This window comes from Argiope bruennichi, chromosome 4 (genome assembly GCF_947563725.1).
Source record: "Argiope bruennichi chromosome 4, qqArgBrue1.1, whole genome shotgun sequence".
Lineage (NCBI taxonomy): Eukaryota > Metazoa > Arthropoda > Arachnida > Araneae > Araneidae > Argiope > Argiope bruennichi.
Window position 1 is genome coordinate 109,686,776 of NC_079154.1, and position 576,716 is coordinate 110,263,491.

General features: G+C 28.9%; 1 protein-coding gene across 4 annotated transcripts; it reads left to right on the plus strand.

The window, feature by feature from the left end:
- The first annotated feature begins 1,831 nt into the window (after positions 1 to 1,831).
- Positions 1,832 to 477,869, plus strand: LOC129965782 (carboxypeptidase M-like). Of its 4 annotated transcripts, XM_056079962.1 has the most exons (10): positions 46,763 to 46,970; positions 369,720 to 369,941; positions 451,232 to 451,329; positions 452,586 to 452,758; positions 455,085 to 455,272; positions 456,464 to 456,637; positions 458,308 to 458,460; positions 459,645 to 459,787; positions 464,230 to 464,325; positions 477,602 to 477,869. In XM_056079962.1, exons 1-10 carry the CDS (start codon positions 46,961 to 46,963, stop codon positions 477,722 to 477,724), a joined length of 1,380 nt encoding a protein of 459 aa, XP_055935937.1. In that variant the 5' UTR covers positions 46,763 to 46,960; the 3' UTR covers positions 477,725 to 477,869. The 4 variants fall into 4 exon arrangements, with proteins under 4 accessions (XP_055935936.1, XP_055935935.1, XP_055935937.1 ...); XM_056079961.1 differs by lacking the exons at positions 46,763 to 46,970; positions 477,602 to 477,869 and adding an exon at positions 1,832 to 2,075 and having other exon boundaries at positions 464,230 to 469,113; XM_056079960.1 differs by lacking the exons at positions 46,763 to 46,970; positions 477,602 to 477,869 and adding an exon at positions 14,491 to 14,766 and having other exon boundaries at positions 464,230 to 469,113.
- Positions 477,870 to 576,716: the final 98,847 nt, after the last annotated feature.

Consider the following 576,716-nt stretch of genomic DNA (forward strand, 5'->3'; position numbering starts at 1 on the left):
AAATCTGTCCAGTTGTTAAGGAGTTGCTACAGAATTCTTTAAGCTTTTATTTCGTGATATCTCTTAAAAACAGAAGGTGAAAGGGGGGTGTGAACAATCATTGATGACACATCTAAACGCCATGAGATTTCAATTGAAATCAAATTTATCGCAATAGTTACAGTGATTGGTGCTGAAAAATTCTGCCATATAAAGCACAAAAAAGTCATATTGTACTGGGAAAAAGGAAAATGTACAACAAAGTCATGTTTTTTGAGCTCTTCTTTTAAAATGTGTTTTGGTGGCCTAACGGCGACCATTCGGCGAAATATCTCGGGGCACAAATTTTCTTTTGAAATATAAATTGATGTGATCGGAACAATGATTGGAAGATTAGTTTGTCTAATTATTTTAAATACATAAATGAGATTTTCTTTGATTTATCATTTGGGGAGAAGTGATTTATTTTATAAATGATCCTACTTTCTATACTTATTTATTTTTTAAAGTTAATTTCGAATGATATAATAATTAGTTAATAAAATAGTTAAATGTGAGCATTTTTGACCTGAAATCGAGAATTTTTAACAAATTTTTACTAAACAAAATTATAATGATTAATTTATTAACACAAACTCACATTCTAAGTTACGAAAACATCTTTCAAAATTATTAAGTAATATTCCTTATAGAAGATTATATATAAAATGATATAAACGATTGCTTTTGATAAATAGAAATTAAATAGTTAATACTAAAATGATCAGATTTTTCTAAACTATAATCTGGTATGCTTTGGAAACCGAACTAGGAGATATGTCTAGATAATGGAAAATTCCCCCTAAAATATGTGAATAAATAAAAAAAAAATTAAGAAAAATGAATATTTGCTTATTATAAATTTAAAAACATATGACGTAAAGAGGCATCAATAACATGTTTGAATCTTTCTTTTTCTTGTTTTAGGCCACTTCATTTTTATTTTTTTATATTATTAACAACATTTCTCGTTTACTTAAATTGTAAATCAGAATTCTTCAGAATTTAACTACTGGAAAAATTATGTCTAACTATTTGTTTGATATAAATTATTTGTTAGTATAAAAGTGAGATAATTTATTCAAATACGAACCCTTTTTTAATCCGAATCAAGAGATGATAATCAGGACTAACCCTACTAATCTAGGACATCTGATCATTTTAAATGCAAAGCAAAATATAAAAATTTAAGTTACTTTTTGATAAATAAAGTTTGGGCAATAGTTTTAATATGAATTATTCACTTATAATTAAATCAAAATATAAACTGGAAATTTAATTACATTTTAGATCAATTCCGGACATTTTTTCAGTATAGGGCAGATGGTGAAAATAAGAGATTATCTCGGCTAATTTAAAAACTTTGCCACTTTAATTATTAAAATGAAATAGAATCAAGTGTCTCGAATTGAATGCTCTATAAATAACAGGTCTTCAAGAAATACAAAATAAAGTTTTCGCAGCTAGAATATTAATTTAAAACAACATAAACAATGTGACGCAATTAGACAAACATGCGGAAGACGTCTTCATTACCAAAATATCTGAAAGCTACCAGGCTATCCTTATATCTTTATTACACTACTTTTCATCCAAAAAGAGGAAATCACGCAAGTGGCAAATTATGCGCTACCTTTTATTTCCCCATACCTTCAAGCGACAAAGAAGATCAGCGGGGAAAGAAGAAATAAAGAAAGATCTGACCTTAAACTACTGAGTGCTTGCATTCACTTAGAGGTCAGATTAACAGTGCCCCACCTTTTTTGCTTGCTGATGCTCATCAGATAGAAGTCAGTTGGTTGCTAGACACCGGCCGAACAAGTTGAACGACCTCTGTCTTGTCACACAGAGCTTGAAAAAGAGATATTTTCTTTCGCTTGACCCGAGAAATCTTATTTATATATTTCGATAAAGTGGCATTAAAAACGTGGGCGAAACTTAGGATTCGCTTGGATTATTTAATACTACTTGTTGACACTGAAGTGTTGTTGCAGATATCTTCTGCGTGTGTTTACACCAACTGTTCTGTTTTACAGTCAAATTGGCGAATTTATCAGGTAAGTTTTGTAAAATATTATTATATGGATACATTAATATGCATCACTGCACATAGTTGGACTTGTCCAATATTCGTTCCTCTGGATATATTTTATCAAAGGTTCTGTTTCGGTTTAATTTTTGAAATTTAGCTGGAGCAGAGTCAAACTAATAGAAAAGCAAATTAAGCAACTACAGAGGTTTCCAAAATTTATTTGAGACTCTAGTGACATTGAGATTTTTGTTTACAGCATTTTCAGAATAATTTAATTTTATACTTTGTTATTTATTTAAATTTATTTAAATTCAAATTAAGTATTATTAAAAGCTTGGAACATTATTTTAGCAATTTCCTAATTATTTAATTTTTGCACGTTTCATATTATATTGTTTTATAATATTAAAAAAATGACATTACACATTTAAAAAATACTCTGTCCTGTATTAAATATTATTTCCTGAATTTTCTGGGGTTCCCAGAATTGTTTGGGGTCTTCGTGACTTAGAGATTTTTATTGAAGCCATTTCAGAGTAATTTAATTTTATACTTTGAGGTGCATTTAAATTTATTCACATTAAAATTAAGTGCTATTTAAATTTTGAGACGTTATTTTAACAATATTTCTAATTATTTAATTTTTGCATGTTTTATATTAGATTGCTTCATAATTCTAAAATAAAAAACAATATGACGGTACACAATTAAAAAAACAAGACACGATTCCATATTTAAATATTATTTAGATTGAGTTTAAAACGTTTTGTGAATTTTTTTAATCTATTTTCTTTAAAATTACCTTTAACTTTAAATTTTGAATTTTTCTTAAACGGATTTTTAAATGAATCTTCTTGAAAGTGATTCAGAATTTGCTACTTCAATTTATCAAATTAAAAAAAAAACTACTTGTACAGAGACTAAATTAAAACAATAATAAAAAAATAATAATATCTGGTTTTGGAAGCTGGAAAGTGAAAGTGGCGGAACTTGGATCGTCTTAGGGTCCCTTTAGGTCCCCTACTCTGCCTTGAATCTGATTTTTTACGTTTTCTTTAATGCAATCGAGCCTGAAAAGACATCTACCTTCGTTGTTTTTTTTTTCGCAGGAAATATAATAAGAAATTTTACCATGGCTTGCTCTAGTTATCTTATTCTGCACGATTTTTAGACATATTAGTTTGTATTAATTTTAAGTAGACGGATTAAATGATCTTTTATTTCTAATCCAATCTTAAATAAGAATCTTTAATATATTTTGACAAAAATTCATCCGATACTCTGAACTAAAATTATATTAAAAAAAAGAGGGCGAATTTTTTAACATTTTTATTTTGAATACTTATGAATTACTAGTTATTTTGGATATTTATTACTACTTTTGTGCTCCAAAAGAGTATGGTTTTAAGGTTGTGCAACTTTTTTGTTCTTACCTCTAAGAAAATTAGTATTTGTGATTATGTTCTCTTGAAGGTCATGCAAGGTGGTTTCAAAGTCTTTTTCTGATTAAAAAAGATTATTGTAAAAAACTTTTATTATTTGACATTTTAGTTGTTTCGACATAATGTAAAGATTTTTGTAAAGTTTTTAACAAAGCCACTTTAGAAAGTAAATTTCAATTTGAACACATTTAGTAGTTCGAAGAATGTCAAAACGGTATTCGATTTCCGCCGGTATTGCCAAACATTTCAGCGTTACACTAGACATCCTAATATCAATATTTTCAACTGATGTTCCGAACGCTCTGTCCTTCATGTAATCCCAAAATTGACAGTGAAGACAAAGCAACCGATTTGGAAACAACGAGCCAAAGAACAAATTGATCTTTTTTTTTTTATCTTGACGTCATTTTGATAACAAATGAATATATAATTATTATTTCACTATTAATTACTCTATCAGTTGTACTGAAAAAGTTAAGAATACGAGCACTGTTCCCTAATAAAAATTTTACTATATTACATTCAACAATTTTTTTCGTAATAATTTTTTTTTGTAAACAGGGAATGACTTCATGACCATTATGTATATCTTTTAACCGTTTAATTGTTTTGCTGTCTTTTATTATCTAATTAAATAAAAACTCCTTTTCGGTTATGCGTTAAAGTACAGATTCCATTAGGAATTAATAGAATATTTGACATGTTTGTTGATTATGTGCAATTTTTGCATTGAATTGACTTAACTTTAGTTTAGAAGTTTGAAAAGCAATAATTCAATATCTATATGATTGAAGGGGGCGACATTTAAGAGGTTAAAATATACTAGTTCAGCTTTATTCTAAATTTTCTATATTATTTATATTGCTTTTTTTGTTGAATGAATATAACACCTCTCAAATTTACCTTCTTAAATATTATTCTGAAAGATTTTATTTAGGCCAGCTTCTCTCTTAGAGTGATTTTCACAAGTTGTTTTATGCAGACTTCTCAAAATTTAAAATTATTCAAATTTTCTCTTGATATAACGGAAAATAAAACTAAAAGCCTGAATTTAGATGGTTTTTATACGTTATGAATTATTTATAATGCATCAAAAAATTGCACGTTTGTGCAACTTATGCATAGCATACAAAATATGTCATGTTTCATCAATATATTCAAAATTTTTCAGTGGCATTTCGAAAAAAATGCAAAATGTTTTCTTGGGTTTTCTTGATATAACTTGCCTTAGTAGATCTATGGTATCTTAAAATTTATTTTTCCTTTTGGGTATTAACGTAATCGCTAAGAAGAAAATTTTAGAAATTACTTCATTGAAATGAAAATGTTTTTGAAATGTTTTCAGTAGAAAGAAATTAGATTAAAGTAACGTGAATATTGTTTCAGCGAAGTTAAAGAGATAAAAAGCATTATTTTATAATGCAATTCCTAGAATAATTTTTCAAGCAGCTTTCTCAACAAGAAAATGATTAAATGTAATAAGTTTAGAAGATGATTTAGTTAAGTAATTTGTGTTAACTTTGCATGATTATTTATTGCAATAAAAACGCGTGCATAGATTGCCCATGGCATGATGACTGTTAATGAAATCAAGACCGCAATAATATAAAATAGAGCCATGTTTATGTAGTAACAAAAGGAATACTGATTTTTACCTTTTTTTTCCTTTTTAATAATGATACCTGCTTATGATATATGATAAAAATTGAAATGGTAATTCAGATTGAAAGAATGCTATAAAAATGGTTGAATCGAATACTTACGTTTTCAATAGTGCATGACCTCATGGGAATGATCTCCAATAGAATGTTTCATGTATATAATGAGTGGAGTATATGCAAGAGAATTAAAGTAAAATATTTTTAGTGCCTGGCGATTTCACGATATCATGGATATGAAGTTATATTTGAGCGATTTAATCGAAATTAATGATAACCAATATCCCCGTAAAATCAGCTAGTAGTCAAAGGTGATTAGTAAATAAGGGAACAATACACTAAAAAGCATTAATTAAATTTTATCACAAAAATAAAACAAATATTTGCACATGATTAGTTATAAATAATAAGATGGCAACTGTAAAATCTGTTTATAAAAGAATTAGTACAAAATACACATCATTAAATATATATTATAAAATACCAATTACATAAGAAATTTAGGAAAAAACAATATAATCAGTTTTTTAATAACGCAATATATATGCATGTAATTAAAAGAATATTTCCCAATAACTTGTTTTGATTGTGGTCTTTTCTACCCATTAGGGATAGAATATAGAGCGAAATTCGCTGTTCTTTTTCTCTCATTTCAAATCAGTCTGGGGGCATAAAACCGTCATTCGTTTTTTTCTTTCGATTCTGCTATTCTTGGAGGCAATTCTTGAAGAGTTGGGTAATTGAAGAAGATCGGTTAAGCGTATGATTCCATCGGAACTTGGAATGCATTGGCAGAGGAATCCTTCTTGCTCGAGGGACGGTTTCAATTCTTTCTTTTGGGTCTTAGGAGAATGGATTTCTCTTCAACGAACAAGTGTAACCTGCAATTTTTATTATTTATCTTTGGGGACGTGAGTTTTAGGCGGCATCGATTGGGTGGGTTTCTTCTGAAGAGAGTGGACTGTCTAAGTACTGCTCGGAAGATCTAATTTGAGCACAAGTTTGGGGAGGAACTAACTAAAACAACTTTTACTGGAAAGTGTAGCACAAAAGAACCAGCATTTTGCAGAAGATATATTATGTTATAGACTCTTAAGCTAATTCTTTTACTGAGGAGTGTATACTAGTATATATACAAGTTAATAGAAATTTTCTGTTGTTGGCCGTGGTAACTATACAAACTTCTGTTGTATTACTGGGCTAACTATACAAACTATTATAAGAATAAAGACAAATCCTTTGGTAAATTGAATTTTAATCATACATTAGACAATGCGAGATTAAGAGTATCTGTTCTTTTTTTCAAATAAAATAAATTATGAGGAAATATAAGGCGAATTAAGATTTCAGTTTGTTTAAAAATAAAAAAGCTTTGAAAATCTCGAAGAATCTTACACTAATACGAAGTTACTAACGAATACTAATTACACGAAGTTAGTTCAGCTAATACGAAAATATAGCTTACATCAGACGGTCTATCAATATTGCATACATTTTGTAGAATGAGAATCATTGTTCAGTATAAGGAAAGATTCAAGATCTCTACCTCTAAAATTAAAAAGACATTTTCCGTCAAGCTTCGATCGCCCATACAAATATAAATTTAGTGAATAAAATTTATTTATTACCAAAGTTTATGTACAATCATGGTTATCTTTTGACATATTCAGAATGAAGATTCAGGCATCGAACAAAATTTATTTATTACCAAAAGTTATGTATATTCATAGTTTTCTTTTGACATATTCAGGCATCTGTTATATCAATGGATCAGATTTCCTATATCTTATTTGCAAAATTTGCAGCCAGTGATGTGATGATGGGTTATAACGTTTCTTTGGAGCTCCTCCTTAATCTGAAAGTTCTTTTAATATTTTTAATTCAAGAATGTGTAGAAAGAATGTTTAAGCATTCACCTGGCAGAGTCAAGGCATGCCAATCACCAAGTTTGTTGCCTGCAATTCTAGCATTCTCTTTTTCTTTTGCATGACTTGATTCAGAAGAAAGTCCGTTCAAAAGGTTCCATTATAGTTCTTCGAAAAAGATCCTATGCTGTGACAGTGTAAATTGTGTAAGTTTCTCTTCAGGGAGAATGCGACTTAAAGAGGAGTGGTTTTTTTTTTATCTCTTTATTGAATTGAGAAATTTCTTATACTAAACAATTAATCAAGATTAACTAGGAGTTTGAAAGAAATGTTAAAACCCATCTCACATCATTGGTTGCAACTTTTATCGAAGATTTGTTTTATCTATCGATATAATAAATGTCTTAATCTTCATTGTGATTTTGTCGAAAAGTTGTTATTATTATATATAATATATACAAATCTATTTTATTCCAACACTTGATTTTTTTTAATAATCTATCGGAGTTTGAAGAAAAAGGGCACTGGTATATAGTTTTCGAGAAACATTTTATAGAAAAAGTATGAAATCACGTCAGGTACCATCGCCTTTGTTCACAAGTATTTACTTCAAAATATTTTACACTAGCCGCCTTTGGCGACCAGCCGGTTCGCCAATCTTCATGTTCGTTAAAATTTTAATAATTAAATATTTTATGCAATTCCTACTTTAATAGCTTCTTTATTAAAATATTTCAAAACTTCAAATTTTGATAGTCATATTATTCACTCATAATATTATAAAGGCCTTCAGTCATAACTTAATATGTATCTCTCTAATTTTCTGTTAGCTCCAGTAGAATTTATGCTTTAAATTAAAGTGGAAAGGATTAATCTGCAATTAATATAATAATATTTTTTACTGAAACAAAGCATTTTTTATAATATGATTACTGAAAACAGTGTCACTGAGCGTTTAAACTTTATGGGTACTAAAGAATATCTTTCATAATTTATGTAATATCTCAGGAATTTGTTAACAAAATTTTCTCAGATTCATCATGAGCAGATCGATTTATTAACAATGTTTAATTTTAAATGCATAAAACACTAAGAAAATAAAACGAATCGTTTAAAATAATCGGTTGAAAACAGGTTTTAAAAAAACTACTTAAAAAACGATGTACTTAAAACTATATGCATGTACAAAAAATATATAACTAACATAAATACAATTTAATTACAAAAGCATACACCTAAAAAAATTTAAATCAGGTCCGCATGCTTTGATAATATTTATCAACATTCAGAACTTAATGCGCATGCGTGAATTTTCAACGCCAGTTACGGTAACGCAAATGCGTGAATTTTTCTACGCCAGTTGGGGTAACGCTATGCAGATTAGAAATTTTTAATTTCCTTTATTTGGTATTATCTTAATTCAAAAGTACTTCAGAATGAATCTGAAAGATCGATTCATTAACAATGTTTAATTTTAAATGTATCAAACATTAAGAAAATAAACAGAATCGTTTGAAATAGTCGGCCGAAAAATGTTAAGCCTAGCCTCATTACTGTTGGGAAAAAAAACTGAAGCCTTACTCATTTGGCGTTGAAAATTCACGCGGTGGGAAAAATGAAAAAGATTTTTTGGCGGGAAAGTTAGTTTTTAATTAATAATTAAAATTCTAATTAAAAATTCAAAAAAAGGAACCCCAGGTGCATATTCTTGATCTTCAAGGTATACATGTACCAAATTTGGTAGCTGTAGGTCAAACGGTCTAGCCTGTAGAGTGCTAACACACACACACACACACACACACACACACACACACACACACACACACACACACACACACACACATTGAGCTTTATATAAGTATAGATTACTTAATAGGTAATTTTGAATTCTACCAAAGACAATCTTCCAGTCTTTTAGTTTTATTTCTAAACTTTAGATACTATCTAGAATCACAATTAGACATAGGAAATAGATGTGCATTACAATACCAAAACACAGCTGAATATTTAGAATATAATTTATATATTGACGTTTAGTACTTAAATCTATTTAGAAAATAATGATATTACCTTTAATATTAAAATACTTTTTGGTGATAAGGTTAATACATAAAAGGATTCTATATATATATGTATTGTTTTGATAATGTGAAGTTAATTTTTATTATTTTCTCAATATTTCAACAACAGAATGAAAATGAGTATAAAAATCAAGCAAATGATATTTTATTACATTATTTCACAGTATGACAAAACATAATAGTATTTATGTAACTATTTATAATATTCAGCAATAATATAATTATATTTATGTCACTAAGAGTTATTACAAATATAATAACTCTTAGTTGAAAACACATTATAATATTCTACATGCATCTAATTTTCAAACATGTTAAGAATACAAAACTGGTGCATTCCAGTTAATATGCCGCTAACTGGTGCGTTCCAATTAGCTCTTACAAAATATTTTTTTAATAAAATTAACTGCTCTTGTTTTGGGAAAATGAATAACCATTTTAAATGTTGTAAAGTCAAGCGTGTTACTCATAGTCTTTTAGATAGTGTCATTATAAACGACAGAACTGCTGATATGAAAATCTAAATATGTAAACTAACAATTAAAATAGTTAAGGCGTGATGTCTACAACTTTTTTCTTTTGCATATTAATTACTAACATGAGGAATGACAAAACACTTCATGTGAGTGCCTATCTAGGGCCCAGAGACTGAAGCCAGAATGCAATCTCTGCCCTAATGACTCCGTAATTAGTCTTTTGACTAAGGGAGATGCCAAAAATAACTCCCAGGAGAGCTAAACGACGTTTCAAATAATAACATCCTATAAAACGTAACGGTGATGAAGCGAAATAATAATGACAAGTAAGGAGAGTAACTTAGATAATGATAAGGATGTGCGAAGCTCCCAAATGTCAAGACGGTCTCTTACCTTCCATATTTGGCTTTCTAAACTCAGCATAACGTGGAATATTCTTGAATATAGTAATCTGACTATAAGTTTTTATATCCAAGAGCTATTTTTATTTTCTCGTGATCGACGTATAGAGAAAATATTACAATTTTCAAAAAAATTCGAACTCGAGATTTTGACGAATCTTCACGTTTAAAACCTCCTTGAGTAAGAAAAACCCATTTTTAATAAATGTCCGTCCGTCTGTCAGTGACAAAAAGGTTTTGAGCTAGAGGAATGAAATTTGATATACGGTCTTTACACCATACTTTCAGATTTCTATCAAATTTTGTGTAAAATCTGCTCAAAAGAAGTCCGTCTGTCCGGATAACACGATTATAATATAAGATAACACGATTATTATAAAACGAAGTACACAGATTTAACATCTATAGCTTAGACACCTGTCAACTTTTGAGCCAAATCCAAGTATGGATTGAATATCTGTACGTCTTTCAGAAACATGTAAACACGATAATTCAAAAAACAAACAAACCCTCAATGACTTAAATATATCAAATTTGGTATGGGGTTTTGTGAAAACAATTGTAACTCTATGTCAAATTTTTGTTTCAATAGATTGGGAATAACGCCTCTGAATTTGGTTTGGTTTGGTTATATTAACGTCCCGTTTGAAGCAACACTAGGGCTATTTTGGGACGGACCCCGTAATTTTAACCGCTGTCATATGACGAGGACGACAACTGAGCTGGCACCCCCTCTCCACACCACACCACACCAGCGGGAGGACGTTTGGTCATGACGGATTTAACGTGCAACAGACCCCTTTACACGATGGTTCTTCGGTGGAATCGGGTCACGAACCTGAAACCCTGCGGTATCGAAGTCGAGACCTTACCACCAGGCCACCGCTAAATTTGATTTTTTGATACTTTTGACCACATGCCAAGACAATCGCCAAGATTGATACGGTAGATTCAATAAAAATGCCAGATTTACGCTAAAAGTTAAGATTTCGCAACTATTGCACACCAATGCCATGCAAGGCGGTCTCTAGAACGACACGTTTATTAAAGCATGTGAGAAAAATTTGAAGTGACCACTCCCGACCTGTTTTTGGATAAATTAAGCTAATGATGATCTAAAGAAGTATTCAGAAATGTGTCATCCTCATATAGTTTTGCTAAATAAGTAATAGAAATTTTGGTGAACTAGAGATCTTTGGTTCACAATGCCGAGTAGAAAGTTATGAATCATTTTAAAGTGATTGGGAATTTGGATCATTTGTTTGCTCCATTAACATTGTGTGGTAAGGGAATCTTCAATTTTATGTTCAATGTGAAATTGTGGGCCTATTTTACACTTTTTTATAGTGTCTACATTCCTTCACATTGCAAAATATCTTTTTATATTTTTCATCCCGATTTTAATGATTTCTTTTCCAACTATATTTGTAGCTTTATATAGAATACAAAATTTTAGCCGATGTCTTGGAATAGGAGTAGCGCGTCTTCTCCTTGATTTGGGCGTTCTGGGCTTAAGTCCCGGTTCGGGCATGGTTGTTCTTCATCTGTTCTATCTGTGAGAGGTATGAATGTGCCCCCCTGTAAAAAGGGGCTGTGCAAGTGAATGTGATGCGTGAGTAGCTAAGACGTACTCTCAGCCCTAGTTGGCGCTACTAAAAAAACAAGAGACGCACCCTCGGCTTAAAAGCGCTGATTTCGTCAGCGAGCTTGTCCATGGCAAGTGCCATAAGAAACAAGAACAACAACAAAATTGTATAATCATATTTAGTTTTTTTTGTAAACACTACGATTAATCTAGTTTAGCCACCTATTCAAGAATAGAACATTTCGTACCATGAAACTTTAATGTTTGAAACGTTTTTCCTATAATGGATCTGCAGTATATTGGTGCTTTTGAAGTTTTCTTGAAATAACAGGGGTAGGATAAAGAACTATTGACCATGGATAGTAGTCTAAGGATTGTGAGAATTCATATGAAATAAAAATGACGAAATTAATACTTTAATTACGTTTGAGGGCATGGTTCGCAGGGTTTTCTGATTATTTCACATGTATAAATCATTGTGCCTTTTAACATTCATTTTGTCATCCAAAACCAACTTTCGTACAAAAAAAAAAAAAAAAAAAAAATCTGAAACCAAACTTGATGAAGGAAACAATAATTATTTGTATTAAAATTAAGATGAAAAAAATCAAAATCTAGTGTGGATTTATTTTAATGTTTATATTGTTGTTTCTGATGGTACTTGTCATAGACAATCCCGTTCTTACTAAGTTAGTGAATTAAGCCGTAATTTTTGCGTCTCTTGTTTCTCACTAGCGCCATCTAGGGCCAAGAGTACAATTTAGCTACTCACGCATCACAACCCTTTTTACGGGGCAGACTTCATTCATGCAATTCATTCATTCAACCACAGATCGTAATTTAGACCTGAACCAGAGAACGATCACCTCTGATCCAGTACCCCCAGTGGTATTACTCTCCACATGGAGGACTTGGTGATCACGACAGATTTGCACGTGCGCCAGTCACCGCCACACACGGGGAGCCTTCGGCTGGCGGGTTCGAATTCACAACCCAAGGGATGAAAATCCAACGCCCTACCAACCAGGTTATCCAACAACCTTCCAGGCATTCATGTTTATGTTTGTAGTAGCCATTATATTTACTATAGCTGTCTAAAATAAAGTTTAAAATTGCAACAAATTGAAAACATTGCAAGATTTACGATACATAAATTCTGTATGTTGCATAAATAAAGTAATGAATCCGAAACATTTTAGAAATGCGAAACAATAAGTATGATGAATTCTCACCCCACAAAGCAAGGAATAAATTTGAAGTTACTGGGAAATGTAAATATTGGATATTAAAATTTGAGAAATATATTAGAATAAAAATGAAAAAAAAAAGTATGGGAGCCAAAGCGTAAACGCATGGATAATTTTTTTGCAAGAAATAGATAGAAACATGTAAACATCATATGCACATACAAAGGAGTGAAAATGGTATATTTTTTTTAGTATGCTAAAAATTATTTATACGCTATACTTCATAAAATATATTTTCTTTTCTAAGTTCCAACAAGTTCTATGCAAACAATTCTCTCTTTCATGCAATTTTGCAAACAAATATAAGCATGAAAACAATTTGGAAGAATTGAGAATTTGTTTCAATTCTTTTATTGAAACATGTTTGCCAAGCATACACTAGTCACAGGCACATGCATTTCTTATATAAGATATTGTTTTCTTCTTGTATGTAAACAAAAGTAAAATAGAGACAAAATTAATATTTCTTTCATTGTGATTTCAATCACATTATATCCTGAGGAATAATGTGCGGCTCTTGAAAGCCAGTTTGCCATTCTTGCTTCTGGTTTTTCAATTTTTCATTGCTTCTATTTATTATTTCATTTTACTTATGCTTTTAATAGAAAATAATTCTCTCTAGTCAAGCGAAATTTTGATATTTTATTCAATTCTAAATTTTATGCTCTTAATCTGTCCAAGAATTCTTTCCAGTCTCTGGGCGGATGTATGTATAATTCTTCCCTCTCTAGATAAGCCGAACAGTTATCATCATTTTTCTTCGCTAGAGTGGGCCATATAGCTGTACAGAAAAAAATGCACAATCCTGTATTTAATTAGTCTTAATTAAAAGCGAAATTTGTAGATTTTAAAAATATTTTAATAAACTTGCATGGGTCAGAAATCCAACGAATCTGCTGTTGACCTGATATGTGTGAGGAAGGCTATAACGGTTTTCCTCACCTCCGTGGATTTGGTGTGACAGACCAATGGCAAGATGGTTAGATGGCTTTCTTCCGCTGATTCTGAAGTAATTTTACATTTTTTCATCGGTAAATCGGACCGTTGTCGTTATCCATGGTATTATGGTTATCAGCATGGGTCTCAATGAGGCAAATAAGTTAGTAACTTAATGCCTTTGACAATTTAAATTTCCTGTGGGTGCTTGGCCACTCGAACATAATCTGCAACGAACTTGCAGATCGTTTAGCCAAAGAAGTTATAGAAAATACACCTTGGATTCAATGGATCTTTCCTGAAAATATTATTTCAAACTTCAAAAAAAAAATGATGCATATGGCAAATATTTCATCTTCTTAAGACACATTCCTAACATTCAAGCACTCTTTTCCTGGTCCAAAATCGGAGGGAAGATGTTTTGACCAAACTAATCATCAAAACAATTATAACACCAGGACTTTTGAATCCTTTTAACCTTCAAAAGGATCCCTTTTGCCATGAGTGTAATAGCATTAAGGATATTGAACACATAATTCTTTCTTGCAAAAAATATACTTATTATAGGGATAAGATGTGGGTTTTTCTACAATTAGATAAACAAGACATCTCCTTCAAAAATGTTCTGGAAAAAATAACTGCAAACAAAACCAATCTTCAAGTTTCTCTTCAAGCAATGAAACAAATTCTGTTGTGCCCTCTATGGGTCTTTTACCTTATCATCACTCAGTGTTGCGTGAGCTCTTTGCTTTGTTGTACCTCATCAAATGAACTTCAGAAACCTGAATATGGATTGAATCGCATCAGCGGAACTGCTCTGTAACTCCTCAATGATTGAAACTCCAATTTATTTTTATGCGCGTTCTTGTGTTTGTCGATGAAATTTATTGCTTACATCCAGGATAACAGGGGATGACATGAATCCCTACCTCTTACTTCTTTCAACTCTTTCAATTTAAATTTGAAACCCTTTGCGTATTTTGAAGGAGGCGGGAAGAAGGAACATAAAAGGAGAAGAAAAAGAGGTGAGTAACTTTACAAAATATTGTTTCAGAATTCCATAACATGTGGTTAAAATAATATTCATTTGCTTCGCTTTTTTATTTTCTCTTTTCTATGCAGGCACTTACACAGTAATTGTTGATAGCAAATGCCGCACAGTAATCGTACACACACAGTAATGGTTGATTGCCTTAAAAATCCTTATTTTGTCTATTATATATATATTGGTTGCCCTGTTATGTTATCCTTGAATGACTTGTCTTTTATTGTTCGTACTTTCACCAACCATCAATACCTTTCGGGAATTGACAATACAACAATAAAGAAATACTGCGATAATAGTGCTTTGCGCATATTTTGTAAATTGCTCTTGTTTCTATGAATTATTATTCCGTAGAAGTTTTGCAATTTAAAGTTGTAGCGATAGGTCATTTCTCTTTCCAACATAACTTTATTTAAATTTTTTGGTTTTTTTTGAAGGACAGCTCCAACATTTTGCTATATATTCCCAATATGTTCTGATGGTTTTAGCGAAATTCGCGCCATGAATGTTTTTTACTGTATTGTATGCAAAAACCTAAAGTAGCAAAATACTACAATTTTAAGACCAACTCATGCTTTGGAATGTTACTTGCTGTTTTATTTTGCAACGATTATAATATGCAAAACGCATTATAATCGTTATAATACTATATAAGCATCATATAAGCAATATGCGAAGCATATTATAATCATTGTGACCTTTTTTTAATAACTATATCTCTTAAACATGGAAGGAGAAAAATATACAAAAAAAAAGTATTTTTTTCCTCCAAGGTTGTCACAAAACGATGCTTTTTCAAACACATTCGGAAACCTTAACACAAAATTAATATTAGCTCCAAGTCCAGAACTATCTCCAGATTTATCTATCTACAAAATTTGTTTTATTTGATGTTAGTTGACCAAAATTGTTTTACTTGATGCTAGTTGACAAAAATTGTTTTGCATGATGCGTAGATAAATTGCTATGTAAAAGAGATAAATAATTTTCCAAAAAGTTATTGATAAAGCTTGAATAATCTTATTTAGTAATCAGAAAATTATATGCATGTACTAACTTGAATCAGGAGGAAATCAATAAAAGTAAACTCACTAAAGCAATTTTTTTCATCAGGTGTCCAAAATTTTTGAAGAAATTAGAAAAATAATTTGGTGATCATCTTTGTTAATTAAAATAATGCTTTTAAATTATTGGATTATTGAACTCGATGAATAACAATAATAAAAATTAATCTAACTATTTTTAAATTAAGAATATCTTTGTTTATCAACTTAACTTATTTGTCTAAAGCATAAAAAAGAAGTGGAGTTTTAAAATTTTATGGATATTTATTTATATTTCTCTCAGCTAAAGTAAATTTCTTAACCAAGTAAAAATTTCTAAAAATTATTTTACAAATGTGCAATATGTTAAATGTGATTTAAAAATATAGCAAGAAAAATAGGATTATTTTTTGATCTAACTTATTATTTTTTATCAGCTGATATTAATTTTCAACAAATGGTTTATTATCTATTATTTGAAAATAATTGAAATGATCAACTAATAACAAGAAATAAATTTAACAATTTGTGATCAAAAATGGCTCCAGACAAGTCCAGATCTTAAAATATTCGAATAAAAAGTCATGAAGAAGAACTCATTATACTTAATCGAGTCTTTTCACTTTTCTTTCTAAAACTTTTTTTTCAATTTTTTTTGCCCTCTTTTCTATGGGGCGCCGGATCAAATAATTTGAGGACAAAGGCGAAATCAAAACCCCGATCCCTTTTTTTATGATGAGTCACTGCAATTTGCAATTAATTGAAGCACAGATAGTCATTGAAGACAGGTGAATTTTCCTGTTAAATGAATCTTTTTTCTTCGGAAAATAATTAATCTTTTAACCACTTTTAAAATCTATCCATTTTTGAGATTTATTTAATGAGAATCTCTTATTAATGGGTGATAAATGGTTGTTCACAAGCGAGCGAAAGTATCTAAGTTTCCTTTCAGGATCTTTTTTTTTTCTTTTTAACTACTTGCTCTTTGAGTTGGTTTTAGTATGAATTTAATGGGATGTAAAAAGTCAGGGTATGTTTTTTTTTTTTTTTTTTCAAATTGGATGATGATCGAAATTTGTCGCTTTTCATAATTTTGATGAATTTTTTAAAAAATCAAAACCTTGTGGAGAAGAAGCGAGACAGTTTTTTTTTGTACGTAACATCTTGATTAGCCTGCGTATACCAATTAGGCCCAGATATTGCCGCATAAATTTCCTTAGTTCGTTTAGTAGAATTTGAATACTATATATTGAAAATTCTGGGATCAGATAAAGAAATTTTATTTTAAAGCAGTTTGGAATGTCATTTTTTATTTAAATAACTTGTTATTACCGAGACATTATCACTGTTTTAACTAACATAATTTTATAGTATTAGGAAAAAATGTGAAGTGAAGAATAGTGTTCCCCCGAGTTTGTCACCAATATGGCAACCCATCGGAACGCTCTTCTAACAACCCTAATGCTGTTTTGTTTACTACTTTTTGCAATGGTTGTTGTACATGAACTACAACTATATTATGAAAAATGTTAAATTAAAAATATTAAAAAATATCGATTAAAGATTTTAATTTTGTTCTTTATTATAATTAAAAGTTTATTAAAGAAAGTTAAGCTTATAATTAAAAGTTATTTCCTTCTTTCCTTTTTTTTTAAATGTGAAAACGAAAAGAAAATATTTATTCTTTTGCAATTTTTAATTGTCAGTATGCGCTTTAAAAGATCGTCTGAATTCTTAATTTACGACATCGTCTGCATTCTCACTTTAAAAGACAGCTGCAATGGAATTCTTCGCAGTTCTTGTAATTCTTTTGGTGCTCTAACAGTTGGTTCTCTTGATAATTTGTTATGTCGGCAATTGTGCAAGAATGGATGTCGGGTAAATGGGATGGAAAACAGTTTTTCGAATCTGCAGAATGGATGAAGGGTGAGTGGAATATATTTCTTTTTTACGATTTGATGAAGTTAGGAGAGGATGCTTGTTTCCAATTTTGTATGAGTATGGTTTGATTGCATACGTTCCTATAACGTCCATTATTTCTTTTTAATTGATTACGTACTGTTCCTGTTATCCACACAGTCCTTATGTTCAATGTGCTAGCGAATCTACTAGGTTGCCACTCCCGCTGCTAGCGAAGCCGCAGGATGTTTTTTAAGTTAAAAAATTCTGCCCAGTGCCTACTACAGATGCCGAAGGCACCGGGTAGTCTCAAAAAAAATAAAAAAAAATAACCACAATACTTATCAGTAAAAAGTCGGCGGGAAATGGTAACCGTAACTGTTACCATTATGTTTATTTTGTCTTCCATCTTCATTGGCGACCTGGCATCGTTGGCGCAGCTAGGGGCACACTAAATTTCACTTTTACCGAAAAAAAATTAATATTTGGAACTTGAAGTTATTGTTTTATAGAAGTTACAAAATAGAATACTATGCATTAGAATTCCTAGGATCAAATAATGCAATTTTATTTTAAAGCAGGCTGAAAAGCGATTTTTTTTATTTAAAAAATTTAACCCGTATTGCTGAGAAATTCAATTCAGTAACAATTTTATAGTATGTGAAAAAAAAAATTAATATTTGGAACTTGAAGTAGTTATTTTATAGAAGTCGCAATGCTTGCTAGTTTCGAAATTATTCACCATAACGGTAATCTTTCAGATAAATTTTCATTCACAGATGTTATCTTCAATGCACACTATAATTTGAGCCAAATATTATGTACATGCTTGTTGTAATGTTACAAAATATTTTTCATAATAGTCTATTTTTTTTGTGTGCTAAGAAGTATATTGTTTGTTAATATTATTTTATTGGTTTAAAGTTTTCTCTTTAAAAATAATTCGCAATTTGAATTAATAACTTTTGATTATATTATAAACTGAATTTCCTATCTTGCTTATATTTTTAGGCACATTTGGATGCAGCTGTTTAAGGAAAGTTACCGTAAACTAAATTTACACTAAATTATTTCTTTCATTATGGTATTAATTGATTTCATGTGCTTTCAAGTACTTTGGGAAATATTCATAACTCCCTCTTGTCATACTTCATCTCGGCAAGTCTCCCAACCTATGCCAGTTTCAAATTCGAACTCTTCCATTGATTCTAAATCGGCAGATAAAATGGATGAAGCCAAGTCTGAGCTTGAATTCATGACCACAAATAAACCCAACCCAAACACTGACAGCGAAATAGAATCGGATAATGCAATAGAATACAACCCTCATGAAACAATTGACGAAACACCACTTGCTGTGGAACCTTCTACCGATTCCACCACAGTTGATAAAACTGTTTTTAAACAAAGTCCCCAAGAATGTCAAGTTAAATGGATTAATCTTAAAATTTTTTTAGTGAACCTTCAAGTACCCCTATACATAGCAAATACTTGAAGAAACACCGAATTGAAAGATTGCAATGATTTTTTCTTTTCACTTCGTTTTGTAATTTATTGTACCTATTTTAATGTTATGGGAGATGCATTTTCACCTTTTTAAATTTCATCGATATTTTAATCTTTTAACATTTTTGGAAAAATTTTCTTTACGGGATGTAATTCGCATTTTTATAAACGCTGATACTATTCATTATTGGATGTCTTTCATTTTATCACGAGAAATTATAAATTTAAACTGACTGAATTGTATTGTATTGTACGTGACATTTTTAATACCATTTGTTTGGCGCAGTTTAACCATATTTGGCTCTTGCGCCATTGAATCTCAAAATACCATACCATACCCCCTTCTCATACTCGAAGCTCGAAGAATTCCATCTAGAACTTATTTACCAATATTTTTAATCGTATATTAAGAAACATATTTACTAAGTTCCCTTAAAATTTCTGTAGAATTTTGGAACAAGCTCCCTTCCACATCTTAGGAGTGGTTTATGGAGTTTACAAGAGAAGATTTATGTCTATAGTTTTCTTTTTTCTGCTATTTTAAAACTTGGCAATCAATATCATACCATGTATTTAAATGACTCAACCCCACCTTATCCCGAGAGAGTTGTGCTGAAGCTAGTTACTTTCTGATGTGTTGATTAGAGAAGATTTATCTCCACAATAATCTTAGGTTGATGAGTGGAAATCTTTGAAGGACATTTCATATTAATGATGTTTTGATGGGGATTTTTTTAAAAATATTTTATACCACATTAAACATTTTTGTTGTTGGCACTAAATTATTACTACTTCCTAATAATCCTCAATACTTTAATCCGTTCTTTAGATTTAGCTATACGAATATATATTCTACTAAAAACTTATGAAATATTACTGCATTTTTTATTGTTTTACTTAAAAGCATTTTTTTTTGCATAAAGTAAACAGAATGAAAAATTTAATATAGGTAATCTATTTTGATATTTTTTAAAATTTCCAGGTGCTAATGCCAACAATATAAGCATTATTTGGATTCTCGCACTAAAAGAAACGAAAGCTTCTATATGAATTATACTATTTCGGATAAAGTATTTACATAATAAATTGTTTCTATTCCATAATAGGATTGAATATAAGTGATGCTATAAATATTTTTGAATAATTTTTGTCACAGATTTTTTATATATCCAGAAATAAAATTTGGCATACATGATGTAATTTTGCCGTTCATGTGTTTCATAAATGTTTAACAGACCAAGATTTTTTTTCCCATTAGGAGTTTGAATAAAATAGCTTTCGTCTATCTGTTCAAAAGATGTGATTCTTTCTGTTTCTAAATGGTAATGTAAAGAAAAAAAATATCCCAAACGATATGATGATCAAGGCAATGAAAAAGAAAGCGAATCGATTTAGAAAAGAAATGGAATGAAGTGAAAATCATTTCACCAAAGCAATTGATTTCTTTAAAGATTATTCAGGACAAGTAAAAAAAAAAAACTATCCAGGTGCTAGCGATTGACGATCATTGTTGTAATACTTTTTTTTAAATGTATTGTGAATCAAAGTAGGCTATAAACTGAAACAAAGTTTAAACAAATGATTTAAGATTTATTGTCCGAAAGGCTCTTTTTTGCAATATCTATGTAAAGTCTCAAAAGAGAAAAATTACAAATTAGAAAAGATTTATTTTCATAATAATTTTAGATTGTTGAGTTGAAATCTATGCCGGAAATTACATATTAGTGACGTTCGTTGATTTTTTTTTTTTTTTTTACATCTCATACCCCAATAAAATTTTTGTTATTGGCATTAAATTATTACTACTTTCTAATAACCATCAAGACTCTAATCCGTTCTTTAGATTTTGGTATACGAATTTATTCTTCCTAAAACTTATGAAATAGAAGATCAAAATCATTGTTGTAATGCGTTTTTTAAGTGTTATGAATCAAAGTATGCTATAAACTGAAGCAGTGTATGAACAAATGGTTTAAAATTTATTCTCCGAAAGGCATTTTATTGAAAAATTTAGGTGAAATTTCAAGAGAAAAGTTACAAATGCAATATCTTAAAAAGGTCATGATAGAGCATTTTAAGTGGAGATGAAAATCTTTGAAAGGCATTCAAATTTTTTTTGTAATGTTTGGGATTTAAATGACCAACATAATGGCAGTACCAACTTAGAGTTGATAATTTAAATTAAAATATTTTATATTTCAGAAAACGATTGAGAAAGATTCGCACAAACTAGTTAGAATATAAATGAACCAGTCTGTATAATGTCATTAAGGAATGTATATTATTCTGCTCTGTTAAGTACTTTTCTCATGAATTTTAAAGGAATCGAGTACTCAGAAGAAACAGATGGAGCACAGATACCTATAGAGATCCTGGGTATCGTTGATCACATTGAAATTTTACTTTCAGCTTTAGATTTAACTATCCCTTTCTGTTTCATGCCATTGCCAAGTTTCAAAGCATATATGTTAATGTAGGCAAATCGAAAAATATTTTCGCCTGCGCTTTAGCGTCATAGCCAAAATACGATTTACGAATAAGATTTGTATTATAGTTCAATTATTTATTTCTGTACAGCTATGGATTTTCAGAGATTATTTTTAATCAGATTAAATATTTCTATCATCCATCGATTACTAAAACTTTCAGTATTAGGAGAAATCGAAACCGCGTATTGGAAAACATTTCTTTGCTAAGAAATTTTTTGTTGCAATTAAGAAATTTCATTTGGCAACGTGTAGGAAGATATAAAAAAAAATGATTTTAGTATTTGGTATCTTTATCCAAAAACTAATTTAGTAGCTATAAGTCCAACGGTCGACCTGTACAGTGCTTTGAAAGATTTTGCGTGATATGTGTCACAATTTACAATAAGTATCTAACCTGTTGTCGGCCACGTGTGAAAATGAAGAGCCAGGATTTCTTAAAAACATGAATTTATTATTTATTATTCTGCCATATAAAGCGTAACTCACTTCTTGGAATATTTATAAAAGATAGTTAAATTTTTCACAAACAAAAAAAGAAACCCGGTCGGTGCATGTATCGTCAACGCACTGGCTTCTCGCGAAGTCACCTCTACTTTTAGATAAAAAAAGAACAATTGTTATTTTGTTTTTCGACACGTTTTCCTTCCACTCAGTGTTGCCAACGAATATTTATCAAACATGCACATATCGTATGCAAATTATTGAGATCATGGGATTAAAAAAATAACTAATAACTTCAAAATATCTAACATAACCTATAAACACTATTAAGTTGATTATTTTTTGTTTACATGTGAAGGAATTTATTGTAAATAAGTTTGGTTATTTTGAAATATTTATTTAACAAGACAGCCGAAACACATTGATTGCATCAAGCGATAGTATTTGGAATTAGTCATGGGGGAGTTGAATTTTATTAGAACTAAAATGGACAGGTAGACATAGTTTAGTTTGTTGGATTAACGTTCACTCAAAAATTATATTAGGGTTGATATTGAATGTATCTTATTATGTTGAGCCATGGGCAGATGAAGTTTGTATCAGTTTCTTCAAATTTTCATAAACAAATAGGGACGAGAAATTTGACTTTTGAAGAAATTGAAGTTTATTAGTCGATTTTAATATATTTCTGATTTTAAGTTTTAGGTAAAATAATTTAATATCAGCTTTCATAGTAATCTTCTGAAGGAAGAGAAGGTTATCAATCAGAATATTGATAACCTTAATTGATTTTTAACTTTAGTTAATTTTGTATGCGATCCAGTGTCAAATGAGGATTATCAGTTTGCCGAACAGTTTTGATTATAGTGATTGATAGAGAAATTATTAATGAAAAGTATAGTTTTAATGGAAAAAAAACTGAATATCTTTTCCAACGAGTAAACAGTATAATATTTTAGATTGACTTCTTCTGCCTTTATATTATTCTTAAAAATTTACAATGAATTACTTGAAGCGTAGATGTTTGCAAAATTTGCATCTAATGCCTTTGAAATATGCGTGAATATAAATTTAATTACTAAACCAATAAAAAGTACTGCTGTAAATTATACTAAATATATTTTTAAAAAATTATTAAAAATAGAGTTTTTACAGAAATAAAATAGACATTATTGTAAAGCTAATCTTAAAATTTAAAATGATGTAAAAACGGTTCTGTGCAATAATACACTCCGAAATTATTCAGAAAAAGTATCAATTTCAATTACTTTTAAATTAAATGAAAGTTTGAATAAACTTTCTCATTGAGTATCAGCTACTAAAGAACTATGTGCTAAATTTGGATCTCTGTCCAATGGTTCTATTTTTAGAGCCCTTTGAATGATATTTTTTTGTATCATTCCCCATTGCAGAATATATCCCATAATAGACAAATAGCATCCATATTATAAATATTGTCATTAATAATTAAGAATTAAAGTTTAAAACTTAATCAATCAATTAATTATAATGAAAAAATTTCGATAAATGACCAAATTCTGTATTTGTATTTATTAACTAAAATTATTAATCATTAATGCTTTCTGCGAAATTTTTTATGTAATAGTTTTAAAAAATATGCTTATATTTTGGGATACCTTGCGCAGTTTCAGAAATTCCATTGCTCCAGTCAAGTCAAATTAGGATCCGTATCTGAAATATCGGCAGTCTTCCAGCTCCACAACAGATGGCAGCACAAGCGCTTCGATTTTTCTCAAATCCAATGGTAGAAACTGGGTCAGAGCAATATATCAGTTTTTCACTCGAAAGACAATGATTTCAACACTATTAGCATTCTTTTTCTGTTTGAGTTTTAAGACGGAGCACACGTCATAAATCCTGTGATTTTTCATTTTCTTTAATCTTGCTACTCCTGAAACTTGAGGTATTTTTCCAAACCTTGGAGCTGAATTTCATCTTTAGAGAAAGGGAATTTCCAGATATTTCTCCCAAACTTGCTTAAGTGCCGTCAAGAAAAGGAAAGATACGTTTTCCAGGGATGAACGTAAATCATCTCACATTTATTTTTTTTTAGCTTTCTACTAACGTGATTTTAGAATCGCAGACGATTTTCCAAGCAATATATTAAATTTCATGGAACGCGTTTTGAAATTTGGGAACAAGTGGTTGTAACTGTTGAAAATTTGAAACTTATGAAACCTTTATTTTTTTTAATAAAGATCTGCTGCATCTTCAAGAATAAAAACATGACAAAATCGTTTGCGCTCGGCAACTTTCACAATATGGAATATTAAAAGTTTCGTTCGAAATTGAGCCTTTTATTTCTTGCAAATATTACTCAGCATTTCGTTCCGAACTCGGTTTAAATTTAAATAACTCTAATTATTTGCTTCAAGAGGGGGGGATGATGATTTTTATATATAATTTAATTCAAATGATGCATTAACTTTCTATTTTAGCAATTATTTTATAATTTTTGTCATATTTCAATTACAAATTTTGTATCGACTCGGTTATTAAATTAGGACCTAAACATTATTTTTTAAATTTTGAGGTATGCTTTGAAACTACATGCCAGAGAGAGGAGTTTGTTTTGTAAAATCGTAATAAGTTTACAGGTTGTATAACATATTACTTGAAATATATTAATTTTGAATGGATGCAGCATTTTTAAAAGTGATTTATGGAAAAAGTTAAATTGCAAGATGTGCTCTTAGAAATATTTCTGAATTATATTTATGTGTCTATTTTAATGAATTAAAGTTATATTTTTCCTGTTGGTTATCTAATGTTTCTGATGAGGTGTTTCTTTGGTAGCGCTAGTAGTTCTTTATGACTTCTAGAAACGGTTTTACAAAAAAAAAATAAGTGTAAGATTAGTACGCGCGTGTTAATGGGAAATAAAATTGTAATATCCTGCATTCTCATTTCGGGATAAGATTGATAAGAAGGCATTATTATTTTTAGATAATAGGTCACCCAAATAAGGCTTGGGATTCTTTCCATAGTTGATTTTGTTTAATTGGATAACATCCTGTTTTTAAATTACACGTATTTTGTCTTTTTGGAATTATGGTCAAATAACAAAGATAATCTGAACTAATACCTTTTATTTTTTATAAAACTTTGCATTATACAATCGGTAGATTAGTATCCTGTTTTTAAACTAAATGATTAACTCTGCCAACTTGAACTATGATCAAATAAAGAGGAAGCTAATTGAGTCACCACCTTCTCCTAGATTCGTGATGATGCTATTGGGCTGACGAACGAATCCAACAAATTTATCATCATCGATGATAAATTCGTTGGATTCGTTCATTGATACCAACAAATCATCATCATTGATACCAACAAATGTATCATCGTTGAATACAGGGTCAGTGTTTAAGAGAATCGGATCTTGAGAATGCAACCGTCTGGTTTCTGACAACAATGTTTATCTATTGCATTTAAAATCACCAAGGGATTACATTTCTACTGACACATTTTTTGACCAGTTTTCTGCCTATCGAAAAGTAATGACGCTTGTGTTGCTTTTCTAAATTACTAACAAAAAATGACTGATCAACTAACTCACCAAGTTCATCTGTACTGAGATGACTCTGGACAAATCGACCGGAATAACCAGAATAAAATTTTCTTAGATTCGAAGTATGATAGGTGGGATTTCCTGTGTGCTAAGTAGTTTGCAGAAGCGTAAATGCTAATTACAACGGCTTAACCTGCTGTTCAAAAGCTCAAGAACGGAAATACATATAGAAGCTATACTGAAATTTTGAGGGCCATTTTCTAGAAATTGTCTGGCTATTGCTTTTTGAAACTTTAATGAATTGACATTTTGAAGTTTCAGTATACTTTATTATATTCAATCTCATCTCGAATTCAATTTTCCAACCAGTGCCCTACTTTTGTAAATTTTCTTTAAAATGTTTAGCATCCATTCAGTCCAGAATTGAAGATAGTTAAATACCTTCAGCCTGAGAAATCATCTTCCATAGAGATTAAGAAGAAAAAGACGATAAAATGGGGCGAAAGGATGAAACAATGGATATTGCTAGTAGATATTATGACATTTAATTATGGCAATTTGACATTTAAAGCAGAAAAAAAGGATATGTTAAGCCACAAAATTGGTTAGCTCTTTGTAGAATTCAACGAGTAACACAATTACTATGATTAGTTCATAGATAGGTTGCTTGGACTAAAAATCGCAGCAGAGGAGATTTTAAATTGCAAGAATCTTGAATTTATGTGGCAGAATGCGGGAGATGACCTCGGAATCACGTACTTTTTAAGACATGAGTTGAAAGCTTTTTGATAAATGATTTCGTTCTATTTAACGATCTTTAGCCTCAAATATAGGGCATTCACTTCTTTTCTTTATACTCTCTCTTAACTTCTGAAAGATAGTACCCATAGTCATGAAAGCGGTGTTTAGATATTGCAAACTAGCTCTGCGCTGTCCGATGAGACAGTCTAACTCTGCCTGGCTGAAGACTTTGAGTTAGTGTTTCTATCTGAAAAATAATAGTGATTCTATTTGAAAATGAAGATTGAGAAAAATATCGGATAAAAAGTTGTAGAATGCCATCAATTTAGTATAAAAAGATACATTGAGCATATTAATACTAAGAAGTGAATGCTTAAAATACACGTTCGTTTGTCCGAATTTTCCAAAATTGTGACGCCAAAAGGCATAAATAAAACGGGAAAATGTTATTTTTTTGGATAAAAACTATTCCACTCTACTTTTTTTTCTGTGGGAAAGGCTTAAGCAACAAGTATTTGCGATTTTTTTTGTTTACATTGTAGGATTCTTGATGCGTGTTAATATTGGCTGTACTAGGACACCAATTGAAATGCAAAAAGACGTAGGCAAAATGGAATTGAAATGTGTCCCAATTTATATTATTGATAATGGGAAATAGTATGAACAACAACTATAAATGCATCTTTGCTATCTAGTTAATTTTTTTCTTTTTTTTAATTCATCATGTGGAGTCACAATTCCGAAAATTACAATGAAAATACGTGCATTTTGAGTACTTTGCTCTTAATATGGATGGACACCAGGTGACTTTTTGCACTAAATCGGAAACTCTACAGCTTTATAAGTGGTATTTTGTTCTTCTTGAACCACTTTTGAGATACCAATACCAACTCGAAAGTACTCCGTTCGATAGCGCTATAGCGGTCTCATCATGTAGTTCAGTCATTTTAGGTATCACTTTCTGGATTAAAAATGCTATCATTCATGAGTTAAGGTATAGAGTTCATTCATTTGTTTTTGTATCATATAGGATTTTCTAAGATAGTATATTTATGATTTGGCTCTTCTTCAGAGCATGACAACCATTTAGTAATTTTTATTCTTATTATAATTTTGATGTCCAACTTATCTACGAGAACTAGGAATGTGCATTCTTAACATACTGAATTTATTACATGATTTTAATTTACCGATAATTAATTGTTGAAATCTTTAAAATGATAAATTCATAATTAAAATAGATATACGTAAGGAAAATTCGTAGTTTTTTTTATTGATGTTTACATCCATAATATCTTTTTCATTTAATGCAAAATATATAGAAAGGGGCTTTAAAAGCATCCAGTAGTTGTTCTATATTTTAGTTTTCGTAAATGGCAAATTTGCAATTGATTTCTAACAACTTTTTTTATCCGTAGTTTAAGTCATTTTTGCATGAACCGAATACAATGGTAACCTTGAATTATTTCCATGTAAAGAACTTGAAAATCGAAAATAAAGTGCTGTCTTTTACCATATGAAAGTATTTACTACGCCCAGTTGCCAAGCTACTGCATTGTGAGTTGAGATTTATGTGAGGTTTGTGTTGTTGAAAGTATAAGGCTTCGGCAATAACGATCGAAGTTAACACACGCAAAACGGGGTTTGTTTCTGACTTAGAAATGCTTCATTGTTTTTACTTAAGCTTCAGTAAAGCATTAAATTTGAATTTTTTAACCATTAAAAGTCGCTTAAAACAAGTCAACAATAAAAATCATTCCCAGCGATAAAAAGCGAAGACAATCCTGTCTGCAAAGTTAAAATAGTACTTTTTGTTTATAAACTTTTAAAAAGTAGAAAATATATAAAGCACATTTACAGATTCTTTTGGATAAAATATTAGAAACCTAGTAGATTTAATGCAAGATAAAAGAAATAGAATAAACTTTTTGGTAATTCAGGAAATTCAGAAAGCAATTTATTTTAAAAGAACCCTTTTGACACAGGATTTTTCAACTTAAATACAAGGATTAAAAACAAACTAAAAATTTATTAATTGTTAACATTAAACTTGTAAAGCAGCGGTGGCTTGGTGATAAGGCCCCGGCTTCGGAGCAGGAGTGGTTCAGGTTCGAGACCACCAATGAAACGTCGTGTGAGCGGGCCCGGTGCACTTCAAATCTGTAGGGGCCAAACATTCTCCCACTTTTATGGAAGTTTGGAAAGGGGGTGACAGCTAGGATGTCGTCTTCGTCATCTGATCACGGTTCAAAATTATGTGATCCCAAAATAGCCTTAGTGTTGCTTTTAAACGAGACGTTAACCTAACTACACAAAACATTAAACTTGTTTCTAAAACAATGACTTTTGTTGATGAATTAATGACTTTTATGCTATGATTAGTATAAAATCAGTAAAGTATTTTTAATTGTGAGAAATATTAAACATATTTAATTTCGTAATATTTAATTTCTTTATGCATGTAAAGCATAGAATTTAAATATTTTCAAATGCGAATATATGGTGCTTCATTTTGGAATACTATTTATTGCTCGTGGAACGTTTACTCATCTGAGGAAGGCTAATACAAATTGAAAACTGTGAAAGCTGTTTCAAGTCCTAATATTTAATGACTTTCTGTTATACAGAAGAGGATTTTCATCTCTTCTCTCAACTGATAAATTGGCTAAGATGTCTAATTAATAATTCAAGACTAATGCGAGTTTTAAAGAAACGTTAAAGTCTTTCATCATTGAGGACAACTGTTTTTTGAAGAGGGTATAGAAAATTTGAACTCACCAATATGACAAATGTTCTGAAGCTTCACGTTGATTGCGTGCAAAGTAAACATGACTTTATGTAACTTTTGGCAATAAATTCGTTTTCTGTTCTACCCTTATCTTTCTTTTATTGTTTATCGAAGCTTGAAAAAAAAAAAAGAAAAGATGTTTGTATATATGGGGGATTTTTTGCCATTTCCACCCACCGAGTCTCGAGTTCGTCCTTCTTAGAATATTAAGATGGTAATAATAGAATAAAAAGATGAGATTTTGCAACAAGAACATCGTACATAGGCATCCTAAGAACAACCATACACACTTGTTTCGAGGGCCGGGATAGCCTGGTTGGTAGAGCGTTGGATTCGCGTCCCTTAGGTTGCGAGTTTAAACCCCGCCGGCCGAAGATTCCCCGCGTGCTTGGTGGCTGACGCGCGTATAAATCTGTCGTGGTCACAAAGTTCACCTTGTTGAAATTAATACCACTGGGCGTACTGGATCAGGGGTGATCGTTCTCTTATTCAAGTCTAAATTACGATCTGTGGATGAGTGAATGAAATGCGTGAATGAAGTCCGCCCCGTAAAAAGGTTTGTGACGTGTGTGTAGCTAAGTCGTTCTCTTAGCCCTAGATGGCGATTCTATAAAAACAAGAGACGCTTCCCAATCGGCTTAAAAGCGCTGTCTTCGTAACAGCGGGCTTGTCCATGGCAAGTGCCATAAGAAACAGCAACTTGTTCCGATATCCTTATTGTCTACAAGAAAGGCTTTTGACTATTAAAGGGTAAAGCTATGAAAAGCTGTTTATACAAAAGTTGTCATTATTATTTCATATCTGATTAATTTTAATTATTTTTCTGTTTTCAATGATTAAGGAAGTAAAGAGATAAGAAAATCAATTTCTTTCCTTCCATTTCTTCTCGCATACATTTCAATTAATCATTCTATTACGGACAGAGAATACTGTTTCAACTTGAAACTTTATCAGATTCTCAAAATCATCAGGTATACAAAACTGATACAAAATAAGAGTAGCAATTACTCGGTGCCAGTTCAATTTTACTCGTAATTCCATCGACTTAATTCATTTTCTATCAGGTAATACTATATCTTGAATGCAATGTATTTGGCTGATATAATCTAATTCATTCTCTATTTTATCGACACTAATAGCATGAAGATGTTTTTTTTAATTCATTATATTTTATTTTCAGTCATTATTACCCTTTGGCCCGTGTAACAGTGTACTCAAGTATTCAGTTTCTATACTAACTATATCAATAAAATCTTTTCCTCTTCTGAACCATCTGTCAATCACTGATAAAATCAAGGCCATCATTACACCGTCATTCTGTGATCCGATGATGCGAAATTCCATTTGTATTCAGACAGTCGGATCACCAATTAGACATAATACCAAAAATGTGTTCTTTGAAATCTGGGAGACCAAAACGTAAAGATTCCTAAAATTGTGAGTTTAAATTTTTTGGCATTGTAATATTTTTTTCTATATTTCATAATACAAAGTAAAAGCAGTAGACTAAAACTAAAATCAACGAGTTTCCAAGATGTTTATCACCCATGGCGAAAACCTGGACTCATTTCAAAAGCTATTTCTATATTTCTTCTTTTGATGGTACCTGCTCTACCCTTAACAAATTTCACTTGCGCAGGAAATTCGTTAAGTCAGCAAGACAGAGAGAGGGAGGCAATGCACAATGCTTTTCAGTAAATAATTAAGGAAGGCTCGAAACTTAGTCTCCTCCGCCGTCTAACAACGTAGTTAAATATTACTTCACGTAGCCCCGCCATTACGAAGCTTTTCTTACCCGTACATCGAATTACAGCGAACGTTGCCCCAAACAAATTTTAATTGCTCGCGAACGATACACACGGAACTTTGTTTGCTTTTCTTGAACACCGGAGAAGTAATTAGAGAAGTTTATTAGTTAATGAAGTTTTGGGTAATGAAGCTAGCCGATAGAAATTTTAAAAGGTTTTCTGTCCGACAGGGAATTCTGGGAAAAAGAGTCTCTTCCGTTTGACAGGTTTTGAGACGAGAATTGCCAAGTTTTAGAAGAAGATTTGATAAGGTTTCAGTTCTGGTCTTTCGTTCTGAAGATGTTCGGGTCAGTTGTTTTTTGCAGAAGCGTTTTGATGTGTTTGGGGAAAATTAATCAACTTTTTAGTATGTGGATTGAATAATTTAATAATATGGTACAGAAAAATTGGTAATGGAAAGATGAATTGGTAGAAGTGGGAGAGTTAAAAAGTGGAAATAATGAGGGTAGTTTTAATGTTATCTTATTTACAGAGACGATTAAATTAAAATCGATTGTTCCCTCCCTCCCCAAAAAAGTAAATCGTTTTCGGGTTAGTCACTTTAATTTAATGAAATTTATAATCGAACGCTTAATTCTTTTGAAAAGAAGTTTATTTTTAACACAATAAGCTTTTAAAATTTTTAAAATCCCCTAAGAAATACAAATAACGAAGTTATAAATATTCTTTAAAATCTATAAATTCATCGAAAAAGTGATTAAGCGGTACAAGAAGTTTTACTTTGTTATAAAGCATTCTTCACAGTTTTTCTGCATCATAAATTTTAAGTGACTTCTTGGTTGAAATTTCGACAAAATATTTATAAGGCACTGGCATTTTAAACAAAAGATTCACCTTTTTGTGACCAAAACTGAATGAGTTATGGAAATTTAAAATTTTATTATTTTAAGATAATTACAAGCCCATTTAAATAGACACCACCTGTTGATTCTTGAAGCTTTCTCAGGACCACTTTGAAATATTAATAATGAGCCTATAATGACGACATCTGAAGATTTATAATGCGGTCAATTTTGGCAGCAAAAGAGTGTCATCTATTCACCTTTTCTTAAACAAATGTACGACGATAATCATCAAAAATTAAAGCTTCAGAGTTAGCAAATTTCCTCTTTTGCGCTTTCCAGATTGCATAAAACACATTTTTGAAATTATGTCTGTCTATCCATCTGTAAACTCATTTACACGAGGACTCAAAAATGATGGATGACATTTGGCACATAGCCTTAACACCAAACAATGCTGATTTTCATCAAATTTTGAACGAAATCCATTCTGAGGAAGTCTATCTCTCCAGCTGTCTGAGTACAAATGAACACTATAATTATAAAATGCGAAAGGCTGGGGAGATAAAATTCAATACACTAGCTAATACCTATGATGTAGATTTGTTTCAAATTTGGAATCGGTTCTATTAAGGGTTTGACCATTAGTTGGTCTGTATTTATTTTTAAGTATATAAACATAATTGAAAAGAATAATAGGTCAGTGGTATTTGATTCACGTTTTTATACTTGTAGATCTTTAATTAAATTTGAATCATATCTGCCACGTGGTTGACCGTATGTTGGTCTATATTTTCATAAGCATGTATGACTTAAATATATCAAATTTGTTATGTGATATTAAGACTTGAACTGTAATTTTCTGTAATTTTACTTTTAATTGATCGTAGAGAAAACATCCAAACGGATATTAAGCTTTCATATACTTGCGTATTAACCACATCACAGCGATGAACTGCCAGGATATTTGCCACAAATCACACGGTTTTAAGCTTTTTGTACTTATTTTTCACCATTGGCATGTGGTTAATAAAATATATTTATTACAGAGTATATGAGACAGTTTCTCTGGAAACCACTCCCGCTAGTTATACACAATGTACGAGGGGTGATAAAAAAAATTACTAGCAGCAATATTTAGAAAGTAGAAATTGTGTATGGGAATATTGTTACCCAGAATGGAGATAGATGGCGCTAGTTGTCTTAGACCGGTCGTTCGAGTAGATAGTTTTGGTATTGAGACCTGAAACAGCCACAGTAATGGCAAGACGCCTAGAGAAGTGGTCTGAGCCGTGATACTATTTCTATGGGCCAAGAATATCCTATCGGACATTCACAGACAAATCGTTGAAGTGCACGGGGGCGAGGCAATGAATAGACAACAGGTGGCGAAATAGTGTCGTTCTTTTGAAGCCGGTAGAAAGATTGCTGGAAACGTTTAGGTGGGAGGTCTGGAGCCACCTCTCCCCATACAGCCCGCATTTGGCTCCCAGTGACTATTTCCTTCTCCCGGCATTGAAAAAACACTTATCCGAAACAAAGTTCGTATCAGACGGTGATATCTGATACGAACCAAGACGGGTTAAACAAACTGGTCCAGCAATGTGATAAATGCCTCAATAAGTTTGGTGATTATGTAGAGAAGTGATCGCCACATGTCTCTTAATTACCATTTGTATCCTGTGAATATTGTTAATAAAGTATTTTTCTTTTGCCTTGTAAACTTTTTTTGGATCACCCCTCGTATAAATAGAAACATTAATAGAGTAAGTAGAAAAACAGTATATCTAAAAAAAAGTACCAAGGAATTACTAGTTTTTCCTTCACAGAATGCATTTAGTTATTTTCTACAAGGTATTTGAAACAACAAAAATCGATTTGATAGAAATGATTATTTTTAATGCTGCATAATAGATGATGGCTTAAGATATGAATTTTATTTCACTGCTTACCATTAAATCATTCATTTCTCTAAATGTGCTCTATAAAAATTATCGGATATAAGAAATAACATGGTAATTTACAAGTAAAATAAGTTATCGACACGAACTAATTTTGACGTAATATTTGAATTTATTTTTGCTATTTCAGTTCTTCTGGACTTGGCCTTAATTTATTCATTAATTAATTTACATATTCTTTCGTTGCAGTTCTCAAACAGATGATACAAAAATAGGGATTAAATATTTTAACCTCTTATTTAAATATGTATTTATGAGATTAGCATAGATTTGCGGTTTTGTCAACATTTTATAAAAATGATGTTAATGGATAAAACAATGTTCATGAAATAATATTTCAAAGCTGGATTTTTTTTTCGAGAAAACATGTAACATTTGAAAATGACATGTTTAAATAAGAACATAACTTAAATGGCAAATTGCCAGTTTCTGAAGCTTATAAGTAAACATTTCGAATTTTTTTTTCGGAACAGAGACTTTAACTTAAATTACAAACTCGATTTTTATTATTCATAGAAAGAATATTAGATACTGAATAAAAATAAAAGATCGAGCAAATTTTTGAAAAGAATTATTTTCGCAGTAAATTAATCTTACATTGCGCCCATTTTTAGTTTTTTAAAAAGTGTATTATGTAAAGTTAGTATTTTAACTAAATTATGTAAAATAGTACTTATGTAACTATATTATGTATAGTAAATAAAACTATATTATGTGATAAAATGTATGTATATTATGTTAAAAATTTTGAAAAAAAACACAATTAATAACTAACATAATATTTTAATAAAAAACAAAAACAAAACTGGATTACTTGGTTTGCATTCCCTTGTTGGAAATTTTTCAATATGGTCAAATATACAATAATTTCTTTTGTTGATTATTAATTCATCAATAAATATTTTAAGAGAATTAAAATATATGAATTTATTTAAATATAATATCAAGGATAGTGAAATTTATCTTTTATTTGAAAAATATTTAAGATATAGTGAAATTTATCTTTTATTTGAAAAATATTTTAGTGCAAATTACCTTTTATTTGAAAAATATTTTTAAAATATATTGTAAAATTTATCTTTTGCTTAAAAAATGTTTAAAAGTTATACTGATAAAAATTATCAAATGATTGTTCTTTGCTTTTATGCGTTTATTTTTTTTAAAAAAAATTAATTAAGGATTTACATTAAATCGTTAATTTATTTTATTTAAAATATCAATATTTCAAATAAAAAATTTCAAATTTAACTTAATTTTTGAAATATCTAGACATATTCTCTTAACTGGTATAATTTTCAACGAATTCTATAGAATCCATAGCACAAAAATCAATTTTTCACAACAAATCTTTCGTAAACACTATGCATGACCGTGGTGAAATTTTCACGGCATTAAAATGGATCTGGTGTATCGTCAAACCCACTGTGAATGGGTTCCCTGATTCCTGTTTGCGCACAAAGTGTTCAACAGCTGCGATTGAACCCATTCATCAAACAAGAACAAGCATCAACTTCATTTGAAAGGCGTAATACGGTAGCTAAATAAAACCATCGCATTTCTTATTAAGCATCAAGGTAAATCATTGAGCAGTAATTAATCAAAAGAATACCCATCACTGTGTCCGCAGTTAAGTGATTATTCAAGGAGGAATCTGATTCAAGGCTTTGTTTGAAAACAAGGACATCTTTATCGAACACTCCTTTTGTTTTAGTCGCCGAGGGCACAAAAGCGAGCGTGTTTGCTTATCAATAAATACCCCTGTTGACACACTTATCGGTTTGACAGCAGCACTTGGTTGTCATCGAATATTTGGATTGGCTATTTTTTTGCTTTCTGGTTAGCACGGATCAGTCGATATTTAGTAATTAAGAATGTCATTTATTCCGAAAGGGCCAACGCCTTTTATTTGAATTTTTGAAAGTTTTTCGCCGAAATGAATAGTTTCAGTATTTGAAATCTACTGAAAGGTGACATGACAAATTTAATTTCATGTATCATTTGAAGGTTTAATATTTATTCTCGAAGTATTTTTAAAGCCAAGCAGTTTCGGTTCACAATTTTAATACGGTAACCATTTATAGGCTGACATGCCGTCTGTAACTTCCATGATGCGATCCGCATGAATAAAATTCGCTAAAGAATTTATTTCACAGTTTGTTGAAATTAAATCTACCAAATTGCTTATGAGATAATAGGACTACGGAGGCTTGGTGGTAAAGTCAGCTGAGGTGTCCTTGTCATTTGACTGCGGTTTAAAAAGTCTGCCTCAATATAGCCCTAGTGCTGCTTTAAAACGGGACGTTAAGATAACTGTTATTTATTACAAAATTTTAGTTAATTTTTTAATTTAAAATTAATCTAAATTTTGAAGTTTTTATTTAGTAGTTTTGGAGTTTCTATAGCCCAAAGCCCATTTTTACATTATTTTAAAATTAAAACCAGCAGAAATGATCTCACCGAAACTTTTAATCATACTCTTTGTTAAAGGTGTTATTCCCTTAATCCCCGCATGAAACTACTAACCTTGAACCAGGGTAGGAATGCAACGAGTAGTGAAATTTTTATTCTTAGAGTTCCCACTTGAGAGTTATGTATTGCGTAGTATAATAAAGGAAACCAGTACTTGTGTGTTAATTGCATAACATTGGCGTAAAATAGTTATGGAATATCGATCGTGGGCTCAAAACTCATTTTTATTAAAAACGTATTTAGACGCCTTATTTTTGATTTGAGCCAATATTACAATTGTAGTCACTAGAATGCATACCCAATTTCGTTGATTTAAACAATTGGATTTTTGAATTGTTACGTTTACTTGTACACAGAAGCACAGAGCAACTCGTTATCAACCTCTTGGTTCAAAATAAAAATCTAATTTGATAAAAATCTACATTTAGATACTAAACTAAATACTAAATTTTTTTAATGTTTCATTATTTTATCTACACTTCGTATGAGAAGAAGTAAAAATTAACTTTTCAGTTATACCAGTTTTGATTTTCGTATGCTTTTTCTGTAATTCTAATAAATTTTTAAAAATATTTTTATGTATTTTCGTTAAGCAATACTTCAGTTAAGCATTTCTTCAGTTGTGTTTATGTAATACTGCGTGTTGCGACGGTATTACATATATATATCTTATGTACGCATTTATAAAATATAATTACGAATAATTAAAAAAAAACATAAAGACAAAAAAAATTGTCATTTTACAATGTTTAGGATTAACTTAAATTTTTCAAAAAATTTTATTGTTTGACTTACACGAAATTATCAAAATATTAATAGAGCAAAATATTTCAAATATTAATAAATACATATATTTGTCTTTGTATGCTAATAATCCATCTGCACTGTTAAATATAATAATCACAGAAAATGTCAGTTAAATAGTTTAAAATATTCTATCGTATAAATGAATAAAATGTGTTTAAAAAAGAACATCCAAAAACAAGAGTACCGCTATTTTGCCAAAAATTTTCGAAAGTTTTTCGAAAAAGCATGAATGGATGTGAAACGGTATTCTGTAGTTTATTCCTTTCTGTCAGAAAATATTCATTATAGAAAATTTCTGATATCGGAGCCAATATTATATTGCCTTCGAATTTTACTTTAAATATTTCTGTTTCTTCTATAGTAAAAATATCGATTTCTTTTCTTTTTTTTTCTTCTATGAACTCTATCTTATTCTACGAATTCACAGATTTGATTTACTCTATTCAAGAAATCTACTTCGTGGTAATGTTGTATCAGGGAATGTCTAATCAAGGAATCAATGAAATGAGGCACAAAATCTTGATTTCCTTGTCCATTCCATTTCTAGGGGTAGTTATCTTTTTATAAGTCAAACTTCAATGAACGTCTAATGAATGATTGTTTGAGTAACTTTTATAAATTGAAGTTATAGTTTTTTTTTAATTAGTCGCATATGAAATATAAAAAAAAGTATTGTAATCGCTAAACTCCTGGTCAAAAAAATTTTGATGAATTTTTATGTTTGAGATCTCTATGAACCCGAATAATACATTTTTAGAAATTACGTTTATCTGCTTGCCGTACTGTCTTTGTTTGTCTTTGAACATGCTATCGCAAAAACGATTTGAATTATACGAATAAAATTTGGTATATGGCCCATATATCAAATTTATACATTTCTATATTTTAAACAAAATTCAATCAGAAACCTGTTTGTCTAGACTGTTCTAGTATAAGTGATAATTATAAAATGCCAAAAGAAGGACCTATAAAATTTAATACTCAGGTTTAGAAACTAGTATGTAGATTTGTGTCAAATTTGCCAAATTCGAACGAAATCCTCAAAGGATTGATCGTTTGTCTTTGTGCGTTTTTGTTTATATGCAAACACGATTACTAAATAAAGTATCAAAATGAGTAAAAGAAATTCGCCAGAAAGCTTCAGAGTTAACTTACTGGTTTTTGTACAAATGATTTGAAAGGCGAACCTTATTTTTATATGCTTCAGCTTTCTTTGTGGTTGTTATGAAGAATAGAGAATATTAATATCTGACTGCCATATTTGTTCAATATTTTTCATTTAAGGCTTATTGACATTAACACATTAAATCTATAATAACAAACCATGCAGATATGTTATTGCACAAAAATGAAGGCTTATGAATATGTATTTTTACTGACTATCATATTTATGCTTACATCACCTAAAGAGATTGAAATCGACTATAAGTGCAAAAGAATTAAGAGGGTCATTTTTAATAAGCTATGTTATATATATATCTGAAATATTGTTTTTCAAATCAAATTTTTTTCATGTGAGAACATGAGGTTGTTTTGATTTCGTGTTTTTCAAACCTCAAAATGCGTAAGCAGAATATAAAAGGAATCTGTCATAAGAAACTATTGCTCGAAGAAGCACAAAGAAGTAAATGGTAATCAATGCGAAATGGTTAGAAAGATATTGAAGGGTATTTATATATTCCAATATTCTCAATTAAAGAATAGAATAATTAGAATAATAATATTAGAACAAAATATTAATAGAATACAACATTCTTATTAAGAATATTGCAATTTCAATTACAATAGTCTTAATATTAAGAATGGAATTTTATTTATTTTAAAATTTTCATTTCTAATTTTTCTAGTTGGTAAAAGAAGTTTTGGAGTTCGAAAAATTTTGAGGATTTGGGGGGGGGGACAAAAAATCCTATTTTTTAAAAAGAAAATTTTGACGTATACGTAATCTGATAGTCACGTGACTATTTCAAACCGGTTTAAACTGGCTTTCCACGAAAAAAATTCTGACCTTGAGAAAAAGATTTAGAACTCGATTGATTTTGAGATGATCAAGAGTCATCTGTTTTCTAAATATTATTGCGAAATCTGTGTCATGTGAGAACATGATGCAGGAGAAAAAATACATAGCTTGAAATGCGCGATATTTTCTTTTTAATTGTTTGGTATATAATTTTCAAATTTTATGTAGTTTTTCTCTGTATGATGGTAAATTTCATCTATAATATTGATAATAGCCAAATTATAGTACAAACAACATTTTCTTAAGATGACAAAGTCCGTTGTTTAGCATTTTCCTCAAATTTTACAACAAAGGCGATAACGAAACTATTTTTGAGACAGAATATTTCAGAATTCTATGGCAATGAGAATATTGTACAAATGCTTCCAATTTACGAAGCGGTTCTCTTCCGGAAAAGTCGACTAATAATTTGTTGGAACGCAACCAGGAGTCTCATTAATTCATTCAAATAACTCCTTCCCTCGAAATTCTGCACAAACCGACGAATTCCAAAGTACCTTAAGCTCCAACTATCTTTCTCCAAAAGCTTCAAAAATTCAACGCCGAGAAAACAATGGGGGGAAAAGGTTTTAATTGTGAAGGCGATAGGTAAACGCCTGGTGTGGGTTACGGTTTCAGTTAACGAAGCTGCTTTATTTGTTTTCGAAGTTTACCAACTTGTTCGCTATCTTCTCGGGAGAGATAATTGGCGTTATGGTTGCAGCGGGAATTGTTTAATGAAGCAGTGGTTCCAAGTTTATGATGGATTGGAGAAAGCTATTGAATGATTAGGCTTCTCATCGGGGAATCGTCAGAGCAGCTTTGATTGGCTGGGTGGATCTCAGAAAGTCATCGTTGTTCAAGCAGCCATAATGACCTAAAATTCACGAAGTTTACAGTTGAGGGAAATTTTGGCAATTATAGTTGGTTGTAAATAGTGCGTAACATTGTTGAGGAGTAGTTTTAATTTGGACAATCATTTTGGCGTTGTGGACTACTTAAATTATATAAAGGTCCAGGATAAAATAAATACTATCTAAGGATATTAATCAGAAGTTTTGAACAAGGATGGAAACTATTATTTAAACTATTAAAACTATTTGTCCTTTATAAAATTAAATTGTAAAAACCGTGAATCAGTTATATATGGTTATGTGTTGAAAAAAAATGAACATACATTTCGAATAAACATTACATAGACAGTTAATAATTACTAAAAAGCTTATCAAAGTTTCCAAACCTTAGACAACAGGACCTTTGTAATGCCATTGTAATGTCCTATTCAAGTGGAATTCTGGAGAACTGATGATTACAGCGAGTTTATGTTTAGTTATATTTTTATTCCATTTTAAATAAGACAGAATGATTGTCCTGGAGTGGATCTGAAAATTTTGAGCAATGGTCATGCGACGAGGATGTCATCGAAGATAATACTCCCACTTTTTTTCTACATCAAATCATCAAGATGGATGTGGCTCATATTCTTATAACTTATTTTGAGTACCTCGAATAGATAGCCACGTAAAAGCCCATTGCTATTTCGATTTCGACTAATTAATTTTAGTGGGGAAATTTCAAACATAATATTTGGCTTATTTACAACTCAAGGTGATGACGACGACATCGTCGAAGACAACACTTCTCCTTTCTTTCCGCATCAGAGAAGTTCGAAGGTATGTGGCTCGTAAGGATATAATTAGCTTTGATTACGACAGACAGGTAGCAAAGCAAAATTCCATTCCCACTATTCGATTCCGATGAATTTATTGTTTGTATGAACTTTTAAAAACTAATATTTATAGTTTAATTCATAACTCAAGGCAATCTATGAGTAGCCAACATTTCCTAAAGAACACTTTCTTATTTTTTTGGAGGTGTTGGAGTGGCCACAGAACAAAAATGCACCTTAATTCTAACTGACATGCATCATGATATTTTTAGCACTATCTGGTTTTATCAAAAGTATATGGATGAGGTTGGAATTTTTTTTTAAAGTCCTTCTTGTAACCGAGATATAATTTCTCGATAGTCACTTTATAATTATCAAGAACTTATATTAATCAATATGAATTAATCAGTAAGTATTTATGCAATTGTTTTTCAAACTATATACATGAATGTTTTGAGATACATTGTATTTCTTAAAATTACTGAAGAACGAATGATGGAATAAAGAGGATCACTTATTGTATCATGTCCTGCATATCGTATCATATAATTTACAGATAGTATTCCAACTTGTGAATACTATGGAATCAAACGAATTGCATGTAATAACGAAAAATAATGTAGGAAATGAGTACACAAGATCGTATCGCAAAAATGATTTTAAATTCTCTAATTCTAAACTTTAGATGTCCTTATGTCCTTACCTTTAGCACATTTTATTCAGATAATCTCTAATAGGTAACAAAGGATAGTTATGAATGGCGAAGAAAATTAATCAGCTATATGCTGTTATCTTTATTCTGATATTTTAATAATGATCCGCCTTTATTTTAGCGCTATTCAATGAATATTAATCACTGTTGGATTACATTGTGCAGAGAAAACTTTGCTCGAGATGCGTCCAGGATGTCTGCGCAATACAGGTGGTTTCCAAGGAGAACCTTAATTTATTTTCCCGTGCCATTCAGTTCGTGTCAGAATCTCTTTAATATTTAAGCAAGTTGCGTGGATGTCTTTTAATCCAACTTCGTATCATGATTTCTACTTGCATTTTATGACAGTACTGTCAACAATGTCTTGTTAAGATTAGAGATGAGAACTTGAGATTTCGTGTTACACGTGAGATTTTCTGAAAGAGTTTAGGATGAATTATTTGTTTAAAACTGGCTTATATGTTCTCGGTATTTATTCATATTTTAAACAACAATGCGCGTTTTGCATTTTATTCCTTCTCGGATAAAAATATTTTATAAAATCTTCCACAAAAATACAGTATTATCGAGCTTCAAAAATTGTATTTTTGTCTCGAACTAAATTTATCATATTGATTGCAAATGAAAAATTCGCGTCTATTTCGGGAGAAAAAAAAATATTTTAATTTCATATTCACATAAGATTAGATTGGCTGAAATTGTTTTTTATTTTGAAATTTATTTGACTGATTACTATTGATAAACTGTGTGGTGGATGAAATGTGCAATATACGCGATGTAAAAATCATTGAAGGTCGTTGGTTCTAAAACCCCTAATTTCGGCATATAGTTTACTTCTTGGAAGTAGGCATTCACCAAAATTGCTGTCTTAAAAGTTATAGATTTTTTTTGATTAGAAAATTAATTGAAATGTTAAGTTTTATCACAGTGAATGCCAGTTTATGATACTACAGAAAATTAGTTTTACTCCATTTTAAAATTAAAACCAATAGGTGTGGTCATTTGAAAAATTTTTCGCAATATCTTTAACCCTTTAAAGGGTCATTTTTTCTAATCATATTATGTTAAAATATTTTTAGACTTGTAATTAGAATAAAAGGGATTCATTTAGCTTATTAGATAAATTTAATTTGATTCATTAATTAATTTGGTTAATTAATATTTAAGTGACAAACCAAGACGTATCATTTTGTGTGAGATAAAGAACTGAAGCATCTAAGTTTCTGACTTACTAAAAAAATGTGTCAGAACTTATGCCAACCTACATAATTTCATACAAAGATTGATACATTTGGTTGGAAGCATACTTCTCACGGCCCTAGAAAGGGTTAATAAAGGTCTCATCTCCATATATCCGCATAAAATTGTGGACCTGGGTAAAGTTGCTAATTCCTTGCACGGCATTGGCGAACAATAGTAACAATAAATAAAGAATCTATGTATTTTTACTAAATCTGTTGTGAGAATATGTACTCTTGACGCCTTTTTGCTGGCCGATTGACATCGAAATTCGACACAAAATTATAGTTGATCATAGTATAGAAATTTCGTTCTTTTTGGAATTATGTCTATTTGTCTGTCTATGAACAGGGTAACTCAAAAACACTTTGAGCTAACAGAGAATTACTAAATTATTACTTATTAGCTAAATTCGGTAAGTGGTTTTCTCCCCAAACATCAAAATTTCTAGTAAATTTTGAATGAAATCCATTTACAAGAAATCTTTCTGTCCAGTTGCTCGAATAACAGCGAACTCAATAACAACAAAAGAACCGCAAAACGCTAGATAAATAATACCGATTCATAATAATCAATTCTTAATAATCGTGAAGTTCTAAAGCACGGGGTGACTAGAAAAAAGCTGCCAAAAAGTAAAATAAAATGACAAAAATCAACAACAGATGAATAAATGTTTTTTTTTTCCGATTACAGAAAAAAAGATATATATTCTAAATCTGTGTGTTGGTATTGCTTATTCCCAAAATTTGAGCGATTTACGTACAGTGGTTTCTTAAGAGATTACAATTCGTTATTGGTGCGCTTATTTCTTGCCGTTCTGTATGTACATCATACTTCAAAATTAAATTAGAAGTGCTTCATATTGTGTAAATGTACATGAAAAATCAAAAGGGAAATATTCCTTCTCAATTTTTTTAAAAGTGACAAGAAAATCCTCATTAGGATATCGATGGTAATGTAACATTTTTAGTGGCTGTTGCTAAGATATGATTGCTTTATTACTATCTCGTACACAAAATATATAAAGAAAAAGTACTGTAATAGAAAACAATTTCGATTTCAAAATTTTATTGAACCTGTGTTTTATTTCTCCCTATATTCGAAAAACACATTTTTGGAACTATGTCTGCCTGCCTATTCATTTACAAGATAATTCAACCAACTGAAGGGGTCTGCCCAAAACTTTCATGTAAAAAATAATTAATAAAATTGATGTCCCTTCCACCCACCTCCTACATAAAATATATGGACCTTGGGCCAAGACAAATTATTTTTATTTTCGGAGTACCATACATGAATGTTTTTTTTTTATTCGTAGTACAACACAAACTCTCCGACTTTTCTTCGAACGGATTGAAGTAAAAATTTGACTGAAAAGTATAATTTTGACAACATGATGACACTAAATATCATTTGTCTAGTTCATTGAGTTTTATCGCGTCTGCATGCGTGCGAGTGTACAGATTGACAGATGGTTAAAACGTCGAAAAAAAATTGTGGAAAATTGTTTGCGAATCTACATTTTATATGCTAAAACTGTGTGCATTTTTTTTTTCTTCTTCTAACTGTTTGCGATTTATAAGTATCGTGCTCAAGATACAAGGAAGGCAAGCAGACAAACTCTATATGTATTAATTTACTGAAAATTTGATAAAAATCTACAAATTTGATATAAAAATTTATATCGAATTTCATCTGTCTAAATCGGAACAATTTTGAATTATTATGTTCGCAGACAAATATATTTCCAAAAATTGTGTTTTTCGGAGATCGTAAAAATCTCGCATTGGAATATTTTGACGTGTACAGTATTTTCTCTTTGCATATACGGGAAGCAAAAATGAAATGATCAAGACAGTTGAAATTTTATCTGTAGATTTTAAGGAAAAAATGTAAATATCTATCAAATTTTGTGCAAAAACAATTTCGAGGAATCTATCTCTTAACCCCTATGCATGTGAATACTATAAATGAAAGAGCTAAATCGAGCTAAGAGCTAAATCGAGGAAACTTGATGCATAGCTTAATTATCGAAATTGCATATGTGTATCAAATTTTGTTACAAATCCGTTCAGGGGGCTATCATTTATTGCTTACTTATTCACTGTCAAAGAAAAAAATATTGCTCATTATGTCCGCATATTGTGGCAGCGATCTTGGGATCTGCAGACTTCCAACAAGCTGTATTCGCTTGAACCAATGATATGTTTATGGTCTACCATCCCAGTGTGTGGGCTCGATGTTAAATTAATATGGATCTTTATTGGTCAAACTCGCTTCAGCCACAAACATCTATTATTTAGTGAACCATGCCCAACATGTGCGACATGTCATACAATTTTAAGTGTGCGTCATATTTTAGTTGAGTGCCCTTTTTTAATCTTCGTCTATCAAGTTTTAAGACTGCAACCATGGACATGCGTGAACTAATGGGTGATAATCCCCACACTAAATTTAAATGTTTACAGACCATTAGTTTGTTGCATTTTATTTAGGTTTTTTTTTATCCATTTCAAAAGTTTTATTCATATGTAATTAATGCACTTCGACTTTTTTCTTGAATGTTTTTAAGGTTCCTTTTCAATACATCTGCTTGCTATTGCAATTTTAACTTTGACTTAGTTTAAAGAACCTTTTAATATTAGAATACTTTTACCATTTGACTGGCGCAGCATGGCCAGATCTGGTTTTTGTACTAGAAACCCTAACTAACCTAACCTATTTATGAGCAAAATGATTGAAAACATAACGACTATCGCTATGTTTTCAATAATATAAGCAAAATGATTGAAAACATAACGACTTAGATAATTCAAATTTGGTTTGTAATGCCGCGGCAACAATTGATTATTTGTATTAAATTTTGAGTCCAATCGATCGACAGGAATGGGTTCAGAATGCACATCAAGCTTTCTTCAGAGCACAAAATAAGTCGTAACCTGTCACTATACTTGTAAATTGGGGTGAAAAAGAATATCTCGTGGCAAAAATTGAATATCTGTGCTAAATTTTTGTCCCATTAGTCTGATAGGATTGCGTTTAAAATGCATATCCTGTTTCCTTCGAAGCATAAAAGGCGTCATATTGTGCCTATATACGCGAAAATTGCGACGACAAACAATGCATACCTGTATTGAATTTTGGACCCAAATGATATACTAATGCGCCCAAAATGCTTATCTAATTTCTTCGAAGCACAAAAGGTATCATTGTGTCACTGTACTCGAAAATTGGGATGGGGGAGACACTACCTTTTCCAAACCTCGCTACTTCCCTCCATTCTTTACAACACATTCTAGCAATGCAGACTCTTATAAGAAAAGTCTGTATTATGGAAGTACTTCTTGTTGTTTTGAACAATCTGCCACCCTGCCACCACTGAAAGTAACGATATCGACAGGATTTGTTGAGGCCAATTGCTATCTTTAGCACTTTTGGTCCATAACACTGACCGATTCACCAAACTGACATCCTCTTTGGTCCCTAGTCGCAAAGAGGTCAATCATTGACTTTCCTCCTCATCTGCCCGTTTACCTGTCATCCTATAGTGGAAGTACTCAAGGAAGTCAAAACAAAATCTCTCGAACTGGTATATTTTATATTAAAATCGAAATGAGATTAAGACGGAGAAAGAATATTATGATCTATCTCTAATAAAACTTGCAACACTTTTTAATATTAAACAAATAAACTGCCCGCGGAATGATTTGAAACGTTTAGAAATTAATTATTTCAGTGCATGCTACAACGGAAATCATAAAAACGAATTCCAATACTTTATGCGCTGTAGTTTGAAGTTTAGTGATAAACGCAACCTATGACCTCAAAGGTGTGCGTTAAGACATTACAAGCGGCAGGGGACATGCGATGGGAACAAAGCAGTAAGTTGAAACAAATGCTGGAAAAGAACTACTATCTGTCCCGATTGTGGCGGGACAAATGATCAACCCTCTTTCTGCTGCTGTAAATATCCCAGAACCCTATCATTCTTCCGTCGCTGAAAGGGGAAGGGAAGGGGTGACGACGAAGTGATTTGACTCTCCAGGTGGCGCTGGCTTCGAGGGGGCGGTCGCGAGCGGCAAGTCCGCATCGCCAGTCTGCGATGCTTAAGCGGCGTGGCCGGTGAGAAATAATCTTCCCTTTTCTTCAGTTTCGGGAGCTTTTAGGAAAAATAAGGATCCCCCTGTGTCTCTCTCTTCCTTAAACCTGTAGACTTTTCCTGGATTTCTCCCGTAGAAGACATCTGTTGTTTTTTTTGCCATACCTCTTCTTTAATTGCAATATCTACAATGGGAAAAGGTAAGAAAAGTTGTATTTAAGTTTTGATTTTTCTTTATTATTTATGTGAGTTTTGCGAAGAAGTGATGCAATGGGAAAAGAGAAATTTGAACTTTTGCGGATTTTGGCGGAATTTCCGTTTTCGAACTTTTGGGGATTGTAAATTGAATTTTCAGATTTCTGTTCAAGCTGTGATTGTCCAGAAAATTCTGCAAAAAAGTTGCGCAAGTTGCGCTCTTTATTAAAATGTCCAATTAAACGCATGTGCGCCTGTAAGATGAGATTGGTAAAAACATACTTTTTTGAAAACGAATGGTTATATTGAAATTTAAAAATGTTGCCATTATATTTTATATCGCTTACAAGTTTAAAAGATGTCAATTAGTTACTTTATTTTAATTCAAGGAAGCGAAATTTTTACTTAGCAATTTAAACCAAATTTTAACTTTGCATAATTTATATACAATTTGGACTGATGACACAAATTTATTTCAAATAATGCTGAATGTGACTGTAATAGACTTTTTTTAGTAAATGTATAACTTTCTTACAATGGTATAATTTTATCAGTTTCTTTATAACAGTGAATATATTTTATCACAAATTTCTGTAATAATTTAGCACTTATCCAAAATGGAAATTTTTTGAATTACATACAAGAGCTTTTTAAACGAATCAAATAGCTGTACTTTATATAATAATTTTATTCTTGTAAAATGCCTACAATTTTAATAATTTATTAGAACTGAAATCAAGTCCGAAGACCGAAATTTTCACCTGTTACTTCCATCGGTTTGCATTAGTTATGTAGAGAAGACATTTTTTTGTTTGTGAAAAAATGTAATATTTAAATTTTGATTTATAAGACATGAATTTTCTTTTTATTTTTGAAATATCACACTTTTTTAGAATAATGTTTTTTTTTTAAATTTGTTGAATGACATGCCCCAAAAAAGAAAGAAAAAAATTAGCTTTAATTCAAGAATTGCTTTTAATATTATAGTTGTATTGCATTTTAATTTAAACGATGTGTCAAAATTTTGTACTTTTTAAAATTAATTATTTAATTTTTAAGAAGGAATATTACAGAAATCGTATGCATTTCATTTTCTTTCCGACAGGTACATACTTTCTAGAATATTACTTTAAAAAAAAAATTCCAAAAATAAAATGTGAAAAAAAAAGAAGCGATTTAATATTGATTCGTTAATTTCCTGAATATTAAGTCGGAATGACATTGATGAATTTATAAAGAAGTGTCAAAATCCAATGCTTTATAAAATTTTACAACAAAGATTACCCCTAAATATTTTACCTGAATAATATCTTGAAATGTTATCTAAATTGAAATTTACGAAAAACTTTTAACGAAAATGATATTTGAAATATATTTTTTATATAAGCATTTTGGAAAAGCAAATATTTGAATGTGTTTTGAAGTGTTTATTCTCACAAGAAATGGAAAATTCTTAAAATAAATGCAAACTAATTCAATATAAAATTTACCTGCATTCGTACGGAAAATTGGATCAATTGTGACTTCAAATGGAAAGAGAAATACTTTTCTTCTTTTCTGGAAATCGTTTATTTAAAATGGAATTGATATTACTAAGAATTCAGAATCGTCTCTACTTGTATAAAAGAAAATCTCATTAGATTTTTATGCGAACATAAAATGTCAACGCATTTTTTAGACTAGTTATGGCTGCTAACCAATTTTTCACATGAAAACAGAAAAAATTGCAGTGATATAGATTTCGAAATATGGTTTTGGTTTCTTTAAAAAGAAATTATAAATGAAAGCTGATTTAATTCTTCCATTTCTTTTGAAAAAAAATGTAGAATTGATAAATGTTTTTGAAACTTTTGAGCATGAACAACTTTTTACGCGAAATATTTTTAAAGTGTATTAATAAAGAATAACATTATTCGGAAAATTTTGAGTATTACAATATTACGTGCAAAAATTTTCAAAGTATATTGATAAAGAAAAATGGCCCTATTCGGAAACTTTTCAGTATGAACACTTTTACACGAAATATTGTTAAAGTATATTGATAAAGAAAAATGGCCCTATTCGGAAACTTTTCAGTATGAACACTTTTACACGAAATATTGTTAAAGTATATTGATAAAGAAAAATGGCCCTATTCGGAAACTTTTCAGTATGAACACTTTTGCACGAAATATTGTTAAAGTATATTGATAAAGAAAAATGGCCCTATTCGGAAACTTTTCAGTATGAACACTTTTGCACGAAATATTGTTAAAGTATATTGATAAAGAAAAATGGCCCTATTCGGAAACTTTTCAGTATGAACACTTTTGCACGAAATATTGTTAAAGTATATTGATAAAGAAGAATGACTTTATTCGGAAACTTTTGATTATGAACACTTTTGAGCCAAATATTTTTAAGGTGTATTAATAAAGAAGAATGACCTTATTTAACAACGAAAAATGTACAAAAACTCTTGCATATTGTAGAATCAAAATAATTCCAGTTTGTGTAGTAATTTTCTGTGTTTAAAAGTTTCTTTTTTTTTCTTTTTTTTTTTTTATAAAACTTCTTTTACAAATGTAAACATTTCCTATAAATATGTCATTTTTTTAGCATTTGAATTTTAACATGGCGATATATTTCTCTTTATTACTAATTCGCTGTGGCCGTATGCTGGGACCGTATACATCTCGGCACCCTCTATTGTATTTATTTTAGGTATCACTAGCGTGTTTAGACGCTCTCGATTAGTAAACTCGGACTGATTTTATTATGAATATGTTAAAATGTTAAAAAATAACTTTGTTATTTCGAAGATAATCATTTCATTTAAATTTATTTCTTTGATTGAAATGCATTAAAATTAAATTTTCGTTATGCATTGCAAATCTCAGAATATCTGGATGTTCTTGGTATATATCTTGGAAATAGGGAGCATTTCTACGCGCTCTATTCATTTCTTTTTGGTGCGGCGAGCGTACCAAAATTCTCTCTATTAAAAAACACACTAATTTTATTATGAACGCGTTGATGTTATCAGAGGCGCAATTCTGATCAAAAGTCAATTGAAAGTAATCACGCTGTGGTAAAAAATAGACAATATGACAGTCTCTGTAAATGTGTTAATTGATTCCATATAGGTATTTTTATTTGATTAAAAATCTAAACTTTGTATAAGCATTATAAATTTTATTATTTATCAGATTTTTCTACGCGTTTTTGAAGTAAGACCAGCAAAAAAATTGTCCGAAAAAATTCACATTCCAGGCTTAGTTTTTAATAGAAGAAATAAAATTATCTAAATACTTATTTAATACATTTTATCATAGACTCCCATTTTTATATTTTTGCATTTTATATTGAGTATTTAAGTATATAATAAAGTTAAAGTAGCTATTTATGACTTGAATATTCATTTTGTATTAAAAAAATGAACAAATTTTTTTGGATGTTATAATGTCGAAGAAGTTTATCTATTTGCTTTATTTTAAAAGTAAAGAGAGTAAATTCGATATTATAAAATTAATTTTTATATTATATTAGATATAATTTAACTTGAGATTTTTTTATTTGGAAAAATACTCCAGAATAATCGTTTTTTTTTTTTTTTTCAAAAAAATTATGTCTTTAAAATGAGATTTTTTTGTACACATTTTTGAACTGGCAAGTTTTAAAATAAATAAAAAAAAATCCCGAAATAAAAAATCCTGAATAAATTCAAAATATGTCCGATTTAAATTTGAGAAAAAAAATGGAAGTTTTCGATTTTAGAGAAACAGTCGAGGAAAATACTACTACCTTTGCGGAATTACGGCAGGATCCTTTGCCCTGCAGTAGAGTTTTCGCACAACGTCGAACATTTTAAATTGAATAAAGAAAAAAAAATATTCAAAATTTTAAAAATATAAAGTACTTTTTTTTTTGAAAAATTTACAAATCGAATCGTAATCGCAGTATATCATGAGGGGAAAAAGGTTTGGGAGCATTGACGGAGACGAGAAAATTGTGGGTGGTTTTTGTGAACAGGACTTCCTCCTCTCCTCCCATGTTTTTGTAACAGCATGAAAAGGATAAATTTTTATTTCAAAGAACTTGATCGAGGCCGTTCAAAATAATTAGGAAAAAATAATTTGATGTTAATACTATGGTATTTCTATAATTTAAAAACGATCTCGGTGACTAAAATAGAATAAAAATACATTCTGGGCTAATTAACATCGTGTATTATTGACTTTTTTCGCATACTTAAAAATGTTTTTGTATTTCTTTTCTGAAAAATATTACTTACTACGACAATTTTAATAAATTATTTTGTGAAATTCTACGCTTAGAAAATTTCTTTTAAAAAAATCTCATTTTAATATTGATTTCGTAAATTTAATGAAAAGGAAATTAATTAGATAATTTTTTAGAAAAGTGAGTATAATTTTAAATGTATTTTTTTGGGGTTTATTAATGGTGTTATTTGGTGTTTATTAATTTGGTGTTGTGTTAATGCTAAGGAAGGGAAAATGTATAATTTATCGGATCAAATAATTTATGCATATTTTAATTGGTGTTACATGAATAATTCCTTAATTGAATTTTTTTTTCAATCTGATTTAGATTCATTTAAGCGTATTGAATAACAAAACAAACTATTATATGATGAAAGGAAATTATATTTTTAATGTTAATCTCTGCTCTGTATTTGCGAGAGACAATAAAAGTTGGAAGAAAAAGTGTTTGCTAATAATAAGAGAAAATGTGTGTGTATTGGTAATCTGTATGTCCGATCATTTAATTTATATTTATGAATCTGTTAGACATATATTTTGGAAGACGAAATTTCGCAATTTGAAACGATTTTATTTTTGAAAATTAAGCAAGATTTTGGCGTTTATTATCCATAATTCACAAAAATATTATTTTACAAAAATAACTTTCGCACCGTTTAAGAATTTAAAGTTTTCTAATGTTTGCAATATATTTGATGTGTATTTTTCTGCTAATTGGAAACAATTTTTAAGATTTCATTTTGCATAATTTTCAACAATAATTTGCATTTCAAACCGTTTCATAGCAATCATGTGATTCATTGTTTCTTCGAATATTTAATCATATGATTTTTCTCCATTCTTAAAAGGAAGGAAGTTATTATATCTGCTAAGTAGGAGCGAAAAGGAAATAGCGGAAAGCAAATGTATAAGTGAAAAACAGATTATCTACATAGTTAGGTTGCTACGGCTGTTTGATATCATGGGGCGATTCTATTACGGCGTTTCATGTGCATATTAAATAGAACATGTGTAAGGCTATTAACATAAAGATTACAAGTTGATGCAATAAATACACTTTACTGAACGATCATGACAGGTTTATTTAGAATTCAACTTCCGATTACAATTTAATCGATGTTTCCGATCAACTAATTGGTCGCGAAAGGCGACTTGTTAAGAAAAAAATAAAAGCATGCCTTCCTTTTTAATTTACATATTTTTGAAGCTCAGTATTGAATTTTTATGATATTGTTTTTATATTTAATCGTCAAAAATTTGATATTGGGATTTTAATTAATCTCAACATTTCAGAACTCCATGAGACTATTTTTGTATCTGTCTATGAATATGATGACTAAGAAATACAGCCTGCTCATCGAATTTGCGCATTTCTATCAAATTTTCTATGAAATGTATTTCCGCTATGTCTGCCGATTCACCGTGTGCATGTGCACATGATAAATTATAACCATTTTCATGTTAACTTATTATCAGATAACCGGTCAGAGATTTTCTGTGAATGTATCACATTTAAAATCTAATAGAAATTTACAAATTTGGTATAAAAATCCCATACAAAATTGTGTTCGTCTGCATCAAAGAATTTTTCACTTATTGAGTTCGCTGGCAGCTATACTTCCAAAAATGTTTTTCAGTCTCGGAGTAATTTGAAGTAAAAAGATGCGTCAAAATCTGGACTTTAAATTTTTTTAATGGTTACGATGATTTCTCTTTTATACAACTTATAAAAAAGTGTTAAAAAAATTCAATTTTAGGATTTTGCATTCTACCGATTGTTTATTTGAAAATTGGCGAAATATTTTTTCCAGCGTATGAAGGTTTTAATTTTTTTTATTTCTACTCTGAGTATAAGAGTGATAATAAATCTAAAAGAAATTTTTTCTGAATCTTATATATCTTTCGAATTATATATTTTTTTAATAATCCTTTATATTTTTCCTTTAATATTTAAAGAAAATATATATTCATCAGTTAGAAATTCTTTTAAATGTAATAGAAAAAGTGTTAAATTGAAATGACAGTAAGTTTTCTTTTTAATTTTTTAATTCTAGCAATGCTCGTCATTTTTATATTTTCGACTTTGAGTCGGATGCGCTTTTAGTACTTTTTTAAATCCAAAATTTGACTAATTAACGATAGAGACCCCCTCCTACTGATTAAAATAATTAAGAAAACGCATAATACATTAATTTGTGAATAATTAAATCACCAATACGTGCTTAAATTCTTTAATCATATAATATGTAAATAAAATTAAAATACGAAAAAGTTTGAATTTTTAAAATGAATCGTTTGGAGAAAGTTTAACTTACTCTCTAAGTTTTATAGACATGGAAATTACAATAGGGCCTACACTGAACTAATGTTTTATTATTTTAAAAGAATAAGTCAAAGAGATTTGTTATACATTAAAAATAATAATTAAGATTTATTAATTCTAAAATAATTCATGAAAATATGCCTATGGAGATGCAATAGTTATTCAGAATATTGCACACTAGAATTTTAGAATCTTCAACTAAAACTATTGTAGTTTCACAAGATGTGAAAAAACAGCAAATGATGATATTCTAATATTAATGAAATTTTAAGCAACAACAACAACAACAACAACAAAAAATGTGGATAATAATTAACAACATATAAAAAATGTTTCTTGAATTTTTTTTAGTATTAACGCCGATAAGGAGATCGAGGATAAATATTTTTCACAAAAAATTATTGCTATAAAATAAACTGTATTAATAGGAATTAATAAGAACTATGGATTATAAAATGGAACAATTTACTTAATTAAATCGAACATTCATTTTAATTAAGAAACAGTTTAATTTAGTTTTTTTTATTTTGATAAGAACAGTATCTTGATAACGTTATCTTTGGTAAATAGAAAATAAATACTCTAGAATAATCTAAAGTTTTTTAATTTAAATTAGAAGAAATTTTTTTTTCCTATTATACAAAAGAGAAAAAAAAAATTCTATTAACTTGAGTATTAATAGTTTGAATTATTTTCCTTTTTTTCAATAATGGAATAACTTTTGCAGTATAAATATTTCTGGTCTTCTGATGTAAATATCTCGGATGCATTGATAGGTTTAAGATAAAAAATTCCGATTCTTCAGAAGATACACAGCGTTTGCATGGACTTATTGCATGCTAACATATCAATTAACAATTTCTCACAACTATATTGTGAGAAAGAAACGTTTATATATGGTACTAGCAAAGATATTTGAGGGTCTATCAAAAATCACTACTGCGATGAATAACCGGCGAGTTTCATTGCAACCAACAAGTTAACTCTAATGTCGAGCTCAAAATTTCCTCTGTTTGTGCGGTGTAGAAGGTTTTTTGGGGGAAGGAATAGCAAGAGTTAGTTTTTTCCTTGTTATCTAATTCTGGTTCAGAAGAAAGTTCGTCACAAAGTAGGCTACAAGATACTCCTAAACGTCACTTTGAACTAATTAACCAAAGTTGAAAATTGATAATTCAACGTATCTTTAATAAAAATCTTATTCTTTTGTTTTGTGCAGTAATTTTCTTTGACCGGAGATTTATCTTTATAGTCTTTACTTTTAAAATTATATGCTGTCTGATGTAATGAGTATGCTACAAAAACAAACAAAAATTGAAAATCTTAAAAAAGGAATATTCTGATATCTAAAATTCTAAGATATCAGAATATATTTTTGTGTTAAAGTATACATCTACGTTAAAATAATTATTGTGAAGATAATTTTGGATATTTCTTCTAGATTAGTTTAAAATAGTAATTTATAAAGGATGTCCCAAAATCAACGCAAGATTTGAATTTGCCACCATTTGTGCAGTAAAGTGTTGGCAACCCTATTAAAAAACCCCCAAACCATAGTTTAGTGTTAGTAAAAATGGAGCATTATACTATAGAACAACATGTTACACACAAGATTTGAATTAAATAAAAACACAGTTTGTTTTCTTTAAATTGTCATATTTTTATTGAATTGTAAAATACGCAGAATAGGTTTTTGTATGGAATATCTCATAGGGCAAATGACCCCCATGACTTTGCTGGTGAGCACTCTTTCTTTGAAATTTTCCATGACCATTTTGCATAAATGGGGATGAATTTCGTTAATACAGCTTTGAATTATCTCCTTCGATGCACGAGTGCTTGTAGGCTTCTGCGCATAGACCTTTGACTTCAAATAACCCCATAAAACTCCAATGGTGTTAAATCACACGATCTAAGAGGCCAGTTCTCAAATTTTCGAACTGCGGCCTCCAGATTTTAATTATTTTTGAAATATTGTTCAACAATGAAAATGATTTGTTTTATCATGTAACGCTCCATTTTTATTAACCTGAACTATCAAATGTCAAATGGGTTTTTTAATAGGGTGGCCAATACATTACTGTACGAATGGTGGCAAATTCAAATCTTACTTTAATTTTGGGACTCCCTTTATTTGTGGAGTTTCCCTTCAGAACTTAAGAAATTATAAACTTCCTCAGCGTTTGCATGGAAATTTTATTATTATTCAAATTCATTAATTCGATAGATTTAGAAAATGATATTGTTGTAATTTACCTAAGTAAAAAGAATCATGCAGCTCAAATAATTTAGGAATTTTTCATTTTCGAAATATTCAAACTATTTAAACTTGGAAGCTATAAATAATTATAATTAATATTATAAAACGTCTTATCTAAGAATGAAAATAAATGAATACAAATTTCAAAATAAAAAAAAAAGAATTAAAAAAAAATTAGATGTTTGGAAACAACATGAATGATTAATAACATTGTGTTGGTTTCAGATATTTTAACAAAAGTTTTTTAAGTTTTTGTATCATGTTATAAACAGACGATTTTGTAATTCTTATTTTAAACTGATGCAGTGAAACAACTGAATATATTTTGAACTGAAGGTGTTTTGCCATTTAATCTATTTTCCAAGTATAATGAATGTGTTGAAAGAAATTGAATTTTCCATTTATTTCTTTTTACAAAAGAGTGTAGGCGATTTCTTAAAGATTTTATTCTTTACTGTATATTCTTAAGAAACCTCAAGAGTAATAATTCTAATATATTCTTTTTTCTTTTCAAATATACATAAAGTAAAAGTATTTTTTTTTGTCTTATAAGCCTTAATTAGTTTTTTTTTGGAGGTTTAGAACTTTTTCTTAATCTTTGTAGCATTTCATTACGCTTTCTTTTCTCAGAATAAGCAAGAAAAGAGTATATTTGCAAAGAAAAAAAAATGTTTTTCAAGGAAAACTGCGGAATTTTAGTAAGAACATAAAAAAAAAAAGCTCCCCTGTCATATTTTTTTTATGAGTTTCGTTTCATTAAAGTATTGTGTAGACTGGTCTTATGAATCCTAAATATTAAATATCCAGAAATAAATAATCCTTGTTCTGTTTCATATGACTTGCAAAAAGTTATTAAATCTTTAGCAAATATAGCAAGAAATTCTATTTCTATTCCATTTTTAAATAGTTGTAAATATTTTCTAATTTTAACATTAAATCATTAAGAATATAACATTCAGATTCAACAGAGAATATTTAGTCGGGAAATATATTTACACAGAAATCTGATAAAATTAGAACTCTGAAACTTGAAATTAGTTCTCGTTTCTCATTGTGTACATTTGGCCTCCATGTTATATTAAATTTTAGAACATATAATTATTTGAGAATAAACAGACTATTTAAAGTGGAGATTAAATTCTATATTTTATGTTCTATCTTGCATGCATATTGCTAAGTATAATTATTGTGATTTTATCGTCATAAAATATGTTTCATTTATTTTAAAATTATATTTTGCTCATAGCGTTTAAAATTAAATATAGCTTTCTGAATTCATTGCCACCAATAAGTGTTGTTTTCCAACTATTTCCATTTAAACAGAGTTTTGGAATTTCACTAATAAATGGTGTTTATGTGTCACAAACTAGTCAACACGAGAAGATTTAATGTGTTATTTGCTGTAGTTGCAACTTCTAAATCATTCTTTTACGCACACTTTCTTGTGTTTGCTTTTTACGTATAATGATGGCTTACTTTTAATTGTCTGTAGTCGTTTCTTTATATTGTGGTTATTGTAATTTTTGTTTATAATCTGATTTTTTTTGAAAGACTCCTATTTGAAAGCAATTCATAATATTTGTTGCTTTTTCTTTGTTTGATAATGAAGGCTAATTTTTATGAATTGCTATTTAAAAATCTAAAATCAAATTTGGAATATTTTTCGTCAAATTTGGTACAAAACCAGATATTGAAAAATGTGGAAATATATATGTACTAGATTTTTACACTAGGAATTTTTGTTGGATCTCCGTATGTTGTACAAATTTTTATGAGATCTTCATTTCTTATTTGAAACTTTTACAAATGAATGTCTGGAAGATAGTGTTTGATATCTACCATAGAGATTGCTACGAACTCTTTCATCAATGGTTGATTTTACGAAAAGTAATGCTGCTATTTTAGTCTCTTTGGACTTTTTGTTATATTTATTTGTATGCATAAAAAATTTTTCTTCAGTTTCTTTCTATGATCATTTGCAACATCGATTCTTTTTGTTTTGTAAGTAGAGATGTGGCTCTCATTTTTAATTAAAATCAAATTAATAGTTATTACACAAATGTGGCTATTACATAAGAATGATATTTGTTTCCAAGCCTGTTTGTTTGAAACAACAGGCTGATTGGAAATCTTTCAATATCATCTTTTGTTAACTGACTAATTCTGCCACACGATAACAAAAGCAGCCCAAAGCCGCAGACTGAGTCACAAGGAAAACTAATATTCTTAAAGCAAATTGCCAACAGGCATTCTGCGGTGGGCATCGGTACCAGCATGCGCTTTTGTGAGGATTTGTGTAACTATTTTAAAATTTCTGCAAGAGCGAATGTGAAATTTTTTATCAAAAGCAACAACTTTACTACAGAGACGCTGCACATGACACCACAGTTTTATTTCAGAGACGCTGTACATGGTGTATCTGGCACTTTGTGAGTCGTGCCAGATATTTTGAGTGGCACATGGGATGGATATCAAAGGAAGATGATAACAGAACCACCTAAGAGATCTAACGTGAATCATAGAAAGTTCCTGACTAGATTCTAAAAGTAATTCTTCCAGAACATATTTTAGAAGTGGCATGAAACCTGAGGATGTTGCCCTGTGATGAAATATGAAAAATATTTCAGGTACTCTTGTTGTTCTTGAAATGTTCCTGGAACCTCATTTTTTTGAAGCGTGCCAAGCACTTACTGTGATATACTTTGGATCTTCGCAATGATTCTTTGATCATCGTATTGTATCATGTGCAATGTCTCTATGGCGTTTCATCCAGAACGTAATATAAACTGTTTATTTTGATATCGATAAAGGTATAATACACGAAGTTACAAAAGCATAAACTGGATAACTTCCGATGCACCAAACAGTATGTCTCTAGGCACATTGATTCATGAATGTTAATACTCCTTGTGACTGTGAGTATGGCTTTATGTTGCTATCTGCTGGTATGTTGGCTTAGACAGTTTGGTAGATTCTTGACTTAATTTGGTGACTATAACCAAGTTAAGTTCAAGAAGGTACTGTATAATTATTGTGAAATACCAAGCTCCAATATTTATTTAATAAATTTTCTCTTTTCTTTATCGCTCTGTATATAATATTTATTAAAATATTATATTCGTATTTGTATTAGTACAAATGGTGTCTACTCTAATTCTGAACTAAAATACAGTGCATTTCTAAACTGTTAGAGATAGGGGAAATGAATTATATTTTGCATTGTTTCAAACAGTAAATATAATGATATAAAAGGTAGAAAATCTAAATTTTTGTGATCTCTCCGTTTCAGTCATAGATGATAAAATAGTTTTGGCATGCAAACAAAAAAAAAATCTTTATTCAAAATTGATCGAGTTATGAAGCTTGGAATTTAATAATTTTAGATCAATCAACGACATCCTCAAAGAAATTGATTTTCTTTATTGGAAGATCTTTCTCGGGGGGTCATTTGAAATGATCTAAAATTGTCTAAATCAGTGATATTCAAAGATTTATAATCCTGCCAATAATCACTTGTTGTTTAAAATTTTAGATGAAAAGCATGTTTTACCAAATGGGACAAATAGAGCTAGAAGACTAAATAAAAATTTTAAATTTCATTATTTTTTTTGAAAATGAATTTTATTGATTGAAACGAAGTTAAAAATATTTCTTTCAAAGCATTTTTATAACTTAATTCTGTGTCAATTTCTGGCCGTTTAGTAATAAGCTTTTGGATACAATTAGAGTACGCACCTTATACTTTATTATCATACTGAAAGGAAATCATGTAATAGTAGTAATTTTCTTTTATCTGAGGTTTAAAACAAAATGCTGATTTACTTTGCCGTATTTATACTCCACTTTTTAAAATTCGACGATACCGATAGCATTTTGAAAGAAGTATCTTTCTTATTGAAAATGCAGGTGTTTTTGATAATTAAGTCAAAATAGTTCATATGAATGTTTTTATTGAATAATAATTTAGTAAATACATTTAGGAATTGAACCAACACGTATGTCTGCATATTTTTAATGCCAACATTTATATTAGAATTGCGTTTAATATTTAATAAAAATGAAATACATAAAGAAAAATTTTAATATAAATGTAGTTAATTAAAACTTGCTACTGCATATTTTAATTATGAAGTCTATATCAACTTATCTGTAAAATCTGAACTTAATATTATTTGAATAAAATATTCTCGCTTCTTTTAGAAATATTTCAGTTCTCTTCCTGTTAAAGGGATACAATTTTAATTGCTTTGCTTAAGAAAATAATTAAAAAAAAATTATTTACATTGAAGATCTTGGATACTTTACATTTTATTTACGATTTACAGCTTTCGTTCATTAAATATTCATAAGGATGATATTTAGTACATTATGTTGAAAAAAATATTAAAATTTCAGTTATTATTTTTATAAAACCCAAGAACAGTTGGGAAGCTCTGTTTATCACTTAATTTTCTATATCGGAATTGAGTTTTACTTTGAAATTTGCATCCATTTTTTATTTCATATATATGTCTGTATCAATTTCTTTAAAAATATTTTTGTTCGCTTCCATTACTTTGCAAAAAAAATCTATAATGATTAGTATTTTTTAAAAGATAGTTACATTTTATTATTGAAGAAGTACGAAAGGTAACATTTTAGAGTGATTTCCCTTATATATATATTCTTGAAGGAACTTAGATTATATATATATACTCTAGACAAATTCTGAATGTGCACTTGCTATTTCCATTTTCTTTGTAAAAAGTATAGGAATAATGCCTCGAGTTGGATAACGAAAGAATATAATTAAAAAAAATTGCAAAGAAGTCAAGTTTTAGATGAACAAAGGGCCTGCGTTACGTCATTTCCTTCGAGGGTTAATTCAAACTGACATTAATTATAAAAAAGACTGCACTTTTGAAATATTTACTGTTTTTTCGCGGAGTAGAAAAAGGATTGTTAATTTTAGAAACGATTATCAAAGAAAAGAAAAAAAGCTTTAAAATTTTTTTAATCTGTATGAAACAAGTACCCATATATATCTGCAAGTATAGCATGCATTGTAAGTAGTTTCTTTTCAATTTATAATTTGGAAGTTAATTATAGCCTTTTCTTTTTGTAAAAAAAATCAAAATGTTCTTTTTTGTATCAAAATTACATTATCAACGCAATAGGAAGAAGAGTAAATCAACAAATAATTTTTTGAGATCTGTTTTCAGAAACGTTATTGAATAATTAAATTTGTATCTCTATGAACTCAAGAAAAATTTGTCTTCAAATATAAGCCAGATTTTTTGTTATTTTGAAGCATGGATTCGAGAAAGTAGAACCCTTGTGTTTTCATTTGTTGTGAATATTCACTTACATTTCGTTTGTAAGTTGTTTATTCCTTAACGCTAAAAAGTTTCGTTATAGAATCAAATGATTCTCCGCATCCATGAGAGAAATTTCAAAAAGCGGAATTAGATAGAGAGAATATTAAAGTACAGATTCTTTTACCGAGAATATTAAATACAGTTAGTCTGGAAAAATATGCCAGAAATCAAATGCATTCCATGCAAATTTTATAATATTTTCTAAGATTTGAATACAGAAATCATTTCTAGTATATCTCATTGAAATTTTATGATGTTTACTAAAGTATATTCTCAGATTTTATGTCTTCCATTTTCAAGATAGAAGGTAATGTATTGTTATAGAAATTGACCGTAGGCTGTATGCTGAAGGAAATCCAGCAAACACCATGAAGCTTTATTCCATGAAAATGAAAAGCACGCAGAATAGTTAGAAAAAAGACAATCGAGATATGCACAAAGAACAGCACACATTGAAATAACATTAGCATTCCGAATACAATACCGCTCACAGTGTAGCTAGACAGCTCGCTCCGCGATCAACACTCTAAAGAGGATTCATTTCTAGTGTGACTCTTTGCCAATTATAGTTTCCAACATCTGAGAGGGTCTGAAAATTTAGGTATCTAAAAGAGACATTGGTAAAATTCTTTTATTTTCTAGACCCTTAATTTTTGCCACCAAATTCGTCGCAAAATTATTTCCAAGTTCATCGATGTTGAGTGTCATTGAGTGGCATCCATTCAGTTTCTATTAAGAATATCTGTAAATCTTTCTTCCGTACTATGAGAATAACTGCGGGGAAAAGCGATGCTACAGAATCGTTACCATGTTGAAAAAACGATGATAAATTTAATTTAATCCTCTAGTTTAAACGAAGTCTATTTCTGCTGCTAGATATTAGCAGAATGGAATCTAAAGATTATTATTTAAAGACATCTAGATGAGTTATTTGATTTACATGAAATCTTTAACCTGCTCCATGCTGACAAAGTAGATTTCCAGTAGGATAAACTTCAGACATTGGATTCTCTTTTCTCGAAGTAAAATCTCTCCGAAAATTGATGAACACTAATTGATTATGTATCAATTCTGCCGAAAGTTTAATAAGAATCAATATTTATGCGTGTTGAGCCAAAAATATATCCAGGAAACACTTATCTTCAATGGTTCAAACTTTCTGCGTAGTTTCCTAAAAGCCATATAAATGTGATGACTACCTGCTGTTATGCGAAACAAAGCTGTTGTTTGTTCACTTCTTCATCACTTCTCTTTGTTCCTCGAAAGAGCAACTGTTACTTCTCTGATTCTAAGACAGATCAAACTTTAGAGTGGGTTATCGGCTATATATGCTGAAATAGTCTTTAAATTTACTTCTTTCCATTATTCGAACACTGAAATGATATGGAATATTGCCAATTATACTCTATCTCTAACATTTGATCACTGATGGATTTCTTTAATACATTCATTATTCATGTTCGTTTGATAGTTGTATTTAAATCATTTTCTTACAAAACGTTAGACGAAATACATTTCCTTCGTATTTATCTGATGATAATTGTATTTCCTTTCCTTATTTTCACGGCCATTTGGTGCCTGTCGTATTTCCTTCACCACTTCTTCACGTGCACTTTTGATGAGTAACGCCGTATTTTCTTCAAATGTTTACGCAAGTCTTTGTTGATTGATGTATTTTCTTCATCAGTTCTTCACATTCATTTGATGAGTATAGCTGAATTCCTTCATTGTTTCTCCACATTCACTTAATGAATAATGCTGTGTTTCTTTCATTGGTTCTTCGAATTCACTTGTTAAATATTGCTGGATCTCTTCATTGTCTTTCCGCATTTATTTGGCAAATAACATTGTCTCATCAGTTCTTATTCACTTGATGAGTATTGCTAAATTCCTTCATTGTCTTTTCGCATTCATTTAGCGAATGTTGCTATAGTTCCTTCATTGGTTCTTTAAATTCACATGATGAGTATTGCTGGATTCCTTCATAATTTCTCCGTATTAGCATAGCGAAAGTTGCTGTATTACCTTAATCGATTCTTAGCATTCACTTGAATGTTATTTCCGTTATACATTCTATGTAAAGGACTTAGTGACTGAAATAAATATTTCCCTCAAAGGTTCTTCGCATTCATTAGACGAGTATTGCTCTAGTTCTTTCATCGTTTTCTTGCATTCACTTGATGAGTGTTTTTGCATTTCTTTTATTGTTTCTTCTCATGTACTTGATGATTGTTCTTAGTTTTTCTTCTTAGTTTATTTACTTCATGAATTTTGTATGTCCTATATCTAGCTCCTATCATGCAAAATATTTGATAGGCAATAAATTCAAATCTTTTAAAATTTTATTTTTTTATGTCAGAATCTAAAGCCCTAATATCCTGTACAAATTTCTTGGAGGTTTTATTTTCAGATCATCCATAGTTTCCCACTTTTCAATTTATCTATTTCTTGAAATTTTCCCTTAATTTGAATGACATAAAAATGTTCCCTTGTATTCAAATCATTTACTAAATCATTATGGCATTTACCATATAAAGCGAAATGAATTTACATAACTTATAGATAAATGTTTAAGTATGGATTCTAATAACATAAATATTATATCACGAATGCTATATTTTAAGAAAACTAACACACCTGCTTTTCATGTGCATGCCAGAACAGGAAAAAAGTGTAGTAGTTAGTATTTTAATATTTTTAGGACATATTAAGTCAGTCGAAAATGGCGACAGAGTATTCTAACAATTTATTTCAAATGTTTCATGCTGACTGCATTTCGGTATCTATAGAGTATAAGTTAATTTAACTATTTTTTTTTTTTACTTTTTCGGTTATATAATATAAATCAGAATTAACGGGCAAAGCTTAAAGGAACAGTAGAAAATATATCAATAATTATTTTTGTATGGAAATAAATGGGGAAAAAGAATCCTTTAAACAAAAACAAGTAATTGGTGTTAAAGTAAACACGATTTCTTTTAAAAAATTAGAGTGGTCTTGAAGTATTTCTGCATAGTTTATTTCAGAAAAAACGCACAAATTTATATTCATCAACAGCAATACATACTTGACAGCAATAATAGAGAATTAGCCTACAATTTCAAATATAGCAAGTTTTCCTCACGAACATATAACTTCATTGTAAATTTGAACAATAAGACCCTCTATGGAATCTCTTCAAGAATGTCGCTCATTGTCGATATTGCTTCCTAGATTGTGTGTGTGTGTGTGTGTGTGTGTGTGTGTGTGTGTGTGTGTGTGTGTGTGTGTGTGTGTGTGTGTGTGTGTGTGTGTGTGTGTGTGTGTGTGTGTGTGTGTGTGTGTGTGTGTGTGTGTGTGTGTGTGTGTGTGTGTGTGTGTGTGTGTGTGTGTGTGTGTGTGTGTGTGTGTGTGTGTGTGTGTGTGTGTGTGTGTGTGTGTGTGTGTGTGTGTGTGTGTGTGTGTGTGTGTGTGTGTGTGTGTGTGTGTGTGTGTGTGTGTGTGTGTGTGTGTGTGTGTGTGTGTGTGTGTGTGTGTGTGTGTGTGTGTGTGTGTGTGTGTGTGTGTGTGTGTGTGTGTGTGTGTGTGTGTGTGTGTGTGTGTGTGTGTGTGTGTGTGTGTGTGTGTGTGTTGATGAATGCAGCGTTTTGAATAATATTTATAAGCTTTACTGCAAAGAAGCCAATCACAATCTTTCTTTATTGATTCTTCTTTTTGTGCTTTAATGAATTCATTTGTAATGAAAATATGCGGTGGAAATCTATGTCTCCTTCATATCGCGAAGAACATCAAGCCACAGTTCTGTTCGTAGGGTCTCTAGGAGAACCATTTCGTTTGCTTATTTGCATTACCCTAATGGCTGCAAACTCAAGCTAATGATTACAGCAGATTTTAAATGTAACACGTATGTAAAAAAAAGAATTTAAATGCTTTTTCTTTATCAACGAATGCTTTTTCTCTATCTATTCTCTATCTCTAGAATAGAAGTTTTGCCTATGCATTTTAATTTATTCTGTATAATAACATATAGAATATCTCTTAATCGAGTATCAATAATTAAATTCCAAAACGTAAAAGAAAAAGAAAATTAAATACTTTCAAATATAAAAAAATTATGATTGAGTCAAAAAATGCACTGCTTAAAAAAAACCTAGAAGTCTGAATATTTATGCTGCCCAGTATTTCCTGTCAGGCATACTTAATAAAATATTCATGACAAACTAAAATTTTTAAAAAGTTAAACGCTTCTGTGATTTAAAATCTGTTATGAAGCTTTTAATTATATCATTTTAAATAAATCACCATTTATTACATCCATGAGGCGTCCATTTATCGGTTAATATTTCACAAAGTGGCAATTGAATCCTTTAAAATAGTAAATCCATGATTTAATCAGCTATAATTGCAGAATAGTAGAGCATTTTTTGTTTAAAATGTTAACATATCATGCTTTTCTTAACATTAATATTAACATATCGCATTGTAGAACTGGGAAACTATATAAAAGCTTAGATTTCGTAATTTTTTAAACTGTAAATTGTAAACTGGAGCATACGATATATAATAATTCCTTTTATAATTTAAATTTATAATTTTATAGTTTTTCCTATTTAGAAGTATATATTTAGTCGTGATGTTTGGAAATTATCTATTAGACCACTATTAAATTGGACATCCTATATAAAAACTATCTATTTCAAATATTTTAACTTTCTTTTCTAAATAATTGTCTAATAATTTGTTAGAATAGAGATATAATCTACGATTACAGCTAGAGTAATATACACAGAATATATGAAATAATTTTGAATTTTACACAAATCTGAAACACATTCTCTGAAGATCTATAGAACAAAAAAATGAAAATAGCCATAGAAAAGAATTACTTAGATAGTCTAATAATTTGTTAGAATAGAAATGTATTCTGCGATTACAGCTAGAGTAATATACTCGGAAGATATAAAATAAATCAGAATTTTACTCAAATAAGGAAGTATTCTATAAAGTTCTATAAAGAAAACAAAAATAAAAACAGCCATAGAAAAGAGTTTCTTAAATTACAGTCTAATAATTTGTTAGAATAGAGATATAATCTACGATTCCAGCTAGAGTAATATACACAAAAGATATAAAATAATTCTAAATTTTAGTCAAATCTGGAACGTATTCTCTGAAGTTCTATAATGCAAACAAAAATGAAAATAGCCATAGAAAAGACTTACTTTGGAATTCAAGGGCTTTTAACCTATACAAAGGAAACGCTGATCCAAATATGCCAAATAGAATAGAAAAGAATTTGATTCTCAGCTTGAAAAATTGAAGTAAGAATAAAGTGTGCTGATGCCAGAAGTTTTCAGAAAACTTGTATCTCTGCGCTAGAATCCAGCAACAATTTTTAAAATGTTTTCCAGAAACATGTATGCAAAGACAAGATAGAAGCCGAGGGAAAAATTCCATGCTATTTTCAGCTGCACTAGTTTGTTTTCAGTTATTTCACTTTCAGATTCGGTCTGCTTACTCTTTGGCTTATTTTATTGACAAAACATTGAATTTGAAGAAATTCCAATCAAACGAGTGCCAACTTCTTTGTTCCTCAATGGAATACAAATTTGAGTACCTTTTCCGTTAATATATAGTTATTGATGGAAAATAAAAGATTATAAGGTATCGAAATGTTCATTTGAATAATGCAATCAAATTTGAAAAGTGTGTATTTGTATCTTAAGTTTTAAGAAAACATGCAGATTTAGAAAAAAAAAAAAATATAGTCTGTGTATTTTCTTTAGCCGGTTCAAGGTCACATTTTCTACCGCGTTACTGGAATCAGACAACCAATAACGAGGTAGAAGATGTGACCTTGAACTGCCTACAGAAAATACAGGCTATAGATAGGTTGATTACTATAATTTTCTTTAAGGCAACTTTTTCCCCAAATTGCTTTATATATTTGGCATTTGCCCATTTGGTTCGTTTTTTAAGTATTAAGATTTCGACCATTACATCCAGTAAAGAAACATGTTCAAACATTAAAAATATTACATAACAAAATTACAATTTCGCAAAAAATCAACTTTTTAACGACTTTTTAAGTCGCTTACCTTGAATGTCTTCAAAAAAGCTAATTAAGTAAAAGAGCAAAAAATTTCCAAGATTAGATGGTCAAAGTACATTTAATTTATCAATTTCAAAAGCATTAAATGAAGTTTCATTTTATTTAAGTGTGCTAAAACAATATTTTTGAGGATAAAAACCTCAAACAATGAAACATACATACACTTACAGATCATTGTAAAGTATTATAGATTAGAAAGTTGCAAACGTGTTCATCATTATGGTTTTTTGCGTTAAGAAAATAACTTTTTCCTGTTTTATTTTAAATAAACAATAATATACAAATAATTCAAACAAAATAAATAGATTTGATGTTTCCACATTGCAAAAAAATTGCAACATTCTATCGAAGTGGTTCGATAGAGTACTGCTATTCGTTTGTATGGTATCTCTGCCCAAGTCTGGATTTCTCACTAGGTATTGTAGGCACAGCACCCGAGGCCTATAAAAGAGACATACAAATTGAAAAACAGAAATCGATAGGCGAAAAAAAAGATGGCCGGAGACACATTCAATTTACCTGAAACTTGAAAATAACGTCGCAGAATACACAAATAAAAATATCCTTACGTTTCCAAGAAATTCTATTTTTCAAAACTTTCTTCTGCTTTAGCAGTTTGCTGCAATGAATCGGCATTTTGCTTTAGGCTATATCAAGAAAGCGATTACTTCCCGGAATTAAATGTAATAGCCATCCACCTAATTTTGCAAACTTACTGTTTTAATGAAATGACAAAGAATAGCGATGAGATGATTTTCCGAGTTCATGGCATAGAGTTGGAGCGAAAATTAATTTGACATAAAGAGAAATGTAAGAATTTTGGAGACTAATTCTAGTCTCTGAATTTCACATTGAAACTTTTCAGACATTCTGATTTCAGCAAAAAACCACTCATATTAACTTTATTTATTGACTTGTAGGTCGTTTTCTTTTCTATAAAACTCTTGATTTTCTTATTTTATTATATAAATTATAAAATCTTAAAATCAATTTAATTCTTAAATTTCACACCATGTGGCGCCAATCGTATATAAACCAAAATTAAATTAATTGATCAATTAAAAGCTCGAATGTACTTGAAAAATGTAGGAATTGATACAAGGGAGTAAAATATTGACAAAATTCTCTATTAACAAATAGGAATTTATGTCGATTTGTGTTTAAAGAATCAAATTTTTGCCTTGACCTCCAGATTTTATGAATAGTTTCTACTTTTAAACAATGTTATAAAGACGTGGTTTACAACTATTTTCTTAATATTAGCAGAAATTCATGACAAATAATACAGATTTCGCTACAAAATTACAGAATTTCGTAGGAACTGTTAAATTAAAATTAAATATTAATTTGTAGTTAAATATTCAAACTATTGAAATACTGTATTTACATTTGAATCGTACATTAGTTCTGAATTTCAGAATCTTAGCACACCTGAATATGAATTAAAATTTACAAAATGCAGTCTTTGAAAATATAAAATTTACAAATGTGGAAAAAGTAAATAAAAAATGAGTAATAATCCATAATTAAAAATGAGTAATAATCCATAATTAAAAAACGAGTAATAATCCATAATTAAAAAATGAGTAATAATCCATAATTAAAAAATGAGTAATAATCCATAATTAAAAAAATGAGTAATAATCCATAATTAAAAAAATGAGTAATAATCCATAATTAAAAAATGAATATCTTCCTATTTCTTCCTCTTCTATGTCAATTAGAAGCCATGTTATAGCATACTATTGACATGTAAGTGATACTTATGTATAAGATTTTAAAAATTTTAAATGAATTTTCTGAATGAATTTTTTCATAATTCTATTGTAAGAGTATCGTCATATCTCAAAAAATAATCAAGATATCTTAATAAAATTTATAATTAGGGCTCTTTATGTTATGCAGAATGTAATGAACTATGGATTTACAATTGAATTCTCTATTAATAGATTTATGGTTATTTAATGTAAATATTGTCGAAAAAATTCCTAAATTTCATTGATAATTTCATACATTAGACATGATATTTTATTTTTAAATATAGCTATTAGATAATAGTTGGTTACACTCTAAGATATATTACACATGTAATGTTACAAAGAAAAAGGAAAAACTGTAACAATTTTTTTTTCTCTAGAACAATTCTAGTTTTCATAAATAAATGCTAAAATTTGCATCAGAATTTGTTTTTTCTTAAAAAGTTATATATATTTAACTAATTTCATTTTTATTCATCACTTTATTTATATAAATACAGCCTCATAGAAACATTAAAATATTTTTTTTAATTCCCTCCCAAACTAGTCCGATAAAAAGCCCAGATGGTCTTTCATTGGTATGGTGCACACGATTACAGAATGAAGGGATGGCTCCATTAAATGACATCAATTTGACGTAACCAGTTTCGACTTAAAGTAGCTCTTGAGTAACCTCGAAACAGGAATGTTAATTCAACAATCAAAATTAAATATGACGCCCTAATAAAATTATGAAGTGCTACAAGCATATTCATAATTCAAAGTTACGCAAGAATAAATGAGTACCCATTTCTTTAAGAAACAAATTCATTTATTAACCTGCGCAATTCATTTTTTCATTTTTTTTCTTCTCCTTTAAAAGCGAAGCTGATTCAACTCTTCACTTAAAACGAGTACCGTAATAATTGCAATTGCCATTCCCCTTGTAGCAATCCGAGCGTGAAGGAGCCAGCATCAAATTGCCAGCTTCTCGAGTCTTTTTCTTAATTGTTTGAACCCTTGTTATTCGGAATTTCGCGAGATTTTCCGAATTACAAAAGCAGCTGGTTCGGCCATTTCCAGACTTTTTCGAAAAGACTTGTCTTAAGTATCCTACTTAGCGCTTTTTAAAGAATCATAAATCGGATTTACGCTAATGAAAGATGCGGGGCATTTTTATGTTTGCATGCTATTTTCGCTGCGAGGTCTAATTTTTATACTAATATGAGTATAAAAAGGAATTTTGAAAGATGGGTTTTAATAGGCTACTTAACGTTATTTGTTATCGAGGCATGTTGAAATCGTAATAGTTAATCGAATTTTTTAATCTCCTCATTTTTTTGAAAAGAAAAAAAAAATATAATCGGAAATGAGTTTTTTTTTTTTAAAACAGAATTTCTGTTTATATTATTTTAAAGATTATTCTTAATGTCCTCTACTGCTGATCAGATTAGGTTCTACCTTTATTTAATGTAAATAATGAAATTTAGAATTATTTTTTATCAATAAGGGACAAATGTTTTATACGATATATATATAATGCGTGTGTATCTATGCATTTATATATGTGTGTCTGTATGTGTAATGATATTTTAAAATTTAATTTCAATCTAAATTGATTTCCAAATTTTTATTTTAAATTTGTCCAATTTTTAATTCTAAAATATACTCTTATTTCCTGATTTAATTCCCATTTTTATTTTTATTTAATTAAGTATACTCACGCTCAAGAAAATTGATAATTTCAGTATTTTCCAAGCTCCGAACGAAGGGATGAAACTCCGTGATTAAAACATTATTTTAAAGGTACCAAAGATTGATTCCCTTTCCTAAGTCGACACGTATTGACTCTATCAAAATCTCATAATACAATAACTGGAGGGAACAATTTGTCTCTTTTGCTTTTGTGTGGAAGTTAAGAAATTAAAATTCCGAAAGTTTCTTCTTCTCGGCCAAGCACGCAAAGCAACCCTCACCCCTACACACATTGTTAAGAATCTGTAACATTACTCGTTGTGTTGTAGATCTCATAGTAAGAGTTTTACCTATATTTCTGCATGATGTTGATTGGATACTAACGGCAAATCACCGACTCCGGCTTTGGAGACGAATTTGGCAAAAAATAAGGAAGTTCTCGAAAACACAGGAATTTTGGCAATATGGCAGTTGAGACTCGAGATGCGTATTTCCTTCACAAAAATTCTATACATTGCCACAGACTATGAAAATTCAAGAGAGTCAAAAGTGAATCAATCGAGTAAATTTTTTAATTCGAGTGTTGATCGTGGAAGCGAATTTTCTGTGAACGTTTTGTGTTATTGCGGTTATTAACAGAGCTGCTATTTCTGCTTTGACTACCAAAGTTGTATGGATAAAATTTCTATTTTTCGTCCTAAGAAAACCGTGGTTTAAAAATTTTTTTGGCATTTTATTGATACATTTCCGCGAGTTACAACAATTTAAAATATGGAGTTTACTTGAAATGCAAGCGAGTTAGATTATTTTGCTCTATAGAATATCTATTGATTTAGAATTTTAAAATTTAAAATAGTCCCTTTATTTGCTACGCAGCAGGAGAATGGCACACACACACACACACACACACACACACACACACACACACACACACACACACACACACACACACACACACACACACACAAACTGTCGATTCAGAATTTGCTAAGGGAGAAAATCTATTTTCTTTTTAAAAATTTATCTTTTATGATGCATTTACTATTTAACACTTAAAATACATATTCACAAAAATAATGAATACAAGCAACTGTGATTTTTCTTTTAAAAGAAATACAAAGAACATGTAGATTTGCAATGAAATGTTTATCATTTAATGTATCCCTTATCTTCAACCGCTTTCATGAGATTTCCATCATCCTATTCCATTAATTGGAAGCAGCATTCATCATAAGTACTTCAAGCCCGGAAGTTTCTTCCACTGCACTGTAATAGATTCGTCGACAACGGGGAATTCACAGATTCCGAGATCCTTTTCTTCAAAACTAATTATTCATCAATCTCGGCAGCAGCTCCCACTGAAAATAAATTGAGTATCTCAATTAATTTGTGAACACGAAGAGAAGGCCGGGGCAAAAAATAAAGGGATATAATCTCCGTTTTATCAGGATACCTTGTGTCTCTGATATTGTTATACACTCTAATAACTTAATTAATGACTGGGATCTTGCTGCTAATGACGTTTTGTACTTCATTAATTAGTTGGCTATTCACTTAATGGAGGTTTCGAGTCGATTAACGGAGATTTTTTCAAGGGCCAGACAAGGAGAAGGGATGAAAGGCGATATTTTGATTGGATTGGATTGTGCGATTTCTGGCGCTGATAGCTTCTGTGCAGCTCATTACGAAGCAAGTTGGTTAGTGTTATTATCATTTGTGGCGTCCTCTAATTGGCTGATAAGAGTATTTTATTATAGAAATGTCTTATCAAGTAGCTTTGTGGTAACTGCAATTTAGGGATTCCCTCATTGTCTCTTTTGATTGCAAATTTCTTTCGTCTTAACTCACTATAGGAGGGGTCGCAATGGCTTTTAAGTAAGCGTTACTGTCTAGAACTATAATGAAATTGTAATTTAAAAATTCTCTAATTATTTCTATTGACTGCAGTATTTAGCTTTCCTATTGTTTGTTTTATATTATTTAGCTTTGCAATCTAAAGATTCCCTCATTGTCACTTTTAATTTTAAGTTTCATCTGAAACTAACTGTAGTAGGAGCAATAGTGGCTTTTAAGTGTCACTCTCTAGAGCTAAAATGGAAATAATTGTAGTCTAAAAATTCGCTAATTGTACCCATTGATTGCAGTCTCTACATACCTTTGTAGTACCTGCAATCTACGGACCCCCTCATTGTCTGTTTCGATTATAAATTTCTTTCATCTGAAACCAGATGTAGCTGAGGCTACAGCGGTCTTTAAGTGTTATTGTATAGAAATCCAATGGAAATAATTGTAGTCCAAAAATTCCCTATTTATTTCTATTGACTGTAATCTCAAATTAGTTTTGTGGTAAGCTACAACTACAATGGAAATAATTATATAGAAATTTCCTAACTGTTTCCATTGACTGCAATCGCTAGTAAGGGCCAAATTGATCTAGAAGTCAGTATTAAATTCTAGAATTATGAAAGAAAAGAATTATTGTCTAGAATTTCAATTATTTCCTTTGACTAGAGCTCTAATAGGGACCAAATTGGCTTTGAAGTAGGCGTTATATATATATGTATCTCCGATAATATATGTCGTCGAGAAATTTCCTCACTGTCTGTTTTGACTGGAACTACAAGAGGAACTTCAGTGGTATGGAAGTGTGTGTTAAGGTCAAGACCTCTCAATGGCAATATTTGCCGCTTCTGAATTTCTTTATATTGATTTATAGCCAAAAAACTTTAGAAGCCAAGTAGCTGAATATTAATAAATTGAAAGTACTACATAAACTGATGATAAAAATTGTAATTTCGTACTAGTTTTCAAAATTTAAAAACATAAATGTTGCTCTCTTGATATATAATCCCATGTTTTTATTTTATTCTATACTGATATATTTATGATGTACACGGTTCTTAATTTATTTTTCTTTCTGATCCTATTTGCGAGTCTTTATGCCAGTCAAGGAATTCAACTATCTTCTTATAACTTGAATACCAGGCAACAGATTTTAATACAAAGATATTGTATCATTCTGCTCTGTAGATTAGTTGTCTTAATAAAACACGACGTTATAGCTATGTAAAAGATTTACTCATACTGTTTTGTAAGACCATGACTACGATATATCGAAATGGAAGTTCGATTTCTTTAAATTTTTTAAATCATCCCATTTGCTTTATCATCCATTTTTAAATCATTCTCAAATAGACAAATTTCTTAATTTTTTTTTCTTATTTTTGGGATTTTATTTTGTTTGAAACAAAATTGCCTTATACTATCTGCTTTCTAACACCTTGTAACACAAATTCTTATATGATTAAGAAAAAAAATAGGCCCATATTATTTAATGATGAAAAAAAAACATAAATTTAATTAAACACATTTATTTTCTAAAATAATTTTTCAAATCATACAAGATATATTAATGGGTATTAAAATAAAATAGAATTAACAAGATAGAAGACAATGCTTCGAATAGTATATATAATTATAATTTTAATATATATGTATTATAAACCCGAATCAATTTTTTCGCTATCTCATTACTGCGGCATTCATTATAACGGTTTTACAATTCTGTTGAAATAGTTTCAATAATTCACCAATTTATTAAGACATTTTCAATACTTTCTCAATTTCGTAATATTAATGTAAATAATTTATTACAATCATTTCATAATTTTATTATAATGTTTTCAATATAATTTCACAGTTTAATTATTTCACTCGTAATATGAAATCTTTGTTTTTCAATGTTTCAAAATCAGATCATGAGATCTCGCTTATTTATATATTTACCATTGACTAAATAAATAGCAGAAATCCAGAAAATATCTTACCAAAGATTTTGTAAGATCTATTATAATGTTTATATATACTTTCAAAATCCCAAAAAATGCACTCGCTAGCGGCTTTTTACCATCTTAAAATCCTTTTATATGATCCCATATGTGGTCGAGTTCCGTTGTTTAGAAAGACATGTCGGTAAAAAAAGTATTTTTTTAAGTTTTTTTTGAGTTGCTTCTTTTGCCTGTGATATTTGAGCCATATTCTGCTCGAAATTTGCCATAACACTAGCTGCAAAGATTCAATAACAAATCACTGTTGTATGAAAAAAATCGAAATTCGAATAACCTCTATCTGTGTATCTTATGCATAAAACAACAGGCACAGAAATGTTTTATGCATAGAGACAATGACACTGTTTTTCTCTCTCCGTTTTATGCATTTATTTAATATCATGGTGATGTTTTCCCCCCAACATAATGATTAATTTTACCACATGCATTTATTTTCTCGTATACGAAGTATAAAACTAGAAAATAATACAATCGTCAAAAAATTATAACTTGGCTATTTTCACGAATCTCCATATTTCAGACCTCTAGATGGATGCAATTTGTTAAGTGGTCTTTATATCTGCGCTGAAGATTTTTAAATCATATTACTAAGTCACTTCACAGAAAGTCTGTTTGGTTATCAGAAGTGAACATGATAATTACAAAATATAGAGCTGGCTAGATGAAATTTGGTACAAAGATTTATCCTTTAAATTATGGATGCGTATTAAGTTTTGAATACTATCCATTAAGTGGTTGCCTGTTTGTCGTTCTGTATTTGCACATACATGAAAACACGATAATTGAAAAGTATAATAATTACGAAAATGAAATTTAGTACACATTTTTATTGTCTAGATTACAGATATTAAGTTTTCAACCAATTCTTCAAGTGATTGCAGTGTATTAATATATGACCTCACACGAATGTAATAAATATTACTCAAAAGTGCATCGATTTAAGTAAATTAAATTCGGCTCACAATTTGTAGTATCTTAAAATTTAGCTTTGTATATCCAAAAAGCTAAATTTAAAATATTGTCAAACATTTGCATTTAAAACTTGCAAACATGCTTTATATGATAACTCAAAAGTGCAGAGAATTAAGTAAATAAAATTTGGAATGTCGAAAAAAAAGTCTTAAAAAATTAAAGTAAAATTTAAGTCCATTTTTATTTTATTTTTAAAATTTAATTTTCATCATAACGACAATAAAATTTTAAAAAAATTTGTATTTGTTATCATCCCAAGGTACTTATCCCTTAATACAGTATCTAAAACACTAAGAAGAATTTGGGAAAATCATACTTAAAATTATTTCGAAAAATTTATTAAAATTAGACAAAAATTGTACGAAAAAAAAACGGATAGCAACGAAAAAAAGTTTTAAAAATCTTGATGCAAAATTTGTGCAATAAAATGCTTCGAAGTTATTTCGAAAATATTTAAAATTTAAACGAATTTGTAACTAAAAATCTAATTGAAATTTTCGAAATTTCTTTCCCGTTTATTATTCAAGAAATAAAAAAAAATTGTCTGCTGTATAGAGCGTTATCAACATTTTTTTACAATAAGCAGGTATGTAATTATCACTTTAATATGTTTCTGTAATTAATCTGAAGTACAATGGTTTGATTTACCTGAAATTATACTATTAAAAAATCATTCTAGCCTTCTTCAATGACTAGTTGGTTCATTGGAATATTGGTAATATTTTATATCAGTTAATCTATGATAATTTCATATTTATAATTCGGCCAACAATCCGTTTACAGTCATCAAATTTTCAGTCACTGAAGTCTTTTTATGTTGATATTCTTATATATGTTCTGTATATTTTGTACATGAACCCTTTATAATGGAAATCAGTTCCATGGTGTCATAATGTTATTAAAAACACAATCATAAAGTTCATCCATCTTCTAAATTTCATGATATTTATTACGAAAGATTTTTGTAGTTTTAATTTTATTTCTGTCGCGTAAACTACACAGATATTAAACAGAATCCTTCTTCTTTAGCTTTTAGCAAATGGAAGCGAATTACGCTATTTGATGAAACAAAGAAAAGGGTTTGGATTTCAGAATAAAATAATATTTTTAAAAAACTGTCGAAATGCAGAAAAAATTTGCTTGTTAATTAAATTCTTATAATTTAAAAGACATTTTTTTAAAAAACGAAACTGTGTAAAAATTATTTATGTGCAGTATTATTTGTACCCAAAATATCCAAGTTCAACTTAATTTTTAATTAAAATTTCATAAATATCGTTCTGAGATACTAATTCCACCTACCAAAATGTCTGTTATGTGTCAAATTTTACAGCTTTCGACCCGATCTTCCAATTTTAGTTTAAATCATTCTAAAAGATGAAAATAAATTCAAGAACTAGTTGCTTATTTCTTTGTCTAGGATAAACAATTATCTTATGAGTAACATCTAGAATATGTGATGAGATATGCAAGTAGACATTTGATCAAGATGGACACAAAGATATTGGTTATCTCTGACAACAGTATAGCTAATCATCATTTCCTTGTATGCTTAGGTCAAAACGTAAACATGCAGGAACGTTTTCTTACCCGTTAGCGATGGTGACCTTGGAAAATACTATCTTTTCCTTTTGCCCTTTTTGATTTATATCTTAAAAACGGGTACGATTCCCTCAAAATGTCAACAAATTCTTTTTAGTACTAACCAGAAAGTCAATGAATCTTTATACTGTATTAAACAAAAAGTCAACAAATTCTTTAAACTATATTGGCAAAAAAGTCAGCGTATTCTCTAAAAAGGCAACGAATATTTATACTTTTGTGACCAGATATTTCAGCCTTAATTCAGGAAGCTCTAGGTGTTGAAAAGGAAGATTGAATATCAAATCAAGGCAGTCGAGATAGGACTCTTCACATTGTATTAAGAAATCCCGTGATTCAATCAATATTAAATGACAAATTGCAATCTGGTGTCAAGGATATACGTAAACGCAAAAGGATAACGTTAAGTTATATTAAAATCGCAATTTGGGGAACGCAAAAACTTTTTTAGTACGGATTTTGTAAGTTTGTACCGGTATTAAATGACCTAAAATGGAGGGAGGATGGATAATGGTAATTTTATTACCCTTCATTCTTTCGAATGTCATAATATTTCGAAAGTATTATACAATATTTCATTGCCTACAGAAATTATTCAAATATAAATCCGATCATAATAATAAAATTTGGCTTTTTCATTAATATTCATACCTAGAAAGGGGTGGTAGTTGACTAAAAATATCTAGAGCTCCGAGACAGAGGGTAGCGGATATTGTAAAAATATGTTGATTTTGTGGATGATTCACATGTCATGCTTACTCTAAGGACTGGCAAGGCTCTCAGTCTCTTCCAAATAAGTTGGCATATTTTTGATCATTTATAATAGGGATGTTAGGGATTTAACCAATTTAACAGCGCAATTAAAAAAGTTATAAGATATGAAAGCGAGAAGATTCCCTGAAAAGTATGTTGTATTCTTTCAAGCAATATAGATATGTAAAAGTAAATATTTTTATTGCTTGTTTCAATTACAATCTACTATTATTTGCTGACCAATTCGGATTACTCTTTCTTCTTGGATCTGTTCTATTAGGCATATAATTACCCATAAGTGCTAATAATTACTTGTTCTATTGTACCATGATATACCTGTTAACAGCTGTTTATGCCGGCATCCTGGCATAGGGATAGCGCGTCTTCCTCGTGATCTGGACGACCTGGGTTCGAGTCCCGATTTGGGCATGGTTGTTCTTCCGTTGTTCTATCTGTGAGATGTGTGAATATGCCCTCCTGTAAAAAGGGGTTGGGCAAGCGAATGAATGATGTGCGAGTAGCAAAGTCGTACTCTTGGCCCTAGTTGGAGCTACTATAAAAACAAGAGACGCCCCCCCCCCCACCGGCTTAAAATTGCTGTCTTCGTAACAGCGGGCTTGTCCATGACAAGTGCCATAAGAAACAACAACAGCTGTTTATTAATGGGAAGTCAAAAAAGCTTAATCTGCAGTTGATGTAACGGGATCAAAAATCTTCTTTCATAGCTTTGATAGAAGTAAAAGTATTTTTCTGTTTAACTGTTAAGATATTGTTTTAAAAACAGATCAAGAAACACATCAGTGGACTGGTGGTAAGGTCTCAGTTTGAGGTACCTGAGAGTTTCGAGATTGATACCCGATTCCACTGAAGAATCAACATGTGATTGCACGTCCTAGCGCTCACCGAATCTATCACGCCGAACGCATTTCTGCTCGTGCCGGTGCTTGGGGAATGGGAATCAGGTGTCGTCCCTGTCATCTGATTATAGTCAAAAATTACGAGATTTCTCTCAAAATAATTCCAGCCTTGCTTCAAAAACTGAACCATAATTCAACAAAACTAAAAAAAAATAGATATGGGAGTTCATTTAACAATGTTTAGATTCAAACTCTTAAAACTATAAAACATAAAAGTTGCACAAAAATATATCGGAAATTTCAATTTCTTTATGAATGATTATTAAAATACTTAAGAAGATAGAAAAAGAAGTATTTTAATGATTTCACAATTATACAAAGAGTATTTCTTTCAAAGGAAATTGTATTTTATTTATCTTGGAGAAGTTAATTATTTTTAATTGTTTTCTAAATGATTGAATAAAAAATCTCAACATTTTAGCTTATGCATTTAATCATATTCATGGCTGGCCTAAGGTAATTAAATTGTAAAATAAAAGTTTTATTCTAATTTCTTTTCGTTTTCTCTGCAATTTTGAAGAGGTGAATATTATGATTTTTTTTTCTTTCTTTGATAAAAGAAAAAAAAAAAAAAATTCAAGCGAAATTTTATTTGCGTTGAAAGGACACTTATCTTCGAAACATTGAAGATGTTACTTTTTAATTTGAGTACAATTTTCAAAATAAGTTGTTAATGGAAATACAAACGTAGCAGTTTTTCCTCAAAGAATATTTCTAATTAATCGATGCGAAAAATAATCCATTTTTGTGTTCTGCTGATTATACAATAAATCTTATTTTTGGGAGCAAGAAACGTATATTGGTTTTTGGATAAAAACTTTTATATTATGAGATCCGGACATCTTTCATTTTATTTCCTAAAAAGGAAATAACTTTTTATTTTGTTAAGAATGTTTCTTTTTGTTTATGGAAACAATTCAAACTTTTTTTCGGAAAAATAAAAGAAACATAATTATTTTTCAATTGCTTGATAAAATTAAATGAACAATTGTTTTGAGGAAGATTAAATTTGTTTCTTGAATTCTTAAACATGGGCATCAGTTATTCACGAAAAAAAAAATGCTATTTGTTATGCCTTTTACAGTAATAACCTTTGTGTAGTTGTAAAAATGATTTAAAAACAATTCAGCAACTAAATTTAGATTTAATAAAATAATCAATTTATTTTAAGGAACGGAAAAAAAAAGTTTATTCTGAGAACTAAATACAAAAGAATAATTTTTAAATATTTTAAGATAGTTCCGAGAATTATTTAATCAATCATTATACCTTTAAGAGGAATTAATTCTCAATTTAAAGAGAAAAAGATTTTAGAGACTTTAATCAAATGAAGTGAAATAAATAAAAAGATGTTATTGTTCTTTATTTTCGTAATTTAATTTTTGTAAAAATGTTCAAATTTAAAGATGTAACATTAATTTAAAAGAAGTTCCTTTCAAGGATTATTTAATCAGTAAAAAAAGAATGTAAATGTTTAAATCTGGATTATGATTTTCAAAGTAATTATGATGAAATTAATATTACTATTAGGATGGCATTCTTTTTCAATGTTACTAAAAGGATTACGGGAGAAAGAAAATAAATCTCAATATTTATATCTGGATTTTAATTTTTTTTCGCAAGGAAAATTGTGTCATGATGAAACAAAACTGAGTAATCCTAATTATTAATAGCATGATTTTTGACATGCAAATTCTTAAAGTTTGGATAATGTCTATAAATTATAGCAGGCAAATAATAGATTTATGTAATACCACATCCATGTTGTAAAAATCGGTCAAAATGTTCTAGAGAGCAGTTCTTTCTACAAAATTTGATAAGTTATTTGTTGTAGGTCGTCACTAAGAATGAATTTTTCAAAATTCTAATTAGAAGTTTAATTAAAAATTAACTGAAGTTTTATTAAAGGTACCTCAATAATATTGGAATATATTATTATTAAATCATTTTAATATGAAAATATGTTAGTTATATCCTGTCGCAACAATCTTATTTTGATACAACTTTTCTTTAATTAACGTCAAAAAGTCTATGAAATATATCTTAAAAAGCAAGACAGTTTATTATTTTAATTGTTGCATTTAAAATAAACATAGTGCGATAATTTTAAATATATTTTTGTGAGTGTTAGTTAGAATTTTTATAGTTAAAAATAAATTTTAAAAACAATATAAAGCAAATGAATAAAGTTAAAAAAATTTCAAGCTTCGATATATTCGTCTTGATTTTCGAATCTCATTAAATCTTTGTTTCGTAATTTAGTTATATTAACGTCCCTTTTTAAAGCAACACAAGGGGAGTCTGACATCGTGATTTTGAATCGTGGTCAGATGACGAGGACGACACCCCCTCTCCAAACTTTTACACTACATCAGTGGGAATTAAATCTTGGTTTTTTAATATCATTAATATTGATTTTATCTATATTATGTTTTAAAATATTTTACCACATTTCAAATGTCATTTTTATTTTAATTTATCGTCCGTAAAATATTTTTTAAAGTTGCTATAATTTCACATTGCGTGCTTCTGAAAACGAAATTGTTCTTAACCCTTCAGCTGCGTATCCCAACATTTCCGAGGGGTTGGCATTTAGTCCATTCTGCGTTTCTAGCAGTTTAGAATGTTAATTTTTACAATTACATATTTTTATTATATGTTATCGTGTAACATATATAGACTTCAGTTCACTTCACTTTCTTTGAAAAATATTTGAACTTCTTTGCGTCTAAATAGTGCTTGTAAAGAATTGCGCAGCCAGAGGATTAATATATAAACATTTATTCTTAATGTATAAAAATATTTACATTTTAATGAATAATTAAAAAGTATTCTTAATGAAAGAAAACTCAATAAAGTAATGAAATTTGCATAAGTTTGATTAAAAAATTTGCGACGTTTTTTTCTAGCTATTCCATGATTAAGTTTAATGTTTAAAATCCTAAATTTGGCAACATGAGATAATATTGTGAGATACGACAGTCTATATGTCTTGACTCAATTTTACTCAATATTTTCGAACGATTAGCTGCAATTCAAGCATTTAAATTAGATTTATGTTTATAGAGCCGATTAACATTTTCTTTCGACAATTGATTTAGGTTCTTTGTGACTGTTGCTTTTATTTGAATCACTGAAAATAAAATAGTACAAACTTATTTAAATACAAGATTGATGATGGTATATAAATAGATAGAATTAATGTTAACTGAATAATGTAAAAAATGCTAGAATAATGATCAAATGAAAATATTTTCTACTCATTGCGCTCCATAATTGGATTTGCTTCCATTTTTTTTTTTTTATTTTAATCTTCATATTGTTACAAGTCTGTAATTTTGCTACCCGGCATGAATAGTGTCATCGTGGAAAAACCGTCGTAAGATCTATCCTGCGCGTGCTGAGCGGGTGCCGCGTCAATGACCTGAGAGCTTGTCGACCATTTGGCGACTAAATGGATCATACTGGAAAGATCGAGAAGTTTCACGATTCATCCAGTAGGAACCAAGATACACTCAGATACGCCCTGATTGGTCTGGAAGATTCTAGCCCCGCCTCCCGGAACTATAAATGACAGGCACTCGGAAGCTGCGAAGAAGTTGTGTGTATCGTCAGAAGTCGTGTGTGAGTGTCGGAGTCGCCGACAAATAAAAGATTTGAGAGGATTAGACAGCAAGCAAGCTGCTGAACTATAGCGATTAAATGCGTTACGTTATTATGATTGATCGACGGTATTTTGTTGTAGAAAAATTTGTGTAACAATATATTTCGAAAGAAAAAATAGTTTACATCAAAAAATGTTCCTAATTTGATATTCTCTTTAAATCCAGTAAAACATTGCACAGAAAAATAATGTAAAAAGTATATTTGAAATAAGAAATTTATTTTGAAAATTTTTTGTCCGATAAAAAAGTTAAAACTGATACTTCTGGAATCAAATATTTAAATATATTCAAGTTATTTATCTTCAATTAATCCGTATGGATTCAAAGAATTAATTTCTATACAAAGCAAATAAAATATAATTTTATTTTATTGTAAATTTTGTTACTGAATTGTGGAATTTGTTTTATTGTTATTTTGAAAATTTTTTGTGCGATAAAAAAAGTTAAAACTAAGATACTCATGGAATTAAATATTAAAAATGTATTCAAAAAATGAAAGAATTTTTTTTATTAGATATTCAAAGCTTATTCGGTGGCTTTATAGAGAACAATAATTATGGAATTGTATATATATCTTTGCAAATTTTTAATTGCATTTTTAATGCATTTAAATGAGGAAAATCAAGTTATTTATCTTCAGTTCCGCATGTATTCAAAGAATTAATTTCTATACAAAGCAAATAAAAAATATCATTTTCTTTTATTGTGAATTTGAGAAATACTGATTTTGAACTGGTGGAATGGAAAATAATTCTTCTCTTTCATGTCTTGGTTTTTTTGAGCAACTTTTCAAGTATTAATATAGTTAATAAAGTTTTTTTTATAAAATATTCAGTTACATGTGATAAAATAACAGCAAAATAAATAAAATAATATCTATACAATTAAAACTGTAAAATCACTAAAATAATTAAATAGAAATAATAAAATACTGTTAAATAGTCCAAAAAATGACAAATCATATTGAGCAAAAATTAAATAAACCATAAAATACTTTCAAATAGTTGTAATAAAATATTTTTTCAAATCTGTACTTGATTTCATGTTTAGCTAGAAAACTATGCTGTAAATCAGTCTCAAACTCAAACGGTTATATCTATCAACAGCACAACACTACAGTAGACTATAACAATATATCATTTCATTTATATCTACTGAAAGCTATCAAATGCAGAGCGTTTATTTTCCTTTCAGAGGGAATAATATAGTTTACTTCAGTTTTTCTGAAAACTGATGCACCATTTTTCTGTGATTTTAAATTCCTCCTTCCTTTATTTACAAATTTGAAACCTCATAATTGTTTTTTTTAAGTTATCGAAGATAAAGAATAAAGTGATAATTGCTTATTCTAATACATGAGTATTACAATTTAAATCAGAACGAGAGGCAAAGGTATCCCCTTAGTTTTCTCTCCTACTCTTTGATAATGAGGTCATTCATCATCTCCCTTGTAACAGTATTGACTTGGTAAAAGCATAAACGGCACAAATGCTCAATTTTTATTTTTAAAATTTTGCGTATGCAATTTTTGTACGTCATAATTTGAGAGTCATGAAGTGAAAAAGAAGAATCTGTTTTAGACACCTTATTTTTCACCGATTGATACCAAAATATGACACGGAACTAAAATTTCAGTAACAAAATGACATAAGAAATTTCATTTGTATAAACTGTTGCGGGCTTTACATACGTGTTGATGACATAAGATAAAGAATAAAATGACAGACAAACAGGTGGACGTTTACTTGATGGATCTGATTCAAATTTTATAAAGAAATCTATACATCAGATGCTGAAATTTGGCATTAAATTTCATTTATCTGAATCGGTGCGTTATTTTAATAATCATGTTTACATGTGTATGTCACTGTATCGACACAAAGATGGTCAACCCCTTGATAGATTTAGATCAAAATTTGATACAAAGCTATTCACTAGAATCTTTAACTCTGTATCAAATTTCATTTATCTAAGTCATTGCATTTTTAAGTTACAGCATTGGCAATACCTAATGCCATATTTAGACAGACAGACGATAAATCTTCTAGCAGATTTGGTTCAAATTTATACAAAAATACAGTTTAGATGTTAAATCTGTATCAAGTTTCATCCCTTTAGCTCTTTCTCATTTGATTTTATATTGTTCCCCTTTTCTCGAACAGATAGGCAGACTTCTTGTGTATGGATTTTCTTCAAAATTTAGGTGCAAAAATCTACACATTTAGTGTACAGATCACATTCTAAATTTCAAACGTCTAGTTCAAAACGTTTTTTAATTATCGTGATCGCAGGCATAGACAGTAGAAGGTAAAGAATAACTACGACGACGTGATGATTATTTCGGCGGAGCACCTGGACTCGATGGTCCTTCATCTCCGAGACCTTATAATTAACTTATTTTTACTTAGTTTAAAAAAGGGAATTTGATTTGAACCTAAATCTTTTTATACCTGTCTGTTGTTGTATCTCCAAGAGAATTAATGTTAAGAGGTGGGGGGGGGGGAGGGAGAATAAGAGGGGGAATAAAGGGAGAATAAAAGGGAGTTAGTATAAATAATGACCGATAATTATCAACTAACCAGTGTGATAAATTTATATTTACCATTTATTATTAATAATAATAGATTTATCATATTAATGCTAATATAAAATTATGGATAAAGTCTAATAACTCGATTTCCTTTCGTTTTATTTTATGACACTTTCCCTTTTTATTTGTCAATTCACGAATTACAAAAATACAAACAGAGCCTAAAAAGGCTCAAAAATATTTTTCCAAGTCTGAAAAGGAGGCACAAAAATAACAACTAAAATAGCTGGTATTTCCTTTAGAAATGACAAATTACAACTTTCTGAGCTTTCAACTGAAACATTTTTGCATCCACTGTTCTTAGTGAAAGACAGACCAGTTAGTGCTTTTTTTTCGTAACCAAATGACTTGATCTAGAGAGCGCAAGTTGTTCTCTATTTTGATTCGAAAGCTTAAGAACGCAGATCAAGTGCTTAAGAGCTCTTTTGGCAAAACAAACATTTTTTTTATTTTTTTTTATCGGTAGTTGTAAATGGCTTTTGTTGGAGAGTTTTTTTTATTTGAGTAAAAGAATTTTGTGAATTTTGTATGATTGTGACAAAATTATTTTATTTGCATGTGAAAATAGAAAAAGTAATTTTTCAAACAACCTTTGAATGAAAATTTGAAATACGAATGGAAGGAATTAGATTCACTTTGTTGCAGTTATATGGTAAACGGAAACCCAGGAAAGGCTAGTTGTGGTTAGGAAAACGTATTTTTTTCCTCCTTCGAAAAATGTACCAAAATATTAACGAACGATATAAAGCATTAATTGGCGACAACTAAAAATTATATTGTTAATTTTAATTAATGAAAGAAATGATATTGTTATTTTTGATTGACGCAAGAAATTAAATTATTTTTGATTAAGCAAACTTAAATGATTTTTTTGAAAATCATAGTAATTTTCTTACTACACTAGAATTCCAATAAACTTTTCATATAAAAGTAAAACATAAAGAGAATTTTTTGAAAATTTTCGAGATTCTAACATACGTTCTCTTTAGGTTTGAGAATCAGAATTTATAATGTCCTATGTTCAGAAGCCGGATTATCAAACAAGCGAAGGAGGTAGCTGCCTAAAGCCGCCGCAACTTTATTAATATCCGAGAAATTTATAGTATATTCAGTGTAATATTATGAGTTTTTATTTGACTTACAAAAATAAAAACTCCAACTTATTCAAAACTGGAGGGTTTCCGGTTCGAGATCCATCGAAGAATCGTCGTGTAAGCTGATCCGGTGCACGTTAAATCCGTCGGTGCCAAACGTCCTCCCGTTGGTGTGTTCGGAAGTTTGGAGATGGGAGGGTTCTAGCTCAGGTGCCGTCCCCGTCATCTGACTGCGGTTCCAAATTACGAGGTCCATCCCAAAATAGCCCTAGTGTTACTTTGAAACTGAACTTTAATATAACAACTGTACTAACTTATTCAAATTGGAATTTAGTATTGTTTACATTCCAATACGTTATTCTCGGGAGTTTCCTTTTCTCGGGAGTTTCTTTTAATGATCAACGTGGTTCAATTTTTTCACTCTTTACAGTTTTGTTAACTCATGGGTCAGTAGCTCTGAATTAGGATATTTTTATTATGTTCAAATAATTGATATTTTTTTTATCAGTTTGTTTAAAATTACTTAAAATTTTTTATAAGCAAGGTACTAAAGTTCATTTTCTTGAAAGTGATCCTCAATTAATGTTTTTTCACTATTTCAATTTTTTTTAAAGATTTCTTACTTAAGAATTGCTTATATATTGATAAATAGTTCGATAAAAAATTCTTTGACTTCGGAATCCAAGAGGTACTTGGGAGAATACAGGCAAAATTTACTTTGAACATTCCTTGCAATGTCTACATAATACCCGGCCTGGAGTATTATGATATAAAGATGGCATGTGTCGTGAGTGGACAGTAATAATGTTTATTATTTGTGACTTCACTATTGATAAATCTTTACCACTCGAGACTTCATTAGCTGTAGGCAAAACATCATTAAGAGATTCCTTCAATCATGGTAACCAAACAGAACCGGAATTGTTGCCTTTACTGACGATCATTCTTAAGAGGAGGGGATGTAAAGGCTCAAGTAAAATGGAAGGGTAATTCGAAAATCGCTTTATTCCATCCAGTGAGGGTCGAGAGATAAGCACAATCTGCAGCTGTTCGATAGGCGTCCCCTTCCTTTGAAATTCCGTGCGGTTTGTTTATTTACTTTTCTGGCCAACTAGCGCGATCCTTGACCAGTAGGTGGACAGATTTACACCAGGCTCCAGCAGGGGTGTCTCTTCAACCTACTGGATGGAAAATCGTGTTTGTTTTAGTATGCGTAAGCCTCCGATCGTGTTATGATTCGATAAACATATGGTCGAATAAGTATTTATTGATTTAGAGGTTTCCAGAGCACGCAGTTGAGATAACTGGGTATTCGTAGCGAGTTTATTGGATTTGTGCGGTGTTTGGTTGCAGGATATCTAAGAATATTCAAGCGCTATCTCATTACTAGTAATATTATTTCTACGTTAGCCTATGCAAGAAAGAACAGAATTTAGAAGGGTTGCGTTCAATACTGCTTGCGTTCTGTTAGAGGTGGTTGGACAAACAGTTCTTAATACAATTATTTGCAAATAGGCCAAGATGTATTTTAAATGTTTTTAAAAAATTATGCAAAATGAGCATAGAGACTTATAAGAAAAATTCCCTTATATTATCAGTTATGTCTTTCATAACAAGGAATTTTCTTAAATATACTCCTGCAAAGTTTTAAATCGGTTATAATTATCTTGAAAGTCAAGAACATCTCAATCTTTATAAATGATAAACAGAATTTGAAAAATGTCTATGTTGTGCGTCTGTTTATCTATATTTGCTCTGTACGTCAGATTATTTTATTTACCGAATTTGGCGCATATATATTTTAACCCTTTGAGTACTATCGTCCCATATGTGCGATGCGCTCTTTCCACACTTATTGTTCCAACATCGCGTCACTGCTACGCTGTCAAGTTAACTCTACAGAGCCGACGTCTCGGGACTTCGAAACGAAACGTTTTATTTGAATTTTTAAATGCTACTAGATGGCGCGAAACGCCAGTGGTTTTCGCAGCAGTGGAATCATGGCATGTAGCCTTTATGTAGGGGCGTTGGTTTCTGTTTTGCGTTTTTGTATGCGATAGATTTATTGGTATAAACAAAAGGCTCTTAAAAAGAATACATGCAATTTAAAGGGACACTGGCATACTTATTGATTTCTTTGGTATTTCTCTTCATTAGGAAAGTTGTTCAGCTTACTGTTGCGGGATTTAGAGTGAAATATTTCAGTTTCGTAGATGTCTTGATACATGAGATGGGATTATTTTGATGTATTTTCACCAATATGGTTATTATACGACGCAGATTTGTAAGAATTAAATGAATGGATTTTTATAGTTTTTAAATAAAAGCAAACATTAAGTAATACTTTTAAAATTCACTAAAAACAATGAAATATCTAAATTGATGCAAAATATTAAAAAATGTTGAAATTAGTTCAGTTGTCTTGTATGCAAAAAAAAAAAAAAAATCCAGTATGAATGTTTTTTTGTTTCAACTTTTCGAACACTTATGAAAGATGGCACCTTGTATACAGATTAGTACATAAACAGGAGAAAAAGTTTCTCTCCATTTTTCAAAAATTTTGAAAAATAGTGAAATCTACAAATTTAGTAACAAGAACACATAAAAAATTTATCTGTTCACTTCATTGCTTTTTTTTTTACTTTGTCCGTGCAAAGAGAAAGTATTATAATCAAAAAATAAAAAAAAAAAAAAAATCAGGTTATGACGAATTTCCATGTTATTCATTTCCTTGAGTTCAAAAAATGCATTTTTGGAGCTATGTTTATTTGTCTATGAATAAGATAACTCAAAAACGTTTTGATCTTGATGGATGAAATTTGGGATGAAACGGGATGGATGAAATATATAAACATACAATTTGTAGAATTTTGTTAAATTTTGAACAAAATTCATTTAGATAAAGTCCGTCTATTCGGCTGTCCGAACACGATAACTACAAAACATAAAAACTGAATGAATAAAATTTAATATACACGTTTATTACTTAAATTATATAGTAATTCCAAATTCCGAACCAAATTCGTCACGGCTTTGACCATTTGTAGTATGTATAAACGCAATAATTCAATATTGTAATCACAAGTAATTGGAATCTGGTCCACAGTTTTAGCTTTAAAACATAGATTGTCATTGAATTTTGAATAAAATCTCTCACGGATCTGACCGTTTATCAATCTGTATTTTTGTATGCATATAAATGCAATAACTCAAACTGGCGTGATCTTAAAACTAGAATATTTGCTCTAAGTCAAATTTTGATTTTAATAGGTGCCAAAAAAAGCATATTCAAATTTTTGATGCTTGTGTATCAACCGCATGCCAGGGATTAATCACTAAAATTATCAAATATTTCACACTAGATCAAGTGAACATGCTAAGTTTAACTCAAAATTCGATATTTCGTAATTATTATTGGCCAATTACATGCTAATATGCACAAGCACCATTTTTTTTTCTATATTACGAAGCATTCAATTCGCTGAAAATAAAAATCTGAGCACTCGTCGGATTCGCAGACCTACCTGAGATCGATAAACTTATGTGGTGAGAGGGAGGTAGCATCCTCATTTGAATTTTCTCGTGCATATACATGTGGACAAATGATCTTAGAAATAATTCTTTCGTTGACGAATATTATTTCACATTAGTTGTAGAATTTGGTTAAAATCATATAATAAAATGACATCTTACTTTTATTTATAATTATATATTCTTGAATAGATATACAAAATAGTTAAACTATTGGTCCAAAATATGATTCAGATCCTACAACTCTGGCAACAAAACTGTACGCAGAATTTAATTCTTCTGAATCATTGCATTTGATATTTATAATATAATGCATATATGGAAGGACAAACATGAGATGGACGGACAAGTATACAGGTAGACACACGTGACTTCAAAAATAAATTTTCCGAATTTATGAATGTCTTAGACATAGTGATTTATCAAAATCTCGAAGCTGAAGTTTCTGACAATTACATTATTTTTCTCTTTGTATGAAGTTTTGTATAAGAAGAAAAAAGAAATATTATTGATGGCGTTCTATAAAATATACTCCGAAAAGAAAGTGGTATTTTTTAAAAAAAAAATCTATTGTCGAAAATTTCTTCTTTATTCTTCCGTCTGTATTTTATTGCCTGCATAGAAAATGAAGAATATCTGCTATGCATTTCAATTCATAACTAGTTATATATCTTCGAAGTCATTGAAAAAGTTACAAAGCTTTTCGGAAGCCAATGTCTTGGCATATTAATCCCTAAAAGCAAGAATTCTTGTACAAAACAAACATCATATAGTTTATTATTTGCAATTCATCAAAAAGAATTTAAGCATATCTTGTAGATTATAGTGGAAATATTATATAAATTTAAAAGTTGTATATGGACACGTATCTTGATTTTTTTTTAGTTTAGTTTAGTTGCATTAACGTATTGTTTTAAAGTAACACTAGGGCAATTTTTGTAATGGACCACGTAATTTTGAACCGCTATCAGATGATGAGAATAGTACCTAAGCTGGCACTCCTTCTCCAAACTTTCACACCACACCAGCGGCAGGATATATGGCCCCGACGGATTTAACGTGCACCAGACCGAGCTTACACGACGGTTTTCGGTAGAAAAGGGTCTCGAAACTAAAACTCTCCGGTTCTGTAGCCGCGCCCTAACTACCACGCCACCGAGGTCTCGCATATCTTGAATAATCTTACGTTAAATCTGACTAGGTTAAAATGAATTTGGATGAAAAGTAGCGTTTTTATTTCTTTGCAGTTTTGAAAAATAGGTATGTTTCTCTTTCCAGTGATATCTTTAAAGCAATTAGATTCTAAATTATAGCAAAATATTGAAATGTAAATAAAATTTTATTTATAAACATTTAATGTTATTGATATGGCGTGTGAAAATGTGTTAACGTATTAACGTAAACATTTAAACGTATATTTTAAAGAACGAGTTGTCACATAATTCTTCTGTACGAGTATGTCTCAAAAATAATCAAGATATCTTAATGAAATTAATAATTAGTGCTCGTTATATTATGCAGAATGTCATGATCCATGGATTTGATGTTGAAACTGTAAAAGTGGATTTATGATTGTTTAATGTAAATATTGTTAAAAAAAAATTCCTAAATACCATAGATAATTTCATACTTTAGACACAGTTTTTTTTATTTTTGAATATATTTCTTTGATAATAGTTAGTTAAACTCTCAAATATGTTACACATATAATGTTACATAAAAAAATTAAAAACTGTAGAAATTTTTTTTTTCTCTAGAACACTCCTAATTTTTTTTAAATAAATGCTAAACTTTAAATCAAAACAGGCTTTTTCTTCAAAAGTCAAATATATATTGAAATAGTGAAATAATTTCACTTTTATTCATCATTTTATTCCTATATTAATAGAAAATCATCACATAAACATCAAAATATTTGCTTTTTTTAAAAAAAAATCCTCTTCGAACTTAGTCGGATTCCTTAATAATACTATAAAATGATCACTGTCTTTCTTTAGCTCAATATTAAATTTAAGTAACTCCAAACATAAAAAAATGACCACTTTACTTATAAACCCGATGGATAATTGAAATTAAAAAAAAAAGCGATAGAAACTCCAACGAAATGAGAAATCCATTAATCAAGTTTAAATGAGTAAGAATTCTAAATTTAGTTTTTTTTTCCTTACCATTTTTTTCTTCCTCTCAGAAAACAACACCAACAAGTAATTTCGTCCCATGGATTCTTTTTTCCTTTGGTGTTCTTTCTTTGTTCATGAAGCGTATTCACTATTCAATTACCACGCAGGCATACATGTTAAAGGAATTTTCCTTGATGAAATAGCATTCCTTTTGTTCCATAAGGGAAAAAAAATGCACTCGTTGTAGTTATAAGGTAAAAATTAGTTAAAGGTAGAGCAAGCATTCTTCAAGAATGGAATAAAAAAAGTGTTAGCTTTTTTTTCTTGGAAAGTTCTGTTTAACAGTTTAGTTTTTAGTTTTCTGAAAGATAAAAATATTTAATCTCGAAAAGTGTTTATAAATGAATTAGGTTAACACGTCAAATCTGTTGAAAATGGGTAACAAACTTTCCTATTTTATTATATTTACAAAAAGTTAGAATGTAAAAAATTACATTATATCGTTAAACTTATTTTCGTACTTTAAGAATTAATACGTTTTCCATGGTTTCAATAACTTCTCTATATACTGCCTATGCTGAAACTGAAGCAAATTGATATTTTATTTCTGATATTGATAAATATGAGCAAAAATATTAAGAAAGTTTTAACATAATAATGTTTATTAGATAATATTTGTAAATTGCTACATGTATGCGTGCTATTTAAATGCTATATGGTTTAGTCCTTTGGATTTATTGTTATCAAATGTTTTTATATGATGTTATTTCTTTGTCCATGATGTGTATTCCCTATTCAACAAGCACATAGAAAGCTTATTAAAAATGTTATTTTTTTTCAAAATTTTAATTAGATTTTTAGATAAAAATTGGTCAAGATGCTTACGTTTAACCTCAATAATATACAGAGATATTATCATGCATAAATCATTTACAATAACTTAAAAGTTTTTGAAAATTGGCTTTTCAGTGATTGTAATTTTTTTCCATTCAGTGTTTACTCTAATTTTTATACATTTTCGAAATATTTTTAAGTATAATTTTTTAACAATGCTTTCATTGCTCTAATTACTACATTTGTGCTAACGCATGTTCCGCGATATGAAATACACTTTTTAACCACACGATTAAGACGCTATAAATTAAAATATTTTTAAAGTATTATAAAGACAGATGAGCCAGACCTAAAAATTATCATGCTTAGGTGTTTTGATTAGAAGTTTGAATCTCCTTTGAATTTATATTGATTTGGTTTTGTATTTTCTGTATTATTTGAAGATAACATTTCATCCCCCTTAATTTAAAAATGTTAATATTATGGAACTTGTATTCATCATCTAAGGAAGGGCAAAAAACAGAATTCATACGAAAATTGCATTTTAATTTTCATAATCATATTAATAAATATGTTTTTGGTTTATATTTGCCTTTATGCTATGAATATTGACAAGTTATTTTTTCGCTCTTCTTCTAAAATATGAAAATTTTAATTAAAAAAAATGAAATATCCTGAAGAATAGTATCCTGAAGCAAGTATCCTGAAGTAGCAATATTTTCTTAAATTTTAAATATAGTTTCAAATTATTTTTAGATAAAAATTACAACTTTATTGACTTACTATCTACTATTTAGTGGTAAAACTTTGAATTTATAATTCCAAAATTGTTATAAAATACATTTTAATCTATATTGTTTTCTTCATATAGGAATATATAGAAATTTTACAAAGAACATATGCTTTTTAAAAATAATTAGTTCAGGAATACATATTAACACAGGAGAATATTATTCTTTAATACTCAACAATTTCTATGCAACTGTGAAAAAAAAAAAAAAGGTATAATATGAGTTGTCGCAAACTAATGGAATCATTGTTCTAATGGGAAGGGGGAGGGAGAAGTGGGATCTCACTTTTTTTATTTATTTATCACTTTCTATTTTTATTGGAAGTTCTACTGGCATTTCATAGCTAAGATTTAATTCCGAGCAATAAAGCATACCCATTTTATAAAACATCATTCCAAACAATATTTCTCTTTGAATTGTGCTTCCATTAGAAAAGCAGACGATCTTTCTGGAAGAAAACCACCCCCCGCTTCTATAATTATAGTTAGCTCGTCGGTTCCGACCAACAGCGATAACAAAATATCGAAAATTAATACATACGTCAATGAAACGACGGTGTTGAAAGAGCATTATGGGCAGGCATTTCCGGTTTTCCAACTTCCGCTTTTCTTCTGGGACCGTGCTGAAAGTCGTTATCGGTATCGGAATGTTTCTTCCCACCAGGCACCGCGGGAGTGTTACTGGATTTAAAAGCACCTCGCGCCTTTTGTTGTAATCTGCCTCGATAAAAGAAGCTCTTGTTAAGGTTTTTCGACCTACCAGGCATTAGGCATCTAAAATACGACTCCCTTTGTTCATTGGAGTAATAACAGTCAGAAGATACCTCCCAGATGGAAGTTCAGAAAAGAACGTCTTTTTTATGAATTATGAAGAAGTGATAAAACAAGAATTTTAACAAAGATATTAAGTTATTTCGATAATTTCTTTTGCTTGGAGAAATTGATATTGAAACTAAGAGATTGATTCTCTTTTTTATACTTTTAATTTAAAACCGAGCTTCGATCTATATTTTTTTCCCGTTTTGTAAAATCGTGTTTTTTGGTAGAAAATATTTGGATACGAATTGCATACTGATTACATACAAATATTTTTCATTCTTACCTACATATGATCTGGTCAGTTATATAAAAAAATCCTAAATGCACTTTGTTTCGAATAGCATGTTAAACAATCTGCTGTACTACAGTATTCATTTTACAGTTAATCTATCATTATTTATATTATTGAACTTACACTCAGCTTTAGCATGGTGAAATTGGGTCTGAGATGGCGCTATGTAGCATTCTTAACCTGCGAACAGATAAAAAAAAAAGGGCTGTAATAGTTAGTTATAAAAAAATGTTTTTTTTTTGTATGTAAAATTACTTTTTTTCAGGAAATCTATATAGATACATTTCAAAAGCAAAAATATTGAATATAAATATATAAGTAAAAAAATAAAGCAACAAGAGCGACTTGAACGAAGGACCCTCTACCTCCTCGCCATTTATGTTGCTTTGACTACACTGAACTATTCACACTGCGAATCTAAAGTTGAATATACTTATTTTAATAGTCAGTTATAATTTGTTTTGTATGTAATGTTGCGTTTTTTCAGAAAATACACCTTTATAGATAAACTTAAAAAGAGAAACCTTATTTAATATAATATATTGTGGTGAACACTTATAAAGCCAGTTAAGAGCTACGCTGCACGAACAATTGCTTTTGTATTGTGGTCATGTTACTGGGCTGCGAATCACAAGGTCATAGGTTCAATCTTCGCTCATCACAAATTCGTCACATTGGTGATCCGGATGTGATATGAACACGCAGCCTTATGATATGGAGTCAGATATAATCTAATATATAAACCTAACATATAATATGTAAACGCCACAATTTAATCTAATATATAAAGCTAATATATATGTAATATACAAGAATTGTTCATTTAAAGTTATAAGTGAATAGCATGATTTTGAAGCCTGTAGTATAATTTTGACGAAACATGTCATTACCGGATCATTATCTTAATTACCGGAAAAAGAATTCAAGAAAATATTTGAGCATTTGTTGCCTACCTCAAAAAAAAATAATAATTATTATTTAGGCTTTTTGATTTGCCAGATAGATGGATAAAATATGACTCTCATTGGTCATTGGAACGATAACAATTTAAAGTTATATCTGAGATGTAAGTTCGAGGATGAATGTCGTTTTTTAATGAATTATGAAGATATGATCAAACAAGAATTTTAACGAAAATCTTTAGATGCTTCTTTATTTTCTTTTGTTCATAGATATAAGATTTGAATTTATGAAACCGTCTTTCCTTTTCCTGCTTTCAATTTCAAATTATATTTCTGTATTACAATTGTGATAAAACAAAAGTTCTTTTTTTTTATTTAATTACCCCAGAAGAGTATCTGAACATTTGTTGTAACCTGCTTCCAAAAAAAGAGGTCCTTTAACTTTTTCGACTAACCAGACATTAGATGGATGAGATATACTTAACAGACATTAAATGGTGCAATGTTAATTTGAAGATACCTCTCAGATATGCGTTTGAATGACAGAATATATTTTTTAAAGAATTATAAAGAAGTGTTAAAACACGAATTATAACAAAAGTTTTTAGTTGTTCCCATCTCTTCTATAGTTTGAAAAAAATATGCAATGAATCCATGAGATTTCCCGAACATTTTTACTTCTTTCAGTTTAAGTATACTTTGTAATACTTACCCTTTTACTTCTGTAAATTTAAATTTGAATTCTTGTTTTAGTACCAAAAACGCAGATTTGTGACAAATTTTGAAATATATCTGTCAAGAGGGCGAACTGTCTGTCGGTCTGCATTTTCGTAATCATGGAATTGCAATTAATAAAAAAAGAAACAATTTAAATAAATGGAATTATAGTGGAAATAAATGGAAGTATATGATTTCATCATAAAAAAATCAACTTTTTTTTCAATCGAAGGGAAAATAAAGATCCAAAAGGCTTATTCACTCTTACTGATTATGCTATGATACAGCAAAAAAAAAAAAACCCTCTTATTTATGGAGTTATGAAAATAAAAATCTGAGCACTCCTTGCTTTCTTGATCTTGCCCAAATCTCACAATTTTATGCCTAGAGACAGAATATAGTTTGTTTGTTTTTTATTACAGAACATGCAAGAAAGTATTGGGATGCCAATTCTGCTATTTAACCCTTTAAAGAGCCATTTTTTTCTAGTCATATTATGTTAAAATATTTTTAGGCTTGAAATTACAATAAGAAAAGGGGTTCATTTAGCTTATTCGATGAATTTAATTTGATTAATTAATTAATTTGGTTAATTAATAATTAAGTAACAAATCAAGACGCATCATTTTATGAGATAAAGAACTGAAGCATCTAAATTTCTGTTTTACGAAAAAAATTTGTCAGAACTTATGCCGGCCTACATAATTTCATACAAAGATTGATAAATTTGGTTGGAAGCATACTTCCCACGGCCCTAGAAAGGGTTAATAATTCAACCAATTGCAGGGGTCTGCCCGAAACTTTCTCGTATAATCCTTAATGAAATGAAAAAAGGGTTAAATCACTGTTTGTATTTAATGTATACAGTAAAGTTCAAATCTTATAACTTTAAACAAACAATTCTTGTATATACATAAATTTATTATGTGTATCTTGGAAACGGCTCTAAAAATTTGTATCAAATTTTATATTTAGATAAAGATTTGCCTTTTTAAGTTTATCTATATAGGTGTCTTTGCTGAAAAAAAAACGTGATTTTACCCACAAAAAAGTTATTTATAACAATATACTGACATGTGCCTATACAACAGTTTCCTAAGCGTATCAAAGATGAAGCAGTGGTTAGGGCATCGGGCTCCCATACATAGTTCTTATGTTCAATCCTGTGCTGCAAATCAATTAAATTTCGCTTATAATTTTATATGAGCCATAAGATAGGATTTTATTTACGATTTTACAGAAAAAAAATTACCGAGCGAGGTTGTTTTCTAGATATTAATCTCAAAACAAAATTTAACAAATGCAAAACAACATTTAATTCAAATAAATTAAGTGAACTATTATTTGTATTCCAAGCTGTAATAGTTTTCAAATTTCTAATAATAAAAAGTAAACACCTGAGCTCAAGAAAATTGTGAGATTGAGTAGAAAATTGAATATTATTCCATTTTCTGGAAAGTGTGGAATAAGTATTTGAAGGATTAATTTGAGTTTCATACGTTTATTGTCGACTATTTAAGAATATGTGTCCCATGAATTAAATCCTGTTATAAATATGAAACCACTATTTTATTTTCGCTGTTATAAAATATTAAATTAACAATTCATTTTGAATATAAATATTGAGTTTTAAATTTTGCACTATCCGAATATATTGCAGTTCTAAAATATAAATGACATACAACCAGTTGACTCTAGTCGTTCGCTTATGGAAACGTAAGCTTAATTTGCAATAATTATTGAATATGGATCATCTGCCAAACTATACCAATTACGTACAACAACCCGCCACGATTCATTCATGGCAATCTTAGCATAAACTCTCATAACAGGTGTGTTTATGGATTAAATTCAATTGGATTTCATATCAATCCATACGGTACTAATGCTGTAAAATCTGAATTTAATTGTAACTGATTTTGAATTGAAACCCTAATAGTGTTGCTTGCTATGATTTTGAATCTAAACTATCTTAGGTTTTCATTTTATCAAGGTTAAGAAACAAATTATTTGTTATTTTAAAGTATTTTAAAACATTTATATGATATGAATTTCAATCCCATATTGTTTTTGAAACTAAGATTAGATCATTGGATGAAATGTGACATTTTTTTTAAATTTGAAAATCTTTATATTTGTCATGTAATTATTTTTTCAATTTTTATTTTCATAAATGGCGAAATTATTACAAAGTATTTTCGACAAAAAAAAATATTTTGTGCAAACGGTTTTGTATATTTACGTTGAACATTTAAAAGTTAGGAGAAAATACTGTCTGGTAATTTATCTCCTTTGGTATATCTTTTCCCAATCATAATTATTAGCGCGTGAAGTAAAACATGTTTAAAAAAATATTTGTATTTTTCATCTGCAAATAATTAATACTCAGAATATATATAAAAAAAATGCAACAATTCCTCTCATATAGATATATTTTCATTTTTAGACACAAATTTTCTAGAAATATAAAGTATTTCGATATATCAGATATAATAAAAGGGAAATGAGAACATTTAAAAAAATTGTCGATCGTATTTTACCAATATTTATTAAATAATCGGAGAATAATTTTGAAAATAATTTGAAGTCGCGTTTTCATCATATGTAATAATTTGTCTGGCTGTTCCGTTTTCAATTGATGTAAAACAATTTTTTATTTGCTTTATTTATATTAAATTTTAGTAGGCATATTTAATAATTTTTATAGTATCATGAATTTATCTAACAGTAATATTTAAAAAAAAAACACGTAAGAGGTTTTCCGAAGTCAACGTAATTTAAACTATAAATAAAATTCCCAAAAGAAAAGAATTTTCCAAATTTATTTATTTTTATTTTTTGAAGTGAACACTGTTTCCATTCAAACTATTTTACAAATGAAAGAATTTTTTTTTTATGACACACGTTAATAGCCACCTTCACACACCATATCAATAACATTCATTTTGCTATGTCAACCAACTTTGATTAACTATATCTTATCCCAACAAATGAAAAAATTAATTTACATTATATTTGCAAATAAACATGGAGAATTTTGATTTGTTAATGGCTGGAGCATTTGTCAGTGCTTTGATTTGCTATATCTCTCCGAAGCCAAGGATGGAAGGCGGCCATTAATGGCGCATCGGAACTTTGCCAATTTAATACCTTGCAGAAGTTTTTCTCTTAGAAAATAATTATTAGATTGTGTTTTTAAGATTTTTCTTGAAAATGGGGAGTAAGTCATTATTAAAGACCCGTTTGGGTCAAATTTCTTCCAAAATTTTATGGAAGCCAACATATTTTGTGTAAAGATTATATGCGATATTTCTTTTTTCCTTCTTTAGATCTTTCTGTTCTCCAGTTATTGTGTTCGCATATAGGCAGATAAATTGTAATTACAGAAAAAAAAATTATTTTAGACTGAAGTATATTTCAAAAATGTGGATTCATCAAACACTCGAATTTTGACGATTATTCTTTACATTCTACAAATACAATAAAATAAGAAATTAAAATTCTACGACTCTTTCCGTATTTTGAAATAAAAGATAAGTTTAATTTGTTGTTTTGAAATAAAAGATAATTAATATATTTGGTAAGGATCCTTACAAATCATAAAAAAAATACAGCATTAGTTAAAACTTTTTATGAAATTTTTACAAGCGATTTGCACTATTACAGACTTTGAGAGTTAAGTATCATAATCTTACTAAAATATAAATTTCATGGTTTATTATACTATTGGAGTACTGCCACTTTTTGTGTTCTAATTTACTCCAATAATTTAAAAGGGAAATTAGAGATGTGTTTAATAATTTATGAAAACAATATTATACAATTTTAAAGAACAAAGATCACATTTACGATGCTGTTTACATTTCTAAAAGATCAAAGATCTTTCTAAAGTTCAAGCTTCTGCATAGTTTATTACGTATGATTAAATAAGTAAGCTATAGTGTGTAGTAACTATGCAAATGAAATTAACTTAATTCTCGTATGTGAATTTCAATCATAATTATGGCGCATTTGCATTGATTAATCGCTGAAAGCAAAGGCAAAGATGTTACGGCTTAAAATGAAAAGTAAACATTGTACATCATTCTACATTTTGAAATAAAAATAAATGAAAGATAATGTTTATTTTTCATTAGACGTTATGTCTGCTTGGCGATATGATTTTCGAATCTTATTTTAAAGATTTTGTGCACATAATTAAATAATACATTTAAAGAATATTACTAAAAAATTTAGAAGTATATAATTGGAGGAAAAATTTATTTTTTAATTATCTTTTAACCATCGAAATAAGATACCTTAGCGTAACAATTAGCAGATGAATGTTTATCTTTGGCAGGTTTTTTATCTGGGTTAAATATTAGTAGATTGTTTGTTTGTTGTTTGTTTCTTATGGCACTTGCCACTGACAAGCCCGCTGTTACGAAGACAGCGATTTAAGCCTGAGGGGGAACGTCTCTTATTTTTTATAGCAGCGCCAACTAGGGCCAAGAGTACGACTTTGCCACTCACGCATCATTCATTCGCTTGCACAACCCCTTTTTACAGGAGGGCACATTCATACATCTCACAGATAGAACAGATAAGGAATAACCATGCCCAAACCGGGACTCGAACCCGGGACGCCCAGATCACGGGGAAGACGCGCTACCCCTATGCCAGGACGCCGGCATTAGTAGATTAATTAGTCTTTATATAAAATATTAGCAGATTAATTAGTCTTTATATCCAAGTGAATTTTAATTGTTTATCACACACTTAAGAATGTAGATAGAACATAAATCACTATTTCTTTCGTCTGGTGTCACTACTGCCTTCGTCCAAAGGAAATCGCTTTCAATTCATAAGTGGCGTTTCCGCTACTTCCTACAATTTTTTTCTATCTTTACTCGCAGGAAACATAAGATAGGGAGATTTAACTCCCTTTGGCATGAGCCGATTCCGGTTCTCAATGTTATTTTTAATTACGAGGCATTACACCTCCTATAAGTAGTCATTACCAGTTTATATTGGAAAATAATTGTTGCTATTAAGAGAGGACACCTTTTAATATTTTATTTGCATCATTATTTCCCTTATAAGGAGATAAAATATTGTAATCGTCATCTTCTTAAACTGTCATTGTAAATTCGGTTTTAGACTTCATTTCGAAAAAAAAATTATATATCAGCTACTTCTATTATATGTAAATGTATTGTCTTTTACTACTATATCCATATATATATGATTACAATAATCGAGAAACTTAGCGAGCTCAGTAAATGATCTTTAATTTAACTTTGACATCAAAATTGAGATCTGCTTCAGATGCTACATTCTATAAAAGGAAAGTTAAAAAGTTTTTCAGAGGAAAGAACTACACAATTAGTTTCATTACGAAGTTAAACACAAAGCGAAATATATTGAGTAAGTATATGAAGAAGTCGAAATGTAAAGGTCAAAAAACAGAATGCGTTTTTTTTTTTTTTTTTTTTTTTTTTTTTAGTTTGTTTTGACAATTTTTATAGCATTATATTTTTAGAATGTAAATATAAAAAGTTTTAAAATTCAAAACATTGAGGTTTCTCTGATATTGAATGTGTTTTGAAGTTTTGATTAGAAGCAAATACAGTAAAATTATTTTGAGGGAAATTTTAAATTAATGGCTATTATCAAATTTTTTTTTGTGTGTGGAAATTCATTTGTCCAAAAAAATTCATTTGTTTTGAAATGGATTCTTTTGAAAAGAAACGGATTTGAAAGAACGACAGTTTAAAAGCGATATTTTGTCAGCTCTCTCTCTCTCTTTTTTATGCGGGGAATAATTGATATGCAATTTCTTGTAAAGGCCATCTATTTTAAATGAATTAAAAGGCAGTTTAAACGATGAGGTTGCTCTGCACAAAATACGTTTGATAGTAATTGAGCACTTACATTCTTTGAAAATAGATGTATGAGTGTGATTGCATTATTAGCAACAAGACACATTTTGTAGAACTAAATGATGGAATAACGTATCCAAACTCATGAAATATCTGAAATCATTTAAGAAATAACAATTATCGTCCCATAGCATGCTAACACTTCAAAATCATGCGATCTCTTGGCAGAATAATATTCTATGGCATATCAATATAGTGAAATAACGTGAGTAGATGGCGATAGGAACATTGAAGCTTTCATCATATCCTGTTTGAATTGTCAACTTTTGTCTTTAAAACCCTCCAGTATACATAAATATATTACAGTTAAAACCAGTTCTCCTTATATTGGGACATTCTACTTGCAAATCTTTTTTTCATGATATAAATAAACCTTATATTGACTACATTCGACCTTAACAAAAGAAATGACATCCATGGCATAAAAAGTGCTTTGTCACTGTCAATGACTGTCTATGAAAAAGGGAAATAAATCTTCAGGAATATTCTCTCCAACATCTTTTCACATAATCTTAAAAAGCTTTCCACGCCAGAAAACGCCTTACATGGCACTGACATACAATAATTACGAAATATAAATTTTTGGTGTGAATTTACCATATTTACTGAATCTACCGTGTCATCCTTGGCGAATTATTTGGCGAATAATCAAATTTAATTTGGAGTTTAGACACGTTATTCTCAGCCAATTGAAACAAAATGCCTTTTGTAGTTACAAAATCCCATACTAAAATTGATATGTTTAAGCCATCGCGTTTTTGAATAATCGTGTTTGCATGTTTCTGATAGTACAGACCGACAGACAGTCAACTTATTGTTATATCTGGCTCAAAATTTGACAGGTGTCTACAATATAATGATAAATCTCTGTACGGAAATTTTCTATCTAGTTTTCTTTGTTTGGTAATTATTATGTTAACTTATATTAGAACAGCCGGATAGATGGACTTCCTCAAAACAGAATTTACTCAAAATTTGATAGAAATCTGCACATATGGGGTAAAGATTGTAAATCAAATTTTAACCATCCATTTCAAATATTTTTGAGTTATGTTTGCCACACGCAGGCAGACAGACGGACATTTTCCAAAAATGTTGGAACTGAGGATGTCTAAAACGTGATGTTTCGTCAAATGTTCTCGAGTTCCAATTTTTTGATGAATGATGTACTTTCTCTATATTACGTGCACTAGAAAGTAAAAGCGGAATACACGTAAAATTGTATTTTCCTCCCTTTTATGAGTGGTATCTGAGACATCTGTACTTTTTTTCTCAGAAGAGAGCGAGCGAGCGAGAGAGAGAGAGAGAAAGAAAGATCTCAATACTGGTCTTATATAGATTCCTTTAGTATATATATATATATAAATATAATATAAAATCTTCGAAATGGTGGAAATGTTCAGTACATTTTAAAGAAAACAGTTCTTTAAGACGTGGGTGCATTTGTTAATAATGTTTTCTTCTTCAATCCGACGTATTCCAGAAGATGGTATCATCCGCCCTTATATAAGCTCGCTTCCATAGATTCTACCCCTTTTCTTTATGGTGCAAAAAAAAAAAAAAAACCCACGCCCTAGATAAGCTCAAATAAGAGTCTCCGCGCGCGGAAAAAAGTTAGTGCGTCAAGTTCAGTTAACGGCGTTCCCTGAGCCGAAAAGAACATTACTTTCTTCCTAAACTTTTCAGCCACCTCCCTGTACGTTCTATTTTCTTCTGCGTGCCTTTGCCAGAGTCAATTTTATTTATTTACTCGATTTTCTTTCGCTCCTTACAAGGGAAAATGATGAAAAAACGCGGCTTGGAAATAACGCTCGCAGCCGCCCATTTTCATGTCAAGTTATCCGCTGGTGGAGATTTCAGGGTGGGAAAAAAGAAAAATTTTGTACTGAGGGGGTCACGTGAGTCGGCGGGGGGTGGTCCTGGCGGCGTAACTCCGAAGGGAGGCTCAGACGATAAGCGGTATGAGGGAGGAAGGGATGCGTGTTTTCTGGGTGATAAGATCACCAGCGGGTGTTGTTCGATGCTGACTGCAGAAAAGAGGATGTTGTGTTGGAATGGGATGGTTTAAACTTGCTGTTATTGTTATTTACTCGGTTGTTGAAAAAGACCATGTGAACGGTTTTGTTGCGATTTAGAACCTAATTATAATGCTTGTTATAATTTTATTTGGATTAATGTGTCATTTTAAAACAAGCTACATGGTATCATGGTAGGGCTTTCGGACAATTGCATTTCTTTCCTTGTCAAATAAAAGCGAGTTATCAAAAATCGTTTAACTTTATTTCTTGGTAAAGTAAATGGACAAAATTTTTTTCCACTATATTAGTTGCATCGTAATGAATCTGAGAAATAACATCTGTCTGAGAAAGTTTTTATTTGCAAAATATACGTACAAAATACATGCAAATACATATGCACATATATATACTTATGCACATATTTACACACACACACACACACACACACACACACACACACACACACACACACACACACACACACACATATATATATATATATATATATATATATATATATATATATATATATATATACAAAATACATTTTGTTTGCATAATACACATTGAAAAATTTGGATTATACAATACAAAAGGAACAAATTGGGTCATTATTTGGGTTTAATGTTAAAATTTAACTTCGGCTTTGGAGGAGAATAGGGTCGAGTCTTGTTTCCGTTGAAAGTTTGTAGTATGTCGGACTTGCTATACAGTAAATTATTAGATTTATAATATATTTATATGTAAGATCTGCTTAGAAATTAGGGACAAGAATGATACGTATCGATTTCTAGTTCAAAATTGTGAAATTTATACAAAGTTTTGTCTATAAATTGTTTCAGAATGAAATACTAAATCATTTTACAAATAAAATGAGTAATTTCATATAGTTTAAATTTTGTAGAAATTTCTTTTCAAGCTCTTATTATTCCATCTACATCGCTAATAATATAGAGATTAACCAAAGTTTAATAAAAAAATCCTAAGAAATGAGAAAAAAAGAGGACAATTAAATATCTATTAGAAGCCAACTGTAAGGCTAGTTATATCTGCAACAAAACGCATGATTCAAAAAGAAAAGTTGTTTTACTTAAAGGAAATCTCTGTAATTATTTAAAGTAATTATCTTGCATGATTTGACTATGTACATTCCCAAAGTAGAACCTGCTGGAATGAACTTTCCAAAACTTTCTCGCCTGCTCTCAAATTAATTATCAAGCCAGAGAACGCCTTACATGGCATTGGCGTACAATAGTTATGAAATATTAGCTTTTGGCTTGAATCTATCATTTTTTCTGAATCTATAGTGTCATCTTTGGCGATTAATCCTTGGCATGCGTTAATTATATCCAAAAATCAAAATTGTGTCTTAGACATGTTTTTCTGAACCGATTGAAGCAAAAATTTGATACATAATTGCACTTTTAGTCAAATCTAGCTCTCTTCGTTTTGTAATTATTGTGTAAACTTATATTCAAACAGACGGACAGATGGACTTCCTGATTGAATTTTACTCAAAATGTGATAAAAGTCTTCAAATTTGGTGTAAAGACCGTGTCCTCAATTTCTACGATCTGACTCTAGGTGTTTTTGAGCTATCTTTGTCACAGACAGACAGATGGACGGACTTTTTCAAACACGTGACTTTCGAACTCAGGGAAGTGGAGATTCGTCAAAATCTCGAGTTTGAAGCTTTTGAGAATTACTATACTTTCTCTTTACTATGTATACGAGAAAGTAAAAGAAGAAAGTGAATTTTCAGGTTAATACTTAAGATTTTAAATATTTCTCACGATTTTTATGGAATGAGAGTTGAGTTACAATAAAAATAATCTATCTAGACTAAAAGGCTAGGTGTCATAAGAATACAAAACGTGTCTTGTAAATAAGAATATAAAATTGCAGCAAATAAGGACATTCATCATCGAAAATCTAGTTGTAATAAATCACTGGAACAATAAGTTGAAAACACTTGTTATTTTTGCCTTCTTCTTATCGTATGTACGATAATCAACAATAAATTCATTAATATAATCAAAAAGACGCATTAATTTACTCATATAATCATTTGTTTTTGCTAAAATATTTTCTGAACGAGTCTTGCACTGGTACTTGATATTCATCTTTTGAATTTTCGGACTGCCGCAACAGCATTGGTGGGAACTGTGGTTGAGGCCTAAGGGCCATCACCAGCCACGGTACAACTCTTCCCGAGGGTGGTACGTCATGTCATCAGTTGGGATCACCGACCTCACATTATTTCTGTACCCTCTGGGTGGCTAGAGTCAACTACCATACCGGCAGCTTCTCATTTTCATATCTGAGTTGCTCCCTGGTGAGACGTAATTGCAAGGCATCAATTGCAAAAATCCATCAAATATCAATCCAACTTAATATTCAAATATAAAACATTTAGTAGAAAATTATTTTACATAAAAGTAAAAATATTAATTAAGTTTAATGTCTCAAACATTCCTAATTTCAAGAATTTGTCCTATTTATCTTAATTCATAATAAGAATTTTTTATGTAATATTTTTATTATTTAAATAAACATTATACGATGCCAAATCTCTAATCTTTTTTTAAAAAGAACTTTACTAAAAAGATTTTTAAATTTTATACCGATTGCAATATTTATACAATCTTGCTGTTTATATATGGATGGAAATTTATATACAAATTTGTATTTCACTTTTCTTTTTTCGAATACAGAGATATGTTCATTAAATTTTATTTCATTATTGATTTCAGTGGTGGGTTTCCGACTAAGCAAACTAGGTAGTTACCTAGGTTCGCTGGGCTTAGAGGGAATCGCAAACATGTCGATTAAAATTACTATATTCCTAGCTACCAAATAAATATGCTTTTAAAAATACAAATACTACTAATAATTTAGTATTAGGATAATATTAACACTTTATAAAGTGTATTTGGTCTGGTTCCTGGACATTTCTTTAAGATTTCTTTATTATTAAAATCTTTATAAACCTAACAACTGCTTCAATAATATAGTGTAAAATGGACGCCAGACATTGTGACATCGGAATAGGTATATATAACAAATATGTGTATAGAAAATTTATATGACATGAAATATTAACCAAAAATAAATCAATAATTTGTTAAAACTATTTTGAATTTTCAAGTTAAATTGCCTACCTTGATGTGCATTCTTTAGAGTCGCAATATAACTAAATCTGCCACTGATTAGAATATATCGGTATAATATCAATGTAATCCGGCGTAAATACGTAAATTTCTAAAAATTTATTCTGATTTATTTTTAAAAGTTTGAATTAGGAATATAATTCTGTGCAAATTTAATATCCGACAATCTTTTAATATGTATTTTTATCATTTGCGCTGGAGGAGGTATACAAATTCACAGGATTAATTCTTAAAAAGTTTTAAAGTCAGATTTAAGTTAGTTGAATTTAGATAGAACAAATAAATATTATTTTTGTGAGTAAAACAAAAATGAAAAGAAGTGTTTTTATATAACCATGCACATGCACATGCACACAGAGGCTTAGCGACTGCCTTTGCTTGCAATAGATCCTGTATAATGTCGAAGATATATTTTGTGTCACAGAAAATAGTTTTATACGGAACATGAATTATCGGGCGAATTTATCTAAGTTCATACATGGCTATGATCAGTAACCACATATATAGTTCAGTGAGATATTTTTTGTAAACGATGCATATATAACCTATATGTAAATGTATGCGTTTGATTTCCTAAATAATAACAAGCATAAAGCATATTATATTTATTTTTAACTGAAACGAAATTATCTGTATCGCTGTAAATCACGATTATTTGCATTAGATATTAAATCTGTGTATTAAATTTCATCTGTCTAGCTCCCTTTATTTTGTTATTATCGTGTTAACTTATATTCGCGTAATTGAACAGACAGATAGTTGAATGGTCACTGAATTTATTTTTTTCAAAATTTGACAGAAATCTACAAATTTGTTGTCAGCGATTAAAGTTACTTTGAGCTTAAAGCGCTTTCAATCTTATTAAGCTTAAAGCGATTTTGAGTTACCGTTTTAAGAGACAGACTTACTGACATAATTACAAAAATGCGCTTTCTAGACTCAGGAACTCTAAAACATAAAGATTTGTAAAATCCCGAGATCGAACTTTTTGATTTCATATATGAGGAAGTGAAAAGTACAATTAAACCAGCCTAAAGTATCACTTTAAAACTTGAACAAAAATGTTTAGAAAAAACGTTTAAAAACCAAAAAATATTTTACAATATTTTCTTTATTAACTCTTTCCATCTCAAATTATAAGCTGAGATGCGTACGAAAGCATTATACTCCGATCACATCAAACTGCCTCCTACACATTAAAAAAAAGTAAAAATAAAGTTTTTGCAGTTTATCTATCCATTAGAATAAGCTAAAATAATAAAAAAAAACGAGCATATATTTTTTCTAATTTTAATGATTGAAATCTTCCGACATGTTGTACTTTTATATGAAAGTTTATAAGAACTATTGTAAGGAAAACAAAAATCAACAAAAACAAGAAAGAAAATATGTGAAAAAGAAGTGTACAGACAAACAAAATATTCTTTCTAAGTAAACCAAAATATATCGCCCACGTTTTCACATGATCAGTTGCTAGTCTCAAAACATTCTGCCATCATTACAAAAGGCTTAGATTTGTTTAACTTTCCATTAAAATACTACGAAAAACAACACGGAAAGCTTGCTTTTGTCTCATTTTGCCTCTAAACCATTTCAGTAAATACAACAACATTAAAAAAACCCTCAGCTTTAGTCAACGAAGGGCACGTTTTGTAAGTATTCGCCGCTTTTTATATATTCCCCTTCCCCCCAAACTTAAGCTTTTCACTGGAAGAGTTTTTGGGCATTCTTTTTCTCTGTACAGCACACTATCATTATTATTATTACTTCCTTCATATATAGATAGATTAGGCGCAAGTTTCCAGCTTTTTTTCCTTCAGACAGAAAGAAAAAAAAAAGAAAAAAGAAAAGAAGTAAGTCTTTTTTTCGTTTCTTTTTCTTCTCAAGCTCTTCTTCGCATTCTTTGCAGTCTTGCCAAAAAGTGTCACGTGTGGTGGATAGATTAAAGCTATCCATCCTCAAAGTTCCTTTTCCAGGGGAGAAAAAATAATCAAGAAATTGGCGAGGGGGTATAAAAATAAAAATCACTTTTATGGAATGATGATTCCTCTCGAATTTCTGACTTCTTGCACCTCACTCGCCTTTTTAACGAAATGAAAGTGTTTAGAAGGTGATGACACCGAACGTTGCAACTATCACTCCATCTTTTTCTTTGCTTTTGTTTCTTGCGGATTTTTTTTTTTTTTTTCTTCTTCCCAAGTTCTTCTGAGATTTGTCTTCCGGGTTAGGAAGGTAGGGAACGGAAAGGTGTAGCTGTTCTGGTTGCGTGGCCCGCTCAATAATTCTTTAGTTCACCTCTTAATACCTTCGGGATGAAAGGTCTGTAAGTCCTTATGTTACATTTGTGTGGAATTCTTGTAGAATAGATTGACTGAAACACTTATTAATGCACTAATCTAGAAATAACTCTAAAAAAAGTAAATACAAGCACTATTTCATTAAATCGAAAGTAGTATTCTACTCAAAGGGCCGTAGTTAATTATCATATTTTTCTGTTATTTCATCCCTTTTGCTAAATCTTGAATACAATTAAAACACCAATTTCAAAATAAGTAATCATTAACCCTGCAATGCATCGTGTAGCATTTGGATACACATTTTTATTTTCATTTATAAACTTCACATGAATGTTTCATGTTGCTCGAATGATTCCTCATTTTTTATATGAATGAAGGATCATTCAAGCTTCACATGAACGTTTTCAACCCAGCAATGAGGGTTTGGAAATCCGTTTTTAGATGCATTTTGATAAACATTTGCAGCAAACACGGATATATGGCAAAAGTACTACTAGATTTAAACTGGAAACGTTGGAAAACATAAAATGGTTGTAATATGAATAATCGTACCTTTTAAAAATATCAAAATGCTCTATTTCCTTTGTAAAAAATATATTTGTAACATGAGGCCTTTATTTTTATTGTAGAATTATCATAATGTATGTCCCTGAGATCTTGTTTAATTCATAATGTAACAAATTGGTACATTTTAAATGTTTTGTTAAAATTTCTTAAAAAAAATAAACTACTTTGTTTTAAATAATTTTCTAAACTATATGCAGTTATTAAAAACACATGTATTTTTTTCGGAAAAAAGTGAAGTCATGCATTCTAGGGTTAAATAGTAATTAATAATAGAATCAATATTCAACAAGAGATTAAGTCATTCTTTTTTATTTAATACTAGCCGCCTTTGGCGACCAGCCGGTTCGCCAATCTTAATGTTCGTTAAAATTTTAATAATTAAATATTTTATGCAATTCCAACTTTAATAGATTCTTCAGCAAAATATTTTAAAACTTCAAATTTTGATAGTCATATAATTCACTCATAATATTATAAAGGCCTTCAATCATAACGTGATATGTATCTCTCTAATTTTCTGTTACCCCTCATAGAATTTATGCTTTAAATTAAAGTGTAAAGGATTAATCTGCAATTAATATAATAATATTTTTTACTGAAACAAAGCATTTTTTTAATAATATGATTACTGATAATAAAGTCACTGAGCGTTTAAACTTTATGGGCACTAAAGAATATCTTTCTTAATTTATATAATATCTCAAGAATTTGTCAACAAAATTTTCTCAGATTCATCATGAACGGATCGATTCATTAACAATGTTTAATTTTAAATGCATCAAACACTAAGAAAATAAAATGAATCGTTTAAAATAATCGGTCGAAAACAGGTTTAAAAAAACTACTTAAAAAACGATGTACTTAAAACTATAAGCATATATCAAAAAATATATAACTAACATAAATACAATTTAATTACAAAAGCATGCAATTAGCCTAAAAATAATTTAAATCATTGAAAACAGGTTAAAAAAAACTACTTAAAAAACGACGTACTTAAAACTATAAGCATATACAAAAAATATATAACTAACATAAATACAATTTACTTACAAAAGCATACAACTAACCTAAAAGTAATTTAAATCGTCCGTTGATAATGGTTGTCATGCCAACAATCAGAACACAGTGCGCATGCGTGAATTTTCTTTGCCTTTTACGGTAACGCAAATGCGTGAATTTTTCTACTCCAGTTGGGGTAACGCTATGCAGATTATACATTTTTAATTTCCTTTATTCTGTGTTATTTTAATTCAAAATTACTTCAGAATGAATCTGAAACATGGATTAATTAACAATGTTTAATTTTAAATGCATAAAACATTAAGAAAATAAACAGAATCGTTTGAAATAGTCCGCCGAAAAATCTTAACCCTAGCCTCATTACTGTTGGGAGAAAAAAAGAACTAAAGCCTAAATCATTTGGCGTTGGGGAAAATGGAAGATTATTTTGGCGGAAAAGTTGGCGGTGGGGAAAATGGAAGATTTTTTTGGCGGGAAAGTTAGTTTTTAATTAATAATTAAAATTCTAATTAAAATTTCAAAAAAAGGGACCCCAGGTGCACATTCCCGACCTCTAAGGTATACATGTACCAAATTTGGTAGCTGTATGTCAAAAGACCTGGCCTGTAGAGCGCCAACACACACACACACATTGAGCTTTATTATAAGTACTAGCCGCCTTTGGCGACCAGCCGGTTCGCCAATCTTAATGTTCGTTAAAATTTTAATAATTAAATATTTTATGCAATTCCAACTTTAATAGATTCTTCAGCAAAATATTTTAAAACTTCAAATTTTGATAGTCATATAATTCACTCATAATATTATAAAGGCCTTCAGTCATAACGTGATATGTATCTCTCTAATTTTCTGTTACCCCTCGTAGAATTTATGCTTTAAATTAAAGTGTAAAGGATTCATCTGCAATTAATATAATAATATTTTTTACTGAAACAAAGCATTTTTTTTAATAATATGATTACTGATAATAGAGTCACTGAGCGTTTAAACTTTATGGGCACTAAAGAATATCTTTCTTAATTTATATAATATCTCAAGAATTTGTCAACAAAATTTTCTCAGATTCATCATGAACGGATCGATTCATTAACAATGTTTCATTTTAAATGCATCAAACACTGAGAAAATAAAATGAATCGTTTAAAATAATCGGTCGAAAACAGGTTTAAAAAAACTACTTAAAAAACGATGTACTTAAAACTATAAGCATATATCAAAAAATATATAACTAACATAAATACAATTTAATTACAAAAGCATGCAATTAGCCTAAAAATAATTTAAATCATTGAAAACAGGTTAAAAAAAACTACTTAAAAAACGATGTACTTAAAACTATAAGCATATACAAAAAATATATATAACTAACATAAATACAATTTACTTACAAAAGCATACAACTAACCTAAAAGTAATTTAAATCGTCCGTTGTTAATGGTTGCCATGCCAACAATCAGAACACAGTGCGCATGCGTGAATTTTCTTCGCCTTTTACGGTAACGCAAATGCGTGAATTTTTCTACGCCAGTTGGGGTAACGCTATGCAGATTATACATTTTTAATTTCCTTTATTCTGTGTTATTTTAATTCAAAAGTACTTCAGAATGAATCTGAAACATGGATTAATTAACAATGTTTAATTTTAAATGCATAAAACATTAAGAAAATAAACAGAATCCTTTGAAATAATCCGCCGAAAAATCTTAACCCTAGCCTCATTACTGTTGGGAGAAAAAAAGAACTAAAGCCTAAATCATTTGGCGTTGGGGAAAATGGAAGATTATTTTGGCGGGAAAGTTGGCGGTGGGGAAAATGGAAGATTTTTTTGGCGGGAAAGTTAGTTCTTAATTAATAATTAAAATTCTAATTAAAATTTCACAAAAAGGGACCCCAGGTGCACATTCCCGACCTCCAAGGTATACACGTACCAAATTTGGTAGCTGTATGTCAAATGACCTGGCCTGTAGAGCGCCAACACACACACACACACATTGAGCTTTATTATAAGTATAGATAGATATTTTGGAGCTCGTTTTCAGGCATTTAAAACAAATTTTGCCTAATAATTTCCAAACAACTACTCGTAAGTTGAAAATAACATGCCAACTTATTAAGTAGTAATTTTTAAGAAATTGAGTTGAGTCTTGCTGAATTGTGGAAATTTGTGATGTCGTTGTCACGTGATTAATGTAATTGCTTATATCATATAATATCGAACTGTACATTCTTTTATGCTTTGTTGGGACATCAAATCCTCCGACGACCGTAGATATTTACCATACTTTTCTACTGTTTCAACCATTTTATCCGTTTTGCTGAATCTTGAATACACTTAATACACTAATTTGGAAATAACTGCTCATTAAATGGTTAATATTAATACAAGCAATAGCCAACAATCAATTTAGTCTTTATTTTTTATTTAATATATTTTGGAGTCCGTTTCAGCATATTAAAAATAAATTTTATTCAATAATTTCTCGTTAACTACTTGAAAGTTGAAAATAACATGCCGGCTTACTGAGTTGTAATTTTGAAATTATTAAGAAGAGTCTAGCTGAGTTGAGGAAATTTATGTGATGTCACAGTGAAATGACCTCACATAACTGTTTATGCCATATAATATCGAACTACATATTATTTTATATTTTGATGTGACATCAAGCAAATTCCTTATTCTGTGATGCATCCCAGAGATTCTGATTATTTTAAGGAGAAGACAATATTTCTAGTCATATTGTGTTGGTTTATCAAAGGCTGAAAGGAGAACACTTTAATTGGTTATATTTACCAAGATGACTAGTTATATAGCCAAATTTGTTATGGGTGTAATTAGTGGCATACTGAAATTATATATCGGGGCCTGGGACTAATTTTCCATTTCCTCGTCTTGCTTTACTTTAAAAAGTGTATAAATATGCTAATGTATTGTATTCATGGCGTTCCTAAGAATGCCACGCAAGGCATGTATGCTCTCCTTGATTTAGCATATCCAATGAAGTATATGAAACAAGACCTTATAATAAATGCAAAAATGTTTTATATTCTGACTGTTTAATTTAGTTTAGTAATATTTGTCTCATTTCATAACAAAATTAAGGCTATTAGTACTAGATGGACTACATTACTTATGGTCAGATGACGAGTTTAAACCTTAGTCCGGATACTTTTGTCCAAATTTATGCAGAACGCCAGAGATGGGGTGATGATTTTCGATGGATTCGGCGTGCACCGAGCTCGTTTGTAACTGTTATTTTTCTGTGAAATCAAATTTCGAACTTTCGAGCTAGAAATCCTCCGCTTTCCAAAGTTAGGACCTTACTATCGAGGCAGTAATCCCTCCCTCCCAATTATGTCAAATTAATTGTCTTAAATAGAACTCTAATTTGGATATAAAACCAGAAGAGATATTATCTTTCATGAAGAATTTCTGAAATAAGTGATTCGCATTTTTGTTTTGTTTGAAAGAAAAATTGCACAGCCGTCTGACCCCAACGATTATTTAGTTGCTAAAGCACCCACCAAGTTAATAGCTTTCGAATGATGCTATTTATGAGCGCATCCAAAGAACAGTGCCCATAACTAACGGCCGAGCTATGACTTATTCTACTTGGCAACTGAAGACGATTATGTTTGTAGCTAGATATTTTATTTCTTAATTAGTCTCTACGAAAGAATACAGTTAAAGAAATTTTTGTGGATATTGGTGTCTCCACAGATATCTAAAAGTACCAGTTTTGAAAGAATTATTAATGTCTTTAAAATCCATTTAAGTGTCTGAATCTAAATGAAACTGCTATGAGAATTCTTTGAAATAAGAAAAACAGCTCATCTATTTTTTTCTTGCCCTGAAACAGCGTAATACATCTTATGAGTTTTCTTCTGCTAATTTAATGATTTTTAATGATGACTTAGATTATCATGCAAAAACTTCCAAGAATGCTAATGATATCTGAAGTTTCAATAGATAACGTATCAATCTATTTTTTATATTGTTTTTGTCTTTATAGTATAAGTGGTCTAGACGCATAAAAAATTTTCTAATAGTAATCCGTGCGAAAATAAGAATGCTTTTAATAGTAGTTTAAATAATGGGGGATCAACATCTAATGATAGTAAATATCATTACAATCTTTATAAAAAATTTAGATTTTATAAAAGAAGATTTTATGCTTCTTTTGCATGTTTTTTTTAGATGGTTTCTCTTAGGCTGTTAGCTAATCATTTTTTACTTTCTCTAATATACTTTTTTATTGAAATAGATAATTAATAGTTGTTGTTTGAATGATGATATGCTATAATCTCTAAAGCAGCTTACAAAAGTTTTTATATTCAAAATATTTATATAAAAATGGAAGCTTTACTCGTTTACCTTAATTATAAATAGAACAAAAGTGAAACTTAAAAATTGCAGTTTCCTTTATTGTTGAATGTAGAACATTTTGGATACTTTCTTGCATTTTGCATCTTTCTTCTTATGTTCGATATTAATAAATCAAGATGTTTCATTAGAGTCCATTATTCCATATTTTATAAAACGGAACATTAATTGCTTCATCATCTTTGAGTTGAGTTGAGTTTCGTTTTGTTAATGTCTTGTTTCAGAGCAATACAAGATCTATTTTGAGATAAATCGGGATATTTTGAGTATTACTCAGATGACGATAACAATGCTTGAGCAGGTAGACTCGGAAAACTTCAAGGTCGTGTTCAGCGGGTGGTCGTTAGATTTTCAATTGCAAAAAATGGTTACTGGCCTATAATTGATAATGTAATACATAAAATGTGTTGTTGTAACATGGCACTTTGCAAGGCCGCTGACAGTTCTCTGTCAGCGATTTAAGCAGAGTGAGCGTCTCTTGTTTTTTCCGTAGCGCCAACTAGAACCAAGAATACGACTTAGCTACCTCATACGTCACATTCGCTTGTACAGCCAATTTTTATAGTGAGAGGGGAGGGCACACATTCACATGCCTCACAGATAGAACACAGAAGAACAACCATGCTCGAACCGGGGGCGCCCAGATCATGGGGAAGATACGTTACCCCTATGCCTGGACGCCAGCTAATGCATACAATATAATATCTATATAATGAAATAATGTATGTATTATGCAAGTATTTTATGGAATCGGGCTTTGTACTTGGAACTGTAGGAGCCTAAAGACGAGATAATAAATTAAGTTTATTAGTAATTTTAAAATTAGTTCTTGCTTACTTAAATTCAGATCTAAAACACTTTTATTTTTTAATCGCTTGGCCTTTAATTTTTTCTACATCTCTTAAAATCTGATTATTGTAACTTTAATTCTCTAACGTGGGCGTGTAAATCAGAAATATCAAAAGAATGAGAAATTGGTTATTATTTTGAAAGAAAAATTCTTGCCTCGATAAAGTTGAAATAATCTCTGAAATGAATTTTTTTTGTCTCATAATGAAAAAAGAAAATTTAAGGCAATTTCAGTTGACTGTGAGTTTCGTAATTTTATAAAAATAATTCATCGTAGATGCATACAAATACATACATAAACAAGAAAATATGAGTTGAATCAAATGAAGTAATACTAAAAATTAAAAAGGCGCAAATTCTATATCAAAATCTATAAAATTAATCAATAATATTAGAAATATCTATATATTATTAAAAATTGCATTTGATGTATACCACTAATAGTGTCAAGTCATGCTCACAAAATACATAGCAACTGCATCTAGCTAATGGGATTAAGGGATGCATTGCGTTTCTAAGAGGAAGGAAATAAGACATCACAATAGAGTACAGGATAGAGCTATATTTTAGTTGAATAATTGTATTTATCACATGATTTTGAAGTAACCTGAATTGACTGCACAACTTTTTGCAGGGTGGTAGATTGAATTAAAAAATATTTCAGAGAGGTTCAAGATGTAGAGATTCTTCATATCTTGATGCCTCAATTTTGCAATATTTTTCTTAGTGTATTTTATATCTAACAAATCGAACTGACAAAGTAGAATGAGTGTCCAAAAACTAGTTGCCATAACTCAGCGGCATAATCAAATCTGAATATACTTCCCATGTGTCTAAAATGCAAATAAACGCTTAAAATAAAAGGCTACGTTCAGTATAATAGATCACTGTTAGATTAACGCGATTTTTAGAATTTCAACAGGACTATTTCGAATAGTACAAGTAATTTTAAAAATTGATTTAAATGATAAGATAACACTTGAATTTACTGAACTTACATTTGATTTTCCACACCCCAACAGCGGACGGACAAATAACGATCAAGTACAAATGTCGCTTCTTATTACAGACAAGTTGGTCTGTAATAAGAAATGACATTTTATGCACGTAATTGTTTTCTATTTGGAATAATGTCTTTCTAAATGTTTGTATGTCTATAATGAGACAGATAATCGATTAGATGCTTAATCTAGTAAGGAATCGGATGTGAAACTCCTGACTTCCCTGCCTCAAAGTTGCCATAGATGTTCATATTTAGTTTTGCTGTATTTTAATGGATTTCTGCACTAAATTCAAATATATTAAGTTTCTGCTGTAATAGGATCGGGACTCAAACTTAGGATAGTTGAAATCAAATTCCTAAATTGCCGTTTTTTTTCTTTTTTTCTTTTTTTCTTTTTTTTTTTTTTTGTGTGTGTGTGTGTGTGAGGGGTATTACTTGAATCTGAAAGCAGTCTTTAATTCTTTAATTATTATTAGAATAATGGAAATAATCTTATTCTGAGGCAGTAGAAAAAAACTTAGCTATCATTCTATTTTTTTTTATCTAACTTGACTTGTTTTATAATATTAAAAATAAATTTTTATAATGAATTTTTCACTCAGTGATGTATTAAAATTTTGAATGTTAATGTATTCTTGATACTATACATTATTTTACAATATACATATCTAATATATTTCCAATGCATTATCTAATGTCATTAAATTTTACATTCGTACTAGTGGCGTCATCTGGTGGGGAATTTGTGAAAATGGATTTCAAGAATCCCTAATCTTTATAAAAATGAAAAATAAAATAAAGACAAAAAAAAAGCATCAACAACCGGTGAATAAAAAAAAAATCTACTTTTTAGTGGACTAAAAAGAGTATATTTTCATGAAATTTATTTAACTGATTAAAATCAAGGTAAAATATTCTACGAATTAACTCCATTTATTCACTAATAAAAGTTATGAAAGTTTTGATTTCTTATTTTTTCCAGGAGTCCTTTGGACATTAACATATAATCAATAAAGAAATATTATGGATAATGCAGAATAAATTAGGATTTATCTTACTTTTATTATGATACCATTATAGCATTCTTATGAATGAAGATATTAGTAACATCTGCCATCCTAGAAATAAGATTTTTGCTTAATAAATGTAAACAATTCATAAAGATTCGTAGTTAATGAAAATTTATCTGAAAAATAAAGGAGAATGATAAATTGTTATCGCATAAAAATGTAAATAGCAAATGGATGCTATCAATTATCCAAATATTACAAGTCCTCAAATAAATTTGGCAGCTTTTTTAGTTTCTAATTATATTATATAAAGTCATCACTTATCAGTGGGTGACAAAAATTCTCTTTCACAATATCCACAAATTCAATTTCTGCTTAATGAACGAGCAATGTTGGGGGGGGGATATATTCTTAATGAAATATTAATATCTCTTTAATTATGAATTCATACGATAAAGAAAATATTCATGTCAAAATAAAGCAAATCTCTGAGGTGGTATGCACTTATTGCATGTGTTAGTATAAATAACATTCTAAAATTCATAATTTTTCTTTTGATTGCATGTACTGAAATTAATATTTACTTAACCCTTTAAAGGGCCATTTTTTTCTAGTCATATTATGTTAAAATATTTTTAGGCTTGAAATTAGAATAAGAAAAGGGATTCATTTAGCTTATTAGATAAATTTAATTTGATTCATTAATTAATTTGGTTCATTAATAATTAAGTAACAAATCAAGACGCATCATTTTGTCTGAGAGAAAGAACTGAAGCATCTAAGTTTCTGTCTTTCTAAAAAAATTTGTCAGAACTTATACCAACCTACATAATTTCATACAAAGATTGATAAATTTGGTGGGAAGCCTGCTTTCCACGGCCCTAGAAAGGGTTAACTTATGCATAAAATGTGAATACATCATTTACAGACAAGGTAGTTAAACACTGAAATATTATGTACTTTTAAAAATCTTTCCCAGAGATCCGATTTTCAAAAATTGGTTAAAAAAATTGAAAATATTCTTTATATATGCATGAATAGTTTATTAATGCACAAGGAATTTTTTGTTGTTTATTTTAAACATGAATCCTACATAAAGGTAGTTATATATGATAATTATAATTAAAGTTTGAAACTCATCCAATAAAATGAAAGAGGCCGAACCAAAATTTATTAGATATGGAATTGTAATATTATATCCTGTAAAAATAATAGATTTATAAACTATCGCGGAAGAGTAAATGAAGATAAGATTTTAAAACTATTAGTCACCGGAATACAGATTCATTAGGTTGCTAAACAGTTTTTGCAATCAGGAAAAAATGTACTAACGCATTGTTTGCAGTAACTTGAAATGTATGAAGTGAAATGTTATGAAAATGTTTGTGAATATCATATTTTTAGTTTGGCAAATTTCTGATGAAATACTGCTATATATTACTTATGAAGTAGCTAAATGCAAGTCATATTTAGAATTTGAGGTTATTGTGAAACGAGAAAATACGTATTCATATGTAGTATCTGCATTAGGTCTAACTAACAGTTTATATATTTGAAGTAATTAGATAGCACAATTAATGCAGCGACTCCTGTTTATAACAAGTTTTTTTTTGAAAAATTAACAGCACACACATAGAGAACACGTTCAAAATATATACTTGAAATATATTGTATTGGTACTGAACAGGTACTCAACGAATATGATACTGGTTCTGAACAAACACTGTAGCAACACAAACATTATAAGGAATTATAAGGAATCTATATAAGTACGGCTGCATTTTCTCACAACTTGCAGCTTATCTCTCTGTATTGAACTATAGATGTCAGAAAGTCTACTCAGAGATTGGTGAAAGAAAGTTACTAAACGTTAATATGAGGTGTGCCGGCGTTCTGGCATAGGGGTAGCGCTTCTTCCCCGTGATCTGGGCGTCCTGGGTTCGAGTCCCGGTTCGGGCAAGGTTGTTCTTCATCTGTTCTATGTGTGAATGGGTTCCCTCCGTAAAAACGGGGTTGTGCAAGCGAATGTGATGCGTGAGAAGCTAAGACGTACTCTTGGCCCTAGTTGGCGCTACTAAAACAAGAGGCGCTCCCTTGGCTTAAAATCGGTGACTTAGTCAGTGAGTTTGTTCATGGCAAGTGCCATTATAAACAACAACAATATGAGGTGTCGTCCCATTACAAAAAAAAAAAAGAAAAAAAGAAAAGTATGATGCTTAATTTTTGGGTGGTTGCAGATCATATATAAGGATTATTAAAAAGATTCCTGGCTCCCGATATAGAACTATTAATGAGTTAATAACATATACTAATTATATGGATACAACTGGCCCTGCGGTTGATTACTATTCACAAAAGAATACTCCAGAAATGAAGCTGATAACCAGTAATGAATTATTGTTATGAAATTAATTATTAATTAATAATTACTGTACTCTTAAGTAAATTCCCTCTGACGGCACCTCGTAATTGAGAATGAGAAGCTTCCGGCATGGTGGTTGCTTCTCGCACTCCTAGTGGGTACCGAAAAAAGTGAAGGTCTAGCACCTCCCATCGATGACGGGACGTACTTCCTAAGGGAAGTTTTGTGCCGTGACCGGTGAGGACCCTTAGGATTCAACCACAGTGATCGCCAGTGTTTCTGTTGCGGCTGGCCGGTCATATAGATTTCCATGTGCCTTCAGGCGTGTCACAATAGCCAGTTTAAGATTTAAGGTACTCTCCGGTAATGAAAAACACCAAGTGAAGACCTTAAGTGGAAATGATCTCCTTAACTTTCTTACGAATTATTCTTCCACCATATCTACCATATATATACCATGTTTTAATGATTTTATTTAGTTAATGAAGTCTGAATACAGCTCATAGCGTCATTGTCATCTAATGAGGATTTTCAGTTAGATGTAAATTTCTGTAATTCTTTTTTTATAAGATTTCCAAGCTTGGTAATTTTTTATTTTCTGGTTTTCATTTGACTGGAAATACAAATTGAAACTTTTGTTTGAATATTCTCTACGTATTAAGAGTATTTAGTATATAATTTATATGTAAAACTAAAGAAAATATTAATGGATTTAAAATGCTTATTTCTTTGTCTAATAGTTCAAACTTGAATTTCCTACTTCTATAATTAAATACATATGAAATGTTGTCAAGGAATCAAATTTGTATTGTTCTCTAGGCACTCACTCGAAGTTATGATAAAAGCCTTTAAATTTAGGCGCCTAAATTGAATTTATTCATACTTAAGATTTATCAATTGAATTTTGTCATAAAATCATGGCAATAAGCTTAAATGCGCAAAATATTCCATAATAGCAAAGAATTAATTAGATTTTCTTTAGTGAGTGCAAGCTATTAAATCTATTACACCCGTACTCTTTTAAGTTCAAGTCTCTAAAAAAATCAAAATAACCTTTTTAATACTTTCTATCAGCCCCTATTTGCACATCCAAATCTTAATTCCAAAGAAAAACATGCTTAAAGAAAGATCAAAGATCTTTTTAAGAAAATTTGCATATTAGAAGTTTAAGAGCATTATTTCAGCATTATTTCCTCAAGATGAAAGAAAATAAATAATGCGATGGGTTTTATTTGATTAGAGTTTGTATCTAATCACCTGTGACAGATTCAAGCGATTTCGCGTTTGAACAATTTAGCTTTTCATTTAATTTTAAATGCTTTTTTTACAGGAGATAAAAGGCAACATTTTTAGATGGGAAAAAGCCTAATCTGATTAAAAAGAATGCCTTCGCCTTTGAAAGTATTAAGAAAAATATTAAAAAAAAAAAGAATAATTCTTTTTTTTTCGAGTACCCTTTGAAGATTTATCCCTTGTTTTTAAAGTGCCCTTTTCTGGTACAATGTTATTTTATTTTAGCAAGTAATATATTTAATGCCTGAATTCTGATTCAAAATTTGGCGATTTTTTTAAAATTTGGCGATTTTCCTACGCTCTAAATAAACTTAAATTTTAAATGTTAATGGTTTGTATAGAGTGACCGTTCATCCTTAACTATTGATGTTTATTCTGAGAACTTAATCCATCAGTCTGGATATGCCCTAAAATTATATTAAGGTTTAATATGGTATTCAAAATTTGCATTTAAAATTTAATCGAAACTAATATCTCCTTATTCAACTGAAAGGAAGACAATGTACTAAAAATATTTATAAATAAAACCAGCTTCGATTTCTTTCTAGAAGATAAGACCAGATTGAGAAAGAATAAGAATCTATGAATGATGAATAAGATCAGTGGCAAATTTTCCAACTAGCAAATTAGGCAGCTGCCTAGGATCGGTGTGCTGAGAGGAAGCACAAGCAAGTCAATTAAAAAGCTTGATTTATCTATTTGCCATATAAAAAAAGAAATTCCATGATTTAGGATACTATTAAATCTTTATGGAATATAATTGGTTAGATTCTTATAAATTTCATGACGTTTACTTATTTATTACAATAGTACAAAAAAAAAAAAAAAGAGAAAATCGAAAGTGTGCTTCAATAATGTCATGTGCAAACGTAATTACCAGGCAGTGTGAAGTTAAAATAAATAAATAAATAGAAACAAATACATTTCGATAAAGTAAATAAAAATAAAATTATTAACAACCTAAATCAATAATATGTTAAAGTGTTAAAAATAAAACAGTTGATCATATGCACTGCTTGGGGCTGCAAAGTACCTGTAACCAGTGAATAAGATAACTGAATCAAAGCTTTGATTAAGATTAGATACGAATTGTCAACCGTTAACGGAAAACAATTTTAAGTCTTTTGCGTGAGTTAATGGTAATAGTTTGAATATTGTAATAGAATGCTATCTTTTAGGTTTCTTTTAGTACTAGTGGCGGATTGGTATGCGCGAGGATAGAACCTGAGACCTTGTGGTTCGCAGTCGAGTAACATGACCACAATACAAAAGCAATTGCTCGGGTTTGCGTAGCTGTTAATTGGCTTATAAGCTTTCACTACAGTACGAATCGCACACGATGAATATCAAACATTTTTCTTTTCAAAACCTGTTTTTAATAAATGAAAAGCGAAATTATAATGTAGAATATGGTGTTTTTCATAGAAAATGTTTTTAATTGATTTCCATAATACAAAATCAGATTCTTGGCTTCATAAGTTGTTAACCCTGAATTAGTTAAAAGAAATTTCAATCATACACTTAACTTTTAATGGAATAATTTTTAAAAATATAAATTTTTAAGATCATTTTTGCGCGTAACATAACTTTTATTTATGTATATATAGAATTTTTTATTATTGCTATAATTTTCAATTTAACATTATGGCAGAATTACCTATATTTTCTGTATGTAAAACAGCAAATATCCATTGGATAGCATTATTTATTGACGAATATAAATAAGGTATAATATGGATCCACATTTAATATGAATATAAATCAACAGTGTACTCTATAGTGCTTTATTGCGTAGTGATAAAAAAAAATGGAATAAATACCAGGAAAGATTTACTAAAGTATATTAGTTTACTAATAATCATTCATACCGACAATAAAAATTTTCAGTAAACTTTTGTTCCTTCCTTCGTTAGTTTGTAAAGAAAAGCCCCTTCTTACTGTTACTTTGTTTACCCTAATGCCGGAATTTACACGTCAAATACCTCAACAGAATAATCCTCCCAAATGTTTTCTTGTCGCTGTGCTTTTACTACCCACTTTGAGTCCAACAAATCAGGAACCGTATTCTAATCCGGGTATTCACAGCCTATAAAAGAAAAACAGAGCTATATCAATAAGATTCCGAGCCGAATTGGTATTCAAGTCCTGCGATGCTTTTTCAGGGAGCGAACCATCACTAATTCATGAGGATTCCGAGCTGTAATAAGCCCCTTCTTTTGCAGAAAACGTCAACAAGAAATCTACTTCCCGTTATTCCAACTACAAAAGGCGAAAAAGTATTCAAGAGAAATAAGAGTTAATGCTCTTTGTAGGTTGGGATCTGAAAACGCGAGTCAACAAATTCTTCTACTAACAATGTAAGGGAAAGAAAGGATAAAAAAACAGCTATTTTTATTCGGAGTGAAATTACTTGTAATCACTAAGGTTTACTTAAGAAATAGGCAGAGTGTACATAGAGGGAGAATGGTACTTAATTGGAGCTGGAGTTATTCTTTTTGTTTTAGTATGAGTTTCGACAGCAAACTGGATGCAACCTGGATATAGATGAAAATTCAATTAAGACCATTACGAGTTCAAAGAAAACTAGCAAAAGAAGGAGGCTAAATTTGTTTGTTGTTTTTTTCATTCTTTTAGGTATGGTTAATTAAAGCAAATTTGGTGGGATAATTTGTAAAAGTGTGTCGTTGAAAAAAAAATGAATGCATGTTTAGGTACAAGTATGGTAAATCTTGAGTTAGTTGTGTATCGTTTCTATTTTTAAAATAGTTGCTCATTTACGAAAACATTTAAAAAAATGTTCAAATGCATACTTTTTTCTTTATTGTTGAGTCAAATGCATAGCCAAATAATCACTTCCTTTTAGTTAATACGTAAAACGCAATTTCGTATTTTCATCGCTAGCGAAATTATTTAAATTATTCGTTCAAAAATTAGAAGAAAGTAAACTTTTTAATATATTTTATTTGAAACTGGATGTTTATATTTAATCTGAAAAAAATGTAATCTCAAACTCAATAGCATCAAAGTGCATATAATTTAAAATCATGCTGTTTTGAAGGAGTTCTTGAGCAACATATAACCCAATTTAAAAGGATTGCTTCACATTTTACATATGAGAATTAATTCATAATTTAAGCGAACATGAATGAAACCATTTTATTTCATTTTATATTTTAAAACATGTACTTTATTGATATTATCTAATTTTTTTGAAATTTAAATTACAAACCGTTATTTATAATTCATTCTTTTTTTGTTTTTGTTTGTTCAGGAGATTTTGAATTCCAAAGCTGTAGAATCTCAGTTTTCTTTTCATTTAAGGATTTTCTAATGATTAGAACGTTTAAGATAATTAGATAATTTTAATTAACGATTTTCTATGTCATAATTCATGTTTAACAAAATAATACTTTCGAAAATCCTTTAAAATTTGTAAAAATTTATTAAATTATTTCTATTTAAGAATTACACCATTTTAAAATTATCTGTTGATGCCTTTGCTTATTGCAAATGTATAATAATTAGTGGAAGTATTGTAAAATGTTTCTGAGACTTGTGTAATAATAAAAGCGACAATTTTCAAAATCTTCTTCAGAATTCTTATAAAAAGATTTTAACGAATTAAAGAATTTTATAACAAAAATCAGTTTAGTGAAACCATAATTAATTAATCAATTTGTTGATTTATTTAAACCTATCCATTTGAATCTTTTCCATTGATATTATTTTTCCGAAAATACGATAATAAGTATTCGAGTTATAGCAGTATTTCATTATTTAATTACCCAAAGTAATTAAAGGATGCAAGATGAGGTAATGAATTAAAATTCTGTGTTGTAATTCTTTTTTTCTTGCAAAAATCATTGCGCAAAATGTTGTTGTTGCATATTCCCAAGAATAGCTGAGCTATATCAACTGTATTAAAATGTGTAACCTGAAGAAGGCCATTACTATCAATGGATTGTCAATAAGAGAGGACCAGGACAAATATGAGGTGATGGCGGGAGAGGACCAGATGGATTGTCAATAAGAGAGGACCAGGAAAAATAAGAGATAATGACTGGAGAGGACCAGACAAATAAGAATATGATTTGGTGAAGCTTGCTCCGTAAAACATTTTGGGCAGACTTAAAAGCACTTAGAACCCTCAGAATATTTCATAGTTTTTGGGTGTCTAGTGAGAAAGCGAGTAAGAGTAATCTGTTCATGCTTACTACAGACAAGAGTACACAAAATAACGACCCTTGCAAAAAAAAAAAAAAAAAAAACAGCAAATTAATATAATTAAAGGAGATCCTGCATTACTTGAAGTTTCGATAGCACTCAAAGACAAAACAATTTTCTCCTGGTCATCTGACTTACCAAATAACACCTATAACATGTTAATGAGCTTTAAAAAATGCATGAAAATAAAAAATTATATGCAAATTTCTTTATGAAAAACTCACAATTAGTAATGCAACAGAGCATGTGCCATTTGACGTCAACCAAGATTCATTGGGTGAGATAAAACTGGATATTTTATGACCAAAATTCAAATAATCCTGAATGACAAACCACTCAGTTACGTTAATATTTATGTAAAAGATAACCACAGATTCCTGCCATAGGCTAAACATTTTCACCACGGTAAATGACAACATTTTATCTTTCAAAGGAACCTTTCTTTTCTTTTTTAGGTTATTACACGATTAAAGCAAAGCTGCCTTATTAGCTACTTAACAAATGAGTTTATATATATATATATATATATATATATATATATATATATATATATATATATATATATATGATATCTCTTAATCTGATATAAATCCTAATTTCCTAATTTTTGTCTTAATTTAGCTCATATTAACTTCGTTCTAGAATGTGTTTCTTATTTTTCGATTTAGTCCCAATTTTTATTTAATTATTTTTAACACGCGCTCTAAAAAACTGATGACTTCAGCATTTTCTGAAGCTCCGAGCAAAGGGAAAAAAATCCTAATGCTTACAGTATTCGTTTAAAGGTCCTTAAGATTCCCTTTTCTAAGTCTACACGTGTTAAATAAATCAATATCAAATACTAAAATCACTAAAGGGAAAAATTTCGGTCTCCTTTACTCTTACATTGAGATGTGGATTGACGTATCGCTTACCGCTTTTTATCTGTACAAATTATGCCTCCTGGGAGGAAATAAATCGAAGTTAAAATTTCAAAAGTTCCATCTTTTTGACTAGCACTGTTAAAATATGTTTAATATATATATATAATATCAAAAGAAAAAGTATCGTATAAATCACATTTGATACTTAAGAAGAATCAGCCTGATATTCCCAACTATAAAAGAACATTTCGTTGAAGTAGATATCAAAATACTTGTAACAGCCCATTTATAACATAATTAAACACCCTTAACTTCAAGTACCACTCCGTTCAGAATGCACTAACCGGGAGACAGATCTGAAAATAAACCACAACCTCAAAACTCGTAACTTCGACGGGATGAATACCACTTTTGCATCAAGCCTCGCGAGCGGAGCATAAAATTGCGTATCGGAAGGCCATTTGAGTGGAAGATGTTTTGGATGAAAGCAACGAAATTTATTTCGCATCCGTTCATGCGGGCGCTGTAAATAAACAAATCCTTCCGTATCAGACGACAGGTGGTCGTGAATTGAAAGCGATGCTTGCCATTGCACCCTGTCATGAAAACGGTGGAGCATGAAAAGGGTTGAACATCCTGCTTAAAGATGTCATTCGGAGAGGAGTGCAGGAAGGCGTGCAACACTATTTATACCCCGTGCACAAGGTATAAATAGTAGCACACAGAGCAACACTGTTGCGTTTAAAGCTTATAAAATTTGTTTTGTTTATCCAATATTGGGTTCTACAGTATGGATCAGTGATGCTCTGTTACTGTGCGTCAAGTATTACTAGAGATGAGCTTGTTATAGTTGAAGTGCTGTGCTAGAGTATACTGTTGAAGTTCAAGCGCTGTGCTAGAGTGTATTGTTGAAGTTGAAGCGCACATACACTCAGTTAATTTAAAGAGGGATTCTACGTTTAGCAGCAAAGGCGATATTATTTCTCCAAAGTTAGTCTTGGCTTAATTTATTCGGTTAATGTTCAGATTTGAACGTACCTAAAGCTTATTTTCGATGTAAGAAAGTAGTCTAATTATTTTAATAAACTCTATTACATAAAAAAAATGGTATACTGAAAAAAACATTAAACTTAAAAGAAAAAAAAAATACAAATTTTTTAAAAAAATGTAAAGAGATTAGATAACAGTAATGAACACATGTTTTCCATACTATATTTAATATTGCCTTCGCCTCAATTTGAATAAAAATAAACATAATAACCTTAAATGCATTATGTAGTTACTTTTTATTTAAAAGGTAAAATATTGAAGGAAAGAAAACCAAATATTTGAATCAACAGAACCAAAATTAAAAAGACAAATGTTGAAAGCTATTTTATTAGACATCTTTAGAATAATAACAGACAAAACAACATATGCATTTTACAAATTATAATAGTTTTATTAGAAGAACCAGTGATACATTTGATTTGCCAAGGTCTGTGAAGATTTATTTTCAATTTTGAATCAATATGCATCTGAATCAAAAGAAATAATTTAGGACTTATACGTACTTAACATAAGGAATTTTAGGCAAAGAGTTTATTTACACTGCTTTATTTCTATTATCCTCATTAAAAAATAATCTCTATTTGAAATTTATTCATTAAAAAATTCATTGAAATTGACCATTATATAAAAGATAATGGACAATACTTTTGGGTTTTACAAAAATGCAAGGAAATTAAAGAAAGAAACCACTCACAATTCTTGAGAAACCGTAAATGAAACATAGGAACGTTCCTGATTTGATGAATTAATATATTTCCAAAATGGAGCTGAAAGTCATCTTTTAATCGATGCGTTTTCAGTAGTAAACTAGAACAAGGAAGAAACTGATATGCCAAAAAAAAAAAAAAAAATTAGGAAAAGATCTACTGTCTCGGATATAATCCTCATCATCAGAGCAAGTCTTAAAATTACGATCTGCATTTCCAAATCTTTCTCGTGTAATTTAAAAATATCAATACTAAATTAAGCTTTGAGAGAGGTATCGTTATCGAGAATCACGCTTTCCAAATTCTATTCCTCTAAAGATATGTTGTGTACGCCTAACTAATGTATATTGTAATGGTCAAATGTATTTTTCCTAACATTCTATGAAAGTTTGGAGATAATATGTCAGTCTAGTAGTGATCCTTATTGTGTTGTTATGCTAAAAAACTAATTGATTAACGCAAAAAAAATGCATTCTATAATTCAAGTTGGATAATTGAAATATTCTATTCTATTCCAAACACTTTTTTAATATTTGAAATAGAGGAAAATGTCAAATCACTGGATTCATTGACCCCCTCCTTTTCCAGTACTTAATTTAGAAAAATATATTATGAATTTAAATCCATTAGTAATTTGCTAAAATTAAAATTTTCTGTCATTTGATTTGAATAAATAAGAAGCATTCATTCAAATAATCTTAATTCTTTACCTTTTCCTGATGGAATTGGAAGAGAAAATTATTGAATGAATAATTCAATAATTTTCATCCATAGATATTTTTTTAACCGTTGAGCTTCAAAGAAATTTTCTAATAATTTAAACAACCGTCTTCAAACATTAAAAAAATATCAGTGCATTTTATTTCCTGCAACGTGCGTTAGAAAGTGAGAAAATAGCCTCTATTCACTGCAGCGAACGGAAAAAAAAATCTCTCCTTTTTTTTTTTTTTTTTTCTAGAAAAAAAATGCATTTTAAAAGCTTAATATATTATGCTTTAGGAAGCATAGACGAAATCTGAGCAGGTTAAACTTGTGAAAAGATTATTTTTTTCTCCGTTTTGTGAAATCTATTCTTCGATATTTTTTCCGTTTGAGCTGCTAAAGTTGACGCTTAAAGTTTATTTTATTAACGTGACTTTTTTTTATAAGAAATTTTTTTCCATGACTCCCTGACTCTTAAAGTAAGTAACATTTGGTGTACTTACTGCGAGTGCATTTTCGAATAAAATTATAATATTTTTTTTTAGCTGGCATGCTTGCTGTGATTTTTAGACAGATTAAAAAAAAAACTCCGCTTATATTATTTATTTCCTTACTTTTAGATTTTCTTTATTCAACACAAAGAGAAGAATTAAAAAAGAAATAAAAATCTTTCTTCACTTGCGTTTAAAAACTCCAATTTTTTTTTTCTTCTTCTATTCTTTAAGTCTCAGCGATGTGGAACTGGAATGACACATGGAACACAAAATAAGTTCCCTTTGTGGAAAAGTTTTATCAACTAAGCGAATATTCTTCGGACTTCGCATTTTTTTTTTTTTTTTTTTTTTGCATAACCCAATACTTGCTGAAAGATTTAGTATCCGAAAACGAAAATAAGTCTATTCAGCAGACATCATTGAATCTAAAATACGTGATTTGCTTTCTAGGGACATTTTAAGCACATCAAAAAAAAAAAAAAAAAGGAAAACAAAATGCAAATGCAAATTTTCTATTGTGAAGAAAATGTTTAGGAAACATAATTATGCAATTTGTTTTAGTACTAGTTACCCTTTTTCAATGAGAAGAAGGGTAAATACATAAATGAAAATTTGTCTGACCAAACTTGAAACAAAACTGTTAAATGAAGCTTTATTACGATATTTTCTCATTTTTATCTACTTTTGGTTAAGCTTCAATTTTTAAATACGGGATGGATGGAATTTTAGATTCCAATATAATACACGGAAACACCACAGTAATGAGTCACAGCGAAATAACTGCTGAATCTTTATTCATTTCTGATTGGTTGATTGTAATGAGGTCATTCCGGAAATGGAAGTTTTTATACATAATTTGCATTTGTGCACTTCCATATTTATGTAAAATTTTCTACTATATATCAATTGTGGATTTGGTACATTTTTGCCTTTATGTTTTTTTTGCAACTGAGATTGGACCTATTTTATTTTGCTGGCTTAATAAATATTTTGTTATTGCTGACCTTTTGAACTCTAAATGTCGTACCATTCTAATCACAGCATTCTGCTTCAACAAAACCTCAAAAATTGAGAAGTTAATGAAAGAAGTGAAATATTCTTGGACTTCTTATTTTGAAATTTCTGGATTTAGGTGAGGTTAAAATTGGATTATTCAAAAACGTTACAATTTTATAGTAAATGTGCTGGTTAAAAATTCTTAATTTCATCGCTTTATTGCGCAAATAGCAAAGTTTATGAAGTATGAATTTGTTGCTAGCATACAACTATCAAAATGCCATTGATGTGCAATCGGTTTTGGGTTAGAGTGACATTGAGTTTATGAGGTAACTATGTCAAATTTTAAAGAAAATAAAAAGGATGCACGGCGCGTACTATTTTTCTTGTTCAATCAAAAGAAAAATGCGCATGCAAGCCCTGATATTTTTATGGAACTTATAGTAATTATGTCTTAATACAATAGGTAAGTTTAAGTTTAGGCTAGTTTAGAAGATTCAAAAGTGGCGATTCCATACTTTTCGAAATTCGATTAGGAGGCTGTGGTATACCATGAACTTCTAAAATCAGGCGAAATAATGTATACAGTTCGTAGTTATCAACAATTGATCAGTTTAAACCATGCATTGACCAGAAAATGTCCGAATTAGGTTTCAATACTCCGGAAAGTGATTTTGCTGTAATACATTGCCTCACCACATGCAATAAAAGATGGCAGTGACATCAATGCCGCTCATGGCTAGTAAATCTTGTCCCATTCGCCATATTCACCTGACTTGGCCTCTTCAGACTACCATTTGCTTTCAATGATATCGCACACTTTTCCAAGAATACATTAGCAATTATGAAGATATCGTAATATAAATAGCTAACTTGATGCGCTCAAAATGTGATTAATTTTTCTAGGAGGACGTTTACTATTTGGAGGATAGACGGGGAAAATGTAAAGATAGCGATGACACACTCTGAAGAAAATATATTTTTACCTTTCTCGAAATCAGCTGTTTTAATTTTGAAATATTAAGAACTATTTACCAGGCTACCTAGTGTAAATGTGATGGTTGGTACAGTTTTCATTTGATTAAAAAATATTCAAATTGATTTTCCGAAACTTTTCCAAAGACTTTCCATGCACTACAAGAAATTATATGCTTAACTTCTCTTTCCATCTATTCAGTGATTTCTGTTATGCATTTATATAAATAATCAATGCGTTTCGAGTTTTCTTATTCTTGTTTCATTTTTGAAATTTTATTCACTCTTTTGAATAATTCCACCCATCCATTAAATTTCAACTAATCTCCATTATTATTTTTTTTCTCACTTCGAAAACGACGAAAATTTTTTGAATCTTTCGTACTAAAATTAAAGATAAAAAAAATCGTGTTTCACATTAGTCAGAAATTTTTATGAATATACTTTCGAAGTCGAATCTTTAAAGAATCCTATTAATTTAAACAGGCATTTTATAACATTTTAAAGAATCGGCATATTTTATTTTTTACTATATGAGCTATTTGCATATTTTACTATATGCATTCCAATATAATCTTTATTGACTACCATAACTTAAAAAGAAAAAAACCCAAATACTTTCTCTTTTCTACAAAAAAAGCAATGCATTTTAAAAGCTTCTATAGAAGAAATCTGAGTAGGATGAACTTGTGAAAAGAATATTTTTATTTGAAGTATGTTGAGCCTACTAAGTTGGCATTTAATTCTATTTTATTAAACGAAATTCTTATATGAAGTTTTTGCTATTCTCCGAATGTTAAAATAAGTATCATTTGGTGTACTTTCTCCAAGTGCATTTTTAAATAATATATATATAATAGAAAGAAAAAGACATGCTGCGATTTTAAAACATATTAAAAAATCTTTCATTACTTAAATATTCATTATTCATTTCTTTACTTTTTACAGTTTCTTTATCCAACATAACTTAAGAGACACAACTCCACAAAAAACTGAGAATCAGAAATGCTTTTTCATACTTTACTTTTAAAATTTCAGTTTCTTTACTTTTTCCCTTTGCTTTCAGTTTCCCCGATGTAGAACTAGAATGACACATGGCACACAAAATAAGTTCCTTTCGTGGAAAAGTTTTATCAACTAAGCGAATATTTTAGGATTTTCCTTTTTTCATTCTTTCTCCCATATTATGGGGCATAATCCAATGCGAAACACATTCCACAAAATTCAGTAACCAGAAACGAAAATAAGAAAGTTCAGCAGACATCATTGAATCTAAAATATGTCATTTGCTTCCAAAGAAACTCTTTGCTTGCACCACTTTCTTTAGAAAAAGAATAGGAAAAAATACAACATTTTTTAACAACGAATACATACATTCTATCGTGAAGAAACTAATGTATGGCAATCATAAGTTTGCATTTTATTTCAGCTTGGTTACTTTCTGTTCAAAGAAAGATAAGCGAAATGTAAAAGTTGAAACAAACGAAATATTTCCCATGTTGAACTGGAAACAAAATGAAAACGATTTTTTTTTTGACAATCTTGTAAAATAAATAAAACTAGCTGAAGATTAAATTTTTGTTTCAGAAATCTTAATTCTAAAGCGATCATAAATTTAGATTATTACTTTTCTGCATACAGCTTAATTTTTGGCTTTATGTAAATTTTCAAAAGTTAAAAATTCTTGAAAGAAAACTTCTTTAAGGAAAAGAAAGTAATTTTTTTTTCTTTTATAGTATAAACAAAAATGATTATATTTTTTCAAAGAACTATTTTCCAAATAATAATAAAGACAAAGGATACAAGTTTTAAACCGTAAGCTTCTTTTGAAGAAAAAGAATAGTGATTACTGAATACATTTTTTTCTTCTTTCTTTTGGAAAAAAAAAACATGCTTTTAGAAACAGAAAATGCAATGCTTAAGCACTGCCCATGCAACAAATCTATACAAATATGTTTACTAACAGAATATTCTCTCAATCTTTGTTGTTTGTGTTTTCATTCGCATTTTTATTTTAAGATATAATAATCCTAGAAATGCATAATTGGGTTAATTTACAACAAATGTCAACAGAAAAGTTTTTTTAAGAAATGAAAAAAAAAAAAAGAATCTGTGATAATTTTTCAGATTTTAGTTTCCCTTCATACTTAAAGATTTTAATCAATCAGCAAAATATTTTCAAAATATTCAATTTCTGAATTTCAGCGAATATATATAATTATTTCCCACCGTTCTACCCTTTTTACTCTGCTAAAATTCTCAAACAAAAAAAAGCACGTTTTCTTTCTTTCTAAATTAAAATAATTCTTACTAAAAGTTGATTAAAAAATGTTGCTGTGTCGTCGTCATGCCAATTAATTCAATTAAAGAATTTTCCTTAGAATTGAGAAATGATTCCTGATTTTCTGAAATTTCAGTACTTAAATAAGTTTCCCAAAGCAGATATTTTTTTTAAAAAGATTTTTCTTATAAATTTAAAATGGCTTAGTTGAATATTTCAAATATGATATTTTACTTCATTTGATATGTTATTAAAAAATAGAAAATGACTTCGATTCGATGCAGTAATTAAATGGTAGTGAATATACCTATTTTTTCTTCCAGAAATGCATTTTAATAGTCTAATCTAAAAGTTATGGTCATAACCTTTCGCTTCCTATCCTTTGGAGTTTTATTATTATTACCTTTAAAATATTCCTCTCCTTGATGCCTACACAAATCTATATAAATTTTTCACTTTATTCAATATTGTTTTGGATCATTTTCTATCAACATCTTTGCTTTCATCTGCTCTAGAGTCTGAAATCTAGTTCCTTGATTATTATCTTTAATATATGCCTCTTCTTGACCATACACTAGTCTATATAAGTTTTTCACTTTTCCATTATTGTTTTGGATAATTTTCTATCAAAACCTTTGTTTACATCAGATCTACAGTTTCAAATCTAACTCTTTTTAAGTGGTCAATGAAAAAAAATCATATGGAGCTAGATCAGTGAAATGAGCTATCAAATTGCGGGCTGGGACATGTAAGGATACTTGCGCAATGTTGTTGGATTATTGATTATCCTTCATTTATCGATTCAACCCCACTGAGTCCATCTGATGTAGAAAATGATTGTATAACAAACAAGATGTGCGTTTTCTCACCAGTCTCTTTTCGATCTCTTTGGAATTTTTAAAGCTGGCCAAAAACTTGGCCACGCGTCAAGAACTTAACTCCGTATACATGCTGCGATGGAGAATAAGTGTAGTCACAAACTTTCCAAGTGAATAGAAGAATCTATATTTTTTATGTCTTCCTGCTGAATTTGACACAAAGACCAATTAACTGAACAACATTTATTGATCACATGACATCATAGCACAGAGAATACCGATCTTGCTCTTTTTATACAGAAGTGTGTATAAATATACAACAAACTTTTATACAACCTTTTAAAAACCTTATATTATATAACAGTTTTAATACGCTGTCTTTTCTGAACATTTAGCATTTTTTCCCAGCATGCATCCACAAATCAAATCACGCAACAAAGCCATTGTTCACAGTCTTTTGCCATTAGGTGAAAAAAACCATATAATTTTCTATCTATACTTTGCATAAATAATTCTTCGGGAAGCATAGGCATAATTTGATCAGCTTTTGTGAAATTTTAGATGAAAAAGAAGCATATTAGATGGATATTTCTTCCTAAAATCTTTTTGAATTTTCATTTGAGCCCCAAGATCCACTTGATCCTTAAGTGCATTTTATGAACTAAAATTTTTTTTATTGAATTTCTTTCTAATATCTCTAAGATGCTTAAAATAAATAATATTTAGTGTACTATCTATTTGTTCATTTTTAAATGAAATTATTAGAATGTCTTGAAGAATGTCCATAATTATTTTGATATTTAGACTAAGTACAAAACCTTTAACCCCTTTTTGCTATTCGTTGAACTCAAAATGAAAAAAAAAATCTTTTCTTTTTTTCCCTCTATTTTGTATTCAAACAAAGTGAACCTTAAGCTTTTGGAATAAATCTTTTCTACGGAAAATATATACTAAGCACATTTTTTTATTAGTATTTTTTCTAGCATATTAAAAACGGTATCTGGCATAACTAGACGTGAAATGCATCTCACAATATTTAGTAATAAAAACTGAGATAAAAATTTCCAACTGTTATTACTGAATTTTAAATATGCGAATTGCTTTCATGCAGCGTTTTATTTTCTTGACTTTTTATAATATAGACGAAAAACGCAGCAGATTTAATAACAGATACGTATTTTCTAATGAAGGGAAAGAGATATAAGGTAAACATAATTTTGCATTTTGTTTCCATATCCGTATATTTTATTCGAAGAAAGATAAGTTTAAGGTTCAAATCAGAAAACTATATGTTTTCTATACAAAAACTAGGAACTATATCAGAATGACAAGAATGTTCTTTAGAAAAGATTGCTAAGGAATAAATTAAGCTAGGAATTAAACATTATTTTGAAATGATCATAAATTTCGAATCTGAATTTTTCTACTGAGTTATTGTTTTCTTGATTTTATGCCTATTTTTTAGAGAACAAAATTCGTTTAAAAGGAGCACAAAAAATAAAAACTCTTAAAGGAATTATTTCTTTATTGCAATGAATAAAATATTCAGTTTATTTTAATTTGTTTTTCAATCAGAAGCAAGATGATACAGATTTTAAGTTTCTTTTAAAAGAAACAGAGTATTGACTATCGAGTGAAGACAGTTTTCAATCTAGATGGAAAATACATAATTAAAAATGTTATTAATATGTTATTAAGGGCAAGAAAAAGAAATTAATATTCTTTATAACCGATCTTCCAAAAATTTAACTTAATATTTCTTACGCATAAAAGCTTTTATTAATAATTATATTTAAGGACATAATAAACCACGATACACAAAATTAGACTAATTTACCACTCGATGATATAAATAAAATTTTTGAGGAGAGAAAAAATGAATCTTTTAGATTTTGCGTCTCAATATACTAGAAGTTTTCATCAATTTGCAAATACAGCATATGAATTAATGAAATATATGAAATGCACGTAAAACGAAACATAAATTTTTTGTTGTACTAAAAAAAAAGGAAAAATTGGGTCATATGATTTAAGATTCTTATTAATTTTTTAGACTTAAAATTTTAAATCGCTGAAATAATAGATATTTAACTTCTGTCAAATCTGAGGTGAATTTTTTTATTTCATTTTTTTGAGCATGATAATACTGATTTTTTTGATGTTGAATCCACAAGATAATTAAAAGAAAATAAATTAGGGAATTTCTTTTAAACAATATATCATTTATAATGTAAATATTCAAAGAAAATTTTTACAATAGAGATAATGAATGCTGACATACAGAACTATTAAAATATATTTTAAATCCAGTCTATAATATATATGTTCTTGATATTAATGAAATTCCGCATTGTTTAATTGCATAAAAAAATCAGTGACTGAAATTTGTTTTCTTTAAAGAAATAAAGGTAGTGATGTTAGCTGGTTAATTTCAAATAGTTAAATTTATTATATTAACTTAATTATAATTTTATTAACATTATTGCGATTACAGTTATTGTAATAATAATGATATAAAGCAAACAAAGAATAATTAAAAAAATATGCTTGTGTGAAGAATACTTAACACTTATACTAATACTTGTGAAGAATACTTAACACTTATACTAATACTGGTGAAGAATACTTAACACTTATACTAATACTGGTGAAGAATACTTAACACTTATACTAATACTGGTGAAGAATACTTAACACTTATACTAATACTTGTGAAGAATACTTAACACTTATACTAATACTGGTGAAGAATACTTAACACTTATACTAATACTTGTGAAGAATACTTAACACTTATACTAATACTTGTGAAGAATACTTAACACTTATACTAATACTGGTGAAGAATACTTAACACTTATACTAATACTGGTGAAGAATACTTAACACTTATACTAATACTGGTGAAGAATACTTAACACTTATACTAATACTGGTGAAGAATACTTAACACTTATACTAATACTGGTGAAGAATACTTAACACTTATACTAATACTGGTGAAGAATACTTAACACTTATACTAATACTGGTGAAGAATACTTAACACTTATACTAATACTGGTGAAGAATACTTAACACTTATACTAATACTGGTGAAGAATACTTAACACTTATACTAATACTTGTGAAGAATACTTAACACTTATACTAATACTGGTGAAGAATACTTAACACTTATACTAATACTGGTGAAGAATACTTAACACTTATACTAATACTTGTGAAGAATACTTAACACTTATACTAATACTGGTGAAGAATACTTAACACTTATACTAATACTGGTGAAGAATACTTAACACTTATACTAATACTGGTGAAGAATACTTAACACTTATACTAATACTGGTGAAGAATACTTAACACTTATACTAATACTGGTGAAGAATACTTAACACTTATACTAATACTGGTGAAGAATACTTAACACTTATACTAATACTTGTGAAGAATACTTAACACTTATACTAATACTGGTGAAGAATACTTAACACTTATACTAATACTGGTGAAGAATACTTAAAGAATATGCTAGTATGAATAATATTTAACACTTTTTACTAACGCTTATGAAGAATATTTATAAAAGATTATCCGTTTGAATTTATGGTCACTGCCTCGTTTTTGAGCTCAGACTAATTGCAGTTCATTTCCTAAGAGGGTGCTATTTCAATAGCACCTATCTATCTATCACTATATATATAATATATAAGAGCCCATTCCCATATCTTCACTGTCATCCACCTTTAGAATTTTGGAACCGAACCACCAAAATTTATTCGCAACAGACCCTTATAGTAAAAGTGGCAAAAATAATGAATCTACTTTAAAGATACAACAAAGTCCTGCATTTTAATAAGTGAAATATTCGGAATATCAGATGTATCGGCATATGAAATATCTTTGGTTTCAAGTTCAGTTTCGTTATTTCGTTATAAAATTTTTTAAAGCAACATTATGTCTATTTTGAGATGGATCTCGTAATTTTGAAACGCATTCAGAAGACGAGGACAACACCTAAGCTCGCACCCCTTTCTCCAAATTTCAACACCACACCATTGGGAAGACATTTGGGCCCCGATGGATTTAAGGTGCACTACGGTTCTTTGGTGGAATCTGGTCTCAAACCCGAAACCTTCAGATTCCGAAGCAGAGACTTTTTCACCAGGTCACCGCAGCCCATCCTTGGATTTAAATCAGCAGCTTGTTTATACTTTAAATTAACAGATTTGTTTTGAATCTACAGGCTAGTCTGTAAAAGGCATTCTAATTTAGTCATAGTCACTTGACACAAAGACAATTAAGGCGGCTTTCTTTCACCTAAATTTTACACCTCACCAGTTTAAGACAGTGCAATGCAGTTGCATGCATTATATTTACTCACACTATTTAAATTTATATGCCATAAAGGAGGAGATGTATGTTATACGACAAGTTTAGTGCGTACCGATCTATATAAAACGATCCTTTGCTGATTACGATTTTTGATACTACGATTTTCTATTTGGGAGACTAGGTATGACCATCAATTTTTTGCTTTTGATACGCAAGAATTCGAATGCAATCATTCCTCAAATTTTTCTTTCTTCGAAACCAGAGCGAAAGATATATTAGGAAGAAATGTTGTATTTATTTTTCTTTTATTATGCATTATGACCTTTTGAAACACACTCTGGAAATTCCTTTTGCATTTAAATCACATCCTGAAAGAAACAAGATTGGAAATTTGATTCGTTTCTCAATTCTCTTTAATAAAAAGAGTTATTCATACGGAATATTAATGGAAAAACATAATTTATTTTTGGTCTGCCTGATTTTATAAATTTTATTTCCTCTTGCGGTAATGGATAAAGAGTTTCCACAACTGTATCTGAGCATCGAAATGAATATTGCATTTCCCTTCACCAAATAAATCATTTAACGTTTTGAATAAAAAGAAATCTTAATTTGCTTCTTTGAATTTTAAATAAGCATGAAAATTTGCTAGTAAAAAGGGAATCCAATGGCATTTATTTTTAAATTGAAAATGCAGTTTTCGAATGCAGATGCTTTTTTATTTGCACACTGGATGATAATGCAATCGAATTTCATTATATATTTTGTAAAAATAAATAAGCTCGATTTTGGTAATCTAAATTTTAAAAATTTAAAAGTTAAGGTTTAGTTTCTAATTTAAGGGAAAACAATTTATTTCTTTTTTGAACAAAGAATTCAATCGAATGCCACTAATAGAAACAAGAAATTGTTTTAACAAATTGAAATAACAAAGTTCAAGAGTTTCTTCAGAATTCGATACATTTTGAATATTTGAGGAGATTAATTGTTTGGGATGTATTATAATTTTAAACAGAACTTCTGTTTAAAGTAATCCTGTATTTTTAAGTAATTAAAATACATTTATTTTATTTCTGCTATTTATTAGATTTACGTTATTTATTAGAAAAACTAAACCAAAAAGGATTAAAACTAAACTAATCGCCTAAAAGGTTTTTAAAAATTATTTGTATTTCTGACAGAAAGATGGTGAACAATGAGGAAGCAAAATTATCTCACAACTTGAGGTCATTTGGCGATTCCTCGCCAAATTTGTACCAAAACCATTAAAAAATATACTAGAATCCTCTAAAATTTATTCAATTTTATAAGAATTTTTCAACCTCTAATGCATTTATTTCGACTCAAATACGAATTGAATAGCGATAAAAAATCTATAAATTAAACATTCATATGTTTTATAATATATGTTTACGCAGTAATTATGTTTTATAATTATTGCAGCTTTTCAGATTTGATATAAAAACTTTTATATTCCTTCATTGTTCATATTATAAATGAAATGTTCATATTCCTTAATACAATGAATTGTATGCTTTTTATTTTCATTTTAACAAAGGATATATTTTTTGGGATAATGTTCTATTTCATGTTTAAATGTTTATGGATGTATATTTAGCCAACAAGTAGAGTAGTCAGTACATAACAATCATCTTCTAATTATTAAATAAAAGTTGAAAATTCATGTATAGAGGAAAAAATGCTTTACAAGCAAAATAAAACATTTTTACGTTACGATTTATTGAGTGCGAATGAATTTAATAATCTATATCAATTAATAGCATTATGAGAAAAATATTTAGATAAATTTCATTAAAATTATATATTGCATAAAAATAAAATAATATAATTAAGCGAGGAAAAATACCCCCGAATTGCTCAAAAAAACCTCAGAATTTTTCAGGTTCCATAAGTATTCGAATAGTTTTGAAAGTAATTCTAAAATTGGGAAAAATGTTGTTATCGGAAAAATAATTAGTAATTTGTTACTGTCTGAAATCAGAAATCGATAAAATTAATGAATTGCAATTTTCCTGATTGTTAAGGACTTTTTTAATTGGTTTTGCTTTCGTCATTTGAGTTATGGTATTATGGCTCTATATTTCACTAATTTATCTTTAACGTGATGTTATTGTGCAAGTGGATAGTTTGTGTAAATTGCGCTATGTCACATGCTTGATGGGAATATCAAAAGAAAGATTCTACAGGATAAACGTATGAGTTTAGTGGTAACAAATTTGATACGTAGATATTTCTAGGGTAGTAAATGTTAACAAAGGGAGATATTTTTTAAAAATCATTCATTAAAATTTATTAGAAATCAATCAAATTAAAAATTGAAGGGAATCAAATTTAAAATCAAATAATTTATTCTGAAGAATTTCGGATTATGCATGACATGCACTTTTTCACCTTTTTAACATTTAAAAGCATTTTAATGATAAAAATTGTATTCACAGATAATTGTTTCACTATTAACATTAAATTTTCAAAGAAATAAAAAAAAATTTTTATAGTACTTTTCATTGCTTTAGTCATTGTATTTATTTAAACAGGTAGTTGCAACGATAACGAAGCCATTTTTACTCTTATATTAAAAAACTCATTATTAACTCGAGGTTTCGAAAAATTTATATGTTTCAGATCTCATTGTGTCCGAAACAACACATTTTTTAAAATCATGTCTCTCTGTCTGTGAAAATAATAACTCAAAAACGTCTTGATACACACGGATTAAATTTTGTACATGGCCTTTACATAGAATTTATAGATTTTTATCAAATTTTGAACGAAATCTATTCTGAGGATTTTGAACGGTTGATCGTTTTAATAATCATAACAGGAAAGAAAGAGCTATAAAGGGCTGATTTAGTACAGTGACTTAACATTGAAAGAATATATATGTATTTAATTCGTACAACATCTGTTAAAAATTCGGTTTATTATGTTCTATTTTTACAAACATGTAAATGAGAAAATTCAAAAACGCAGTCAATTAAATATAAAAATTCTAATGGATGTAAATGTACATGTATTTGGTACATAATTTTGTGACTGAAATTGTATTTTAGTGTCATATCAATTGGCCGGAAAAAAATCCTTCCAAAATACATATTTGATTTTCAGGTACTTGTGTATTAACCGCATCATAAAAATTAAATGTTAAAGATTGTAAGATATAAGGCTCTTTCGAAACTATTGTATGCTGATGGCCTGTTGTTAATTTTTAAGATATTTTGGGAGGTAGTTTTGAGGAAACCATTTCCGCTGTTTAATTTCCATTTATTGCAGGGCATAAGATTCTTATACCTACAATCCTATTCTCCATAATATCCTATGTATTTTTTTTATATATTAATTAGCTGTAGTACAATTTTTAGTTAGCTAAACATTTTATGTGTAGTAAAATATTTATGAATTTTTGAATTAAATTATTTTGTTTAAAGTATTTTTTGGATTAATTTTTAGAAAAAAAAAATTATTGCTCTCTTCGAAAAATTTGTTTTTCTAAAGTCCAAAACAAATGTGAAAATTATGCGACTAACATTTGTTGTGTCTGCGGGCCATTATTGTTAACTATTCTAATGTGTGCGTAGTTATTTACATAAAACTAGACTAACTATTCTGGCTCAGCAGATTATATGTAAAGCAACGATTTATTTTGTAAATTTTTTATTTTGGATTTTTTTTTAATATTATTTCTATTTTGCTTCTCCATAGTATAAATGTTTTAGCTTTAAGTTAAAGTTTTAAAAATTTGAAAGAAAGAAAAGGTCCTCATTTTTAATACGAGTGAGTGATTTTTTAAAAAGAAAAGAGTAAATATTTTTAATTTGCCGACATGTTTACTTCTTAAAACAAATCAGTTCTCTCTGTTATTCCTTTAGGGTAAAATGTATGTTAGAATTGCTTTTGAATAGCGTCAAACAATACCTTTTATTGATTGATGTTTTATTTTTTAAATAGAGGATTTTAAATATTATATAGATTAGATTTATAGCATTATAAAATTAAACTTATTTCTAGAACAGGAAGAAAATGCTTTTTTCTTTTTCATCTGATCAGGTGATTTATTTATATCTTCTATTGCAGATCCTTGCATTTTTATTAATTATTAAAAAAATTAAAAGATATATACACTAAAATTTTTTGAGAAGAATAATCTGATTGAATGTGTGGAAATTTAATTCTTACAATTTTTGCGCATGTTTCTAACTGTGTGCTAATTATAAACAATTATTTAAATTAATACTTAAAATGGCTTTCACAGGTGATGCGATCGATATTACAAATCTTTAATCTTACGTTTGAAACACAAATTAGAATTTCCTAATCATATTTTAATAAGCTGTTGAATTATTTAAAGTGTCATTTATTTTACTTAGAATAATTCTGAAGCCCTATTAAAATCTTTTATTTTAAATCGTAAGTAAGCCAGTTAAAAAAAAAGAAAAAAAAGAAAAGAACTGATGTGGCGAGCAAAATAGTATATTTTTTTCCTTCCAATCATCAATAACTTTTTGATTGTAGGAACGAAAAAAAAAGGGAGGGGGTGAAAGAGGGAAAAAATAACGCCACATGTAGTTGGTTTCGTAAAACAAGAAAAGGTTGAGCGTGTTCTTTTCTGAAATACAAGTGTGTCAGATTCGTTTTATAAATAATTCTTAGATTACAAGACCTTGAAGGAAAAAAGAAAACGATTTTATTTTTTGATCCAGTAACCTTTAAAGTATTGGTGATAAGAACACTTGTTCGTTTTTTTTATTCGTATATTACGAGCAAGTGCGACAAGGCCGCACGTTTTTCAGTTATTACCTTTCAACTATTGCTTTTTCCCCCCTTGTCATCTCGTTCTCGTGCAACCGAAATTTAAGAACAGTAATACGAGATCGAAAAACGGTTCTTATTTCTTGGAAACTTGTCAATGTTTTATAAAAGTCCGACTTTCAGAGGAGGCGTTATTGCTGATTTAAAGAACAAATGCAATTTTTAAAAGCAGTTTTCTTGTTTTCTGGATGACGTTTCGTACCTGTCTTATTACTTTTCTTTGGAAAGCATAAAAACGAAAAGAAAACCCTAAAAGAAAATTTTAGGAGAAAAAAATGTTTTTTGAAAACAATCTTTGCTACAGTTTTCATTTTTTATGCAGATAATATAAACAATAATAATTCTTATAATCAGTATAAATATTTAAAGGTAATTTTTACAGAAACGAATGCAGGCACATATAAAAATAAAATGGCTTCATCTGTTATATATCTGAATTTAAAAGAAGTTCTGGGTGCGTTCTAATTTGTTGAACCCGTATAAAACAAATTAAACAAGTACCGAAAACTGATAATTGTAAATAAAATTAATTTTACTATTAAAAGCACACAAGTAGTTTTCATATTGAAATTGAAATAAAATTATATATTTTTTTTTGTACTGCAAAAGCTCTGTAATATTATAGGCTGTTTGAATTTGCGTGATACTAAATTATTGTTTGCCAACGGATTCTAAATTCCTACGCGCTTTTGAGCATACTTTAAGATGGGTTTAAATAGGGGTGAAAGGAAAGATGAAAGGAGATGTTTACATTCAATAATAAAGTGAATATAGGGGATGCGGATATCCTTCCTTGTCTCACCCCTTAGTGAGACAGAATCGCCGAAAAGTGGTCGTCTCAGAATACTGAAACGAACAGTACACAGCCGACATACCAGAAACTTTTCTTTTTCTTTATCTATCTATTTTATAAAAAATTATGTAAACATTGCATTTTATTCGCTTTGTCATTTATTAATAACGTGTTACCTGATTCATGACATATGAGGTTTGTTTTACCAGTATTGTTTGAAATATTTAATCAGAATTATTATTATGTCATAGTAAATATTCATATTACACTTGATGATGAAACAGTAACAAAAAAAGAAAAAGTAAATCTTTAATTAAACCCAAATTAATAGCAAATATGTTTAAAATAATATTATTTGTTAATTCTACTTTTAAACACACGGTTTTTGGCAACACTAATGAATAAATTTCCGGTTTTTTTACTTTTTTGAATAACGGGAAATTTTTATCTCTTGGATGGTGATCGTCTGAATATCTAAGCAATGCACGTGTGTGAAGAAAAATCGAACGAGAGTGAAATTGCTAAGTTGGCGACGATATGTGGAAAAATTGAATCAATATTTAGATATTGGATATATAAGCAAAGAATATTCTCATTGTGGGACTTTGAGTTTTGAAGCAGAAGTAGGCCGATCGGAAAATATATTTTCTCATTATGGAAAAATTAAGCTCCCGGCACTGAATGAAAGGCCCGTGGAGTTCGTAAGCGATACCGACGAAAATCGCTTACAGTTTCGGACAACATCGGCATTGGCGAGCGAAGTCCCGAATATATATAGTCCACATCAAGCAATAATCTCTAAATATTTTTTCAAAGTCCAAATTAACGTTGTTGTGGCTAATCGGTTGGATGAGTTTCTGAACATGGCTTAAGCAAAGAACTATGAAGCTCAAATAAAACTGTTTAATGAATTAAGAAGAAATATAAAGCCATTTTTTAAAGAAAGATTTTCCTTAATTATTTCTCGAAGAAAGTTTCACACCATTATGGTTCCAGAATTGCAGCAATCCCCTAAAATTATTTTTATAGGTTAAATTTTGTTCTTTGTAGAATTTTCTTATTTTTGCATTGTAGAATTTGCTGATCATGGCGGAAAACAATAAAAATCATTGAACAATAAAAATAGTGGTCAGTCAGAAAATACATCAAAACGCGAACGAGATGCATACCGGGTTATTTGTCGTTCAGCCCAGGACAGTCCACAACCTGACTGATTGCCTTGATGATCAAAAAGCAATTCTTTGTTGTTTGAATTTAGATAAACTGACTTAATGCACGTCTAATTTATACCTTTTTTCATTCTTGATCTTCGCCTCTCGTTCTAATTTTTTATTATCCTCGAGGTTTTATGAATTTAGATTTCGATTTTTGCTGCCTACATAGAAACTGAACATTCATCAGACATTTATTGAACATTCATTTTCTTTTGCTAGATTTATTTTTCGACACATCATCAATTTTCTAAAATATTATGGATCAAAATTTATGAGAGAGTAATTATTAATTATTAAACATAAAAGATAACGGACACATCATCGCAATTATTATGACATATATCGTATCAATCATATTATCATATATGCATATCAATTTATTGCCCGTATTTTTTGATATTCGTTTCTAAACAAGCATTATGAAGTTAACCGGTTGAAAGTTATGTGGGGCGGGGGTTTCAGATATTTTTATTTTTTGAATTGTCACTTCAACATTCATGTAATTTTCCATTGATAAAACTGCAAGAAATTTATATTATGTATTGATTATTTAATATGGTTGAAATACAACAAATTTTCTATATGGATTTGAAATTAAAAATTTTAGACTGCTTATAGATAGTTTTTCCTATTAACAATTTCTTGTTAATTATTTTTTACTGCAATGCTAACTTCTGAGCTGAGTGACCTCCGTTTACATTCTGTTACAAATTTATAAAGAAATTAGAAACTATTGTCAGTTCAAAACCTATAGTTTGCGCTTCTGATTAATAAACATGTGAAATAAATATGGATTTTTGGAACATTTAAAAAAAAAAGCAATGAACTATCATGGAGATAAAAACTGATCATGGAAAAAATGTATTAATTTTACGTATAGCAGTGTCGGCGTCCTAGCTTAAAGGTAGCGCGACTTCCCCGTGATCTGGGCGTCCCGGGTTTGAGTTCTGGTTTGGGTATGGTTATTCTTTACCCCGTGCTGTATCTGTAAGGTGTGTGAAAGAGCCCCCCCCCCCCTCCGTAAAGCCGCGTTCAAACGATCTGTTCGTCAGTAGACATGACACACTTTCGCATCTCTTGCAGTTTTCTGGGGTTCTTTGATGTCTGTCCAGTTTACCGAGGTTTTGCTCGAAACACAGAATCGCCTCCCCAGACATCAAAGAAACCCGCAAGAGAGGTGAAAACGGGGGGGGGGTTGTCATGTCTGCTGACGCATAGGTCCACGGAACGCGGCTTAAAACGGAGTTGTGCAAGTGAGTGTCATCTTTATATAAGCTAAAGTCAGACTTCTGCCCTCGGGTGCTCAGAGGTTCTTATCCCCAGAAGCCACTGCACCCCTCATTCTCTGATCTCTTAGATTTGAGGGATAAGCAACAACACATATAGCAATATTATTTGTGGAAATGAAAATTGAGAACAAGAGCTCAACTTTTGTATTCAATAACATTTTAATATTATTAATTTAATAACTGCATTTTAAAATTATGTTTGTTAAATTGTAATTAAAAAAGATTTTGCTGATTTTCATATGAGCGTATCGATTGAGCGTTCTATGAACAAAATATTTTTCTATTAAGTGATTACCTTTAAAATATCACGGAATTATTCGACCTTGAATTTTTTAATGGAGATCTAAAGAAAAAATTATACCCTTGTAAAGTTTAACATTTTTTACAAGTATCTCCATTAATCGTTTCCTCTTTTTAAGCAGGTTTCTGTGAATTGCTTCGAAAATGGTACGGTGAAATTGGTTTGATTCCTGTATTTAAAAGCCGGCTTAAAAGTTAATTGCTATTCAAGTTGCATGACTCCGAATTTAATTCGGATCTAAACAGCTGAAAATTCGCAATTTTGGGTACTATGAAATGTTAAGAACTGTAATGTAAGAGTTAACCGTGTTGTCTGAGAGCCTTAATATGTTATAAGAGTCCAAATGTAATTTGAAAGCATTATTATACATTAACTTGGATGTAAATTGTGGGGATTAAATAGAAATTGGATATTTAATTGATATGGTATGTTATTGAGTACTTAAACAGATGAGAGATTCAATTGCCTTGTTGAATTTAAGGGTAGTTTTCGTTATCTGCTATGCAGTGAAAATGCATTCAAGTAATTCGAATTAATAGCAGAGTTCCAAGGAACTTATGCATAAAATCTGTGTTATATATAGACAGATTGTCTTAATGTCAGAATTCATGAATTGAAATTATAATTAAAGGAAAGGAAAAGAAAAGAAAAGAAAGAAAAACTTAAAATAATGGGAGTTATCTCATTGAAAGTTTCTCTTATATTATTTAATAAAAATATATAATATTAATTATGCATTACTGACGGACAATAGTCGCTGAATTGCAGTTAATATACTAGTACAGATAATTTGGCATAGAATTGCAATTGCAATCAAAATATCATATACCAAATATTATTGATTTATGTCCTTGCGTTTATGTGTTATTACATCAATACGCATGTGAAAATACAGACTAACAGACAGTCAACCCAATGACAGATTCGGCTTAAAATTTGATAAGAAACAGCATTTTAGACGTCAAATCTCTGAACCAAATTTTAACACTCTATTTTTTTTTTACGCTTTGTAGTTATTCCATTCTCTTTGAACAGCCAAACAGATTTCTTCTGAAAGAATTTCGTTCAAAATTTGATAGAAATCTGTAAATTTGTTCAAAACTCCATTTATCAAATTTCATCCATCTTTAAGTGCTTTGTGAAGTGTTTAGAAAGAAAACATTCAATAATATTTAATTTATAAAAAATTAAATTGTTAAAGATGCTTTTTTTTACAATACCATGATGTTACACGGCTTAGCATGACACTAATTCTATTTTACTTTTTCCTTATAGGTAAGTTTGCTGAAATTTTTCTTTGAAAATTGCTTTGCTTTCTAAATATTTCTAGTAAGCACTGAATGCAAAATGGTGAGTTATTGTTTTATTTTTACTTTTTTGGTTTTATGATTAACAATTCTCATTTCATGTGTAATTTTTAGGTGGCACATTTTGTTAGTTGCCAAATGATTAAAAAAAATCGCTTTTTATATTTTTTCCTTATTTGTTCATAAACTTTTTATTACTTCTACACCTTTTCTAAGTATTAGATTAATCACTTTAAAATTCGAAATTAAAAAAAAAAGTTAATATGCGATTGTTTTTTTTTCATTAGTACAATATATTTCATCTTATGTACAATAATTATACATTCATAAATTTAATTTTGTGTTTTATATAAAATTTTATGACATTTTCAAAAGAATAAAAATTAAATTCTCTCAAAGAATAAAACGATCTCTCAATCAACATGGAAGTTAGACATAATTCACGGAGCCCTTGCGCATGAAATGAACACATTTTCTTATCGTATGTTCTGATTATAAACTTTTATTAAAAAATCGGATGGTTTTACTTGTTTATCATTGCTACTTAAGAAAGTAAATAAGTAATATTCTCATTTTCATACAAAAAATGATTAAAATTTTAAATTCTGTCACATTGGTTTATTTCCAAAAACTGCAATTTTAATTCAATATATTAGATTAAATATTAGCAGAAGGATAATTGAAAGACATGGAATTGCACCAAAATTGACAAATTGATTAGTCGTTAGCCAAACTTTTTGTCTTGACTCATAATTTACTAAAAATGTAATACACTAAGGACTTCAGGTAAAAGATTGCAACCACGACTTATTGTGTTTACATAGGAGTTTCTTTAAAAAAATCGTCTCCAATCGGCATTTTTTATGTATGAAGCGAATAAGGTGTTACACGGCATTTATTTGATATTAATGTGTGAACAAGAATCATTGATGTATGTTTGGTCGCACAAACATCTTACTGTTTTGAGTTATAGCTTATACATACTCATCTTTCTTCAGTAGGTCGTTTTGACCGATGTTTCTGCCTAAATTCGGGGCTGAATGTGGTTTAAACATTATGGGGTTCCATCACATTGTGAAATCTGGTCTGGGCATTTAGAGTTTAGATAGAATGGATAGAGTGATTTCGTCACATGTTCTCCAAGATCACCTGATTTATCACCTTTTGATTTTATTTGTGGGTGCTATGAAGTTATTATCCATGAAACGCTAGTAGATTTTGAAATGGAATTAGATTCAAGAATCGTTATCGCTGCTGTTACGATCCACGGAACGTTCGATATGTCTAAAAGTGTTTGTCTGTCCATGCAGAATAGGTATCAATTATGCACGTATGCCGGTGAACGAAATTTCGATCTCTTTTTTTTTTATGCTTCCTACTATTGTACAATTTTTTGTGTAATAAATCATTTAATACTATTTTCTACGTAGCACGCTTGCTTTATTTCTATGTCTCTTTTTACTTGAGAGTGATATTTGGGACTCTGCTTTTCTACGTGTTTATGATTCCTATTCAATGAATTCTACATTCCTTTCAAGTTTGTACGTGGAGTTCAGAAACACCCTGTATTTTATTTTGTCTTTATATATCTGTTGACATTCCAGATCATCCGACATCCACATTTTCACACACGATTACTGAAAAAGATGCTTATTTATTCATATTTTAAGAATTAACTAGTTGATGAGAAATATAAAAATCTAAACTTGATAAAGTGTTAATATTATCCCTTTTGATAGAATTTATAGGATTTATATTTTTTTTACAAACATTGCATCTATTTATTTTATTTGTTTGGCAACTAGGGAAATAAAAGCTCCTTAATTGATCTGCTTGTTAAGCCTCGTGACCCTAAATATCCGACTACCTATAAATCCGCCATTGTTTCCTATTGATAATCATACTAATCTTTTTTTAATTTTTTATATTTGTTCAAAACATTTAATTGGAACATACAGCGATTGCTTGTTGTTAATAAAATTTATTCTATTTTCAATAATTCACAAATTTTTAGTTACACCTGTTTTCTGTTCTGATGGCCTTAGCATTAATTTTTTTAAAACTTTAATTCATTTAAAGAAAATATAATTTTTCCCCCAATTAACGGACTCAATTAAAAAATGATGCACACCTCTAATTTTAGTGCAAAAATCATGCTCGAAATTTTCATCATGTTGCTTATTTACTTCTTCCTATTGTCCAGTCAGTAAGAAAGAAAGATGTACATTCGCCATTCCCAAAAAAAGTTTCATTGGTTTCCTTTCGATGTAAATGTTTGTATACAGAAAGCCCACAAATCCAACAGCGAAAGAGTCAGCTGAAATAAGTCATGCAGAAATGTTTTCCATCAATGCGGGGTACAACTGTCCAGCGGCGTTTGAAATCGAAATGATTTCCTCTCGTGATTAATAAATCCATTTCACATTGACGGAAGCGAGTGTTTTCGGTAAAATGGAGCAGAAATTTCCATTACATCCCAAAACTGAGTTAATCGTCGGCTCAGTCCATGAAACATGCTTGCCTGAATGGGGTTATTACGAATGCAATCTGTGTAAGTGCAAAGTTGTAGCCATTGGATCTACTGACATCCGAAGCGTTAAGTAATCGATGCTTTGTAGTTTATAACATATGTTTAACACTAGATTAAATTTTAAGTTACTTAGAGCACGTAAGATTAGCTATCAATGGGAATTTAAATCTATAACAATGATTATTTTAGTTAACGACTTGTTTATTTGTATGAGCTAATCTCATTGTCTGGAATTACTGGACAGGCAACATGTAGTTCACCAAAACACGCTTTTCACTCCCATGCAACTCTAGCAAGAAGATACTTGTTTCGACGCAGATATAATGTGAACTAGACCGCAACATAAATGACAAAACTTTTGAGGAATTCAATCTAATTTTTTCTGTCTTATAATGACAAAGTTGTAGTTTTCCCACCAGACAAATGCAGTCACTTTTCTAAATAATAGACTTAAATTTTCTTTTGGTATTATTTTCTGGAATGTCCTGAGAGAAACGTCTTCTTTTTGCAAAGAGACACCAAAATATTTTTAATTAATGGTACTTCCAATTGCACTATCCAACGTTTGAGTGGGAAGTACTGTAGCATTTGGAGTACTTAAATAATACTCAATTCTAAATTAATTCCAAAAAATGTATGTGATTTTCTCATTTAGAGAACGTTTAGAGAAAACAGTCTCATATTTGTGTCTCATTCCCCCCCCCCCCAAAAAAAATGCAGAAGCAATCTTAATCAGAACCTTTGCTGAAAAACAGGTATGTCAGCCACTTATGGGATAATATTGGTGAAACTTAAAGATGAAATTTTAATCATTTTCTTCTAAGGCATGTTTCTAATTTATGCCTATGTCTTAAATCATTGGCTATTAAAGGACCGAAATTTTAGAGAAAGTAGCAAGTAATGGAAATTATATCTATGATGAGGTATATTTAGTTTTCAAAATATCTTCTCAGTGAATGCTCTCTGATGGTCAATCTGTGGTACATCCCCACCTCTTCTTTTTAACACCAACTGATTCGCTAAATAATTTTTTTAAGATAAAAACCCTTTATTAGTTCATTTCCTATAACTTGCAACAATCATTCTTATTTGCTTGTTGTATTCAAGATGATTTTTGTGTCATTTTAACTAGGCTTGGTGGCCTGGTGATAAGGTCTCGACTTCTCAAGCTAAGAATTTCAGGTTCAAAACCCGATTCCGCTTAAAAAATATGATGTAATTCGGGTCTGGCGCAAGTTAAAACCGTCGGGGCTAAACGTCCTCCCGTTTATGTAGTGCTGAATTTAGGAGACGGGAGTGCCAACTCAGATGTCCTCCGTCATCTGACCGCGATTCAAAATTACGAGGACTCTCACAAAATAGCCCTAGCCTTAGTTTAAAACGGGACGTTAATATAAAGGAACTGAACAGTGGCCTGTAGTTGATACTATTCGCAATTTTAAAGAATTAGACAATCTACAACTTGATTAAAGATAAAAATGTTAGCTTAAAAAGTATTGTTTTCGTGCTCAAAATTATTATTTAGTATTACAATTGTTATTAAAAGCCATTTTATATCAACTTTGAATCGATTCCTATTTGTTCTCGGGATTGCTCAGCGCCCGCCATGTATCAAGTCTCAAGCACCAGTATAATCCAAATGAGAAAGAGGGAAAAAAAGGAAGAGAATCTACCCACAGAAAGGGGGCGGACAATTACTCCTCCCTTGGGTAATGGTGGCTACCCATCACTTGTCACATAACCTCTGCGTCAATGCCGCGGAAAACAACGGTCACGGTAGAGAGTTCGACGGCTGACCCCTTTCCAGGACGAATGTCGTTTGATGAAAAAACTGGGGTGGACTCTCCTTTTATTGGACATGGTCCTCCCACGTCTTCACTCACCCCATTAAGTTCTCTGGAAGAAAATGGAAGATCCTCCTAATATATTGAAACGTAGGGAAAAACTCGAGTTAGAGTAGAAAACGGAAATGTCTTTGCTTTGTTCTGACTTATCGGGTGAAAGAAGATTGTTTGTGAATTTGCGAAGATATCTCTTAGAATGTATATAACAAAAGTCTGACCTTTAAATTATAGAATGTCTTTTACCATGGCGGTTTAGTTTAGTTATATTAACGTTCCGTTTTAAAAAGGCACTAAGGCTATTTTGGGACTGACCTCGTAATTTTGAACCGCAGTCAGATTATGAATACGACACCTGAGCTGGCACCTCTTCTCCAAACTTCCACACCAAACCAGCGGGAGGATTTTACAGTGGGGAATTTAAGCTTTTTGTGGCCATACCTGCAAGAATTATGGGACCCGTTTTTTAATAAACTGTATTTTAGTCACATATTTTTCTGCAGTTTTAGCTTACAAATGCATGAATGATGTTTTAGGCTATTTTTAATTTAGTATTTTTTGCGAAAATACATATACTATTTTGCATAAGTGTTGCATCTACACAATTATATTTAAACATATTTTTTTTTATAAATTCAATAATACTTAAGTCGTCATAAAGAGTCAGATTATCAATATTGTTATCTGATTATTGTTTTAACTAATTGATCAGTTATAAAGATAAAATTAATTACATGATTTGGTAAGTAAATTTATATGCTGTATGTAATTTCGGACATAGCTTATAAAGATAATCACATTCTAGATCTGTAAACTATAATTTTTTGGTGTGTTTAATATGCAATGATATTAAACACATCCTGCACTGTAGATTATTGATTCGAAAGGCATGATGTTAGTTATCGAGGTCTTTACCAAGTTATAATACTAGACCATGCAGAAAGATGGGTTAAAAACTTCAAAATATTGATCCTAAAAGTAAAGAAGCAATTAAAACAGTTAAAGAAGACAAAAAAAATTTCAATTAGAGACGTATAACATGTTTGAACCTAAATTTGCAACATTAATTAGACCACTTTTGATCGCTTTTAAGAAGTCTAAGAGAGTTTCAAACAAGACTTCAAACATGACACTAGAAACGAATATTTTAAAATAGAAGAGATCTATTCAGTAGAATATATAAGCAAAGAGGCAAAAATGGATTCAAGAAAAAAGTAATTCGCAAATTGTTTTAAAAATCTGCATTGGCTAATAATAAAAAAAATAAATCTTCAAAGGAAAAAGAAGAAAAAGACAATTACAAAATAATATCTGAGAATAGGCATGCTGCAAAATTATTCGTTAGAAAGTTTATCATAGCCAGTAGTCTTACCAATGTTTCAATCTTACCAATGTTGAAAATCTCGAAGACACAAGTTGAGATTAAGTCCCTTTCCATTTCATACGTCTACAATTAGCATGAAATAAAATTAAAAGCATTACAATATTATATAAAAGAATGTGATCCTCGAATAAAATTATCAAACACAAAGATATATTTTGTTAATAATCGATATGATTTGCTAATGTTGCCTATAATTTATTTTTTTTAATTGACCTTCCTTGTTTAATTATTTATAAACCGTGAAAACTAAAGAATAGATGTGTTATAAAATAGGATGTTTTTAATCTAAATAAATATAAAAATTATGGTTTTTTACTTCTATCATTGAAAAAGTGACCCAAACTACCACACTCTCAACTTATAAAGAGAATACTATTAAAATAAAGCCGGCATGAAATATGAACAGGATTTGATTTATTTCATTAATAAATTCATTAATTCTTTAAATTCTTATAATGTCGTATAACATCAAATTTCTTTAATAGCTAATAAAACCTCATACAACAGTGTTCACTTAACGGAAATGTTCTTTTTTGTGATTGTACTTAATTCAAGCACATGATAACAGTTCTAAGTAAAGATTTCAAAAATAGGACACCGAAAAAGATCCATTGGAGTCATATGGAATTAACTAGAACGAACATAATCATAACAAAAGAAGTCACGATTGATTACGCATATTCTTTTTGTTGAAGTCTTTCTGAGTTATTTGTTATAAAAAATATCGCAAAAAACCCCAATTACTCCAAATATATATATAGTATTTATCAAATAAATTCTTCAAATCAAATCAATGATTTGTTATTTTCGATAATATTATAAATTATTACGATTTTTCAATTTCATGTCTTGAATATTTGGAAAATAATTTGTAGTATTTATTTATTGCAGAATTTCTTTTATTTTCCGTATTTCTGTGTTTACCTTTATAATAAATCAAATGTATTGATGCATTTTGAAAAGTTGTATTTATTTAACAATGCGTTCCCATCGGATTACGTGAGCTTCAAAAATCAATACAGTTCTTTAAAATTCCTAAAATATTAAGAAATAATTTAACAAGATTAAAATTTATAAAAATAACACAAAGAATAGAAAAGTAAGATGCACAAATGGTGCAAAATTTATTCAATCTCTCCGCAATTAACGGGTATCAGTTGATAAAAATTGACACCATTAAAGACTATATTGATTTTAATAGAAACTTTACCATTAAAAGATAGATGTTCAACCATTAATGAATCTTTACTTATAATAAAGTAGAATGTGATTTTGAGTCTGCAATAGATCGTTACGGTCGGATTTAGAAGTGCAAAATATAGCATAAATTTACTTTTGGAGGAAAAAATGTCTCTCTGAGACTTTTTTTTTTCGAAATTTTAATTCATTAATTAAAGTGATTTGCACTTATTAGTGATTTATTTTAAAGAATATTATGCTTCAAAAATGGTTTGCACACTATTTTGAAACTTGGAACAATATGGTTCTTAATTACTCCAATATAATTATCGTATAGTTTTTGTGGAAATTTATAATTTTTAAAAATGATTTTTGCTTAATTATAGACTATATTTAAAAATTAATAAAGAAAGTTTGTTTATCATCTGCACGAAAGAAATAAGAAAATAAAATTACCTTTCCATGAAAGAAATCATATAATTAGAAGAAAAATATTACCAAAACATTATTTTTTAAATATCACTGTGATGTCATGAGATTTGACTCCATTAGGAAGATGTAGTATATAATAAAAAGAAAATGCTTGAAACTATTAAAATAATGCGACTTTAACATCATACGATTTGGTGCTTAAAAATACGTAAGTAAACATAATTATCAAGTTATGCTTAAGATATTAGATGGAATTTAAACACAATCAGTATTGCTGGCAAACCATCTGTGGCTAAAGAGGGCTAGTAAATAAGTAAGAGAACAACTTGTATTTCTTTATTCCTTGTGGAATAAAGACAATGTTTAAATAATTTTCGCGGCATTGAAATTGTTTTGAATTACATTTTGAAAAGAAAACATCTTGTCGCAGATATAATTTAATTCCCTTTTTTTTTAAACCATTGTATGATAAAATATGATCTGATTGCCTTACATTTTGGAGTAAGGCGTGCGTACACACTAGAAGATTTTTTTTTCTATTTTTAACTTTAAAAATCCAGTTTTTTCTCAGATCATTAATATATGTTTAAACATATTTCAGTGAGATAAAACCATATTACACTAATTATTAATTAATTAAATAATATTTAATGAGCTAATTAACCTATTTTTTGAAACGTGATATCTTAAATTCTAATTTGTACAGACACACAATTTTAGTTGGAAATTATGTCTAATATTAGTCTTCATGTTGTCTGCCTCAATCAAGTTCTAAAAATATATAGTTGTTTTTAAACAATTTTTTCATCAATGATGAATAGAAAAGCAAGATTTTTTCTGTCATTTTAACCTTTAAATAGCTATCAAAAATTTAATTCTTAAATATAACTTTGAGTGAGGTACAAAACATCCACTATTTCATATAGATTATTTTGATATATAAATATTTGTATTTGGTTAATTTCTTGTTGAGTTATGATTGTTTAAATGAAGCAAAATAGTGTAAAAATATCATTTTTCATAAAATGAGTTTAAAAAAAACCGAAACTAGAGTTTTTAGTGAAAGTACCTCAAGAAAAATAATTATAACTCAAGAAATATTCCGAATATTGACAACATCTTGGTATCGTTTGAAAGCTAAAGGATCGGATAATATTTTGAAGCAATAAAAAAAATATTCGATATTTTGAACGATTTTCAAAGTTTCAAGTGTGTACGTACACCTTAAATCAATAATGGTAATGATTTTCACTTATCAATCATCCAAACACATATCCATACTAAAAATTTGACATCTTCTTTAACTAAACATAGCGAACAATTTTAAAACATTTTAATCCTTATGTCAATCACAAGACAGAACATTTCATAAATTTGTTAATAATTTCAGAAACTTTCCCAATGAAGGGTTTCCCCAAAGTGATGTTAACCCAGCAGGCACAAACAAGAACACTTCGTCTCACCCAACAATGGCACGAAAACTCTTCCAAGATAACTTCCAACCAAGTTCTTAGCCCCAGAATCTCTCTTGAGGTTGTTATCTCCCTAATTCATCATGTCCCTTGCCACGGACGAGAAGGGATTGATTCGAATATCTCGAATACACGAGGCCGCAATCCAGCCCTCGAGCACAGTGTCCCGGTCCGCAATATCAGAGGACGTCCAAAGCAAAGCATAGACGCGAACTGGCTACAGATAAATTCTCGGGGGCCGCACTAATTTGGGGCCGCATTAATCATCCGCTGACCAGATTTGGATGACAGGCCCTTGTCATCGAAGAAGTGTGGCCCCGGCGACTGAACTTTCCTTGTCCAATTCGCCCAACGGTTAATGTTTCGTTTTACCTGCTACGGGGGTGACAAGTTGATTACAAGGAATATGAGTTTGAATCCCTTCTCTCCACACAAATTGGGAAAAGGCTAAAGTGAGGGTTATTATTTAGGAATGTGTTGGTATTAAAATGGAGGAAATTGTGAGCCTTTAGCGAGGTTAAGTGTTTAATTTAAAGCAGTGTAGGGGGTGGATCAATTTTGGTCTCGATGGCTGCGGGGAATAGAAAGTGGGTTTATAAAGTGTAACGGAATAAATGTTTTGATGGAAGTGATTAGCTTATTCCGTAATGTATTCTGTAACGAAAATAGCTTATTGTTATGAAAATGACAATAGAGCTCAGGAATTAATTTGAGAAACAAGGTTATTATTTTATTTCTTGAAATATATGTTACATAGAGTTGAAATATATGTAATAATGTACTTATGATTCGTACCTTATTTTGGAAAAGACTGCCGCTATAGCAGTATATTTTTCACGAAAAATAATATAAAAAGAGAAAATCGTAATAATAGAATATATTTATATAGAATATTTGTTTGATTTTATTTAAATTTCTGTGACGGCTGACACATTAGCATAAAAATTCTGATATAATATATCAATTATGCAAATTATAATATATTATGTTTTTATAAATTAGTGATTTCTGGAAAAGAAATCTGGAAAAGACTGTAGCTATAGCAGTATATTTTTCACGAAGAATAGTATAAAAAGACAAAATCTTAATAATAGAATATATTTATATCGAATATTTATTTTATTTTATTTTAATTTCTGTGATGTTTGACACATTAGCTTAGAAATTCTGAAATAATATATCAATTATGCGAATTATAATATATTATATTTCCATGAATTAATTTTTTCTCATTTCATTTATTTTTATTATCTTGCACAATTGAATTCTCAATTTTAATAGTTGCTAGTTATTAGATTCTGTTAGAAATTTAAAATTATTTTATTATATTACGCAAGATTAAAAAGAGAGCAAGAATTTATTATATTACGCAAAATAAAAAATAAAAATCAAATATACATAGATAATTTAACTAATTCATTTTACACTTACTCTTCTTGAAAGAGGGACTGTAATCTGATTGTAAGATTGGATATTTGCATAGGTGCCAAGTATCTCCCAGCGTGTGTGTGCAGAAATTTTGGCAGAGAAATCCAGTTGTCACCCTCGTTATCTGATTACTATTCAAAACTGCAAGACCTTCACAAAATAGCAATTGCATTGCTTCAAAATGGAATGCGAGTGACAACTGCAATACGAAATTACACTCCCTTTCAACATAAAACTAGAACTTTGAACTAGAAAAATGGTAAACGTGCGACTTAAATGGGTTTTGATTTTAGATGTGTGCTTTCGACAACTGTGTACAACTATATTAAAATAAGCTTTTAAAATTTTGCTAGTAATTTCTAACTGCCATTACCATAATTTACAATTAAAATTTTGGAATTTTTATGTATAAAGTTATAAAAATCATTTATTAGTTTATAATTTTTTGTATTAAATTTCCTGAATGTAATAGATTAAAGAATGATAATATCCATATAAAACGCACATTCACTTATTTGACAATAAATTACAAAAAATCGTTATAAAATGTTCCTGAATAAAATTGCAATGTTTTTTATAGGAGACTGATTTTTTTAGATCGAATAAAATTAAGTGTATTTTTATTTTTCATACATTTCAATTAAGATTTAAAAGAAGCTGTCTATAAATATTTGAAATGTTTGGGTGGAAAAAAAACTTTTCAGAAGTTCTTTTGTATAAAAGAAAAAAAGTCGCTATGTTTGTCCGCTTCTTACAATAAAAATAAAAATATGCTCATTTTATAAATAAGGAAACGACAATAAAAAGGAGAGGATTTAAGCTTGAAAAATTCTTACTTGACACCGCATTTTATTCTGTTTGACAGGCCCGATTCAACCGAAACTTTTTCTTTGTTAAATAAACTCCACTTACATTCAATTCGAAAATTACAGTTTACCATTTCATCCGTCGAACGCACCCTATGCACGAAACCAGAGTCAAATAAAATGCCTACACCTTCAAAAAATAATATTCCGAACATTATTTATCTTCACTTTCACTGCAAATGGAGAAAACATGTAGCAAACTGAATTTTGGAACAGCATACGGCCGTATAGTTTGTCACATTTTTCCACTTTATATTTTGTTTTGTAAAAATTCTGACATTGGTGGCATTTTCGAACGTCTGTTATGTTTTGCATGGCTGATTCTTTTTGCTTCTTTTTCTTTCGCTGCTGAACTTCTCTTTAGCCAAACGATATTTTTACTTTTTCGTCCTCTTCTTCTTCCACTGAACACCGGTGGCTTAGTCGATAGTATAAGTAATGGATTCTCTTTACAGTAGACGAGGCATGAAATTTTTGCAGCACTGCATATTGAATTTCCCTGTTCCGAACGAAAAGCGCGTTCTTTTTTTGTTGTTGTTCTTTTGTCATTATTATTTTTTTTTCATGACATTCGCGGAGTTAAGAATTATGATATGCTACATAAAACTAGAAATAATGCAAGCTTTTTGTGAAAGACAAATAGCCTTTTTCCGATCTTCAATCGTTTGCAGCCGTTATTCCTAAATTTCGAACGGATGATAGTATATAAAAAGGTACAGATGATACGTGAAATTCGAGTTTGATCCATTGCTTTTGAATCTAATTCATACCAAGTCAGAAGTCTGTTTGATGAAACTATAAAACGACAAATGACTCTTTATTTAGATTTATGATTTCGATGTAGTTGACAGTGTAGTTTACAAATGATCGATCTTATTGAATAGTTAAAATTTCTCGGAGGAATACTTTTTAGAAACTTGCGATAATAAATCTTTTAAGTCGTTATAGTATGAGTTATATCTTCCATAGCAACTTAACTTTTTCTTTCAGTTACGCAATTGATATAAGCTCTTTTAAAGAAGTTAACGTCAAATATATTAATGAATCCTAGTTATATGACTTTCTAGTTGGTATTTAATAGTTTTTCATGTTTCTTTCAAGGATATTTTTCTCAGAATGCGCTTTATAAGCAATTCTTTTTTGTATAGCTGTCAATCAAAGAATAGATTAACATCATATATTTCGAAAAACATTGATTTTTAAAAGCCAGTATTGATAACGGTAACTTCAGTGCTACTGATCTTATAAAAATTGTATAATAGCTTTATATTAAAAACAATATAAATTTTTTGTTTATAGAAAATGTTAAATATTTTGCAAGATTTTTTTCATAAAAGTTAGACCAAATTTTGTATACGAATATATTATGTATATATGATAAATAATTTGAAAACTGCATCAGGAATTTGAGGTTGAAGGAAAAAAATAACCATTGATCTTCACCAATTTGGCTCAATGGAATGGTAAAATACCATTTATATTATAATAACTATAAAAAGGTATAATTTTAAGTTCAAAATTAATATCGCAATCTTGAAACGAACATGGTTAATTTACGAATACATTGTGGGACAAAAGCAATTTTAGCATGTTCGAAGAAGAAAGAGGAAAAAATTACTTCATTAAAAGAATTGAATTAGAATATAATAGTACCATATTTAGTTTAAATATTTTTATTTTTATTTTTATTAGTTTTTAATTTTAACTCGAAAAATAATGACTTGTAATAAGAAATGAATACAATTCCTTTTATTCCAAAAATGTGTGATTAAACAAGTTTACACAAAACTCATTAAAATATACCATTTATGAATAAGCTAATTAAATACGGTGAATAATTAGTTTGTCGTTTGTATCAATGATTTTTTTTAAATATATATGTTTTGCGGATAAATTTCCTAAAATCTACACCACAATCGTATTTATCGTCTGCAGTTATACGGTCTCTCTCCCCCCTCCCTCTCTCTCTCTCTCTATATATATATATATATATATCGAGTTTTATTATTTTACTACGATACGCAAGATAAGAAACTAATTCTATTGCCTAATGCATTACAAATCTTAAAAAATTTTGAGTAAAACATACATTTTATTTTCTCTTAAGTAAAAGATATCTGAAGGATTTAAAAAATAAAAGTGAAGAGATAAAATACTTGAGGACCTGCTTGTACATGTAATGACATAAAAAAGGTTGTAATATTTCCAATTATTTCGATAAGCGATACGAAAGATTAACATAAAAGGAAAGTTTTTTATTCCCATTATCTTAAAATAAAAGATTTTAAGATATATTCAAATTTCTTTATACGTCACTAGGCAGCGAAAGTAGTTTCGAACACATTTGAAGAATATTTTTAGAATAAAAATTTCATCAAAAGTCATTTTTTATTAAATTCACTTTTAGAAAAATATCATTAAGCAAATTTTTATTTTAGATTTAATGGATATTTTCTCTCTTAATTTATTAACTTCATTTTATGCTATTTTAATTCGTTTATAATCTTTTGTATTTAAGATTTATTTAAAAGAATTTAAAATGTCGATAAATGAAATTTTTTTAGCAAAGACTTTTATTATTTATGAACATGTAACAACCTTAATCTGATGAATTTGTTTCCTGATAGCTTAAATTTAGTAAAAAATTAAGATACTTTATATAAAATTAAAAAATGACGTTAATTTTGTCAGAAATTTTTACAATAAAATTAATTTCATTAAAATAAAGCAACAGAATTACTGATGCTAAATTTCATATAAGAAACAACTGCTTGATGAATGAATTTAAAATCACATTAAAATATATTCAGCTTAAATTTCATAGCTTTATACTAAAAAAAAACTCAAATTTAATTATTATAAATTTAGAATTTATTTATTTGTAATTATATTTTTGCTTTATATCCGTTTATTTAAACTTTTATTGAGAAATTATACTGTAATTCAAAATTATCTGATACAATTAAATTTACACCAGAAATTATTTACGATGAAATGTATGCTACAAAATTTTATAACATTTGAAGAATTAAAACATTTCAAATGAAAGCTTTTGATTTGATAATGCGTTTTATGTTCAGAACATTATATTAATTAATTTCATAGCCTAGAAACCCAATAGTTAATAACTTTATTTGATGATTTGCACAAAAAATGCAAGGAAAGTCCTTTATTTATGTCTTTTAAAAGGATTAGTTTTTCTTTTAAGAATTCAAAAAAAAAATTATCAAAATGCTCGAAACTTACTTTTAAATAAGAGACTGAATAATTTAAAAATATGCAAACCACTATTCAATTTTTTTCTTTGTTATCAAAGTTTTCGTCACTTCTTTATATATTATATTTTAGTAAAGAAACATATCTTGGTTAAGCTTAGTTTTATGTCTTTAAATATATCTGAGCAATAATACTTCTTTCTGAAACTTTTTAATCTGTATTTATGTAAATTGAAATCCCTACTGGTTGGCAAGAGTTCTTTTAAATGGAAGCTTTATGATAGGAGGATAAAAAGTTCTTTCCTTCTTGTTGTACGAATTATATTCGCTTCGGTGGCAGCATAGATGCTTTCAGACGAAAAGTTTCTTCTATTTAATAAATTTATTCTTTCTTTATAAAAAGGAGCAGCTGGTGAAAGGAAAATTAAGTTTAGAATTATTATTATTTTTTCTTTAAACTGCTCGAAATTTTTGAAGCTCGATTGTGTAGAGGAATAAGTTGTTTCACTGAATTGATTTTTAGGAAATGATTATCTTAAACACACTTGACCTTATTAAAAAATTTATTTTTCTTTTAAATGTAATCTTTAAAATATTTTATCTTTATTGCTGTTTCGAAGCTATAAAAATAAACTCATTTAGGATAAATTAAATGTGTTTTATCAATTCTTTGAATTTTTGTTTTGATTTGAATTTTATCGTTTATTAACCATAAAATTCATGAGTTTTTGACTTGACTATCATCTAAATAATCAAAACTATTGATGTTTTTACTTAAATAATACTTGCCTTTTTAAATTTTTATCTGAATAAAAGTGATATTTGCTATATTTATTAGGATATAAATTTTTAGCTATGGTGCAAGATTGTAACAAATCTAAAATTTATAGTTATGACTCAAGGTTGAAGCAGATATAAAATTTGTAGTTATGACTCAAGGTTGAAACAGATATAAAATTTGTAGTTATGACTCAAGGTTGAAACAGATATATAAAATTTGTAGTTATGACTCAAGGTTGAAACAGATATATAAAATTTGTAGTTATGACTCAAGGTTGAAACAGATATATAAAATTTGTAGTTATGACTCAAGGTTGAAACAGATATATAAAATTTGTAGTTATGACTCAAGGTTGAAACAGATATAAAATTTGTAGTTATGACTCAAGGTTGAAACAGATATAAAATTTGTAGTTATGACTCAAGGTTGTAACAGATATAAAATTTGTAGTTATAACTCAAGATTGCAACAGAATAGAATAAGGTTGTAACAGACAAGGATAACAGAATATTCATGTTTGTTGTTCTACAAAGTTGTAAAACAACGCTATATCTGTATAGGGTTTAGGAAATAAATGATGTAATCAGGTCCGTTTTGCATAATTATATCTAAGCTGCACTGAAAATTCCTGGAAAATGTTATTTTCTTTTTAATCAAATTTAAGTTATTGGTATTATACTGTAGTCTAAAGGTTATTTTCCAAACAATACTTCATGTAGAAAATGTTATGGTAATGTCTACTTCCTGACCGTAGAATTCCAAACTCGAAATCCATAGATTGTCGTATCTACGAGTATAGTACACTTTAATTCTGCCGTGAAGGATTTAAAAAAATCCTTCTATTAGTATGATGTGGAAGTAGGAGAGGAAATGTTGGCTCATGTTTCGTCCTCATCATCTGATGCAGTTTTCACAGTTCCAATTTGCAAACTCTATCTTGAGAAAAAAATGAAATGTTTTATTTGTTTACAATTTATTAGATTCTTTATTTTATGTGGTAAAAAACATGAATTTATTTGCAAAGTTGAAAATAATTTTCCTCGAATTTCATCTTATTCAGAAAGAAATATTTTCATAATACTCAACTCATTTATATCAAACTAAATGTTTAACTATAAGAGATTATTTTATGGAGCGACATTCTAGGAATATCTCCGTTAAGCTTGGACTCCCCCTCTTTTCGCTTTCCAAGATGGCTTTGCGTTATCAAGAATTTTAGGTCGCTGGATTATTTTCAGTGAACCGTGCTCTCATCCTACATTTTGGCGTCTATTTTTGGCCAGACTCTATCCTGAATTTCGGGATGAGATAAATGAAGCGATTAATGGGGATCTGGTGGGATCAGATTCGTTTACTTTTTGCTTTTCTTATGAAATAATTATTTCTGATTTTTTGGGCCATGATGCTGTAATAATCCATGTTATGATATCCTTAAACATAACTGCAGTCATATTGCCCAGTTAGTTATATTACTACTTGTAATGATGTTATTTAGTAAAAGAATGTATAACATGGCGCTAACAGAAAGCTGAATGATATATCTGCCATTATTGAGTTAAAAAAAGAGAATTGTCAATATAAGAAGAATTTTCTTAGTATATTTGCATTATACAATAAATTTTTAATTATTCAATTATTTTGCATGTTAACGCATCAGTTTTATTTTAAACTAGATATTAATGCTAAATAAAATCACTAATAAAATACTTATGTTATTTTAATAAGGATTTATGAATGAAAAAAGCATTTTTCTGGTATTTTTTTGCACGAATTATTTATCCATTTGTTTTTTCTGCTTTTTATTTGTAGTTACTAAAGGATTTAGATTGTTTTACCGATGATTATTTTATTTTAATTCTAGTTTTATTTATAAGGCTCTCTTCAATTTTGGCTAAAATCAATGATTTGGTGACATAATAAAATGGCGAAACACTGCTACAAACTACAATTTCTTTTCTTTTTTAATTCGCATTCAGCATCAAGTTAAACTCATTAAAGCATGTTTACGAGAGGCCGTTATTGCCAAAGGCTGAAGACAACAGCCTTTTGAAGCACACACACACACACACACACAAAATTCTATTTGTCTGAAGTGGCTTATTTAAACTAAGAATTTTGTTAATTTAACTAGATTAACTAGCAACTAATTAAACTTCTTTCATTTTTATTTATTACTTTTTTGTATTTCAAAAAGTTTAAAATTCTTTTTTTATGGTGTCTCATTTATCTCCTACTCTTTGCCTATTTGAAACCATTGATTTTGCGCTTATAAATGCCAATGAATAGTTAAACTAAGTAAAAATGCTCTCTCCGGAACTTTATAGTATATTCTGCAATAACTGTGCTGTAATTCTCTAACCCCTATAAATTTGTGGAGTTTAAGGATAGCCGAGAACGTTATGAATGCTCAAATTTTAAATTTTTATAACCCCCATTTGATTCTTTTGAGCTATAGAAAAAAACTCTTTGTGTTTTAACCACATGCATTTTAGTAAGCAAAAGAAACACCCAATTAATTTGTAATCGATGACAATTCTTTCTGTGATTAACCACTGGGATGCGGTTAGTACAAAAGTATTAGAATGAGTTTTAGTTTTGAACTCCTTTTATTTTCCGATTGATTGAAATCAACATTTTTCTCAAAATCACAATTGCAATCAAAATACATATCATATGTCATTTATGCAGGGTGAGTCTAAAATCATGGGACAAACTTTGAGGGGTGGTAGAGCTCACTATAACAAACAATTATTGTATAGGAATATATGACAGGAAAGCACAAACAGAAAATAAAATAACACATTAACGGAATCATAAAATGTTCATTAGTAGGAAACTTAATCAGTGATTCCGTACAGAAAATGTTATAAAATTTGCTGGAAATTTCTGGATGCTACTTTTGGGGTGCGCTGGATTGGGCGTGGTGGGCCAGTCCGATGGCCACTACTATCGCCTGATTTATCGAGGCTGGATTTTTTTTTCCTACAGGGGCATTTGAAAGCCCTCATTTAAGAGACTCCAGTTGACTCCATTGAATAACTCGTTTCTCGACTATCCTGTGCTGCTGCATGCGTACGTGAAATACCGGGATATAGGAATATGTTCGCCAATCACTCCACTGACGCTACCAAGCTTACATTACTGTGGTGGCAGCAATATTGAGCATTTTTTGCAGGCATTGTTGTAAAAAAAATCATTTAGCAACGACGTTGTAAACAAACAATGTTTTTCATTTTATGTGTTATTTTTTGTGCTTGTGCCTCAACGCGTCACTTCCGGTCATATATTCCTACACAATAATAGTTTGTTATAGTGAGCTCTACCACCCCTCAAAGTTCGTCCCATGATTTTAGACTCACCCTGTATATATGTTGTTTTTACATACTTGAATTATCATCTCATATGCATGCGAAAGTACAGATGAGCTGAGATCCATGTTTTAACATATTTGTTTCAAAATGTGATAAGAATCTACTTTCTAGAAGTTAAACTTGTGTACTAAATTTTATCCACCAAGATCTTTGCATTTTGTAGTTCTCGTGTGCACCTGTACTCGCCAGACCCCCCCCCCTCTTTTTGTAGAAAAATAGTTTTATTTTCTAAAAAAAATATTTAACTTCTAAAGGAAAAACCAACCGAAGTGATGTTTCCTAAACTTTCTCTTACCCTCTGTAAGTCTATTAATTTATGATGTTAGGCAACTAATCATTGTGATATAGTTAATACACTAGTGTCTGAACACTAATTGTGCATTTTGAACCCCTTTTTTTAGAGACAAGTAAAACCAAAAATTGACAAATAAATACTATAACAGTCATAAAAATCACATACCAAATTTTCTTTATTTAATGCATAGCGTTCCTGAGCCATCGCTTCACATGCTTGTGAAAATGCAGTTGGCCAGTTGGTTTGAGGACTTTAGTTCCAAATTTGATACACTTTGTTACAGTTATACACAACTGTTATACATTTGTTATACACAATTGTTGTTATAACGAAACCTAATTTTATCCATTAATTTACACTATGGAAGCCGGACAGTCAGACTTCCGGGGAATGTCCCAAAATTTGATCTAAAGACGTATACCAAATTTCATCTGCCCAGCTGCAAACGTTTTCGAGTTTGTTTATTCAGAGACAAATAGACTGATATACATCCAAAAATATGCTTTTCAATTTTAGAAGAGTTTGAAATGGCGAAATCATGAAAATTTCAAGTTCGACATTTTTTTATAATGATAATTATACGTTCTCTTAGTATATACTTCGTAGACGAGAAATAAAAATCATGGTATAAATCTTTAATTTTTAATTTCTCTTTTAAAATTTTTTTAAAAATAAATATCCATTTAAAAGCTGAAATGAAGGACAAATTTTTGTTATAAATATTTTAAACAATAAATACTTTTAATTAAACAATAAATATTTTTATTAAACAATCAATTTTTTAAATAAATTAAATTTTTTAAAAATATTTTTAAATAATAAATATTTTGAATATTTTTTTCAATTGAAGTGATAATTTTAAGTATGAGAAGAGTAGAAAATACTAAAGATACTTTACTGCAGTAAACAAACAAGTATCGTTTTATTTACCCGCAAATACTATTTGTGGCAGGTGGCATTGCAGCTGAAAATAAAAGACAAACCAGGTTTGAAGAGTTGAACAAATACACTTCAAAATAAAAGATAAAGGAGACGACTTACTGCGGAAACTGAAACGAGCAGTTCCTATAAAAAGGAAATTGAAGTTTCTGTTTCGGAGAGTACTTTCTCTGAACGGATACTTCTGACATTTTAAGTTCGTCATCAGGTTTTCTAAGGGAAAGAAACGTATTTCTTCAGATTATTCTATGACTTGCAACATATTTAATGACCCTGATTGTTGAAATTTTATTTTTTTCCCACATTGGGCTAAGATGGCTGAAATTTATATTTTCTGGAGCCGTTTAAATATGTGAATAATTTTTCTAAAATAAGTACTGGAAATTTTATACATTGTTATGTAACATGAAAGAAATATTATAAATAATACAGGGCTTAGAAGTATTCGATTTTCCCTTAAATTAGTGAAATTTAAGAAATAATTGAGATAAATTTTATATCTTCTTTATGTAGCAATGATATGTTTATTATTTCTTCTTATAAAAATAGAAGCCATCATTACTTTCTCCTGTTAAAAATCTGTTGTCAGAACAACAAATTTTTAAAGCTAGCAAGGTAAGTGACACTGTTGTGAAATCAAATGATACCTTAAAATGTATCATAAAATCTCTTTTATAAGAAATATTTGCTGTTTCCATGTTTTCAAGTTTTCTGTTCTGCTTCCATTTCATAAATTCGTGGAAATTAATGTGACTTCTCAATTGTCATCCTAGTCCTTTGTGTGATCATGGTTGAAAAAAGTTGTCGAAAAGCTGTATGCAAATTCCTTTTTGTTTACCTAAAGTGCAGGTATGCTATTCACATATATGAAGTCTTTGGCGAAATTGAATATTTTACCTTCGAACACCAACGAGGAAAGAAATGTATAATGTAATGTTTTTGTCTATGATTAAGATTATTGAGATGTAAAATATAAGAGGTGTAAATATTTTTAAAGAGTTGAATTGTGGTTACAATTTATTCAATTTAAATAATATTTCTCTGTTGATTAGTTGATGAGTTTGATAATATTTCTTTCTCAATTAGTTGAGATGAAAAGGAAATAAAAAATTACGACTTTAAATTTTCTCCTGTTTTCAGATAGATGGTTTAATCGTGAACTAGATTCCCTCCTATTCTACAGTATATCGCTGTACACTTCAAACCAAGTCAAAATGAATTTTATTTTAGACTTCAAAGTATGAGTAAAACTTTACATGCACACACACACACACACACACACACACACACACACACACACACACACACACACACACACACACACACACACACACACACACACACACACACACACACACACACACACACACACACACACACACACACACACACACACACACACACACACACACACACACACACACACACACACACACACACACACACACACACACACACACACACACACACACACACACACACACACACACACACACACACACACACACACACTTGAAATGCGCGTGTTTTCACTTATCTTAAGATGTAACAACTATTGTCTAAAACTGTAGCCCAAGCAATTCTTACATTAATTTCTAGTTTCATTTCCAAAAACGGGGCTCTCCTTTCTTAGTGTTAATACTTCGTAAATCTCCCGCTTTCACCTTGTTTTATAAACTGAGACGCATTTTCCTCAAATGATAAAAATTCACTTGAATTAACTGAGAAAAATGCCAGAAACTACATATAAGTTTTCACTTTGAGCCTTAATAATAAAGAGAAGCATAATTTTTTTTGTCAACAAGTGCAATTTTTTCAAAACTCTATAGCAAACAAACACGGTACTGATTAATCACAATAAATGTGATATAAGAATAATTACGATCTATGAGATTAATCGATTTATTCCACTGACTGGTAAATATGAATTACTACTGATAAACTTCATTAATTGATTTATCACACTTCACGATTCATGAACAAAGTAGATATGTTAAACAAATTTCTCAGAAGTCATGAAAACTATTGTAAAAGATTGATTTCGCTGAAAAGAGTCTATCTAATTAAACGGTTTATACGAAAATAATATTTGCATAAGTTTATAATCGGACTTTAATATAATTATATTATATGCTCTATAATCTGAAGCTTTTTCTGTCTCTTTTGATGGGTCAAAAGTTTAAATATTTTGCACTGCATAAGTTATAACGGGCATAAAGAAGCTGAACCAAAAACAACTAATAACATCCAATTTTTAATGTACATAAATTTTTGATTGACTTAATTTTTCTACAATAAATATATCGTAGCACAAACCAAATCAAGAAATTTTGTATGAAATTGACTTTTTTACTTATCGAAAAATTGTCCTGTGAGGTTTGTTGTGAGAAAATTTTTGTGATTTATTTTTAAGAAAGAAATAATCTTAAAAATCAATTTTTCTGCGTTAAAAAGGAATTTTCAAAAATATAAAATTATCAATATATAGTATAGTTACATTTATTTATTTCATTTTGATATCAATGTATTTGCATTTATGAATAAGATCATATTTTTTTATTTTTAAAATTCCAAGATGTAAAGAAGATATTTTGCGCTTTATATTCATATGAAAAACGCAGCAGCTCAGATTATCTTACATTCAATTGCATGTTACTTAATTTTGCGCTCTTGTATCAGTTACGGTTTCCAAGTAAGAATTAAACTGTATGTCTTATTTGATCAACACTATGAACTCCTTACTTAATTTCATTCTATTCTTAATTTATAAGTGTTTAATGAAAAAGAGAGAAATGTTGGTGAAACAAGGAAATTTGATGCCCAATGTAATCGCGATTTCATGGTGACTATAACTTTTATTCTTACTGATGTTCTGTTGGTGCCATCAGTGAAAATTCTCTTCATTCCACTTATGTCATTTACATTTTTAAGAGCTTGAAGTCGTCAATGTAGGATCTGCTGTCTCCATGAACAAAGATCCATGTTCATTCAAAGATCCATGATCTGCTGTCTCCATATTGACAAATTGTTTTCAAATTCTGTGAATTTAACTTCCAAGAAGGAGTCAATGGCTTTTTTCTCATTCTGTAAATTTATTTCCTTTGCTGTTTCAATTTTTAATTAGTTTTGTTGTTTATTTTTTCCTGTTGTTTTTATCCTTATTTTTATATGTAAATATTTTTATATATGTATGTTGTTTCTACTTACTTCTGTAAGCCTTGTGCTGTACTTTGTGGTGCACAAGGATTGACTTATTATTAATTAAAAAAAAAGGAGTCAAACTGAATCGCAGAAAAAGTTTCAAAATTCTGTGAATATTATGATAGATTTTTGTTAACGACTTGAAAAGGCCACATTGTTCTTTCAAAGATGACTTTTGACATCTTTAAAAGAAAAAAGAAGTCAAACCGGAAAGTTAAATTTCATAAATGTGAAATATAATTAGATAAAATTATATAACATATACTTTAATGAATAAAAAAATTGTTCTTATTAAGTTTACGCATTCATAAAATGGTTCAACAGAAGGTTATTTCAACAAAAGGAGACAAAGTTGAAATGACAAGAAGCTGAAAGTCACTGCTTTGATTCATCTATTTTAGGATTAAAGAAAAATTAATGGATTATTTATGATATTTCTGCTTGCTTATCAAGTTTCTCCATTTTGTGAAAGCTATTATCCAAATGTATTTCTAAATTTACATGGATATAATTTCACTAAAAATGAAAAAGAATGGCATATGGATTAGCTCAATAACTGCAAGGCGATAACTGAAAAGTTAAAGCATATTATATTAATTCAACCAGACGAACTTTATCTTCCACGTTTACGCTTTCAAAGATAAGCAAATCAACTCAAAGAGACTCAAAACACATAGGATATCTGAACAAAGAAGTAATGAGCTCAGCCAGTATGAACTCCCTCCCTGAGAATAAAGCAGCATTTAAGCGGATATGCGCCAAGTACATTAAATATTTGAAAGCTTTTATCTAAATTTGGAGGGCAAAGGCTCCTTTTTCAATTACAAAATGGCTACTTTTGTTTTCGTCTTTTCTCTCTAGCTTGAAATCCGGTCATCCATTTGCTGATTTGCGTCAAAAATCGGCGAGGGAACTCTGTTTTCTTAACGCATTATCTGCCCTGGCTCTATGTTTTCACCAGCTGTAATTGCACACCTGTCAAAATAAGTTCGCCAAATTCAGCTGGAGGGAAAGGGAAGGGTGAAAGTTTTTCTTCAGCTTTGATGAAATTACGAGCAAATAATGCGGCATTGTTTAAAAATTATTCAAAATTTTCCCCCTTTTATTTGAGATGTTGAGTTACGGCGACGCCATTTATGTCCACTAAATATTTAAATAGAATTAAGACAACAATCCAGTCTGGGATCAATAATTTGGTTGGAATATGAGGAAATTCTCATATTTTATTCATGGAAACTACAAATGGTTTCATTTCAATCCGAAAAGCAGAATTTAGTTTTAACGAAGGTATTGTTTCAAATTTTTCATTAAATGAATGTCCACATGACACGCATTAAATGTAAGTTGCTAATTTAACTCTGTAATCCATTGCGCATATTTCGGGAAGAAAAGAACCTGACAACACAACATAATATAAGGAATGCACAATTGGATATCGAACGTCATGCGTAATTAGTTTAGTCACGTGAGTATTGCGTCACCAATTGTTTAATGAGCTGTGAAGAGATGTAATGTATTAAATATTTCCCTCAAAAAATAATGGAAGAAATTTAGATGGAAAAAAAATTGCTCACTTTGCATGCACTAATGAAATATATATATATTTCATTTCGAGTTCAGCGTATTTAAATTTATTATTTAAGAATAAAACGGTGTTTCTTTAATATTAAAATTCTAAGATGTAAAAAAAGGTATTTCATACATTATATTCGTATGCCAAACTTAGCAACGCAGATTATCTTGCATTTAACTGCATGTAGCTTGATGCTGCACTTTTATATAACATGCATTTTCCTTATAATCCAGAATCAAATTGTTGGTTGTATTTATTTGTATTATATTTTTTCACAAAATAATAGAAACAGTTCATATGTAAAAGAGTTTTATCCCTTTTATATCAATTAATAGAAGATGGAAGTTCGTGTGTGTTGGCACTCTGCAGGTATATTATTAAATCAAACTGCTGGTACATATCCTATTGGAAAATGGAAATGGGTTCCACAAAATGCTTTATTTAATTTTTGAATTATTATTATATTAGTAATAAAAATCATGTGAGATTATATTTTTTCGCACTAACAAAAAAATTTACACAGAAATGTCTTTTACATAGTTTTAAAATTAAAGAATGCAAGCCGTTATCTTGATTCTTCAAGTATTTATTTATTGACTTTCTTCTCTTGTTAAAAGCTAAAAGAAGATACTATTTTTGCGCGTGCAAAAAACAAGAGAAATAAACAAATTAAGTTCCAATACTGTGGAAGAGTACGTGCAGCTAAGAAATAAACCATCCGCATGTTGAGTTCATAAAAGCACGAGGAAGTCATAGGGTTTAACAGCATTTGGAAGTTTAATTTACACTATAAATAGAACAAATGTTAAGCTATTAAAATAAAAAGAATCTAATAAGTATCTGTTTTTGAGGTTTAAAACATTTTAAACGGAATGATGAGAGATTATTAATTAGAGAAGTAGTTGGTATTAAACTAAACCTACATCTCCAGAGAAAGAATTCGGCGCCAAAAGAGGCAGGAATATTTACAGAATATTTTTTATCATATAAAATTTCAACATTTATTATTTTTATTTTATTGTAATATAAAATAAGAGAAATCCTTTCCCATTTGATATTTCATGTTGTCTTTTATAAAATTCTAAATTTCCTCAGTCTCTTTGAAGTAATTTTAAAACATGATAAGATAAAGATTTTCATTATGCTAAAATGTAACAAATAATATTAAACTGTTGAAAAGCTTTCATTGAGATTATACTTGAATAAAAATTGGTTTTTATTATCGTTGTTCGTTATTACTAAGAACTGAAGTTAATTATCACTGAAAATCTACTCTGCAAATATCCTTCATCAATTTAATGAAGCATTAACAAAATCGGATTCAAATATTTCTTTCAAATTGTATTAATTCACTATGATAGCTATTAGTGATTTATTTAGAAAATAATAGATAGCTATTAGTGATTTTAGCTATTAGTTTTAGATAGCTATTAGTGATTTCTTATCAATTAGTGATTTATTTAGAAAAAAAAATATTTAATACTGATTATGCAAATTCTAATGAGGTTTTCTACACTTAAATACCAATGGGTTTCCTGAATAATTAATTGAAAGACGGCTGAAAATTTATAATTTTTAAAAATGTTCATTTATGTTCCATTGACGATGGAACAAGGGTTAAAATACTTTGTTCTGTGTAAGTAATGGGAATTTACAATCCTTATTCGCATGTGCACCACATTCCATTGCTATGTTTGCGAAAGGAATAGGAATTCATCAGACACAAAAATATACGCACGCACACACATATATCAGAAAAGTATGTATAATAATTCCAATGGTTCTTTGTCGTTTTCTATTTTGCAAATTGATAGAAATTTATAATCTTTTATATTGAATTCAGTATTTTATTTTAATATGATGATTTTTTAATATTTAATTAATAATTAATTTAATTCTATTTAAATAAATATTAACATTAATTTAATATTTAATTAAATTATTTTTTTAATAATCTATTCAATACTAAATAAATAATTAAATGTTTGATTTGCATTTTTCTGATTTTTTTTTTCTGTGACATTGCAAATTACATGAATTGCTAATAATTTATCTAACATTTTTCTATCTATTTTGATTATTTATCCATTTATTTTTATCGTTTATCATTAGTTTATTGAATGTGGATTTATGTAGCTGTAGCAAATGTAAATATTTCAAGAAATTTAATAATATGAGTTCATGAAGATAATTTTAGATTTCAAACAGAATTGGCTGCCATTGGTAAGTAGATGGAATGTATATGACAAAATAGATCTGTTAATCAAATTTTATGGACTCTAAACTACAAAGCACTCTAAAAGTGTACTTTAAACACTCTAAACCTGTGTTTGAATCTATTCATGGATATGAGTTTTATTGTTTAAATGCGCAAAAACACTAACCAAATTTAAATAACGTTTTATTAAAAACGATTTAACATGAAATCTTGATCGATTTTAAATTTCAAAGAGTGCCTGCCTGATTGTTAGATTTAAAAAAATTATATATACTATTCATTAGATTGACTCACTCACATTTTTATGCGTTATAAGTACAATATGTCTGCATTACTAGTAAATACAATATCTGATTCATTATATTAATTCATTTTCGCTGTTTTTTAAGCAATTCTATAGGAGAATTTTAGAATCATAGAAGAAAAATTATTAATGCTTATTTTAATTAAAGAACATTAAAATTCCAATTACTTCTGATAAATTAAGTGAAAAAAAAGGATCCAAAGAAGATGATACATTTTATATAGTAAATTTATATAAAAATGAAATGATGCCCCAAAACTTACAATTTCAAAATCGGGAGTGTTTTCTTTTCGCCTTCCATATAAATTTTTTTTTATAACATTTCATCAAAAGTCTTTACAACTTAGATGCTATGTTGCTACAAGTTTTCTTTCGATATCTATAAAATTCGTCTTAAGTTATCTAATTTTAACAATACAGATAAGGGAATGTCACTGTAGTTTTTCTTCAGACTTTTGATTGAATTTGACTTGTTTCATGTTTTGAAGATAAAATTTGCATTTATTTCCCAGCAAACTAGATTTTTAAAATTTTGTTCATGAGTTTTTTTGAGAACAATTCATTAATTCCATGTTTTTTTTGTTTAATTTTTAGTTATAGGATTATATTATAATTAATTTAATTAATTTTTATTATATTGTAATTAATTTAAACAAATTTTGATCCTTTGCATTGGGCGCCACCAGGTAGTAAATAGGAAATAATTTTAAACGTTTCCATATTATTTATACTAATAAATATATTCCACATTATTTATGATAATAAATATATTCCGTAATATTTATAATAATAAATTATAAAATAATGAAAATAAAGATAGTAACTTTTTACTATACTAAAAAGTGTATCTTCAAATATATATATATATATATATATATATTGCATTTCTATTTTATATCGTAATTGCAATGTTTTTGAAAATATTGTATGAAAAAATGTATACATGATACTAATGATGTTTGCTGATTGCAATAATGTGTTTTTCTAATTCACAAAAGTGTTAAACGATTGTTATTAATTCTCTTCATGATAATTTTTATCAAATATATACGTTTTCACTGAACTGGTTTATAAATAAAATTTTAATGAAATATGATTTTAAGGTTTTTTAAAAATTTTAGTGTCAAAGCAGAAGCTAAAATTTAGTCATTCTAAATATCACCCTCCTTTTTCGTTATATTATATAGAGCATGGAAGAATATGTATTTCGAAGAAATAACTTTTATTTCTTTTAGAAAAAGTGTCTCTTGTATTTCATCCAAATTCGAATCCAGGTCAACAATTTAAGTTCGTTTCTAGTTTTAGAACGCAGAAGGGAAAAATCGATTATTTATTTTCGAAAAATACCTCTTATAGTTCGGAGAAGTACCTGTTGGATTTTGTCCAAAATTTCCAAATATATGTAATTTAGGACAAGTGCAAGACAACCATGTCTTGCACTTATTGCGTTTTCATGATATTCCCGAATATACGAATCGAGCGGGATGCAAACATACTTCCAATAATGTTTCTGCCTCTCTCGGAGATCTGAAATATAGATATTCAATAAAATCTAAGGGTAGTATTTTTATTCGATTACATGGCTTTTTATATTTATCTTTTATATAAATGAGTTTAAAAGACATATTGGAAATACAATACCCAAACATGATAAAAATATCGATTTTATTTTATTAGTTTATTTTGTTGAACTGAATACATTTTGCTTCAAATTTTCAATTTGTATTTTAAACTCTTCAGACGTTATTTGCAATATTATTGATGATGGCGCATGAAATAATTCCGCAAATGATATTTTCTCTATATCACACTTTTCTTCATTTTTATGTTTAAAAATGCTAAAGGCCATTTTTTTTTTAATTGGCTTCAATTTTTCATTTTTTTTTCAAAATAAAACACATTTCTCATGATATATATATCTCCATGTAATAAACTTCCTGTTTTTTTTTTAATTTTTAACTTTTTTTAAAAATAATTTGAAATTTGTAATTTTATAAGCAAATCTGTAAAATTTTATATTAAATTTAAAATTAAATGCATTTTTAAATCTAGGGACATACTATGAAATATAATTCAAATAAATTCGTAAATAAAATTTAATAAAAATATTCATTCTTTCAAACGTGGTATTGAATTTAAAAAATTGATGTTTATTATGAAAAATCATTTAATGAAAAATACCAAAACATTTTTTTCTTCTCAAGATGCTTTAATACGCATGTTGCTAATATTTAGCTGCTATACTATTAAAATTTTTCAACAATAATTAGATAAAACAAATTTTAAAGACGAATTCCTGTTTTTTTTACAGTAAATTCTTGAATTTGATTTAATTTTTACAATGCTTGTACCAACTCTAAATTTGGACAACAGTACCTCTCACAGTTTTTTTTTTCATTTTGTCGCAGCATATAGTTTCTAAATTATTAAGAAAGAATATATAGCATCTTCTTGAAAATGAAAAATTCGCAGTAATGCTGGAAATTCAGTATGAGAAAGATAATTTCTGTAAGAAAATTGAATTAAAGACCTGATAACCTACTTTACTTTTTGAAACAGAATTCACAGAAGAGATTTATCTAAAGTAACTGGAAGTTTGAGTAATTTTAAAACTTAAGTATCGTATTAATATCTCACACATTTCTTTAATATCATTTTGAAACTTTCATTTTAGGCTTTTAGAAAGAAGTAAACAAAAATTTTACTATGTGTGGCTTCATTATTTAAAAAAATTCTTATCCTTAAGTTTTTCAAATAATTAAAAATTTAATAAGCTATTCATAAGTTTATAACCTGAAAAATAAGTTTTATTTATTTCCAACAGATTCTTTTGAGGTTTTAAGTCATTTTATATTTGAGTAATAGAAAGAGAAAAAAAATTACTAGGCCCTAAATCTGGTTAATTTTAACCGATTGCTAAAAAACATTCCTTTCTTCAAATATGTTTTTGAATGTCAGTATTAGAAATTTCTATTATTGAAGACTGATATCTGTTGGAAAGATCATTATTTAGAAATTTGACTGTATTGTGAATATTTTCATGTATGATATTTTATATTCGAAAAATTTAAATATTAACTGTCATATAATTCAATCAAAATTTTAATCACGTTTATAATTAATATGAAATAATGCTAATTTGAATTTTATTACTTTTTATAAAATGCTAATTTTTATGAAAATATTCTTGAGTTGATTTTTTTTCTCTTGAAGCTAAAAAAAAATATATATATATATATTTACTGTCTAAAACTTCCAACTCCAAATTATTTTAATTTTTATTATACACAATGCGTGTAAATTGAAATAATTTAGAAAAAAATGAAATAATAATTATATGCAGCACAATATTTATATAATTGATAACACATTATTAACAAAATTATTAATACAATTAAAATTAAAACAATGAAATACTAATCCTAAATCCAATCCAATCCCAATCTATTTTAATTACCTCAGAAAACTGCAAGGAATAATTACGATACTATATGACAATCTGCTATTAAAATTATTAACAAGTATTTATGGAAGAATTTCGATATAAAATATTTAAATCTTTAGAACGTTAATCAAAATGCAAAAATATATTTTTCGAACTTAAGTTGGATTAGAATTATCACAACAAATACCTGAAATTAAATTTCGCAGATTAATTTCAATTGAAAAGAGCTTTTATCTTCAGAGAACCATTTGTCTAATTATTTGTTTTAGGTATTCAAGTAAAAAAAAGTAACACAGCATGAAGTTTGACCATTAATGAGCTATGCAATTTAAAACTTCATCTTAGTTTAATTACTCACATTTATAATTGTCACACACTTTTTCTTTACCATTTTCACTTGGATTTCCTTCTCCGTGAAATAATTTTTTTGTTTACTTTAATTCTAGCTGAATTTACAGAAATAAAATTCCTGATATTTAAATAAAGTATTAAAATAAAAATTAAATATTTGAAATAAACCCTTAAGCAGCTGTTTAATAATCGGAAAATAATCTTACCTGAAATTCGAGAACGAGCTTAAAATTCAGTGTCATAAAAGTTGCTGTTACATATCTCTATTAACACGAAACCATTCCATGTTTGATAAAGTTAACAAGATATTTTTTTAGAACATTATCAAACTCCATTTTTAATTTAAAATAGGAGCAACAAATTCATAACTTTTAATTACTCCCATGACATATAAATAAAATGGCCTAGACATATTCACCGTTTTCACCATGCCCGTTCAAATGTTCCCTTCCCAAATTAATCTTCAGTAAGAGTGAAATCTTTACTGCTGTTTTATGATTTTTAGGTGATAAAACTCGTTTTAAGTATTGACAGTAAAAGTGACATAAAAGTTTAGAGTTAGCAGTGTTTTAGAAGGGCTTAAACGAGGACCGAAGTTAATAGAATGGAAAAACTCCCGTAATTCTTTTTAGGAAGAAATCTGGCAAACTGGATTGAAAAAGTGACAATTTAAAGTATGATGCTGTTTTGGCCATTAAAATTAGAATTGTTAATAACTCTTGAAAAATTGCATGAAAGCATTCAAGTTAGACTGATATTGATATGAATGTAGTATCTTTTAAACATCTTATTTTGCAATCTCTAAAATTGCAAATTAAACCTGTCTTATCTGAATAAGCAATAAGCAGCATTCATACTACAAGTATGCATAAATAGATAAGGTAACATAAAAATGAAATATTAATTTATGATAAGTTATAATTGGATGAATATATTTATTTGTAATGTTTCAATAAAAAAATATTTTTAAAAAAATTGCAATGGTGTACAATGAATATGAACCAAAATTTGGATGATTTAAATTGACGCTTTATTCCAAAACTTTCTAGAAAAAAATATATCAAGGGTAACAAAAGTACAGCTAAGATGTACACACTTAAAAGTCTGTACTTGTAGAAATTAGCTACAAAAGCAGACAGGAATTTTCAGTTAAAAAACAATAATAAATCTATTAAATGTTTAATGTCTACAAATTTTGAATTCACACTTGAAAAAAAAAAACTCCAAAAAGACAGATTAACTCATTTGAGAACATCGGATATTTATTGCATACAGACATTACGTGATATCAAATGTCATTTACCGGATGTATCTCTAGATCTCAGTTCTTAATAGAGATAAGAGTATAATACTTGCATTTTCTGAACCTCCATTTTTGTAAGCAACATTTTAAAATTTGTTTCCAAGATTAGAGGTTATTGTTTGTTAAATTCTTAATAAATAAAAATTCCCTTTAAGACTCTCTGTAAATTCTTTTTCTTATCATGAGAATAACATGAAGTGAAACGGCATTGCAGATTCGTAACAATGTCAAAATGACAATGAATTGTTGGAAGCACTGCTTTGCCATTGTCGTTAAAATTGCATTAAATATCAGGAACCATAATATCTGAAATCTTGCTAATAGATATAATTAATAATTTTTAAATAAACTTTTTTGAAACATAGACAAAACTTTTTGATGGTTCATAAAATTTCTTCTATTTTCTAAACGGATATTGATTTTTCTAAATTCAAAAGTTATTAATAATTCGTAAACTTGCCACTAAAAATATTGAATTAGAGAAAATTGCAAAGGTAATTGTGTTCTTTTTCTTTTTTGTAAAGTGCTATATTTAGTTCCTCATTTTCTATAATTTCTTGAATTAAAGTTCTGGTTTTTGTGCAGTAACTAACAGTACCTGCTAGGAATATTCGATGGTATAAGTAACTTTATTATTACTAATTTGAATTTTCATACAGGAGAGATATATTCATATTTAATTTGAAATCACATATAGGTATTTTTCTTAGCTATCAGTTCATGAAATAATAAGTAAATTCGATTAATAAAAATACTCATATTTTAAATATTTACATATTTCTTTAAGCTTATCTAATTTAATTTCGAATATTGCCGAGTTAGTTTTTCAGTGACCAAAGATGGCCACTCCAACTTGATTTCAAAGGTTCTAGGCTGAAAGATGAGGCTTTATGCTTCCGTATTAATTAAAGTGTCAGTGGCAGTCAGGAATGTTAATGTAAATTGTTGGTATCCGCTTAGTGGTAGCAGGAGAAAAACACACTGCCTGCCCCATACATTGTTTACGAGGGCAATTTGCGTATAATTCGAGTTGCAGGCAATCTGGGTAACCAGTTTTGGTTTTTTAATGAAATAAGATTGGGTTATTTCTCCGCTGTGCTTTCTTTTGTACTCTCTATTTGCTTTCCTAATTCACGGGAGGGAGGAGGGAGGGAATATAATTTATATTGTCCTCCGATAAATGATATTGAAAATTCTTAAATCTTCCTTCCGTCCGTTGCACGTTTCAATGGACTTTAATCCAATTATGGGAGGTTAATTTGAATAGAAGTTTAGAAAAGAGTGTGACGGGTATTAGCGTTAATACCTCTTAAAGTGTCTACCTCTCGTGGAATATGTAATTTTTTGGCTTACGGTTCTTATCAAGAATTTATTATTCTTAAGATTTTGGCATCATTCTAAGCCAAAGAATTGTTGAAAGACAGACTTAAAATATGTTTTTTAAGTGGAGATTTGTGATAATTGTTTTGGCGCATGAGGAAAATTATAATTGAGGTGTTGTTTTGTTTTCGTTTCTCTTCAGATATTTTCCTGAGCTTTTCGCTATAAAGTTGTTATTCACCGGAATTGAATATTAAGTATTTATCGTCTTTGTCAAATAGATGGCTCCCGGGGATATTGGTTATTAAATCGTATAAATATGTCTCTGTCCATGATTCCTTCAAACAGATATGAAAACCATATTATTTTAGTCGTCTTTATGTGTTCTGTTCATACTGCACTTGGAGTTTTCTAATTAAGGCCAGAAATGACATCATAGCATTATTAACCTCTTGCGATATGAACGTGCTAACTAGATGGCAAATCCTATTTGCGACATTTATTGTTATTTTAATTCTTGTAATAACAGACATGACATTTGAAATATTGAAGCGTTTCGAAATGATACTTGCACTTTTAATTAGTTAATACTTTCAGTTAATTGCATTCTTAAATACTAAAAATTCAATAATGCAATTCGATGCATAAGATAGACAGGTTATTGTAGAACAAGAGAATGAAAGTGTAAATATGCGGTTTATCTAATTCTAAATTTCGCGGTATTGTAATTTCACTTATTCGTCTGGAATAATATAAAGATATTATTATTAAAGATTATTGAAAGAAAACCAAGCGATTAAATATTTGATGAAACAATGAAAAAGTTTGGATTTCAGAACAACAATGAGGTGTATTGATAGAAATTAATCAAAAAATATTTTTTTTTTAAAATTGCCAAACTTCAGAAAAACTTTTTTTGATTTTAAAGTCGGTATTTTTAAAAAAAGAAATTTTTTACCATTTTAAAATAGTGGGAACTTTATTTTTGAGCAGTATGTTTCAAAATTATAGTGGAAGTACGTCACAAATTCGATTAACTATTAATTAATACAATTTTTAAAAAAACTCACTCCAAGGTGCACATTCCTATCCTCTAATGTATATAATATAATATGTGTGTGTGTGTGTTATGTGCCAAATTTGGTAGTTGTATGTCTGGCCTGTGCAGTGCAAACACACACATTTCCATCTTTATTATTAGTAGAGATACTAATAAAACGATATAATTGACTCTTAATGTTGTAAATATGTACTATAACATTCCATTCTCTCTCTCTCTCTCTCTCTGTATATATATATATATATATATATATATATATATATAAAATATCCAATATTTTCATCTATAATTGATTCTTAAATCAATAAATATTCATTTTTACCTACGATTTAATTTCCTTAATTTTTTTTACCATGAATATACTAACAGAATCTTGCCTTTCAAAACGGAGTTAATGCCTATGTACTGGAACAGAAATGATAGAATTAACAGACTTAAAATTTGTATCTTCTTGCCACAATCTGTATATTCTTATTAGATGTGACATCTGATTATATAGTCTGCTATAAATTCCAGAAATGCTAAAGCTTGCCCTTACCGAAATCTTTGTAATTTATTTTTTACTTTTCTAAGCGGATGTAACATTTGCTAATTTTCTAAAGACAGCATGGTTGTGTGCTGTTAAGTCTTACTCTCCTGATGTTGCTCGTTCTAAATATCGGCATCTTCATCATATTATTATTGTAGATTGCTATTTACAGATGTATAACCTTTTATATAATCAGTGCATGTAATACATTATAGATTTTACATTGATTAAAAAGGGCCAGTAGTCTAGAGAGAATGCCATATTAGAAGTGAAATTAATAATCCCTATGTTTTATATTGCCTGATTCAATATACAATTTTAGTGTGTGCTGCTTTTTTATTATTTTTTTTATATCAGTAGACGCTAAATCGAATTCTTATTGTCAAAATTTTATTATTATTATTATTAAACATCATTTTCTAATTATATGATCTTTTTGGAATCAATAGTCAGAAAAGTTTCATGATTTTACCATGAATATAAGTGATGATAGTGGTCACAGATGCCAAATATTATAAATGAAAGGTTATAATTATAATTGAACCATTACCGTGATATTGCTATGATATTGTTGTTTCTTATGGCACTTGCCATGGACAAGCCAGCTGTTACGAAGACAGAGATTTTAAGCCGGTGGGGGAGCGTCTCTTTTTTTTTTTTATAGTAGCGCCAACTAGGGCGAGAGTACGACTTTGCTACTCACGCATCACTCGTTCGCTTGCACAACCCCTTTTCACAGGAGGACACATTCATACATGTCACAGATAGAACAATGGAAGAACAATCATGCCCAAACCGGGACTCGAACACAGGAGCCCAGGTGACGGGGAAGACGCGTACCCCTATGCCAGGACGCCGGCTGATATTGCTATTGCAGATCTTTAACACCAAAGTTCTTTAAAAAATTGAATGTTTCTATAAAATTGGAAGTTACTTTTTTCATGTTATTGTTGCTAGACTTTGATTTATATATATTTGGCCATATATATATTACGCCATATTGGCACAAACCGTTATCCTATGATGATCGCGCATCGCCATATTTATAGCCACTTCATTCAATCTAAGGAAAGTTCCAATCTTCCTGTAAATAATTTTACATCTTTTCTATTACCTAATGGAATGATTCATTGCTAAGGTAGAAAAATAAATACACATGTATTTATTATACGCGTATACTGTTATTTTACACGTATACACCTGTAGGAAACATAGATCGTATTGAAGAATGTCAGCAAAAGAAGAAAATTCCTATTTGTTTCTCATTTCTAAGAGGCACGTTAAATTTTAGATCATTTACAAACTAATATTCAAGGGAAGGAGGAAAAAAACCTTAGATAATTATTTATGGTATGCTAAAGAAAATGTTTCCAGCATTTTAAAAGAAATGAATGATGATGATGTCGTGTCCGCGTTACCGCAGAAATGGGGTGCAGTAGCTTCTGAGGGTAAAGACCCCTGAGCACCCGAGGGCAGAAGTCTGACTTCTAGCTCATATGAAGATGAAACTCACACATTCGCTTGCACAACCCCCTTTTTACAGGGATGCACATTCACACACCTCACAGATAGAACACAGATGAAGAACAACCATGCCCGAACCGGGATTCGAACCCGGGACGCCCAGATCTCGGGGAAGATGCGCTACCCCTATGCAAGGACGCCGGCAAAAGGAATGAATATTTTTAAATAAAAATGATAACCTCGAATCCAATCAACCATTTAAAGATATTTTCAATATACTTCTAATTATCATTTAAAAATATTAAATAAGTGCACTGTTATTTTAATTTCAATTCCGCGGAAATCAAATAAAATTGTATATCATGCTATAGCAACTGACATTGCTGTAACTTTAATTTTTCAAAGCTTGGTGTAAACAATGAGACGGTATTAGTTTAAGCTGTGCTAATTTCGGTTATTGTATTAGAAATCTTTACTATGCTTTGACAGCGGGAGCTTATAAGCTGATCTCATCAATTCAGAAGCTCTTATAAATATTTAATGCAGCTTCCGTAAGCTTTCGAGCTAATAGTTATGGTCGGAGCTAATAGTTATGGCCATTTTGTTTAGACCGCTTTTCAAATAAGTCCTTTATACCCAGGAACTGTTATCAATTAAAGCGAATTTTCACGCCTTTTATAATTACAAATTAGTTAACGCGAGAGATTAATGTGCTTAGCGAAATTTCGGAGCTATTGTAAGTTTACTTCTATGATACAGATTTTATATTGAAAAAAGAAAATATTGGAGACAGAAATTACAATAAAGGAGTATATACATTTTATTCTCGTAAATATTAATAATTCAGTAATATTGAATGCCCAAAGTGGAAATCCAGGTTCCATATTTATATCAGTTTTGCTTTAAGTTGGAATTCCATAATTTTAATGAACAAATACTTTTGAAAATGTGAATTTATATCTTAATCGGTTATAATCCGATTTCATTAATTCCAACATCCCTAAGTGATATTATTAACTTAAATTACTAAACACTGAAATATTTTTCAGAAGGCTAGAGTTTTAGAAAAAGAAAATAAATAGCGGAGCTAACAGTTACTGTTAGACAAAAGCATGTGATCTTCAGCTCAGCTCTAGAAATGACGATTAAGATGAAATATATCACATAAAAATTATTCAAACAAATATGAGAAATAGGTTAATGAAGCATGGATTATGGGTGAATATTTGGATGTGACTTTTTTAAAACTATTCACTTTATTTAAATTATGGCAGACAGTGCCAATTGAGATTCATCTATTACAAGCCTGTATAGTAAAACTTCCCACCTGGCAGGTAATTTCAGCAGATAAGTGCATGTGACCATCTGTACGTCGTGCGATAAGAAATAGTTTTTATTTGAAGACACAATACGTGAAGGGATAAAAAAAAACCCTCCAAAATTTAATGTCATAAACACGAATATCGATTTTTATATTAGGCTTTAACCTTCTGCTTATTTACCTTTTAAACTTGTAACCTTCACCATCATCTTCGAGTGGATTTTTTCACTTCAGAACATCCCACCACCTACCACCCTTTTGAGTGGGAGGTATACACAAAAAAAAGCAGCCTAATTTGCTGAAATTGCTGGCTATCAGTTAATGGTGTCAATAATATGCAAATTAGGTGTGAGTTTCGTTAAATGAGGTGGATAGATCGCGCTAATCACCGTGCTCTGGAGGCAGCTCGAGTAAAGTATTGTTGAGAGTGCTTAAAAGTGCTCTCGCCCCTTCACTCAAATATTAGTTTTTCCTGATGAGCTGATAAGCGGTGTTTCTAATAGGTGCCGAGGGGTTGAGCAGAGTTCACACGTTTTTAATTTCACAGGGGCCTGTCTAAAAAAAGAAAGTAGGCTTAATTAGCCGTTTCGGATGCTTCTCCTTTCTTTGGGTTGGTAAGAATGATTAAGCTGGATACACATTGACTTGAAGTATAAATAAGCTTCTCATGGATTTGTGCAGACTAACAGTGATTTATACTGGAAACAATTTTTGAGTATAATTACATATATTAATCTGCTATTTATAACATATTATTTTAAGTGGCATGAACTGAGAAGCATGTACATGATATTATTAGATAAAAATAGAGGTAATTTGTTATCCGCTGATGTGGAATACAGCTTTTAGAAAAGTGATGCGGAAGCATATATAATATTTCTCCGAGTATCTCTGTTCCCAAGTTATTAACAACTATTTAATTAGTCCTTATATTGCTTAAAAATCTCTAAGGCTGCGGCATCAAATTTCGTTAATAATACAGGGATTCCGAGAAACTCTTTCTCATTCTAAACATGAATGAATTGACAGAAAAAGATGAAATTAAATACAATTTGCTGCAGAAAATAAAGAAAGAAAGAAAAAAAATTAAGAAATCTAAAGTTTTTTCCCAATGACTTTTTATCGGCATAAAATTCGAATATGGGGCTATAAATTGCAGACATATTTCAACAGAACATGTAGGAGACATTCGCAAACTAAATACTTGGTGTTTTTTTCACACAACATTGTAAATCTGTCTATTATTTTGGGAGCAACATAGGATTGATGATGCATTCTGGTATCTTCTTGCGTGGCAATTCCGCGGTTGGAAATTCATAAACAAACGTCCACATTTAAAACAGTCCCGGTGGGATTTCAGAAGGGCAATGTATCGACTCATTGGGAACGTATTATTCATGAATTACTTGATCTAGTGTTTCTCGAAAGAAGCATTTGTCGTGGAAGATCAATATCATAAACTTCACCAATCGCCTGGAATTGCCTTGAATTTTTTCTTGCCATATTGTTTATAAAACACTTGCATCTGATATTCCCACTTTAAAGAAAATGATACAATTAGTAATTCTCACTGATAAGATACGGCGGGATATGGAATATAGATTGCACATTTCTTTGGCTTGCTCCCAGGAGTTTAGGCAGTGCTGTATTGAAATTACTGTTAAAAACTTGTTAGTTTCTTGATGCTTTATTGAAAATACATCAACTGATTGCCCCCTTTCGTATAATTGTTATTAATATTTAGTATAATAAATAGCTTTTTTGATCATGCTGTGTACATGTATACATTTTGAATAATTCAACTTTTTTTGTATATTTAAGACATAAGTAAGTAAAAGTATTAAAAAAATTCAGGTCACACAGGCCACAGATTTGGAGCATGGCAGCTCGTCTAACTAATCAGAGTTTAATACAATTCTGTAAATACTTTGATATTCATGGTGAAAACATTTTATGGAAGATGAACCATTTCTTAAATCTGCATTTTGAAATAAAATTATTTTTTTGCAAAATATTAAAGGGAAGAATTTCTATTATAACATTTCTCTAAATGAATTCGTTGAACCTGAATCTTCTTTTGATCAATGAATAAAAGTTATATGATGAATAAAAGATACATATTTGGATATAACATACAAGAGAACTGCACAACTATACCTAAAGTTGTACAAGACAGGAAACAGAGAACATAAAATTCATAAATTGATGGTTCATGTCTCAATTGCTTCTAATTAAAAATAAGTATGTAATCAATGACAAAATGCTATTTAATTGATTATTCACTTATTACTGAAATCTGTTCTAAAGTATATGAAATTTCCCGTTTAAAATCAAACTAAGTGTAAATATCTGCGCAGCAAACTACTCAGAATTCTGCCACAAAATTGAATAAAATGCGGTACTGGAATGTTTTCCAAAAAAAAAAAAAAACGCAAAAGCAATTATAAATAAAATTATTATCATGAAGTTGTTGTCTATATGACTGTTAACAATCTAGTCCATACTACCATACTATAATATTTTGAAATTCAAATATAAACATACTGACCGACAGTACACAACAAATTAGGAGAAATGCATAGTTATATTCAAATTTGCGTTTTTCTGTATAATGGAAGATGATGTCACCATTATCTTCCTTCTCTACAAAAAATATACGTCGTCTGAAGAAAATTCTGTATTAAAACTACAATTTTGCATTAAAACTACATATGCAGAAAAATATACAAAATTATAGATAAAATTATATACAAAATTTAATACACTTAAGACAAACATTAAGAAAAGATAAAAGGCAAACAGCTTTTATTGATCATGTGAATGACGTGGAAGAAACAAAAGTTGTTTGGCAACTAATTATGTCGATGGTAAGTTTATTTTCATGGTACTGCTATTCATTCGACTTCAAGGAATTGGCTTTGATATTACATATATATAATTATAAAAGCAACTATAAGTTTCAAAAGTTTCAAATTTATCCTGAACACTAATTGTAATACATTAGAAAAATACCTCACGAGACAATCGATAAAGCAAATTCAATAACTTCTGTTCTAGCAATTTAATTCTGGAAAAAAAAATAAAAAAAAAAAAATAAATAAATAAAATTCAGAGGTAATTAAGAAAATTTTAGTTGAGATTCTTTCTATTAATCATTATTAAATTGAATTGCTAATTTAAATTATTAAGTGCATTTTTACAGAAACGTTCTGTTGCCTTTTAGTGTCATTTTGAGTAATACTGCTCTTTACAAAATCAATATTTGAAGAATTTAGGAGAAAATATTAGGATGCCCAAATGAAAAGTGGATATTTGCGATTGCGTCATAAAGACTGTAGCTATAGAAGCACCACCGAACAGGTATGTAAAGGGCGGTAGTTATCGCATTCAACAGTGAAAGATGTTAGTATTAGAGGAAACTGGCCGAAAGTAAAGTCATGCTGTACATGAATGTATCCAAATCGGAACAATGGGCAGTTGAACTATTTCTGATCCTTAGATTGCCGTGGACCACTCTTGATTGATTTCTTGCTCCAAAAGAACATTAGAAATTCAACACAATACTGTAGTACTCTGGAGAAACTATGGAAAGCAATCAAGAGTAAACGGCCAGCCTTCTCAAACATCAAGTGATACTTCTCCATGATAATGCACGCCCGCACGCCTCCCGGGAAACCCAGATGAACTTAAAAAATTCCTTTGGAAAACACAACCTACAGTCCGGATATGTCACCCTGTGACTTCCATATCTTTGGGCCACTTAAGAGAACATTACAGGAGACGCGTTTTCATTCGGACGACGAAGTGAAAGAAGCTATGCAGGGCTTCCTCAAAAATCAATCGCCATCTTTCTAAGACAAAGGCATAAATCTGCTGCCTAAACGATGGGACCTATGTTACAACACCCATGGTAATTTCTTTTGATTTCTAATAAAGGTATTCTTTTCATTCGACTTGCCCACTTTTTACTTGCGCAACCCTTATGTTTATTAATAAATTCTGATTATTAATGCAATTAATAATCAGAACTCTGATGATAATCAATAAATTCTGATGATTTATGCTATGTGATAAATTAGCATAAATCATCGAGTATGCTGTATTATTAATTTTGTTCCCATAAAAGCAAAACTCATAGCTTTTCCATCCAATTTTCCACTGAATGTTGAATTTTAATTTTTTGAAGAAAAACGGAGAGTTCCACACTACATATTTTATTTCATCCCCTTTCTGATTCACAATAGGCAACCCGAATTCGTCATATTTAACTATACAAGCAAAATATATCATTACTTGAATTTGATACTGACATGTAAATTCAATTTATTGTCCTCTTTTTATTTCCTTGGTATCTACTTAGAATTTCAGAATTCAAAAGAATTTTATAGATATTTTAATATCGCGTCAAAATAGGAACCACAATGGATTTAAAATATTCATTTTACCCAGAATTCATATTTATGAAATCTTATTTATATATTCTTATTTCAAAATAAAATGTTGTAGTCAGTTTTTGAATTTCACTGTAAATTATAATACCGAATGAAATTTAGAATTAGTTTGTACAACTAGTTCCAGATAACTTAGTAGAATAATAAGTATGCAAACGTACATCGGAATTCTGATGGCTTTCATCAAACCTTCAGTATTATTCAAACTGGATATTGCATACATTGAAAATACTCATATTTTGAAGTTTCCTGACTTATAACCAATAAAATTAATCTTATAGTTAAATATTCAAAATTTTCATTTGTAGGAATTATCTATCTCAGAGCTATCTAATACATTATTGTTTATTTTAGTTAGATTGATATCCTTTTTTAAGCTACACAGCAACTATATTAAGAAGAATCCAATCATTTATAATGGTTGTCAATTTACGATCTGAACCGGCAACCCCCACTTCCGATTTATACCAGAAATGATTTGAGAAAGCAATAAGTGTAAGGAGAATGTTCATGGAGTTACGTCTCGAAATCCTGCCGCTTCCGTTCCGAGGCCATGTTTGCCATTATGAATTATGAAATATACACTTTAGTAATGAGCAATTAGAAATTCAGTAATTTAATAATTCAATAATAAATAATTCAGTAATTTAGTAATCCAGTAATTAATTCAGTAATTGAATGATTCAATAATAATAAATTCAATAATTGAATGATTCAATAATAATAAATTCAATAATTGAATGATTCAATAATAATAAATTCAATAATTGAATGATTCAATAATAATAAATTCAATAATTGAATGATTCAATAATAATAAATTCAATAATTGAATGATTCAATAATAATAAATTCAATAATTTAATAATGATATTTAATAATTTATTGATTTAGTATTTAATTCAGTAATTAGTGATTCAATAATTATGAGCACTTTGACAGAGTAATACCACTTGTGGTTTCACACCTTATCTTCATCAATTATTGAATCGGAATACACTTCAATAATGATTGAAATTAGTCTTTAAAATTTTTTCAATGATTTCAAATAGATATAATTAAGATTAGTTCTTTATCAACTCGCAAGATTCAACGAAGCAGAAATTTAATAGAACAGCGCAAGAAAATAGTAAGGCGGTGACTAAGAACGTAATCCAATCTTCAAAAACCATGTTCAAAAACTTACACCAAACTTCCACATAATCACCACTCTAGTAGATCCATCTTCACAAGTCTTCACAAGGATGCGTGGGGTGAAATCTATATAACAGGTTATTACACTGGAACATGCTATCGTTTTCTAAAACAAGAATTATTCTTCCGTCGTGTTTGAAAAATTATCTCTATTCGAGCTACGTTGTATTTTTAAAAGTATTTTGAGAGTTTAAGCTGTCGTAGCCATCAAAATCTCGTTGTTTTCACACGTTAAACTTTTATATCGGTTCGCGAAAATCGTATTGATTCAGTTGAAGAAAAATCAATAAGTTGAATCTAAGCAATTGTTTAGACTTCAGTTCATTGTTTTTATTTTACGCTCTGAGTTTCTCAAAAATGTCCGGAAAACTTTCATTACAATACAAAGAAATGGAAAATATAACAAACAATTGTTTCTCTCTGAGGAACACAGTTTCTGTTTTCACGAAGTAAAGACTTAAGAAAACAAAATAGGAAAGAGAGAGAGAACAAACAAGCAGCGCTAAATAAGCTTCTCAAAGGAATTTCTTCGATATTTCAAGATATGATCAATATAATTTTTTTTTCAGTTCTTTGAAGAATTTCTTCTTTTGGAAAAAAATAGCAATCTAAACGGTTGCTGTGATTTTGAAGATAATAAAGATGCGACATAACTTTAGAAAGTCGTATATTTTAGAGATTCTGATTTCCACGATTTATTCTAAATTGAGTTTCTGCATTTTATAAGCTTTTAATATGAATAATTAAGGTATATGAATGAAAAAAGGTTTAAAAAATCATAGTCAAGATTAAACTAGTATAATATTAATAAATTCATTGAGGTTAAAAAAGGGTTCAAACAATTGCATTGCTTTATCTCCCTGCTTTATAAATTTACTGAAAGTAAAAGACTCGCGATTTTGCTTTTTATGACACCAGAGTCATTGTAGTCATAAAAGGTTGCAGCAAATATGGCTTTGCTGTGCTGATTGCAACTATGATTGCAGCCAGTATGGGTATGCTGGTCCAATCACAGTTACAGAAAAATTGCAGTTGCAACCATTATAATTTAAATTTATATCTTGTTCAAGAAATCTAAAAAACAATTGTTGTAAGTCAATAGTAATCGTTTTTATATTTTGTAAGTGAGGCATTAACGCTCGGTTTGGTGCCATGCATTAAGAGCTTCCATATCAAAATATTACTTAATATCTAAACCTTCATCTTCTGTAGAGAAACGTCATTTCATCAGTGCTCATGTACAGTCGTATGTTATGTAAGTTAATTCTGTTTCTTGAGTCTGTTGCAATGTTTAATGAAATTAACTTTTTATGTGCTTGTTAAAGTTGTATTTCGTTACCAAATATAAATTGTTTGAATCCTTCAGAGTCAATAGAACATAACTTTTGTTAGTAGATTCCAATGTTCGTCTTAATTCTTGGATAAAGTACATATAATAGCATATCGTGATTTATTTTACATTAATGGTAATATTACAATAGTATGTATCATTATCTAATTTGGATTAAAATAATTTGGTCTCTACAATTAGTATAATCATTGAAGACCCGGTCTATATATCAGCTTTCTTTTCTTCTGAACTACCAGAACATATGTCAGATATTTAATCAATTATATTTTGCTGTTTATTTGCTAATCTATTTAGGTCTAATCATCAGTATCAAACGAGCAAAGCTTACGAGCAAGACTCTGATTTAATGTTAAATATTAGACCTGAAAAATCTGAATCCCATTAAGAGAAGCCAACTTTTAAGTAATCTGTAATATCGATGCTTTCCTCTCACTGATTTTCGGCTAATAGTCGTTGTGATGGCGATATACGCTTTCTACATCTGGGTAAATGGACGATATTATTTTAAAACGTTATAGCTGCATATACGAGACAAATTCCGTTTATTCTTGTTATTGAATAAGTCCAAAGAGATGTTTGACCGCTATGAAAAGAAATAATTACTAGAATTATGACATTTGACAGAGCTCTTTTTTATGCGAAAATTACAAATTTCTTATATTCGACGATTCTTATTATTTTCCGCTCTGCCATATTTCACCGTTCCTATCTTATTTGGTTCGGAAAAATAATGAATATGTTTATATGTATCATTATGCCCTTATGTTCTTAATTATATTATGTATTTAATATTTTAATTGATTTTTTAACGTTAAGATATCTATATTGGTACATGGATTGAAAGACAAATTATAAACAGTCTAAATATAGACGCATATAAAAGTTTTAAAAACTTATATTACTTGAAAAATAGGTAAAAGATCACAGTGGCTTAGCGTAGTTACATCAAATAAATAATGAACTGAATAACGGAATTAAGATAATGTAACTGAAATAATTTAATTTTTGTTGAATAATTTACCTGTAAATAAATAACAATGTTGTTTAACTTAAGGATATCATTCATTATATTATGGTGCAGCGAAGAAGCAAAAATAAACTCACGCGCAACTTAAAGCAATTTCTTATTGAACTTAGAAGTTGTGTGAAAACTCAACTCTTCTTTGTTGATTTACTAGCGTTCGAGGGATTTAAAATGCGCATTAGCGTTACCTCTGTTAAGCTACGATCGTTATATTTAAATGTTTTAAAAGTAAATTAAATGTAAATATTAAATGTTTATGTCTTCTTACTTTGGATTGAATTATTTTAACAAGAACACACCTAATGTATGGCAGCACGACTTCTTCAGTTTCGCTTTAGTCATCACAATGTATGTTTATATATTAAGGATTCATTCATTTATTATGAAATATAAGGATATTTCACATATTAAAATGTAGATTTTTTTGTGCAACTAACCATGTAGTATAAATAAATATTACCCTGATAAAGATAAAAGTTTCATTTTTTTTCAAATTATTTTTGGAAGATTCAGAATCAAATTCGAATTGCAGTTGTCTGCAAAACACTAATAAGTTTACTTCAAGTTGGGTGTCCTGGAAGTTCCATTTCTCCTTTGATGTGAGTGTACAGAAAATTATAGCATTTCAGTTGTATTCAAAGATATGCCTAAATATTTAATTAATTTTTTTGTCAAATCATGTCGAGATTCTGAGATTTTTGGTAATAAAATTTTGAGAAAAACTTCTGATTTTTGCCATGTTTTCAGCAACTGTGAGATTAGCATCTCTTCAGAATCTAATTAGAATTTCAATCTATAGGATTTTGTAAGCAATTAACAATGTAAATAAACAATATATTATAAAGAGTTGAAGTTAATTAATGTGGTATCGCAGTAAGATGATAAATATACCAGCAACTTTCGACTAAAAGCTATCGATGTGTTCATAATCTTTACTTCAGCAGATGGCGTGATTGGTGTTAATGAATCTAGCGAAGGTTGGCAGGAACATGCAAGATGGGTTTTGTTTAATTATTTGAGGAAAATTGTCGAGAAATCTCGAGTCAAAACGAAGCAAAAATATTCTTAAAACTCGATCATCTCCAGAAACCATCAGTTTTCATTAGATAATATATCTTCTTGCTGTTTGAGAATCCCTGTGATTTCACTAATGTAAAGAGTAGAAAGTAATAACTGCACCTACCAAGTTAAGCTAGAAATCATGTTAAATTTATTGATAAGTTAAAATCAAATGTTGGATATAATGAGGGGATAAACAGATGAACTGTCATTTAGAAAAAAATAGAAAGTCTGTCTAATTTGAAACAAAATAATTTACAATTGATATAATTATAACTGTGTTTGAATCTAGAAAATGTATTATAATTCTGTAAAGCACGTGTATATATCCATCCAGAGGAAAATGTAAAATGAAATGATAATCAATGTAAAAAGGGGCTTTCAAAATATAATATAAAAATTTACAATATATATCCTTAATATAGTATATAAAATAACATAATGAAATCTCTAAAAATAATGCAGAATATTTAAAGTATCTAAATATTATCAAACAATGACACAACCGCACTCATAGACAAAAGTATAAACCAAATAAAATATAAAACAAAATGAAAATTATTCAAAATATAATAGTAGAAACATACAATATAAATATTACATACAATACATGCAATATAAACAAAACCTATACAAAATATAATATTGAAACATACAATATAAATATTGCATACAATATAAACAAAAACTGTACAAAATATAATATTGACACATGCAATATAAATATTACATACAATACGTAAAATATAAACAAAAACTGTACAAAATATAATATTGAAACATACAATATAAATATTACATACAATATAAACAAAAACTGTACAAAATATAATATTGAAACATACAATATAAATATTACATACAATATAAACAAAAACTGTACAAAATATAATATTGACACATGCAATATAAATATTACATACAATATAAACAAAAACTGTACAAAATATAATATTGACACATGCAATATAAATATTACATACAATATAAACAAAAACTGTACAAAATATAATATTGACACATGCAATATAAATATTACATACAATACGTAAAATATAAACAAAAACTGTACAAAATATAATATTGACACATGCAATATAAATATTACATATAATGCATACAAATACGTAAAATATAAACAAAAACTATACAAAATATAATATAGAAATTTACAATATAAATATATAGCATGGTATATGAAATATCATATTAATAAATCTAAATAATAATCTAGAAAATTAAGAATATCTAAACATCATCAAAAATGACAAACCAGTACTCGCATGGCGAGCAGCATGAAACAAAATCGGCCGGTATGTTCATAAATTAAGCCCCAGGTGGCGCTATCGATTTCATGCTTGTTAGTATAGGTAAAATGCCAATAAAAGCAGAAAATATAGTTCCATTAACTAACTTACGGATTCGAGGTAAACAGAAATGCGATTGCATTGTGAAAGACAGAGACATCACGAACACTTAGAGTTACCGGGGCCATTAAACAAAACGTACGAAGAACGTCCTGGGGCGTAAAATAGGCCAGAATCGCCACCTTGAGTAACAAAGACATCGCATAAAGAAAAAGAAATTCCCATAAATAAGAAAGTATCGAAAGAAAAGAGTGCAATTGGCTCTGGGCCTAAAGCTATTCGTTTCCCGCATCTCCACCATAAACCCTTCTCATTCGTATTGGGAGGTAGGGGAGGGGATAGAAAAACTAAGAAATAGTGAAAGTGATTTCTTCTCTGCTGTCCCTTTTTTCCTTTTTCAATCCTTTTCCACCAAGTGTCTGTTGTTTTTCGTTCTTGTTCCATGTCTGGATAGGATCGATGAGCCGATTCCGATTTTCTTGTACGTGATAAGTCAAGGATTCTCTATCATATGAAGTTTACTTTTAAAATCTGTCACGCTTACTAAGGTCGCCAAGTTTTTTGCCAAGTTCGCCAATCACAGTTTAACTGATGGCACTTCTGAAAATACTATGTAAAAGGAAAAATACATCAGTGCATTTTGCGCTACTTACTATTTTCATCATAAAAATTGCAGTCAGTGCCAAGTTTTTCAGGTAATAAATTTATGTATTTTGGAGTAACTCCTTATGCGTTATTTATATAACTTTATTAATAATTCAGTGAAGTAAAGTAAAGCTAAAAATATCTCATATTTTCGAATTAAAAAAAAGTTAAAAGTTTGATAATTGTTGACTGTTGGGAATATGCAAAACAAAAATATTCCTAATTCGAATTGCCACTTTTAAAACGCAAGACAGTATTTCTAAAAATTAAATTCATTTTAATTTAATGATAAATAATTTAATGGCTAGATAAATAATAGATTAATATAAATGTTTGCTGTTGCGATTATAATTTGTAATGAAAATGTATTCATTTCGTAATTATGGTAAAGAAATCAAGGAAAAACTTCAGTAACTCCGAATGCTTTCAAATTTGTATGATTAGTATCATTAGAAATTAAATCGGGGTCATTTTAAAATCACTAAATACAGTGTATATTTCCAAAAAATTGTTATGATGTTGCGAGGTTGGGTGTATGGAATCCAAATTTTTCTTATGACAAGAAAAAAAAAATCAATTTAATATCACCTTTTCCCAAAGCTAGTGTTTATGGTATGATCATTTTCAGGTACAAATGTTTTCAGATGACTATATTCAGCTGAATTGCATCTTTTTTAAAAGATAAATGTACAATTATAGTCCATACGAATTCTGAACTTTCGATGCTACTTTCAGACACAATCTACGAGGTTGGCTAACAAAGGAAATAATAAGTATTATGAGAAAAAAAATTTTTTCCCGAAATAAAAGATATAGATACATTAAAAAGGCATTGGTATATATATTATTTTTCCATATAGTCAGCATGGCTTTTAAAACATTTGTGCCATTTGCAACGTAATCTGACTAAATTGGCATAGATGAAATCAGGTTCGAGGTATCTAAACCAATTATTAATAGCTTCTTGAACTTCAGAATCTTTCTATGATATTTTATTCATCTCAAGTGCCAAATAATGCATCCACAATTCTCTCTGTAATAATTCGGTGCAAGAAGGAATTGTTTTCTGTCTGATATCGTCGTATTAAATGCTGACGAAAGAATGCCATTCGTATGGATTTATTGTCGTCTGAGATTTGCCGCAGTTACTAGCGATAATATGTATTCAGCTAGGTAATTTTTTTTGTACATAATTGAGTACACTGACATTAAAGATGCTGAATTCACGAAATACCGACACTGATTGGCTCGCGTCTGACCTTCGGCTTGGCACATGTTATTATTTGACCTTTTGACCTTCACTACATGTTTCTGGTATATATTGTCTTGGTGTTATGGTGGATGATCTTAGGCCCGCCTCATATATTATCTTTATTCGTCTTACTGTCTCGTGTCCAATTCAAAGTCCTTATACAATAAAATAAACAACCCTCATCTGTTTTTCTTACATTTCATTCTCTCCATAAACTTCCACTAGTAGTCGTTGAATTTCAGCTAGGATGTTTTCTTTAATCTCAAAAATTTTATCGCACATGAGTCATCGAACATGCATTCTTCAATGCTGCCATTTCTAACAGAGTTTTCATAGTTCATCTATACAGCTAGTTACATTTATCGGTGATGTTTGAAAGTTGTGATCACTTATTCTATGTAAACACGGAATTTAATTCGCATTTGTATTTTGTGAACCTTGAATTTACCTTGTTACGTTTTGCTAAAGACTTACTTAAAATGAAAGTGGTCATTATAATGCAGCTCAATACAACATTTATTCATTTTACTGGAAACTAGCTGTTGGGAAATACGTATTATTATATAGGAAATTAAGAACTTTTCACAGCAATTGCCATTTTCAGGACAAACATCTGAATAGGGATAATCTAGAGATAATAGAAGAAGGAGACGTTTAAATTCATGGTTCTAAGTAGTAGAAGAAAAATATCCATTAGCTCCGTTAGCATATGAAAATATTGTGCGAAAAATATTTACACTCAAGGTGGCTTCGTTGAACCATCTTTGGCATTTTTAATGCGCAATAAAATGAATATATGGATAATTGATATTGTGTTGAAAAGTAACATTTTTAGAGGTTTCATAGAAGAGAATATTATCATTAATATGCCGACTAAGTTGGACTTTATTCGCAATAAGAAATAACAGTTTATAAAGAAAACTAGCATTTAGACGAATTCTATTTAAGGATTAAGATGGATCAAAAGCATAAAATTGAATTGAGGAAGATTCTACCATAATAGATGAGGCGTAAAAAGATATTAACTACAGTAAAGTTTATCAAAGTACTGAAGAATATCTACTTGCAACCAGAAGAATGAAAACAGAATATTTTGATGTATTGAATTTGTAAAGTGATTTATAATATTAATGAATAAATTTATAGAGGCGCTCACAAACATATATTTTTGAAGCTATGTTTAGCTGTTTCATATTTGCAAAGTATACCGATATATCTGAGATTGAAAATACAACAGAAGTTTCAAATGTCTCCAAACTGGAAATTTTATACATATTTTACGCAGTTTAAACTTTTCACTTAGGATCTTGTTGACATAACGAGACATAAATTTATCAAACCAAATGCCATTAAATCTTCTTCTGATGTATATTTCAGTAGGATACTAGAAACATTTCAAAAGTTACATTTGAATAAGTGTTTATTAAAGAATTCATTCTTATATGAAACTACTGTTTACATATTTTAAATTTGCTTCCAAATTCGGAAGAATGAATGTTTGGATAAATCAAGTATTTTTCAACTGAATTTAAACAAGTATAATAAAGATATCAACATTAATTTTACATGCTTTCCTTCATTTGAATCTTCTACAGATTTTAAAATTTCATGTTTGTAAACAAGACATTTATTTGAACATTTCTCAATCATTTTCTGATAAGTTAAAGTTCTAACTTTATCGAGATGAAAGGTCCCTAGAATTAATGACATTAAAATACTCCATAATAAGGAATAAGGAAATGTATTAAAGACTAAATATAGAAAATAGCAAAATTAAAAAAGTGTTTTAAAATACGAATTTATTAATGTTCTGACTGATATTTCTCAAAATTGTAAATTTAGAAAGATCAGTCTAAAAGGTAACTGAAAGAAAAATAATTTTTAATGAATGTGTAGAAATATATACTTGGCAATATATTGATGATTTTAGGATAGTTAGGGAAAAAGCAAGCCGGGCTTAAAAGCAATTTTGATTTTAACAAAATAAGAAAGAATGCTGCCAAAAATAGATTGTAAAATAATCACAGTACTCAGGATTTATGAACAGATAATATATACAGATGATATGAATGGTTGCAGTTAGTTGCTGGATATTTATGCATGAAGGATAAGAAAAGTTTGAAAATCGGATTCACACAAAAGTAAGATTGAAAACAAACTAATTTATAATTCGATTCGAACAAGATTCGCATAAGATGTTACAAATGTTAAATAATTTGTGGTAAATACCATGTAAGCCAGTTAACAACTACGCTACACGAGCATATGCTTTTGTATCCTGGTTATGTTACTGGACTGCTAACCACAAGGTCCCAAGTTCTGTCCTCGCGCAATTCTTAAATATACTTAAAAATTAAATTACAACAGGAATTTTACTATAGTTCAAAAGTCTTAGAGAGTTTATGTCGGTTCTGCGTTTTTTATTTTTAGCAAACTTTTTATGATGTAAAAAAAAATATCCTCCAAATTATTTAAAAATACAAGTTTTTTTAAAGTAACTTTATTTTACTATTATTTATAAATATGTTATCAACGATACGATCATTTAAAGTTTTAAGATTAAAATGTGTTTTTTATTTAACAGAAATCCATTTTACGATAAATGTTCCCTTGCCTTTTTATAAATCAAATTTCTGTAGAATTCCTTTACTAATAATTTATTTATTTTGTACTGATTTCATAAGAACAATAAATATTACTGGTGCTTAAAATCATCGCAACGTGCTAAAAAGTTACCCATCACTCTTTCGTATTCATTAAATTCCTTTAAGAAAAGGAGTTACTTGTTGAACTCTTTGTGATATTTGAGTCACTAACAATTTCAAGTTAAAGTACAAGCTTTACTCGAATTTCCCGAGAATTCTATCTTAACAAAGGACCGTTGCGAAATAAAGTTGCAACTTGTCTTCTGGAATCCAATTTAGATGTCTGTGGTTACACGCTTGGCTATAAATTATAATTTTTTTTTATCAAGAAAATTGCTTTATTAGCGAAATTCCTATATATATATATATATATAATATACAGTGGCTCAAAAATTGAGAGTACACCTTACTTTTACTTGATAAATCCGACTTTCAACATAACACATTACCGGGAAGTGCAAACATGTTTTTATTTTTACACATAAAAAATGGTTTAATTTAGAGTAAAAATAAAAATAAAGAAAAACCAATGAAAAACTTCTATATTGAAAAGTTTCAGAAGTATTTAAAATAAATATACGCAGAATTTTGCCTCAAAAAATTGAGAATACACCCATGAAATTCTTGTAATATCTCGCATAGAAAGAACGTGTCAGTATTTAGTTGCATGTCTTTCGGTTTTTATAATGACCTCTAAACGTCGTGGTACCGATTCGACCCATTTTTGGTGGTATCTGAAGATATTTTGCCCCATTCTTCTTGCACCACTTGTTTTAAATGGGTTTTGTTTCGAATTTTGTGTTTTTGGACCACTGTTTCGAGTGTGGCCCATAGATATTCAATTGTATTGATGTCGGGGTACTCTGGTGGTATGTAACTGCTGTTTACAATGAAAAAGACACCACATTTTGACGTTACATGCATTCTGTTTGGGGTTGTTGTCCTGCTGAAAAATGGAATTTCCATCTAAACCCAAATTTTTAACACTTTCCTTTAGATTGCAAAAATTGGTCGAATCGCTACCATGACGTTTAGAGGCCATTTTAAGAGTCAAAAGACATGCAACTTGATAGTGACACTTTGTTTCTATGCGTGATATTGTAAAAATTTTATTGGGTGTATTCTCAATTTTTTGAGGTAGAAGCTTTTCGTTGATTTTTCTTTATTTTTGCTCTAAATTAAACCATTTGTTATGTGTAAATAAAATTATGTTTGCACTTCCTGTAATGTGTTATTTACATTGAAAGTCGGATTTATCAAGTAAAAGTAAGGTGTACTCTCAATGTTTTGAGCCACTGTATATATATTATATATTAGTGATCGTATAGATAATTCTTAAACCTTAATAAAAATTGTCTAAATTACATAAAATATATTTTATGCTGCTCAACTCAATAAATGAATTTCTGGAAAAAATTATCAAGTATAAATTTTTATTTTCTTATTATTCCTCTTTAGTAAATCAGCCTTGGCATCTTAAGAAAAAAAACATTAAAAAAAAAAGGTTCAATCCTATGTGACCAAAATTAACCGGGTTATAAATTTTACCATTTTATATCTTCTAAACAAAGGTCATCTGGAGGGAACACTGATTCAAGAAATACATTTTTGATACTTGATGAATTGTTGATACTTGAATACTTTTAATACTTACACATTATAAAATTTCCATAGTTTTAAATTTAATGAGGAGCGTTTTATTCTTTATAAAATATTCAGGTTAATGTACTGAATATTTTCTAACGAGTTTTCTCGGTAAATACCCTTGAATGAGCAAATTGAGAAAATAAATTTATCGGATTTCGGTAGATATAACTTACCTTATTCCATGAAAATATTAGAACGAAACATTTTTAAATACCAAATTTTGCTCTTTTTCTCTTCCTATACTTGGAATTTCAAAGTGCGAGTTTCAAATATTTCGTGAGGAAGCTTTTGATACATATTAAGAGATTATTCAGAGATGAAATGATTCCACTTTTTTCACGTTTGATAAATATCGTCTGCTGGTTAAATCTGCTATTTTTTGAAATGAAGATTTACTTCAAAAATGAGCCCAAAACGATAAAATTCTAGAAAGATCATTTTAAAGCAATTTATCTTTCAAATAAGGTAAAGAAGCTTAATATTCTTTAAAATATCTTTTACTTAGATATAATTTAAATTGTATTAGAGAAGGAAAAAAGAATCTTTGATAGAATCTATTCAGGTTTACAATAAGAGCCACGCCTTTGCCTTGGGAACTCAGTGATTTGAATACTTAAAATAATACTAAGAAGTTGAAATATAAAGAATTAAGGGTACTTTTAGATATCTCTAAGAATTAAAAGTTCTGTAAAATTAAGTAATGAAATTGTTAATTATATATGGAGCTAAAACGTTTTAGGGCTACTATTAAATTTCAAGATTGGTTTTTTTAAAAAAGTTATTTATTTGAGGTTAAATAACAATTCTGATATGAGGTTTCAAAAGAGCCAATTTTTTGACATTTGGAAAAAAGAAATGACATGGTAGCTTAAAGTATATATGAATGATTTCTAAGGTAAATGACATCGTAATTAATTGCTAAAAGTTATAACTATTAATTAATATTATGTTAATTGTCTTAATTAAATTAATCATTAACTTCTATCTTTATCTTAAAATGATAATTCTCAGATAAGATCTCATAATTATCTTTTAATAAATATGTTTATAAAAAATGCAAATTTATTAAACTATATAAAATAAAAGATTCGATAATTTCTGAAATGAAAAGGAGCAAATAAATTATGAACAAATTAAATTGTCAGACATTCAAAAAGAACTGAGTTACCCAGAATTATGCATAATTTTTTGAAATGCAAATTATATGTATTTTATGCATAATTATACTTTCCATTCATTATTTGTCTATCGAAGGAAAAAGAAAAGAATTTTAATTTTTGATCTGAAAATGCTAACATTAATGCTTTATTTAAAAACATTATTTCTTGATCTGAAAATAATAATAATTCTCTTTTATCTTAGAATTTTTAAAAATCATTAATAATATTATTTTTAAGTTGAAATAATCAATTTTATCGTATTTGATTTTGATTTCATTGATTATTTTTAATTTCATTTTACAAATATGCACATATTTCATTTTATTCAGAATATTTAACTCAATAATGCTATCATAATAAATGTAATTTAAAGTTTGGGAAGTAAAATTTCATTCATTTAAAGCCTCCAGCTTTTAGCTATCGATAAAAAAGCCCTTAAAATATAAAGATATTTGATCATTAATGCAAAAAAGTAAGTAAAACAATATCCCCAAGAGAAAAGAGTCATTGATTTCTTAATATAATATTTAAATGGGTATCTCTTCTTTACATTTTAAACTATCATATTGGGCTAATAAGTATTGATTCCTTGAAAAAGATAGTAGAAATTTTTATATAGAAATATCTTTATAGATTCAAGAAATATATATTTAAAGATTCGAGAAATATATTTCTAAGATTTCACTCTGAGCATCAAAGAAAAAGACAAAAGGGAAAATGTTCTTAGAATGCAATGCAAATATATATTTTCCAGGATGTGCCATTTTATGGATAAATTTCTTGTTTATCACATGTCCCGTTTATCACACAATATGTAAGGCCTATTTTACTTTCTTAAAGTATATAAAAAAAATATTGTAATAGTCGAAAGATCTGAACATCAAGATTTCGTTTCACCTCCACTTTACAGACCTTACTGAGTACGAGAGGCACATTTTTGGAATTACCACCATTTATCTGCAACTCTCTCTGTCATGGTAACTTTAAAACGCTTTGAGTCAATCAGTTAAAATTTGATTGAAAGATTGAACACCAAATTTATAGAATTTTCTATCAAATTTGAACGAAAACTAATTTGTGGAAGTTTATCTGCAAGTTAAAACTATACTTACAGAATTAAAAGAATTACAATAGTAGCCAAAATCATAGAAACCTTTAGAAAAAAAATCCATTTTTGAGATTTGATGGCTCAAAAGACCAATTTTATTAACTGAAATATCGTAAAATTATACATTATTTTAATAAAATCAAATTAATTAAAATAACTTGATTAACCAAATTAAAATAAATAATTTAACCAAAAGTTTGGCAAAATAATTTTTAATAGATATTTATGCTGGTAATAGCAATAAAGAAGTAAAAAGGAAACATATACATGATATAACGTATACATATGCCGGCGTCCTGGCATAGGGGTAGCGCGTCTTCCCCGTGATCTGGGCGTCCCGGGTTCGAGTCCCGGTTTGGGCATGGTTGTTCTTCTGTTGTTCTATCTGTGAGATGTGTGAATGTGCCCTCCTGTAAAATGGGGTTGTGCAAACGAATGAGTGATGCGTGAGTAGCAAAGTCGTACTCTTGGCCCTAGTTGGCGCTGCTATAAAAAATAAGAGACGTCCCCCTCAGACTTAAATCGCTGTCTTCGTAACAGCCGGCTTGTCAGTGGCAAGTGCCATAAGAAACAAACAAACAAACAACGTATACATATGTTCTCACTTATGGTAATTAATGCTTATTTGAGTAATCTTTAATATCAATTTTGGCCTTGCAACGTCATTCCTTAAAATTACCAATACTTTTAATCCCCCAGTTGTTATAATGTAATACCATGATTCCATTATTGTTTATTTAATTGGTTTTATTGCTGGCCTGCTTCTGAGAAACGTTTCTTTAGTATGCTCAGTAGATTTTTCGATTAAGCACTGGGGCCATTTCAATAGCGAAATACGCTTGTCTGGAAGTCAGTTTGTACGTACAGTGGTAACATAATGCGGAACTCAGTCGAGATGAATTATATATTGCCATTAATCACAATAATTTTACCCACGGATTTTACCACCATACAACCACAAATAATAACACTGATTGGGAGTTTGATAGTGTCATGTAAGTAAGTTGTAAATATTCTATATTTCTCTTTATATATTTCATGCCATACTTAATAATAGTGAAAATTTGGTTTCGCCACTTCAAATAACACTATTCTATTTCTCTGTTGTCCAGTTAAAATGTAATTTTGTTTAGTGTAATCCTTCCAAAAGTTTTTTTTTTTCGCATTTAAAAGTTTCTTCTAAAAGTTAGTGTAATTCTTGCATTTTGACCCAATTTTTGCAATATGAGTCAAATGACCCGGCATTTAACATTGCATTTTATTGTGGGCTTTTTACTTTGTACACTCCCAAATGATATTTTACTATCACGTAGACACCATATTTCAATTAATATTCTGTTTGACACCGATTAAAACATTTCAATCAATTTATTCTCATTAATATGCCTTATTAGTTTAAATTGGAATATTTTGTTTCTTATGCAGGAGGCGAAGGCATTTGACTTCATAAAAGAGTAAGAAGACTGGCAGTTAGAATTTCGATGACATGCGAATTTATGCTTGTGTTGTATCTATACATAGTTAAAATGAAGTGTTCTGAAAGCGTCTATTTGTTTGAAAGAGAAAAACTTGAGAAATTCTTAACTGATATTGGAGATATTTATACCATTTTGTAGGGCATTTATTGGGGAAGATTTAGTATACTGAAGTCATATCAAAATAAAATAAGAAGTTTTATAATTGTGATTATAATTATTTTCCTACTAAGATTCGCGCATGCATTTCTAAATATATTTTTATATTTGTTTTATGTTGCGTGACATGCTCATGTCATATCGGGTGGATGCTTGACTTAAGTTTAAAATTAATAATTCCTAAAGGATATTATTGAAACGGGCAACGCTGTGCGGGCACTGCTAGTTTATGATATAGTTCGAATTGATACAATTGCTTCATTGATTCGATGCATATTTTGATCCTAATTAGATGATTTTTTTGCTGCCAAAATATTTTTTATATAATTGGTAATTTTATTATAAATATATATATATAATGCATTATAAGAGTTAAAAAATCCATGCAAATGCTCATAATTTAGCAGAAGTGTAAAACAATTTGATTTTTATGAAGACTTTGGATAGTGATTAAAAAAATAGTAATTACATTCTTGTTATGGGCGAATAATTTTTGCTCTCCAAAATATTTACATTTGCTGTCAAAAAATCATTAAAGCTATGAAGTCGCTTTTATTAGTTATCTCTAAATCATTTTTTATAGTTACTTATCTGTGACTGCCAAAGATTCAAGCAAATACAAGAACAAATTCTTTCAGCAAATACTGTTACAATTTAATTAAATTTTGTTTCTTAAAGCTCTCTTTCACTTTATATTTGTTATATTTGCATTTCATCAGTTGATCGTTTGAACCGTCAAATTTATTTTTAGTTTAATTCAGTTACCTCGCTTTAGAATAAAGTTTCAAAGAAAATCAGAGAAGAATGTTTAGAATACTGTGAAAATTTTTGCAATCAGTAGAAGAATTTGAAGTGAAAGTAATTCGAGATTCCTAAATCAAATAAGAATTCGCCTTTGAAATTTATTAAAGTGTACAATGGAAACGACTGGGAATGTATTAAAAAATTCAAAAGTCTCCTGAATGCGTAGAATATCAAAAGATTTAAATGAAAGATGAAAGAAAATTCTCGTGTTTTTTTAAAATTATTTGCAAATATGCTTCATTGATCATTCAGAATTCATTTTAAATAATCTTCTTTGCACAAAAGTACCAAGTTAAAATGAATTTTTTAAATTTTATTCTCCTATTTGTTTTGGGAAGAGTTTTTAACAAAGAACGTTATTTTATGTGAAAAATTCAGATTTGTGCTCTCTGTGTTAATATTAAATATTTGATTTATATTTATTCTTAAATGGCTGTTGAAAGTTTGTGTGCAATTTTGATTTTTCATTTATTAAATAAAATTAATTAACATTCTTATTTATATATATATATTTAAATGAAGATATTATCTAAAATAATTCTAAATAAAGAAAAAATACATTTATTTTCTTATTGGTTTATTATTATTGTTATTGTATTAATATTTTAATTTGCATTATAATTTTTAATGCTTTTCAGAATTTTAGTTTTTAAAACTGATGAAAAATTTGGAAAAACATTTAATAATGAACTTTAACAATAATTTACAATATAAATAATATGAAATTTCGAAAACTGATGAATAACTATTATTTATTCGGTTATAATTTGTTGTTTTTACAATGATTCGTAAAAATTCTGTTAATTGCAATTATTTAATGAAATCATTCCCTTTAAATGAAAATTTAAAAAAATGTTGAAATAAGCAGACAGCCGTCATTTTTACATTCTTTTTAAAAAAGTAAGATTATGTTTTATTTATTTAGTTACATTAGAATGTTGTTTTTTATGTTTAGTTTTTAGAATGTTGGAATATTTCCTAACAAACTCGATGCAGTTTTTACTATGAATCAACGATGAAACGTATATATAAAGTAACAACATGATATACGTTGATTTATAACATGACAGATGCTGTCTATAATATATTTTAATCATTTGATGTTAATTTATTAATAGGTAATCCGGCATTATTTTTGGTTCCCATTTAGAATATCATGTGATTTTGTTGCTGGTTCTCTGCGGGTAATGGAAATTCTTCAAGATCTTTTTGAACCAAAGATTATCTATATGTGAAAGAAGACGATTAAATCTAACGTTATAAATTTTTTTAACTAATTACGGAGTGAAGCCAGGAAAAAAAAAGGAAATGATAATCCGTTGTTTTGTTCTCATTTATGGTGGATTGTTATCATTATATGGTTTTCTCATTATATCTTATTATCTGCGCTAACTATAACTGAGTCTAATTATGCAGTTAGGAATTTCCTTCAATTATATGGATAGATTAATTACAGTTTAGTTTAGTTAAGTTATATTAACGTCCCATTGTAAAGCAACACTAGGGCTATTTTGGGTCGGATTTCGTAATTTTGAACTGCGGTCAGTTGATGGAGGACGACACCAGAGCTGGCACCCCTCTCTCCACACCACACCACACCAGCGGGAGGAGGTTTGGCATGACGGATTTACACGACCCCTTATACGACGGTTCTTCGGTGGAATCGGGTCTCGAACCTGAAACCTGAGGCTCTCAAGCTGAGACCTTACCACCAGGCCACCACGGCTAGATTAATTACAGAAAACTGTGTTATGTATGTATGTTTTGCCATTTAAAATCCAGCAACAACAATCTGTCCTAAACAATTTATTTTATTAGTTAATTGTAGAAAAATGAATCATTACGAAATGTTTGCTTTAGGAAATGAATTATGAAGGCCTGGATGTTAAAGGAAATCAAAATAAAATTTTAAAAGTTCTCTACTTTATAACAAGGTTCGATGTTTGATGGTAAAAATTATAATTGAATTATTAGCATAGATTAATTTAAAGGAGTAAAAATATTCATGCACTTAAAGATTTAGTGTTTTTTCAGATTTGTATATTGATTGAAACAAAAGCAAAATGCTATAATAAGATATATCATCTAATTATCACGTAAAGAAGATTAGCTCTGTGTAGGAAGGAGTAAAAGGATCAGAGAATATTTACAAATTTAAGATAGTACTTACGATATACATTCATCTTAGTTTAACTTGGTGTTGCACATGCAGTGATACCTACGATATACATTCGTCTTAGTTTAACTTGGTGTTGCACATGCAGTGATACCTACGATATACATTCATCTTAGGTTAACTTGGTGTTGCCCATGCAGTGATACCATGCGTCTTTGAGATAAAATTCGAAAGGTAAAATAAATTCAACTCGCACCTTACTTTCCAAAGAATCCTTTTACCGTTCTCAGTCAGCTGGATATGAGAAATGTGTCCTTTTGACACCTTTGAGCTAGTTTCTTTCCGTTCCCCAATCCAAGGAGACAGGATTTTTCTGCTTCCTGCAACAATAAGCAGCTTTCGCCATCGAAAACATTGAGGACACAAACAAAACATAAATGAGAAAGTGTACCACCGGTAGAAGTTACCGGTACTTTTAAAGTTTTCTTTTCCGAAATAAAACCGGAAAAGTGCAAAAGAGATTTTTGTGTCCGATGCTTAGCGACGTTCTTCCAAAAAACGTCCTCTCGACTTGACAACCCCCCCTCCCCCCACTGGAATGTGTCAGGGGTTTTTGAAGACAATGGAATGTGTATCACGACCCCAAACTTCATTCGGCCGCTGACTTGAAATATTTATGAATCTCCCATCACTTTTACGATCTTGCTGAAAAACATTTTAGTGAATTCGAAACACGTTTCGAATAAAACTACCCGTGATATATATTTCCAATTTTTGTTATTTTTGATTTTTTTGTCTTTTCTGGGAGTTCTTTCCACTGTCTGGTAGATTTGATTTTCTTCTCGGGATGTGAGCTTTTGTCCTTTCGTGTTTCATGCCTATTTTTCTGAGTTGGCTATTTTGGATCGAAATGCAATTTTCTGAGGCTCAAAGTGGTGTAGCGCTTTGTTGGGAATGTATACATGGCACGTATGGAGTTCTGTGAGATAATAACATAGGGGCATGAAACAATGAAAGGAAATGCAACCAACAAATATACTTTTAAAAAGTTTTCCCTTCATTCTAAGTGATTATTGTCCAAAACAAATCTACTTTTGATTTAATGTACCATTAAAGACTAAATAGCTGCTTAAAGTTATATATTTTCGCAATAAAACAATTCCTCGGAGAGTATTTACTCTGTAGATTTTTATCGTTATAATTTTTTTTGGTATGTTTCCTTATTTATTATATCTAAAACTAAATAAAAAAAATGAAAAACTGCTCTTTCGACATCTTTTTGAAAAGAATTCGAATTATCATCATTTGGCTAAATATGAGATACCATGAAGATGGACAATGTATAATTATAAGAAATTAGCGGGAAAATATTAAGAAATAAAATATGAAGATACGAAATTGAATTAATGCTCCACCTATAAATCAAGTACGATTATTTCATTATCAGATCTGATTTTAAAATTTTCTGAATATTCTTTCTTAATAGATAAAATCTCCTCTGTAAATAGAAAAGCTTAATTATATTTCCTCATTTTATTTTTACTCATTGTTCGAATCTTCAATAACATGTCATTTGAATTCTGTAATAGTGTAAACTGATTAACTAATGATGTTCATGTAGTACTTCATGAAATATATCCTTTGGCTGTGTAGGGCATATCAAATAGTGGTTGTTTAGTTTAAACTGCCTTAAGTCAGACTGCAAAAGAAAACCATTTACACAAGAAATTAAAACTAGATCGCTTATGAAATATACAACTCATATTTATTCAAGATTGAACTTTGATCAGAAAAGATACTTATTTTGATAGAATAAATTTAATATTGTTTGATTTAATTTAAGGTTATCAGTATTTAAATGCAAAAATAATCTTTTAAAGAGAAGATTCTGTTAAATAAATATTTAAGGACCAAATTAAGGTAAGTACTCAAAAGTGTTTTCACTGTTTAAAAAAGGAGTTTGTACCAAGTTTGTCCAAGCATTTAGTTCATGCTTTTGATCACATAAAACAATGTCTTTCACACCATCTGCAAAATGCTATATTTACTTTAAAAGACATAACATTCCAACAAAAATGAAAAAAAAAATAACAAAAAATGCAATTCATTATTTCTAGCTAAACTTCAATTCTTTTTTAATGAAAAATCTGAAGAACCAATTAAATATCGGTTTTACTTGTTCGTTTGAAATATAAACACTCATTATCACAAGATGCACAATTTGTAAGAATCCACATCTATTATAAGAAACTTTTCTCGTTTTTAATGGTGTTCGTTTACATCTAGTTATACTAGTTTGTCTCACGAACTCATTTTTCTTATGGCTAATTCTACAAGTTCGTTCCTCTCAGAATTTTATCTACTCTCATCATTTTCTTTACTTATTCTATTGTTTCCATGTGGAAACATAAATAATCCTCGCTACTTCCTATTATATTTTTAATAGAATTAAATTACCGTGATGCAGCGCTATTTGCACTATATACAACAGAGTTTTAATGCTTGTTTCTTCTAGCACGCACTTGAGAAAAAAATTCGCCATCATTATCTCCTTGTTTATGCTTCTATTATTCTTTAATTTTGCGCATGGATAAGTGTAAGAGGACCCTGTTTACATCACACACAATTTCCCTGTTACGGATCATGGCTAATTTTATCCGCCGCTTCAGAATGAGAACAGCTTGTAGTTTGATAGTGAAGTTTTGATATATCTTATGTCTAAGCGTATCATTAAACCGGATGGCATATTTGCGAAAATAACCGATCTTATTTCTTTGTTTATTTTAATAGTAATTGTTCCTGTCTTCAGTTATTTTTCTTATTTGTTCGTAATTTTCGGAACTTGCTATTCTTAGACGGAATGAAATTTTTCGTGGCTGAATAGGAAATTGTACTCCCGTAATCGGCGGAAAATGATAATGATTTTCTAATGGTAATATGGAAGGTATTTTGTATTATTTTTAGAAGTATATGTGTACTTAAGTTAATGATGCCTAAATATTAATGCGAAACGCATGGTTTATTTTTGAACGCATATTCAATATAATTATTTCAAGACGCATGATAATTCAATACAAAAAGGAGCATTGAAATCTAAATTAAGAACTATTTATAAGCAATTTCTTTTTTTCACCTTGTAAGGAGATGTATATGGTAAATTTGCATGCATTTGTAAAGAAATTACATTTGGCTATTAGAGTTTCAAGGATTGCAGCATCAAAAACATGTTGTTTTCCTACTCACCACATATTAAAAAACGAGCGGAAGAAAGGGGAGATGTTATTTACAAGATATTTTTACAAGAAGAAGGAAAACAACATTGAATTCCGATCTCTCAGTAAGTTCTTACTGCATTGGAAGGGCTTTGCCATAAGCAACGGTATTCGTGGGGGTTGGCATTTTGTTCTTTCGAGAAAGCTCATCGAATCTTGTTTCTCCACATTCTTTCCACTTATTGTTGTATTTCTATTGGTGTATTCTATTAGTGTATTTTTAAGGGTACCAATTGGGAGCAATTATTTTCCAGTTGCATCTTAATTGACAAGTTTTTTTCAATACCATAATGATCGGAAATTTGCTTTATAACGAGGGTCCGTTCCCACATCTGTCTTTGGCGATGCTCTTAGTGAAGAAGTTCTGCTTCACTTCTTCGTATGTTGGATTGCTTGCTCGTCTTTCGTACCTCATAGTAGTTTCTTGAGGAAAGACATAGAAGTTTCAGAATTAGTTTATGATGAATAATTATAATTCATTTGGAATAATAATTAATAACCGAAGGGGTTAGGATATCATACCCAAATCGAAGTAAAGAGGATACTAATGAAAAGCACAAGAAAAACTTGTTTTATGAAAATTAAAAGCAAAGGTGAATTTCAAGAGTTTATAAGCTTAACACTCCGTACATTTTTCAAAAATAAAACAGTTTTCTTTTGTATCTTTACATTTAATTTTTAGCGATGCGTTCTTTTCCCTGTAAAATTTGTTCAAGTCTATATCCATCAATTTTGTACAGAAATTATCTTTCCAGGTTTAGCAGAACTCGAGATAAAGAACTCCAATCTATTTATTAGATAGTTTTCATTTATATAGTGTTCAGAATTTCTCATGACTAAAATAGACTTATGACTTAAACTCGACTTAAATCATGACTTAAACTGGATTACTTAAAGATAAAAAGTATGCTCCGAAATGACTACTCTTAGCTCCAATCCGAGAACAATACGTTGTGCTTCACCAAAGAATGGCACCTGTTGGCTCATTGTCAGTTCTATCGTGGTACGATAGCTAAAACCAGTTAGTCAAATTCATCGAGATTTAAAAAAAAAAATTACCTTTTTTTTAAAAATCTAAATCCCGAACAAACTCTTAAGGAGTTGTTTCACTTGATAAGAAAGAGGTTAAAAGTTCTTGGCATTGCAACAATTCTTTGATTTGACCATGAATAGAACACTCTGGTATCACCATATCTCTAACATCCTTCAAGCTTAAAGAACATTGAATTATTAAATAAAAAGGTTTAATTCTATTAATAGGAGATATTAATACTATTAATATTTACTTTTTATTAGGAAACGAGGTGCAATTTCATACAATTCCATGTAAGAAAGGCTTTGAAATTATTTGAAAATTATTGAAATGAAACAGCGATTATTGTATTGGCTTAATAATCGATATGATGACAAAGATTTGTTAAAAGACGCTAAGAGTAAAGAAATAAAATTTCTGGTGGTAGTTATTGCAAAGATAAGATTCAAACACAAATCCTACACATCGACAAAGATATCGGATATCTTAAACATATTACCCATCTTTAATATATCCTATCTAGGAAACAACAGCGGTAACAAAAAAGAACGTAAAGATCTTATACCGTGGTCTTGGCCTGAAATCTGCTGGCATGTCTCCCTCCGAAGTAGGGATTTAGGGCGGAAATAACGCTGATAGTCGGCGGAAAAGTTGAAACGGCGAGGAAATAATAAATATGCTCTATTCGTATCTAATAAACTAAGGATAACAACCGGAAAATGCAGAGAATAGACTTCCGTACGGATATGACAAGAAAAGCACACTTGCTGCCAATCATTCTCAGCAACCTTGTGTTGAGATGACGTTAGTCGGATAGCGATATCGTATAAAAAGCGGATGATTTTCCTCTATTAGATTTTATTCTTTTCTTTTCCACTTCGCTTGCTGGCTTCCATGCTATAATCATCTGTCAAAATATGATTTTCTTTTTTAAAGATATATATTTAAATATGAATTATTACCATCTTCTGTACATGAAAGAAGTACTAAAAGAAAATATTCTAATAGTTTATAAAATTCGAAATCGAGATTTTGACAATACTCCATATTTTTTCCGAGTCCGAAAAATATATTTTTGCAATTATGTTTGCTTATCTGTGTAACCTATAATTTAGATATGCTTTGGAATAGACAGATGTAATTTGATTAGAGGTATTTTTGCTAAATTTGTTGGAATCTCTCAAATTTGAAAGTATACATTCAGAGGAAGTCCGTTTGTCTAACTGTTCAAATACAATGATTTTTGCTAAATACAAAAATTATGAGCTAAGTGAATATAAAAAATTATACTGATTTAGCATTTAAATTGTAGATATATATCAAATTTTGAAGCACATTAATCAAAGTATTGATTGCCTGTCCATTTGCATTTTCGCATGCATGTTAAAACAATAATTAAAAAATACAATGATTTAGAAAAATAAAATTCAGTACATAATTTTAGTATTTAAAGTGTAAAGTGTTATACAATTTAGTTTTAGTATTTAAAGTGTAAAGTGTTATGCAATTTAGTTTTAGTATTTAAAGTGTAAAGTGTTATGCAATTTAGTTTTAGTATTTAAAGTGTAAAGTGTTATACAATTTAGTTTTAGTATTTAAAGTGTAAAGTGTTATGCAATTTAGTTTTAGTATTTAAAGTGTAAAGTGTTATGCAATTTAGTTTTAGTATTTAAAGTGTAAAGTGTTATGCAATTTAGTTTTAGTATTTAAAGTGTAAAGTGTTATGCAATTTAGTTTTAGTATTTAAAGTGTAAAGTGTTATGCAATTTAGTTTTAGTATTTAAAGTGTAAAGTGTTATGCAATTTAGTTTTAGTATTTAAAGTGTAGAGTGTTATGCAATTTAGTTTTAGTATTTAAAGTGTAAAGTGTTATGCAATTTAGTTTTAGTATTTAAAGTGTAAAGTGTTATGCAATTTAGTTTTAGTATTTAAAGTGTAAAGTGTTATGCAATTTAGTTTTAGTATTTAAAGTGTAAAGTGTTATGCAATTTAGTTTTAGTATTTAAAGTGTAAAGTGTTATGCAATTTAGTTTTAGTATTTAAAGTGTAAAGTGTTATGCAATTTAGTTTTAGTATTTAAAGTGTAAAGTGTTATGCAATTTAGTTTTAGTATTTAAAGTGTAAAGTGTTATGCAATTTAGTTTTAGTATTTAAAGTGTAAAGTGTTATGCAATTTAGTTTTAGTATTTAAAGTGTAAAGTGTTATGCAATTTAGTTTTAGTATTTAAAGTGTAAAGTGTTATGCAATTTAGTTTTAGTATTTAAAGTGTAAAGTGTTATGCAATTTAGTTTTAGTATTTAAAGTGTAAAGTGTTATGCAATTTAGTTTTAGTATTTAAAGTGTAAAGTGTTATGCAATTTAGTTTTAGTATTTAAAGTGTAAAGTGTTATGCAATTTAGTTTTAGTATTTAAAGTATAAAGTGTTATGCAATTTAGTTTTAGTATTTAAAGTGTAAAGTTTATTCAATTTAGTTTTAGTATTTAAAGTGTAAAGTGTTATACAATTTAGTTTTAGTATTTAAAGTGTAAAGTGTTATGCAATTTAGTTTTAGTATTTAAAGTGAAAGTGTTATGAAATTTTAAATAAATTCATCAAGAAGTCGCCCGATTGTATTTTCTCTATCAGGTAAAAAACGTAGTTTCTTAGTAAGTAGTTCAAAAATCCATCAAAATTTTCCGTTATCTTTTGCTCTATATATTCTCATATATACGCTCGATAATTAAAAAATAAAATGACATAAATCAATGAATTCTTGCATGAGATCATGCGAAGAAAACTATAATTTTGTATCAAATTTTGGTCTCAATTGGTAAAAAAAAAAGCGTTCAATATGCACACTCGTTTTTTTCATTATACTACGCAGCACAAAATTCTCATGTGTGGACGTCTGAAAATAAAAATCAATTCGTTCAGGAGTTTATTTTAAGACTACAATTTTCGTATGGTGAAAAGGAGCAACATCTTCATTAGTTAGTATGCAACCTTATATTATGAAAATTTAAATTCTTTTTTCATATAAACCTATTTCAAGATTTCTTTTGAAAGTAGTTTAGAAAAGCTCTTCAGTACCTTATTATCATATTTTTCTGAACTACTGAGTTAAGGTAATACGTATTTTTATCACTCATTTGAAATCTTTAGCTTTGTGATATCGAGAAAACAAAAACAGTAAGCTAAAACAAAGAATTTACGATCACTAATAATGAATAGAAGCAAGCAAAACATTTTCGAGAGAAAAATACTAAATATTTCTCAAGATAAAATATGCAAAAAAAAGAACTTATTCTGTGTTGCATGAAATATTTCTGGAAAAAAAAAATTTTTTTTGGAAAAAAAGAAAAAGTAAAAAAATCCTTTTAAGATCTCCCTTTAGAGCGAGACGAAAAGATAAAAGACAATTTTCTCTTAGAATGTAATAAATATATATCTTTCAAGATGTGACACTTTATATTTAAATCTTTTCTTGCATGCCCCCTTTTATCTCGTGATACGTTTTTTATACAAAAATAAGCACCTTTAAAACTGGCCAGTTTTGTCGTTTATTATATTTCTGAAAATTTTACTCTCAAGTAAATGATACAGATAGCAAATGATTTTCAAGCAAGCGGTGATTATTCTTTCTTTTCATGATATATTAAGAAGTGAGAAGTTATTTATTTTAAACTATTATAAAAACGACGTTATTAGGTTGCTTTTAATGCTTTACAGATATAAAGAAAATTAAAAAGTGATTAGTTTGAAACATGTATAAAAACGCTTCATTAAAAAAAAACCTCATTTTTTAGAATTGCTTCTGTGTAAACACGTGTAGAAATTTGGGTGTAGATCAGAGGAAAAATACCTGATCTCTGAAAATTTAAAATCTTGACTACTATATGAATAAAAGGCAATTTCTATTTTTGTTAATGACTCATTTGGAATAAAGTGGTTTTAAACACTGCGAGTACAAGGTTATTATAGAAAGCTTGCATACATTGGATACATTAAAATTTCAATGAAATACACGATAATATTTATCTAAGTGCTTATTTTCATTACGCACCATTAATTGTACGTATTGTATCAAATTCTAATTTTGCCTTCAAACAAAATTGATAAGAAATAGCAAATATTGTTACAAAAATGTTTCTACAACAAAATACCATCGATCAATCATAATAACGCAACGCATTTAATCGCTAGTTCAGCAGCTCTCTTGCTGTCCAATTCTCCAGTTTCTCTACGTGTCGGCGACTCCGACCCTTCTCACACACCACTTCTGACAATACACACACTTCCGACGATACACACAACTTCACTGCAGCTTCAGGGTGCTCGTCTTTTATAGTTCTGAGAGGCGGAGCTAGAATCTTCCAGAACAATCAGGGCGTATCTGGGTGTATCTCGGTTCTTAGTGGATGGATCGTGAAAGTTCTCGAACTTTCCAGTATTATCCATTGAGTCGTCAAATTCGTCGCCAAGTCGCCAAATGGTCACCAAGCTCAGCACGCACAGGACAGATCGTACAATGCTCTTTCTTACGGTGATACTATTCGTGCCGGGTAGCAAAATTACAGATTTGTAACAATATGTATAAAAAAAGTAAACTGAAAAAATTAACAAATTGCAGCCTATAGAATTTCTGTCACCAAGTTTTTTATACAGTGTTCCAACATTAGGATGTTTACACATAATATTTGTGCTTATAACCAATTTACTTCACAGAACGAAACAACAAATGCTTATAACCGTTTCAATGCATGTAATAAATTTTTTGATTTTAATTTGTCGATGTGTATCACCTGTGCTCTGTTGGTTCCAAATGTAAAGAAAATGTGTGGATGTTGGCCTTTGCATCTGTGATTTTCACTTACTTTAACACCAAAATTCAAAAAACAAAAAAATCATAATATATGATTACTATATCTTACTTTAAGCAAATTATAACAACATCAGACAAGAGCTGTGTCCTTACTATTTTGTTTAACATAATGGTCGTAGCTATTTGCCGAGTCAGCAGCCGACCGATACCACTACAATTCTTTTAAATAGTGTTTAAATAAGAATTACTCATAGCATATTTATTAAGAAACCATTTGCATTCTTATGTTTTCACAACGTTCAATGGACAATTGTTGCCAATATAAACAAAATATTTTGATAGAATGTTACACTGAATTTTTGTCATTCCGAAATCCATGTTAATGAACGGGCCGACAGAACTGCAAGAAGTTACCAGTAGTTACCTTTTTTGCTATCCATCTAAATTCTTTTCTATATAAAACGACATGTTGCCATCGCTGTTACTTATGTGACAGATCTGTCTGCGATTTAAGCCGAGTGAGCGTCTCTTGTTTTTTCAGTAGCGCCAACTAAGGCCAAGAGTACGACTTAGCTACTTCATGCGTCACATTCGCTTCCACAACCTGGGAGGGGGTGCACGTTCTCACACCTCACAGATAGAACAACCATGCCCGAACCGGCACTCGAACCTGGGACGCCCAGACCACGGAGAAGACGCTCTACCCCTATGCCAGGATGACGGCGATAAAATGACATACACAGACGAAGTAGCAAAAGATTTCGCATATGAAACATATTAAAATATTCAACATAAATCCGATTGTAACAATTCATTTTATGAAACCGAGGTTGATATGCAAGTGGGCACACAGGCATATTTGTCACAGCATTATGTGAATATTCACCTGATTATGGTGTTCTTTATATCCCATATTTTGCTGGTACTCTATTTAAATTATTGAGCATACTTCCAAATATTAATTTTAAATTTAAAAGAAATGGGAATTGATAGATTTTCTCTTAAACAATTTAAAATTTTTAAGACATTGCCAGAACTAACATATTGTTACAAACTTGCAATTTGCTTCTCATCATGAATAGTGTCATCGTAAGAAAGACCGTTGTACGATCTGTCCTGTGCATGCTGAGAGGGTGCCGCGTCATTGAGCTCAGAGCTTGGCTAGAAACTTGGCGAGCATTTGCTATCTTAGCGATGAATTTGGCGACAAAATGGATCATACTGGAAAGTTCGAGAAGTTTCATGATCCATCCAATAGGAACCAAGATACACTCAGATATGCCCTGATTGGTCTGGAAGATTCTAGTCCCGTCTCCCGGAACTATAAAAGACAGGCACTCTGAAGCTGCGGAGAAGTCGTGTGTATCGTCAGAAGTCGTGTGAGCGAGTAGTCGGAGTCACCGACAAGTAACAAGTATTGGAGAGGATTAGATAGCAAGCAAGCAAGCTACTGAACTAGCGACTAAATGCGCTGCATTATTACGATTGACTGGCAGTATTTGTAGAAGAAAATTTTGTAACAATATTTATCATATAGTATTGTCATTTAATTATGAAAAAAAATTGTTTTAAATGAAAGATATCAGTATTTCTTATAGTACTACATTATATCCTTTATATTTGTTTGTTAGAACTTTCTCTTAGAAATCCTTCTAAACTTTTATCATTAAAACAACCTCGTTTTTGGGAGCAATACATATTAGATTTTGCGCATAAAAGCCCTACCACATTTGCACAACCTAATTTTAATGAATTTTATATTGGATTAAACTTCAACTTCGTAAGCCATTTTAGAACCATCATGCTGAGACTTAACTCGGGACGCAACTGAAAGTGGAAATATTTATAAAACTTTAAATAATGAAGGATTCCGAGGAAAAGGTTTATAATCTGTTTTAAGCCTATTTGAATAAATAAAGGTTAATCATTTTGTCTAGTATTTGACTTGATCTATTCAGAATCCAATTTCAGAAAATATCGAGAAAGGTGTTATTAGTAACAAAAGTTAAGTAACAAAGTAGTAAGTTAAGTAAAAGTTAGTAACAAAAGGTATTATTAGTTAACATTCTTTTTTAACCAAGTAAAAGACTTCCCAAACCATTTTTAGTCATTTCAGAATTGAAAGTTTTAATTTAATGGATATAATAGTTTGAATAATCTGTTTCCAGACGATGAAGTGGCTTTATGTTGCGTATTTTTGACTTCAGTAACTGAACCATTTGTTTTTCGAATAAAAAAATGGACATAATGGAATATATTTCTAGAATATATGAGGAAAAAAAAAGTGTTAGAAATTTTTTCTAGCATCTTCATTTTGAGAAGCAACATGATATCCATCTGTCACCCTACTTTCATGCATCCATCCAAATATTAAAATAAGTACTTTAATTTGCATTTATCAAATCCCTTTTTTTAGTTGAAAGAGATTTAATAAATATTATTTAATATTCAATAGTTGAAACTCAGGAGTTATTTCTAGCAAATTTTGTACCTATTTGCCCGATTTGTTTAAGAATATAGTCAAGAAAATCGAGCATTTTCATCATAAAGTATATCTCCCAATCGTTAATTTAATTTAAAATACCATTGATAATTTTAAGCGACATAATAAATTACATGTATAATAAAACGTCGGTATTTAGTTTTAGCAGCAGATCTTTTAAATAAAATTAATGCGAAATTTTATATGGAAAATACAACTTTTAGGTACAAAAACAAAAATCAGATCAGTTTTAATTCATTTTAGTGATAGTGGTGGTTTACTGGGTTCCCAAATATATATACAATTAATAATTTTAATTTTAGATTGTTTCAGTAATAGGTTTTAATTACAAATGCTTAAATTCTTGGTTGCTTATACATATATATGATTAAACATATTAAATTACAAAAAATTACAAATTACATCTTTACATCCTCGTTTCGACCACAATTTCGTCAGATCCATATTTATTTTTATAAAGAATACATGTTAAATTTCATATGCTAGCTCGTTATTTTTAGTAATAATCTTAATCACTTGCAATATATAGACATATATTATTCTGTTGTTGAATATCATTTAAAACTTATCAGATGGCTTGAATTTTGAAGCAAAAGTCTAAAATCGGACTTCGACCACCTAGCTTGTTTGAATTACCATATAAACACACACACACTATATATGTGTGTGTGTGTGTAACAGTTTAATTTCTAAATTGTTTTTGCTACTTAGGGTTTGAAAAGGAAAATTAATCAGATATTGATTCGAGTTTTTCATTCATTACAACACTTAATAGAATTTTTCAAAAATAAAATAAATAAATAAATATGTATAAAAAATAAATAAAAATAAAGAAATAAATACAAATAAAAAAAAATATAAATTAAAAAATGAATAAAAATAATATAAATATTTTTCTTCATTTTAACTGCAGAATTGAGAGAAAAGAGAAATATATAAATAATTATTGAGAAAATGATACATTTTTTATCAATCATACTTTAATATATCATTTTTTTTAGTTTATAGAACCATAAACAAATATATCAAAGTGAAAAGAATCTCTGGTTAACCCAATAAGATGTCGTCTGTCCATTCATTTAGAGAAAGGAGAACTTACACAATGAAAGAAAAAAAAATGTGTTAGATTAGTTTCGCTTTTTAAAAAAAGGATTTTTTTTAATTTTATTTCTTGAGGTAAATAAATGTAAAGCGAAAAAAAAAATCAAAGAAAACGATACTTTAGTTTTTATCCTTGTTGTACGTTCTGGAATTAATGAACACGGGTGCTGGGCTTTCTTGAGATTTATACAGGACATTTAATTAATCCTTCAATTAAAATTCTTTTTTTTGTGTGTAATTAATTAATTTTTTCAGTTGTTTGGTGAAATGATATGTTACTTGCAGTAGATACATTGAACACTGTTTAAATTTGCTTGAAATAAATTATTTTCTATTTAGTATGTATTACATTGTTCGAAATTAATCTTTTAAAGCACTTGAATTAATTATTCAGTTAAATAAAGTCTGCTCATTTTTAAAAATAGGTAGAAAACATATGATCCTCGAGATATTTTGACGAAAGCTAAAAATGACAGTGAGTGTAAAATAACATAAAAGAAGGTTCAAATTTGGAATTAAATATAGTTAATAAAAGAAAAGAAACAGAAATAAAAAATATGCAGGAAAATATGCAAAAGAGAAGAACTAGATGGCGCTATTCTTCTGTACCAACCATTTCAACTTTTGACTGAGTTAATAGAATATGGAATATAATCGAACATACTGACCTCATCGCTGGATCTAGTCAAATCTAGGCTAGAATCTAGACATTGACATTACAAAGATTTGTGAAATTCCTCTGCATCTGGAATCGTTTATATTGTAAATTGAAAATGTGTACAAACATAAATCATCGCCAAATAAAGAATTTTCATTCTTGCCATTTCTACATTTTCGTGCATTCAAAAGCACGAATGAATAATGTTCTCGATAATACATTTCTGTATGATTCGGACATTTTAGATATTTTCAGTGTGCTTTAACAGTTTGCCAAGTGAATTTCGAATCATACTGTACTTTTAAATATCGTTCTTTTAAATTATAGTATTCTTTCATTCTCATATTTTATCTAATTAAAACTAATATCTGCCTAAAATTAATTGTAATTAATTCCTTGGATATTGTTTACTTATGTATGAATGCACCAAAAGTGAAGCTGAAATGAAAATTCATATTACAAAACACATCTCTCAATTTTTCCGCATAATATACAAAATAAAATATATAATTATTTCAATATGAATTCGATGATTTAAATTCGTGATAAATTTCCTATATGTGTATGTATATATGTGTATGTGTGTGTGATTCTCGATATAATTATTTAAAGACAACTGTTGAAAAGTTAAGTAATTTTGTTTCTTCTATATATGAATAATAATACTTTCAAATGGAACTATTTTGTTCATTCATATTTGAAAAGTAGATCCTAAAGTAATATTTAATTAAAGTAATATCCTATGACTATCTCTTTAGATGCGATTACAATACAATAGATGCCAGCCATACTTTCCTCTTCTGCTGTATTATGTAAATAGATATACTTTTATGCAATTTAAACTATTTAAATGTAATGCCGAATCAAAACTACCCTTCCGGAAAGATCAATAAAAGTCAAAGAAATTTTATGCTATTGAATAAAAACTTAGAAAAAGACTTTTTGAATTATTTACTGTATCTTATTTTTCTTTTTCTCAATAGTGTTTTGATGTAAACATATATTTATATTGTTACGAATGTGTGATGCTGCTTCCCAGCATAGTTGGTTCCATCATCAGAAAGACTGTTTTACAGTCATCTGTATTGGACGGAGTCCGGGTGTCGCGTCGGAGGTCCCAGAGTTTGGCGACAAACTTGGCGACCATTTGGTGTGCACATTTCGGCTGAAGATAATTGTCTTCTCTGTGCTGTATATAGTTGTCGTCTTTGTGCTGTCCTGTGTGTCAATAATGCTGTGTTGTGTGTTCGTCTACTGAAAGGACTGATCATTGTGTTGTGTTATCTTCATACCATACACAACCACTAAATACACACAAGTAAACGAACCCGACGGATTGATAGTGATAGAGGGAAATCCATAACAATATATACACTATTTTTTAGAATTTTTAAACAGAGGGAATTTCCCACTATCTTTTATCTCTCAATATCGTTCGATATATTTTTTTCGATGACAATATGCTTTGGTTCTGTTTGAATCATCATCTGTCCTGCCGTACCACACTTGCGATGGAAACGCAGATGAAAAATGCAAAGAGGACAATAGAAAATAATATCACATTAACATTCTTTCGAAGAAAAGTTTTTGAACCAATTGAATTAATTAGTTTTAATAACATTTCCAAATTTTAACGTGGATTATGATTATTATTTTTCTGGAATATTGTCTAAATTTTTCACTGATGGACAAAGATTTTTCTTAGGTGTTAGAGTGATTTGATTGTCTTTTTGATTTTGAATGTTATTAAATTAGGCATTTGGAAGAAGATTATTAACAAAGTTGCATTAACTTTGAAGTGATTAAAAATATCTCACTATCGATTGCTTACTATCAGGTTCTTGTTTTACTGTAATGTACGTAGCTGAAAACTTTTGTTTTAAATTTTAATTTTCTCTGTAAGGTATAACTGATTTTCTGTTAGTATATATTAGAAATTCGATTGACACTCATAAATTTTAAATACTTTATATAATAAGAAGTATGGTAATTACTAGTTAAAAAGAAATTAACATGCTTAGAATTCGCATTACTGCTTAAGTAGTGGCACAGAAAATATAAAGATACTTCAAGTATGAAGTAGTTATATTAATTAGATTTTATTAATCAGAACTCATAAATAGTTCATTATCGCAAAAAAGCATTATAATTTTTCGCATACGAAATATATAAAGCGAAGGCATTTATAAACAATTAAAAAATATCGACTTCAAAATTGTGAAGAATCTTCAAGTTTCAGATCTCCTTGAAATGACTTGAAAAAAAAAATGAAATTATGTCTGTCTGTCTATTTGTAGCCCGATAATTATAGGTGGAAGAGAATTTGATAAGTATTCTTGATACTATATTTGTATCAAAATTCGGACTAAATACGAAACGGGACAGGAAATTAATCTGTTCGTATAAATCCAGATAAGATAACTGAAAAAAAAATACATGGGAGAAATAAATGATATTAGGTATACGAATTTATCAGTGAAAGTGTAAATGTATATAAAATGTTGGACTTAACCTGTCAAAGGGAGCATCATTTATTGGCCTAGATATTTGCTTATATGGGAATACGAAACTGAAAAATAAAATAAATTAATTAATTAAATTAAAATTGGCAGATGAGGATAGGAAATGCTAAAATAACATTTTGCTTATGCCAGCATTTTCTTGATGCCAGTAATGCAAAAAATATTCTTAATTCATTTTAAACTTCCGAAGAAAAGTTTTATTTGTTTTGAAGATAGAACAAGATTGTACCTTAATTTCATGATAATTGCCAAGTGCGATTTAAAACAAAGAATTGCCAAGGCATATTAAATTAATTTTATTTAAACAATTGATGGCAATCAGATTGATTTTATTTATTTTTTGATTGCATTTTCTCAGAATTAATTATATCTGAATAAATATAATGCCCAAATTTTCACTATAAGGGAATAATTAAATTAAAAATTAAGTAATTAAATAAAAAAATTTAACTAGTTCATGGCTAATTTATTTTTCTTATGTTTTTCAATTAATTAAAGAAAACGTATTCAAATATTTCATCCATAAAAATCGCAAGTTGGATTAGAAAATTTATTATAAGTGTCAGACTTCAAACATGCATAGTTTGAAAAATGAATATAAATATAAAAAAGTCAAAAGAAAAAAAAATTGCTAGACAATACTTAAAAACTTCTGAAATTCTTGAATTAGAACTCTCTTCACCATGAACTTTTTTACTTTCAAGAGTTCATAACAAAGTAAAAGAAGAAATGTATTAAAACATTTAAAAAAATTTATTTACCATCTCAATCTCATTATTACAATAAAATAGAATTAATCCAAATTTTAATTAGAAAGAATTGAAATTTACTTTCCTAATGAAAGTAATTTAAAGAAACATTTTCATTTAATTTCTGTGAAAGAAAACTAATATTTAAGTAGAAAAACATTAATGAAAATTTTAATTTTACTAATAATCACCGATAAAATTTCTCGTTTTATTCTAAATGACAATTTTTTTTCGTTGACTTAAATAAATCGAATAAGAAAAATTATGAAGTATAATTTATTCCTTTCAAAGCTAAATGGCAATGAAATTGCATTCAAACTTTCTTTCCTATGAAATATATTCAAAGAATGCATTAAAGATAGATTCAACATTAATTATATTTTCTATTATGAATTCCAATCACTTTTAAATTCGATTAAATCATATGAGGCAATAGTAAAATTTCATCTGAAAGTTGCGTTTAAAAGCAATTTCTAGATACATTTCATTTATAAAGAATATTATAGAATAATAATAAGAATATCAGGAAAAAAATATAAGAATATAAGAATAAAGAATAATAAAAGAGATGTTATGCATTATGATGAAGATAAAAAAAATATATATTAGTAGGATAAATTCAACGTCCAATAACTTGTTTCAACAATTCAGGAATTATCCATACATTTATGGAAATGGATATGACGATGAAATTTTCGAAAGAGAAATTAATCTTTGTACAGCAAACTCTATAAGGAAAAAAATTCTTCTTCTTCCCCATTATATATTTATTGATTGAACAGAAAATTGCAATATGTGCTACATAAATTTGGAAAAAAAAAATAATTTATAAAATTTGAAGCAATACTGAAAATAAAAACCCATAATTTATTATTTTTATGAAATCTTTTTGGTTATGATTGTTGATTAACTATTTCCTATACCTTTGTTGTTTTTTCTTTACGAATATAAAATATAAAAAGGAAATAAATTGAAATTACTAGGAAATTCAGCATCAATATTTTGACGAATTTAATGTTTTTGAATTACAATCATTATGTTTTGCTTGTCTGTCTAAGAGCACTAGAATATTATTATTAAGAATTGCGGTGAGCTAAATGAATGAAATTTTGACATGTCTTTCTATGTTAAAATTATAAATTGGTGTAAAAGAAATAGAAATCATTAGAAGTACAAATATTTTTTTCTCAAAATTTATTCGTTTTTTTTCTAACGTGTTCTACGAATATAAGTACATAATTTTGTTTAAACATCCGCTTTACCATTCGCGTTGTATAAAATTAAATACTTTTTAATGATATAATTTATTTCTTTATAAGTTGCCGCATTTCATCTAGTAAAAATATCAATTTGATTTGCGTGTACTCGACGGTTTCTATGATTAAAAAATGTGATTATTTAAAATGAGATGTTAATCTTAATGAAATTTCTAAATAGATAATTGTTTTTCGAATTTTAACATGATATAACAGTTTTGTTTGAATTTTACATTTACAAGAATAGAGGAAAAAATTAAAACCTATGAAAAATAAGGAATAGCCCATTCGTGGGAAAATTGATGAAGGCTTATTTATTTTTTCCTTCTAAGAACAATAAAAATAACTTATATATAATACATTTTATTTTATTTTGTTAAGGATATTACAATGTGAGACTATATAAACAAAATAATAGAAAAAATACATTTTTTTTCAATATTTCTGCAATTTATATGTGTGAACCTTTGGTACTGATCTTCATCTGGTTGACATAGATCAGTTTTGCACTATAAACAGAGGGTTGGACAACTCGCCATATTCCTTCCAAACAATGCGGCCAACTCTTGGAAAATATTCCAAGACCGTTCCCTTCCAATTCACAGGGCAGATTTCAGATTCCGGTGGTCAGCTGCAACTGTGCCATGGCGTTCACGCGCCTAAGAAATGAAATGGAAAAACATCGGACGAATAACATTCCGCACTTCTGTCTTTTTATCTGCTTATAAAACCTAGTGGGTCAGAAAATATTCTCGAGGCTTCTGATATCTAATATTTTGTTGTTCTTGGTAAAAATTTCTGAAGCAAACAGAATCACAATTTTTTGAGTTAAGAAAAACATGAAGAGTGTTTGAAGGAATAAATGATTATATTTGCTAAAAAAAAGATTCTCTAATTATTAGGAGAAAATTTTTGGTTGGATTTGAAATTAATTGCCTTGTATTTATTTCATAGAAATCTGCTTAAATATAGGATTTAAATTAATTTTTCCAATGTAACACTTTTTTATTACAAAAATAGATAAATTACAAATAATTTAAATAAGATCTAAACTTTTTGTATAAATCGATGCAGCTTAGAAATGTTTTAGAGTTGATGTGTCAATGTTTTAGAGTTGATTCTTATTTATATAGTAGCAATAAAAGTGCACAATAAATGTATTTAATATCCACCTAAAATTTTGAAGTTAAATCCAGTTACTACAGCAAAGAAAAGTATTTTTGAATTATATATATTTAAACATATTTTTTTAAATAAAAAAATATTTTTAGAAAAAATTACAATATATATATATATATATATATATATATATATATATATATATATATATATATAGGAATAAAACAAGTGATATTAAAATGCTTATTTTTGTAAATTTTATACAATAATATATTCGGAAATTATTCAAGAAAAACATTTAAATTTTTTTAAATTTTTGATAAAAAAATTAATTTTATAATTATGAAAATTCTTTGTTAGAAAGTACCGTCAATCTAAGAAGTAACTAAGTACAAATTGCTTATGTCTATGTTGAGCTGTCTACTTTTTTATGGAGCTTTTCGTGTGATTTCAATATCATGTGCTTGCATGAAGCTTCAATTTATGAACAGTATTCCAGCTCATAATTTTATAATATTAAAAAAGACTATACAAATATTTGAGGCATAGACTTTTCTATGGTTTTTTTCATAAAATTCTGGGCCTTAATGACTTAAGGATAGATCTTTAGTATCAAGACCGAGGAATTGTGCATACAAGATCCGGTTCTGTCAAATCTTTGTTATGTATATACGTAATCATACATTGACTGCACCGACCGCTCTGAAGCACATGGATAAACTTGAATAACAGGACCACCGAGACAGCATTGACGCGTCCTGAGGGCCATCACTGACTATGGTATAACACTTTCCGTGGGAAATACACGCCTTCATCTAAAAAAGGGAGCTGACACCCTCCATCAGGGTGGCGAGAACAAACCGAAATACCGGAATCTTCTCAATCTCATATCTCTAATCCCCCTTCCGGTGTTTCAGTTTTTTGGGTTTTTTTTCTCCATTACATACTGATACAAAGCTAATAGAAGTACAAGTATAAAAGAGTTCAATTATGACTGTTGTAATCAATGGAAGTTCATATATTTAATTGAATTTAATTTTTTCATTGGTAAATTAAATCTTTTGCTCCTTTAAGCAATATGTTGGGGGATTGATATTTATCTTTCATCATTAGCAACAATTCCAACCATTATGCAAAGGTGATATAATAGAACTGGAAATTTTAGTTTAGTTAAGCAATTTTTTTGTTCCGTTTCGAAGTCGCACTTGAGTGATTTTGGGATGGACATCATAACTTTTTGATCGTGGTCAAATGGTAAAAAAGACACTTAGACATGCATCCTCTTTCGATATTCCTGTATCATACCAGAGCAGTTGACCCTCACGAATCTAGCCTGCACCTGGTCCAATTACGAGGCATTTATTCAGCTGAATCAGACTTCAAACGGGTCTTTCAAAGGGAATCTTTCGGTGCCGAAGCCGAGACTTTGTCACCACACATCTACAACTCTAGAAAGGTTGGGAAAACTAGCTGTTTGCAGAATAATTAGAAATCAGATAAAAATTTCACAGGATAGGATGAAATCTCAGTGTTTCAACATTTGTATTACTAGGCAGCAAAAAAGTATGCTTTGTAATATATGTACCAATAATTTCATAAATGGAAGTATGAAATTTGTTGGAAAATGATTAATATGTCCTAAAGCGTTACATTTAAAAAATGGATTAATTTTGCAATGTAATAAACTGTCATTTAGTAATAATTATTGAAAATTCTATCGACATTTCAAGTTTTACTTTCTCCTGTGCGTAGTATGAAGTATAGTAATTATCAAAAAATTTGAACTCGAGATTTTGACGAATCTCCACATTTTATACTTTCCTGAGTTTGAAAAGCACATTTTTGGAAAATGTTCGTCTGTCTGTGACAAAGATAACTAAAAAATGCTTTCAGCTAAACATTTGAAATTTGGTATACGAACTTTGCACCAAATTTGCATATTTCTGCAAAATTTCAAGTAAAATCTGTTTAAAGGAAGTCCGTTTGTTTGGCTGTTAGAATACAAGTTAACAAGATAATTACAAAATAAAGAAAGCTAGATAGATAAAATTCGGTGCACAGAATTATCATCTATAGTGTAGATACCTATCAATTTTTCAGCCAAATCCAATGCGGAGTTAACCGCTTGTTCAGTCTGTACTTTCAGAAAATGTAAACTTGATAATTCAAAAATGCAATGAGCTAAATATATCAAATTTGGTATGTGATTTTGTGACTACAAGTAATTTTGTATCAAATTTTTGTTTTAATTGATTGGTTATGAAAAACGCATCTAAAATACATATTCGATTTTTGGATACTTTTGTATTAACCACATTCCAGGAATCAATCGCCAAATGGCTCGTCAAGGATGGCACGACAGATTCAGTAAAAGGGCTAAATTCACGCAAAAATTGATATTTTGAAACGATTGTGCCCTAATGCACAGACACACCCCTATAAGACGTTCCCTTGCACACCAGATTTATTAGATTTCATACGAGAAAGTTATGGGGAAACCATTCCTGCTGGTTAATATTCATGACTTCTAACTGCAAAACTTCAGAGGCTGCAAGATATTGTAACATAGTGTTGAAACCTTTCACATTTTAACTTCTTATTTCATTATAACCTTTAAAGAATACTATATTGACCCAAACTTTAATCAGTTAAGTTTCAGTGCATAAAGGAATAACCATTCCCATCATGCAAAGTACTTTAAGGAAATTTCGAAGCGCTAACTGCATTTAATTCTTATCAATTCCTAGCCGCAGACAATTCCCCGGGCGAATGTTTAACAGCGGGCGCGAAGCGCACAATGCTCGACCATTTAACGCGTTGATTGGTTCAGCGAATGAAAGGGAGTTAGAATGAAGCGGTCATGGAAAACAAGATGATCAGCAAATGAAACAAGGACTGTGCTGGGGCGGCTGGGGCGGCGAGCATCACTAATTGCTCTGCGTCTCTTGCTGATAACATTTCCGAATTAGTCTCCAGCAGCTGCAAAGTTTGTTTCCGTTTTGAACCGTTTTTCCTTTTCCATCTGCAGAACTCGGCTGCCATGTTTTTGATCCAGCTGTAATGTTTCTTGTCCCGCTCATTATATATTATCGTCTGCTACACAGAAGCTCAGATATTTCGTTCTTTTTTTCATTTTATTTACTTTCAGTTTCAACCATTGTTTTTTTTTATTTCTTTCTGTGAGCTGCTCTACCGTTTCAACGAATAGTCATTATTCCTCGCAACGATAGTTATTTTTCTAAATCTTTTTTTCGTTTTATCTTTATTCTAAAAATTATTGCTCTTTTTTTATTTATTTTTATTTTTATTCCTGTCGCTAGTTTTGTTGTCGAAAGAAACTGCGTTAAAATTGATTTAAAGAGAGAAATAATGTTTCTTACGATTCAAGAGCAATTTGTACGTGAAGCAGACGAACTGTAAAACAAGAATAAATAAAATAACATAATCTTCTTCCTTCTAACAAATTTTTTTCTTCTTTCGGAGGATTTGCAATTTATTTGTGTTTCTTTGCTTGTTTTTCGGCGAATATATAAAAACGCAGCATCCCTTTTAGTGGTCTCAATAAATACACTTAAAGCAAAATAACGAATTTTTGATTATCTTTGGTTAAAGTATTTATCCAAGTTTTTAAACACGCTGAATTAAGGAAAGATTCACTAGATTAATTCCACTGACTTTTTTTAACTGTAATAAAAATAAATAATTCTGCTGCAAAGAAATTGTTCTTCGTTAAAAGATAATTTTGGAGCAAAGAAGACAATATAAAATTTAAAAAAATTTCGATTATTTAAAAAAATGAAATTATTCATATTTTATATTTTGAGACATGACGAATAATTATATCAATTTTTGTAAAATGTTATTCAATATTTTCTAAATTTCGATTTATTTTGTCATTTTAGGATTAACATTTATTATTGAATTTTTAAAAATCTCTATATTATTGCTCATATTTCTTTGGTGAAAATTAACTAAATTTTGATTACAGTAGACTCCCGATCCCACATTAAGTTTTTTTTTTTTGCTTCCAAGCAAAGAGAAAATGCTTCCAAAGCAAGAAGCAAACATAAATGACTGATTTCTTCAAAAAGTTTACAGTTATGCTTTTGTAATTACATAATGCATTACAGTTTTAAAACAGTACATAAGTATTAATTTTTCTGTGTATCCTTGACGCCATTCGTAAGTACAAAGCACTTATCTGTTTTCATTAACAAAAGGCATTTTAGGTTAGTTTTGAGTGATATACTAAAATATTAAGAGTTAAACATTTCCTGCTGCTTATTTTACGTTTTATTGTACATAAAACGATTTTTCAAAGTTGGAATGACTGTTTTCTCTTTTGCTATACCCGTTTTTAGCTTTTTCCGGATTATCCGAGATTTTTGTTATCCGCGGCGGCCGCGCCACCCAATTCCGAGGATAATCGGGAGTGTACTGTATATGAATAAAGATTATCATTTATTAATTATTGTACAATCACGAGTTTCCAGCTTAATATAGCGAAAGGGCAGTCCGGAGTTCTGTGAACTCATTTCTTTGCGCACCGACACCAGAAAACAAAGTTTTTACACCAAAACTCACTGTTATAATATGTATTTTTTAGCTTATCGAATATTAAGCCCTCCATTTATCTCAAACCACACAGAATCTGAACACGTCCGTGGCTCGGTGAATCATAGAAGCCATTACCCTTAATGTGTCGAGCTAAAATAGAAGGGTGTGTTCTGGTAGTTTATATATTTTTATATACTACACTGCACATTTCACGAATTTATAAGATAAAAAGTAAGTTGAAGTTGAAGGATATAAACTTTTTACATTTTAACATAAATTCTGTAATGCTTAATTTAAATGCTGGAAACAGAAACAAAACATTAACATTAACATAGGCCTGATTCTTAAGAAAAATGATTCAAATTTATTTTATTTTTCGCTGATAAACGATATACAGATATAAAAAGTAACCATGAGATAAGAGTCAAAACTTACATATTTTAGATTTTGAAAAGCCAGGCCTGATATTACTGAAGTCGGATACTCGAGAATACACTGTACTTAATTCCAATTTTAATTATTGTACTGCTTTGAAATTTTTTCCAGTTTTAATCAAATTATGCTCAAAAGTGATGCAATAACAATGGCCATTACTAAAAAACAACATTCAACTTTTGAAATCATAAATTTAAAAAAAATATTAATATATTATATTTTTATATAATAGAGGTTTATAATTTATTACTATAATAATCTTTTATAGTTATACACTGTATCACTAAAAGAATGAGATCAATAATTACAATAAGAATAGATTAACTGTTCAAATTTTCATAACATTTTATTAAAGAACTGAAATATCTTCAGCCAAGCCTAAGGAGTATTGGAATATATAGGATAATCTTCCTTTCATAGGAGAAGAAACACAAAGGCTTGCTTTTATAAAGAGATTTTTTAAGAAAACACATAAAGGTATGCGATGTTGTTATTTTAAAATGCTTCTTGGAAATGATTATGAAGTTTGTCAGATGACAGTCAGGTTATATACATGCAAATTTTATTCTATTCAGTTACAGAAAATGTTTTCTTGCTTGTATTAATGAATAAAAATGTATGCATGAGACTTTTTTATTGTATTTTAAAAATGTAGATTTTTTTTTCCAAAAGCTAAGTTTATTATTTTTTTATTTTTTAGGTAAGGTCCTTTAGAAATATTGTTGGTGAAGAAATATATTTACATACCATGATTTCCAGATGTTTTCCTACTTTAGAAAAGGTAGTAAACATTTCACAGTATTTTTCATGCATTTACTTCATACTTATTAACAAGAATTTTCGAATTTAGAATAATTTTTTTAGAATTTATTGGAATTCTGTTATATTTAAAAAAAATAATTCTTCTATGAATGATTTTGTGTTGTTAATTTTTTATGAATATAATATCTTTTGAAAGCGACTGAAATAGAAAAAATTATCATCGTTTTTCTTATATTGTTTTATATTTAACTTAAAACCATAAATTATACTTTATGGTTTCTACGTAAAGTAGGAATGTCTGTTATTACAATTATTTTGATATCTACTGATTTTTAACACAGATCTTTTGAATTATTACTCTGGCCTAGAAATTCATGCACATACTACACTTCAATTCCTGAAGAACGCAGAATTCTTAATCAATTGTATTAAAGATCTCCCTTTCTTGATAGACTGTAGGTTACGCAAATGGACTTTGAAGTACTATTTCGAATTTGCATCTACCTATAGAATTTGAACACACATTTACAATTATGCATTAAAAATCAATATCATTGACGAAAAAATCATTTACCAATAGTTATCGAGCTTAAGCTGCTATAAAATTTGAATGATTGTTGGTTTTCTTCAATGTTATTAAGATTCTAAAAATCATTATTCAAAAGCACACCTAAAGCGTAAAGATTCTATTCTTTACTTCTCATATATTGGTAATTACTATATAGGTGCTAATAAGCAGAGCTAAATGGTTCTATAGAGAATGAAGAAAATTAATTGCACTCTAATTTATCATTTTCGTCTATTCTCGCATCAAATCTTGCTTTTAACTTGTCAGATTTCAAATCGCAATCAGTTTGAACGTATTCGCAATGTGAGCAGCGCAGTGTTTTAAGCCCAAATGATCGAGCATAATTAGAGAAATCAAAGATTCAAAATAATTGAAGTATATAGAGTTTTTTGTCGGTTTAAAATACCATAGAGTTCCAAAGTACCAGCAGAAATATAGTGTGAATTGGCTGATCATAAAAGGATAAGTTCCCTTCTTGGAAGGGTACCATTGGAAAATGGCACATCTTTCTATTTCTCTTGGTGTAACAGCAGAAAATAGTTTCGCCAGCAGAAAAGCAAAACTGTAGAAGACATCTCCACAGCAAACAGAAATTCTTTGCTAAAGCATACATTGCTTTATCAGTTTTTGATTAAAGTTCATTATGACAGCACTCAGAGAATATAACCCATAATCACCTTCTACAATAATGTATTTTTTTTAAACTTGCCAAATCTTAATAATTCACCAGTCAATTAGTGAGTACAATGAAATGTATTCATTCTTTACAATTTCTATGCAATTAATTTATGAAAAAATTCTATCACCAAGCCATGAACAAGAATGGTTGAAAAGAGACGCCAGCAACATCTTCTACTGGCAAAAAATCCATAGCATAATTAAATTTATGAGTGAAAATAGAGATCTTTTCTTGCCTCCCTAATTCTCAACATTGTGTCATACTCACAAAGACTAAGGGGAAAAAATCACTACTGTTTCTTCACATACATTTGCATTTATATATCAAACAGAGTTGTTTTTTGTTACCATTAACCAAATTATTTTCCATTTATTTTTGATAACTGAGTCGTCATCTACTATGTCATGATAACAAGTGAACACAGAATTCATGTGTTTTTTCATACATTTTATCTTTCAGCTTATTGTTCCAAATAATTTTTCTTTAATTTTTCTAAGTCGAGATACCTTGTAAACTGTTTCATTTTTCATTTCTTACATGTTTGTAAATTCGGTACATAGTTATTTTTGTTTTTTTCTACAGTAAACATTTTTGTATTTAATAAAATTCCCGTAACATATCCATCAAACCGTTCAGTGACTAGAATAATTATATATGCGGGGGTATGAGACGGCGTTCTGTTCTGTTCTATACAAACTAATTAAAAGTAATTTCACGGAAGAGTCCATTTCGCGTACTTTTAAAATTCACATTTACACCACTATATAGATCTCTATAGTAGTGTTATATGGATGAGTTTCTTAATTAGGAGATTTTACTGAGGAAACAAATTTAATTACTTTAAAATAAATGTAAATATAATCAACAGTTCTAAAATGACAAAATCTTTAATGTTCTCTTAATCTTAAACACATTTGAATCAAACGACTATAACTACTGCATTAAATAAAGCAATCTCACTTTCGTTTAAAATGGTATCATCGCGACCGAGGATTCAGTCGGATTACCTTTCATATCAAACTCCAAATAGCGGCGAAATAAACCGGACATTTCTGCTACATCCCACCTCATACCTCGACACTTTCCTTCAACGCCCATAAAAACCGTCAGACAGAAACGCTACAGCAACTGAATACCCTAATCTCGCAGGTTGCCATAAAAGGACGGTCTTTGTAATTAACCCTAGAGTTGCTCCTCCAGCAAACAGTCACTGTTGAATGCTACCACCAGTCCATCCTTCCTTTCTTTTTTACTTTTTCTTCTTCTCCTTGCTTTTATTTACGGATGGGGTATTTTCTTTCCTTCATTTTTTTATTCTTATTTTGTTCTTGCCTGTTTTCACTGCCCGAAGTTGTGTGTTTGACGGGGTCTTATTGACTCCTGGGAACGAGAGTATTAAGATGGTCATCAAAGAAATGTGATGCGGGACGGAATTGTCTGTTGGATGCCAGGAGGTTGGTGTCAGTTATCTTCAGAACTGCGTCCTGGCATCCATATAGCGGGTACTCTTTTTTGTGCAAGTTTGGTGACAGCCCTGTTCCTGAGGGCTGGTCGAACCTAGATCATAAGGGACTTCAGGTTTTGTAGATTTGATTCAGAGACTATTTTTTTTGTGATTAAACGTTGATCTCTATTAAACAATGATAATAAATCACCATTTATAAGATTAACTCTGAATATATTTACACTTAACATCAATATGATCATATAATATATAGATTTAAAGAGAATTTTATACACAAACTTATTTTGCTTTCTCTGTCATACTTGTTTAAGTGGAACATGGTTACTGATTTTGTCATAGCTAAATCACATCTTCGTATACTAAAATTCTAGAATTTACAGTAGTTTGTGTTCCAAATGATAATACAATATTTCATTTTTTTGTGTATTTAATATGACCTTACTGACTCTCTCGGAGTGAGGGTTTACGATAACCATAAAAGAAATTGGAATGCGGTATGTCTGTGGGTTGCGAAAAGCTCGGCGCCAACAATGTGCAGAATTACCCCATGATATAGATACAATTGTATATTTATTTTGCTGTAATGTGGGACATGCCTGTCTCTTAAATATGTAGATCAATCAAAAATTAAACTAAGTAAATCAAAAATTTCAAATCAAGAATCTCCATTACAAGGAACTTCAAGTTTCAAAAGAGTTTTGTTGTCTGGGAGGTTTATATAATCAAATTTTCATTTTTATTATTAGATGACAATTTTTTGTTGTACTAGAGCTTCGAATTTTGTGCAGCTGTGTGGATGAATATGTAATATTATAAAATTTTCAGAACGTAATCGATTCAGTTCTCTTGATATCTATATTTTTAAAAATATAAGATACTGTCTATTTGATTTTTTGGTGGATTTTCAAGCTAAATGTAATTTTTTTTGGAAATAAAAGAGCGATAACTTAAGAATTAAATACAAATTAATATTACAGAATAAGAGTTGTTAATATGATTTTTTTTTACCAATCTTCAAATGTCAAATGCATTTATTCTCCATCATTCAGAACGGATGGAATAATACAATTTTTTATAATAATAAAAAGTATAAAATATATTGAAAAGGAATTTATGTAATTTTTAAGTTATATATATTTTCTTAATTAATTTAATCAAGAAATACAAGATGTCATTAAATTCTATGTTTTGAGATTTCTTATGACATACTTTTAGCAAAATTGCTGTCATGCCAATTATATCTATTCATATGACATTCAAGTCACGTATAGACTAATAATCAATTGTCAAAATGTTCAAAATCTAATCACTATCTAATTTAATCACTATCTAATAAATCTAATTTCAAAATCTAGTTGTCGACTAGATTTTTAAAGTTTCTCTTCTGCTGTTCTGAAAAATACGAAAATTAAATTGGTGCGGAGAATGTGGTTTAGTCATTTGAATGAATTTCATTCAAATGAATTCGAATTTTGCTGCAAACTATTTGTGTTTTATTGAAAGTTATTTATAAATCAACATCAATTTAGTGACCATCAATTGACACCAAACAATATATGTAACTCTTTCAAATAACTTTTAATTAACAAATATGAACTATTTATAAATTACAAAAAACTAAATTCACTCCTCATGTAGTAATGAATTATGATTGCGCCTTTGCAAGTAATTCAATGCAAAAACTGCTAATATTCTTCGATTACAATGTTTTCACATAAATATTACATAATGTCATTGATATTTTTCATAGATTAAAGAATTTTGTTAGTATTTGTTTCATTATCGTAAACCTATTGATTTTACTTAACCATATTTCAGTAATGAATATAATGTAATAAATGTGTTTCATTATCAGACTGAATTAAAACTGAATTATTAGATTTATACTAATTTGGCTGAAAATTTCAGTCTCACGTATAATGTATTCTATGTGCTTAGTTTCAAACTGAATTATTAGATTTATACTAATGAGGCTGAAAATTTCAGTCTCACGTATAATATATCCTATATGCTTAGTTTCAAATTGAATTAAAACTGAATTATTAGATTTATACTAATTTGGCTGAAAATTTCAGTCTCACGTATAATGTATTCTATGTGCTTGGTTTCAAACTGAATTATTAGATTTATACTAATATGGCTGAAAATTTCAGTCTCACGTATAATGTATTCTATGTGCTTGGTTTCAAACTAAATTATTAGATTTATACTAATTTGGCTGAAAATTTCAGTCCCACGTATAATGTATTTTATGTGCTTAATTTAAAACTGAATTATTAGATTTGTACTAATTTGGCTGAAAATTTCAGTACCACGTATAATGTATTCTATGTGCTTGGTTTCAAACTGAACTATTAGATTTATACTAATATGGCTGAAAATTTCAGTACCATGTATAATGTATTTTATGTGCTTAATTTAAAACTGAATAAAAACTGAATTTTTAGATTTATACTAATTTGGCTGAAAATTTCAGTACCACGTATAATGTATTTTATGTGTTTAATTTCAAACTGAATAAAAACTGAATTATTATATTTATACTAATTTGGCTGCAAAGTATTTTTTTTTTTTTCATTTTTAATGATTTGGCAAAGAATCGTGCTACATGATCAAATTTTTTTTTTTTGAATCGATATCAGGGTAGAATTTTGTGTTCACAAAACTTTATTTTTATCTTGTTTGATAAATTTGCTCAACAATCCATTTCTTCTGGAAAATTCTGCTTTGGATTATTATTATATTTTAGAGTCGCTTTTATTTTCCTCCATTGGATAACAAAATCAGTTCCTTTGATGTAAGATTTACATTTGGAACTTCTCTCACTTTCTAAATTGAAATATATTTGTATGTTGTCGATAATTGTATCGACACAGGTATTTCTATGTGTAAATAATCTATTTCAAACGAATCAAAATATTGAAATCTCTTGTAAAGTTGAAAGAATGCTTTCAACTGTAAATTTCGAAGTCTTTTGTGTTCACAGAAACTGTGTTTCAATTAAAGGCTGCCTGTGATTTCTGTAAACAGACTCTCTGAATTCCGGACATCATTACATTACACAAACAAACTTTCCCTTACTAATTAAATTAAGCTTTAGAGTACTTAGTGAATCTGACACGTCTCTTTCGATGCTTTGAATTATAATTATACAGGATTCACTTCTGCTTCCGAGAAATCGGTTGCTGCAGTGGAACACCTCATTATAAGACTATGTGTTATGGCACAGGAATATAGTTCTGAAGTGCCCATAGTGTAATTCAAAATAGTCATAAAATAATTACCCAAAAAGGTCAGAATGGATAACCTAGTTTATAAAAGGACATTTGATGACAGATATATATGAGAATGAAACATACCAGGTTGACTAATTCGCTAATTAGAATAAGAATAATTTGTATTCTTAGAGGCATATCTCTCTCCTTTGAATGATTATCTTGCCCAGAATAGTGTGACTATGAATGGCTTGTGGTATGGATCGATCGATGTATTATGAGCATGCATGAGTATTATTATGAGTATGGATGAGTATGTATTATGAGTATGGATGAGTATGTATTATGAGTATGGATGAGTATGTATTATGAGTATGGATGAGTACGTATTATGAGTATGGATGAGTATTATTATGAGTATGGATATATCGATGTATTATGAGTTTTGTGATCATGAACAAAGAGAGCCGTAATGGTATGTGCCAAGGTCTCGCTTTTGTGATCGGAAGTGTCAACGTCGAAGTGATTGCCAGGTAGTAGTCGACTAGAAGATAGACATGTATACTTTGAATGATAACTGGAATCAAATTGGAGTTATCTCTTCATTCAGAGTGATCCGTGGAATTACTGTCGTAATAGTATAATTAGAACATAAAGTAGAGATCTAAAGGCCAAAGCTGAAACATCAGTCATATTCACTGACTGCAGACCAAGGATTTACGAAGTAAGAAGGGTTTTTCCATCGAAGTTGAGATAACTCGACTCCATACCATTGCTACAAACACTAGAAGAGCGAGAACGTATTTAATAATTCAGCAACTAGAGTGATAAAGGTTTTTATTATGTACATGGCTAAACAGCAGCTTCGATTTTGGGATCAGAGAATTCTAAGACCAAATTATGTAAAGAAAAGTCATAAAAAATCAATTCTGATATTATGATGAACACCCACTTTCTAGACGATCTGGAATACATGAAAGTCATTTTTGTATTATTTATGTGTCGTTCTTTGTATATATATATATATGCGAACAATATAATGCAGAAACACAACAATCTAGATGGATGGAATTTTGTGTATAGTCTTTACACCAAAGTTGTGGATTTGAAATAGGATTTTGGTTATATCCTTTTTTAGAAAGATCCATACCCTGTAGATCTTTTTTGTTCTATTATCAAAGGAAAATAACACCCTCTTTATATGTCACATCTTGCTATATCTTCCTGATAAGATAAGATAGTTGATTTTATCTATTTCTTCAAATTATAGCAGAGTTGTAGCATTAATATTTGAATTGAGATGACTTGCTTCGTATTATTCTTGAATCTATTGATTTTCCTATTTTTGCTTGTGTGTCTATATGATTATTTTAAACATAATAAGTGAATATAAAAATATTGATTTACAGATGGATTCTCCGATGCTCTAGAAATTAAATAAAATAAATGATTAAACTTTAAAGCTACATTTGCTTCATAGAATATAATTAGAATCATTTATAATTTTCTATCACATTTTCATTTTCTATTTTCAATGGTGATTTACATCATATTTTTGTGAAGGCATTCAAGAAATTAGTGCTAAATTTCTTATCAATAAGACCTTCAGAAATTTTATATGACTTAAAAATTATTATCAAATTTGTTTTAAGGGGGAAAATACCAGCATTAAGAGTAATATTCATATTCCCCAGCATATATCAATATTCTTATATTTCATTCTGATATAATTTCGTGTAAATCGACTGGCTCTCTCGTTTACACATTTAATGAATTTTTATTTAATAAGTCTTTCGAGTCTGTGCTGGCACTGCGAAACGTTTTTAATTGTTAAATACGCTAGTAAGGAATTTAATGGATGATGTTTCCTAAGTAAAAAAATTTCTGTGGTTACAAAATCGAGTAACCCGGTCAATAAAATTCTCAGATGCGGAATTAAGTGCTTCGTTTCGGTTTTGAAAATCAATCGGACAAATTTTGCGACTAGATTCTTCCAGCTTCTTCTTGTAAACAATATTTCCCACATGTTTCCGAAGATGAATGATGATCTGATGAATAAGATGACAAATGATTGTTATAAGAAAAAGGTCTGATATCTTTTCTTATTACCTTAGCTGTAATACCCTGAATAATATAAGTTGATGAATGGAAATGCTTTGCTCTTCTACCGTGATTGCGGTTGCAGTATAAATCAGTTTTTCTGTTCTGAATATTAGCCTTAAGTCATTTTAAACGTGCGAAAATATTAAATTTTCTTTTAAAATTTCTTACTATTCGTCTAGAAACTTAATACTCATTGTAGAATAGTGAATATGTAGAGTTTGGAAACAGTGTAATATTTTCAGTGCCCTGAATAATATGAGTTGATGAATGAAAATGCTTTGCTCTTCTACTGTGATTGTGGTTACAGTATAAATCAGTTTCTCTATACTGAATAGTATTTTTGAGTCATCTTTTCTATTTGAAGTCATCTTGAACGTGCGAAAACATTAACATTTCTTAATGTTTGTCTAGAAACGTAATGTTCATCGTAGAAAATTGAATTTGTAGAGTATGGAAACAATGTAACAGTTTCGGTACATGAATATCCATTTATAACAAAAAAAATTATTATCTTATATTGAGTTTGAGGATTCGGAAGACTTTTAGAAAAAGAATGGAAGAGACGTTAAACAATTTCCTTTTGCTCTTCTTCATTGCATAAATTCCTAGAGACACCTAGTGAGGACTTAAAAAGTTATTTTAATTCAAAATTATGAGTTAATAAAGATTCGTATTAGAATTATTAGAATTCTAGATTCATATTAGAATTATTAGAATTCTAGATTCATATTAGAATTATTAGAATTCTAGATTCATATTAGAATTATTAGAATTCTAGATTCATATTAGAATTATTAGATTCATATTAGAATTATTAGAATTCTAGATTCATATTAGAATTATTAGAATTCTAGATTCATATTAGAATTATTAGAATTCTAGATTCATATTAGAATTATTAGAATTCTAGATTCATATTAGAATTATGAGCCTTTATGAGTTCATAAAGACTCATATAGACTCATTAGCTAATAAAGACTCATATTACACAAGACTCATATAGACTCATTAGCTAATAAAGACTCATATTACACAAGACTCATATAGACTCATTAGCTAATAAAGACTCATATTACACAAGACTCAGATAAATATGAGTTAATAAAGACTCATATAGGCTCATTAGCTAATAAAGACTCATATTACACAAGACTCAGATAAATATGAGTTAATAAAGACTCATAATAGACTCACTAAAAGAACGTTGAATGATATCTGTGTAAAAACATGATGAGCTTATATTTACCGAAACTAATATTTATGGATTTGAAAATGCAGCATGTCCGGAATACTGGCTACATCTGGTTCGAGTTCAGCTTAATTCTTTAATACCATTTAGTAAGTAGAGCAGATATTGAAGGACCTTGAATTCATTTTGAATGCCCTTCCTACAAGATAAACTGAAACTTCGTATCTTTTATTGCTGCTAATTGCTTTCCTGTGTTTCTAAAGAATAACAATTAATTGTAAACAAATTTCCATAATTTGCATGATAAGTGAGAATGTGACTCACGTCACTTCCGCCTGAACCGGAAAAACGTCACCATAACGAGGCGAAAAGAAACAGGGACCACATTATTAAAGAACACGGTCGTTAAATTTAATAGGTTTCCCAAGTCCAATCAAATATCCGTGTCTTTCGCTCTTTTTAGGAGCGCTTATTAATTTGGACTCCTTGTTTTGCGAACTTTCTTTTTCCCTTCTTTTTTATTAATTTACTCTCTCCCCTAGATTTTATTGAGGAAAAAGATTAAAAAAACACACGAAGAAATGGAAGGAATATTGCTTACTTTACTCCAAAACTGCAATTCGAGTATTTTTTCCCCCCTTTAATCCCCGTTGCATAAATGGTATTTCATAAGGTACATTTACCGAAATGACGGCTTAAATCATTTTAAATATTGTCTTCGAAAAGCACTAGAAATTGAGAAGAAAAAAAAGTTCTTTAGTGCACATCTGACTTGGAGTTTTTTTTTTTTTTCTTAAATAACCACGATCGCATTTAAATTGAGATTAACGGTCGGATTCACTAGCATACCGTTTTTCTATCCCACTGGAATTTGAATCCAATATTTTTATGTTTTTGATCACGTAATAAAGTTCTTAATGTCATCGAACTGTTTGCTTTCAAAAATCGATATCAAGAATTTATTTAAGATTCGTACCTTGAATAAAACTTATTTTCTGTTATTTCCCGTTTCCTTTCAAATCGATTTTTTTTTAAAAAAAGGAACTTAAATGAATCTAAATATTTGAACAGCTGTGTGTAGTACAAAATAAACAAACACTTTTATTATATTTTTGCAGCGCATTTCTCTGCATGTTAGTTTGTTATCAATATATATGATTAATTCTTTTTTTTATATTTTGTATTTCATTTTTATCGTGTTTGTCATTTCTTATAAAAATATATATTAGAATCTCGGATTAGTTTGATTCAAGATATGATTGTGATTTATCAGAATTTAATAATCGATTGACAGAAATTTCCTCTGTCAGAAATATATGTTTGATTTTCTTTCATATAATATAATATTAAGCTCATTTTTATCATCAGCATTAGCGATGGCAATATACTGAATATTAAATTCATTCTGATTATTTTATGTTGCCATGTCCGTCTAAATGAAAAATGATAGATTTCATTTTTGGCATGAAGTAAGGAATTCCAGATCTTAATTTAACTAAAGAATGGCTTTGTGAAACTATAAATAATAAAAATATACGAATGACATTACGATTTTAACTTCTAACGATATTCGACAAAATAAATATTGTCTGCTTTCCTCTTTAGCATGCATGTTTATAATCACACAGCATAACTGTTGGATCTCATTTCAATATTTATTTATGATGATATTCAATTAAACAAACACTGTCGGCTTTTATCTTTAGCATGAGAGTGTAGATTCGTCGATTCAACTTCACTCTATGATAAATTTATAAAATCAAAATCAGTATTAAAATATGAATGACATTCAGTTGTTTATTTGTAATGGTAAAATTAAACTGATACTGTTTGTTTTTGTGTTTGGAATAAAGTTGGAAACCATATGATTAATTTAAATATAGATCAAAATATTTTATTGAATTATTTATATAGAAATAACGTACAAAGTTATATGCAATAAGTATTTATAACTTTTCTAGCTTAGATTTCTAGCTTAGATGTACTTTATTAAATTTTATGATGATTATAATATTGAAAATCCTTTGGTAGTTAAACTAGAGAAGCAATTCCAGGAATCGTATCTTTCTAACCTATAAATTACTAGTGTTTTATTTCATTATACATTATTTTATTAAATAATAAAATATTTCAATGCAAAGAAAATATTTTGTCATGATAATTAGCATATATAAATATTTGTATATTCGAATTAAAAAAAAACGAGAAAACTTCTCTATTTTGAAACCATGTTCAATCAAAATACGCAATCTTCCATCAAAGAATAACTCTGGATGGTCTAATTAAATCGAGTATGCAATTAGAAAGTTTTTATTTGATTCTTCGGTTTGAAATATGGATGAAATTCGAAATATCAGATTTCAGAAAACTCAGAGATAAAATGAATTATAAAACTATAATAACAGTGATAATAAAAAAGTTATAATAATAATAAGAAGTAAATTGTGTCATTAAATTCAGGAGATAATAAAAGTAAAAAAAATATTTAATCACTTTTAGAATAATTTTTAGGCATCCATATAAGCGGACAAAGATATTAACTTTGGTATTCTGTTAACTTTCCCAAGATAAAAATTAAATGTAAAACTACCAAATTTAATACAACCGAGTCTGCATATAAACGTTCATTACCAAACGGAGGTTGGATATTTGTAATGATAAATAGATTAAAAATCTCCTTTTAAACCCTTTTCAATTAGTTGAAATCAGCTGAAAATCTCTTCATTAGCAAATTGGAACAGTTAGAAACAAATTAGAGATCCTGATTTATTCATTGTTTGAAATATACATTTCTGAAAAAACCTGGCCCCCAATAATCTCATTTATCATTTAACCGGAAAAGTATATTTCAGAAGCAGCAGAAACTGTCTCGTCTGTAGTTTACGTTTTAAAGTCATTAGTCATTACAAATTATTGAGTTTTGAAACAAATGTTTCTAATTAGCGAGAAATTGTTTTCCTTGTTTTAATACTTTTAATTCGTTCGCACATGAGCAAACATTCATTTCTTTTTTGATAAGAAAATTTTAGCTTTAAATGAAAATGAATATTTTATTTTCTAATTATCTTTTTGCTTTGGATGGTGGAAGGTTTATGAGGTAAAAGATTCTGTGAAGTTGAAACTTTATGAGACTTATTGAGAAGCAATTAATATTTGAATGGTAACTTTGTGCAAGCTATCATAATTTCGAATTTAAAGGAACTTTTTTTATTTAATAATTATAAAATTAGAAATGATTATCATAGGAAGAAGAACTACCAAGTAATCAAATCATGGAAATACGCTTTAAATAGGATATTACATATACTTTCTATAACCAGATATGTACTTTCATACCTCCGTTCATTTCACAGTCATATACATTTGTAATTTTCATACATACAGTTACGATGCATGTTTATCTATTTCAAGAGTAATTTTTGGAATTGAAATAATTAGCCATGGAAGTTGTGTTGTTGGAAAAGCGGGTATAAAGAGTTTCGAATTCAAAAATCCGTTTCATAAAAAAAAAAAAAAAGAAAAAAAAAAATGACGCGTATGTCGGCTTGATGAATATTGAAACTTATTCAGAAGACAAAAGTCTGGTGTGACATGGATGTCTAAAGAGATGAAATCCTTCTCGGGTATTGTCTTTTTCATTTCATCCCAGTTTAAAATCAGGATTGCTCTACAAAATAATGCTTGTATTGTTTTAAAATGAAATGTTAAATAATTTAATCAAAGTCCTCTAGGAAATAAAAGAATTCTTATTCTTATGAAAAAGTAGTTGAGGGAATGCTTAAAGATATTTTAATTTTGTTTAGATTAATATGCCGTTTTGATGTAACGGGGTAATCTCTATTAGATGCATCACGAAATTTTAATCCGTGGTCAAATGTTAAGGAATACCTTATCTAAACTTCCGCATCAGAAATTTTAATCAGAGCGGAATCGGGGTACACAACGGACTAATGATGGAATCTAATCTTGAAGAGGTCAAGAGTCGATATTATGAGAAATTATAATTATATTCTCTGAAGATTAGTATACCTACAAACCATATTGAAACTTGGGTCTTTTTTTAATCTCTTCCTGCAAAACCTAAGATAAAAAAAACAATATTACTGACTATATTGAAATCAGTCTCTTAGTGTTATTTTAATTATTATTAAATAAATATACTCAGAAGATATGATTAATTTTTCGAATATATTACCATCCAAAAAAATAAATAAAAAAAATCGAACACTATGAAATATAGAAATTAGTTCCCTCTGCAACTTGAAAAATTTTACAGTTGTGAGTTTTCGATTCTTTGTCAGAATTTTCGCTATAAGAGGATGTTTGAACATTTTTGAATGCTTAAAAATTGAATAATATCTTAGAAGCAGATTATTTCGTTTACTGTAATAAATATGTTTCTGAAATGGGAACTATTTCAACAAACATTAATTTTCTTTTCTGTTTTTAATCTAAATAGAATAAGAAATATAGAAATCAGTTCCCTCTGCAACTTGAAAAATTTTACAGTTGTGATTTTTCGATTCTTTGTTAAAATTTTCGCTATAAGAGGGTGTTTGAACTTTTTTGAATGCTTAAAAATTGAATAATATCTTAGAAGCAGATTATTTCGTTTACTGTAATAAATATATGTTTCTGAAATGGGAACTATTTCAACAAACATTAATTTTCTTTTCTGTTTTTAATCTAAATACGTGGCACAACCACTTTATATAGAAAACGACAAACTTTCATTAAAATTTTCATAATAGAAAATCAAGAATTGTACATCATTCCACACATTTCCACTTACCATCATATGTAATCCGACTACAGTAGAATGGAAATCCCTTAACTCATCTTAGCTCCCAAATCCTCTACCTCCAAGCATTCCTGATATGCGTCCAGTAATCAAACCCCCTTACATACTCGGGCGCAAGACGAGAAAAATTCCTGAAGCATGCGAATCTGAGTGGTTGCTGGTTGGAATATAATCAACCAGCATAATGTGGCGCACCGAATAATCTAATGGCCTAGAAAATGGTTTGTTGCTAAGCCTCATCGTTACGAAGAAGGCTTTGGATATGTGGGTTCCATCCTTCTTAGGGGAGACTTCGACAAGAGGCCGAAATCCTGGCTTATCTCTCTCATATTCCTCATGTTTTAAGAGCCATGAAGAGGTATGTGAAGGATTCTTGGAGGTTTTTTTCCCCTCTCTTTTGTATTGTTTGAGATTTGTTTAACGAGTTGGGGGGTAAATGAGGTTGGGTTAAAGTGAAATTTTGCTACAGTTGTAGGATTTTAGGGAATGCAGAAGTTGTTCTAAAGATGTTAAGAGATTATAATGATATTAAAGTTATATTTCAGGATTCTAAATTTATTAAAGTCAAGTGGGATTTGTGAATGAAAATCTTTGGAACAGTTGATTAATTTAAAAATCTTGTGGTATTAGTTCTGGAACGATTATTTTCCCATAAAGATATTAATTGGTATGCTTTTATTGTCTAAAACAAAGATTATTCTTCGAAAGATACGTTTAGAAATCTATTAAAATGTCATTAAAATCTAGCAATGTTGTTTGTTGTTCCCTTAATGGACGTGAACAATATCATACTGATGTCCTTTAAGATCTAAAAGCGTATCTTTAGAAGTACAAGAAAAGGACATCGTAGCGTCGTTAAGTTAAAATATAATGCCATTTTGGATGGCAACCGCAATTACGCTTATGACAAGACAGGCGCCGTGTAATTTAAGGTCCTTCATTTTTATTGGTACGTGATAATTTAATTTTGAAAACCAACAAGATGAATACATGGACATTTTTTGCACAAGTATAATGCGCATGCCTTCATAGCATAACGGTATACAAAATTCAATTAAGTGCTGAACAGCATGTGCTTTTGCATATCGTTGTTTATGTGGAGTCGTGTGATCCACAATCAAATTTCTAACAGACGTAAATGTTTTTTGTTTTAATTTAAAATGCATTTGTGATGAATTAGGTTAAATTTAATGGGCTATTCTACTCTTGGCATTCTTGCCTTATTATTGCAGATATAATATGGCTCACTAAAGTTTTTTTCGGCTATAAATATTCATATGAACATATTGCATTCATATGAACATATTGCATTACGTTGATACATTATAAGCTTATGAATAACCATTTTTTTTAAAAAAAATATTTGAATACTTTATTAATTTCATTAAAATTAATTATATTTGTCTATCAGATATACTAAATATACTTTAAAATTTTAGAATTTTTATTTAATATTTGATTTACGTTTATAATATATTTTATTTAAATGTATGAATGCATGATCAGTATTTAATTCACTTTCCCTGTAGTAAAAGTTTTTTTTCCAAAGAATAAAATATTTTTTAAACACAGTTTTTTAATTAATATTTTGAAATAAAAAAAATGTGTGAAGTAAATATTTATCTGAATGTCTAAGTAAATATAATTCCTTGAACAAATTTTAAATAATATGTAATAAATAAATGATATTATTTGTTTGCACATTCTTTTTTACTTTTCAACAATATATTGTGAAAATATTTATAATAGTTTATAAACAATAGAAAAATAAATAAAATATTTGCTTTTGTACTTAACCTTTACCAATAATTTATTCATTAAAACATGATACATTTTTCTTTTAAAACAATTTTCTGTTTAAATAAACTCATTTTTGACATAAACAAGATCAGTTACTGAATTTATAAAATATAGCATTGATACTATTGTAAACAACTGTGGAATGTATATTTATTTAATTGTAAATTATCTTATATTTAATATAAATCACTCATTCATATTTAATGATATTTTCTGAATTGCTCAAAAATTATTTATGAGTTAAAAATCAGGAGAAGACAATGAAAATTCTTTGGAATGTCTTGAAAAATGAAGTAATTAATATTAAGCAACTCCTGATAGTTTAGGTATGATACAGCTGTTAGAATTTTTCAGGGAAACCTAAAATATTTTGACTGACCATCTATTACATCTATAAAGTTATAAAGCTATAAGGAATATGTTAGAAAACGGAGACTCAATTGAGAAAAAAATGTACTTTTCAGATAGAAAAACAAGTGTGAAATATCTATACAGAAATATTAAGATAGTTTTTTCATCTATGTAAAATCAAATTCATTCTTGATAGTTTCAATCAACTAAGAAACTCAACTTATTGTTTATTGTTCCAGTTGATTCCTTTTTCTAAACAAACTACTTTGGAAATTATCAATCCTCCAGAACCATTGATCTTTATTATCAAAATTTCTTGATCAGAATATATTTTATACATTATTAAAAAGTTGAAAATAAAAAGCATAAGTTGATATGTGAAAATATTTTGAACGGTTGCCATGGTAATAATGCCCTTTCATCAATTATGCCGACACATAAGTGATAGACATGCAACACCTCCATTAGATAAATTATTGGCATTAAGTTCAAAAGCCTCTTAGATGAAAAATATTATTGATGAGGAAGAATAATAAATAATAAAACTTTTGTGCACCTTAAATTTTTTTTTCAAACTATCGATTTTAATAAAATAACTTATAAAATCTTATAAGTTTAATCGACCAATTCTTGTGTATATATAAATTTATTTCCTGTATCTCAGAAATGGTTGAAATGATTTAGATCAAATATCATATTTAAATAAAGTTTTGCTTTTTAAGTTTATCTACATAAGTTATCTACATAAGTTTATCTACATAAGTTTATCTACATTAAGTTCAAAGCACACATAATTTTTTTTATTAGAGCCTTTTTCTATTTTCTTTTGTTGACAATGGCATATAGCGCCATCTATTAAATTTTTGTAGTACTTGCATTGTTTACTTAGGATGATAACCTACTAGTACCTAAAAAATTTGTGAGATGGCGCTATATGACATTATCCGAATACGAATACGTCAGGTTCACATTCAATATCAACAATACAATTATTATATTAACCAATTTTAATAACATGTTAAAAAAAGTGTATCCAGGATTTTTTTTTTTATTTAAATGAGTAGTTCATATGTAGATAGGATTGAAAACTATTCATATGTAATCAATATGTCATTCTTATCTAAATATTTTCTCTAAAGAAACAAAATTTTACATAAAAAAACAAAAAACAATTGAGCAAATCTTAGTATCCCAAGTATTACTAACGAAAAGCGGCAGTCTTATGAAAAAAATATTTGTATTAATGAAATTGTGATTTTTTTCTTGAGAAACCCTTTGTTTATTTAGGGGAGTAAAAGGATACAAATCATCATTGCTTTATAGTAAGATAGCAAATGTAAATATATTTTACTTTAAAACTAGCAAAGCCATTGTAATTTAATTTAATGAGAAACATTTGTTATATTACTTGAAGTTGAGTATCTCTCTATTACCCCTTATTTCTTGCAAAAATCCATTTCGAAATGACTTTAAATATTATCATTGATGATATTGCATCGATGTTCTTGTTTTTAAGAAATGAAGACTGGCAGCAGCAATTAGTATCCACAGCAACAATTAATTAAAAAATATATAAATTTCATTTCAGATTTCCATAAAAAAATACAATTGTGAAAGAACTTGTGTTTAAACAAGAAAACAAAATGGGCAGTAGCTTATTCTTTGGAGAAAAGAATATCTTGAAGAATATTAAAGAGAATAAGTTGGAGAAAAGATCAATATCTGTGCAACTGACGCATTAAATATGCGCGATTCCTGTTGTTTAATGCAAAAGGCCATAGAAAAAAGACAATGAATTTGATTATCCTTATCATTTTTCTTTGGATCTCAATGTCATCTATCTACCATTATTTAAATAAACATTCATAAAATATGTAAATTAAACAAACTATATTATTTTCAATATTTTTGGATTAAAAAATAATCAAACTGCTTCGATACTCTCAAAACATATAATAAAAAACAAACAAATACCGTTCTATTAGAATTAATAGAATTGAGTAAAAGAGATGATTTAAATTAAACAGAAGAGCTCTGGTTTCGTGGTTTTTCTACTAAACAAAAATTTTAATTTGCTTAAAATCATCCGAAAGAAAAATAGAACCTATTTACTTTACTTTGTGCATCTCATTTAATATGCATGAAAATTCTAAAATCTAAAGATAAACTATCATAAAATAAATATGTGGATCATAAGTAAATATTTTATTCATTTAAATTTTGTTGGCATAAAATACAAAAGACAATCTGTTTTAAATTTATTTTGTATTCGACGTCATTACTCTTGAGGAATCGGGTTTTGGAAGTAAAAAGGGAAGGGGGGGTGGAGGCTAAAATTTATTTTAGATTTGATAAGAAGGTTTCGAAATTTTTATGAGGAATTTATTAATTAATTATAAAGCAAACACAAAATATGAGATCTGAAGGCAAATATATCTAACAGCTGGCGTTAAAATCGTTTAATTTCCTTGAGATAATATCTATTACATGATGAATTATTTAAAATTTTGGAGATTGTATTTTGCTGAAAAAGAAAAAAGAAAAGAAACTGTTCCGTTAAATAAGAAAAATAATATCTAAAATCCATATTTAAACAGAATTATAAATTCGAGCGCAAGAAATTATCTTTATATTTTTTTTTATATTTCTTATTTTTGCATTTCCAATTAGAAATTTTAGCACTGCGGTGTTCCTGCAAATGGAATATGTAAAAAATTTGACAAAGTTGTGCAAACGTTTTGTAAATATATACCAAATTTTATTTGTCTAACTTAAAACACATTTGAGTTATTGTGTTCATAAACAAACAGAAGCGACATACAGACATAATTTCAAGAATGTATTTTACGAGTGTCTCTAATTTGGAGATTCGTAAAAATCTCAAGTTTGGATTTTTTTTTAACGTTTATACTTCAAATAAGAGAAAGTAAAAAAGAATCAAATATGTTAAATAATTTTCAGAGAACATTACATTATCTAAAGATAATTGGAAATTTTTTTTGTATAATTTTAGCAATATTTTAAAAATGAATAGTATGTTCTCGGATTTTGATTTAAAAAAATGAATACGGTGTTTATGGATTTCGATTTCAATAATGAATATAGTGTTTTCGAATTTTGATTCAGTTCAATTTTTGGGATCTAAAACAATTTTTTTTTTCAAAAATACACTTTTAATTGTTCAAACGAGGCTGTAATTCACTGGTTCGGAAGCTTAGGTGTGGAGTTTGAGTAAGTAGGCTGATAGTTGCCTAGAGTGGGATTGTAGGAAGTGATCGCATACAAGTCGATTTGATTATACTCAAATATTTTTGCCATCTTTTTAAATAAATAAATTTCTAAAAGAAAATCCAGAAGGCCGGGATAGCCTGGTTGGTAGAGCGTCGGATTCGCGTCCCTTAGGTTGCGAGTTCGAACCCTGCCGGCCGAAGATTCGCGTTAAATCTGTCGTGGTCAGATGTCCTCCATGTCCAGAGTAATACCACTGGGGGTACTGGATCAGGGGTGATCGTTCTCTGATTCAGGTCTAAAATACGATCTGTGAATGAAGTCCTCCCCGTAAAAAGGGCTGTGAAGTGTGTGTAAAGTCGTTCTCTTGGCCCTTGATGGCGCTACTTTAGAAAAAAGAGGCGCTCCTCCCCAGGCCTAAATCCGCTGTCTTCGAACAGCGGGCTTGCCTATGGCAAGTGCCATAAGAAACAACAGCAAAAAGAAAATCCAAAATTTATGAACTACGAATCGTCTCTGGCGATCAGTTGGCGTGCCTAGGAATATAGGTTATATTTGATTTCAGATAAATCATTTTTATGTTTATGATCACCTAATTATCTGGCATTAAATCCGTGTTATTTTAATTATTTCTGTAAATTCTGTTTATTGTGTACGTGAACGTTTCTTACAGAAACAGCTCCATAGTATCATAGAAGTGTTAAAAACGTAAATATCCGGTTCATTTATCTTCTAAAATTCATATTATTTCTAAATTTTTTAAAGTAAATGCCGATATTCTTTCAAGTTTATTTTTCGAGTTATTATTTTGAATAGTAAGGCAGTACCAACCTAGCACATTTGAAAATCAGCATGTAACATCACATAAAGTAATTTCAGAGCTATAAAAATTATAAAGATCTGACACACCAAATATAAATTTTTAAGTAAAAACGACATTACATTAGTACAAAAGCATTTTGTCCGAAATAACCAGAAACGTATTTTATAATGATGGTGCTTTTCTTCTTCATATTTTCTATATTTATTCCGATGAATGTTGCAAAAACATACTTGAAAAAAATTGTTAAAACTTCATTTTTTCAAATCTATTATTAAACATGTACGGTAGAAAAATAACAACAGGGGTTAAAAATGAAATAGAATGCTTTATAAGGATGCCGATAACCATAAATATCAAAGAATGCTTTAAAAATAGTACAAAGATTTATTCTTCGAAAAATTATTTATCAAAATAAATACAAGTGTTTTTCTAGGGAAGTCGGGACAACAGATTTTGTGGGTTTTCTTTTGCTCTGTAAAAAATCACAATAAAATGCTGAATCCAAGCTTTGATTGTAAGACTTCGATTCTTCAGTGCTGTTATCCGTTGGAGACACGACAATACCAGCATTGTTGGAAATATTTATCTTTCTACTTTTGAATGTTAGGATATATTTAAGAAAGAAAAAGTATTGTTATAGATTTCTTCATTCACCTTTACAAATGCTTTCTTTAAAAATATTTGTTAAAATATTCAAATATATTGAATATGTGTTAAAATATTCAAAAAAGAATATTTGTTTAAATTCAAAATTGTTTATTGGGTCTAAGAACCAGAAGAGTTACAAGAAATCCATTCATCGTATAATGCAAAAGGTATAATAGAATTTCATTAATCCAGCGGGTATCAGGTTAGAAAAATGAAAGATAAACAAAAGCAAGAAAATAGATACAGTTTATTTATAAAAGCGCATTTTAATATCAGAACCTATGTTTATCACACGAAATATTAGAAAATTAATACGAGAATATGCAGAAATTTAAATTATGTAATAAATATATTACAAAACATAATTAGAAATCTTATTTACATTGCCCCGAGATCTTTGAAAACCACTTGCATTGACTTGTTTATTCTATATCGTTCCACATGTGCCCTCCAGAAAACGCAAGATTATAAGAGAGACCAGAATGATACAGCCCCATAGTATTAAAAGTGATTTTAATATGTTTTACTCTCATAACAGGTAAATACACATATTACCGTATAGTAAAATTTGTATTCAATTTTTGTGCCACCAGTTTTTGTAAAAAAACTCATAAAATTTTCACGTACATTGATATTTGATTGATTGAAGATAATAATTAAAATGTTGATGAAAATCTGATTCCTTTATTGGCTTTAAATGAAAACTGTTGATAAAAAACTGATTCTTTGCTGTATTGTAGTTATCATAAAATTGGTAAATTTGTATAGCCAATCATAATTCTTCTAAATGCTTCAATTTTTGCAAACAATTCAACAATAAAAATAAAATATATATGAAATCTGTACAAATCTTTCTCAAATTCAACCTTTCTATCTAGTCCAAAAATAATCCAATATGTTATTGGATTGCTGAAATCAAATATTCAGCGAAATGTACTCTGAGGATAGCGAATATAGTTTTTATTTATGACAACGTATCTGCACCTTAAAATATTTGCTTATGATGGAATAATTGTTGATATAAAAATGCAATCATTGAATTTTTTGTTTGCCAATTTAAATAGTTGAGAAGCGACAGAAATAATTTATATCAGTTAGCTTTACAAAATGAAAAAAAAAATGAAGGAGCTGTGCAACAGTAATGTTGCAATGTCTATGACATTTTTATTTATTTTTATGTTTATAATTTATTTTAATATACATCTTAAATAAGAAATGTATTTTAATGTAAATTGTGCATACTATGATCATGAATCAGTGACCAGGCTTTTAATTAAATATCATGCAAATCATTAAATTAAATGCTTAAAGAAAGTAATCTCTGAACAGTAGAATTAATAAGTAGGATTATTAGTCTTCGAATCACTTTTTCAGACATCTAGAAAGATATTTAAGTACAAAGCTACTATGTATGAGTGTGCTAATGGAAATAAGTAAATATCTGGTAATAAATGATTAATCTTCCTTTTGACGAAAATTAACTCAAAATAATTTTCCATTAAATAATTATTTTACTTTACAACATTTCTATTACATATTAAGTCTTGAGTCTATTCATTTTTGTCTAGTCTGTTCAAATTTGTGTGAAACAATAATTCCAATGGGATATACAAACTTATTCTGAATTATTTGTTTACTGCTTACTATCTATAATTTTTAAAAATATTCATTACATAATCAAACTGGCAAATTAGAATGAAATCTTATCAACAACTTATATATCACTTCTTTGCAAATAGAGTGACTTTGTAACAAAGCGAATGCAAATGATAAATTTAAAATTCAAAGTGAAACCTGAATATCCAGGGGAAAAAAAGTACAAATGCTGCTTAAGATTATCTCTACGGAATACAATAAGAAGTGATTTAATGTATTTTTGTTTATCTGCATGTCGTCGGGGATTTGTTGGAAAAGTTTCCGCAAGTTGTATTTGCAAGGCTTTTGCATGATAATCACTGGTTTTAATTATTTGCTTTATTTTTAAGACGATTTTCTATTTCAAACTTTAGTGTTAATCTTTAACGAGATTTTTCTTTCAAAGGCAAATGCTGAAATCTTCTCTGCTCTTTGAATTTCAAAAAAAACGCAAAATACTCTAGAGAAATCTATCTCTATTTCTTTTTCTTCTTTTTTTAGAGAATTTGAAAGTTTTTTTTTTTTTTGAGCAAGTAGAATGTTATTTACGTTTCTTATTACAAGTTGCAGAAAATACTATCCATTTGCGGAAATTTTATCAAAAGCATACGGAAATAATTAGAGCAACGTGATGGAGAAATTAAGGCCACAAAATGAATATTATGAAGATTTAAATCTCATAATTTTTATATGAAGTATGGTAAGGAAATTGCATATAGAGGTTTTATTAACAATGAATTATAGAAATGAAATTCTTGCTTAACCCTTTCTAAGGCGCCGTGGGAAGTATGCACCCCACCAAATTTATCAATCTTTGTATGAAATTATGTAGGTTAGCATAAGTTCTGTCAAATGTTTTTAGAAAACCGGAACTTAGATGCTTTAGTTCTTTATCTCACACAAAATGATGTGTCTTGGTTTGTCACTTAATTATTAATTAACCAAATTAATTAATTAATCAAATTAAATTTATCTAATAAGTAAAATGAATCCCTTTTCTTATTCTAATTTTAAATCTAAAAATATTTTAACATAATATGTCGAGAAAAAAGTGACCCTTTAAAGGGTTAAATAACTTGGTTCGCTCGTAAATGTCGTACTAAATGGAACAAATGTTGCCAGAATACATCGTAATACAAGTTCCAGTTGTGACCAAATGTTTATATTTTATTAAGAAACATGCTGTAATTCACAATTCTGATAAGAACACTAGCTGTTAGAATTCCTTTTTATAGATAAGTATAAAATCAATAAATCTAAATTAAAACTCTTTCCTAATTGTAGCAAAATAAATTTGAATAAATTAAGAAATTTATAAGAAAAGTCAAATTTATCCACCAAAAAAATAATATAATAATTTTCATCCATTTTTTTATAATTAAAATTCAGATTAACAATAAAATAAAAGATATGTCAAAACAATTGTGACATTTATCATTTGTGACATTGATGATCATTTTATGACATTGATAATTTTATGACAGTAATGACAGTAAATAGTTCCATTTAAACTCAAGATATGGTTAGATTTTCAAGCTGAGCAGATATTCCTTCATTATTAATACAGTCCAGATCTTTCATCTAGCGATTACACTCTCTTTTGTCATATGACGACTTTCACTGGTGATGAATGTTTACACATCGATGAAGGAATATAAACTGCTTGAATAATTGACAAATATTACCGTGTACGAGATCTACGAGGAAATTATGGAGAAATCTGTTCCTCATAATGTATTGACAGACAAGAAAATTATGTAGAAAAATAAATAATTGTAGATAGCATCATATAATAAATGTTTTGGGGAATTTATTTTAATTTCTTAAATTTTATTTTAAAAACTTAGCCTACTTTAAAAAAAGTCCTCCTCAAATTACCTTTTTCTCATACTCAGAATGGCAATGAATTCTAAAATTTAAAAGGCGGTATTTATTTTATGTGTAATAGGTAAGCATGAATTGACTGAATTTCTGATTTGATAAAAATGTATTTATTTATTTATTTTGAAATCTTTATCTTAAAAAATCTGTATATTTTATCATTTTTAAGAAATAAACTTTGAGCCTTATTTGTTTGTTAACTGAAAAGCTGTCACAGGGAAATTTTAATCTTTTATTTAATTATCCCTACATGGCGGACGATTTGTGCATTGAATTCTTTCCTCCCTGGAGATACATTTTAATTTGAAATCTATCATAATCGGGATCTACCCTTTCTTGGCTGAAAATTTTCTGAAACTTTAACTGAAAGCACCGTTCAATCACTGACACAATCTCCTAAGGTTTTCGGCAGTTTCCTCTTCATAAAACGTCAATTTAAATAGATGGCGCGTCAGAAATATTTCCTTCATGCAAACGTACCGACCTCCACTATCGGCTGATTTTCAACGAAAATTTTCAGACGCTTTCTACGTTGAAGTTTCCCCGAGATTGAGTTTTACGTTCGCAGTATGAAAAATGATCCATGGAAGAATTATATTCTTAGCGAAGGAAGCTTTTCTTCAAGTCATCTTAATTCTATAAAGGAAGCTTCCATGTTTTTGATGGCGATGTCCTTTTTTTATTTTATTCTCGAAGTTTCAGTGAATTCTTATGAAAGCTAAGCTGGATTGACAGCACATGACGGATTATTGCGTCCTCTGTTTTTGCTGTTTGGGTATTTACTTGCTGTTTCGGATTAAAGTTTTTAATTATTTGGTGAAGGTAAATTAGGTTTGATGTTTTACCTTCGTTTTTTTTAATGAATGAAGCTAGAAGAAAAAATGTATCTAGCGTTAAAAGATAAATTAAAGCTGTCAGCTGTGATTAAATATTTTGGTATCGATTTTTTTTCTGCGAGTCAAAAAGTAGTTTCTAGGTTTTTGATAGAAATATTTATTAGATTAAATCCGATATAGATTTATCTTCTTCAATTAATTTGTTTACCTGTCTCTATGTTATTAAAATACTTCATTCAGATGCTGTCAATATTCATTAATTCTGTTAAAACTAATTAAATAATAATATCTTTGTATGGCAGTTTTCAAAATTTTAGATTTGCTCCTTTCATTTTTAATACTAGCCGTCTTTCGCGACCAGCTGGTTTACGGCGGATATTGGGTCTCATGTTTTACCTTCATGCTGTTTAATGAATGAAGACAGATGCATAAGATGTTTCAATTAAATCTCTTTTGAATAGCTTGATGCTCGTGATTCCATCAAGAAGGAACTTATAGATATAAAATTGTTATAAAAATTAAAACTCCTATACTTCAATAAACTAACACCTGTTCTGTTTATTGTGCGCATGAATCTTTTTCATGGTGAAGAATCCAATGACATCATAGTATCATATAAAACGAAACTGTCCAGGCATTCAATTCTTGAATTTCTTATTGCTTTTCTTGGCACAAGAGATTTTATTTTTCCATTCAGCATTTAAGCTATGCAGAAAATAAAGAGAATCTTTCTTCCTTAGTTTTCAAAGATGAAATAAAGTAACGGGATAAAAAATTTATGAAAGTCTGGAAACGATATGACTTTCATTATAGAAATGAATTCTATTGTTAAAAAAATATACAACATTTTTTTTTTTAAATTGTTAAAATTCAGGATAAAACTGAGCGGAAATTAAATTGATATTGTTTAAAAGGTAAATATTTTAAATTTCACAATTTTCTAAAATTATTTTTTGCGTAGTAATATTTCTACAAGTTATTCCAAGAGTTATACAAGTTATTCCCACTAATTCTTAATTGAAATAATTAGAATTTGAAAAAAATCTCTTCTGATTGCATATTTTATTTCCAGAGTATAATTGTGTATTAACACACGCACTATCACGTACATGCACATACACATAATTCCAAATTACCAAAAACTTCTTAAATACTTCTAATTTTTCGTACTTAATACACAGCAGTTATTGTACCATTAGAAAGAGTATAGATAAATACTTTTATCTAAGGGGGCGCCATCATAATAATTTGCTGCCTTTTATTCTTTATAAGTTGAGGAATGGAAGCATTTTCTTTTTGCTTAGGCCTATGAAATTCTTCTGAATTTTATTTGTGGAAAATTATATCAATTTAATTTAACGTTGAACAAAAAAAAGTAGATATTTATTTAGCAATTCAAGTTTTTGATATAAGATAGCTTATGCATCGACTTTACTCATTGTGTTAGAAATTTATCAAATGCAAGTTTTAGAAAAGTAAGAGCTATGGTACAACCGGAAATGGAAATTTTCTATTTTTTGTGGATCAACATTTATGGTTTAGGTTTCATAAAAAATGAAATATCTTCTTCTTTACAACTTAAGTCAGGTTAATGATGGAATAAAGACAACCAAAGGCATTTGGGCTACCAATCCAGATGTTCCTGAAGAGAAGATGCACAAGTTTTAATTTTGCTGTAATAAGACTTGTTTTTGAATCGCGGAAAATTTCTTAATAAGGGCTCAAATGTTTAAAGAGGGAAACATGTTTATCTGGGGGTGGAAAATAACTGCAAATACATGTTTTATTCTTTACTCAAGGAATGCACATTAATCAATCTTGTTCCTGTGTTGCAAGAAAGGGTGTCTAAATGAATCTCTTTTCACTCTCCATATTGTAACTTTTGCGATAACTCTCACTTAATAATCGCCATAAAAAAGATTAATCTAAAATAATAATTTAAAGAAAAAAATAATATATTACTAGAATATAATTAGTAAGTAGCGAATATAATTAGATTTAAATTCGAATCTTCTTTCGTCTTAAATTGATAAATATTCGCTTTTATAGATAAAACTTTTTTTTTCTTCACATAATTTATCTGGTCCTTTTACTTATTCTAAACATTATATCCAGAATAGATTAAACTAACAAGCCTGTGAGATGCATATTTATAGAAATTTAATTCCAAATCTTAGAAAATGATTCACAATCCGAAATTTTCTCGTGCATCATTAAACCCTTTACCTTTACACGAATTCTGCAAAATGAAATTCCCTTTGCCTTATTCATAATCCAAGAATCTCATAATACATCTACTGTGCGCTGCATCCACGTGGGATTTCACAGCCCTAATAGCTTATAAAGAGATGGGAAAAATGATTTAGTTGTAAGCAGCGAAGACATTAAAGTGAAAGATGAAGTCAACTCCCTTTTCATAAAGCTAATGCACTTCCAGCGTTAATGAGCAGTTAGGAGGCTCTGAATGATAAATGCAGCCATTGGAATCAAACCCTACAATTAAAAATGGTTTGCTACCAAAACAGTGAAATTGAATCCTTGGAAATGCAATAATTATCTGCTGACAAAGGTGGATAAGCCATGTTTATGGCTGGCAAACGTTATGAATCCTTCCTTCATTCAACCCTTAATGGATTAGCTGGACTTGAAATGAGGTTTGCCCTCTGACATTATGAAAGCGTCACAAGCGTCTTAATTTGATAAATTCAGTTATATCTCATATCCTGTATGTACAGAGCAATATCACATCATATTAAATTTATCTACAAAATCTAGTGAACATTTGCAAATAATGGTTTAGAGCCTAAATGTTGGAGTTAGATAATTTGGTGTTTTAATCAGATATCAAAAATAATGATACATATCATTTGAGATCTATATGAATGAATTCTTTCACATTTCTACCAACAAATCGAGCAATTTTTTCGAAATAAAATTGATTTTGATAAATTAAAATTTCTAAAAAGTTGTTCCAATCAATTTTCATTTTAAAATTTTAAATATTATTACTCAATTTTTTGTACATTTATCTACACCTTAGTTATTGTTCCTCTTAGTTATTCTATTCTCCTTATTTATTTTATTTTAATTACTGTTACTTCATGATCATTTTAAAATTTTAAATATTATTACTTCATTTTTCTGTACACCTTAGTTATTGGTCCTCTCAGTTATTCTATTCTTCTTATTTTATTTTTATTATTGTGACTTTATGTTCATTTTAAAATTTTAAATAATATTACTTCATTTTTCTGCACAGTTATCTACGCCTTAGTTATTGGTCCTCTCAGTTATTCTATTCTTCTCATTTATTTTATTTTAATTATTGTTACTTCATGTTCATTTTAAAATTTTAAATATTATTACTTCATTTTTCTGTACACCTTAGTTATTGGTCCTCTCAGTTATTCTATTCTTCTTATTTTATTTTTATTATTGTGACTTTATGTTCATTTTAAAATTTTAAATATTACTTCATTTTTCTGTACACTTATCTACACCTTAGTTATTGGTCCTCTCAGTTATTCTATTCTTCTCATTTATTTTATTTTAATTATGGTTACTTCATGTTCATTTTAAAATTTTAAATATTATTACTTCATTTTTCTGTACACTTATCTACACCTTAGTTATTGGTCCTCTCAGTTATTCTATTCTTCTCATTTATTTTATTTTTATTATTGTTACTTCATGTTCATTTTAAAATTTTAAATATTATTACTTCATTTTTCTGTACACTTATCTACACCTTAGTTATTGGTCTTCTCAGTTATTCTATTCTTCTCATTTATTTTAATTTTATTATTGTTACTTCATGTTCATTTTAAAATTTTAAATATTATTACTTCATTTTTCTGTACAGTTATTTACGCTTAGTTATTGGTTCTCTCAGTTATTCTATTCTTCTTATTTATTTTATTTTAATTATTGTTACTTCATGTTCATTTTAAAATTTTAAATATTATTACTTCATTTTTCTGTACATTTATCTACACCTTAGTTATTGGTCTTCTCAGTTATTCTATTCTTCTTATTTATTTTCTCTTAATTATTGTTATTTCATGCCAGTTGAATTCAATGTTTTGTCTCAGCTATTTTTCGTTTTAAAATTTTAAGTATTATTTTTCCATTTTTCTGTATATTTATCTTCGGTTGTTAGTTCTTTTAGTTATTCTATTCTTCATATTTGTTTTCTCTTAATTATTGTTACTTTATGCTACTTAAATTTGATGTGCTCTCTATTTCGTCAACCATCGGCCAAGTTAAAAAAGAACTTTGCAATAAGGGGAAAATGAAATACATATTTATGATTTTAACATAAATAATTATAAATAAAAGTTTTATTGAGGCTATTCATCTTTGGAGAAGAAATGAAAATCATTTCCATTATTTGGAAATTTTAGTTTATAATTTTGAAAAATTAACTAATGAAACGTCAAAAGCTATGAAAAAAAAATTTCATCAGGACTAAAGTACTTCAGAAATATTTAAGGAAGATTGTGATAACTTAAAATAAAAAAAAATAATCCTGGATTCTTTTCAAATATTATCGAAATGAATAAGAAATAAAAGAATACGTAAAATTAATCTAATTTTTCTCTATTTTAACATAAAAGATAAAACACTTATTTCTTTAGAAATTTATCATTTTTATTGTTCAATTTTGATTATTTAAAATTTTAGTTCCTTCATCAATTTTCACTAAAAAATACCAAGCTTCTATAACCAAAAAAATCAGTTTCGAAAATATTCGAATTATAAACCTAGGTATCTCTATTATATCGCATAAAAATAGATGGAGTAAATAAAAATATACCCATTCCCTGTTTAATAATTTACTCTCTTCACTAAGCTTTTGATTGTTCTCCCACGTCTCAATAAATACGAATTCCTTTTTGAATTAATTTCCTGCGAATAACAACAGCTGCAAATATTTTAAAATTCACTTTTTTTTTAGTTATTATTATAATGGAAACGATGAGACGTTTTCTGATGATGAATCTTGAGGGATGAATTGATTAAAGGAAGAAAAATATTCAATAAATAAAATATGTTCGTGTTGAAAGCTAATTTAATTTTCCAAAATCAATTAATTTTTATTTTTCACTTTATATTGATGCTACCCCAATTTTCTTCCGTTTATTAAAGGTGATTAAAAATAAATTTTATTCACCTTTTATATTATTTATTGTTTATCATAGAACATTATATTAGCTTTTATTTCATATTATTACTTACTATATATTAATATCATGTATAGTAAATAAGTTGAAAAATATTTTACGGGATTTTTCATTGACTATGATTTCCAGTATATGATTTTTGAAACAAGTGTATTCAAAATTGTATATTATTACGCATCTGTAATGTTGCTTCCCAGCAAGTGAATTCCATCGTATGAAGGACTGTTTTACGATCAGTTCTAATGGACCAGATCGAATTCTTCGAGCTCGGTGACAAAGTTGGCGATCCTTTGGCAACTCGGAGAGGACTTTTGCAAGAAAATGGATGTTACTAGAAGGTTCAGAAATTTTGGCGATAGAACCAATAAGAGGCGAGTTATGCTTGATTATTCGAGAATCTTCTGTGTCCTGCACCGGGTGCTATAAAAGGCGGTCATCGAAACCAAAGTGAATCGTCTAGTGACAGTCGTATAATGAATCAACGGCGAATAAGTTAGATCAGTCCAGCGAAGCCCAAGCATTGAGTGGAGCTCAAGTAATTAGTGGATTGAGAATTGGGACCGTGCGCCGACATGGTGACATGTATTGAAACAGCATCGAGTTGTGTGTGGAGTAGCCAGCCGTATAGCAATTAGTTGGCAGTTGGGTACAGATAAAGCCAGAAAACAGCGGATAATAGCAGGCGTTTGGAGTGACCTTAGTGAATAACTACGTATCCTGCTGAGTTCTGCCTGGTCGCTTCGTGTGCTGCGTTTGTTGTTTACTTTCCGATTACTACTTGTGAGCTGCTATTTGTTCTAAGTGTGCTGCTATGTATTCATATGTACGTCTCGGTTGTGTTTTGTTATATGTGTATATGTGTTTTCACGTTATTATACGGCTTTATATGTTATTGAGGTCTATTGACTGTGCCACCATACATTCACTACAGAGAACCTGTTGATTTTAGAGGAATTTAATTTTTCCGCAACAATAAGTTTTACAATTGAGTGATGCGTTTGAAAACTGGACGTAGTAGAGAAATTTTATACCAAACATTTACGAACAGTCAGATGAAGGAACAAATCTATGAAGAATATTTACGCAATTGTACTTTACTGCTTTCTTTTGCCTCTACCACTGGCGAGATAAAAATGCGTTATCTTTATATTTTATGTCCTTTGAAAGCTGTATTAAAGAATTCCAAGTATTTATTTTTGATATTCGACGCTAATTGTCCTTCTCGAATCTTTCATGTTGCATGCCTTGTAAATTTGTTACTTCTGCAAAAAATTCTCGTGCAATTGTAATTTTGCATTGCATTATTTAGCCGGATTTTTATTCTAGAACATTAGTTCATTTTATTTAACTGACTGATATACAATACTTTCGCCGTCCTTCTTCTTGTTTGCAATTCTATATTCTATTGCAAAAATGGTTCATTTCGGTTTATAAATGATCTGTCATGGCGGTGTTTCCGTCATTAACAATGGAAATTTGTACCACTGTAACTTTGCATTCCATTCAATTTCTCTTGTATATTTTATTTAGTGTATCCTTTTCTTTTACTTGATTTACTGATACTGTGCTTGTGTTGCCCTTTTATATGTTTATCATCCAATGCTCTATTGAAAAAAAAAAAATCGAGACGTCTGCTATTAGTAAAATGTATGAGTTAAAATGTAATGGTTTGTGTACATTTAAAGGTCCTTTATATGAAAACATCTAAGTTATTTCTGTTAAATACGAGAGCGAAAAGTATAAGTTAACTTAGAACGTCTCAATTCCTGCTATTAGGAACTGAATTTCAAATACTCTTACTTGATCTATTGAAGCTTGTAACTAACTAGTTCCGTATTGCCAGACGAAGATTTCTAAATCCTCTCTTTGAAACGTTCCAGACGAAGTTTATTTCTAAAGCTGAGTTTCTCAAGGCGCGAAATTTTCCACAAATTGGCTGGAATAGCTCCAAGGGAAATCTCTTAGATCGATCATTAAATGAGTCCAATTTGCAGAGTCAGTATATATCCGATTTCCCATTTTATATGATTATCGAACAGGGATAATATGAAGTCCAGATGGTATAGTATCACTTATATTATATCCTACTTTCTCGGAAAATGCAAGAATAGGTTGTTTAAGATTTTAAAAAATAGCGTGAGCAATTAAAATACAATTTTGAATGTGAAGATTTTATATAAATGCTCCGTGGAAAGTGAAATTTTTGCTACATTCCGAATACATCTGAAATTTTTAATGAATGTGTTTGATTTTGATATAATTTTCTTAATAAGTTTTGCTTGATCGTTTAAATTTCTCTTCTTTTTTTTCTTTTTTATACATTAATAAAAACGTTTTTATAATTTTATTGGTTTCTTATTTTTTTATTAAAGTTTTGCAGATATTTGTCATAATTTATATGGAAATATTAACCAAGTTTTCTCTAATTCAACATTAGATGGCGCCTTAAGTTACGGATTAAAGTTAAATTAACGGTTAATTGTTATTCTAAATGTACTGTAGATTAAATAGAATTGGACATAGTCTCAAATCCTAGCACATGAGGAATGAATGAGAATTCGATTTCGAATCTGTTTGTCAAACAGAAGATTTACAAGTGCGGAAGAAGTCATGTGAAATAAATGTTTGTGGAAGGCTATGTAATTCGAAGCAAATCCATGAAGTTGACATTCTGAGTATCATACCTGAATTTCATGATCACAGCGTTTAAGTATTAGTTGTATTTCATCAATTTTGCTCCTAAATTATTTTGTATGAAAATGAAATTTTAATTAACAGTATTGAAACACTTGCTTCTGAATACAATGTAGAATTTATTTTTCAAATTTTTGATCGTCAGCAGCAGCCAATGCAGTATCAAAAATCATCAGATTAAAATATGGAGAGCTTCTGTTAAAGTTTTATAACAACGATTTTAAAATGTTCATATGATTAAGAAGTACATTCTTTTAAAATAACAGTTTTATGTTGAAACTTTGTCAGCGATTTTACAAATAAGGATTTAATAGTAAAATTAAATAGCTCTGAGATATATCCATTAGTGTTAAATATTTTTATCATGTGAGATGAGTGACAATCAATTAACTTAGATTTTTGCTTTCATATTTTTCTAAACTTTTATCCAAAGCAAAAAAAAAAAAAAAAAAAAAAAAAAAAAAAACCTTTTTGATTCATCTAGTTTGATTGTATCAGCTGTTGAGTTTTGTAAGTAAGGATTTAAACATCTTTTCTTTGGATTTAAAACATTTTTTAATCAGATGCTGAGACTGAACAAAGAGTGAGTGAAAAATTTAATGGAATGATAAAATTGAATTGAATCTCGTAATAAAAATAAAAAGCGTTATTAAAAATTCTATTAAAATTAGTTTTAAAATTTTTACTAAGACTAGAGAAGATGTGCACGAACGTAAATTTGATACTACGGAAATTGTAATTTTTTTAAATTTCAAAGTAATTAAAGACATGTAAATGTATTCTAAAATTTTTCAGTAAACGCTTTAAAATTTTGATTAATATTAAATTTGTTCAAAATTATTTAAAAGTTGGAAAATTTCTTTATTGAGAAACTACTAACTAAGAAACAATTAATTGACAAATTTTATATCCTTAAATAAACTTAGAATATTATATAGCTGTTATTAATATTATATACGTTATTATTATATAGCTGTGTTGCTTGTAATGTTTTGAAATGAGTTGTGCTAGTAGTTGTGCTTTTAAATTATCATGCACTGATAAAATGGAAAATAGTCAAATGCAGAATAATTTCATTTTGACTTTGGTATGAATCTGAAGTTTCTATGATAAATATGTTATAGCAAATTTTGCCATTTTAATTCGTCGTATTCATCATATATTGTTGAAAGAAGTTTCTAAAATATCCTTTTCGTCTAGGTTTATATAAAATAAGGCTAGATTTTATAGTTCATAAGTCTGAAATATAAGGCTAGATTTTATAGTTCATAAGTCTAAAATATAAGGCTAGATTTTATAGTTCATATGTCTGAAATATAAGGCTAGATTTTATAGTTCATAAGTCTGAAATATAAGGCTAGAATTTATAGTTCAATAGTCTGAAATATAAGGCTAGAATTTATAGTTCATAAGTCTGAAATATAAGGCTAGATCTTATAGTTCATAAAATCTTCGTATAGATTTTAATGATTACAAATTTTTTTCGCTGTTTACTTGAAAAAAAGTAGAAGAAAAAAGGAGGAAGAGGAGAACATTTGCGGGAAAAATAAAGAAGTTAAATCGCAACTGTATTGCGCAGCTCTTTAAAAACTGAGAAAATCTTTCTAATTAATAGTGATCGAACAAATGAAGTAAAAAATTCTCTTAAACATAGTAAATGGATCAATCTTTCTTAATTGAATTAATCAGAAGTGAATTATTCCTTCCATATTGTCTTGATCTTTTAGAGTAATGGACTAGAATAAAAACCAGATCTAATCTCATTTCACAATTTGCATATAAACGACGGAGAACATATGCTAGATTAATTTCGTTCAGATAAATTGAAAAAAGAGGAGCAATAAAAACCTATAAAAGAATTAAGAAATCACAGATTGTAGTGCAATGTATTAAAAAAGACTACGGACATCTTTAATTTATTAGGCTTCTACTATTGACGATAGCGAGCGATTTATCTCGTATAATTTTTTTCATTCTTTTATCGACTACACGGAGAGTACAAGAAGAGAGAGTTGATGAGAAAGCAATAACAGAACTTTCTAGACACGAGGTGAGAGTGGGAAAGAAATTTAAAAGGATCAAGTCGCTCGATAAAAATAATTGTTTTTTCCCTCTTCCCCGTATTGATTTGTGGGCGACAGTGGTATAGAAGAGAATAAATGAGGAACTGGAACCCACGCATCGACTTGATATCTTAATTTCCCCCTCTTTTTGAAGGAGTAAGCAAATTTTTAAGGAGATGCAAAATTTCAAGTTAATAGACTTTTTTGCATTTTGAAGAAGCTGGTATAAATGCACATATTTGTAAAATGAACTTTAAACAATCCTAGGATACCAATTACTTGCTGCTGGCTAAGAAGTATAAGTTAGAGGAAGAAGGCTATATCTATACTTTTAACTAACAATATTGATATATCCTGTAGCTTATTACTGATAACCCCCTACACTTATCTAAAGACTGATGCTTCATGATGTTTAAAATTAAATACGAAACAGTTCCTCTAGGAGTTTCTTCCTAAACGAATTACATCCCAATATATTTGAGCTTAATATGCCTCCGGTGCTTTCAGAAAAAAATATTGAGCTTGCATCTTCTAGTTGAGGTCTTATTACATTACAACATTATTGATATATTCTGTACTTCATTATTGATACCGCCTGCATCTATCTATCCAGCGACTAACAGCTACAGGAAATTTGAAATAAAGTGTGTGTTAATTCCCCTTGAAAGTACTTCATACATAAATAGTATCGAAATTTCCTGACATTAAATATGCCTTCTTCAGATGATTTTTGCGAAGAAAAAGGTTATGCTTGCATCCTCTGGTTAGGCTTTAAACCAATATTACTGATATATTCTATACTTCATCATTGATACCTCTTGCATCTATATGTTCAGCAACTGGTGGCTACAGGAAGTTTGAAATAAATCGTGAGTTCGTTCCTTTTGAAAACCCTTCATAAATAAAAAGTATTTAAATTTATTGCCACTAAATATGTCTTCCTCAGATGATTTCTAAAAATGAAAATGTTATGCTTATATCCTCTGATTCTGCTCTGAACTAATATCATTGATGTTTCCTGTACCTCCTATGATAACTTCTGTACTGTATTATTGATACTTCCTGCATCTCTCTGTCCAGCGACTGATGGATATACGAAATTTCAAATAAAGCGTGAATTAGTTCCTCTCGAAAATCCTTCATAAATAATTAGCATCAATATTTAATGCCACTAAATATGTCTTCTTCAGATGATTTCTGAGAAGGAAAAGGTTATGCTTGTATCCTCTGGTTATACTTAAAACCAACATTATTGATATTGCCTGTATCTCATTTTATAACTGCTGTATTTCATTATTGATACCTCCGGTATCCATCTGTTTAGCGCCTGCTGGCTACAGGAAGTTTGAAATAAAGCTTGAATTAGTTCATCTTGAAAGTACCTCATAGATAAATAGTATCTTAATTTATTACAACTAAATTGATCTTGATCAGATGATTTCTAGGAAGAAAAAGGTTATGATTTGGTTGAGCTCCAGATCTATATTATTGATATCTAATGTACCTCATTATTGATAACTGCTGCATTTCATTCATAAATCAGTTTGCCATGCTTGTCATTATTAAGAAGTTAAAGAAGGAATTCCATACTTTATTGGTTAATCCAATTTTATTTTAAATGGATATAAAACATTAAATTAGTTACGATTTCTGATAAATTCATGGTTGAATAACTTATATCAACATATCAAAATTATTGATTTAAATATTAAAGGAAAATAGAATTTCTCATGAATTGCTAAGTTATGCCGACAATGGGGGCAAGGATAGCCAAGGATTCCAAAAAATGTAATTCTTGATGAAAATCTATATTTTAGACCGAAAAGAATATAATATGAGATGTATTCAGGGAATATAATTTAAGAATATAATCTGGTGATCTCAGATGGCGGAAAAGAAGCAAAGAAATAATTACAAAGAAAAAAAATATGAGAGAGACCAATGATTCCGATAATTTGATACATTCCGACGTAATATGTACTAAATGATATTTGAAAATATTGATTGAAAGCATCATGTTAAGAAGGGCGCATAAAAGAAAATACTGATTGTAAGCACCAAGCTGCCTTCCATTCATGAATTTTATCTAAGAACAAGAAAATTGCATTTTAATGTGGACTGAAAACAACAAATAATTCATTCTAATTGATTCGCTACAACTGTTATTTTCTCGTTTTCTAAGATTAATGTCTTTAATATACTTTCTTGAATAACAGTCTAATGACTTATAATTTTTAATTATTACCGAGAAAAGTAATCAAGCGATAAATTAAAATTAGTTCGCTGAAAAGTAATCTGACACATTCTTTAACCTGAATACTTTCCATATTTCTTCCATAAAATGCGAAGAATTCGGGTACGACAGACAATCAATCAAATATCTGGAAAACTTTTAAAAATATCACCGCTAGATATAAAGTACAAGTGCGGCCATTCTTTAGGTTTTCCAAATTTCTCCGAGTACAATGAGGAAACCTGAAAGAAGAAAGGAGCGAAGGGATGATTGAGTTAAAACTAAACGGCTTTTCGGGAAACTGGGTGCTCCAGTTTCGAGTTGCACTCGCAGAAAGGAGAAGCAATTGAGGGACGATCATGCAGAAGGGACTCACCCAACCGAAACGTGATCGAAATAACCAATCGCTGATGAAGAAAAGTTCGCGGCTTTCTCTGGATTTCGTCGAAGCTCGAGCACGCAGATTTCAGGATATGTGCTGTAAATAAATTGGACTATTCCTAAGGAATGCGACCAGTTTATTTAATGGATTTTTCCACTTTTCGTGCAAAGTACCTTTACTTAATTTATCATAAACATTTATTTTATGTTTAGTGTTGGTTATTTATAATAAAAAGACATAATTTTGATTATTTATAAATTTAACACATTAATGTCTGCCCTAAATTTCTTTTAATGCAATTTATATGGGACTGCCGATCAACGTTGACTCCCATGACGGTCAAGAGGTTAATAATAAATATTATATTAACACCCAAAACACCCAATGTTACCATTTCAGAATAGTTGTATTATCACTTCCATGCTAAAGACATTCTAATATTTCATTTTTACTTTCTATTACAAGTCAATATCCAATATGAATATACCACTCATGTGCTAAGTTTTGAAGTTAAATTATCGCCACCTTGAAATTTTTAATTGTTGTTTGACATATTCTTATAGGAGTGCAAGGAATGCGGAAATGATAGTTGTTTTACGATCTTTTATCATATTATAGTATTCTTCAATATGTACGGGATGGTCATAAAAAAAATTGCTGATATATGGACCTCTAGCTGCCGGATCGTTTAACTAATCGGGATGAGATTTCAAATATAGTTATTCAGTATCTGAACGGTAACAAAATGGCGTTCACTGTTAAAGTTATAAGTACAGAAAATTGAAATTTTCGAATGGCAACACTCACATTTTTCTATATCAAATTGTTCGGAACTTTAAAAAGCGTTGAAACGGTACACACATTACAAAAAATGCTTTATGCCAGCACAAAAAACAGCTCTGCAATCCCTCTCACCCTCAGAAAACGCGATCTACTTTCGGGGATATCTCAGATCTAAAATGCACGTCATCAACCCGCAAGCTTTGTCGGATTTGAAAGGAATAACTTTATCAAACAAGAAATTGTAAACATCTGTCTTTATATGTTATGTAAGAGTGAAAACATCTCACTTGTAATGTTAGTTCGTCTTTATTGCCTCTAATCATCCATATGCAATAAATAATTGTCAATGTTGGAATCCATGAGGAAAATATGTTATTTAAATAAAAGTATCTTTTTCTCCGATCTGTGTTGTTATCAGTGATTAGTGTCTTGGCTTTGTCATATACTAATTTCCTCTTTGAGCACTTGATCGTGTTTTTTTTTTTTTTTTTTTTTTTCATATTTGGTTGTTTGCAGAGCTGTTTTTTATGCATGCGTTACGCGTCCGATTTTTGTAATTTCTTAAAATTTTCTTAAGATTTTTGTAAGCTCTGATGATTTGGGGATTGAAAAAAGTGGGCAATGTCGTTCGAAAATTACAAGTTTCTGTACCTATGATTGTCAACGTATACACCGCTGTGATGTCGTTCCCAGAATTCGGAGCTCAAATCTTTGAATAATTATACCTGAAATCTCATTTCGAATGAATGGACGGGCTGCTAAAGTTTCATACTTTGAGGCGTTGATAGGTAAAGTCCCCCCCCCCTCCTTGATATATATTTCTATTATTTTTTTTATTTAGAGGCCATTTCATTTTGAGGCATTCATTTCTGTTTCAATCTATATAAAAGTATAAAAGACATCTAAGCATACTGGGGTTACCTAGCTACCAACAGGGGTAGCTAGGTAGGCCCTGACTACCCTGCCAAATCCGTTACCTAAACATGGATGTGGGTAATTAAGGTTGAATCCTAATCACCACCTTTGATCGTGGAACAGTCCATTCTGAATGAGGTACATCTCGTCATGGAAGTAGTGTTTCACTGAATTCCATAATCTTATTGCTACCAACCGAGAAGCGACAATCAACCTCATTTGAATATCAAACTAGAGATTAAGCGAAAGACATGTAAGACATATGAAGCGTGACTCGGTTCTTTTTGTCTTTTAAATTAATTAACTCTTTTGCTTCACTGCAGGTTTAAATTTTAAATTTTTATGATTCATTGAACAAATCAGACTTTACTAATGCATATCAATAAGTTAAGCGAATTTTCTTTTGTAAAATCTAGATTATGTTTTTTAATACTTCGACGACGATACCCATTATTTTGTGGAAATATAAAATTAAAAATGCATAGCTTTACATGAATTAAATATTAAAATACTTCACGAAACAAAACTAAATTATTTGCTATCGAATGTCATTCCAAAGTATTAAAGTTACACATATAATTTTTATTGAATGTTTAGTTGAAAAACATTAGTACTTTTGAAATGAAAAAAAAAAAAGAAAGACCTTGTTTCTGAAAAAAGATTTTTTAGTGATAAATATTAAATATTTAAAATAAAAATTTTACTGCGCATACGTTGTCTTTGGCAATATATGAAGTAGTTATACTATAGGCAATGCCATTAATATAATTATTATTAATAATTACCGATTAAGCACATTAATAGTTATATTTTAGTTGATCTTTTTATTATTTTGAATAAAGTGTAGGACAAAGAAATTATCGAAATCAATAAGAAATTTGTTACTACAAATGTGCATTGCCCCATTTTCCACCATATAGATGAGAATTTTACGAAATAGCAAACTATTATATAAAGAAGGCATATTTTCAAAGAAATGAGAATATGGAATTAAAAAAAAAAGTCCCGAAAACTTTAAAAAAGAATGAAAAATGTGTCTTGAACCGTTATCGATTATTCCAAGAATTCGCTTTCTTGAAAAATGGATTTATTCATTTGAAAGAAGAATAAAGAGCATTATTTTTCTATCGAAAAGATAATTCGAAACTTTGAAACGAGAAAAACGGGATAAGAAATAGTAATATATTACATTCTTAGCTTTCTAATCTGCTTTCATTTTAGTTATTTAAGTTAGTATCATTTAATGATTGTTATTGAATTTTACGATTTGGAATATTAAATTTTCTTTCATTTATACATAGAGGCTCTGTTCTTTAAACATTTTTATTAAAAGTAAGATAGAAAATATCGCCTCCATTTATTTGATTTATACTTCTATTATTCTTTTAATTTATTGAACATAAAAAAAGAAATTAATAAGAGTAATAAGAATGGAACGGAATCATGAAATTCTAAACATCTGAAGTTTATAATCTGTAGAAAAATGAATTCGAAAAGCACAAGTTATTACTTATTGTGAAAGAAAGTTTTAAACAAAATATAATGCGTTTTTTATCGAAAATAAATGTTTGAGGGAGTAATTTTTTTTATTATCTCGATTAATTACTAAAGAGTTTGAATATTGAATGGAACGCATTGAAGGACCTGGTTCTATTAGACGAATGATAAATAGGATGTAGTCTGACTCATTCTGATTTTTCTGTTTCAATTGAAAATTTCAATTTTAATTGAAAATTCAACTGACATTTCAATTCTGACTCATTAGATTAAATAATTAATTATTAGAAATAAGCATATTATTTCAGTTATAATAGGCATATTATTTAAATATGTTAAATGCTGTAAAAAATTATACAGTTTTATATTCCTATATATTACAAAGCTAATTATATTTATTATGAAAATTATTCGTTGTTCAGACGATAAACATAATGTTGAAAAAATTACGAAATCCAAATTTTTTTGTGGTTTCATAGTTCTATTATTCATGGTAGGCAAAACATATGAAACATATTAAAATTTTAAATGAGAAAAATCTTACTCTTCTGCCATTGAAATTGTCCGAGTTCTGAAGTTTTGAATCTTATTACATTAGACCAAACTATGCTTACTCCATTTATATAGGTTCCATGTATTAAATGAGTATTTGTATGTTTGCCATCAGTTTCCAGAGCAGCCTTTTTTCAAAACTACAGTACGTACCACAACTGTATTTTGGCGAGCCATATGCATTTTTGATTGACTTTCTAAAAATTGAATTTAGGTATTAGAAAAAGCGAAGTTTAAATTTTGATGATCGTTAAATCCTTTTAACATCAAGTAATTCCCATTCCATTCATACTGGTGTGATAAATGTGCAATTTTATATTAATGTGACAGTTCAACAATTTGACAAAATCAATAAGAGCAGTACTGCATCTTGATGTTGTTTTAGCATGCATTATCGAATTTTGAATAAATTTAATAAATTCAGTGTTCCATAAATATCTGCAGAAAATTTAAAATATTATTGGCCACTGTTTAAATAGAAATTAAAAAGAACTGAATTAAAAACTATTAGAAAGAGTATGCTGTGTATTGTAAAGGTGTGATTAAAATATAGCATATTAAATATGAAAACTTTTTATATTTTCTTCTTAATTAGATTTAACATTTATTGAAATGTAAAGTATTTTATGAAAAAAATTCGTGCAGACTATATTAATATTTTTTTATCTTTGAAGAATTACGAAATTATCCATTGATTAAAAACTATAAATTTGTTTACCTTTTATTATAAATTTTTTATCAATAATATCCTGTACAGATTATATACAATTTAAATAAAATGATTAATTTCAAATAAAATCATGGTTATTAAAAATTACATGAAAAAAATGAGAAATCTGTGTTTCTGGGATATTTCCGAATTCCTAAATGAAATCTTATCTTTTTGAAAAATCCTTTTTAATTCAAGCACAATAGAATTTTAAAAAATAAAGAAGCATTTTTTAATTTTAATGCTTAATAAAAAGAAGGAAATAAAATAAGTGAAATACAAATTTAAAGAGAATTAAATCGGAAGGAAAAAAATGTAGTGCTCAAAATGGTTCCTAAAGTTTTTCAGAATACACAATTATTTTAATGTTAGGATAGTTTCTATTTTCAGTATTTTCAGAAGGTTAAAAATAACTATATGAATGGACATTCATAAAAGAATTAACGATTTTAATAAAAAAAAGTGTTTTGTTGCTTAACAACATCAGATTTTCTTTTTATATATAAGGCAATGAATAATTTTTTCTAAGCAAATCAGAATAAAATAAACACAATGAGTAAATGCATCGAAGGATTATAAAAAGAAATATCAGTAATTTTTTTCTTCGCTTTTTTGTATCTTAAAAATTGGAAACGTACATTCAAGGTAAAGCAATTAATTTTGTTGTAGCCAATCAGTGTTTCATTTCAACCCCATATTTGTTGAAAAAAAATTAATTGATCTTTTGTTTGAATTTACCGATGTAAAATTTTGTGCAAATTATTTTATTCAAGGTTTCGCATTCATTTATTTTGTTCTCTAAAAATGTTTTTATTAAATTTTTTATTAAATATTGGCCAAACTTTATAATTGAAGATAGAGTTGATAATAATCAAATAATACCTCAATATTGTAACTTTTTTCGGTTGATTGTTGGAGGTAAAAAAACATAAGTGGTATCATTTTTCTGTATTTCGGTCGGTAATATAATTAACAAAAATAATTATTCCTCAAAGTAAGTGCATGTGCATATTTATTGTGTTTATCAGTTCGATATACCTGACTTCTAAAGGACATCTTTTACATTACAAAAGAATATGTGAGTATTTGACGTTCTACTGGAATGAGCGCAGGACTTAAATAATAAAAATTTGATACAAATATATTTTGTAGGGTGGAATTTGGCGTATACGAGTTATTATTGAAATCTTAATAATCTTAAATGTTTTAAAACTTAAAAAGATTTTTATTCCATGTATGCATTACTTTTATTTGAAAATTATTTTTTCTGCGCAAATCAGCGATTATAGTTAAAAAAAAAAGTTTGCTCTAATTTTAATAATAATAATAATAATATATATATATATATATATATATATATATATATATATATATATAATTGTTTTCCAATCCTTTCGACTAAATAACATATAACATTATTTTGGTTGAAGCAGAATGCAGGTTCGAAGACTTGGAAGACATGTTATATTTTTTAATTAATTTTAATATCAAATTTCGTGAAGGCATAATTATTTACTAGCGGAGACGCGGACAAGCCACGTCCGCCACAGCGTTGCACAAAAGCAGAAGTAAGGAAAAAGGGACGAAACAAACAATCACTAGTCTTATATAACATGGGATTTCCGGCCACGCGCCGATGGAATATATATGTTGACCTATGACAAGGGCAACGGAAGTATTGCTTTCATTTAATACGTAGTACTGATGGCACATTATTTTTACAAAGGGATTAATTAAACCGAAAGTGGAATTAGATCAAGAAATAAAACAATATTTTACTATGGGCTAAATTAATAGTTTAAAATATCATTACATACATACATATATATATATATATATATAGAGAGAGAGAGAGAGAGAGATAATTTATAACAATAATCTTCAATGTTGTAATTAAGACATTATCTAATATAAAGCAATCTAATATAACAACAATCTAATATAAAGATCTATAATAATCTTCATTGTTGAAAATATTTTATCCTAGTGTTTTCTTTCATTTTTAATCTAGAAGATCAGACATTCAATATGCTGAGTGGATTTATTTTTAAAATTTAATTTTAATAAACTTTAATTTAATTTAAAACATAATTTTGTTAAAATTAAATAATGTTTTGGTTTTGCTAGTTGCTTTTTTTATTTTTGCTAATCCCTTCTGTAATACAAGTGGACATTTAAAAATATACTATCATTAAGATGGAGGAGTACTTGATTTCGCATTGTAATGTGCTGTGCCTTTATAGAATCAATATACAAAAGATTACTAAGATTTTGCAATATTATGAAGCATAATCTTTTTTTTTTTACTAGGAAAACGACACTGAATGATCTTTAAAATTATTATTAATAACATATGTCCTTGTATATATGTTTAAACTGAGCAAAAACATTTTTAGTTAATGAAAGTTTAATCATTTTAGATAAAAACATAAATTTTAACAATGTAATTTATTGTAACACAATTTTTACAATGTAACAAATTTTAACAATTTTCTTTTTAAAAAAAGGTATAACGTAATTCGCTTTTTCTAAGAAATTTATTAATAGTCCTCAATTAAAGGCATTCATAATAAGCAATTTTAAAATTTTCAGAGTAGTTTCGCTATATATAAAAATATTGTAACTCAAATTATATCTCTTAAAAAAATGCCTTATTTTCTTGGCGCTTAAGCCTAAATCAGTTTAAAAATATTAAAATTTACTTTACAGAATATGAAATATTAGGAAGTAAGATTGATTATATTTCTTAAAAAACATTATATGCACAGTTTTTCCTTTATGATTCATTATAAATGATAAATTATAAGCTTTGAATTAAAGAGACTCTAAAGCCATTTAAAGAATTTAATGATATTCCTTTAATATCAGATCTATTCTATTTTGATTTATTTTCTCTGATATAAAGATAGTTAGAATTTGATGGGAGCCAAAAAAAGCATCATTTTGGCACTAAATTGCTGATTCTGAGAGTTACTTCATCATTACAGAGTTGATCAAGGCCGTGATACAAATCTTTCTCTTACAAAAACAAGATAAAAAATAGCTCAACTCCAGGAAATAGATAAGCGTTTGCTAAAATCGCGACAAGATAAAGACTCTGGAACATCCTTCCTTTCCTCCCCTCCCCGCACTAAAAAAAATCACTTTTTTTTACTTCCATCAATTCGGAATTGCCTCGAATTTTCGCTTCAGGGAACTGTCTTGGCGGTTCCTTTCAGCAAAACTGATTCTGAAATTACCCCAATCATTGAGATGCAAATTTCACTTTTGAACAGCAAATCTTGCGAAGTCCCATTTCCACCTCAATTGAAGATCTGGACTTTTCCCCCATCCATCCATCCGAATAAGAATCTTCACAACTCCTCCCCGCCAAACCATCGCCAAATCTCTTTTCTTTTGAAGAAAGATTCCGGTAGTTAAGGCCCTATATAGGTCATTTCCAGAGTATTGCTTCAAAAGAAGATTGATGGATGTTTCTTGGCGCAGATTTTTCCAAACCTACCGAGAGTTGCTTCCTTATTCCTTTAGTTTGCTATTGACGATCTTACTTGTTAATTGCACGCCAGGGAAATCGAATCCCAAATATACTGGGATTTTTGGGCTTAGAATCGAACTTATATGGCTCAAATGTCACTCATTTGGATGCGAGTCGTTAGTGTAGATTATTGTTGTGTAAGTTTGTTTCTGATTTTTAAACAAGTTAGCAGTGAACTTTCCTTGTGATAGTGTAAGTAATGAGTTGCAATTTTGAGAAAAGAGATGTTGTGTTTAATGTGTATGATGGAGAGTGCTGAGAGTTTGTGCTTTATATTCAAGGCACATACATTTTTTTTTAAAAATTCGGCTTTAGATATTGCATGAATTATAGAACTAATGCAATGAAATTTAAATATTAAAAACAGTGCAAAATTATTGGAAATAATGCATATTTTAAATATAGTTTTTTTTTTTTTTAATTTCGTCTTTTAAATGAAACATGAGCGAAAATTTTATTATCCATGTTACTTCCTTTCCATATTTTATAGCTTTAGAAATGTTGGCCTATAAACCAATATATATATATATATATATATATATATATATATATATATATATATATATATATATATATATATATATATATATATTTAAGGTTCAAATACAATTTTTTTAAAAATCATATCAATTTGATCCATCACATTCATGATAAATATCTCATGAATTAAAAATTTAATTTATCGAGTCTGAAGCATTAATATCTATTAGGAGTTGAGACACAAGATAAATAAATGAAAAAAAACACCTTATTACAGCTATTGGGGGGGGGGTCGAAATAATTGCTCGGTAATTTGCAAAGAAATGAGGTATATACAATAAATCAATGATATTGTTACGAAATTTCCGGGGTTCGTTTGGATAGTGGGAGTTATATGGTGTGGAGAACACTCAATCAGCAGTAGAAAATGAAACAACGGCGTTTATTTACACGAAGACACACAGGACAACACAAAGACGAACAACTATATACATCACAGAAGACGAACAACTATATACAGCACAGAAGACGATTATCTTCAGCCGAGACGTGCAGCATACAACAGTATACACAGCAACTCTACTCCGTTGCTGCTCCGCTAGTCCCTGGAAGATGAGTTCCTCACCGTCGCTTCCGACTACTCTTCGACTCCACTGGTCCACGTCGGCAGCTGCAGCTCCTTTTATAGGTCTCAGGAGGCGGGGCTAGAAGCCTCTCAACCAATCAGGAATGTTCGAGGCGTATCTCCGTTCCTACTGGACGGATCGGGAAAATTCTCGATGTTTCGTGTATAATCTATTTTGGCACCAAAGTCGCCAAATTCGTCGCCAAGTCGCCAAGTTTGTCGCCAAGCTCTGGGACCTCCTATGGAACCAGCTATGCTGGGAAGCCGCATCACAGGTTCGTAACAATATTATAATGCCATGAATCTGTAATATCGTTTCTCAGCACAGTCAGTCTCATTGCTGGAACGGAAGTTTCACAGGAAATCCTAACTAATGCTGAGTGGATGCTATGTGAATGATTCATCACTACAGTACAGCACATTTGACGATTAACTGTCGAGTATGGCGACAAAAATTGTAGTTTTGGAAAATACAAGAATTATGGCTGCATTCCTATTAGAAATTGAGATTTTAAATCCTTGAGGAAAGTTCCTTGTGACCATTTGCCTTGTCGGGAGACTAAGCGAGGGATCACACAAAGAGCTCATTCTTCCTTTGGAATTGAGCTCACAAAGCGAGCTAGAAGCTGTGGTCACTGAGTACAGTTACTGCATTCTAACCAACGATCTACTATCTGCTTTTACCCTTAATGTAAATAAATGCTGTTCTTTGAGTACATTTAAGTTATGTCTTTTTACATGGTGTTTCAAGTTTTCTGCATTTATGTAATAAAGCTTCAGTTTCATATATCTAGTGTAGTAGTTTTGTATTATCGCTCACCCAGAAGTTTTCTAAATTATGAACAGAAGTGAAGAGATCGCAAGAAGGTTTACTGCTATAGATAAAAAAAAATAAGACATACGTGTGTTCGATTTTTCCGACTTGAAAGGTTTTCACTTGCTGATTTGGTCTTTGTACTTGAGGAAAAAATCTATGATCATTTTGAAACTCAGGAGAATTTGGAAAACAATGCATGCAACAACACTTCATATTTTACATATGAGTTTGAAATGTAGTTGATAGTTCTGCCTTTATCTAATTGCAAATATGGCGATATTACCTACGATATATTCCATGAGAAGGCGTCAAGGTTACGTTTTGACGCTATTCTTTTAGTATGTATTCTTCTATATCAAATGTCTGTTCTTTTCACTATTCCATAGTTACAATTACACTTTCACTGGCTTTAAAAAGAATCGTCTTCGGAGGCTATTATTGCAAATTATTGAATAACTTGAATAACTTTTTATAATTATTCAATAACTTTTGATTAACTTTTTATAATTATTGAATAACTTTTTATAATTTAATGACATTAGATATTTAATGACTCCAGATATAATCGTGAACAAATAGACTACATCAAATTCTAGACTCATGTTTGTTTAAAGGTTTTATTACTTAAAAAATTCGTTTTAATCAAGCTCATATGATACACGGATTCAGAATTTTGCAGTTTAATAAGTAGTGTTAAGTTCTATGTTGTTTTTTGTTCATTATTTGTGTTTTGAAATTTTAAATATGAAAACATAAGTTTTGAAATTAATACAAGTATACGAATATTGTTATTTTTTTCTTGACAGCAGAAAATTTTTTAAAGCGCATAAAATCTATGACGCTTTAATTAATAGATACACAATAATCAATTATGGTTATTGTGTATCCCTAAAGGTAAAATAATGATCTTAGTGTAACTTTAACGTAGAGAAACTGTTTGGCTTTAGCTTAAATAATCATAATCGACTCAAACCGATGAATTATAGTTTTCAACTAAAAGAAAATAAGATTTAAGAAAAGAAAAATAGCTATAAGGCTGCCATTTTTTTATATTGCCAGAAATTTCTAAAATAGATAATGTCTGTTCAGTTTCATAGAAATCCGAATGCCAAACTGTAACTTTGGTGGGACTATTCGGTAGCGTAACAGATTGACTTAAACCCAAAAGGTAATTGAGGTAATTAGTCAAAGGATCATAAGGGGCTCCAACCAATAAATTTAATGAAGTTTATCCCATTGCTCGCATTTGCATTTGAATAGCGTATCATATGTGTCTGCTTAATATCCGTTTATTGGAAAAGCATTTCATAAATTAATTTTCGATACCCTAATTTCGGAGATATTTGGGTCGACTGTTTTTCGATCAAATATTTTCGGGTCATCTAGGGTACATTAAGAAGCCACATTTAATAATATATGCGTCTCTGGTTTTGTATAGATTCGAGAGTACTTGTGGGAAAATGATACGATTTATAATAAAATAAGCTCATTCATAATAGCAAGAGGAATAAGCTTTATTTTATAGGGTAAAATGTTTTCTAATATCATTGGTACAATATTTCATAAAATAATAGATAAAATAAATTATAATACGATTGATATTAGTATTGCATAGATTTTAATGCTGCTGCTGCTGAGAATGACGAGATTTAAAATAAAATAAGTTCTTTCTTAGTAACAACAAAGAAATCAGTGCTTTTATTGCACGGAATAAATCTTAATATATATATATTCTGTCTAAAATGAATTCAAATTCAACGCATGATGTTTAATTAAAAGAGATCGAAACTCTATTTTAAACATTAAAATGTCGTCGCTTTTTTTAATGTTGTGAAACTTAGAGAAAAAATAGGCAATTTTCTTACTTAATTTAAACATAGGAAAGACGATTTCTTAGTGAAATAAAATGCAGTTAATGCTTCTGTAATTCTTAAATTGATTTTTTAAAGTATTTTTATTCAAACAACTATTTAATTTAAATAGTTTTTTATTTTCTTTTAAATATGCAATTTGAATTTTGGTAAAAAACGTAAGCACTTTAAATATAATGCAATTTTATTTTAAGCGTCTGAATACAAATATAGCAAGAAGATAAAATGAGTATTTTTATAATTTTCAATGAATATTTTTTAATAGTTTTTTTAATAAGAATAACAATCTTAAATTTAGATTAATGCAGTAAAAATAATATAATTTTTAAATATGTGTTTAAAATCGAGATGAATAAAATATCTGACAGAGTTAAAGTTACAGATATTATAAAGAATTAAAATTGTAAATAAATTGTAAAAAATTAAAATTGTAAATAAATTGTAAATAATTCAAATTGTAAATATACTAAAAAGAATTCAAATACGTAACAATACCGATTGTCAAAATAATTAAATTTTCAATAAGGTCAAAGAAAATATTTATAAATAATTTATTGCGAGAGTATTTTTAGGATTATTTCTTTCAGCAGACGATAAGAGTCGTGTAAATAATTTATGGAAAATTATTTTAAAGAGAAACTGAATATTCTGCTTAAAATGACTTATTTAAGAAGGAAATATTTAATATTTTTAAGACAGAAAAAGTCATTTAAAATTAATTACTGTGATAAATAAACATAAAATAATTCCTACAAATTTATACCTTTCCAGAACTATTTTTCTTCTCGTACCGTTAGCATAAGGACTTGAATATTTATAAGAAATTCTCTCGTATTCATCGCGATATTTTTCTTTTCCAGAAAATAATAGGAAATAGCATATTTGGAAGTTACCAGCTGAATATTTCAGAGTGAGAAACACGATGGTTGTATTAGAACTTCCCGTCAAGCGAACATAACTAACTTTCTCGGGAGCGAATATTATAGCACGCTCTACTGAATGCAAATTCCATGCAAAACATTCCGCAAATTTCGCAACATTTTTTTCATGCCTTCCTTGTTTATTTCAGACAAATTTTTGCCGCGTTACTCGAAAATTAGATTGAAGTTTTAGCACCGGAAGCGTGAATTTAGAAGTTGTTTAGGAGTCAAGCACAATTACCATATTCCTTTTTCTTTTTTTATTCCGTTATTTCTTTTTCTTTCTCCGTTTTTTGAAGCATGATTAATGAGCCAAAATCGCTGTGATCTGCAATAAAATATTTCGCGAAAACGCCTGTGTAGTTATTTGAAGTTGGTAATTAGCATATATTGGAATACTTTTTTATAGATTATACTTACCTTTAAAGTTACATAATTGTTTTTTTAGTTTCTTTTTATCATAAAGCATATTTTATATGGCTTTTCAATCCTAAAACAAAGTTTTATTTAAAAGTTGAATTTTTCTATTAGGATGTTCGGAAAGTAATTTCGTTCTTTTCTCTTTATGAAAATGAAAAACAATTTTCTTATACAGTACGCTCCCGAGTATCCGGTTCACGACTATCCCTCTTCGTTTTGCAAACTCTAAAACTCTTATCTTAGGGTATCTTTTCATATCAGTTTGAGTCAAATTTCTTTTTTAAAAAATTAGACCTACGATTTACGTTAATGCTTTATTTAAGCTTTATGCATTTAATTTATGCATTACCGAATTTATGTTAAAATGTGAATAGTTCATATTCTTTAACTTGACTTTTCTCTAATAAATTCTTGAAACGTTCAGTGAACAGAACAGTTCAGTATATAAATATATATATAAACTATCAGAACAGAACTTTCTATTTAAACTCAACACTTTACCGATAATTGCTTGATATATATGGAGGGCTTAGTACTCAGTAAGAAGTGAGAAAATAAGTATCATAACAGTGAGATTTGGTATAAAAATTTTGTCTTCATAGAATATATAGAATTCATAGAATTCTGGTCCATTTGGATGTTTTGTTATCCGACCTGCCCTTCTGATACATTACGGCGAATACTTAGGAATATACTGTAGTTAATAAATATTTTATTGAATTATATATTATCCATTCTGGTCCAATAACTTTTGCCATCTTTCTGGTGGTATCATGATTCCACGCTCCTAAAAGTTTTGTTGCTTGCTGTAAAAAAAAATTGATCCATGTGATTTTTGAATTCTTAATTTGTAGTAAAGGATTTACTGTTTTAAAGATTTTGTAAAGATCAGAACAAATAACAGTCAGAAGGTTCCAGATCTGAAAAATATGGTTGATGTAGCAATATATCCCATCCAAGCTGTAAAATCTTTTGGCAAGTTACCAAATTTATATGAGGTCTCGCATTATAGTGGTGGAACCCTTCACCTTCTCTATTCATCCATTCTGGACTTTTCTGTTTATCTGAATCATTCAATTTCTCTAAAGTAAATCACAGAAGTCAACGTGGCGGCACAAATTTCTGAGCATTTATAAGTCTATTTATATAAAGAGTATGAGGAACTCATATGTCGAGATCTGAGATTAAGCCCACTCGTTTCAAGTGACCAATGGACGAATTAAATAAATTTAATCTCTCAATGATCTCATGAGTTTTTATTCATAGATTTGCATCAATTAATGTCTTTATTGTGCCTTTATCAGCTTCAACTGGCCTTCCAAAACTTGATGTATCTTCAACATCAAATTGCCGGACTTAAATTGCAAACCAATTTTGGCATTGACATTCTATCAATGCAAATTTGCTAATTTTTATTGTTTGAAAAGCTTCTTTTTTTTACTATCTTTCCGAAACCCCCGGGGGACACCTCTAAATGAGGACGAGATGCTTCCGGCATGGTGGTTGCATCTCGCCACCCTGGAGAGTACACAAATAGGTGGGGGATCTCACTCCTCCCATCGATGACGGAACGTACTTCCTTCGGGGAGGGTTGTACCGTGACCGGTGATGGCCCTTAGGACTCAACCACAGTTTCCGCCAGTGTTGCTGTTGCGGCGGTCCGGTCATTCAGTTTTATGGTTTAAATCCGTGTGCCTTCGTGGCGGTCGGAGAGTCAGATGGCTGACTTACTATCTTTCTGATAGTAATAAATGCCAATAATACTGCTTTTCACTTTCCATATTTGAAAGGGCATTATCCAAAAATCAGGGCGTAGAATCAATCGAAATTTTTCGCAGGCAAACATTGCTATAGCAGCTATCAATATATATAATTACGAGGCTTAAATGTGAAATTGCCGCGAAAAGTTACAATTAAGTCCTTTATTCTAAAATAAAAAAGAAATTACTTTCCCAATAATCTAATACTTTTGCTGAATTTCGCATGAAATAGAAAAATCATCTTTGTTTTATCCTGTTGCTGTAAATTTTCTAATCCATTGAGTTAGATAGTTTCTTATAGAATGAAAAGAAAATTTCTTGTATAATTCTCAAATCAAATTTCCCGTTCCATTTTGTTGTAATTGAAACACAGTATTTTGAAATATTCACATTCTTAGAGTTAATTTTCCTCATTTAGAGCTGAAACTATCTCCTATTTCTTATTCGAGTTGCTAATATCCTTCATTAAGAACAGTCACAGAATAAATACCAGGGAATTGTTTTATATTATTTCCAAGTCTCCAGGGACAAATTACTGTCTATTTGCAATTCCTGGTAGGAATTTCCACTTTTTTTTTCCTGTCATTATTCCCTATCTCGATAATTGGAATCGGTGCGGAGGTCCCTAATAGAATTTTCCTTCTTAATTAGCTTAACAAATACTTTTAATTTTTAGAATTATTTGAGGGATAGCCAAAAATAATAAATTATAATAATTGGAATTAGCATTTTGTTGCCCAAACCTAATTACCCGCTCCTTTCCAATTATCAAAGTAAATACATTTTGATTATGAAGAAGGGAATATGTGAAGAAGAATTTAAACAAATTAACTTAACCGTTATAAACTGATATTATACAAATTTTGTTTTTGTTCATTCAGATATGAAAAGGTATGGGGAATTTCAGAATGCTGTTTAGTATTCACATTTTAAACAAATCAGAACATTGTATCCCTTGAATTAATATTACAGCAAGTTTAGTTTGTAAAATATTAGCACGAAATGAAAATATTTTCTATCAAATGAAGCCATGCATAAAGACCAGTGTTTCATTAAATTTAAAATCCACTCAAAATAGAAAACACACACACATAACTGCTTTGTATGAAATGAGAGTTTTCAAAATGAGTTGAAAGAATAAAATACTAAATTACGAACATTGAGACGAGGTAAAGTTAAAACAATTAAAACTAAAGGCTATTGATTTAGAGTTATATTCTTTAAAAAGCAGGATTGTTATCTAAACGTAAACACAATTTAAAACGAATGTGATTAATTATTAAGATTTTAAAATATATTTTCAGAGCCTTCCCTATTGATTGGGATATTAACTACTTTTGAATAGATTGCATTTCAATAAACAAGTGAAATTTGAGAATAACGGGAATATATATACCTGCAATTTAAATCTTCTTAAATTAAATTTCATAGAAAACAATTTACGTATACTTAATTGCAAAAAAATTTTCGTGATAAGTGCGAGCGCTACTGTTAAATTTTTCATTCTTTTAAATCAAGCTCCACATTTCTAGTTTCTTAGTGCTGTATTTTGTCGTGTATATACAGGCAATTATCAAAATAATGAAAACACCTGTGAATAAAAGTGACATTTTTGAATGCGCTTCGTAAGCATTAAAATATAATAATAGAGACCAGTTTTTTTTATAAATAGCAATGCATATATTCTGGTAGTATGTATTAGCTTTATTAAAGTTCTGTAATTCTCGGATTTTTTTCAAAGCATAAAATGTCGAACCTCTCAGATTTTCAAAGAGACCAAATTGTAGGAGCCGTCTAGATGGAGCGAGTGTGATCGAAACATGCCAACTTTTAGGCTTTTCTAGATGTACGGTGTCTACAGTCCTGACAGCAAACACACGGCGCGGTAAGACAAGATCGGCAAAGCAAAATTGTGGGGCTCTATGAAACAGAGATAGAGATAGTGAAAGAAATAGGGAAGCTCTATGAAAGAGACCGAAGGTTCTTGAAGAGGATTGTAATGTTTAAAAACAAGCAACTGCAGCCTAAGTGACCACAGAGCTCAAGCCCCATCTGGATTCTCCAGTGTCAGTTATTATAGTTAGAAGGCACTCTCATAAACAGAACATTTACGGCAAAGCAGCAATTCTCAGGCCACTTGTCACAGATGTTAATGGTAAACGTCGTCTCTACAGTGGTGTCACACTCCCAAAGCCTGGTCGATTTATAATTGGAAGAAAGTAATATGGTCTGACGAATCGTGTTTCACACTTTTCCCTACAACAGGACGGGTGCACGTTTGGAGGACACATAGCTTGCACAAGCTTATGATCGTGATTGTCTCCTTCCAACTGTCAAGCATGGAGGTGGATTTGTCATGATATGGGCAACCACGTCATGGGTTTCTGCTGGACCAATCGTAACCCTGAAAGGAAGGATCATTGGGGAAAAGTATGCAGAAATTTTAGCTGACCAGGTTCATCCTATGATGCAAACTTTGTTTCCAGTAAGCGATGGAATTTCCCAGGATGATAATGCACTTACCCATGAAGCGAGACTTATATATTCATAGTTTGATGATCATGATGATGAAGTTAAACATCTGCCTTTGCCCGCACAGTCACCTGACCTCAATATAATTGAACCGTTATGGTTAATTTCAGAACGTTCAATACGGAATCAATATCTTCCACCGGAATCTCTTCTAGAACTTTCAGAATATCTCCAGAAAGAATGGTACAATATTCCTTTAAACACTTGTATGAATCGATTTCTAAGCGAATACAAGCTGTATTACATGCCAAAGGTGGTCCTACACCATACTAGTAAAAGATTCCTTATAAATCTAAAGTGTTTCCATTATTTTGATAACCACCTGTATTTCATTATTAAGATTTCAGATATCTTTCCTTCTTTTAGAATACATGAAACGATATAGGAATTGTTGAATAATTATTAACGAAATGCTCTCTAACAAAAGAAAAATTTAGATGCTTTATTGCAACCCATAAAATAATTTTAAGTGCTCATAAACTTTCATTGTATTTGTATCATTTAAATAAATTACAGTAATTCACAAGATATCAAAACCAAATATTTGAAAATAGAGATGCTAAGATCCGTAGAAGTTCATCATAAATGGAAACTATTGATGCGATCGTAACTCACAACTTAAACTGTAATTGATTATTGTTTGTTTGTTTCTTATGGCACTTGCCACTGACAAGCCCGCTGTTACGAAGACAGCGATTTAAGCCTGAGAGGGAACGTCTCTTATTTTTTATAGCAGCGCCAACTAGGGCCAAGAGTACGACTTTGCCACTCACGCATCATTCATTCGCTTGCACAACCCCTTTTTACAGGAGGGCACATTCACACATCTCACAGATAGAACAACAGAAGAACAACCATGCCCAAACCGGGACTCGAACCCGGAACGCCCAGATCACGGGGAAGACGCGCTACCCCTAGTAATTGATTATAATTTACTGTATTAAAAATCGCATATTGATACGAAGGTAATCAATACAATTCTACTAACGGAACGCAATCATCACCAAGCTAAAGGGTTAGAGTTATTCATTTTGGCGCCAACATTCATCACGAAGAAAACAGACAATAAGAGTTGGTTATTTTTGTCTATGGTTCTATTAACTAAAAATGTCTTGAAATATTATACGCTTTCACATTACACTTAATTAAACAATCTTGAATTTGATATGGAATGCTATTCAAAAGTCTTGAGCAAATTAAAAAAATTATAATTTGCAAGCGAATGAATATTGAATAGATGCAGTATGCTCAATAAGTAAATAAAAATAAATAAATGAAACTTTTTAAATCATAAAACTAGAGCTTATTTGCAACTTAGAAACAACTAACTTTGCAGCTGCCGGAGAGTGCAAAAACATTGGTGAGGACAAAGGTTTACAAATGATTCATATTTCGTTTTCCTTCAGAATCGCAGTTGTCAGATAGGAAATAACAGTTTTTCAACATTATCTATAATTTTTCATGATATGATAACCTTTTGCGTAAAAAAATTCTTTTTATCTTCACTTACTTATTTCAAAAATTGCTCCGGATTTGTAAATCAGCTTGCGTTTGCAAGTATACAATTCAAAACATAAACAATCCTTATTATTAAAATAGTTATTTAACTTTATTAAATAATTGCTATGATTTTAATTGCTTAGTAACACTTTTATTTATTTTTACTTTTATGATGTTCCGAAGAATCATGATGAATGGTAGAAACGCTTTATTCCAAAGAAAATATAAAACACAGCTAGCACAATAAAGCTGAATCTTTTACAAAGGTAGCACATGAAACCAATAATGCAGAGGCAAATATCACATCGTTATTATTTCATTACACTAGAACAATAGTACTCCGTGTACGGATAGAGAGCTCGCTCCATGATCAATGCTCTAAAAGAGAATTTATTTCTGAAGAAGGTTTTACATTTTTGCATTTAATAATTTTATAATTTCTTAATAGAGTAAATAATCTTCAAAAAGGGAGATGGTTCTTCACTCATAATAGAGGCACTGCCATAATTCTTATATTATTTTTATAACCGTCACTTTTGTCTCCAAACTCGCCAAATCCCTATTGAACGCCTGGGATAATATCCATTCAGCACCTATTAATATGATTTGTAAATCTCTGCTCCTTATTTTAAAAGTTACTGTGCAGTGCAGCAACATTACAGATTCGTAAAAATAGCTTTGGAATGTTTTAGAATGGATTTCCAGACTTGATTACTATGAATTCTATTTTTCGTTTTATTTGAAGAAAAACTTGTTCAACAGCGTTATACCATGGGACATGACAAGCACATTTTATTCATTTTATAGAAAGTTAGTGTAAATATAAAAAAATAGCAATCCTGAGAAAAAATGGAAGATTCTATTCTAATTTTTGAATTTATATATGTGGTAATTGTAGCTTTAAATTGAAAAAAAAAATTAAGAATTTTTTATTATTACAATCTTTTAAAGTAATGAATTGCTTCAAATTAATCATCCTGCTTCCAAAATTTTATAATGTTCACATGTTCTTATAACAAATGAATCTAAGTTTTAAGAAAAATTACTTTTAATTGTGCGATCATAAGAATTTCGAATAAAAAAAGCATTTCATTTATCATTATAAATTATTGCTGGTAGTTAACATTAAACTTATTAACTAATTTCGGTAATTAATGATTAATGCGCTATCCGAGAGAGGGGGGGCGAGACTAGTTACAACATCTGTTAGTAGCGTCTTAAATCCCTTGAGTAATTAATGTTACCAGTGGCAACACGCGAGATGAATGGTACCTCAATTAAGTGTTCCTAAAAGTAATAAACAAAAGTAATAAATTTAATAAGGAATGATTCATAATTAAACATCATCTTGTATTTATTAAATGCTGTTCTGATTCATGAGGTGTGAAAATCATATTTAATGCATATATTTTTTTATTTGTATTCTGGATATTTTACTTTCTTAGTTAGATTAATTCGAGAAAAGCAAATTTGTTTCTGATTGAACCAAAATGTACCTTATTGGGTATTTTTTTTACTTTCTGGTATACGAATTATAGAAAAAGTATTGTTATTGACAAAAAATTCGAACGTGGAAATCCTTTTTGTCGAATCACCACATTTGCTTCCGTCATATTTTGAATTTCCGTCATATTTTGAACGAAATCCATTCGCAGGAATTCTGTCTGTCCACTTGTTCAATTTCATATGAACTTGATAGCCATGAAAAGCAAAGAACTAAGTGGATAACATTTGGTACAAAGGGTCATCTAAAATATAGATACTTATCAAATTTTAAATTGAATCCTTCAGAAGATGGATCGTCTGTCGGTTTGAACTTTCGTATGCTTCTAAAAGCAAAAATCATAAATGCAATGACTTAAATAAACAAAAGTCGGTATGTTGTTTTGTGACTACAATTGTTATTTCATTTCAAAGTTTGGCTTCAATCAGCGGCAAAACGCTCTCCAAAATATATATCCTTGCGATAGATTCAGTGAAACTCTCAGATTTGTTTTTGGTAATGGGGTATTCAAATGTTTTTGAAATTGATATGGTTTTCAGAAAAATGGTTCATTAAGTTATTACTTTCTTGCATAACTCACCAATATTCTTTTATATTTTGATTCTAAATTTTATTACTTTAGTAAGTTTGCAAGTTTTTAATTTATATATTTTAAATTTAATTTATATATTCAAAAACGGGAAAATTATTTTTCAGGCAATACTATTCTGAAAAGATTATTTCTCTATTGATTATTGTTCTTTTTAATACTTATTGTTGCTTATGAAAGTATTAGTGGAGGTTTTAACCGACTAACTGGGAAAGATTATTAGCAAAAAGTTCAGAAACGGAAATGAAATTATCTAAACTTTCATTAAGGATTAAATAGCGACAATTTTTTTAGTTCTAAACTTAACAATTAATTACTTTTTTTGAAATTGATAGATAGAATACAGTTGAGAGAATTATACCACTTTCAGAAACTTAACTTTCAATTGTGAGAAAGCGCAGCTAAAGCACCTTGGGGGCGAACGTTAATTATTAGTTTTTCCGATGTCTGCCGCTTATCTAACGTTTTTTCTGTCTTCGTTCTTTTTCAGAAGAACAGTATGTTTATTGTGTTGGAACGAAAGCTTTCTTGTTAACTGTTTTCGCGCATTTCTTTATAACTAAGTTAATCTTTTAGTTAATTATCATCTAAATTAAAAGCTTTGTTCCCCTCAGTTTTTTCGTCTATTCAGCCTGAAGTAAAGATATCTGAAAAAAAAAAGGGTTTTCCCAGTTTCAGTACTTTGAGACTAAAACGATCAAATAGGAAAAAAAAGTAAAAAGAACATATAAATCTTCTTTAATTTGAAAGGAAAACTTTTTTTGCTTATTACGAATGATTTAATGTTACTTTGTATCATTAAATTTCGTGAGTATTAATATACATTTCATTTGCAATATATGTGTAATACTATATATATATATGTGTGTGTGTGTGTGTGTGTGTGTGTGTGTGTGTGTGTGTGTGTGTGTGTGTGTGTGTGTGTGTGTGTGTGTGTGTGTGTGTGTGTGTGTGTGTGTGTGTGTGTGTGTGTGTGTGTGTGCGTGCGTGTGCATGCGTGTGCGTGTGTGTTTATATATTTTATATCTATACAAATAATAATTTATGTGTGTTTGCTGGAAAGTCTGAGATATCCATAAATCCATTATAACTAATCAGTGCAGAAAACTCAGGTTTGCGATGAAAAATATTACTTCTTTGGAAAAGAGCCAAATTAGGAAACAAAGAATCGCTAAATTAATTTTACATAATTTAAGTTCGAATGGCATCATTTGCAGTAAATTTTCTAATTCCATTATTTTCATCATTTTTTATAACATCATCATTTTCAGTAACTAACTTCGATTTTTATCCTTTATATTTCACCCAATGATATAATGATTGCAAAGAAAAATAAATAATTGAAAAAAAAAATATTATTTGTTTACTACATTTTTATAGCTTTATTTTATTGTTATTTTGATTTTTGTTTTTGACATTTATAATGTCACTAATAGCTTTTGCTAGCATTATATAAAATAAAAATAATCAACAATCGAATGGAGGTTAAAGACAAGATTCATAATGCATCTGTGTTAAGTACACACGGCAAGATCCACTTCATAGTAAACCATATTCTTAAATACCAAGACCTCTTCAAGACTACACAATAGCTGAGACCAAAATGCCACTTGTCAAAATCAGCCGAAATTATAACTTCAAAAGTCCCTCAAAAGTGCAGTTCTCACGAAGGAAATCAAAACCACAGGTCTCAGACGGACGCTACAGATTTCTGACTTGTCAGTCATTATTTATATACTTATACATATCATACAGATGTTCTCCATGCAATTTATCAATTTTTTCAGTTAGTAATCTCATTTCCCTGTCAGTTCAACTCAAAGTCATCACTTGTGTAAGTATTTTTGTCCCCTCCATCCAGTTATTACATCACCAAAAAATTAAATACAGTCGTGTAGGATTTGACACCGATGGGATTCTCTTTGGAAAACCCTGGATTGTCTGTCGTCTCGTTCTATCACCAATTTTCTTTCTTTTTCCCCCCTTCCATCTTGTGGTCATCCAACTGGCTAGATAACTTAGTGTTATAGGAACCGGGAGCATAGAATGGCGTTTTGTTATGTTAATTACACATTTGCATAATTACTTTTCAATATGGACTAACCATTGTGTTTTGTCCTTGGTATTGAAGAGAAGTAATCTCGATACCCGAAGAAGACACGCTATACCTTTGGATCTATTCTTCTTGTTCTTGCGTACAGCCGACCACCCCGCCACCACTGAACGTAGCAGTATCGACAGGATTTGTTGTGGCCGACTGCTATCTTGAGCATTGTCCATCCTTGCATTGACCGATTTGTCAAACTGAAATTCTCCTCGAGGTAATTGGCCACAAAGTGGTCAATTACTGTCCTTCTCTTTTATCTACAAACTCTCAAATAGTTGGTAAAAAACTGACAATTTTCGACATCATGTCCTTCAGAATTTTAAGATTACCTGGTACCATCAGTACTGTACTAAGGTCATTATTTAAAATTTTCAGATTTTTTCTTAACTCCGAGATTTCAATACATTCCTTTAAATAGTGGTAAACAGTACCGATTCCCCCACAAATGCATTTATTGTCCTGTATTCTTCCAAATCTTTGGAAATATGCAGGAAATCTCCCATGTCCTGATATAATTTGAATTATCAGTGGATGGTATCTTCTTATTTTTATTTCCGGATTAGGAATAAAATCGAAAGTTACTCTTCCGTTTTTGGACATGTACCATCTGTCAAACCATTGCAGCTTTATTTCTTCTCTTAATTCCCATTTTAAGACACCATTTGATTTGGGGACAACCATATCAACAGCCTCTTTCTGTGCCGCCAACTTTGCATATTGATCCTCCTTTTCATTACCATATATCCCAATATGGGCCTTAACCCAATTCAACTCTATCCACTTGTTAGTTTTTACACTTTTTATCTTTGGATCTATTGCAGGCCAAATCGGAAGTGGTCAGTAGTTCTATCGTTACCCAAATGTGGAACATATAAGTGCTAATTCAGGTGCGCAATTCAAGATCCGTTAAGTATAATATAAATTTTCCAAATCGAAATAGTATCAATGTTAGAAGTAAAACTATTACCTTAATGTTCGCTCCAAAACAATCTTTGTGCAGCATCGGAAACGTATTTTATTACAACTAAATTGGATATTCGAATTTGCATTCGATGGATATTTCTAAATTATCCATGTTATAATGAGCAAATGTTGGAGCAATTAATTAAGTCATTGCTCTGATTTCTGAACCTATAACAGTTGATTCAACATTGACCGATTCCAAGAGACAATTTTCCACAGAATCTCTATCTTCCATCGCCAAGATTGAAAGCAGATCAGGCGAGGTGTTATGCTGTTAATAATTTATTTAATGGCATAATTTGGAAATTAAGTGCTCATAGTTTTAAGTTAAATTTTGAAGAAAAATAATTGAAAAAATTTGAATTAATTTATGTTCAGAAATTAATATTAATAAATAATTATAATTAATATTTCAGAAATATTTTAAATCATTTTTAGAACTTAATCAATAATGAATACAATGTCAATCTCTAACATTTCTATTGATTACTTTAGAAATTTTGCATCAATTTAATTTAAATATTGATTAACATTTTTCAATCATTACTACAACCCATAATATATTTTAAGAACATTTTTAATATATATTTAATGGATTTAAAATGGAGGCTGAATTTTTAACTTCTTAATTTACTTAAGCATGCAGAATGTGTACGTGAAATTATGCAAAACTGAACTTTGTTCCCCATGAAAATTACTATTACAAGATATTATTAAACCAGAAAGTATGCTAAAAAGTTTTAAAACATACTCCATTCTTTTCTATGTCCAAAGTAATTTATAAAACTAAAAGACATATTTCTTTTCTTTCTAGGTAAGAATTTTTCTTGTCCCTCTTCTTTGTTATTGGATATCCTGAAGCTTGGGTTGAAGGGCGTGAGTAATTGCTTTTGAAGAATAGTTAAGGTAAAAAGTTAATTATGCGTTTACTTTATTATCACCAGAATGTCCTGTCATAAACCTGAGGCTTGAATATTCTTCGGATGGAACGGCTGACTAAAAAACTCTTTATCTTAAAGCAAACAAATAGATATCTACTAAATAAGATTATATGGAACATTTTGGCATGAACTAGAGATACAAAAGTATCTAAATGAGATGTTTGTAAATGTTTCTTCTTCCAAAATGCTTTGCCATTTCATAAACAACACTAAATCTCTGCTAATAATAAAGATGATAACTGTTGCTCTACAGAGGAAACCATTTGAAATATTGCTACCAAATTTGGTATATATATATATATATATATATATATATATATATATATATATATAGGAGTATTGAAATAAGCACTTAGGAGCGAATTTTTGAAATTTTAATTAATTGAAAATAACGACGAATTTTGAAGTTTTTCTTAGATAATTTAGGAAACTACTATTACCTGATAATAAATTTACACTTTTTAATATTTTTAAAATGTCTTTTTATTTTTACCACATTAATAGTCAGTAATACAAACTTCTTCCTAAACGTTGCTGTTAAAAAATATTTTTGTCTAATACCCAATAATCTACATTGTTTTCAAGTCATTGTCAAGCAGTTTTCATTTTTTCATCAAATACTTATTCTCATGAGTTTTTTCCATTGATGAAAATTAAAGAAGAGGATTCTGTTTAATACGTATTGTCCACAAAAAGAATAAAAAAAAGAAGGTACATAGCTACGAATGTTAGAAGATAAATGAACTTGACCTTTCTGTTTTAATTGCGGTATTAATGGGACTGGTCTCTGTTAGAAATTTCCGTGTACACACTGAACAGAACATATATAAACAAATTTAAACAATACGATCTTTAATATATGGCATTTTGGAGAACACATGAACATGAATTTGTATCGAAATTGTTACTGAGCATTAAATTTAGTCAATAATTTTGGCAAACCAGTTAATCGCCAGAGGCGACTAGTGGTTAATAAATGCAAAACGATTTCCGAAATCCATTTCTTAAATGTTTATAATACATTTTCGAATGAAGGTGAATGTTGACATTCATGCCACTTGAATGTACAATCATGTTATGTACAATCCGGTGTCCACATCAGTTTGAGTCCTCCGACAATCTGGAAAACGCAAATTGGAATAAGAAGCATCTATTGAACAAGACAAAATGCTATTAAATATAAATAAAAAAGTTTCACTTTTTATGTAAGTTTTAGGATTTGCGTTTATTTTACCTTCTAGTCAATAAACCAAATTCAACCATATTAAGTCTCTTATGTGGATTTGTAAGAATTCTCTTAGGATTATTCGAGATAAATATCGATGCATTTGATCTTCAAGGATTCAATGGCCTGACTAATTACTTTCTAACTGTATAACGTCTTTCAAGAGTGAGGATAGATTTTCCAGTCTAACTCGAGTTTGACCAAATTATCTGAACTAACCAGAGTTAAACGCTTCCCATCGATTAACTAAGTTATATGCCGAAAGCGGAGATTTTCCAAACTCATTAGCCTGACCTAGTTGTATGGTACAATTGCAGTTGGACGTTAACCATCAAAATGCCATCATTATTTACCAAGTGTACCTATTAAGGAGATCAATCTCAATTTGACGAGGTGTAGTTTGAAAAATCGTTTTAACAGAAAATTATGCCTCGCTTAAACGAATTATTAATTTTTTTGCATTCTAAAAAATGGACATTCAGTAATTTTTTTCACATATATAAAAGCATGCCAAATAAGAACTGTTCCCAGATAGAATTGCTTATTTCGTATTTATGAATATGCGTGCAATTGCAGGCTCATTTATCCGTTAAATTATCCCAGCATAAAATGAATTTCCTGATACAATCAATGCTTTATCTTCATTATCCACTTTACAAGTCTCTATACTTCATTAGTTTGTTAAATTTGAACGTTTATGACACCCAATGTTGCATTTAATATAAGATAATAGAATTGGGCGAAAGATAGAATTTAATATCCGTATAATATTAGTAAATTTTCTTAAAACATTAATCCTGCGAAGGAGAGAAGGTCGAAAAACTTATTATTAATTGTTAGAAGGCTGCTTGCATACTCAGTAAGTTTAATACAAGGAACAAAAAATGTAATACGCATTGGTGAACTTAATTTGAATACTTTCTTACTTCATGAAACGATTTTGAAAATGTTTAACTCCTAAATAACCCAAAATTTTATATCAGATTTTAAATTTTAGATAATTTAAACTTAATAACATATTTTCATTTATTTAAATTCTTACGCTTAGTTTCCAGATTTGATTGAGAATTATAATGCATGGAAATTATACCAGAATCACTGGGCTTAAATTCACTATATATAAGTTTACTAAAACAAACGCGATAATCATTCCTCTTTAAAAAAAATCAATTTTTCCCTGTTACTTTTATTAAGTGGCTCACATAGGATGTACAATTGTTACAGTCTACGGTATACAACAGTTGCAATTTTCTCCAGAGACTTTACAGCATGTCATTGTTATGAGACATCATTTATTTTAGTAACTGCTTGATTATGGTTTCGGATTTAATGGGCGATGCGAAACCTTCCAAATGACTGATTGTGGAATACAATTCACGATTACCGATGATGTGGGGATTTCTTTAGTCTGTGGGCAAAATAATTTTTCTCATTGTCTAGAAATCCTTCAATACTTATAGGCAAAATATTTTGATGGTCAAGTTCATCCATTATATACTCTTACTAGAATACTTGTTAAATTGAAAGAAGTATTGAAAATTTTTCATTCTTCAAAACATAAAATATTTCCATATTTAGTCTCCATTTTTGAGTCAATGACTTAGAAAATAAACCTCTCATTTTCATTCTTTCTTTAGTCTGTTGGCAAAATAATTTTTCTCATTGTCTAGAAATCCTTCAATACTTATAGGCAAAATATTTTGATGGTCAAGTTCATCCATTATATACTCTTACTAGAATACTTGTTAAATTGAAAGAAGTATTGAAAATTTTTCATTCTCCAAAACATAAAATATTTCCATATTTAGTCTCCATTTTTGAGTCAATGACTTAGAAAATAAACCTCTCATTTTCATTTTGCTTAGCATGAAAATAATTTTACTTTCCACGTGGTGTTCTCTAATGAAAAACTGCAATTATGGAAGATGTTAATTTACCATTTTCTTCTTTACTTTTCGTTAAGCCCTTCAAATGTAATTTATTTTTGTAGTGCTATATTATTTCAAAGATTCGATGAACATTTTAAATTATAATTTCATTATTCCATATTTCACTATTGAACAAATTCAATATTTTTTTTCTTAATTATGTATTTTTTTGATTGAATGTAGGTATAAAGGAACGTTATTATATATATTTCGTTACAAGAATTAAAACATGAGAGATAAGATTTAAATGAATAAGTTAAGGTACAGTAAATTACCTCGTAAGGAAGGTAGGTTTACAAATACCTCTAAGGGATACTAAATCAATATCTATCGCCCTTAGCAAGAAGATTGAGACTACTTGGTAATTAATTTGTTGACTTTGGTAATGAAAAAGAAAGTCCATGAAATTGTTGGAATTTTACAGATCTCCCTAACCAAGATATGATAAGCTTCTAGAAAATTCTATGTTTGGTTTACTTCGTGAACCGATGAAAGGAAGTCAGTTATTTAAACTTAAGCGAGTAATTGATCGAAACCTGTCTTTAAAATGTTTATCTCTTGTGAATTCGCTGTGCTATGCATTTGTTTAATAGCGATTACTTACTTGTGTGCTGCTGTTTAATTATCTTGAGAACACTTCGGTTGCGTTTGCTACTATGTCGTCATGCAGAATTAAATGGTTTCAACTGTTATTTAATTTTCATCTTACACATAGCGCAATGGTTTGATTTTTTCAAAATATTTTGAAAACTGATATGTATATCATCAAGATCAGTTAAATATATCCGATTAATATTTTAAATATTGTAATAAGTACATTTGAGGAAGTTTAACGCTGAAACAGAATGCTCTTGCAGAAAGTATATACTATCGAGTGACCAAACTTAATTAATTAAATTTTTGTGCTAGAGTGTGAATTAAATTCTTTTACCAGACAGAGTTGTAGTAGTGTAGATACAGTCGAATTATAATTTTGAGGAACATAGTGTGGATACAACAAAAATTAATAAGCCAATGTTGTTACGAGTGTAGTATCAATATGAGTGTATCATCAATAGTATGATGACCAATGCAGTTAATTTAGACTCAAGTGAAATAGGCTCAATGTGCCGTTGCAAGTTTTGAATCATTTGTAAATTTTCATGAAGGATAAAGAATAAATTGTCAGAGCATATTAAGACAATGTTCAACTAGATGTTTTTAATGCAGGAAGTTACGTCTGCCATGTGAGTGTAACGCTTGAGGATTAACTCCTTTAGTTTTCATTACTGCAAAAGATCTTTAGTCAATGTATTAGCCAGTGTGAAGACTCTAATGACTTCCAGGAATAACCAGCACTATAATCTGTGAAATATTTAATGGGGATTGGATATTGTTGACATTTTAGGATTAGGACCAACAGTAGCGAGTGATTTTCTTCTGTATAAAAACAATCAATATTTTAAAACAAATGCCATAATACATAATAAACTCTTTCCATTGCTCTATGATTCATAAAATATGTAATGCAGTTTTAATGATGCATAAATTTGAGATATGTTTACATATAGATCTCATAAAATTAATGACGTCATTTGTTAGGTATTTCATTTTGTTATATTCTTTTATTGAAATTTATTAAATTATTTACAGTAAAATTTGAATTCTAAAAATCATCTTGAAAGATGATATTTTGATATATTAATTTTGGATTTCGTTGTAACTTATATTCATTGCACCTTTAACAACTTTCCTTATTCTTTCCTTATTCCTTAAATTACTCTAACAATATTTATAGGGTATATCCTCCTTGCTGAGCCACTGAAGCAGCTCTTGCCAAAAATATTTCAAATTGATTTAAAAATAGCAATTATCTAGAAAAATTGAAAGGGTCTAAATCCTTTTTTTGAACTAATCTTTAAGAACAAATTTAAAATGAATTTTCATCTTAAAAATATAAAGCTTACTGTAAAATTTGTTTACATTTAATTTAATCTATAATATTTCTTTTATCTGCATACGATCCAATACATCTAAAGATTTTTAAGAAATTTCAAGGAATTTACACTACTATTGAATAGATTTTGGAGCATATTTCGAAGAAAATTTTTTATGTTGTATGCTTTGATTTCACTGCGGTGTTGATAATATTGTATATTCAAGAGAATAAAATTATTTTTTTTAGAAATATCGACAATTTAAAGAAATTTAAAAATTAATGCTCAAAATGTTCCTGTAAAAAAAAATATTGTATATTCAAGAGAATAAAATTATTTTTTTTAGAAATATAGACAATTTAAAGAAATTTAAAAATTAATGTTCAAAATGTTCCTGTAAATTAGGAAATCCTAATCGGTCAAGGAACTTCTTTTGAAATAAAGGTAAATATTTACTTTGGGATCGTTTGTAAAAAAAACCAAAATCAGAACATCTTTAACTATATAATGGGTATGATAATTGTAGCTGTAAATTTTCTGCAAATTGTTTCCTATTGTGATAGTTAACCAAACAAGAGAGTTAGGGTTAAAGAATCCCTCCTAAAATTCGATCCTAGAATAATTTTCGTCACAAGAATGCAAAATTTAAGTACATTAAAATACGGCGAATGAAATTGATATAAATGATGACTTTTTGAGAAAGAATTTTTTTCTCTTTTATAATATTTTTCGAGTAAATATCGGGTACTGTTAAGCTATATTATACTCTATTAAAAATTTGTAATCTGCATAACAACAATTATAGATTGATTATTGCATGCCCACAATTCTATTTATTTCTATGAGGAAGATTTCATATACTTTTTGGTGCTGCTCATTTTAAAAAATTTTTAGATTATTCCTTTCTAAGTTTACAAAAAGACATACCATACTCGAAACAGTAAATTAAATTTACATTTTTTTTCTTTAGAGTGTGGTTGAAATATTTTGTTATCAGATATATATAAACAATTATATATAACAGCCAAATGTAATTATAAACACATAGATTTTAAAACTATGCATCATTTTCACGTTTCTTCCTTTTATTAGACAACAAAGGGAAATTCTTACACAGTTGTATATTTTCGGGAAAAACAAACTTAAGTTTTTATATTTGTTATTTTTGTGACTGATAAAATGAGAATGTGATATTTGTGATTAATTATACATCTAATTATTTTCCAACAGCAAAATTTTCAATTCCTATTCCTTTAAGATTATCTATGAATGTAAATTCCTTAGAATATTTAATTAATAAAATGTATGTCCCCCAATAACTTATCATTATTAATATGATTTCTCCTATAAATGCAGAAAATTCTCAAGATAGTGTCAGGCAAATTTTTAATATCCCCTGTATTAATTACATTAGGAACGCCGATTTGGAAGGTGGGCGTGACAAATCAAGAACTAACCCTTAACCCTGAAGAGGAGAGTTAAATTATTTTATTTCATAAATTTTTCGCTAGTTATTAGATTAATATTGTTATGAATAAATTATGTCAAAATAACTATTCATTTAATTAATATTTCAACAATTTATGATGGGCTGAAAGTACCTCTGTTAAATTATCATGTGTCTAAATATAAATAGATCCTACCACAGAATGAGTATTAAGAGCATCTTTTCTGTAATTTCTTTAAGTAGTAATGCCTTAAAGAAAATCATTCTATCTTTAGCACAAGGTCAAACACATTTAGGACTTAAAATTCTTTTATTTCTATTCTCTAATCAAAATATTGTGAAATATTTTTTATTTATCAAATTTATTTTTCTAGAAACAAAACAGAAACATTTTAACATTTTTCTGACGAATTAAATTTAAGATTGCTAATTGTTTCATTTAATAAATTTCTTTCTTTGCGCTATAATTGATATACACTGTATAATTATTTTCTACGGTTTTTAAATTCTTATTCCAGTTGCAATTATGTCAATATGCAGATATAATAATATTAAAAAATATCAAATTCATAGGGAAGTAATAAAAAAGTAGAGTAAACTCAATAATGACTATAAAGAAACACTGTATAAAATTAGTGACGATATTAGCAAAGAAAGTGTTGGGTGCTGCCAGAAGCTAAATTAGAAAAGAAAATGTGCATAGGAAAGATAAAGACTATAATAAGAACATTAAACGACTTAGAAAGTGTGTTAAGATAAAATACTTAATTAATTTAAGAAAGAATGAAGCTAGCTACAAAAACACTGATTAAACCTGTAATAACTATAACTGGAAGTTAATTGGTTAGAAAAGAAACTATGTCCAGAAAATATAATGACTTTTTGTTAGGAGGTAAGCCAGGAAGGAAAATAAAGCTCAGGTAATATGGTGATAATTAGAGGACAAATTAGCTGAGAAAATGTGCTTAGGAAACAAAATGACTGTAGTCAGGAGTTAGAGTTAGGAAGAAAGTATGCTTAGAGATTATCATGATTGAGCTGAATGAAATAATTAGTTGAAAAAACGCACATTAAAAAAAAAGCAGTTTTGTCAGGATTTAATTGGATTCCTTTAGAGTTAAAAATTTAGATATTCGGTATAAAAGAGATTTAAATTGGTTCATACAGGAATTCTTAATAATGTATGGCTGCAGAAAATTTGTTGGAGAATATTTTACGATATTTCATTTTATTTAGTATTTATTCATCTTATATAGCCTAAAACAATCTATCTAAATATTTTATACTTCATGTTTTCATGCATTATTGTTTATTTTGGTTTCAAATCTATAGTAGAATTAGGAAATAAAACTAAAATTTAAGATTTTAATATCGATCAATTTCTTTTGTAAGATTTAACAAAGAATTCAAGGGTTTTAAATGCATTATCCAAAACCATATAATTTTCGAATTATATAATTTGAATTGTAAAGACAGTGAATAATTTACTATCTGCATATTCAAAGAATGGATGGAATCTGTCACTAAAATCCTTTTAGGACACCGCTCACATACTATGATGAAAATCTCTTTTTAGAATAAACACATAAAAGAAACAATAGGGCATGTTAAATGTTTAGGACAGATTATGAATATTTGTGTTCTAGTAAATATTTGTAAAATGTTTATAATGCGTCTATGAAATATTTATAATCAACTCATACTGTGTAAATAAAATATTTAAAATCATTTTATATAGTGTATATAAAATATTTATAATTAGCTAATTTATAGTTTTCTTCTGCTGCTGAATGAAAATGTAATAACAAAGGGATTCTTTGAACTTTAAATAACTTTCCATGGGAAAACATCTGACTGAAACCAAAAAGCAACCAAACTACAAAATAGGAAAAAAAAATTAGATTAATGAAAATGTGAACGTGTGGACGGCTTGCAAATGAGATTCTAATAAATTTATATATGTTCGTTTTATGTTATTTTTATGTGATAAGATCCTCAGAGTGTTTATTGAATCTTTATTGAAAAAAGCAAAGTGTTTATTGAATCTTTATTGAAAAAAGCAAAGTGTTTATTGAATCTTTATTGAAAAAAGCAAAGTGTTTATTGAATTTTTATTGAAAAAAGCAAAGTGTTTATTGAATCTTTATTGAAAAAAGCAAAGTGTTTATTGAATCTTTATTGAAAAAAGCAAAGTCTAATAATATTTTTTTATTTGATGAGAACCTCAGAGTGTTTATTGAATCTTTATTGAAGAAAGCAAAGTCTAATAATATTTTTTTGACATAAAGCAAAAGCAAGTAACAGCAAGAATAGCGCCAAACAATAGACACATATTAGGAGCAAAATTGATCGATCAACAACAAATAAAAATCGTTTATTTGGGGTCGGCAATCTTTTAAATAAACACAAACTATACTGCAATGCATGCATGTCATTACATGTTTCTTAACCTGTTAACCGGATAATAAACTTATAATCAACTAGTTTCGCACTGAAATATTTCGTCCTACCCGGTTAACAGGTTAAGAGAATGCAAAATCTTGTATCCGGCAGAATATTTTAGAATTCCAAAAGAATGAATTAAAAGTGAATTCGAATACAGGATTTTCATTCCAGATATTCCACAAACAAAAATTAACTTTCAAGTCAGAGTATTAGCGGGATGGCTGAGGTATGTTTCTATATCAGTATGATTTTTAAACCAAGTTGATACACACCCGAGTTAACTCATCACATTCTTACCAAGAAAGATGTGATAATGATTATCTTTCAATTTACCACACAAAATAACATGAGAATCTAGACCATCGCATGAAATCACACTGATTGCATCATGATCCTGTTTCGAATAGAAAACATATTAGTAAATTCTCATACATTCTAAACGAGCTCTGTTGTTTGAAAGAAAGTGAAATATTGATTCATTTTATTAGATGACATGTTGTTGCTATTGCAATGTATATCGCTGACGAATTATGCATCAGGGACGTAGTTTGTGAAAATTTCTAGATGCTACCAATTATTTATTAATTACTTTCCATCATAAATATTTACACATAACATAACATAACTCCATGCTGTGCCCCGGTGCCTATAACACTAAGTTATCTAACCAGCTGGATGAATACAAGATGGAAGGAAGAAAAAAAAATGTTAAAAGAAAGAAAGAGACGACAAACCATCCACGGATCTCCAGAGAGAATACCATTGGTATCAAATCCTACACGACTGTATTCAATTTTTTTGGTGAAGTAATGACTAAATGGATTAAACAAGAATACTTAAACAAATGGTGATTAAGGGTTGAACTTATAGGAATTACCTATCAACAATTTTGGCAAGAGTCGTTGTTTGCGGATAATAGGTGTTATTTATAATTGTCAGTGCCTGTTTTCTTTGGTCACTATACTTTTAAATTTCTTTGTGCACTAATCAATTTGCTTTGTCTTTTATTCAATATGGCATTTTTATGAAGCCGGTTTACCGTTCTAGTGTATACAATGTTAATTAATATTATTATTCATTTTGTACTTCTTATAGTTTTATGGTTTCTGGCACCGAAGCTTCAACTAAATGTGCGTCCATCATTATTTTTTTGGAGAGTTTTGTTATGTGACATCGTAGTGTTTCTCAGAATGTACAGATGGCAAGAAATGCTATATACTGCTGTTAAAGAGGTTGATAATTATCTTAGTCATCAGCTAACATATTGCAGAGCCAGGTATAACAACTCAGTAGCAAATTTGAAATTTGGAATATTTTTTCACAGGTGTTTGTTTTAATTTGAAGTCCATCTATATGGAGTAATTTGAGAATACTAGATATTAACCCTTTTTTCAAAATTAAAATATTATGGTAGAAACAATTTTGCATAACTGTATCATGATTTATTGTTATTATTATTTCCTGGATAGAATATTGTTTAATACCTAATAAATAATTCATATTACTTTTGATTCTATAGTATTGCATACTAAATTCCATTCAGAATCCTCGCCGAAGGAAGCATGCCAATCAATTTTATTAAACATTTTATAATGAATCATCTCTATTCTCCCCATTCGGACAATATGGAATTAGTTCAACTTACTGTTACAATGACATTAGTTAAAATAATATATGTATTTTCCACCAAAATTAATTCAGTCGTTCCAAGTGCATTGTCTAGATGCATTAAGAGTAATTTGCATGTCTTAGGAGGAACTACAAATATACTGTAACGCATAAATTATCCAATTCAATGATATTATTTACTATTTATTTACTTTAATATTAATTAAAATATTATTATATACAATAAAATTAGTTTAAAAAAATGTGTAGTAATTTCTATCAAAGTTCCTTTCAGTCGTCCCAAGTTCATGTTCCCTTACAAACCTTAATAATGGTTTCTAAAGTAAAAGCAACAAACCTTAGCTATCTACTTTTATGCATAATTTATCCAGTCCAAATGGATAAGTCAGAGTTTATTTACTGTCAGAATACTGTTAATAAAAGAATTGATATAACTTCTATTAAAGTTGCAAACTCTATGAATGGTTTCTTAAGGAATCCACTTTGTTATCCACTTTTATGTATAAGTTATCCACTTCATATGGATGAGTCAAAGTTCATTTACCGTTAAACTGTATGATAATTTCTATCAAAATTTCTTAATTTATTTTTAGTTAATGTTCCTGGATTCTTTGAAGGTGCTTTCATGCTGTGAAATATCTATAAGCTTTATACACAATAATATATAATTTACCGCCGTCATTTGATTTTATATAAATATTTTTCATACCTCTTTTTAAAGCTTTTTATGATTCAGAGTGTTTTCAAAGCGAAAAGCGTTAGAATCAAAACAGGCAAAACGAATGGAATGTTTTCCAGCCAAAGAATTCCAATAAAGGAAAGATGAGCCACGGAATGTCCGACTATTTGCTAAGGAAATAGCCTTATGTCCCGTTAGGGGAATGATCAATACAAGCTCGACAAACAAAAAAAATAAAATCTCAAATTAAGCAAGATAACTACCCCCATCCAAAAATAAAAACATTTGAGGCATTAAAAGACCCTGCGAAAATTCTTACACAACAATGAAAAAGCGCTACAAAAAGACGAAGGAAAAAAATCCTTGATAGCGGAAAGTGTCGCTAAAATGCGTAAACTTGCTTCTGCTATCTTATCAACAGCTACCCTGTGATAAGAAAAACGGCTTTTTTTTCTCCCAAATTCCATGCCATTTTTTTCACCTTCCACCGACCTCCTATTCATACCCTTTATTACAGTAACTGGTTGTAAAGATAACTTGAATACAATTTTGCTGGCAGGCATTATTATTTTTATTTTGCCTGCTGCAGCGCGGGATGAAAAGCTATTTATTATTTTGCCACTATTCATTCGTCGTTTTGTTGTGCGCCTCCTGCTGTGCGCCTCTGATTTGCTTATTCGCATCTTTCGATGCGCATAAAAAAAAAAAAAAAAAAAAAAAAAAAACTAGAAAAGAAATGACAGCCAAGAAGAACTGGAGTGAGGATCAATATCAGTTATTTAATTCGGTATTATGCGAGCCAGAAATATTCCCGCCAAATGCTGCAAAAATGGGAATCCATCTAGCATTCCATTTGCTTTGCTTTTTCTTTGATTTATTTTTTCATTTATGTGTTTTGTCCTATTTAAATTACATTTCTTTTTTCGCTACAGAATTCGGGATGCCGGTATTTGAAAACATGTTTATTGGGAATGCAAGTTAGAAAAAGCGTTGTTGGCGAAAAAAAGTTTTTTTTTCTTCTCAATAATGTATATCTAGAGCCGAATTACCGTATAAATTTTGATTAGATGTTGTGTATTTATTTGGCAAAAACTCTGCAAATGGTATTTTTGCATGGATGTAGTTTTATCGAAGCTCAGAGGATTCTATTTGCTAAGAAATTGTCTTTTTCATGTTCAGTAAAATAAATAAATATATAATCATATTAGACTTTTAGAAACTCTTTATATTTATTATTAATTTCAACTCAAATAGATAAATACTAAGTGTAAATAACAATACCATGTAAGTGGCAATAAATAAAAATTTATTTTATATAATTTTGTGGATTCAACTTATATTTTGCTAGAGGAAAATGACAAAGGTTTAAAAAAGAAAAGACAATGTAATTTGTTGTTGTTTCTTATGGCACTTGCCATGGACAAGCCCGCTGTTACGAAGACAGCGATCTAAGCCGGTGGGGGAGCGTCTCTTGTTTTTATAGTATCTCCAACTAGGGCCAAGAGTACGACTCTGCTATTCACGCATCACTCATTCGCTTGCACAACCCCTTTTTACAGGAGGGCGCATTCACACATCTCACAGATAGAACAATGGAAGAATAACCATGCCTAAACCGGGACTCCAACCCGGGACGCCCAGATCTCAGGAAAGACGCGCTACCCTAGGCCACGGGCTTGTAATTTGTTATTATTATATAAATACTATTTATTATTACCTACTGCTTTTCTCTTGAAAAGAAAGAAAATGTGGTAAATAATAATAAAAAGAGTAGCAAAAAATATAGTAGGTGATTTTAAAAGGAACAAAGTGCTTTCGAATATTTTAGCAACAATTCCATATACGTATATGTTTATATACTTACTATATAAATGTTTAACTGACTGATTAGGTGGTTTAGTGGCATATTAGGATAAATGGCGACCATTCTATAACTAAATTTTCACATATCCATCCTCTTTATCATTAGTGACACAGGAAGGTTTGCTTATACTTGGGACATTGTTTCATCTTTCTGCTTCTTCCTCGTCATATTTGACTTCAAAATGTGATAGACACACGATAATACGTTGCTTTTTATGATGTCTTAGGAGACTAGTGTCCTGGACGTCGAAGACTAGATTATAAAATAATATTTGCAGATGCCTAAACTACCATCAATTTTGGGAGCACCTAGTTATGTGAATCTAACGATATAGTGTCATTGATTGTCAAATGGGAACTTGATTTTATTCAAGTATGAATAAAATTAATTTATTTTAGGACAATTTTTGTGCTTTCGAAATTCCTTACAAATGTGAATGGTTAATAGCATTGGGTATTGTGTAAGGCCATTGTTTGAATGATTCGCATGTCAGTTAGGGAAATTTTATATCATGTAGTTTGGGTTAAAAAAATGTTATGAATTTTCTATCATTTTGTTTAAGTAATATATTTATATTAAAAATTTTTGTACACGAGATACAATTTGGAAATGACTCGTAACGGCATGATTTTTTCATTTGAGATTTTATTTTTTACAAACAAATGAATAGAAATTATATTAAAACATGAAGGGAACAATGTGTGAGTCAAAATTTGCATTAATCCATTTCGCATCAGAATTTCAAGCTCCACTAAGACTTCACAAAAATGAGGCTTGCTCATTGATGCTAATGACATCTAACCTGAAAATCTCTGCAATTCTGGGCATTGCATACGGAATATTCAATTTCAAGAATCAATGAAATATGGCCTGAGTGTGTATAAAACTAGTGTTCGAAATAGACTAGTTTCGAAAAGAAATCATGATCTTGAAAACAGGTCACTGTCAGCATATTATCCGTTTATCAAGTTCTAAACATAATTCAAAAATTTCTATATTATTTACATAAATTTATATATTATAGCTTTTTTTATCTGTCGAATGCGATATATTAGAATTTAAACTTGTATTTAAAGTAAGGAATATACTCAAATCTAACATTCATTTGAATATGAATGTTATGTTTGAATTTAAAATCATATTCAAAGCCTGTAAGTAATTTTGCAATAAATACAATGAAGACCAAAAGGTGCAGAAAGTGTAAATTAGGAAATTTTAAGAAAGAAAAGTTTTGAAAATTTATATATCAGGAAAAATGAAACGTTAGTACAGAATATTCGTTATGAAATGAAATATATTTACGAAAAGTGCTGTTAATAAAAATATAAATTTACTGTTGCACTGTAATACGTTTTGAGAATTTGAAATGAAATATATAGCTGAATATGAAATCGGTTATATATCTCATATGTCTTAGAAAAAACGAAACCATTTTAAATGTTACAAGATTCTACAAAATTAAAATTTACTATAAAAAATCAAATAAGGGATAAAAAAATAGAATAAATGTAAACTCACATAAAAGTATCAAAATTTTATTATAAAATAAATGAAAAATTCAATTCGTACATATATTTTTTTTGTTTATCACGATGACAAATTTTTTTCCTGAAATCTTCTATACCTCGGCGATAAAGCGAAAGTAGTTTTCAGATCTAACCTGGTAACATTTTGTGTTTCCTTACAAAACACATAAAACGGAACACAAATTGGAATTCTCAGAAAACACGATCATTTTCGATCTCAGACCATTTGCTTTTTCATGTTCCGACCAATTTCTCGACCTCTCAGATCATTTGAAAGTTTTTCGTCGTAAAATTGTGAGAGTCACCAATGTCCCAGACGTGGTTATATTTAACCTTCCCCCCTTTCGGAGCTTCGACGGTGAAACTTAAATAAACGATCCGAATTCTTCGATCGCCGTGTCCGGAAATGGATTAAAACTGTTTGGAATTTTGTGAGGCTTTGGGATGCGACGAAATCTGTTCTGTGAAAAGAATTTGCCGCCTCGGCTCCACGATAAACGGAATTTATAGGATTCTGCCACAGCCGACACTAAAATACTGTTGACGATAAGTCACATCGTGAATAGGATTAGGAATAATCTTGGCGTGTTATGTTTTCAAGAATTTAGCCTTTCAAATATTTTATGTTGAAAGCCGAATACTTTATTTATGAAAATAATTTTGATGTTCTGAACTGAAGAGAATTCATAAGACAGTGTTAAATTATATTCCGAAATGCAGGGTTTATTATAATTGAAGTTCCACTTTGAAATTATTTTAAGAGGAACATTACTTGACAAAATGTTATGAAACTTGATAACAGATTGCAGGAAGTCATGGGATTTTATTCCCCCTCCCCCCCAAAAAAACTCCTCACTTTTAGGGGTTAATTGCGCAATTTACAATATTTCCAAATGGAATCCTGTGCTTCCGGTGCCTATAACTTTGAGTTATCAAACCAGTTATGTGAGCAGAAGATGGAAGGAAAATAAGAGGAAAAAAGAAAGAAAGAGACGACAAACCATCCAGGGATCTCCGCAGAGACTACATCGGTGTCAAATCCTGAACGGCTATATTTAATGTTTTCACTAAGTCATAATTAAATGAAGGGAGCAAGAATACTTAAGAACAAATGGTGATAATGGATTGAACATATAGAGAAATGTTGATGTTTACAGATGCAACCTCTTTACATTTTGTGGCCGTTAGCTGTGGGTAAACTATATAGAGTTTACTAAGAGGAGGATTACTACGGGGGGATTAAGAGGGGGAAAATTGACAAATAACCTTGTAAAGATCTATATGATATTAATAAACATATAAGTAGACATTTTAGAATTAGAAATCTGTATCTTCTGTCTGGATTCTGTGGTTTTGATTTCTTCTGTGAAAACGTGGTTCGTTGGATCTGTATGGTATTATGGTTATGAAGGAATAATTTAGACTGATTTTGAAGAGTGATATTCGTTTTTAGCTATTGAGTGGTCTTGAAGAGGTCTTGGTATTTGTGAATGAAATATGACTGAAAGACATTGTTTAAACTGTTTTCAATAGCTCTAAAATATGTCGCACACCCTATAGTCCACCGTTTTTTAAAACATTTTAAATTGCATTTCAAAAGTATTTCTTAGCACATCAAGATGAATGTTGCAGGTACATAAATGTATCACATTTTTCAATTAAAGGAAATTTCTTATATTATCACTTTAAACACTGTCTTTGAGGTAATTTCGTAATCAGAAATCAATATTTGCTTACCAGGAAAGTGAAGTAATAAGTGACTGACGTCTCTTGATATCTTTATTAGAGAGTATGCGAGAAATTTTAGGGGAAAAACAACCCTTTAGTCTTTTATTAAAATATATTGCGCAGACTATGCACTTGGCTTGAAATATTGAAAGATAATTGTATCAACTATATAAGATACTGTTTAATATTCACTTATATATTTAGATACCATACGCAATTACATTTGTGGTCCTGAATGTTGCATGCACTGAATGGAAAGGCAGTGATTACTATTTTTCCGCAATTACATTATTTACAAGGTGAAGCAAGTTTTACAGATCGGCTTTCGTGAAAGCTGACATCTTGAATCATTGTGTCTAAGGCTGCTAAGAGTAATTTTTTTTTCTTTTTAACTCAATTACTCAATAAGTTGCAAATGTAAGGACATGAAGATACTTTTGGTTTAAATTATTTTCTTCATTACCCAACAAATTATGATTAATTAAAAACTTTGTAAAGAAAAAAGCAACAAGAAACTGATGACTTCATCTATTTGATGTTAAACTTCCTGAATTATGACCATCAGAGTAAAAAGGAGAGCATTTTTGTCGTCCTGCAGATTATGAATCCGTAAGGATTGAACTAGGTATTTCCCCCCCCCCCTCTTAGTGTATTTAATACATAATAATTTTAGTAATAACAAATCTTTATAATTTTACATAATATATAAAATAAATATTATTTTGATTTTGATAAAATAAATATTATTTTTTATTTTGATTTTGATAATTTATATGATTTTGATTTTTTTTTGTGTGCTTGGAGCTAAGTTTTTCGTATATGGTTAAGAAGAAAAAAAGAAAGCATTCTTTCTGAGCATTTTCAGTGAAATAAAAGAACAATATAATTTAATATATGATTTGTTCCTAATATGAATTTCCTTATTTTTTTAGGTTGGTATTATTTTCCAACAATTTCTTATTTTGATTTCAATAACTATTATTCATTCATTTTTTAAATATCCTATTATTATTATCTTGTTTTCCCTTATATCATTCTCTCTAAAATTTTCTTCCAATAGGAGAAGAACCAATACTTTAAGAAAACTATATTATACCCAAAGTATTTAAAATTTACTATGAACATTCGAACTATAGCTCTTTTTTGTTTTTAAGAACAGTAAAGATTCTGTCCTGAATATTTTTCTGTTCGTCATGTGCTGATTTTGAAAATACATTGTACATAACCTTATTTTATTCTATTTTGTCATGACATATATGATCAGTTAATTTATTTGTAATGAAGGAAGAAAAAATAAAATCTAAATCCAAAAGCACTTAAAAGAAAGGACGTATTATTCGTTGAACTGAAAAGGAAACTATTCTAAACCATTTCTGATGCTAAAATCTCTTTTATCAAAAGTTGTTTGAAATTACTTTTAGTGGCAATATATATAAGTTTCACGCATTAGATTTAAAATTCAGACATCATTAATTTTGTTAAGCTGTTCATATGAAACAAATTTTCTTATCTTAAAGCCATAACAAAATAATTAGATGCATGTTAGTACCTAATTAGTAGTTATATGTTTTATTAAAACGATAAAAAAAATATAATGAGTTTTTATAAAGCTTATAAAAATGACTATCCCAATTATCAATAATCAGTATAAAATATCATACATTTTTGTAATATTAAAATACTAGATAAAAATTTTCTACATTATTAAAATATATATATATATATTTTCTGCATTATTAACATGCCAGATACAAATTTTCTACATTATTAAAATATCAGATATAGGATTTATACGTTGTTATGTTGAAATAGAAATGTATTGCTGCAACGACATTTTTAAATTTTTGTGCTATCAGTGGTTCATTTGCATACTCGCAATGCTGAAATACATACGCTTACTTGCAGGTTACCGTTAAATCGAAACCGAATACCTTAATACAAGTTTGAAATTCAATTTATGATCCCTTTCCCTTATTGAATCGGTGCAATCTGCAAAAGCACAAATACAGCAGTCTTCATCAATCTACTCTGTCAGCCAAATCTTCCTCCCGGTCCTGTCTAATTTAAACCGGAAATTCTGTCCCCGATAATCAAGTTTACTTTTGTCAAAACCATCTTACAACCTTTCCCAATAATGGACACGTTCTAATAATGTTCCGAATCGCTTTTCCGAAGCCTTTTAATCCGTTTCTGCCCTAACAAGCAGTCTCAATTTCTGCAGAATGACAATTCTGCAGTATCGAAACTCGTTCTCAAATGAGTGGAATACCATGTTCTGGAGTAATACAACTCTGTGAGGAAGAATAAGATTTCCAAAGTTTTAAAAGATAAATAGTTCCCTCTAGATTGTTATTGTACAAACATAGTGATAAGGGAAACTGTGGTTTGTTTGGGATTCATTTATCTGAAATAATGCATCGACCTCTTTTGTTCGATGTAGGATAAAGACAGAAAGTGTAACAGAGAATAAAGTATAAAGGCGGAAGTTTCGTTTTCACCTACAGTGTTTTATAATAAATATACGTATCTCGGTTTCTATTTATCGTGCAATTAAAACAAACACAGATTTGGAAACACAAATAAATGTATTTTAAAATAAAATAAAAAAAATGCGAATTTTGACTCAAAACTGTCTTTTAAATGTATATAGATACTTCAATGGGTGAATATAAATCAAGAAAAAAAATTGTTGAATGATTTTATTAATTGGATTCAAGAGAGTATGTTTAAGTGGACATGTAATTCATTATCAAGAAACTAAAATTTATAACCAAACATTATAAATGGTTGAAATAAGCATAATTCAAACTATTGTAACTTAGCAATGAAAGGAAGTTAAACCTATAATAGTTATCGACATATAATGATGTCAAAATAGGTTTTCAGTTGCTTTGTAAAAATGTAAGGGTACTTCGGTGCAGAAAGACAGGCAAGCGATACAGATTCAAAGGAAGTTAAACCTGTAATCTTTATCGACATATAAAGATGTTAAAAGAGGTGTTTAATTATTCTGTAAAGATAAAAAAAAATCGTTGTCTTAGTGTTGAGGTTTCGATTTTCATGCAGTAAGACAGGAGAGTGATATAGATTCAAAACTAGAAACAAAAATTGAAAGAAAATATTCACTATCTGTATGGATCTGGTATTTACTTATTTATTACAAGATTACTTATTGATATAAATAATCTTAATGATGTGAAATACGAGAATGAAGAAGTGGATACCAGGCCATTAATGATGCCCAGACATTATTAAAATGCCAGGTTAAAATAGTACTGATTTTGCTCCCTAATTGAATGCCATTATAATTAAATTAAATTATGAAACCTAGTTAAAAAAATTGCAAACGTTTTGAAATGTTGGTTTTTCTGCATTGAGATATCCACTGTTAGCATAAGATAAAAATATGTATTATAACCACGATAATATGTTGATATATGTATATTATATTATGTATGTATATCAATAAGATACAAAGCTCTAATACAGAGATATAGGCAGAAAATTGATACCAATACCAAGAAGAAATGATTTTACTTCAATGACATACTAACAGTGGATCGTTTTCTGCCATGATCTTCTGTCAAACACGGAATGGTAACTTAGAATTCTCCAGCGACATCACCTTTGGTTTTATATTTCATTGTCTGTCTCATTTAAACCTGACTGTTTTGCCAATAATCAAATTTACTCTTGTCGACGCTTTAAGATTATTCATTTGTTTTAATAATTTTGAGAAGACAAATTCGAACTTTTCAAGTCTTTTTCTACTTGAATATGCACGAACATATTTAGTGATTGAGTGATCGATGATTAATACACTAATCAAATGAGATTACATATTAGCCCATTCACATAATTCATGTTATTCACATAATTATATTAGCCTATTCACATGAGTACGATTCATATAAATCAATTCGCATAATTCATGCTCATATTTACCTATTCACATAATTCATGAAATGTATATTAGCCTATTCATAGATAACTATTGCTAAGAGTAAAGCGCTAATGCTGGTACCATATTTAGCATTTGGAAACAGACTGAAATTGTAAGGTCTTTCCTAAAATATTCCACATGCAATTTCAAATGAGGATCTTAATTGAGAAAATTATTAAGTTGTATTGACTCGCAATCTATGTTTCTGAAATATGTGAAGTTTTAAAATATTTTCGAATTAGATGCAATGCTCTGCAATAACCCGATGTAATTTATAAAGAAAAGCCAATATTTCTAAGGTTTGGAAAAGATAAATAGCTTCCCCCAGGTTGCATTTGTATAAATAGCCTAAAAGAGGGAAATTCGGATTGTTACAGATTCATTTTTCATTAATACATTATTCTGTTCTGCCCAACTTAGGACAAAAGCTTGCAGAAATTAATAGAAAAGTATAAATCAAGAAAAGATAAAATTTTGCTGATGTTTGAGCCCTTTTTAAGGACCGTCATTGTTTCTTTTAGCGCCATTTTTGTTCAAGAATGAAATACCTCATTCTAGAAATAATTCTTATTCAGAATGGTCATAAAAGATAAAACATTTAAATTCATAAATTATTCTTTTTATGAATTCGACTTTTGTCTGACTGTTTCAGATCTAGAAAGCGAAAAGAATGAAATAGATTCGAAAATCTAGAAAATTAATGTGCTCGTTTTATAATAAGGTTTTTTTGTCCATCTTCGGAACTCATTTATCAAGTCAAATTCTAGATGTATTAATGTGTCAAAAGTCTACGTGCTTTTTTAAAAGTCTGGTCTTTTGTTGATGGAGCAAATGATGATATTTTTTCTTGCATTTCCTTTGCTTTTTAAAACGAATAGAAATGGTGAAAGAATGAGATTGTATATAGGGAAAAAAGATAATTTCTTTCTACTTTTCTGCATTTATAGTTGCTTTCATAAATATTTCAAAACTGTAATAAGCTCTGATAAATATAGTAATTTCTTACAACATACATAAAATGAAACAAAAATAAAAAGAAAGACGGAAAATATTCATCTGAAACAAATAAAAATGTCTAAAGTATTTCGAAAGATTAAAAAGAAATTTCTAAAAAAATAATTTTGAATTTTCTTTCTGCACTCCGTAAAAAATAATTAAAAAATATAAACTAATTAATGTACTTTTTATTTAATATAATATTTGCGAGTTAATTATGAATGATTAATGTTTACTGGGAAATAATATATCCAGTACCAATCGAATTGTTTCTTCTCTTCCAACTTTAGTAATAATTTTTAGTAGATTTTAAGTTAATTAGACGGTACAGTTGAGGAATTTGCATTAATAAAAGCTACACTCTTAATTATTACATTATTTATAATACACTTATTACTTATTATAATAATTAATGTGAAAATTAATTATTATATTATACATTAATTATTAATAATGTAATAATTAATGTTCACGAAATTACATTATATAATACTTTTGAAGCACAAATTCATTCGTTATTTTATTAGCAACCCATTTAAAATATGCAAATTCTATTATATTTTACATTAAAATATTTTCGGTCCTTCAAATTTTAAAAAAATACTTTACTTCACTGTTTTAATTTTATTAATATGCAAAGTAAATAAATCAACCTATATTATAAAGTTCATAACATCCTCTGGGTGAAAATTAAAACGGGCAGGACAAGACAAAAATTTGCTTTACCATGCTATGTATATAATTTAGGATTTCATAATAAATTTGAAGGATTACCTATCTTCTATTTTACATCGGATTATCAGAAATTAATCTCGATTTATCATTCTTATTTATTTTTGTCGATGTAATCTTCTACTAATGTATGGTAATGGCGTCGGAGTAACTTAATATAGTTCGTGTTTTTGTAACCAAGGTGAATTGAAGGTTATAGCTACTCTTGAACAGTACAGTACATTATCATTATCATCTTTGAATGCTTGGATTTTATGTAAGAAAGTACCGCAATGGTATTTATATCAATTATCGTTGTGTGATATATCTTTTGTGGTAAAAGAATCAGAGTTACGAAGTGCCACTCTTTTGAAAGTGCTCCTGTTATATCTTCTGAAGAGTGATAGATGGATCATTTTAGAAGATGTTGAGTATACATCATCTGAAGACAGCAAAAGAAAAGGTAAAGCCTTTGTTATACCTGGAAATTAAGAATTGACTATTCTGTATAGAAACAACTGCTGTGGAGGCATGAGAGTGGAGAATACATGGGAACAGAAGTCTTGATAACGTACAATGGAAAAGTAACTATAAGCATTGCTCTTACAGCATATTTATTCTCGAAGAACGAATAGAAACCGATTAAACTGAATTCTACATATTCCACTCTCGAGAGTTTCATTTAGTTATAAAGAAATTTATTATTTCTCATTTATTAAATGTTTACTCGATAAAGAAACTCGGTATTCTTCAGTATGACCTTTCCGTATATATAATGAATCCCATAATTGGAATTGTATAAACATTTTATGTAAAAAGCATAAATAAACTACGTATTTTAGATTATTATTTGAACGTAGTTGTCTAAACGTAATTTTATTTCCAGTACATTTTTGGCTTCGAAGGCGTAAGAGCGCAGTGCTTTTATGAAGTACACTGATAAAAGACATTCTCAGAATCGATACCCATAAAGATGTTAATAGTAATAACAATAATAATAATAATGTAATAGTAATAATGTAACTAATTATTTTTTTATTTTTTATTTTAGAATTATACTTTTGTTTTTATGTCGTTGAAACCAGATATCTTTAATCAAATCGCAATTATAACATAATCATGATTTTGATGATAGTTTATAGAAATACAAATATATATATCCTTCTTTTTTGCCTTTATAAAATTGTATTCTACTTAAATGCTATCCAAACTCGTAACATTCTACAACCATTAACCACTCGCCCAAGGATAAGACGCATTTCGATAAATATAACCATCTGATACTTTGTATTCTTTTCTGAACCAAATTAAGTTCCACTTCTATTTCGAGAAGAATATGTCATAAGTTGTTGCCAAGTGGTTCCTCGGCAGTGGAGCTTATGATGTGTTCCGGCATTAAAACTAAATCCAAGATTTCCACTGAACCGGAACAATTTCCAGTACAAGACCAAATCAATTAAGCGGAAGTAAGATTCAGCGCTTGTGGATTACAACAGCGAAAACTCGAGTTCATTATATTTATCTCTTTAGGCCTTAAAGAGGCTCCAGCGTTAATGCTTAACGAGGCAATAAAATTGTCCTTAAAGTACGAGAGCATCTTGGATTTGTAAAAGAAGTGGATAAATAACCCCCGGGTATTATTAATGTGGGATCAAAGTTGCTTAAAATTCAAGAGATAGCTCCCCTCTTTAGAACTTTTAACTCCGCTTTATGCTTCTTTATCTGATTATGTCAGAGGTTTAGTCAAACATTAAGGTATAGTTGTGTACTCGTCCGTTTAACCCCCAATCGTGTCATTTAATAGAAATTACGAAGACTTTTAAGGAAATCTTGTTATCTATGGAAATGTGTCTTTGTTATTCGACGATAGACCGAGGGTCTTTGTTATTCGGGGGTGCACCGAGATCTTTTGTTGTTCAAAGGATAAAAATTCAATTTTGAGTAAAATTCATTAGAATATTAAGGGCAGATAAAATGACGATAAAATAAACGTTATTTTTAAAATGTTTATCTCGAAAAAATTTTTAAATTGGCTATATATTTAATGATGAATTATATTTTTACATTTGATTAGATATATGTGTAATCCAAAATATTAAATTGATGTAAACAGAAATTTCTTATCACATTGTTTATGGAATAAAATATGTTTTAACGATCATTCAAAAGTGCGGAAAGAACCACCAAAATTACCCAAAATTGATGTTCATATATTCTGGTTAATGTATTTGTAAACACCTAAAATTATATGATATCTAAATATAAGTTATAAAATTATAGATTAATAAATTAAGGATTACTATGGAATCCTCTGGGATAAATATTTAATGTTTTGGATATTCGATATTAAATACCAATACAGTTTATTTGTGTTTATTTTGTAGCTAAGATATTCAATAAAATCCAACATAGTTTATTCCAATCTGTGCTGGTTTCGGTCTTAGTTGATTACTTATAAATTACCTTTATCAATTAAATTATGGAGGAAACAATTGCTTTTAGCTATTATGTATCGCCTCAGCCATTATTTAATTATGCATAATGGTGTATTTGGTATTCATTTATATTTGGATATTCAATAAAACCAACATAATTTATTCCAAACTGAGTTTATTTCGATCTTAGTTGATTACTTATAAATTACCGTTACCAATTAAATTAGGGTGGAAGCGACATTTGCTTTTAGATATTATGCAATTATTCCACCATAATTTAATTATGAAAATTGGTTCATTTGGTATTCTTTTATATTTGGATATTCAATAAACAAATATAATTATTCAAAACTGTACTGATTAGCCGGATTGCTCATAATTTATCTTTTGACAATTAAATTATGGAGGGGGAGCCATTTGCTTTTGGCTATTAAGCGTCGCTTGCACCATAATTTAACTATGTATGATGTTGTATTTGGTAGTTTTTTTATAATTGAATATTAAGATAAAACCAATATAGTTTGTTAGAAACTGTGCTTATTTCGATTTTAGCCGGTTTACTTATAATTTATTTTTTGTTAATTAAATCTGGGGGAGGCTGGCGGCATTTGATTTTGGTTAATATGCGTTGTATGTACCATAATTTAATTATGCATAATGATGACTATTATGTGTCAAGCACAATGCCCAATGTTACTTGTTTCGGCACAGTTTCATCGCAACGATAAGGCGTGACTTTTCCTTTAAGTTACGTCTACACGCGGATGTATGCCTGTAGCTTTCTTATACACTATGAATTTTAGCATATTTATGCTATAAATTTTATGCTTATTGCATGACATAATTTTTGTACAATAACCTTGTTTGCAAAATGGATGCTCATATCATTTATTTGATTAACATTACCAACAGAAATGGCACGAGCATATGATAGACGAGGCTTGTAATTACGGACAATCGATGAAATATTGCGGAATGGTGAGTGGGTTATTTGAAAAAACACCATATGTAGTAAATTCCTGTAAGATACCAACTTATGAACATTTCATACTCCACATAACTTAATTTATTCTGCTTTATTCTCTGAAATAATATTAAACGCCTCAATTAAATAATTATGAACATCTAGTCTTTTTTAGCAGATAAATCTTCGACTGCCCAGCTAAATTTCGACTTTGACACGTGAAAAAATGGTTTGTTGAAAAAAGACAAGAAAAAACAATACATTGTCATTAAAGTTAATTGTTTCTCTGTTTTTAATATTTTGTTTTTCACTTTATTTCTATTCACTGATTATTTAACTTTAATCAATCTATCCATATTATGTAGTTCTTTTTAGCTGATTAAAATATTCTTACCGGCGGCGAAGAATTCACTTTCTCTGAAAAAGAATTTCCCGTCTGCAAAAGTGCTAATTAATTCTTGAGTTTTAATTGAATTAGGCACATTTTCTGTCTTTTATTTCAATATAATGTCTAGTAAAACAGGTAATATTTTCGCAAATTAGGATTGATTTTACAAGATGAATCCAGACAAAATACATTTAATGTAATTTAGGATATTAATTACCATGAAATGTATGCTATATTTGTAGTAAATTTATCTCTCTAAAATGTTTAATTTGATTTGAGCAAATATTCAGAGTAAGTTGTGGGCCTCATTCAATGTTTGGATATCTGTACACATATCAAACAAGTTATAATTGCAACTATTTTAAATAGATGATTTATGAGCATAACTGTGTAATTTTCAATTGGGCAATTTCCGAGCAGAAATGGTTAAAAACATATGAAAGGAAGGGAAAGTATTATATTATTTCAAATATGTAATTTTTAACTTTATTAATAAATTTGTTAATTGTTCGTTAATATTTTTAAATAATAGTTATTTTATTAAATATATTGGATTTAGAGCTAAAAATAATATATTCCACGAAGGGAATAATATTAAAATAAATGTTCATCGGTTTATTTATTTTTTCGTTCCCATAATTTAATTTCCATTCTTTATAAAAATCAACTTTACATGGTCTATTAAATGCTTATTACCATTAATGCATTCTATAGAATATATAAGTAAAATTGACTTGCAATGTATGAAACATTTAAAAATGTAACACATTTCCTAGGCATTCTATAGAATAATCAGTTTCAAATTGTCAAAGAGTGACATCCATGACTGATGCAAGAAAAATAGCTTGCTGAAAGAAACACAGATGAGATTATATTCGATAATGGATTAAACTAACATGATGACGGCATGTTTGCCAAAGAGATTTCCGCTTTTACAGATAGCTGCACTTATTTATAGTGAATTAGTGATGACATGCACACACAAAATGTAGCCAAAAATTCCTGCTTTCTGTGTTCATGCAAATAATTATGACAAAAATTATGGTTTGTGAATTTTTTTTTTCTGTGTGAATTCCATAAAATGTCTAGATATTTAATATATACAATCACTATGGAAGGTATATAATAATTCACATATTTTTATTCTATAAAATGCCAAAGTATTTTATACCGTGTTGGCGTTTTATTTATTGCTAGCAACACATATAAATAGTATCTTTTTGAATGCTTTTATTTGTATTCCTTTTTCGATTTTGTTTAAAATTTCATTCCAAGAAGTTAATCTAACAAAATGAAAAACAGCAGTCTTGATAATTTCAAAATATAAATCAAATAATTCGCCATCAATGTGTTTGCCGACAAAAATGTGCATTGACATAGTGTGCATAATGTGCTAAGAAGTAAAAAAAAATGCATTATTTAATTTTCAGAATTAAAAAAAATCATAAATTCTCTACAATGAAAAATTCTTCAAAGCAGACTATTATTCAAAACATATTGCGCATAAACAATTCTTAATTCTTAAATTGCGCAATTACATAAATCCCTATCATGTGTGAATAATTTTGTAATGAATAATAGCACATATTATTTATATGCAATATTGTAAAAGCAAAGTACAATTTAACACTATAATAGCAACATGCAAAGTATGCTAGCTTGCTGAAATAGCTGAATTCAGTAGAAAATAAATTTAATTCCAATCTGAGTATATGCATGTATTATTATTAAAATCAAGAATTATTGACTCATGAAATATATAGTTTATTAACTATAAATGACATTCTAGCAAATCTAATAAAAGCGATGGAAAAAAAAGAAGGAAAAATAATTGCATGCACGTTCATGCGCAAATGACAAATTACCTACACATACTAACAAATTTGTCCACCTTTCTAAAACTAAAACCAGTATGAATTGATTTATAGTGTCTTTAATATAGATCGTAATTACATTTCCTATCTGAAGCTTCTACGTATATGAAGATCCAAATGGTGTCCAAGTCAATTAGCAACACTGGGAAAAAACGAACTTCGTAAATGGACTTCCTAGATAATTGGATCAAGTGAAGATTCACTGTCTCGCCAAAAGACTAATGGGGTCAGTCGCCAAGTATCAGTGTTTTATTCACTAGTGGTGAATGTTCAGATTTTTTTTTCATACTGATTTCTATTAGTTAAGGTGGTTTTTTTTTATTATTCAACGAAATAGCTCAAGCCATATTTATTTAAAGTACATTGTAGCCAACGAATGCATCATTCATTATGACAATAGAACCATTAATAATGAATACGGAATGTATTTTGAGCATTCATGAATTGTCGTTACTTTAGTCTAATAAAAGTGAAGAGGAATAAATTGCATGGCTTTCATGCGCAAATGACAAATTACCTACACATGCTAATATATTTGTCCACCTGTCTAAAACTAAAATCGATACTTAATTGATTTCTAGTGCCTTTAATATAGATCTTAATTACATATCATATTGAATTTACTTTATGTATGAAAATACATAACTGGTATCCAAGTCAATCCAACTGGTATCCAAGTCAATTAACAAGACTGAATAATATTTTGTCTTAATGCCAGTTATAATTATGTAGTTGCATAAGGATTAAGTTTATATTGGCACGCTAAGTTGTAAAGTGTGCAGGAATTTAAAAAAATATATTTGTTCTAATTTGTGTACACATTTTCTTAAAAAATTAAAAAAAATATATTAATTTTATTAATTTGCGAACAATATTGTATATTGTTTTTGGATTTAAAGTTAGTGAAATTAAGGTTGTTCTGTAATGATGGTTCATATGTAGTCTATGATGTGTTCATATGTAGTGTAAGATGGATGACATATGTAGTCTTATTAAATATTTTATAAAAAAATATTTTTATTAACCCTTTCTAGGGCCGTGGGAAGTATGCTTCCCACCAAATTTATCAATCTTTGTATGAAATTATATAGGTTGGCATAAGTTCTGACACATTTTTTTAGTAAGTCAGAAACTTAGATGCTTCAGTTCTTTATCTCAGACAAAATGATGCGTCTTGATTTGTTACTTAATTATTAATGAACCAAATTAATTAATGAATCAAATTAAATTTATCTAATAAGCTAAATGCATCCCTTTTCTTCTTCTAATTTCAAGCCTAAAAATATTTTAACATAATATGACTAGAAAAAACTGGCCCTTTAAAGGGTTAATGGGATTTTTAATATCACAAACAAATAAAAATGGCATTGTCATACCTCCTGCATGAGTAGTATTTTATTTATATCTTTATAGTAACAGTGCTTATTGATATATAAATAAAATCATTCAAAATTTTGTACATAAGTTATAGAAGTTAGAAAATATTTAAATCAATAAGAAACAACCCTATTTCGTGTATAGATGAGAAAATTAAGCAGTTTTCTTATGTATTTTATTTTTTATTTATTTCTCTGTATTCTTCAGAGTTTTTTTAAATTTTTCTGCGGAAGGAAATATTTGTACTAATGGAAATTTTGCTAAATTTATTTAAGTGGTAGTTTCAAGCAAGGCCATTTGGTCAACGGAATAAATAGTTCCTAAAACAGACGCTCATGACGCACATTGCAGGAAATGACATCACCTCTTCTGAAAGTTTCGGCTAATAAAAAAAAAATGCTTCTCAGAATCCATTTCCGCTGAAAAATAAGAAAACGTATACTAATTAGACCTGAATTTAATTCCTGAAATCTTTGCTTTAGTTCTTATTTATAATTTTATTACCATTAATTAATTTTATTACCATAATGAATGTTAATTTAAAATTATTATTTAATTAAATACATTTAATCGCTAATATATTGTAATGAATGTTTTGTCTGTTTTCTTCTACGAGGAATTTGTTAATTAAATAAAAATAATCATTACTTAAATCATTAAAGAATTACCTATAATTTTAATTCAAGAATTTATCATTTTTTGATATTAATCATATCAATCTCGTGAAACTGAAGGTATATGTTGAATTGATGACAAAATTATATATTCTGATTCATACAATGTCTTTTAAATATATAAATGACCAAAAGCGGCATTGTAAGAAATAATTCGAAATATCTCTGCACCTGTATATTATTTATCATCTTAAAATAATAAAATAATGAATTTTTCAAAATATTGATAATTTTTCAGTGCTATAATAATTATTTATTCATATTTGCTTATTCGTTTGATTAATAAGCACTGTTCTATTTTTTTTTAATTTAGTTTCATGGATGTATTTGACTACCTTGAATTCGCCTTTTAGAAGAATTTGCTTCTGCTAATAATAAAAACGAATATCTGTCTGTCTATGAGTGTATCGCCCAGTAGTACAGACCGTTAGACTTTAAACTTCTTTTCTTAACCTCCAAAGCTTATCTTAGCCAAATTTAGAGCAAATGTACTTTAAAAACGGGAATGTATCGCTTTGAGATTTTTGAATTCTTTAAACGGAAATTAAGAAGGATTTTGTAGTTTTTGTACAAGCCTTCCAAAATTAATATCATGGAAAAAGTATTTTTATACCGTTTTAAAATTTCAAAAAAGAATATTTATAATGATGCAAATATAATTGTGCGATGCTTTTATGTAGTTTTAATAAATCTTAAAATATGATTTCGTACATAATTTATGAAGATACTTTTCACTGCCGCAATGACATATAATTCTTGTTTGTTATATGAATATCAATCACAGTTTTATTTTCTATAGTTAAGATCAAGGTAATGGATTTAATTCTAATCGGTTTTATCTTTTTTTTTCTTATTTGATCTAGGTTATTTTTTATAAAATGCTTAAAAAAAGATCTTTAAGTGAGGATATTTATTATGGGATATATCAAATAAGGCTCATCAATATATAATTATTTTTAGAAGAATCATTTAATAATTATTGGATGTTAAATGTGCCGAACTAAACCGAATCTATTTTTTTCATGAAAAATAACTAGATGTGTATTATCCGGAGATTAATAACTAGATGTACAAGGATATCCGGAGAAAAGTATTGAGATTGGAACTAAGTCTGAATCTTAATTGCTATTTCCGATTCCGGTACAATTTTTCCTATAAGTATGCCCTATCATTAAAGTAAAGGTAATTCTAGTCCACAACATTTTCATGCCGACCAAAAAAAACCTAGTTGTATTACTAACAACTGTATTGCAAACTTCTCTATACCAGACCTGGGGGTGCCCTTGAAGGGGCTGTTCAGAAATAAGAAATCCATGTTGGCTCTAAACCGTAGAATTAGATTCTAGACGACACGGATATTTATTTGATGACTCCATTATAATCTTTCATAGATACGAAGAAAAGAAATTATGCAAGACTTATTAAAGAAAAGAAAGAGGAGGAAAAAAATCTTACGTGTTTATGATAATTAAAAATTCTTTTTCTAAGGGAACCATAAATATTACATTATGAAGCAAGTATTGAGTTTAAAGAAAGGAAAATTATATTCTCTTACAATAAGCTGGTTGCCAAAGGTGGCTGATGAAAATGCATGATATAATAATAAGGTTCAAATATATATAGAGAGTCATATCCTTGAAAAGTGTGATCCGGAGGATATTTGAACCGATAATTCTTATACTTTATAAAGCGTTTTATTTCAAAAATATTAAATTAGAGCATAGATCTCTGTGCAACTAACAGGAGCTTTGTTCCAATTTGTATATCGATAAAAATCTAAGAAAAAAATAACTTTGCTACGACACCTTCTGAAAAACAAATACAGGGCTGGAAAACTAGTCACGGATATTCTTATGGGTGCAGACAACTTTTATTTTATCTGAAAAATGTCCAAACAATTCACGTCTTTATCCATAAAAATTTTTATAAAAAATCTGGGGGAAATTTTGACAGGATAGTCTGGCGTATATACCATTATCAATCGATATAAAGCGTTTCTATATATATTCTGATAACATTTTCCGATATATATATATTGACAACAATGATGAATATTTTTGAATCGACAAGGAGTAAAAACATCTGAGTTTCACAAAAACCTATCACTTTTGCGTTTGTCTCTCTTAAATTCATGTAAAAAATATTTTTGAAAAATTGAAGAAAATTATCTTTAATACTGTATCGAAAATTAAAAAATATATATATGCTTTTTACCAAAAATCTAAAGATTATAATAAAAATCTTAGAGCATTGATTAAAAAGGCTTTAAGTTAATTGGAATCGTAATAATTTTGTATTAAATATTTTAAATTTAATTTACAAATAAAGAATATTTGGATATGCCATTCATTATAGCATTCTACCATTGCCTTTTGAGCTCACGCTTTTTAAATTTTTGTCTTCATTTCAAAAATTTTGTAGAAAATAATTATTTTCTCTTTTTAATATATTGATAAAAGAAATTTTTAAAAGTTTATTGCATTTATTATTCTCATTCTAAATACCCAAACTAAATCCTTTATCAAACAAGACCAAGTTGGAGATTGCAAATCGTACACAAACTATTACCTGAAGTTTGCCGTTTTGCTTTAGCATATTCTAAATAAAGAGATAAAATTTCATTGTGAAAAAAATATTTTTTATTAGTCTGTGTTTCTAAGAATAGTATTCTAATTTGTATGCAATCAAAAAATTTAATATTGTACTTGAATATTAAATATATCAGATCACATTAATAATATTATGATTGCAATATTGCACGTTGTTGTGGCCTCTTTTCCTAAAGTTTCTCGAGTAAAATTATATCAAATAAATAAAAATATATTCCCGTAATCTACAAGAATAAAGGTGTCCATTGAAGTCATTCTACCCCGGCTTTAACTTGAGAATGCCGGTAACTATTGTCACAAACTTGGTGCTTTGTTGTAAAGTGAACATGGGTAGCACGTAAAATTGATTTCAGTGTCACTTGGTGGCGAACAGAGTTAACTTTCCTACCAAAAAGTGGAAAACTAACTTTCTACAATATACGGAAAAAAATAAGCAATTACTAAAATGTAGAGTGTCTTTAATTTAGTCCAAATAAATATTTTGAGTTCAATAATGCTAATGTATAATACGCACATTTTTGGTCTCGATTTCGAACACTGAAGCCAGAAAAGAATTATAAATAAAACGAAACCATTAATTTTCAGCATATACTTTTATTTTCATTGTTCGAAATGTTCTGCATCATCAGGTCGACGTTCGTTCGAACGTAGATCTTTTCTAATGTTATCACAAGTTGTTATGTCAAAAGTTGGGAAAATCAAGACCAAACATATGCACGTTTTGCATGTTTTGTTATTATTATGATTGCGCTCAAGGTATCTTTCAGTACCAAATTTACAGTACGCTATACGATTTTACATGCTTTAAAATAAGTAAAATCAGTAAACTTTACAATTTTGTAAATACTTTTTTCCTATCTTGTACCATTTTTTGAGATAGAATCATTATATTTGTTGTTTGTCACCAGATGGTGATGTAATCGATCTCATGTAAAGCGCATGTCCATTTGTACCAGATATCAAATGGAAATATTTATTGCTTTTATCAACTTAATGTGAGAAGAACGACTTTAATACACAACTTGTGAACTTCGTAGGTGTTGTAATATTCTACTCATTATGTTGCACGGAAGTACCAGAAAAACTGGTACACCAATCTAATATCGTGTAGAGTCTCCACGAGCATTTATAAGCGCCGCAACATGGCGTGGTATGGATTCAACTAATGTGTGAAGATATTCTGTAGAGATTTCACACCATGATTCCTGCAGGGCAGTCGGCAAAGCCATGGAAGTATCTGAGGACAGCATGTTGCAAAACATCCCAGATATGCTCTATAATGTTCATGTCAGGGGAATCAGGTGATCAAGAGAAGGAACAAAATTCAGAAGAGGGCTTCTCAAGCCACCTGGTAGTCACTATACACCTGTGGGATGGCACATTATCCTATTGGAATTGCCCACGTCCGTCTGTATGCGCATTGCTCATAGGACATTAATGAATGCAGGTGGTCAAAAAAGATGTTAACGTACCACTGATCTGTCATGGTAGCGTCCAGACGTATCAACGGTCCCATTTCATGCCAACTGCACACGCCCCATACCATCACAGGACCTCTACCAGCTGAAACAGTTCCTTGTAGGCATGGGTGATCGGATCAGACACTCATCGGATCAGACAACGCTTTTTCAATCATTAAGAGCTTAATGGCGATGTTGGTGAACTCAGGCAAGATGCAGAGCTTTGTGCCGCTGAGTCAACAATGGTGCAGGAGATGGTCTGCGGCTGCGAAAACCCATATCAATTACGGTAGGTTGCTCAGTGCCTACGCTGCCACTTGTTGATAAGCCTGCATTCAAATCCGCAGCAATTTGAGAAAGTGTTTAACGTCAATCTCGTGTAACGATTCTTTTCAGCCGTCGATGATCTCGTTTTGTCAAGGTCATTTTCCTGCCCCACCACTGTCGGAGATTTGAAGTTTTACTGGAAACTTGATATTTGCGGTACACCCTTGAAATGATCGTGTGCGAAAATCTAAAATTCATCGCTACTTCGGGAATGATATGCTCCATCCCTCTAGCACCGACGATTAGTCCCCGTTGAAAATCACTTAAATCTTGATAACCTGCCATTGTAACAGCAAGAATCGATATAATAGCCTCCTCAGACACCTGTTGTCTTATATATGCACTGTCAACCGGATCACGTTACACTGATTGATTGACACATCTCCATTATTTGCATATGACTTACTATACCAGTTTTTCTGATTCTTCAGTGCATATCAAAATTTGCATTTAAAACTAATGCACCAAAGAATTCTCTGAATAATTTTGTAGATGAAATTGTAGGATAATACTTGATTCTATTAAACTGTATGATAATGCTACACTATTAAACGTTGGGAAATCATTAATAATTATCTTTAAAATATAAAATAATCATTTTTAACTATATTTTTTAGATTTGAAATCATTTTTGCTTTATTTTATGACAGTAGCTGAAAATAAAGGCTATTCGAAACTTTTACAAAGAAAACCGTTTGTTGAAAGACGTGAATTTGATTTATATGAACTATATCTATTAGAGATAAAAATTGCTCTTATTTAAACGGTTTTAAAAAGCTTTCTTACTTTTTAAAAACAGTTTTTTAAATTAGAAAGGAGCTGTTGCTTTAATTAACGAAATAATCTACAAATATGTTCTGGAAAGTATACTTCTTTATTTCTTTAATGGAACTTTTGTTCATTATCCAATTTAATTAAAGTTTTAATATGAATGCATTAGTGACTTGGGTTGTAATTTAAAGGATTTAGATTTTGTCACAATTTTTCTTACATATTTCAATTAATTAGAATTGAAACCAGAAATATTCATTTTTCTCCTAATTCTCGAATAAGACATGATATTTCTGCGGATTTTTTTTCCTAGATAAAAAAGAATGAATTATTCAATTTTCAGAAGCTAATGAATTTTATTGAAGTCAACCTCAAAATTCGTGTTCAAATTTTACTTTGAAGCGTTTTTGGGATTAGAAGGCCCTAAAAAAACTCACACTCAATTTAAAATGCAAAGCGCTTAAACGCATTACTTTTGCTGTTCACGTACTAATTCCAGTTAATAACATGAATTACCTACAGGTACAACTGCATTAGAAGTCCGCGTTTGCCAGTGGAAAATTTTTTTAATCCTCTATTTAAAGTTCCCTTGGCTTTTTGCTTCTTATTCAGTGCAGGCTCAATTTAAAAACTACCATCATAATTAAGAAAGTGAAGTCAAATTTTGTGCCTTAATTAAAATCCCCGATGGACCAGAGTCTTTTTTCTGTCTTTAAAGCAGCTACCTTGGATTCACCGACTTCATTTAGGAACCAGATGAGCGTTGCTACTTTTTAATCAAACGGGACATACCAAGAAATTCGGTATTCAAGGATCATAATGAAATAATCATTCAAGTCTAATGAAAAGTCGAGTTTGGTCTCTCCCTTTTTTGCCTTTTCTTTACCTGGAGCTCATTAAGTAAAAGACAATTTGTGATGCTTTTTTATACTTCTGAAGTAGTTGCTTTTTACCGTAGTCATTACCATTTGGATATGCCTTTTCATTACTTGAAACATTGAACAGGATTTTTTTCCCTTCTGCGCTGAAAGATAGTTAAAAAAAGAGAATTATTTAATTCCAGGGACACGTTACTTACAACTCGTATTATCTTTGCTTTAAAGCAAGATAAACTTAAGATAAAATTGGAAGTTTCGTACGTAAGATTGTTTTGAACATAAGATTCATATACAGAATTATTCAAAGGATTCTTTGGATAAACGGATAATAAGCCGTTTGTCCAAAGGATTCTTTGGACAAACGGCTATAATTTCTTTGTCGTCAATACCATGAGAAAAAATTTCAATTAAATACAGAAAAGGCTTAAAATTCTATTTGGGTCCATAATAAATACTTTATATTATTTTCCTTGGTCGAAAGGCAAAAAATTCTTCTTTCTCATGCAAATAGGTTTCTCCAATATATGTTTCTCCAATACTTAAAATATTGAACAGGAATAGATACTGATAGATAGTTTTAAAAAACGAAATTAATTTTTTCAGGGAACATGTAAGGTAAATACATCTTATGCTTCTTGAAATTTGTTTACATTTAAAATAACAAAGTTTCAAGATGAAATTAGAATTTTATTGGCTAAAAATACTTGGAATTTAGGATTACTTTACTGCGAAATTTTTTATAAAAAATCTAATAATTACAATTGACTCTTAAGTTCTTTGCAAAAGAAAAAAAAATAAGAATAGAAAATTTGAAAATCTTTTATATTGCCTTTTTTGGTAAAATGGAAACATCCATACGATAAATATTTGAAAACACGTATTGTAAGACAGGTTCAATCCACTGACGAAACTCAATAGCCTCACACATGTTCTTATTGCTAGCGTTAATAACATCTTTAGATTTACATTTTAACTAATTATATTCTGGTAACAGCTACATGTTCTGCATGCAATTTTCTGTGTGTTCATTTCATCACGTATTTGTAGATTTGGTCTTACCACATTGTTTGCTTAGAAATAGAAAAAATGAATTAATCAATTTCTCATAGAGAACGTTTTATATAGTAGCAAAAAAGTACATTGCATATATGCTGCACAGGTGACCAAAAGAAATCATAAAAAGCAATTATTTCACATTAAAATTAAACTTAATTTTCTTTTTATGCTGTATTCAAATGTTTTAATCTTTTCATTCTTTACAAGGAAGGTATAGAAATATGAAATTGGCTCAAACATTTTAGAAATCCTAATATGTATTCAAGCATCTAAACTTCAATTTAGTGTACCATTAGAAAGTAATGAAAAATGAAATAAAAAAAAAACGAACAAAAATTTATTCCAATCATAGAAAAAAAATTAATGACATAAAAATGAGCTATCTTTATTTATTTTGTTATATCATAAATATATTGATATCATAAAAGGAATTCTTTATTTACGTCTATTTGTAAGTGAAGAGTTTTAATTAAATAATTATTAAATCAACCGAAAAGGCACTGCAAATCAAGTATCCTAACATGTCATCTAGAAATGACATTATTATTCTAAAATATATTGGTTTTAAACGAGCAGAAGAATTCATCGATATATCGTTTTGTTGATCAAATGTAATTTATCATATATTCAAACATTGTTTTATATGCAAGTTTCTTTTATATTTAATTGAAAAGCAGGATTAAAATTTAAATGCTAAAATCGAAATTTAATCATTCATCTTTGTTTTAAAAAATAGAAATTAGCGACTTTATTACTGCATCATAGACACATATAGTTAAATATGTAGTATTTAAGATTTTAATGTGGTAACAATCTTAAATCTTTCAGAAAAAAATCTGATTATAATAGATTCACTTTTGACTTTTTAAAATTTTGATTTATCATTCCATATAAAAAAATAATTTTATTCAATTATAATTCATAAAAATAATTTTGTTCAATTATAATTCATAAAAAAATTTTTATTCAATTATAATTCATAAAAATAATTTTATTCAATTATAATTCATAAAAAATAATTTTAAAAAAATTCAAAAAATAAAAATAAAATAAAAAATAATTTTTAAAAATTCAAAAAATAAAAATAAAATAAAAAATAATTTTAAAAAATTCAAAAAATAAAAATAAAATAAAAAATAATTTTAAAAAATATCATTTTTCATAAAAACAATAATTTTACTCAGCAAAATTAATTTAAACATAAAAATACGAAGTAAAAAATGTTATTCTTAATACTGCCAGATCCTGGATTGAATAATAATTTTTAACCGATTAGTATAAATAACTCTGTGGTAATAAAAATTAACTCAACAATGATGAAGAATATGAAAGTATTAATTGAACAGTCGAAAATTATTGCAATTCAAAATTATTAAATTTAAATACAAATACATTGAAATGTATAATGAAATTGAAGATATAATTATTAGCAAAAGTTATAGTTATAATTATTAGCAAAAATGATCGAAAAGTATCTTATTAAAATTTATTATATATTTAAGTCAACCAAATTTGAAAATAATAGCAGTAAAAGAAAATACCTTTAAAGCTCAAAAATATTAAATTAACGGAGTTAAATATGCAAAATTAAAAACCATATATAGAATACATTATAATGAATAAAGCAATGTTCAATATTTTATAAGAAATTACATATTTACCCTATTACTTAAAAATAATTTTTGTTGAAATTAGTAAGAATGAAACCTAGGCAAATTTGTATTCTCCTGAAAATCAAAATTCTCCCCATTCGACATTTTCTATGTATTATAAAAACATTTTTCTCTGCTCCTTCTCTTCAACATTCCAAGAAAAATTTAAAGGAAAGTACAACAGGTTTGGCAAATATAAACACCGAATTTTCAGTCAATATAAAACCAGCGGCAAACGTTATTTTGTAACGCCCTTTTTATTTCGTATTATATTCTTTATTCAGCTACCAGAATTTCACTCAATATTTCGCTTTCTTTGAAAAAGGTTTCGTAATTCGAAATATTCACTGGATTTGATACTGTTAAACAAATATGTATAGTTAATCAGAACTAAAGGTTAGAATTCACCGAGTTTCCTAATATGTTATTTTAAAATAAAAGCTGTATCATTAACATAATTGCAAAATAAATTGATTTCTCCCTCTATAAATCCAAATTGAAGAAGGAAAGGTAATTTTTTTAAAGAAAAAGTGGTTAATGGCAAATTCCTAATTGGACGAATACGAACCGATTCCAAAATACAGAAAATGTGATTTTGCAGCTAGCTACATAAAATAAATAGCTGCATCGTTAAGATATTTGGAAACAAATCCTATTATTTTCTCTTCAAATCGCAATCGAAAAACTGGATTTATTTAGGGAAAAAAATTGATAAATGATTATGCCCTAATTGGATGTAGTTGTGCAATGGGGAAAGAAAATATCCCTGTTGGATTATTGTTTTCGAACATCAGCGAGGAGAAATATTTTAATGTTGCAGTTCATCAATATTAAATATTCTGACTTAAGTAATATTGTGCAAAATAGAATAGTTGCGGTTTAGTTTTGCTCAAAAAAGTATATACATATAGGATAAATTTTAAACATGGAACTTAAAAATCTTTAAATTAATAAACAACATTTTCAAGTTGACTGCGTAAGTGCTTCTCATTATGCTTCTGACCAAATGTTAATAGAATTTTAAAGATAGTAAATGTTAATAAATATATTATTGCAAGGGCTCTTTCTTCTAGAAATGTGCAAGATTATGAAAATGATTTTTAATGTGTTTCTTTTTCTTTCCATCTGTATAATTAAGCATTTGATATAAAAACTGTTTTGTAGAAATTAAATTCGATATAATTTTACTTACAATTCCTGTATAAAAATTTTATTTAGTATCTGCAATTATATTTTTTCACCTGAAAAAAAACCATGCTAAATTGCAGTAACTTTCTAAAGTTTTCGTTCCTTTCTGTTCATTCTTTTGAATATTTATAGATTCTATGTAGCAAGGTGAAAAGAGAATTAAATAAAAGCAAAGTACATCATAAAATTTAAAATACAAGACACATGCTATTTATCAAACTGTGATAGTAATAAATATGCATCATTAAAATTATTTAGTCAATTTTTTTTAATTTTTAGGAAAAATGTGCATTTATTTCAAAGTTTTACCTTAAATGTATTCCTTATTTGGAATTGATGATAACTTTCTTAAAAAATATTGCACTGTGTTATCACAAGATATTACACTATCACAAGATATTACAAACATCTCCACGATGTTTTCCGATATTCTGAATACCAGACAATATTGTGAAGGTAACGTAAGAATGCTTTAAGACATTATTTACCGATTGGATTTAAAAGTTAATTTTTGATCTTGTACTAGATATTCTAATAACCTTAGAAGGTATTTGAAATTGTTCTTTTCTTTCTCAGTTATTCAACATTTGTAGAAACAAAACAAAACAAAAAGGAAAAGGAAGATCCTGTAAAGTTAAAAGAATATGAATATAGAGTTTTTGCCAAGTAATCATTCTGCATTAAACTGCCATTTAATTTTCAAATCTACTTCGTTTTTCATTGTTTGGGAAAAAACAAATATTTTCTAGAAAAAAGAGAGTGAAAATTATTGAGCATTTGAAAACACATCATTGGCATCAAATTTCAAATTCTGCTTGAAATGAATTAATAAATAAATCACTTTGAAATCTCATAATGACTAAATATAACGACAGTGATATTAAAATCGTTTACAAGCATAGTCATTTGTACATAAACACCTGAATTTGTGATTAGATGAAAGGCATCCTAGCCGATTAGATGAATGACGTGGATATAAATTAGATTTTATGAGAGTACATTGAAATAATTAATTTGTAACTATTAGAAATCACCTGTCCTAGTTCCCATTGATTCTATGGATGGTTTTCCCATATTCAATTCAACAACGGCGTAAAACATAACATTTTTAGTTTAAAAAAAAACAAGAAAAAGTTTTTGATAGCGAATGGAATACATAGCGAAATCTCATGAATACAGAATAAAATATAGTTGACTCTTGCATTCCATGATTAATTCGCTGGTATAAGCACGAAGCTTAAACCGTGATGTCATCTTGATAAAAGCAGGATCACCAAAGTTATATTTTTTACCAAACTTATATACGAGTATTTTAAGCTTTCTGTATTCTTTTTGTTAATTAAAAATATTTTCTCTTGTAACAAAATCCCCCCCCCCCAAAAAAAAGTATTCCTTTGCAAGATGCTAATTCTTCTTTTAACCGAGCAAGAACAGAAGAATGAAAAAAGAAACAGCATTTTAATACAACATCACCGACCAACAAAAGAACGTGACCCATTATTATCTGACAACGAAAAAACAAACAATAACCTTGAGCACAAAAAGCACCACCACTCCTTTCAGAGCAAGGACTTCCTCATTAAATTCTCCCATTTAAGTCCTTGTCTCAATCGAACGTCTCCTCCCCAAGTATTAATAACGAGCACCCCCCTTGCAGACGACATCCTTTTCACATAGTTTCCAAGTTATGAAGAGGGCGGGATGAATTCTTCTCCATCCCTCTCCAGACCCACTCACCACGTGGGGTCGAATGATACCCCCTTTCGGGATCGCCCAGGGAATTATCGATAACTCCGTTTCCCCGCTCACTGTCTTATCGGGGGACAGTCATGCTTGTCATAACACATCGATGTTTGCCTAGATACGGGAGATCTGTTTCCGGGTATCTGGAAAGGGGGGAGGGGATTGTATTCGGGAAAGATTGGGTGGAATGAAGGGAATGTAATTTTAGGTGTCCGATTTTTTGACGTGCGGAATGTTTGTTTAAAGTAGTTGATGAAACAGAAAAAAAGGTGCCGTGTAATTGCCAGCGTTTGGATCGAGATGGATGGAGTTTTGGTTTGTGTTGTTTGATAAGGGTGTGATGTGAAACGGTGAAGCTGGGAAATGTTTTGATTTTGTTTAACGACCTCAGGTGGTGTATTCAAACATCAAACGTGATTTTTCAATACTGACAGTTCTAGGAAAAAAGGAATAATAATAATAATAAAAAGACTGTTTCAGGTGATGTTAAAATATTTGACATTACTTTATTTGTTAGGCTATCCAAAAGAACTGAGCAAATATGATATATAAACTATTCCATGTGAGCGAGAGTTAAAACTTTTGGTGTTTAACAAATTTGAAAGCTTTGAGGCCACCCATATACAGTGTATCCCCAAAAAATGTATACACACTTTAAATAATTGTAAATTTTGGGTTTATTATAATTCGAATAATTTTCAACATGTAAAAGATTCTACAAATATCATTCTATTGTCTTGTTATCGCATGTTCCCAAACTGATGTCCGTTCTGCTCCAGACACTGCTGACAACGCGAAGCGATGGAATAGCACACATGATGGAACAATTCCCTTGGGATATTCGTATATTCATGTTCAATGGTTGCCCTCAATTGAACAACTGTTGCAGGTTTATGGACGTCCTGAACAGTTCCATCAGCTTCAAACTTATCTCTAATTCGAGTGATGGTAACTCGTGTAGGTGGTTCTTTGTTAAACTCCCTCTTAAATTGTCTTTGCACTTCTACTGCATTTTCATACTTCCTGTAGCATTTTAGAATAAATTCCCTTTCTTCAAATTTAAGTCTGTCTGCCATCACTCGGTTCAATGGGTTCAGCATGTAAAGAAAGAAGAAATAACTTAGTTATCAGCTGCTAAAATGTGTATACATTTTTTTGGGACACCCTGTATGATTTTCACGCTGCGCCAATTGGAGAGAAGCAGTACGACATTTGTCAATTTTTCTGCCCTTGCGCAAACTTTTGGAAGCTTAAACAGGGCCCGACTTAGCCTAATTGGCGCCCGGGACAAAAACTTCTTTGGGGACAACCCCTCTGCTTCACTACTTCAGTAATGAAGAACCGTGCATGGAAATTGCCTATGGTATTTTTAATTAATTCAAAATGCAATTTAAACTTTAAAATAAAAACACTCTTAGTCTTAACTAAGTACCACATTTAACCATTGAATTTAAAACGCAATCTGACAAAATTCTTTTCACAGTTGCGATTAAGATGATCTAGTTAACAATCATATCGCTGAAGTTAGTGAACTTTTCACAAGTTTCCGAAATGCAGTTTTCTGATTGTTAAATAGGTCATCTAACTGCGAAAAATACATATCCTTTCTGTAATTTGAGCGGAATTCAGTAATGTTTTCGCAATTATGATGGCTCAATTAAACCAATCAGAAGCCTGTATTTTTGGGAACATATCACATTTTGCGATATGTAAAAATACAGGCTTTTGATTGGCAAATGTGTCCATCGTAATTGCGAAAATTTAGCTGAATTCCGCCCTAGAATGTCATGGATTTACAAAATATAGATTTTTTGTGTGTGTGTGTGTTCACCCGATAGATTAATGAAAAGCTAACATAAAACTGACGGATTTTACACTGTACTCATATTTTGTTTTAAAAAAGTTCATTAAAGAAGGAAATGTAAATAAACTTTCTATTTGATTTTGGGTCCCCCTTCTGATGTGGGGGCAGGAGAAACCTGCCCCGTTTGTCCCTATCTTAGTCAGGCTCTGGGTTTAAAACGGATTTAAATTAAATTATTCCAAATGAGGCAAAAAGTAATATAACATCAGCTAGTTTTTGTTTAACCTTTTATCAGCATTTTGGTGCTTAACAAACTTGGAAGATTTGATGAAAACCAAATATAATTTGTAAGTTGTACCAATTAACGAAAAGTAGTACAATCTTTTCCAGTCTATCTGGTCTTTCATTAACGTTTAGAGGTTTAACGCGGATGGAATCTTTATTACAAACAAAGCTGGATTACTAACTTGCATTTTTTCTCTATTCATATGCAATATTTTTTTAACATTTGTTGCTTAGTGTGAAAAAAAAGTTTAAAAAAAACTTATGAATATTGCAATATTTTCATTTCTAAAATATAAGAGTCCAGGCAAGAACTGTAATATTATCAGGTAATATATTATATATATGTATAAGAAAAATATCAACAAAGCTGCTTGCTAAGGAAGAAACCAAACCCTCACAGTTTCTCCACCAGGGCCCGGATTTGATTCTCTTATAATTCTTGATAAATATGCATGAGCCTGAAGTCCTACTTTTTCCAGGTTCAAAGAGGAAATCTTTCAACTCACACCTTTGTTCATTCGAAAATATAGGCAATAAAATTTTTCCTATCCATCTATTTTTTTATCGGTTTTGATTCATAATATCAATAAAGGAATTGCAACAGCAAAAAAAAAAAAAAAAAAAAAAACCTTCAAAATTTAGAATTAATTTTAATGTATTGTGCCAAATAATATATATATTCTACATTGCTAACCTAAATATAGACATAACTCATCTTACACAGCGATTACATTTATTAAAACTAGAGCACTTAACCAGTTCAAATGCCATTTCGAAAATAAGAAGTTATTGGCACTATAAAATGTACACATTGGAAGAAAGACATATTAATAGCAAAGAACGTATTAAATACGTTATCTATAGTTCTACAAAAAGATCTTTTGGTTACACGGCTCTTGTTAAATTAATCAATATCTGTAGGAAAAAAGTAGCAAATTAACAAAATCATTAATTCAAATTACTTTAAATTTATTTAAGAATTTGAAAATTATAAGAAAATATTTTTTAAACTTTATATAAAGGAGCTATTTATCATTGCAATTTCTTATACCTTTTAGAATAAAATCAATTTGAATTTCTTTCAGATAGTTTACAAATTATACACTTTAATTTTTTATGAAACAAGCTCCAAAAATGGACTTTTTTTTCCAATAATTCCGATACTTTTAAGGAAAAAGAGAGTAGAAAGACTTTGAAACAATCTTTAAGCTTTGAAAAAAAATGCATATTGTTTTTTTGCAAAAATTGAGGGATCTTTTTGAAATCTATCGGTTGCTGCTGGCAACGTCTATCAGATTATCAACAAACTGAAAATCCCATCGGAAAATTTTGGACACGAATTTCCTTTTTGAAGAATAATCTCTTCAGGTTGATCCTTTTTTATATGCAGTGAAAATGTTTGATCGAATAGGATGAAAGTTTTTATTTACCTCGACGGAATTCATATTTCGTTATAAATTATTTCGCATATTGCAGCGATATTTCATAATTATTCAGCTGTTACTAATATCAAAATAATTTGTATTTAATTGTTTACTATCAATTTATTTTGTTATTAAATTTCAGAAATAACGCAATCCTTTTTATTGCTTGATGTTTCCAAGATTGCAAACTCTGTTTATAGTCGACAGAATTCGAATTTTTTTTTTACCGTATTTGTGTAAAAGGAGGATTATGAAAATGAGATATTTATAAAAAGTTATAGATATATTTATCTAAAAAGGATTTCATAATTATCAATAAAATATTTAAAACGGGCGAAACTAACTCAATTGTGCAATTCAAACATAAATAATATCCTGGATGCTAAATAATTTATTCATGTATGCATATTTGCACTGTAATGTCCAGTTCTTTTCAAATTAGTTCTGTCGTGTTTAAATACGATGACTGAGGTAGTTTTCTTAGATTTGAAGATAACTTTGAGACACCACGGGTGAAAGTTGAAAGCAATATGCTTAGGATTATTATCCTGATTAAAAAAAGAATGTTTTTCTAAAACCCAAATTTTTAGCTGATAATTATAATTTATATTTTCTATTATTTAAATAAACAGCTCTATTCTTTGTTCCATCGATTAATAGCAAATTACTGAGATCAAATTCCAATTAAGTTTTTTGTATTGAGTTCTTCGTTTTTTCTTACTACAATTATATGACCATTAGAATGAAAAACGTTAAATTTCCCTTCATCTGCAAATAAGACAAGATTCCAGACTTAAAGAAAAGTCTAAGCTTTCTATTTTTTTGCAATATCAGAAGATTTTCCGAGCTGAACGCATTTGTAATCCAGCTAATCTGATGACTCATCGAACAGTTTCAAATAAAGCTTATGTTAAAAAACAAACAATAAAATCCGTTTGGGTAGACTATGCAGAAATTTTTACAGCACTCAAACGTTGAAATTTGATCATAAATTTTTAAACGATGCGGATCTTACTAAGTTGAATAAACTTAGCTGGGCGGGTTTTTTTTTTTTATATCTTCTTTTCATTTTTTTCATCTCTAAAGTGCTTAGTAACGCACTGCACCGTGGAATTTGAATTATTAATTTAACAATGACTTTATATACTTCTATTATGATGAAAAATTATCACTTTTCAACAATGCTTCTAAAGATAACGTGGCATTTTAAAGTAACAATTAGAATAAAGAAAAGTCAGTAAGAAACGATTAAAACCAAACAATGTTAAAAATGCCATCAATATGCAAAATAAAAATAATGATAGATTACAATTTTAATCAAGAATTTATCCAAAATATTTTGAAGTGTAACAACATTCTTGTGACGGCCCTTAGTTCTGCCCTGTTGAATTTTCTTTTGATTAAAAATTAAATAATTTTTCCCCAGAGATATGAAAAACAGCACATGGAAATTATATATAAAAAAAATACTCGACTGCTTTTTTGAATTTAATTCCAAACTACAGCGCTTTTCTCTCACATTTTAAAAGTGTACAAATAGTTTTGGGGGCTATAATGCATGGTAATTAAAGTTTGTTTACAAGTTTGGAAAAAAAATATAGCGTTCTAGATAAAAGGAAAAAAAAAAAAAAAAAGGAACAATTGACTATGTCCGGTTTAGCCATGAAAGCGAAATATAACCACATTTTGTAAATTTATCTCTGAAAGTGAAAGGGTTAATTTGATATGGGGAGGTTAATATATTCTATATTTCTTTTTAAACCCATAATGTTAAAGTATTTGAAAAAATTCCAAGTGTTCCAAAAGGGCTAAAAAAATTTGCCACGTTCGTACCACCTCATTTTTTTCATTAATCAATCCTTATTTCTTTTTTATACTTTCGCTAATCAACAACAATATAAAAATAATTTCATAACCAAAGTAAACATAGTATTTTATTTAACCAAGATTCGTAATGAAAAAATCGTTAGCAGGAAATAAATATAATTTATGACAGTCAAAGTCATTTTAAATGTGCGAAAAAATACTGAGAAAAAAACAATTTTGTTAATACACAAGAAATAATAAAATGTTGTCATTTTTTCTCCTCTCTTTATACTTGATTTCTGTCATGCGAAGACAAATTTCTCCTCGAAATAAAATATCCCGAGATAGAAAACATTAATTAATACAATTTATCTTTCGTTGCTATGTCATATTTTTCCTTTTTAATCCATTATTTCTGGCGTATTATTTTATGTCATATATCCTCCAAATATTCTTGATTAGTACAGAAATACGTATAATATAGCAATAAGTGCATTGCAAACAACAGTTTTTGGAAAAAAAATTCCTACACTAAATAAAGGGAATTGATTTATTTCTTATCCAAAAGGAAGAATTTATGATTTATGAAGATATTAATTTACACTACAATCAAATTCGAGAAGAATATTAATATGGGACTTGATTATATAACATTATCAAAACTTACCAAGTGATTCACTATATGACGAATACAATTTATCAAACTATTAAAATGCGAAAAAAAAAGGCTGGAATTGAAAATAAAATGTTACGAAACAATATTATTCAATATTTTTCGTAATGAGTTTGAAGAAAAAATATATTTCGGATGCACATTTTTTTATTTTATTGCGAATCTTAATCGTTATTTTAAGCGATTTTAAGGTTAATTTTATTAATTTTTTTAAATGTGCTATTTTATAATCAAATTGTTTTATTTTCTGTCCGATTTAATAATGAAAAAATCTATTAGAACGAAACACGAATGAAGAAATAAATAATTAAAAGCTTTTCTGCTTATTACTTTATCATAATTCTTTTTGCACAAAAAGTTATCAGTTGGTATTAGTTCACACGAATGATCATAAGTATCTTTATCATAATATCCCGCAAGATTCATGCAGTAAAATATGTGATTAGATTTTGAATGGAAAGTAAGAAATATTTATTGAAGAATATAAAGAAAAAATATTTTTTCAATGCTTTGCAATCACAAAATTATCCTTAGCAAACCCATGATAATACATGTAATGTAAAATCATAGTAATCCGTGATAATACATGCTATATTTGTTACAAAAGAATAAAGTGGTGTTATTGTTAGTGGGGTTATATTAGGCCAGTAGTGATTTTACAGTAATTCATTGTTAAAATATATATTTTTCAGTTTATTATCAATTAGCATTAGGATTATAAACAATTCAGTTGGACTGTTAGTTAAAAGCATACATCTGTGATCAGAAAACATTATTGACATATTCTTGGTCAGCATAGCATAATTATACTTCACAATACATCATTACTATAATTTAGTTAGATTAGGGTTATTATCATTTAATATAACTGGAGCGAGCGAATGGCTTCTGTTGCTAGTTGTGCACTGTCTCGTTCGAACATATGTAATCAAAAAATCTCGCTGGCATATTCTCACCTAAACTGGATTTAAATCACCTCATTCTATAGAATTTTTCGATTTATTATCAACTAACATTAGTATTATAAGCAAATGAGTTTGACTTTTAGTTAAAAGCATGTATCTGGGATCAGAAAACATTATTGACATATTCTTGGTCAGCATAGCATAATTACACTTCACAATACATCATTACTATAATTTAGTTAGATTAGGGTTATTATCATTTAATATAACTGGAGCGAGCGAATGGCTTCTGTTGCTAGTTGTGCACTGTCTCGTTCGAACATATGTAATCAAAAGATTTCGCTGGCATATTCTCACCTAAACTGGATTTAAATCACCTCATTCTATAGAATTTTTCGATTTATTATCAACTAGCATTAGTATTATAAGCAAATGAGTTTGACTTTTAGTTAAAAGCATGTATCTGGGATCAGAAAACATTATTGACATATTCTTGGTCAGCATAGCATAATTACACTTCACAATACATCATTACTATAATTTAGTTAGATTAGGGTTATTATCATTTAATATAACTGGAGCGAGCGAATGGCTTCTGTTGCTAGTTGTGCACTGTCTCGTTCGAACATATGTAATCAAAAGATTTCGCTGGCATATTCTCACCTAAACTGGATTTAAATCACCTCATTCTATAGAATTTTTCGATTTATTATCAACTAGCATTAGTATTATAAGCAAATGAGTTTGACTTTTAGTTAAAAGCATGTATCTGGGATCAGAAAACATTATTGACATATTCTTGGTCAGCATAGCATAATTACACTTCACAATACATCATTACTATAATTTAGTTAGATTAGGGTTATTATCATTTAATATAACTGGAGCGAGCGAATGGCTTCTGTTGCTAGTTGTGCACTGTCTCGTTCGAACATATGTAATCAAAAGATCTCGCTGGCATATTCTCACCTAAACTGGATTTAAATCACCTCATTCTATAGAATTTTTCGATTTATTATCAACTAGCATTAGTATTATAAGCAAATGAGTTTGACTTTTAGTTAAAAGCATGTATCTGGGATCAGAAAACATTATTGACATATTCTTGGTCAGCATAGCATAATTACACTTCACAATACATCATTACTATAATTTAGTTAGATTAGGGTTATTATCATTTAATATAACTGGAGAGAGCGAATGGCTTCTGTTGCTAGTTGTGCACTGTCTCGTTTGAACATATGTAATCAAAAAATCTCGCTGGCATATTCTCACCTAAACTGGAATTAAATCACCTCATTCTATAGAATTTTTCGATTTATTACTTATTACGATTATAAGTAGGTAATTTTCATTCTATCCCAATAGAATAAACATGCGAATGGAAAATCATACTAGTACTGTTTTACCCCAATAGGCAGTTTCATAATTTCGGCTGTACGTACGGTATATTTTATCAATAAGTTAGATAATATTCGGTATGACAAAACTTTACTGAATTTCTAAAAGAAACAAACTGATTTCAATTTCAGCGTAATCTTCTTTCCATGTTACTTCACTGACATTTCTGTGGCAGAGATTTTCTTTCGAAGATAATCCCCAACTATGAATAACCCTTTCAATCAGAAACATAAAGCGAACGCAATCTTCTTTGGCAGAACACAAATCCTTCCATCTAAATCTCCTGCGGGACGACTTGGCAGAGTCAATCACACATCTTTTGCTCCATCCGGTCCGAAATGGGGGGAGTCTTTCGAATCGATGGTGACCTCCACCCCTTGACCGTGCTTATGGGATCAGGAGGACAGATGCCGCAGAGAAGTGGGGCATTTGGCGACATCTGGCCACTTTTGTTTGGCTACATCCAGGCACAAAGATTCTTCACGGAAGAATCACGACCGGAAGGCATGCATTGCTTTTCTTCTAATCGATCTACCAAAAATCGGAAGTGCCCTCCGGATGGAAATAATGGATGGGATCGTTTTCTGGAATTGGGTTCACTGTAACATGCCGTCAAATCAATTGTTTGACTTTCTTTATTGTCTCGGCCCGTGAAAGCCACATTGTAATCGCTCGCAATCTGGCAACGGCAGCTAATTTATGACGAAACAGAGTTTTGTGAGGCGTGTTTTGGTTTATGGCACTCTATGTCTTTTTTTTTAAATAAAGAATACTGATTTTTAATTTAAACAAATTCAGTTGTATTTAAATATTTATTTAACACTTAGTTTACCATGAGTTGACATGTACATCTTTCTATGGTCAAAATAACCCCTTTCGGTATTTAATAAGAAAACATATAAATTGACCTATCTAATATGAATTAAAAACCAAACAAACTTTTTTTATATATTCTCAATATATTTGTTGAGGTTTAGTTTGATAAAAAGGCAATTCCTCTTTGTTTATTTACTAAAAAGAGTGTTTATATTCTAATCCAGATCTTCAAGACCATCTATTCTTCTTCCATCATTTTCTAACAAAAGATTGACTCACACATCCTCTTACTAACAACCAATACTAGCTTCTATCTGACTGACTTTTACTAACACATATTTCTTGCTTCTTATATACACACATTTTACTTACAACTTATTTTTATATTGATACCTATATCTATGTTTGTTCCTATCAAGTCTTTGCATATTTAAATATAAATGTGCGTATTCTCAACAATATTTATACAAATGGTCAAAATGACCCCTTCGGTAAAAGTAGGTATACATATACATTCCTTCGAAACTAAAAAAAGAAAAAGGATACTATTTGCGACTATATTTCTTATAAATGTGAGCAAAAATTAATAAAAAATATTCTCAAAAAGTACGGCAATAATTTTTTTGACGAAAATTAACGAAATGTTTTCTCAGAATGATCAAAATAACCCCTTGATAACCTAATGTTAAATATATTAAAACACTGATGAGGATACAATGTAAAAAGTGCATAGTCTTATTTTCCACACATTTTTTTTAACTTAAGGAATAAAATAAAGAGTTATTATTTATGTATTTTTTCTATACTGAATGCGAAACGATATAAGCTACTATGGATATATGGGTGTCTACTATGGAAAGGATGTAAGCTACTATGAAATCATAAATAACAAAGGACGAAATCAACCTGAAATATTGTCTGCTAAGAAATGAACTACTATTGCACATTTTATAGTGTTTAGACATTACGTTTTTTTAACAAACCATTGTTTATTGGCTGGCATACATTATCTGAAAAATGTGGAACGCGACAACCACGAGAAAAAGCGCTGAAAATTGACAATTTGGAGCATTGAACCTAATAATATTAAATACAACACATATTTATTTCTTAAGTAATACATGCATACTAAGAAAAGAATACGATTTTTTTTTTTTCAAAATTGGAACCACGTTTTCGGACATTATATGCTTTTTCAGTAATGGCCTAATTCAATTATTACCTAAAAGGGCTTTAAAAGATTTTAGAATTAATAAATAATAAAAATAAAAAAAAATAAAAAAATTGAAATAAATAAAAATTCAATTATAATCACTCATATCTGTAATTTTTTTCTTAATTTTCATTTTGTTAGTAAGTGAATACGATTAAAATGTGTTGTAATACTATTAAGTCTTTTTTTTGTATGAATGTTATTCCTGATAAAATTAAAAGTGAATTTAAAAAATAAAGATAATCGAATAAAACATAAAACAGCACCATGATAAAATGTTTAATGCCAAAGACTTAAATCTTTTTTTTATAAATTATTTCCATTCAGATATTTCTAAGGTAAGCAGAAATCTGTATCTTTCGGAATCTTCTCAAAATGAGGCTTGACTACATTTTTAAATTGTTATTTAAAAACGTTTTTCAAGAATTAGAAATCATTAATTATTATTTTATTTTGTTATTAAAATTTTTATCTTAAAATTGAAAGTTGCAACGTAATTATTTTATTGTAAAATATAGTTATACATGTCTCTAAAAGAAACAATGTCATTTATGGTAAAGCAGTAATTTCTTCATCATTTTTTTTGAGCAAATTATCTTCAAAGAGCTTCCTCTTTTTATTTGATAGCTGAAAAATACTTTTAAATACTTCTCGATGCATTATGTTTCATATTTGAATTTCTAATTTTCATCGCATAATATAGCAAAACTTAGGAAAAAGACCAACAGTTAAACTTAAAGGAGCGGAAAAGTAATTTCGTGATGAAGAAATTTTGTTCCTCTGAGGAGCGAAACATGCAACACGTCACAATATATTGGAGTAATTTTCTCTCCTTCGAACTCAATATGTTACTCCTACCAACATAAACGGAAATGACGTCTTTCGACAGACCAACGAATAAAATGAAACTTCAGGATAAAAATCTTCTCTGCTGCCAATCTTCTCTTTAAAGACGAACGATGACTCCAGTTTAAGCTAGAGTTCGAAATAAACTTTTCCAACCAGCAACGTTTCTGATGCTTGATTGTCTGCGGAGCTATCTAAGCATAAAAGCACCAACCAAACAAAGATTACGTTTAAATCCTTCTACTATTTCTTTTCTAACTTTCTTTAGCTGGCCCCTATCTACTCTTAGGGGCATTACAGATGTGAGGTTTACTTTGTTATATGTTTCTTGGCGTTCTTTGGAATTTTCTGCTTTATTTATTTATTATTTTTTTTTTTTTGTAGAACTAGAACGATTACACTTTGTTGGGAAAAAGGAGATCAGATATAAGTGCTACTTCGTGAAATATATGTCTATCTGAGTTTAATCTTACGGACTTGTCTTTAACAAGTGGAACTTTAGTGATGGAATTAAAGGTTGAAATGTTCGATTGATTAAAAGTATGGGTAGGGTTGTTCTTTGTTTCTGGGATTTCGTTATCTTTTTTATATTGTAGCATTACTTTTAGCAAAAAATGTTGTTTATTTTTTGGAGAAACTGAAGAAACAATTTTTTAGACTTTTTGATATGCCACATATGAACACATATTTTTACCAAAATTTCTAATGCAACTTTGACTATAGTTGAATCGTTTTAATTCTGATTCTACTAAAAAGAACACAGTAAGTAAAAATCGAGTAGCATGTGAAAGATTGAAATTGTTACCTTTGAGTTTCAAACTGTCATATTTATCTCTACTAATGAATGGTTGTGTTTGCTTGTATTTGGCACTCTACAAGGTCAGATCGTTTGACCTAGATCTATCAAACATGATAGATATATATAATTTAGCAATTAGGTATATGTACTAAAGAGCGATTCATTTTTGAAATTTTATTTAGAATTATAACAAATTATAAATTAAGCAACATTTTGTCACTTTTCCACTTTCGAAAGAATAGCAGCGCAAAATTGATTTTGCATCATTATAAGATTCATGAAATTTTCTTTCAAGCAATACAATATTTAGCTACATAATTTTTGTTCTATTTTTAATCATTTTTTTGAAAATATTTTAAACATACTTTACAATAATATATAGTTAATTACTGAAGCAAAATTCAAGACGTTTAAATTGTTTTGCTAACGTTTCATCTTTGCTGTTTTGCCATTATTGATGTTCAAGATATAAAGATTCTGTTTTTTGCATATTAAATAAATTTTAAGTAAATTATGTTTTAAATAAAACATTTGGAAATTTATTTTACTTACAATTAGCGCTTAGATTCAGAATCATGCAATGGTGAAAACCCATTAAGAATTCACATTTTTAAATCTTGCTGCTTTTTCTTGCAATATAATTCAATGCAAAAATATATCGATTGAAAATTTGCAGAATATATAATAGAATGATCAAATACCATGATACTTTCTAGCGATCTAAACTTCACATGTTTGTAATTGCATCATAGTGTAATTATCTCGCAAACTGTAAATATTTAGACTATAAAACATCAATTTTCTTCCAGACAAGATCATTACTAATAAACACATGGAAAAAACTATGATCTAGAATTTCAAATTTTGTAAAGAGTTTCGAGTTTCCAAGACAAAGATCTAATTATTTTAGATCTAGAGTTAATATCTAAGCAGCAAAGAAATAACTTATTGATTGGAGTAGGAACAAGTGCTGGACGTGTAAAAATTATTTTTCAAAAAGTTATTTTTACGAAATGCTACTTCTCAATGCACTGAAAAGTGTCTTTTGGTAATTTGAATATAAAATTTCCTTTTTCAATCCCTAAGCATTGAAAAACAATACATAAGTAATTAGAAAAGAAATAATTTATTTTGAATAGAAAATTAAGTTAAAAATACTCCGTAAAAACGTTTGCAAAAATGTTTGGCAACTTTACAGAAACGTTTAGTTGGATAAACTGTGTGACAAATGAGCTTGTTTTAATGGGACGGCAGAAGAAAGAATGGCAATTTCTAACATTTGCATGCATTCTACTTTTATGCAGCCACTTCATTCTGATATTTAAAGAGTTTTCATTATCTAAGACATCTGCTTCTTTACAATTTAAATCCTGCAATAATTAACAGAACTCTATACATCAAATCCTTTGTGCTTCCATCCGTTATCTCATTTTTATCGTTTCGAATCGTTGCCTTCTCCGCTTTAAAGAGGCAAATCTCACAAACTGGTCGAAAGAGATTCTGCAGTAGCAACTTATAACCTATTTGTTAAAAGGACAATTAATTTCCTAGCACCTGAAAAGGCTACCTAGGCACTCATTCCTCCACTTCCCTTGATAACGATAACCTTGGAAAAGGTCATTTCCCGTGGGAGAGAGTCTTGTAATTAAAATCCCATCCTCGCTTCGCAACTGGAGAAATAGTTCTCGAAAGCGGCGAGTGTTTCATTCAAGTGAAATCTCCGGAGGACTGAAAAGTTTGCAGACGGCAGATGAAAGTTTTGAAAAGGGTGAGAAGCTTACAGCCAGCCATCAAGGGAGACGGATTTCTAGGTAGCAGAACGAAGGGCAGGTATTAGAATTCTGAGAAAAGAGAACTGACTGTGAAAGGCGTCTCGAATTTTCTGCTCAGTGAAGGAGAGCGGCAGTAATTCAGTGTTAGTGTTGCGAGAATTGATTTGAAACTAAGTTTATAAATCTAAAAGATAGCTAAGGTTCATCGTGAAGAGTTCCGAACTCACGCGAAATCTGCCTTTATTAGCAGTAAGAAGAATGCAGAGTACCGCTTTATGAGAACACATTATTACACATAAATTGATGGCAACTGTTAGGGTGAATTTCTATAATCAAGTTATGAAAGAATAACAGAGTATCATATCTAATTTTATATCGCTGTCTGAATATGAACAAAATAATAATTCATAAGTGGGACATAAAAACTTACATGAGCTTCTGCCATCTGTGAGGGCCTTGAGTGAACAAAAGTCTTGAAAATTACAAGACATCAGTGATAAAAGGATAAGAGATCATCATTATTAGTATTCTTGGGTTTTCATTCTTACACTCAGACCACAAAAAGCACATCGGTCTTACTTTGTAAAAATTCCGTTTTGCAAGTATCTGAGTATAGTTTCAAAAAGAACATAACATTTTTTTAACATCTGCGACTTGATGAGAACAACATCACTATTTCTAAATTAAATTATTTCATACAGAAATATGATAATTATTCTTTGATCAATGAACAAAGTAGTAGCATTACTTCTTTTGACTCATTTGAATTGATCGAATACCCTTTACTATTTAAATTTCACAAAAGCAATTCAACCAAGAAACTTTCTACTAGGATGGATGGTAAAAAGAGTCCAGTAAAAACTAGTATGCTCTTGTAAACCAAAAACATATTATGTGCTGAAACTGTCAAGTTTTTTAATAACTTCGTGGACTGTGGAAGGCTTATCCTTTTGGATGAGTTTCCTATCCTTTCTTCCCAAAAAGAATAATAGATTATTGTTCATGGAATTCTTGTACTTCCACAGCTGTGCAGTAGACAAATAGGCCTGAAGGTCTTGCTTTGTAAAATTCCGGTTTTGTAGCTATGTGAGTGTTATTTCGTGAAGAACCTCGAATATTTTGATATTTGTAACCCGATAAGAATAGCAATTGGATTGATACTGTTCGAAATTATTCCATAAAGAAATATGTATAATTATTTTTGGAACAATGAACAAAGTCGTGACATTTTTTTCTTTCGACATGATTTAAAGTCCTTTTTAAGATAGCGATAACAACATTCCAGCCAACTCTTCATTCCTTAAAAAGCATTTTCGCTCCAGCTATTGATATATAAGACTTGATGTGCGCACTTAATGCTGATTTTGCGAAGAACTCGACCTTGATCCAAAATTGCCAAATGCTGTAACCAGTAATCTATTACCATATCACTAGGTGTGCGGTTAATGAGGAAAACTCTGATCAATATAAATCAGTACAATGTACTTTCTGCTGATATCAGTTTTAGTTGATGGATTCTAGAAGTTTTCTGGATTACCACCCCATGATTAGTGCTGGAGAACTAAGCATTTTTCAGATATAAGCAATTTAGAAGGAAAATGCGCTGGATACAGAACTAAAAACATAAATCTCCAATATTATAATCCTATCGAGCTGATCAGAAAAAAGAATAAACTTTATTACCTATAGAGCTACATGCATTTGAGAGGTGGGAGGGCTCTTTGTATCAAAATTAATTTCATCATATTTAATTTTCTGTTTGGAAAGGGGTGTTAAATATCAGTAAATAAGTATCATAGATTTATGAGCATGACTTTCATAGATTGATTTTAAATGTTCTTTCTTTGAACAAACAATGAAGTTCAGCAGCAATTTTCTAGCCAAGTGTCTATTCAACAAGTGTCTCTTTAAATAGACTCTTCGTAAGAATAAATTTCTTACGAAGAGTCTATTAATAAGTAGCGAAGAGTCGGTTAATAAGCAGCATTTTCACATAAAATATATATGAAAATGTTATACAGCATTCCACAATTTAGATTAATTGCTTCGATAATATTTAAATTTTAGAAGTTCGTTGGACTTTCTTTCAATTTTGGGTTGCTGAATTGAATTTTGTTGATTTATACAAAACAACGAAGGAAATTCCGACAACTCTATTTTAGAAATTGTGATTCAAAACTACGAAGTGAAAGTCTTCTGCAGTTTTCATATACCTTCAAGCATATATATTTATTTCACAGCAAACGTGTTAAGATATCAAGAAACACGATTTTTGCTTTCTCGTGTAAGAAAAATCCAAGGTTGTAATCGTTTAAGAAATCGCTCGAGATTTTGATGAATTTCGACGATTCAGAGCTCGATAAATCTTTTTTTATATGTGTCTATTTGCCTATTTGTGAACACTCTAATGCAAAAGACTAGCTAGATGAAATCTGGTGTATGGATTTATAGACCTAATTCGTAGATTTCTATGAAATATTCTGCATAAGGCATTCACAGGAAGGCTGTCTGTCTGGCTCTTGAAGTACAAGAGATCGCCATAGAAACGATACGCAACACGGGCCAGGGGATGTAAAATTAACATACAGGTTTAGCATCTAAAATATGGATTCTTATTAAATTTTGAACGAAATCTGTCAAATCCTTGACTATCTGATAATCTTGACTTTGTCATGAATGTAAAGCCAGTAATTCATAAACGTAATGACTTAAATGAACACTGATCAATGAAGATCAATATGTTTTCTAATGACTACAGCTTAAGATCCACGTCAACATGTAATTTCAATCGGTCATAAAAAAAACACATTCGCACCCTTGATTGAGCAAAGATGCGAGATCTACGCCAAAAATCTATATTTCATAACTATCGTTCACTAATGCCATGCCAGGCATTTGTGGTCGCACTTTTGGTGCACAATGTTGTGTTAGGGGTAGTGGTGAAATCATAAGATCTTTTATTCCGAGTAGGCGATATAGACTTTTTCTTTTGATTTAACTAAGACACTGGACTATATTAAATACAGTTTAATAATGACATCAAAATAATTTTTGAGCTAATTTTTCGTACCATCGTCGTCTTTCCACTATTAATAAGAATGAAAATGTCTGATCTAAAATAAGTCATATTATCCAAAATGAATGCGCAGTAGGCTTAATAACTATATATTTAATAAAAGAAAATTTTATATATTTATTATTTGTATTTATCTTTTTAATTTATTAAAATAAAATATTTTCTTACTGAAAATTTTAATAACATCGCACCAGCCATATTTTATATATTTGTATAAAGCCATCTAAATAATAATTTCTGCATTACATTAATATGAACAAGACACTTTATTAGATAAAAATTTTTTGTTTGTTCTAATTTACTAATTCCAAATGTTTATTTAAAAGGATAATTTATAAATTCATTTAAAGAAAAAAGAACAACTGCAAGTTACTTTAAATATTTTAAATTTTTCTGTTAAAAAATCCTTCTTCAAATTTTTGTTTTATTATAGCACATATTTACAAAACAAATTAGATGCATAAAGTATCAAAAGAAGCATGTTACTTCCATTTCAGCTGAAATAGTATTGAAATTGCTCTTATTATTTTTCCCCTCAAACAAAGTAATTATTCTGTATGCTTTTAAAAGTTGTAATGGATTTTCTATTTTGTGAAAAGATTTGTAAGAAATGTCTAAAAGAAAGTATTGTAATTATTTATTACATAATTATCCTTTAATCCTCTATAACATGCCAAAACAAATTTCCTATTTTCCCACTTTTTTACAGTAAAGATGTTATTTATTTTTCTGGTAAAATAATTCATTATGTAACTCATTATTTTGAGCAAATTTTTCTTTATTCTACATTACTTTCTATATTAAAGAAACGAATCAGACGTATTTTAATTAAACATAAATTCATTGTTTTTTAGGTCTTTGAACAATTGCAGTAAAAATGTGAGAATAATAAAAGAAAACATGGTTTGTGTAATAGTTTCTTAAAAGTTAATTAAAGGCCTCTATGGAAGATATGCGTGTATATCTAACTTAGCCATATCTTTTTAAATGGTTCTGGTTTATAATGACTTAGGTTATTGTTAATCTTTACAGAGGAGTAAAACAAATTTGCTAACTAACTAATGATTTTGTATTTTATGCTCATTAACTTTCCTAGTAATTTTGTATTTTATGAGCAAATTTTTCCAAAAAGCTATTAATCAAATAATTCCTTCATTACACATATGATAGAAATACATCATATTAGTTAAGTTTTAATAAGCCGAATTTAAATGATTCATGAGTTATTCTTACTTAAAAATGAATATGAAGAATAGTTTTCTGTTTCTCCCATGTACCCATTTCTGTAGATATACAAAACAGCTTTTGGGGGAAAAAATTAGACATGTAATTAAAACAAATAAATGTGAGCAAATCTTTTGATAACGTAAAATGAATAAATCGTTTAAATAGAGAATTATTGTGTTGTTGTTGTTGTTTCTTATGGCACTTGCCACGAACAAGCCCGCTGTTCGAAGACAGCCGATTTAAGCCTGAAGGGGAGCGTCTCTTGTTTTTATAGTAGGGCCCACTAGGGCCAAGAGTACGACTTAGCTACTCATGTATCACTCAATCGCTTGCACAACCCCTTTTTTCAGGAGGGCACATTCACACATCTCACAGATAGAACAACGGAAAAACAACCATGTCCAAACCGGGACTCGAATCCGGGACGCCCAGATCACGGGGAAGACGCGCTACCCCTATGCCAGGACGCCGGCCGAATTTTTGTGGGACTTCTGTAGCTAAACGTTTAACAGAAACATACATCAGTTTGGATAAAACTTAATATTTCGAAAGCATGTAAAATCCGATCTATATTTCTGAAAAACTGTCCAAATATTAAATCAGCGGGAAAGATATTCCTTTGATTTTCTTATATATGAGTACATTATTGAGTATTTTTGTTTTTTGCACAATGAAGAAAGTATCGATTTGTGACAACATACTTTTCAATAATTGGGACAAAAATTTCATACAAACTTACTATTCTAATTATTAATGCATATACTTTATTTAACACGTCTAATTATTTGCATTTTTCTATATCGTGCTCACATGGGAATGGATAAATAAAATACTGTCATCTCACTGACGAATTTTAATCACTATTTAATGGAAATCTACAAATCTGGAGAAAAGACCGCGTACCAAATTTCATGTTCTTAGCTTTTTGTGATTCTTAGATATTGTGTTCACCGAACAGACCGACAGGCAGGAAAACAGGCAAGATAAAAAAAGAAATGTGTTTTCAGACTCAAGAAGGTTTAAAATAGGGAAATCCAATAAAATAATGAAATTAAATATTTTGATAATACAATAATTTGCACACAAGTAACAATAAAACGCATACTTCGTACATGAAAAAATAAAAGAAGAAAAGAAATCTTGGAAATTCACAAGGGAATGTTTGTGTAAAAAATTCTAGTATTTTTTCTTTAGGTATTACTCTTATTCATAATTTCTCCAAAAAATACTCAATCTATAAATAAATCGAAATCGGTCACTTAATGAGGGAATTGAGCGCCATCTACATGCAAAGCGAAGCACTTTTAAAAATTGAATTCCAGAAGTAATGAGATTCAATTTAATTTTCTTCTGTTTGTTTCTGAAAATAAATTACAAAGCTAATTCTTGTAGAAGTTTAAAAAAATCGAACAGATTTACAGCAGCTAAATAAGACATACACATAGAATAATTTGGAATGTTACAAAAAGAGATACCGTGCGTGTCACATTAGACAGTTTTCCAAAACTATTCGTTTGCGATGAAATAGATAAAAACCGAATAGAATCCAGAAACCATTTCTGTCCCTTAGCAACAGTGTATTTTATAATTCCATCCCTATCCATTTAAAGTGTTGAAATGAAATCCGAAATTCATTCAAAACTTTGACAGGCGCATTAATTAAAACCTCTAAATGGATTTTAGAACGCTCCTTTTCTATTAACGAACTTTCTTTTTTTCCTATTTAAGTTTCATTCCCCGCTGTTTTTCCATTTGCCTCTTCTGGATAAATAATAAAATCGTGTTCGTGAAAATATATCTGAAAGAAGATTAATCCTTTATAATTCATTCATCTTGCACTGAAATGTTCATTATGTCTATTTTAATCACATTTTAATGCATTTTTATAATTATAACTGTTTTTTAGAAAATTCGTTTTCAAATAGAATTTTATTTTAAGTGATATCATAGTTCAATTTTAATTCCTTTCACTGCACGCTAGCCGGTTCTTGCGACCATATGGTTAACGAAAAATGCTTGCTGTTTTAAATTTTGATTAACACTCTTATTATTATTATTATTCAACGTTCATTATTCCTTTAAAACGTATTCTTAACCGCTAGATCGTGAAAGATACATGAAACATTTTAATAGCCTTGCACTTGTTCTATTTATTATGTACACGAATCTTTCTATTGGAGTCTTCTTATGATGCCATACTGTCATTAAGAAGGAAATTCTTCAGTTCCTTTATAATCTAATTGGATATTGTTTTTCACTGCAATCTTGATCTTTTATTTCTCGTTTATTCTAATTAGATAATGAATAGAAAGTTCTTCCTTTAACATTCAAAAATGAAAGAAAAACTACGCATTTGAATATTTGAACTAAATTGACATAATTGACCATATAATTTTGTTTGAAATCCAAAATGATGCTAAATTCACTTTTGAGTAAATATATTATGCAAACTATGCATCGAAAGCTCAAAATTTACCTTAATTTTTAATTAATAAAAATTACATAAAATTAAACTGAAAGAAATTTATCCTGAGACCCACAATCCTGTCGTCAAAAATTTATCCTTGCCAAATTTGACTTTTCTAATTCCATATACTTGCCCTATAAAACTCTAACAAGCACGCACATAGAATCATACTTTCACATTTATTATTAGAAAAGAATGGGCAATGTAAGTTGAAAGTAAAGCATCAATTTCGTTGTAATGCGTGCAAGAGTTTCAATAAAATTTTTAACTTGACACTTTCAATACATAATAATAAATTTGCAATCACTTTTATAATTAATACATCACTTTTAAATAAATTTCAATAGATATTTAAGAATTAAGTGAATAGTTTAAATTGTACTAAAAGTCCATATTGACTATATAAAAATTATCTTGATTAAAATTTTTACATTTCTTTTTATCAAAATCTACTTTATAATTTTTTAAAAATCAAATACATTTTCCGAACAAAGGTATCAAGGCATAAACGTTAATATATATAACAATTTGCAATTACTTTTTCTATTGCAATTTGCAATTTATTATATTTAAAAGGATAAGATGAAAACAATTTCATAAAATATTTAAAAAAAGGAAATAAAGTGATGAGAAAAATATAATGAAAACGTCACATGAATTCAGCATATTCTTATAAGGAATCATTTTTGCATTTACATATTGATAAATTTAATTTTAAAAAGATTTAGAAAGATTTTCTGATAAATAGTTGTATGTTTTTATTTCTATTTAAAGAACAAACAACATTATCAACATTTTACACACCATAATGCCATTACATACTGCCAAAATCGTCTTTTGATGACTTTATAACATTTATGAAGACGATACAAGGACGTATTTGCCAAATGAAACCCTTAAAACAAATTAAAGCTTCTACCATAAATACAGCTTTCTCAAATAAAATCCACCTATTTAACATGCATTAACTTAAAAAAATCAATTCATTTATCAAATAGCTTTGAATGTACTACGTGAATATGAACCATCATTTTAAGTTTGGATATATTATATAAAATCAGTCAACGGTGCTTTGAAGTGGTATATTAGCGGCGAATTAAAAGGGCACATAATTCTTTATGTACAATATCATATACCAATACTCTATATAAAATATCAGTCCCAAAGGTCAGGTAATTTTCTTTAAGTAGACGATAAAATTTAACGCCTGCAATCTCGTCATTAATTTAACCATTTATAATTATACAGAAAGTGTAATTTTTTTTATTTACAATGCCGTGTCCTAATCAAAATTATTATGATAATGAGTTTTACCAAGAATAATTTTTAATCAATATCAAGTCCTAAGGGATGACACTTTTTTAGGTATATAATGAGTCCTCACTGAAACTTTACCATTAGATTAGCCAATTGCAGATATATTAGACTGGGAAGAAATTTTTAACATTTGTGTTCTGTTGTACTGTTATGTGAATTAATATGGAGCCACATATACTTGTAAAAGGAAAAAAAAAACATCTGATATCAAATCAATTGATAGTTTGAAAATTAGTACCGTTATAATTTAAAACTGTATTTATAATTTCGTATTTAAAAAAAACAACAGTTGCATTAAATAATGTATACATACATTAGTTGAAATGTAAGTCACATATTTCTTCAATGACTTTGTAACAAGATTTGTTAATTTATCGTATTTAAATTCAGAATTTCATTGTAATCGACTAGACCAAACACAAAATATTCAATCTGTATGATAAAATGTTCTGAAAAAAGAGAGAAATTAAATGGATCTTTTTGTTTCTTTTCTCGCGAAAATGGTTTAAACTTCACAACCTTTTATCTAACATTAAGACTTTTATGGAAACGATTTAATAAACAGCCAAGATGCTCCCAACACACAAGAATAAACCCAAAACTATAATTATGTAAATTGAAATCATTCTTTTATGCAAAGAACTGGAAGTTTATTCCTTGTTAAAATAATATTGCGTGCAAAAAAATAACTTTTGTGGATTTTGCCATGAAATAACTTCTTTTCACGGCAATAAATCTGAAAAAAAGCTTATTATTATTTCTAGATAGGATAAGATTTTGATAGAATTTCATCACTTAGTCACGAATTCAAAACAAAGACTAAAAATGGATTAAAATATATTATTTTCCATTCCAATGAATAAGAATATCTTGGAAAGAATATATTTATTCATTTTAATTTTATTTAAGTGTGATAGGGACTCATCAGAATATACAATTGTTCCGTTTTTTTTCCAGTTTCGCTTAGTTAATTTCGGAATTTTAGTTTTATTCTAATTTATTTTTGTAATTGGGCTTAATTGAACGTGCCTTTTTATTATTGTTCAAGACAGACATTTTATCCATTTAAACGGCTTAAATGTAATTATATAATCTCAAAATTTTTCATTTTTTTATTGAAATAAAATCTATTAACGTAAAAAGGGCAAAGGCATGGAACAAGAAATAAAATGGATTAATATTTCTTACAGTTTTAAGAAGTTTCATCTTTTCTTTACTTTTGAATTAGATAATATTTGTCCATTAAACGAATCGTTATTTTTATTCTTTATCATAATTATTTTTCTTGTTTGGACTAAAAATAAAATTTTGAATGTTTTTTTAAATGTTACTTTAAATTTTTGTAACATTTCTTCTTATATATAATGCAAGTAAAAATAACGCATTGCAGAATCATTTCTCTATCTGCAACAATATTAAAAATTAGGATCAGTAAAAATGAACTTATCTTCATTCTCACGATTGAACGGAAATATTTTCAAGAATTTTTCAATCACAATATAGTATTCTGCTCGTTTCCGTCAGTTCAAAAATTATAATAATATGCTGCATAGAAAAAAAAGTGTAAATATGTTAGAGATAAAATTCTCTGGTGTGCGATAAAAATTTAAAAATGTTCTTTTAATGTAAAGGTTAAAATAATTATGTTTTTCTGCAGTATTTTGAAATTTGTAATGCGTATCGAAATCATTTGATCTCAAAATTGATATGATATTCTTAGAATTTCAAACTTATTATGTTTTTCAAAATTAAAATATAATATGATGCTTTATAATATTAAATTATGAAGAGTTTTCAAAATATTAATACATTTATGTTTTTCATCCATTAAAATAACCACCATATGTTTGTGAATACATTAGTATAAAAAGCCATAACTCTTAATTTAATATTCTTTATTACGAAGTTCTCTTAATTTGGCAGGTAATTGCAAAGTAAGGAAGCTATTCATCGTATGTAATGGAACCTCCCATTGAGTGAATTTGATTTAACTTTCTACTCTACATTCTTTTATCCACTTTGTGGCACTTATCTTTTGCATTTTCAATTAATATTTATTAATTAAATAATAATTATACATTTAATCGAAGAAATCGGTATATTTATTTTACCAATACGCGTAACCCCCCGGGGGGGCACCTCGAAATGAGGATGAGATGCTTCCGGCATAATGGTTGGATCTCGCCACCCTGGAGGGTACACAAATAGGTGGAGGATCTGACTCCTCCCATCGATGACGGGACGTACTTCCTTCGGGGAGGGTTGCACCGTGGCCGGTGACGGCCCTTAGGACTGAACCACAGTTCCCGCCAATGTTGCTGTTGCGGCGGTCCGGTCATTCAGTTTTATGGTTTAAATCCGTGTGCCTTCTTGGCGGGTCGGAGAGTTAGATGGTTGACTTACCAATACAAGTATCCCACTCATGAGATATGGGGATGAGAAGTTGCCTTATTAATAAGCAGGTTAAGCTTCACGGTGGGTACAGGAATAATAAGGAGCTGGAATACTTCAATATCGATGTGGGATAATACTTCATTCGTGAGGGAAATGTATAGGCAGTACCGTAATAGGGTCATTTTGCGTTTTCCCTACATTTGACTATGCGACGCAGCGGATCGATCTTCAGATTACCCAGCAAGCTTTAATAAGGTGGGAGGTTCTCGATCCTGTTTACTAACATATGTATTCAACTGTGGGATGAGAAGCTTTCGGTTCAGTGGTTGGGTCTCACTTCCTTGGTAGATAAAATAATGATGAGGGACCTGTTATCAGTTAACCAGTACGCGTATCCCACCCATGAGATATGAGGATGGGAAGTTGCCTTATTAATAAGTAGGTTCAGCTTCACGGTGGGTAGAGGAATACTAAGGAGTTGGACTACTTCAATACCGATGTGGAATCATATTTCATTCGTGAGGGAAATGTATAGGCCGCACTGTAATAGGGCCATTTTGCGTTCTCCCTAGTTTTTGACTATGCTGACGCAGCGGATCGATTTTCAAATTACCCGGCACGCTTTAATAAGGTGGGAGGTTCTCGATCCTGTTTACTAACATATGCATTCAATTGTGGGATGAGAAACTTTCGGTTCAGTGGTTGGGTCTCACTTCCTTGGTAGATAAAATAATGATGTGGGGCCTGTTATCTCTACTCCGATGAGACGAAAATCTGCATTACTTGTGGATGCGATAGCGTCTTTGTTTGGATGATATAATATCTTCAGCCGGTGTCAGTTTTAACTCAATAGCTCCTAGATTTACGTTTATGATTTGAATAATCTATCTAATTAGATAATCCCTCTTTTTTAGTTTTCTTCTGGAAGGTCATATCACATATGAATCTATTCATGAAGTGATTTTATAAATTATTGCTTTCCCATGTAAATACATCTCCAATACTTAACGTATGCAGGGATACAATATATATATATATATATATATATATATATATATATATATATATATATATATATATGATTAGAAACGAACATATTATTTATTAATCGAATGAATATCATAAATGATTCATTCGCCCTTATTCTAGGTTTCTTTTGATATGAACACGAATTCCTTTACCTAAATACAGCATTCGTTCTGAGATATTTGCAATAAATCATCCCTAAGACATTGGGTCTTGTGACGTCACCCATTTCAGTCAATGAAAAGATACGACGATGGCAGAGAATGCTGTTTTGCCCATCCATTCTTCACGGGTCCCTGGGTAGACAGCCTTCTGAGGTATCGAGTTTATCCGCTTCTAACACACCTTTCGGGTAGATTTACCCTGCCTGTTCGGTATGATTTATTTATTAGTCGGAGATCTGCTGGGTAAGTCGGATAGAAGAAAACGGATCGACTTGCGGAAAGCAAATGCGTAGAAATGGAAACAGCTGCTGCTGTCGTTCGGAATCGAATTGTGGTGCGTCGAAACTACGTAATCAGTTTATAAAGACTAGCGAAATAGGGCAGCGTTCGATGGAAAATCATGAAAAATTCAAGTAAAGCTAAGTTTAAAGTCCGCATTTTTTTTTCCTTCAATAAATATTTACATGCATCTATATTCTATACATTTGTACGACAAGATAACCATACGAGGAAATGAGGTATAAAGCTTATATAATTTTACTTCTACGTAATATAAAGATAGAAAAACAACAAAAAATTAAATTATCTTTTTGTAAAGATATACTAAATTGGTTCTTTAAAATTTTTAAAATTAATATTTCATCTTTCAATTAAAGAAATGATGTAATATCTTAATCTTGTTAATAAACAACATATCCTTCATTGATAAAATAAATGGTAATTTGAAGAATGAATAATTTTAAATGCTTCTAAGCTTTATTTTATTTTTATGCATGACAATATATATTATTAAAAGTTTAATTTGTAGACTTGAAATCCTATCGGCAAACACACTCCAGTTTCTTAATTAATTTTTCTTTTCCTAAAGAGCATTTTGCTACATAGGTATGCTAAGTGATAAGTAATGAAATATTCTCATAATAATTTGGTAAGAAAATTTGGAGAGTGTATTTTTACTCTGATGTAATTTGATCCATCAGCCAACAGCTAAAAGTTACGAAGGCCATATTGTAATAATTGGCCATATTGTAATCCTAAAGAGCATTTTGCTATATAGGTATGCTAAGTGATAAGTAATGAAATATCCTCATAATAATTTGGTAAGAAAATTTGGAGAGTGTATTTTTACTCTGATGTAATTTGCTCCATCAGCCAACTGCTAAAAGTTAAGAAGGCCATATTGTAATAAATTTCGTGCAGCTCTTAAAAGAAATGTTTGTAACAATTGAAATCAAGCTTTGAGCTTTGCGGATTTTCTTGACAAAGCCCTTATATATTAGAAGAATTCACATAGTGTAATATTTTGTAATCAATCTGCAAACTATCTTTCGCGAAACATAATACGCTTAATACAGTTTGATAATATCTCTGTTTCAAATAAAATTTTCTGTCAAAAATCATCAAAACTATCAAAATTTTTCAGTAGCTGAAGCGAATTAAAAAAAATTCTAATTCCCTTATTAAATGCTTTTTAATCAAATTTTATTCCAAATTCTATTAGCTCATACTGAAGGATTTTGAAATTCCTAACAGCACTAATGAAAAAATGAAATTAATTTCGAGTTACAGTTTTACATATTAGTTTTATAAACTTTTTATCGTATTAAAATGAATATTTTACTGTTTTTATACAATTATCATGTTAAAAGTCTTTAAAATATAATCCTTAAAGAAATTAAAATGCTAAAGATATTTTATTTTTAAAAACATTTGCTAAAGCATAATTCATTATAACGTAAATTGAAAGTAAGTTTACTTATAATTAAAAATACAAAAAAATATTTTATTGATTATAAAAGTTTAAAAAAATGAGTATTTTATAAATTTTTGGTAATTCTAAAGTTAAAAATGAAAATCTTACCCTTATTTTCTTTTTCTAATTGTATCACTGTCGCTATTATCACTAAAACTTATACATATTATTCTTAAGAGAACGAAAATATATATTTTAATTAATAAGTATATTTTAAAGTGTATATTTTATAAGTATTAAAAGAGTATATAAATATGTTTTGAACATCTCTATATATTTTATTATTGTAAAAGATAGAAAAAAATATCATGATGATGAAAAAGCAATTATTATGCTTATTAATATTACCCTTATCTAATGATTCAGTTGAAAATATTTTATTCCTAATTATATCGCGTCAAGTATAACTCGTTCCGAAAAGTTTTCGTCGTCCAACTTAATAGAAACAGCCTTTGCGAAAGGCTTAATTCCTCGACACATATTAGAACACCGCGAAGCTGAGAGGATTAAACGCTATAAGGTGTTAAATCAGGAAGCAATTTCCGCCACCACTCTTCCTGGTGTTCCATTTCCCAACTGTTAAATCACCTGTCCTCCACTTCCTTTTTCCATTACACACGTCTTGACAGCTTTATCCAGGGGAACAATTTGAGGGAAATGCCCCGGTCCCTGCGATTTACGTGTGTCTGGATGGCTTTCCATTCTCCCAAACGTCACGTAACTGCCTACGTGACACACAGAGACTGGATAGCCGTCATTAAAAGACCTGGGAAAGTCTCCCCCTTCTCAAAATACGGATAGGTGTTGCAGAATTACAAAACTTTGATAGCCGAGAAGGGAATTTATTAAATTGGAAAGCTCTTCAACGTGTTATTGTGCCTGCCAGAAGTTTTTTGTTGGGAAGTGTCTTTGGTGAAGAGAGTTGGGTTATGCTGTTTTTCAATTGTTAAAGGGTGGAGTTTCGAAGAATAGTAAGTGAAAAGTATCTTTCGTAAAATAAGCTTTATGTGGTTTTTTATTAAACTAAACAAGAAAATTTATCTATTACAAAAAGTTTTATTTCAATGACTTAATTGGTAGTTGAATGGAATATTTAAAACAACAATGACAATAACATTTATCCTGTTTGTTGATTAAGAAAATAATATTCGAAATTGTTAATTCTAGTCTAGACGAACAAAAAAGACAAATATCTAGTCTAGAACAAATAAGACAGTATGTTTGTATTATTTTCTTAATTCCTTCATGGAATTAAGAATTGATTTAAATGAAATTTTGTACTAAAGAATGGAATTTTTTTTAATCTTAGAAAAAAAGTTCCAAATTATGAGAGTGTAAATCGTGTTTGAAAATGTGTTTTTCTCAGAGTTGAAATATGGCAGAATTTACCAAGAAATTAATTTCATTTGAATTAACGCTAAATCTAATTTTAAATATATACTAATGTATATTTCAAAGAATTTCGGCATTTCTTTTTTCCAGTCATGAAATTTTTAGTTTAAAGATTAATTTAGTAACACTATGCCGACTTTTGACAGGATTTTTTTCAGAATCGAACATCGATTCCATTTAAATTCCATTATGAATATAGCAAAGGTACAAGCTAAAAGATTCGAAAGCAAATATAATTTCTCTAGTAAAGTGTCTATTTGTCATTTTTAAAACGGACATTCCCGCTTCTCTATCCGAGTTCATTGCAAAAACAATCCGTCGTAATCTGTAAATAATTCATCATAAAGTAGCATCTCTTTAGAATTAAAAACTGAAAAAGAAACCGCTTGAAAAATGTAAAGCAAATAATAAATATTAATTAACGTATGTAATTTAACAATTAATATGTATAAAAATGTAAAAATATTTATAAATGTATATGTATTGATATGCATAAATATTAAATAATATGTAATTTTTTTCTAAAACCGTAAATAAAATTCTATCTTATGGCTCGTTTGCAGTTATAAGCGATATGTAATGTAATTGCAAACGTGGGGTTAACATGAGAAAACTGCATGGGAGTCCGAAACCCTAACCATTACTTTATCTCTGATACGCTTTGCAGATCATGTATGGCAACATGCCATTATTTATTTATAAAAAAAAAATGTATGAAATTTCGTTTTTATAGGAAAGACACCTATTTGCATAAACTCAAAAAGCAAAAGCAAAACCTTATCTAAATATAATATTTTATTCAAATCGTTTGATTTTTTTCCGAGACATTAAAATTAATATATATATATATATATATATATATATATATATATATATATATATATATATATATATATATATAATATACAAGAAATGCTTTTTAAAGTAATAAAATACAAAGTAAATTAAATTCAATATTTCAAAAAACTCCCATTTTGCCAACTGCTCAATATGAAGTATACTTAACAATTGCAAGTGCCTTCAAAAAGTGCCTAGCACAATTTAATATGAGATAGTTTTAATTATATTTTCGTTCATTGTTAATAAAAACATAATTTGGTTCTCCCAATTATTTCCATGAGTTGGTTTCCTTATCATTTAAATAAAAAATCTTGATTTGCTTGACTGAAATTAGTATGGATGATTTATCTGAATGAAATTAGCATGAATGATTTACCTGAATGAAATTAGTATGGGTGATTTACCTGAATGAAATTAGTATGGATGATTTCCATGAATGAAATTAGTATGGATGATTTACCTGAATGAAATTAGTATGGGTGATTTACCTGAATGAAATTAGTATGGATGATTTACCTGAATGAAATTAGTATGGGTGATTTACCTGAATGAAATTAGTATGAATGATTTACCTGAATGAAATTAGTATGAATGATTTACCTGAAGGAAATTAGTATGGGTGATTTACCTGAATGAAATTAGTATGGGTGATTTACCTGAATGGAATTAGTATGAATGATTTACCTGAATGGAATTAGTATGAATGATTTACCTGAATGAAATTAGTATGGATGATTTACCTGAAGGAAATTAATATGGATGATTTGCATGAATGAATTTAGTATGTGTGATTTACCTGATTGAGACTGAAACTTCAATTCGTTTGTTTTTTCAGCTTGGAAAGGTCACCGGGAAGAGATGAAGCCTGCAATGTGGTACATCTCCGGCTTCCTGGTGGTAGTCCTCTACCTGTACCTCTCGGCCATCCAGTACGTGCGCGGCATCCAGGTGGATTTCAGCTACCATAACTACGAGCACATGACCAAGCTGCTGCAGGACATCAGCAGGGAGCACCCGGACTTCGCGCTGCTCTATTCCATAGGAAGGTCCGTGCAAGGTAAGTCCAATCATTCTTGTTTTCCGTATTTAAATCGAAATGCTATATATCTTGCTATATAATGCTATATATATAAAGCTATATATTACTATTTTTATCAACAAAAATAAGTCTCTGGTAAATAAAAAAGAGTAAAGAAGTTAGATATAAACAGAAAACAATGTAGAAAGTATTGCAAAAGAGTTGAAAATTTGTATTGTATTTGTATAGAATGTCGCTAATTACATAAAATTTAAGATTTAGCAAGGCAAAAATATTCCTAAGTGCTCCTGAGGCTTCAGCTAGAATAAGAAATACAAAAGAATAGATTATATTTAATAGGATAAAAATGGAAAGCCTTAAGAGAATATCCATGAAAATTGGAGCATTATAAAATAGACTTAAATTTATTTACGTTAATGTCCCTTTTTAATACAACATTAAGACTGTTATGGGACGACCCTTGTAATTTTGAACCGCTTTCATAAGACGAGGAAGATACCTGAGCTGGAATCTTCTTTCCGAACTACATCTTCGAATCTGGGTTCGTAAAATTCTGGCTAAAGGTATAAGAAATGTTTTGTGAAATAATGCTTCTTTTCTATCTATTCTGCTATTTTTTCATGTTAATTTTTTAATAAAAAAGTATTTATAGTAAATGTAAAACTTTATATAAAGCATCTGTAAAAATATATTTCAAAATCTGAAATGTATTTTCAAAATTTTCTTTCAATGTTTTTTTTTTTAATTCCATATATTCTTCTAATCCAAAGTGTTAATATTGAAGAAAAAATTTGAAATGGCATTAACTGTAGTAGAGTTACCTGCAAAACTCTGGTGCATTTTAATAGTATATTTTATATAACTATATGCTAAAGTATAGTAAAGTCCATATGGATAAACACAGATTTTATACCATATCTTACCTTAATATATACTGAAAACTTCTGCAAAATACTTGAAACGAGTTCTAAAAGTTTTTTTTCTCTAAAATGGTGGATATTTCCCTTCAAAAATGCATTAAAATAAGTGGTATATGATTTATGGTTTTTTTTCTGTAGCATATAATAGCTGAATAAATAATGATTCTATAATATATTTTACTTGAACGAATGTTGAAATCTTTGAAAAAGAAGCTGAAAAACATTTTTAAAATATCATAGCAAATTGTTTTTTTTATTATCTCGGCAATTTCTTAGAAATATAAAAGTTAATGGGAGCCATGTAGTGACATTTCCAATAAAATATCTTAATTTCTTTCGTAGAATATATATGCACCTTCGGAAATCGTGCGAAATCAAAAATACGAGAAATATGAAGCTGAAAATAAATCGTTTCGTATGTGAACGATAGAAACTGCTGCCAGTAAATTGCCTGATGGCGATCAATCCCTGCTGCCAACAACGTTGAACAACTAGTAAAATATCTTCGCCTATTTTCTGCGCCGTTGCATTCCAAACGGTCAGTTTATTGAATCACAGACGTACTTCCACTTTCCGTGTCTGAATGCACACACCGATCGTACATCATTTTTTTTGCCATTTTGCGCACAAAATGCAACTTTCGAGTTTCCTGCTGGCGATTTCTTTCCGTAGATTTGCCTCCGAAAAGAGACCAATCTTGATAGCATTCAGACTCTATTTCCTTTTTTTCATGCCATCTTTTGATCTATGCGATCCATTTAAATAGCAAGGAGATGGATGTTAAATATTCTCAAGTTGGTATTTTTCTGAAGGAAATCTATGTAAATATTTTATGGAATAGGTTTTGAAAAGTTAAAATCAAAATGCTGTACTATATCAAAGGCCTGTTTCTAAAGCCATTTGGATTTATGTTGCTATGAAATGCTAGAGTAATTGTAACCGTTTCTAGAAGATTTAGCTATTTTTTTAAACATGAAATATATCTTGCATATGTCATAGGCAATATATATATATATATATATAATAAAAATTATTATTATTTTCTTCTCTTATACAAATACTTTTAAATTCCTATTTTCCAGTTTTATTAAAGAACAAGATAAATAAGGTTATATAAATGTATTTTATATTAATAGCTTTACGGTCATTAAAGTGTAGATGCTAAGTAAAAGCTGGCTACGAATGATCGTTAGTAATATGAATTAAATACTTGACGACTGCAGCTTCTACTTAAATAACAGTTCGTGCAGAGTTTTAGAAATTTTATTTTGTTTATTAAGATGACTTAAAGTTGATTGTTTATAAAAACTATCTAATAAATATATATTACCTAGCTAAATAATATTAGAAATGAATTTAATAAGGCTTCTCTTTATTAATTGGAAGTACTAAGTTATAATTAATTAATTAATAATTAATTTATTATATTACTATTTAATTTATTAAAATTATTAATTAATTATATGTTAGCCTGGTAAATTTGAATTCCCATCTTTCATTTTTTTGAAAATGTTATCGAAAGTATTGTAATCTACATACACCAACCTAACAACTGCATTTGTTTTAGAATACTCTTAATCATTGGGGAAAAATTGATATTCATTAATTGAGTTTTCCAAGAAATGTCACCAGTGTTTTGAAATTATAGAATTAGATACCAATAGTTTAAAAGGACTATAATCTCCACCAAATTAACGTAAATAATCTCTGTAAGTGGGCTGTTGTCAGTTTTCCACAATTCAAGATTGAATTAATCAGGAATTGTGGAAAGCTGAATTGCAATCTTGAAGTACTTGTTCAATATTTATTTCAGATTTATGAAATAAATAGATATTCTTCCATAAGAGGAACAATAAATAGGCATTCTGAAATTCCAAAAAATGTTATTTAATTTGCATACTCTTTGTGAATTTTCTTCTTTTTGCTGAAAATCAAAGGGAAATATTGGTAAACTATTTAAAAAGACAATTCAAGGTTAATAAAAACAGAGTGCTGTACTAAAGAACAAGGTGTTTTCATTGTGGAACAGTATTTAAAAAATAATGAAAGTTTTGTAGCAGTTATTAAGAATTTAAGTACAAAATATGGTTGGCACCACAAATAGTAAGAGAAACAATTGAATTACTGAGTGAATAATTTTCTGGCTTGGAATTCCCTTTTTGGCGATTAGAATTAGCCGTCCAGATTACGTGATTTAACTCCATTGGATTTTCGTCTTTTCATTCCCAAATGATAGTTTTATATGAATTTAGCTGAATTTATAACACTTATTTTGCTTCTTCAAACTTACATGGTGGTGAACTAGTTGGTATAAACCTTGGTCCTCAAAAGAACCCCAAACAGAAAAATACAACATTCTTTAATCACATAATCTCAGCTGTTGAATCAGATTATCTGATCATAAAAATAGAAATTTACACGACCATGAAGTGACTTACCTATCCAGTGTTGAATGATTTATCGAACTGTCTGGTATGTGGCATCGATCATATTTTCTGAAACAATTATGAACTGTAACTGCCAAACCTTCATCATTTTTGAAATATGGATCAACAATGGAAACTTGTTGCTCTTTCGTGTAACTTTCCAATTTAGTAATCCAGAAATGTCAGCTGTTTTACTGTTTTTTTAACACACAATTCAAATCTTGCGTTAATTTTGGAACACCCTGTATTAAAAATTAAATAAATAAAGAATGCAATTTATAATAAGGTATTGATAATAAATAAATATATTAATTAAAGATAAATTAAAAAGATACATGCATAAATATATGTAAATACAATCAACAATGATATTTTAAATACTTTCTAATTTAATGCCAATAAGCAATACTTTTTTCATTCTTTTCTAATCCCGGAAAGAGTGATGCAGATGCTTGTTTTCTCGAAAAAGAATGTGAAGCAAAAATCTATCACGTTTTAAACTTTTCACTGGAGTTTCTGTCAGCGAACCGTCAGGAGAATGGCAAGCATGAAGAAATTTTGCAGCGCTCTTTGGGTGAAAAATTACTGCTTCCTTCGTTCATGATCAATATGAAATCGGATTTCCCTTCTATCGTGGTGTAGCATATAGGCCAGGATATTGCATTTATTGGAAAACATTTTATTATCCGTCTCGTTCTTTTATAAATATATGCATCTATAGCCCTCGAAGATTATATATGGAAGGTACTTTAAATTTCTTTTTCCGGCCAGAAACTGTGCTTTGCAGAAAAAGTACATTTCAGGGGATTTATATCATATCTTATAGCAACTGTACCTAAAGCCAGAGGTAAAAATTTTTCTTAAAAATAAATAAAAAGGAAAATTTTATGGCTGTGATAGTGATCGCCCATTTTCCGATCTCGGGGAAGAAACTTCGGCGTAACTGTAACCGTACCGGCTGTATATAAAAAAAATGATCTATTCGAAGCATTTCTGTCACATTTAATTTTTGTTTTATGTCTCAAAGAGAAAAGTATTAAATTTTTTTCTCGTTTTTAGCTCATTGAATGTGAAGGGATGGATAAATACTGGTATTATCGTTTGCTATAAAGCATGGAGACTGTTCTAGAATTGTCCAATGCATCAAAAGAATGTGTATGCACCCACCCCTCGAGCTATTCTTTTAAAAACGGGGTTTAAATCATTATTATGGATTTGCCTTTTCAGAAATGGACGCCTGAAGCAGATTTTGTTTCGCTGTGCAATATACCTGGATCGTGTATTAAAAATACCGATATTTCTGATACATTTTCAATATTTTTTACTGTAGCTACATAATATTGTAATTCTAATATGAAGAAATTTATAGGAAAATATTTATTTAAATATTTATGAATCTCTTTAAGTTAATGACTTGTTTTATTGGACCTAAGAAAGTGTTTTCAAGTAATAATCTGCTTCTATTTGAAAATATAAAAATATTACTTTTTGCATTTGAAAAAAATATATATATATAAATTTTTTTCTGTTAGGAGGGGGTTATGAAATATCAATAAAAACTTCTCAAACACAGTTGAGAATTTAGAAAATCTAATGATAACCAACAAAAAATTATCTTTTAAATGGAAAATCAAAACAATTTGTTATTTTTGTATTTTGTGGAAACTATACTTTGCGCTTTACCATATTTCGCATTTTAATAAATATTCTGTTTATAAAAAAGTGCTTTTTATTTTACTTTAAATGAATCTGTTTGCACGTCTGAATCTTTTGTATTATAACTGGAATATAAATGAACCCTATAAACTCGGATGTTTATACCGCATAGATGTGCCAGAAAAAAATTGTTCATCTGAGTAGGATTGTTCCTGGTTCGAAACCAATTCAGTTTAAGAACTTCCATGAAAGTGGGTATAGTGCAGATTAAATTCGTCGACTTCAAATGACCTAAAATGGCGCTGTGCGAATTTTGGAGAAGAAGATTGCCAGCTTAAGTGCCTCTCTTATCATCTGACCACTTTCAAAATAAATAGACACTTCCAGAAATTGCCCCAGCTTTGCTTCAAAACATTCTGTTAATATAAAAATTGGAATAGGGAATAGTACCATCCTTCACTAAGTTTCATTAAGTTTGCCTAACGTATGCACAAAGAAAAAATATTCAATTAAATGTGAGAATTGGAAACTGGAAGCAGAATATTCAACAAATGTAAAATGGCAAATTTTTGCAAACGAATGGATATCTGTTACAGGCTAATTTTGGGACTGCGTTATCCAATTCAGTATTACTTCGTTCCCTCGTATCGGCCAGATAGTACTCCTTTATCAGTTACTTCTACATTTTTTCTCATATCACATTAATTATACTATTTGCCGGCGTCCTGGTATAGGGTTAGCATGTCTTCCCCGTGATCTGGGCGTCCCGGGTTCGAGTCCCGGTTTGGGCGTGGTTGTTCTTCCGTTGTTCTATCTGTGAGATGTGTGAATATGCCCTCTTGTAAAAAGGAGCTGTGCAAGCGAATGAGTGATGCGTGAGTAGCAAAGTCGTACTCTTGGCCCTAGCTGGCGCTACTATAAAAGCAAGAGACGCTCCCCATCCGGCTTAAATCGTTGTCTTGGTAACAGCGGACCTGTCCGTGGCAAGTGCCATAAGAAACAACAACATTATGCTATTTGAGATATATGCTGATTGATTTACAAACTAATTAGAGTGTTGTGGACATCCTCAAAGCTTTCCAGATTGGAAATGGCATTTTCTATATTTTGAATAAGAATTTTATCTAGACATTTTCTACCATCAGTTTTCAATTATTAAAAAAATTAACTTATAAACAAACCATCAAAGATAAGCAAGCATTTCTTCAACGACGAAGAAACTTTCTATTAAAAATGTGAGTAACACACCAAGTAAAATATAAGAATTTTTCTTATATTTATACCAAGAGGAAAAAACGATGGAAAATGTTAACAACTCATCACAGACATCACAGATAATAAAAAAAGTCTGTTTGATAGATAGTATACTTCACAGTAGTTTGAAGGTAATAGTTTGTGTATAGTAAGCTTTACTGATAATAATAAAGTTTCTTTGCATTTAGAAATTTTGTAATATTTCTTCGTAATAAGAAAAGATAGTTTAGTATTTATTAGCATTCAGTTCTAAAACGACGTTATGTGCATTTTGGAATGGACGTCGTAATTATGAGATGCCGAGATAGGCACCTGAAGTGGAGCCTACTTCTCCAGGCTTCCGCAATATACCAAACTGGAGAGCATCTGGCCCCGATGACATGCACTACGCCCGCTTTTACGACTGGTTTTTGGTGGAATAGGTTCCGGGGCTGGAGCCCCTCGTTTTAGAAGCTAAGAACTCACCATCTGGCTATTGCAGCCCACTTATGTGATAAAGGAATTGAAATTAGGGTGACAGTCTAAGGTTTATAAAGAAATTTTTCGTACATGCAAACAATAAAAGAAAATCAACCAAAATATGGAAATTTGCTTGCGTGTATACGACAAAGGAATATTCGATTGAAAATGCAAATAGTACTCCAAGAATAATAGAAAATCTTTGCGTACATGCGCGTACACAATGAGAAAAGTTCCATTGAAAATATGAATAGCATTTCTAAGACAATAAAAGATATTTGCTTAGCTTGTACACAATGATGGGAAGTTCGATTGAAAACATAAATGGCACTCTAAGGGCAATAAAAGAATTTTGCGTGCGTGTGCGCAGCGCAGGAAATTTCAGATAAAAATATGAATGGGTCCACAAGGAATATAGCAGAAATTTAAAAGCAAAATGAAAAAAAAAGTAAATTAAGCATAAATATGGCATCTCAAGTATTAATAAAAACTTATTGCATTGATGTACTTAAAAATACTTCATATAAAATCCGAATAATCCTCCAAGGATTATAAAAAATTTTAGTGCGCGTGAATATTGTCAAAAAAGTCTGATTACAAAGAAGAGAAGAATACTCTAATGGTTAACGGAAACTTTTACCACAAAAAAATCTACTGTACATAGAGTATTACAATTGCATATAATTTTTTTAAAGTTTCCTAGCAAAAGGTTTTTAAATAGTTTTTTAGAAAAAGATTGCTACTGAAAGTAAAAATAAGCTATTAATAATGGAAAGCTCTAGTTCATCTTTTTAAGTACAGAACAAAAGTGCATTTTTCAAAAATGCTGAAATATTCAAGTATTTTTTTAAAAAGAAAGCTTAAAAACCAGCTTCTCCAAGGAGAAACAATTTTTTTCTGGAATAAAAACTTTCTCCTGAGGTTAAATTTTATATCTTATCTTACTGTCCAACTTTTTGAAGAAAAAAGATTAATGTTATAAGAATAAATTAGATTTTGTAACTACTATGAAAACCATAAAACTGTTTAAATTTGTATTATAAGTAATTTAATATAGTTTTATTTTTGAAAGTTGCGAAGATTTTAGCGTATCAAAATATTATGCATATTCATTTCATATTATATATACTTGAAAAAGAACTTACATTATGAGTGATAAATAATGAAGACAAATATATTTTAAGATTAGAAGTTTTAATGTTTTCTTCTTATTCTTATAGCATAGTTTATTGCAACCATGCATTAAAACTAATGAAATATATGTCTGGAATTTTTAAAACATCTTTATCAAGCTCAACGATGCATAAAGCATGTAACAAGCATAATTACAAACAAGGGATTTAAAACTTTAAAGATAACGTTATTATTTTTCATTGCTACTCCAAACAGTCTTAACAATAAATTTATTGTTTAATGTAAGAATAAAAAGATAGGAATACTTTCATTATTTTATAGTACCTCCTTTTAAATTTCAATTGTTCAGCTCCCTGCTTCTCTAAGTATTTAATCAAAAAGATTTATTTTAATTCGCAATATTTTTACGTACTTAAAATAAAGCATTTTATTAAAATTTCAAATCATTTATTTCGATTCTTTCTTATTAAATTCAAGAATTCTTATATCTGAATTCTTATTCTTTATTTAAATTGAATTAGGGAAACGATTTGAAATTTATTTCACCAGGAAGAATTCTTCAGAATTGTAAATTTTAACATGAGAAGGAAAAAGTTGAATGACTGACGATTAATATATCTTTTAAAGATTTTTAATATATTTTTGTTGTTATTGAATTGAAAAAAAATTACTTGTGATTCAAATAAATTTTATTACTACTTTTTCTTATAATGCTGTCAGACAAATTTATAGTAAAAATTGTAATTTAAATTTCCAAACTTTTTTAGGGAGATATCAAAAGTACATATTAGATATTTACAAAGCTAAGAAAAAAAACGGTTTTGTAATTATATCAAATCGTGGAGGGGAAAACTATATCATTTGCATAGTTTAGTTATTATTTACATTCAATTTTAAATCAGAGGTATCTTAAAGTTTAAAAATATATAAAAAATTAAGTTTTATTGTTTTTTAAATCAACAAATGAAAATATTTAATTTGATTTTAGCTTTCACTTATTGATTGAAACTGCTGAATTACTGCATCAGCTATTTTTGCAACTTCATTTAAGAAATGAAGATAAATGAATAAACATCCTTCCATTTAAGTTTAATGAATATACATCCATTTAATCTCAACAATGTTTTCATTGTTTTCTATGAAAATAAAACCACTTTGTTTTGAATACTGGTTAAAAAATTCTTAATTACAATTTTTAATTACTCTGAAAATAATTAATTAAATGAGCAATGCAACATTTAAAAAGAATTCTTCCATTTGCCAAAGAACAATTAATTTTTTTTTTCTTTTGTAAAAATTAGAGTTCGGCAGATTTTGTTTTTGGATTTAACTAATAATTGCTGAATATTTTTTTTTTCTGTTTTAAAGAAAAACGGAAGTTTCAAACTTAAAAAAAGAGATATATTAATATTTTAAATTGTTATTTCTTCATTCAGTTTAAAATAGTCGGGCACTTTAGACATGAATTTTAAAAGTTAGTTACAAGTTAATTAAAAAGTGAATTGAAATTTTTAATTTCTTAAATTCATCAAAATATTTCCGAAATTTCATGGACATTTTATTTAAAAAATCGAACCCGAGCGTCATCTGGGATAAGAAGAGAGAAATGAAAAAAATTAAGCCTAATTGAAAAATAAAAGTAAGAATTGTAATAAAAAATAGTAATGAAACTTAGATCGTATTTCTGTATGATTCATAAACTATTTATGAAGGTGCTTCCTTTTTTTCAATAATCGAATTTAATATTTAGCATTCTTTACAAAGTATTATCAAGAGAAAGAAACGGATTAAAAAGAAAAGTATTTTACAGACTCCCATACATTTCGAGTTATTTTATTTTGTGTGTATATGCTATTATTATGGGTTATTATTTCTTCGATTTATTGATCGAAAGTGTTTCTGTATTTCAGATTTGGTTGGTTGAGAAATAACTCATCTGTATTGAAAATCAACCAAAGTTTAGAACACACGTACTATTTTAGTAATAATCATAAATAAAACATGGAAAAATTAATAAATTTTCCAGTTACTGAGATAATTAAATAAATAATCGCAAAATTTTCAACTAGCAATCTAATCGAAACTTTGGAAGAAGATACAAATTATCTAATACTTGTAAAAATTAGTCATTTTTTATATGAATGTATAATAAATTGAAAAATTATAGTGGCTAAATGAGTCCAACATAATTGATTATTTTTAGATAAGACATTTAATCAAATATATTGTTATATATTTTACGTAGCATGGTGATGTCTATGCACCAATAAACTCCAACAATAAATTGTTACCAGTTATATTAAAATGCAAATTAAAAAGATTGTTCTTTACTATATTATTGCTTGTGGAAATTTTCATGGAAAAATTTCAGTTCGATGACTTCCTTTGAATCATGGATTTTAATTCTCTGGTGGAATGAAGATCATTATGATCAGTGCATTGGAAGCAAGAGGACGAATGTTTGCGGTAACATTTCTTTAATGATCACATTTCAGACAAAACAAACGCAAAGACAAAACATTAACGCACACACACCTCAACAGAACAACATCTCACCTCATTATAATTACGATAGCAATTCACTATGGGATGCGTACTTAATCAGGCATTACCATCTATTATCCAAAAGAGAAGATAAAGTAATGCAACTGGTACATCTTGTCTTGTCTTTGTGTTTGTTTTGTGTTAAGTGTGATCATGAAAGAAATGATACCGAAAACATACGTTCTCTTGCTTCCACGACATGGATCATAATGATCTTCATTTCACCACATTAGCGTCCAACATGGGCAGCAACATTAACGCGTTCACACCTCAACATGTCATTATAATTACAATAGCAATGTACTATGGGATGCGTACCTAATCAGGCATCATCTATTATCCAAAAGAGAAGATAAAGTAATGCAACTACTACAAGTCATTATTTATATTTAAAATTCCGATATCATGTTTCCAATAGGATAATCAATACCATGACTAAATAGTTACGGAATTTTCGATTCAAATTTTAATTTTATTTTATATAATAAATTTATGATGGAAAAATATATAATTGTCACAAAACTACAACTTCTTGGGGCGATACCATTGATGATATATATATCATAAAGTTTTTTTTTGAAAAAACAAAACAAAATATAAGTTTTTTTTAATAATTTCTTTTATTCTTTTATGGTTATTACAAAACTGTTTCATCTGCTAATTCTTTTAAATGTTGTTTGTTAAATTTATAACCAAACAATGATGCAGTCCGAATAGAAAGGCAGAAAACAGAACTATGAGAAAGCTTTCAGAACAAATACAGTTTCAGAAAATTTTATGCATGGTGTTGAGAGAGGAAAACTTACATAACTCAAAAGCTTAAGTGAAATTTCATTTCAAATGATTAAAAAATAATTAATGTTAATAATAAATTGAAATTATTGCATATATGTAGAAGTTCTCGGCTGTGTTAATGAAGAATGAGGATTAATAAACTAATATGTGTATATATAAAATATGTGTTTGCGATTCGTTTGTAATTCATGACAGTTATCACAAAATTATAATTGCTTATTTTGATTTCTTTACTTTTATAAACAGAAAAGAATTAACTTTTATCGTGTTGTTATTTCTATTTTAAATTTAAAAATAGCTTTTTTGTTGCTATTTTAAAAACTTAATTATTCCTTTGAAATAGATGATGAAATCAAATTAATGACTATCATGAAATCAAATTCCATTTTAATTATATGTCTTTGCCACTACAATTTCGACTACCCAACTATTATTTATATCTTGAAAAGATAAATAAATATTTTATGTAAACGTTAAACAAATAAAAAATCAAATCTAAAATTAAGCAATTTAGAATGTTTCACTTAATAAATTATATACTTCACAAATATATAATTATCATTTGGAAAAAATGTCATTATATTATAAAATTTTAATAATCATGTAAGAGAAGCCGAATTGCTGTAAGCATTAATTAATTTAAAATTAAAAAAATATTTCATTAGAAATGCCCAGATTTGACGGTGTTTATTGAGTTCCTTTAAATAAATTGATCATAAGACTAAGATTAATAAAAAAAATGGAATTTAAATACAAATAACAAGCATAATTTGCATAGACATAGAATTAATCAAATCATTAACCTGAAAATTTCAACGGAAATGACATCTATTGGTAATGGAAAAAACTAATGAGGGTAAATCATAGCAAATGAATGTTGACATTAGATTCCTATTTGCCATCTATCTCTATAATTAAACTCCATTAAAACATTCAAAAATATTAAACGTATAATTTAATGAAAAATTCAGCTTAATGTATTGAATTAAACATTAAAAAAGCATTCTACCGAAAATGCGTTCTTGCTTAAGCAAACGTTTTATATTATATTACACACATTATCGTCATAATGAAAGTATGGAAACATAATACTTATCTTAACCCTAAGATTTATTTGTGTTCCTTTTTCTTTCAAAGCGCCTTTTGGGTGTTAAAAATCTATTACACCCTTCATTCTTGCAAATCCTCCAAAAAGTTTGAGTTTTGGGAGAGAGAGAGGGGAAAAAAAGCGTATCGCTCTTCTATAGTCTCCAAAGACAATACAAAGTTTTCCTATCATTAAGTTGTCTCATCTATCAAAAATTGTGAAGAGTTTGCCATGTATTTAGGAAGTCTGACACGCTTTTAAATATGAAAATGAAGAAGAAAAGTGTAATCTTGATTAATCACCACTTTTGGGAACAGCGACGCATTCGCTTAGTAGCCTGTTTACGCTGATAAATAATCTGATTACCGTACGCGTGTTTTAAATATTTTGTTCTTCATGTTTACATCGGTGTATCAATTTAGCCTCATCGAAAAAAGATATTGGATGCGAAGGTTGTAGTTTCTTTCGTAATATATATTTTTGAAGGAATAGGCATATATGGAGTATTAAAAAAACTGAAGTAACTGAAATTGAGCGTAACTCTCTAGATATCTGCAATAATTGAATTCATTTGCCATGGACATTAAGATTCATTCGATATTTTATATAGTTTGGAATTAATGTTGAATTAGCTATATAAATGTTACATATAAATTTTAAACATTGTAATAATATTACGGCAAATACAGTCATATTTAATACACGGTTTGCCATATTGTGAGAAATATTGTACCTAGATTAAATACATTCAAATAAATCAGAAATAATGCTATTGTGCTAGTTGCCCTAGCAACTGAAATAAAGCATTAAATCAAAATTACATGTTTCTAGGGTTTATACAAAAACCGACTTTTTGAAAAACCGGTTTTCGAATTCCATACTTCCCCAAAACCCGGTTTTAGCCGGTTTCCGAATTTTTGTCAAAAAAATAGAATATGGAAAAATATTTTCTCTAAGTTATATAAAATAACAAAAAACGAAATCAGTATCAAATTCAATGAAATTAAAGATTACATATTATTTACACAAAATAACGAAAACTTAAACAAAAATTTTGAATAATATTTGTATTGTTTTCACTAATTTTAATTTCTCCTAAGAAAATAGGATTTTAAAAAACACAAAATGTCGATTGACGGTGACTAAGTTTTAAAGCTAAGTCTAATTTTGGACACAATATTGCCTGAAACTGAAAATACTCGTTCATTAACTACTGAGCTCGGTTTTATAGTTTTCATGACATTAAATAACCAATTTAAGATTTTTGTTCTTTTATTCGTTGCCTCAAATAATGAAAATTCAGCTTACAGTGTCTTTGGATTTGCAAGTTTTTCTTCAGGGTCTTCAAGAAACTTTTGAATTGATTTTTCCATGGCTTCTTTTAAGAAAGCATTACTCTGACGAATAGTTTCTAAGATTTGCTCTTCATCAGAATCGGTTTCTACATAAGAATTTGGAAATAATCTAGAGAATATCTTTCCAGATAACTTAATAATTTCGGTTTTTGAAGTTAAAGAAAGTACACTAGATTTCTCCGCTGAACTAGAAGTGTGCGAATACAGCAAAAGAGTCGCTAATTCTACTTTATTGAATTTGTTCTTCTAAAGCATATAATAATTTGAAACTTATTTCAGTGTTCAATTTTTTTAGTTCATTTAACAGAAATTCAAATGTACCTACGCTTGATAATAAATTCGTATCTCATCGCTTTAAGCCCCCAGTTGCTAGACAAATCAGTTCCCACCAATATATATATATTATATATATATACACCAATATATATATATATATATATATATATATATATATATATATATATATATATATATATATATATATATATATATATATATATATATATATATAATATTTTGAAAAATTGGAATATCCAGGTGTTTCGGAAAACCGGTTTTCTTACTTTATAAACCGGTTTTCAAATGTGAAAAATTTACTTAAAAAACCGGTTTTTTAAAACCGTCAAACCCTACATGTTTCATATAGTATTTATTTAGTACCTAATTGCGCATGTAAAAATTAATTACGTAATTATACATAACACTATCATAGTATTTTAATATTGTTACATTTATTTCAAATAATGTAATATATAAGTTTATTACAGTCGGTTATTTATGACAAATACAGAAAAACACAATATAAATATAGCCGAATTATTGTAAAGGAATACTATATTTCAAGTAGTATCAATAATTAAATTCTTTTTATAATTTTGGAGATCAAATGCAGACTTCATATTTTCAAATATAATTGCTTTTGGAATATACTTTGAACAATTTTACAATATGGTGGGTTTTTTTTAATTATTATATTATTAATAATCTGTTAGGTGACAAGTTACATTTTACTTAAATTTACACATCATCATCATTGCCATAGTTTTGAATAATATAGCGCAGTTACAATACTAATTCTCAAAAGATATAAATATTGGAATAAATTAATTGGCATATATATATAAGATAATCAGGATTATCTTATAGTATGCCATAATTGCATAATTGTATATATATATATATATATATGCCATAATTGTATCAGATAATTAGATTAAATATGCCATAATTGTCACAGATAATTAGATTAAATATGCCATAATTGTATCAGATAACTAGATTAAATATGCCATATTTGTATCAGATAATTAGATTAAATATGCCATAATTGTATCAGTTAATTAGATTAAATATGCCATAATTGTATCAGATAATTAGATTAAATTTATTAGGATAAATTAGCATTCATTTTTGTGTAGTTTTGCAAAATTATCTAATTTATCCCAATATTTTGAATTAAGAAAGTAAAAATTGTCAATCGTTATTTATGTTTAAAAGGAAAACGAAGATAACAACTCTTATCAAATAGCGTCAATGATGTACACAAATAGAAACCATTATTCTAAATCTTCAAGCAAACTCTTATTAAATAAGAATATGCTTAGCGTTAGACTGTATTCGTTTCCATATACTTTCAGACGAACTATAATCTATGCAGAACTATGTTGGAAATATCTTATCTATGATATACATATTATTGCTATAAGAATTTAAAGCCTAGCGCATTAATATAATTACTTGGCTTGAAATAGAAACTCGGTGCAACTATTTATTATTAAGTACAATTGAAATATAATAATCAAATATTTATTTTATATCAATTTATTTTAATGATGCATAATTCTTTACTTTCTCTAAAAATTTCATAATTTTTGTTTCGCTTTTTATTCGTCTTAAGTTATGTGAACACAAAATTTCAGAATTGACCAACACATTTCTAACACATCAATTCTTTCTGATCTATAACTTCAAAATACGAATGCTGATTTTTACATTCTTCTGATCTGTTCCAGCTGTAAACATAGGCATATTTTAATTTATGCCGTCATTGATATTTTCACTACATCGGCGGTTGCAGGATTTAAATTTCACACTTCACAGATATTTGTGACAAGTACGATTGCAAATTCTTGGATAATTAATTAATTATATATGCATCTGAAAACTATAAATTCTTTTGCTATTTATATGTGAATTATTTTACCTTCACAAAGTTATTGCCATCTTTTTTTTCCTAAATTTTTAAATTTAAATTTGTAAGTTATTTCTGGATATTTAAAACAAGTATTAATATGAAATAGGAATAAAATGTTATTTATTCTTGAAATCAATGCTTTAAAGTAACATAGTTGTCTGGTTTGGATCCCGTACGCATTATAAAATGTTGTAAAATAAATTGATAGTAAAAGAAAAATTTTGACAAATGCTTTTAGACTTAAGAACAAGATTAAATGAATAAAAAATATGAAAATAGCGATTTTTAATAATGAAAATAATCAATTTAACAACGAATTTATTAATTACCAATAAAAATACTTATTTACTGTACCTGGGAAGTTTAAAATATTACAAATATATATTTATTGATGCTAGAGAGAACATGGAGTCTATGTTTTAAATATAAATTAAGAACTGAAATTCATTAAACTGCACGTACTTTCTACTTTCTACTACGCATTTCTTCAAAGCAAGTGCAATGCAAGAAATTAGTAAGTTACACGTGCTTTAAAATTCAATAGGCATTTCTCTATAAATTAACACAATTAGTGTTGCAATATTTAATGAAGGGAGTGAATTTTAACATGTAAATGTAAATCTTCAAAACCAAACAAAAAAATAAGTATACTTTTTTGCCAGATTAAATAAACCTTTTATACTTACCTTTATTGTTGAGTAACATCTTAGCTGTTGCAGTTCCAGGGAACTGACCCGTTTCCCAGGGAACACCGCGTGGAAGTATGCTACTCTCGTACCCCGTCCGCCAACCCTCCCTTCATCTCTGCATCTGACGGCTCTCTTGATTCCAAGACAGCATCTTTTAACTGACGACAGTCTGTGAAAGAGCGTTTTGCAATTGGTAACAGTCTTTAAAACCGAATCTTGACGCCGATGGCAGTTTTTGATGCAGCATTCGGCAACCGAAGAAGACAGTTTTAGACGTTATTGGGAAGCTGAAGATAATTTTGATGTTATCTGCCGATGTCGGTACTCAGCTGGCAGGTCCAGGGCCAAATAAAATTGGTAGACCGCACAGGACTCCACAATTGGGATTCCTATAGGAGTCAGGCGTGCCGACAAATCCAAGGCGCAACACATCTTGTAAATCGTGAAAGACTTTATGAATGGAGCCTCAAACTTCTGAAGAATAGGGGTCAGTTCAGAAGGTAGCTCCAAAGCCTGGCAGATCTTATAAACTGTATATGAGAGCACGACAGCAACTCGTGGAACAGTCGGATGAGATGGTCCATCCGTATCAAGATCCAAATCTGGATCTGAATCAACATTCTCAAGAGAAAAATGGGAAAAAAGGAAATATTCTAGTGTTTTCCAAATTGTTATTAAGATGAGGAAAACAAAGATGGCCGAAGCCTCATCGAAATTCTCGAAAATTGCACTCAGCATCATTACTCAGCAAAAAAAGTCGCACAACGATCGGTTGCAAAACAGTGAATGAGTTTTAATAGAAAAGGAATAGAGGAGGAATTCATTGTTTGTTCTGTTGGATTGTTTGTATTTTGTAACTTTGTGGAGCATTTAAACAGTTATGCTGCTGTTGATAACAATAAGAAATGTGGAACTGTTGAAATATCTAGAGTTTAGTAACAATTGAAATATGGAGAATAGCTATTACTATCTTAACAATTGAATGCCAATAATAATGTTTTGAAAATTAGTTGGGATCTAAAAAGAAATGAACTGATATCTAAAGGAATATGTAGATATAAATATAATTTTTTAAAAAGTGATTAGGAATTAGAATTTTTAAAGGCAGTTACAATTCCTCCATTTGATTTGAAATTGCACGTGAAGCAGGAAAGTGATATTTCCCTATCGCTTTATTGGTAGGGAAATTAGTACTATTTCCTACATTGAACCTGGCATAGGAAATATAAAACATAGAGGGTTAAGTTTGCGAAAAGAAGTGAGAAACAAGAAAATGGGGGAAATTAGTGTTGAATCGATCAATTTCGATAATTGGTCGGTAAATATTAATACAGCAATTTATAATTCATTTATAATCAGTCTTTTAGATAGACAAGAGTTTAATAAAACTAAATAAAAGCGCATATTATCTTCAAAATAAAAAAATGCCGTTTTGATTTACATATGGAAATTAGTATCAGGTATTTAGTATGCTGAAGTATGAATGTAGCAGGGTATTGAATTAACGTCATTCTTCCAAATAAAAAAGATCGCTATAGTTCGTCAACGAGTGTTAACATTTTTAGACGTTACAGCATTATCAGTTTGTTTAAAAATAAATACTTTCGGAAATGTTTTCTTACAGACATCTGGTATTTAGTATGCTGAAGTATGAATGTAGCAGGGTATTGAATTAACGTCATTCTTCCAAATAAAAAAGATCGCTATAGTTCGTCAACGAGTGTTAACATTTTTAGACGTTACAGCATTATCAGTTTGTTTAAAAATAAATACTTTCGGAAATGTTTTCTTACAGACATCTGGTATTTAGTATGCTGAAGTATGAATGTAGCAGGGTATTGAATTAACGTCATTCTTCCAAATAAAAAAGATCGCTATAGTTCGTCAACGAGTGTTAACATTTTTAGACGTTACAGCATTATCAGTTTGTTTAAAAATAAATACTTTCGGAAATGTTTTCTTACAGACATCTGGTATTTAGTATGCTGAAGTATGAATGTAGCAGGGTATTGAATTAACGTCATTCTTCCAAATAAAAAAAGATCGCTATAGTTCGTCAACGAGTGTTAACATTTTTAGACGTTACAGCATTATCAGTTTGTTTAAAAATAAATACCTTCGGAAATGTTTTCTTACAGACATCTGGTATTTAGTATGCTGAAGTATGAATGTAGCAGGGTATTGAATTAACGTCATTCTTCCAAATAAAAAAGATCGCTATAGTTCGTCAACGAGTGTTAACATTTTTAGACGTTACAGCATTATCAGTTTGTTTAAAAATAAATACTTTCAGAAATGTTTTCTCACAGACATCTGGTATTTAGTATGCTGAAGTATGAATGTAGCAGGGTATTGAATTAACGTCATTCTTCCAAATAAAAAAGATCGCTATAGTTCGTCAACGAGTGTTAACATTTTTAGACGTTACAACATTATCAGTTTGTTTAAAAATAAATACTTTCGGAAATGTTTTCTTACAGACATCTGGTATTTAGTATGCTGAAGTATGAATGTAGCAGGGTATTGAATTAACGTCATTCTTCCAAATAAAAAAGATCGCCATAGTTCGTCAACGAGTGTTAACATTTTTAGACGTTACAGCATTATCAGTTTGTTTAAAAATAAATACTTTCGGAAATGTTTTCTTACAGACATCTGGTATTTAGTATGCTGAAGTATGAATGTAGCAGGGTATTGAATTAACGTCATTCTTCCAAATAAAAAAGATCGCTATAGTTCGTCAACGAGTGTTAACATTTTTAGACGTTACAGCATTATCAGTTTGTTTAAAAATAAATACTTTCGGAAATGTTTTCTTACAGACATTCATAATGCAGAAATCAATTGTATAATTTACAAAATTACTATGTACGTCATAGTGACCAGTACATCATTTTCTGAAACCAGTCATAAATTTATAAATAATTAATATTTCTGATTTCTTAATTTCCGTTCTTATCGTTTTGAAGTAATAATTTTTCTTCTTCTAAATAGTAGTAAGACTGTTCTAAGTTATGATATAAATTAAGCGTCAAGGTATACAATAGATTTACAATGTATTTCTGTTATTTTCACGAATATATACAGAAAAAAATAAATTAACATTTTAACGAGCATTTAGAAAATTCCCACGTTTTCGAAATATTTTTATGCTTGAACAAATGCTTGAATAACGAAGATTTTAGAAGTAAATAAACAAACAAACAATCAAACAAAAAATAATCTCAATCATTTTTTATTTAATTTTTTTGTACTCTATATATAGTATGTGGTAGTTATCAAAGAGCTAATAATCTTTAATGAGCATAAAAAATTTTTATGACAATGGTTTGGTTTAGAAGGACAGATTATTTTATTTTTTAAATTATTTCAAATACGTAAATTCTTTCAAGAAATGCTGTTAACATTTTAAATATGATTTCTTAATTTTTAAATTTATCTTCATGCCAAAAGTGTTTGAATGATAATTTTTTACAAGATTGTGTATTAAATATTTTACATATGAAATATTTTATATAAAAACAACTGTAAAATTTATATTTAAACAAATGTTATGTAAATGCATAGAAGAAAAAAATTGCAAATTATTTTTTACTATGTATTCGTAATTATTTTTATAAATTTTGGGGAAGTGTATAATTTGATTTCGTAATTCGAAAAATAACCACATTAATATGAAATGATTTTATTTGCAGAAAAAAAACATTTATAGAAAGGGAATTGGTAATTCTTGTAGAGAAAATTAGAATGGATAACGTGTACAACGAACCACAAAAATGTGGCTCGCCATGTCAAAAAAAAAAATAAAAAAAATTACAGCAAATTTTAAGCGAAGAAATAACTAATGAGGTTTTTTTCAGAAAACTTTAGCTATCACAGTAGCTATGCTGATATTTATTCCCGTTACAACAATCACTGTAACAGTGTAGCGAATTGTAATGAGCGAGGATAGAATCTGGGACCTTGTGGTTCGTAGCCCAGTAACATGACCACGATACAAAAGCAATTGCTCGGGTAACGTAGCTGTTAACTGGATTATAAGCATTCGCCACACGGTAATAAACGCTGGATCCACTCTCCTGTGAAATCGATTGTCTTTTGTACACATTTTAAACTGCATCTGTGTTAAAATTTTCGAATAGTGATACATTGGTGACAGCTGACGATTTTTAAAGTATAAGCAAAATTTCAATATTTTGTCGCTGGCCACATCCATATCTGGCATAGATGAATGTGAAACATCGCATACTTGGCCAGTTGCCAAAGCCACAGTAAAAAGTAAATAATTGTGAAATATGAGCAACTTAATCTTCGCTGGTTCCATTTCAAACATCATATTGTCAACCTTTCTTGACATGATGATTCTTTATTATCCAATCATGTTCCTGATTTTTCAGATGTACAGATTTAGTTTAGATTTAAAATAAGCAGCCCATATGTGAGAAGAGACCCGAAGGCTGTCAAAAGGAAACTCCTTTTGAAGTTAATCATTCCATAAGCAGATAAATAAATTTCTTCTTTCCTTTCAATTCTCTTCAGAATACCGATTCTTTCATTCTTATGACGAAAATAAAGTTCATGCTTTTCTACTTGAAGACAAGCAGTTTCTTTTATCTTCAACATATTCTCAGGAATTTTAGAGCTGCATATTGTTAGCGATGCTATGATAACAATGCCAGTAAATGCTCTTTCTATTAAATCAGTAATCAGACATTGAGTAATACTGTATCTAAGAAAAATAGTTAAAACAAGAAACAAATGGCAAAAACTATTCAACAAGCTAATGAATAATGGCATTGACAATATTTCTTTCAAGAGTCGTATATTTTCTTCCATGATATTGTACCCATGCTGTATTTCTATAGAATTAGCAAACAGCTGTTGCCGAGACATATTTTTAATATAGTTATTGAAATGCTGTAGATGAATACTACAGTGATTAATTAAGAGACATATTGATAAAGTAGCAACGCAGGGAAATTCAAAATGCACTAAATTTTCTGTGTAATTTCCGATGAAATACTCAGTAGCTTTGTACCATTGGTTTTCGAATCTAAGACCCAAGATCCAAAAAATCGACGGACATTCATTTTTATCAGTTGTGTAGAACGACACAGCTGCTATGCAAAATGGTGTGACGCAAAAGATAAACAAAATGAAGCTTATAGCACATTTATTAGAAGATTGCTTCAAATGAGAATTCAATGAATTCAAAAGGCATTGGATATTTCTCTTTTGAAAAAATAATGAATACCATAAAGTAACTGAAAAGATATTGGTTAAAAAATAAGCTGTCTTCGGCACACTCTGGCTGGTATTTAAAATATATAATACGCGGATTGTGAGAAAAAAAGCTGAGTATGAATGAAATGTTAACAATGAGTAATAAGAATATAATTTGTAATAGCTCCGATAAAACCAACTATTTCCAGTATGGCTAAGTGAAAATATAATCCATACAGCAATATTCCATGTAGCAAAATTTCTCTTCGACATTTTCCCGCATATTATTAAACCGTGCACTTCAAAAATTTACGATGTCATTTATTTTCTATCGCCAAATAATTTATTTTATTATTATTTTTGTATAACAATATTATATATTTGCATTAGAAGAATATGGCAAAAGATAAATACGTCAATGACTGAACCTGGTGAAGTTCAAAATCTCTCTGTAGTAGAATGAAAATGCTTTAAATTTTGAAACAAACTCATTTTAATGTTTAGAAAATCATCAAAAAGACAAAGGGATCAATAAAATTTCGGCCAGTAAGTCATTTCATGTATATTAATATTATCGATAATTTTAAATTATGTTAAATTATGACCGCAGATGATTGTTTTATGATGTTTTATTTAAAAATTAAGGCATGTTTGATGGTTTATTCATGATATATATTCGATTAAAAGAGAGGAATAAAGAAAGATTTGAAAACTAAAATTGGTTTCAGTTTTATATTGAAGAAATCTATAGTTTTTGCATAGTGTGAAAAAATATTTCCCTGGCAACGTATGAATAAATTATTATTTCAGATTCGGACATACAAAAATGGCAATTGATATTCATTTACGTCATAAAAACATTTTTTTTCAATTTTTTAAATAAAACTTTTAATGATATTTAACAGAAGATCATACAAAATGTTATTAAATTTTTGAGAATATAATTGAACTTGATTGTACTTTTATAGAAGAATTCACTAGTTTCAGACTGTTTTAAATGATATCCTTCGAAATTTTGAATCTATTTTGTCTAATATAACGTCCCCGTCTGTAAAAAATCACAATGCTAAATTTTGTTTTACATTCAAAATAACATCTCTCCATACAAAAACTAAATCTAATCAAAATTGAATTCTGGATAGTTATTAAAATCGTTCAATACATTTTATCCATATTTTCCTAATTCAAAGAGTTGTTAAGATATAATTATTTCACAATTGACTGCTGTGTTATTGAATTTAAAGGTAATTTTCAAAATATAATAAAGAATGAATTTAACTTGCCGCCTTTGGCGACTAACTTCTTTGCTCAGATTATTATCTTTTTAGGCTGTTCAGCCGTGAATATGGAATGCATTTTTGAAATGTCATATTATGACTGAGAGAAAATGATTTAATTGAGGTAATCTGCTGCTAATTATTGTTGATGTAAATTAGTAAGCTTATATATTATAAAATAAATGCACTAGTGAGAATTCTATTCCGGATTTAATGCCCAAAGAAAGCATTTTTTAAAAAAAATCTTGATTTTAACATTTGCAAGAGCACGCCATTGATTGTGAATTGAATTCCAGATTCAATAACATGCTTCATAGAAAATTATCCATTCATTTGCGGTTGTGATTGCAGAATTTGATTTTTAACGTTACATTAAAATCACAGAAATCGAAACTCTTGGCCTCAATATTTTATGTTTTATATAAAAAGGGGAATAATTCGAAAACTCTTTTTTCTACTTTGTTTAATGAATATCACTCGCAAAGCCTCGTTTAAAATATAGTTTAAGCCATTAAATTTTATCTTCAATTTCTTAGTGTATCATATTTAGAGACTCTGTATTGTATTTAAAATTCTTATTAGAAATAGACTAAATAATTGTCCATAAAGGAAATTGATATCATTACAAAGATAATTTTTTTGAATTTTCAGATAATGTTAAAGCAATTTTCCTGCAATAATAATTTAAAAAGAACTGATCATCAAAATCCATTAATAAGTCATAGTAATTACCTTATTTGGCGATAGTTATACCTATTTCTGTATCGTATTATATTTTCTGTTTGACGCCTACTCTTTGATTTCTTTTATATTTTCTATTCCTCTGATGAAATGGAGATTTGATGGCATGGCGAGATCACTCTCTATATATCTAATTATATTTTTGAATATATCTAATATATCTAATTGAATATATATATATCTAATATATTTTTCATGAATATATCTAATTATATTTTTCAGCTTCATTAATTAGCGTTAAAGAAGTACAATGTAAAATCATAATTGCTTGTATATGCCTGTTGCCACTAGGAAATAGATATTAAGAGCAACGTCTAAGCTATGTACGTTAGCTTTATATAAATATAATATAAATAAGAGGAAAAGGGGGGAAAGATGGCACACTGGCTGAGAGCACCTTTCTGTGGCTTTGGCAGCCTAATTATTCATTTTTTCACTTTCAAAATGTCAAAAATGAATGAGACATACGATAAATTTTGTGCATGCCTTAAAAAATCATCAGCAGAAACCTATGTGACATTATAGAAATTGCATAAACATTGCCATTATATAGTACATCTAGAAATGTTTAAAATGTGTAAAAATAGCTTTCAATCGATTTGAAGAGAACATTGCTCACAGTTTTTAGTGGTAAAATAGCACATTGCTAATATTTGCTGTTTTGTCCATGACTGCTTATGATCATCTTTCAAAACTTAATGCTATATAAATTTTCAATCCTCTCTGAATAAGCTTCATTAAGTTTTGTTTTTCTTTTTCCGAAGTTGAAGGAATGATTACAAATTAAGTGTTTTTCTTCATCATAGGCAAATTGCGGATGTAATTGTGTAGAGCATGTAAAAAAGATGTAGATTTAGGCATGTGTTTGAAGATAAGAAAAAGATGGAATAAATGATTTGCTTATGTGATCTTGAAACACAACAGCACTGAAATGAAAATACGTTTGTTAAATCAGAAACAAAATTTTGATTTTTTTTCTCAAATTCTTATCATATATTTGTTTCAGTTATTTACTTCAGTTTTAGAAATTTTCCCCTTTCATGCTCAACTCTTGAATTGCTACCTATTTTTCCCATTGAAATTTTGAATCTCTCCTGCATTATTTTAATTTTCGGTACTGAAAAAAATACCGTAATTTTAATTGTTATTTAATATTAAAATTGTGGATAAAACACAGTTAATATTAATGAGCCTAAATATTCAGATTTTAAAGACATTTTTATCGTTCTTCATATATATTTTTTAAATCTTTCATCTCTTATATTCTTTAAATATAAGATTTTGTAAAGATTTTAAAAAATTGAACTAACATTATTCTACAGGTATTTTGATATGTCATTTAATTTAACATCAGTATTTGATATTAAATTTAAATATATATATATATATATATATATATATATATATATATATATATATATATATATATATATATTATTTTCAATTGCGAATAACAAAAATGACATAGTACAACGTATAAATAATCTTTGTGTTTCGGAAATATTTTCGTTAATTATTATTAATAACCGTAATATTTCTTCTGAAGTAAATATACTTCCTTGTTTATGTGCCACTAAAATTATTGACCTGAAATTTATAACATATTGAACTCATAAAACAGCAGACTTTGGCAAAGTCCGTTTTTATATGCATGTTCTTTATTTAATTCTTTTATTACAATGTTTAGCTCGTTTTTTTCATTTCATTTCTCCTCGACTTAGGAAGTCTTGATACTTTTATATAAAAAAATCCATTTATACATTCATTACAAAAAAAGTATCCTGTGTTCTGTGCTTGAATAAATGTACTTTTGGACAAAGTGAAAAATATTCGTTCGGTCTGCACGTCCAGAACAATCATGTTTAATTGTACTTAGATATATTTAAATTCATTTTTTAAAGAGCATAAAGATGGTTTTAGAATGATTTAATTTTAAATCTTGGTGAGATGATAAATCTGGCATCTGAATAGATACATAACTTCAAGAAATTTTTTTAAAATAATTTCTTTGTAAGATGAACGAAAATAAAGGAAGAAATTATTTTTATGAAATTAATTTCAACGATTATTTTCTTTTTACAATTAAAAAAAATATATAACAATTTTTACCTTCAAATGTTTTCAAGTATTTGCTCTTAATTTCTTGAAATTTATCATAGTTCCATTTTGGAGAATGTTTGTTGGTGGTATAGCTAGCTATCAATAGAAAATAAAGTATTCTGTAAGTATTATTTTTATGGTAATATATGTCTTTACCAGAACATACAGGGTCTATTTTTTGTGTGGTCATTTTGCATTTTTCATCATGCTATTTAAACCTCATCATGGTGCTTTTAAATGTGTAATCAGATGTTTATTATCCAAGAAAACTGAGTATCCAGACAGAAACAATGTTTAATCTATATTAAGCAGTTTACTGACTAAATTTTGTATATAATCAAATTTAATTACTAACTGTCCTTCTTAGGGAAATGAGGGGATCTGCAGAAAATCAAAGGTTTGTTCTTGAAATTACGATGGAACACAACCGCATTTCAAATTTGATAAAATGAAATCCGAATAATATGATTGTGAAAGTCTTCTTTCGACGTGTTATTGAAATCTCTATATATATTTTTATGATATAAATATGTTTTTATATTCATATTATGTTTACATATTTACATTCTAAACTGTTTTTTTGGAAGGGCTGAGTTTTCTGGTTACGTGGAGTGCTGTATTATTCCTTTTTATAATTTCGCATTTCTATTTGACCCCAAGGTCATTACCGTGAGTTCATAGGCATCGAATTATAACTTCTCAAACTTATAAGCCTGATATTAAATCTTTCAAAAGAACAATAAATGGATTCGAATCTATAAATATTACAGAATTTTAATTGAATCAATTAGACAGCGCATTTTTAAAACGGAAAGTGTCATCTACTTTGACAATGAAAAATTCTAAAAAGTAAAAATAAAATACAATCCGATGATGTCTTTGATTGATTTTGGACTATCACACATCTTCATTCTTGCCTTAAGGTTTTCCTTTCATATGGTATGCTTGCATTACCTTTCGTTCCTATCGCTATAGAAAGGCAGAAAATCTCTATGAAAGTTTCAGCCAGAAGAGGGACAACAATTTAACGTCTTTCATATTGTGTGAAACCTGTCATTCTGAATAGAAAGCTAAGTATGGAAAAACAGTAAATGGCTATCAAAGTTTAAGCCAGAAGAGAGGCACAATTTGATGTTTTTCATAATGTGTGAGACCTGTCATTCTGAATGAAAAGCTTAGTATAGAAAGGCAGTAAAGGGCTATCATAGTTTCAGCCAGAAGATTAGCAACAGTTTCACTTCTTTCCTAATGTTTGAGATCTGTCATTCTGAATTGCCAAAGAGAAAAGTGAATGATACAAAGAGTTTCCATAAAAAGAAATGGAATAGTTCACATACCCACATTGTAAATAAAAAATAAAATGTGTTCGTAAGAGCTGTACGTCATTACCGCCCTTTCACAAATCACACAATTACTGATATTTTTTTCTATTATTTTATTACATAAATGAATATTATAGGGTGAAAAAAAGATCGAAATTTGCTAAATCGGTGTAAATTGTTGCACTTTCATGGGAGAAAACTATGAGACTTCAACAGTTTCTGCGGTTAGTCACAGTTAATGCTGAGTGCACAAAATAAATAATGTTTTGAAATTTATGATTTTAGCCTAGATTTATTATAAAAAGTCCATAAGAGAGAAATGATTCTGTCAACAGAAAACTTGTTCTGTACTCAATCATGTCACACTGTGTGCACAAAATAATCTTTTGAAACTTATGATTTTAGCCCAGATTTATTATAAAAAGTCCATAAGAGAGAATTGATTCTGTCAACAGAAAACTTGTTCTGTACTCAATCATGTCACACTGTGTGCACAAAATAATCTTTTGAAACTTATGATTTTAGCCCAGATTTATTATAAAAAGTCCATAAGAGAGAATTGATTCTGTCAACAGAAAACTTGTTCTGTACTCAATCATGTCACACTGTGTGCACAAAATAATCTTTTGAAACTTATGATTTTAGCCCAGATTTATTATAAAAAGTCCATAAGAGAGAATTGATTCTGTCAACAGAAAACTTGTTCTGTACTCAATCATGTCACACTGTGTGCACAAAATAATCTTTTGAAACTTATGATTTTAGCCCAGATTTATTATAAAAAGTCCATAAGGGAGAATTGATTCTGTCAACAGAAAACTTGTTCTGTACTCAATCATGTCACACTGTGTGAACAAAATAATCTTTTGAAACTTATGATTTTAGCCCAGATTTATTATAAAAAGTCCATAAGGGAGAATTGATCCTGTCAACAGAAAACTTGTTCTGTACTCAATCATGTCACACTGTGTGCACAAAATAATCTTTTGAAACTTATGATTTTAGCCCAGATTTATTATAAAAAGTCCATAAGGGAGAATTGATCCTGTCAACAGAAAACGTTTTCTGTACTCAATCATGTCACACTGTGTGCACAAAATAATCTTTTGAAACTTATGATTTTAGCCCAGATTTATTATAAAAAGTCCATAAGGGAGAATTGATCCTGTCAACAGAAAACTTTTTCTGTACTCAATCATGTCACACTGTGTGCACAAAATTATCTTTTGAAACTTATGATTTTAGTCCAGATTTATTATAGGTGAGAATCCTGTCAATAGATGACTTTTTTTAAACTCAATCATGTCACACTCTGTGTGCACAAAATAAATAATCTTTTGAAACTTATGATTTTAGTCCAGATTTATAAGAAGTCCATAAGAGATAATTGATCCAAATCCTGTTAACAGAAAACTCAATCATGTGACATGCTGTGTGTGTAAAATAAATGATGTTTTGAAATTTATGGTTGTTTTGTCCAGATTTATTATAAGTGAGAATTGATCCAAATCCTGTGATTAGAAAACTTTTTTCTGAATTCCATCACGTCACATGCTGAGTACACAAAATAAATAATGTTTTGAAATTAATGATTTTAATCCAGATTTGTTATAAGAAGTCCGTAAGTGAGAATTGATCCAAATCCTGTCAATAGAAAACTTTTCTTGAATTCAATCATGCCACATGCTGACAGGTAAATTTCGTTTCTTTTTCCAATTCTTTTTAGAAAATAAATTTCTTCACTGTTGTGACGAGTATAGAGTCGATGCTTTTCAATTAGAAGATTTACAGTTTCTTTTATCTTCAACATATTCTCAGGTATCTTAGAGCTGTAGAGTGTCAACGATATTATAGTGAAACTACCCATAAATGTTTTAACAACAAAATTTACTGTCATACATCGTGAGAAATCACCATAAAGGTAGTTTGTTAAAACAATCATTAAATTGCAGAAACTATTCAATACACTTATGAATAGTGGTATTGACAATATTTCCCTCAAGATGCATATATTTTTTTCCAGGGTACTGCATTTATTTTGTATTTTAGATGAACTCATAAACAACTGATTCCGGTGCATATTTTTAATAAAGTTATTAAAGTGTTGAAGATGAACTATGCAACGGTTAATCATGAGACAGATTGAAAAAGTGACAACGCAGGGAAATTCCAGATGCACTAAATAATGCATGTATTCTTGGATGAAGAATTCATACCATTGATTTTCTAATCTGAGACCTATGAACCAAAACATCGATAAACAATTATTTTCATCAGCTTTGTAGGATGCTATAGCGGCTGAGACAAATGACATAATACAAAAGGTAAATAGAATTAAATACACAGCACAGTGATTAGAAGATTTCTTCAGATCTGTTTTCAATGAAATTAAAAGGCATTGGATATTTTTCTTTTGAAGAAGCAATGAGTACCATAAAGAGAATGAAAAAATATTGGTTGATATGTAGACAAATTTTGTTACATTTTCATTAGACTCGTGAATATATAATAAGGATATTATAAGAAAAAAAGCTGCATATAAATGAAATGAAACCGTCATATAATAAGAATAGAATTTGTAATAAATCCGAAAAAATCGTCTATTTTCAAAAGGACTGAGTGAAAATATAATCCATACTGCAATATTCCATGGAGCAAAAAATTTCTTCAACTTTTTTCCGCACATCTTAACTATAAAATTTTCACTTCATTGAAGTGACTTTTATATTCTACATGCAATTAATTACTTCACTGTGATTTTTCTATGACAATATATATTTATAGTAGAAAAATATTGCTGAAGACTAAAGCCACCGATCATTATCTGTCTTAAGTTCAAAATGTAATAGTTCTAAAATTAAAATATCTTATGTATTCTAATAAGCTTATTTTAATTTTAGAGTATCAATCAAAACAAGATGAATAGGGATGCATTATTTCTACCATTAAATCATGTTATGTAACAGGAAATAATGTTTATAATAAGAATACAATTGGAATGAAATTAATGCGCATCCATTAATTTCATCCCAAGTTTCAAATAGAATTTTATGTGTAGCCAAAATGACCATAAACAATGTTTTTTATACTTTGTATTAAAAAATAAAAAGGTTTTTTATGATTTATACATGACGGTATATTTTACCATTTAAAATACAGAATTATTTAGATTGAAAATCGTTTTAAATTATTTCGTAGTTATTTATTTATTTATTTGCATATTACGTAACAGTACTCAACTGGAAAAGTATGAATAAAATGTTATTACCATGTGAGAATTACCATTTTTAAGAAATTATTCTCTCAATTTTTATCAATCTTTTGATAATATCTAATTTATATATGATAAAATATCACGCAAAATCATACTTAACAGTTGAATCCGGAATTCAGTCTAATTATATTCACATATAATTTTTCACAATTTGCCAATTTTTTCAAATAATTTATTTCGAGATTTTGAATCCGTTGTCCCTAATTTAATAAATCTCTCTGAAATAAATCACATTTCAGCCTTTTAAGTACCATTAATGGTGGAAATACCCAGTTCAGAAAATAAATTAAAATAAGTCTAAATATCATTGAATAATTATGAATTATTTAAATCTTCCAGTATATTTTATTCACATTATACTGTTCCAAAAAATCCAATGTAATTACTTTACAATCGTTAACTCTATTGTTGATGTGTTTTTTTTCATTCAAGTACAGGAAATCTATAATTCTGTAAAAAAAAAATGTGGTTCCATTTTAAGCTGTAATCAATATCATAACAATAATTTCGAAAATAACTTACCTATTTTTGCATCATTACCAAAAATAATAAAATGAAATAATAAACGTGATATTCATTCAAAAAATATTTATGAATATATTTCAATATTATTTTCATAAATTCATGTGTTCATATTTCAAATGAAATAAAACTGAGCTGCACGAACACTAGACGTCATAAATGAATACCATTATAGCCCTTTATATGAATATTTGATCTCATCAAGGTATTAAAAAGATTTTGATAAGTCATAAACTTAATCGAAGAATATAAATACCTAATATATAAAAAATTTAGTGCTGGAAAAAGTTCGGCTATACCGAAGTAATTGTTTATTTATTTCATTCAAGTAGTAATATTTTTCTAATAATTATTTATATATATATATTATTCATATATATATTTTATATGTTTTCTAGCTAAATAACTTTAGACAATTTATATTTTATTTGTTTTTTTATAGATGTACTCTATTCAGTTTTCTACTTCATTTATTAATGCTTTCAGAAACAATATCTAATTCTTAATCTGGAACATCACAACATGATAAAATTTAAGTTTAATTTGTCAGATTCGTTATTCAGCCGTTGTATTCTTTCTGACTTTGATATTATACAATTTATAGAAATATATCTGTCTCTCCTCTATATATGTAATTTAATAACATATGATGTATATGTATATCTATATCTATCTATCTATCTATCTATCTATCTGTCCATATTTTTTTCAATAATAAAAAAAAATTCTTTCTTCTTCAAAACATATTTGCAAGAAGGATTTTACTAATATTATGCAACCTATAAATATTATTATACTAAAATAAGTATTGTATAATAAATATATTATGCTAGTAATAAAATAAAATAATACTAATAAAAATAACTAGTAATAATAAATTATTCTAGTAATAACTGAAAATAATATTATTCTAATATATGTATATCTATATCTATCTATCAATCTGTCTCTCTCTCTTTGTATATATATATATATATATATATATATATATATATATAATCTTCAATAATAATAAAAAAGTTCTTTCTTCTTCAAAACATATTTGCAAGAAGGATTTTAGAAATATTATGCAACTTAAAAATATTATTACACTAGAATAAGTACTTTCTTTAATTTTTCTTTTTTTTTTCTGTCCATCATTTCTTAATATCAATATGGATTTTTTATGTAATTTTGTACGTAATAGCTTTAGACGTTTAAATTGCTAAAAATATTTTAAGTAAAATATTCAACATACTAGAATAACTTCAAAGCTGTAGTATGTCCATGATGACAATAATTTATTTTTTAAAAATATCAGCATATTTCAGCATAAGTCAATTAGTGATATTTGATTAAAAATTTCAGAAACGACCAATTCTAAAATATGTGCCTATGAAATCCTTACATCGTAAATTATCGCGTGATTAATATTTCCTGAAGGCGCCAAAACCTAAAGTTTGGCGACTGCATGCTTTTGAGGTCAGAGAAGAAACGAATTTATTTCATAATTCAATAGCAATGTATCTATGAACAGTAAATCATCGGAGGATTCATTTTTCTGAATTCAGGAGGTTAGTGTTGAGGTTTCCTTTGAACGCGGAGCAGGTAATTATCAGATAGATTAATCGATTGTAGATATTTGCTCTCATCGGTTTACCCATTCAACAATGAAACATCATCACCTTAATGTTCATTGCAATTAGTGCCTCGTTTCGTCACAAAAATCTATTCTTGCATATTGACTGCCAGAATCCGGATACTCTAACGATTCATACGTTCACTAATGTATTTCTGTTTATTTTCCTAAACTATTCTGATATTGGGTCAAGATTAATTATATTAATCATTTTCTAGGATAACATATTATGTTAAGCCAATGCAGGAACATCTGCTGTGCTGAAAGGTAGTAGAGGGTAGATGTTTAGCTTCCTTTTGAATGCGGTTAGAAAATGATGGGCAACGTAGTGGTATAACAATTTAATAATGGGTTGTAATCTTGTTATTAAACAATTCCTTATTTTTTCTTTGATTGAATTTAGATTTGCTTGATTCAATATTCTGTTTAAATTTTTTCAGAGGCTTTAAGTTATCTGATTAATAATGTAGATATCCTTTTTATAAGAAATTTCATAAAGGAAATTTTATATATATATATAGTTTGGAAATGTTATAAGAGCTTAAGATGGCTTAATTTTTAAGTGTTCTTTAAATTAAAAAAAATGAAAAATTCCTAACAATATATATGTTCTATAAATTGATATTTGCTATAATTAATTTTATACAAAATTCATTAAAGTGTATTTTGATAAAATTTATATCATGGGAAAAAATGAAATGACGTTTCTAGGAAATTATTTTTAATTCAATTTTGTCTCTTTAAAGTTTCTTGGACGACAATGATATAATTGTTATGCCTCCTTCTATAAAGTAAAAAAATAAAATAAAATAATAATAACAAATAAACAAAGTGGCTACTACTATTCATGTTAAAATAGTTAAAAACGGAAGGAAAGATCTAAAAGCAAGAAAATCATCTTTAGAAACTAGAAATAACAGCAAAAATTATAAATTAGGCTAACAAAAATGATTTCAATGTTCAGTATAAAACAATTTAAAAAATTAGTATTACTTTATTGAATGCTTCGTCTCCGATTTGTAAGCACTTAGGATTGCTCTCATTTTTAACAGATATATATATATAAAAGAATTGTGCTTAGCTGATATATATTTGAGGGATTTTTACAAGAAAAGGAATTTGGCTGTTTGTTCTTTAAGATAAACGATTTGAATAACAAAGTCTTTTCCATGGGAATTCAATGAATGGCATTTATCGAAGTTGTTGCAGAAATTTCATTGGAATACTCGGACGATCGCTGTACTTTACTTGAGCAAGCATCTCGAAGGCTTCAAAATTTAAAGAATTTGAATTATAAAAACATAAATACAATTAATACTAACATTGCATATAGAGTAGAAAAGCTGTTGGTGAAAGACCTATGGGATTTGATAACTAATTTAACTTCAGTTATATAAATAGTATTTACTAATGGGAAAATGAAAGTGTCCAGTGCAATAAGTTCCCTTACATTGCCCCTAATGACCCGGGAATCTAGAAACATTTTGAAACTATGAAGACAAATCAACGAAAAACTGTTGAGAATTGTCCATTTATTGAGAAATGATACTTATACTTGCATGTACCTATAAAATATAAAATGCTTTACAATAAATTACCATAATACTAGCCTTTCTTTTAATCCTACATCTGGTACTGGGAAATGATATAGGAAACAGGGCAATAACCTAGAGAACATGCATCTATAAATTATATAGTGTCATAAAAGTAATTTTGAATAATGCGATAGAGAAAACAGTTTCGAGGTCTTCTTTTAATTATACATATACAACAAAGTTACTGGGATTGAAGTAAAAACGAATCATATCATAGCAAAGGCTGTCACTTAGCAGTGTAATATGGAATCAGGAGATTCTATTAAGAAAACATATGGGTTTACGTTAGAAAATAAACTATCAATGATGTAATTCAATGATGTCTATTTATTTAGAAATATCTCTCACATCTCATATCGAATAACCTAGGATAAACGATGGGCTGTTGCATCTTTTGCGGTTTATAGTTTGTAACATTTATCATAAATACTATAATTTTTTTTTAATCTAATTTAAAAATATTTCGTATAAATATAAATTTGACAATGATTACTAATTTATTAATTCACCACTTTCGTTAATCCAATATTTGTTTAAAATCTGTCCGGTTACAACGAATATATTGCGTGAATAATCTATGAAAATAATTTCTTACGCTTTTTATAGAATTTTCTGTAATGCAATTCAATGTATAACACATTTCCAACAATAACAAAAAAATAACTAACGAATGCTTTTTTATTTTTAGATATAGAAGAATTCTAATAAAAAAGACAGCATTCTGAAGACTTTTATTTTTCAATATATTTTATTTTTATTTGAAAGATTTGCATCTGATTTATATAAATTCAGCTTCCTTGTATCAAAATAGACATCAAATCCTTTTATGCTTAATGACCATTCTCAGTTCTACGACGTTTAATCAAATAAAGCGACTTTTTAAGATCATATTTAAAAGAAGACAAGGAAAACAAAAGGAGTTTTGGCTTTAGCTTAAAAAATGAAATAAACGTCTTTACATATAATTTTTTTTATGCAAAACACTGAAATTCGCAACTGCTTTTTTTTAAAGAATACAAACAGAAACTTTTATTTCTTTTTCAGCTCTTTGTAATTCTTTAAAAATAAAACTGACACTGAAATTAACCTGCCATTTAAAAATGCTAGTTTTTTATCAATAAATACTTTTCATGAAATTGAAGAAAAGAATAAAGGAATGTGTGTTTTGTTCCCTAAAATCTAATTGAAACTCAGAAAATCTAATTACACTTTTATTGTTATCCAAAAACTGGAATCACATTTGTTTAGAAATTCATTCAATGGATATTTGAGTTTCTTTCACAGATGTAGCCAAGTACAAGTTTCATTATTTTCTCAGCTGAGTTGAAGGATATAATTTGCTTCTGCAATGACAGATTATCTTAAATTATAGTATTTTAACAATCTGCAGCATCTGAAATAAAAAAAAAAATCACGTGTCATTGAAAGTCCTTTAATTGTAATTCACTTGAGTGCTTTAAAAAATTCCTGAGTTAGTTCCAAAAATTAAACCTTACCACGTTTTAGATTTTTAAATAATTCAAATAATGCATTCCAAATTAGTTATTAAAAAGACAATCTCTTTTTAAACTTTGCCTAAATAATGCCGATATTATTCGTTATATTAAGATTTTAGACAATGAATAAACAGAGCATATTTTATATGTAGAATGTGCATTTGATGCTCTAAATAGTGATCAATTTTTTTTCAAAACTGAGAAAATATTATATGAAGATGTGTTGAAGAATATAATTTTCAGAGTTTGTAACTAATTATTGCAAATTACCTGCACTTTCAAGAATAACAGTGTCTAGGTAAAAACTTATGAAAGCAAAAAGTCATATCCCTTGATTTTCTAGTATACAAACAAAATATGGTGCTATTTATGCTTACGTCTGAGCACAGCGGAAATATTATATACATCATATACATTTCTGGAAATAAATATTTTTCCTGAAGCAGATTTTGTCCTAAAGTTTATACATATCTACAATTTCAAAGTTAACACCATACACTCAATAATTTTTTATAACTCTTTTATGTTATAGAATACCATGCTTATAATCACGTACAAGCAGTTTTTGCGTTGGTAGATCACATTCAAAGCGTAACCCTCTCATTCCTAAATTCATTTTAGTTCAGATGCCTCAGAATATTGGACACACCCAAATTTCACTTTCATATGTAAAAAAAAAAAAAAAAAAAAAAAAAAATCTCCACCCACTTAAAAAAATCCGCTATAACAATTTATGCTATTAATAAGTTATAATATAAAATATATCTTCTCTTAGCTGGTAGGTACTTAGCAAATGTGTTTTATGACATCCTTTGAGTATTCTTAGAAAACCTCCCTGTCACTTCAAACCCATATGGACGAGCGTCTCTAACGAATAAAGTATGCGGCAAGGGTATTTAATTCATGACATTGGGATGCCTTCAGTGATATCAGGCAACTACGTGTGGGTCCCGCAGCTTCCTTAAACAGGTGTTTGAGAACTTTAAGTATTGATGGAGTTAATACAAACCCTAAATTTTATGTAAATGATGATACATTTATTGAAAGATTCAATTTAATTCATTGTTCTTCTTAGTTTTGAGCAATTATTTTCACAGATAGATAAGTGCATTGAAAAATTGCTTTTTAATCTCTCAAAAATCTCGAAATATCTTGATCGATTATAATAAATTTTCTTTATATAGGGTGACAGTTGTAAATTGGATCTTTTTTTCTATCAAACGATTATGCTCTAACAATTTGCATTTTTATTTTAATTTTAGTAATATTATTTTCTATTGTATCTATTAGACATTAATTTCAATTACCTATAGATTGTAATATATTGCAGTTATATTAAAAAATGTTATAACTCCATGCGTGGAAGTGATTCATAGTACGAATGATCTCGTTTTGTGACTGCATCCTTTTGTATCTTGTATCGTTTGTTTTCAGTGCTTATCTTATTGCTATGTAGTTCTGATTCCAGAAGAGGCAAGGAAACTAATCTCCAAGTTTTCAAAAAAGGTTTTAGTTATTGTAACTTGCAAACCGTTCCCATGCTTCTCTTTTCTGACTTTCTGTTGCAAAACTTTGCTCCAGCCTTAGGGCAAATATATCGTACATCTCATTTTAAGTTTATCAGCTTAAATAATCTCAGTATCTAAATTCATTGAAACATTGCATTTGCTGTGTTTGTGATCTAAGTTACAAGAGGTGACAATTTGTTCTCGGTTCAGTTGGTGAATAATTATAGATCATATTCAAGCATAAGAACAATATGTACGGTTGTGCATATTATTAATTATTCTGCAAAAACTAAAATGTAATGGAAATCCTCAAATTATTTTTGAATTTCGTATAGAGTGAAGTATATTTCATCCAAATTATTCCGCAGAAATAAAAACATTATGGGAATCTTCAAACTATTTTTGAAGGTCGTATAGAAAGAAGTATATTTCGTTAAAAGTTTTACTTCTTATTTAAAAGAAATAAAGAAATTCTTAACAACACATCTAGGTTTTTCATAAACAAGATCTGCTTGAATACAAATAGCATATTTCTGCTGAGTACAAATAAGTATTGCTTTAGACAGTTTATTAGTGTGTCAAAAGATGGAGCCATTTCCATGATAATATTTAGTTTGGTTACGTTATGCTCAAGGTACGGTCTTCTCCCTTATTTAGTAAATGAAAAAGTCTCCACTATTTAAATAACATTAGTAGCATTGCATACTCATAAACTTTGCTCAGTTTTGGAAATCAACTAAACTGACTTCTAATCATGAAGATTTGCTATGATTAAGCTTTTCAGAATTATTTGTTCATTAGAATATTTGTTTTCAAAATTAAGTTATAAAATAAGTTTGTTATGCGTAAAAAATTCTACAAAGATTACAAATTACTACAAAGTTTTTAATATTTTCAAATAATTTCTCTGGAATGGAATAAGTTTCAATTAAATCCATGATTATATTAATTTATTATTCGTTTTAGGAGAGGAATATAAAGATTTTGAAATAGCATTTTTTTATTTTAGATAAAAAAAAATGCTTTGTGATTTCATTGATTTAAAGACAGTCTGAAACTGCATTAAAATACGAAGCATATTGTATATTTTTGAACAGAAACTTTACAATTTAATTTTTTTAAAATTTGAACCCTAAATCGTTGTTATAAGCTAATTTATGATTCGATACATTATCCTATATAACCTTGATTTTATTTCCCCTTTTATTTGAATAGGAAAAAATTCTAATTACCGGCATACATTTTTTTAAAAAAACTATCATGTTTCTTTTTTAAAAACAACTTAACATTTTTCCTTATATTGATCGTAAGTACACCCTCCACGGTGCTAAGTTAACCTATAATCATCGAAAACCTCTTCTCATCTCCTACCAAGTAGTTCATTTTCAGATCTGATTCTAAATTCATGAAATACAATCGTTTTCTGTTCTGTATTCTTAAGGTAAAAGACGAAATTGACTAGAATTGAAACTTACTTTCAAATTTATTTCAAGAATGGAGAAAAAGATTTCCATGAATATATTAATAATATCGCAGAAGAAATTGCTTTCCTAAGACCCTGGATCCATACTCTCGCATATAGCATCATTTTGCTTGCTTTATCAAGTGTGCATAAAATGTATTGCACTTATTTCGTATGGAAATGCATATAATAGAAAATGCATTTTGTTCTTTTCTTTTTTTATCTTCTCTGAAATGGCACTTTTATCCCAAGAGTCTTCTATAAGAAGAATAAGGTTTACTATACTCATAGCTTTAAAAAAAATGTTGCTCGGTTGAATGAGTCTATCTTTGAGGAAATGTGTCAGATAAAATTTCTTCAAGAATGATGTTTCAATGTGACAATTTAACCCCCGCAAGAACAGAGGTTAGAAATTTTATTAAAAATAATTTTGTATATATATATATTTTTTTATTCTTACTTTCCTTTTACATTAATTTATTTTTTAGTTAATATTTTATTAAAATCCTTATCTGCGTCAGTTTGTTAAAATCGGGAGAGGAAGTTCACAATCAGGAGACTGAAATTCATCGAAAATTTCTTTATGCTTAGAATTCTAACTTTCTGACATTGATGTGGAAAACTAGATTTACCCGTGGGTGTGGCTAACAGCCTTCCGTTCATATTATAATAATTTTTTAAAATTCTTTTAAAATTCATTCTGCGCTAATATGCTGGATGAATTTGGCAACGGGGTTGGTTGATGATTTATTGGACACTGAATTCCGCCGAAATTCTTTCGTCATGTCAAGTCATGCTTAATTTGTTATTCACATTATTATTAAGTATTCACTTTGTTGGAAAACTCTGCGAAATGAGGCCACCATTTATGAAGCCTGATTCCTATCTTTAATGCATATCACGCTAGGTGATATGCATAAAGATAATTGATCGATACTGATTCTTAATTTTGAATGTCACAAGATAATGTCTTTCCCCAGTACTGTAAAATGAAGTTAAAAAAATATATATGCAATGTGCTTCAGCCCAATTTTTTTATGGCAAGGAATCTGCGTCAATTTTTTCGAAACTTTTAGAAACACTTATTCTCTCAAAAAGAAGAAATGGCTGGGCAATTGTTAGAGAAGTGCATGCTCCTTTTTTCAAACTCTTCAAAGGTAAAAATTTTAAACCCAATTCTACGCATGTATATTACTTGTATTGTCCACCTTCATGATAATAAATATACAGATTTGTTTATAAGGAAGTACCTGTTTTATATTCCATATAGATTGCATTTGAGTGAGATACAAATTTCAAAATAATATTTATGTTGAGAAATAATTCTACGATACAACACCTATGAAGATTTAAACAGAGACCTAAGGTAGATCGCTATTTGCTCATCATAGTTAAATGGATGGGTTTGGATTGGCAGTTATAAAATTCACAAGAAATTAACTTCATTTCTGGCTTAGACTAACTAATAAATTAAATCCCAGATCTAGTGGTCCAAGAGATGTATTCACTTATTAATCCAGCATAGATTGGAATTTTACCTAGTGGAATACTCAAAGCAATCTATTCATATGAATATCTCTGTACTAAAGTTACAAACTTTTTTAGAAGGGGGGGGGGCAGAATACATGTGGACGACTCGGAATTGCCTCTCAATGCTTGATCGAGAATGCTTGCAGGTCACGGTAGATGGCATTGCATGAACCTGAGACTCTCGCGCGTTCTTTCAGAGCTTATTTATTTCCATATTCTATAGTAAAGCTTAATCAACATTACCAATGATTTTACTACTAATATGATTTTGAAGATGTGTTCTGTTTAGAACACATCATCAATATTTTTATTGTTGATGACGCATGTTATTATTCAACACATGCTGTTATTGGTGATGTTTACTATTAGAGGTGATTCTTTCTACCACTTTTTAGATTTAAAAAAAATGTATTTTTGTGATAAAAAACAAAGAAAAAAGAGGTGCAAAACAAGAATTCTTTATTGACTTAGGGCAATTTAATGTAGTTATGACATTATTGGTATTGATCACTTTCAGAACACATGGACACTTGTGACAATGGTTATAGCTATTGAATATTGAGTTGGAATACTGGAATGGTGAGTTTTTGCTCGGAAACAAAAGCACGTGAAAAGCCACATATCATATCTGACAAACATTTTTTTGTACTTTCCGCAATGCATATTTTGTATTTAAAAGGAAAACAAAATATGGGATCAGTATATAAAGAAATCTTTTAATCTTTACAGCCATTATGCAAATACCTTAACTAGCCAGACCGCTGCAATAGCATGCCGTCTTACAAAGAGTTACGGTTTTAAAGTATTAAAATTCAATAGAAAACATCATTGTTTGTTAAGGCTTACTATTCCTTAACTATTCCAGCTGAATACATGTTTAAGCATGCTTGGCTATTTCACATTCTTCGCCCGTAAAGTATTATTTGCATTTTCCCTTGACAGAAGTTTTTAAACGAAGTATACTTATTTATTCTGCCCAAACAGCAGCGGCTTGGGCAAAAGAAACCTCCCTCGTGTTCTTTTGAATTCAAGTCTTATAATTCCAATAAACATTCATTCTGTCTTCTTCCTAACTAGAAAAATAAGGAAAAAGAGTATTAAAGATACTTTTTATTCAGTAGGGCAACACTTGCAAAACATGCGAAATAGTTGAAAACCCTCTAAGCCGATAAAAGGATTTTTAAGCTGTTCGAATACTTCTTCGTTTTCGGTTTCAGAACACTTTCACGATGAAAGCGAACGTCTATTTAACCTTTTTGTTTTTTGTTTTCTTTGTTCTGTTCGAGGGGATTTAGTTAGTGATCTTGTTGGGCAGAATGCATTAAATCGGATTCTCCAGAAACGAATAAAGAATATTCATTGTGCAGAAAAACTTCTATTCAAATGCTTTTATATAATGAACTGGGGGGCGTATTGAATCGTAAAATTTAATCCTACGGTTATTTTAATCATGACTGTAACTAAATTGAACAGTTTTCAACAATGACTGAATTTTTACTACATAATAGGCTGCTATCCGAAAGCTGTTATTCTATAAATACGTCACTCTACACTTTACAATAAAATAAAAGGGAATTTATACATTTTTTCCTCCTTGGAAATTTTATCACGCGCGAATTTGATATTTTTTTGAGTAAAAAAATAATTTCTTCATGATTAAAAGTAGCTGTCGTTGCTTTAAAAGTAACATTAAATATTTTACATTCGAATGTCTGCTTTCATCAGTCGTGTGTCTAATAACTTATTTTAAATTTTATTTATTTTAGCAATTACTCAGCACACAAAATAAAATCTTTTTCGTTTAAAATGTATTGCACACATTTTTTTTCTGCATTATTTTAAAGTGTGAAACTTTGAAAGTATTTATTACAAATATCATTAAATTTAAATGTGTTTGTTCAAAAATATTTTAGATCAGAGGTGCGTATATGCGAGAAGCAGATAGTCTTTTAATGAACAGAAAGTAAAGTAGATTCGAGACTAGTCTAAGAATCTTGCAACTTTGTTTCATTTTTTACATTTAACATAAACTGCATTGCAGCGGTAATCCACTAAAAATTTTATTAATATCTAGTAAATGAAAGTGCTAATACTCTTTAAGATTTGATAAAAGAACGTTGGAGAGAAAAATATTGATATAAAAAGCGATTGAAAAAAAAGCGATATAAAAAAGAAATTAAAATGAAATCTACGATCGCAAATTTCAAGTTATCATGTGAGAACATTATTGTTTTTGTCATTATTTGTCTTAATTAATTTAAGTAATTAACCGGTTTGAAACAATCACGAGACTTCTATATCGGTCTCTCTCTCTCTGTATATATATATATATATATATATATATATATATATATATATATATAATATAATCTTTCTAGTTGGCAAAAAAAGTTATGGAGCTGGATTGATTTTGAGATGAAATAACGCGAGTTCGCAAATTCTATAGACTAAGTCTATGGCAAAGGATACCGACATGCTCTGATTGGTTTAAGCCTTGGCATCTTTTTGGCAATATTTCGCCAAAAAGATGCCATACCGAAATATATTTTTATAAAAATAAATAAAATTTGTGAATTTATTCCCCCCTCCCCTATTTTTTACGGTTTACATGTAATATTAATCTGGAACACATATACAGCAGAAAAGATCAAATCCTGAAACCTAAATTCAGGAAATATAAAAATTACAATTTATTAAAAATATTTTTTTGTGTGTTTCTTTTTAATATTATTTTGATATAACTAAAAAAAAAATTAGCTACGAAATCACATATTCCGTTAAAGCTTACATATTTATACGTTTTGGGCATTAAGTGATCATTTCCACATATGTATTTGATAGGAAAGTAACAAACATTCAGCAACAAGTTTCAATGACTGCATAAATGATCTAAGAAAGGCACGAAAATCATAGAAAAATAAGAATTATTTAATTGCTGCATCATATGTTGAGTAATTACTTTCATTTAGTTTTGATACTTCTGTGCATAAACAACATTCGTTACTTGTATTACTAGCATTATTAGTAATATTTATTATTATTATTATTATTATTAATTAGTATTAGTAGTATTAAGTAATATTTAGAGAAAACAATTATATTAATAAAAATTAGATCTGTTGATATTCACTCGTATCTTCCATAAAACTAATGAAAGGTACAAAGTTTGAGCCAAATAAACAAAAACTACACTATTATGAGTGCAAAACATTGCCAAAAAGATGCCAAGACGTAAACCAATCAGAGCACGTTGGTATCCTTTGTCATAGACTTAGTCTGTACAATTTGCGAACTCGCTGAAATAACAGCTATGATGTCAACCTTTTTAAAAACGCGTCTGCTGTCAAAGAAGCATACGTAATAATAAAGCAATACTATTAAAAGCAGGTCAACCTTTTAAAAGCGCATCTGCTTTCAAAGAAGCATACATAACAATAATGTAATACTGGTAAAAGCATGTAAAAAATAAATGCGATTTAAAGATGAAAATTACTATGCTTTATACTTTACCATTTATGCTTTATTTATTGCCTACGCGATTTCGAGCTTCAAAACCTCCTAACCAAAACAACATCATGTTCACATATGATAAAATAGATTTTATGTAAGAATATTCTGTTAAGTTATTGAGAAAATATTTTAAAACAATTTGTAAATTTTTATTTAAAAACTAATTAATGTATTGAAAACCTGTTTTTATTTAGAAACTATTATTTAAGAAGTGACTAACTATTTGTTGTATTCAGTGGGCTTATGTGTAATGGTTTGTCTTAGAAAGATTTCGATGAATTTTTTAATTATATTATTCCAGTCGGATTGAAAATAGTATACCGGCAATTAAAGATTGTCATGTTAAGATTTTTACTTACTCGATTAGAAAGAAAATTCTATCTCGAGGTTTCGACGAAACTATGTTCCAAATCACCTTTAATCCGAATTAAAAAAAATAAAGATACATATATTTATTTGTGATTACGATAGTTCAAATCGCGCCAAGACTTGGTGATACGTGGATGAAATTTGTTTTATGTTCTTCACACAAAATGTATAGATTTTTTTTTTCAAATTTCTAACAAAATCAATTTGCAGAAAGCCTGACTGTCCACATGCCCATAAATAAGATTAACTGTAAATCGCGATGTTCTAATTAGATGAAATTGGGGATACATATTTTGGAAAGTTATATAAAGTTTACTAAAGTTTGACAAAATTTAAATTTGGTACAAAATTTTAGCATGTAAAGTGTTGATTCATATCAAATTTTGAACGAAATCTGTCAAACTATTAATCGCCTGTCGGTCAGCCTGCATGTAAGGTCATAACTCAAAAATACAATGTTTTAAATAAATGAAATTTGCAATTTATTCTCATGAATTAATTTTGATTGCAGTCAGTGGAAACAAAGCATTCAAAATACGCATTTAGTTTTTTCACACTTGTGAATTAACCCATACGTTAGCGATTAAATACCAAAAAACATTAAAAAATCGCCATTGATAGATCGGTTTCCTTCATATTTACTGTTTGTTAATGGTCTGTGGTTGATTCACAGATACCGGATTGTTTTTGCTATACTAAATTAAGAAGCATAAAACTTGCATGTGTGAGAGTCTAATATAAAAATCTGGCTAAACATGTAGTTCTCATTTAATGCATCGATTTTCTTTAAAAGAAATATTTTTGAAATCCTGTCTATGAGTTTATTAACTCAAATGGCTTCAAAGCTTTGTATTTATTACAATTACAAATCATTCAAACGATAAAACGAAACTTATTCACGTAAAAAAAGAACCACAAAATTTGTATATTTTTAACTACAAGATTATTTCAGTATTAATCCTAAACGATTGCTTCTCCGTACCCGAAGTCACAAGGAAAATGTTGAATGATTAGAACGCATAAGTAAGAAGTATGTTTGAGTCCTGAAGCCATCACCGTGCACAATACAACCTCTCCAGTAGAAACCACCATCCCATTACCTGCAAAGAGTTCAAGACCCCATACTATTTCTATACCAATCAGGGTTGAGAACCAAAAACAAAACAGGATGCTTTTCATTTTCATAATTCAGGTGCACCCCCCCCCCCCCCAAGGCAGATCATTTCAGTATTAATTTTGAACAAAAATTCTTTGGTAGCTTCTCTTATTTCCACAGTATATAAAAAAAATTTTGTTATCATTTCGCCTCGATAATATGTCTACGAAAATAAACATGCATGTTCTTGAAATATAATAATTGTTAAGATATATATGTATAATTAATGCACTATTACGGATGCGAAAAAGGAATGCGAAAAGGTAAGATTTCAGATTTTTAATGAAGAAATTTTTTTTTAATATTTCATCATATTTAGGATGCAAAAAACATATTATATTTCATGTGATAGAAAACAAAACAAAAAGTTTTTTTTTCATAATAATTTTTTTTTATATTAATAGATATAAAAAAATAAAGATTATTTGAATATTTTTCGGCTTTTGTACTTTGATATTTTCTTCTGATTGCTGCTTTCTTTCCTTCTTTATTTTTTAACCTATACTTTCACGAACACATATCAAATTTCGTATAGTGTATTTTCGTAATAGGTTTGACAAAAAAAATACTAATGAATCGTGAAATAAAATATGAAGGAAAGTGTTAAAAAACATATTTATTTCTTGCTTTATAACAAAAAATTCTCTTGCGAATATGTTACATAATAAAGTTGCATTGTCGATCTCACTGTTGAAAAAGGAATTATTTTTCATTTATCCAAACTAGTAGAAAGAAAGGGAAAGAAAAAAAGTAATCTTGTAAGAATATTGGCTTTTTCCTCCTACCGTAAAATTAGTCTGCAGTGGAGAGAAAAGCTAGTCTTTAATCCAGATGATAAATTGAGTGATTTATCCAGTAGCATCTTGGGAACTTACCAATTAACGCAGAGTAAATATCGGCTTGCCGAATATTGAAGTCTGCTACATAATCTGAAGCGCCATCTGGTGTTCACGCTGTGGACTTACCTCTTTTTTTTATTTTCAGATATCCAATATCTACTTACATGTTTGAATTTTTCCAAGGCAACAAACCACTGTATTTGCTTGAGCTTTAATCTCTCTCTTCATTTAATTTCCACAAATCAGTTTTTCTTTTTGAGAAGTTTTTCTGTGTGGTTTTCGCGCCAAAGGAAGAGAAATTGATTAATCTATTAAGCAGTGTAACTTTATGCACTCTAATTCTTAATTACTGGCAAGAAGAATTATTAAAAGAAAACAAAAGGAAAATATAAAAAGACTTTCTGAGCCATTGCTTGCTCTTAGAAAATGTGTGTCTCCAGGGATTTCCGATTGTTGTATTGAAGTGTTACGGAAATAGAAAGATTTGGTGTTCTTTTTCTTTGAGTTTATAAATGTACCAAGGTGCTTAAATAAAACCAAATAATTGTTTAGGATTACAAGTGACAAAAAATATTGTGAAATTGTTCACGCTTTTAATTGAAAATATAATTTAGAATATTTATAAAGAACATAAATTTAGATTTCAGAAACGAATTGATGTATATATTAATAAAATTCTTGAAAATCAAGCATGCCCACTAATTTTTTTATTGATTATACTCTTCAAATTATGTTCATAATTCTTTATAACATGTATTCAATTTATTTGGGCTTATTTGGGATGATCTCATTATTTTGAAATATGACCTGGTTATTAAGATGGCATCTAAGGGAGCATTGCATATATTAAGCCATCACACAAAAGTGTGTAAGGAATTTACTTGGTATATAAAAATGCAACTCAGTAAAAAACATATTTGACTGATTTGAATAAGGATAATCGATTAAATTCAGGATTTATTTATATAAAAGGAATAAACAAGATACACTGTTATATTATAAGTGAAAAATTATAGTGAGTGTATGTAAAGCAAGCTTGTTCAGATATGTATGTTTTATTCTATAAAAATGCATGAAAGCACATGTAGCAAAACATAGTCAAAGCATACTCGAAACGAGCATTAACATAAATCAATAATACACAAGCATTAAATCGTTATTAAGTAACTGCAATGGCCTGAAAGAGAATTTGTTGAAAAGCACCACTTCAAAGAGAAAATTCGTAAACCTACCTCCCTCTCATACTTACGTCTCTGCTTTTATAGTTCATATCACAAATAATCGAATTTTCAAGCAAAATTACAGATTAAAAATAATAATAATACGCTTTATATAGCAAACATTTTGAATAAATTTAATAATCATTCCAAAGCTTTTAAGATATTAATTAATAATAAGATTTGCTTTTCATAAAACAAAAAGTATTTTTTGAATTTTTAGGTGATGCCGTTTGCTATTGAAATCAAAATGTTGTTTAATATTTTACTATACTAAACTTATCTTAATCATTAGTAATAAGTGAAATCTCTCAAAATATTATTTTAAAATCATTCTTCTGAATATGACGAAATTTGTTTCATTTGGAATCTTTCTTCTGTCTGCATAAAAACCTTTTTGCAATCATTAAAAGAACACACAGGAATTTAATCCGTAGAAACTTAGCAATAGCAATTCTCTGAAGAATTATATTTGCTAATCTGGCTTTGAACCAATTGCTTTATTTCAAATTGATTATAGCATAATCTCTTTATATTTTTACTATGCATGTATTATATCATATTAATACACACGATAATATATTGCAATTTAAAGCAATGCAGCTTTAAAGTCACAGATTTCTTAATAATTATATCTGCGGATTAGAAAATATACAACACATTACAATGTTTATATACGTAATTGTGTAAACTAAGTACTTTCCCTTACTGTACAATTAAATATGAAATTATCTCTAAAAAAGTCATAAATATGCCTAGATTAGTAACTATTTAAGAATCTAACCATTCGGAAAGAAAGCAGCACTGTATTAATGTTTTTGTTAATCAAGTTCTCTTTTAAAATTCAAATAATTTTCAAAGGCTAAGAAAGCTGGATTGTTGATTGCTTCTTTCTACCATTAATTTTTCTTTTCCAAAGTAAAATTCAGTGTCGTTTTCTCAATCAACTTTATTCTTTACCAACACAGAACGATACTTTGTCCTAAAGCTTTTGGTTTTTCAACCGTTAATTCCTTTTGGTTGGCCTAAGCTGAACTTTATGACGTCGATTCGGAAAATCAGGGGAGATTTGGAAATTTTCGCTTTAAAGTCGTAGGGACAGTTTATGGCATTTGGTTAGTTTTCAGAGGATTTAGGAAGGCATAAAAAATGATTAGCATCATCAACGATATAATAATCTTTGTAGATAGTTTATTTCTCATGGTCTCTTTTTACAGGATATCCAGATAATACTTCAAAATGTTAATAAAAAGATAAATTAAATGTTGTTAATCAAAAAAATAATCAAACGATTATCCTGATATACCATTAAACAATTAAATTTTTTCCTACTTTTTCCCTTTCTTGTATGCGTATTATAGAGAGAGTAATTGTGAAAAATTCGAACTCGACAAACTTTTACATTTTAGTAAAGGTTTTATTTTACGGAAAACACATTTTTGAAAAATGTCCTGCCATCTGCATGTCTTTGACCAAGAAAACTCAAAAACGCTTTGATCTAGAGTGATGAAATTTGGTATACAGTCTTTATACCGAATTTGTAGATTTCTGTCAAATTTTGAGCAAAATCGGCTCAGAGGAAACCTGCCTGTCCAGCTATTTGAATATAATTTAACAGAATAATTACAAAACCGAAGAGAGAGAGAGAGATAAAATTCAAAATAGAAATTTAACATCTATAATATAGACTTTCAAATTCTCAACCAAATCCACTAAATGGTTAACCATCTGCCGGTCTTTATCTTCAGGAATATGTAAACGTGATAACTCAAAGACGTAATGACTTAAATTTATAGAATGTGAATTTGTGACTACAAATGTAGTCATTTATTTGTGACTACAAAGTAGTCACAAATCCATGGGAATTGTAGCTACAAATGTAGTTCTTCGTCAAAATTTTGTTTCCGTCGATCGGGAAAAACGTGTCTACATCGTTTTTTGGATACTTTTAATCTTAATCAGGAATAATTCGCCAAATAACTCGCCAAGGATGAAACAATCGATTTAATAAAAATGCTATATCCAAGCCAGATGTTAATATCTCTCACCATTATGTGCCAATGTCATACCAGGTATTCTGTGGTATTGGCATACCTTTATTATAGGAGAAAGTATTTGCGGACACTCCCACTGGTTATCTAATGAGTCTCTAATCAACCTATAGATAATTTGATTGTTCTGTCTTGCTTCATTATTATTTACATGACCACTAGATTGTTTTCATAACAAATGAAGAGAAAAAAGATCTAATGGGTTTGAGAAGAAAGAAAAATTACTTTCATGTTTCACTTTCGAAATTCCTGTTTTCAAAAGACATTAGAAATACCACGATTCTTAACCTAACTTTAACTATTAGTATAATATTTAGTTAAGGTACCTGATTTCACAAACATGACTTGAATTTAATTTTAACCATTTTATTCATCCAGCTTTCCTTTTATTCATTCCTCAAAGATGAAGTCATGTTCATTTAAGATTGGTATTTTCAATCTAAAAACTTAAAAACATTCACTTTTGGATTCAGCTAATTAATAATAATTAATACTAATTGAATTTGATTTTAAGATGAAAGATCTTTCACATTACGAAATGAATAATCTCTCTTTGCTGTAAGTAATGTCAAATAATTTTTAAATTTGTGATCCATTTCCTTAAAGTTCAATTAGTTTCCTGTCAGTGTATCCTGTTGTATCGACTTTGATGCAATTAAAAGCCTTTACTTTTGCCACGCTGTTATATATTCACTCTGAATTCTTTGAACTTCAAAGGAGTCCTGATGAACATGATATTTTAATCGGCATAACTAATTGAACGGTAGATCATAAAACTTAAAAGGAATGGCCTGCTACTCAGTAATGGAGAAAATATGTTTCGATTAAGTACAACCTTCTGAGATGTAGTAATATAATTAAACGGGGCTGGAATTATATTGTGTTTTAAGGAATTTGTATGGAATTTCTGGCATTAAAGAATCCCATTGAGAATAGCGAATTTTAAGAGATAGGAAGGAATAAGTTATTAAGAGTGCATTAAAAATGAAAAATATTTAATCAAAACTTATTCATTTCAATCGGTGAAGATCTTTCAGAAAAAAAAAAAAAAAACTACTGTAATATACATTATTTAGTAGAAAATATTAATTAAAAGAAATTTTAACGAAAGAAATTTGAAAAATTGATTAATTTAATATATTTTTCTTATTTTAATAATATGCTGAAAACTTAGATTAATTCAAATTAAATCTCAAATAAAAATTTAAATTATGTATTTCTTGTCAGAATAATTAATTAGGATGAAATAATATACCGCATATTTTTCATTCAATGTCTAATTCAATTATTCAATTATTATGAGAAATTTTAATTAAATTATTATGATAAATTCGAATTAAATTATTATGATAAATTCTAATTAAATTATTATTAGAAATTCTAATTCAATAATTATGAAAAAATATATTGTTAACAAGCCTCATTTGGAGATCTGCTGGTTCACTTGGAATATTAGTAGTGTTTAATCTGAATTAAATCATTAATAATTTGATAAATATTATTTCTTCGAAACAGTATTTTTCAGCAACCAACCGTGATAGACATTAGTTCTCTGTAATTATATTAGCTCCAACACTTTCTTTGCTAAATGTGTATTTGGAAACAATTTAATGGAATCAGATCTTATAATGACTTTAATAACATAATTCTTCCGGTAATCTATCTTCTAATCGCGCGTTATCTTTAACGACAATGTAATTTTGTTTCTTATTCATCATATAAATTGCACAGCCTGTTCACACATCTTTCTTCTTTGGATCTCAACAATGGAAAAGCTATCAGACGATTAAAAAAATAACGAGAAAAGGAAATCAAATTAATTTACATTCTAAAAAATGAAAACTCTTGTTGAAAATGCAGAACATTTTTTTTAATTTCAAAATTCGGATAATAATAATAATAATAATAATATATATATATATATATATATATATATATATCCGTAATTTTTTTTTGCATCTTATCACAGACAAATACCAAAATTTCGCTTAATGGCTGTTTATAGTTTAAATTGCATTGGCTTACGTATTATGTCTTTTTTATGGATTCAACGTGTCGTAATTTTACATGTACTTTCAAACGGGTGGCTATTGACGTAGAAGATTTAAAGAAACATAGTGAATTCATAAAAGATTTAAAGCGTCCATAGATGGTCACCAATTCGTAAGCCAGTTTCGCCAAAGATCTGGCATATAAGCAGGTTTGTACCTAGAATGCTCGAATTTATTTGTCATATGTCACACATGTTCATGTTGCAATATTTTAAAGAGCCATTATTTAATGACCTGAATACTGAGTCCCAGTTTGATATTTGAGACTTTTCCAACTTTTAAGATTTTATTGTTTTTTTGTCTTTCATGCTTGCTTTAATTTGGACTTGTAAATCAATACTTTAATCTAAAAATGTTCCTAATGTATTTGTTCGAAATTGTTATTAAATAATTAAGTGGTTCCGTCACTGAATATTAATCAGGTGTCATAAATAATTTTAATATTTTTTTTTTTTAGATTTTGATGTGTGAATTTATTAAAAGGAATGAATTTGTTAAATTTAATTTTATTGAGCAAAATGAATTTTTTTAGTTATTTTAGTAATGCTGCATTTCAAATTACTAGAACATAGGATTTATTTGCATCAATTATGTCACTTATTAACAACAAACTTTTGCGTCCAACATGCTGTAAATATATTGGAATGATGCTTTCTACATGTTGATAAGTTATTCAGCGGGTTAGATCGTCAAGCAGGAATGAACTAATGCTGTGTCTTTGGTACAGCATACGTACTTGTTATTCTCTGCTAGAAAATTTACTGTTACAACGTCTATACTAGCAGAAGCTATATTCTGTTCTTCCCTGTAATGCAGAGATTTATACCAGCAGAAACTATGTCCCATGTTTCTCCATAATCCACTCTATACAAACAGTACATCATTTACACCAGCTGAACAACATCCATACCAACAGAAGCTATATTCTATTCTTTTCTAAAATGCCGGCATCTATAACAGCAGAACAGCACTTATAGCAGCAGAAACTATGCTCCGTTCTCCTCTAAAATGCGATGACATGAAATGTGTATTTTCATTTTTTTATAAATATCATAATTTTAAGGATATAAAATATATACAACTCAAAATAGATGAAATAACAGTATAAATCTTTAAGTAAAAGAAAATATTAACTGTATGCATTTTTCACTTCATTTAGCTTAACTTCATCTACGAATTTATGCAACCTCCTCATTAGAAGATGCATTCTATTTGGGCTTGTTATTGTTATTCCAATCCCTGTAATAAAATAAAAGACACCTGAGTTATTGAACACTTTATCAAGTAATTCTTGAGTTTTAAATAAGAAGTTCGCTTAAATTCATTCAAATACTAAAATTTCAATAGTTCGATGCACTTGTCAGACATGGGATTATAGCTCAAAAGAAATAAATCTTGAGTAACATGTCAAACAAGCAAATATATGGTCAAAACAAGTTTTTAATCACAATAAAAATGTGATTTACCCAATTACTAAATCACGGAATAGTTGAATTTCAGAAAGATCTATGGCAACCTACAGTCCTGAACGTTGTTACTTTAAGTTAAAGAAAAATATCTATCTAGTATATTCTACACCTCAAAGCATTTCGAATTTCCCGACTCGAATTCTAGTTATGGCTACTATCATCATCAACTGCCACGAGTTAATGCGGGGAGCTTTTCCATCGAATATCCCAGTCCCTTGAGCAATTCCCTTTTTAATTAAATTTTGCCGCTAATAAAAAGTAGACGGTTGTTAACTGAGTTTAATTAAAAAGCCACAAGTTTAATTAGTTCCCTGCTTTCAAACTGCGTACATGATCGAATTTGTATCAACGAAAAGTGACAAGAAACTGAAATTTCTTCCCTTCAAACACGAGTGGTGATATCCTCTACGAATTAGGCCGCATTGCTTCAATGTGGGGAAAAGTTTCTGTATTTTACAGAGAAAGTAAATTGAAATTCATCTCGCAGAATCGATTTATACGTAATGGAGTTTCACTGTATATACAAGTTCATTTTGAGTTTTAACAAATAGAGTATTGATCAATTATTAAAAATGAAAACTGCATGAAAGTAAAATTAAATTTGTGAGTATCATTCAGTGTATTTGTAGTTATAAAGGATGATTATATTTTTTGGATTTTGAGTCAGTTTTTGTGAATTTCAGTTTTAGGATATCGATCTCCTGTTTATATTAATATTCAGCATTTTCTATAATGGAGTCATTAGCAAATTAAAATATAATACAAAATTCTAATTTGATCCATGTATTCAAAGTAGTTGTTTTGTCTCGAAGTATCGTATTTTAATATTCTAATGCATTAGTATTATTAGAACGGTTAGATATTCAATATCTGTTTAGTAGATTGTTTGCATTCCATAATTACATTGCGGCATTTGGTGTTAATCGGCGGTTGTGGACATAAGAATTTTTTCTAGAAAACGACTGTCTGTTTGATTTCTGCCAAGATTAATTAATTTATTTGAGTAATTTTATAGTTTAATTAAACTGATTTGCTTTTACGGTTTTAAGAAATTTCAAAATTAATTAATTGATTGCTGGTAAGCATATCACAGTTTAATAATATTTTAAATCTATTGAACTATTTGTATTCACTAAAGGCTAAAACTAATCGTTAAAATATGGAAATAATTATTTTGACTTCCAACTTTTAGTTAAAAAAATACTTCATCGCATTGACTTAAGTGCATTTTATTAGCAAACTATATATATTTTGGTGAATAACTTAGAGTTTGTATTCCGTTTAGACTTCTATCTGATGTATTTGTAAATTTTCTATTTTGAAACAGTAAATCGTGGAACTAATGCAAATTTCTCCTTTAAAGGCAAAAAATTATCTTAATAACTTCGTTCACGATAGTGCATTCTTTTCATTAAGCTACTGCTATTTAATTTAGTGAGAAATTCATTTCTTTAGCAAATTATTTTTAGCTAAGAAAATTGCATTCGCAGAAGGAATCACGTGCAATTCCGTGTCTGATGTCCTTATGTGAATAAGATTTCCTTGAAGCAACATTTTGTCTTTCTTAGTTTAATTATCTAAAAATTAAATTCCATAAAAAAAAACTGATTTTGTTATAAAACTGTTTGAAATATGGAGTTACGAATCCAATAGTGATTATTTTTTTTTATTCATATCGTTTAATACTTTTTAACAAAAAAAGAAGCATTAAATTGCATATTTTGAAGTTACATAAAAGAAATCGTGTTTCAATGCATAAAATTTTTTATTTAAAACCATATCATTTTCATTTATTGCATTTGTAAATTTCCTAAAGATTAGTTTTTAAATTTTATTTATTCAATCACATTTGGTTTATGCATTTCAAAGAAGAATACCGGAGGAATATTTTAAAATCACTATGTACATGTCTGATAATTAACAAATCATTGCAGCCGCTAGTATAAATATGTGTGACATTTAAGAATTTCAAATGTATTACTAAACATTTATATTCTCCAGATCTTTATTTGACGAATCTTATCTCTATCTTATCCTAAGATATTGACTTATTAAACACATTTAATATGATAAAATGTAACTTTCCAAAAACCCTCTTCCGCGATTTCCCTCTGGAAAACGAAGTCATATTTATTGAAAAAGTAGCAATGCAGTTGGCATTTATAGCCACATATTATCCCCTCACGTACACCAAGAAAAGGATAACAAGACGGATTCTCGGTCATATAACGACACCAATGATCTGTAAGAGCTCTGTGTCTCTGATCGATAGCAACAAACTAGAAACAACATGAGTAGGGTCACTCATGATAAATTACACTCGAGAAATTGCCCATTACTAATAACATAGTAGGAATTTGACCCCCAAGATCTGGAGAAGGCTCATCATCTGAAGTACGAATTTGAGCAATTTTTCTACTCTTTGAGCCCTTTTTTTATGTTATTGGGAAGGGGGAAAGTTTGCTAAATAGGGGGTTCCAGATGAGAGCTTCCATTTTATCTGTCGGTTGTGAAAAGTTGAAAGAGATTGAATTGTTTGTCGGGTAGTCTGTGTGGGAAATTGCATCAGTGTTTCCGAGGGAAAGGAAGATGATTGCTTCATCATTCACTATTATGGAAAATGATAGTAGTGGCTCTTCTTTTTCATCTGGTTGAGGATGGAAATCCAGTGTTTCTTTTTTCATATAAACGCCATATTTTTATTTCTTTTTGTCCATTTCATTTGTATTTGAATCCTATTCTTTATAAAAAATAACGAAAAAAAAGGGAAAAAACACAAAAAAAAATAATGTATATAAATACTTGGGGGGTATAAAGAATTTTTTTAAAGCCTAAAAAATAAGGGAAGCTAAATTCAAAATATCCACTTTATCGCCATTAAAATTAATTTAAAACGGTGACTATGAAATGCAAGTGTTTCTTCGGGCATAGCGTTTATTTCACATTCCCTTATTAGGATTGGTTCATAAAATGAAATAAAAATTTTGACAGTTCGTCTTCAATAACTATCTAATACTGAAGCTCTTGTACATATGTTTTCTCATTTTTCTACGATGCTTATTAAAATTTTTACGTAATTATGCTTGATTCAATGGATCACATACTTATACAAATTAAGTAGCATAATAAGTACAATTTAATCAGTTTCCTCAGAAGTATAATTGATTTTTTTTTGTCGTGTGACTATTTTAAGCCAAATTTTTTGTGCAGTAGCTTCTGAGGGTAAAGACCCCTGAGCACCCGAGGGCAGAAGTCTGACTTCTAGCTCATATGAAGAAGAAACACGCACACACTCGCTTGCACAACACCTTTTCACAGGGGGGCTCATTCACCCCCCTCACAGATAGAACACAGGGTAAAGAACAACCATGCCCGAACCAGGACTCGAACCCGGGACGCCTAGATCACGGGGAAGACACGATACCCCTAGGCCAGGACGCCGGCAGTATAATTGATATTTTTGACATAGTGTTTTATGACTCTTCCCTAGCTTATTTGGCATTATAAAATAAAATAAATACTACTGATTTGTATGAAAGCCCTCCCTAAGACTGATATACTATACATCAGTCTTACTATCTGTTACAATATTAAGGCTAATTTGAGTTCACTCGATTAAGAAAGGAAGAAATTAAATTAAATGTTTAAGGGCTCTGAAATATTCAATTTATTAAGCAGAATTAGTTCAAGATTTTAATAATCTCTTTGAAAACTGAAAATTGAAATTAAGTATTTTGAATGTTTGAACAAACAATAATTAGTAATGGAAAGGTGACACAGAAGCATTATTTATTATAAGTGCCTGAAAAGAGCTGACATTACAAAATTTATTTAAATATTATTTTAGAAGCAAACTGGACTTATTAGAGAGTAATGATAATCGATTTAAAAATAATTTTATTTTTAAACATTTTTGATTGTGTTTTATCTCAGTATTTCATTTTGTTTACTGTTATTAAGAACTTAATGTTATGTCACTTTCAAATTTATGAATAAGAAGCAATATAACAGCATTCCATAGATTTACAGCAATTAAACTAGAAATGTTGAAATCGGCAATTTTTTTAAAAACATTATTTGGTATCTTTTCACAATATTCTATCTAAGTTTACGTTTTCTCTTGATGTAAAGTGGGTGAAAACTCAAAATATAATCTGAAAATGCGAAAAAAGAAATAAAAATATAAACTATTAAAGAATAACTCTCAAGAAATTTTGTTATTCATAAATAGACATGTAAAAAGATTGCAATATATTTGAAGTAATTCTAGGGTTTTCTATTTTTTATAATCTTAAAATCCGCTTAAGGAATATACAAATGATAGCCATGAGTCACTATAATTTACGTTGTTTTCTGTTTTTAATCAATATAAAATATGCAAAGTAAATTTTAAACCCTATTATTATCATTAAGCTTAAGGGATAATTTGTTTTGAATGTGGAATTCAATTTCCCTTGGAAATTAAATGTTCATGCTATTCAAATTGATTTTTTTAACTTTATTTCACAATATCTGTTTAATTAATTGTTTAATAGGTTACGAAATGGAATTCAGATGACAAGTTGTTCTCGGCGTAAAACAAATTAAATCATGTATGCCGTCAAACACATAAATATAAATCTGAGATTTGCGATGGTTTCATACCTTTACATCACGTTTATTGGACACACTTCACATTTACAGAATTCCAATAATAAATTAAAGTTTCTGCCATATGAAGTGTATTACGCTACAAATGATGTAAATAAATTGAAATGAAATCCTATGGCAAAAATTTCACTTAATGTAAATAATGCAATTTAAATTGTTACATACCAAATTTTTTTTTGATAATTTTTTTATTTAATTCTAGTTTAGTGAAAATTTTTAATGATGCATATATATTCAGTGATTAAATTAGAGTGATTTATAATGATAAATACCTTAGTCATTTAACTAAATACGTTGTGAAAAGCAAAAATATTCTAACGTTGGTTTTTGATAACCTTAGAAGTTTTGAAATATTGACTTAAACACCTAATAGAAGTAATCAGTAATCGAAGAAAATTGTTGGCCACTAAAGTCATTCAATTCCTTGCCATTAAACTGAAAGTTATTTGTTTGTATTATAAGAAAAAGAAATCGAAGTGTCTAGCCCAAAATATTGCAACATGATAATACTGTTTTGTCTTGTCGTGGCTTGATTTGATTGCATTAATACTTGTCTCTTCTATACTTATTATTAGTTATTAATTTCATTATTTTCATTTATATAAAATACATCTGCATTATTTCTAAATTAAATCCTCAAATTCATAGCATTATAAAAATATCATATAAAATAAAATTAGTTATTTAATCATCAGCTTTTATGTAACCGTGTGCGTTCTCTCTTTTTATCCCAAGTTTCAAAATTAATTAAATTTTATAAAAATAATGAAAAGATAATATATAAAAAATATAAAAAAAACCTTCGTTATTCTTTCATGACATTTAGAATTGTGCTCAAGTAAGTCTAAATGCTTTTGAAATGATTAATTATTTTAATTTAAGGTAATATTTTGAGTACCAAGTCCACAATTAAACAGATTATTGAGCATTTCATAGAAAATACATGATAAAAAATTTATTTTAATGCTTTTTGATAATACAAAGTGAAATATTTATTAAGATAAAGATAAGTAAGTGAATTTAAATAAAAATAGTATCATTGGAAAGATAACTATTTCTTTTATTTTTCAATTGTATAAAACTATTTATATCCCATAATATATTCGGCAGACATTCTGAAAGAACACTAAATTTCGATTGATTATGAATTAATTAGAAATTTTAATTTTGAGAAACCTTTTTTTCTGTCTCATAGAACATTTTGAACAGTTTTTGAATCACTCATAATGATGCAATTTATAGAAATTTCTCAGCCTAATTATGTGTTAAAATAAATTACCAAGGCATTTTTCTTTTCAAAAGGCTCAATGAAATCTTACAAATAGTTTTCACCACATTACATATAAAAATTAAAAAAAAAAATTGCTGAATGCATACAACTGATTAGATGAATATTTTTAATTTATCATTAAGAAACTGAAGAGTACCTGGAAATTGTTTGGCCTACAAATTTAAACATTGTTGCAATATAGAAACCAAACAACGAATTTCTTCAGTTACATGGAACAGTAAATTTAAAAGTATTTCGTAAAATTGAGAATTTGCCAACATTAAGGCAGGAAAGAATCTTTTAATTTTTTTTTCTCTAGAATAAAATTTTGCTTTTTTTGTATTTTCTCAAATGCATTGCTTTTTCTCAAAATTTATTACTATATTGTTTTTGGATGTGACATTGTCATGAAGTGCGTCTTTCCTTAAAATATCACCAACCATGAAATATTTTTTTCACGACATGAAAATAAATAATGTTCAGTTCTTTGCATCCGGCAGCCATAAACGCAATTATTTTTGTACTTTCTCTTGTTCTAAGTAAACAAAGTAAAATATCTAAAACATGCGACGTCGTGATTAATGGATTCCCATATTTTAGAAATTCTTTTATCCATAAAAATCATTTTTGGAATGTATGTCTGTCTTTCTGCAAATACGATAAATCTAAAATGAAATGAGATGGAAGGATACAATTTGTTATACTGTCTTTATACCAAAATTGTAGATCACTATAATTGAAATTTGGATTATAAAAATTTGGATGAAATTTATCAAAAAAAGACGCCATTTTATAATTTTCTGTGTCCTCATGGTATTATAATTCAAAATAGAATGGTCTAAATTAGTAAAATTTGAAATATTATTTTTTTACCATTAAAGAAAGGTTTTATAGTTGTAGATATGTTTTATATTCTAAACCAAATTCTTTTTAGTATTGTTTGTCTGACCGTATGGCATTATATGGGGTTCTCAATAAATAAAAATGTAATCAGGTTGACGCAATCGTTTTTGTATCATATATAACCTTTGCAGCTTAATTTTAAATCATTGTTTTTTATTCATTAGGAATAGATATTGAGCCAACATATATATTTAAAGCTCTACTTTTTCCACAAATATTATTGTCAAATCAGCCATATTGTGGAAATATATAAGAATGCTAAAGGCAAATTTCTGTTTCAGCTTCTTTTTAGCTAATTAATAGCTTTCTTATATTAGAAACTCCATGATTCTTTAGAAATGAAGTTCAGTGAAAACAACCTGAAAAGTTAAATTTCACTTGCAGAAATTCAAATCATCTGCGCATAAAAATATTTTTAAAAAATCTTCCTTCAAGAATAATTAAAAATTATGAACCTCCTGCATTAAATTAACAAAATCTATAAATAAAAATAAAATCTTCGTATTTTTTAAACAGTAAAAATATTTGCTTCAAAATTTCGAAGAGCATTATTATTTCCATTTTATTAATCTGAGTATAAACATTTCGCAATTTATCGTGAGTTACGTAATTTCTATGAGGATTTTTAAGAAAGAGGTACTATATTTTCAAAAATAATAAGTTTTAGATTAAAATAAAAATGCTTTATCATAAAGTTGTTGTAGTTTGCAGACTGATTCAGCGATCGCCATCTTTTGTAGTAGAATCATTAATCTTCACCAAAGTCTAATTTATAGTTAAATCAAATATTATACAACATATCATTTCCAGGACTCAAGTTGCCATCGATAAGTATATTAACTTACGTAATAATTATTCATGAAAAGTGTTCGAGTGCCATCTTTCACAATGTAAAACGCATGTTCTAGCATGGCATTGTTCCAAAATGATAGAATTCTTTGTAAATACTGGATTTTTCAAGTAATAATAAATATTACAAAAAAAAATGTTTTTCTAGTTCAGTACTAATTCGAATGATTTATATATCTGCTTTGTTTTTCTATTTTTAATAATGATAACAAATAATTTTTATCAAATAAGCTTATAACTTAATAAGCTTGTTGATAGTAACTTGAGCAATAAAACTGTGATTCTCTTTGGCCTTTATTTGAACAGTGTATTTAATTTTTGTGAAAATATTTGTTTCCAAATAAAACCTTTTTAATTAATATGGTTATACATCGTACTTATAAATCACATCTAGATTTGCAAAGCACTTGGCATCGATTGTGTCAGTGTGAATTGATTCAGCTGTGAGACTCATCTAAAAATAGTTCTGCAGTTACTTCAAAATAAAACGCAGTATAAAAATGCCTCCATTCTTTTCTTGTGTTATTCTTTCGATCATTTGTATTACTTTGTTGTCGTTAAAATTGGAATAATTTCATTACCGCCATAATATTCTGTTTTATATAGTCAATGAAGAGCAAGTTCATATCAGCGTTTCTGCTTTAAATACATGGACAGAAACTTAGTATTCACACACAAAAAAACTGTACTGAGATGATATGCAGATTTGTTTTGGAACTGCTTAAAAGAGAAACCCTCAAAATGGCACTGTTGGCAATAAACAATGTGTTTTTGCAGTGAATATTATTTGTAAACAAAAAAATCTTGTGAATATATAGGTAGTGTACATTACCAGTTCACTTTTTTATAGGGAATTGAATAAGCCAGTTTCACTTTGGCTTATTCAATTCTCTTTTCTTACAGTATACATGACTGAAAGGAGAAATATAATGTGATTTTTCGAGCTAATATTAATCTGAGAGATCGCTTTTTTGATCTGAGAGATCTCTACTTTTAGAACACATTAGTGTTCCATTTCATTCAAAATGAAACAATATTGAATTCCTATTTATATTAGTCAGCATTCTGTGAAAAGAACAGGATTCTATATGCAAGTAACAAAATTCTTTGAAAAATATTTTTTTTGACACTTTCTGAAAAGAAAGAAAAATAGTAGTGTTTAAACTTTAAAAACTGACATCTGCTTTTCCAAACGAGTAATTATGCTTGAATAACTGCCATCGGACCATCTGCTCTAATAAATTTGCTGTTTATTTAACATTGCATTAAAATTAAAAGTAAATACAGTTTTGCTTAATTATACGCAATTAATGTCGTATCATAAATACTTCTATAATGAAACTTATAAATAATTTAGTATTCAAAATGGCATAAATCGAAATACAAATTATTTTCGATAATGATTTATCCCTAATCTTATTTAAAGCACATAAGTATAAATAAATCTTTACTTATTCTTTTTTAATATCAGCATTTTTCGTATCAGTCTTATTAAAATAATCTAGAATGTTATTTCTTATTTCCTCTGAAGCAATCGAGTTCTTTAAATATATAAAAAAAATATTAAATGTATCTCCTTATTTTTGCTATTTTCTACACATATTATTTAAGTTATAATAATTTTAGTGACTTCATATCATTTAAATCCAATTGAATCACTGAAGGAAAAACGAAACTTATTAAAAATACGAAACTTTTATTGGATTTTTTATATAAACCAAGAAGGTTAATATAATCCCTATTGAAGGCAGCATTTTCTTGTTTTCAAGAAAGCGTTATTGAAATTTATCTTTGAACTAATCCATCAGGGAAATCTAGAATTAATTAACGTTTCGTTATGCATTCTAATTTATGCTCGATAAGCGGCTTACGTCTTATGAAATATGCCGGGAATCATGAAAAGGCAGATAATTAAAATATACAAAGTATAGGAAAGTTAATGGAATGAGAAAATTAAACCTTAATTAAAAAACTATTTCCATATTTTGTAATGCTTCTGTTAAGGTTAGTTATTTAAAATGGTAATTGAGCTTAAGTAAAGATAATAAGGAATTTCCAAGAAGGGAAACAAGGTTTAGTATAGATTCGATGTTTATATTATGAGACGCTTCTCGAAATTTCGTGTGTCTTTGTTTGCTAATATTTGATGCCTTGTTTATCCTAGAAATAAAACAAATGAAGATCTAATTATGTTTTTATCCAAAATTCCTCACATCAAGGAAATTAATACGTTGTTTAAAGTATTACATATTATATATCCACTTACTTTTATACGAAATTCTGGAAAAATATTGCGATCCCAAAAATTCAGTTTCAAGATTTCTTTATTCTCAGATCCAAATAGTCTATTCTTTGAAATTATACTCTTCTGTCTGTAAACATGAAGAATGAAGAACATCAAAAACCTAGTTGTATGACTTTTACATTCAAGTTGTTGATATGTATCCAATTTTAAAAGAAATGGAAGAAGTGGTCTCAATTTTTCGTTTTGATAATCAAAGAGGCAGATAAATTAAATTTGATAAATGGTTCTGCCATCAGAATTATAGAACAAGGTATTTTTGAAACAAATTTGCTAAATCAATACCCGGGCGGGTTTTATTTGTCAATGTCTGTGCTTGCCAATACCATACAGTACTGTGCAAATTAATTGGGACAAACACAGAAATTTTCACAAATGTTGTTTAATTAGTATAGGTTTACTTACATGCACGGTATAGCAGTCTAATACAAAATATGTCCTCGTCTAGCTTGAATGAGATCCTGTACACAGTTTGGCATGGATTCCACTAAATTAGAACATAAATTTTTGATCTCGTCATCACGCAACCAAACTTTTATAGCATTCTCAATCATTGTTTTCTTTGTTGAGCAATCCATTTTACTTAGAGGTCTCTTTATAATGCTCTGCAAATTTTCGATGGGATTTGCATCAGGAGACTTACCAGGTCAATCCAAAATCATTATTTTCTGTTTTTCAAAAAAAGATTCGTTGTTAGCTTAGAAGTATGGCATGGAGCATGATCTTGTCGAAAGAGATCAACACTACCAGCGAACGTTTGCATCATAGGCACGATTTTACTTCCTATTATAGAAATGTATTGTTTAGAGTTCATCATCCCTTCAACTGGTACTAAGCTGCCAGGTCCTTCAGAAGTAAAATTACTGCAAAACATCTGCTTCTGAGGGTGCTTAACTGTTTGAATAAGATGTTGTTCCTTGATGGGTACTCTACCACTTTGCCTGACAAATCTTGGTCGAAACCCTTGCACAAAGAAATGCGTTTCGTCCTGAATACAACCTTCTTCCAGGTGCAGTCCAGGATTGATATTTCCTGTCCCAATCCAAATGTTTTTTCTTCATTGCAGGTGTTAATAACTGTTTTTCGATTGGTTTTCTTGCAAATAGTCAAGGGTAAGGGCGACTAGGCAAGGGTAATCACGCGTTCTAAAAAAATGCAGTTGAAAATGGTTTGAGGCAGAAAATCCCCGAGAAAGGAACAATTTTCTTAAAACATCTGTTTGTTCCAATTAATTTGCACAGTACTGTATCTGACTGGGCTGAAATATAGAGATATTCGAGCCGAAATGCTGATTTGATTCTCTTCATAAAAGGAAGAAGACATTCCTTTATGCATATGTTGGTGTCAGCATACATAATTTCTGTAACGCAATGATAAACATGTTAAGAGAAATGCGAGACAAAATGCATATTTGAATCTTTACATAGAACGAGAATGATATGCCAGTATGTTTATTCCAACACCTGCTATTTGGACATTTTTGCTTAGTTAGTTGGAGACGCTTTTCTAGATGAGTTTGAGGGACAAGGATGTTTTTTAAGAACTCTTAAAGGATTTACGAGCATAGAGTTGCTCAATAGCCATAATTTAAATGGAGGGGGCTCTTTTTTGTGTTTATCAACCCTTGAAGATCACGGTCTTTCATTGAGGGGCCAGGGGGGGTATCTTCAAAGAGAATCTATAGTATGTTTCAGTTCTCTGGTGTAGTTGAGCTCTATTGATCATTGGAAAGGGAGGGTAAACATATCCAAGATATTATTCCCTTTGTTTCCTTTTCATCTTTATAGAACGTCATGGTTTAGTAGGAACATTATGTAAATATATGCATACTAAATATTTTTAATTATTCTGCTTGATTTGTGAAGAATATTTGATGACATAAATCAGATTCTGAAACAAGAATTTAAACTTTATAATCTAAATAGTAATAATTATGATAAAATTAATTGTTAAAATAAGTTTTAGTGGCTACATATGCTTTACAGGAAGATTTTTTAACAATTTACGTTTGAAATTCCAGAGATTGTTTAGCCCAGTCAAATCTAATTTACGAAATATCATAACTTTATTCAATTCCTGGGAACCGATATTTTCTGTTTTGTTAAGCTTTATTAAATTTAGATTTCAAAAATATCTTAATTTAAAATGATATTTTTATCTTTAATGCGCATACAGATTAATGACGAATATTTTTCGTATGTAAAATATCTATAATTTAATATGTAATAAAGACTTTGTCACTTTCTCTCTATATTTTTATTGCATGAAATCTTCATACATAAAAGTGCAGCAAAATGTAAAAACAAAGAAATGGAAATTATGAAATTATTATCATAAGACAAGAATATAAGAATTTTTGATTAAATATATCTTTTATTATTTTCCAACGAAATAGAACTCTTCCCTTCATTTCTCAGTATGGCATACGTAATTACTCGCAAATTAAACTGTGAAGAGTAGAATCTTAAGCTTTTATAAAGTAAAAATATCTGCATGAGAAAAATATTCTTGTTAAATATTCTATTTTTTAGTTCTAACACGATTAACTAATAAATAAGAACGCAAAAAGCTAAATTATTAGAAATATTTTAATTACAAATATGACAGCAAATTAAATTATTAGCAATAATAAATTAAAAAAGTATACTATATATATGGTCTTTCTTAATAGAAGTATAGCTATTTAAAAGCCTTTGATGACACTATAAATAAACTATGCAAAATGGCCTTTTATCTAGTCCATTAACGGACTTCAAACGACTATTTAATTTGAGCTTATTGATGTTTATCAAAGTTATTTCTTTCATGTTTATAAAATGTTTCTTAATTTATCGGCCATTAAGTAGAATGTGTTCAGGACAATACGAAGATCATAATATTAGAATAAATTTATTTTGTAACAAATTCCCCTAATCCTTTGTAATAAAATAACAATTCATTAAAAGGGAAAACATATTCTCTAGTTCAGTGATGAGGATATTTAATCTTTGTTCTTGATTGGTATGTGAGACATTAAATTTATAAATTTGATTATTTTCATTTTCCTTTGAAAGTTTGTTGCCAATGCTAATTAGTTTTGTAAAGAATTAAAAATTCTTTTGTTGTATCAGCTGCAAATTTATGAATATTATTATGAATGCATTTGAAATTTTCTAATAATTTTTCTTGCTTTTGAATAACTTTTAATTGGAAGATCAAATGTGTTTCGTTGTTTATACTTTTTTATTTAAAACTATTGGGTAAATGGTTGGCTTGATATTTTGCTGATGTTGTAGCTATATATTCATTTATATTTAGAAATTTTCAAGCAAATCAACTCACGCTTATCTGAAATAAAGAATATGAATTCAATTTCGAAATCCTATGCGCATTTTTCAATGGAAAAATAATTATTCAATATCCCAGCATAGAGGAAGATATCGAGCAATCAGATTTTCATGGTTTTAAATTAATTATTTTAACGTTTTACACACTTAATGTAAGCTGGTTCAGCATAGGATATAAAAAAAATCTACTGATAATAAGCACATAAAATTTAAATATATTTTATATATATATAAATATATGAAGAAGCTTATATATTAGATGGCTTGATCACTCACTTTCACTACATGATTGTGACGCTAGCTGAATGAATTGTGTCAACTTTAAACTTGGAAATATTTATGAGAATTTTTATCTTGCAGTATAAATTGTTTCCAAACACTTGTTTGAATTCCTAAGACTTTAATCTCTTTAAAATTAAATAAAATAAACATTTTTGTCATCACGGAGATCAGTGAATCTCTTACAAACATTTATTTTATTAGTAAATGATATTTACTTTATTCTATAAGGAATAATAATTATCTATAAAAAGAGTTTATTTACTTTATGTTATTATTTGTTATTAATTAGTTGTAATTATTTTATTTATTGAAAAATAATTTTCAGTTGCTGTGATACTTTGTATTTATACCACTTAAGTCAATATTTATCCAGACTTAAATCAAACAAACTATAATGCAGGATAAAGAAGATGTATTTCATGTCTATATTTCCTAGAATCTAGCGATTTTTACCAATTATTTCAAGAAAGGCAGATTATAGAATACTAAAGAAATATATCGATTGTTTTAATATGCTGAAAATGCTTGAAAAATTTCTTGCCTGCATTTGATTCATTTTTAAATTAAATTCAAAAAGTTTTAATCTCGTACGCAGTCATTTAGTCGCCGCTTAATTTTGTTTAATGTTCAGAAAATTGTGAAAATGTTTCTTTCTTTAATGATGACTATTTATTCAGAATACCAGACACATCGGAGCAAATAAGACACTATATAATCTATGAGACTTTCACATTTGTAGGAATTCATTTATTCAAAGTACCATATACTTCGTAACAAACAATACTATATATATTCAGAGAGACACTCACATTCTTAAACCAATCTACATCTCTTATAGTTTCAATTTATACCAGTAACTCTTTATTCAGCATATCAGACACTTACAAACAAATAAGACACTATGTAATCGGTGACTTTCCCATTTGTAAGAATTCATTTATTCAAAGTACCATATACTTCGTAACAAACAATACAGTATATAATCAGTGAGAATTTTGCATCTAGTACACAACCATATGAAAGATTTTTTTTGAATAGCTAGTCCTTTGATAGCTATTTGAATTCTATTTTTTTAATTTTAATTATGAGCATTTTACCGGTGTAACGCCACTTTTGGCAAACACCTAATCATCATCAGAATACATCAGTATAACCAGTGAGAACGCTCATATTTTTAGGCATGTCTACTTCCCTAATAGTTTCGGTGTAGACCTGTAATTATTTGTTAATTATATGAAGATTCAGTGAAAGAAGGAATACATCAGAATAATCAGTGAGAACTCTCATATTTTTAGGCACGTCTACTTCCCTAATAGTTTCGGTGTAGACCTGTAATTATTTGTTAATTATATGAAGATTCAGTGAAAGAAGGAATACATCAGAATAATCAGTGAGAACTCTCATGTTTTTAGGCACATCTACTTCCCTAATAGTTTCGGTGTAGACCTGTAATTATTTGTTAATTATATGAAGATTCAGTGAAAGAAGGAATACATCAGAATAATCAGTGAGAACTCTCATAGTTTTAGGCACGTCTACTTCCCTAATAGTTTCGGTGTAGACCTGTAATTATTTGTTAATTATATGAAGATTCAGTGAAAGAAGGAATACATCAGAATAATCAGTGAGAACTCTCATATTTTTAGGCATGTCTACTTCCCTAATAGTTTCGGTGTAGACCTGTAATTATTTGTTAATTATATGAAGATTCAGAGAAAGAAGGAATATTTGAAATGAGCTTAGTATGTTTTTAAAATAATTATCCTATTCGAAGAAAGATATTAATTGGGTGACTGAATTCATCATACAGAAACAAAGATTTGCTGGAGATCTAAACTAAAAAATTGTAGTTTAGATGTAAAAAATTGTCTATACGCAGACACAATACGCTTTTATACGGTTGATTGAGTATCTACTATTGATGAGGTTTAAAAGATTGATCTGTCAAAATACTTGTTATTTGACCACAGTTAAAAGAAATAGAAAATCCATTCCTGAATAGCTTTTTTTTTTATTTTAGCAGTGAATTTAAACTTTACTAATCTAAATTAAACTTGATCAAAAATAGATATGAATATTTTATTTTATTGAAACATTGATGTTTATTGCTTCTCATTACAAAAACGTTTCATTAATTTGATATAAATAATTAATTTGATCATAGTACGAATTAACAATTTTATGCAATTATAATCAAAAGTACATTTGTTTCTTGACTAAATGTCTAAATCAAAGTGTAAAGAAAACGGTAATTGAAACTTCAATATTTTATTTCTATTTATTCCTTTATGATTTTAAATGAACTATGACATTTTAAGAAATCAGAATTTTAGATATTAATTGCAAATAAAGAATTTAATCACGAAGAAAATTCTTATTTATTAAACTTTTTGCATCGCTAACATTATAAGCTGTATAAAATTTATTAGATACTGATAGATTTTTTCTAATTCATACCTCTAAAGGGAATACAAGAATATAATAAGATTAACATGAAAGAAATGTCGTCTTCAAGAAAAAAATGTGTAATTATATAAATTTAAATATTTAATCGGTGATATATTCACAATTTCATCCTAAAAGGGGAAATCGAATTATCTCGGTGTTTTCAAAGTTTATGGAATTTATAATTAATTCACTTCTCTATCACAGGAAATACAGCTTGATTCAATAAACCAATGTCAAAAATGATTAAACAGGTAATTAAGGGAAACATGAAATGCAAATTTTAAATTTAATCTTCCAAAACTAACACAAAAGTGATAAATATTTTAACAATAGTCTTTCATTATGGTCATAAAACTTTCTTGGAATAGGGTTTTTAAAGATATTTTAATATGAATGAAATTATTCTATTGAACGATAAACTTTTAAGTAGTAAACTTTTTTATAATTTTCTAATAAGAGAATTAAAGCTTACATTTTGAAAAATGTATTATTAATTCTTTTGAAAATATACGCAGGTTTCCAATTTACGTTCATTCAGTAAATGCCTTTTTGCAATTTAAATGATTTATGCTATAAAATTTGATTCGAATTCGATTATCTCAAAATGTTATATTTTAATAATAATTCCACCGTCAAAACGGATTTTTCATTTAATTTATGACATTTCTAGGTATTTTATAAAATACAGAATGCTGTTATTTAAACTATAAAACAACGAGTAATTTCTTGCTTTAGCTAGTTATAACTGAATAATAAATAATCTATATTGTGATTGTAAAATAAACAAAACATATCACAGATGAGCAAAGAATTATTCTATTACACACCACAGCTTTCAATCTTTATTGTTTAAATTATTTAAAAATGAGTCACTAGAGTTAAAATGCTTAAAATTCTTGGTTTTTAAATTTGAGAAACTGAAGGTATTTATGAAATTGAATTAGCTTAACTTATGAGACAAGCAACGTTTTTCTATGTGCTTCCTTTTCTTTGATTTAAATTGAAATAAACATATATTTAAAAATAACTTAAATTCTAAATTCTAATAAAGTTATTTTAAAGTTACAATTAATTTTGTATCTTTTAAATCATATGTCCTTAAATAATGATAAGAGAAACAGACAACTTTGAAAATTATTTATTATGTTTTTAAAAAATAAGTATTCATCTCTAAGTAAAATATTTTATTCTAAGATTTAAATAGAGCTAAACCTATATTTAAAAAAAATTAAATAATGTGTTCTAATTAAATCATTTTAAGATGACTGAAGTTACAATTAATTAATTAATTTTGTATCTTTTAAATCATATCTCTTTAAAAGAGAAACAGGCAACTTTGAATCGTTTATTCACTTTCAAATAAAAATAAATTATTAATATTCGTAACTAATTAAAATGTTTTTCAATGAATAATATTAATAAAAATTTTGAACATTCTTTTAATAGCAATGTAAAATTATTAACCAGCTTAGAAGTTAATAATTTTACTGTACCTACAAACAACCTAATACATCCTTTAGCAAGAAGGTGTGTATCATAATTTAAAGTCTTGGAAACACCAGTGACATTCTTTTAATTTTCTTGTTTACTTGCAAGGAAAATAAAATACCTCGGCAAACCGCGCATGTGTGTGCCAGACACGAGGGATCCCTTGAGAGTAATATGATTAACGAACTACAATTAATTGGAGCGTTGAAAATTTTTCCACCCTCGTGTGATAATTAATTCCTTACGGTAACATTAATCACTTGGAACACAACTTCCTTTCCCGTCACCCACTTCCTCCCACGGGCGAAATGTTTACCCATGTTTAGCCGGGTGGAAAACGGTAAAATGTTCCAATTGTGACCCTAGTGGTGAAGCTATTTTAAAGCCGACCAACAGCGTTAACTTATTAAAGATGTCTTAAGGGATTTTGTAATTGATATTGGTGTAGATAGTTGTTAATGTTCATTTGTGTCGAGGAATTATTTTAAAAAGTAATTATGTTTTGATACAAATAATTGCATGTATTGAAAATATTAGATATTGTTTAATACAAATTAGTTTCTTATTACCAAGTATTTTTGGCTGTTATAGGGTTGTGGTAGAAAATGGTTTCTAAGGCTCGAAAGTTCTGGATTCGATATATGGTTCCTTATCTTTGAACGTTGTATCAAAATACATTAACCCCATACTCAATCCAGGTCATTTTTTTTTAATTTTTCTTCTGCGCATATAAGATTGACGAACAGAAAGTAATTGATCAAGGATTTTAATGAAACTCTCCGTTTTTAACCTTTCTAAGTGTATTTTCATTGAGACAGACGAAATACATTTGATATATGATATTCATGTTATGATATATCGGTTAATCAGTTTTATCAATAATAATCAATTAATTTCATTAACTGTAACAGTTTCATATTAAAACTTTACATCTGTACCGAATTTTCCGAGAATTTCGTTAAAGGAAATCCTGCCTGTGTAATTATTTTTATGCATTTGAAAATATTAAAAGCTTACGGTAAAAGGTTGAAGTGGTACACACTTGGTTGTAAAATTATTGGTTATGATATATCGATTAATTATTATTTTATTTTTATTAATAATAATCGATTAATTGCATTAACCGTAACAGACTCGCAGAAATGATATACTTGTACCGATTTTTTTGCGAATGAATTTGTATATGTAACTATCCTTATGTATGTGGAAATATTAAAAGCATGCTATACATGGACGAAGTGGTACACATTTGGTTGTAAAATGTTATCATATTTTGGGACAGATCGATAAAAAAATTAAAACCAATATATGTATTCGATTTTCTTCAATGTATTCTGAAACTAAGCCTTAAACAAATCATATTGTGTAAGTAGTCAAATATAGAATACTATTTGCTTGTTATGGTGAATTTTTCATAAGTGCAGCAATATCATTTCATCGATCTTAAATCGATGTAATAATTGAAGGCTAGTTATTCATAGTCTAAACAAGTATGTTGATGGGAAGTGAGCTCACTCGGTGTGCCGGCTCTTGCTTCCCTTCGGAAGAGATGCATCATTTGAATTATTGTCTTTTAAAGAGCCTAAAACCTGGTTATGAAGCACATATCATACCAACGGCGTACCGAAGCATTTAGAAGGAATTACTTTCGGGTCCATAAAGGCTATTTCATGCAATCTACAGTACTCGTAATACTAAGATACAGTCATTCAACTTTTTTAAAAGGACGGGTCGCGGTGGCCTGATGGTAAGTCTCGGCTTGTGAGCCGTAGGGTTTCAGGTTCGAAACTCGATTCCACCGAAGAACCGTCGTGTAAGGGGGTCTGTTGCACTTTACATCCATCATGCCAAACGTTCTCCCGCTGGTGTGGTGTGGAGAAGGGGGTGCCAATTCAGGTGTCATCCTCGTCATCTGACCACGGTTCAAAATTACGAGGTCCGTTCCAAAATAGTTCTAGTGCTGCTTTACAGCGGGACGTTAGTATAACTAAACTAAACTTTTTAAAATGAAAGCTGTTGTGCCGTTGTTGCATTATAGTGTCAACTGAAGTAAGAAGGTACTTAAGAAACATTTCCAGGTTTAATCATACTCAAATGATAGTCTACCGTTACAAGTAAGGTTTGTAGGTATGAAAAGCAGTATATGATTTAAATTAAATTATTGTTCCTGTTCTCATCTGGTAACTCACAGGGTACTTGGTACCCATGAGTACTTGGATGAAAAATGATCCAATTCAATAGGACGATTCTCCCTTTTTATTGAGTTTACAGTAATGTCTGTGCCATTATATCGGCTTCATCTCCAATGTTAAGACATATGTCTACAAGACAAAGTGATACATGGATTAATATGACCATTTGATTACTGTCCTATAAGCACTTATAATAATACTACACTGTCATTCAAAACCCCGATGCCAAAAAAAATTATATTATTTTTATAGCTGCTCACAGATAGCTGTTATAGATATATCCGGTATTATCGAATATATATTAATTGAATTCAATTAAACGTGGATAATATATAATATTTTCTTCCTGTTGGTGGACTAGGAACAGTTATATAATTTTATTTTTATAATCATAGTATTGTGTAAATGAATTTGGATTTTACCAGGTAGCAGATATGAAAGTTATACCCCATCATCAGGATGATGTAATATAAACACATTAAAATTAGGAGAAGTGCATTAGAAAAACGTCAGCGCAATTAAAATTATACAAAACGTAAATAATTTATGTTATGCATTCAAATACGATATGTAATATATAAAACGAGAGAATCGGGTAAATGTACGAAAAGTGAGAAATAAGCCATTAAACAACGTTTTCTGTTGAAAAACATGTATCGATTTGTCATCCTGCCATACAAATTGCTTCCGATGTAGCTACACTCCGGGGAATTATTTAACTGAGATGAAAACTTTCCACCGATGCAATTTGCTTTTTGAGGGGAAAAAAATCCCCCCTTTTCACATTAAAAACATGTTTTTAATTTGAAATAATATATTTTAGACTTTCGCAAGATAAATTTAAATTAATGACCGGAGTCAAATGACTAACGATTCTAAACGACGTTGTAAAAGCCTGAGGTAGGGGAAGGATCGTTGCCATTTTAGCCTGCAGCGAGGAGTGGATTTTTGAAGGAGAAAGTTGCCTTTCACGCAAACGCTCATTTTATTGCATTTTGAGAACATTCTTTTCTTTTTTTTTTCAACATTCTGTATATTTTATTAAAACTTTGGAACTCATTGTTCATTTTAAATACATAATTGATGAGATGAATCAATGGATTTGAGGAAGATAACTTAATTTGATGGAAGGTTTCCGAGCTAAGTGGATAGAAACGAGAAATTCAAAATACGAGAAGTGGCAGCTCCTAACGTTGTTATCCTTGCATTTAGTTTCTTTTAATTTGTCTTTTGTCTTGCGAGTTGAATATTTAATTTTTCAACTTCGTGACTGTTAGTAAGAATTGTGTTTAATGCAAATGGGAGTTTTGAACAGAATATCATTTTTTTTTTAAATAAATAATTTATTCTTGGGACGTGTTTCAATTCTTTTATTGGTTTCCGAGTAAAATCTTAAATACAATTTTAAATGATGAATCGCTTCCAAACTACAATAACTATAAATATTTTATCAGTTGTTATTAAAATAGCTTCTGAATTTTTCTGAAATATGATTAATTAATAATTAATGTATAATTTCACTTAAATTACTCAATAAAAGAAACACTATCTCCTTTTTTATGTACATTTGAAAAGTAAATTACTTGTGAAGCAATCAAGCAAATATTTTTAAAAATAATTTCATGGTTATTATTCATGGTTTCATGGTTAATTTCATTTCTCATCTTTAATATAATTTAGTTCTTCCAATATAGTAAAGAAAATCTGTAAATTATTAATCCAACATTTTTTTCTTTAATTAATTCATAATGATTAAAAAGGTCTACGCCGGCATAAGTGTACCGCTTCTTCTCCGTGATCTGGGTGTCCTGGGTTCGAATCCCGGCTCGGGCATGGTTGTTCTTCATCTTTTCTATCTGTGTGATGTGTGAATGGTGCCCCGCTGTAAAAAGGGGTTGTACAAGCAAATGTGATGCGTGAGTAGCTAAGACGTACTCTTGGCTCTAGTTGGCGCTACTAAAACAAGAGACTCCTTGGCTTAATATCGCTAACTTCATCAGCTAGCTTGTCCATGGATAGTGCCATTACAAACAACAACAAAAAGATCTACAATAGAAATTTTAATAAACAACATTGGTAGTTATAAATTTAATACTGCTAACAAAAACTCGTTAAATTTTTCCTGATTTTAAACATATTATTATTAAATTTTAAAATCTGTCTTTAAAATTAAGATGAATCATACTTCTGTATTCCTGTTTTGAGTGTTTATATGCATAATAGTAAGCGTTAGCTGAAATAATATTTCAACAGATAATAATAATATACAGATAATAATAATATTTCAACAGTCTGGTGCTTTGATTTAATGGGAATATTACATACATCATTATCAAGCTAATTAAGTCCATTGAATGCTCTTTAACCTCTAATTTGACACACAAAATCGATTATTTTTTCATTGGAATTTTTTACTTCAGATTTTTTATTGTCTTTGTAAGAATGTGGAAACAATTTCTTTGCATTCTTCTGTAGCATTTCTTAAATTAGCATATTACGGTTTGTCTCCTATTTATTGAATAATTGTGAATAATTCTTAGATTAATTATAGTTCACAAACTTGTCTAATTAATCTGAAAGTCAGTGGAGAAAATGACATTTATAATATTACGTTTATTATTACAATGGTTACATATGATTTTAAAGTGTGATAAAATGGCATATGAATGTAAGCAATGCATAAACGGCATTTTTTTGTCGATAGATTTACTGAGATAATTTTTATTGTACATAGTATCTTGCATGGAGTCTTTCTATTTAATAATTGCTTTCACCGTATAACTAGTTTGAGCAGATATTGGCCGACACTTTACGTTTGTTAGAATATTGTTACAAATGTGATTAAAAAAGAACAAAATAATATTAATTATTTTATTATATTAAAAATTTTGATCTGTATCAAATCTTGACTCAGAAAATCTGATCTTAATCAAATCTGGATCTCAGAAAAACGTCTTTTAATCAGTATAAGTTTTCGTGCGTATGTAAATGCGATCGAGTTTAAACAGTGTAATTTGTTCTGTAACTACTGTTACTTTCTCAAGAAACTGTAAATTTACATAGAATCGAATCGACCCATATGAAGAGGACCGAATTCTATACTCTTTTTTTATTTACGACGACGATACGAATTTTTTTAATCTTCAATTTACGACAAAACATAGAAGAAAGTTTGCCATATTGGATTAAGTAGACGAGGGAGGGGAGAATTCTCTTCTGTTTTATTACGTGATCCCCCCCCGGGAGGCACCTCGAAATGAGGATGAGAAATTTCCTCATTTTGGCATGCCGGCATGCTGGTTGGTTCTCGCCACCCTGGAGGGTACACGAACAAGCGGAGGTCCGGCTCCTCCCATCGATGACGGGACGCACTTCCTTTTATAAATGATTGTCTATCGTCGGATGTCCTTAGGACTCAACCACAGTTCTAGTCAGAGTTACTGTAGTAGCGCTCCGGTTATTCAGTGTTTTATCCGTGTGCTTTCGAGGCTGGTCGGAGAGTCAGTGATATGGCTTATTATTTGATTTTCAAGATTACCTAACCATTTGGAGCCTAATTCTATATGAAAAAAGTTTTAATACTAGAACGTCCAAGATTTCCATTACCCTTAAACGTTCGCCGATGTCATTTCGACACTGCGATATAAAATATATAAAATAATTTTAATAACTAAATAATTGCAGGACTGCTGTTCAGTAAGGTTTAGCTATAAGAATTTTTAATATTATTTCATGTAATTATCATATATTATGACCGTTTATATAATAAAAAACTGTAACAAAAAAATTACTTAATCATGTAAAATGAAATAAAACTATAATATTTATAAATATTAATATAATGAGCGAAATTGTAATTTTTGAAAGAATGCAAGTTTTTAAATCTTTATTTATCGTTTGTAATCATAATGTTTTGTACATACCTCATTTTCAATGGATGTAGTGATATTCAATTTGTTCTGTACATTTTTCGCACACCATTTACATCCAAGAGATACACATTTTTTTAGCTACATTTCCATTATACTCATTAATTTCGAACTTTTTACGTTCTAGCGAATTTGTAATTCCTTTAAATTCAGTATTTATTACTGGAATATTATCAATTTCATCTGCACTTTCTTCAGATTCTTTGCAGTCCCTTTCACGCAACCTTCATCGGAATCTAAATTAGAACAAGATAGCTCACTACCATTCGACTCATTCTCAGAAAGCTCTTGCAACAAATTAGCAATTTTATCAGGGCTTAGACCTTTTCTACGAGCCATCGTTTCAAGGGGTCTGCTCTGCACAAAGTTCGAAAATCGAATGAATTTTTTTTTATGAGCCGATAAACAAATGCTATGTAACGAAACACTTAGGCACAACAATTTTAGTTTAATTGATTCATTTCTGTTGTGAACACAATAACACTGCATTTAAGATTTGAAAAATATGCGATAGTATTTTGCGAAGTTTTTTTTACTAATGGTATCTATTTTTTGTTGAACGACTGCTATTTTATAATGATAAAATGCCTTGGTATCGAAACGATATCAGCGTACATTCTAGGTATATTTAGTTGTAAAATCTCTCCTAATTAACCTAAAACCACAAAACTTTTTCTGTGTAATCACCATGGAAAATGATTAAAAGTCACGAAAAATTTGAAATTCTCTGCAAAAATGCGGAAAGGAGGATACACTAAACAGGCCCTGGTGTCCAATCGACACCGACGGACGTTCTAATATTTATACCCATATTTTGCAGAATGCATGCTCTGACCCAGGGAAATTGAAAGTAGAAACATTAAATCAATAAGTGCTTACGTCATTTAATCATTCAAATCCCAAAATCAATCATTCTTTTTTTCCTACATTCAAATAATAGTCAAATTTAACATCAAACATTTACGCTGTAGCTCGGAATATTTTATCATTTTATTATTATTGACCAAAACTTCAACAAATGTGTTTAAAGATAAATCCGTAGCAATGTTAATGTCGCCAACTGATTTATGGAATCCGAATGAAATATGGCTTTCAGTCCTAAGAAACCATTAAGGCAGTATAAGACTTCATTAGAGATCAGATTCCGAGCCATGTCGTCGCCAAAACAAGTATTGATGGCTCTGGTTTTCTTTTACATGGTAAGAGATTTCCATTTTGCTGAACGGTATGATCTTTTCCAAATAAAGTTTGCTCGAACTTTTTAAAAATTCGATGATTCTAAACTAAAGAATTTAAAAATATAAGAAATATAAATAAGAATACAAAAAAATTCTACATACGAAGATATATATTTATTTGTGTATATAAATATATTTCTTCATAAAATGTGTGTACATCTGAAAATAAACCTTCCTGACAGAGAAATCATGATTATTTTTTAATTCTTCATTTTTAAATGTATAATCTGTCAAAGCTTGTTTGGTACATTTTTAAAAGGCAATTTTCTTCATTACTGAATCTTTACAAAATTAGCTGTGTTACACCGTTACATAATCCCTCAAATTTCGTTTTCACGAATAAGAATTCAATACATTTATTAGTTAAGAAATCATTTCAGTCATTCAATAAATTTGTTATTCCAATTCTCCTGAATGACTACCTCCATTTTTCTATCTTAGCCTAATTTGATGTGAAAACATCTGCTTATTCAAAAGAATGTTTACTTTGACTTCAATTCAAAAACTTTAATTTTCACGATTTAAAAGCATTTATTTCGACTAGGAGCCCCCCTCCTCCCAAGGAAGTAGAAGACTAATTAAAACTACTCAAATGCATCTCATTTCATTTATTCCACCTTAGATAAGGCAGCGAATGCCTATAAGTATTGGCGAAAAATATTTAAGAAATATTTGTATTTGGCGTTCTCATTTTCTAAATATGCCATGCAATCTTTCACGATCTGTTTTAAGGATATATCTCTGGTAAGCGTTTAATAGTATCCGAAAATTGAATTGTTTCTTAAAATTGCTTTTTTTTATCGATTGAAATCAAACTTAGATACATAACTATAATTGTAGCCATAAAATCAAATAGCAAATGTACATATTTACGTCGTTGCATTTTTGAATTATTGAGTTTATATGCTAGTGAATGTACAGACCGACAGAAAGACCTTGAACAGACCTTGACCTATTTAACTCCAAATTTGGTAGGCATTTATACTTTACATGGTGGATCCATGTACCAAATTTTATCTATAGAGTTCTTTTCGTTTGGTAGTTATTGTGTTATCTTATATGGAGATACATAGAATGAATTGCTCAGACCGGATTTCGCTCAAAATTTGATAGAAATAGATAAACTAGGTGAAAAGTGCCTTTGAGTTATGGTGTACTCAGACAAGCAAACTCATAGATAGACAGACTTAATGTCAAAAATGAATATTTTTTTTTCTTTTAACTTAGGAAGGGAAAATAAGGTAGATGTTTTGAACAATTTAAATTTTTTTTTCTATACTTTGTGCAAAAATACGTGTTCTTGTTGTTATTTTTAAAGTGAAGAGCAATTATGCAGATTTCCAATGACATGGCAATCTGAAGAGGAAGAAACTGTACAGATACACATATTAGGGGTACAAAATTGACACAACATTAGATCCAGTACTCGTGTTTTAAAATTAATAACGATGGAAAAATAATACTATACACCAGGGTATTATTTTTTCACCATTAGTACTTGAACCACTTTTAAGCATTTTGATACAATATGTCCATGAATGTGTCCGTTCAGATTTTGGAATATCGTATTAGAAATATTGTACAATATGTTGTGTTAATAAGAAATATCATTGATGAAGATATAACGCTAATAATGCTTATTATACCACGAACGATGTTAATCTTTATTACAGTACTATGCATTTTGCGTCTTATTACTATTTAGTGACAGCACCATAAGATCTTATAAGAAATTTAGTCGGAATGAAAAATTACAAGTAAATAAACTACTTAATTTGAAGTTTTTAATACATTCTTCTAATACTTATGATGGTAAGAAATTTTCTTATTTAAAATTCCTTGCATTAAGTATTGCATTTAAAATTTATTATGAACTTTAGGAAATCTTTACATCTTTTTTTTCTTTCATAAAAAAAATTATAAAATGAAGTTATAAATAATTTGATTTCTCCTTTTTCTTAGTATTTTGCTTTCATTATTACATATAGAGGTTCTGCCTTCAAAATTATATTTTATAATAGGTTTTATAAACATAATATAAAATCTATTATGAGCTTTAGGAAATCTTTACATCTTCCCTTTCTTCCGTAAAGGAAATTACAAAATGAAGTTATAAATAATTTGATTTCTCCTTTTTCTTAGTATTTTGCTTTCATTATTACATATAGAGGTTCTGCCTTCAAAATTATATTGTATAATAGGTTTTCTAAAACATGCATAGTTATTTGCTTCACTTTTAATTGAATTTGTATTGATGGATTATTTTTTTAATTATTGCATCAATAGTGTTATACAAAATTCCTTATAATTCTTATAAAATAAAACAGTAAAAGAAATGTCAGCAAACAAAACATATATTCATGAAAAGTTTTTTATAAAAAAAAATTCAAATGACTTAAAATGCTTTTTAACAATGTTTCTCTACATCTGTTATTGTAGAATAGCTTTTTTTTCTTCTAGTCAAGACTAAAATCGATAAAACCATTGCACGAGATATACTCTCTTCGATAACAGTGCTTTTCAGATGTTTCTGACTTGTGAAAATAATGACTTAGTTAATTGATGACAAAGTTCCTAAAAATAAGTATTATTTTGATAAAAAAAATTTTTTTCTTGTTTTCTGGTTAATATGCTGCTGTATTAACTAGAATATCTTTATGCTAAAATATGCAGTGTGTAGTTTCGGTAGCGGTGAAGTTTTGTTTAAAGTTACTTATACCAGCTAGAATTTTAATTCAATAAGTCATAAAATTAAAAATTAGATAGAAGATATTAAAATGCATGAGTTAATAGAAAATAAGAGAATATGAATTGGGCCTAGTTGTTACAGCACTTCATTTAACCAGAGAATAGTCCTTTCTTTATATATTTTTTCAGGTGAAAGTCAGACAAATATTTTAAATCAGAAAAATCCTAAATAAATAAAATAAAATAAAACCTTTTTAACAATTTAGTATGGCAATAATTATGTTTTAATGATCTCTTATAAATGAGATTTGAGAGTCAAGAAATCCTACCATAGTTTTTAATTTTTGCCATAAGTAATTATTTAGTTCATTAAAAAATGAAATTTTTTTAATTTGAAAATCAATACCGGCATATAATTTTTCTTAAAAATGGTTGTGTGCAGGACCTGCAGTACATGCTAAGAATTATGAGTCGTTTTATAATTATGAGTAATTTTAGCAATAAAAAAACTAACAACATAATAGTTACGATGAAAATTTTAATGATGCATTTTTATTCTCATTGTATTAGGTGTTCAGTCCCTGGTGTGTGGGTATCAAAAGTTCCATTTATTCTCATAAATCACTTAATACTAAATAAATTTCATTATTTAAACCGATTTTAATTCATACCATTTTGCAAGAAATAAATGTTGTAAGAAATGAAACTTCTTGAAATATTTTTTTTTTAATATGTGAATGCACCTTGAATGAAAATCATGTTATAAATGTGCTTTTCAGGTTGAAAAATTTAATTGAAATTTATTTCTTTATGGAGTCAATTTAATTCATTATTCATACAAAACTTCAAAAACCTATCCTGCAAAAATAAATTTAGTATACATAATTTCTATCTTTACAGGAAGAGAGCTTTGGGTAATGGTAGTATCAAGATATCCAAATGAAGAACCTATCCTGAAACCAAATGTTAAATATGTAGCAAATATGCATGGAAATGAAGTAAGTGATTTAAATCACAAATTTTAACTGTTAATTTTATTTTATAATATTAATCAAGCGATAATTATGTATACATAAGTATCAATTTTCTATATGTGAATCTATTAAGCATAGATATTTTAATCAGTTAAGTTTCTCAGTTCTGTCTATACTTTAAAAGGATATTTTTTTCCGATTACATGACATTCGCTCAAAAGTACAATTTAAATGTAACAATTTTTTTCAACATACAATATTAAATGATCGTGACATACAAATTTTGAAAATGAATGCGAAACATATAGTTAAAATTACAAAATTTGAATAAAATAATTTCCACGATATGTAAATATTGGGTTTCGAGGATACTTCTATAGTAATCATTATTCGATACGATATGTTATGTATTTCTCTGCTATGATAAAAATTCTAATAAAAACCTCTATATCTGTAATTTAAATAACTATTATTACTGATTAATTGGAAATAAGGGTCATTATAGAAGGCAATGCTTCGTTTTATTTCAAATCATTTTTTTTTTTTTCAAATTGTGTATTGATTCACATATATTTCATTCCCATCATTTATTTCTCTTCATTTTTAGAAACAGAACTAGAATAGATTTTTTTATTCCTATTATTCTTTTAAAATAAGATTAATCTTCAAATATGCCTTCATGAAGGATATAATTTTAGTGTAAATTTTTCTTATCATTAACTTACATATTTTGAATATTTTTTTCTGCTGAATGCATAACAGCAATTTAAAAAATTTCAGAGATGATTGCTTTAATGTAATAATTATTTTATGAAACTTTCTGAGTAGTTTTACTAAGAAAAATAAGAAAAATGTAAGAATTAATACGGTTTATAGTTATAACAAAAAAACAGAAGTTTCTTAAGTGCATTATATTTATTAGAAAAATCTTTTTTATATGTAATTATTTAAATAGAAACGGTCATTCCGTTATACTTGGAAAAATAATTTGGTTACTAGTTAACAAGTTAATTAAATAACTTGATTCTTTGAAAAAATAATTCGTTTTCTCATGTCTGAACTATTCTTGAAGTTATTCCAAGGTCCTGTTATCATCCAGCATTAATCATTGTATTACAGTAAATCACGACTGTGTCGTTTATTTGAATTGGACCAGTGTCTTTACCTTCAATGTTTTTTTTCTTTTTTGTTGATTTTATATTACTTTTGTCATTATTATGATGCTTGTCATTAGAAAAGTTAAAATCGAGTGACTAATATATTCTTTTGTTCCTTTTCAGGCAGTAGGTAGAGAATTGATGCTTCACCTCATCACGTATCTGATCAACAACTACTACACAGACAATTACGTGCGGTGGTTGCTGGACACCACGCGCATCCATATCATGCCATCCATGAATCCGGATGGGTTCGAGTCCGCCATCGAAGGACAGTGTTCTGGGGGTCAGGGGAGGTGAGTAAAGACTTCATTTAATGAATGCGCGATTTCAGTGGAACAAATCAATCAATGATGCGTTTTTACTTTCTTTTATATGAATATAGAGAAAGTATTGTAATCATAAAAAAATAAATAATAATGAATTCGAGATTTTGATCTCTCTGAGCTGTAAAACAGGTTTTGTCATTATGTCTATCTATTTGTCTGTCTGGCTGTCTGTGAACACAATAACTGAAAAACGCTTTGAATGAGACCGTTGAAATTTTATATATAAACTTTAGATGAAATTTGTAGATATACATCACATTTTAAACGAAATCCATCTAAAAAAACTATCTATCTAGTTATTCCAATATAAATGAACTCGATAATTACTAGACGTAAATAGTTAAACAGACAAAATTTGGTTCACAGGCGCAACATCTAAAATGTAGATTCTTATGAACGTCTATTAATCTGTATTTCCGCATGATTGTAAACTCGGTTAATTATAAATATAATGACTTAAGCCAATGAAGTCATTACCGATATTTAATCTATGAAAAGCGATATATCCCTGATATTTGGTGTTCCGCGGACCAAAATGAATATAACTATTTACTTTTAATTTGTAGGCTTAAATCCGTTTCATAGGTCTATAATAATTAAAAAATATTGATTATTCTTATTGGGACTGTTTACAAATACTATGAAATCATAAAAATTAATTAATATATCTCAAATAACCCTTTGAAATGTATTAAACTGCAGTATTAAAATCAGTTTTCTTCATGGCATTGAGATTTCAGGGAATTCTATTTAATTTACTGGTTTGTTTCAAATATACATTTTTATGTTTTTACCATATCTTTACAAAACTCTTTCAATCATATCATGATAATTTTATTTTAAGTCTCCAATTATTCTAAAAAAATTATAAACAAATACCTTACATTTGATTACAGACACTTGCTTTAATTCTTTATGCAGTGAGTGAAACGCTCATAACATAAAAATGTCGTTCCATTATATAAGTTAATAAAAAATCGTGCAATATTTTGAACTCCATTTAATATAATTCAAAGATAAATGGTTCTTTCTAGTTCGTAATGGAGAATAAATACGAAAGTAACAAATATATATATGTGGTTTCATGTAATACTTTTATTGTTCTTAAATTTAATGCTTCCATTCTTTTAATAGATACTATTTTTTGTTTCTTTATTATTTTATATATGGAAATGTATAATTCTTCAGAAATATCAATATAATATCTAAGAACAAAGCTTTTTTGGCTTCTAGTCTAGGAATAAGTATCTTAAATAATGCGTTCGAGTTTTTGTTTTTCTATGGATTCCTTTTCCTCGATGTAATATAAAGCCATGAATAAAATTCAAAGAACTAAACACACTGCTGCATTTTAAAGATGAAACAATGCATATCAAAAGGATTTTAGGAAATACAAATTGTCTTGTATAACTCTGAAAGTTATTTTTAAGTTAACCTAAGAATTATATTTCCTCTGTTTGGTGAAAAGAATAGAAATTTTCATTCCCTAGAAACTCGAATTACATGTTTTAAAGACGATTTCTTTAATTTATGAAATATTTTTGTTAGAGACTAGCCTGGTGTTTTAATTTTATTGAATGTTTCTTATAACATGGAGTTTAAATGACAAAAATGTAGCTTTCGAAAATTTCTAAAATAAAGTGATTTAATTCTCCCCAGCACTTTCCTAGAATTGTTTCTACTTAGTAAAAAAATCACATTGTTTTCCTCATATTTAAAGCAAATAATCATTTTCTGGCTGAAATTTCTGAAAATTTCTTGCTCTCAGAAGAAAATAAAAACAATTTTAAAATAATCACCGACACATTTAAATATTGATATGAATATTTATTAATAATAAGACTGCAAAATGCTCATATCAAACCATTTATCAATAAATATAACTGTAAAATTACCCAGGTGATGGTTATTGTTTTAATATTGAGAAATAGACTTTTTTAAATATATTAAAAAATTTTTATATTTTATATTTATTAAAATTATTATCAATTTAGTATATTTACCAAAAATATTCACAATTTTTTAATTATTGCTTGTTTTAGGTTATTAGACAAGAAATAATCGTACTATACATACTTCGAATTTATAATTTGATAAATAAAAATAGACAAAATAGGAATGTTTGATTCAAGAATTTATAACTTCCCATAAATTTCTGAAAGAAAGATGAAGTGTAGTCCAAAGTATTTTTCATTTATACGCATAAAAATAAATTTTTTCATGTAAACTTGAAGATTAAATCATTGTGTAATTATACCATAGTCTAGAATATAATCCATTTATTTATCTTTAGGTACAACGCAAGGGGCTTTGATTTAAATCGCAATTTTCCTGATTTCTTTAAAACCAACAACAAGCAGCAGCAACCAGAAACAGAAGCAGTCAAAGAATGGCTAGAAAATGTGCAGTTTGTGCTTTCAGGAAATATCCACGGTGGTGCTCTTGTCGCCAGTTATCCATACGATAACGAAGCCAATAACAGTAAGTGAAAGTCAATGTATTACAAATTAATTACAGGATGGCCATAAAATAGCTTTCTCTTTTTGGAGACATCAGCAAAAGAGACTATTTAATGGAATTAAACTAAATTTCGTATGGATTACTTAGATTATGGAAAGTATTGGAAGATGATTTTTGTAAAATTATAATTAGTAATGAAAGTGTTGACAGTAGAGATTTTAACATTGAAGGAATAAAGATGAGTCAAAGATTATTTAGAACAAAAGAAAAATGGATCGTATAATATTTCATGAAATTTTAATTGATTGAAAAAGAACATATCCTATAATACTTATTGAAAATTATTTTTGTTATCTAAGTTTACTTTTCACAATCTTAATATGCAATTTGATTTTATTCTGTTAATTAGTTTTAACTGCAGAAACCTCCAAATAAGGAGCATTATTTTATGGTCACTCTCTGTACGTATATAGAAGTGATTAAAAGTGCTCTTCTCACTCCTTAGTAAATCGCCATTTTTTTAAGAATAGACATTTTCTTGATTTTATTTCATTATTTTTACTTAATTTAATGAATTTTAACATAAAACACAGCTTACATAAGCAGCAATGTAAATGAGTTGTAAATGCTGGCTAGATATTCCGTTCCTGTGTTTGTAAACAAACAAATGCATATTTTTCTAAGTTCCAAGATCCATTTAATGCCATTTCTCCTTCTGGATTCAGAAGAAGAGACAAATGTATAACTGAGTAGCCATGCAAGTTGTCTTTGTTAAAAAAATCATTTAGCTCTGTAGATTTAGTTGAGTTTTGTCATCATTAAATGGTACTTAAATACTAAATCTCTGATAATTTATATTCTATTTGCTATCCTTTATTTGTGCGAAACTATATTTTCTTTAGTTTCAGAAATAAAAATGCCAATGTCGTTGCTGGAATGTACGTGGAAAAGAATATTAAAATGTGCGTGATCAACAAAGCTATTCATTCGAGCATTAATTGTTTTTAATAAAAAATATTCAGTGCTTTTACTGAAGTTTTAAAATAGGTTTATTTTATTTTTATCTAAGCTATGCTGACATTCTAAGTATATTTTAACAAAATATTCAATAATCTAAAACAAGGTAAATCTCAATTAAGCAAGAGCCAGCCCCGAAAGAAAAATTTTATATCATCATTAATTATGTAATCACATAAACCATTTTCTTTGCAGTGTTCACTACGTTCAGTTCACCTTCCCTAACGCCAGACGACGATGTCTTCCGATACCTAGCCTCAGTATTTTCTTTCAACCATGAGAACATGCATCTGGGAATTCCGTGCAGAGACGGGACACCGGGGTTCGCTAACGGGACCACCAATGGAGCGGCGTGGTACCCTCTCACAGGTAGGTGACACGAATATGAAATGAATGGCATTACTTTTCAGAATTCCTCTCTCTTTTTTAAAAGAAATCCGTCTTCATTTTATTGGAGAAATTTACTATTGAAATTTTAAATAATTTAGTGGTTTAAGACAATGGTAAAGGCAAATTTTGCTTGTTAATACTTCAACTTATATTCAAACTCATGATTGATTTCAAGGACAAAGATCTCCCTCCGTCATTGTGATATAAATTGTATCCATAAAATGAATTTTAAGACCCTTCAAAGCCAATGATCTTGAGCATTCGGTTTCTATAAAATTTAATTTAATTACATAATGAAATCTGAATAAAGTATTTTAAAAATCAGTTGACAACAGCTGCCAATGAAACTGAACACGGAATGTATAATTTCGCCGGCGTTCTGGCATAGGGGTAGCGCGTCTTCCCCGAGATCTGGGCGTCCTGAATTCGAGTCCCGGTTTGGGCATGGTTGTTCTTCCGTTGTTCTATCTGTGAGATGTGTGAATGTGCCCTCCTGTGAAAAGAGGTTGTGCAAGCAAATGAGTGATGCGTGAGTAGCTAAGTCGTACTCTTGGCCCTAGTTGGCTCTACTAAACAAACAAGAGACGCTCCCCCACAGGCTCAAATCGCTGTCTTCGTAACAGCGGGCTTGCAAGTGCCATAAGAAACAACAAAAACAACATGTATAAGTTTAAAGTTATTGGTTGTTGTTGTTTTTTTCTTTTGAATTTTGGTGAACAAATGCATTGAATTTCAAATTGATGATCATTACATAAGGTTTCCAACAATGATTGAATTCCTGGATATTAATTATTCCTAATTGCTAACAAAACAAAACTTTCAGGATCTATGGCTACGGTTTCTGTAAAAAAGAGTAATGTCTTTTTGACAAAAAACAATGGGTGCCCTTTAAGATCGTCAGATAATTGTAGATAATTCAGATAATTGTAGTAATTATTATCACATTCAATCTTTAATGGAGTGTAATTCTTAAATTTAAAAGCTAATTTTTTGCATATTTTTTTATTTATCAAATACATATTTAAATTTTAGAAGAAAATGAAGAAAACCTTATTTTGTCCAATATGCCATAAAATTAAATGCCGAAAGATAACAAATTATGGAAGGAACTTCCATTTGTTTAACCACTGGAGCCATAATTTGTACAATGGAAAGAAATGCTCGCACTAGAATAAAAAAGAAAAGTGAAAGTAATTTTTCCCTCAGTGATTTTAATAAAAATATTTTTTAGGGATTTATTTGACACGTATAACAGGAAAGAGAATCGTAGACCTGCTAGCAAGAAATGTGCAGGTGTTAAGGATTTTTATCTCTTCGCGCATGGCGTGAGGAACAAAAAAGGTAGCAATTTTTTTAAGCACGTGTGAAAAATAATTAAATAAAAAAATGATATTTAGATCAGAAAATGGGAGAAAAGTTTAGAAAAAAGTAATACGATTAATTTAAGATAAAATTAAGTAGCATTTAAATTAAGAGATATCACTACCTATATGTACTAAGAATTGAAACAAATTGAAAATCTCTCAAATAATTAATAATTTTTATGCACCATATATTCATTCAGTTTCTGCCTTTTAAAAAGACAAATGAAATCAAAAGAAATAAAGCAGCGTTTAGACCAACATTCATTGTACGACATCCCTTTACAGGTGGAATGCAGGATTACAATTATGTGTACGGCGGCGTGATGGAAGTGACCTTCGAGATATCCTGTTGCAAATTCCCTCTCAAAACGGAACTAGAACGATATTGGCGGGAAAACAGAAAAGGCTTACTGCACTTTCTTGGAGAAGTGCATAAAGGTAAAATAATAATAATAATAATAATACCTATCCATATGCAATATAAAAAATGATTCTATGTAAATGTTTTATGAACCCTTCTTAAAGTTTATGTTAGAATAAAAAATTGTTCATGAAGAATTGATGACAGATGCTATTTTAATAATATCTTATATAGTTTTGAAATATAATATTGCATAATTTTATTTAACCTAACTAAGTCCTTGGCTGTATAAAATTCTGATAATGATTTTTTTCTTCTGCCTTTCTTATGCAATTCTTAAAAATTTAAAATTTGTTTCGCCGTTTATAACCTAATATTTGTATTCATAACAATTTTAATTCATCGATCAAATTTAATTTAATTTTAATTCCATATGAAATCAGCAATCTATTAGTTAAAAAACATCTACTAACAAGATTTCATATTATTTAAAACAGTGAATACAGATTGTGTTAATATCTAATAAAAACGTATTAATAAAATGCAATTCTTTTTTTCAGTAGTTGAAAATATTTTTTAAATCCAAAAAAATCAATATTAACAAATCAATTCCTCATTACTCCCCGGGGTAATAAATTACTCCCCCCCGGGGGGCACCTCGTAATGAGGATGAGATGCTTCCGGCATGGTGGTTGGATCTCGCCACCCTGGAGGGTACACTAATAGGTGGGGGATCTGGCTCCTCCCATCGATGACGGGGCGTACTTCCTTCGGGGAGGGTTGTACCGTGGCCGGTGACGGCCCTTAGGACTCAACCATAGTTCCCGCCAATGTTGCTGTTGCGGCGGCCCGGTCATTCAGTTTTATGGTTTAAATCCGTGTGCCTTCGGGCGGGTCGGAGAGTTAGATGGTTGACTTAACAAATCAATTCAAGCAAAACTTTAAAATACATGAGGCATTATAAGAAAATTATAAGCAACGTTATAAGAAATTTATAATTATAATTTTCTTATGTAATTATTATTGTTATTAGTAAATTTCATAGTTTAATTTTAAAAAGAAAGTAAAACATTGTTAATTTTACTTGCCTTAAAAATTTAATTAAATACGAATGTAATAAGTACGTTATCAACAGGATTAATGGTAAAACTCATGCTCCATATTTATATGAATGTTTGAAATATAATGTTGAAACCCTACATATTTATAGAACAAGAAATATAAAAATTTATTTAAATTAATATTCATGTTTTAACTATAGGTGTGAAGGGAATCGTGAAAGACTCGAGCAACAATCCAATACCCAAAGCTGCCCTAAAAATAAGAGGACGTGATATGACGTTTTACTCCACGAAACGAGGAGAATATTGGAGGATATTATTACCCGGTTCTTACATCATCGAAGTAAGTCAACGTGATGCAATAAAAAAGCAATTAAAGGACAAATCAGCATTTTTATATCGAACTTCAACGTTAATGAAAAAAATTCGATCAACAGAAATTTCGATACATTCGATGTAAATTTCGATTTCGATATAATTATTGCATTTTTTTTTTTTTTTTTGTAATTTTTTCATAAAAATAACTATGCATAATTCAATGTTTACAAATAAAAAATCCTTAAAAAATTAAACGCTTAAAAATGTATTTAAAAATTTATCTATTTTTTAAAATTAAAATTACTTTTTTTTATTTTTAACAGTTTATTTTAAATAATTGATAACGATCTAGTAGAAATTTTATATATATATTTTTAATTTATTAAATTTTACAACATCACTTTTGTGCAGTTGAGTTTCTTTTTCAAACTTCAAGATTTTCGTTTTGAGGCTATGCTTATTATAAAAAAAAAATCAAATTAGCAATATAAATTAAAATCACTTTTGTTAGGAAAATATTTCATAGAACATTTGAGAAGAGTATAAATTTATTTCATTTTATTAAATTAGATTCTGATTTAAATCATATTTATATTTCAACTAATAAAAAGATTAAACAATCATTTTTCCTTATTTATTCTTTTAAAGGCCAATATGTAAAAAGTTAGATATTAAAAAAAATTCTTAGTCGAAATTAAATTATTTTACATCCTAATTATTTTTCTTGCAATTAATTTTTCTCATCAGGTGTAGGGTAGTATTATATTTTATGGGATCTTTTTAAGACTAATTTTGCCATTTGTTATTTCTTATTTACATCAGAACCTTAAAATACTTACTTAAATTCAATTTCTTGAAATGTCCAATACATTATATGCATCTCTAATGTAATGAAAGATTTGACCACAATCAGTATTTAAATCTGATACTCTTTCACAACATTCCAATGAACGTTGTCCTCTCTGAAAACTTCATAACGAAGACGGCCATACAGGTTGGATTTTGATCTCGATAATATTTTATCAACTTTTCTGAAAATTTAGAAGGGAAGTAATCAAGAATTCGTTGACGATACATATTTTTATATGCTTTCTAGAAAACTAACCGTTTTTGTAAGCTTCATAGCTTCTTACAACTAAAATAACACTCCAAGCATTTTAGAATTCCATCGGCTTGTAGTATATTCTTTCAACTTAACAGCGTATCTTACAAGCATTGCCAGATTCCAGAAGGTTTACAATTGATCTTCGAACGAAATAAAATTAACAAAATATGTTTATCAAAAAAATTCAATTTGATTTTAACTTTTAATAATATTTTAACAGAAATAAAAATAGTAGCAGTTATAAAATGTCTGAAAAGGAATCGTCTGTTAAATGTATATTAACATATTATGATTTTTACCGAACACATATTTTGTGGGAAAAATAGGATCCACTGAACGAAATGGTAACGTCTACAAGTAGCAACGCGTTTCCAGTGAAAAAACAAAAACAACAAAAAACTTTCTGATAGACAGAATTCAATGCTATAAACTTTTTTTCTTGCAAATACATCTTGTAAATCATTTCGTTTCGTAATATGCTCCCTTCAATTTGCAATATATGTTGAGGGACAAGGAAATATAAGCACACATGCTTCTAATTATTTTGTTCCGATAAAGTAACTAGACCTAAAAGCTCGCTTGTACAGTTTTTTGTACATCATCAACAACAACAAAAAAAAAAAACTCTCAGAAAAAAAGTTGGTCTTTTCCTTGCACATAACCAATAACCCCATTTTAAAATACTCAATAGAGAATACTTTGGGAAATATAGGGTAAGCTTTGGAAAGGAAAAGGAAACGATAAACTAAAAAGGACACTCGACTATTCAGAGCGAGAAAACGCAGTATATTCTGTTGAAAAAGAAAAGCAGTGCATGCCGTAATCTTAATCTGTAAACTTTTTATAGCCGCTATAAAAGTTATAATGTTGTGGTATTGTTAAATGTTACTAAGTTTATCATTTAGTTCATAAACAAATTGGATTTATGTAATCGCCGAATACAACAAAAAATATATAATATGAAATCAGTATAACTATCATGATGTTAAAACAACAAAGCCATTTGACATGCTACTTCGTACAGACTACAGCCGCAACTAACATTCTATAACCACAATCCATTGTTTCAATTTGTGAGGCCTTCCAGAATTAATCTTATTTTTTTATATACAAGCACCAATATAATATACATTAGTCATACTTGCATTATAAATAATTCATGATATTCTCTATACAAAGCATAAACAAATTACTACGGTCATATATCAATATAAGCTTAATCAATGATGAATTATTCCTAATTTTATTAAAAATCTCTGAATGCAAATTATTTAATCCTTACTATGATATAATTTAGTTAAACAATGCATTTTGAAAATTCTGTTTTATAATGATTATAAGTCGTCATTAATACCTTACTGGCACAATCCGACGATGCTATTTGTTGGTGTTCTTCAGAAACAATCTTGGAACATTCCAATCAATTCCTTATAACATCTTTCCAATATACTTAAAAGGCACATTAGTATAATTCATGATAATGATCACTCCATGCATATCTTTTCTTACACTAGGCCTAAATAAAGGATTGTTGTCGAATATTCATATTAATGATAAATAATTCATAATTTATAAAAAGTTTGAACATAAAATACTCTATCTTTACTATTAATAAGTTTGCGTTTACATCGCCTCTTTAGAATATATTGAAATAACATACTTATAACATAATGAATAAATTATTTTTTCAATGTAAGTCGGTTTATTTTTGTTTGTTTTGGGTTCTTTGTTTAATTAGGGGATTAAAAGTTAAACAAAATCCTTTTTCCTTTGAATCTATTTTTATCATTAAATTAATGGATCTAAAGTCTTATTTTAAAATACACATGCTTCATTCTTTTTTACAAATTAAGATATTAAGCAAACATTAATATAAATTTAATGTCAGAGAAATTTTAAATAAATTAGATTTTTTCTAAGGGTTTTTCTATTATCTGCCTTAACATGCAGAAAATTCTTTTGATAATTTTCTATAAGCTTGTCAGTGTCAACACATGTATAAATATTTTAATTATGGATGTTTGCGATGAATATATGAAGAAAATTCTAAAATAATTTTCTATAGGACTTAAGTGTTTTCAAAGAAACTATGAATGTTTTTTTCGGAAAATACTTATATTGCATTAAATTCGATTTTGATGACATAAATATATAATATATTAAAAACGAAAATAACTTATTACGAACATTCTCCCTAAAGGCATCGACTAATCAGATGCAGTATTTAAATTTATTAAAATAATTTCGTAACATTTTTTATATCTTTTGAATATAATAACCAAATTGAATATCAAAGATAACAGATGAGTAAATAACAAAATGCATTCTGAAACTCATCAGTATAGCTTTACTAGCAATTAATGTACAGGATGGCCATAAAATAACTTTCCATGTTTGGCGGCTTCTAGAATAATAATAATAATAAAGTTCTAAAAGTTGCCGGTAGGAGGAATATAGGCCCTGCTATCACATACGAGTGAGAAAAATTGCATATCGAGACTGCATATGTAAACTCCTAGTACGTGCGTGATAGCTGTGCCACGCATCCTTTGTAAAAAGAGAACAAATGGCCTATTAGCAATTCGTTTTTGACTATTGATGTGTTCTTGACCGTTGTTCGTGATTGACTGTTGATGTGTGTTTAATATGGGTTCTACCTTATCTCAGCATGCTTTACTGGTAAAATTGTTCTACACTAGACAGTGTAATGTCGTGGCTGTTCAAAAGCAAACCTACATGTCTTGAAACAGAACATAAGCAGGACTGTTATGAACATTAAAACTGACAGTTTATATGGAGCAGAGAGAACATCATACACCTTATGAAATATGTTGTACAGGGGACCTTAATATTGATGAATAAAAGATTATCTCCTGAGAGTTTCATGAATTCATTCGTAACTGTACTCCCATAGCGTTAGTATTTCCCTTATCGGCAACTTTCAGTACTATTTTTTTTCTGCTGAATTCATCTTCTCATGCCTTCTACAGTCTGTATATAGAAAGGGGCTTCATTTCGTTCCATCTGCAAATGCCGCCAAACAAGGAAAGTTATTTTATGGCCACCCTATATATAGAAATATTTAAACAAATTTATTAGTCATTAGTTAATATTTGAGCAATTAAGAAAATGCACTTCTGCAGATGTTCAGTATATTTCTGTTAATTTATATTTGTAGAAATTTTTAGGCAATCTCCTTAAAAAAATCTATAATAACAAATGAGAAATATCCAAGATAACAAATTAATAATTCAGAAAATGCGCTTCTTAAACTCTGGTTTGTTTCTAATAGATAATGCCCTTACAAATAAGAAGATGAATATCAATATAAATTTCCTGAATAATTTATGTATATATTTCAGGCCAGAGCAGACGGGTACAAGCCAGCCGAAGAAGAATTCATCATAACCTCTCAGGAAGTCACTATCCAGAATATCACCATGTACCCTACCAGAGTGGTAAGTGACCAATCACACGTGTCTTCGGAAGGGCCTTGGGAAAAGCACTTGGACATAGGTTTGGATATTGTACCTACAGCTGGCCCTATGGGCAACGGAGAAGGCAGCACTTCTGATACTCAACTGCTCTCTACCCATGAAAAGTTCGATGATTCCCTGGAGAAATCGTCTGTTATATCAGAATCGGAATACGATGAATACTTCTCTGGAATGGGGATCGCCAAAGAGCAGGAAAGGGCTGATGGCAACCTGACTGATTATGACATTCCACCAACTGCCGATGCAGTGTCTGCAGCTGGCAGTTTGGTGCGCAATTATGGCTTCCACTATGGATTCAATTATTGCACCATCATTTTAGTGTTAGCGTTCAGTTGGAGATTGCGACTTTAATAACGATACGACACAGATATGAATGTAAAATTTACTAGAGGGACATTCATGGGAAATGTGCAATATAAAAAGGAGTATTTTAAAGCACCATTTCCGGATTAAATGCTCACTAAGGAAAAGTGATACTAATCTAGGATACGATCGTTTCATTTATACGATGATACGATCGTGTTCATTTATCGTTTCTTTGATATAGTTTACACTACGAATTTCTTTATAATTCATTTGACATTGCTAAGTCTATTTCATTATATTACCCATCTCATTTCATTCTCCTCCCTTATTCCCAAAGGTTTTAGTTATTATAGAATCAAATATAATTTTGAATGATTCTGTTGTCGCTGTACATAAATGAATTGTTCTTCCAATCATCTAAGCTGATTTGATGGTGGTAAAAATGGAAGGGCTTACAAGGGTTCATTAAATTCATATTCTTATACTCAATCTCGTTTCAGTATAGAACTTTAACATATGTGATCGATGGTTTATTCTGAGACACATAGAGTAGTCGAATTAATTGCAGTTTGAAAATAATATGAAATATTTTGCATCAGTCGAAATGCTTACTCAAGTACAATTTTAACCAAAAGATATCAGAAAGAAGTGCCGCACAATTTTTTTAGCATTAATTTTTGTTAATATAATTGTTAGTTCTCTTATTATTTAAACTCGTGTTTTTGTGTTATTTTTTGTATGGGCTTTTAATATGATTTCTATTTTGTTGTATATGACCGTGGTATGTGTTAAATAAGTTTCATTTTTATTTCCTATTTTCAAAACTCCTTACAACGTTTTTAGTTATGAGGAATTAACGATTTTCAAAATACAGTAGAGCTTCCATAATATTTCAATCCCAAGGGAAGAGTTAAAAGATTTGAATTATCAAATTTTCAAAAGAAAAATAATATCAGTTGAAATTTAAAGGGAATGGACAAATTTAAAAGAGACATTCGACTTGCAGAAGCTATGATTATGGGAGCTTTAATGTATTTTAAAATCGAATTGCTCTTTATATCTATCTTATATCTTAATTCAAAATGCATCATGATTAATATAATAAAAAATATACATGAATGAAAAATATCTCAATTTACTGCTTAAAAAATAATTTAATATTTTCTTCTCCTTTTTTGTAGAACAATCAAATAAAGAAATTAGTTATATATATATTTTCTCGTTATAAATTTGAAAAGCATAAAATAAATAAAAATTTATGTAAATTTCGGAAACTATTATTAATAATTTAAAATTAAAATTATAAGAGAAAAAAACCAAATCAGATTTTATTTCTGAATACATCGTTAAAATTATTATAATTAATATAATTTCCTTATCCAAATTATATGTGTACTTTTAATCATTGAGCCCAAATATTAAATATAATTTAGGAGTAAAACTAATTAAAAATAAACTAAATAATTCAGATGGTTAATGTAAAATTAAATAAAAAATAGGATAAAAAATGTGCATATTGTAAAATATTTGTATATAAAATAACAACGCGAAAAGTAAATGTGTAAGCTGTCCTGAAATGTATTTGGGACATAATGTATTACAGGAGATGTCGCATCAACGACTTGTGCTTTTCTTCTCTTTTAAGTGTTATTGCTTTACCTTTTTCGAGTTCCGTGCCTTTATCAGAGTGACTGCCAATCAAACAATTTCCCGTGTTCATTGGAGATAGCATGTACTTAAATTAGGATTTTCTCCTTTTGAATATCTTATAATATAGCCTTCAGGTGCATTAAATCAGCAACATTTTCTTGATGGTCTTCTTCTTTTGTCTTCGAATAGACTTTTATAAGACATAGAGAATCAGATGGCTACTAATATACGAAAAGAAAATTTATGTTCTGCATTCAGTTGTAAATTTAATTGTAATACATAATTTCTACACGAGTAAAAATGTCCAGAAATGGGCCAGAGGAGTTTAAATGCAAATTCAAAAATTATACATATAATTCATGAAATGCAAATTATACGGCTAAGTATTGCTTCTGGTAATAAATTTTCGGATTGCAGCTTCAGTACAACATCCGAAATGAAGTATTCTGTAACTCGAAAATCTCACATATATCGCATGCCTTTGTCCATTCCCAATAATTTCCAACTGCATATTTCGAAAAAACTTGATAATTCGAAAGTTCAACTCTTCCCTTGGGATTCAAGTTCTGAATGTTGTACTTTCAAATCTTTTTCTTCAAAAATATATAAATATCTGGTTTTAAAAACTATTCAACCACTTTATATCGGTCAGTGAAACAATTAAATGTGAAATCTTTATTTGACTCCTTGAAGAAAATGGATTAAGTTTTTGAATTATTATTTTTCTCAAGCCAATAAAAATATTGGAAAATCAGTTCACTACTACATGCTTTAATTAAAACCTTGTTCAATCTTTGTAGGCTAAAATAAAATTTTGAGTATGAGGATATGATGATGTTAGCTGTATGTTGAGATTATGTGAGCAAAGCAGATACTGATAAATACAATTTATCATATTGACATCGATTTTAAATGATATATGCGGACATTTTTTATTAAAGTAACTGGATTTATGAAACTAAATCTAGTTCAAAAACAGTTATCTGACAAAAGAGCTACTTTATAATATTGGTGAAAGGCATTGACTGAGATAACACGCACGGAGACCTGAGTAGCTTAATTTGACGCGTTGAAACATTAGATAATTTAATTTATCATGACTTAGAATTCTTATATATATAAGCAATAAATATTCATTTGGCTACAAAAGATAAATAAATGAGCATTTATGTAAGTGTAAACTGTTATGGTGTTACTTCTGCTAAGGAGATACTAGTATAAATATGATTTGTAAAAGCTGTATTCATCGTTCCAAATTTATACAATGTTCATATGTGGAACAATTTTGAGTTGCATTTTAGTCACTAAAATGAAAACAGTATAGACACAGTATAGACGTTTGAAAATATTTCATTTCAAACAACGAATGTAGCATTAAATATGTTTTGCTTACTGTATATATTTTAATAAATGTTAATTTCTTCCTATTTTTTTTAAAAAAATTAAATATTATTTAGGTAAATATGTTTGATTGGCCAGTCACTCAAATCCCATGTATGTTCTAGAAGCAGTAAATACCTACACATCCATTGTATACAATTGTAGAAATGACTTCGAAGTTCACGAAGAGAGAGACAAAATATTCTTCATGAAATTAGTTAATAAAGAAAAGTATTTTAAATCTGATTTCGAAGATATAATGATAGATTACCCAATAATTAGTGTAAATACTACCCACGTCTTACGTTAACGGAACTAAATAAACTGATGATGTCAATTTAGGAAACTAAAACTGAAAGAATATGAATTGACTTCAAATGGTTAAAGAAAAAAAATATTTTCTAGAATTCTAAACTAAATTTTAAAACATTTAATTTCATGTGATGTTCATTGGGAATTAAAATTTACATGAAACGATATATAAACCTTATATATCGTTGCTTTTATAGTGTTTATCGTTATTTATAACCTTGTTTGATAAAACGATTTATAAAACCTAAATGGCTATGATTTTTCTTTTGGAATATGACTGAAAATGGTATACCTGAGTATTCACTTCAGTTCAGTTTCTTATGTACACACAAATTAATTTAAACTTTCCATAACCTCATGCTATTATTGATAGTATTTTATTTATATATGTCTATGTTAAATGTTTTCTTAAATTCATGTTTTTTTTAATTTGTATTACGTTTTAATTTTGTTAATTAGAATATATTAAGACTCGCAAGGAACAGTTTTTTTTTGTTTCGTTAAAAACCTCAAATCCCAATTTATTTTAATATTAAAAGAAGCAAATATATTAATAACAACTAATTGCGAATTTTATTACTCATGGTATCAATCATTAATTGAAATAACCGATAAGCCTAATGGGACACTTAAGAATAGTTTAGAACTTAATCGAAACAAATATTCCCTTACTGATGTTTCACGTGAGGAAACTATTCGTATCAAGTGCCATATCCCATACTAACATTCCGAACTCAATTTTCTCCAATATTATGTGCGTTAGATCCATCTAGCCGCTGACAGCAAAATTCCCACTCATTATTTCCTACACTCTCATTATTTCTCTCTATGGTGGAAGCTTCTCGTAGTTCTACACCAGATTCCTTCTAACCTGATGAAGGCCATACTAAAAATAGTTTTTAGGATACTTCTGTCATTTTGCCGAAACTCTTTGTAACATACTGTGCTTGGGTGAAATCATGTTTGCCCTCTCTTTCAAAAAACTTTTAACTTTCCTCGTCGAATGGAAAAGTAAAAATGTACTCTGGAGTGCAATTCTCCTGTAAACAGTCTTCCAACTTGTCTTGTCTGATTTACTAATAAAACTGTTGAATTTTTGCACTGCCTGTCTGTCTTTCTGTCTTCGGTCTCACGTGCACATTTTTCATAAATATTCTATAGTGGAAGAGGAAGTATAACCCATATATTTATTTTCAAAAGTTGGAAAAATAGGCATATGTTTATATAACGAAACAAAAAGTATCAACATTTTTAACGTATTTTAATCAGGGAGGCATGCGAACACCAGTTTTGTTTGACATCATTTTGCATAATTTTACACTTTTTCTATATTCCACTTACTCTTTTCTTTATTCATGATTGTGCTCTAAATCTCATTTCGGAATAGAATAGATTATTTTGCTGTTCAAGTCATTGCGTTCTCTTTATATTAAATCACTAATACTAGGAATAACAAAGTTTCTCTTTTTAGAAGAAAGAGCCAATGAATATAAGTAACCAATCTAAAGTAAGAAATATTTTGAAAACGAAACGAAATAGTTTCGGAATCGCAACTAAAAATTATTTCTTATTCAAACTAAAACCAAAAAGGAACAGGAAAAACATCATAGTATTTAGAGAGCGCAAATGCAGCTACATCTAAAACACAGACGAATTGAGAGAAAAGTAATAAAAATCAAGTTAATAGGAAAATCAAATTAAACCAAATAAAAAAAGTATTCGGCCTGAAGACTTTTTCAAGGGTCACCCTCAGGCAGGGATTCAAAAAAAGGGTTGTTTTCTGTGAAGGAATGCAGACTAAACAGTCAAAAAATGATTCCTCGTGACCCGAAAATCCCCTGAAATTAGGACCAAGAGATATACCATTTTAACAGAAAGGAAAATACAAAACAATAAATTAGAAGAATACATCCACTAATAAGCAAAAATACAATAACAAAAGTAACAATATTAATAAAAATACCATATAATAACACTCAAACCAGTAATGCTAACAAAAAAAATGGACTTACCAGCAGCAGGCAAAGAAATTTTAAGCTATCGATTGTGATTCCCGCGTTTTAACACCCCCAAGCTAACGCATTAAAAAAACAATTGTAAGGTCTATATATATATATATATATATATATATATATATATATATATATATATATATATACACACACACACACACAATGTGTTACGAATTTGTTTCATTTATTTAAAGACCAAAAGCAGAGATTCAAAAGTCTTAAGTTTTTAAAAACTATTGAAAAATAGAATTGCAAAAGATCTTATAAGAGATACTACTGAAGTAATTGTATTAGGTTATACTTCCTCTCATACCAAAAGAATATGTATGATTTGTGTCAAAGCACTATGAGAGAATACAAAAAAAAATCTATTGCTATTGACACTGTTTTTAACTCAATAATCAACAATAAATTATTTACGAATGTGAAAAACTATTCAATTATTTCTATAACGGAAGAGGTCATTTAGAATTAAATCAATTTCAGGCTCAATCCATTTTTAACCATGCATAAATTTTCAATTAGCAGCACAATTAAAGAAATATGACGTGCATACTTCTGGAAGAAAATTAGCTCAGAAAAAGCTACGATCCTAGATATAAAAAGACTCTAGGTGTAATCAAGTCTTCAGGTTTATTATCTTCTTGTTTGAATGTTATTTCGTTAGTATCTTCATTATGAATTGAAGTATATCAGTTTTTTTTCATGCAAATACAAAGTTAAGAATTATTAAAAGAGATATGTTTGTTACTAAATCAGAAATCCTGATTTTTTTTTATATTATACAAATGTAAATTAAACAGAACACGTTATTTTGTCAGTTCGAAGCGAAAGCAAAACAGAAAGTGTTTTTGAAAATAGTTTTCAAGGAAACCATTTTAATAAAAAAAATATTGAAGATTGTACATTTTAAATATTTTGTCATATTTTACCCCTTAAATTTAATAGAATTTCTGGTTTCAAATTTCTTTGGGCTTATACTTGGCCAGTATGTTTTATTAATGGAAACCATTATTTAGATTTAAATGAAATTATACAAATAAATTATGCTAATAAAAATGATTAGTAGATTTGTCAAAAAAAAAAAATGTTTTCTTTCTTTTTCTTTATAAAGGAAAAAATAGAATACAATTTTTCAGGCTTTAGTTACTGTATTGAAATTTAATATAAAACTCGATATATTAAAATTATCAAAGAATAATGAACATTCAAACAATGTTAATAGTAAGACACTGAATAACCTGTAAGAATCATGCAGCACACTTTTATTGCCTATAAATTAAGCATAAGTGTTCCCCAGGGATCTCTAATGTAGCCTTTCCTTTCTTCAAGATTAGGAAGTCAAGAAAGGGTGACCATGAGAATACTAGTCTATTTCTTCGCCTTTGAGCACTAACCAAGTTTTGGAACTTTGCGGCAAAACATAAGAAACGAGATATTCTTCCCATGGGTTTCCTTCAATTGATAGCTTTTCTCAATACCATCGGGAAACTCTCCTATCACATAAGAAAGCAAACTTTCCCTTTAGAAGTTGTGCACCAAGAATATCAAATATTGTGCAAATTTCCATATTTCAGATTTTACAATTTTTAAAGTTACACACACGCACGCACGCACACACACACACACACACACACACGTCATTCATGTACATTAATGAATTCATCTCTCAGTAATTGCTGGTAATTAGGTTTTTAATAATCGTCACAGAAGTGTGCATTAATTTAATTTATTTCCTTCTCAGGATGAATAATTATAAAAGCCTTAACTGTAAAACTTTTGTGTATTAGCTATAATTTTTTGTACAATAAACAAAAAGGAAAAGGAAAATATACAAAATGAGGAAAGCATGAAAAATAGAAATATGTGCTTTATTGTTGAGGTATATATCTCTAATAAAAATTGTAACATAATTTGTCAAACATTATTCGATATAGTTTAGTGTGAATTACTCAACAAAAGAGTGTATTTCGAGTATTAATTTGTATTTTTATTCTTTTTCTCATTTTTTCCCTTTTTTTTATACAATGAATCATTATTTAATAACTAAGAAAACTTTTGTTTGATTATACTTGTCATTTTCAGAGGAAATTTTCTTTTTTTCCTGGCTAGACTTAAAATTAAGGTCGAGTAATCTTCTCAGTGTTATTGAAAAACTAAAAAATAATTGATAATATTTCTTATAGATATCCACGCACTTTCGGAAAAGTTTAAAATGGCAGAGTTTTTCTTATAATTTTCAGGAGGAATTTTTCCCCCCAATTCTATTTTTTCTTATGATAATAGAGGAAAACATTGAGCTCCATCAAAAAGGAAAGAAAAAGCTATTGCCATTCTAAAAGAATATATTCTGCATTTTTGACACAATTTAATGAATTTTGAGAATTTTTTAAAAATGAAACATTTTGTCCTAAAGATTTTAAGAAACAAATCATAAATTCTAGCATCAGATATTACAATTTCGCTATTTTTTTTAATTATTTGGATTCATTATTCAAATATCTATTTCTAGTTTAAGACAAAAACAATTAAAATTGATCTTTTATTGATTTTTAGTTCATTATTTTCTTCTTTATTTGAACTCTTTTCTCTGCTGATCCGTGGTAGAAAAAGTAAATCTACTGGGCGTTTTATGCCTTGGCAAAGAGTCAAATAAGATAGTGAAGAGTCAGGAAAATTATTTTTATATCATTAAAACTGGAATTGCATTGTTTGCGGCACGCTTCATTTTTACCCTTTTTCTCTCTTTTTATCAAATTTTATATTTTTTCTTATTTGTAGCATTTTCTATCGTATACAATTCATTAGGCAATGCCATTATAAGAAAGAAAAGAAAGCACTAAAATTTAATTTTATTTCTTTTAAATCGTTTCATAGGTGTATTTTATGCTATTGTAATTTTGATATAACTCGCAATCATCATATTATATGCAACGTGAGTGCATCATATTACATGCAACGATTCTGAAAGTGTAACAATATAGCAAATATGCAGTGTATGATCTGATTGTATCAGATTGAATAGCAAATCACACTTCCGATTCATACAAATAATTCAATAATTTTACAGAATATTAAAAGTAAGTTTCAGAATGTTAGAAAGAATTGAAAAAGAAATTAATCATATAATATAAAATCAAGAGCTAAAATCTCTAAATGATATGTTCTTACAATCAATAATAAAGGATAGTAGTACACGAATATAAACTGAATACAAAGAACCCCAATGGTTACAAAATATCCCTTAAAGCACTGTTTCCATCAGTTTTTAACAAACAGTTTGAAATTTTAAATCTGGATGAAAAACGAAATGATCAAATAAAAAAAGGATAATGATAAATATTCAAGAATAATAATAAGATTTGAATTCTTTTCTTCTTGTTACTTTGAACGAATTCTTCAAGACGTCCGTCAAATTCCTTATTTGCATCTTCTACGTGTGTAAAGCACACAGCTGGCAACTTTTTTCAATTCTTCCTCTGGTGGCGGAACCTTTCAATTTCAGGAACTGTAATATACTAACCTAAAGGTGGTGGCTAAAAGTATTTGGTGCTGGATATCTGAAGTAAGTAGAACATTTTTATTACCTTTAATCTTTTCTTTTCATACTTTTAACATTTTCTGAGAATTTTTTTAGTTTGTTTTGCTTTCATATTTATCGGTACAATTTAGCTACTTGAATCATTTTAATTGTTTGAAAAGGTTAATTAAAATGATGCCAAGAGTGCAAAAGACCTCATTATATTTTAAATAAAACTTTATAGATTCCATGATGATAAATTTTATACACTTTCTTACAATGGAACATTTCAATATAAATGTAAAAAGGAATAAAGAAAAAATTAACAGTAGGATTTTAATAACTCAAAGACTTTTAATAAACTTTAACACACACACACACATTACATTACATATATATATATATATATATATATATATATATATATATAATGTAATAATTCAAGAGATTTAGAAAATATAAATATATAAATTCAAAATTCTGTTTTTTCGTCAACTTTCTAATGGTGAAGAATTTTATATGAATGCAACGAATTTTTGAATGAAAGAATAGTTTCCGAGACACATATCAGTTTGAAAACGAAAATTTCATCATGGATATTTTTGAATGAAATAAATCTATTTAGATGTACCAAAAATATTATTTTGCAATCATTACTTGTAATAAATGGTACATGACAAATAGAAAATGCATAAAAACAAGTAGTTATAAAACTTAATGAATATATATCATCGCTGAAACTTATAACTACTAACTAGACAGAGTTGGAATAAAGTATCAAAATTTCTAGTAAAAAACACTATACTACATTCTATAATATTTATATGATTACTTAATTTTGTGAAATATTTTTATTATTTAATGTTATATAATACATGAATTTTTGCTATTATTTTAACTTATTATTAATCATCTGCAATGTTTAGCAGCATTTCTTACAATTTTTTTGTGAATAAAATTTATTTTTAATAAAAGCATACTTAAAAATTACTCATAAAATAGATAGTGTTTCGAACAACAAGTATAAAAAAATAAAAATTTTTATTAAAATCATAGATTTTTTTGGAAAAAAAAATGTAGGAGCTATTTCAATAATTCATTTTACACTGATCAAGATTGTTAATATTTCTCAGTTAAAATCTTTATTACTTCAATGAAAGAAGCAAAAAATTATATAACTCATTATTAAAAATGTAAAAATTAATTTTATAAAGATGAAAATGTAAACATTACGAATATACATTAACCAACAATGCAGAGTTTAATCAACTTTTCTAAAATTCAAAAACGCTATTATCAAAAGAGCGAATAATAAGTAAATAAAATAAATCAGAAAATAAGTTACATAATTTCCTTAACTTAAAAGCTTTAGTCCTTCCGAAATCAAAATGTATTATACTTTGCAGCTTTTCTCAATAAAAATTTAATATATTCAACATTCTAAGCCTTTTCCAGATCCCTAAATCAATAACTGCTACATAAACATTTGTTACCCCAGAATAATGATTGTCATAACATCCACGCTAATAAGCTTACAATTCAGTTTAATGCCTGTATGCAATTTATCTCAACAACAGAACTCTAGCGGCGTTTCATAATTACATTTCGATGAAAATCTGCGGATATGAACGAAGATGAATCATGAAAGCTTTACTTTATCATCAGTTTCTCTTCAATAACGTCATAAACCCTTAGTTAAGAGCATTAGAATACAAACTAAGTGCATTTACTAGATTACTTCTTTTCTCATTTTGTAGATGTTTCATACATCTTGGAAATATTGGTAAATAACGACGAAAAATGTTATGTTTGAGATTTTTTTGCACTGTATTAAAGTCTGTGGAAGGATTGATTAATTAATCTTTTATGATTACTTTTCTGCTGGCGATGTTTGCCAGAGTGGAAAAGCAGCTGCAAATGATTTGTTGCATGTCTGAATTTATGTTTCGATCGATGGCGTTTTGATAACTCGCATGGGGGGAGGGGAATTGGAAAATTATGTTGTTCGATAGAATTTTCTTTCCATAAATTTTCAAGAGATATTATTTTTTTATACACCCGTCTTTAAGAATCTTTGATTTAGAGTCATAAATTTAAAAGAATCTTAATTTATTTTTCTTCTTTTTTTAAAGATTTTATATATTTGCGACAAATTGCTTCGTTTACTCTTGGCAATTTGATAAAAAAATCTTTAAAAATATAATTTTAATTCATAAAATTTTAAGTCTATTGTAAATTAAACATTTCATATTTTCTTAATAATTAGATATGTGTTACTAATAAACTTCTGATGTTTTGTAATTATTTGAAATGTGTACACAATAATCAAAAATTGCAGTTTACTTATTTTATTTCATTCAATAATTCCTTTCTTCATATGTTTACAGCATGATGTATCTTATAAAAAATGTTTTTCGTATACAAAATTGAAAAAAAAAAAAAAAAAGAATATTTTTGAGCATCTCTTTTTTTGCTGGTTCTGTTTAAAATTTCTTTAGAATCTTTTGACTTTCGAGTCGAAATTAATAAATGCATAAAATTAAATTATCAACATTAAAATAAACTTTTTAAGATTGAATGAATAAAAATGAATCTGTTCTGCTCTGCTCTACATTAGGTTAATGGAATACTGCAATTTCATTATTTTTCCTTCTGGAAATTATTGTTTTTAATAGAAAGTGGCATTGCAAATAGATTTATATAATGAATTTGAAAATTCCATAAAAGAACTATTAAAATCTTAACAATTTATTAAGTTATGATGAAGAAATAATTTATAAAAAGTAATGATCAGGATAAATTTAAGAAGAAATATTTTACATTCCATTTATGCAGAATCTATTCCTAAAACAGAAACCGTTTAATTCTAGATGATTAATGGATGGTAAAATCGGTAGGAAAAATTAAACTAAGAAGTAAGTTGCACTAAGCGAAATACCACACTTAAACTAGAAAAATAATTTTTTATTTTTAAAATGTTTTACAACATATTTGTGCCATGATATAAAATGAATGAAACGAATAATATTTTTATAAAATGTTTTAAAGTAAAAAATTATACGATTTAAAAATTCTTGAGAGATTTTAAATAATTATTTTCGAAAGTCTTAAGCACATTTTTTCCTTAAACAATTAAATGTTTTTTTAATTAATTAATTTTATTTTTCCATTATGTCTTAAGATTCTTTTTTCACTTATATATTTTTTTAAAAATGAAGAGGGTTTCAAAACATACAATTAAAAGGGAAATTCTTTTAGCAATTTCATACCAAATAAATTTTGTTGAAAAAATAAATGTTCTGAAATTAATAACACATTTTGCATTGAAAAATTCCAATCTTTGATTATCTTATAAAATTTGATCTCTCCATTTTCTTACCTCTTATTCTGTACAAAACAACGTATTTATCTTATTTTTTAGCAAAAATTGTGAAATAATTAAATAATTTTAATTTCTTTTGCAGTTTTAATTTTTATTGAATAATTCTATGGCATTTTTTTTAAATTCATAAGAATAAAAATATCTGTATAGGGAGAAATCTAAAGTTGGTAAAATGATCAGCATTCATATCTAATCAGCATTTTTCTTTTTTTTTTAAATCTAAATTTCATATTTAACATATAAAGTTAATCTAAGTAAATGTTATTGATTAGTTTTAAATTTCCCCTTATATACGAGATAAATTTACTATAAAAAAAACCACTTGAAACAAAATATTGCATTACAGAAGAGCGCATGGTTTAAAATAAAAATATCTGCTTAAATTCTAATAATGTAATGATTATAATTTATAATATTATCTTGGGCAATGCAAATTTTGCAAGCTTAAAACATTTAATTGAGAAAGGCATTTAATGCACTCATTTAAAGTGTAAATTTATCAGAAATGCTGATGAACTGCAATTAGGTTATTGTTTGTCTCTTAAACTATTTTGTAACTTTCTCTCTTTATTATTTATTTTATAAATATTTATTAATTTATATTATAAATAATTACATTTAAAAATTTATATATATATATATCTCAAATTCTAATAAACACTTTATTTTTTTTAGAATTCAAACACTGTTGTAGATCCTACGAATGTCCATCCACAGTTTCCAGTGCAAAGACCAAATGCTTTTACAACACTCATGTCCGTTATAACGAACAGAATACACAACTGGATAAGAGGATAATTTTAGATTATATTACAAAGAATTAAAATGTTTGATTATCTTGTTTGATCTCAATGGCCTCAACTTCCAAATCTGAAATTTTGAAATTGTTTTAGAGCTGGTCGCTTATAATTTATTTTCATGCTGTCATCTAAATATTTTTAGTATCTCTTTTTAAATATTTAATATTAAAATTTGGCTGAGTTGTGTTATATTATTGCATAATTCTGTTATAAATAATCACTTATTCGAAGTAAATATTCATAACATAGAAAGTATTATGATTTTAACATTCGATAGAGCTTCTTTTAATTCCACTGTCTTCAATCATAATATGGAATAAAAATTATCTAATTTAAAATAATCTATTTGATAATCTTTTAACTCATTTTATTTTGTTTCTTACAAAGCAGTGTCAATAAAATTATTGAAGTCTAAAAAATTAGAATTGATACTGCCATCTGTTATTTTCATTGAATCAGAAATAATTTTTCAAAAAAAATCATAATCGATTATTCTCTGCATTAGATAAATGTTCTTAAAAATGAAGTTCCGAAAGAAAATCAACGGCCCTGAATAGCTCTTCTTAAAAGAAATTTTTATGATTGTTTGCTCATTTTCTGATGTTATAAAGTATGATATATGTTGTTGTTCGTGAATTATTTGTAATTTTAACATGCTGGCATGTTAAATGAAATATAGTTTTAAACTTTAATAAATATTTACTTTTTTCTTATTGCATAATTTTTTCATTCATTTCAAGAATTTACATCACATACATCAAATGAATATAACAAAAAAATTAAAAAATAAGAAGTTCGCTTTTAAAAAAAAATTCTAAGCAATCTGCAATTATATAAATTAAAGTTAACAAAAAAAAATATTTGCTGAAAACGTTATTCCTCAAAAACAATTATACAAACAAAAAAGTAATTTGTTTCTTGTATTTACTTAAAAATTTGTAAATATTTTTGATAAGCCAAAATAAACTAACAAGGTTGTATATTGAATAACATACACTAACTACATTTTTATATTCAACGAAAAATAAACTAAAAATTTTTTTTTCTCCTACTTGTATTCCTTTTTAAAATCTACTTAGGTTATTTTGAGATAGCTCTTCTTACTTTCTTCTATTTCAAACTTTAAAAAACAGGAGATATCAGTGAGTGTTCCATGATCTAAAGTTATCTGAGTTTTTCATTATCTCAACATAAAGGTGTTTTACAATGTTCAAGGGATGAGATTGAGCATAATAGTCACATATGTTATGGCTTTTTTCGAATAAACTTAGGAATCTCAACGGCCTTGTTTTTCGAATTCGGTTAATATTCAGAAGATCTCAACTAGTTAAAAACATAGGATTTAAATTTACAAAATGTTGCTTTCGTGAAACATTTTAAATTAATGTTCCTAATTATACAAATAATTACTTTTGGAATATTTATTTCTGTCCTTTGGTTCATTATAAAGGCAATTAAAAACATTTTTATGCCTAAATGTGAAGGTCAGAGATCTTAAGTCCTGCAAAAAGGTGTTTCAAAATAATTAAAGTAAGGTTTGGAATCTCATCTATTAAAGATAACTAGGTGGTGTAATTTACAAAAATGTTGAAAATATGATAAGAAGTCAATTTCAGTTAGTAATTATCCCTGCTCTTAGTTTATAAATAAGTTAGTTTTTAAAATTTTATACGATCCTCTAAACAAAACTGGTCAATTAGAAAGAAATTCTTTTCTTCAATTGTGTCGTTATTTAAAAAAGCTCTGCATATTTGTCTGTACAAAATATACTTATTCATGTCTGCTTTGAAACTATGGGAATCGTATTTTATATTAGATATAAAGCCATATTAAGAATTGACAGTAAAGACAATAAAATATTTGTAAAACTTTTGACAATATCACCTAGATTGAAAATGCATTTATGAATATTTGTATTTTTACATTGAAGTATTTAACTCTTAAGTGCGAAAAGAAAACATGTTTTTCTGGTTTGACAAACATTACCAATTTGCTGAGTCCTTGGAAAAGAAATTCACTAAAGAATGTTTCGCTTAAATATAGAATGAAACGACTTTTTACTCACATGATAAATGTGAATGCCCTAACGAAGATTCATGTTTCGAATTTTTTTGTGAATTGTTTCTACAGTTATTGATATTTTTGCTATTAAAGCTTTAGTAGTTTCCAGCAGATATTCTTATTATATTTAAGAGAGCCATTGGATAAATACTAGTTTGCAGAAAACAGAGCCAAAAAAGTCTATGGAATAATAGGAATTATATTCTTTTCTTTTCCTGAGACATATCAAATGAAAATCTTCTTTTATGTGGTGAAAAACTTTTATAAAGTTATCACTTCGATGATTTTAAGGGTTCTCAAACAATTTAAAAACATGTTCAACAGACTTTAAACTGATTCTATTGTATTTAAACAATACCATTTTAGATTTGTGTATAGTTTTAATATAGTGTTCATAACTTACAACAATAAAAAAATATGCTAGAAATCCTTTCTTTTTTTATTTTTTATAAATCAGTAGATAAATATAAACAATTATAGCATTGATAGAAAAGAAAAAATAATTAGTCAGTTTTTGTCGAGGGATTGTAAAAATGCATGTTGACATAAATTAATTAATCCAAAATGTAAACATTTAATTTTCTCTGTATCGTTCTCTTTCTCCCTCTCTTTATATTATATATATATATATATATATATATATATATATATATATATATATATATATATATAATATATATATATATATATATATATATATATATATATAATGTATGGATTATATATTCTATTTCATTATATTATATATATTATATAATATAATGTGATATATATATATTATATATATTTATGGAGCGAGAATAACAATTTACGTCGTACAGTCGTACTTTAAAAATTCACTAGTCAACAAATTTAAATTCATCTCAATACATTTAGAAGCTTCAAACATATTAAAAATGTAAAATGAAAAATGTTTCAAATAGGTTTCAACTTTTGGAGGGAAAATCTGTTACAATTCTCTTATCAAAAATTAATTTCGCATCAAAATTAATAAACGTTTCACTTTAAGTATGTAATCATTTATATAAAACAAACCTGATTATTACTGATAACAATTATTCTAAGAAGCTAGTAGTGATTAAAATAAACCAAATTTTGCCCTAATTTCAAGTTTAATATAAAAAAATTATACATTTTTCGTGATGATTTATACAATTTTTAAGTTTAATTCTAAAAGTTCCTGTTTAATGTAAAATATTTAAAAAACACTCCCGATTGGAAATAATGTTTGTATTTTAATTTTGAATTCTTCATAAGGCTTGATTCCAGCAAATTAATTTATGCAATGAAATTTATGAAACTAAGAGCAAGCAAGAACATATTATTATAACTTAATAACAAAACCACCTGCAGGAACGGAAGTATATGTAAAATAATTATTCTATGAATATAAGATTTCAAAACATATATAACGAATCTTAAATTAACACAGTTGAGAGGAAAATCAAAGACTTAAGAAAAATGTATTGTTAGAATGTAAATTATAACCTACCATATTTTCTTATCTATCCTAAATTTTAAACCCATATCTTAAAATTCAGATACATTATATACTGTATATTATTTATATGTACGAATCAGAATATTATGCCTGAGCATTAAAGGAAACAATGATAAAGAAATTGATTTCCTTAAAGTTAAAAAAAAAATATTATACAATTGGAATTCAAGAATCTTCACATATATTTGATTATATAAATTATAAGAAATATTAATAAACTATTTTTTACCTAAAAACATCTATATAATATAGCATTTAGCATTTTTATAATATATTGGAAAGACTTCAACTACTACTGAATCTACAAAATTTATTTTTAAAAGGAAACATATTTTCCAAGAAATAAACGGAATAACATTGGAAACTAGTTGTTTTATGTATTCTCTATCCAATACAAGTTTCTTATGAGAGACATTTCTTTTAAAATTTGAAATCCATCTTCCAAAATTTAGATTCTCTTCTTATTTTTAAACTTAATTTTTTTTAAATTTCTATTTTTTTTTATTTAGAAAAACTGACACTAATTGAAACAATAACCAACAAGATCCAGTAATTATTTTGGATTTAATTAGGATCTTCAAAATGATTTTAAAAATATCTATATTTGTGATATGAGAAAAAAAAGTTATAATTTAACTTTAAGATATATTTTCTAAAATACCACAAAATTTAAGCTATTAAAATATAACAAACTTTGAAAATTTTTAAACATACTATGATAAATCAACTTACATGAATGAAAAAATTCATTTAAAACAATGATTCTGCCAAGAACCTAATCAAAATATGTTCATAAATTTCCAAATTTATTCAATAAATTTTTAATGAATGATTTTATGTTAGTAAGAAAAGACTGTTTTACAGAGCGTTGTGAGCACAATATATATCACTGTATCATCATCTTAGCCAGTATGCTTTCAAACGAACATCAATAATACAAATTTTAAAAATTTCTTTTTACTTTTTTTATCTGAAAAATAAATTTTGAGATAGCCACTCTACTAAAAAAAAAGGCATTTTAATTATAGGCGGGTTTTTTTTTTCAATTTATAGATATCTGCAGGTTCTAACTTTTAATTATTAACTTCACCAATCTTTTCTTGCTAACATTTCCCTGACAATACAAACCAAAAGAGTTAAATTTTTTTTTTAAAATCTGATATTTAATAAATAGTCTTCAAACAAGATTCCCGGCCACGGTGGCTTGGTGGTAAGGTCTCTGCCTTTGGAACCGGTCAGTTTCAGGTTCAGGACCCGATTCCCCCGCAGAACCGTCGTGTAAGCAGGTCTTGAGCACGTTAAATCCGTCGGTGCCGAAAGTTCTCCTGCTGGTGTGGTGTGGAAGTTTGGAGAAGGCGGTGTCATCCGACTGTGGTTCAAAATTACGAGGTTCATCCCATAATAGCCCTAGTGTTGCTTTAAAACAGGACGTTATTAAAACTAAACCAAACATGATGCCATCTTCAGATGAGTTATTATCTTTCGTCTGTATTTTTTTCCTTTTGAAGGCATTTTTTTGGTGATGTGTACTTTAGATATTTTAGTCTTTGATTTTGGTCGGTTATAGCGTTTGAATAGAATTTCTTGACTTCACTATGTTGACACCATGTGCAAATACGGCTATTAGTGTTTAAGGTTTTTCATTATTTTTCACTCATCTAATGAAATATTAATGCATTTTTAAAACAAATATTTTATTACTTTGTTCTTCTATTTGATTTATGTTGTATATATATGAAGCAGGTGATTATAAAAACACTATCCGTAGTTGTCATAGCATTCACAAGAACGGGAATGAAATTTTGATTCAAGATATTTTGAGATATACGCCGAAGAATCGTATGAAAAATAACCCTTAAACACTAACACTTACGATGACATTTACAAAATTTCAAAATTTTCAATTGGCAACACCAACTTTTTTTATTGAAGATTAGAATGTGTTCTCCATAGCAATAAACAATAAGTAGCGTAGGAATGGTACCTGTAACACGAAAATCTCTAGAATCAGACAGACTAAGAATAAAATTCAAAACAACTCTGGCGTGCCTACCAGAAACATTCAGTTTAAAAGATTGCTTTTGGGACGGTACATGCTTTGGTTCTAGTCACCATCTGACTCGCGCAAGGTGTCATCGTGATTGAAGTAGGTCAAGTTAGAAATTTGATAAACGCAACAAAATATTTTGCTTTATGTTGGTTCTCTGCTATTATTGGTCGCTTTCTCTTTTATTCTTAGTCTGTATAACTCTGTGATTTTCGCATTACAATTATCGCTCCAATGCTACTAATTGTGTTTTGCTATGGAGAACATATTCCATTAAAAAAAAGTTGCAGTTGGCATTTGAAAATTTTGAAATCTTGTCACTGTAACCGTAACTATTAGAGTTTAATCGTTGTTTTTATATTATTCTAGAGCACATGCCTCAAAATATCCTGAAAATTTTATTCCTTTTCTGTGAACGGTATGGTAGTTATGGTCTCATATATCAAGATAGTTTTTTTTATAAACACTTGGTATATTTAAATAATATTACAACCAACAATTTCAAATCTATAACTTTATATATATATATATATATATATTATACCATATAAATATGTATAGAGAAAAAGTCCAACAACCCCACGCAAATCATAAGACAATTTTCTTTACTACACAAATACACATGCACGAAAAAAAGATACAATAATAAAACGAGAGAGGCACAAAAACCGAAGCATGAAGGTAAGCTTTCGAAGTAAACAAAAAAACACAAATAGCAAACAGATAATAAACAACCGTAACAGCGTAAAACATTCAAGAGACTGTAAGAAAAAGGATTCGCTCAACTACTCACGCCTCTCGCTTCGTTCATTATTATTTATTTTCAACTCTATTTCAGGGCTTTTTTATAATTTCTGACATTGTACTGAATCTATTGCCAACATTCTTGTAGTTCCCGTAATTTTCCCTTTTGTCTCCACAGTGTATAAATATAACCAAATTTGCAAAGACCGAAGGTCAATGACGCGAAATCTATCAAAACTATCTTCTTACAAGTCGATTTATTGCTTATGGAAGCAATTTTATAAACCCATAGCAATATGTACTATATGTTGTTAAAATCAGTGTTGATTTCATTTAAATTCAAACTTCACTTTATTTCATGAGTACTTACATCTGGCTGTTTCGTGCATATAAAAGCCTGATTTTAAGTTTAAATTTAACAGTCCTTTACTGAATCACAACAGTAATGAAAACATACTCCTAAAATAAATGCTTTATCAGGTAGATTTAAAGAAAATTCTGTTTAATAGCTATATAATTTATAAGCTCTGAATGCGTTCTTACATATTGTTTTTTCCCCGCATTCTAGCTTGCGTTGATGATTTTATAACTTAATACTGGTCACGGATTTAACAAAAAAAAAATGAACTTTTTGCTTAATTATAATGAAAAAGAATAAAAGTCATTTAAAGAACGCATCTTTTACTCATCTGCTCTAATGATATTTTTAAAACTAAAATGTGTGTATTACTTTATGTATTTAAACCCAACGAAGATATTGAAGGAATTATTTATGTTAACAAAAATAAAATCGTGCGGCACTCTGATTTGCTACTATTGTCGAATCCTTACCCATCAATAAATGAAAAGACAGTCTAATGCTAGAATATTTAATACTCTACAATTAATCTCAACCATTTGACGAAAAGTAATAGAACACACAGAACGGGAATTGTTACAGAATTCAAAAGTTTAGAAGGCATATGGCAATATATGAAATAAATAGCAATATTACTTAAATGCAGTAAATAATCCCAGACTTAACTTTGACAAAATTCTCATATAAACTATCATCTTATTTTTTGAATACTCGAGCGATTTCATATAAGAAATTCTTTACGAATATTACTTCGTCGATTTACTTAACTCCCCTTGACCAAACTTCGAAGTCGCTGATATGCAACGTAACGATCTTTCTTCGAGAAATATCGACAGTTTTATTGGAATTCAAGCAATATAGGTAGAAAAAGAATTATAATGTAATAAATCTTCTCTAGGAAAATCTAATAGTCTTCTGTGAAACACTCGCACTTGAAAAACGATTGGATAAGAGCAAGGAATGCCAATAAACCGATATTTGTGAAGCTATTATGTAGGGTAATTCTAATTTAACTTCTTTTGCTGTATAAAATCATTAATGGCAGGAATGTTATGGAAATACATGTGTTGTGAAGAACTTTCTTTAATTCTTTTCCTGGTATGGTAAAATTGTATCGGTCTGTATTTATTATTGAGAATATAATACTTAACAAAAAATATAATTTACTAGCTATTCACTAATTTGGTTAAATAATAAAACTGTAAATTTTAGATATATATTTTTTTATTAAAGTATTCATCTTTTCTTAAGGAAATTGATTTTTTTAAAATAACATCTGAGCAAACTTGACAAAGTATTATTTAATCCATTTCTCTAGAAATAATGTTTATTATCATCGTCCCTAAAACAGCTTGGATATGAAGGCAAATGCTGTGAATATGAGATTGGATAACATTTCTGGTTATATATTTGTTTATATAGTAGTCCAAGAACAGCTTGGATATGAAGACAAATGTAGTGAATATGAAGTTGTATAAATTCTTTTTTTCTGGGAACATATAGAATGACTCCGAGAGCTATTAGTCAATTAAACGCTAGTGATTGTAAATGTATACAATTTCTTCTTGACACTTTTCTCAACAATTCTTTTCGAAGACAAATTTATTAGCAAATTAATTTATAAAAAAATCAAATCTGCATTTACTTCACAAATCCTGAACACTACAATGCAAAATATATATGCTGTAGTGAGATTCGGTAATTAGAATCTCATATTTTCTGTATGACAATGCTTTATTTTCTGAAAATGCGGTTGTAGTTCACAGCTTCTCTATATCTGATAAAGAGAAAAAATGCTAGTTCCAGAATACACTTTCAAAACGTTCTATTATTTGTTTCAATTTGCAATGATTAGATATTCATCGCTTCATCACCAATGGCATTATAACATATAAAACTGGATTAAAAGTTTAAGCATAATTAAAGTAAACATATTCCACAACGACAATGATTGAAAATTCTATGTCTATATACTTTAATTCTTTGGAGTTTTCTTAGATTTTGGGGCGAGGCGCTTTTATCTGAGCACGTCGCCACCGAATAAATTATTAATAACTCCGCAAAGGATGCTTATGAAAGTGCCAGCCCACAACAAAGGATAAAAATATTTTGTTGGGAAAAATCAGAGGTAGAAATACACATGTTGAAAATCCTTCGGAAATCACATCTTTCTATCGATAGTATTACTAACTCATGTATTATTTATTCAGAAAATATTTTGATAATGCATTACATGATCGCAAGCAGATATGGGTATACTCAAGGCACTGAAGCCTTTGCAACTTAGAGATCCCAAACCACATTAAAATGGTACGATTTAATTTTGCTAATTTGAGATGGCTTATTTGACTTCCCTTTACAAATTCAAAAGCGTGTGTATCCACTAAACTCAAGTTTATGCAATAAATTTAATATTTATTTGATATCTTGAGATTATTTCTGATAATATAAATACGTTATATTAAAAGGCAAATATTCTTATAGTATAGGGTTAGAAAGAAATAACTTACCCACTTCAGAGGACTCTAAAATGCGTTCTGTTGATCCAAATGAGATAAAATGTGAACTACAGATTATTAAGATGATGAGCTTTACATTTATTAAATAAAAAAAAGTTTACCGTTAGCCAAAATTTTACCGTTAGCTGGCGTTGTAATACACGTAAAACCATTTAATATGGTTTATAATTGTTAAATAATGTAAAATTAAAATTGCTCATATGTCCTCCTTCAACAATATGCTCTAATCGGAAAACCATATTTTCTATAGATTACCGGAGTGAGTCTGCCGGAATATTTAGAATATGGACCCGACTGTTGTCCTTCAGATCTGGTGGAGATGATGGTCTTTGACGGTAGATATTGTCCTTCAAATAACCCCACAACCAAAAGTCAGAAGGGGTGGTATCCGACGAGCGAGGAGATCATGCTATTTGGAAATTACGGCTGATAATTCATGCTTCTGAGAAATGCTGTATTAACAATTGCTTTATACACGATCAGTATGAGGTGGTGCATCATCAGTATGAGGTAGTGCAAAAGGATGTCTTGAAGGCATCCATGCTGTAGAAGAGATGGGAATTACAAAATCCCTCAGCATATCATGGTACCGTTGTACTGTGACGGAACAGATTAGGATTCCATTTGAAGTTATCTTTTTAAAGAAATACGATCCAATCATAAAGATAGCTGTCAAACCACACCATACTGTCACTTTTTCAGGATGCAAGGGTTGTTCATGGATAACGAGAGGGTTTTCCTCAGCCGAAATTCGACAGTTGCGGATGTTAACTTGCCGATTGAGAGAAAAGTGGGCCTCAGAACTCCACAGAATGTTTCATGGCCAAGTTGTGTCAACCAACATTCGCGCAAGGAACTGAAGTGAAAGGTTTTACTGACCTCTAAGTCCCCGCCCTGCAATAGGTGCACAGACTTGTTTTTGTATAGATAAAAATGCAAAATCTGCCGTCCTATTTTTTGTACAGTTGAATACAGCATATCTAAAATGCGGTAAACAACTGGCAAACTCACACTATTATGCGGCGACTGACTGCTGGCTTCAACGGGCGCGGTCGCAACCTTTTCGACGTTGGAAGGCGGGATTTCTTTTTCGTTCTCTATCTGGAAGAATGCCAAGTTGACCACTTTTTTTTTCTTTCAAATTTCTGTATCATCTTGCGTAGTGCACCTGGAGATATTGGACCTATTCGTATTTGCTTCATACGACGAAATTCTTTTAGAGCAGCAACAGAATTTTTGTTGGTTCTGGTAGAACAATTTCACAAATATCGCTTTTTCTTTTAACGTAGGCATGACGAATATAGAAGAAATTAATGTTCGTACAGAATCCGCCTTCTTTTCATCCAAAGAAAAATGGCAATGGACATGCGCTGTAACGCAAATTATATTTTACATTTTTAATATATGCAAATAAATGCCAATTTGTGTTATAGCGCCATCTATTGGTGAATTTTTGTACTATTTTTTTAATTAATAAATTTAAAGCGCATCATCTGAATAATCTGTAGTTCAAATTTTATTTTATTTGGACAAATAGAACGCATTTTAGAGCCCTCCGAAGTGGGTAACTTTTCTCTTGCTATCCCTGTATATAATGGCTGTTGCGGATTATTTTAGGTGAGTGCATAGCATTCAATTATAAAGAATGTGAAGATTGTAATACATTATAACGTTTTCCATCATTTTCTAATTATTTACAGAGAAAAAGCAACAAATAACTAAACCGACACAGATATTTGCAAAATATATGATGGAAAACAGATTTGCAATCTTATATCTCAAGCACAATTTTCGAAAATTCACCTTATGATTGAAAAAAAAATAGAATCGAATTTTAAGTTCCTACCATAAAGAATATCGACAAACATATCGCCACTCAGCCCGGTCATCCCTATTCACGGAACATCCGAAATTGATATTCGGGACATGAGCTCCATCTTGGATTGCCACTCTGGGGAACGGGCACTCGGCGGTTCGATAGTATTTGGGCATTCGGCTGAAGGCGCCTGATCTGCTTTTCAAGAACACGAGATGCTTGCTGCTGGCGGATTTCATCATCGTTTTGGAAAAAAAAAGAACATTTTATTTCAGGACCCGTAAACAAACAGGATGGATTTTTTTTTATTCGCTTTCTCTAGATGTGATCTAGGAAAAATCTGAAGTATTTGCATATGAGAATTTTTTTCCCATTTGTATATCAAGTTATGATGCTGTAGAATTTTGCCCAGAACATATTCAGAAGTACATTTATATTCAAAATATTGGAAGTGTCTTAAGTTCGGCTGTATTGTTTGTTTTTATACAAAAATCTGTATTCATATCATGTGCCCAAAAGTAATTTTTACTATGTATTATTATATAAACAGACTAGACAAGTATCCATTAAAAAATTCTAAAAGGATTTATGAATAAGTCTCTATCAAAAGTCTTACATGGTTAATTCTCAATTTTGGAATTGTTAAATTTGAAAATTTTTATCTATAAAAAAATATTTTAAAGCAATCATAAAGCAAATCAAAAGCAAAGAACATTTTATCCTCATTAATGACCATACGACTGCTTAATATTTTTCACAATTTACAAAATATTAATTTACACTTGTATGTAAAATTCAAAAGGAAATATATCTAATATATTTAGTGATCGCAATAGTGACGTGTGTGAACGAACATAGTATTTTGTTTTACAAAGTTCATGTAAAGATATGAAATAAATTAATATTTGTATTATATTTTTATCCAACCTAAATTTGTGGATTTTTACGGAGGATATTATTGAACGTAATAATTACCACTCAAACTTCAAAATTGGTCTTTTAAAAGATACCAATTTAATAATTGTTGTGGAAATTTTAATTAAACTTTAGAAATTAAAAAAATTATTTTAAGGCTATTTTCCGACAATAGATTACATCGCTGTCATGAAATTAAAACTGTGTCCATTGTTCCATCAAACATTCAGTGACATGATTTTCTTTCATTTTTGATATTTAAAGAAGAAGGATTCTATTTAATATATGCGTTATCTGTGTTTGTATATTTTACATATATATCTTTATATGTATGTAATGATATTTTAATATCTAATCTAAATTAATTTCCGAAGCTTTATCTTAATTTAGATCATAATAATGTCATTCTCTTATTTCCTGATACAATTCCACTTTCTGAAGATGTGTAAAAATTACTGCGCAATCACGTCTACTTATGAAATGAAAGTGATCCTTTCGTTGCCTTTGTCAAAGGTTACCACATGTATTGAATTGGCACGTGGCCGGAAATCCCATGTTATATAAGACTAGTGATCATTTGTTTTGACCCCTTTTTTCTTGCTTCTGCTTTTGTGCCGCGGTGCGCCTTCTTGTAAATAAATCATGCCTGTCTCCCGAGAGAGAATAAAACGAAATTAAAAATACAGTCTCTCCACTGTCCAACCTGCATTCTGCTTCAACCAAAAGTATGATTACATGTATATGTGTGTATTTTACATATATCTTTACATGTATATATGTATGTGTGTGTGTTTTATAAACATTAATTATGATAAATTAAGAAATTAAACACAAACCTCTTCCAGAAATTTAATTTCTTTTCGAAACATCTATTAATTGCATTGGAGATAACGGAAAGATTATTCATCGATTTCTGAGAAAAGGTGATATTTAAATTCTAAGATATTCCCCATCCCACCAATAATAAGGGACTAAAGTCTTAGATGGAACACTCTTTTCAAAATATGACAATTTTAGTGCTTTCTCTTTACACATTACCTAAGCCCTCTACATAATAGCAATCAAAAGATTAAATATTTGCTTTAATAGAGTTTTAGATAGCTTAGATAAAAATAACCAACTTCAAAGGAAATTCCAAAGATATTGCCGTGTATGTATTAAGTATAAGACAATATTCAAGCACTTTATCAAGATTATCGGAAATTCCTCAGTTATATTTATAGCTGTCTAAAAATTCCAGATATTGAACATTTAATTTTATGTACCTATGTTTCATTCTTTTTTATTTCCTGCCGTCAAATTTTACAAAATACAGTAAAAAGTTTATTAATATTTAAGTTAATATGACATTCATATTTTAAAGGGTTGTAAATGAAGGCAATTATTACTTGATTATTGCTCTCTTTTATTTAAATCGGTAAAAATACCCGGATGTACCCGGGATAAAGCTTCAAATTTGGATCTATTAAGTGGAAACCATGTTTTATACCGATAATAATCCTATTAGGGAGACTAATGAATAAAAAATATGTCGTTTTAAATATTCATAAATAAGTTTTTTGAGAATACTGAAATATATGAGAATACCATAGGATAATAATGAGCATGAACACAAAGAAATTTTTAAGAAATGGTGAAGAAAGGCACGGAATATTTTATCTCTTTTCGAAATTTTTATATTTCGAATTTCCCCATGATTATTTATTTTTCGAAATTCCCCATGATCTTGTTGAGAGAGAAATAATGTTAGGTCATGAGCATGAACCCAATAAATCAATAGTGAAGTGATACAAGACGAAACACGAACCAATTGTTGATTTTAAAAAATGTATTTTTTATATTACTCCCACAATAAATTGAAAAGCTAGAAATATTGAAGTGAAGAAAGTATTAATATATAATCAATCACTTTTCGTCGAAAAAAAGTAAAATCTAACTTGATTCTAAAAGTGATCTAACGAAGATATAAATCTTTAATTTTCGTATAAGAAACTATAAATTGAATAAACAAGAACAAAATTACTTGCTTAAGCATTATTTCCTCGTTTTGGTTCAAGGCATGGCAGTGTCTCTAGAATATGTTCCCTGCCATATTGCTAAAAGAAAATACTTTATACAAAGTTCTACTAGCATATTTCCAGATTTTTACGTAATTAATAATTGCTTTTATTAATGTAACTTTTTATTTTCTTACGAAATTTCGGCAATTTGTTTTCATCCTATTGATAAAATTTCATTCTTTAATTTAATAGAATAATATTTTGTTGCTAAGCAAAAAGATCTATTTCTTAACATTTAGCTTTGAACAATCAGGAAATGTCATTTGAAGTAAAGAATTTTTTACTCTACTATCTTGAAACTCAAGTTTGTTTGTTAGTTTATTGCGATTCATTGACACAAGTACCAGGGTTGACTGAACAGTAAAAGGCAAATTTCTTAACACTCTAAATAATGATAATAATAATTAATTATTTCCTCAATATAACCAACTTGATTGCTGTATTGAATTTTCCTTTTAAAATTAGTATATTTTAATTATATCCACTTTAATCAGTGTAAGTAGTATATACACTTTTCACAAGAGTAAGTAGCATTTCGCAAATAAATAAAATGCAATAAATGTCGTATAGAAATATTTTTTCACTTCAAATAGTAACAATCAGAAAAATCAATGCAATAATTAATTCAATTGATGCAATCATTTTTATTTAAATTGAAGGGTAACACACAAGATAAAAATTCGGCCTAAACACATACTTTCTAAAAAACAATTTTATAGTATGATGCATTATAATTTTACAGTACATGTCTTTAAATACTATTATCATTGACCCGTTTGATTCAAATTTAAATATTCACGCCGAATTACAACCATCTAAATTATTGAGTGTCCAATTCATTGTTTTCAAAACTACTCTACTGGACATGTAGATATAGAGGCATAATTCCAATCGCATTTTTGTTTTCGAGTTCAAAAAATTTCAAATTTAGTGAAGTCTCGAAATTGAATATTCTGAAAATTGCAGTGATTACTTTCCGAATATTTTGTAAGTAAAACCCTAAACTGCATTTTAATTAAAATATAACTTAAACCTAATTTTAGGAATTGAAAATTTGAAATAATCGGCTTAAAGATTATTTTTCTTCGCATCATTTAATGAATTTGAATAGGAAAACACAGCGATTATAATAAACCTTTAATTTATTGAGAGTTTACAAACAACTTTGGCTACGGCGAAGGCGAAGCAATTTAGTGTTAGCTTATCATACATGATCCATCTTGTGTGCGAGGACGCGTCGAAACAAGTGGACAGGGTTCCTCATTTCAGCTTTCCTATTATATGCATGATAGATTGTTTGAGCGGACAGATAAAACTTTACAACACGTAATCGGTGGTCACGACAGCCCTGTGCTTTCCGTTTATTTCACTAAAATAAATTCTCAAAGCAGTGAATACGTGTAAGTAGTAGGATTTTAATAATGAAAAGGCCAGATCTGGATTTATTGCATCATATGTTTGAAATTAATAGTCTTAATAAAATAAAATAAAAAAATGTTATTAAATCTTTAAAAATGTTGATGATTTTCTAGATTTTAATTCTCTTCTCAATTATTATTACAATCAAAGGATTGTAATAGTAAAAATTATTGAAAACATTACCTGCGAAAAATTTTTTAAAAAATGTGCTGAGGACGTAATTGATTATTTTTAACAAATTTTCTTACATTTTAAAATCGGATACATGATGAGAATGAAATTCAAGCAGCATAATTAAATTACTTATTTACTCAATTTTGGTTTAGCTGAATCTACAATATGAAAAGTTTTTATTGGGAACTGATTGAGTAGAGAATTGCAATATTACCAACCTCATTGCAAACTTTATATCAGTACAGTTTGAAAAATATACAAAATGCATTATAGAAAGGAAAAAAGGCTAACCAATTCATTAATAACAACAATTGTCTAAACAAAATATGTGTCATTTTTTAATGTATAAAATCAAAATTCGTATCAAATCCTTAAAAAAGATTAAAATAATGAAGCAGAGTAAAATATATTAAATATTCAATACAAGCGTAACCTTTCAAATCAATTCTAATTCAGGGAGATTGTATAATATTGTTTCCTACTTGGAAGCTATATTATTTATTATTTAGTCCTCCTGGTTTTGAGCAACATTTCACTGCATAGATGTCTTTATGATCTTATTCATGATCTGCATAGATCACTTCATAGATTTTATTTTTCTCTTTATGTTTTTTTAAAGTCAAAATTTGGAATTCAAAAATTTGGATTTCAAAAAGAAAAATTACACAGTATAGAAATTACTTTGACATAATTCTTTCAATAAATATTAAAAATGAGGCCCGATATTCTCAGTTGTTTTATTTTTTGATACTTTGACTTTTCCTATTAACAGTACAAAAATGAGTAGAAATAAAAATTTTGAAGATTATTTTCGGAACCCTAAATCAAACCGTATAATATATATATATATATATATATATATATATATATATATATATATATATATATATATATATATATATATATATATATATAACCTTAATCATTGGCCAACTTGATTGTAACAATTGTTTTTAAACATTTTAAGGCGTTTGAGCTCAGGAAAAGGAGACGAAACGAGGGCTTCCTTTCATTTTCAACATTTTATAGATTTTTTCCTTTCATTTTCAACATTTTATAGCTTTTTTCCTTTCATTTTCACCATTTTATAGCTTTTTGTCAATAGGTCTTGTCTATCTCATCTAGATACTCTACTGTCACATTGACAGTATTTTGATTTGAAACCTTTAGAAGTCGGACCCAATTATGATGAGTTAATGCAATCAAATAAAGGCCAGTTCTAATTCAACAAATGATGCTTAACATTAAAAAGTGTATGAAATCAGAATTTCCAAATTTATTAAAAAAATTTCAATGTGTATTTTAATAATGAAAGTGTGTTTTATTGTATATTTAATAAGAATACAGCTCATAGTTTTCATTACAAATTAAATTCCACGGTTGGCGTCAGTAAATCTTTTTACACAAATATTTGAGTTGTTACTGATTTAAAATACCTGTAATTTGCATTTTCTTTCAATGCGTTTGCCTTTACTAATTCGAAGTAAATTAAGTAAGAAGCAAACATGCAGGGCTTAAATTAATTTAAATTTTTTTTAATGGGGATACTAATGGCGTATAAAAACCCATCTTAATGACTTATTAATTCTTTTTTGTTTCAATTAAACAAGAAATAGCAATTAATTGAACGCATCGCGCTTCGCATACTGCTGTGAGCTCAATCCCAAAACAGAAGTACAATACCCGCCTAAATATACATTACTGAAACGCGCGCCTCTCGAACATGTGGTTGCGTTTGTCGACGAGGCATAGCTCCAGCTACCACGTGTTCTCAGTACTGAAAAGAAAATTGTGTTGTGCAGTTGTTGTTGCAAATGTGTCTCTCGAAGGAGGAAAAAATATTTATAGTTGAGCATTATTTGAGCTCATACGGAAGCGGTCGTGGAGGTGGACCGAGTTTGAAAAAGGTGGCAGAACAATTCCAAGAGAAATTTAACAAGATGGCGCCAAGTAACACAGTTATGATGTCTATTGTTACATAATTCCGCAGGGGATGCCTACTTATGGAAAATGTAAAAGGAGAGTGTGTTCAACTTTGAAGATCCATCAAGAACTGTGCCTGCATTACGTGAGAAAATCATCTCTTTCTGCAGGAGTCTGCGATAACCTTTGCTTCAGGATATGTTTGAGAATCTGCGTGAACGGTATGAACACTGTCTATAGCAAGCGGTGCACACTTACACTACGCATACCGTAGTAAATCATTGAACACTTACATTACGCATACGTAGTAAATCAACACACTAGTAGTGTGTATGTGTTTATGTAAATTTATTTTGAGGAAAAATAAACTCACATATGTCAGTAATGTAGTTTTGTTCATCCTTTCATTCCAGTATTGTATATTTTGGTGCATACTGTATTTGTAAATGAAGCGGATATACTTGATGCGAAGTCGAAATCAATTACATGTTTTTACATAGTAACATGAGTTTCTTCAAAGTAATAATTCATGTAGATTAATTTTCCACTCTTGCATTATGGGAAAGGTTTTTTTAAGAGCAGACCTTACCTGTTCTGTGAACATATGGGGTGTATATCATACCCTTTTCAAGTTTTCGGTCACCCACTCTACCATCTTGAGGATATTTGCCCCATATGGACATACTTCATATTAGGCTCAGGAACAGAATGGATTTGCAATGGAAACATGTGCAAACCTGACCCTCTTCTAACCATTATAGCCCCACAAAAAATTGTTTAAAAAAAAGGAGATTTGCTTTTGTCTTGTTATTTTTCCGAATGTGTATAATGATAAATGATACTCTTTAAACTGAGAGCAATCACAAAAATAAATTATAAACATATTTTGAAGAAATGGAACATTTTAAAAATAATTTTCTCATGAAGTTTTGACCAAACACGTGTTTGTTTTTATTTTAAAGTAAGCAGAAAATACATTTTTAAAATTCAATTTAAGCTTTACTTTACGTTCTTACGGTGAATTGCAATCTAGACTGCAATTTGGTTTGTGGCGATTATGAAAGGAAGGCATTGATAAAAGTTATTGAAATGAAATATGTCCTTGATGTTGAATTTGCGTAGCCATGGCTTCTATATAGAATATACAATATATGCTAGTAGAAAAGAAGCAATAGAAAATAAGATAGCTGCACTTATATTTAACTAACTTTCCCAATAGTTCCGATTAGAATTCTTACGTTAGTAACGTGCCGGCCGACAGACGTAAATATGAGTGATTTACGAAAAACATACACTTTCTATAAATTCAGATTCTTGCAGTGTCCAGACTTTCTTTAAGTCTGCCATCAACTTTGTCTCAGAGTCTGGAATTTGGCTGGACATGGCTCCCATAACGTAAGAAGCATAGGAATTGGGCGGAATGGAGACGAGTTATGCCTGGGTAAAAAGCGATCACATAACCTGATCTGAACAAACCAATCATGACTATTAGAATTTCAATGCAGATTGAAAACGAAAAGTTATTTTCCAATCAATTATGTCCGATATTACTGCAAAGTAGCACAGATATTTATTGGAATTACCAATTGTATTCTCTAAGTTAATTTTATGAAGTAAACGATCAAGCAAGGTCCCAAAATACATGCAAATGAGACTGTAAAATGTTCCAAAAATAGAAAATAAAATCATTGCTTCAGTGTAAAGCAAATATCTAATAGTTTGGTAGGTTAATAAACAAATATTCGGACTTAAGACTACATTGTTAGAACAGAAGGTTATTTTCACAGTTTTTTAAACTAGGAATTTGCTTAAATAATGCAACACTATATCGTTATATTAGCAATATACACTATTGTTAATACAACGAAACAAAAGAAAATTATTACTACATATCTCACTATGCTGAAATTATTCTTTCCAATAGTTTTCTTTCTGCCATTCAGCTTTTTGGTCATCTGTAACATTTCTTTCCTTCTTCTTTGTATAAATATGTATAACGCCAATGAAAATCCTACAATGAACAAATGAGCCATTCCATTTTTCAAGTCATTGAGCATTTCTATATAGCATATTTTGTCTGTCAAAAATATAATGAAAATAAAAAATTTGGCGTAATTTTGAAAGCAATAAACTACTTTTAATTCTTTGATATATGAAGATCTTCTTTCTGTTTCTAAAAGTGTTCATCATTTCGATTCCAACTAAACAGAAAAATATAAATAACATGCCAAATTCATTTAATACATGCCGTTTACAAAATTTGTTTTCTTTTATCTGTTTTGTATGTTTGATGGAACACACTTTTAATAATTTTACAAGATGGGTCGTTTTTGTCCTAGCAATATGCTGTCTGGATTTGGAGAGCATTTTCTGAGAGAAATTTCTTTTCGTTAAGCGTTTTATCTATGATAATGTTAGCACTTCACTCAGCATTTCATGATTTTTTATAAAATCCCTTATTTGGAGATATAATGGCAATACTAATTTATAGCACCTTATCACGTAACCGCTGCTTGTATATATGAAATTGTCAGATATTGGTCCAACAAATAATAAAATATAATATTATGGATTCTTCTTTTCTTACTATCAGCGGACTTCTGCTTCGCAAACTGATTTCAACATTCTGACTCAATTGCGTTCCCAGGACATCAGGAAAGAGACACGTAGAAAATAAATATAAATTTTCTTAGGGAGAACAGAATTTCCATTTTCAAATCTAGATAATTTTTTTTTTTTTTTAATTTTTGTATTTCACATTTTTAATCGTTTTTTTATATCTAAGAGCATCGTCAATCTGGCAACATCGATCGTAAATTATTATTGCTGAAATATCACATTTACATTTTCGTATTTCTATTTTTAAAAAATGCTGAAAAACAATTATGAATTTCTGTTAGAGTATAAAATATATTTATAAAAAGAGGTGGCGTCTTGCTTTAGCTTTTACAGCCATTATGATAATAAATCTATTTAAGGTAATAAATCTATGATAATAAATCCATGAAAAGTTTTCGATTATTATAATTAAATTTTAAATAGCGGTTTTGGTAAGAAAAGAATAATTATTCAGTGATAGAGGAACCATATTTTATTTCTACGGAGTAAATCAAGAATTTTGAAGCAATAAAAGAGTTCTTATCAATGGTTTAATTTCGGATTTGTTCAAAAAAATTTACCTTTATTTTGCAAAGTCATTTTTCCAAATTCATAATGCTACAGATCATCAACAAGAAACGAAATCAAATGTCATCTCGATGCAATGTCATTATTGAAATATTACGATTCAAAAATAACTAGCTGGAATAACCCGTGGTTTCCTCGATATTTTCTCGCATAATATCTAATAAACTTGTCATACTTGAGAACGCCTTGCATGATGTTGTCGTACAAAAGTTACGAAATGTTAACTGTTGACGTGAATCTAGTTTATCTCAATTTAACTTCTTATCTTATTTTAGCTTCTTAAGTTATATTATTTCGGGATCAATTTACCACATTTTATTTAATTAATTTTAAAAAGCGCTCAAGAAAACTAATGACCCGTATTCAGATCCTTTCCCACATTCAGATCAAAGAGGTAAAAACCCCTAATGTTTATAAAATTCTTTTAAAGATACCTATGATTCTGTTTCCCGAGTCTACACGTGCCAAAGATTTCCCTATTCAAAATAGCATAGTAAAATCACCGAAGGAAAAAATCTGTGTCTCTTCTCTCTTATGTCACGGTATAAAGAGGTTCCATTTTATTCCCGCTTTCTTGTGCAAAGATTATGCCTCTCGGAATGAAATAAATCGAAGTTAAAATTTCAAAAATTTCTTCTTTTCGACCACTCATCCGCAAAATTATGTCTATATATATATAAGAGAGTATTTATGTATGGATATATGTGTTTATGTGTGTATGCTTTGCATTTTGCCTCGAATAAGATTTCGAAAATGAATTTTATATTCTTGAAGTGCATATTAGTTGACATCATTAATTTTTAATACCATTTATTTGTAAAAAAAAAATCTTTACATTTTGTGTTTTCTTATGCGAAACTTATATTAACTCTAAAAATGCTTTTTAATTTTTTTGTTTGTTATTTATTAATAAAAATATATAACGTATATTTTCCAAACAAAAAGAAATCAGGAAATTAAAAGGAATATTATCAAAATTATCAAAAGGTTATATTTTATAGGGAAACATCTGGTCAAAATAGTTCAGGCCTGAAAATGCTCTCATTACAAATGAAATTGTCTATATTTACTAAGAAACAATACAACTGAGTATTTCAGTTAGAATTTCCATTTAACAAAGGAAACCTTAATTGAAATACCTTAAAAAGTAATTCGCAAAATGTACAATTTCAGGGATATTGAATAAACTTCCTTAAATATTCAAGTGAAAGTAAAATAATTGAAGTGGTGTAGTTAAAAGCAAATAAATCATGACTTGAGTGATAGTCATTTTTTAGTTATCTATTATTAATAATTTAAATGCAGTTTATAATAATGCCAAACATCCAGGAATTGCGCTTATAAAGACTAAAATAAATATTTTAATAACATAAAAGATCAATATAATTTATTTTATGACGTTGCAGTCAAAATAAATATCGCATTTCGTTTCAGTAATGGTTTTTCGTTCCAGGTTTCAAGTATTAAATAGATGTCATCTCATTAATTAAAATTTAAGAATGACAAGAATGGTATTAAATTATTTGGAGACATTTTATGCGAAAAATTAAAAATTCCATTTGAAACTATCGAAGTGTGTTCCGAAAGTAGGTAATTAGCAATTAATTTTATTTTTAATATTTTTCCATCTAGATAATATATAAAATTCCATTGTTTGATTTATCGTTTTTTATATTATTTAATACTTGATTACTGCATCTATAAAGTAGAATTCTAGTAATTCATAGAAATAATAATAATAAATGCTACAATATTTATTACAATTGTAAGTGTGTATTATTGATTATTAACTGATTATGAAAACAGATACTTAGAATGAAAGCAATGTTTCTTAACTTTGTTTGCTATAATAAAATATTTTAAAACTATCAACAAAAATTACCAAAATAAGATATATTTCATCTACAAGTGATGGATTTGCATTTAAGCATAGTATTAATATGCCTTAACTACTTAATTATCAACTCTTAACTACTTAAATCGCCACTGAGAAATCTATGCTAATATTTTTCTCATATCGGTAGCCCCGATTTTGGCTTGGAAAATAATGTCTGGTAAACCCCGCTCCTACGACCCATGCAAACCTTGAGTCCTGTTCATTTTGCTCTCTTTTCCTAAATTTGCCCTATTATTTGTGTTTTTTTTTCGGGCTCTTTGATGTTTTTTTAAATTTTACCGACAGTATGTGTAAAGCTCCCGATCGATGTCCATAGGCGAGAGTGGTTTTACAATGGGTCAGGTAGCAGATTAACGACCATATCCGAAAAGGCAATGGGCCGATGAAAAGAAGGTTTACATGCATCAGATCTGAAAATATCTGGTTACCATTTTTTCTCTCCCCTCCCTCTAACTGACAAACTGAACTTAATGAGAGGGCGTGTCTGTTATGAGTTGATGATATGCTTTATTGAATGGGCCTGGTCTTTCACTTTATCTTCTGTTACGCAAATTAAAATTCGCGGATTATTCTGAGACATTACTATTAAAATAACCCTAATGAAATTCAGTCATTTCTGTCTTTATATTTGTTTATTTCCTTATGAAATTAAGAAAAAAATGATTATTTATTAATACAATATAACGTCTTAAATAATTATGATAATATATACGTGATGTTACATAAATAGAATTTATTTTACAGAAAAAAATAAAAAAAAGCCGTAATTTGTGATATTTGGAAACTGGCGATAAAATAAATTCTGAGGCAAGAAGAATTTATTCTATAATTTCAAATATATTCTGTTTAGTTTGTTGCTGTGTTTAGAGGTCAAAATGAGGATTGAATAGTTAAGCACATGATGGGACAATTATAAATATTGCTGTAACTGAAATTGATTAGTTAATAAATTAATTTGTGAAAAAAATGTTATTCAGAAAAAAAACCATGATTGCGTAATCACATTAATTATAGGCCCATTTTCCACTTCTTCGGATCAATTCTGCGAAATAAGTTCCCAATTAATCTAACTGATTTTACTATCTCTTAATCATCCCAAAACTATTTATACGTAATACATACATACTTCTGATTCCTTCCTTTATTATTTTATAGCATCCGATTTGCATGGTATCTCAAAGATGAAAATATAATATATATAATATATGAATTAAAATACATGATATGAAAGCTAACAGAAAAATGAAAGTCAAATATTTTTTCAAAAGTGGTTATCCCTATTGCATATTTATGCAGCATTGTATTTTAATAAGCCCAAATGCTCTGTAACTTAAAAGAATAGACTCTATAGGGATATACATTGAATTGAATACATTGAAGAATAGATCTAACATATATACATTGCTGCATATCTGTTAGATCTTCCTTGACGTTTTTTTGTATACGTTTATGAGAAAGCTATGAATCATTTATATTATGAATAGTTCACAAAAATGAGACATTTATACTATACATATTTTAGAAAGCATATATTTGTAGTAAGTAGTATAAAAATATTTAAATATTAAATAAAATTATGTATTGAATTGACTTATTTCAAATATCCCGAATCTGTCTTTGACATGAATTTTAAGTTTTAGTTTACTTTAGTACGGATGGAAACGAAATAAAAAAACAAATAAATATCCATTTTAATCCTCTGAATGTCGCTGAATATGCTTTCATTATTAATTTAGAAACTTGCAGACAATGCATAAATTTATTTGTCAAATATAAATTTAATGTGGTAGAATATAAATTTATGTAAAAAATATGGCTTAGACTAATGTTCGGTTTTCCAAACATTGACTAATGTTCCTTATGTATTAAATTTTTGCTTGTTTCCAAAACTTTATCACTAAATGGAATTTTTTTTTTATTTTTTAATTTTCTTATTTTTTCGCTATATTAAAAATTTCTGCTTAAAGGCAAATTAAGATAATTCATATCAATTAGTAAAAATTCAAATTCTATAACAGTGATTCAAAAACTTTCAAAGTTTGCAGATTAACTCAGCTAAATTTGAGTATTTATTTCTACTTAAATAATAGTATTAAAAAGGCTTGTAATTTTTTTTTATCATTTGTTTAAAATTCATTTTTTTTAAACATTTATTTTCTGTATTAGATATTGAATTCTACAATCTTCTGAACGGTCCTCATTTAATAAATTTTAATAATATAATTATTTTAGTCTGAAATAAAATATATTTAAAATACTTTTAAATACAAAAAAAATATTATTTAAAAATATATTTGGAATTTAAAGTAGGTATGAGGAAAGTGAAGAAAGTCTAAAGTATAAATCCTACTATAGGGTTTAATATAGTCCTGATGTAGACTAGAGGATGTACATGAAATAATACATGAAAAGAATTTAATGTCACTATAATAGACATATTTTTCTTAGATTTTGTTAACACCTTTCATTATGAAGATATTTATAATGCATTATTGTGAAGATCACATTTCATTAATCATGCAGTTGCTTCCTTTCAAAATTTCTAAATTTATTCAATATAGAAGCAAATATGGAACTCGTGCTGTTTTCAATTTTTTATTCTTCAAAATATTCCTCACAAACTTCTTTTTACTTTCATAGTACAATTTCTAAAATCAGATATATTATCGAAAATTTTTAATTTTCTAATTGCTTTGAGTAAAATAGACAAGAAAGGGGAGAATCCATTATTTTTATTAAAATTTTTATGAATGGACATGTCCTTCGAAGTTTCATTCGTATATCAAGTCAAAAATATGTCCTTGAATAAGGCTCTAATTAAATAACAATTAATGACGCATATGGAGTGAAATAATAAAAATGATAGCCTTATTCGTAGGAATATTTTCTATGAGAATCTTGATCTATACAATTATGACACCTTTGAACAACATTGCATAAACTCATGTTTGTAGAATTTAGAACCTCTAAATGATTATTTTGACAATTGGTGTTATGCTAAAATCGAAGCATTGGGAAAGGTAGATATAGACATAAATGCTTGGTAAATAAATGGTCTACTTTTTCATTTGCGAGATACACCCTCCCTTTAAATGCTAGATGTTTAAAGTTTAGCATTCGGATGGTATAATCTAGTTTCTCCATTTCAATGATTGAATATGAATAGTTATTTGACAGCAAATTTGATAGTTCATTGAAACTTTGATGAACATTATCTTTTTAATTGATTATCAGTGAGACAATAACCGAGTTATTTGTACACACGTATTTGTTTTTAAATATTAGATATGCAGCACTGTTGTATTACCTAGTACTTTTATATGAGAAAAAAGTAAAGTACCCAGGAATATTCTAGTATTTTTCACAAAAATGCTTAAAAATTCATAAACTTTTAAATAGTTAATTTAAAAATTATTTTCATTTAGTCTTCCCTATCGCTTAAAATCGAACAAAGTATCAGTGAATAATTGGTCACATTACTTTTAATGTCACTATGTTCAACATAAATTTTCCATTTATCAGAACGTTACTCCAAAAAGGTATCGAAATGATGCAATATTTTCACAACATTCTGCAATAAAAGTATTGAAGATCTTTTTTTTTAGTTCAGTATTCTATCGAGATTAAAATTTTGTAAAGTTCGTGCAGAGTTTTCCTTCAACTTTGGATTAAAATCTCATTTCAAAATACAACTGAATAAAATAATTAGGTGTATATGGTTTTTATAGAGTTTTGGTTACATAGTTTCAAACGTTTTATGATAAATAAAAATTTAAACTAACTGTAGTATCTGAACACTTTCTAATCCATTCTTCTTTGGTGTAATCAATGTTTGCACAAAAAATAAATACAACCTCTATTTTCAATGACAGAGGGAAATCTCAATAAATCTAAGAAAATATTTTTTAAATACAATTTTATTAGAATATGTAGAAATATTTTTTTGTTTATTTTAATTATTTTTTCTTCTTTAGTCCTTACTTTATTACTAGAAATATTAAGAATACGTTAAATACATTAACAAGTGGCGTCTTTGCAAATATAATAAAAACTAATAATTAAGAGAGTAACTGAAAATTAATATATGTCAATTTTAAAATAACGTATCCTTATCAAAAATACAAAAAATTATATAATTTCAAGACTGTAACATATTAGAAAGTGAGTAAAGAGTCTATTACATAACTCCCTCTTCATAAACATGAAACAAGACAAGTTAAATAAAAGTGTTTAAAAAGTATCTCAACTACTTTTGGAAATTCATAAAATGTGAAATGTGCATCGAAATATGTATTATCAGTAAATATACTGTATTCATTTTTCTCTCCTTCATCAAATACTTGTTACACTACAGTTTTGCCAATATAAAAAAATAACGCTTTCATTTATTTCTTATAAATATAATAAAGGAACAATTTCAGAGAAAACACATTTCACTTACACCAACTAAGCGTTTTCAGATTAGAAGTGAAAGTTTATATTGCATTGGAATTTCTTTTTCTCATTTTGTTCCGACTTGCCTCGGAGGTTGCATTCATGCATGGCGCCATTACCCCTTATTTATCCATATGCGTTTCGTAATTGTTGGCGACGGGGAAGATTCTTTTACGGACAATTTGGCGCGAAACCTTTCGTGAGATTTCGCATCTTAGAGATTAAGATAAAAGGCAGCTTTTCTTCGCTCTTGCATAAGGCGAGATTTTAGGAGTTTTTGTTTGTTTGTGTATCTAGATATTTTTTCTAATGCAACATCGAGGAACACTTAGGACTAATTGCATTCGCAGATTGATGGTCAGAAATGGTGGAATTTAGTATTCCTATCACTGATCAGTTTTTTAGTTGTACGAAAGTTCTTGAAAGATTCGTAACATGGAATTTTTGAAAAGTAACAAGTCTCTTTCAATTAAAATTCAATAGTTTTACCTGCTGTAAAATCAAATTTAACCTTATATTGCATATATAAGGTTAAATTTGTAATATATCCTTATATTACATATTACAAACATTCTGTTGAAAATAATCTGAAGTGAAATGTATGAGTTGGCTGGAATTTACATAAAAAATCGCGTAATCAAATTTGTTATAGTTGGCAGTAGTGAAAATTCATAAATGATAATTAGTTTTAATTTCATGGAAAGGACTGATTTTGCGTAAACTTTTTAAATGCATGCGTCCAAACAATGTTAGCCATGGAATGAAAGACCATGAAACCATTTTTTAAACCAACTGATAAAAACAAACATTGCAGTTAAAAGTTGTTATCAAAAATTTGTAATTTAAACTAGGTGGACTTTATTGACTATAGCTAGTAAGCCTGAAATCTCAAGACAATAATAAAATGCATAAATGTTGAATGAATTCTTTTTATTGAAGATTCAGAAAATTATAATTATTTACAGTTAAATATTTACAATTAAAGGAGATAATATGAACAAGAAAGATAGCTGAAGAAGTATTAAACCTATCTACACAAAAGCTTGACTGAACGAGAGAACACACCTGGTCCTTTGTCTCTGATTGAAAACACGTTTCGAAGCGACCTTATGGAGTAGCAATTAGGTATCCAGCGTTTCCCTTGACACTTTTCTGCGCATCGAAATGGTCAGGTTTGAGCAGTTGACCATTTTGGTGACTACTGATTAATGCTGCTCTCCGAGTGAGGTATAACGCATTAGCAAATGCAAATTAAATAAACACTTCTGATGAATCCTACAATGATAAGCAATAGTATGAATTCCTCTGCGTAAGTAACTCTCATATTTATAGCAATTTTCACAGGAATTTTGCTTGGGAATTTAGTACGGCAAACATTTTCAAAAAGTATAGAAAAATATTCTAAAAAAGCGATTTTTATTTTGTTTTTTTGAAATTTCTGCAGATTTATTATCATTTATTTCTGCAGATGAATTAGCATAGATAGTTTCATGAACAAGAGACCCATCTTTATTCATAAGTCTCAAAAAGGGAAAAAGTATTTATCAATGAATATTTTATTTAAAATACCCAACCCAATTTCCATGCTGTTTTCACAACGTTAAGGCTAAACAAAAGCCGAAATAAAAGTTCCAAAATCTACAAATTCAGTTTATCTTTTCTCCAACAATGAAATAGGATTACCCCACTCTCCGATTCCCATGAGTTCTCTGCAGGGGAACTCTGAGAAAAGTGGAAAATTTGTTAAAAAAAATTTTTTTACGTTTCAATTTGAAAAAAAGAAAAAAAAAAAAAAAAAAAAAAGGCTTTTTTTTGTAAACAAACATAAGCACGAAAAGAGAGAGAAAAGGTATTCTTACACATTTAAATGCAACCCTTTTTCAGGATTCCCTTTTGTTTTTTTCTCGCTTTTATAGCTTGCATTTTCGATTGTGTGGGTGTATTCCAGCAGAATAAACAAATGAGATCTATCTATGCATAAAAATTTTCAGTGTTATTTGCTTTCCGTGGGAAGTCTTTTAGAAAGCAGATGAAAAATAAGACATATGCAAATTAATCTCGAAAAATTGTGCTCAAGGACCCTCATTCAATTCGCTTTATGCCACTTCAGAATAAAAAAAAAAACTTTGAGAGTAATTTTTTTGATAAATTAAGAAGTGATAAAAGAAGAAATTAAGTGATGCAGAATACCACTTGCGATATGATTGTCATTCAGTGAAAGGAAAATATCAATAAAATATCTGGTCATATACTGGACTTGCATTTTTCCGAATGCATTTTTTCTAATGCAGAATCCCAAGATAAAAATTTGGAGATTTCTCCAATTTAAATGCCTTAAATTAATATTATTATAAAAAAATTATCTATAAGATAAACATTAAAGTAAATAACAAGTCTTAAAAAGATAATGAGATAAATAAATGTGAATTTCACTTTTATACCATTGTAGAACAATTATCGTTCAACAGCTTTCAATAGATTATTAATAGCAAAAAGAAAATGGAGCACGAATCCAATTTTCTTTTACAAAATTTTGAAAATGGGCGAAATAATAATCAGATTCCCACACTCAAAATCCCTGATAAGTTTAGCTGATAAGATTTGCCGACTAAGTTTAGTTGTTTATATTTGATGAAATTTATTGTGTTATGTTTATGATGTTGCCTATGGTTTATGAAGGCCTAGCCTAAAAACTGTTTATGAAGATAACCTATAAATATTATTCATCTTGTTTGGACATAGATCAAGTCTTTAGAGAAATCGTCCGTCTCTGTTAGAAAGAGGAAGCCAATTAAATGATTGCAATTTCAGGTGATCATATTAGTGAATTCAGCACTTTGCAGAAAGGAAAAATAACTTAACAAGCTATAATAAATATTTTACTAATGTGTCAGATTCATGTCAATTCTGTGGGGGACCTAACATTAAAATTTATTGGGAATAATTGTAATTTAGAACACCTTTTGAAATGTCATTTTGTGAAGAGGAGTGTCATTGGAGGAAACCACTAAGTATGATTCAGAAATAAGTTCTTTAAATTCAGAAAATGCACCATTTAAATGGAAGTTAATCATTGCAAATCACAATAAATTGCTATAAAATGAAATGATTACATTTTATCTTGCCATACAGACTATGCTATGCATATTTAGAATGTTGGTCAAATTAAATTCATTATATAAAGGCTAGAAGACAAAACACAATCATAGGTTGGATTAAACGAATCAGATTTAGTTGTCCAAAAGCTATGTTTGGCAGATTGCACCAGACGTAAATGTAGCAGGAAAAAAAATTAGGTATTTTTAATTGGTTTAAAAACAAAATGAAATCTGATCAATAAAATCCCTTACCAATATCCTACCACATTACAATAAGAATTCAACATCAACAAAATATATTTTTAAATAAAATAGTAAGCGCCTTTTACTCTGTTAAATTAATTACGGTTAATAGGAATCATCATTTGCAAGTCCAATGATAAGGGATTAAAAACACATCTCTGAAAAATACTAATATATTAGGACAGTTAAAACAGTAACAAAGGTTCAGCTTCTTCGCATTTCAAGTAAATAAGAGCTTGTTAACCATTTAAAGAATTTTAAGAATTAAATAGCAGAATCTACTCAATTTGACATCAAGTTCACACATTGAAAAACATGTTCATAATGAAATAGTGGATTTCTTAACATAAAAGCTATTGATGAGCTATGATTTTTACCGAAGTATGTGTACAAGCATTTATATTGCTTGTACACTTACTAACATAAAAAAGCCAACATAAAAAAAAGACTTTGTTTCGGTAATCTATACAATAGCACATTTCTAAAAATTTCAAAATGGCATACAATAAAAAAAAAGCAGAACATCAAGATATTTTTTTTGTAAAATTTTTTAAGCTTCCATGATGTTCAGAGCGACTGTATGCATTCGATTCTGGTAATAGAAAAGAGTTTCCCAAGCGAATCACGATACTTTGCAAATACAAAGTTTCCTCATAGTAAAAAGGGAAATTGTCTGAAGGGCGTGGAAGATCGTAATTAGCTCATTGAATGAAACTGAAAATTTCTAAATTAGACGGATATTCAATATTCATAACAATGGGAATAAAAATGCTTCTGTTATAGCATATACTGCTGTCGTCTTGATTTAAAAGGAAAAATTACAGAATAACCTAGTAAAGAGAATAACAGAAATCGGAATTCTGAATAATTACATCATGAAGTTCCGAATCATGAAAAAAGCAATTTAATTCTATTATAGAATAGAAAAACAAGAAAGGATCGTGCAATAGAAAGTCCCCACAGACCAGCTGGAAATGTCATGAAAAATGAGTGTTTTGAGACAGACAACGTTTGAAGATAATAATAGAAAGACAATTTTTAGCGCCATCAGTTTAGTGGAAGACGGTTGTAGGCAACGTAAAGATTTTCCACTGATAAGACTCTAAATGATTCTGAGTAAATTCTTGAAGCTGAATTGTTTATAGTGTCTAGACTACGTAAAATAATAGATTATTTAGAACCACATACTGCGTTATCAATGCGTGATGAAATAATTGCTTTGCGGATACGGAGGAAGGAAATTAGATCTACTCTCTAGGAGTTTTATTTATAAATATTTGTTCTAGCATATTTCTTTCCATCGATGTAAAACTTCTGAAATTAAAGCGAGCTTACAGTCTAATATATTCTTCTAAAACCTTATTTCATTAACCATTTGCAAAATTCTGAATATGGATAGAAAGGTTCAAATGGATATCATACTTTCTTTGCATAAAAAAGTCCATCGCGCCAAACTTCCAGTCTGTTAACTGCAACTTGCAGCTCTCGCTCAAACTGCAAGGCATAATGCAGCCTTTGAGAGAGCATCTGAAGATAATCCCTATTACAAGTACCTTCAATAAACGGAAATTAACAATCTGGCTGAAATGAATAATAATGAATGTTACACTGATAATGCTTCTCTATAAACTGCTTCAAGTTGAATTAAAAAAAGATAGCCAATACGAATATAAAAAATTTGAAATGACAAAAAGTAATTAGTAGAAAGCCTGGCAAATTTAACCTTTAACCCAAAATTTAATGGAGTAGAAATAATATCAAATTGGGAAACATTTTCACTCGCCTTTACTTTAAAATAAATAAAGATTAGTTAATTTAAATTTGTTTTTTTAGAATATTCGTTTTACAGAACAGGTGCTTTATTACCTCCCCCCCCCAAATAGAACATTAATCATATGACCTAATATCTTCCCTAGACAGGTAATAGCATAGTTGGTTCATAGGAAGCTTTCTCAGATTTTCGAATTGAAGTTACAGTCATTTCATGCCATTTTGAACACAATTTCTGAATAATCTATATTCTGTTGAATACATATGTAAGATTGGAAAGAGAAATTGTAGTTAAATGTCAAAACAGGTTATATATCATTTGAAGGGTTCTTGAATGCATGAAAGACAGTTTGACAGACTGCAAGATCAGTATATAATGAAGCAAGAAGTTTGCCAGTAAGCAGAAAGCCTCTTCCATAGTACCAGAATAATGCTGTAATAGCTAGTTATCTCCAATACAACGAAGATAGCTCTTTTACTGGAAAATTTGTGTCGCGGCCTTTGATGTCTATAAGAATCAACCTCAGTTTTTTTTATGCTGTCGTAATGACGATCATTCATCTACCAGGATGCTTTACCTCCCTCTAATAACCCCCTGGGGCACCTCGAAATGAGGATGAGATGCTTCCGGCATGGTGGTTGGATCTCGCCATCCTGGAGGATACACAAATAGGTGGGGGATCTGACTCCTCCCATCGATGACGGGACGTCCTTCTTCGGGAAGGGTTGTACCGAGGCCGGTGATGGTCCTTAGGACTCAACCACAGTTCCCGTCAGTGTTGCTGTTGCGGCTGTCCGGTCATTCAGCCTTATGGTTTAAATCCGTGTGCCTTCGTGGCGGGTCGGAGAGTCAGTTGGTTGACTTACCTCCTTCTAATGTATTTCATGTTTAGTGATGATCAATGGGTGCTAGAATGATTCTAAATGCTCTGATTTTTGTATATTCCCAATGATTGTATGAAGAAAATTTCTTAAATAAATAGGTACCCCAAAGCGATCTAAGTACAGGTGCTACCTGACCAAGTCAATGTTTTATTGCATTGTCGACATGTAAATGCGAGTCTGAATACAAAATCTTATTCTCAACGGCACTCTTTTTGGCTGTAAAAATCAATAAAAACATTGTTTTTTTGCCGAAGCATTTAGGTGAAGCTTGATATTCATTGAAAGGAGGAGAGTGTTTGCCCATATAGAACTGGGAGAAATTCGGGCCTGACCATCACAGAGCCAAAAGAGAAAAGATAGACACCAATTCTGGATATTTACAGTCTCGGCACTTAACTTGGTGATAGCTGGAATTTATAGGCTTAAGAAATCCCCAGGGATAGGAACTATTCTTAACGCTAAGTCCAAGAAAATGACTTTTTCGCTTGATCCGTAGCAAACTAATCATTCAGATGGCTAGCCAACAGAAGCACTGATACATAGGGGACCACAAGGCTAAATCTCTCTAAACACGTGGAGTTTTCTATTCTTGTGAATTAAGACATAAATGGAGCTTCAACAAACTCTCGTGGAGAGGTCCATCGCTTGTTGCCAAGCGATAAAGTAGAAAAGAAAAGCAGGAAACGTAGAGGTGGTTACGCTTGAAGAAAGAAACGTCCTTCAGGATCTCGATATAAGGAATCCATATTTACTTAAACTAGGTAAACTCATGAAAGGAAAGGAAGACACAAACAACATCCTTAAATATTACATAAAATGAGTGTATTATTCACTTGTAATAATGAAGAATATTTGATTAGAGGAGAAATAATAATACTTGAAACAGTAATACTTGAAATAATTTTATTAGAGGAGAAATAATACTTGTAATAAAAATATGTATTTTTATTACAAGTAGAAATTTATGACGTGCTTTATTATTGCACCATTTTTCATGAGACTTGAAAAAAAATTGTTATTCGAAAATTATTGCTGAAAGAAAAAAAATATTATTTCAAATTAGAAAGCTTTTTATAGTTATCTGGAGCTTTGAAAAGCAAACATATACAGCAATAAATAATAAAGTAATAATTACATTTTACTGCTACAATTGCTCTGGATATATGCCTGAAATGTCATAAAAAACATGGGTGATTCTCATATATTTATAGAAAATTAAATTTAAAATAAATCTACTAATTGGATGTTTTACTAGAAATTCTTAACCAATCATAATTTTGAATTATTATTTATTTTGTCGCTCATGGTATAATAAAATATTATGACAACTTCCCTTATTGATTCAGTTAAAAAAATAATGTCATTCAAATGAATCCTGGAAAAGGCAATTCATTTTTACATTAATTTTTTTCAAAAAATGTTTCATGAATATGAAGAAAATTAAATATTTGTTTTGTAGATGGAAATATTTTCATTTTGTATTCCGCAAATGAATACTGAATAATATTTAAAGAGTAAATACATCCTACAAATCTAAATTTTCCTAATACATAAAACATTTTTTAGTGAAAATTTATCATACTTAGTAACGGATAAAATATACAGAAAAGTTACTACATTTTTTTATTTTAAAATAAACAGAAAACTCTATTGTTTTGTTTTTGTTCTATATATTTAAGAATTAAAGCGATTAACATAAAAAAGTACCAATAAAAAAAAATGTCGCGAACTTCTGAAAATTTGTATGTGTTTTTATGGTGTAGAAGTTTGTTTTGAACTCATGAAAATTAAATAGTTCTGTTATTGATGCTCTTAAATTTCAACTTGATTTCCCCAAATTCCGAGATTAAATATATTTAAATGCTCTGGAATTTCATCTCTATTAACTTAATTGCTTTAATTAATCTCTCTTAACTTAATTATTAATTAATAATTTTGAATATTATGAATGAAAATCATGTATATTTTGTATTGATATAACTAAACATTAATATAAATGAAACTGAATTTCACCGACTATGAATTTAAAGTCCATTAAGAAAGCTGACAGAATATCTAGCTATTTCTGTTTATCAGTATGTTCTTTAAAGAATATTCAGACAGTAATTCCATGTGTCATCGATCAATTATATCTCTTTGACAGCACTGCCAGACTTCTGAAAATGTAGCGTCTCTCTCTCTGTGACGCTATTTCCTAGTTGACTGATAGAATAAGTAAAAAGAAATGAAGAAATGTAATTTTTTCATGAAATTTTTATCATAATTTATCACATTTCTAAACACACACACACACATATATATATATATATATATAAACAAATGAAAGTTTGTAATGAACTAAAAGAATGCAAACTAATATCTTCAAAGTTACAAGTATTAGCCATATTTCTTTCAAAATTTTTTTTAGAATTATACAGGCTGTTGTTATAAAACTCGGAGTAATTATGTTTAGAGGTGATTAAACAAAATTAGATAAGTGCATATTAACTTATAATACAACATGGAACTTAACATGTGAAATGCTAGAGGGCTCTTTCTAGAAATATGCCTCATGTTATCATGATAGTTAAAGTAATCTCGATACAAATTTGATGGGCGAATAATATGTTGTGGGCGGTGGAGTTCAAATTAATTCCCAAGCTTTTAGTAGGATATTAATTTTTAGCAGGAAAGTTAAGAAGGAATTAAATTTTTCTCTTCCCATAAATACCATAGTTTTAAAGAGTGAAAGTCAAATCAAACTAAACAAATTATTTCCTGATCATAAAGCACAACTTTAATGATTAAGGTTTTTAAATGTTGCAATTGTTTATACTTTGCAGTCTAAACAATTTTTCAATAATTAATGGGCAAGAAATATTATATTTTTTAAAAAATATTTTTTTAAAGGATATGAATTTTGATGATAGAAGAAATACAACTCACGAGAGATTTTTAACGAAATATCAAAAGCTTCGATTAAAACGTGTTAACTAAACGCAATCTAAATACTATTTTTATTGTCAATAATATGGGTATTATGGCAAAACGAAACTCCCAATTCCTTATTATTTGTATCTTTCTTGAATAGAATGATTTAACAACGCGCTCGGCTAAGATTCCATGTAAATGTCACTCGGAACTTAAATGGAGGCAAAATTAATTCAGTTATCCTACTCTCAAGATAACATGGAACAAATTGATGAAAATACTCTCTTATATTTAACACATTGATTTATGAGTATACACTGTAATTTGATTTGTGCTTATTATTTAATCGTACTCTTTGCATTTTCGCCCTCTTACCCCCTTTTTTTGAGAAAATATGTCATTTGACTCCAAAACCGTACTTTAATCTAGGAGACGAGATAAATGAACTTATTTATTTATTAATGCCTGCATTAAGAGAATTAAAATTCAAAAACCAAGAATAAAACAAATCGTGAGTATTTGTCAAGCTCTGTAGACTGAGAAAATGAGTAGCAAACTCACCATCATGTATGTAATCATTACTAATTAGTTATTACTAGCAAACTCACCATCATGCATGCAACAGAATAAACGAAATACATACTGATAACATGTGCATGTAATAAATGTATGTACATGCAGAACACATATTCGACGGAGTTAATTAATAATCAATCTTTCCTATCAGCTTTATTATTGCATCAACACTTAATAACAGCTTGTAGGATCAATTATTATATAAATATTCTCAATTTATGAATTATGAGGTACTGAGTAGCCAAAAGAATAAAAATGAACAATTTATATTATATTATTTAGTGAATAATATACGAAAATATACTGGCAATATGCAGAATCCCTCATAAATAATAGATAGTTATTTTTTAAAATTTCATTTTGAATAGAACCACAAAATCAATCAAATTCTAATAAATAAAGAAGTGTTCTGAAAACTAATAAGAGTAAGAAGACAAAAATGCATTTGTGAAAATTCCTTATTCAGTTCAGAGTTTTAATCTTCGAATAAATAAAAATATCTTAATATGAAAACATAACTTTGGATTTGATTTCATAGAAAGGAAGAATCTTGACAATTTTTGTGAGACAAAATTACTTCTGAGAAAATTGTCTTCAAAGCTGAAAAAAAAACAACCCGAAACCAAGAAAGAATTCCAAAACAATCATCCAATATTCATTTCATTTAGAAATGATGTAAAAAATGTCTTCATTAGATTTAAAGAAAGTTAACTTCAGGTAGAAAAAGTAACAAATTCCATCATTTTTCCTATACAATGCTTTACTTTTTTTATAAAGAAAACTTTTTTTCTGAATCTTTTAAATCGTAGAATTTTTCAATTTAATAATCTGTATTTCATCAGATATAGTTTGGAAATTTTTTCAAACAGAGGAAAAATATATTGTATAGATTTGAAAATTTTTACAGTTGATTAAAAAGAGAGCTAGTGAATATTTTACTCAATTCCATAAGTCGATATTTTATTAAATAATCAAACATATATTCATAATTATTTTTGAAAAAGTAAGCAAAAAAGAATTAAGTTTATAATGTATTTATTTTATAAAATATCAGTTTAAAATTATAATAACTTTTTGACACATTCACAGGAAAAAAAGCTGAATAAAATTTTCAGATTTAAAAACTAATATAATCATTTATAATCTTACAAAAAATGAGATAGATAACGAAATGAAAGATAAGTTCTGAAGTAAGAAGTAACGCCATGCTTAACTTCCTTATCAAAAATTACGAAAAATTGTCCATTTTTAATAATTAAATATCAAATCTAAGAGAATAATGCACAAATAAACATTGAGAAAATGAAAATAAACTTTTATTATGGAGTTTCAAAAAACTGTATTGAACTACTGATTACTGCAGCTTTTGTATTTCAAAACAGGTAAAATATTAATTATTGAATTCAAAACAAATATACCTTATGTTTCCTATTCAAAGGAATATTATGATATAAAAATAATGCATCCATTAGATGAGAACACCATATTACTATAAAAAATGTTAGGGTTTATGTTGATCCGATTCTGGTGTTGATCTTTGAGAAAGAAAAATGGTATTTTGTGCAACGTGAAAGTATATTCTAGATATTCTGGATTACGGGCAAGGCCAGGGATGCCAAGGGGAGGGTTATTATTAACCCTATGTCACTGGCAACCCTTAGTTCCAAAAGAATATGTTAGTGTGCGGTCTTTGGCAATGAATCGCTATTATGAGATTAAGTATTAAAACCCGTATATGCTTTTGGATAACTTATTTCCGATTTATTGAAATCAAAATTTGACCATACCCACATCTGCAGTCATAAAATCGCATACCAGATATCATTTCTTTAAGTTACTGTTTTTTACCCTTAGTTCCAAAAGAGCATGTTAGTTTGCGTTCTTGTGCAATAAATTGCTAGTATGAGATTAGTACACAAAAATTAAAACCCAATATTTATTTTGGATAACTTATTTCCGACCTATTGAGGCCAAAATTTTATCAATTATATAATTGTAGTCACCAAATCACGTACCAAATTTGATTTCTTTAAGTTACTACGTTTTTGAGTTATCGCATTAACATGCATACGGAAATACAGATAGACAGACGCACAACTCTTTGTCGGAGTTTGCTAAAAATTTGATAAATATATTAACTTTGGATGACTAACTGAGTTGAATATTAACCATCTTGCTATTTCGTTTTGTAAATAATATGTTAAATTATATTTGGTGAGCTGCACTGACAGACTTTCTCTGAATATATATTTATTCACAATTTGATGGAAAACCATAAATTTGGTATAAGATTCGTATACCAAATTTCATCAATCTAGCTCAAATTGTTATTGATTTAACATGTTCACAATCAATAGAACGACCGACAGGGAAATAAAATTCCAAAATTGTGTTTTTGAATTCAAGCAGTTTTGAAACAGAAACATTCATCAAAAATTCGAATTTTACCTTTTTGACTATTACAATATCTTTGAATGTTTCGTATTCGACAAGATAAAAAGAAAACAATACCGAGTAAAAATAGAGATTTTTTTATGTAATTTTTAACTATGAACTAATGTAAAATTTTATTCCGGTAAAATTCAAGTACATAAATTTTGATCCAACTAAATGCATTAAATAGACGCAAACCGTTGGTAAAATTATCTAAAAACATAATATATTTTATATACTTTCAGTTATTAAATTGTGCATTTTATTTATTTTAAGTCCAAATGATTTCTTATCTTTAGGCTATCTATAATGATATTCTAAAACAAATATTACATGGAATTATAGCCAATCAAAGTGGTTGAAAAGAAAATAGTCATTTATTTGCTTAAGATCGTTGAAATATAAGGTGATGCCATTTATGAACAGTAAATGATTAATTAAAATAATAATTAAACATAATTTGGTATATTTTTAGGTTCAATTACTTGAAAGTAAATATGCTGGTAATGTTGATTACGCTTTATACATGCTAAAGTATAATTGAAATTTAATTAAAAAAGTTTAAGTCATAATGTCTTATTTATTACGTGCACATTCAAGTAATGCACGTTTTGACATGAAATATTCATTTTCTTATTAACATATAACCAATCAGCAAATTTCGGATTTTATTCGTGATTTCCATTGACATTTTTTATAGAGATATTGGAGTTCAGAAATCCTTTTTTAACATTTCATTTCAACATTTTTGGCAATATAAAGGACAGTAATTATTTTATGGGAAACATCCTATTTTTAAAAAGATAAAAAGAATGAATTCAATTTTTGATAATTAAAATATAGTAAAAAAACTTTATAATTTTTATGTTGGAACGTATTTATATTACTGCCATAAAATGCAAGAAAAGTACTTTAAATCATATTTAAAAACCCGACAGAAATATCAACAAAGTAATATTGAATGTAATATCAAAATAACAATGATTATTCAAATTGTTATAATTAGAAATATTATTTTATTCATTCTTTTAAATATGGCCTTTTTTGTCTTATTGAATCTCCTAACTAATGTTAATCAGGACTTTAACATATTAACGAGCTATTATTCAAAGCAGATGTGCCGATTACCAAATAAAAGGAAAAAAAAAGGTATCAGAAGATTGCTCTTGGAAAAAGAATAATTATTCTCAACTAAAGATAAGAAATATTCTTCTAAATCAGTGGTAGAAGAAAGAATCAGTAACAACCCTCTCTCATTTACCCACGTAGCAAAAGCATATTTGGATGATGTTAAGTATCACGAGTTGTCAAAAATTCCTTTTGTATAAGTTATTGTTTTGTTTGTTTTTCTTTCATATATTCTTCTTTTTATTCTGTAAGATTTTTCTTTTGTTTCATCCTGTTCCTTTTAGCATCGTGAATGATCACAAACTATTATTTTCTTGTAACAGATCTCTGAATATGCTAAATTGCGATAATCAATGATTAGCTGAGGTTAAAAATTGATAACCTGGCATCCTGAGGTTATTTTTAAATATAACTGATTTATAGTATTTGAAAAAATAAAGAATCGGCATTCTACAACATATAATAACTTTTCTCATTGACCTAATTTAAGTTGAATGGATAGGAGCAGAGAATCATTGCAAAATCACAATGTTGCAATTTTATCAAAAAAATTTCAAATAAGAAATTAATTTTTATTTTTATATTTCATTTTTAAAAACGACTTCTTATTAAAATGTAGTCCACATTTGCAATCCATTCATTGACTGATTGTAATTTATTCGCTCATTTTTTATTTCCATTTTATTTAGAATACTTTTACAACTGTATTCATTGATACTTCCTTAAATCTATTTTTCCATAATTCCGAATAACCTATATTATTATTATTTGTATTTTGGTTTCCGATAACTTATTATTTTAATTTAATTAAAAAAAATATTTAACATATTTTTATAGCTCTATTCATTAATACATAGTTAAACTTTTTAATTTTTTTTAATTTTCATTATTTTATGTGTTATGAATTTCTTGTAAACTTAAACAGTTCAGTATGACAAAATATATAATTACTTTTCGAATGCTAATGAAACCAAATTAGTTAACTAAATTCGCTATAAAGACTCTTTGACTTTTTGTATTATGAAAAAGGAAAGGATTCTGTCAACGAATTTTAATTTAATGTAATATCAACTGTTAGTTTTCAAATATATATATTTTATTTTGATGACATTTAATCCATAACTTATTCATTTCCTGCATTGTGATTATCCTTTTGAAATGAATAAAAATGATGACATCCTGAATATTTATGATTTTTTTTCTATTTTCTTATTTTCGAAAGTATTAACCCGCAATGATAGAAAATTTGCAGAGTGGTGTTGAAGTTATTATTTCACTTGATGTCAAAGTTTTAATGCATGTTTTTATGTTTAGAAGATTTTGAGACAAATATATAATAACAATTAAAAATATGTTTGAAAATGATAATTTTTTATGCTATAAATCAGTTTAATGTAAAAAAAAGAATCATTGAAATCCATTCTTTTATGTCCAAAATAAGTACGAAAAAAAAAAGATAATTTAAAAGAAATTAAATAATCTATATTTCAGTTACTTATAATTCTTCTTTCTCTTTTCTGAATTGGAAAATTTTTACATGTGTTCAATTTAATATATTCTCAAAAATTAAAACTCCAAGTATCAGTTATAATTTTAAAAACTGAGCTCACAGAAATATTTATATGAAGGTCAGCATTTGAATAAGCGAAAATTATATACGCTATTAAATTATATAAAAATATTGCTTGAAAATGATGATTTTTAATGCTATGTATAAATCAGTTTAATGTAAAATAAGAATGATCGAAATACATTCTTAAAATATGTAAAAATTGTAATTTAAAAAATGAAATAACCTAGATTTCAACTTTCTATAATTATTTCTCCTTTTTTCTGAATTTACAAATTCATATACTCAGTTAAATACATCCTGTAAAATTAAAATTCCAATTTTGAATTATAATTTTTAAAAATATTTAACTTGTAGAAATTATTACATGAAGACTAGCGATTAAGGGAAAATTATATACTCTGTTAGAGACCATTTTTTTGGAACGGCAGAAAATTTTTAGTCTAATGTGCAATAATTACAGAGTAAGTAACCTGAATACATTTCTGGTAGACTGTAGCAAAATTTTGAACAGGATTTTTAAAAATCCTTTTTATGTCTTGATTAGCAATTCAGCAATAATATTTAATTAGAGTTAATATTTTTTTTCATTTTTAATAAATTTTTTTTCATGGTGACTTCAAAAGGTATATTTTCTTCTGCATCTTAAAATCTGTGCATATCATCTTGTGCATTATAAATTAAAAGTAAAAAAAAATGCTTTTTGGATATTAAGTTCATTTCATGGAACTGTATACTTTCCAAGTAGAAATTTTATACTAAAATTTTTAGATTGCGTTTAACTTTCAATTCTTAAAAAGAAATATATTTCAAAAGAATCTGATTTTCAAACGAACATGTTTGAACTAGTGTTGTCTGGCGCCCTAATGGCTTTGGTTCGGAACTAGAAAATGTAAGTTTCTGAGTACTTTTCGACTTTGCTTTGCTTTTAAAAACTTTATTTTAATGCACTTAGGGATTTAAGATCTGAAGATGCAAACCAGTTCATATTTTACATCTCACCAGTGTACATTTTATAAAATAAAAAATACATATTTGTAACTTTATTTTAAAGTTTTTGAAAATTTTGCAGTTTATAAAAATAAATTATTTGTTATACGTAATTATCTTTAAATGAAACATCCATAATAAGAAATTTATTTCGCTATCACAAATGAGAGAATGAAATAAATTCTATTTTGTAGAAATATCAATAAGATTTTCAGTTTGAATAGCCTCTTATTTAAACTAAAATGTGAATGGAAAGTTTTTTTTTCTAAATCCCTTTAAACTCAGTTTGAAGTTTTAATCATATGTCAGTTAAGCATTACAAAATAAGGTAATTTTCACTTCTTATTGCATTTCTTTTCTAACATGAAATTATTTATTTGTAGGGTTTGACTCCTTTATTTTTGCATAAATTTATATTAATTATAATAAGTTTTAAAATATTTATGCCATTTGCTTAATATTACATTATTTCTGTAAATCCAATAAGTTTTATAATTTAAATTATAAATAACTGCATGTGACTTTTAAGGTTATGCTATTAAAAAGTTGGCTGCAAATATGACTCATTCTAAATTAGCCTGATTCTTCAACAAGAATAGTCATGACTATGTATAGTAAAATATATATTTATATACATTCCAATGAAAGATTAGTAATGATAATTCTTGAACAACATTTAAGTAATCATCAATCATAAAAAAATTAATATTTGTCTTGAACATTACTTTTATACACAACCTTCGTCCAATAGCTAGTTTCTAAACCGTTAGAGAAAGGCATATATTTTGAATTAAAAATATATTCTAAGCGCAAGAATTCTTATATTTAAATATTTAAGTAATTTCATGGGTTAATTATTATATAAAAAAGAAACTAAAAATACATATTAAAGGAAAGCTGCAATCATACAGTAAATTAAAACAGATATTCTGTTTTCTCGTGACACATAATTAATGACACAACATCATTTAAATTGTGTAATAATGTATCAGAATTTTGCCTTAATATTTTTTTTATAAAAGATTAAAAAACATTAATGAAAACATAGTTTAATTAGGTGGACGATTTTAACATTCCTAATCAATTAATTTTTGAAATCTCATTACTCTGATATCATAATTTTTTATATCAACAAAATTTCTTTAAGAATTTTTTTTTCGGGTTGTTTTAATATTTTCTGCTTATTTAATTTTTGAAAAAAATGCGAATTTTGAAATCGTATAATCATTAGCTTCTAAGGAAGTGCTTTAGAAACCTCTTATATAAAAACTTTCAAGTCGGTTTCTCGATAAAAGAAAAAAGAAGGCTACTTTTTAAATTTATTTGATTTTATTAATTATTCAAAAACTTTTTAAAGGACATCTCTTAAAACAAATATTAATTCTTGTGAGCATAACAACCTTGTGGCAGAGGTATAAAATAAATATGGAAATAAAAATATTTTATTATAAAAAAGCATACTTTCAGAATTTTAATTAAAATTGCAAACAAACGCCATTTTAATCAATTATTTTTGAATTTTATTTCAATATAAATATTTAAACTGAAACACTGTAAATTATACTATTATTCTGTAAAATGAATATACTTTAGAAACATTTCGGATTTCTTAGAATTTTCTGGGGAAAAAACTTTTCCTGCTTTATAAAAAAATGCACTTTTTTGTATCCTTTATTAATGTTGAATATAAATTTGTTATATCTTCCGAATGAGAAAAATAAAATAAAGATCAACATTCAATTTTATATTTTCTTTTTAATAAAAATAATTTTTCTACAATTTATTTAAATTAGAATTCAGATTTTTTTTTGTCTTATTTTTTACTTAAAAGAATCGTTATAGCTGGAGTATTAAAAAAAAAATACCATGCTAATTACGAAGAAAACAACTGATTATTTTGAAGTTTGATATATGCAAATTAAATGTATTTATATCCAAAGAATATTTAATATATACAAATTAAATGTATTTATATCCAAAGAATATTTAATATATACAAATTAAATGTATTTAATTCCAAAAGAAACTCTTTCGTATTATTGACATAAAAAAATCTGCATATATAAAAAATATTATTGATTCGCATATGTCTGACACAAATACAGATAAATTAAAATCTATTTTTTCGAAAGAATATTACGAACGAAATAAATTCTCAAACATATTCCAAATGTAGCACGCACACTATAATCCAAAATTAAATTTTGTCATGGTACTTGAGTAATTGTTTTTCTTGTTTGATTGTCTTTTTCTACGAAAACTAATGAAACAAAAAATGTTGATCAAAAAGCAATATAAAAATGACTATTCATTCAATATTTTGAAAAAAATATATATTTGATCTACTTTGATAGAAAATACTAAATGTTAAAATAAATGCATATGTGAAAAATTGATGAGTAAAAGGAAAATGGGAGAGAAATGCAAAGTAAAAAGGATTTTCACTGAGTATTTCGATGACGTTTTAAAAACATTTGTTGATTATTTCTATGTAAGCTGTATTTTGTTTAAATTGAATATCATTTTAAATTTCAGCTGCTTAATTATAAGAAGATCAGGAAAGTTTAATTATTAAAGATATGTCCAGATAAATCGGAGACTAATTATGAAATATATATTCATTTTTCAGGCATTTTAAATTATTTCAAATGAGTTTCTTACTATCGACTGAATAGTTATATTCACTTTAAGTAATAACTGTTTCAAAGAAATGGTTTAATGTAAATTTATTTAATTTTAATTTATTACAATATTAATATAATTATTCTCAATAAGCATTTCAAAAGAATTCTTGAAAGAATTTTGAATTTTAAATTTATTTTTCTCTAATCCACAATTGTTAGAACATTTAGGATTCTCATATTTTAAATTTTCCTGTAACTATTTATTTATACAGTTCTATTTTATCCGAGTTTTTGTAAAATTATTTTCACCTTAATTTTTTTCATGTTTTTCGAAATGGCCATAAAATATCTTAAAAATTACTTGTTGAGAACATGATATTGTTTTAGCTCGAGGTTTTTGAAGCGATTTGAAGGTAAATTGTTGAAGCTTCAGAATGCGTAGGCAACAAATTATCCCCTTTTTATTTTTGAGTCGGATTTCGCTTTATAGCTTTTGAAATATCTACCGTCTGCTAGTGTTATTTTATTATGGAGTCGGCTTTCACAGTATAGTTTTTCCATTATCTATCGTCTGCTAATGTAGTTTTATTTTAGGGTCAGCTTTCACAGTATAGTTTTTCCCTTAATTATCGTCTGCTAATGTAGTTTTATTTTGTAGTCGGCTTTCACTGTATAGCTTTTGAATTTTCTATCGTCTGCTGTTGTAATATTTCCCTTGGAAACACAATGTTATTGCCTAACTGGCGCAACGTTTTTTTTTTAAATAAACCAAACAAATTAAAACATTGTTTGTTTAATTGATAAAGATTGTTGGTTCAGGGATAATTTCAACTAATTAAAATAACGTTATTAGAAAATAATGCAGAAGGTTGGCACATTTGGCGATTCATCGCCAACTACATTTACAAAATGATTTCCAAATTATACATTCTCTGAATTTTTACGAATTGCCTTAATTAATTTAAGTTATTATCCAGTTTAAACCGGTTTGAAACAATCACGAGACTATCAGACTAAGCATGCCTCGATATTTAGAAAAACGAAGGGGCTTTTTCATCTCATATTCGTTTGAGCTCCAATTCTTTGTTTTCCAGCTAGAAAAATTGAAAATGAAACTTTTAAAAAGTCATTATATTATATATGTATACGAGAGAGAGATAAGTATATATATAGAGGTTGATAGAGAAGTCTCGTGATTATTTCAAACCGGTTTAAACTGGTTATGACAAATTAAGATAAATAATGACAAAAATAATAATGTTCTCTTATGATAACTTGACATTTGCGATAGTAGATTTCATTTTAATTTTTTATTTAATCTAATTTATTTGTTTACAAACATGTGCTTCTCATGCTTTGTCAGCATAAAATGAATTTCACGGACTGCTTATTTTAGAGCAGGCTTTTGAAAAATCCTCAAAAGGAGAAAAAATATGAACATCATTTCAAATTCTTGAAGTCTATGCCTATTTCAAAAGTACATATCCTTCTAAAATCTCTATAAAAATTCAGAGGGCGTAAATAGAAATCCGCTTATTGTTGATGGGGAGAAACCAGATGAAAATACCGATTTACTTTCATTTTATTTTATTTCTCCTTTTTTTATTGCGGTGATATCATCTTGAAATTCTCACTTAGTAAATAATTTCGCAGTATTGTTTATTTAGTTTGACATGTTTATTTCAAATTAAAATAAATTCAATTTGAAAGAAATTTCTTATTTTTTATCGTTTTTTTTAAAAAAAATAACATTCTAATTTTGTTAAATATATAAGTATATTATTCGAAATACATCTTTTAAAAAATCATGCAGGAAAATTAAAGTTAGCCTTAAAAAAACTGAAATTCTATTGTTTATTCAAATGTTATTTTTCTTCATAAACTATATTGTCAATTAAATTCTGTTTCAAAAGTGCCTAGATATTAAATAATATATCCATATTTTTCTGAAACATTTTGATTGCTTGTCACATTTTAAATTAAATTTCCCTACACCAAAGATAATGTGATAAAATTCATAATTCACATTTTGAATTCTTACATATTCACTTTCAGTTCAATAAAGTGCATGCATATTCACTTTCAATTCAATAAAGTGCATGCATATTCACTTTCAATTCAATAAAATTCATGCATATTCACTTTCAATTCAATAAAATTCATGCATATTCACTTTCAATTCAATAAAATTCATGCATATTCACATTTTAAATTAAAATTTCTATACACCATAATATTAAAAAATTCCATTCACATTTCAAAACATATTTCCAATAATAAGTTACGATCAAAAATTGATTCAGTAAAAATAATTTTTAAAGTATTATAAAAATGTAATTTCACAACTAACAGATTAATAATTATTGCTAATAGAACCCTATGTAATTATCCTAAATCTATGTACTATTTATATCACAGACAAGCCATATTTTTTCGATTATTTGAAACAATATCGTCTTCATCTATTTTTTTTCAGTTTCTTTCTTATCATCAGAAGTTGAAAACTAAAATTTGATTTTTAAAATCCAAAAAGAGGCTTAAAATATTAACTCAAAAATTTTAAATAAAAGTGGAATTAACTTAGAACCTAGTGCTTGCTATATTAAAAAAAATTATAAAATACGAGGGCAATTCAGAAACTAACCTCCGATTGGTCACAGTGCGGGTAGTGGGGGGAGTAGCGCGCCATCTGTGCATTCACACGCTCAGCAGGTCAGTCGGCATCAAGCCGTAGTCGAGTGAACATCGTACCTGCGCTAGTTTAGTTTTTGTGGCAGTTTGAAATGTGTGCTGCAATAGAAAATCCCGCCAAATGTGAAGTGCGTGCTGTTATAAGGTTTTTTACAGCCAAAGGATACTCTGCAGCAGCTATTCATCGTGAGCTTTGTGCCGTGTACGGACCAAAAGTTATGAGTGAAGGAGTTGTCCGTGAATGGGTACGTTTATTTAAAAGTGGACGAGAAAACGTTCATGATGAAGAGAGGAGTGGTAGACCATCCTTGATGACTGACGAACTCGTTCAGACAGTTGATGCAAAAGTTCGTGAAAATCGACGTTTCACAATGGCGGAGTTGTCTACTGATTTTCCACAGATTTCTAAGACTCTTTTGTACGAGATAGTGACAGCAAGATTGGGTTACCGTAAGTTCTGTGCACGATGGGTGCCCAAAATTCTTACCGACCACCACAAAAGTCAAAGAATGGCCTCTGCATTAGACTTTCTGTCACGTTATGAGGACGAAGGAGAACCATTGTTAAACAGAATCGTGACCGGTGACGAAACCTGGATTAAGTACGTGAACCCTGAGACAAAAGAACAATCAAAGATGTGGGCACATTCAGATTCGCCTACCAAACCAAAAAAAGCCCGGCAAGATTTTTCTGCCAGAAAACTGATGGCAACGGTATTTTGGGATGCCAAAGGGGTGTTGTTGGTTGAATTCATGGAACGTGGGACGACCATTAATCAAGACGTGTACTGTGAAACACTAAAAACATTACGACGGGCTATACAGAACAAACGCCGTGGTATGCTGACTTCCGGTATCGTTTTTTTGCACGATAACGCCCGTCCTCACTCTGCTCGCAGAACAACAGCCCTTCTTGAGTCCTTCAAGTGGGACGTTTTCAACCATCCACCTTACAGCCCAGATCTGGCGCCAAGCGATTATCACCTCTTCATGCGTATGAAGAAATGGCTCGGGTCCCAGAGGTTTGATGACGACGAAGAGCTCAAAGATGCGGTCACAGGCTGGCTCAAGGCACAAGCGGGTGATTTTTATGCAGAAGGAATTTCAAAGCTTGTGAAGAGATACGATAAGTGCCTCAATCGTTATGGAGACTATGTCGAAAAATAGTGCAAAGATGTAGTTGTAAGATGTATATATTAAAATATTTTTACTTAACTTGGTGTATTTTTTTCAATCAACCGGAGGTTAGTTTCTGAATTGCCCTCGTATTTTATTCTGGGGAAAATTAACAAAGCTTCCAAGATATGATATGGAGACGTGCTTTTTGCACAGTGAAAAGAATATAGTATGAATATGTATATGATTTTCGAAATTTTATCAACAATTAGGAATTTTATATTGAATTATTCAATTAATTTTCAGAGTTAATCATTTTATATTGCAAGGAAATTAATCGTAAATATATGGTGCTTGCGGTAATCTTATCGCATTTTTAAACAAATATTTTGTTTCTCATTTCATAACGTTAGAGAAGTAACTACATTTAAACTGTATAATAATGTATCATGATTTGCCTTTAATGTTTTTATAAAACATTAAAAAGCATCAATGAAAACAATTTTTAATTAAGGGTAAATGTTTCAACGTTCTAAGTTAATTATTTCTTTAAAATTCTGATTACGAAGATAAATAAGTTATTTATCAACAGGAAACAAATTTAAGAATTTTAGAATTTTATGCTTAGTTAATATTTGAAAGAAATGCGAATTTCAATGTCTCTTAATCAGTAGTTTCTCCGCTAGATCTTTCGAAACCTCTTGAAGCCAGCTTTAAAGAAGACTTCAAATCAGTTTCGCTATAAAAGTAAAACGTATACTACTTTCTGCTACTTTCGTACTTAATTTGATTTTATTATAAACCAGAAATTTTTTAAAGGACTAATATTTAAAGAACGATATTATTTCATACGAGTACAATAACCATCTGGCAGAAATATTAAAAAAATTATGAAAATAAAGGTTGAATTATTAGAAAAAAAACATGCTTTGAGAATTATTTATCATCAAAATTATAAACTAGAGCTAATTTAATTAATAATTTTATTTTCAATTTCTTTTCAAAATAACTATTTAAATTGAAGCTCAGTACCTATTCTACTATACCTTACAACGCATTTCAACAACATTTTATAGAATTTCCTGAAAAAAAAAATCTACTTTAATTCTGTATCAGAAAAAAAAACATGTTTTTTTATGTCCTTTATTGCTGCTGAATATAATATTCTGCTTGATCTTCGAAATGAGCGCAATACAGTTTGGGTGCAACATCATTTCATTTTATAATTCTTTTTAATGAATAATGGTTAAAATATTCTCTTTTTCTATAATTTATTGAAATTATAATTCAGATTTTTTTTATTGTTCAGTTTTTTATATAAAATAATCTTTAAGATAAAAAAAAGTATCAAGAAATCGCAAAGAACGATATTTATTATTTTATCTTTTAACACGTACAAATTAAATGTATTGAAATCCAACAAAACATTTTTAGTGTAATGTGCATAAAATAACTGAAATAGAATTTTTTTAATTACTCAAGGTTTGTGAGAAATATTACTGATTTATTTATTTATTACAACAATAGAAATAAATTAAATTTTATTAAATATTTATCCTACAGAATATTATAAGGGAAATGTATCCTGAAAGAAATCCAGATGTTGCAAATTATATTCAAAAATAATTTTTCTGATGATATTTAAGTATTTACTTTCTCTGGCTTCAACGATTTCCCCCCATAATTAATGAAAAAAGAAAAGGTGATTATAATAAATGGTGATATAAAAATTATTTTTCACTGAATATTTTGAAAAAACTATTTTACGGTTACTGATAGACGATATCAATTTTTAAATAAACGTATTTCTGTAAATTAAAGAGAGAAAGGACGTTGGAGATGAAAAGCAGCTTAAAAATGTTTTTCACTGAACATTTCGAATATATTTTTGAAATATTTAATTGCTATTTCGATGGACGGCAATGATTTTCAAGTAAACACATTTATTTAAATAGAGTAATAATTCAAATTTGAGGTATTTAATTACAAATTATCAGTAATGTTTCAAAATTATTTCCCATCCACAAAAATAATTTCGGTTAGATTAGATAATTTATTTATAATTATGAATACCTTCTTATTATTTTCAAATATACCCTGTAGAAATATTTGTGGTGTGTAATTAAAATATTTTTTTTTTCAAATATTTAATATTTCACCCCATTAAAATTGCTGATTAGCAAACAGCAATTAATTTACATGCGCAATCAATTAAAATTTCATTTCTGCTTCTCATTTGCTTTATGATATTTAAGTTTCCAAGAACATATATTCAAAGAAACACAATCTTGAAAATTTTTTTGAGATAAAATTTTTTTGTTTCTCCAATTCTGAATGCCTCAGCATTCCTTACTATAAAAAGAGTTTCTCCAGCTTGTGAAAAAAAGGGTTTTTTTTTAACGATTCAAATATATATATAAGATATGAATAAGGAGAAAGGAATTCATACCATCAAAGTTACTTTTAGAAAACCTTTTTCAACTGAATTTATACAACAAAAACGGAAAAGATCGCATTATTTCAAAATGGCGAAGTTTTGTCAGCCCAGACAATCATTTGTTACATTTTTAACAAAAGAATCAATTTTTCTAATTTTCGGCATCTCAACGCCACAGCCATAATCATTACTGATGAAAGAAATTTCAAAGTTATGGACCAGGCCAGAGTAGCTTCTGTCAGCTGCCATTAGATATCTCTGAGACAGAATCTTTAAATCTCTTCTGAAATATCCAGGGATGGTATGATTTGCATTAAGAGTTATTGAGGACATGAGGGCTATTAGTAGTGGTCACAAAATGTGTTGAGATTCTTTTATATTAATTCTATCCTGGGATCCTTTCAGATTTAAATTTCATATCTCCCATGAAACTCAATTATGTTGCATAATATTACATTGTTATAGATTTTCAATTGGAAGTGAGTGTGGGCCTTGTGCTTTCATACATTAGTTAGTGCATTAATGCATTCATACATATTTAAGATTATGCTTTAGTTAGAGCATAATCTATAATCTTAATATAAGATCCGCCAATTTTGACTTATATATATATATATATATTAATGTAAGCTTATTTTGCTTAAAGCAGAATGCATGTTTGACAAGCAGTGAAGTGCCTTTATATTTTTAATTTCGTTTTATTCTCCCCCGCGAGACGGACATGATTTATTTACAAGAAGGCGCGGCGAGGCACAAAAGCAGAAGTGAAAAAAAGGAACGAAACAAATGATCACTAGTCTTATATAACAGGGGATTTCCGGCCACGTGGTGACTGAATGCATGTGTTGACCTTTGACAAGGGCACCTAAAGTATCATTTTCAATTGATACTTAGAACTGATTGCACAGTAATTATTACACAGCTTCAGTGGAATGAGATCAGGAAACAAAAGAATAAAATTACTATGGTCTTAATTAAGATAAAGCTTAGGAAATTAATTTGGTTTAAATTAAGAGTTTAAAATATCATTATATATATATTATTGATTTATTATTTATATTAAAAAAATTGTAAAATGTACTGTGATATCTTATTTCCAAACTCAAAACAATAAAATTGTTTATATGTTTTTGCTTGTAGCTGCAAAATATATTCAATTTACAGTTCATTTTCTTTCATATTAGAATATGGGTGCAGAATATTTTAAAATGCCAATTTTATAGAGCCAACCATGACTAAACTGCGCTAAATACATTCTAGGACAAAGTAATTTTTAAAAAGAATTAAAATTGTGCTCTTTTCGGGCTTTATGGAAATTGTGTGAATTCGTAATGACGAATATTAACATACATGAAAGTAAGGCAGATAATTTTTTGGTCTAACAAATCAATTACTGTATATAACAGTATAAGTGATTCAAAAATTTAATGTTTTAATTTAAATTAATTAGTGGTTTTCTAAATTAAACATCTCGTACAGTTTCAAATATTCTTCCAATCTGTTATAAATTATTATATTAATATTTCCACTAATGAAGAAATTAGCAAAATTCTTTTAATACTTTGTTCTGGTACAAATAAATATATTTAAATAATGTTGAACATAATTTAAATTATTTGAATCAGAGGAATTTAATTATTCTTATAATACCCCACTTAACTAGAAAACACCAATTAAAGCTTAAAAAATAGCCTTTCAAAAAAAAATTGTCTCGAATGTTGGCAGTCAACTTAAACATCATAGACTATTATAAAACGCTGATTATACATTTAAACATTTAATGAACAAATTAAAATCAACTGGATCAGTCATTTTAACTTTTTCAAATTAACTCTTTCTTGTATTTTCTTTTCTACACTCCTCTCATAATCCAATTTAGTTGTAACCACTTTATATCACTTTCCACTTGCCACTTTCATCTTGCTTAATATTAAAAAAAAAAAAAAATTAGTTAGCCTATAAAATACTATTGTTTTCAATCTTTTAATGCTCCAATTTATGACCAAATATTTTATTATTATAGAATAATGAAATAAATGGAAAATAATTTCAAAGAATGAAGTCTCAAGTCATATGAGTCATAGCCACATTACATCGAATACGACTTGCATATTGCTTATTTTTTTAAAAATTCGCCAATTTCAGAAAATATATAAATTACAAATTCCTTAATACTATAATTTATGACAAAATATATCATTATTATAATATAATTAAATAAATCCATAAATGGTAAATAATCTCAAGAGATGAAATCACAAGAAATGAAATCGCAAGACCTGATATGTTATTTTGTAATTATATATTACATACATAATATTATTATATATTTTGCTTATTAAATTGCAAAAAAAACCCATCTTATTAATAATGATAGGACATTTCTTATGACTACAGTACTAAATCACTGCTCATTTATATTTTCATATTTAATTTTTTTTCACCATTTGCAACCCTATTTGAGGTTATCAAAATCATCAAATTGGTTTTTATGAAATTTAATTCTTGGTGCAGAAAGTAACACAACCACTAAGCACAAGACAAATGCGATCCTAATACGAATATATCATGCAAAAAATCCTCAAAAGTACACCTGTTTAGCCATCACTTGCTCAACATCTTTGTTCAGGCAGAAAGATTAATGAATCACCAAGAAAAGCAAAGAATAGAATTTCTTCTACGAGACTTTTCATCTTCATATTCGAGGTGGATTCTAGAGTATATTGATGAAATAAATAATAAAAAAACCCTGTAACATATTTATTGGAATTTAAAAAAAAATGTTTACTAAATTAATAATTTTAAATTTATTGCTTATGATTTATATTAAAAAGTACTTTTTCTAATATTGTTTTCAATTTCATGATATATTAATCAGAAATATTTACATCAATTTACATTCTTATATGTACTTTAAAGAGTATATTAAAATAAATAAGCTATAATACAGTACAATCAGTTTCATCTTCCGTATCATCTCACAAAGGAAAAGCTAGCTGCTCAAAGACTTAATTCATTACTGTTTAAAATTCTTCAGACTTATGAAAACTGCGGAGCATCGTAATTATATTAATATCGTCTATGTTTCCTTCATTCTTTTGTAAAAGGTTCCGAAACGAAGAACTTATTCCCCACGCACTCGCTTCAAAATTGTACCACATTTCTCGCATTTAATGAAAGTCACGTCCATATAGGAAACACTTTCGTTTTTCAGGGATTTTCCTCTCTTAATATTGCATGCTTAATCTTTGACGCGAAGATTTAATGACCGTTCTGCTCCTGTACAAAGCATTAAGCCTTCATGTTATAAATATTTAATATCGACATCTTATTTTAAAAAGTATGTGTGAAAGAATCACGGCCCGTTTGATGCATGTGATGAGGATATTTTGGAATGTGAATTCGTTAATTTATACATCTTTCGCCGGCTTCGTTGGAGGTTCATTGCGGATGACATTTATTATTTATGTTTGTTAATTATTATAGTTTTATTATGTAAAGTTATTATTATGAACGTTTTAAAATCTTTTGTTCGTAATTTAAATGCCATTCGTCTTTCAACATATTTTCTATAAATCAGGTATATTTCGTGGCTAAATTGACGATAAATGCTGAAATTTTATCTTTTAAATGCATAGTTCTTTTAAGTTCTTTATATTTCAGTAAGTCAAGAGATAATAGCATTTTGCATTCTTTTGGAATTCGATTAAATAATTGATCGAATCAGTGTGTGAAATATTTGTTCTAGTGTATATTTTTCTGTATCTGCACGCCCTCCCCTTTTATGTTCTGTACTTAAGACATAGTATGGAAGATGTTAAATGAAAAGTCGATGGTCAAATCAACAAAAAGGATTCTATTAACCCTCTCGATTCCAGCGGGGCGGTTTGGGGCGGTTTGAGAATTTACCCTATAACATTCACGTGGGGCGGTTTGGGGCGGCTGCTAGCCGTTTTAGGGGAGATGGGTATTAAAAGTGGCTATTCTACTGAACACTCCAGGAGGTCCTCGTTATCTTCGATAATCGCGGCTTTTTCACAGTAGTTTCCCCTGTGCCTTCGGGCGGTAGGGGTTGAGGAGGAATTCACTAAATAGGTTATTGGCTTTTATTTTGTATTTTAAAAGGGTTTTAGTTTCTATTTTCACGTGTTGTTAGCTCAAAATTGGAAAGATTTTATGGCCATTTATAAAAGAAATTTTCCACTGAAGTTCTCTGGTAACGATGAATGATATATAAGGATACCGACACGTTGTTTATTTTTCGGACAAGCATCAGAAGACCTTTCCAGTAGTAAGACTATTGTAATGATATAAAGACAAACCATTGCATTGTCAATGCGGCCTATTCACATCGCAGTTTTCTCACAAAATGGGTAGCGATACTTGTTACTATGGTAGGAAGTCGTTTTACACTGCATCTTATTCTTTCATCAAAGGACTGTCGGAAATTCTGAGACCGTGTACAAACTACCGCTTTTAAAATAGAATTAAAGACAAAAAAAAAAAAAAAAAAAAGATTTGGAGTATTCTTTATTGCCCTCTTCAAAGAGTGAGATAATTTATATAAATACTGAGTTCCTTTTTAGAATGCCATTCTGAAAATTTCTCTTCAGTTGTGAATTTCTACTCTTTATTTTATGTACTGTGAATCGGGCGTTTGGATTATCAGAGTAATTTTTCTATTGAAATTTTCTTCATTATGAGTAAAAGAAATCGTGAACATACTGAATAAGAAATTAAAGCAATTTTACTTGATTCTGATGAAAGTGACAGTGATCTATCAGCGAAGATGATGGTTGGCCAAAAAATGATACTTTAGCTGATCTCTCGTTTATTCTAAGCAAATAAGCAGGAGATGAAACTAACGAGGGTCAGGTCAACGAGAGAGATAGAGATGAGGAGTCAAAAAATGTTATATAATATACATATTATCAAAAATTTGCAAATGATTCCCTCGTGTGTAAATTTGTGGAAATTTAATATGAAGCTTTTGTTCAAAAATTTATCTTGTCTTAACAATATTATAGAAAACTTCACATAACATTTTAAAATCAGAAATTCAGCTTGAAAAAATCAATATGACAGTTCATACTAAAAAAGTAATATTTATGATTAATGTAATTTTAAATGTGTTAAATCTTCATATTTAGTTTATGAAGAATGTAATGTTTTAGTAAAAGGTTCAGGCTGAAAACTGAAGGAATGTATTTTTGAAATATATTTCGTTGAGTAATTTTCCCCCCAAATTTTATTTCATAAATTTTTGTGTTTCAGTATTAAATGAAGTTTTAAAAATATGTTATCTCATCTATCGAAACAATTCGATAGATGAGATATATAACGTTTGACGTAATATATCCCCTTGTTAGAAAAAAATTTTAATAGTTATATTTTAAAAGATTAGTAAAAATGAGTGGCAAAATACAGATATTTTTGGAATTTATCTTTACTCTACATTCTTTTTCGATTATTTAATGTAAAAGCAAGAATGCGTACGGTTTTGGAGAAAAAAAATGTGAAAACTTCTTTAAAAATTTAATTAAAGTTCTAAAATTTTTCTCTTAGTATCACTATCGAAAATGCAAAATAATATTTTATATTTAAAAATTCAATAAAGATAATCGTTTATACTAAAAAAAAAAAAAATGCTAAAGACAATAAAAAAAAAAAACAAATTTTCGCTGAGTGTTGAAAGAACATATTATTTTCGAAACTTCTTTCAAAAAGAGTAATAACATTTTTTTTTATCCAACGATTGTTTTTATTTCGGTATTAAATGAAGATTTAAAACATTATCTTGTTTATCACTGAAAAGCATTGACATCTATACTATGTAAAAAAAATGTAGTAATTGCATTTATATATGTATAATGTATGTTTTACATTACTATGTAAATTTTTTTTACATGGTAATATATGACATATTATTTAATTATGGCAACAAAAAAAATATGAAAGCCTAGTGAGAATTAAATGAATTATAAAGATGTTTTTGAAATTGCTAGTAAAGCCAGTTTTTATTTAAATGGTTTGGAAGCCTAACATGAAACTTACGAAAAAAAAAACAACTATTTTTTAAATTATAGAATAAATTTCAAATTTTTTGTAAAAAGAAAAATGCTTCGCAAAGATGGTGAGCGAAACACTTCACACTAAAAAATATAAATACATTAGAATAAAACTCTTAAGCGGATGGAAAATGAATCTCGTTGTCGAAAACCGCAAGGCAATTATTCAAGGTAGAGCGTCGACAGTTTTATTACTTCAGAGTGCGGGGGGTAACTGCCCCTCAGCTAGGACGAGTCCATGTCTTTCAGAGACACGCTGAGAAAGTCTGGATGTTAAAGGGAGTGCCACTTGAAAAGTGCTTGGATGTTAAAGAGTTAATAGAAAAGCGATCATGTGAAATGCTAGTTCATTAATAACTCTGATGATGAAAATTTCAGAACTCATATGATTTTAAAGCAATTCCAATGTTCTAATTTTTATTTATTATAATTTAAAACACATTTTTGTATTTTCTGTGCATACAATTCTAAAACTATAACAACTTCATACTTTTCTTCCGCATTCACACATCTATTCCAAACTAATCAGGAGCAACTTACCCTCTAAGAGCTAGTTATTAAAGGATATACGCTAACATTCAACAATAAATGAAATTTGCCTTCTTAATGCATCATTCTTGGAATTATATTTTTTTTCTTATTAAAATAGTGAAATTGCAAACTTTAAATAAAAGTAAAATGTATTTAATGTGTTGAATTATATGCAGAGTTCAGAGAACTCAATAATAATATTTAAAATATATATGAAAGTGTATTAAAATGTGTTTATTTCCACTAACTATAAAGATTAAAGCGCGTATGCTATCGTTCTACAAGTCAAACAGTTCAATCTACTGCTACCAAATTTGACACATATATACCTTTCGAAGGTAGAAATATGCACTATGAAGCGAATTTCTTAAAAATTAAAAAAAGAGATTAAAAGATATGACAGGTGTGTTTGACTTAACCACAATATGATTCATAATTTTTGATAGCATTAGTATATTGTTATAACTACAAACCATTAAAAATTTATGGTAAATGTAATATATTTTGTTTAATGAAAATATTTTGTCCCCACTTTCTATAGCAAGAGGTGAATTTGTACGTCCCTAAACACTTAAATATAACTTAAAGCTTTCTTAAAGTAGTATAAAATAATGTCACTGTTATGTCATCATTTTTGTTTTAATTCGTAGTAACAGTTAAAAAAATTAGTCTACAATATAATTAATCAATGAATTGAGGCAAATTATTTTTCTATCCCTTTTATTCTTTTCAATACACATATAACTATTTATGTGAAACGCAACAGTAATACTCTATTACAAATGCAATCTGCACCGTTATTACTTATGTGTGAGCTTTAATAAAATCTCAAATTTTAGTTTTATTTAATTTGACATATGTATTTTTGGAAGACATTAATGGACTATTTAAGAATCATAGCTAACCACTCCAACCCTTTCAAAAATACACGGAAAAATCTGCATAACTGGATGATGCGATAGATAGCATAGGTCGAAATTAGGATTAAGTCTTAAGGGCCATCATCGGCCGCGGCAAAATCCTTACCATAGGATTGTATTATTTCTTTAATCATCTGGGCGACAAGAAATAAACACCATTCTAAAAGCTTATCATCCGGATGTCTTCAGAAAATACTGTCTTTCAAAATATTTTTTTAAGCTTTCATTGCATAAAATTTAAATTTCTGTAATGTTAATTTATTTCCTTGAAATTTTTACTTCAAGTGATATGAAGAAATTTTATAGTTTCTCCAATTATGAAAATGTCTGTTCTTTTTATGATCTTTTGATAAATTTATAATTTTTCGTCCTTCTTTCAAAATCAAGCATTATTTTTGACTACGATTAATTTATTTTCTAGGTAAATAATAATTATTTAACCTTAATTAGTTTTAGTGATTAATTAGTTTAGTGTTTCATTAATGTTTATGCAGTAATTGCTAAAAGTTCTTTTCATTAATTTTTTTAAGTGCATTTGCATTAGATTCAGATATTTCATTTACAGCGTAAATTTTTACAGAAATAATAATGAATTCTATATTAGAGATGAACCTCAGCATAGAAATCAAAGTTTATGAGAAATTGTAAATGCTTTTCTCAAAGAAATTTAAAATTCTGAAACAATTAAAAATAGTTAACGATCTATTAGAAACATTATCAACATGTTTTGACGAACTAGATTGTCGCTGAAGATGGCTCATTTATTATACTTCATTTTTAGTTGCACATTATTATTTTGAAATCTTATTTTCATATTCGTATCTGACAAAAGATTTGAAAATGAATAATAAATATTTATGAATTGTATTTAAGGAAGGCAACGGCAAAAACAGGAATAAATTGTTCTATGGAATAAGTTGTTGAATATGTATTCAATTTGAAAAATCGGGAAAGGATATCTATAAACGAAAAAAAAAAACACATTTGTCAACATGAAACATTATTTGCCTATAATATTTCATGTTTATTTACAAAACTTTCTTCGCAATAAAAAATGCTGGATTAATTTGTTGAAAATTCTAACAAATAAATAAAATAGAATTACAAGTAAATTTCCTGGTGTAGAACTAGCTTAAAGAAAACGCATTTTGATTTTAACATGGAATAGAATAACAAATTGAGAATGAAGTCATTAAAACAAACGTTAATTCCATTTAGGAAAGAGCACAGAATTTTCTTCCAGTTGCCTGAAATGAATATCCTGAAATATTAAAATGGTAATATTTCAGTTTCCACGGAAAAAATCTTTTAAATGAAACCCATAAAACATACATTACCTCTGTATTTCTTTCCTGTTAAATTTTCCAAATTAATGTTTCAAATAAAACCCTACAAATTAGATGGTTGATTCTGATTAACTAGCGCAAAAATCATAATTTGTAATAGTATTTTGATTTACGTTACGAGATGTAAAAGATTATTAATCCTTGTTACTCATGTTATTCTAAAACTGTAAAATTAAAAGAAATGCATAAAAGTAACAAGGATGATTTATGATTATTTGTATAAATTAAAGCAGATTTTTTATTTCTCTTATGCTTTTAATATATTTAGAGCATCAAATTCCCCAAGTTTTTTCGCAAAGATTTTGCAATTACCGAAATTAAATCCTCCATTATACATTAAATAAAAGCAACAACTTTGGTTTTCTAATCTCTTTCACGTTTAAAATACACCACAATAACAGACTCAGCTTATTGTTCATTAAATTGTTTCAGACACACAGATTTCTGATCGGTGAAATAAAACTAATCATGTATCTGCTTCCTGAAGGGTACTCCGAAACATGACTCCACATTCAATTTCTAGTTTTAAACGAAAGATGCACAGAAAGTCTTCGATTTCCCATGCATTTTCTCAAATTTTTCGTTCTATTTAGTCTTTGTCACGTAGACTTAATAACTGTCTCGGATGTTCATATCAGTTTTTAAACTTTCAGGTTATGTCATATATATGGAATACAGAATTTTTATTTTGGAAAATATATGTAAATGAATCATAGCGCGTTGAAGGCCTTCAGAACCTTTTTATAGAATTCTTCAGCTTATAAATATTTTTGACGATTTTATTTTAAGAGATTTTATAATGCTGGCTATAATGCTGTGTGAGTCTTTATGGCGATGGTTTTAAAATTCTTTATTCGTAAAGAGTAAGAGTACATGAGTAATTAAACGTGTTGAATGCTAATGCATAATGCATGCATTCTGTCGATTAAATTTGTTAAAATTTTTCTTTAAAGAATATCAATAATTTTTTAAGAATATGGTATTGCATTCCACATTTGTTTTTAATGTCGTGTTTCATTGATACTTTGGAAAGGGTATTTTCAAAGGGTATTTTGGAATTATTAATATTATATGTACTTGATGTCACTGTTTCGATGATGAGTTCCCCCTCTGAATTGAAAAAAATATGATAGATTTTAAATCTTTGTTTGGAAAACATTTTATTTCATTATATTAAGTTAAGCATATATAATTGTTGCTTCATAGATATTTGCAGACTTGAATATTTCGCGTCCATAACATTTCAATAAATCTGACGCTGTAAGCAGAAATAAAAATATTGCCATTATCAAATGTACAAATTACAACTTCTGTTTTGGCATCAAGTAATCCAGACACTTTATCAAAAATATTTAGTTAGAATTTATGAGAAACCAGCAATATCTGTCATACACACAACATTTACATCGCATTGCAAATAAAATCTTAATCCAAAAATAAATATTAAAAAATTTTAATCATACACATAAGAGGGAATTTTTTTTTCTCTTATAAAATTTGTATAAATATAAAAGCAATTACTATTTATATAAATATAAAAACGTGATCTCTTATAAAAGCAATGCAATTAATTGCTAAACGCTATTATACATCTTTTTATAACTCTTGTATCGTCTCGAAATTTTGACAAGAAAATAATTTCGTATTTTCATTCCTTTCTTTCCATTTTGGAATCATTAAGAGTAATATTTTTTCAATATGAAATGTCTCCATTATTTGAAGTTACTTCTAAAAATATGTTAAATAACAACTGCTCTTCAAAAACTTTAGAAATGTGAAATAGGAACACATATTCAGAAAAGAATTTTCTAGGTTCAAACGTTGTCTTCATCAGTAATGAATGTAATGTTTTTTACGACAGACGTAAGAATCTTCTTTCCTTCCTTTATACAATTTACGAGAAGGAAATTTATAAAAAAATTACTTCATATTTTCATGTAATATATATTATCATGATAGGGTATTATTTTCTATATATAAAGTTATCCTTAATATAATATGAATAAATTTTCTATGTGAAAGCAGCACTGTATAATGATTGTAAAACATCCAGTTTATAAGGAAGAATTTTGGAATATTTGCTAAATGTGGTTTCAAAACTATTGTTTCAAATTTCAAAAGCGACCGGTTTACTTTGGCACGTTTCACAATAGATCCGAGAAACATATACTCCAATAGTGAATTAAATCTCAATATAGATTTAACAAAAAATATTTAATTTGAATTATGAAATTAAAAAATTTTGAAAGGTCGTTGACTGGTTCGAGTGTATTTTTCGCCAATGGGAACATTTCAAATTACAAAGAAAAAATATCGTTACGAATCCTTTTATGTACATTTATTAAATAAAATAAAACCGTAGATTAAAATGCAATACATTGATTTAAATTATTGATTTTAAAAACTAGAAGAATATGTTTTAAAAAAAAGCTATGAATTGGTGTTCTCCGGTACAAATTTAATTTTAAAAATTTAATGAAAAATAAGATTTTATTAATTCATATTAGGTACCAATTATACCATTTCATGATTATATTACATATATTTCTGTTTGATTAATTCATATCTGGAATCAGTTATTCTATTCCATTATTTCTGTTGAAAAATTAGGTTGGATTAATTCGTATCAGGAACCAATTAAACTTTTGCATGATTTCTGTTGAAAAATAAGGTTTTATTAACTCATATTAGGAATCAATTATTCTATTCCATGATTTCTGATGTCAATCGAAATACTCTTCTACACCAAGATTTTAAATAAAATTATTTTATTTAAAAAATGCAGCTATTCTCAACACTAAAATAAATACTGAATTATATTATATATTTGCGTTTATATTGTAGTTTAATTTAACTTAATATGTTTAGGAATTTCCCTAACAGAAGCTTGTTAAAATTATATAAGTTATAGAAGCTTATACAGTCATTCACATATATCACAGCTCACTTTTCAATTATTTTGAAATTCTTCCATTTTTTAAACAAAAAAACCTCAATTCGTTTAAATGGAAACTGAGACCAACAAATTCAGCTATAAGTTGCACGAAATTACTTTAAAATTTCGCTGTATTTTCTCTTTATAAACAGATTATGAAAATTCCATGTTGTATTTTCAATTTAGTTATAAGAAATCAAAACCAAAACTCACCCAAACAATTACTGAGGGAAGAACAGGAAACACCACTTCCGTTAACGGCTTTATTTGAGTCATCACTGACACACACGCACACACATACATACTAAATGATACATTTCTAAAACTCGGGATTATACAGGAGGCGACGCAGCGCCCTCTTTCCGAAAAAGAATAATTCTTAACACTGGCCCCCGATGACGAATGTCATCAAAAGGTCAGAACACTTATAATTAAATAGAATACTAAAATGAATCGAACATACATTGAAATATTTTAAAATACAAAAAATACACAATAATTAATTAAATAATGTCAATAGAAAGTATGACGAGTTTATGGATGGGTCTTTTTAACTCTCCATTTGCAGTTTTTAGATTAACTGCTCTAACGTAGTTATCAGTTCCCTCAAAGGTCTCTAAGACTCTTGCCATTTTCTACTTAATTGGAGATAGATTATCGTCTCTTATCAACACCAAATAGTTGACATTAAATTTGCAAAAGGAGTTTTCCACTTGTTTCTCACTTGCAGCTGAGTTAAATAATCTTTGCATCTCCAAAAGACTCTTTGCCTCTCCTTTGTATCTCTATCTATTAAATAATGTTAAAGGATCTCCAAAAGGACTGTGAAATCTGATTTATAAATTTTAGTCTATCGCGAATCGAAATCTTTTGATCCGTCAGATCAGGCTCCGGGATTTTCTGTAATTCTGACCCTATAAGGATAAATCATTGAAAAATCATCGGGATCATCCGACTCAGCAACCAATGGTCTGGGGTTTAGTACTGCCTCGGTCTCCACTAGAATGGTTGAAAACTTTTCATTAGTCAGGATTTGACATCCTATTACTCGTTTCAAATGATACTTCATCGACTTCATAGACACCTCCCAAAGTTCGCCGAAATCTGGGTCCGATGGCAAATTTGTTCTCCAGACAACACCTTCGTTCATCAAATACCGACCAGTCGCCTCCGAACTCCACAGTTTCAGCATATGTTTCGCCCCGACGAAATTTGTCCCACAATCGCTGAATATCTCGGTGGGTTTCCCTTTGCGTCCAACGAAGCGCTTGAAAGATGCAAGAAACGCATCAGTACTCGTGTCACTGAAGAGCTTTGGGGGAAGAGCTGAAGTCTTTAAGTTCTAGGTCCCTATTAAATTGGTCTAACAATTCCCTATCGGTTCTTTTCATTTTAGTCTCATCTCTGATGCCCAATGTTTCGAAGTCCCATAGCACCTAAACATCTGACGCAGACACTTAAAAATTTGCTGAACAAGGACCACTACTTCTGCTTTGAGTATCCTATAATGCGAACCCAAAAATAGTAGGAACACATGTGACTGTGTTGTTTAATTTCTCAACGTGAGATGCATCTATTATCTTCCAAAAGACATTCCCTCTAATCAAAATTTCAATATTTGCCTTGCTTTCACACGTGTCGGTAAGATTTAAGCCTCGCGACTGCATACCTTTCCAGACATCTGCGTTGGGAATAGCCACAGGAGCTGTAGTGATTTTATCGGCTATTAGGGCTTGTACAGAAATTAGCTGACCAGGGTCATGGTGAGGGTTATTACTTCAACGTCATATGTTCTCTCCACAGGCTCGACAGAACCAAAAGAAAAGACAGACAACCTTTCTTTCCGAATCGATTTCAATTTTCAGCAATTAGCCAATGATCTCGTACACCAACTTCTTTCGCTACCATTATCACACAAAATTCTTATCATTTTACTCAAATTTAATTCCAAATTACTAGCATAAACTTTGCATGTAAGCAAAAGTACTGTGGGTACACCTGTACTAGTTTCAGATGAATTGCATTGCTTACTTGTTGCAATATCAGGCTGCATGATTTTACCCTCATTACCATCTCTTTTATAATGAATAAGCGTATGATGCGGACCACCAGAGAAACAATTTCTCGATTTGCAAGTTCTAGCACAAAATTCCGAAGAAAAACACTTGAAGCACAAATCATTACCTTTCACAGAGCTTCCTTTATCGTTCACTGAAAGTCTTTTAAACCCAATACAATTAGATAACAGATGGATCCCAGTGTTAGAAAACTACACTTCACATTCCTCACACTAGATAGATACATATTAGATACAGTTTTATTGTCATAATTACGGTGTTTATTAACCAAAGACACTTCACTTCTCCCATTTCCAACATCTGAATATGGTCTCGTAGACATAGACTCTACTTTTTGTTTACCCTTTGAAGCCAAGTAAATGTCACATTCCCTGCCTAAAACCTGAAGTCTAAATCATGACTCTCCCTGCTTTACTGCCACATCAGTTCTTAACTCGCCATCAAGTTCACTATATAGTTTATCAGAAACTATTAATCGACACAACGATTTAAAATCCTCAACTGCTCTCAAGCTGCAATAATATTCGAAATTAGCACGCAATCGAAATGCGTATTGCACATAATTGTCTGTTGGAAATTTTTTGCAGTTGCGAAACTGACCAAACATTCCTGGGGAGGGGGGGGGGGCTGAAATTCCTTCAAAGCGATAACTTTAAGTTTATTGTAATTCCCAATGTCTTCCTCAGTTACATAAACCAATAAATTTGAAATCCTTTCTCCTAACATATATTAGAAGATCTCCGCTTTCAAACCGTTTGGCACGTTTTTGGTTTTAAACGCTTTTTCCATTGACTGAAAGAACAAATTAAAGGACTCTGCTCTAGTATGTACGGGAATGGTCAACGTTTTGATACTTTTAGTCAAATTCTCAACACTTTGATTTGATGCATCTAAATCACCTTGGTCTGAACCATTCCACCCATTTTGCAACTCCAACTGCATTTCTAATTATGCCAATTTTACCCATTCCATTTCCAACCTCCTTACCTCATTTTCTTTTATCTCATTTTCCATTTCCTCCTTTAATTTTTTTTATCCTCGATTATATTATCAATTATACCTTGTACAAAATCTGGTTCCTTTTTAAATACCTCGCTCTTTTCGATTCGATTTTCAAATCAATTAATTTTAGGTCCTCCGTAACATCCAAACCAATCTCATCCGCAACTAATCTCCACTCTTCCTTCCTCAAATTACCGACATTTTCTACAATTATTACACAAAAATATTATCAATAAAATCGCTAAAATCCACCCGACAACCAGACGCTCAACTGGTCAAATTACATAAATTTAACCAGTAAAACCCCTAAAAAACACAATTAAAATTCACAAACTAAAACAACAAATTATACCACGACAAGCTCAAAACTCAAATGCAAACAACCGAAACAAACACCAGGCTCAACACATCCCACTTCTGACATCAAAAAATGTATTTGCAATAATTTTATAAGAAACCAAAACCAAAACTCACCCCAACAACTACCGAGGAAAAAACAGGAAACACCATTTCCGTTAACGGCTTTATTTGAGTCATCACTGACACACACACATACTAAATGATATATTTCTAAAAATTGGGATTATACTGGCGGCGACTTAGCGCCCTCTTTCGGAAAAAGAATAATACTTAACACATGCCTTAAAATAGCAATTTTCATTCTCAAATAAAACACAATCACTTATTTTAAGCAATTTAAATTAAGTGCTTTGATCAGTTAACTTGATAAAATGTATAAAAAAGTTTTTTATAATGAATTAAAATGCATTTAACAGTACATAAAATTTCCTTCTAAGTAACTTTAAGAAATTCTTATTATTCATAGAACTCCTATACAAACTAACGAATATATATATATATATATATATATATATATTCGTTAGTTTGTTAGTTTGTATATATATGTACAGAATAGAATTTTGTAACGATATTAATACATCGTAATTTGAATTATGAAGGAATGGGATTAATCTTGAATAGAGAATTTCCTATCTTATTAAAAAAATACTTTCTTATTTTTCCTTAATTTTGAATGAATAAAAAAATTTATTGTTTTGTAAATGAGTTCAAGTATAGAATTTTTGGTATAATTGAAATTATTATTTCCTAATTGAATATTCATTGTAGTTGGGCTTTTTTCCTTACAAAATTGTAGTATTAAATTTCTTGATCAATTTGAAATCCAAATGAAAAAACGTTTGCCCGAAACCTGAGAGTTTCCATTTTAAAATCATCATGAGTCATGATATACTCATGAGTTGTTATGTACATAGTTTCATTTAATACATGCTAATTTAATGCGATTCCGAATTCATGTATGTATGTATGTATGTGTGTGTGTGTGTGTATGTATGTATGTGGTAATTGGAAATTTATTAAATTACTTTTTGATAATGAATAAGGTAAATAAATTATTTTTTACTAACCAAAGTTGTTTATAATGCGCATCCTTGGAAAAGCGGTATAATAATTTGTGTTTCAAATCTGTTATTTTATTGGAATCATTCATTCAAGGACTGATTAAAATTGTCATGAGTCATAAATAATAAATGCTATATTTACAGACGTCTGTTATTTTGAAATAGCTGTATAATCAATGAAAGGATTTGCATTTTATTAAAGATTGTTGCTTTTGCATTATAAACGCATATGTAACACATAAACACATATATAACTGTCGCTGCCGTATTATAATATTTTTCAGTAAAACTGTTTTTTATATTATTTACCAATTAGGATTTATCTTGTTGCTCTTCTTGTTTTTGTTTGATGATTTCTAGAAAATAAACAAGGAATAGAAACAGAAAATAAAGAATTTTCCCATCAAAATAAATTTCGGAATCCTTTCATAACGCCTACTAACCAAACGTTGCAAGAATAAAACAACACGTCATTTCAAAATAACGAAACTATGTTAGCCCAACATATCATTTGTTATATATATAAGAAAGGAATAAAGCCTCCTTATTTCTGACATTTCCTTGTCACAACCATAATTATCAATGACGAAAGAAATTTCAAATATAAGGACATAGAGGAAATAGCTAATGTCAGCTGTCATTAGATAATGCTATGAAGCATAATGTTTTATGAAATATTCATGGATAGTATGGCTTTCACTAAGAATTTCTGAAGAAATTAGGGATTGACTATAACTATACATCTCTCTCTCTCTGTGTGTGTGTGTGTGTGTGTGTGTGTGTGTGTGTGTGTGTGTGTGTGTGTGTGTGTGTGTGTGTGTGTGTGTGTGTGTGTGTGTGTGAGCACATCATAATTTTTTAATCAGAAGGCAGTTTCGAAGACAGTGAAGAGACTTTCGATTTGTTGGCGTTGTTTTATTTCATCTCGGAGAAGCACGCATTATGTACAAGCAGGAGCGACGAGCACACACAAAAAATAGAACGACACAGAAAGAAATGAGGAAAAAGCTCTTGAACCTTTTATCCTTGGTCTTATATTGATAGGGAAAATATTTATCCATAATGTTTATATATAATGAGATTTCGATAGGGATTTTCGCTACACGCGCCAACGAGGTAAGGGAAACACAGGGATCTTTTAAAAAATAATTTGTCATGTTAGCGGTATTTTGTCTCTTCACTCGGAGTGTGAGAAAGTGAGGCTTTAAGCTAATTCAGCAATTTAACAAAGCTTCTCTTGAATTAATTAAGTAGAGAAAGGGGAATTGGATCAGGAAATAAGTGAATATTTTAGAATGAAGTTACTATGGGTGAAATTAAAATAAAACCTTGGAAATTAATTAAATTGAAATTAGAATTTACAACATTACATATATATATATATATAAGATATATGTATTATATAATCAATTTTGTATATATATATATATTCCCCTCTTGCTATTCTGAAATCTCTAATTCTATTCACCTACTGTGATTCTGGAAATCTTAATTTTTTTAAAAAAATTAACATTTCGAAAAAAATGGAAAAAAAAAATCAATTTAAAGTTTAAAATATAGATATTAAGTACACAGAGCATCTGCAGTGTTAAAACTTCAGCTTTATTTCCTCCAAGGTTATATTTTGATAATTTTCTTCAATCTTTAATCTTTTTATTGTAGTTAAAGATTTTAAATGTACCAAATTTTAACAGAAATACCAGATTTTAAATGCTAAAAAAATGTTTGAAAAATTAGAGATTTACGGAGACAAATATCTGTTGACCAAAAAAAAAAACTAAAAAGAGAAATTACCATGATATAAAAAGATTTTACGAAAACTTACAATGAGACAATTACTATACCAAAATTGATTTTGAAAACCATAAGGAAGTATTATAAACCATAAACCATAAGTAAGTACCATTCGTGAAGTATTATAAATAAGAGATATTGAGTCTATTTTCAGGATAACTAAATAATCATAGTATTCGATACTTATTCTATTTTCAAACAGATTCCTTATTATTCATACTATTAAGACTTTTAATATTTTTGCTTCATGGAATTTGTAATAAATGGGACGCAATTTTGTAATTTGGATATTTTCTTTGCTTTTTGTAGCTTAGAAGTGACTGACTGACACAAATACTCTTCATATCTTTTGTTCATAATTATCAGTATATGACAGAAAATATTTAGTGCATATTAAAAATTGATATGGAAATTAATTTGAATTTAAGCATTAGATAAAATATTTTTATAAGATGCAACTTATTTTGATTAACGATATTTTACTATCCAAAAGATAAGATAAAAGTTTGTAGATATATATATGGTTTTGATTCAATAAATATGATACAAAGTTTCAGCTGAATTCTCTTTGAAAATTGCTTCAAAACTTTGATAGATGGTCTTAAAATATATTTATTTTATAATATTCAACTTACAGTTTTTTTTACATTAGTTTTGAGGGCTCCAATCTTAATATTCTAGAAATCTTATCATATTTTCTATACTAGAATTCTCTTAAAATTTACATAACTCGCATTTAAATGCAAATTTTCTTTATATTCCCTGATGCAAAATGAATATTAACAAAAATATAATGCATAAATATAATGCATGATTCACAATTCCTTTATTTCCTATCTAAGCAACAAAAATGCATTGAGCTGACTTTCTTAAATGAAATATTCAGTGAGAGATAAATGCTGACAGCATCTATAATATTTGAAAATGAAAAGGGACTTTCCTTTTATTAAAGAACGCATTTTATTCAGATAGAATATAAGGATGTCTGTATAGAATTTAGTTACGTTTTGTGCTTAATAATACCCAGGAAGTATAATCATCTAAAGAACAAAAAGATAAAACATCTTTATAAAGCACAGTATCTTCTTTTGCAGCTTTTTTAAAATCTTTTTCATATTCAATAGCTTCTGCATTTAAATTTTTTCTATCAAATATAGCATTTGGTTACACATTAAACAAAGTCAAGATCCTAAAATAGTTTGTTCAGCTTTCATATGCATGTATGACTTTCATTTGTAATAAATTTAGCGTTATATATAGTTACTGTATTGGTTTTAAATTCCATACTTCAATTTAGTTGAATTATGCATCTATCTTAAAGCAACAAATCTTGGGAGTAATTAAATTAATTAAATGAATTAAATCCTAATTTTGGGAGTAATATAGAAATTTATAATCTTCGTCCGATTATGAAGATGACACATGAGCAGATAACTCTTTTCAGATTTCCAATTCAGGAAAGCAAAGGGTTATATGACTCTCTTATAGATTTAACAAGTATCATACCAACATTCATATTGATTCTCTGATAAATTGGTTATTGAATATTCAGCACTTGTATCCCCAATCCTAGATAATATCAATAGTTCCTGAAGGCACGTATTGGCTTTAATTATGCAAGAATCAATAATAAACCTGCTTAATCAAATGCATATTATTTTGAATTCAAGGACTATATGGCAAGATTACAGTACTCTGAATCTGTAAAATAGTTAAAAAGCAATTTATCCAAAAAGATGTTTGAGGTGAAAATTAACTGGGAAATAAAACTACCAAATAAAAATAAGGAGATAAATTAAATAATGAATTGTGAAGCTGTTTTAAATTAATGCTCAGAATATTATGCGAATAATTTTTAGGTGTCAACTGTCTTAATATATACTAAGATTTTATTATCAAATTATTTGATGCCATTAACCACTGGAGCTGCAAGACCAATGATTAGAGATGTTACTAGGATTGTTTTATTAATAAAAGTGTGTGTTATGTTTCTTTTATGTAAAAATAACCCACATATATTTCTAAATCTTATTTATATAGTACCCATAAGATATTTTAATCTGAACACTAATTAATTACTAATTTAAAATATTCGAATAAAACATTTTTAGCGTTTCGTGTATATATGCAATGTTTTCTTAGAGTTACTATTGTAGAATTCTGTTACATATAATTAATAGTCGTAGAAATATTGAGTTTCTAGAAAACTAGTGGTATTTTTAAGAAATTAAATTTTAACTTACAGGATTACTAAAATGAAGAGAAGGTAACTCAAAAGCTCTACGTTCTCAAATACTTAATAGTTCCTTTTTTATAAATGTACTCATTAAAAAATATTAATAAAACCCTCTATCATAACCCCCTGCCCTTGCTCAAGAGATAAAAATCAATATACCTTATAAAACGACAGTAATCGAAGAAGAATTTGCAGATATAGCTTATAAAAATAAATGTTTGGAGAAAATTTTGGAAGACATTATTGATCCTTAGCCTATTCTAGGAACTGAATATTTCAAGCAATGCAAAAGAAAAACGATGAATGTCAGGTTACAGAAATGTGAATAAATGTTATAAAATCTAAATTTATTCATTTAGACCTTACTAACCACTCTTCAACTATTTAGACATATTTTTATGTTTTCTTTTTAATTTTTGAGCCACAGATTATAGAAGAAATAACATAGAAGAAATGTTTTCCAGAATTTCTTAGTACTTATTGCTTTTGATAAGTTTGGTACAAGTGTTGAAATAAAATGTCCTGATAGTATGTACATCATCAATAGTAATCCATTCAAAACATGTTTTCGATGCCGTCACAATTTTTGTCCGAGTATCCGCCTATTCATTCCAGAAAATATTTGAATTTTCTGAAGTCCAAACCAGTTCGATTTAGGTTTGCTCCAATTAGAATTTTTTTAGCTATTCTATTAATTACTTTTAGTTATTTGAAAGATAAGTTCTCGAGTTCTTAATTACATAAAACGCGTCAAACAATGATGATAAACCTTTTTCTGGAACTGAAAATTCATCAACGATTTGACAGATTCATAAAATTTTGGTCGTAAAGATTAAACTATAACAAAGATTTTGATAAGTGAAGAAATATAATAATAAAACGGTATTTTATCAACTACAACTAAAAAAAAATCTACAATAATTTTCACGGAATAGGATTCAATGAATGCGTTGGGAATGCTTACGCGCTTATAAGTAAACTTATATTATCTTAATAATTTTAATTGTATTTATTCATTTATTTGTTTTCGCAATGGCTTAACTTGGAGTAAGTACCACGCCATATATTCCCATCGCATAAGACATATCCAGTAAATTTGATATTCAAATTTTATATACTGTTTAATAAAAAAAAATTGAATTCTGGTATTTCTATTTTGGATTTATAATCAAATTTGTCAAGTGAAATAAAGTCCTATTCAATAAACCAAGTGTAAAAAAGTACATATGATGTGTTAATTCGGTGCATTAACATTTAAAAAGCAATAAAATACGAAGCAAAGTCAGCTCAAATAGTTTAAAAAATTGAAGCAATTTCAAAAAGCAACTTTTAAAGGCAAATTGCAGCATGCACTTTTTAATGTAACACATTCATCTTAAACTCAACCCTCAACAAACTATCTAAAAAAAATGAAAATGTTCGAAGAAAATAACTTTTCTTTTGACACAAGTGATGGATGATTGCTGCTGTGTTCATATCGAATACACATACACACACTATGTTCGGTTCCAAATAGACCCAATGTTTTTTATTTCAGTTACTACTAATATTATAATTTTTAATTTTTCAACAAAATTAATGGAATAATTTCTTTTTTGTGTTTAAAAATAGACGCAAAACATAAAGAAAATACAAAAAGTAAATATCAAAAACTTCCATTCTTCGTACAAAAAAATCTAAGTTAAAATTATATTAGGTAAATTTTGTCACATTCATCAGATATCTTCGATATTAAAAGTATGATAGTAATTGAAATATATTTAAAATTATTTCTACTGCCTTTTCTTTCTACATTCTTTTCTATGTTAATGCCAATATATGGACAACACTACCTGCTTATGACTGTATTTCCTATATAGTAAATTTTTGCTCACTGAGCAACTACAAAAAAGCATTTTGTACATACATTATTTGCATATATATTTAACACACTTCATTAATACATATTAGAAATTTAGTGTTTAATACACAGAAATAAGAGCGACATATTTTCGGCTTGTGCTCTCCGAGCTCTGTGTTTCAGCACTAAGATTTAATTGCTCTTGTGTACTTTTCACTAATTTAGTTGCATTTTCTTTTTAGGATTTGGCGCCACTAATATTAAGTTCGGTTTCAGCGCTGAAATATCAAGAATATTCGTATAAAAACCACGATTGGAGACCTATTGTTTCCTTTTACAAGTATAGCATGAAATTATTTTATCTAATGTGATGAAAATAAGTTGTCACACATTATCTTATGTCCCCTGAGGCCATAAGATAAACCAAGAGCAACTCTAAGAACTAGAACTTTCTCATGTGACTGGTTTCTAGACTATTCAAGGTATAGTTGAATATTTCACATACTTTGACTTGAGATTTATCCTTGAATATTTCACATACTTTGACTTGAGATTTATCCTTGAATATTTCACATACTTTGACTTGAGATTTATCCTTGAATATTTCACATACTTTGACTTGAGATTTATCCTTGAATATTTCACATACTTTGACTTGAGATTTATCCTTGAATATTTCACATATTTTGACTTCAGATTTATCCTTAAATATTTCACATACCGCAGAAAGCGAAGCCATATTTTGCTGGTTTTTTTAGACATTTTCCTGTGAGCGAAACTACCTGTTCGTCAACGGTCACATATCCATTGAGATTAAAATGTTTTGGCAATATATCTCAGAAGGTTCGGATGGTTGCAGGGTTATCCTTTTCTCCTTTACAGAAACGTGTTTCTCGATCACCAAATCTCAAAACGCTTGATATAGGAAAAAACTCTTTGCTTATCGTACCTTTTCTCTGCGTCCCACAAATCTCCTGTACATTCATAGTAGGGTTTTAATACGCCAGCAAGTAAAAATGAACGTATAAAGGCACCAATAAGTTTCTTTCTGCTTATCTCCAAACACATATTTCCCTTCTATATTTGGGTTCATGTTTGTCTAAAGCCTAAACCTAAAGGCAGGCAGTTTGTAATGAACTCTTGAATTAGTATATCTAGTAGGTCCAGATATAACTTCCTACAGATTCTAAATCTTCATGTCCAGATTTTTTTTGTCATCATTACAGATTTTCAGCAATAAAATATAACTGTAAAATAAATATTAAAAATATTACATATATCTGTATTTTTAATACATATTAATAGTAATGTATTTATAAACTTATATATCCTTCATGTCACAAATAAATTGGGCCCATTCATATTAAGAAAATTGGGCCTTTTTCTTTTACAACTAATATCTCCTGTTTAAAAGTACAAAAGGATCCGAACGCAGCGTATGTAAACTTTTTTGACAAATTGGCTTATGTTACAATCAAACTGGACACGTTCAGGAAGCCACAACATAATAGCTATGTTACTTTTCGTTTTATTACAAACTTAAACAGCTCTTTGGCAGAAATAGATCCTAACACAGCAGCAGGGTTAAAAAGCCCAACATCTTTAGTGTATGTATAAAAAATAATTATTCTGCTTAAATTATTTTTCAAAAAAGAGATTAAAATTCAAAGAAAACTAATATGATATTCAACGTGTCACTATAAAGCCAATTTTTTGAATTTTAATATGTGGTATAAATATAGTTCTTTATTTAGAAGACATGTATGTAAAACATAAAATATTTTAATCTCTGTTTCACTGCATCAGAGGAGAGCAGAAACCTTTTTAATACCGCAATTAATCTTTCTGGTTTGACATGTAGGCTTGTATAAATTTCAAATAAATAAACAAACTGAAATTCAATAATTTATTGATAGATAAATTAATATCATCATTTATTCAGCAAAAGTTGTCAATAGGTATCTGCTCTTCTACAGGCAAAATTTTTCTAACAGATTAATCTACTGAATTTGGTTTTTCCACTGTAAGTTAGCAAATGAAAAGACTTGTTCTGTATTATCTATTTATTCTCAATACAGAATACATCATTAGACATAATCAGCGCTTATCTCCACAATCATTCTGTAACCGATACCAAGACATAGATACCGTTCTTTGCAAAGAAACCATAGAAAGGTGACATCCGCGAGACAAAAAGAAAGAGAATAAGGTGGTGGAAAAGAAGCTCGAGTACAAAGAAACTTCCGACAACTTCTGACAATATACGTCAACTGGACACCCTTCTGTCACATGAGCAATGACTCGAGGTTGTTATTGGCTCTTTCTTCTGCCCCTGGATTAGAAGAATGTCTCTTATCTTCTGTACGCAGGAAACTTTCTTCGTCTAGAACAACTTTTTGGCGAATTTTTTGTTTCTGCCTAATTGGAAATCTATGGATTTACGCTGAATAATGGCATGAGTGAAATGCTGCGATCGTAGAAAACATTGGGCAGTAGGATGAGAAAGATAAGATGCCGAATTCAGGCTCGGTGGCAGTAGTATTTTTATTATTATAATACAAATATGCGAATAAGATTTTATTGTTTTATGATCGCATAACTAGACTGAAACACTTTTTTATTTAAGAGGGAAAATATTATACATCCTTTTTTTGATAATTTCACCGTTGACATCTTTAAAAAGTTTTCTTTTATTTTTGTTAATGTAGAAACTACATATTAATCGGATTAAAATTAGAATTAGAAGAATGGAATGGAATCGGAATTAGAAGAAGCAGAATAGGAACGGTGGGAATTGAAAATAAGAAAAGACGTTCAAATGATGAAAAAGGAATATTTTTTTTCAAATGTGGAAATATTCATGAAAAAACTGGTATATTTCAGAGTTTATTTTTCTTTAATAGCAGAAACAATTTTAAAAGAAAAAAATCTATGATTTTCTAAAAATACATTTTATTATTGCTAATAGCAGAATTTGTGTTTTTAAAAAGATGAATGTCTTAGTTTTCAAGTAGAATTATTAATTTAACTTTTATTACTTCATTGGAAACTAATTAATATTGTGATATATATGATTGAAGATGATACTCATTTTTTTGGAAATGATTAACAAACAAATTGAGAAATTTTATAAACAAAGAAACATTTTTAGCCATCAAAACACATAGGCATGTAATTATTTCTAGACAAGCTTTATTCAACCGAGACAGATGGAACCACAAATTGACTGCTCCGGTTCGCCAGTAACGCATACGGATTAAATCTGACTGAAAGGATAACGGAACAGCATTGGCGGGAACTCAGTCTGAATCCTGAGGGCTATCACTGTCCAGTATCTGAGTATCTGAGCTTTTCTTACTTATATCTGAGGTGCCCCCCCCCTCCCCAATGGAAGTGAGACAAAGGGAAGTCATACTTCTGACTCTCTGACCCGCCACGAAGGCACATGGATTTAAAGTATAAAATTGAAAGACCGGACCGCCGCAGAAACAACACTGGTGGGAACTGTGGTTTAGTCCTAAGGGTAATCACCGGCCACGGTACAACTCTACCCGAAGGAAGTACGTCCCGTCATCGATAGGAGAAGTCAGATCCCCCACCTATTTATGTACCCTCCAGGGTGGCGAGATCCAACCACCATGCCGGAAGCATCTCATCCTTAATACGTGGTACCCCCCCCCGAGGGTCTGAGACAAAGGAAAAAACATTTTTGCACTTGCAACAGTGTTGTTTTATATTTATATCAAACAATGATACGCTGTTGATTAGGAAACAATTGAAGATCAAGCAATTGCAAATATGCCATTATATTATATATTTTAACCTATAAATTATTAGCCAATTGTAACAAATTTTTCGAGCCGTAATTTATCATAGCCGTTGAATTGCAATTATGCATCCTTCGATTTATCACCAAAAATTCCCACAGTTAGGGAAGGTAATAAAATATTAAATAATGAAGGAGAGATTATCAAAACTATTAACAACTCTGCAAATGCTAAGTTGCTGCTTTGTTGCCCTACCTAGTATTTGATAACTACGTGGTACTAAGCGCAAATCACTTGCTTACTTGTAACATTTTGTTGCATATCACTTCCACAATCGGATGGATATTAAGATTTACCGAAGAGAAGAGTGGTAAAATAAGAGATGTATACCCATCCGTTTACCATCCCTTCACGCAATAAAAAGCGCGAAATAACAAAAGGAAGAGCAAATAAGCAGCTTACTAAAACACTGTTTTTTTAAATGTAATGCACCAAACTTACTAAAATACTGTTTTTTAAATGGTTTTGTTAAATGTGAATCACTGGTATATAGTAACAATGAAGGTGCACATAGTACAGGTTATGTGATAACGCACGATCAAATCAAGAGAAAAAGAACAAAATAATTACCGTATAAGAAATCTGAATAAAAATTGTAGTGGAATTTGAATTCTGCACTTATTAACAGAATAACTTCTGAAACTTTTAGATATACTAAAAAAACCTTAGAAAAAATTGTTTCTACTAAATCTTGATCAATAAAGAATAAAAATTCACTCTCATGTTAATAATTCACTCTCTTAATATGTATATAAAATATGCAGTATGGTTATAAAAAACAACTACCTCGATATATGATACTATATATACCGTTCACAGAAATGGTACAAAATTTTGATTGAAGTTATTTTGAAGTATGCGCTCAAAAATCATATGAAAAACTACAGTCAAGCTCTAACAATTACGGTTACAGTGACAAAATTTTAAAATGGCAACACCAACGTTTTTTCTTGGAATATGTTCTCCATGGCAAAAAAACATTAAACAGCGTTGGAACGGTACTTGTAGTAGCTTCTGCTAGGCACACCGCAATTGTTTTCTCTTTCTTCTTATTCTGTCTAGCGTTATATATATATATATATATATATATATATATATATATATATATATATATATATATATATATTATAACCATAAAATATATATTATTTAATTAAACATGAAAAGAAATTATTATTGTAATTTTTAGGCAAAAGAAGTATAATTTAAGAGATTTTATAAATCAAAGGACTGAAATAAAAAAAAAAATACTGAACATCAAATGTATAAAAATTTGAAGAAAATGGAAACATTTTCAAATAAGCCTTATATTTGAGATTAAACATTTTGCTTACAAGCATAAGCTTACAAAGTCTAATCAATTTTTAAGCTTTTTTGCAAATCTAAATATATGAAAATATCATCCAATGACGAAGTATTAAATTATTAAAAAAATCCAGTTACTATTTTTTAAAATTCGCATAACAGAGTAATTTCATCCCCAAAAAATGTTATTTATTGCCAGTATACTTTTTAAAACATCGACTTTGATAACTAAAAATGTAATAATATTTAAAAATTATTATTAAAAAATAAAAGAGCGTCCTTTATTTTTCGAATATAGAACAAAGTATACAAGATGAATCTCAAAATATAAGATATTCGGATTACATTTTAAATCAAAAGAAAAGACAGTAACATATTTGAAACAAAACAAATTTATAGAAAACTTAGTTATAACGTATTTTCAGAGTCCAGTAAAATTCCAAAAATGGTATAATGCCGAAATAAAAAGTAAAAAAGAGAAACTGAATTTAAATATTTCTTGCTCGTGTACTTCATCCATGAAAAATAAAATACTGAAAATACATTTCATATTAAAAGAAATTTTTATTATAATTCTCATTCTCAAAAGCTACATTCTAAAATGTCGAACAAAAAGAAAAAAATTTAAAAAACGACAAAAAAATCTTTCCTAGAAACTAATAATGAATTGAATTAGAGAAACTGTAAAGATTTTTCCTTTAAGCAGTAATAAGAAAAGGGGGGAAAATGGCCCCGCCTTAATGAAATGAATATTTGATTATTTTTTATTATGAAAAATGTGGTTCTGCTTGGAATTCAATCAAATTCACAGAAAATTGATATCCGTGTATTTTGTTTTGTTTTTCAGTAAAAAGGGTAAAAAGAATCATTATTTCTACGAAGTAAAATCAGACATTATTTTATTTAAATATTTTTTTTTTCATTTCAATAAGAAATATTCACAAAGGAATTCGTTATTTTTTATTATTTACATTCCATTTATTTATTTTTTTATTATTTTTATTACTTACTTTTGTCTTAAAATAAACTGTAAATATCTCTCTTCTTCTATAGTTGTGGAATACTTCCTAATGCTTAAGGGCAAAACAAGAAATTTTCATTATTTTTTGCAAGTTGCTGTTTCTGAGTATATTCATTCATTACTTTAAATGTTTGCACTCACAATACACAAATTCTACATAGTTTAATTTTTTTTTTTAACATTTTTCTTTCAGTAGCGATCAGAGCATAAAAATAGAAATCAAATATTTGTTTTGTATTTTGGATCTCTCTCGATTCCAGTATATGCATGTATATATCCATATATATATGCTCCTATTCCAGCATATGCTTTCATATTATTTACCTTCAAAGGTAAATGGAATTAACATATTTATCCTCGAGAACCTCCAGTTAGTGATTGCTTTTCGACATCATAGAACATTTCTAAAGAAAATAATGTTACAAATTTCTAAATAACCTTCTTAATCATATTATTCGTGTATACTTTTTTATGAAATTCGACATTGAGGGGTACTGAATATTTAAAATCAAAATTCTATTGCTTAATTTATTTATTTATCTACCAATTTGCATCACTTTGTTTAATCTGTTACTCACTCTTAAAATTTCCCCCAAAAGAAAACTCATATGAGGTAATTTCATTCATATTATAACTAAATCAAGAACATTTTTTGGATCAATTTGTCTTTCATAATAATTAAAAAACATTACAATTATCGCAAAATTGTAATTTGCTGCAATCAAATTACAATGTTGCGGAATTCGGTCAATGGTTTCATGATGAATTTAGTGCGATGCAAAATATGGCTTATTTCATGGAAAAAGAACTCATGTAATTTGTACCAGTAACAAATACACAACTGGGATGTCTTTATGGTACTATATTTTTTTAAATGAACTGTTCACAACAATTCTCCACTTAAATAACAGCACAATCACTAATGCTCAGTATCACCAACTCGCAATGTGATTAACAAGCCAAACAAAAGCCATTTCCTCCTGTAAGTCTCTTGTTCATGTAGTCTTCTGACATAACCTGACATCACATAGAATTCCTCAGAAAAATTTTCAGATCTCTGTTACAGAGCTGTCATAAATCTTAGATTTTCTAGTAAAGTTTTGTCACTGAAGCCACTTAATTTGTCATCAAATCTGCTGCCAACTCAGGAGTCCTTGAATCCTTTATTCAACCTCAAAAAGAATCTTTGTAAAATTCTTTTTCCATTAATAATATTAACACGTCAAGGAAAACTAATTGCTGATGCGTATTATAACGATATTTATTCATTTGAGATTATTTACTTTTCATTAAGGTTTTGGTAGTTATTTTTACTCCCTTCTGTATTCACTATGGCTCACTTGGATGGGCAAAATGCAATGGAGGTAAGAATGCTACCGTTTTCTCTGGTGGATATAATTACGGTATGTGTATGAGCTACCTCCGCTTTGGAACAAAGTGTACTTCTACAGAAGGAAGTAGGACTTGTACTTTAATTATCGAAAGGGCTTAATCCTCATTTGCCATCTGTGGTGATGCGACAAGGACATTCAGATTCACTTCATAATTTGACAGATTGGGGAAAGATATATAAGGTGGAGAATTTTTAATTCTTTGTAAACGAAACATGGACAGAATAAATTTTATACTCTTTAAATATTCAACCTCTAGAATTTATTGCAACCCCAATCGTATTTTAAACTTCACTGCACTCAGAAACAACTGGAAAAGAAACACTTCTACAGCTTTCTCTGGCTGTCTGCATTATTGAACGATATGGTACATCTTGATTGAGTAGTGTAGCGGATTGGGATGCGCGAGGATAGAACCTGGGACCTTATGGTTCGCAGCCGAGTAACATGACCACGATACAAAAGCAATTGCTCGTGTAGCGTAGCTGTTAACTGGCTTATAAGCTTTCACCACAGACTCTCCCTCCAGTGAGTCGGAGGTGAGACGAACGATATGGCTGTTGAGTGGTGATGTATTAGCTGTTGTCTAATGTGCCAAACATTATGGCGAGCGTGTGTGGTTGCTGTTGCTTCAAGTGAGTCTGATGACATTGTGGTGCTGCGTCAAGTGAGTCTGACGACTCTGCGTTGCTGCGAGTAGCTGGCGCCACAACAGCTGTACGAAGGTTGAAGGTTCATCGTCCGAAGTCACCAATGTAGCGGATTGAATTAGCGAGTGGCGGATTGGTAGGAGCGAGGATAGAACGTGGGACCTTGTGGTCCGCAGCCGAGTAACAAGGCCGCCATACAAAAGCAATTGCCCGTGTAGCGTAGCTGTTAACTGGCTTATAAGCTATCACTACAATAGCATATCGAATAATGTACAATTTATTGTATTTACACCAAAGTTTTTCTTTTTTTTTGTTCTATATCAAATTTTGTGGTTCGAACTAATCGAAAGAATCCTGCTTGTGTTTTTTCGTTTTAGTACATGTGAACGCAACAACCGAAACAAGCATAAAGAGTCAAATGTGTGCAATGTAAAATATAGATTTATCATCAGAAAACTTGATGTGTACTACATAGTGGAAAAAATTTGTCGAAACAGTGAATGACTATCACAGTGTAGACATGTGAGAAAGCTAATCCAAACTAAGTAAGATACAAGGAAGATGAATTATAAAGAAGCTTGATATTTATACTGGATTCGTAGATCTTTATTTTATTTTGAAATAAATTTGCCAAAGGACCTATTTTACACTGATTATCTGATATCTGTCTAATGTGGCAATAAAGAATAAGCAAGCAAAGTAAAAATTATCTTATTTATCTGAAATCAATTATTATATTTAAATCAATTTGGAATTCAATCGATAAACACGAAATGGCGTGAAATGCATACTTTATTTTCTCATTATATTATGGAATTGTAAGCAGCCTTTCACAAAAGCGTACTACAACTACCCCTTCCATAGGAATATAATTAAGGAACAACTTCATATCGTTTAATGAAAGGAAAACGCTATTAACCTAGAAAAGTAATTTCAAAACTGTATCCAATTCTTGTTATTCCTGGAAATCGACTTCGTATTAAAATTCATATTAATTCTCAAAAACTTTTTTCAAATAGGTACACCCAATTTGAAATTAAAAATTTAAATTTCTCAGATTAAATTACTCCGAATACTTATAAGACATTGCGAAAAATTGTCTGATGAATTATGTGTTCCGTAGGTTTAACATAATTTGAATGAATAAAGTTGTAAAAGTAAAATAAAATTATGAATGAATAATGTTAAAAAAAGGGTTAATGAATTAAAAGACTTACATAAGGACTTAAGGTAGTGCCTTTAAAAATAAATTCAAAACTAAAGATATAAAAATCTATTTTGGTTTCGGATTTTTACTAGTAAAAATTAAATGAATGTAAAAATATCATATCAGGATTTTTTTTAACAGTAATAGTTCTTGTGTGCTGAAAATTCTTTGTGGAAAAATGGATATCATAGATAAGAATAGAAATTTTTCTTTAAAATCATCTGAATTCTGATTTTTAATATGCTTTAAAAATAATAATCAGTTTTTTTATATTTCGCACAAAAAAGTTTTCAAGACTATAACCATACTATTATTATTATTTGCCATTTTAAAAATACTTCATGAATTACTTTTTTTTATAAAACTTTCTTCAGAATATTGAATATGTTTTTTCTAAATTTACTCAAAATATTAAGAAATAAATAGTAAGATATTAAATCATAGGTTTAATGGAATTCTATTTTAATAAAGAAAATAATACGTACTTTTTAAGGGAAAAAATAATGTGAAGAATTATTGATAATATTAAACATTATTTATCTATTTCTAATTCATGAATTTTAAAATTCAAATGCAAAAATTTTGATACATATTTTGATAATTGTTTTCAATTATAACTTTAATATAAATCGGTTTAAGAACTGCTGAATCTTAAATTGTCAAATCAACTTATAACATATCAAAAAATTATTAAATGAACTGTAACAAAAACATAATTATTTCATTTTAGTGAAGACTTTAAAAAATCAATAGAAATTTCTTTTTATATATCATTTCGTTTTGTGAAAATTTACATAAAATTTAAATTTCTCAGGACTTTCTTGCTGAGAAAGGATTTAAAAGAAAAATAGATGAGGGTCAATTTTGAAAAATTTCAAGATAATAGGTATATAAATATCAGGAGTTTTTATGAATGAAAAAATACTTACTTATGCTTAAAGTAGACGAATTGATAAAACAAACAGTATATTTTGCCTGATTTTACAATTAGTAGAATGCTTAAAACAATATATAGTGAAACCTTGCTATATTATGAAAAGGAAACCATAAATAATCCTAAAATTTCACACCCTGCTTACTACTTGATTGCCAATCGTTTTGTTCTCAGCAGTATTACATATTTTTAATTTTAAATATAATCAAATAATTGTTTCCTTCCTGCTTTCAAGAATGTAACAAATTTTTAAAAAGTAAGCTTTTGTAATTATTTCCACTCTACTCTTTTAAAAATGATTCCATGAATTGAAATTCTTTAAAAAGATATTTTCAGAATGATCGGGGTAAACTATCATGATCGCTCATTTTTAAAAAGTTCATTAAGTAACATTAGACTGATTTCTGAATGAAAGTGAGGTATATACGTGTATTTCTGTGACACTGTGTGACTTATTGATTAAATTGTTTTTCGCTGAGTTACTGTCATTAGGAAATAATTCTTGCTCTGCATTAATTCATTTGCATTCTGGTAAATAAATAAATAATATTAATAATAAATAAAAATCAGTTGCTTAATATATTTAAAATGAATTTCATTTCAGTTATTATAATTTGAAGCGCATCCTAACTTTATTAATCTACAATAATTTAAAGGAATACGAATTTAATTAACTAAGACTTTTAGTTTTAGTTCAAATTAAATAATGTAATGGAAATATATTTAATTACTTAGGCATTCACTTTTTCGAAAGTCAGAAAATTTAAACAAATTCAATCATTGCTTGGAAAGATTAATTTGGTTATTTCGTATTAAAAAAGTATATGATATTTAATAATATTTTCTTAATTTTAAATAGTTAAAAATTGTTTTTAATCTATTAAATTGGAATTTTGAAAGAATTTTTGATGAATAATTCAATTTAATACTTACTAATTAGAAATAATTTTTGAGCAGTTTTTTTTTCTTCTGCTAATCAATCTTTAAAAAAGTATCTAATTATCTAAATTATTAGTTAAAAATTATCTAAAATATTAGTTAAATTAGAATTAATCTTACTTACTTAATTAATTTACTATTAATTAATTACTATTAAATTAATAGTAATTAAGAAAATTAATTTAAAAGCCATTGTATTAAATGAATATTTTAAAATTTATGCGAGAAAACTGCTAATTATTTTGATGCTTAGTACAAGATAATTAGTTATACTTTTGTTTTGTCGGAATCTTCAATTATATAGTATGCATTTCAATACAGAAATACATTCCTTTAAATTACAAATAGGAAAAAGCAATAGTTGTTTTCCCAATATAATTCTTGACTAATATTTTATGAAAATTCCAGGAAATATTATTGAATGATTTTCTTTAAAGAAAATCACTTAAGTATGAAGTAAAGTATGAAGAAGGAAATATGATAGAAAAAATGTTTTATAAATCTGTTTGAATACGCTACATTTTTGTATAATCTGTAGAAATGTAGAAAGAAAATATATGCAGATTCAGTGTTTTCTTAGACCATGTTTTTTAAAGAAAAACTCTAGATATTACATCTATTTGAAATAATTGTGTGTCTTACAAAAAAATTATATAAAATGATGGTTTCTAATATCAAATTAATACAAAGATGTATAAAACGACAAAAGTTTCTTCAAATTTTGATAAATTGGACAAATTAGAATATTTCTAAATTTATTTTGCTTCACAGATATTTAAACAAGATGGAAACCCCCTGGAGAAAGGTTAAGAAGTAGAAACTATTCAGATGTATTTTAACATGAATTAATTATACTGTTCCAGCATCTGAATTTCAAGGCAATCCATCTCTCTCTCTCTTTGTATGTATGTATGTATGTATATGCACGAGCGTGCGTGCGTGTGTTTGAGTGTATGTAAATAATTAGGATTTTATAAAGATAATAATAACTAAGACGATTAATTGAAAATAAATTCAGCATGTAACTAAATATACTATAAGAATAATCATACATAACTGGTAGGTTATTTGTTTTAAAATGTTTGACAAGAATTTCTTAAGGAACTGAGAGAGGTAGAGCAAAGAGATAAGATTGAATGACTTAAAATTCTCCTGGTCACACACCGACATCAAGGTGGAAAGTGAAATATAGTTAATCTTGTCTCATTTTCTGTAAAGATTTATAGCGCATGCTTATAGCTCAAGTGAATTATTTCGTAATATCTAATTATACAGAATGTATAGAAATTTTAATTCATATATCTTGTCGCTTTTATATTTGTTTCAATAGGTTTTATTAGTAACTGTCATTTCATGGGTAAAAAATTATTATTGATAATTGACTTAATTTTATATTTATATAAATTATCGAGACACAATATATCAATGGATTTCATTAATTTTTTACATAGGTAATTTTTATTTAAATGGACATGATGTTATAGATCCTCTGTATTACAATGAAATCGAAATACATTTTCCATTTGAATGTTCATTTATATTTTTATTTAGTGAGCAGATGTATTACATAGAGTGAAAAAATAATACTTCAGAATATTTTAATTGTTTAAAAATACCAGAAAGGTATACTTAAAGAAACATTTTTTACAACAATTTGTTTTAATTTTAGTGGTACCTTAATAACAAATAATTTCAATACATATCATACATCTTTTTATCACATTAATTTAATCATAATTAATAGCAATGAATTCTATTATCTACATTATCTCTCATTTAGTGTGAAGGTTTATTAATAAAGTAACAATGAAAATATTACAAAGCATTTTAATAATTTAAAACTATAAGAAATCGATACTTTATGAAATAAGTTTTCCAATAATTGTTTTCATTTTAATGGTCCCTTAATAATAAAAACCTTCAATGCATTTCATACATCTTTCTATCACACTAACTTAATCATAAAGCTTAGCAACAAATTCTACATTATCTCCCACATCAATGGAATCCATTATTTACAATATTTCCAACGTCAGAAAGAAAGCATTTAAACAGACTTAACCCACTATTATCTGCATTTCTTCAGATCTCTGGAAATGTGGCAAATTTTAATGATTTTTACGATGTCTTTCCCACAGTCTTCTATTAAAGGATCCGAAACGAGTTTGTTACACTCCCTTTCCCGAAATTACACCACATTTCTCCTGTTTAATGAAAGAGACGTCCGTGCAGGAAATTCTTTTGTTCTTCGGAAATTTTCTCACTCTCGCCTGTGTGTTTAGTCATTGTTAAACAGATTTAATGAACGCGGCGGCTGCATGTAGCAGTCATTAAGCTTTCAGATTATGTCATAAATATAGAATATCGACGACTGATTTTAGAAAATATATGAGAAAGAATCATTGTGTTTTCGAAGCATGTGATAAGGATATTATGGATATTCAATTCTTTAAAATGTAAAGCTTTCGTCGATTTTTCTTTGAATTTATATTGCCTGGGTGGCAGTTATTGTGACGTTGATAGTTTATATTGAACGTCTAAAAGTCTTTTGTTTAAAGCCATACAATATGTATAGAAATATTTTGAGTTGAATAAGAGTTATTGTGTAATAAATGGTTTAACGGAATCATTGATAGGAAAATGGAATTTAAACAAAATATTTTATCAAAAAAATTTTAAGGCATTCAATTCCTGTTTTTCCTAGAAATATTTGAGTTTTCCTAAAACAAACTAGATACAATTAGTTTTGAAATATCTGTAATTTATAGCTGAATGCTATTAAAGAAACGATGCACAGAAGCATGCAGATATTTCATTTAAGGAAATATTTCTCTACAATTCATCGGATAAAGTATATATAAAGGGATGAAACATGAAAATTTGTATCACATTCCATCAGAACTTCTTGCTCGGTTTGAAATCTTTAGAAAAGCATTTATGAATTTCGATTAATTCATAAATTTCAATACATAGAGCAACTTCTATCGAAATATTAAATTTTAAGGGCACAAAAATGCTGAACATGTTATGTTGCAGTGATAAATGTTTTTAATATTCGCATATTTGTATATGGATATAAAATTTATATAAAAATATGTAAAATTTCTCGATTTGCCAAAAGAATATTGTAATTTCTTTGTAATAAAATGCAAATGATTATATTTTTTTATTTTTTCTGTAAGTGTGTAAAAAAAACATTTGCTGTTCTGTGTGCTTGAAGCGTGTTTAATTTCTATTAGTGCTTGCATCAAAATAAATTAAAAATTGTGTTAAAAAATAAAATCGATTATTTTGACTTATCCATTCCTGGATAAATAGAAATAATCGAAAATTTAAGAATGCTTTTTTCAGTCTTATCTTTTAAGTCTTTATTGGATTTATTTCTGTTTTTTTTTTGTTGTTGTTTTCTTTATTTTTTATTTTAATTTTTCTTTTGAAAGTAAAGAGTGTATTTACATACCTTTCTGAGTAGTTTCAATTAGTAATTTTTTTTAAAAAGAAATGTTTTGGAATTTGGCAACAGTTATTATTTGAAACGAGAAAAATTGTCTCTTACTTTCGAATTTATTCTTCTTTTCGAATGTTACAGGCAATTGGTTGTAGAATAAGTTTTTTACTTTCTGAAAGGAAATATTCCTTTTCTATCATTCGAAAACATTATGAAAAGCATGATATTAAAACTTCCAAGAGCAAAAATATCAGTGTTATTATTCAGAAAGGGAAACATAGTAAATTATTACATCTGAGTGGAAAGGACGGTTTTCTTCAAAACGGTACGTGCTATTTCATATATAGGGAAATAACGGGTAAGAAGGAAAAACAATCCTCCGACATAGAAATCCATTGCAAGTTTTTAAATACTTCTGCAGCTATGATAAATAAAATAATAAAGCAAAATTTGCAAGAAGTTAAGAAGAAATAGTGTTCTTCAGCTTTTGCATTGATATTTAGTTCAAAGCAAAATAGTCTGTAAAACGTTTCATAAAAAAAAAAAAAAAAAAAAAAAATTAGTAGTAAATATATTGTGATTCTTGATGGATATATGTTTACCTAAATGACATCAACAATAAAAGGCCTATTTACTATCGAAAACGAAGTGAAGAAAATGCGCAAACTTGCTTCTTTTAGTGCAACGAAGGTAAGAGATTCGTGATTGTCGCAGGGTTTCCCAACAAAGTAAATTAAAATTGAGATAAGTCATAGTCATATCACTGACTCTCCGACCCGCCCAAAGGCACACAGATAAAGAAAACTGAATGATCGGACAGCTGCAACAGCAACACTGGCGGGACTGTGGTTGAGTCCTAAGGGCCATTACCGGCCACGGTACAACCCTTTCCGAAGGAAGTACGTCCCATCATCGATGGGAGGAGCTAGATCTCCCACCTTTTTGTGCACCCTCCAGGGTGGGGAGATCCAACCGCCATACCGGAAGCATCTCATCCTCATTTCAAGGTGTTCCCCCGGAGGTAAAATTGAGATAAAGGGAAATATGTTTTAATCAATTTATAATACTATTATGAGTGTTTTTACATCTGATATTTGGAAAAAAAATTTCATTTTTATTTATCTCATTGACTTTCAAAGAGTGAAATACATCAAAACAGTTACAATTTATACTTAAAAAATATCGGGATTTTTTTTATTGAAAAAATGAAGCCTTATATACCTTTTTAACATTCCTGTGAAATCCAGTGATAATTTATTTTTGAACTAGTGTGCCTTTGCCTTCTGAAAAAACGTTCATTCTATTTGAAAACTCACCATTGTTGGATTTTGGAGAAAGGGGTAGTAGTGGGATTGGAAATTTTGTAAAAAATGCCTTATATCATGAAAACTAATAATACAGACTTTTAATCCTGGAAAAAACTATCACATCAAGTAAAAAAAAATTATTTTTTTATTATTTAAACATTAAATAAAATTTTTTGAAATCGTTTTATAATTCTATAAATACTCTATACGAAACATGGGATTATTTTGAAAGGAACAACTGATGAATAAGCACTAAACATTATTGAGAATATAATTTATTTAAGTATGCGATTAGAGAGAATTCAAATCCAGATATTATTTGATATGGAAATCTGAAATGTCCACATACTTGCATCTATTTCAAAGTGGAAAATACTTCTTTTTAAACTCGATTGGTTCAATAAAAAAATCATTACATAGGACCTATAGTTATTCGCATTATTTCTTTTAGATTGTAGTTTATTTTCTTATGTTGAAGCTTTCAGGTGCCCCAAATATTGTAGTTTCCTATTTACAGTGTATAAAATATACAACAGATAGTACTAATAAGAAACAAAACGTGACATAAATTACATATAATGGACTAACGAGTGTTAACTGCGGTAAGAAAAGAGGATCTATACGATTTCTTTATTTTAATAAAAGATTTACGCCTCAAAAACTACAAAAAGCCATAACAACCATTCCATGCAGAATCTATTCTTATGGGTAATTTCTTTATAATTCCAATTCTTTTGGAACTTCCATAATCGCATATACAATTTTTCTAATTCGAAAAAATATATTCTAGAACAGATAAAAAAGAGGTGTCTGAAAGTTTCATATAAACTTTGAGAAAAAGAAATGATGAAGCATGTGACTACTCAAAAACATTTTCTTGAACTGCGTTAGGAATTGAATCAGACTTCAATAAAATATGCTCAGCAATATCTTGAAGAAATTTTCGCCTAGAATTCAAAATGAAATATAATGGATATTTCGTACTAAGAGAAATTTTTGAGTAACAAGCTGGATGAAATTTCTAAATTTTATTTTGCTCTGCCGTCCAAAATGCATATGAATGTGAGTATGCATTTATAAATAGATTCCATGCATGATGGATTTTAAGAAACTGAAATGGAGAATGTGTCTATACGTAACATTATACTTATAAATTTAAAAGAATTAATTTCTTTCAATTTTTCAAAAAGTTATTTTTTTTTATTTCATAAAGAGGACGTTCTTTGTGCAGAAGACATTTTTATTAGTATATGATCTTTTTTATAAATAATAGAATGAATCACTAACTATAATGTCTCCATATTTTATCGATAACGAATTACGAAAAGACCATTGTTCTTTTGCATCCATAACTCCAAAGGACACATCAGCAAAAAAAAAATCTCGCACTACAAAGACAACTCATACCATTAAATACCATCCAGACACCCTTTGTCACGTGAGAGATGAAAGAAGATTACAATTGGCTTTTTCTTCAACCACCAGATTAGAAGCTTTCTTATCTTTTGTCGCCAGAAATTTTTCTTTCTCCTGAAACAACTCCCTAACTCTTTTGGTTTCTTCCTAATTGGGCATCTGCACATCAGCATTGAAGCAAGGTTTTCTGAATGTACAGGCATTGGAAATGCTTGATAGCAATTGTATTTAAGATATCTTTATGAATTTTTTTAAGTTTCCATTTCAGAAAAAAATTCAAAACTTCCTATTTTACTATCTGAAGCATTTCTTTTATATTTTAATGCATTGCAAATGGATTTTTAATTGAAATTTTTATGAAAAAATATGAAATTAGTTTATTATATTTAATTAAATATGGGTTGCACACTTTAAGAATGACTGTTACTCTATTAGCAAATTGAAACAGGAATGCTTAGTTATTAAATAATGCTTCGTTTTTTCCCTTTTTTAGATGAAATTATATAACTAATTACTTCTATAAATAATATCATTAATTATAACAATATAAAAACTTCATAAAATCATTTAATGATTTTTACTGTTTTTATACGCACAGTCGTTAACAACAATAAAAAAATGGTGATGAATTTGGTGGCTCTTGGTGGGTTTTGTTTCTTCATAAATTTGTGTCGATGGACTAGAGCGGACAGGTTGGTTTCAAATAACAAATTGATTAACCAAATTAAATAGAAATAACTACTATCTCGAAATTTTTCCATTAAGACTATAAATCTTTTTTCAGCTGAATCAATTTGCCACCTTAAAATTTACCCTTCAACAAGATTTAATGGAACTTCGATGATAATTTTGAGAGTTATAGGATTTTGAAAAATGACACTTCTAACGTTAAAATAGTTTATGAACTTTCAATGATACTCAGAAACTATTAAATATTTTTCAAATTTTTTTTCACTATTTAAAGAAAACTATTATATTTCCTAAAATCACGAAACAAGTTCAGAAGTAATACAAATTTCATATTTTTTATGAATTGTCAAATGTGAATATGGAAAAAAAAGTGAATTGTAAAATAATAAAATCTTTCATTAGTAATACTTTTAACTCTTCGCTAAATCTGTCTTAAAGAAAATTTGGAAAATCCACTCTAGAGATTTTATTGCAAATAAGAGCTCAACATTTTATCAAAAAAAGATAGGTAACACATCTTATACAATTCTTTCACCAAATAATAAATGCTGCATTCTGGTCTTTACATATATTGTTGTTCGATATGAATATGCTGAAAAAAACAGAAAAAATCAGGGAAAATTGCATTATTTTCTCACAGCTTATTTATTACAGGGCACTTTTGAAGAATTTTTCTATAACTAACACAACACCATCAGAATTCTTAAATGTCGCAAAAGGCTTATCAGACCATTTAAACATTCGAAAATGACATACCGGACTAGTTATGATAGAACAGCTTTGTACACATTTATATTCAAGAGGAAAAACTTCTTTTTTGAATGTTGCTTTGGAAGAATGATTTTATTAATGTCTAACAACTCCAGACTTTTAAGATCTTTAAAAGGTTTGGTGCTATAAGGGTGGAAAGGAAAAGATGTCAGACGAGCTCTAATTCAATATTTTTAATAGTGTTTTCAATTTCGAAAGCTAACATTTTTGCAGAATGTTATTGGAAAATATTTTTATTACTATTATAATCTCTTTAGTCCAGTCAGACATTGTAAAAGATGCAGATGTGCTAGACGATATACAAATTAACTTCGTTCTTAATTAATCCATTCATTGAGACTGAATTTTTCACATATTAACTATAACATAACCTCAAAGGGATTATGCCACAATTAAATAATAACCATGGTTATGCAGTGAGTGAAAAAAAATAAAAGTTCGCAATTCTGTTTTCTAACATATATGTATATTGAAATCAAAATTATTTTAATAAGTATATAATAAATTTTAATACATAAATATTTATTTTATAATTATGATCTGTTAATTGGAAAAAGAAAAAAAAAGAATTATATTAGATAAATAAATGAAAAGATTAATATACAAATATATATAGAACATAAAATTACATCCATTCATTTGTAACTAATATATTTAAAAACTAATCATTAATGTGTAGGAAAACTAATTGAAATAATGTAGCCTAGCGATCTTATGCAGGAGATCTAGAATGCTATGCCATCATACAACATTTTTAGCATCTGCTGTGGTTTCGCCCCATCAATATTTAAAACACATCGCAATCAAATTATCATTTTCATTCCATGCCAATCTTTTTTTTTTCAAATTATTCAATGATTGATAGTCAATTGACGTATGATTCAAACAATAGTCATGTTATTTAGAGAGGTGAACGCCTTGCTCTTAGACCATGCCACACCACTTTTTTAAGGCTTTTAACTTAAACGAAGAAAATTTTAGAGGGCCACCAAAAAATATCTCACTGTACATTCATAAAAATATTAGCTCCAGCTATGATCGTCTATCTAATTTAATTTCCTTTACATATTATTATTGTAGAGCTATGAATGAAATTTCATTATGAGAAACAATGTGTTGTTTTGAGATTTTAAATTGTTAAGGAACCAAAGATTATAATATGAATCGTTCGTCATAAGAATAAAGCTTTATGATAGATTGATAGCTTTTACTGTTTCAAAAAAATTATAAAGTTATGGATTTAATGAGAACACAATTGAAACGAGCTTATGTCCAGATGTGGATAATCTGACATCGAAAGTAAAGAAAAAATGTTACAAGAAAGTAGATAAGATGACTGATTTTTAGTGACAAAATTTCTAGTAATAAACTTTATTTTTCACCATTAGAAGAGAAATATTTCAATTTCAAGGCAGAAATGAATGTTTTTCATTTTATTTGTCTTCTATCATTTAAATGATAATTTTTTTCTTATTTTGGCAATAAATGCACAATAATAAATATTAGATCGTATAAATATAAAATATGAGCATCTCATTCTCTGTTAGTTTAATTAAATTTAACTTGATGTAATTAAATTAGATGTAAACATTTCTGTTCTGAATTTACATTTTAGACTACGAACGAGATAATTTATGTTTTGATATAATTTTCAAACCACCAACAAAATATAATTCAAAAAGATTCTAATCCCAAATTGGAATATTTCATGATTTGAATCCTTCTGAATAACTATATGAACACTTTATAATTTCCAACATTACTTTTCCCTCTTTTGACTGTTTCAGATGTTTCTTGTTCTGAATATCTTTTTCAGATTCTTCTGTATCTTTTGTAAATAAATAAATGCGTTATTACAAAAAGACCTTTCTTGTGGTATTATTTTACCGTAACATAATCCTTCTGAATATCAATATGAACACCTTATAACTTCCAACAGTACCTTTTCCCTAGTGGCCGTTTCAGTTGGTTCTTGTGTCGCATGCCTTTTTCAGATGCTTCTGTGACTTTTGTAAATAGATAAATGTTTTATTATATAATGGCTTTTTCATGGTACTCATGTGCTTTTCTTTTGATATCCATGAAGTTAGCATGTTTCCCCTTTCCTACTACATTATACTTTGAATGACGTTTAATTTTGTGGTGAAAGCTTATAAGCCAGTTACGCTACGCTACACGAACAATTGCTTTTGTATCATGGTCATGTTACTGGACTGCGAACCACAAGGTCTATCCTCGCTCTTACCAATCCGCCATATTGGTGACCTCGGACGATGAACCTTCAACCTTCGTACAGCTGTTGTGGCGCCATCTACCCACAGCAAACCAAAGTCGTCAGACTCACTTGACGCAGCAACAGCAACTGCACAAGCTCGCCATAACGTTTGACGCTACTCAAAGGGGTACAGGCGCGTTAGAATCAACAGCTAATACATCACCAGTCAGCAGCCATATCGTTTATCTCACCTCCGACTCACTGGAGGGAGAATCTGTGGTGAAAGCTTATAAGCCAGTTAACAGTTCCGCTACCCAATCAATTGCTTTTGCATCATGGTCATGTTACTGGACTGAAAACCACAAGGTCCCAGGTTCTATTCTCGCTCATACCAATTCGCCCCAATTTAATAATAAAGAGGAATAAATAATCCTCAGGGAGATGAAGAGATATGCTTCGAGCATTCACACACATTTATTTTATGCGATATTAACTGCCATTCAATTCGACATTGTCATAGATACGTGATATTATGCCCAAACACTTCGAATGTAATCTCATCATGTTCCTTTTTCTACAGAAATATGCTTAAAAGTTAAAATTTTTATGAATCATTTGCCATTTGATTCTTTTAACTATACCTATACCATGCAAATTCTTTCAAGATAATCTTGTTATTGTGCTATCCATTCCAAACCAAAGGTTTTATTACTTACTTATATGCATTTATATTTTTAATTTGCAGCTATAATCCATGTACGGGTGTGTAGTTTAAAATAGAAAAGACAAAACTTTTGTATGACCCCACGAAAAAAATAAATAGCGAATATTGTGCCTCGTTTAGCGTTTATTAAAATTTCCATTTCTTAAAACTATTATTATACCGGCTTTGGTACTTATTCTAGATGACTTATGCCCGCCATTTTCTAATCTTTTCAAACACATCCTTAATGGTTTTCTCTTCACCATTGGCCAAAGTCGAACTGTAACTGTGTGCTCTTCCGAAACGCAATCTTCGGAGATCATTTTGCATACACTTTGCTCTGCTTCTAAGATCTGGAAGAGGGGCCACGAAAGTCAAACACTAGAGAATTTTTATTCACAGATTCTATTTTATTTTAATTTTGTTTGGTTAGGACATATAGATACATTTGAAAGTGCAAGTTCAAAAATAGGAAGAAGCAAAAGATAACTTTGGAAAAAGGTTATATCTGAAAATATACGATATTTCCCCCCCCCCTTTTTTTTTGTTATTATGCTTGTCTTCAGAAAGCAACAGAGACTTTTTGTGCAGAGTATAAAAAATATTTAACATATTTTCCCTCTTTCGCAAGAATGCCCTTGCACATAACAGAACTATCATGTCTTTGTATAGTTCTTTGTAAACGAGAAAGCTAATCCTATTTCGCCTTTGGAAAAAAATAAAGAGAATTCTTGAATTTCTCAAGCTCTCATTTTGATCACTGCTTATCTTTAAGGCACTGAACTTATAAAAGTATGTACTATATATTTATGTGGTCGTTAAAGTGCGAATTATTTTATTTCATAAAATAACCAGACATTCTGCAAAATAGCTAAAGTGTTTCTTATTTAACATTCACTATTGGATTTTCTTTAGGAATTCTTCTATTTTCAAGCTTCTATTTTGATTGCTGCTAGGGATTGCAATACCGGTATACCGGGATACCGAATACCGGTATTTTGAGACATTTGTACAATTTTGTAATACCGGTATTCACAAGTTTAAATACCTTTTTTTCGGTATTTACTAGAAATTTTCAAAATCGTCTCCACTATTTGTTCAGGTATCGCGAACATAACAAAATAGTATACGTTTTGGTTTTTATATCTCTCTAAGGGCGAAATTAATTAGCTAATTAATGGCTTAATTAATTGCTTAAATCTGAATTAGCGAAACATGGATTATCCCTGAAAAAAAATATTGTATCCATACGACTGATGGAGCAACAATTATGAAAAAAGTTGGAAAGTTGATTGGTGCAAATCAGCAGTTGTGCTATGCACGTGGAATTCAATTAGGAGTAATAGATGTATTATACCAAAAAAATAAAGAACAGGAGAATCCAAATACTGTGGATATAGAAACTTCGGATTCCAGCTTAGAAAAGAGTAAGAGTGAGAGTGATATTGACAATGAAGATAATGACAATGTAATTGTTGAAGAAGATATTGCTAATGATGATGAAATATTAACCTATCAAGAATTGCTTCCTATAATTTATAAAGTTCGAAAAATTGTTAAGATATTTAAACGTTCAACTATAAAAAAGGATATATTACTAAAATATATACTAACTGAAAATAAAACAGAATATATGTTAATATTAGATTCTAAAACACATTGTAATAGTTTATTCCTAATGATGGAACGATTTTTGAAACTGAGAAATCCAATCCAAAAAGCAATAATCGACTTAAACCTGTAAATTAATTTTTCAGATAGTGAATTCGACTTAATATCCAGAACTATATCAGCTCTAATTCCATTAAAACTGACTATAAAGGCATTATGTCGTAGAGATTTTAATTTATTAACAGCTAATGCAACAATAAATTTCATGTTGCAGTCATGAAAGAACAGCACACGTCACTATCCAAAGAATTATATATTACATTGAAAAATCGCACAGAAGAAAGGCATACCGAAAAATTAAATGTCTTATGGTATTTATATAATTATAATGATTTTAAAAATGAAAATGAAAAAGAAAAAAAGAAAATAATCAATTCAAATCTGATCCACATTCAACCACAAACCTATCCACATTCAGAAGAATTCGGTTCAGTTATCGAAGATTATGATGATACTAATGTCGATAGTGAAAAGGAATTGTCTTTTGAACAAAAATTAGAATTAGCGATAAATAAAAAAATTTCAACAAACCAAAATACAATACAGAAATCAGCTATATCCAAAACCATCTGACGAGAAATCGATTTATTTGAAGATGAGGGATTTAGAGGTAAATACTTGGAAAAAGTATATCGCGCATTGCTAACAGTACCACCAACTAGCGTAGATGCCAAAAGATCGTTTCCGACAGATGAGAATTTTTACACAAAATTACTTTTCAGGCTTAATAACAGTACCATTGATGCATTATGCGTTTTAAGATCACATTTCAAAAATTTGTAATAGTATCACAGACTGAATAGTGATATTTGTACTTTTTTGTGATTTAAATAAATAAGATGTTTCTATACTTTTTTGTGATTATATACTGTTATAATTTATAAATTACAAATTATTTTTCGTGATATTTACAGTCTCTAACAAAACTGGCAAATAAAACAAAGAAACACCTGTGTTTTCTTTCTTTTTCTAAAATTTCTAATACCGGTATCCCGGTATTAAGATTTAAAAAATACCGAATACCCGTATTGAAATTTTGGTCCGGTATTGCAATCCGTAAATATGATCAATGAGAATTAATAAAATATTAATATTATCTTAATATTTTATAATAAATAGAATATTGACAAATTTATTTATTTTGGCAACTAGAAAAAGCAGAGTCATTTAATTGATCCGTTGCGGGCTTTTCTCATCATGTTCACCCTCTGCTGTAAATTGGAAATATGTCATTGATTACAAAAGTGGAAGTGCAGCCGAAAGTTATAGGGTCTAGTCGAAAGATTCAGTGCCATTCGTGCAATTTATTTTTCATATCTAACATATTCTAATTTCATACATAATAATGTTTAGAGATTGGCATTATATCTGTAATTTATAACATGCTCTATTTAAAATTTTGCAAAACACTTTTTAAGACAGATTGTTAAAATTAAAGCAACCAGGCATCACAGATAGTTAGCACTTGGACGTTAGATGCTCATTAAGAAAAGAATTTTCAAACCATTAATTCAATTTTTAATTAGAAATTAATCGAAGAGAACTTACAACAATGGCATTAAAAATTATTCCATGTCATCCAAGTGCCATCTATTCAATTGCTGCTGATTTAAAACCAGAGAATAGAAGATCTAACCTCATCCAAAAGCAGTTATGTTCGCAGGCATAGTACACTATAAACTCATCTCGCTGACTTGCGCATTGAAAGATATAGAGAAATCAGTAGGAGTAGTCTCCCTGAAACGTTCTTGTATATCACAAGTAAAGTTCTTATTCCCTCCCCTCCATATAAAATCGGGG

Bases quoted from the DNA above. Each gene is read 5' to 3' on its own strand.
- LOC129965782 (XM_056079959.1), top strand. The intron at 456,638-458,307 runs GTAGGTGACACG...ATCCCTTTACAG, and splicing joins GGCGTGGTACCCTCTCACAG to GTGGAATGCAGGATTACAAT. The intron at 458,461-459,644 runs GTAAAATAATAA...TTTTAACTATAG, and splicing joins TCTTGGAGAAGTGCATAAAG to GTGTGAAGGGAATCGTGAAA.